Source organism: Saimiri boliviensis, chromosome 2 (genome assembly GCF_048565385.1).
Source record: "Saimiri boliviensis isolate mSaiBol1 chromosome 2, mSaiBol1.pri, whole genome shotgun sequence".
Taxonomy (NCBI): Eukaryota; Metazoa; Chordata; class Mammalia; order Primates; family Cebidae; genus Saimiri; species Saimiri boliviensis.
The window spans coordinates 237688370-238201794 of record NC_133450.1 but is presented as its reverse complement, the minus strand read 5'-3'; the positions used below and the strand labels follow the sequence as shown (position 1 = coordinate 238201794).

General features: G+C 46.1%; 3 protein-coding genes, 1 non-coding gene and 1 pseudogene across 10 annotated transcripts; 3 read left to right on the top strand and 2 right to left on the bottom strand.

The window, feature by feature from the left end:
* Nucleotides 1-18463: 18463 nt before the first annotated feature.
* On the bottom strand, nt 18464-19171 carry LOC120366390 (peptidyl-prolyl cis-trans isomerase A-like; annotated as a pseudogene).
* A 188-nt stretch (nt 19172-19359) lies between these two features.
* Nucleotides 19360-19467, top strand: LOC120366469 (U6 spliceosomal RNA). Its single transcript, XR_005581128.1, has one exon. It is a non-coding gene; the product is annotated as a U6 spliceosomal RNA (small nuclear RNA).
* Nucleotides 19468-83487: 64020 nt separating this feature from the next.
* FAM120AOS (family with sequence similarity 120 member A opposite strand) lies at nt 83488-94743 on the bottom strand. Of its 3 annotated transcripts, XM_039474747.2 has the most exons (4): nt 93921-94743; nt 91600-91721; nt 89060-89187; nt 83488-86341 (listed from the first exon to the last, which is right to left on the bottom strand). In XM_039474747.2, exons 1-3 carry the CDS (start codon nt 93982-93984, stop codon nt 89101-89103), a joined length of 273 nt encoding a protein of 90 aa, XP_039330681.1. In that variant the 5' UTR covers nt 93985-94743; the 3' UTR covers nt 83488-86341; nt 89060-89100. The 3 variants fall into 3 exon arrangements, with proteins under 3 accessions (XP_039330681.1, XP_039330680.1, XP_039330683.1); XM_039474746.2 differs by lacking the exon at nt 83488-86341 and having other exon boundaries at nt 86663-89187; XM_039474749.2 differs by lacking the exon at nt 83488-86341 and having other exon boundaries at nt 86663-89187; nt 91600-91718.
* LOC101053049 (family with sequence similarity 120 member A) lies at nt 92848-212781 on the top strand. 5 transcript variants are annotated; one of them, XM_039474745.2, is made up of 18 exons: nt 92848-93562; nt 112368-112614; nt 116953-117035; nt 138601-138729; nt 139626-139722; nt 158348-158445; nt 158663-158949; nt 170882-170969; nt 173035-173262; nt 175853-176027; nt 186801-187050; nt 191290-191404; nt 197174-197383; nt 198641-198824; nt 199398-199535; nt 201900-202041; nt 203004-203100; nt 210890-212781. In XM_039474745.2, the coding sequence occupies exons 1-18, from the start codon at nt 93089-93091 to the stop codon at nt 211199-211201; spliced, it is 3354 nt and encodes a 1117-aa protein (XP_039330679.1). In that variant the 5' UTR covers nt 92848-93088; the 3' UTR covers nt 211202-212781. The 5 variants fall into 5 exon arrangements, with proteins under 5 accessions (XP_039330679.1, XP_039330677.1, XP_074251669.1 ...); XM_039474743.2 differs by having other exon boundaries at nt 158345-158445; XM_074395568.1 differs by having other exon boundaries at nt 158345-158445; nt 201903-202041; nt 210890-211424.
* An 11068-nt stretch (nt 212782-223849) lies between these two features.
* On the top strand, nt 223850-333138 carry PHF2 (PHD finger protein 2). Its single transcript, XM_039475045.2, has 22 exons — nt 223850-224074; nt 283254-283339; nt 289617-289731; nt 300528-300688; nt 303934-304075; nt 308055-308241; nt 309279-309441; nt 310752-310839; nt 311303-311409; nt 312943-313034; nt 314231-314320; nt 314910-315278; nt 317243-317362; nt 317842-317960; nt 320325-320503; nt 320628-320698; nt 321330-321493; nt 327047-327324; nt 328362-328457; nt 329091-329200; nt 330229-330613; nt 331230-333138. The coding sequence occupies exons 1-22, from the start codon at nt 223977-223979 to the stop codon at nt 331316-331318; spliced, it is 3309 nt and encodes a 1102-aa protein (XP_039330979.1). The 5' UTR covers nt 223850-223976; the 3' UTR covers nt 331319-333138.
* The last annotated feature ends 180287 nt before the right edge of the window (nt 333139-513425 follow it).

Below are 513425 nucleotides of genomic sequence, written 5' to 3'. Positions count from 1 at the left end.
TGAAACCTCGTCTCTACTAAAAGCACAAAAATTAATTGAGCATAGCGGCACCTGCCTGTAGTCCCAGCTACTTGGGAGGCTAAGGCAGGAGAATTGCTTGAACTGGGAGGTGGAGGCTGCAGTGAGCCGAGATCGCGCCACTGCAGTCCAGCCTGCGCGACATAGCAAGACTCCGTCTGAAAAAAAAAAGAAAAGAAAAGAAAAGAAAGGAAAGAAAAGAAAAACAAAGAAAGAAGCAAAAGGCTCAGCAACTGTTGGAAATATTTATTCACTTTTTCAAAAGCGCATGGCCTCTCATGTCATAGTTAGCAGATGTAGGACCTTTGCCCATCTTATTTGGCAAAAATGCTTCTTAAGGATTTCATAGCAGCCCAAATTCAACAGCGTTCAAGTTTTTCTAAAAACAATTAGAAAATTAAAAAAAAAGAAGAGACATTATATGAATAACTAGGAAGGTGTTTCGATAAAGTCATTGTTAAAGAGCTTTTAAAATAGGCTCCACATGTTAATGTATTAAAAGGGGCCGGGCGCGATGGCTCACACCTGTAATCCCAGCACTTTGGGAGGCTGAGGTGGGTGGATCACAGGGTCAGGAGATCGAGACCATCCTGGCCAACATAGTGAAACATCATCTCTAATAAAAATACAAAAAAATTAGTCGGGCACTGTGGCTCGCGCCTGTAGTCCCAGCTACTCGGGAGGCTAAGGCAGGGGAATCGCTTGAACCCGGAGACCACGGTTGCAGTGAGCCGAGATCCCTCCTCTGCACTCCAGCCTGGGGAAAAAGCAAGACTCCATCTCAAAAAAGAAAATAAAGGGGCCAGGCACGGTGGCTCACGCCTGCAATCCTAGCACTTTGGGAGGCCGAGGCAGGTGGATCACGAGGTCAAGAGATCGAGACCATCCTGGTCAACATGGTGAAATCCCGTCTTTACTAAAAATACAAAAAATCAGCTGGGCATGGTGGCGCGTGCCTGTAATCCCAGCTACTCAGGAGGCTGAGGCAGAATTGCCTGAACCCAGGAGGCGGAGGTTGCGGTGAGCCGAGATCGCGCCATTGCACTCCAGCCTGGGTAACAAGAGCGAAACTCCGTCTCAAAAAAAAAAAGAAAAAAAAGAAAAAAAAGAAAGAAAATAAAGGAAAAGGAAATTAGCAGGCTCTCTTGTAACAGGATTATTTAGAAATTTGAATAGTCTTAGTGTTATGTAGCTGTTTTAGGAAAAACATTCTTTTTCTATTAAGAAATGTTTACAACCGCTGAGATGTGAGAATTATTGAGGTTTATTGTGGGATTAACACGGAAACTCTATTTGAGCTACTGCACGGATGCAGTAAACGGTTCAGGATAGATGGGGTCAATCACTGTATGCAGCACGCCATGGACACTGAATATTCACTCATTCACTTTCTCTGTTGTGCAATTGCAAACTTCCTATTGTTGGCCTACTTTTTTTTTTTTTTTTTTTTTTTTTTTTGAGACAGAGTTTCACTCTTGTTGCCCAGGCTGGAGTGCAATGGCATGATCTTGGCTCACTGCAACCTCTGCCCCCCGGATCAAGCGATTCTCCTGCCTCAGCCTCCCAAGTAGCTGGGATTCCAGGCGCCCGCCACCACCTGGTTAATTTTTGTATTTTTAGTTGAGATGGGATTTCACCATGTTGGTCAGGTTGGTCTTGCATTCCTGACCTCAGGTAATCCACCCACATCGGCCTCCCAAAGTGCTGAAGTTACAGCGGTGAGCCACCGCACCCCGCCTAGCATACTTTTAAATACAGCATTTCTAGATAAATAGTGATGGAGCAGGAGCAGCTGTGAACAAACCTCTCGAACACTGAACTGGGAAGGAAGTGGCAGTTTCATTCAGCCAGGAGCTGCGGCTGGCTCCAGCCTCAATAACCGAGCTCCTTAACAAAGAAAATCCTGGCCCTTTTAAAGGCTTAACAGTCTAAGAGGTGCACATATGAGAGGGTTGAGAGTGTGGAGGACGTGACTAGGTAGAAGTCTGAGCAGTTGGGCAAGATCCGTGCCCTCCGGGAAAACTTCCTCCATACCATGTCCGAGCTCGGTACTCTATAGATAGATTGTGAGTCGGAGTAGGGGGTTGATCCTTAGCCTTTAGACCTGGCCAATGGCACCAACCGGTCCTTCCACTGACCTCATCTAACTTTGAACTTTTCCTTTTGAAATGCAATGTAGAAGGCTAGGAGGAAGTGGTCTAAGAAGCTTAAGAGGAAGGGGTCTCCTTCCTCACCAGCCCTGTTTTGAGAACCTCACCTATAATATTAGTGAGAGTTCTCACTCTCATTTCCATTTGAGTTTCTTGTCGGGTCAAAATGGACAGAGTTTACCTGTTTTATTAGTGAGTATTTCCAAGACAGCCTGCAAACGGACGATCTGATCGAGCATGTAAATAGGAGCCCGGTATCCCCATGAGCTATCCTCCACCCATGTGGCCGGCCCATAATAATAATTCTCTCCGGTGGCCACTCATCACCTCTCCATTCGCCTATCGTTAGACTTCTTTTCTCCCGGGGAAGAGTAGACCGGACATCCTAACAGCTCACCCATCTTAACGGGTAATAGGGAAAAAGAAGGTTTAATGGTGCCTATGCCACAGCTAACTGTCCATCTTTCAGGCAGTTGTCCATACACTCTATGTCCACATATCCAGTACAACCCAACAGGGGCCGTCCAGTCTCTCCAATATTCAGGATGGTTCCAAGCATCCTGTAATTTCGGGAATGTTAGGAGGGGCTTTTTTTGTGTGTGATTTGAACTCCACCAGGTTACAGTGTCCACTCTTCCATTACACAATTGTTGCCCTAAGCAGCTAAGCTGTCCTACTGGAACAGTAAAATCTTTTCCTTCTCTGGCCAAACAGTATTGTCCAATAATTGAAACCTTTAAAACCCAGAAACTGTTGGTTTGAATTCTTTGAACTGAAGTTAGGTCAGGGACAAGGTCAGAGGATACTAACTCACGAGCTTCCCATGGCCACCGATCACCCATGGTAGCTCAAGTGACATTGAGGGAATCGTCTACAGTTTCAGCCAGTTGGAGGAACAAGTTCTTTGTCTTTTTTGGAAGCTCCGGCACTGGCTCATTTAATATGTCATAGAAGGTCTGGTACACTGGCTGGGATGAGCGTTTCTGGATTTTTCCCTGAATCTGGATACTGACTCTAGGATCAAGTCCTTTTCCATCATTTCCTAACACTATACCCGCCCCTTTTTCCCATTTGGGGTCTTGGGGGTTTGTGATTATTAATTCTACTGGGTTACAATGTCCCGAGACCCAGGGGACATTACCGCATGGAATGGTGTCCCTCCCTTTTACAAGGTGAATGGTATCATTTTTATCATCTTTCCAAGTGGCCCAGATGATGCATGCCCAATAAGTGCATTCACTGCACCAGGAGGTTTTCTGGTAGATATGCTCTTTTGTATAACTTTGTTCCCATCTCCAAGGGAACCACAGCCCCCCTCACTGGAATGATAGGTATCGACGGCTGCACAGGCATCAAACCTTAGGGTGACCTATTTTGGGCTTCCCTTTTCCTCTGTTTTAGCTATTAACTTAGTAGGGCTGTTCCATTGCCCTGTTATGAGTTGAATTTCCAAAGTTGTATGCATAGGGGGTTCTGATGGATCATAGCAGACATCGGGGTGTCCATTCCCTGGGTTATACACCTTATACTGAGAACCATTATATAAACAGTTTCCCTTCTGTGTGCCTGCACGTTCATAATAACTGTGGAACAAAAGAATGGCAGTAACTTTCCATCCTACCTCAGTAACCTGGTGCACACACTGACAGCATTCTCCAAAATCAGTTAATGTCCCACCTATATAAGTCCAAATTTTAAGAAGAATAAGTCCCACAATGAGTTTCCTCATGCTTCGGCCATGCATGGACCAGCCAGCTTCCGGAATGTGGCTGGAGCAAGGCTTGTTGTCCTTCTTTTTTTTTTTTTTTAATTTTATTTTATTTTATTTTATTGCATTTTAGGTTTCGGGGTACATGTGATGAACATGCAAGATTGTTGCATAGGTACACACATGGCAGTGTGGTTTGCTGCCTTCCGTCCCCTCACCTGTATCTGTCATTTCGCCCCATGCTATCTCTCCCCACCTCCCCACCCCCCCGCCCCTCCCCCATTTCCCCCCAACGGACCCCAGTGTGTAGTGCTCCCCTCCCTGTGTCCATGTGTTCTCATTGTTCAACACCCGCCTATGAGTGAGAATATACGGTGTTTGATTTTCTGCTCTTGGGTCAGTTTGCTGAGAATGATGGTTTCCAGGTTCATCCATGTCCCTACAAAGGACGTGAACTCATCGTTTTTGATGGCTGCGTAATATTCCATGGTGTATATGTACCACATTTTCCCTATCCAGTCTATCATCGTTGGGCATTTGGGTTGGTTCCAGGTCTTTGCTATTGTAAACAGTGCTGCAATGAACATGTTGGTGGGAATGTAAATTAATTCAACCATTGTGGAAGACAGTGTGGCGATTCCTCAAGGACCTAAAAATAGAAATCCCATTTGACCCAGCAATCCCATTACTGGGTATATATCCAAAGGATTATAAATCATTCTACTACAAGGACACGTGCTTGTTGTCCTTCTTAAGGTGATTCTGCAGTCATTGGTCTGGTCTAGCTTCCCAAGTTTCAGCTGCTGAAGGCTTTACGTGGTTGTGGTGGATCCAGGCTGGGATTTCCTCTACCTTTGTGGCTGTGGGGATGGTCAGGATCATGTTCTGGGGTCCTTTCCACCGTGGCTTCAGAGGGACAACATTCTAGTCCTTTATCCACACACGATCACCTAGTGAGAAAGTATGAACTGGGAAGAATAAGCTTACAGGGCATCTTTCGTTTACCCAGGTTGAAATATCCTGAGTGATTTTTCCTAGAGCTTGTAATTATTGTCCTAGCTCAATCTCTCCCCACTCCCGAGGAGTTCCTGGGAGTGCCCACAGTATGCGAGGGGACTTATTATATAAAACTTCATAGGGGAAATATCCTGTTTTCTTAGAGGGAGTACATCTAATTTTGAATAATGCTAAGGGAAGTGCCTGCACCTACTTTGATCCTGTTTCTTGACACATTTTCCCTAAGCTATTTTTTTTTTTTTTTTTTTTGAGACAGAGTCTTGCTCTGTCACCCATGCTGGAGTGCAGTGGCGTGATCTCAGCTCACTGCAACCTCCGCCTTCCAGGTTTGGGGGATTCTCCTGCCTCAGCCTCCCAAGTAGCTGAGACTACAGGCACATGCCACCACATCCCGCTAATTTTTTTGTGTTTTTAGTAGAGACAGGATTTCACCATGTCAGCCAGAATGTTCTCGATCTCCTGACCTTGTGATCTGCTCACCTCAGCCTCCCAAAGTATGCTGGGATTACAGGCATGAGCCACCGCATCCGGCCTATTCGTAATAGTCCAGTTCATCTGTACCACCTTTCTGGAACTCTGTGGTCAGTAGGTGGTGTGCAGCTTACAAGCGATACCCAATGCTGTTGCCATTTTCTGGACCAAATCAACCACACATGCTGGTCCATTGTCTGAGCTGATAAGCAATGGCAGTCTAAACCTGGGGATGAGATCTCGAAGTAGCACACAGGTTACTTCATGGGTCTTTTCAGTCCTAATCGGGAAGCCCTCTGCCCACCCAGAGTATGTGTACACCAGGACCAACAAACACTTATGTCCTTCACACCCGGGCATTTCAGTGAAATCTACCTGGAGATCTTCAAACTGAGCTGCTCCATTAGCTTGAATGCCAGGGGAAGTAGTCAGATCTTGCCTCGCGTTGTGCTGCGGACATATGATGTATCCCTGCACCGCGGTTTTGGTCAGGGCCAATAAATGTGAGATGTAAAAATACTGGCCTAACAACTTCCCAGGTGACTTTCGACCTAAATGGGTGGTTTCATGTACGGCCTGTACAACTGTGGCCCCTAAGAGCTGTGGCACTGCTACTCTTCCATCCGGTAGCCAGATCCATTCCTCTTTAATTATTTGCCCCCTTCCACTTGGAGAAAGTCCTTTTCCTCCTTAGAATAAGTGGGCACCAAGTCGGGTATCTGGGGAATTCGAGGGGTTGTAACTGCGGCTCGGTAGGGAGTAGATGCGGCCTTATGAGCTGCTGAATCAGCTCGAGCATTTCCCAGGGCTGCAGAGGTATGGGCTCGCTGATGCCCTCGCCGGCGCACGGCTGCCACCCTTCGGGGCTTCCAAATTGCTTCTAACAACTGCAAGATTTCTTGTTGGTACTTCATTTCTTTTCCCCCTGAATTTAACCGTCCTTTTTCTTTGTACAGCACCCCATGTGTTTGAAGAGTTAGGAAGGCATACCAGGAATCAGTATAAATGTTCATAGCCTTATCTTCCCTCAGTTCTAGGGCTCAGGTCAGAGCAGTAAGCTCAGCCATCGGAGCTGAAGTACCCCGAGGCAGTGGCATGGCCTCGACTGCAGTGTCCTGAGTTACTACTGCATAGCCCGGCCACCGTTCCCCTCGTGGATAACAAAACTCTTCAACCACGTACAACTCCCAGTCTGTTGCCATCCATGGTTGATCTCGAAGATCGGGCCTGCTGGAATAAACTGAGTTTATTCTGACATCGGGGCGAAGTAGCGGGGTTTAAGGTGTCGCAGACCTCAATGGTGATTCGGGGATTTTCATATAGCAGGTTCTGGTATTTGGTCAGCCTTGCATTTGTCAACCAGTGATGTCCTTTGGTATTCATTAGAGTCACTACTGCGTGGGGTGCCTTGATATTTAAGTTCTGCCCCAGAGTTAGCTCATCAGCCTCTTGTGCTAGCAGAGCAATTGCTGCCAGGGCCCTTCGACATGGGGGCCATCCCTTGGAAACTCTGTTCAGCTGCTTGGAGAGATAAACTACAGGCCGGGGCCAGGGTCCCACTGTTTGTGTTAGAACTCCAACTGCCATATTTTCTCTTTCTGACACGTACACCATTAAGGGCTTTGTTAAATCAGACGGCCCCAAAGCTGGGGCTGACTTAAGTTTTGCTTTCAGTTCCTGAAAGGCCTGCCACTGCTGAGATCCCCATTCAAAGGGTGCCTTGTCTCCCCGCTTAGTAACGTCATATAGGGGTTTGGCCAGTACCGCAAAGGTTGGAATTCACAATCTATAGAAACCCACGGCTCCCAGGAACTCCCTCATCTCCTCCTAGTCTTGGGTTCTGGCAGGTTGCAAATGACTTGCTTCCTCTCCGCTCCTAGGCTGCACTCTTCCTGCCAGATGGTGAACCCCAGATATCGCATGTGCTGTCTGCACATCTGTGCTTTCCTTTTAGACACTTTTTACCCACAGTCCTCCAGGTGCCGAAGTAAGGCATCTGTTCCTTTGTGTAACCAACTGCCGTGGGGTGTCCCAGCAAAAGGTCATCAGCATGTTAGAGCAACACACAGCCTAAGTCCTAAGCAGAAAACTTCTGGAGGTCACAGGCTAGTGCCTCCCCAAAGATGGTGGGAGAGTTCTTGAACCCCTCGGGTAGCCGGGCCCAGGTGTACAGGATGGTTACACCGGTTTCTGGATTTTCTCATTGAAAAGCAAATAGTTTCTGATTCTCTGAGGCCAGTCTAATGCTAAAGAAAGCATCCTTTAACGTAATCCAAGCAGGTGAACCAAATGTTCGCCACTGGCAATAACCCCCAAAGCATGTACAGGTTGGGTACAGTTGGGTGCGAAGTCACTGTAGCCTGATTAACCAATTGCAAGTCCTGCACTGGGCTGTAGTCTTTGGTCCCTGGTTTAGGAACAGGCAGGGGGAGGGTGTTCCATGGAGACTGGGAAGGGACTATATTCCATAGCGTTCAGGCGTCTGAGATAGACTTGGATGCCCTCAAGAGCCTCCCTTGGGACCAGGTACTATCTCTGTCTGATGAGTAATGCCCCTGACTTTACTTCAGTAACCACTGGGGCTTGGTTTACTGCCAGCCCTGGGAGGTTGTCCTCTGCCCAGACTCGTGGCCATCGCTTGGCTAGAGCAGGGGTTAATTCTTGTCCTGGTTCAGTCAGGAAGAGTCTCCACTCCTCCTCCCGAGGGACTGTGAGAGCCATGATAATCCCTGCCCGAGGCAGTTTTAGCTGCAGGGAGCCATTATCAGTGACAGGGACAGTAGCTCTTAGTTTGCTTAGCAAGTCTCCCCCCAAGACGGGTAGGGGGCAGTCTGGCATGTACAAGAACTGATGTATAATCTCACGGCCTCCCACCGAACAGGTCTGTGGTAGGCAAAAAACCTGCTTTTCCAAAATTCCAGCCTCCCCAGTTATGTCTATTGTCTTACTAGATGAAGGGACCACAGGTTGCATCACCACTGGGTGCTCTGCCCAGGTGTCAACCAGTAAATCAATGTCCTTGCCCCACCCCCATCATCCTGACCATGGGCTCTTTGGGGGCAATTGAGCCCGGTGGTCCCCTCCAGTCTAGTGGCCCTTCCATTAGATTGAACAGAGCTCCTTCACTTTTGTCTGAAGCCTCGGGCTTGATAGCTCCCTGTTTTCCTGTCAACGGGGGGGGGCACATGTCCCTCCAGTGTCCCATTTCCTTACAGTACACACACTGGTTACACTGCAGGGGCGGGCAATTAGACTCAGTAGCCTTCCCAGAGCCCCCCTTTCCCTGCCCTTTAGGGGACGCTCCTCAAAGAGCGGCAGCTCTCAAGTCGGTGCTTCATCGAGCTCGATGCTCGTTTTCTCTAAGACTTTCTCTGCAGCTCACCGCGTCTGTGTTCACAAACACCTGGTTAGCTATTTCCAATAACTGTGAAGTATTCATGCCCGCAAATCCTGCTCGCTTCTGTAGCTTGCTCCTAATGTCTTCTGCAAACTGACTGAGTAATGGCCTATTTACCATGTGTTGGTTTTCGGGGCCGTCAGGATGGAAAGGAATATACATGCAATAGGCTTTGCATAGCCTTTCACGGAACTGTGCCAGGCTTTCCTCTTTCCCCTGGGTAACCTCAGAGACTTTATTGATGTTTGTAGCTTTCTGGGCTCCCTTTTTCAATCCTTCCGGTAAGCCCTCTCTGTACCAGATTAGCCTTTGCATGCCCTCCGATGTGTCTGGATCCCACTGGGGGTCAGTCCCCAGGAACTGGACCCTGACACACTCTTGGGGGTTCTGGTAATCTGCTGGAACACGCTCCTCCAACCATTTGGAAGTGGCTTGGAGTACTCCCTGCCTTTCATCAGTGTTAAAAAGATGCATACGCAGCGGGTGGCAGTCAGCCCAAGTAGATTTACGAGTCTGGACGATAGTTTGCAGTAGGTCAATGAGACCTTGTGGGTTCTCGGTATGATGGGGTGCTATTTTTCCAGTTGATAAGATCAGCTGAGGTGAATGGCAGGTACATGAAAACACGCCTTTCCACCACGTGGCCATCCCCACCCACTCCCGTATTCCTTGCTCTCTTAAAGGCATCTGCACCCCTGCCTTGGGTTGCAGACGGGCTGTTAGAGGGGGAGTTCTTCCTGGAAGGTAGGTGGCTGTGAGAGGAGTCCCTCTGCATTTTTTCTTGTCTACACTGGTGGTTTAGGGGTGTACAATTCTAGTGGAGGTGCTGAAGTTTCAGGCCCAGGGGCAAGGACTCCTTCCTCCTGATAAGGGGGAAGTATCACCAGCAAAGGCTCTTCTGCAGTTGGATCTGTCAAGACCTTAGGAGTCTGCCTCCCTCAGTGGGAAGAGCGGGGTTCCTCCTTAGCTGCCTGCCCCTTTGCCATCATTACAGTTGCTGCCTGTCCTCTTAGCCACTGTGGAGGGTTTAGAATTAGCTGCAGCCTTAAGTCTATGTACAGAAATTGATCAGGGTGTCCTGGCTTGCATGTAACCTTATGCCATACTTTGGAGACAAGAGACCTGTCTAGGCTTCCTTCTGAGGGCCATCCACCCCAAAGGCTGGCCAGTCGACCTCACACACGGTCCTCAGCTTTCCTGCTGTCATAGTCACTCCGTAATCCCCGCTAAATCCCTTCTTGAAATTTTTCAGCATGATCCCCAGAGAAGTAGGTTTGCTATGAGTGTGACCCATGTTTTTTGCGCAGAAAATGGTACTCACAGAGAGTCTCACTCCACCCTCAATTTGTCCCTCCCTGCATGGTGTGACACTCTCTTTCACTTTTGCTTCAGGCCTGTAGGACAGTCTCCCTCTCAGGAGTGTTTCAGGCACTGCTTGGCACTGGAGAGTTCGTTACTCCCCTCCACAATGCCAAGATTGCGAGGGCACCTCCTTCTAGCTGTATGTGGATCACCCCTAATCCTAGCCAGCCCCACAATTTGCTTGGAGCTTATGGTCCCCTCTAACGGATCTGCTGCTCCCATATTTCATGATTGATGAGTCCTATTGCGCCCCTCCAATCACTCACACAGTCAGACACCTCCCATCGCCCAAATTGAAACCAAAAGCCAGACTTCCAAGGTTAGTTACAGAGAGAGAGAGAGAGAGAGAGAGAGAGAGAGAGACGAGTTCAAGAGTGCCAAATTCGGCACGTGTGGGCGATCAGGCCATGCTCCCACGTAAAGAAGGTGGGCACGTTTCCCAGGAGTGATCCTACTGTGTTTCTGTCATCCGGACACTTCAGACACCCATTCCTTCTTGGTGTTCAGCCACTGGGCAGACCCACTGTGGGGGCCTACCCTGCTTTGCTCTGGCGAGGCGTTCCACCGGGGCCAGTGCCTACCCAGGAGCGCTCTCAGGACCCGCGTGACCCACGTGGGCTGGAGTCCCTGGCAGGGATGCTCCGCAGGGCGAAGCAAAACCACCTGGGAGACCGTCCCGGCCGTCCACCAACCGAAACTCACGTCCCAGGCAGGGAACCAAATGAAGCAGGAGCTGCTGTGAACAAACCTCTCAAACACCAAACTGGAAAGGAAGTGACAGAGCTTGTCATCAGCATCTAGCAGCTGATCTAACAAGTACAGACGAAGAAAGAGGTACCCGAGCTTCACCATCTGTGTTGTTTCTTTGTTTTGTTGGTGATGCTCACTTAACACCAATACACTGATTTAAAAGAATAGGTTTGCATCTTTCGGACTAATTTAAGTATGCCATTTTAGAACGTTTCTGCAAGTAAGACATTTCTAGGCTGGGTGTGGTGGCTCACACCTGTTCCAATTATTTTGGGAGGCTGAGGCAGGCAGATTGCTTGAGACCAGTCTGAGCAACACAGCAAGGCTCTGTGTCTACAAAAAATAAAGTGAGCTCAGGATGGTGGTGTGAGCCTGTAGTCAGCTACTCAGGAGGCTGAGGTGGGAGGATGGCTTGAGCCAGGTGGGTCAAAGCTACAGGGAGCTGTGATCCCACCACTGCACTCCAGCGTGGGCAACAGAGGGAAACCTTATGTCTGTTTTGAAAACATTCTGATGTGATTTAGTCTCTTTGTGTAGATCTGACTTAAGAAGATTGAGCATTCCATATATATTCCTCTTCTTAAAGACTATCTGGAAGACTACTAACAAGTGCTTTGACCAGATAGTTGAATCAGTGTTATGATAAAAGGACCCTTTACTAAATTCTTGATAATGTTCTGAAGTTTTCCAAAAGTGTAATCTATATTGTGTAGATCTTTATTTTTCAGACCATTTAAAGATTTTGAGATTTAATTTTTATTAACATCTAGCATCCTAGCATGAAAGTAAAATATCTTGGGCCCCTAAAATCACTAAGCTAAAGGAGAAATTCAAGCTGGGAACTGCTCAGGGCAAATCTGCCTCCCATTCTATTCAAAGCCATTCCTCTGCTCACTGAGATAGATACATATTCTGATTGCCTCCTTTGGAAAGGCTTATGAAAAACTCAAAAGAATACAATTACTTGTCTGTTACCTACCTGTGACCTGGAAGCCCCTCCCTGGTTCAAGTTGTCCCTACTTTTCTGGACAGAACCAACGTACTTCTTACATGAATTGATTGATGTCTTATGTCTCCCTAAAATATATAAAACCAAGCTGTGCCCCCACTACCTTGGGTACATGTTGTCAGAAATTCCTGAGGCTGTGTCACGAGCGTTTGTCCTCAACCCTGGCAAAATAAATTTTCTATATTAACTGAGACCTGTCTCCAATTTTTGAGGTTCACATTTAGTAACCGCAGAGGGATTCTGAATAGAAATGACCCTGACCTTTGACAAATCTATCCATGTTTGGTACCAGCATGAGCTAACTTTATGACTCAAACCAATAGGCAAATTTGCCGAGGTCTGAGAGCACCATTTCCAGAGAATCCCTGATTTTCCAAAACTTGGTTGGGATCTAAGGTTTATTTTGCTGCACAAATGCCTCTTTCTCTGGAGTTTTACTTGCTTCCAGTACAAGGAAGTCAAGTTTTTCCTGCTTCCGTAATGATGGAAGGCAGGTAACTCCCGTATGAAGTTTGAACTTGCTTCCACAGGGAAGCTCTGTTTGTTTGTATTGTTTCCCTGCTTCCAGAATTGTAGAGAGCAGTCTTCAACCTAAGATCCATCCGTAGGTAAGTAAATGAATGGGATTTTTGTCTTGGCTAAAGTTAAGATTAACAACCAAGTGGTCTTAATTTCTCCTTACCTTTAGAGTGCTCAGTGATCATATTGTTGGGTTTTTTTTGTTATTGTAGTTTGTTCAACCTGAAAGTCTAAGGTAGGAAAAAAAGAGTTTTTATGACTCTATAAACTGTACTTCCATCAGCAGGCCTAATACACCTATGTATTTATGTATTGTGTATATAATATTTCACTACTACAGATATGTAAAAGAGCACTAATTAATTGGCTTAAAATGAAATTGGAAGTGCTGAAATCAGAATAGTAAAAAGGAAAAGACTAGTCAACCACCTTTTCAAGTTTATGTAACTTAATTAAAATCTTTAATAAATAAGCTAGATTTAAAATTACTGGCAAAGTAATATTAGAAATGTCTTAAGAACTGCCAGCATACATCTTTGTTTGCATGTATTAATCGATCAGTTTCATACTTATCCCTGCCAAATACTAAAAGGTGTCAAAATTTGGCACAGAGGTTACAAGACGATAAACCCAACCCAAGACGGAATGATCTTTGCTTGTGTAATCTTTAATATAAGACATTGCTATTGGTTTAATGAAAATAGCTACATCTTGAATTCCTTAGTGAAATTACCATAACTTCCAATCTTGTGGATTTAGGCAGTCTGGTCCACAGGCAGTAAGGGGGTTTGTTTTGGGAAAGGAAAGGGACTCTTAATGTCTTTGTTTCAAAGCTAAACCATAAACTAAATTCCTCCCAAAGTCCAGGAATACACAAGGACCGCTTGGATGTTAGAAGCAAGATGGAGTCAGTTAGGTTCTATCTTTTTCCCGTTCTCGGTTATAATTTTGCAATGGCAGTTTCATAACTTTAAATCACGACTATCGAAGTTTTCATAGGTAATGTAGCTAAACGATTAAAGTAAATTATAGTTATTTGTTTCTAATTAGGTAAAGGTAGCAGCATAAGTACTTGTAGACAAACTTATTATTTAGAATCTAAAATTTCATTATTTGGATATTTTCCAACAAATATATATGGTAGGGAAACATTCTTGCTAAAAAAATAAAGGTATGTCTTTTTTTAAAAAGGTGAAAAAGTTTTGTATGATTCAAAGCTTGTTTAAAGGTTATGTATAAAACAAGGTAAAAGAGGCCTGGTGCAGTGGGTCACTCCGGTAATCCCAGCATTTTGAGAGGACTCTTTCAAGGGTGGAGGAGTCGGTCTTAGCTGATGTATCTATTCTAATATTCCAGTCTTCCTAAGCCTTTTTATACATTTTTAAATTTTTAACTTTTGTGGGTACATGGTAGGTGTATATATTTATGGGGTACATGAGATATTTTGATTCAGGTATGCAATGTATAATGGTCACATCAGGGTAAATGGGGTATCCACCACCTCAAGCATTTATTCTTTGTATTACAAACATTCCAGTTATACTCTTTTAGTTATTTTTTATTTTACTTTATTGAGATGGAGCTGTTGTTCAAGCTGGAGTGCAATGGCACGATCTCGGCTCACTGCAACCTCCGCCTCCCAGGTTCAAGTGATTCTACTGCGTCAGCCTCCTGAGTAGCTGGGACTACAGGCACCTGCCACCATGCTCGGCTAATTTTTTTTTTTTATTTTTAGGAGAGACGAGATGGGTTTTCACCATGTTAGCCAGGCTGGTCTCGCACTCCTGACCTCAGGTCATCCATCTGCCTTGCCCTCCCAAAGTGCTGGGATTACAGGCATGAGCCACCATGCCTTACCTCTTAGTTATTTTTAAATATTCAAGTTATCATTGGCTGTGGTCACCCTGATGTGCTATCAAATACTAGATCTTATTCATTCTGCCTATCTAGTTTTGTACCCATTAACCACCCCTTCTTCCCCTTCCCAACACTACACTCCCAACCTCTGTAATTATCATGCTACTCTATCTCCGTGAGTTCAGTTCTTTTAATTTTTAGCTCTCATAAGTAAGTGAGAACATGGGAAATTTGTTTTCTGTGCCTGGCTTATTTCAGTTAATATAATGACCCCCCCAGAGTTCCAGCCATGTTGTTGCAAATGACAGGACCTCATTTTTTTGTGGCTGAATTGGACTCCATTGTGTATATGTACCACATTTTCTTTATCCACTCATCTGTTGATGGACACAGGTTGCTTCCAAATCTTGCCTATTGTGAACAGCGCTGCAATAAACATGGAGTCTGGATATCTCTTTAATATGCTGACTTCCTTTATTTTGGGCATAGTCCTAGTAGCGTAACTGCTGAATCATATGATACCTCTATTTTTAGTTTTGTGAGGAACCTCCAATTGTACTAATTTACATGCCCATTAACAGCATATGAACATTCTCTTTTCTCCACATCGTCACCAGAATTTGCTGTTGCCTTTTGGATAGGTTGTTTCAACTTGGGTGAGATGATATCTCATTGTGGTTTTGATGTGCACTTCTCCGATGATCAGTTATGGTGAGTACCTTTTCACACACCTGATTGCCATTGGTATGTCTTGTTTTAAAAAATGTCCGTTCAGATGCATTGTTCATTTTTTATTCTGATTATTAGATTTTTTCCTATAGAGTTGCTTGAGCTCTTATCTGTTCTGGTGATTAACGGCTTGTCAGATGGGTGGTTCGCAGGTATTTTCTCCCATTCTGTGGGTTGTCTCTTCACTTTGTTGATCATTTCCTTTGCTGTGCAGAAGCTTTTTAGTTTGGTGTGATCTCATTTGTCCATGTTTGCTTTGGTTGCCTGTGCGTGTGGTATCTATCTAAGCCTTTGAATCCCTTCCTCTGCATTGGATCAAGGCAGATCTGTCATTTCTAACTTGTTCACTGTGCCCCGCCTTTCAGCCCTTGTCCTGTGGGTTTTCAGATTTTGTTCTTTTATCAACATTTTAGGGGTTTTGGGAGGAACAGAGATGATCACGTATGCTCCATCCACCATGTTTAAAGCAGACATCTGTCTATGCCGGTTGTAGTGCCCAAAGGCGAGGTATGAAGTCACTTCCGGGAAGGCTGATCCACAGATCGTGCACAGAACAGACCTGGGGGGTTCTATTCTTTCCCTCACTCCTCCTCTCACACCCGTCATTACAAATCCCATTAGTTCTGCTTTCAGTACATGACCAGACTCTGGGCACTTCTCCTGGCCATTGCTCCCACCCTGGCCCAGGCGACCTGGATTCGTCTCTCACCAGGATTTCTGTAGCTGCCTCCGACACCACCTTCTTCCTTTGCCTTCATTGATCTATTCCCAGCACATCAGCCATTAAAGTCAGATCATGTGACTGCTCAACTGAAACCCTCCAATGGCTTCAAATTTCACTCAGAAAAGTATTTCAGGTCCTTACCATGAGCGATAGGGTCAACACAATCCGCACTCACTACCTGCTAACACCGGCTCCCTGCCTCACTCAGCCTCAACCTTCCCAGCCTCCTTTCTGCTTCTCACGTGCACTAAGCGTGTGCCAAACCCGGGATCTTTGCCTTGCTGCTCATCCCCAGGCACTCCCATGGCCGTTTCATCACTTGCGTCAGTGTTCAGCTGAAATGTCATCTTCTCGGAGAGGTCTCTCCTGCTTGTGTATCCACTTGTGACCCTAGCATACTCAGCATGGTTCTTGATCTCTAAGCACCCCCTCTTGACCTCAGCCCTACGACAACAAACAATCTGTGCTAGTTGTTGGTTTTCTCACTTCTACTTTGAACCCAGGAAGACTTCCAGGCCAGCACCTCTCAAACTGAAATGTGTATGTAAACAAGAAAGAGTTACAGGCGAGCTTCTCACAGTATAATGTGCAAATTGCTTGAGACTCTCATTAATTTCAGATTCTGATTCCACAGGTGGGGGACATGGCCTGCAATTCTGCCTCTTTGACATGTGCCTAGCAGGTACAGATGCTGGTGACTCCAGCTGTTACGGGCCGATTTGTGTTCCCCAAAATGTATATGTTGGAGCCCGGCCACCTAGTCTGAATGCGGCTGTATTTGGAGATAGGGACTTTGAAGCAGAAGTAATTAAGTTAAAATGGGGTCATGAGGATGGGCCCTGATGCAATACGACAGGCGTCCCTATACAAACAGGAAATTTAGACACAGAGTCACACAGAGGGAACACCATGTGAAGACACCTCAGAAGAAATCAAGCATTCCAACACCTTGGTCTCAGACTTGCAGCCTCCAGAATTGTGAGAACATCAATTTCCGCCATTTAAGTCACTCAGACTGCGGTGCTTTGTCGTGTCAAACCTAGCAAACCAATACAAATTTTGGTACTGAGAAGTGTGGTGCTGCTGTAACAAATACCTGAAAATGTGGAAGCCACTTCTGAATGGGGCAATGGGCAGGGGAGGGAATGGTTTTGAGGCACTTGATAGAAAAGCCTAGATTGCCTTGATAAGGTTATTGGTAGAAATATGGACATCAAGGGGCATTCTGGTGACAGATCATAAAGAAAAAAAGAGAGTTGGGCCAGGCTTGCGGCTCACCCCTGTAATCACAGCACTCTGGGAGGCTGAGGCGGGTGGATCACGAGGTCAGGAGTTTGAGACCAGCCAGGCCAATACGGTGAAACCTTGTCTCTACTAAAATTACAAAAGTTATCTAGCTGTGATAGCATGAACCTGTGGTCCCAGCTACGCGGGAGGCTGAGGCAGAAGAATCACTTGAACCCAAGAGGTGGAGGTTGCAGTGAGCTGAGATGGTGCCACTGCACTCCGGCCTGAGTAACAGAGTAAGACTCAGTTTCAAAAAACAAAAAGAAGAAGAAAAGAAAAAACGAAAAAGGAGAGTGTTGAAACAGTTTCTACAGCCTTAGAGGATACATGTATTCCCATGAACAGAATATTGCTAGAAATATGAATGTTAATGATGCTTCTTATGAGGTCTCGGATAGAAATGAGGAGGAGCATGTTGCTGGAAACTTGAGGAAAGGTGATCCTTATTATAAAGTGGCAGAAAACTGGACTGAATTGTGCTCCCATGTTTTGTAAAAAGTAGAGCATCTAAGTGACGCTCTTGGATATTTAGCTAAGGAAATTTCAAAGCATAGTGTCGAAGATACTGCCTGGTGTCTCCTTGCTACTTACAGTAAATTGCAGCGTGAAGGTGAATTGAAGAAGGAACTTTTAAGCACAAAGGAACCAGAATCTGAAGATTTGGAAAATACTCTATCCATATTGCAAAAACTGAGAAACTGTATTCTGGAGACGACACCAAGAACGTAGCTGAAAAAGATGTGCTACAAGCAGATTACAGTGTGGCTTACAGACCCAGTTAACCATCCTAGCAGAAGTCCTGTTCCTGTACTGAAAGGAACAGACAGCACGAAATGGAGGTAGGCTGTCAGACTCCTGGGATTCTACACGAGGAGCCGATAGAGCTATCCAACTGTGAACATCCTTCAACAAAGAGAGGAATGACTCCGAAGATAATTCAGAAACCAGCAAGGCTGCCACTGCCACAACAGGCCAGAGGGCAGGCGTCTAGCGCTATTTTGTTCCCCAAGATTTCATTCCTTCAAACTCTGCATTCTTGCTCTCACTACTCAGGACTCACGCCTCTCCAATCTTTTCGGTCTTAGAACACACTGCAGGCTTCAGCACATTGCCCATTCCTTGTTTTCCCAGGCCACTTAATGTCTTTCTTGAGGTTTCTCTGGACTGAATGTTTTTTCAGGGGTGTTGTGTTTCTGCTACGTCTACCTTGAAGTGCATAATTTCTTTATCCTTCGAAGTGAAGTTGTAATGCCTGACCAGTTTCCTCAGAATGATAAAATCAATAAAATATGTAGCCTATGTTCATTTTATACCTGTATGAGAATCATGATTTTATCCAGTTTTAAAAATAGGTTTTACAGGTGCCCCTGGCTCATTAGAACATCACATCCAAAGAAATGTGGAACAGAAAAAACACAGATACTTCTTTTGTTGTTATTTAGTCTTTATTTCATAATCACAAACTTAACTCAACTCTGCAATCCAGCTAGGCATGGAAGGGAACAAGGAAAACATGGAACCCAAAGGGAACTGCAGCGAGAGCACAGATTTTAGGATACTGCGAGCAAATGGGGTGGAGGGCTGCTCTCCTGAGCTACAGAAGAAATGGTCTGGTGGTTAAGATAAAACACAAGTCAAACTTTTTAAAGTTGTCCACAGTCGGCAATGGGGATCTTCTTGCTGGTCTTGCCATTCCTGGACCCAAAGCGCTCCATGGCCTCCCCAGTACTCATGCCTCCTTTCACCTTGCCGAAGACCACGTTTGCCATCCAACCACTCAGCCTTGACAGTGCAGATGAAAAACTGGGAACCGTTTGTGTTGGGTCCAGCATTTGCCGTGGACAAGATGCCGGGACCTGTGTGCTTTAGGATGAAGTTCTCATCATCACATTTCTCCCCGTAGATGGACTTGCCACCAGTGCCATTATGGCGTGTGAAGTCACCACCCTGGCACATAAACCCTGGAATAATTCTGTGAAAGCAGGAACCCTCATAACCAAATCCTTTCTCTCCAGTGCTCAGAGCACAAGTTTTCTGCTGTCTTTGGAACCTTGTCTGCAAACAGCTCGAAAGAGACGCTGCCCAAGGGCTCACCGTCGACGGCAGTGTTGAAGAACACGGTGGGGTTGACCATGGCTGATACTAGAAGGCTCCAGGCGGCGGCGGCGTCTGCAAAGCCCACAAATACATTTTTAAAAATGTTGGTGTCACAGGCATTTAAAAATTGTGACAAAATATACGTAATATACAGTTTACCATTTTAACCATTTAAGGTGGCATGAAGTGCATTTGTATTGTGCAGCCATCACTACTGTCCATCTCCGAAACTTTTTCATTATCTCAAACTGAAATTCTCTACCTGTGCTCATTTTGGCAGTACATACACTAAAATTGACATGATACAGACAAGATCATCATGGCTCCTGTGCAAGGATGAAATTCTCTACCCATTAAAAAATAACTCCCCCTGGCCGGGCGCGGTGGCTCAAGCCTGTAATCCCAGCACTTTGGGAGGCCGAGGCAGGTGGATCACGAGGTCGAGAGATCGAGGCCAACCTGGTCAACATGGTGAAACCCCGTCTCTACTAAAAATACAAAAAATTAGCTGGGCATGGTGGCGCGTGCCTGTAATCCCAGCTACTCAGGAGGCTGAGGCAGGAGAATTGCCTGAACCCGGGAGGCGGAGGTTGCGGTGAGCCGAGATCGCGCCATTGCACTCCAGCCTGGGTAACAAGAGCGAGACTCCGTCTCAAAAAATAATAATAATAATAATAATAACTCCCCTTTATTTCCTCCCTAAGCCTCAAGGAACCACTGTTCTACTTTATGTCTCTACAAATAACTATAATGTCACCTGTGGGTTTTTCACATGTAATCTTTATAACGTTGAGGTACCTTGCTGAATTTTTTTAAATCATAAAAGGATATTGAATTTTGTCAAATACTTTTCCTGCATCATTGGAGACAATTATGGTTGCTTCCCCCTTCATTCTATTAATGTGGTGTACTGATCAATTATTATATGTTAAACTACCCTTGCATTACAGGAATAAACCTCACTTGGTCAAAGAGTATGATACGCTAGTTTTAATGTTACTGAATTGAATTTGCTAGTATTTTTGTATTAATATTCTTAAGGCATATTTTTTCTGTAGTTTTCTTTTCTTGTAGTGTCTTTGCTCGTTTTGGTGTCAGGATAATGCTGGCCTCACAGAATAATTTTGAATAATTGATTTGACTTTTTGGAAGTGTTTGAGAAGGATTTTCTAATATATACCTTAAGTTCTGGGGTACCTGTGCAGATCATGCAGGTTTGTTACATAGGTATACACGTGCCATGGTGATGGTTTGCTGCGTCCATTGCCCTGTCGTCTGCATGAGGCATTTCTCCTAATGTTATCCCTCCCCAGTGTCCTCACCCTCTGCTATTCCTCCCCTAGCCTCCCACCCCCCAGGCACTGGTGTGTGATGTCCCCCTCCCTGTGTCTGTGTGTTCTCATTGTTCAATACCCACTTATGAGTGAGAACATGTGGTATTTGATTTTCTGTTCTTGTGTCAGTTTGCTGAGAATGATGGTTTTCAGCTTCATCCATGTCCCTGCAAAGGACACGAATTCATCATTTTTTATGACTGCATAGTATTCCATGGTGTATATGTGCCACATTGTCTTTATCCAGTCTATCATTGATGGGCTGGTTTGGGGTTGCTTTCAAGTCTTTGCTATTGTGAACAGTGCCACAATGAACATACGTGTGCATGTGACTTTATAATGGAATGATTTATAATCCTTTGGGCATATACCCAGTAATGAGATTGCTGAGTCAAATGGCATTTCTATTTCTAGCTCCTTGAGGAATTGCCACACTGTCTTCCACAATGGTTGCACTAATTTACACTCCCAACAGTGTGAAAAAAAGCATTCCTTTTTCTCCACATCCTCTCCAGCATCTGTTGTCTCCTGACTTTTTTAATGATCACCATTCTAACTGGTGTGAGGTGGTATCTCAATGTGGTTTTGATTTGCATTTCTCTAATGACCAGTGATGATGAGCTTTTTTTCATGTGTTTGTTGGCTGCTTAAATGTCTTCTTTTGAAAAGTGTCTGTTCATATCCTTTGCCCACTTTTTGATGGGGTGGTTTGTTTTTTTCCTGTAAATTTGTTTAAGTTCTCCATAGATTCTGGATATTAGCCCTTTGTCAGATTGGTAGATTGCAAAAATTTTTTCCCATTCTGTTGGTTGCTGGTTCAGTCTATTGATAGTTTCTTTTGCTGTGCAGAAGCTCTTAAGTTTAATTAGATCCCATTTGTCTATTTTGGCTTTTGTTGCCATTGCTTTTGGTGTTTTAGTCATGAAGTCCTTGCCTGTGCCTATGTCCTGAATGGTTTTGCCTAGGTTTTCTTCTAGGGTTTTTATGGTGTTAGGCCTAATGTTTAAATTGTTAATTCATCTAGAGTTAATTTTTGTATAAGGTATAAGGAAGGGATCCAGTTTCAGCTTTCTGCACATGGCTGGCCAGTTTTCCCAACACCATTTATTAAATAGGGAATCCTTTCCCCATTGCTTGTTTTTGCCCGGTTTGTCAAAGATCGGATGGCTGTAGTTGTGTGGCGTTCTTTCCGAGGCCTCTGTTCTGCTCCATTGGTCTATATCTCTGTTTTGGTACCAGTACCATGCTGTTTTGATTACAGTAGACTTGTAATACAGTTTGAAGTTGGGTAGCATGATGCCTCCAAGTTTTTGTTTTTGTTGTTTTTTTTTTTGTTTTGCTTAGGATTGTCTTGGCTGTGCGTGCTCTTTTTTGGTTCCATATGAACTTTAAGGTGTTTTTTTCCAATTCTGTGAAAAAAGTCATTGGTAGCCTGACGGGAATAGCATTGACTCTATAAATTACTTTGGGCACTGTGGCCATTTTCACAATATTGATCCTTCCTAACCATGAGCATGGAATGTTCTTCCAGCTGTTTGTGTCTCTTATCTTCTTAGCGGTGGTTTGTAGTCCTCCTTGAAGAGGTCCTTCACATCCCTTGTCAGTTGTATTCCTAGGTATATTATTCTCTTTGTAGCAACTGTGAATGGGAGTTCACTCATGATTTGGCTCTGTTTGTCTGTTATTGGTGTATAGGAATGCTTGCAATTTTTGCACATTGATTTTGTATCCTGAGACTTTGCTAAAGTTGCCTATCGGCTTAAGGAGATTTTGGGCTGAGACAATGGGGTTTTCTAAATATACAATCACGTCATCTGCCAACAGGGACAGTTTGACATCCTCTCATCTCGTTGAACACCCTTTACTTCTTTCTCTTGCCTGATTGCCCTGGCCAGAACTTCCAATACTATGTTCAATAGGAGTCGTGAGAGAGGGCATCCTTGTCTTGAGCGAGTTTTCAAAGGGAATTTTTCTAATTTTTGCCCATTCAGTATGATATTGGCTGTGGGTTTGTCATAAATAGCTTTTATTATTTTGAGATACGATCCATTGATACCTAGTTTATTGAGAGTTTTTAGCATAAAGGGCTGTTGGATTTTGTTGAAGGCTTACTCTGCATCTATTGAGATAATCATGTGGTTTTTGTCTTTGGTTCTGTTTATGTGATGGATTATGTTTCTAGATTTGTGGATGTTGAACCAGCCTTGCATCCCTGGGATGTGGCTGACTTGATCATGATGGATAAGCTTTTTGATGTGCTGTTGGATTTGGTTTGCCAGTATTTTATTGAAAATTTTTGCATCAATGTTCACCAGGGATATTGGCCTGAAATTTTCTTTTTTAGTTGCATCTTTGACAGGTTTTGGTATTAGGATGATGTTGGTCTTGTAAAATGAGTTAGGGAGGATTCTCTCTTTTTGTATTGTTTGAAATAGTTTCAGAAGGAATGGTACCAGCTCCTCTTACCTCTGGTAGAATTCAGCTGTGAATCCATCTGGTACTGGACTTCTTTTGGTTGGTAGGCTATTAATTGCTGCCTCAACCTCAGACCTTGTTATTAATCTACTCAGGAATTCTTCTTCTTCCTGGTTTAGTCTTGGGAGGGTGTGCATGTCCAGGAATTTATCCATTTCTTCTAGATTCACCCTTTTATTTGCATAGAGGTGTTTGTAGTAATTTCTGATGGTAGTTTGTATTTCTGTGGGATCGGTGATGATGTCCCCTTTATCATTTTTTTATTGCATCTATTTGAATCTTCTGTATTTTCTTTTTTATTAGTCTGGCTAGTGGTCTATCAATTTTGTTGGTTTTTTCAAAAAACCAGCTCCTGGATTCATTGATTTCTTTGAAGGATTTTTGTGTCTCTATCTCCTTCAGTTCTGCTTTGATCTTAGGTATTTCTTGCCTTCTGCTGGCTTTTGAGTTTGTTTGATCCTGCTCCTCTAGTTCTTTTAATCATGTTAGGGTGTTGATTTCATATCTTTCCTCACTTCTCATGTGGGCATTTAGTGCTATAAATTTCCCTATAGACACTGCTTTAAATTTGTCCCAGAGATATTGGTTTCAAAGAACATCTTAATTTCTGCCTTCATTTCATTATTTATCCAGTAGTCATTCAGGAGCAGATTGTTTAGTTTACACGTAGTCCTGTGGTTTTGAGTGAGTTTCTCAATCCTGAGTTTTAATTTGATTGCACTGTGGTCTGAGAGACTGTTATGATTTCCATTCTTTTGCACTTGCTGAGGAGTGTTTTACTTCCAATTATGCTCATGGTGGTTCTTCTTAAATATTTTGTAGAATTTACCTGTGAAGCCATTAGGTGCAGGGATTTTCTTTGTTGGGAGTTTTGTTATTATTTATTAGTTCTATATCTATTCAGATTTTCTACTTCTTCATGGTTCAGTCATGATAGGTTTGTGTTTCTAAGAATTAGGATCATCTAACTTCTTGGTGTACAATTGATCGTAGTACTCACCTCAAGTCATGTTTATTTGTAGAATCTGTAGCAATGCCCTCACTTTCGTTTCTGACTTCAGCAATTTGGGTCTTTCTCTTGTCAGGTTAGTCTAAGGTTTGTCAATTTTGTTGATCTTTTCAAAGAATCCACTTTTGATTTCCTTGATTTTCTCTATTTTTTTCCTATTCCTTATTTATCTTTGCTCTAATCCTTATAATTTCCTCTTTCTGTTAGCTTTGAGTTTCGTTTGTGCTTTTCTACTTCCTTAAATTAAAAAGTTAGGTTGTTGACTTAAGATTTCTCCTTATTAAATACGTACTTACAGCTATAAATTTCCTTTCATCTCTGCTTTTACTGCATCTTGTAAGTTTCTGTATGTTGTGTTATCACTTTAATTCATCTCTTTTTTCTAATTTCCCTTGTGATTTCTTTTTTGACCCACTGGTCTTTTAAAAGTGTGTTTAATTTCTGCCTATTTATAAATTTACCAGTTTTCTTCTGTTATTAATTTCTTTTCTTTTCTTTTTTTTTTTTTTTTTGAGATGGAGTTTCACTCGTTACCCAGGCTGGAGTGCAGTGGCACCATCCTGGCTCACCGCAACCTCCGCCTCTTGGGTTCAGGCAATTCTCCTGCCTCTCTTCTGTTATTAATTTCTGACTTCATCCTGTTGTGGTCAGAGAAGATAATTTGTATGCGGTATATCTTTTGTATCTATCGAGACTTGTTTTATGGCCTAACATATAGTTTATCTTTGTGAATGTCCCATGTACACTTGAGAAAAATGTAGATTCTCTTGTTTTTTGGAGTATTCTGCATATTTCTGTTAGATCTAGTTAGCATTCAAGTCCTCTATTTAGTGACATCTTCTGTCTGGCTGTTCTATTCATTTATAAAAGTGGATTATTGAAGTCTCCAACTATTATTGCGGAACTGTCTGTTTCATCCTTCTATTCTAAAAATTTTTGCTTAATATATTTTGTGGGCCTGTTATTAGATGTACGAATGTTTATAATTGTTATATATTTTTGGTAAGGTGACTCCTTTGTCAATATATAATGTCCTTTTTTTTCTTTTGTAAAAGTTTTTGAATTAAAGTCTGTATTATTTGATGTTAGTATAGTTCCTCTTTTGGTTACTATTTGCACAAAATATATTCTATCTTTTCTTTTCTTTTTTTTGAGAAAGAAAAAAAGAATAATAAAAAGAATAAAGAAGAGGAAGAAAGAGAAAGAGGAAGAGGGAGAGAGAATGGGGGTATTGCTTTATTGCCCGGGCTAGAATGCAGTCTAAATATGGGTATGCCTATAATTGTCCTTAATAATGGAGACACGAAAGAAAATGAGGGCAGAGAGTAACAAACAAGGAGCCAACCAACATTTCGTTTAAACTTCTAAGTTGATATGATGTGGTACTGATAAGAGTGTATATTTTGTGTAAAGTGGAGAGTTCTATAAATGTTAATTACGTCCACTTGTTCCAGATCTGAGTTCAAGTCCTGGATATCGTTGTTAATTTTCTGTCTCATTGATCTGTCTAATATTAATGTTGAAGTCTCCCACTATTATTGTGTGGGAGTCTAAGTCTCTTTATAAGTCTTGTATGTCTGTGTATTCCTGTATTGGGTGCGTATATATTTAGGATCTTTAGCTCTTCTTGTTGTTGCATTGATCCTTTTATCATTATATAACGTCCTTCTTTGCTGCTTTTGATCTTTGTTGCTTTAACAACTATTTTATCAGAGGCAAAAATTGTAACTTCTACTTTTTATTTATTTATTTTAGCTCTCTGTTTGGTTGGTAAATCTTTCTCCATCCCTTGTTTTGAGTCTTTGTGTATCCTCGAATGTGAGATGGGTCTGGATGCAGCATACTGATGGGTTTTAGTTTTTTATCTAAATTGTCTGTCTGTCTTTGGATTGGGGGATTTAGTCAATTTAAATTTAGAATTAACAATGATATATGTGAGTTTAATACTGCCATTTAATATTAGCTGGCTATTTTGTCCATTAGTTGATGTAAATTCTTCATTATATTGATGTTCTTTACTTTTTGGTATTTTTTAGAAAGGCTGATACTGTTTATTCCTTTCTATGTGTAATGGTTCTTTCAGAAGCTCTCGTAAAGCAGGCCTGGTGGTGATGAAATCTCTGAGTGCTTGCTTGTTCACAAAAAACTTTACTTTTCCTTCACTTATGAAGCTTAGCTTGGCTGGATGTGAAATTCTGGGTTGAAAGTTCTTTTCTTTAAGGATGTTGAATATTGGTCCCCACTCTCTTCTGGCTTGTAGGGTTTCTGCTGAGAGATCTGCTGTAAGTCTGATAGGCTTCCCTTTGTGGGTAACCTGACCTTTCTCTCTGGCTGCCCTTAGTATTTTCTCCTTCATTTCAACCCGGGTGAATCTGACGATTATGTGCCTTGGAGTTGCTCTTCTTGAGGAATATCTTTGTGGTGTTCTCTGTATTACCTGGAGTTGAATATTATCTTGCCTTACTAAGTTGGGAAAATTTTCCTGAATAATGTCCTGAAGCGTATTTTCCAGCTTGGATTCATTCTCTTCGTCACATTCAGGTACACCTATCAAGCGTAGATTAGGTCTTTTCACGTAGTCCCATATTTCTTGGAGACTTTGCTCGTTCCTTTGTATCCTTTTTTCTCTAATCTTGTCTTCTTGTTTTATTTCATTGAGTTGGTCTTCGACCTCTGATATCCTTTCTTCTGCTTGATCAATTCGGCTGTTAAAACTTGTGCATACTTCACGTAGTTCTCGTATTGTGTTTTTCAGTTCCATCAATTCACTTATATTCCTCTCTAAATTGTGTATTCTTGTTAACATTTCGTCAAACCTTTTTTCAAAGTTCTTAGTTTCTCTGGATTGTGTTAGAACAAGTTCTTTTAATTCACAGAAGTTTCTTATTATCCACATTTTGAAGCCTGCTTCTGTAATTGGAACACACTCGTTCTCCATCAAGCCTTGTTCCGTTGCTGATGAGGAACTGGGATCCCCTGCTGAGGGAGAGGCGTTCTGATCTTGGGTATTCTCAGCCTTTTTTGGCTGTTTTCTTCCCTTCGTTGTAGATTTATCCATCTGTGGTCTTTATAATTACCGTCCTTGTAATTGGGTTTCTGAGTGGACGTCCAACTTATTGATTCTCAGCGCCGAAATCTGAGCCACCCACTGCGCCAACTCAATCAGCGGCGTTAAGATTGATGGTGCTTTTCTGACTCTGCACCGAGAACCGACGCTCTGAGGCGCCGGCAAAACCGCCTGGCCGGTCACAAGAGTCGCGCTGGCGACCCGTGGGGCTCCTCCGCTGGGAATCTCCTGGTGCGTGAGCAACAAGAATTCATGTGAAGGTGTGGCGTCCTCTCGTTCTTTGCGCTTTCACTGGGAGCTACAATCCTGAGCTGCTAGTGATCAGGCATCTTGGATCTCTCCTCTATCTTTTCACTTTCAGCCTGTTTGTGGTTTTGACTCTAATGTCTTCTGTTAGACAGCATATAGACAATCATGTTTTAAAAATTCATTCTGTAAATCTCTGTCTTTGGATTGGAGAGTTTAATCCATTTACATTTGAAGTAGTTACCAAGTGGAAGAAATTACTGCTGCTATTTTGCTGTTTTTTCTCTATAGGGTTGTAGCTTCCTTGCTCCTTATTTCTTGCTTTACTGCTTTCTTTTGGTTTAGTTGACTTTTTTTGTAGTGAAACATTTTAATTCTCTTTATATTGCCTTTTGTGTATGTTCTATATCTATTTTCTTTGTGGAGTTGCCATGGGAATTGCTTTTAACAGCCTAAAGTTATAACACTCTAATTTGAATTTTTACCAGCTTCACTTCAATAGCACACAAAATGCCTGCTTCTATCCAGCTCTGCCCCACCCCTTTCACTTACTGATGTCACAAATTACATAATTTTTCTGGATTTAAAAAATTTTTTAAATAGATTTAGGGGGTGCAAGTGTATTTTTGTTTCATGGATATACTGATTGCACAGTGGTGAAGTCTGGGCCTCTTAGTGTAACCATCCCCTGAACAGTGCACATTGTACCCAGGAGGTAATTTCTCACCCTTTATCCCTTTCCCATCCCACATTCCCACCTTTTGGAATCCCTAATGTCTACCCTTCCCCTCTCTGTGTCCGTGTATACACATTGTTGAGCTCCCATGTAGACAAAATATATCTTGAATCATTTTTTAATTTTATGGTACCTTTGAATTTTCTGTTTATTTGTATGCTTTGTGATTTTTATTGAAAACTATGCATTTGAATCTATAATATGATAACTCGAGAAATCCGACTCTTCTTTCTATATACGTTTGCTTTTTAAAAAACAAAAAACAAAAAACAAAAATTGTTACAAGATGTCTCTATGCTGGGAATCAGCCTTAGTTATAAACTTCAGGTTTTCTCAGGTTTTTTTTTTAAGCCCGTGTCTTTCCTTGAGCATGTGTGGCACCTTCCTACACTCCCCCATATACGTGGTTGCTTTGGAATGTCCTAATTCTTAAATGTCAGCCAAATCCTCCCCTGGAAGCTGCAACCCTTCAAATAGATTCCAGAGTTTCAAAATAATTACATCAGGCTGGGTGAGGTGGCTCACGCCTGTAATCCCAGCACTTTGGGAGGCTGAGGCAGGCACATCACCCGGGGTCAGGAGTTTGAGACCAGCCTGACCAACATGGCGAAACCCCGTCTCTACTAAAAGTACAAAATTGGCCAGGAGTGGTGGTGCGTGCCTGTAATCCCAGCTAGTCGGGAGGCTGAGGCAGGAGGGTTACTTGAACCCGGGAGACGGAGGTTGCAGTGAGCTGCAATTGTGCCAATGCACTCCAGCCTGGGCAACAAGAGTGAATCTCTGTCTCAAAAACAAATTAAAATAATAATAATAATAATAATTACAGCATATAGATCTATCCAGCACAATTGTTGTTAAAGTGAAGAGAGGTGGCCGGGCGTGGTGGCTCAAGCCTGTAATCCCAGCACTTTGGGAGGCCGAGGCGGGTGGATCACGAGGTCGAGAGATCGAGACCATCCTGGTCAACATGGCGAAACCCCGTCTCTACTAAAAATACAAAAAATTAGCTGGACATGGTGGCGCGTGCCTGTAATCCCAGCTACTCAGGAGGCTGAGGCAGGAGAATTGCCTGAACCCAGGAGGCGGAGGTTGCGGTGAGCCGAGATCGCGCCATTGCACTCCGGCCTGGGTAACAAGAGCAAAACTCCGTCTCAAAAAAAAAAAAAAAAAAAAGTGAAGAGAGGTATTCTTGGTGCTTCCCATTCATCCATCTACCCTGATGACACAAACCCATGTCACAGGGTTTGAAACCTGCGTATGTTTTATTGAATTTCATGATGAATACAGTTTCTCTGAAATGTTACTTTAAAATTAATCTGCCATAGGGTATATGTGGCAAAGCCACTTAAGAAAAAAGGAAACTTTAGGTCCATCAGAGAGAGATCAGCTGACCAAATTGACATGACAGATAGTGTCACGTAAGTTCACCTTCATTGCCAGTCCAGCTTAATACAACATAGGATTGAAGATGGATTTTCTGTAGGAATATTGGTGCTGCACTTTTTGCTCATGTCCCAGAGGGTGCCGGGGTATTGCCCTGCCCTAAGCTCTTTTCTGTCTTGAACCTGATGCCTTTTATAATTTCGTAAGTACAGTGTGTCACTCTATGCTATTATTAATATTAAATATTTAACGTGTATCTGTCATGTTAAACGGGAAATACAAATAACCTGTCTAGTTTCTTGGCCCTTACTTGGAGATCTGCTGTCTGGAAGCACTTTTCCACCTCTCGGAAAGTGATAGCCTTATTTCACTTAGAGAATATATCATCTTTTCTTTTAAAGTGTATACAGTATAAATGTCTAAAAACAATATAATATAATACAAATATTTTGAAAAATAATTTTTTTGAGACTGGGTGTCGCTCTGTCGCCAGGCTGGAGTGCAGTGGCACGATCTCGGCTCACTGCAACCTCCGCCTCCCGGGTTCAAGCAATTCTCTTGCCTCAGCCTCTGGAGTAGCTGGGACTACAGATGCTGCCACCACGCCCAGCTAATTTTTGTATTTTTAGTAGAGATAGGGTTTCACCATGTTGGTCAGGCTGTTCTCGAACTCATGACCTCGCAATCCGCCTGCCTTGGCCTCCCAAAGTGCTGTGATGATAGATATGAGCCACCCGGCCCAGCTGAAAAATAATTGTTAAATAGCCAATGATTCTTCCACTTGAGCATAATCCCTTTTTCTATTTCCGTAGTTTCAACAACACAATTGTATACCTAATACACACTTGGTTTTTATATCCTTTTTTTAACAACATTCCATTTTTTATTTTCCAATGAATAATGCCTGCATCACGTACCCATACTTTGATAACAAAGTGTTTCTTTGGTATAACATTATGTAAAGAAAGAGGCAGTTAATATTCTCAGAAGGATGAGGACATGCAAGGTCTTGGCCCAGTGTTACAAAGTATTATACAACGTTTGCTTCCAGACAAGGTAGGGTAACAGGAGCCTAATTTGCCTGCGTGACGCAACTGAAAAAGCTAGCTAAATATATGAAGCAACAGTTCTCAGGACACTGGACATGGGGCAACACAGGACCATAATCCCTGAAAAACAAGAGGTGAGCCTGATGACTTCCCCAGCTTCCTGCCTGGAGACACTTGCCAGGCTACAGACGAGGACAGCTCACATAGAGCTTGGTGATGAGCTAAGGGGACAAGCTGTAAATTTAGGGAATGCAACACAGCTAGCGTTCTCGGGATAAAATGACAGAGAACAAAGGCTGCGCGGAGAGAGAGAATTCCAGAGATTTGCAGGAGTTCCTGTCAAGTCTTTAGCTGGGTTCTGATCAGTGCCTGCATCGAAGAAACTACTTGAGATTGAGAAAGAACCACCCAAAAGAAGCACAGGAAGCAACCTTTAGTGATCACACAGGGCTGGGAACAGTTTCTGGTCCCACCAGCCAGAGTGGAAAACTTCGTAACTCACGAAGCATTGGCTAAAATGCCCGGAAGTGTATTGTCTCAGTAGTGAAGGGAAATTAGCTCTTGCATCAGGGTTTCTCAACTTTACCTCTTTGGGCATTTGGTGCTGGATAATTTTTTGTTGTGAAGGCTAGCCTACATATTGTAGATGTTTTACAACAGCCCCGGTCTCTTCCTACTAGCTGCCAGTAAGTAACTGCTCCTCCACAACTTGTGACAACTCAAATGGTCTCCATGCATTGCAAAAAGTCCCCCAAAGGAATAAATCACCTCCCGCTGAGAATCACTGCTCTAGACTAAAGGCTATTCTGTTCCTGTTAACAAAACTTAAAAGCAGACCTCAAAACAAGTAATCTGCTCTAAGTAAATTAACTGCATCCCAGAACAAAGTTCAAAATATTTATTGGAATACAAAACTATTGAGCATCCCTATGAATGAAATTTACAATGTCAGAGCTGGGTGCAGTGGCTCCTGCCTGTGATCCCAGGACTTTGGAAGGCTGAGGCGGGTGGATCACCTGAGGTCAGGAGTTGAAGACCGCCCTGGCCAACATAGTGAAACCTCATCTCTACTAAAAATACAAAAAGTAGCCAGGCGTGGTGGGGGGTGTCTGTAATCCTCGGGACGCTGAGGGAGGAGAGTCGCTTGAATCTGGGAGGCGGAGGTTGCAGTGAGCCGAGATGGTGCTACCACACTCCAGCCTGGGAGACAAGAGCAAGACTCCATCTCAAACAAACAAACAAACAAAACTGTACAACGTCCATCATGCAATTGAAAGGGAAACACATGAAAATAATCAAGAAAAATATGACCTTTAATAAGGGGAGAGTAAATCAACAAAAAGCGACTCAGAAATAGAATTTCTAGGCAAGGACAGGTCAGGCATGGTGGCTCACACCTGTAATCACAGCACTTTGGGAGGCAGAGGCAGGAGGATCGCTTGTGGTTAGGAGTTCAACATCAGCTTGGGCAACATCGTAAGACCCCATGTCTACCAAAAATCAAAAATTAACCAGGCATAGTGGCATGCACCTGGAGTTCCAGCTACTCAGGAGGATGAGGTAGGAAGATCTCTTGAGCCTGAGAGGTCAAGGCTGCAGTGAGCTGTGACGGCACCAAATCGGCAGGACAATAGAGAGATATCTTGTCTCAAGAAAATAAAGTGGAAAATAGGTAAGAACAATAAAAAGTTATGAATTGATACGTAACATTAAATATTATAGATATATGTATCGATAGAGAGGAGAGATGGAGCATGTTAAATGAAGGCATAATAGATGTTAAAAAAAAAAAAGACACGAAAAGACAAATTCAAAGAGTAAGATAAAAATAAAATTGAGGCCGGGCGCTGTGGCTCACGCCTGTAATTCCACCACTTTGGGAGGCTGAGGTGGGCGGATCATGAGGTCAAGAGATCAAGACCGTCCTGGCCAAAATGGTGAAACACCGTCTCTACTAAAAAAATACAAAAATTGGCTGGGCGTGGTGGCGTCCGCCTGTAGTCCCAGCTACTCGGGATGCTGAGGCAGGAGAATCGCTTGAACCTGGGAGGCAGAAGTTGCAGTGAGCCGAGATTGCGCCACTGTACTCCAGCCTGGTGCCTGGCCACAGAGCAAGACTCTGTCTCAAAAAATAAAGTAAAATAAAACAAAATTGAACAGAATGATAACCAATTAGACGCTGCAGAGGCGATGCACAGTGAAGTTGAAGTTAGACAATAGACATTATCAAAAATGAAACACAAGCCAGGCGCGGTGGCTCACGCCTGTAATCTCAGCTCTTTGGGAGGCCGAGGCGGGCGGATCACCTGAGGTCAGGAGTTCAAGACCAGCCTGGCCAACATGGTGAAACCTCATCTCTACTAAAAATACAAAAATTATCGAGACGTGGTGGCAGGCGCCTGTAATCCCAGCTACTCAGGAGGCTGAGGCAGGAGAATCGCTTGAACTCAGGAGGCGGAGGTTGCAGTGAGCCGAGATGGTGTCACTGCACTCCAGCCTGGGCAACAAGTGCAAAACTCCATCTCAAAAAAACAAAAACAAAAACAAAAGCACAGACACAAAATACCAGAATAAAACTGAACAGAACAGCAGTGCGTGATGGGACTACTTCAAATGACCTAATATACATGTAATTTGAGTCTCTAAAGAAACATAAAGCACAGGCTGGGCGTGGCGGCTCACGCCTGTAATCCCAGCACTTTGGGAGGCCGAGGCAGGCGGATCACCTGAGGTCAGGAGTTCGAGACCAGCCTGGCCAACATGGTGAAAACCCATCCCTAAAAAAAAGAAAGAAAGAAAGAAACATGAGGCACAATAACTGAAAAAATAATAAATAAAAACCTTTCAAATCGGGTGAAGATCTAAACTCTCAGGCCCAGAAAGCTCAACAAATCACAGAAAGGGCAAGAAACACAAAGTAAACGAAGCCAGGGTACAGAACAGTCAAATTGCTGGAAAACCTGATGTCAGTGACAATGGCAGCCGGAATAAAGAAAGCCGTATTACACACAGAGGAATGAAGATCAGGAGGACATCAGGTCTTTCTGTTTCTGTGTTCTGTTTTCGTCAGAAAAACACAAGCCTTCATAGAATGAAGCAACACCTTAAAGTACTGAAGGAAAAGAAACACCTGTCATCCTAAAATTTTCTACCTAAAGAAAAGATCTTCCAAAAACGAAGACATAATACTTTTTAAGGCATGCAAAAATGGAAAGACTAAATTAGCAGCAGATCTGCACTATAAAAAGTGTGGTTTTCTACATTTCGAAATCAAGGAAATTGATACCAGAAAAAAATCTGGATGCACACCGAGTCATAAAGGGCAATGCAAGGGGCCGACGTGGTAGCCGATCTATGAAAGACTTCCCTCCTTCTTTAAAAATTCCCTTTAAAAGATAATCAACTATTTAAAGTAAAAATAATAACAATGTGGCCGGGTGGGGTGGCTCATGCCTGTAATCCCACCACTTTGGGAGGCCGAGGTGGGTGGATCATTTGAGGTCAGGAGTTCGAGACCAGCCCGGCCAACATGGTGAAACCCTGTCTCTACTAGAAATACAAAAATTAGCTGGGTGTGGTAGTGGATGCCTGTAACCCCAGCTACGCAGGGGCTGAAGCAAGAGAATTGCTTGAATCTGAGAGCAAAGTTTGCAGAGAACCAAGGTGGTGCCACTGCACTCCAGCTTGGGTGACAAAGCAAAACTCTCTCTCAAATAATAATTAATAATAATAATAATGCAGTATGAGGTCTATGATATGTAGGTGTAAATTATATGACAGTATTAGCCCAAAAGCTAGAGGAGAGGAAACAGAAATTCACCCTTGTAAGGTTCTTTTCTTATATGCAAAATGGCATGATACTCTTTCAAAATAGACTATTATAGATTAAAGATGCAACATTGAATCAGTTTTCTTTTTCTTTTTTTTTTTTTGAGACAGAGTCTCGCTCTGTCACCAGGCTATGGCATGATCTCAGCTCACTGCAGCCTCTGCCTCCCGTGTTCAAGCAATTCTCCTGCCTCAGCCTCCCAAGTAGCTGGGACTACAGGCAGGTGCCACCACGCCCAGCTAATTTTTGTGTTTTTAGTAGAGATGGGGTTTCACCATGTTGGCCAGGATGGTCTCGATCTTTTGACCTGTGATCCACCCGCCTCGGCCTCCCTAAGTGCTGGGATTATAGACATGAGCCACTGATCCTGGCCTTGAATCAACTTTTACAGAAAACAAAGGAGTTGTATCTACTAAGGCAAAAAATAGGAAAATCTAGGATCATAAAAATTACTCAATTAATAAAAAGTCATACAAGAGGAAAAAAAAGAAACAAATGACAGATAAACATACAGAAAAGCAAGAGCCAGAAGATGGATTTAAACCCAAGTATATCAACAGTCACGTGAAATCTAAATGTTCTAAACATTCCATTTTTCAAAGACTATCACACTGGAAAGACTGCAAGACCCACTTAATTACTGCCTATAGTAAACTTAAAAGGCAGAGGTTAAAAGTAAAATAAAGGGCCGGGCGCGGTGGCTCACGCCTGTAGTCCCAGCACTTTGGGAGGCCGAGGCGGGTGGATCATGAGGTCAAGAGATCGAGACCATCCTGGTCAACATGGTGAAACCCCGTATCTACTAAAGATACAAAACATTAGCTGGGCATGGTGGCGCGTGCCTGTAATCCCAGCTACTCAGGAGGCTGAGGCAGGAGAATTGCCTGAACCCAGGAGGTGGAGGTTGCAGTGAGCCGAGATTGCACCATTGCACCCCAGCCTGGGTAACAAGAGCAGAACTCTGTCTCAAAAAAAAAAAAAAATTAAAAAAAAAAAAAGTAAAATAAAGGAAAAAGATATTATGTTGAAAATAAATGAAAAGGAAGCTAGAATAACTATATTAATAGATTTAGTGCAAATATTGTTACCAGGAAAAAAAAAGTGGTCATTTCATAATTATAAAGGTCATTTTGTATTTTCTCTTAATCAAAAGAAAATAACAATCTCTAATTTTTCTATACCTAACAATGGAGGTCCAAATTACAGGAAGCAAAAACTGATAGAACTGTAAGGAAAAACAGGCAAATATAAACTATACCCAGAGATTTCACACACTCTCTTGACAACTGATAGAACGAATATACAGAATATCAGTAAGATTATAGAAGACTGGAACAACAATATTAACCTGATCTAATTGACAGAGAGCACTCCACTCAAAAATAGCAAATACAAATTATTTTCACGTGCACATGGGAAACTTACCAAGATATATTCTGGGCCATTAAAAAATCCTAAAAGTATTTTTAAAAAAGACTTAAATTGTATAAAGTATGCTCCCAGACCGTAAATTGAATTAAATTAGAAATCAGTAACAAAAAATTATCTCGAGAATCTCCTACCTTTTGAGAACTAAATTACTTCTAAATAACTCACAGTTCAAGAAGAAATAAAAAGGGAGGTTAGAAAGTAAGTTGAACTAAATAAAAATAAAAACAATATTAGAAAAGAACAAAAGGCAAAATCAATAATCTGTTTCTACCTAATACAGCTAAAAAGTAAGTTAAATGCAAAGTAAGCAGAAGAAAAATAATAAACAACATAAATGAATGCAAGAGAAAAAGAAAGAAAACAGGTATCAGGGAAACCGAAACTAATTCTTTAAGACAAAATGGATAAATCTCAAGTCAGACTGGTCAGAAAAAAGGAAAGACAGAAGAAACAAATCACCAGTATCAGGAATGAGAGTGGTAACATCACGATTGATTCCACAGATATAAAAAGATAACAAGGGGATACTATTTTAAAAAACCTTTATGCTAACAAATGGAAATTTAGATATACGAATCATTTTAAAGACACAATCTATTGGTGCTCACTCAAGAAGAAACAGATAACCTAAATAGCTTCATATCTGTGAAGCTATTTAAGTTAAAGAAGTTTATTCTGTAGATAAAAATCTTGAACGAAGAAAACTTAAGGCTGGGAACAGTGGCTTACGCTTGTAATCCCAGCAGTTTAGGAGGCTGAGGCAGGTGGATCACCTGAGGTCGGGAGTTCAAGACCAGCCTGACCAACATGGTGAAACCCCCATCTCTACTAAAAATACAAAATTAGTGGCGTGTGGTGCGTGCCTGTAATCCCAGCTACTCGGAAGGCTGAGGCAGGAGAATTGCTTGAACCTGGGAGGTGGAGGTTGCAGTGAGCCAAGATCCCGCCACTGCACTCCAGCCTGTGCAACAAGAGTGAAACTCTGTCTCAAAAAAAAGAACAGAAAAGGAAAAGAAAACTCAAGACTCTCATGGCTTAACTGGCATATTCTCCTAAACATTTAAGGAAGAAATAATGCTCAATCTAACAAACTGTTCCAGAAAATTGAAAATGAAGGAATATTTCCCGATTTATCCTTTAAGGTAAATATTTCCCTGAAACCAAAATCAGGCTTTAAAAAATAGAAAACTGCAGGTTGATATCTCTGTAACTACAGATGCAAAAACTGTTAAATTTTTTTTTTCTTTTTGCAAATCAAAACCAAAAATATATGACCAAGTGAGGTTTATCCCAGGAATAATATCCCAGGGATGGTTTAACCTATAAAAACCAGTCAGTAGAATCTACCACATTAACAAACGAAACAGCACTACGCAATAGTATCAATTGATGCACAAAAAATATCTGATAAAATCCTACTTACATTCCTGATAAAAAAAAAAATCAAAAACAAAACCTCTCAGCACCTAAAAATAGAAGTGAACTTCAAGCTGATAAAGAACATGTACAGAAAACCTACTGCTAACATCAGACTTAATTGTGTTTGATTAAAGCTGTCTTCCTAGTCCAAAAATAAAGCAAAGATATCTACTTTACTCACTTATTTTCAAAATTGTTTTAAAGCTTATAGCCAGTATAATCAGGGAAGAAAAAGAAACAAAGGCATTCAGATTGGTAAGGAATGGGGGGGGGGGGAGTCATTTTGGCACAATATGATTATTTATGTAGAACATGCAATGAAGTCTACAAAAAGGCTTCTAGGCTGGGCACAGTGGCTCATGCCTGTAATCCCAGCACTCTGGGGGGCTGGGGCAGGCAGATTGCCTGAGGTCAGGAGTTTGAAACCAGTCTGGCCAAAATGGTGAAACTAAAAATACACACACACACACACAAACACTCTACTAAAAACACACACAAAAAATTAGCTGGGCATTGTAGCAGGCACCTGCAATCCCAGCTACTCGCTCGGGAGGCTAAGGCAGGGGAACTGCTTGAACCGGGAAGGTGGAGGTTGCAGGGAGCCAAGATCACACCACTGCACTCCAGCCTGGGCGATAGAGCGAGACCCTGTCTAAAAAAAGAAGAAGAAGAAGCAGCAGCTTCTAGAACAAATAGACGACTTTAACAAGTTGCAGGATATACAATCTATATTTTTAAAATCTAATTATACTTTAATAATCACAACAAATAATGGGAAACTGAAATTTTAAAAAAACGTCATTTACAGTAGCATCTAAGTATATGAAAATGGGATAAACCGTTCAAAAGATTTATGTTACATAGGGCCATACATTTTATTTATTTATTTGTTTATTTATCGATCTATTTATTTATTTATTTTTGAGACAGAATCACACTCTGTCGCCCAGGCTAGAGTGCAGTAGCATGATATCGGCTCACTGTAACCTCTACTCCCAGGTTCAGGCAATTCTCTTGTATCAGCCTCCTGAGTAGCTGGGACTACAGGTGTGCACCACCATGCCCAGCTAATTTTTGTATTTTTAGTAGAGATGGAGTTTCAGCATGCTAGCCAGCTGGTCTCGAACTCCTGGCTTTAGGTCATCCTCCCACCTCAGCCTCCCAAAGTGCTGTGATTACAAGCGTGAGCCACCGTGTCCACCCTGATCATACATTTTACTTATACATGTGTTATGAAGGCAATAAAATATTGCTACTATTTTTGCTTAAAGACAATTATCTTTTAAAGATATTTCACCAAAAAAAAAAAACCCATGGTTTTCATGTATTCATTATTTTTTGTGCTCTTCATTACTTCTTGTAAATCCATATTTCTGTCTGGTGTCATTTTCCTTCTATGTGAAGGACATCCTTTAACATTTCTTGTAGTTCAGGTTTCCTGTCAGCTTTGCTTGTCTAAAAATCTATTTGTCTTTTAAAAATCAACTTTATTTTTTGGAGCAGTTTTAGGTTCATAGCAAAATTGAGCAGAAAGTACAGAGTTCCATAAACCCCCATAAACCCCCATAAACCCCCGTACTGACACACGTGCAGTCTCTCCCACTATCAACATTCTGCGAGAGGTGCATTTGCTGCAACTGATGAAAATACATTGACCCATCAATATCACTCAAGTCCATCCTTGATATTAAGGTTCACTCTTGGTGTTGTATGTTCTATGGGTTTGCACAAATATAGAATGATGTGTATTCACCATTACAGTATTATAGGGATTACTTTTACTACTCTAAAAATCTTCTGTGCCCCACTTCTTCATTCCCCTCTCCTCCCTAACACCTGGCAACCACTGAGCTTTTTACTATCCCCTGGTTTTGCCTTTCCCAGAGTGTTACGTACTTGTTATCATACAGGATGTAGCCTTAGTCATTTGCATTTGTTCCTCATTTTTTCATGGCTTGATAGCTCATTGCTGTTTAACACTAAACAATACCCCATCGTCTGAAGGCACCATAGTTTATTTTTTCCATTCACCTACGGAAGGACATTTTGGTTGCTTCCAAGTTTTGGCAGTTATGAATAAAGCAGCTGTGTGCAGGTTTTTTTGTGGACTGTTTTCAACGCCTTGGGCAAATACTTAAGAGATCAGTTGCTGAATGGTATGATAAGAGATGTTTAGTTTTGTTTGGCAAAGTGTATTCCAAAGTAGCTGTACTGGCTGGGAGCAGTGGCTCACTCCTGTAATCCCAGGACTTTGAGAGGCAGAGGCAGGCAGATCACCTGAGGTCAGGAGTTTGAGACCAGCCTGACCAATATGGTAAAACCCAGTCTCTACTAAAAATACTAAAATTAGCCAGGTATGGTGGCACACACCTGTAATGCCAGGTACTGGGGAGGCTGAGGCATGAGAATCACTTGAACTCGGGAGGTAGAGGTTGCTGCGAGCCAAGATCCCACCACTGGACTCCAGCCTGGGTGACAGAGTGAGACACCATTTACTGAAGAGACTCTTCTCCCGTTGTATATTCTTGGCATCCTGTTGAAGATCAGTTGACCATATGTATGCATGGGTTTATTTCTGGACTTTCTATTCCATTGGTCTGCATGCCTGTCTATATGTCAGTACCATACTTATAAAATAATTGTATCTTTATAATATGTTTTAAAATCAGGAAGTGTGATGCCTCCAGGTTTGTTCTTTGTTTTGGTGATTTGGGGTCTTTGTGGTTCTATATGAATTTTAGAATTTTTAAAATTTCTATTAAAATGCCTTTGGGATTTTGATAGGGATTGCACTGAATCACTAGATCACTTTCAGTGGCATAGACATATTAACAATATTAAATCTTCCAACCCATGAGAATGGGATGTTTTTCTGTTTGTTTGCGTCTTATAAATGTTCCGTAGTTTTCAGCGTATAAGTCTTACGCTTCTTTAACTAAGTTTATTTCTATTTTATTCTTTTTGATGCTATTGTAAATGGGATTGTGCTTAAATTTCCTTTTCAGTTTATTCATTGCTAGGTTGTAGAAATGAAATTGTGTCCCAGATTGAAGTACAATGGCATGATCATAGTTCACTATAACCTCAAGCTCCTGGGCTCAGGTCTTCCTCCTGCCCGAGCTTCCTGAGTAGCTGGGAAGACAAGTGTGCACCACCACACCTAGCGAATTTTTAAGAGAATTTTTTCCTTTCAGAGACAGGGTTGTGGCATGTTGCCCAAGCTGCTCTGAAACTCTGGCCTCAAGTGATCCACCCATGTTGGCATTCCATAGTTCCCTAGCTGATTTTTGTGTGTTGATTTCCTATGCTACAATTTTAATAAATTCATTTATTAGTTCTTTTTTTTGTATGTGGAAACTTTTGTGTTTTCTGTATATAATAATGTCATCTGTGACCAGAGGCAATTTTACTTCTTCCAATATGATGAAATGCCTTTCGTATCTTTTTTTGCCTCATTGCTCTGGCTAGGACTTTCGATATTATGTTGAATTGAAGTGACAAGAGTGGGCATCCTTACCTTGTTCCTAGTCTTAGAGGAAAAGCTTGTAATTTGTCGTCATTGAATATGATGTTAGGCTTTTTATACATTGTGTATATTGTGTACATTTTTATATATATATGTGTGTAAAAATACATATATAAATGTTTATAAATATACATTTATTATGTTGAGGTAATTTTCTTCTATTCTTAGTTTGTTGGATGCTTTTTCATGAAAAGGTGTTGGATTTGATCAATGCTTTGTCTCCGCCTATTTCAATAATCCTGTAATTCTCATTCTTTATTCTGTTCAGGTGCTGTATAACATTGATTGATTATATGTTGGCCATCCTTGCATCTCAGGAATAAATCCCACTTGCTGATGCTGTGTAATCCTTTCCATGTGCGTTCGAATTTGGTTTGCTAGTATTTTGCTGAGGATTGTTAAGCTGTGTCCTTTAGGGATACAGGCTTCTAGTTTACTTTTCTTGTAGTGTTTTTGGTTTTGGTATCAGGGTAATACTAGCTTCATGCAATAAGCTTGAAGGTGTTCTCTCTTCTTTGATTTTTTGAGAGCGTTTAAGAAGAATTAACGTTATCCCTTTTTGAAATGTTTAGTAGGATTTGCCAATGAAGCTATCTGGACCCGGGCTCCTCTATTTTAGGGGGTTTCTCCAAGAAGCAATCCCTTTCTCTTCTGGCCTGCAAGGTTTCTGCTGAAAAAAATCCACAGTCTTATAGACATTCCCTTATATGGGGCAGTCACTTTTCTTTTGCTGCATTCAAAATTCTCTTTGTTTTTGACTTCTGTTAGTTTGATTATAATGTATCTCAGTGTGAACGTCTTAAAGTTCATCTTATTTAGAGTCTTTTTCGGTTTCTTGAATCTGAGAATCCACTTATTTTCCTAGATTTGAGGAGTTTTCATCTATTATTTCTAAATAAGCTTTCTGCTTCCCTTTCTTCTTTCCTCTTTCTTTGTGCTAGCCTATAAGTTCCTTAAGCTTTCTTCGTTCTTCTTTCATTTGCTTTTCTTTTTGTTCTTCTGACTGGATAATTTCAGTGACCTACCTTTAAATAATCTGATTCTTTCTTCGGTTTGATTAAATCTGCTGTTGAACCCCTCTCGTGAATATTTCGGTTGTTGTTATATTCTTCATCTTAAAAATGTTGCTTCTTTTGGTCAAGCATGGTGGCTCACACCTGTAATTCCAGCACTTTGGGAGGATGAGGCAGACAGATCATTTGAGGCCAGATGTTAGAGACAAGCCTGACCAACATGGTGAAACCCTGTCTCTACTAAAAATATGAAAAGTAGCTGGGTGTGATGGTTCACACCCGATCCTAGCTGCTTGGGAAGCTGAGGCATGAGAATTGCTTGAACCCCAGAGGTGGAGGTTGCAATAAGCCAAGATCTTGCCACTGCACTGCAGCCTGGGCAGCAGAGCAAGACTCCATCTGAAAAAAAAAAATTCTTTTCTTTTTGTGTTTTCTGTCTCTTGATTGAAATACTCATTTGTGTGTGCATCGTTTTCCTCTGCTTATTGAGCATTTTCATGACAGTTATTTTGAATTATTTGTCAGATAATTCATAAGTCTGCATATCTTTTTTTTTTTTTTTTTTTTTTTTTTTTTTTTTTTTTTTTTTTGAGACGGAGTTTCGCTCTTGTTACCCAGGCTGGAGTGCAATGGCGCGATCTCGGCTCACCGCAACCTCCGCCTCCTGGGTTCAGGCAATTCTCCTGCCTCAGCCTCCTGAGTAGCTGGGATTACAGGCACGCGCCACCACGCCCAGCTAGTTTTTTTTTTTGTATTTTTAGTAGAGACGGGGTTTCACTATGTTGACCAGGATGGTCTCGATCTCTCGACCTCGTGATCCACCCGCCTCGGCCTCCCAAAGTGCTGGGATTACAGGCTTGAGCCACCGCGCCCGGCCAAGTCTGCATTTCTTTAGGGGCAGTTTCTGAATATTAGTTTTTCCCTCCTTTGGTCATATTTTCCTATTTTTTCAAGTTCTTTGACACTTTGTGTTGCTGTCTGCGTATCTGAAAAACAACCACCTCTCTGATTCTTTTTTTAATTAAAAGTTTTAGACTTTTTTTTTAGATGGAGTCTCGCTCTTGTTACCCAGGCTGGAATGCAGTGGTGCGATCTCGGCTCACTGCAACCTCTGCCTCCCAGGTTCAAGCGATTCTCCTGCCTAAGCCTCCCAAGTAGCTGGGATTACAGGCACGCACCACCACGCCCAGCTATTTTTGTATTTTTAGTAGAGACGGGGTTTCACCATGTTGGCCAGGATTTGACCTCGTGATCCACCTCGTGATCCTCCCTGCTGGAATTACAGGCTTGAGCTACTGCACTCAGCCCTTATTCATTTTTTTTTTAAAGCCACCCCCAACCAGGTAGGGCATGCCAGCTATCAGGTTCCACCTCAAGCTGGGGTCTCAGGGGAGTTGGTGGACGAGTGGCAGGTAGTGCTGAAAGAACACCCGAGGGACTATAGGCAGCTGAGACAGGGCTTTATTCTCTCTCCTACAGAGTCAGCAGTGCAGTTATATGACTTACAGACAATAGTGGTTCAAAGCCAGGAACAAGCTCACACAAACAGATTACATTAAATGGCCACATACATATGAGCACATAATGCACGGGGTTGTGCGTCTGCACTCCAGACCTGCTGTGTCACGCTGCGCTGCCTCTGCCTGCTCCCGACTGAAGCACAGCTATTCTTACACTCCATCCCCTAGACTCAGGGAGTCCTCGTGGTGGGAAGACACGCCCACAGGGTGGAACCCTGGACTTAGAGGTCACAGTAGCAACACAGGGAGCAGCAACTCATTACTAATGCTCCCATGGTGCTGCCTATAATGATTAGGGGTCATATAAGGCCAGAGCCCAGAGACAGCCACCATGTCTGTATGGGGTTGTCAGTAAGGCTCTCAACTGCCTTGATTTCCTGGGGAGCTCCCTACAAAGCTGCTATTATGTTTTGCTGATTGTCAGGGATGAAGGTACAACCCTGAGTTCCCAAAAGAGCACAGTTGCCACCTTGGGCAGCTGTTACTATGTCTGGGGCCATCCGCTTCTGTAGCTCCACCTCCCTGGTTTGATCAACTTCATCTGTCAGCAAAAGATGAATCATCTGAATTATTTGTCAGATAATTCATATTTCTGCACTTCTTCAGGGGTGGTTTCTGAATATTGATTTTTCCCTCTTTGCATCGTATTTTCCTGTTATGGAAAAGGAGGGTAACTCAGGTGTCATTCAAGGCGCAAGCAGCGTGCTCCACAAGGGCTGTAACTTGCGTTTCTACAGTTATGACACCTGCTCCAGGAATGGTTAATGCTAAGGGGTAGAGCCACCAGGGGGCTCGTCGCACTCTCAAAAACCAGGAATGTAGCACCTCCCAGTTATGTTGGCATCTAGGCAATGTTAGAATGACAGTGGCAGGCCCATAAGGCCACCCCCAGCTACAGTGGCCAGTCAAGTTCACTGGCAAATATGACCATCCCATGTCTCCGCAGACCCATAAACTCCCAGGAGGTACAAAGTCCACTGGGGCTCCGCCTTGCTGTGGCCGCCTATTCCATCTCACCTTTGGCGTGGCGACATGTTATATTTGTGTCGGCTATGATGGGCAACACTCCACAGTTACCCCAATGTTGCTCTATACATCATGGTACCTGGTGGGGGTACCATTGTGTTCTCCCACTAACTAGTGCCATCCATCGTAGGCACTACGGATCAGCCAGGGGCGGGCACGCCATGGGTTTTGTGGAGCCCTATCCAAAGCTCGCCATGCCACGTTCCAAACATCCACCACGGGACCCCAAGTCTCTAACCATGTCCAGTTTTCCACAGAAGCTGAATGTATGTGCCAGGGCAAGCTTCTGCAGCTGCTGCTGGAAGGGTGGCATGGATCCAACAGTTGGTCACTCAGCGTAGGCATGGGCCCAGTCCACAATGCTGCTGGTGCATGTCAACCCACAGTTGGAAGGACAAAGCAGGCGCAGGTACTAGCAGGGGTAAAGCATGCCCCTAGGGTAAAATACAGGCCAACCTTTTATCTCTGGGTAACAATGCAGCCACCAAGGCCTTCCGCCCTGGGTGATGGTACCACACCTTTTCAGCTCCCCAGGGTTCCTTTGTCCTGTATCCATGTCACAGCCACTGGGGAGCTCATAACAGGCCACACAGACGACACGCATGGCCCCTGAGGTTTCCTTCCCTGGCTGTTGCCCTGTGAATGGTCAGTTGCAGAGGCCATGTATTAAATACCTAAAGAGTGACATGTAAATTATACTTCACCCATCACTCCTGCAGGGGACTACAATAGCCAACCGTCAGCCATGGGGGGCTTGGGGGATCCAGGACCAAAGCCAAGTTTTCTGTTCCCCTGTCTTCAGGGGCGTTGGGGCAGGCAACAGCAGATCACCGTTAATCCCACACCTGGCCAGGGGAGGTCATCCTTGGTGTCTACCTGTAGTTGGATGGGGATGGTGGTTTGGTGTAGCAGTGCATCCACCGGGGCCAGGCCACCTTTCTGTGGGGTGCATTCAAGGTTTGCAGCACCAAATCCAACCTTGAACTCCAGCCCCACAAGGACAGGGGAGTAACTCACAAGCATAACCTGTTTTTCAGGAGTCCGTTACGTCACGCATTCATACCAGCGGCTTGTGGGTTACGTGGAACATGAAACCTCCCGTTTATGTCCATCCATTGTGCCCACTGTTGTACCTGCTGTGCAGTAAAATGTGTTCCCTCGTCACTTTCAACAGGGCATGAGCGTATAGGGCACACAAGTGTTGCAGAACCCAAATGATATGTTGTTGGTCGGCTGCCCTGCAGGGGTAGGCAGACAACAGACCAGTGGCCGTGTCTAGAGCCGTCAGCACATGCGTATGCCCCTGCAACCTCAGCAGCGGCCCAATGTCGTCTATTTGTCACTTAGTCAAGGGCATCTGCCCTACTGTCACCTGTGTAACACTGGGCATCCGTCTCCATCTGCGGTATGCCTGTGCACACGCTGGGCACTTCTGGCAGACCTCCCAGATATCTTGTGTGGGCAAAGATAGACCCCAGTGCTCACTGACCTGTTGAATTTGTTTACCTCCTGTATGGCCCGATTTTTGGTGCAGCCATAGGGCTCTATCTTGCAAGCTGACTTCATCCACCGGACCTCGGCCAAGGCGTCTTGCCTCATCATTGCTAGGGGTAGCCTAAGGCGCGTGGTCTGACACGTGATAAATAGTGACATCTTTTTGGTGCCCCATTTCCCAGAGGTTTTGCTGCACAGCCTGGCCCCAAATTGGCTGGTGGCCAACCAGCCAATTCTGTAACTGCAGGTAGTTAACCACAAGGTCAGTCCTCAATGAACTGTCCAGCTATTGTGCAGTTTACCATGGGTGTCTCTTCGTGATCACCATCTACACTGCCCTGAGTTCAGCCCACTGACTACTTTGCCCACGCCCAGTATCAAACCATACGGTATCAGTACTAGGCTGGACCACAACAGCGGTTCAGGAAGCAATAACACCCTGGCTAGACCCATTCGTATAGCACGCCCCATCGGGAATGCGCGGCACCCTTCTTTAAACGGTGATGGCTCAGTGTTTAAGGGTGACTTAAAGACCCATGGCCTTATCTTGCGTCAGGACTACAGGTCCTAAGATTTCTTGTAATTCTGCTGCTAAGGGGCTCATACTCAGGGTGTAAGGGGCTCATACTCAGGGTACTCCACTACTCTAAGCAGGCACCCCACTTTGCTAAGGTGGATGTCTCTGCTCTCTCAGTCTGGGGGGTCACTACCCATGGATGTACCCACCCTGCTATTGGGTAAGTCACCTGCATGATGACTGTTGCCCACCCTGCCACACTCTCAGAAGCCTGAGGAGCAGCATATGTAGCTGCTAACTGCTTCACTCTCAAGGAATACCAGAGCTCAGCTCCCTTTCAAAGTTGGGACCAAAAGCCTACCCATGTTCTCAAGTACTCCTTGTGCTGCCATAGGCTCCAGCTGAAACCATCTGCGGTCACGTGCACATGGAGTTCGAGTGGGCACCCTCGGTCAATTAGTCGTAGGGCCTGCACTCGCTGTACGGCCTGCACTCGCTGTACGGCCTGCTCGGCTGCTGGAAAAGCCGTCTTCGCCTCATTGTCTCAATCCCAGTAGCTCGATTTTTTGCCAACAGATACAACGATTTTATCATCTGAGCCCATGGGGTACAAATGCCCACCAATATCCCGAGAGGTCCACAAAAGTCTGTAGCTGCTTCATCGCTGTGGGCTGGGGATGTGCCCGAATTTTACCAGTGATGACCTCTGATATGGCCCTTGTCTTACCTGACCGGATAACTGCCAAGAGTTTGGCGGACATTCCAGACCCTTGACCCTTGGATTCCTTGACGGCCCGACCTTACGATGCCATATGTTGTCACAAGAAGGGTGCTGCCGCTTCTAAATCTGCAAGAGAATCAGAGGTTAGCATAAAGTCATTAGTATAATGGAACAGGCAGACCCCATTGGACATTTCCAGGTGGCTAAATCCATGGCAATGAGACCATGACATACGGTGGGCCTATGCATATAGGTCTGCGGCAACACAGTGAAAACCCACTGTCGCCCTTCCTATGTGAAGGCAAACTGTTCTGCTTCTCCGGAGCAATGTCATTTGAAAAGAATGCATTGGCCAAGTCCACCACATAGTGGAATTCCATTGTCAAGCGGTCCATCAAAACCGTGATAGACAATACAGCTATATGTAAAGGGGGCGTTACTTTATTTAGTTCTGGGTAATCCACCATCATTCACCAATTCTATCAGGACTCCTGACTGGCCATACCAGAGAATTGTAGGGGTTGTGGGTGCCACATACTACCTGCACCTTCTCTAACTTCTTAATAGTCTCATTTATCTCCGTATGCCCACCTGGCAAGCAGTATTGACAGGTGGAAGTAACCCTTTGGGGTTGTGTCAGGACCTGAGGCCAGCGATGCATGTACCCACCCAGGACCGGCTTAATCACATGTACTTGGACTCTGAATTCTCCGGCTGTGGTTTGTAAAGCCAAGCCATGTGAAATATCCATATTCGCAGAATGTATTCAGGTATGGGAGAGATGTACGCAGTGTAAAGCTTATGCCAAGGTGCAAAGATGCAGATTTTACTTTCACTGACCAGCCTCCATAGTTGTCTACATAAGCAGCCTTGCCTGGAAACTTATCTAGGTTCCCACGAATGAGGCTACAATCTGTCCTGATGTCTACCAGCATCAGCACCCACTGTACGCTGGTGGGAGACCAGTAGATGCCAATTCCACGTGTGATCTCTGGTTGTCCGATGTGCCCCCCAAGCTGGGCACCTGGGCCAGTTCCGTAATCAAACACAAAAGGCTCTATGCCTCAGCCCATCTGCAAGTAGTCCTTGAGCTGGAGCATCTGGGTGGCACTGGGTGGGGCAGCAGCATCCTTCTCCCTCTTGGGCATTTTCTGGAATTGCTGCTCCAGGGACACTTGCCTCCACAAGGTTAACAGCACTTCATTGGGTTTCTTATCAATTTTCTCTCAGTCAGCCCTAGCCAAAATTAAATCAATCCACACCTGCTTGTGGGTCACCTGTCGAGATTCCTTTTTGTCTTGTGAGGTGGCCCCCCTGCAGAAGGGGGCCCTTCCCCTTTTTAATGGTGCAGCCTGACAGCCCTCTGCTTCCCTGAGGGCCGTCATGACAGTAGTCACCTCATATATGCGGTGCCCCATATACGGAATGAGGACAGCGGCTGGGGGCTAAAGGCACTCAGAGGCACAGAGGCCAATATGAGGTCCCTCATGTGGGAGTAAATAAAGAATATCCGTCTGGCCTTGGAGTATTCAGATCAAACATAGCCTGCTGCATACCCATCTCCCAGATTACTTGCACTAAATCTGTATATGAGTCCCATTTACTCACAGTTTCTGGTATTTCTCCAGCATCATTCATACCGTTTGTATAGCCTCCATCAGTCATTCAGTTAGGGTGTGGTTGCCTTGCCCCTGTGCCAACCGCCTGCTCACCTGTAATGGCTGACAAGGGAAGGCTGAGTCCTCATGGAGGCCAACGTTTCCATGTCAGAGGTGGAGCAGACGACATCTCGGCTCCCTCATCCCAAAGGCATCCAGGTGGGTGGAGGTTCCCCAGAGTGCTGCCAATACTGTCTACCTAATTCCTGCAACTCATTTGGGGTATAGGCACTCTATGACGTGTGCTTCATCACAGTAGGGGGGTCCCTGAGCCCACGCCCTCGGGACCCAGCGGCTGCTTATGCTCTATTTTCTGACGGACCGCTGGGTGAGCCCGCAAGAGGGGTTTTTCCTCCTAGGTATCAGACCCAGTGGTGGTATCTGACCGGGATGGGGGGCCCAGGCCTGCACTAACAGCATCCCTAATTCTCATTCCAAGGCTGTGTAGCTGGGCCTCCAGGCACTGTGCTTGCTCCTGGAGGTCCCTTACCTGCACTGCAACCTGCAGGGACTGAGCATGCACGTCCTGTCGCAAAGTCAAAAGTGCCCATCCAACTCTGCTGGCAAAGGTAGGCTCCTTCTCGGTGCTCTGTGCTTCCAGGAGCTTCGGCAGCCTGGGTTTATATTTAACCACAAAGCCGTCAGTTCTAAGGCTTTTTCTTTTTTGGAAAGATTTTAAATTATCGGTTTCTTCTGCTTATTAGCTATAGGTCTATTTAGATTTTGTATTTCTTCATGATTTAGTATCGGTAGGTTTTGTGTTTCTTGAGGTTTATTTTATTTAGGTCATCTCATTTGTTGGCATAAATTGTTCATAGTATTATAATCCTGTTTATTCCTCCAAATCAATGTGAACACGATCACGAGAATTGCACCGTTTTAATTTCTGATTGCTAAAGTTTGAGTCTTCTCTCGGTTTTTTTAGTCCATCCAGCTAATGGGCTGTCATTTTTGTTGAACTTTTCAAAGAATGAATTTTTCTTTTCTTTTCTTTCTTTCTTTCTTTCTTTTTTTTTTTTTTTTACTGTTTTTCTCTTCTCTACTTTATTCATCTCCACTCTAAGCTTTATCATATTCTTTCTTTTGCTAGCTCTGGATTTGGTTTGTTCTTCTGTTTCTAGTTCCTTAAGTTGTAAAGCTACATTTTAAATTTGAGATTTTTTTTTTTCAATTTAAGCATTTATAGCTATAGATTTCCCCCTTAGAACTTCTTTCACTATGTCCCATATGTTTTGGCATGTTGTAATTTCATTTTCATTTATCTACAAGTCACTTCTGATTTCCTGTCCAATATATTCTTTGATCCATTGGTTGTTTAAGATTGTATTGTTTAATTTCCACAAATTTGTCAATCATTTAGTTTTACTTCTGTTATTGATTTGTAACTTCATCCCATTTTTGTCAGAGAGGACACTTGTAGGAACTCTGTCTTTTTAAGAGTACTGAGACTTAATTTTTGATCGAACTTATGGTATATCCTGGCAAATGTCTCAAGTATACTTAGAAGAATATGTTGTTCCAACCTCTGCCTGTTACCCAGCTCCAAAGTTGCTTCTGCATTTTCAGGAATCTTCAGCGGCACCCCACTCTATTCATACCAATTTATTGTATTATTCCATTTTCACATTGCTGATAAAGACATACGTGAGACTGGGAAATTTACAAAAGCAAGAGGTTTCATGGGCTTACAGTTCCACGTGGCTGGTGGAAGGTGAAAGGCACATCTCACCTGGTGGAAGACAAGAGAAGAGAGCTTGTACAGGGAAACTCTTGTTTTTAAAACCATCAGATCTCATGAGACTTATTCACTATTACAAGAACAGCACGGGAAAGACGTGCCCACATGATTCAATTGCTTCTCACCAGGTTCCTCCCACAACACATGGGAATTGTGGAAGTTACAATTCAAAATGAGATTTATATGAGGACACAGCCAAACCATATCATCATATGACAAAAGCAGGAGCAAGACATGGCGGGGAAGGGGGGAAGCGGCACACTTTCAAACGAACAGATCTCATGAGAACTCACGATCATGAGAACAGCACCAAGAGAACAGTGCTAAACCACTCATGAGAAATCCATCCCCATGATCAAATTACCTCCTGCCAGGCCCCAACTACAACACTGGGGATTACACTTCAACACGAGAGTCCACTGGGGAAACATCTTTGAACTATATCATTCCACCCCCAGCCCCTCCCAAATCTCATGTCTTTCTCATATTTCAAAATACAGTCCTGCTTTCCCAATAGTTCCCCAAAGTTTTAACTCATTCCAGCATTAACTCAAAAGTGCAAAGTCTCATCTGAGACAAGGCAAATCCCTTCTACCCGTGAGCCTATAAAATAAAAAACTAGTAAAAAAATTAGTTACTTCCCAGATACAATGGAATTATAGCGATTGGGCAAACATTCCCATTCCAAAAGGGAGAGATAAGCAAAAAGAAGGCACCACAGGCCCCATGCAAGTTTGAAACCCAGTAGGACAGCCATTAAATCTTAAAGCTCCAAAATACAAATCTCCTTTGACCCCACGTCCCACGTGTAGGTCACGCTGGTGTGAGAGGTAGGCTGCTGAGGCCTTTGGCAGCTCCACTCCCATGCTTCTTTCAAGCTGGTGCTGAGTGTGGCTTTTCCAGGCACAAGGTACAAGCTGTTGGTGGATCTACCAAACCGTGATCTGGAGGATGGTGGCTCCCTTTTCACAGCTCCACTAGGCAATGCCCTAGTGGAGACTCTGTGTGGGAGCTACAACCCCATATTTCCCCTCTGTTCTGCCCTTGTAGCGGTTTTCCACGACGGCTCTGACTGCAGCAGGCTTCTGCCTGGACACCCAGGCTTTTCCATACATCCTCTGAAATCTAGGCAGAGTCTCCCAAGCCTCATTTACTCTTGCACTCTCTGCACCCACAGGCTTAACACCACATGGGAGTTGCCGAGGCTTATGGCTTGAATCCTCTGGAGCTGCAGCTCAAGCTGTACCCAAGCTCCTTTGAGCAGAGGCTGGAGCCTGATGGCTGAGATGCAGGAAGCAAAGCCTCAAGGCTGTGCAGGGAAGTGGGACCCTGAGCCTGGTCCATGAAACCATTCTTCCCTGCTAGGTCTTTGGGCTACTAATAGGAGGGGCTGCCATAAAGTTTTCTGAAATGGCTTTGAAGCCTTTTTCCCATGTCTTGGCTATCAGCACTTGGCTTTTTTTTGGTTATGCGAATTTATCAAACAAGTGATTGCTCCATAGTCTGCTTGAATTGCTGCCCCCAAAACGACTTTTCTTTCTCTGCCACATGGCCAGGCTGCGAGTTTTCCAAACTTTTACACTCTGCTTCCCCTTTAAATATAAATTCCCACTTTAAGTCATTTCTTTGCTCCCACATATAAGCATAGGCTGTTAGAAGCAGCCAGGCTATATCTTGAATGCCTTGCTGCTTAGAAATCTCTTCTGCCAGATAGGCTGGATCATCACTCTCAAGTCCAAACTTCCAAAATCCTTAGGGCATGGACACAATCCATCCAAGTTTTATGCCACAGTTCCCAGTAAGTGCCTCATTTCCATCTGAAACCGTCTCAGCCTGGCCTTCACTGTCCATATCATTATAAGTATTTTTGTTATCACCATTTGACCAGCTTCTGGGAAGTTCCAAACTTTTCTTCATCTTCCCATCTTCTTCTGAGCCTTCAAAACTCTTCCAACCTCTACCTGTTACCCAGTACCAAAGCTGCTTCCAGATTTGCAGTTATCTTTATAGTAATGTCTCACTCCTGGTACCAATTTTCTGTATTAGGCCATTCTTGCATTGCTATATATTAAAAAAAATACCCAGGACTGGGTAATTTACAAGAAAAAAGGTTTAATTTGCTCACAGTTCTATAGGCTGTATAGGAGGCATGGCAGCATCTGCTTCTGGGGAGGTCTCTGGAAGCTTAACAATCATGATGGAAGCTTGCATGTCACGTGGTGAAAGCAGAAGCAGGGAGAGAGAGTGGGAGGTGCCACAGTTTCAAATAACTTGATCTCATGAGAACTCATTCACTATCATAAGGCTAACACCAAAGTGTTGGTACTAAGCTACTCATGAGAAATCCAGCCCCATGACTCAATCACTCCCCACCGGGCTTCACCTCTAACATTGGGGATTAGAATTCAACATGATATTTGGGCAGGAACACATATCTAAACTGTATCATTTTCTGTTTCTCAGACTTAATGATTTTCATTGCCCCGGTCTTCCAGTTTACTAATTCTTTCTTTTGCCTACTCAAATCTGCCTTTGAATCATTCTAGCAAATTTTAAATTTTGTTTTGCTTAAGAGTTTTAGCTTAAGAATTTCTTTTTGGTTTCTTTTTAGGACTTCTATCTTTTAACTGATATTTCCATTGTGTTCATGCATTTGTTTTCTGGACTTTCTTCACATCTTCCTTTAGTTCTTCAAGCATCTCTAAGACAATTATTTTTCAGTTTTGTCCAGTTGGTTGTCAGATCTGTCATCTGGTCTCCTTCAAGGACAGTTTTTGTTTATTTTTTTTCTTTGAACAGGGAGTACTTTCCTGTTTCTTTATAGGCTTTGTGACTTTTTATTGAAGACTGGACATTTGAGTGGACTAGTGTGATACCTCTGGAAAGCATATTTATTCTATTACCCAGGACTTGCTGGGTTTTGCTTTTATTCATAGTTTTTCTTTTCTTTTCTTTTCCTTCCTCTTCCTTCTCCTCCTCTTCTTCTTGTTCTTCTGAAACAGGGTCTTACTCTGTTGCCCAGGCTGCAGTGCAGTGGTGTGATCACAGCTCAATGCAACCTCTACCTCCTGGGCTCAAGCACTTATCCTGCCTCAGCCTCTCAAGTAGCTGGGACTACAGGCACACACCACCATGCCCGGCTAATTTTTGTATTTTCTGTAGATACAGGGTTTTGCTATGTTGTCCAGGCTGGTCTCGAACTCCTGGGATCAAATGATTCACCTGCCTTGGCTTCCTAAAGTGCTGGGATTACAGATATGAGCCACTGTGCCCAGCTCTTTTTTTTTTTTTTTTTTTTTTTTTTTTTTTTTTTTTTGCTTTCTTAGCTGTGTAGGCTATCTCTGTGCCAAGGATCAGTCTGAGGTATAAACTTAAGTTCTTCTCAGGTTCTCTGTGTGACTACACCTTTGCCTAGGCATGTGTGGTCACTTTCTAATTTTCCCTGTACATGCCATTTTTCTTGATGCCCTAGTCTTTAATGTCTGGTTCCCGAAAGGAGAAAGGAAAAAGAAAAATGAAGGTGCAAGGGAAGAGAAAAAGATACTTGGCCCTTTAAGTATCCTGGTCATCACTTTAGCTGGAGTGGGGAGGTTTGTACCAATAGATAGAAGTGCAATCACAAAGACCTCCAGGGCTTTTACACCTCTGTGATCAAAAGAAGCAGTCAGCAATCAGAGCACAGATCCTCGATATTTAGAGGACAGAGGGCTTTTTCCCACCTTGGCTTCCACCAGCTATGTGCAAGCCACTCCAGGAACACAGATAGAGCTGCCTGCCAGGGGCTGAGGGTGGAGAATGGGTAGCTGCTACTGTGCTAAGAGCTGAAGTTAACTGTAATTTACATCCAAGCCTTCCCTTGGAAGTTTCAAACCATTAATAGACTCAGAGTTCCAAGATTGTTTGTCATCAGACAAATTGTCAGTTCACTGACTTTCTGCATGGAGAGAGAGAAATCCCTGAGGCTTGCTCCTCTGCCATCTCCCAAGAATATTCTTGGTCTCCTTCACTTTTGAAGAATAATTTTGCAAGCTACAGAATTCTAGGTTGGTGGATATTTTTCTCTCAACACTTTAAATAATTCACTTCACCATTCTTGCTTGGATGGTTTGTGAAGAAACGAGATGTAAATGAGATGTTTCTCTATACATAAGCTTCTCCTGCATTTTCTTTCCTGTACCTTACATTTTTGGCAGTTTGACTGTGATATGCCTAGGTGTAGGTGAAAGACACATGTCTCTTCACTATCAGTCTAAAGGTGATGTCCCACTGCAGGAATTCCCCAGCTTTACTTTGCATCAGAATCATGAGAGGAACCTGCAAAAAATACAGATGTCTCGGCCCCACCTAAGATCAACTGAACAGAGGCATCCAGGGAGGACCCTAGTCGTGGATGTTCCCTACTGCACTTTCTTACTTCTTTTCCTGACATCACAACTTCCTATTTTTATCATAGATCTAGAGGCTCAATGTTTTACCTCCCTGTGAAAAAGTCCTTACATTAGAGTCTAATATAAGGATCATCTGTGTATGATTCACATAGATATTGCATCACATGAACATTGCACAAGAATGGGCTCTGGGGAAACGATTTTCAAGTGCAGTCGCTTCTGGTTCCACAATAAATTGTAGGGACCTTTCTGTAACAAAGAGAGAGCTCCAAGTAATGCTTATTTTGCACATCATTCAGATTTTATTAGAAAGTGCTCAAACCGAAAATGGCTACATTTGCGCTTCAAGGAGGTGGAGTGATTGATAATGGTTTGGCTTTGTCTCCACCCAGATCTCATCTTTTTTTTTTTTTTTTTTTTTTTTTTTTTTTTTTTTGAGACGGAGTTTCGCTCTTGTTACCCAGGCTGGAGTGCAATGGCGCGATCTTGGCTCACCGCAACCTCCGCCTCCTGGGTTCAGGCAATTCTCCTGCCTCAGCCTCCTGAGTAGCTGGGATTACAGGCACGCGCCACCATGCCCAGCTAATTTTTTGCACTTTTAGTAGAGACGGGGTTTCACCATGTTGACCAGGATGGTCTCGATCTCTCGACCTCGTGATCCACCCGCCTCGGCCTCCCAAAGTGCTGGGATTACAGGCTTGAGCCACCGCGCCCGGCTTCAGATCTCATCTTGAATGGTAGCTCCCACAATTCCCACAGGTTGTGGGAGGGACCTGGTGGAGGTAATTGAACCATGGGGGTGGGTCTATCCCATGCTGTTCTCTTGATAGCGAATAAGTCTCACGGGATCTGATGGGCGTATAAAGAGGAGTTCCGCTGCACAAGTTCTCTCTTGCCTGCCACCATGTACAGAGTTCCTTTGCTCTTCCTTCATCTTCTGCCTGGTTATGAGGCCTCCGCAGCCATGTGGAACTGTGAGTCCGTTAAACCTCTTTTTCTTTATAAATTACTCACACTCCGCTATGTCTTTATCAGCAGCATGAGAACAGACTAGTACAATGATGTTAACTAAAAAGATGATAAAAAACGTGATGACCCTACAATAGTTATATTTTCACACACGTAGTTCTTTGACTAAGTCAGCTAAGCTATCATTTTGTGATCTTATAATTGATCATCCTAACTGGAGGATCTTAAGAGTGAGAAGGGCAGGGCAACTCCTAATAACATGGCAGACACAGGCACCACGCAGGGCAACGCCCGGTGGCCCTTCATGACCTGGAGCGAGGGAGCCTGGCGTGCGCAGGAACTGCTGCATATTCACCGCACTCCGCCACATGCCGGCCTCAGGTTTGACAAGCGCAGGTCTTTTAAAGTTCCCGTGGCTGCGTGGAGGTGCATGGGAGGGGCAGGAGTGAAGTGGTCCCAGGAAGAGGCACCGCTCCAGGAGAAACCGCTCTTCCCTGGGGGACCCGCTTCCCTGGCGTCTGCAGCAGGACCTGTCCCCAGGTCCTGCAGAGGCTACCCTGGGGACAGCCCCCTTAATGACATCATTAGGAAACCTCTGTGTCGTCCCTCACTCCTCTTCCCTGCCCCTCAACTGCCCACAGCCAGCCCAGTCTATTCTTCCTTCTCCATCCCTGTCGACCACCCAGGGCAGCCCCAGAGCTCCCAGGAGGCCCTGTGAGGACCATCACCAAACCCTGGCCCCACCCTGAGCCCTCCCAGGGATTATCAGGCAGGACTGAGGTCCCCACCTATGCACCTGACCCTGCCCGCCATCCTCCTCCGTCTTTCTCCAACTCCCCGGGACAGCCTCTGAGCCCTCAGAGCCTGGATCTTGCTTTGCTGCTGGAATATTCCTTCCCCCTGACCTTCGCAGCTGCCTACAGCATAGAGAGTAAATGTAACTTTTCTATTCCGTGGGAAACCCAAAAAGTCATGTGACTTGCTTTATTGCAATGATCCCGCAATGTCTCTGAGGTATGCCTGTGCTTCATTAAGTATCTTGAAGAAGCAAGGGAGCTGATGGTATCATTCAGTCTGCAGCCCAAGCCCTGGGGGAAGGGGTGCTGGTGGGAATCCCAGAGTCCGAAAGCTGACGAATCTGGGGTTCTGACATCCAAGGGCAGGGGGAGAGGGTCTTCCCTGCTCTGAAAGGGAGAGAGGGAGGAAGCAATCGCTTCCTTGGTGGGAGAGAAGATATTCCTTCTCCTTCTGCCTTTCTGTTCCATGCGCCATCCGCTGATGGAATGATGCCTGCTCACACTGGGGCAGATCATCCCTTGTGCCATCCATGTGCTCCCATGCCAGCCTCCTCTGAGTGATCCCCTCACAGACACACCCAGAAACAATCCTTTACCAGCCACCTAGGCATCCCTCAGTCCAGTCAAGCTAACAGTAAATTCATCATTCTTCACACAGAGTATTCCACATTCCTCCTTCCCGTTTCTTACAGCAGCATCCATGTCGGTCTTTCTACATTACCAAAGGCTGTAATCTCTGAATACATTGTTGCGGTTGTTGATTTGAATAAACTGTTTTTAGTTAGATGAATTAAGAATAAGTAAAATAAAATAGTTTATTTTATCCTCATTCATTCTTTCTGTAATGTTCTTTTTTTTTCTTTATATAGATCAGAATTTCAGACCTATATCATTCTGAAGAAATTCTTTTTTTCATGGTTCTGAAATATGCTTTATTTATTTTTCCAGCTTTATCGAGATACGATTGACAGATACAAACTGCATATGTTTAAGGTATACAACGCGGTATTTTGATACATGTATACATTGTAAAATGACCACCACCATCTAAGCATCGATCACCTCGTGCGTGTGTGAGCACGTGTGTGGGCGTGTGTGGGTGTGCATGTGTGTGTGCAAGCACATGTGCGTGCATCGTGTGTGTCTGTGTCTGTGCGTGTGTGTCTGTGTGTGCGTGTGTGTGTGTGTGTGTGTGTGTGTTTAGAACTTGTAAGATCTATTCTCTTAGCACTTTTCAAGTAAACAATACATTATTATTAACCGTGGTCACCATGCTACACATTAGGGTTCAGCACTTTTACAGTGGAAGGTTTGTATCTTTTGATCACAGCGCCCATTTCTTCCATCTCCTGACCACTCATAACCACTCTGGTATGCTCTACTTCTATGAGGTTGACTTTTTCAAATTCCACAATAAATGAGATCATGCAGTATCTGCCTTTTAGTGTCTTGCTTCTTTCACTTAGCATAATGTTCTCCAGGTTCATCTATGTTTTTGCAAATGAGAGCATCTCTTTCTTTAAGGCTAAATAATATTCCATTGTGCGTATGATACGGCATTTAAAAATTCCGTGTAACTATCCACAGACATCTAGGTGTTTCCTCATCTTGACTGTAGTGAATAATGCTGTAATGAAGATGTGGGTGCAGACATCTCTTCAACACAGTGAGTGTATTTCCTTTAGATATATACCCAGAAATGGGATTGCTGGATCATTTGGAATTTCTAGTTTTAATTGTTTGAGGAAACTTTATACTGTTTGCCATGATGACTGAACCAATCTACATTCCAACCAGCAGTGTGTAGGTTATCTTTCCTCCACATCCTCTCCAACATTTATCTTTTTGACTTTTCTTTTTTTAAGTGAAAGGTCTTACATATGTATTACTGAACCCAGCCAACCAAAGCCTTCTTTTTTTTTTGTTTAACGTGAATAATGGGTTGTACCAACTAATGCCTTCATAACAGATCCAGAGAGGAAACTCTGTTCAAACTTCTCCAGATAGTGGTGACATTTTTCAGCTTGATTTGGTAACACGATTGTGACCTTCGGACAGCATAAATGTGTGTGCGATCTCACGTGTCATTTCTTACAGACCCAGCTTGGTTCTTCTCCAATGTCTCCTTTTGGAGTTGTGCCTGATTTTATGACCAGTTTTCATCCGAATCCACTGGGGAATGGGACGATTTTGCTTTTGTTTCTTGGCCAGGAAAAGCTTAATCCTGAAAGTCTTGTGAGAAGACGTGGTGAGAAACGGAGTAAGGAAGGCAGGAGGAGGCATCTTTTGACTTTTTGGTAACAGTCATCTTAAAAGGTGTGAGTTGATTTCTCATTGTGACTTTGTTTTGCATTTCCCTGATGATTTGTGACATTGCACACCTTTTGATCTAACTGTGGGTCATTTGTATGTCTCCTTTTCAAAAATGTCTATTTCTTTGCCCATTTATTATTGGGCTGTTAAATACCTTTGATGTTGGTTGCATGAGTTCCTTACATATTTTGAATATTAACTCCTTCTTAGGTGAATGTTGTGCAAATATTTTCTCCCATTCTGTAGATTTTTTCATTTTGTTGGTGGTTTCCTTTCTGTGCAGAATCTTTTTCGTTTGATGTAGCCCCATTTGTTTATTTCAGCTTTTGTTGCCTGTGCTTTTGGTTTCGTGTCCAAGAAATAACTGTCAAGACCAATGTCATGGATCTCTTTCTCTACATTTTTTTATTTTTTGAGATGAAGTTTTGATCTTGTTTCCCAGGCTACAGTGCAATGGTAGGATCTTGGCTCACCACAACCTCCGCCTCCTGGGTTCAAGGATTCTCCTGCCTCAGCCTCCCGAGTAGCTGGGACTGCAGGCGTGTACCACCACACCCAGCTAATTTTGAATTTTTAGTAGAGACGGGGTTTCTCCATGTTGGACAAGCTGGTCTTGAACTTCTGACCTCAGGTGATCCACCTGCCTCGGCCTCCCAATGTACTGTGATTATAGGTATGAGCCACTGCACGCAGCCTATGTTTTTTTTTTTTTTTTTTCTAGGAACGTTAAAGTTTCCGATCTTGCATTTAAGCCTTTCATCCATCATAGTTGGATTTTCATGGGTATATAATAGGTGTACATATTTATGGAGCATATGAGATATTTTGATACAGGCATACAATGCATAATAATCAAATCAGGGTAAGTGGGGTATCTATTGCCACAAGCATTGGTCATTTCTTTGTGTTGCAGACCTTCTAATGATATTATTTTAGTTGCTTTTAAATGTATAATAAATTATTGTTGGCTGCAATCACCTGTTGTGCAACCGAACAGTAGACCTTATTCATTCTATCTCACCACATTTTTGAACCCATTAACCATCCTCACTTTCTTCCTGGTGCCTCCCCACGACACTCCCCAGCCTCTGGTCACCATTATTCTACTCTGTATCTCCGCGAGTCAAGTTGTTTTAATTTTTATCTCTCACAAATGAATAAGAATATGTGAGGTTTGTCTGTTTGTGGCTGGCTTATTTCACTTAACATAATGGCCTAGAGTTCCATCCATGCTGTTGCAAGTGACAGGATTTCATTCTTTTTTTATGGTTGAATAGTACTCCATTGTGTATATGTGCCAAATTTTCTTCTTACAAGATTTTTATTATTTTTAAAAAGATAAATACGAGATAGGGGGGGCCCTCACTATGTTGCCCAGGCTGGTCTCGAACTCCTAGGCTCAAGCAATCCTCCTGCCTCAGCCTCCCAAAGTGCTAGGATTACAGGTGTGAGCCACTGCACCTGATCTGTGCCACAGATTCTTTATCCATTCATCTGCTGATGGACACTTACGTTACCTCCAAATCTTGGCTATTGTGAATAGTGCTGCCATAAACAAAGAGTGCAGAGATATTTTTAAAATACTGATTTCCTTCCTTTTGAGTCTATATCTAGCAGTGGGATTGCCGGATCATATGGTAGTTTTATTTTTAGTTTTTTGATGAACCTCCAAGTGTTCTCTGTGGCGGCTGTACTCATTTACATGCTCACTGACAGTGTGCGAAGATTCCCTTTTCTCCGCATCCTCGCCAGCATTTGTTGTTGCCTTTTAGATAAAAGCCATTTTTACCGGGGTGAGATCATATTTCGTTGTAGTTTTGATTTGCATTTCTCTGATGATCAGTGATGAAAGCACCTTTTCATGTGTCTGTTTGCCGTTTGTGTGTCTTGTTGAGAAATGTTCATTGAGATGCTTTGTTCATTTTTAAAATTCAGATTATTAGATTATTTCCTATAGAGTTGCTTGAGCTCCTTATACATTCTTGTTATTCATTTCTTCTCAGATCGATAGTTTGCAAATGTTTTCCCATTCTGTGGGCAGTCTCTTCACTGTATTGATGGTTTCCTTTGCTGTGCAGAACCTTTTTTTTGTTGTTGTTCTGAATAGACAATGATGTCATTTATTTTATTTAAAATGTTTACTCCAAGAAATATATATATTAAAAAGAATACAATTACAGCACTAAACCAGGCACCTTAGGCCAAATCACAACCACCTCTTTGATTCTTCTTCACGCTAAGCTTCTTTCAAATTCTTGCTCCTGAACTGGAAGACCAGTCAGATGCCTGCGGGGTCAGCGCCAAGCACGTTCCCAGCCAGGCAACCATACCTTTCTCTTGGAGTGTAAGATGCCCTTCCCCCAACTCCTTGTTATAAAGGATTTAACCCCTGAGGAAGTTCATTTTCAATCTAAGCCAAGAGGAGGTGTGGACAAGGCAGTCTTCACTTCAGAGATCTCTTTCCTGCTCCGGCCCCTGGGTGGGGTTCTAGAATTGGCTGGCTGCCAGGTTTACATGAGGCTTCCAGAAGATCTAAGTCCAGCTCCGCCCAGGGCAGCTCCTGCAAAGGCTGGGACCTCAGGCGCAGCATTCTCAACCCTCTTGGTGACTGTGGCTCGAAGGAGAGACCTCAAGGAGCTCAGGTGCCTGGGCTGCGTTCCAGGAAAGAGACCTGTCCAGGAAAATGGATCAGGCTGTTGCACGGAAGCTTGAGGCAGAGATGGTGGTTTCGGGGTGATCTGGACAAATGAGGTTCCTTTAGCAAAGCTCTGAAGTGGCAGAAGCTTTTTAACTTGATGGGATCCCATTTGCCCATGTTTGCTTCGGTTCCCTGTGCTTCCGGAGTGCAGGAAGTCTTTGCCCAGACCAATGTCGTGGAGAGCTTCCTCAAGGCTTTCTTGTAGTAGTTTCATCGTTTGAGGTCTGAGATTTAAGTTTTTAATCCATTTTCATTTACTTTTGTATATGTCAAGAAATAGGGGTCTAGTTTCATTCTTTTTTATATGGATATCCAGTTTCCCCAGCACCGTTTATTGAAGAGACTGCCCTTTCTCCAATGTTCCTGTCACCTTTGTCAAAAATGAGTTCACTGTAGATGTATGACTTTATTTCTGGGTTATCTATTCTGTTCCACTGGTTATACACCACCGATCAGATGTAACCCAAAGAACACTACCTCAACGCACTTAACAAGCAAACTCCCAAACGTCAAGGATAAAGAAAGGATCCTAAAAGCAACAAGAGAAAAGAAATAATAACGTACAAGGGAGCTCCAATACATCGGGCAGCAGGCTTCTCCATGGAAACCTTACAGGCCAGGAGACTGGTATGACATGTTTAAAGTGCTGAAGGAAGAAACTCTTCTATCCTGGAATACTATATCTAGGGAAAATGTCCTTCAATTATGAAGTGAAAATAAGGACTTTCCAAGACAAATGAAGCTGAGGGATTTCATCAACACCAGACCTGTCCTACAAGAAATGGTAAGAGAGTCCTTGAATCTGAAACCAAAGGATGTTAATGAGCTATAAGAGTCATCTGAAGGCACAAAACTCACTGGTAATAATAAATATACAGACAAACACAGAATATTATAACACTGTAGTAGTGGTGTATAAACTACTCTTATCTTGAGTAGAAAAGCTAAAAGGCGAACCTATCAGAATAACAACTATACATTTTTTAGATATGGACAGTTTAACAAGATATAAATACAAACACCAAAAAGTTAAAAAAAAAAAAAAATAAGGAGGCCTGTAATCTCAGCACTTTGGGGGGCCGAGGCGGGTGGATCACAAGGTCAAGAGATCGAGACCATCCTGGTCAACATGGTGAAACCCCGTCTCTACTAAAAATATAAAACATTAGCTGGGCATGGTGGCGCGTTCCTGTAATCCCAGCTACTCAGGAGGCTGAGGCAGATCACTTGAACCCAGGAGGCGGAGGTTGCGGTGAGCCGAGATCGCGCCATTGCACTCCAGCCTGGGTAACGAGAGTGAAACTCCATCTCAAAAAAAAAAAAAAAAAAAAAAAGGAGGATGAAGTTAAAGTAGCGAGTTCGCAGTTTTCTCTTTGCTTGTTTGTTTTTGCAATCAGTGTTGTCATCAACTTGAAATACTGGGTTATTTGCAAGCTTCACGGTAACCCCAAATCAAAAACCCACAACAGATACACAAAAGATGAAAAGCAAGAAATTAAAACATATCAGCAGAGAAAATCACCTGTAATGCAAAGTCCCACAATCACTGCACTCTCTCTCCACCGAACACACAGGTTGTCTCTCTGCACCGTGTCTCCACCGCCAGCGGATGGGGGAGGGGTGGTGCCAGCAATTCAGAACTGTCTTAGACCAGACGTCCCCACACTACGGCCGCATGCGGCCCCCTGAGGCCATTTATCCGGCCCCCCGCCGCACTTCAGGAAGGGGCACCTCTTTCGTTGGTGGTCAGTGAGAGGAGCACAGTATGCGGCGGCCCTCCAGCGGTCTGAGGGACAGTGAACTGGCGCCCTGTGTAAAAAGTTTGGGGACGCCTGGTCTTAGACTCTTCAGTACCTCTTTTTTTTTTTTTTTTAAATGCGATGTTAAAACTAGGTACTGTGATTGCTCAGCTGATTTTTGGTTCTTATGAAGGTGCTTTCTTGTGCAGATGGTTGTTCAATTTGGGTGTTCCTATGACGGTGATGATTGCTGGAGGGTTCTAATCAGCCATCTTGCTCTGCTGAAAATCAAATCCATTTTGAGTTGATATTTGCATATGATGTAAGATAAAAATTCAATTTTACTCATTTGCATATGGATATGGTTCTCTCAACACTATTGAAAAGACTCTCTTTTCCTCATTGATGCCTTTGTCAACTAGTAGTTGATTACATATACATGGGATAACTCTATACTCTCTACTCTGTTCCATTAACCTATATGACTGTTTTTATGCAAAAACCATACTGTTTTGATTACTATAGCTTTGTAATATAATTTGAAACCAGGAACTATGTTTTCTCCAACTTGCTTTATCTTACTCTAAATCACTTTAGCAATTTGGGTCTTTAGTGGCTTTCAACAAATTTTAAGATTATTTTCCCTATTTCTGTGGAGAATGCCATTAGAATTTTGAGAAGGATTGCATTGGATCTGTAGGTCGCTTTTGGCCAAACAAAAATTTTGACAGTATTAACTCTTTCTTTCCTTCTTTCTTTCTTTCTTTTTTTTTTTTGAGTCTCGCTCTGGAGTGCAGTGACATGATCTTGGCTCACTGCAACCTCCACCTCCCAGGTTCAAGTGATTCTCCTGCCTCAGCCTCCATACTAGCTGGGATTACAGGCACTTGCCACCACGCCCAACTAATTTTTTGTATTTTTAGCAGAGATGGAGTTTCACCATCTTGGCCAGGATGGTCTCGATCTCTTGATCTCGTGATCCACCCGCCTCAGCCTCCCAAAGTGCTGGGATTACAGCCATGTGCCACTGCGCCTGGCCAATATTAACTATTTCAATCTATAAACATGGGATATCTTTCCCTTTTAGTGTACATATTTTTTTTTACCTCCTTGATTAAATGTATTCTTAAGTATTTCATTCTTTTTGAGGATATTATAAATGAGATGTTTTTCTTAATTTCTTTTTCAGATAGCTTGTTAGTGTACATAAATGCAACTGATATTTTATGTTCATTTTTATCCTTCAACATTACTCATTTGTTTATTAATTTTAGCATTTTTTGGTGGAGTATATAAGATTTTTCTATACATGCTCAAATTATTGGCAAACAAACATAATTTTACTTCTTCCTTTCTTATTTACATACATTTTATGTCTTGCCTAATTGCTCTTGATAGTACTTCTGGTACTATATTCAGTAAGAGTAACAAGAGTGAGGGTCTTTGTCTTTTTCCTGATCTTAGAGAAAAAGCTTTTAGCTTTTCACCATTGCGTATGACATTAACTGTGGGCCTGTCATTTCTGACCTTTATTATATTGTGGTACGTTCATTCTACACTTATTTTATTAACCATTTTTATCATGAAAGTTGTTTAACTTTGTCAAATGCTTTGTCTGCACCTATTAAGATTACCATATAATCTTTATATTTCATTCAGTTAATGTGGGGTATCACATTTATTAATTTGCATACATTGCCACTGCACTCCAGCCTGGGCAACAGAGCAAAACTCTTGTCTCAAAAAAAAAAATAATAATTAATTAAATTAGAAATAAAATGTGTCTCAGGGAAGTCCTCTTTGAATTTAACCTGTTTGGGTACTTTGAGTTTCATGTATCTGGATATATACATCTTTTCTCACATTTGGAAAGTTTTCAGCCATCATTTTAAAAGTAAGCTTTGGCCAACGTATGGTGGCTCATGCCTGTAATCCCAGTACTCTGGGAGGCCTAGGCAGGTGGATCATAAGGTCAAGAGATTGAGACCATCCAGGCCAACATGATGAAACCCCGTCTCTACTAAAAATAGAAAAATTAGCTGGGCGTGGTGGCGGTCTCTACTAAAAATAGAAAAATTAGCTGGGCGTGGTGGCGCGTGCCTGTAGTCCGAGCTACTCAGGAGGCTGAAGCGGGAGAATCGCCTGAACCTGGGAGGTGGAGGTTGCATTGAGCCGAGATCGCGCCACTGCACTCCAGCCTGGAGACAGCATGAGACTCTGTCTCAAAAAAAAAGAAAAAAAGTAAGCTTTCATCATTTCCTCTACCTCCTCTCCTGGGACTTCTGTGACATGTATTTTAGTTCTCTTGATGGTGTACAATAAATCCCATACATTTTCTTTATTCTTTTTCATTCTTTTTTCTTTTTCACCTCTGCCTAGATAATTTCAAATGGCTTGTCTTCAACTTCACAGACACCTTCTTCAGCTTGAACAAGTCTATTCTTGATGTTCTGTATTGCATTTGCATTTTATTCATTGTATTATTTAGCTTCGGAATTTCTGTGAAGTTATTTTTTATGCTTTATGTCCCTTTGTTTATTTCTTGCTTTGTTCATGTATTTTTTTCTTGATTTTATTGAGTTGTCTGTGTTCTCTTGTAGCTCAGAGAGCTTCCTTAAAACAATTACTTTGAATAATTTGTCAATTTGTAGCTCTCCATCTTTGCACAGTTACGAGAACCATTTAGGTTTTTTCGGTGATGTCATATTTGCATGATTCTTCATGCTGTTTGTAGCCTTGTTACAAATGTCTATGCATTTAAAGGCACAAACACATCTGTTTTACAGACTGGTTTTGGCAAGTAATGACCTGCTGGGTTCCTGGACGGATGGGTCTGACTCCAGGATCACAGATGAGCTGGGTTGCAGCGAGGTAATTTAGCTGTTTACAATTCCACAGCTGGGTCTGTGGTTGGCAGGCCTGTTACCATAGTTACGGACAGGCGTGGTTCCTGTCAGACCCTCAGGTGGACAGGACTTCCTCTGGAATATCAGTCCAGTGGGTCTAGAGTCATGTCCAGAGCCACGTCTGTGTCTGTAGTCAAAGCTACAGGCAGCAGGCCTGTTACCAGGGGCACAGACCCGTGTGTCTCTCACGGGGTCTCTGCATGAGAACGTCCTCCGGGACTAATGGAAACAGGACTGGCGCTGAGTCACAGGGCTGCTTCAGGGTCCACAGCTGGGACCTCAGTCAGCAGACCTACCACTGGGGGCTCAGGTGGCTGTGTCTCCTATCAGATCCCTGAGTGGACAGGACCGCCGCCAGACCACAGCAGAGGCTGGAACTGAGCGTCAAGGCTCCGTCACGGTCCATGGCCGGGACTGACTTCAGCGTCCACAGCCAAAACTGAGGTTGTTGGTCCTGTTAATAAGAACACAAGTGAGTGTTACTTGGGCACTGGTCAGGCAGGACTGGGAGATCAGGGATGGGTCTGGGTCACAGGGCCACTGACGGATCCACAGTTGGGTCCTTGCCTGCTGCCTGTTACCGGGGACATGAACGGGCATGGCCTCTTCTGGTTCTCTTGGAAGGTGGGACGGGCTGCAGGACCTCAGCAAAGCGGGGCTGGGGCAGGGTCCTCAGGGGGATGGGGCTGCTTCGGTCTACAGCTGGGACCGTACACAGGGAGCTAACTAACGGAGTGTAGGTTTGCCGTCTCAAAGGAGCTCTTCTGGGTCTTAGACTTCTCCGGGGTTTCACGATCTCCTACCTGGATCTCAAAGCTCTCACAAAGGCACTGTAATCTGTGGATGGCTGCCAGATGATCCTGTAGAGAGGCATGCAAGCTGGGGACCACCTATTCCACCGTCTTGCTGATGTTTGAAGAAATTCTTTTTTTTTTTTGAGACGAAGTTTCGCTCTTGTTACCCAGGCTGGAGTGCAATGGCGCGATCTCGGCTCACTGCAACCTCCGCCTCCCGGGTTCAGGCAATTCTCCTGCCTCAGCCTCCCGAGTAGCTGGGATTACAGGCACACGCCACCATGCCCAGCTAATTTTTTGTGTTTTTAGTAGAGACGGGGTTTCACCATGTTGACCAGGATGGTCTCGATCTCTTGACCTCATGATCCACCCGCCTCGGCCTCCCAAAGTGCTGGGATTACAGGCGTGAGCCACCGCGCCCGGTCAAAGAAATTCTTTTAATAATTCCTGCAAGGTCTAACAGTAACAAATTAATTTTTTTTTTTTTTTTTTTGAGACGGAGTTTCGCTCTTGTTACCCAGGCTGGAGTGCAATGGCGCGATCTCGGCTCACTGCAACCTCCGCCTCCTGGGCTCAGGCAATTCTCCTGCCTCAGCCTCCTGAGTAGCTGGGATTACAGGCACGCGCCACCACGCCCAGCTAGTTTTTGTATTTTTAAAAGAGACGGGGTTTCACTATGTTGACCAGGATGGTCTCGATCTCTCGACCTCGTGATCCACCCGCCTCGGCCTCCCAAAGTGCTGGGATTACAGGCTTGAGCCACCGCGCCCGGCCAACAAATTAATTTTTGTTTGTCTGAGAAGGTCTTTATTTCTTCTTAACTTAAAAAAAAAAAAGACTTTCTTTTTAGAGCAGTTTTAAGTTCACAGCAAAATTAGAAGTAAGGTATAGAGATTTCCCACCTATCCTCTGCCACCACAAACGCACGGGGTCCCCCACTATCAACATTCCCCACAAGAATGGTGCATTTGTTACAATGATGAACCTACATTAACACATCATTGTTATCCAAAGTCCAGAGTTTATATGAGGACTCACTCTTATTGCATGTTCTATGGGTTTGGACAAATGTGTAATGACATGTAACCATTATTACAATGTCATGTGGAGTATTTTCTTTTTTTTTTTTAATGACATGGAATATCCCTCTGTCACCCAGGCTGGAATGCAGTGGCATGATCTCAGCTCACTGCAACCTCTGCTATCCAGGTTGAAGCAATTCTCCTGCCTCAGCCTCTCCAGTAGCTGGGATTGTGGGCATGCATTACCATGCCCAGCTATTTTTTGCATTTTTAGTAGAGACAGAGTTTCACCATGTTGGCCAGGCTGGTCTCAAACTCCTGACCTCAAGTGATCTGCCTGTCTTGGCATTCCAAAGTGCTGGGATTACAGGCATGAGCCACCGCGCCTGGTCTATGTAGAGTATTTTCACAGCCTTAAAAATCTGCTGTTGACCAACTCTTCATCCCTCTATCCCTCACCTAACCTGACAACCACTCATCTTATTGTCTGCATAGTTTTGCCTTTTCCAGAATATTATATAGCTGAAATCATGGAGTATGTAGCGTTTTCAGATTGGCTTCATTTACTTAGTAACACGCATTTAAGTTTCCCCTGTCTTTTCATGACTTGGTAGTGTATTCCTTTTTTTTTTTTTTTTTTTTTTTTGAGACAGAGTTTCACTCTTGTTACCCAGGCTGGAGTGCAATGGCGCGATCTCGGCTCACCGCAACCTCCGCCTCCTGGGCTCAGGCAATTCTCCTGCCTCAGCCTCCTGAGTAGCTGGGATTACAGGCACGCACCACCACGCCCAGCTAATTTTTTGTATTTTTAGTAGAGACGGAGTTTCACCATGTTGACCAGGATGGTCTCGATCTCTCGACCTCATGATCCACCTGCCTCGGCCTCCCAAAGTGCTGGGATTACAGGCTTGAGCCACTGCACCCGGCCAGCGTATTCCTTTTTAACACCAAATTATACTCCCTTGTGTGGACTTCCTCCAAGTTTGCAGTGGAAGAAGTCCCTTAGGCGTTAGACTGTCAAGACCAGGCATCCCCAAACTTTTTACACAGGGGGCCAGTTCACTGTCCCTCAGACCGTTGGAGGGCCACCACATACTGTGCTCCTCTCACTGACCACCGACGAAAGAGGTGCCCCTTCCTGAATCGCAGCGGGGGGCCGGATAAATGGCCTCAGGGGGCCACATGCGGCCCGCGGGCCGTAGTTTGGGGACGCCTGGTCAAGACGCTTTGTAGGCCAGTTTATTTCTTCATTCACCTACTGAGGTGCATCTTCGTTGCTTCTAAGTTTTGGAAATTATCAGTAAAGCTGCTGTCAGCATCTGTGTGCAGATCTGTTTGTTGACATACATTTTCAATTTACTTGAGAGTTATTTTTAATAGGTACGCATTCTCAATTTTACAAGATGAAAATAGTTCTGTGGATGGATGATGGTGATGGGAGCAGGACTATGTGAATGTGCTTTATGCCACTGAACTGTACATTTTTAAATGGTTAAGATGGTAAATTTATGTGCGTTTTACCACAATTCTTTTTTTCAATGAGAATACATTCCAAAATCTCCTACCTTGGTTTCTTGGTAAATTACCTTTAGTAAAGTTCCAACATTAGCAGGAATCAAAATCTTAAAATGCATATCTTTTGATCCAGCAATTCCATTTCTTGAAATGTATTCTAAAAAATCAGACATGGGCAATAATATTGTAAATAGACACACATTTACCACCTAATATTTTTACATAATGAAACATGGCAAACCACTTAACTGTCCCAAAATAGGGAATTCATTAAATATTTCTTTGTACATCACCAAACAACGTAACTTTTTTTTTGTTTGTTTTTTGTTTTTGAGATGGAGTTTCACCCTTGTTACCCAGGCTGGAGTGCAATGGCGCAATCTTGGCTCACCGTAATCTCCGCCTCCCGGGTTCAGGCAATTCTCCTGCCTCAGCCTCCTGAGTAGCTGGGATTACAGGCACGCGCCACCATGCCCAGCTAATTTTTTTTTTTTAGTAGAGACGGAGTTTCACCATGCTGACCAGGATGGTCTCGATCTCTTGACCTTGTGATCCACCCGCGTCGGCCTCCCAAAGTGCTGGGATTACAGGCTTGAGCCACCGCACCCGGCCACAATGTAACTATTTTAAAAATTACGGCAGGCATGGTGGCTCATGCCTGTAATCCCAGCACCTCAGGAGACCCAGGTGAGCAGATTGTTTGAGTCTCAAAGTTCAAGACCAGCCTGGGCAATATGGTGAAACCCCATCTCTACTAAAAATACAAATTAGCCAGGCATATTGGCACAGGCCTGTGGTCCCAGCTACTCGGGAGGCTGCAGTGGGAGGATCCCTTGAGCCAGGGATGTTGAGGCTACAGTAAGTCAAGATGGCGCCGCTGCACTCCAGCCTGGGTGACAGAGGAGGCCCTGTCTCAAAACAATAATAATAATAATAATAGTAATAATAATGATGTAGTTGTGTGATTTTCATGAAATTTTATTCCAGTATTTTGTTATGTTGAAAAAAGCAGATCACAAAACAGTGCAGTGTGTGTGTGTGTGTGTGTGTGTGTGTGTGTGTGTGTAAGGCTTTTCAAGTGATTTATCTAGAGAATTATCTGACAAGCATCAAGATCATGTTAAAAGCCTGCCCAGATGAACCTTGAGGAACCTGCTAACCTTTGATTCACACGGAAAACCACATCTATTACTTCTTGAGTTCTGATTCTGGGCCAGGCTCTTTATACACACAGTTCATTTAATCCTTACAGCAGCCCTTCGTGGTAGGCACATTTATTATTCTTGTTTGTAGATAAGAACTCACGGAAATTGAGTGCCTGGTTCAGGCTCACGGCCAGGCAGCAGCAGGATGGAGAAGCTGGAGGCCAGTCTGTCTAATACCCACACCAGTGGACTGCTGCCCCATGGAACCCTCTCTACACACAGGCCTGGGTCAGGACAGTGTTGCAGGTTCAAGGAATTGGGGAGCCGATCAAGAGGAAATAATATGACCACAAAGTGACAGTAGCACACACAGGCTGTATTTGGGAGATGCTTTAGGAAGGGGAGGAATCCCCTCAGGCATGAGCCTGTCAAGAGGCTTGGACAGCCAGGAGGAACACCTTACTAAAAGACAGGAAGGCAAAAGAGCTCCTGAGGACAGGGTGTGCGACATGGGGGAGCTCCTGGGGACAGGGTATGCGAGATGAGGGCTACATTTCTAGATGATGTCACATAACAGCCCGGTAGGGAGAATCTGGGTCAGACAGCTCCCAAGGGCAGCAGTGGCTGGGAGTCCCCATAGCCTCAAAGTTCATTTTATCTATGGCTAATAGATTGTGGATATGGTTTTGTGGGGTACGCAAGGCAGGCGACCTTTAAATGACTAAAAATATGCTTATCTGGGCTACATTTAAAACAGCTGCATGTGTAAAATTTGAAGTTGATGAACAGATCTCAGCCTATTGTTAATGAAAACACTTGGGGCCAATATACACAGGCCAACTTTGGTTTATCTAATGTCTTTGACTGATGTAACAGACCAGCCAGTCAAGGGCTCCATCAGTCATGGGTCCCCGAACTGGAATATATACAGCCTTGTGGAGGAGACGGGCTGTGTCAGGAGGATGCGGGATATCCCTCCGCTGACCAACAGAGAGTGTGGCTGCAGTTGAGGGCAAGGAATGTCCTTGCTGTGGAGCAGGAACAATATTGCTTTCCGGTGTTTTCGTTTTTAAAGTTATTATATATATGTGTGTGTGTGTATATAAATATGTGTGTGTGTATATATATATGTGTATATATATATAATTTGGTATATATTTGGTATATATAATATATATGTACACCATAAAATTTATCATAGTAATAAATTTTAAGTGTATAATCAGTGATGTTAATTATGTCAACAATATTGTGCTACCATCAACTCTATCCATTTCCAGAACACTTTTATCATTACAGACTGAAATTTTGTACCCATTAAACAATAACTGCCAATTTGTTCCTTCTCCAGCCCCTGGTAACTGTGAGCTATTTTTTTCTCTCTATGAATTTGTCAATTCTAGGTACTTCATGTAAATGCAAATATCCACCATTTGTCCTTTCGTGACAGGCTTATTTCACTTAGCATATTGTTTTCAAGTTTCATCCATATTGCAGTATGTGTCAGAATTTCACTCCCTTTTATTGTTGAATATTTCTTTTTATGTACATACCATATTTTGTTTATCTACTCATCTGCTGATCAACATTTGGGTTTTTTCCATCTTTTGGCTATCGTGAATGATGCTGCAATGAACATTAGCATCCAAGTGTCTATTTGAGTAGTTGCTTTCAAATCTTTTGGGGATATATCTAGAAGTGAAATCACCGGATTGTATGATAATTCTATGTTTAACTTTTTGAGGAACCACCAAACCGTTTTGTACAGCAGCTGCACCATTTCACATTCCAATCAACAATGTTGACTGGATTCAAATTTCTCCACCTCCTCATTCTCACTTGTTATTTTTTGGTTTTCTTTTTGTTTTTGACAATAGCCACCCTAATGAGTGTGAAGTGGTATCTCATTGTGGTTTTGATTTGCATTTTCCTAATCACTAATGATGTTGAGCACTTTTTCATGTGCTAATTGACCATCTGTATTTCTTCTTTGGAGAAATGTCTATTTAACCCCAAATTTTAATTAAATTGTTTGTTTTTTTGTTGATGAGTTGTAGGAGTTCTTTATATGTTCTAGATATTAATCATTTATCAGATAAATAATTTGCAAATTTTTCCCATTCCATAGATTGCCTTTTCACTCTTTTGATTGTGTCCTTTGATGCACAAGTTTTTAATTTTGATGAAGGCCAATTTATCTCTTTTCTTTTGTTGCTTATCCTTTTAGCGCCATTGCCAAGAAACCATTGTCAAATCCCATGTCATGAAGCTTTTCCTCTATGGTTTCTTCTAAGAGTTTTGTGGTTTTTAGCTCTTATGCCTAGATCTTTGATATATTTTAAGTTAATATTTGCATATAATACTAGGTAAGGATCCAACTTCATTCTTTTGCATCTGGATATCTGTCTTTCTTAGCACCATTTGTTGAAAAGACTGTCCTTTCCCCAGTTGAATGACCTCTTCACCCTAGTCAAAAATTAACTACCCATGTATGTGAGAGTTTATTTCCAGAATTCAGATTCTATTCCTTTGGTCCCAATGTGTGTCTCTTGCCAGTACCATATTGTTCTGAGTATTAAAGACTTGAAGTAAGCTTCAAAATTGGGAAATCTGAGTATTCCAACTTTGCTCTGTTTTTTCCAAGATTGTTGTGGCTATTTGGGGTTCCTTACATTCCCATATGAATTTTAGAATGGGTTTTATTATTTCTACCAAAGAAAATGCCTTTGTATTCTGATAGGGGCTGAACTGAATCTATATATCGCTTTGGGTATATTATTATCTTAGCGATGTAACATCTTCCACTCTCTGTGTATGTTTTTGTCTTCTTTAATTTGTTTTAGCAATGTTTTGTAGTTTTCAGTGTACAAGTCTTTCAACTTTTAGGTTAAGTTTATTGCTAAGCATTGTATTCTTTTTTATGCCATTGTAAATGGAATTATTTTCTTAATTTCCTTTACAGATTGTTTATTGTTAATGTACAGAAATGCAGCTGATTTACTGCATATCAATTTTTTATCTTTTAACTTTGCTAAATTCATTTATTACTTCTAATACTTTTTTTTTTATGGAATCTTAGAGTTTTTTAAAGTTTTTCTCTGCAAACAGAGAAAATTTTACTTCTTTCTTTACAATTTGGGTGTCTTTTATTTATGTTTCTTGCCTATTCACTCTGGTTAGAACTTCTAACACTATGTTGCATAGAAATGGCAAATGCCCGCCTCCGTGTCCCGTTTTTGATATTAGAGGAGTGTTTTCAGTCTTTCACCATACAGTATGGTGTTCGCTGTGGGTCTTTCACAGTCCTGGAGATGAGGATGGGAGATCTTGGATAATAATTTTAGAATTTGGCCGGGCGCGGTGGCTCAACCCTGTAATTCCAGCACTTTGGGAGGCCGAGGCGGGTGGATCACAAGGTCGAGAGATCGAGACCAACCTGGTCAACATGGTGAAACCCCGTCTCTACTAAAAATACAAAAAATTAGCTGGGCGTGGTGGCGCGTGCCTGTAATCCCAGCTACTCAGGAGGCTGAGGCAGGCGAATTGCCTGAACCCAGGAGGCGGAGGTTGCGGTGAGCCGAGATCGCGCCATTGCACTCCAGCCTGGGTAACAAGAGCGAAACTCCGTCTCAAAAAAAAAAAAATAATAATAATAATAATAATTTTAGAATTTTACCACAAGAAGATCCCAGGCCTAGCGTAACACTCCACTTAAACAAGCATCTATAAATGCTGCTGTGCTTATTTTCTGTTTTCCCACCAGGGCCTCTCCTTACCCCTTTCCACCTTACTCTGTGCCCCGCAGTTCTTCTAGCCTTTATGGACTTCGCTGATGGATTCCTATGTCCTCTGATTTCTTATTATGTTGCCAGTGGGAGGCACAGCACAAGGTTAGAGTGCAGGAGGAGTGTGAGGATGGGTACTTATTCCCCAGCCTCCCTCCCTGCTGAATCAACATGGGTGGACTGTGTACCTTCATGGAAGGCCTTTCGTATGACCGCACCCACCCCCCTCCCCCGACTGCTGCTCCCTTAAGATTCTGGTAACTATTAGAAATGCCAGATATGTATGGACCTAAAGTAAAAAGAAAATAAATAAAAATAAAATAAAATAAAATAGATTCTGGTAACTATTATTTCTTTTCTATTAAGGCCTTGGGATGGTAATGATGCTGTCCCTCCCCTTAATCCTGCCTGTACCTTTGTAAATAATGCTTTAGGCTACATTCTGCCTAATTACCTCATGTCAGTGTTCCATCTGTTTTCTCTTGGAATCCTGACTGACAAGATACTTGCATACAAACTTCTCCAAACCACCTCCATTCATTCATTCATTCATTCATTCATTCATTTCCTCACTCAACAAATACATTTTTGATAATTAACTATATGCCAGGCACAGTTCTATGTGCTGAGGATAAAGCAGTTAACATGTGAAAACGCTGTCCTCTCAGAATTTATATTTGGGCAGGGGAGAGGGACAAACAAGTAAAATATATACTATTGCAATGAATAAGCAAAATATTTTATCCCAAATGTGATCACTGCTGTGGAGCAAAAGAGTTGAAAGGGTGTAGGAAGCATGGTTAGAATTTTTGATAGGGTAGTCCAGGAGGGCTTCATTGAGAAAGCAGCATTTTAACAAAGATCTGAAGGAGAGGAGAGGTCATGTCACTTGGCTATTTGGAAAAATACCAGATAAAAGGATCTTTTGGCAGGACCATGCCTACCCAAATCCAGAAATAGTGAGGTGGCCAATGTGGTTGGAACAAAGTAAGAAGAATGGCAAATGAAGTTGAAGTGATTGAGCCCACAAAAGTGGCTAGTCTACTTGTGATCTGAACATTAATAATAATGAAGATAAAGTGTTATGGGTAATGTGTCCAGGTCACTGAAATCTCTATAGTTATCTGTACTTGATATGTTTGGCTCATTTCAACTCTGAGATCATCGTGTCCATAAAGAGAGCAAGAGCTTACCCAGTCAGCATTAGGTCAGCCTTGCTTCTCATTCAACTCTGATGTTGAAATCTAGTTCTGATAAACAGAGTTAGGCCTTGCCCAGTTGTACACAAGCCCCAGCACTGCAGTCCACATCTGATAACTAGACCACTAGCTTTGGTATCACACGGAGGTCCCGATCTGATGGCCTTACTATTACCACAGTTCCTCCAGGACTGCAACTCTGCTTTCAGAAAAGTGAGCCCTGACTCTGGTCCACTTCCCTGCAAGATCAGACACCAGTGGCCTCCATGGACCCCCTGCTACTGCCCCTGCTCAGTCCTTGCCCGTGCTGGCTCTGACCCAATACAACTGCCTGCTTTCTGAGTTCTTGTCCCCATTCATTTGACCCATCCCATCACCAACGAGGTGGCCGACTGTTTTTATCACCCTAAGTTTTAAATTGTTTTTACTGCAAGAATTTCCATTTTATTTGGTTGTAAACGATAATTTTTTTGGTGTTGAGACAAAGTCCTGCTCGGTCACCCAGACTGGAGTGCTATGGCGCAATCTCGGCTCACTGCAACCTCTGACTCCCAGATTAAAGTGATTCTCTTGCCTCAGCCTCCCAAGTAGCTGGGATTACAGGTGCCCACCACCACATCCAGCTAATTTTTTGTATTTTTAGTAGAGACCGCGTTTCACCATGTTGGCCAGGTTGATCTTGAATTTCTGACCTCGTAATGTGCCTGCCTCAGCCCCCGAAAGTGCTGGATTACAGGTGTGAGCCACCGCACCCAGCCTGAAACCCTATTCAGTCCCCCTTCTGTATTGATTCTCTGATTTAATTGCACTTTCTCTAGTAGCCTTTTCTATTTTACTTCCTTTTTGTTTTGCTTCCTGCAGAATTTCTTTTTTTTTTTTTTGGAGACGGAGTTTCGCTCTTGTTACCCAGGCTGGAGTGCAATGGCGCGATCTCGGCTCACCGCAACCTCCGCCTCCTGGGTTCAAGCAATTCTCCTGTCTCAGCCTCCTGAGTAGCTGGGATTACAGGCACGTGCCACCATGCCCAGCTAATTTTTTGTATTTTTAGTAGAGACGGGGTTTCACCTTGTTGACCAGGATGGTCTCGATCTCTCGACCTCGTGATCCACCCGCCTCGGCCTCCCAAAGTGCTGGGATTACAGGCGTGAGCCATTGCGCCCGGCCAGAATTTCTTTAATATTAGATTCCAATCTTTATTTGATGTTTTTAGTTCAGCTACCATAATTTTGTTTGAGGTTTTTATTCTCTCTTATACCCTAATTCCTGTTCTGTTTCATGAATGTAATGTCTTATTTTATCTGTCTGATGATATTAATAAAGGATTTTAGAAGTTTTATTCTGGCTAGGTGCAGCATTAATAAAAGATTTAAAAGTTTTATTCTGGCTGGGCACAGTGGCTCATGCCTGAAATCCCGTCACTTTGGGAGGCTGAGGCAGGTGGATCACTTGAACTCAAGAGTTTGAGACCAGCCTGGCCAACATGGTGAAACCTCATCTCTACTAAAAATACAAAAATTAGCTGGGCCTGGTGGTGGGCACCTGTGATCCCAGCTACTTGGGAGGCTGAGGCACAAGAATCGCTTGAACCCAGGAGGCGGAGGTTGTGGTGAGCTGAGATCACACCACTGCACTCCTGCCTGGGTGACAGGGTGAGACTCAGTCTCAATAATAATAATAATAATAATAATAATAATACAATAAAAGTTTTGTTCTGTTCTTTTCATCATTTCTGTTTCCCCAACTTCTGTTCTCCTGGTATTTGTTCATTTGGGTCCATGTGCAGTGTAGCAGCTTTTCTTCAAATAACAGGTGATGCTTGGTGATCTAGTCCCATTCCAGAGGGAGAGACTGACAGCTCAGGAGAGCATCTGGGAGGACAGCCCAGGCTTGTCAGTTTGGGACTTCTCTATAGGACATTCAAGTGGTAAGCCAAATTTAAAAAAAAAAAAAAATTCTTTTTGGAAGACTCTTAAAATCAGAATTCGAGAAGTTTTTTCTACAGTCTTTTGAGATTTCCCCAGTAGATAACCTCCTGCCTTTGGGTAGCCAGGAGAGTTAGGGGTAGAACAGAAGCGTGAGAGCAGAAACAATTACGAACAGTTGAAGAAGAGCAGCAGGGATTTTGGTGCTTAGTATGCAGATTTAATTTTAACCCGCCCTCTCTTCCTCCCGTCTTCCTGTCAACCGAAAACAATCAAAAGGCTCAGGCTCCACTTAGAAGAGTTTATTCGAGCGCAAGTGTGAGGGTAGCAGACACCAAAGAATGGTGAGCATCACTTCTCGGTGTGGGGAAAGGTGAAGATCATTCATATAGGCAAAAAACAGGGACAAAAAAAATGAACAAAACTACAGTTTCTTTTCTTTCTTTTTTTGGAGGACAGATTCTTGTTCTGTTGCCCAGGCTGGAGGGCAGTGGCATGATTTTGGCTCACTGCAACCTCCACCTCCCAGATTCAAGGGATTCTCAAGCCTCAGCCACCTGAGTAGCTGGGATAACATGCATGCATCACCACACCTGCCCGGCTAATTTTTTGTATTGTTAGTAGAGATGGAGTTTTGCCCTGTTGGCCAGGCTGGTCTTGAACTTCTGGTCTCAAGTGATCTGCCTGCCTTAGCCTCCCAAAGGCTGAGATTGCAGGTATAAGCCACTGTGCCCAGCCAGAGTTACAACATATTTTAATATAAGATAACACAGGGGCCGGGTGCGGTGGCTCACGCCTGTAATCTCTTCACAACCGAAGTAAAACAGAAATGTTCGCATTTTTCTTTAAACACTCTCTGTCTCGAGTTAGCAATTTAATTTAAAACGTAAGTGAAAATCCATTCTCAAATCAATGCTAGCCATTTAATTTTGCTGACTTCCTGTGTTTCAGATTTGAAATTTAATGATCTCTTAGTAAAATCTGAAATGTTGATTTTCTTTTATGACCTGTGAAAGATGACACTTTCAGCAAAAATCATCTTTCACAGGTCATTTTTATTAGCATTTTAGCATGCTAATAAAAATGCACTTTATTATTATTTTTTGTTTGGATTTCATTGACCTATTTTGGGGTTAATCTTTTGGCCCTCACACATGCAGAATTCCTTCGAGCTCAATGGGTGTTATGTGCATGGAAGAACTTGAGAACTGGGCCTTTGGTTTATTTCTGAAATACTTGCTTGAATTGCCTCTGCTTAGTTTTCAAAAGGTGGCTTCCTGGATCTCTATTCATTTGTGCACTGTGCCCTCTCTTTCTCTTTGTAAATTTGGACAATTCATACCCCTACCCTCTCTTTGGTGTACAGAAGTTCTGGTCTATGAAGCACTGTTGCTTAGCAACAGGTTAACTGGCTCTTTCTCTGTATGGTGGACTACAAAAAAGCCGATCAGGACCTCCACAAACTTTTATTTATCGAGGAATACAGATGCAGTTTCTTATGCTGCATTACTGACGGGCCATATGGCATAAACTCTATCTTTAAACTGCAGCAAGGTAGAAATGTATGTTTCAAAATCAAATTTTTTAAAATTCACGTTGGTATATTTGTTTGGCTTGGTTTTAAAATAATCCATTTACTGAAAAAGAGTGCTTTTAAAGACATATAGTACACATTCCCCCTGAATTAATTAATTAATTAATTAGAGACAAGAGTCTCACTCTGTCGCCCAGGCTAGCGTGCAGTGGTGTGATCTGGGGTCACTGCAACCTCTGCTCCTTGGCCCAGGCCATCCTCCCACCTCAGCCTCTCAAGCAGCTGGGACCACAGATGCATGCCACCACATTTGGGCAACTTTTTTTGTGTTTTCGGTAGAGACAGGGTTTCACCACGTTGCCCAGGCTCCTCTGGAATTCCTGAGCTTAAGCGGTCCACCTGCGTCAGCCACCCAAAGTGCTTGGCCTGCGCTTGGCCTCCCCCTGAATTTAAACAAGCAAACAAACAAAAGCCAACCAACCAACCAAACAAAAAACCAGACACGCGTTTAAGCTGATTACAAAAATTTTTCCAAAATATCTTCTCCTACTAAAGTTTCCTCCAGGTAAATAGTGTTTGGAATAGAAAGAGGGTGGTGACAAAAAAAATCTTCCTGTATCTTACACCAAGTTTAAATAAACAGTGGAAGCCAATTTGGGATTCACAAATGCAGTACTATGACAGTTGGAGAAATCAAAAACTTTTAGAAAGCACCTTTAGGAAGTGCTAAGGTTATATTCCGTTGAACTGGGAAACAGATAAAGCGAAGATAAAGTCTGGTAGTTTCTCATTCAGTAATAAAGACCCACAACATGCAGATTCTTCACCTGCCAAGCAAACAGTTCTAAAAACCTCTTGGTAGGGAAGGAGATAAAAAATTATATTTAAGAACACCTGATTACCTACAAACAAAAACAAAAAACAACCCCTCAAGTTTAACTTTCATAAGTTGTTTTAAGTTTCAGGACTTCTTGTGCTGGCCAAGATGGAGTGGGCACAGAGCAGTTTAGTTCAGTTCTCCCACTCATCAAAACTAAAACTAAGAATTCTTTTTTTTTTGGAGATGGAGTCTTGCTCAGGTTGGAGTGCTGTAGTGCAATCTCAGCTTGCTGCAACCTCCGCCTCCTGGATGTAAGTGATTCTCCCGACTCAGCCTCCCGAGTAGCTGGGATTACAGGCATGGACAACCGCACCCGACTAATTTTTGTCTCTTTAGTAGAGATGGGGTTTTCCCATGCTGGCCAGGCTGGTCTTGAACTCCTGACTTCAGGTGATCCATCCACCTCAGCCTCCCCCAAAAATCTAAGAACCTAAACAAAACTAAATGCCAACTCACTGAGGTCTCTGGAAAGTCAATAATGGCAGGCAAATTGGAAGAAGGAGGGTAACAAAAGTTGAAGAAGCCACAAAACAGGCATGCATTTCCCAGTTTTCTGTACTCCTTTCCTTTTTTTTTTTTAGACAGAGTCTCTCTCTGTCACCCAGGCTGGAGTGCAGTGGCACAATTTTGGCTCACTGCAACCTCCGCCTCCTGGGTTCAAGCAATTCTCCTGCCTTAGCCTCCCAAGTAGCTGGGATTACAGGTGCCTGCCACCACACTTGGCTAATTTTCTATGTTTAGTAGAGACTGGGTTTTACCTTATTGGCCAGGCTGGTCTCGAAGTCTTTCTTTCTTTATTTTTTTGAGACAGAGTCTTGCTCTGTCGCCCAGACTGGAGTGCTCTCGGCATGATCTCGGCTCACTGCAAGTGCCACCTCTCGGGTTTAAGCAATGCTGCTACCTCAGGTTCCCAAGTAGCTGGGATTACAGGCACGTGCCACCACGCCCAGCTAATTTTTTTGGTATTTTTTAGTAGAGATGGGATTTCACAATGTTAGCCAGGATGGTCTTGAACTCCGGTCCTCCTGATCCACCCACCTCGGCCTCCCAAAGTGCTGGGATTACAGGTGTAAGCCATTGCTCCCAGCCTCTAAATCTTGACCTCAGGTGATCTACCTGCCTCAGCCTCCCAAAGTGATGGGATTACAGGCATGAACCACGCGACCCAAGCCCTTTCAGCTTTGATATAAAGGTAGCCTCTCAAGTCAAGGAACTTCCCAATTGACATGTGCAGTAAAAACTCCAAGAAAAGCTCGGTCTTTCTGGTCAGAGGACCAGAAAAAGGAGCCCCTGTGAACCAAAGAATGCAGGAGGAAATCCCTCTTTCTCTCTTTCTCCCTTCCTTCCTCCCTCCCTCTCTCTCTCTTTCTTTCTCTCTCTCTCTTTCTTTCTCGCTCTCTCCCTTTCTTTTTCTTTCCCAGCCCTGCTGTGAGGGAGACCCCAGTCATGCTACATAAAGAGGCAGATGGGCAATAAAACTCCAAGAGGTTTCTGTGAGCCAAGCAGCATGTGTTGAGGAATCCTAGAGAAGAGAGAGCTAGAGGAGGGAAATCCCTAGTTCTGGGTATGGGCTGGCACAAGTCCTGGGCTCAGGCCTAAGCCACACATGCGCAGACAGACGCAAGAAGTGAACAGTGCCTTTGAAATTTGAAATGCCACTGGGACCACCACCACAGAAGGAGAGACAGTTGGTCATCTGAAGTTAACTGGATTGTTTATCTGCTTAAAATCAATCTTGTCCAGGGGATTTTAACAAGTTGCAGACTCTCAGGACTTGATATTCAAAACATCCAGGATTCAATCCAACATTACTAGATGCTCAAGGAGCCAGGTTAGTATGACTTATCCACAAGGAAAAAGATAACCAACATATATCATTCCAAAAGTGACTCAGACGCTGGATCATCAGATCTTATAAACATGCTCTTAAGATGAAAACAAAGGGCCGGGCATGGTGGCTAATGTCTGTAATCCCAGCACTTTGGGAGACCAAGGCAGGTGGATCACCTGAGGTTGAGAGTTTGAGACCAGCCTGGCCAACACGGTGAAACTCCATCTCTACTAAAAATACAAAAATTAGCTGGGCATGATGGTGCACACCTGTAATCCCAGCTATTCAGGAGGCTGAGGCAGGAGAATTGCTTGAACCTGGGAGGCAGAGGTTGCAGTGAGCTGAGATTAACAGCTTGGGTGACAGAGCAAAAGTCTGTCTTTAAAAAAAAAAAATGGTGAAAACAAAGAAGTTCTTGATAGAGACACAGAAGCTATGACAATTACCAATGGGAATTCTAGAACTGAAAAAATGACATTTCTGAAGATTAAAAGTGTAATGAATGCTTGGTAGCAGAAGAGAAATAACAAAAGAAAGAGTCAGTGAATTGAAGACAGATAAACAGAAACTAACCAGAGGACACTGAGAAAATGGATTAAACAGAATGAACAGAGCTTCAGGAACCTGGGAGACAACACCAGAAAATCACATATTTTTGACACTGGAGTCTCAGAGGGAAAAGAAAAATTGGTACAGATACAAAAAGTTTTTAGAAATAATTGCTGAAAACTTCTTAAATTTGATGAACAATATAAATACACATTCAATAAACTCAGCAAAATCCAAACAAGATGTTCAGCATATCATAATCAAACTGCTGATAACCAAAGATTTAAAGAATCCTGAAAGTAGCCAGAAAAAAGCCCAATACATTAGGTATAGGGCACAACAATTTGAATTGTGGGTTATCTTAGGCATATAACGAAAAATTGCATAGGCCAGGATGCAGTGGAACATCTTTAAAGCACTCATAGGAAAGAATCATCCACCCAGAATTCTCCACCCAGTGCCAAAATTCTTCAGGAATGTGGACTTCCTGAAGAATCCTAAAATATGTCCACAAATTCATTGGAGATTCTCTCTGTTAGAGATAGAATGCTTGTTCCTAGGTACTGCAAGGAAAAATTAACATTCAGACAAAAAATTTTCTCAGCAAGGCAATTTTACTTTCTGAAGAAAGAGTACTACTTACTCTCCAGCAGTCTTGCCATAAGAGTATGATGAACAAAGGAAAGGCATGCATATTTATTCCTTACACATTGGGTCCTTACTGCTGTGACCCATCTCCATTAGTTGGAGCCAGACCTCACAATCTGAACTAAACCTGATTGGCTAACAACTTAAAACTTTGCTAAATAGGTAAAAGCAATGGAAAACAAAAGGAAAAGAGGAAGTCCATATAAGGAAGGGAGAGAAAGTTGCTTGCAAAAGGACTTAAAAAAGTAATAACATAAATATCTTGGTTAAAGTACAAGGACATAGAATGTACTACATGCCTGTGAGCACAAATATCTTGGTTAAAATACCAGGACATAGAATGTACTTATTCCCTTATATCTAACAAATAAATAGGATAGGGCTTAATCAAGAGTTACTAGCAAAAAGCAAGAAGGATTTGAAGAGTTAGTCTTTTTTTTTTTTTTTTTTTTTTTTTTTTTTTTTTTTTTTTGAGACAGAGTGTCGCTCTTGTTACCCAGGCTGGAGTGCAATGGCACGATCTCGGCTCACCGCAACCTCCGCCTCCTGGGTTCAGGCAATTCTCCTGCCTCAGCCTCCTGAGTAGCTGGGATTACAGGCACGTGCCACCATGCCCAGCTAATTTTTTGTATTTTTAGTAGAGACGGGGTTTCACCATGTTGACCAGGATGGTCTCGATCTCTTGACCTCGTGATCCACCCGCCTCGGCCTCCCAAAGTGCTGGGATTACAGGCTTGAGCCACCGCGCCCGGCGAAGAGTTAGTCTTTAAATGAAGGTATTATTTCTAATATTTATTATATTATTTAGCAAGAAGGGAAACTTTGAATAGGAACTTTTTATTTTCTACAGTCTCTTCAGAAGGTGGAGCCTAATTACCCTCCCCTTGAGCGTGAGCCAGAATTAGTGACTGACTTTTAAAGAACAGAGTATGTCAGAAGTGATATTTCATGATTCTGAAATTTTAGTTAATGGTGAACACCAGTCCCCTGACAACATGGTTCAAATTTGAGTTATCAGAGCATATTAACTGTAATTGCATGAAGTTCAAACTTTCTGCTAGCTCCCCAGTCCAAAATCACTACATAATAACAGAGGTGCATCGTGATTAGTTACCAATCATGTCATTTCTTTCCAAAACCTGTGGGTGGTTGGTCACTGTGTTGAGTTCACCCACAGACAGCAAAGTTTGAATAGTGTGGCCTCCTCGTCTCCCAGTGATAAACCCACATGGCATTTTACACAAATGGATATTCAAGAGAAAACTGACCAACAAAAATAGAAGTGCAGCAAAGAAACAAAACTGTAAACACTGAAAGTGAATGCAAATCAAACATAAATGGGGTCACTGAAGAAGCAGACTGTGGGGATGTGGGCATTTTTGCCAAGAAGGTGAATTAATCAAACAAATGAAGAAAGTGGTTGTGATGAAAAAGAGGAAGAAGTCCCGGAGGAAAGAACGTCAGTAAAAAGCTTCACGTTAAAAGGACTTGGAGATATTTCATGACATTGAAAACAGAAAGGATAAAATATTGGAAACTGATCTAAACTTAGAAGGGTCATGATCAGTTTTTGAAACACAGCAAAGGAGCTTGCTCCATATCATAAGATTTTTGAAGAAGGCAAACGTTGTTCAAATGCCTGTTGATAACATTTTTTAGGAAGACATCAAACACTTTAATTCGCAGCGTTTCTCATATTTTAAATACAGTGTACAACAATATTAACTTTATTGTTTCCTTATACATTTCTTTTTTCTTTTCTTTTTTCTCTTTTTTTTCTTTTTTGAGATGGAGTCTCGCTCTGTTGCCAGGCTGGAGTGCTGTGGCACAATCTCAGCTCATTGCAACCTCTGCCTCCTGGATTCAAGTGATCCACCCACCTCGGCCTCCCAAAGTGCTGGGACTACAGTATGCGCCACCACGCCCAACTAATTTTTTGTATTTTTAGTTGAGACGGGGTTTCACCATGTTGGCCAGGATGGTCTGGATCTTTTGACTTTGTGATCCACCCACCTCGGCCTCCCAAAGTGCTGGGATTACAGGCATGAGCCACCACACTCGGCCTTCCTTACACATTTCTAACAGTACAACATTATCAATGTTCTGACAATTTTCAAAAGACGCCAAAAAAAAAAATCACAATTTTACCCACCGATTATTGTTAACAGCACAGGGCACAGTTTCAGCGTGGAAGGTCATTTTTACAGTTCTGAATTGCAATGCAAGGTGAGGACTGCCTGTCTTATGTTGGGAGATTCTGGGTTCTGCTAAAATTCCCCAAAGAATTTTTTTTTTTCTTTCTATTTTGTCAGGCAATCAACCTCATTAGCCTCAGCCCACCGGTCCTGCGTTGTCTTCTGTTTGGTGGTGGTGGTCAGAATGTCAGTTCAGAGTGCGGCTGTGCTGCTTGGGCTCTGCGTCTGGTATGTGCAGCTCTGGGCTGAGCATGGAATTCAGCTCATTACAGAATTAGAGAATCCTCTTTTCAGGTCTCTGCTCTTCAGGATTTGCCCCCAGACTCCCTGGCACCCAGGGAGCCCCTTTTCCTCACCTGTGACTTAGAAAGATGGGCTTTCTCTCTGTTGATTACCTGCCCACATTGTCTGTTCATTTTGGCAAAAGGAATGCCCCTCAGGCAGAAAGCAGAGAGGAAAAAAAAAAAAAGAAGGATTTTCCACATTCTTCAGACCATAGGATCATTTTTTCCTGCTTCCTCTGGCTGGAAAGACAAGTTTTCTCTCAGGGGCAGAGGTCACTGTCCCAATTCTTTGGGCTTGGCAATACTTCTCCATGACTAGGGTCATCTTTAGGTCAGGACTGAGAGAGAAAAAGTTTAAAAAAGAAAAAAAAAAAAACAAAACCCAGAAATTATAGCCACACTTTCTAGCTTGCAGGGGCCCCATTTACCAGAATGTTTTAAGAAAGTTCCAGACTGTTTTCCCATCAGCTGTATATGAGGATTCCAGTTCCTCCACATCCTTCTCAGCAAACAAATTAACCTTATTTGGCATAGGATTTCTAGACCTGTAGGTTGTGGAAATGTCATAGAATGTTTTGAGGCCAGTAAGGAGTTCCTGGGTTTCTTATGAGAATCTGTAGCTATTGGCCTCATCATAGTAAAGTGAATTTGTGGTATTAAATAAATGGGAAAAAAAAAAAGGCAAATAGTACGAATTAAAAGTTCATGAGGTGTTTGGGCTGATAAAGAGATTCATCATCTAAAGAGTGGCTTAAGATTTAGAAGGCATAGCTTTAACCTCTTTGTCTTCGAAGGGCAGGCTATCTTCTTATAGGACAGGGTATAGCAAGTCTTACCAAATATGTCATGAACGTGTTGTTTGGGAATATTCAGCATTCCTTTTCCCTTCCTAAAGGTACTCAGCTTTCTTTGTCAGAAACTATATATTCATTTCTGAGAGGTCTGAGAAAAAATGAAAAAGAAATTGTGTATAGTTTTGGTGAGATTGTCAATCCAAAAACCTGTTTCCTCATATTAAAGTCAAAGAAACGATACTATTTTCACTGCCCGGCTGGTGACGCTTTACCTGTTTGGTTCATTCTACTCTTTTTTTTCCCCATGACTTTGAATCTTGAGAAAATGACTGCAGGATAAGATTGGAGTTCATTCATGTCTTCAACAGTACCCTGGCCATACTGTTACAAGTCCTGTCAATCTTAGTTCCCACCCATCCTTAACCCTAGTTCTTCAACTTTCATAAATCCGTAAGTTCCTATCTCTGTAATAAATATTTTTTTTTTTTTTTTTTTTTTGAGATAGGGCCTCGCTGTTGCCCAGGCTGAAGAGCAAGTGGCATCATCCAACTTGGAGGTTGGATGGAGCAAGTGGGCCCACTCCAACCTCCACCTCTTTGGCTGAAGCAGCCTTCCCACCTCAACCTCCTGAGTAGATGAGACTATAGGTGCATACCACCACACCTAGCTAAGTTTTGGATTTTTTTGTAGACAATGAATTTCATCATGTTGCCTCAAGAAAAATGTCAGGATATGATTAAGTCTATCTTTTAACAGTGACATGTAACTGATTTTAAAATATTATGTAGTGCTTCCTAGTTTAACCAAACTGGAGGTGTGTTTTATGACGGGCTGTCTCATGAATATAACTGCCAAAATCCTCACTTCTTTTTTTTTTTGAGATGGAGTTTTGCTCTTGTTGCCAAGGCTGGAGCGCAATGGCGGGATCTTGGCTCACTGCAACCTCTGCCTTCTGGGTTCAAGCTATCCTCCTGCCTCAGCCTCTCAAGTAGCTGGGATTACGGGCATGCGCCATCACTTATTTTGTACTTTTAGTACAGACAGGGTTTATAGGTATGCACCCAGCTAAATTTATTTTGCATTTCTAGTAGGGATGGGGTTTCTCCATGTTGGTCAGGCTGGTCTCGAACTCCCAACCTCAGGTGATCTGTCTGTCTCCCCCTCCCAGGGTGCTGGGATTACAGGCGTGAGCCACCGCGCCTGGCTCCAAATTGAGGCAGTAGATGGATGCCGCAGGTTCCTCAGTTCCCAGATTGGGCCAACTCTCCTTATACCACACCTGGGACCTGGGAGGAATGAGGAAGAGGCTTTTTTTTTTTTTTCCTGAGAATCCAGCAAAAATGTAGAACGCTTCACAAATCTGCGCAAGAGCCTTTTATAGGGCAGGACTTTCCCAGACTCAGACTATCGCCCCACCCTGAGGACAGAGTATTGCAGTAACTTTCTCCCTGTCTTCCAAAGGCACTTGCATTCCTCCTGGAGCTCTAGTCAACCCTGACCTCTTCCTTTGGCACAAAGGTCACAGGCCTGAGCCACGTCTCGGCTGTTTCCAGAAAAATGACTGTGTGCTCCCACCTATATTGGAGGTCCTAGGCTCCTCAGAAGTCAGCTTCATGTGATCCAGGCTACTCAAGCCTTTGACTAGAGCGTTTTCATATTCTGGTAAGAGAGACTTGCTTCTTCTGGAAAGATCTTTATGGTTTACACAAATAGAACAGAGCACTTAATAACAGCTAGTTTGTAAAGGTACATCTTAAAATGGCTTTGTACTTAAGAGAATTCCTAATTTAAAAAACTCATTTGATTTCTATCACTTTGTAAAATACAGTTTGCTTCAAAAGATAATCCTGAAAATTCCATCAGGCAGTGTTTAAAGGATGAGTACGAAGTTTTAGCCTTTAAGAGAGTACTGAGCACTCTTTCAAAGCCGTCCCTGTCAATGTTTGTCCACTGATCCCACAGCAGCTCCTGTTGCCCATCCTGCTTGAGAAGCCTCTTGGAGAGTTGCCTAGAGAATGTGTAGCCCTCACCTGAAAGCCCTCCATGGCAACTCTTCTCTTCCATATATTTTTGCATCAGCCCAAAGGCATTTGGACACAAATTTGGTGAACACGTTAAGTAAGAAAAAAACCAAAACAAGCAACAAAAACAAAAAGCAGGCAGTGCTCCATTAGACTGAAAATAAAAACTGAAAACTAAGAACCTATGAACCCCGAGTGTAGCACTGCTTGCTTGCACCCATATGGTCTCTTTTGGTGTTCTGCTGACTCTTGTGAAGCAGTATCCCTGACAATGACCCTAGCTTAGAGGGCTGAGAACTGCCAAAAGTGATGCTGTTTATAAATGGTAGGGTCAGGACCCACACATGGGTGTGGTCTGACCGCAAAGCGCATGTGGAATTCAACAAGATGGGATTACCATCCCCACTGCGGAGGACAGTGTGATCTGTGGCAGGAGGGTTGGATAGGCTACTTAGTTCCACAGGTCACATTGATCCCCTTCTCCTCTTTTTCCTATGCAAGTATAAAATCTACTTGTCTATATGTCTGTCTACCTTAGTAGACTGGGCTCCTTGAAGAAGGGACTACCTTTTCTTCATCTCCACATCCCCAGTAGCTCACCAATGCCCAGTATACAACAGGGGGTCAGTTGTTGGTTGTCTTATTTTCTTGGTGACCCTACTCGGACTTAGGGTATGTCACTTTCCCTTCTTGACCTCCACATTCAGATGTGTTAATAAAAGTGGATAAAGGCCACTCTAGCTTTAAAACCCTGCCAATACAGAGAGAACTCTGAAACCAGCAGCAGAAGCTGAGGAACGGGGAACAGAGCATTTTCTCTCACATAATGGGTATTAGGGTGGTACCTTATCCCCCCAGTGCCTCTGCAGAATTTGACACTAGTTTTTCAAATTGGACTCAAGAATGATCTTAGTGTTGGTGGTTTTGTGGTTTTCTTTGAAACTCTGTTATTGACAGAACAGCTTCCAGATATCTGAAAAGAAAAAAAGGTAGTTTATTAGTTTGGAATATGAAATGTATTTTGTCATGGTGTCCGGGGTCCGAATATTGATCTCCATGGAGCTCTCCTACCCTCTGCTAATCCTGATAACTTATAGTACTCAAGGGGCAGCAGAGCCTGAAGACCAAAACACTTCCCACCTGCTGACACACTGCTGCAGTGCGGTCAGTTACTGATCTACCATTTATGAAGCAGGCCTACAGATGTAACTGTGTGTTCTTCTGAGTAATTTAAACTGACAATTAATTAACAGCTTAGGGCCGGTGCTAGGTAAATATTATAGGTTCGAATCCCAAGTGTGGATTAATTTGCTGTCTTCCATAAGACTCCCTGCTTACCTCCAGCTTGCTGGTCTCCCAACATATGCTAATGATTACATAGGATTAAGGTCTCTTATTACCTTGTTGGAAAAACTGGGAACTCACCTGTTATTGCTGGTGGTTAGATACCTCAACTAAGTAACATATTAATTAAAGATATTAGGCTGGGCATGATGGCTCATGCCTATAATCCCAGCATTTTGGGAGATCAAGGAAGGCGGATCACTTGAGGTCAGGAGTTTGAGACCAGCCTGGCCAATATGGTGAATGAAACCCAGTCTCTACTAAAAATACAAAACTTAGCCAGATATGGTGGTGCGCACCTGCAATCCCAGCTACTCCGGAGGCTGAGGCAGGAGAATCACTTGAACCTCGGAGAGGGAGGATGCAGTGAGCTGAGATCACACCACTGCACTCCAGCCTGGGCAACAGAGCAAGACTCCATCTTAGGGATAAAAATAAAGTCCCCAACCATCAGTTGTCATATTGTGACCCCAAGAAGATGTAACTTTTTATTAAATTTTAAATACAGATGTTTATTTTTACCTCACTATTTAAGCAATTTAACTCCAACCAACCCCTTAATTTGAGTTGAGGATGCAGAGTATATAAACGTTTGTCAGTCAAACATTTTGCCTGCCATCAATAGTTACTCAATAAATATATTTTTAAAGAACACACAGCTAAATAGGGCAAGTAAAGATAATTGAGTTTTATGTGTTATGATACAATAATGAATTTTAAACTTTCCAAAAGTACAATAACTGGTCTAGGTTCTGAAGTGTAAGTCTATACAAATAGTTTCTGGAAATAACTATACAAGTCAACATTTATTGACCATTTGCTGTGTAGTAAGCATACAGATGATCTGATTTAATCCTTATAATAACCTGGGATGTTAAGTACTATTAATATGTTGATTTTACAGATGATAAAATCCAAGGTTCAAATAGGGTAAACATTTTTGCAAGGGTGCAGATTCATCCTAGGATGGATTTTGGGGGCCTGACTCCAGAACTTTAGAACTCTATAATGTAATAAGGTGAAAATAAATTTATTTCCAGAATTCCAGATACTGGCACTAATGCATTTTTAAAAATTATAAGCAAGAGTCTTTAAAGAAAAGGTAAACGCATGGAATGCAACGTTATAAATGAAAATACGAGTGATGGCCAGGTGCAGTGGCTCATGCCTGTAATCCCAGCACTTTGGGAGTTCGAGGCGGCTGGATCACGAGGTCAAAAGATCGAGATCATCCTGACCATCACGGTGAAACCCCGTCTCTACTAAAAAATACGAAAATCAGCCGGGTGTGGTGGCGCGCTCCTGCAGTCCCAGCTACTCCGGAGGCTGAGGCGGAAGAATCACTTGAACCGGGAGGCCGAGGTTGCAGTGAGCCGAGGTTTAGCCACTGCACTCCAGCTTGGTGTCAGAGTGAGACTCCATCTCAAAAAAAAAAAAAGAAAAAAGAAAAGGAAAAATGAAAATACGAGTAATTAAAACTACTGCCCCTCACTTTGTAAACCTGCCTTGGGTTACAGAAGGAAATTTGGATATTTCTGGATTTTGCCTTGTTTTTTAATGGCTAACTGTATTATTTCTTTTATTTATTTTTGAGACATAATCTCACTCTGTTGCCCACGCTAGAGTGCAGTGGCGACATCTAGTCCCACTGTAACCTCCACCTCTTGGGTTCAAACAATTCTCCTGCCTTAGCCTCCCGAGTAGCTGGGATTATAGGAGCACACTACCACGCCCAGCTAATTTTTATGTTTTTTGTAGAGACGGGGTTTCACCATGTTGGCCAGGCTGGTCTCAAATGATCCACCAACCTTGGCCTCCCAAAGTGCCGGGATTACAGGTGTGAGCCACCGTGCCCAGCCTGTATTTTTCTAGATAAGATGTCATGCTGGCTTTGCGACTAATTTTGTGTATAGGTGAGTGGCATAACTTGTCAGTCTGCTTTTAAACGTAACTTCTTAAAATATCAGCAGCATTTATGTGTATATACTGGCTTGCATTTGAGGTGGGTTATCAGAAAAGAAAGCAGAAAAATCCAACTTGCCTTTTTCACCGGGGGTATGGGGGCTTCTTTGGCCAAATCGTGCGCGTGCAGGCTCCACGTGCTGCGCAGCGGCTGCCAGGGCCACAGCCTGCCGGCTGCCTCCTGCTCCTCTACCGAGGCTTCTCCAGAAAAAGAACAGATGGAGGGGTGAAGATAAGTAAAAGTGGCACTTTAAAACTTTTAGAGCGCTGGGTTTCTAAATTTATATTCTGAAAGACACTCTCTTTTTGAAAATGTTTTATGCAAGCCTAATATACATACAGTTATCAACCTCATTTTAGAAGCAATTACGACAGAACTTTGGAACAGAATTCCCGTAATCGACCTCCTTCCAGAAGCTGCTACTAAAGCAGTAAGATTCAAATCCCTCTCCTTAAGCGGAGCAGCGCGAGCCCCGGCACAGGCGCACGTTTCGGTCGGGCCATTCCGCGGTGGGAACGAAACGGGACGCAGGCTTTCCCACGCTCCGGCAGACCTGCGGCCCCACGACCGCCTCCTCCGTGACGAGCAGGCGCTTCGAACCACCTGCACCTGCAGACATGATGGTGTGTTCGGCCGTGTCCTCTGTCACGGGGGCAAAGATCACAGCGACCGAGAGCCCGAAGCTGCTGGGATGAGCCCCTGCCGCGGCACCGCGCTCCCGCGCTCCCTCCTGCTCTTTCCAAGAGGACAGGCGCGGCCGTCCCGCGTCCCGCTGCCCCGGACCCCGCAGACCTCGCGGGCGGGCGGCCCGGAGCGGTGCGAGCCGGCGGCGGCGTTAGGAAGGCGGCGTCCCGAGCAGCAGATCCAGTCGGCCTCCGGCTCCCCCTCAGAGCGCCATCTTGTCGCCGCGTCCCTCCAGAGCAGACGCGCTCTTCCCTGGGGCCCGCTTCGCGGCTTTCCTCCGCTCGAGTAACGCCGGGCGGCGGCGGCGGCCCCTCCGGCCCCGCCGGTCACAGGGCGCAGGGCGGGGCGCGGCGGCCGGCGGGCCCGAGGCGGGCGGGCGGCCTGCAGCCTCCAGGCGCGGCCCGCTGCGGCCCAGGCGCCTCCTCCATCCCGCCCCGGCCCGGCTCCCGGCCTCCGCCTCGGCCGCCGCCGCCGCCGCCGCCGCCGCCGCCTCCGGGAGCCGCGAGCCGCGTCCCGCCGGCGCCGCCTCTTCCGCCTGCTCGCCGGCGGGCCTGCGCGGGCCTGGGCGGCGTCCGCGCCGGGCGGGTCCGCTACGTCAGCGCCGCCCGCCCGCCCCGCCCCGGCCCCCAGCCTCGGCCTCGGCCTCGGCCTCGCAGCGGCGGCAGCGGCGGCGGCGGCAGATCCCTCCCCAGACATGGCCCTGGGAGGCGGCAGCACATGGCGGCCGCGGCGGCCATGAGCGCGCCCCCGACCCGCCCCAGTCCCCCCTAGAGGCCGCCGCCCCCGCCCGCCCGCCCGCCCGCGCGCCACGGCCCCGCCGCCCCCGGCCCCGCCGCCGCCGCCGCCCCCCGCCCGCGCCCGCGCCCGCGCCCCCGCCGCCGCCATGGGCGTGCAGGGCTTCCAGGACTACATCGAGAAGCACTGCCCGAGCGCCGTGGTGCCGGTGGAGCTGCAGAAGCTGGCCCGGGGCAGCCTGGTGGGCGGCGGGCGGCAGCGGCCCCCGCAGACCCCGCTGCGCCTGCTGGTGGACGCCGACAACTGCCTGCACCGGCTCTACGGCGGCTTCTACACCGACTGGGTCAGCGGCGGCCAGTGGAACCACATGCTCGGCTACCTGGCGGCGCTGGCCAAGGCCTGCTTCGGCGGCAACATCGAGCTCTTCGTCTTCTTCAACGGCGCGCTCGAGAAGGCCCGGCTGCACGAGTGGGTCAAGCGGCAGGGCAACGAGCGCCAGACGGCGCAGCAGATCGTCAGCCATGTCCAGAACAAGGGCACCCCGCCGCCCAAGGTCTGGTTCCTGCCGCCCGTCTGCATGGCCCACTGCATCCGCCTGGCGCTCATCCGCTTCCACGTCAAGGTGAGGCCGGGGATCCGGGCGGGCCCGGGCCCGGGGGTCGCGCCGCGCCGGTACCGCCTCTCCCCGGGCGCGGAGTGTCGCCCGGCCGCGGCGGCGCGGGGGGCGGCCGGCTCCCCCGGCCCTGGCTCGGGATGGCCGGGCCGGGCCGCGCCGCAAGATGGATGGCCGCGGGTGCAGGCCGCGCGCTGCCCAGGCCCGCCTCCGGCGGCCCCGGCTCGGGGTCCCCGGCCGCGTGGGGACACTCGGGGGCTGGAGGAGAGCCGCCCGGTCCCGGAGTTCGGAGGCGGCGGCGGCGTCTTCCCCAGTGTGCTCCGTTTTCCTCGTCCTTTTTGAGGCGGGCAGGCTCGCTCTCACTCACCTTTAACTTGGACAGAATGCTCCTTGTTCTCATTTAGCCTGTTCTTTCCCAGCAACAGGTTCATCTCGGAAGCAAGCAGGACACAGAGTCATAGAGGGGGTGTCGCCGGGGCCCTGGGGGGCTGCAGGCATCGGTGCCGCCGCCGCCGCCCTTGCCAGTGTGGTTAGCCCGGTGACAGCGAGACCTGCCTGAGGGCCAGTGCCCTGTCCGTGCCCCTCTGGGAAGGAGGTGCTTAGAGAATCTGTCTGTGGCTTTTTGTGTTAGATTTCAAAGAACCGTGCACGCTGCCAGTTCTGTGACTTCACGTCCGTGTGAAAGAGGTCTTTCGGGCAGTTCGGGTCTGTAGATCCCGTGCGAAAGGAGCCACTCAAAGTCAGGGGCCGAGCCACGCGGGCGTGAACTCGCAGGATTTGTTTTTCGGGTGCACAGTAAGTATTCAGTGACCTTCAGCGGCGCCCTGACGGGTGGGCGACCAGAGCTCTCCATCACCGGCCTCCTCTGGCCCTTTGGCAGAGGGCTCCGCAGCTGGCACTGGGCCAGAGGAGGACTTCGGGACCCAGCAGTGACTGTGAAGATAAGCACACTCAGGATCCTGGACTTCACGTTGTGATTGCTTGCTTTTTTCATTGATTTTCTTGAAAGCAAGATCTGGGGAGCCTTTTTGGTGTCTTAGCTCTTGCCATTCTATCTTCCGCCTTGTCAGTCTTTGACATTTCCTTGAAACTGCTGGAGCTGAAAGTTTGTGAAATTCCGTTTTCGCGGTTGCCCCCACTGCCCCGCGACGACTTGGTGGTAGTTAAGCCGAAAGTGATGGCGGAAGTCCCACCCAAGATCCGGTTGCAATTGGTGAGATGGCGTTTAAGTCGTGGGTGGAGGCGGCCGGCAGAGTCCCGATTGGCCCCTGCGCCTGGCGGACACACAGCTGCCATTCCTCAGGGAAGTTCGGGTGAGGGGAAGTGCCTGCCTCTTAATTTCTAAACCGGAGCCTGGGGCGCTCAGGGAAGTGAGGTGCTGCCATTTGTCTGAAGTGATCCACCTCCCGAATAGAGCGTCAAAGCGTTCATCGTTCGGTCTTGTTCAGAAATGGAAAAGACTACTTAAAAGACAGGATGAGCTGTACTTCCTCGCCTTTGATAACCGCACATCTATCTACTTAACTAGTCAAGTGGCTTTCAAGGGAACACTGTTGACGATTACTTAGGATTAGAATCGGCATGTATGCATATGGTCACTGTATCCTGAAAGAACTGTTTTAATTCTACAATTTCTTTATCTCTGCACCCCTTTGGATGCCTCACACAGCTAGTAGGTGCTCAGAATTCTGACCAATGTGTAACTGTTCGGAAACTAGATTTAAGCTACATTTAAGATCATCTTTTCCACTTAGGTTTCTGGACACTGGATAACTTTGCCTATATTTCGCTTTTGCTAAGCTTTTATTTATTGATCTAAGATCATGTTATCGTGTGAATTGCACAAACCGAATATTGTAATGACTCAATTACCTGGTGGTCTCTCAGCTGGTCACTTTACCTTTTTGAAAAGTGCCTAAGAGATTTAGCTACTAGACATTTCTCAGCAACCAAACAAGATGTCAGGAAGTTTGGGTACAATGATGTGGGGGTTGGCGGGGGTGGGGGGTTTGGGGGCCTTTGCTTTCCCTGCTGAAGAATCCTTTACGCTCTCTCACTCACGGGCTGTCCTTTTTTTTTAGATGTAATTCTAACGAGCTTAGTTATCTATTTTCTAAGCTCAACTTGAGAAGAGAGTGAAGAGGAGAGTCTTCCAGAGGCAGGAGCAAGAAGTGACAAGAGAGAAGATTTAAAAAGCTATAAAAAGCAGAGATAATTCTGGGGCTATTTTAGGAAAAGGAACACAACCTTATGTACTTCAGTAGTCCCTGAGGGTGGTACAGTGTTTGTTCTATCAGGATGATTTTGAGTCAGAAAAATTTATATTCAGCATTCTCTGTTTAAGGGCTTGAAACTGTACTATTTAATAAAAGATGCCTATGAAATGGTTAAAACATTTAAAACCCTGACGAGGTATCACTACGGGCCTATTAGAATGGCTAAAAGAGAAAAAAAAAATACAGCCGATTAGAATGGCAAAAAGGAAAAAAAAAAAGCAATACCAAGTGCTGGCAAGAATGCTGACCAACGGGATCCTTACCCGTTGCTTGTGGGAATGCAAAAAGGCTTTGCCACTCTGCAAAACTGTCAGTTAAGTTAAACATACATTTATCATATGATCCAGCAATTCTACTTCTGGGTATTTTGAAGACTTTTGTTCTTGGAAAAGTTGGGACTCAAATGTCCATAGCAACTTAATTCATAATAGCCAAAACCTGGAAACTATCAAAGTATTCTTTAATAAGTGAATGGTTAAACTACTGTGTAGCCATACTACGGAATACTGCTTAGCAATAATAAGAAGGAACTGTGGTATAGGCAGCTACTTCCATCAATCTTTAATTAAGGTTTTATGCTGAGTGAAAGAAACCAGGTTCAAAAGGTATAAAACTATAGTGATGGGGACCAATTCAGTGGTGGTGAGAGTAGAGGAGGGGAAGGACATATGCATAAAGGGACAGCAGGAGGGAGCTTTTTGGAGTGATAGAACTGTTCTGTATTCTGCTGGTGGTGATGCTACCATGCATTAAAATCAGAACGATTCATAGAAACACGTTAATTTTATCATGATAACTTTTTTTAGAATTAAGTAAAAATCACTGGCAAAGAAATTGACACGAACACTTCAGTATATGTAACACTGGGTAAATGAGGCATTTATAAAAATTTAACGATCTTATGGGTGCTTTCTAGTGTTTTGTAGATTGGCAGAAAGGCATAATTTCCTGTTATCCTTGCCTAGAAAAATCTTTTTTTTTTTTTTTTTCTTGATATGGAGTATTGCTGTCACCCGGCTGGAGTGCAGTGGCGCAACCTTGGCTCACTGCAGCCTCCACCTCAAGCAATTCTCTTGCCTCAGCCTCCCATTGAGATAACAGGTGCCCACCACCATGCCTGGCTAATTTTGGTATTTTTAGTAGAGATGAGGTTTCACCATGTTGGCCAGGCTGGTCTTGAACTCCTGACCTCATGATCCACCTGCCTCAGCTTCCCAAAGTGCTGGGATTACAGGTGTGAGCCACTGTGCCCGGCCAGGAGAAATCTTTTTTGATTTAGAGAGTATTTCTTTTACAGAGTAATAATTTTATTTTTTGTTTAGTAGTAGTGATTGTATTTCTTTAAGCATTAGAAGTTGGTCTACATGGTAAGAGAGCCAGAACAATGAAAATAATAATAATACATTGGCCTATGTATTGACTAGTTTTGTGTAGGCCCTGAAATAGCCTAATTTGAACTTGGCTTTAGCTAGTTACTCTGACAGTTTCCTCTTGTGTGCTTTGGGTCATTATAGCCTTTGAAACTTAAGTGAGCGACTTCTGTTTATTTTAAAATCTTAGTGACGTGAAGTCACTGGAGCTTTCATAAATGTTTTTGCTATTTGACTAGTATCAGTGTACGGGTTTATAATGAAGTTCTTCAGATCTTCTGAATTTGCTTCCACTGGAATTTTGTTAAATGATGTTCTTACATAAAATGGCGTTCATGCTTTAAGTCAGTGGAAGAATGTGAGGTTAGGCTATGGTTTAGAATGTTCATGGTTAGCATAATCACATGTTGGTATTTAGAGATGATGATCTCTCTTTATGTATAATTGATGGGGGAGAGAACGAACTGGTATCAGACCAGGTCCTTGCTAGGTTCTTTCTCACATATACCATGTCATTTAATCCTCAGAGTGCTTTGTTACTCCATTTTACATGTGAAAAAACAGGATCTATTGATTAAGTGACATCTGGGGACAAGTCCTTAGTAACGGCAAGACGGAAGTGGAGCGCAGAAGTCAAAGTTCAGCTTCTTTGCACTTTGTGGGTGTGCCTACCTGCAGTTTGCCACGAGGCCAGTTATGATAGCTAACTGCTTCTACTATGTTTTCTTTTTTTTTTTTTCTAGTTAGAATAGGAAGAGCTAAGTTTCTATTCAGAGAAAAATGTCCGTCAATAGACCCTGAACACTGACAGTATATGTTTTTTTTTTTTTTTTTTTTTTTTTGAGACGGAGTTTCGCTCTTGTTACCCAGGCTGGAGTGCAATGGCGCGATCTCGGCTCACCGCAACCTCCGCCTCCTGGGTTCAGGCAATTCTGCCTCAGCCTCCTGAGTAGCTGGGATTACAGGCACGTGCCACCATGCCCAGCCAATATTTTATATTTTTAGTAGAGACGGGGTTTCACCATGTTGACCGGGATGGTCTCGATCTCTTGACCTTGTGATCCACCCACCTTGGCCTCCCAAAGTGCTGGGATTACAGGCTTGAGCCACCGCGCCCGGCCGACAGTATATCTTATATTTAAGGACCTTTAATTAACTAGAAGATTTTCAAGGTTCAAAATTGACCATATTATACCTCAAACTAGTCATTGTATATATTTCTCTCTTGTACCACTGTTGTTACAAGTTTAATTCACGTAGCATAATGTCTTCAGGGTTTATCCATGTTGTAGATTGTGTCAGAATTCCCCTAACTTTTAAGGCTAAATAACACTCCACTGTGTATAAGTACCACCTTTTTTTATCCATTCATCCATTGCGGGTCTCGGGTTGCTTCCACTTTGTGACTATTGTGAATAATGAATAATGCTCCTATGAGCATGGTATACAAAGACCTGTTTGGGTTCCTGCTTTCAGTTCTTTTGGGTATATGTGCAGAAGTAGAACTGCTGGGTCATATGGCAATGCTGTTTTCCTTTTTTTAAATTTTACTTTAGGTTCTGGGGTACATGTGCAGGTCATGCAGGGTTCTCTGCTTTACTTTTTAAGGAATGGCTATACCATTTTCCACGGTGGCTGTGTAGGCCATATACTTTATGTTACAAGTTACATAACATGTATTATTGTAATATAGTTCTATTTTTTCACATTAATGTGGTCAACATTATATGTTATTCAGCAGTTTGTTTTTATATTTGTAAGAAATCTTTCCATGTCGATACTTAGAGCTCTAATTCTTTTTAGTCCCTAAATAGTGTTCCATAATTTAGCCAACCCCAACAGATGGTGTACACATGGTGTAAACACACAGTAGATCCAAAGGTGTGCACATTTTAAAAGCCTTGTAGGACCATAGAGTCAACATTGTCAGACCTTCAGCCTTTGCAAGAAAGCCAGAAACCCAGATTTTATTTCAAATTACTCCATTTTAAAAATGCGAAGCGAAGCAAAACTTGGTTTTAAGTTAGCTTCAGCTCTTGTGCCACCAATTTGTGATTTGAGCACTGAACTTTATCAGCAATTATCATTGTCATCTAAATCTCTTCCCTTTTTTTTTTAACTTTAAAATTAAACCTATCAAAAACCACCCTGTCTCTTCCTGTCTGCCTCCTTGAACCTTTTTTAATGATCAATGTGCTTCCATTTCCTGGGGTTACTGCAATATTATGTTTCCTTCAATGCCACAATCCTCTTGGCCACTGCCGTAATATATTCTTCATTACATATTTCTCAATATTCTATCTTTTGAGGTGAGTGCTAACCACATGTTTATTCAACATCTCACCATTTCCAAGGCACAGCCTCACTGTCCTCAGAGACTTCAGCACCTGGTTTTACATACTTAGATATTGTTTATACTATATCCCATCAACACAGACACTGACCATTCACATCTCTAATCTGGCATCCTGATTGTACAACTGGAGTGAATTTCTCATTGCATCTTAGATACTCCAGAGCTTGGACTGTATAATTAGTGAAAAAGTGACCCTACCTTTAACACTTTTGAACACTATTTCCCTGCCGCCCCCTGCTGCTCCCACCGTCTGACCCCTGCTTGCCTTCCACCATTTCTCTTTTTCCATTCTGTTCTGGTTTCCTTTTTAGCTGTACCGAGCTTGAACTTCATGATCACTCACTTCAGAGTTACACTCTCTACCACCCTAGAGTTGTGCTTGCCATTCCAGCATCCCACTCTGCCAGTCCTTAGAGTAATGACACACCAGGCCAATTCTGGCTCAATGGTGTCCGACTTAACTGTTATACTCTTCCTTTTTTCCAGTACCCCCAACAATTGAATTCATCATATTTACCCAGAAGGTCTAAGAAATGCTTTTCAAACCCTTTGATGTGTTGTGAAACCAAATTTTTGGATGTTTGCCATTATTTTACTTAAAAAGAGATTAAAACAGAACGAAAAATAGAATGCAAGGCATATACTATAGGTAAATTCCATATCATTACACTTTTGTATTACTGTGGGTAGCAGTCAGAATGGCCTCTGTACCTACTCCCGCTCCCCGTTGGAACTCATCTTGCACAGCTTTGACAGGGTAGATTGGCCACATCTTCAGCGAGGTCACTCTCCTGTTTAGTCTTGAACAAAATTCAGTCCAAATTCCTTGTTCAGACTTGTAAACCTTTCAGTGACCTGAACTCATTTGACCTTACTTCATGTTTCACAATTTCTCTACTGTACTTTTTAAATGTTCCCAACCCAACTGCTCATTATTTCCCCAAGAAATATCCAGCTTCTGCTTATGTCATGCCTTCTTGTTTACTGTGCGGTGTCCTGCTTTTGGTCGTCAAAATTTTACTTATACCTGAAAGCCCATATCAAATGCCAGCTTTCTTCATGGATTCTCTTGATACTTGAAAAAGTGGACCGGGAATACACACAGAGCACTGTGCATGTTTGTAGTGGACATTCTGTAGTCTGTTGTATTGCACCTCCCTGCATAACTGTATATTTTCCTCCCCCACCACCGGTAGGCTCCTTGAGGCCAGGGAAATGTGTTTTACCCTGTTATGCTTAGCCATAGGCACTCAACTCTAATCAGAATATTTGCTGGGTTCTATTATATAGCCAGGCAAATGGAATTATTTCAAAATCTGGATCAATGAAGATTTGTTTTTTTTAATCTTAAATTTCTCATACTCTCTTTTCTGACTGGTTCCCAATGGTGATTAATTCTCCTTTCAGCAAATGTTTGAGTGTCTCTTAATGCCCAGACCTGGAGGAGTGAACAGAACAGGAAAGGAAAGAAACCTTCAGGGAACTTACAGCCTCTGGGTTGTGAAGGTTCATTTAAATCTTTTTTTTTCTTGTTTGGAACTTTTCTTTAATACTGTAGAACAATATGTTTACTCAGTGAAGACCTGTGAGTGATTCTCAAAGCGGGTTGACAGTTGAGACATTTGGCAGGGGACATTTGGCAGTGCCTGAAGGCATTTTTGGTTGTCACAGCTGGGGGAGGATGTTAACTGAAGGCATCTATTGGGTGGAGGCCAAGGATGCTGCCACATTCTGTAGTGCACAGAACAGCCCCCACAGCAAAGAATAATCTGGCCCAAAATATCAGTAGTGCCAAGGTTAGGAAATCTTGATATGAACAAATAAAAGAATTCTAAGCTTTATGCCTTTGTAAAGTCATATAAATGTTTGAAATAGAGATGTCCAAGTATACCAGGAAGAGAAGTAATCAAAACTACAACTTAATTTTCTGAATCAAAATACACACAGGTGTACTTCGTGTGTTTAACATGTTTAGATTGACATTGCTCTTCATTTTCTTTTTCTGAAATTTATACGAATGGGAAGAAACGAATTAACACGTATTACACATTCCTACCTTAATAAGCACTACACTGTAGGAATAAATGTCAAATATGTAATATGAAGAAGAGAGATTTCAGGATTTGAAAAATTAGACTACTTTCTAGTAGATTCATAGACACAATTTTCTAAATAAAACAGGCATTCAAACAAATCAGTTGAGATAAAAATATTTTTAAATTCTCTAAATGTCTCCATATAGTTAATCATTTATTTTGTTTTTGCTTATTTTCATGTTTTCTCTAGAAGTAAATCTGATGAAGACCTTGCTTGTTATCCAACTCTTAGAACAATACCTGGTGGTGTGTAGTACATGCTCAGAAAGTATTTGATAAATTGATATGAATCACCAGTTACTTTACTCAGGCAAGGAAGTGTGATGGCAGAAAGATGGTAGGAAGCAGTTTTAAAGTCCCCACAGAGTTAATTCCAAAATCACTGGTGTCAGCTTAGCCACCTGGTGCAGAGTTTTTATCTTTGAATAAGCCTTTTATGCTTCTTAGGAGATGCGTTGAGGGCATAAAAAGGGTGACTGCTTAGGGAAATGGGCTGCATTTAGCCACCTTTCCTCTTGTTACACCTGACTTTATCAAACATTGTTTCTAGGCGTCTTAGGAGACAGTGTAGAGTTGAACTTGACCAATGGCAATATTTGCAGAGGTGGTGGTCAGTCTGCATTATGGAGTTTAGGATCTGTGATTTAGAAACGATACTTTTGTGGCCTAGTCATTTGGCATTGCTCGGTTGTCTTAGGAGTCATTAACTTTCTTGAAGGCTGAATTTACCATATTGGTGTTTTACTGGTTCGTTCACGGAAGTATATTAAAAGGTTTATTGCTGGAGGGTTGACTTCACAGGTCTGAAGTGCATCGTTCATCCTCTGAGCTAGAACACATTCGTGAACAGTAATAACAAGCCAGGCCAGGCTGTTGGAGGGGGTCATTAGACTCCGTTTTAATTTCTTGGACCTATGAAGAGTTTGCAAGTGTTACTATCTTGAAATAAACTGTATCAACCTGAGGTTCTTTTTTCTAAATTATGAAAATTAAAATTTGGTGTTTTATATTTTGGAATGATATTTTGATGAGAATGATATTACTAGGATTTAGTTGAGTCATTAGATTACTAGAATAGGCTAAATAGATTCTGAATACAACTAATGTTGATATTTCCTCCTTTTATCATTAAAAAAATTTTTTTTTAAACTTTGTAAAGTTTAGTTTGTATTTCTTTTATGACATCCACTCCTTTATTGTTATTGTTAATATTTTTAGAGGGAAAAAAATTAAACAGTTTCACAATTCGAGCATCCCAAATCTGAAATGCTCCAGAATCCAAAACTTTTTGAGCACCAGCATGATGCTCAAAGGAAATGCTCATTGGAGCATTTTTTATTTTTGATTTTTGAATTTAGAATGTCTGGCTGGTAAGTATAATAACAAATATACCAAAACCTGAGAAATCCAAATCACTTCTGTTCATAAGTGTTTCAGATAAAGGACACTCAATCTGTATTACTGAGTAAGCATTAAACCAGACTGTGATCACATCACAAGCAATGTGTGCTAAAGAGATTGTAAAAGCAAAAAAGAAGTGTCACCCTTTGATACAGTGTGGCAGATACAATCTATTACATACATGCTAATTTCGTTAGTCAAAGGAAAAGGAATACTCTACATTTTTACAAGTAGGAAGTTAATTTTGGAGCCAAGCACGTAGGCCTTCAGAGAAGACAGGGAGACACCATTCTGTTTATTATCATTGTTTCTTAAAATTGTGGCAAAATACGTATAACATAAAATTTACCAACCTAACCGTTTTTAAATGTGCAGTTCAGTGTGTGTGTGTGTGTGTGTGTGTGTGTATTTTTTTTTTTTTTTTTTTTTTTTGAGATGGAGTCTCGCTCCGTCACCAAGGCTGGAGTGTGGTGTTGCGATCTTAGCCTGCTCCAACCTCTGCCTCCTGGGTGCAAGTGATTCTCCTGTCTCAGCCTCCCAAGTAGCTGGGATTACAGATGTGCTCCTGCCACCACACCTGGCTAACTTTTGTATTTTTAGTAGAGACAGAGTTTCACCATGTTGACTAGGCTGGTCTCGAATTGCTGACTTCAAGTGACCCACCACCCTTAGCTTCCCAAAGTACTGAGATTATAGGTGTGAGGCACCGTGCCTGGCCCCAGTGGCATTAAGTAATTCACATTGTTGGATAGTCACCACCACCATCCACCCCCAGAATGTTTTCCTCATTCCAAACTGAAACTGTGTGCCAATAAACTGCAACTCCCCATTCCTTCCATCCCCAGCTCCTGGTAACCACCATTCTACTCTCTGTCTCTGAAGTCGTTTACTCTAGGCACCTCATATAATGAGATCATACAGTATTTGTAATTTTGTGTCTGGCTTATTGCACTTAACACAATGTCTTCAAGGTTCGTATGTGTTGTAATGTGCATTCAGCATTTCCTCCTTAAGGCTCAGTCACATTCTGTTGTATTGGATAGACCACATTTTGTTTATCCATTCATCAGTGGATGGACATTTGGGTTCCATCCTGTTTGCCATTGTGAATGATGCTGCTGTGAGCATGATTGTACCGACATCTCTTCACACCCATTCTTTCAACCTAGAAGTGTAATTGCTGTGTCATAGGGTAGTTCTGTGTTCTGTTTTTTGAGGACTCACTATACTATTTTCCAAGAAGCCGCACCATTTTGCGTTCCCATCAGCTGTGCGCAAGGGATTTGTTTTTCTCCGCATGTTCTTGTTGACATTTGTTCTTTTTTTCTTCTTCTTTTTTTTAAATAGTAGCCATCCTGATGGATGTGAGGTATAGTGTCTCATTGTGGTTTTGATTTATATTTCTGTAATAATGAGTGAAGTTGAGCATCTTTTCATGTTTCATCCACTCCCTTATTTTAAAAGAAATGGTTTTTTTTTCCTATTTTTTAAGATCACTGTGCCCAATTCTCATTCATTCTAAATGAGATATGTAAGATAGGTTTATTCAGCTGTAATTTCAGCTTACCTGAGGAGAGAAATTTCTTTTTAGAGACATTGTTGCTATGTGTCATAACATTTAAGTTGCCCTTTAAACAGCAAAAAAAAAAAAAAAAAAAAAAAAAAAATCTGCCAGTAAATTGGAGTTGACTTTTTTTAATGTTCACCTTGTTCAGTTGGACTAAAATAGGGAATAGAAGCTTCAGAGTTAGTTTTACCCACCTCATAGCTATTGACTGCCCATTGGGAAGAGGCCAAAGACTTTTTGTTGCTTTTTGACAAAATAATTTAGGTGGACCTATATACTCTTATGATCAGGTTGTCTTATATCTTCTAAATTGGATAGCTGTCTAGAGGATGTGTCACATTGTTCCCTCGTGTAAAATCATTCTGAAGAAAAACCGCATTAACGGTATGTTTTCCTAGTGTCAGAAAATTTATTTATGAGAACCCATAGTGTTTGAGGTCCTGTGTGAAAAGTATAAAGAAAGCTTTTTACGTACCTTATTTAACAGTACATAGTAACTGACATTTGTCAAATGCTTATTATTTGTGAATGCTTCTGAGCTGTTTACATGTAGTGTGTTTAATCATCACAGCTACCCTATGAGATAGAGGAATACTATTATTTTTACAGATGAAGAAATGGAAGTACAGAAAGTATTAAAGTAGGCAGTGGAGTTCACCCACCTGGTGCCAGAGACACAAACCTCATTATAGAAGTGTTTCTTCACTGGAGACTAGGAGTAAGTAACAGCGTTAAGTTTTCCTTCTTCTGGGGTTGTCCCTGTAGCTGTGTTTCAGAATTAATAAACAATTATACTTGCCAAGTAAGCCTGGGAGTTTTTTTAGTCATTATTCTTTATAAAAATCCTGAGTTTTAATATATCTGCCTTTTTAATGATGAAATATAAAACTCACAGAGATAAAAAGGTTTATCTAGGAATATTTGGTAAATTTATGGTAGCATAAAATTATCATCTTAAATGAAGTACAAAGTACTTTCTTGAGACCAGAAACGGCACTTTTGCCACTTCTTAAACTTCTCAACCTAATGACACCTAGCATATTTCTTGGAGAGGGGGTAGACAGGGAGAAAGAGGCTGAGAAGTGTTGTGATTCCCATGCTGGCTGTCCCAGGTTAGGGTGTTGTATTGGACACTAGCTCCCTCATTACTTGACAAGAGCTAAAGTAGAATGCTCCTTGGGGTTGTGTACAGAGGATTTTTAGAGTTTCACTTCCTTGATCTTAGAGCTTGCATTTTGATGAAGTAGAAATGCAAAAATCAATTTAATTCAATTTAAATTAATTTAATTTAAAAGCCTGGTGCTTTTAAAATGACAGATACTTTGAGTGGCTAGTAGCCTGGGACTTTCAGGAAGGAGGCATCGCATAGTTCAAAGTACGGTTTACCTCTTGTGGGTGACTTTACCCCCTTTCAAGGGCTACCTGTAAGTACATGTTTTCAGGGCTTAATTTTTTATGTTGTTTTGTTCTTTGAGGGAGTTGAAAATGAAATTATCTCAACATTGCGTTTAATAATTTTAACTCACTTCTGAAATTAACATTAAGAACCAGAAGTACACATTTTCTTGTTTTATGCCTAGTCCAAGCCAGGCGTTGGAAGGCAAGAAAGGAGAAGGAACAGATAAATAAGAGTTGAGAGAGTGGCTTAGTACTGAAGAAGGGAAAACAGAACAGAGCTTCAGAAGACCAGATGAAAAGCGGGGAGCTCAAGTGTGTCAGACCCTATATCCCCAAAGCTTCCACCCAATACTTAATGTTTATTCTTAATTAAGTAACTGCCTTGTAAGTTATTTTGGTGCAACCCAGAATCATTTGTTCCTTCCCACCCAAATCTTGCATTGTGTCATCTTTTCACCCTGGCTAGTACCCTTGATGAGATTTTTCACCTAGGCTTTCCTTGACTTAAAGCTTAAGGAATTGTTTCTTGGGCCTCTTACGAATATTCTTAGTAGTTTGACTGCATTTATTCACTCATAAATTTATAGGTAATCAAATTCCATACTTGGTAGGTTTTCCTGTTTCTTTCAACTGGACTATCTGTGGGAAGATTTTTGTTTTTATGTAATAGGCTTTTTGAAACTTGCATATGAGCCAGGGTTTATTTTTCACGTGCCTGTTACATTTTGTTCATATAATAAAGTGGTCTGAAATAGTCCTTCAGCTGATGTCTTGTCTTCTAGAATATTGACTCTTTTTTTAGAAAAATAAACTTATTTGGAATAATTTTATAGAAAGTTTTGCAGAGATAGTACTGACTTCCCAAATATCCTTTACTCAGCTTTCAGGGAATGTTCACTTCCTGCTAGCTGGTACAGTGATCTAAATCAAGAAACTAGCCTTGGTAGACTGCTGTAGACTACATGATGGTCTTCATTTGGATTTCATCTGTTTCCCACCAGTGTCCTCTTCTGTTTGGGGACCCTGGTCAGGACCTCTAGTGTGCTCCTTCCCCTGTCTTCTGGGACAGCTTCTCTGTCTGTCTTTGGTGATCTTGAAACTTTTGAGTACTAATCAGGTGTTTTATAGAATATCCCCAATTTGGGTTTGCCTGATGCTTTCTCTGTATTAAATTATGGCTGTGTGTTTGGGAGAATAGCTCAGAGATGCAGGGTATGTCTCAGCACCCCACATGGCACATGGCATTGACTTGGCTTAGCACCGGGTGACACGGGTAAGGAGCTGTCTGCGGGTGTTTGCTCTGCAGTGACCGGTTTTGCTTATTTGTAACATACTCATCCTTTGGAAGTAGTAATTGAGTCTAGCTCACATTCAAGGGGAAGAGGGTTAAACTCTACCTGTTGAGGGTCAAGTTGTGTGGCATTATTTGATTTTTTCTGTAGGGAAAATGTGTCTCTTCCACCTTCATTTATTTAATCATCTATTTGTCATTACGGGCTCCCGTGTTCTTTTTACAGGGTCATACTCATTTCACCTGGGGTTATATCCAGGTCTGCCTTATCCTTGCTCACATTGTCCTGGCTCTGGCTTTGGGAGCTGCCTTGGGTTGGCCCACGTGACACATGCCATCCTTTTGTTTTGGGAGTGCTTCCTTGCTTTCTGGACCTATGAGATGCTTTAGTTGCACCCTGTGTTTTCCTTCTCCAGCCTCAGCTGTCTTTAAAGAGAAGCCCCGGCTCCTTGTCATGGAGAAGGTGTCTGGAGAAACCCTGGTCTGGGCACTGGTGTGGTCCTGCGGCTGTGGTGTCTCTGTGTCTAGGCCCTCATAGCTCACAGCTACAGGTGCTCTTGCTGCTTAGGGTTTAATCCCAGATCTTCCATTGTTTCTGTACCCACCCATGTGTGTATTTTCACCTGAGTGCCAGTTCTCACTGATGTCTCATAGCCAATCCAACACCACGAAGTTTATTCTAGCGTTCTCCTTCTGCATGATTGTCTGTAGTTTCTTTGTCTGACAGTGAGGACCTGGCTCGTACAGCATTTGCTTTAACGCTAGTGTTCCTGCAGAATAATTTCAGGACTGTTAAGGCAGACTCTGGGAGGCATGCTTAAACATTGAGTATAGTGTTTCTCAAGTATTCTTTCTTTCTTTTTAAAATTAATATTTTTTTTAATTTATGTTTTTGTTTCCCAAGTATTCAAGCAGTTCCTTCTCCTCAGCCAGTTTTGGTGAGGCTGTTTCATACATTTTATAATACAATTGTATACATTTGTCAGTCTGCATTCTAACCTGGCATCCCCTGACACCCTGGTTGATTTCCTTTTTCATTGCATATATTAAAGTTTATTCTGTGATGTACAAAACTCCATGAGTTTTGACAAATTCAGTGTCTTCTTGTTCCCACCACCCCCAGGCAGTTGACTTTTAACTCTCATTCAGGGTTTTTTTGTAATTTTCTTTGCCAGACCTCCTGTCACTCCCTGATTCCCCCTGTTGAATAACTGTGGAACCACACTTCCATTATTCACTCATGAAAAAGGACAGCCTCTCTGTTACTCTTGTGATTTTTTTAAATGCCAGGTTGCATTTCCTCAGATAAAAGCATAATGAGTTAACATGAGGGAAGAGTTCTAGAATTTTAGAAGTTGAAGGCAGGTAGAGATCTATGAGATTTTACATTGGTTGTTGGGCAGGTTGTCCTGACAGGTTGGGTATCTGGGGCAGAGCTGGAATGCAGACTCTGATTTCCCCCCACGACCTTTACTCAGGAGACTTGAGTTAGGAAAGATGGACTGAGGCCAGGGTGGGAGAGATCCTACCTTTGCTGCAGGTGTGAAGCTGTGTTTATGGGTGTGGTCCTTTATCTTTTGTTTTAGGACACAAATTCTAGGAGTCACTTGTTTGTTTAGTGCTCTGTGTGATTTTGGGAAGGATTATGGTATTGTTAGTTATTTGCAAATTCGAGTTTTCAGTGAATTATTAATAGTTCATTCACTTTGCTTTTGAATGCCAATCTAAAATCAAGTGTTCTGAGTGAATAGGTAATTCTGTTAAGGGTGGAGGAAAGACATAATTGTGAAAAGCTACACATGCCACCTTCGTTTTATTGTTGTTGTTGTTTGATTTTTTTGAGGTGGAGTTTTGCTCCTATTGCCCAGGCTGGAGTGCAATGGTGCAATCTTGGCTCTCTGTAACCTCTACCTCCTAGGTGCAAGTGACTCTCCTGCCTCAGATTCCCCAGTAGCTGGGATTACAGGCACCCACCACCATGCCCGGCTTTTTTTTTTTTTTTTTTTTTTTTTTTAGTAGAGGCGGGGTTTCACTACATTGGCCAGGCTGGTCTCCAATTCTTGACTTCAGGTGATCCACCTGCCTCGGCCTCCCAAAGTGCTGGGATTACAGGCATGAGGCACTGTGCCCAGCCACCACCTTTGTTTTATAAGTTTCTACTGGATATTGGTCTCTACTGTATCTTACTAGTTTTAATTTGCTGATTTAAGGAATCTTTGGGAACCATTAAATGCAGTGCCAAACTGGGGCAGTTTTTAAATGTTTTTGTGCTTGCTGGCTGCCAGCACCAAGCTAGACCCTTGATACAAAGATGTGTAAGCTGTGCCCCTTGTCCTCTTGGAGACACAGACATGTAAAAGAATAATAGTTTGTCTGAAGTGCTGTAGCAGAGAGATGACCAGAGTGTAGGTGTGGTTTATGGTAATAGTACTTCAGCTTTTCGTTAGGTCGTTTTCTTTTAAAAAGGGATTTTTAGAGCGTAATTTCACTACCCTGATTACAACTTTGTTGCCCTTTGCTTTTTTTCTTTCCAGCCTTTTCCTACCAACGTAGTTTTACGTAGTTGTGTATACACAATATTGTATTCTGAAATGCTTTTGTTTAATATTTCGCCCTAAGCTTTTCCTGTTTCTCCACAGTACAGTGTAGTGGCTGTATCTGCCTATCTCCGTAATTTATTTTTTTCTCTCAGAAATCTACCATGATCCTTTTTATGCTTCTGTTTTTTATTTGGTGAATTGGTTTCTTAGGCTCTATTTCCTGGAGTGAGGTTACCGGGTCAAAGAGTATGAATGTTTTACAGCTCTTGAAATATAGTGCCTGCTGTTTTACAACACCGACAGCGTCACTTGAAAGCTGCCAGATTAGACTCGATCCCTGCTACTCTCAGACTTCATCATTCCGCACTTTTTGCTCTTGATTCCAGGGTCGGAGCGCGGTGGGCCCTTCTGCCTAGGCAATCGGACAGGCTCACTTCCCGACCTTTGCATGCCCCCCGCCCATGCCCCGTGGATCCTCTCCTTGGAGGTCCTGCCCAGAGCCAGCTTCTCCTTTCAGGTCCTGGTTAGAAAGCCACTTCTGGTGAGATGCCTTTGCTTCCACCGTGGGCCAGCAGCCCCTTCCCACCCAGGCGTTCTTCACCACCTTGTAAAGCTGGGAGATGAGTCCCGGCTGCCTCTGAACTCCCTGCTGAAGGAGGCGGGCAGGGTTGGGCTCTTACCTCGTTTTAGCCTCTGTTTTAGTTCTGCCGTGCTTCTTCCCAAGATGTTTGAATCTAAGGAACAAGCTGCCTTTTCTAGGTCTCCTTGGAGGGGTGAGGGAGGGTGAGCCAAGAAGGGAGTGGTCACTTACTGTCTCCTTTCATCTTAATGTCTCTTAATGAGATTATAGAGAAAAAGCCAGTAATTTCTAATGATTTTTAAATAGTTTACAAATCACTGTAAATGTAAAGTGCTATGTAATAAAAGGATTTGAGGTAAAGAAGTTGGATTAGAAATTACCATTTCTAGAAGTGAGAGGATGAAGCAGGCCTAATTTTAGATTTTTAAACAATCTATTCTGTTTTAGCTAGTGTACAGTATTTTTAAATTGAGGGATAAAACAGCATTTTCTTATTCTAAAGAATAGAATGTTATTTGACTCATGGGGTGTTGTTTTGTTTTTTTCTTATAAAGTAACATGTTTTTGTTGAAGTATTTACCTAGAATTCAGAAAGTGATTTCTTCTTTTACGAATGCATCTTGAGAAGGTTTTCTTTGCCTCTCAGTGAGATTTCATCACAGCTAACTTTCCAACAAAGCATGGTGACTGCTTTTATTATGAAAGTTGGTGAGAAGTGAGGTGAACTCTACAGTGATGTCCAGTAGAGTTTTCTGAGGTAATGGGAATGTTCTGTGTCTGTGCTGTACAATTAGTATATGGCTTCTGGTCTCCTGTGACCACTGAACACTTGAACTTAATTTTGAATTTAATTTATTTTAAACTTACTTTCAGCGTAGCCACACATTGGATAGTAGCTTTAAAAACTTAAGGTTAAGAGTGACACACATTTTTCTCCTCTAAGGCCCTGTGGAGAGTTAATGGTCCATTGTTACTGGGATCACCTGATGTAGTTTAAAATTCTGTTCTCTAAATTACCTTGTCCATTGTAGAAACAAAAAAACCTGTCAGAATTTTAGTTGGATTAATGAGTATGTGAAACAGCAGGAGAGAATTTGGTGGTCTTGGACTGTAAATCATTTCGAACATTTTTTCCAGGTCTTTCTGGTATATTTTCAGGACTAGAGAGAGTCCAGAGGACTGACTTCTCAGAGGTGTTGCTTCTCTGCTTCCTCCTTCGTGTGTGGTGGAAAGTTGAGGTAGTGTGGATGTTACAGTGGGGATTCACCAGAAGTAAAGAGGCTGGTTTCGATTTTTCATCACTGAAGAGGCAGTTGATGTAGACCTAGCCCTGACATTGTGTGTGGGACACAGAATAAGCTTGTGGCAGTTACATTGAGAGTGAACGGGTGTATCCTTATATGGCCTCCACATGTGGAAGGCCTTAGGAAGATAAGAACTGGCTGACAGGTAGGTGAGGGATCATACTTTTATTTTTAAAATCTTGATGATTTCACTTATCTGACACATTTGATCTTCTTTGAAGAAATTGTTTTGGTTTCATTGACAGTGGGTGGCTTCTTTCTGTCTCCTTCTTTCCCACGTCTTTATTTTCTTGTGTTTTTCTCTTCCTCTCTTCCTTGAAAATGCTGTCATGGGGTCAGCTGGCTTTGTGTATTTTCAAGCAGAGTGATCTTTGAGCTTGATAAGAATTAAAAATTGATTTGCAGTCTAGATGGGATCATAAGTTACTGATAGAAGATGATTTGAATTCGATTTCTCACAGAAATTTCTCAGTGGAGCAGTGTTACAAACTTTATTATGGCATTTTTTGACTGTTTGGCTTTCATGTATAGTTTTAATAAATGTGATTTTACAGGTTCTGTACAACATGTCTGCTTATTGAGCTTGCTGCTTCAGTGTTACCCGACATTGATGAAGTTTTCTTCTCGTTTGCCAGGTTGCACAGAGCATTGAAGATCACCATCAGGAAGTGATTGGTTTCTGCAGAGAGAATGGTTTCCATGGCTTGGTTGCGTATGACTCTGATTATGCACTGTGCAACATCCCCTACTATTTCAGTGCCCATGCCCTGAAACTGAGCCGGAATGGGAAAAGTCTCACCACAAGCCAATATCTGATGCATGAAGTTGCCAAGCAACTGGACCTGAATCCAAATCGTTTTCCTATTTTTGCTGCTCTCTTAGGTAGGTGGAGTAGTGTGAAAACTGTTTTATAAGAGAGTGACCGTATGATGAGCACATTGATCCTTTAAGTATTTCAGTGCTTCAGTGTTTTGGATATATATTTCACACTGAAAAGAACCAAGGCGTGGGCTCTTCCTTAGCATTCCTTGCTTTGTATTATTTTTTGGTATAGTTAATGTGCTACTTTTGTTCTTAAGTGTATGTTGAGGTATTGTTCTGTCCAGGAATTGTTTAGATTAATTTTGTGAATAAACTCACTTAAGGTTTCGGAAAACCAGCATTCTAAATCACAGATGTCAACACATGGTCACTATGTAAATTAGACATTTAAACCTTTGGCATAAATTATGTTTATAATAGAAGAAAATATGCTATGGAGTTAGAACGGTTATGTTTTCACCTCATTTTCAGGACACTCACTAGTTTAAAAAAGAAAAACAAAAATAAACTTCATACCTTGTTTCCAGCACCTATATTTTAAGTAAATGTATACATGTCTTTTAAAAATTTCCTTGGAGGAATTCCTTTTTTTTTTTTTTTTTTTTTTTTTTTTTTTTTTGAGACGGAGTTTCGCTCTCGTTACCCAGGCTGGAGTGCAATGGCGCGATCTCGGCTCACCGCGACCTCCGCCTCCCGGGTTCACGCAATTCTCCTGCCTCAGCCTCCTGAGTAGCTGGGATTACAGGCACGTGCCACCATGCCCAGCTAATTTTTTGTATTTTTTTAGTAGAGACGGGGTTTCACCATGTTGACCAGGATGGTCTCGATCTCTCGACCTCGTGATCCACCCGCCTCGGCCTCCCAAAGTGCTGGGATTACAGGCTTGAGCCACCGCGCCCGGCCTGGAGGAATTCCTTATGCTGAATACTCAGAAAGGACGAAAATCTTGTTTTAACTATGACATTATATTTTAATTTTCTTTAATTAAAACTAATTTCCTAAGAGGTAATATATTTGTCTGTCACTTTATATTTGCATTGTATATTTTCTTTCTTTTCTCTTTTGTCAACTACCCTTTCTTAATGCTTTCACTGTGCTTGTCTCACCCTACTAATATCCAGCTTTAGTTTGCTGAGAGTTTGTAAGAATTGTGTTCAAATATAAGTAAACATGTTTTGGAGGGATGCACTTCTGTGATTAGAATCCATAAATCTTACGGGATTTGGGGCTGTTTTGGACACACAAGGCCCGTTTGGGAAGCTGTGTGGTCTCCAGTGCTCAGTTACTGGCCTCCCTTGAAGTTTGTATTCTATAGAGCAGGCATCCCCAAACTTTTTACACAGGGGGCCAGTTCACTGTCCCTCAGACCATTGGAGGGCCGCCACATACTGTGCTCCTCTCACTGACCACCAGTGAAAGAGGTGCCCCTTCCTGAAGTGCGGCGGGGGGCGGGATAAATGGCCTCAGGGGGCCGCAGTTTGGGGACGCCTGCTATAGAGGCTGGCAGCCCAATCCAGTCCTGTTCAAGAGGGGATTATATTGTGGGTTATTTTTAGAAATTCCTGGTTTTCAGAAAGATTTTTTTTTTTTTTTTTTTTTTTTTTAGCTGGGATTACAGGCTAATTTTTTGTATTTTTAGTAGAGACGGGGTTTCACTATGTTGGCCAGGCTGGTCTTGAGCTCCTAAGCTCTTGTATTTTTAATAGAGACAGGGTTTCACTATGTTGACCAGGCTGATCTTGAACTCCTGAGCTCAAGTGATTCACCCACCTTGGTCTTTGCTGGGATTACAGCGTCCAGCCTTTTTTTTTTTTTTTTTTTTTTTTTTTGAGACAGGAACTCACTTTGTTGCCTAGAATGGAGTGCAGTGGTGCAATCTCGGCTCACTGCAACCTCCACCTCCCAGGCTCAAGAGATCCTCACACCTCAGCTTCTCAAGCTGATGGTACTAGAGGTGCACGCCTCCACATCTGGCTAATTTTTGTGTGTTTTTCGTTGAGAACAGGGTTTTACCATGTTGGCCAGGATGGTCTCCTAACTCTTGAGCTCAGGGCAATCCACCCACCTGGGCCTTCCAAAGAGCTGGGATTACAGTCATGAGCCACCACACCTGGCCACACAGTTTTTTATGTATTATTTTGTGAGAGCTTTACTATATGAGTCAGTCAACAAAATTGTGATTTCACAAGTTGTGTTTGTTTGGATCTAATATCAAATACAGTCCTTAATAAGGCAACTCTTGTGCCTTTGGGGATTTGGGGATTAAATCTAATCTTTTAAATATATTTTCAAATATTAAAATATAAAAGGATATTTCCTCTGATGTTAAAGGTGAGTATGGGGATGGCACATTATATGGAAAGTTCCACATTTGCTTAAATGCTATGCAAAATAACTTGGCATATTAATTGACTTTGAATGAATGTGAAAATCATATACTCTTAGAATATGGTTACCTTAACTCATTTGAAAAATGGAAGAATACTTGTTTAACTTATTTAGGAAACATTGAATATGGTATTTGGAAGATAATGCCAACTGATACTTTTCTAGCTTGTTAGTTTGTGAAGTTTTGAAATAAATGAAAAACAAAATCAATTGTAGTATGTTGCCAATTTAGGGCTTGGAATCTCTTCAAAAAGTTCAGTCATGTTTTATAGGTAAGCTCCTGAGGTTTTTAAATTTTTTTTATTTTTGTTGTTTTTGAACTGGAGTCTCGCTCTGTCGCCAAGGCTGGAGTGCAGTGGTGTGATCTTGGCTTACTGCAACCTCTGTCTCCCAGGTTCAAGCGATTCTCCTGCCTCAGCCTCTCAAGTAGCTGGGATTACAGCTGTGCACCACCACACCTGGCTAGTTTTCAGCACGTTGGCCAGGCTGGAAAAGTTTCAGTGTCCTCAAATGAGAAAGCTTATTTTTCTTTTCCCTTCTGTAATAGAAAGTATATAAAGTATTTTGTTATAGGAATGTTGGAATATTCGTTTAAGTATTTCACCCAAGTTTTCACAGAGACTATTACTAATGTTGGAGTTGCCTTAGTATTCAAATTAAAGCCTCCAAAATTTCAGACACTTCATTCTTCACTGTGAAATTCTATGTAATCCATTAACAGAGGAATGCAATATCAAGCACAGCAAACCTGGGCATTTACGGTTTAAATTTGCTCATTTGGACATCACGGGAGTTCAGTACCTCTGGATTGTGTGTTTGTGTGTTTGTGGAGCGTCCCTCATCCGAAATGCTTAGGACCAGAAGTATTTTGGACTTTAAATATTTTCAGATTTTGGAATATTTGCCTAATGAAATATCTCAAGAGGTGGCACCCAAGTCTAAGCATGAAAGTCATTTATGTTTCATATATACCTTATACATATAGCCTAAAGGTAATTTTATAAAACATTCTAAATAATTTTGTGCAGGAAACCAAGTTTTGACTGCCTTTGACCCATCTTACGAGCCCAGGTGTGGAATTTTCCACTTGTGGCATCATGTTGATTTTGCATCATTTAGGATTTTTGGACTATGGCTGCTCAACCTGTATAATAATGTAGCAATATTCCAGATGGTCTTAGTTTGTTTTGCTTTTTGTTAGTAGTTAATTAATGAATCTTCTGTCATAAGGTGGAGGTGATTAAGCAATGTTATAAAAATCATGTTTAGGAAATTACTGCTTTGAGATTGCAGTGAGATAGCTAACCTACTAAAGATCAGGTATATCAGGAATACGAACATTATTGTGAAAGTAGAGTGTTCCCCTCAAATATAGTTTCTCAATTGAATACAGTTTTGTTTGTACACTGTGATACACTGGTGATAGGATGAGCAGCTTAATAGCCTCATGAGTATTGTGGGATAGGCCTTTTCACATATGTTTGTGGGTGGTGATGGAAATTATAGGAGAAGGGTGTTGATTCATGTTACAATCAGCAGTCATTGTCATTTAATCTTGCTAAGAAAGATTTTATAATTGTGCAGATTTCATATTGGGTGTTTTTTGTAATTTTGAACCGTAGCTATTTCATGAACAGCTGAAAGCTTGAACCATAGCCATTTCATGAACAAATGAAAACTTGAATCTAATTAGTATTTGATATCCTGTCATTGTCAGACTGACCTTTTGCAAACTGGTGTTTATTTTAAATATTGTGCTGCGAAGTTGCTTAAGTTTTATGCAGCTCTTAGGTTGAATGCTGTTAGGACTCCACTAGAAATTCCTATCATTCTCAAGGCAGCTGCAAGGATTTTTGCCTGCAGTATGTTGCTTTGTGTTAAAAGATGAAGACTTGTTCTCAGTTTCTGTTTGGGAGTTTTCTGTTATAGATGACAATATGAAGTGCTTTTTAAAGTTTCCCTGTGTTACTTAAGATGATTGCTTTTATGTTATCCATGTTTATATTCCAGGAAATCACATTCTGCCTGATGAAGATCTGGCTTCCTTTCATTGGAGTTTACTCGGTCCAGAACATCCACTAGCCTCACTAAAGGTACAAATTTCACTTTATTTTTCTAGCATTTGTAATAATCAACTGTGAGTTTGCTGTTGCTTTAATAATGTTAGACCCTTTATTGGTGATGCTAGCAAATTAGCAATATCATGTTTTCCCCTAATTGCAGGGTCTGCACTGCCTTAAAAAGCAAGCAACAATGCAACCATCCCTTGTTCTCAATACCTACATGTTAGGTAAATGTATAAGTGTCCTTGAAAATTTCCCCTAAGGAATTCCTTGTGCCGCATACCTAGATAGAAGGAAATCTTTGAAGTGATGTTTTATATATTAATTTTCTTAAAAGTTTTAATTTTTCTCTAGGTATTATAGTCACTTGGCACTTAGAGCAACATCTTTTGCATAGTTGATACATTTCATAACCAATTTTCTACAATTATTGTCTGAAGCTTTTTGGATGGCAGAGGAGACTCAAATTCATTAGAGAAATGATCCATTTATACTGTTTTATTAAAACTTAATATTTTTCTCCCTTTTGATTCCCTTCCTGTTTGTGATAGTAATGGACAGCAGAGAGGAGGCACTTAACCCTGATTTTCTACAGTGGAAGGTGTCTGTGTTTGATTGGCACGAGGCACTGGGAAACTTCAGCTTGGACTTGTTAGTGACCCCTGGGATTGTAATGATCGTTTGTCAGCTTCAAGTGCCTTTCATGACTTGGGGAGTTGGGAAGACGGGAACCCAGACTTTGTATCTGCTTCCCACCCTGTGACTGCTTCCTTACAGCACAGGGTGGCGGTTAAATTGGGTGGTTTCCGAAGGGATGCTTTCCTGTAAAATTCTGAATGCTGCCGTAATTACCCTCCCTCCATACAGTTTTAATCGGTGCCAAGTTTCAAATGGGAGTTTTTCTTCCTACATTTTAGTTTATCTTTAACGTTGGTGATGATGCCGAAAAGCTTAAGTAGAATGCCTTTCCTCCTTTCATTTTGTTCCTTGCGATTTCAGACTCTTTTTTTTCCTTTTCATCTCTGGCATGTTGTAAAATATTCCCCTTTTCACCCTAACGGGGTTTGGTATGAACTGTTTTCAACTTCTTGTTCGAAAATCAGTTTTTCTCCTCTTGTTAGAAATGACTTTTTTGGCCACAGAATGCCTCCTGTGTGTTTTCATGAATGCAGTGATGTGATCTGTCATCTGGGTGATGCCATGATTGAAATGCGGACTGGGAAAGGGCTAGATTGGAGAGCACTGCGCCTGTGCTCAGTAGAGCTGGTAAACATTATGCTTTTATAAGAGAGACATAAATGAAGGCTTGTTTCCTAGAAGATTTGTTTTGTTTTAAAGAGCAGGAGTGAGATACTCCCAAGGTCTCTGGCTATATGTGTATGTTTAAGTTAAACTAGCCCTGCTTCATATGTCACAGGGTTAGAAGTAAAGAGCTGTTTGAAGAATTATTGGAAAACCAGCTCAATCTATTGACAAGTGATTCACATCATTTACATGTGTATTTTTCCTAAATTTTGTTAAGAAAATCTTTAAGTATTAAAATGTGGAAAGAACAGAGAAATGTGTATCCATATATCCACCATCTTGGTTCGATAATTATGAACATTTTGCCATAAAGCATATGTCTGTGTTTTGTTTTGTTTAACAAAAATTATTTGGAAGTCTAACTTGCAGCTGTAACTCTTTACCCATGAAAACTTCAGCTTGCTCCACCACTTCTTAAAAGTAAGGACATTCTCTTACTTTATCGTACTACTCCTACCACATCAACTAAATCATAATTCTCTAACATTATTTTTTCTGAAACAGGGTCTTGCTCTGTCACCTGTGCTGGAGCGCAGTGTCTAATATCATTTAAGTCCATATTCAGTTTTTTTCAAAGTCATGTATAGGTGTTTTTTTTTTTTTTTTCTTAATTGGGATCCAGTCAAGCTTTATGCATGCATTTTGATATTAGCTGAGTACTTTTATGGCATATTAGAGAAGCAATTCTAAATTATTTTTCAGATGACTTGATAAGTTGTAGGATTTTAAAGTCACACCTGAAATGCAAGCATACCAGGTTTTGAGATAAGTTCAGAAATTGCATTTGTTAGCCACTGTTTTGTTTTTCTTTTTGTTTTTTTTTCAGATAGAGTCTTGCTCTGTCACCCAGGCTGGGGTGCAAGGGCAAGATCTCGGCTCATTGCCATCTCTGCCTCCTGAGTTCAAGTGACACTCCTGCCTCAGCCTCTCGAGTAGCTGGGATTACAGGTGCCCACCACCACACAGGCTAATTTTTGTATTTTTAGTAGAGGCAGCGTTTCACCATCTTGGCCAGACAGGTCTTGAACTCCTGACCTCCAATGATCTACCCACCTCGGCCTTCCAAAGTGTGGGATTATAGGCGTGAGCCACCACACCCAGCCTACTTTAATGTTTTGCCCTTCATTCACATTTCTGTATGCGCCACCGTGTCAGTCATTTGACTGCAGCTGGGGGAACTGGATGCAGTTTTCTCCCCACGAGCATGACGGTGAATGTGTCCCACTTGCGATTTCAGTCTCTGGTTTTCTTAGTTAGAAAACCAATTGCATCTTTTGAAAATTTGGATAGTTGTTACATATCTCCAAGGTATTTTGAGTTTTATTTTTTGAGAGATTCTTTACATTTTTGTATTGTGTTGAAATGATGAGAGGTTTAAGATTATGGTATTGCATTTTAAGAGGTGCTTTGAACTGATTAGGTATTAACGTTATAGAACATCAACACTCTGTGAACGATAATAAACTGTGGCTTTGGCAAAATAGTACAAATATCATATGATAAAAGGGATGAGCCAAGAAGGCTCACACTTGAGGATGCAAAATCACGTGTCCTTAAACAGCTGTTTTTCCAGTAGACTGTGTTAGAAAAGGAACCAATAAAAATCATGAGAAAATTGTATCTTTTTACCATCTGATGAAAATCAGAAAATACCATGGATAGGAAGTCATTAGTAGTCAATGATTTATGTGATTCCAAATCTTCAGGATGTTGGTTAACACTCCCGAGTTTTTACTTATTTTATTTATAAGTAGCATCCTTAGACTCATCTTCTAAACACATGTCTTTACCAATTTCACTACATGCATTCATTCATTCACCGTGAATTTTTAACTCTCCAGCTGTCATCGAACCAGCTACATCAGTTAGAAATTGCAAAGTCGGCCCTCACTGTCCACAGCCCTGGTTGTGCTGAAAGAATAGCATGTCTGCTTTGGGGCTCTGCGGTCTCAGAAGCACAAGGGAGAATAGCTGTTAAATTGTCGGGTAATAACTGCAAAGGGGAAAGCTAGGATGGGAACCAGATTCTGTTTTATCCTGTTTAATTAGTTAGTAGTAGATTGTGCTTATTCCTAACTTATGAAGGCAAGTTGGGCATACTTAGAACCTGAAATTGGTAGAAGGCATTAAGAAATAGGGTATAAGGTGACTTTTTCATACCTCAGTGGGAGCCTTAAGAGCTCCTAGGAAGGTGAGTGTCGAATTTCTCAGGATTAGATGCAAAGAATATTTCATATATGCTCAGGACAGTTGGGCCATTTCATGTAACATGTAAAATTGTAGGATGGGGTTGGGGGTCAGGTAGCTTCTAAGATGTGGTCAATTCTATCACGAGAGAAAGAAAACAAGAGTTATGTGTTCCCTCCCTATTCTTCCGGAGACCTGGCTGTTGAGATTCCTCACTGCAGTCCTGGAGATGCCTAAAGGCTGGGCTGGAGTGTGACCTCTGTCTGTACCCAGTCCCAGGCCCAGCAGAGCAGGGAGCCTGGCAGCAGATGATACAGAGCAGGGAGCCTGGCAGCAGATGATACAGAGCAGGCTGGACCAGGGTGGGTAAAACCCCAGGGATGCACAGGCACCCAAGCTCTAAATAAGTTACTCTGTTTGATTGGAAATGTAAGAATCATTTATGTACCTGGAAGAGTTGAGATGCACTCCTGGAATGCCTCCCCAACAATGGGGAAGGCCTTCCAGCGTACATTCCATTTCCTTGCTCATTTAAACTTTTTCTGATGGCAGTATTTTTTAAAAGGGTCGTATCTTTAATAAGGAAAATACATTGAATATCCTTTCAGTGTGTTTTTGGACTCTGTGTTAGGAGGATTCATGATCGTATTTACAGTAATGAAAAGTGGGCTGGATGTATGTTGGTCTTTCAAAGAGGCTCCCACTGCTTGTGTTGCTTTGGGCTGCTATGCTCCTTTCATGGTTTTGGTGTGGCTGACAGTGTTGTTGCATGAGAGAAATGGAAGACCTCAGGCAGCCTGGTACTCACAGAGCTGAGCCCACAGAGCATGGACTTCAGTTCCGGGCCCAGCTTCTGTGTCCCTTCAGGTGATGTCCCATGCCTGCCTCCTCCTGTGCGCTGAGAACGGTCAGCTACTCTGTCTGCCTGATCATAAGGCTTAGCGAGCCTGTGGGTGCCCTGTATAGCTGGCATGGACTGTGCCCATCAGAGCGGGACTGTGGCTGTGGCAGTCCACCCTGGCTGTGGACGCGTGCTAAGTGAGCAGTTTTTAAAAATGTGCTTTTGGGGTTTTAAAAATTGTATGATTTTGGGTCCTAATTGGTTATGAAAATATTTTATTTGGGGTGGGCATTGTGTTGTTCTAATGTTTAAAAATGTTTATAGAGAATTGCTGTCTTTAATTTTTTTTTAACGTAATTTCTTGTTGCCTCTGGTTTTCCTGAATCTTGGGTTTCTAGAACACTTTATAGAAGGCTTTTTGTCATTTGAGTGTTCTACATTCTATCGACCTTGTCTTTGGATGTAACATTTAAGTTGGACCTGTTTAGTTTCAGGTCATTGTATTCATTTTAATGGTTTTTGTGTTCCTGAACTTCATATTCAGTTTCAAAAACTCAAAAACTTTGTCTCCAACCCTGCCAGTTGTTCGTGACTGCCAAGTATTCCCAACCACTGAGCCCTTTGAGCGCCTTCTGCCTCCTTGTCTGGGACACCCCAGCTTGCAGATCTTATGTGGGTTGATCCTTTCCTGAGACTTCACTACCAGTGGTTGTTACTTTCTAGTTAGGTTTAGTCAGTTTTACTGTGTCTACGCTGAAGTTCCCGGTCTTTTCGAAAGACCTCATCTCAGTGTGGTGAGCCTCTCCTAGTGGTACTTGCCCTCCCCTAGCCCTTTCTGACCTCAGTAGCTCGTTGTCCTAGGGCTAGGCTGCCCCCTCACCCATGGAACTCTGTCTTCTCTGTGTGATCTTCTCATGGAGCTTCCCCTAAAGTACTCTTGCTTTCTTCTGCATCATCTTAGGAGCTCCCTCTAATTCCTAGCCCTGGTATTTATTCCTTTTGATTTAAATGTCATTGTGTATTCATCACCTTACCACTCTGATTCACTTATTTTTGGTAATCTTTTACCAACATTATCTTTCCCTGAGGCACCTGTATACTGGGGGCAATTGTCAGGCCAAATCAAGAAAACTGTTTTAAATTCATCTTGATCTTTTTTTTTGGAGATGGAGTCTTGCTCTGTCGCCCAGGCTGGAGTGCAGTGGCATGATTTTGGCTTACTGCAACCTCTGCCTCCCGGGTTCAAGCAATTCTCCTGTCTCAGCCTCCTGAATAGCTGGGATTACAGGTGCACGCCTCCACATCTGGCTAATATTTTTTTGTATTTTAATAGAGACAGGGTTTCACCTTGTTACTCAGGCTGGTCCCGAATGCCTGACCTTAGGCAATCTGCCCCCCTCGGCCTCCCAGAGTGCCAGGATTACAGGCGTGAGCCACCTTGGCTGGCCATTGACCTTGAATTTTACCCAAGGGTATCCTTAACTATATTTTTTATGTTTTACTGTCTTCAACCAAAAGTAATTGAGTGACACTTTTAAAACGCGTTCTTTAGGGCCAGCAGTTGGGTCTGGCTCTGAGAGTAGCGAGGAGGGTAGCATCAGGGTCTCCAGCAGCAATGACAGCAGGGCTGTCAGTCTGGCCTTCTCATCGCAGGACCACGTCCCTTCCTGGGGTGGGATGCATAGCAGACTCCACAGTGGGCCAGTCTAGTAGGAGCTCAGGGCCCTTTGAGACAAAGAGGAACTGAACAGTCCTCTCTCTTGGGCTTCCCAGATGGACACCTGGGTGGCTGCTGCAGCTGCTGTCCAACCTGTGGTCCTAGTGACCATTGTGCCTGGTGCCTGTCTCTGGACTGTGGCTAGAGGTGCTGGAAGGTCTCATGCAGTGCCTGGAGCCAGCTTCCGTCAGAGAAGAGCTGTAGCGTTTCAGGCACTTTGAGGCTTCATTGTGTGTGACATATACCATGTAACGTTGCTGGAGCAAGGTTGGTGATCAAATGACTTGGTCATTCTGAAATCCTTTCTTAAAAAATTAAGTTGAGTATAAACTGAAAATAGAAAGTTGGACTTATTTCTGACTTTCACCTATTTTGTCATAGCAGGAAGGGGTGGTTCTGATTCTATGAACCCTCCAAAGAAGGAGTTTCTTCTTACATGTTAGTGTTAATTGAAATTCACTTCATATATTTTCTTCTTAATAAGTCATTATATAATAGTTTAGTAAGAGCTAAGAAAAACTTCCTAAAATCGAAGTACTTATTTGGCTTTAGAAAATATAATATTAGGGGCCTGAAAGGTAAGTAAATTAAAAACATCCTTCTGTTTCTATTTTATTTTATTTATTCTAAATATTGGGGGAAAAAAAGACAAGACGAGTAGTTTGAACCCTCTGATTTTATTAATCTTTGTAGCCTTCGTATTTCTATTGCATTTTTACTGTCTTAACTAGAAGCCTGTGATATCTTTTTTTTTTTTTTTTTTTTTTCTGAGACGGAGTTTCGCTCTTGTTATCCAGGCTGGAGTGCAATGGCGCGATCTCGGCTCACCGCAACCTCCGCCTCCTGGGTTCAGGCAATTCTCCTGCCTCAGCCTCCCGAGTAGCTGGGATTACAGGCACGCGCCACCATGCCCAGCTAATTTTTTTTTGTATTTTTAGTAGAGACGGGGTTTCACCACGTTGACCAGGATGGTCTCGATCTCTCGACCTCGTGATCCACCCGCCGCGGCCTCCCAAAGTGCTGGGATTACAGGCTTGAGCCACTGCGCCCGGCCCGAAGTTTAATAAAAATGTCTGTCTTGCTAGTGGTGGTCGTCATTGTCACCATCATCATTACGCAGGTGATGCATCATGCGTATGACATTAGCTAAATGTTCTTAACTGGTAATGCATACAGAGTCGTTGTACTGGATTTTAAGCTTTCAGTCTTGAAAACCTGCATTAAATAAGAAATTTGTTCTTTGCTCCTTTTAATTTGTATAGGGGGTGGTTAAATGAAATAATTTTAAATACAAACTGAACTCAAAAGAATTTCTGCTTGTTTATATTTTCCAGTTTCCTTCTTTGTTCCCTGTTTTAAAATGAAACTGGAAAGCTTACAATTCTGAGGAATCTGCTGGAATCTCTTGGGCCTCAAGAATAGTTTTTCTGTCTCTCTCTCTCTCTCTCTCTCTCTTTTTTTTTTTTTTTAAAAAAAAGAGACAGGGTCTTGCTCTGTTGCCCAGGCTGGAGTGCAGTGGCTGTTCACAGGTGTGCTCATGTGCAGTACAGACGTAAACTCCTGGGCTCAAGTGATCCTGCTTCTCCTGCCTCAGCCGCCCAGGTAGCTGGGACTACAGGTGTGCACCACCATACCTGGCTTCTGTCTTTTTTTCACAGATGAGGAGTGGGTCCCCAGTCATATTGCTGGGATGAGAGGGACAAAAGTTGTGGGAGGTTTATGCTCCTTCCTTGTTACAGGATTGCTTTTAGTTTGGCTCTTCCCATGGAGTGAGTGGGACTGCCAAGCAGAATTCTTCCTGATTGACTTGGAATGGACAATTCTGCCAGCAGGAGCAGGAACAGAGGCCAGCAAGGGAAAGACAGACACAGTCTGAATGGGATCTGAAAGATACTGTGTTGGTAGCACTGGCACTTATGATATCTCTGGGAGAGAGAGCTGAGTAGAGCAAGCAAAGAGAAGCTCAGTAATAGTGTCTTTGCTGACTGTGTTTAAAAAGAAATTTTTTTTGAGATAGAGTCTCGCTTTGTCACCCAGGTTGGAATGCAGTGGCGTGTTCTTGGCTCACTGCAACCTCTGCCTCCCGGATTCAAGCGATTCTCCTGCCTCAGCCTCCCAAGTAGCTGGGACTACAGGTGTATGCCACCACGCCTGGCTAATTTTTGTGTTTTGAGTAGAGATGGGGTTTTGCCATGTTGGCCACGCTGGTCTCGAGCTCCTGACCTCAGGTAATCCACCTGCCTCGGCCTCCCAAAGTGCTGGGATTACAAGTGTGAGCTACCACGCCTGGCCTGCTAACTGTGCTTAGATCTAGAATGCGCTTGTTTTATTTTAGATAAGCAGCATAATGTCAGTCTTAAAAATGAGTGTGTAAACATTGTCTAGCTTACTTCCTACCCTGTGAGTTCATAACATCAGCCCTGTTTCTAACCAGGCCTTCTCCATCACTTTCTGCTTAGCATATTCACCTTCCTCTGAATGCCATGGTGACGCATGTGTGAATTAGCACTGTGTCCTAGTCCTACTTCCATGGCTCTCCCTCTGCTCCTGGCAGATCAGACAGACACTGTTGTTGTACTCTAACTGTACACCGAGGGCTCCTCAACCTAGAGAACATAACCCTTAAAACATTTTGCCTGGGAACTGTCCCCACTCCCTGCCCAGCCAAATCTGACACCAGACTTGCTGACAGGCAAGTTCCTTCTAAGACATTCTTGGTCAGAAACAGAGGGTTTGCACTGGGCACAGTAGCTCATGCTTAAAATCCTAACCCTTTGGGAGGCCAAGGCAGGAGGATCACTTGAGCTCTGGAGTTTGAGACCAGCCTGGGCAACATAGACCCTAACTCTGCAAAAATAAAAAAAAACTAGTTGGGCGTGGTGGCACGCCCCTGTAGTCCCAGCTACTTGGCAGGCTGAATTGGGAGGATTGCTTAAGCCCGGGAGATCGAGGCTGCAGTGAGCCTTGATCTGTGCCACTACACTCCAGCTTGTGCAACAGAGTAAGATCCTATCTCAACAAAAAATAAGAAGAAAGAGAGGGCTTGCCAGCAGGAGTCCCAGCTATGTCCAGCATCTTGATTTCTTATGTCTCTAGCTTGTAGACCTTGTCCAGGGTCAGCTTCTCTTTCTGATCCTCTTGCTGTGTCTTTGAGCCACTGGCTTCTTCAGTGACACCACCCCCTGCAGGCAGTGTTTGTCGTGGCCTCCTGCGGTAGAGCCCCTCATTCTCTTTGACCAGCCCCAGGGCGGATGCGTTGTGCTCTCTCAGACTGCCACTTGCAGAGCAATCCTCCCACTCCCTTTTTAAATACCAGCTTTATTGAGATACAAGTTGATATACCGAAAAATCCACCACTTTAAAGTACATGGTTCAGTGACTTTTTAGAATTCACAGAGCTATGTAACCATCCTCAATATCTAAGTTTAAAATATTTTTGTCACCCCAAAAAGAAGCCATGTCCACATCAGTAGTCACTCTCTACTTCTCCCCTTCTGTAACCCTTTGGCCAGCCACTAATATGGTCTCTGTCGCTATGGATTTGCCCATCCTGGACATTTATAAATAGAATCACACAACATGTGGTCTTTATGTTTGTCTTCTTTCACTGAGTATAGTGCTGTCAGGGTTCTTCCATGTTGTTCCATGTCGTAACATGTATCTACTTTAGTCCTTAAAAAAATAAGAAACAGAGTCTTGTACTGTCTCCCAGGCTGGAGTGTAGGGGCATGATCATAGCTCACTGTAACTTTGAACTTCTGGGCCCAAGCAATCCTCCTGCCTCAGCCTCCTGAGTAGCTAGGACTATTGGCGCATACCACTACATTGGGCTAATTTTTAAATTTTTTTGGAGACACAGGGTTTCACCATGTTGCCCAGGCTGGTCTCAAACTCCTGGCCTCAAGCATCCTCCCTCCTTGGCCTCCCAAAGCACTGGGATTACAGGCACAAGCCCTGCACCCAGCCTACTGCATTTTTTTTTTTTTTAATGACTGAATGATATCCCATTGTGTGAGTGTATCACAGTTTATTGATCTCTTTATCAGTTGGTAGACACTGGAAGCTATCTTATAATTCTATCTTTTAGCAATTATAAATATTGTTGCTTCAAACATTTATGTGTAAGTTTTTGTGTGGATGTTTTCATTTCCCATGGGTATATGGCAGGGAGTAGAATTGCTGGGTCATGTGGTAGGTCTATGCTTAGATTTTTTTTTTGAGACTCGCTTTTTTAGAATCTCACTCCTTTGCCTAGGTGGTGGCATGATCTTGGCTCACTGCAGCCTCTGCCTCCCAAGCTCAAGTGATTCCTTGCCTTAAACTCCTGACTAGCCAGGATTCTAGGTGTGCGCCACTGCGCTTGGCTAATTTTTGTATTTTTAGTAGAGACAGGGTTTCACCATGTTGGCGGGGTTGGTCTCAAACTGCTGACCTCAAGTAATCTGCCTACCTTGGCTTCCCAAAGTGCTGGGATTACAGGCATGAGCCACCTTTAACTGGCCTTTGCTTAGCTTTTTGAGGAACCACCAAACTGTTTTCCACAGCAGTTTGTGGAAAACGGTTTGGTGGTTCCTCAAAAAGCTAAGTTTATATACCCCCTAGCAAGGTGGAAAGGCTCTGATTTCCCCGTATCCTTACCACTGCTTGTTATTGTCTCTATTTTTTATTTTCTCCATCCTAGTGAGGTTGGAGAAACCTCCATTAAGATGAGGTTTCTTATTTTTGTTTTGATTTGCATTTCTTTGGCAACCGATGATGTTGAATATCTTTTCCTGTGCTTGTTGGTCATTTTTAGACCTTCTTTGGATAAATATCTCTTCATATCCTTTGCTCATTTTCAAATTGGGTTGTTTATCTTTTTATCATTGAGTTCTAAGGGTTTTTTTTTTTTTTTTTTTTTTTTTTTTTTTTTTTTTTTGAGGCAGATCCTCACGCTGTTGCCCAGGCTGGAGTGCAGTGGTGTGGTCTCAGCTCATTGCAACCTCCGCCTTCCAGGTCCAAGCAATTCTCCTGCCTCAGCCTCCTGAGCAGCTGGGACTACAGGCGTGCACCACCATGCCCAGCCAATTTTTGTATTTTTAGTAGAAATGGGGTTTCGTCATGTTGACCAGGCTGGTGTCGAACTCCTGATGTTAAGTGATCTGCCCACCTCGGCCTCCCAAAGTGCGAGGATTACAGGCGTGAGTCACCACGCTTGGCCTACATTCTAAGGGTTTTTAATATATTCCAGATGCAAGTCTATTGTTGGGTATATGATTTACAAATATACTACTGATCTTTGCAATAGGTTTGTATCTGAAACTGTTACCTTAAGCAAAGAGTCAAACACAAAGAACATCTGTCTGATCACATTTATATAAAACTCTAGAAAAGGCAAAATTATAGTGATAGAAAGCAGACTTTGGTTGTCTGGGACTGCAGTGGGAAACAGACATAATGGGCCTCTCGGGTAATGAGAATGTGTTATTTTCTTGATTGTGATAGTAGTTACAGTCTTGGATGCATGTGTTGTAACTCATTGAATTATATGCTAAAATTGATGGATTTTATTGCATGTGAAATATTTCAGTAAAACTAATTTGAAAAATCCTGCTGTCTTGACTGTAGACAGCCCCTCCATGTGGGCAGTATCGTTCTATTCTCCTTCATAGTTACTGTGAACCAGGCATCCCCAAACTACAGCCCACGGGCCGCATGCGGCCCCCTGAGGCCATTTATCCGCCCCCCCCCCCCCCCCCCCCGCCCCGCTGCACTTCAGGAAGGGGCACCTCTTTCACTGGTGGTCAGTAAGAGGAGCACAGTATGTGGTGGCCCTCCAATGGTCTGAGGGACAGTGAACTGGCCCCTTGTGTAAAAAGTTTGGGGACGCCTGCTGTGAACATTCATCACTCCCTCCTGGGCCTCTGCTCAATTTCACACTGCTTTCTCTTAGCAGATTACTTATGCCAGAATATTGACACTTTCAGGCATGGTTCTCCTCAACTTTTTTCCTCATCTACACATTCATTTTCCCATTTTTACTTCTTTCTTTTCCAACCTGACACTGGAATATTCCTGGCCTCCTTGAGCCTTTGTCATTAAACATATCTTGTGGGACTCTGTAATCTCTCCCTCTGTCTTGGTTCTTGGCCTTCGGTTTGTAAATATGAAGAGGTCTGCCCCATGTTCTTCTGACTGCCATCTGTGTCTCTCAGTGCTTAACTTCCTTCTCTTTAATCTCACTGTCGTAAGATGGCTTTGTCAAGACCACCGATGCCTGTGTGAGCGGATCTTGTGGATGGTTTTCAGCCTCATCATCGTCCTCCTCTCCTCACTGGGGCCCTTCTGCCTGGCGTCCCGCATGGCAGTGTTCTGTAGTCTCTCTTTTTCCCCCCCTCGCCTCTGTTCCTCCTACGGGTTCCATCTGTACTGTGATTCTCACACTTTCCTGGCAGATCTGTGCTGAAGTCTCAGCTACCATGAAATACATTTCTCCAGACAAGTCCCTTTCCCCGAGCTCTCCAGCCAGTCCTCTCTACTTGGATATTGCACTGCACGTCAGATGTGGCATTTCTGATTTACAGATGTCTTCATCTGCTCTAAATTGGCTTGTGCTCCTGTATTGTACTTGCCACCCAGTGTCCTTGCCAGTCATCCAAGGTAGAGCTTGGGAGTCATGTTTGATTCTTCCCCTTCCTGCATCTGCTTTGATATTTCCTGAATTACCACACCCTCTCCTTACTTCTGTTTCTGTCAGTACTTGCTGGGGTTCATGCAGGAGCTATGAACCCTCCCTCTCGCTGATCTTTTTCTTGGCTCTCCGTCTTCCACATGGATAACAAAATGATCTGTATAAACTCAGGTCTGATCTCATCATTCTCCTGTTTAGAATTTTTCAGTGACTCTCTTCATCTGTAGCAGTGGTTTGAATTCCACGAATCTGTTAAAAAAAAGTTGGAAGACTACTGTTGTGTTGCCTACTCTTAATTTTTCTAAATAAGAATATTGGAAGAAAAAGGAATTCACCAGCTACCATCTTTTCATTAAATAAGCACATTTCAACACTTAAAAAAGGCACAATTTTGAACGAAAGATAAAAAGGCCACAGTGCTGTGGCTAAGTGTGTAGAGTTCACTCAGCCACTCACCTGGTTGACTGTGGTAGGTACTTAGTAAGCTCTTCTATAAGATGGGGACGTTAACACTGACTACTCAGAGTTGTTGTGAGGGTTAAATGCAGTATGCATCCTTAGGGGACAGCTTGGGTACCCAGCCCTCAAAACTATTAGAATACGTGACAGGTATTCCCCCAAGAAGGGAAGGTGACACAGTATACTACAGTTTCCTCCTTGGACTGGTGGCATTTTTTTGTAAAGAGATCCTGTCACTGCAGGATGGAGCCCAAGATCCAGTAGGGCCGCTGAAGCCACCTCTGGCCTGCCTGCCTTTTCGTTCTAGGCTTCAGGCCTGTAAAATGAGATGAAGAACGTTTCTTTGTTCAGTTTAAATCCTTTAAGAACTTCAGTATATATGCATAGCAGTTTCCATCTTTGGAGTGATGATCACACTTAGCATTATTTGTGATTAATTGAATTTTAACAGCCTTTCAAATCTTTATTTAGGCAGATGTGTACAGAATACTGATATGTATCATAACGTTTCAAGTATTTTGAATCATGACTACTAGTGGTATCTGACAATTGTGGGGTCTACATGTTTTCCTTTCTCTTGACTATTGTAGTAGAAAACCTTGGGCCTGCAGGGTGCATTCGGTGATTCTGTAGCTTGGAGGGCTTGGTCAGAAGCACAGACTGCTGGGGCCAAGGACTGTGGTGGTGACAGTTTCTTGGGGACCACACTTTCAGCCTCATCTACCTTGGATGACCAAGGAAGCAATTCTTCCTCCTCACTCCCCAGACCTGTGGTCCACTGTGTCCTCTCAGGGGCTCCCTTGGAGACTGGAGCAACATTTTGTCACCAACAAGAATGTGAGTTTCTTGAAGTCTGGAAACTTGAAGGGTTGTTCTGTGTTCCTTTTCTAGCACATGCCTCTCCCATGCATGGATATTGACCAAATCGAGCTTCCGTTTCTCTTCCTTGAAATTGCCAAAATGCAGAGTACTTCGCTGTTTTCAGCTTCGGAATGAAGTAGAATAGTTCTGCTTCAGCAGTGATACCGTGTGAAACTTGCCTTTATATACATTTGCATTTTAAATGAGCAGCCAGGAGACACTTTGGGAGCAGGGGCACCAACAGTCTCAAAATCATTTAATCATAGTTTTGTATGGTGTATTAGTGGATTTTAGAGATTAGGTTAGACCCTGTCAAACGATCTTTTCTAGTGGTACATTTTAGAGAGTTTTAAAAGAGTTTTCAGCCGACATAGTACATGGAAAGGAATATTGAATTTTATTGAATCCTTTGAGTATTGTGGCATGTTGAGTTTAACAGTTGGAATATTACATGGTAACTTCATTTAAATGAACTCACAGCCATAGGAAAAATGTTTAATTTTAAAGATATAACCAAGAGTGAAACTGCAGATTTTTAAAGCAGTGAAATATTAGAAAATAGTGAATAACTAAATAAGTGTTTCTTTAGCAGGGGCTAAATTATTTATTATTTTGCTTTCAGAACCAGGAAGAGATTGTTTTCTTTAGTTTGATTGTTTTCTTTTGTTTTCAAGTGTTGTTATAGTGTAATTGTTTCTTAGCTTCCTTAAGGTGCCCCTTGAATGCCTGAAGTAATTCACTGAAATCAGTGGCTCTAAGGCATCAAAGAGCTTTTCTGTACGGAGTAGCCACCCAGCAGCTTCAGTGAGGGCCTCCCATTGAAGCCCTCTTGGAGGACGTGCCCGACAGGTTTCCATGGACTTTTGGGTCCTTGTAGTATGTAGTATGGGTACCAGCGTCTACCCTTCACCCCTAACACGGGTCCCGTGGATAGATTGGTGAGAACACCTACTGCTGGTTCTGAAAGTGAGCCCTGGGGGTGTCAAGCTGCTTGGAGAGGAGGCCAAAGGCTCACCCCGCGTGGCCGCAGCAGAAGTCCAGCCAGTGCTCCTGGCACCTCCCATGGGGGGAGCAGGCCCAGTAGTGTGGCCAGGCTGGTGCCTACATCACTGACCCAACTTCAAGATTGTAGCCCCCTGGAGGTTTTTTAAAAAAAACAAAACAAAGGTTGGCAAGAGTAGCCAAAGGACAGGAGATTGTCCAGGGTGACAATGGGATGCCACTGCTTATGGATTGTGACACGTCAGGGAGATGGCCCTGTGGTGTGCTTACCTGGGTCAGGTTTGGTGGCATTCGGCCTTCAGCAAGACCCTACTGTTATATCCATCTGTCAGTGATGTTAGGAGACGTTTTTAGTAGGAAATGATGAGATTTAGGGAAAGATGATGCTAAAAGTTAAAACCTTTAACATAAGAGGATATTTTTGCATGGAGACAATGATCAGTTTCTACACAAACAGTGTCTATTTGTTGTTTAATGATGCTACCTGGAAGCAAAGGGGTGGGCTGAATCTTTTGGAGGTCTTTTCCAGCCCTAAATTATTTTTTTCACCTACAAAGCAGGTAAAATTTCAGTCACAACTAGTGAAATTGCTACTCAGTGACATGAAAAAGGCAATTTTATCATAAGTGTTTGCTTGTTAATTAAATAAAATTTACTTACTCAACTTAGAATATACATGTGGATCTAGCTCTAGATATATCGTAATTTATTTGACTTTTTAAAAAATGTTTTTGGGCTACAATTTAAAAACTGATTAAAGAAAGCAGAAGAGGAAATAAATGGGACATTAATTACAATATTTTGTAGCCTGTCTATAAGCAGCAAACACTTGACTTGTTTAGTTTGAGTGTTAATTTTGTTTTTATGAAGAGGCAAGGACAAATTACTTTAACTCTCCTGTGCAGTTACTGCTGTGATGAGATGAACCACGTGCTATTTTAGAATCTCAGGGAAGGTTTAGCAACACAGTTATGATGCCTTTCATGGACAAACAAGTCTTGATGTGTTTTTTTCCCAGTTGGCAGCATATTGATAACTACCTTCATGTATGTGGTATTTATTTATACAGGTATGTGTAGAGATATGTAGATAGATAGCATATAAATTAACTTCTCATACTTATATGCTTTTATCATGTTAAAACATTTAACAAGTTTCTAAGGGATTTATCTTAGAATACCTTTTATTACCAAGATTCCCTGGTATATTTAAATAAAAATACATCTACAACTATCTTATCTAGATATCTATCTATCATCTTATCAGTTTTCTTCAATGTATAATATCTCATGTGAAGTCCATCCTTATGTCTCTGTGGTATTGCATTTCTGTCTTCTAGCCACTTTCTCATATGGCAGGGCTGGGGTTTGCTGATGTGACCAGGCCCTTAGGACAGCACCCCTGACTCCTCCCGCACATGGGTAGTGAATGCATGCCAGGTCCTGACCCTAAGGATTAAACAAGACGTCAGGGAGCTCATCCTGGATTGGATTTAGAAGGCTAGATTAGGAGCCATCCGGGACGGGAGCAAGCTTCTCTCTGCACAGGCTCGGAGCTGCCTGTGGAGCAGGGTGGAGGAGGGCGGCTGGTGGGGAGGGCAGCTGCATGGTCAGCAAATTATAAAGGGCCAATATTTTCAGCATTAAACCAGAGGTAGCATGTTTGATGTTACTGAGCCACCCAGAAGAATTTAGAGAACACTTTAAGTTATAGCAGCTCTTCACTTCAAGGATCTTTTAGCTGCGTGTTGTAGGGCTGGGGACAGTGATGATGAGGATATCCACAGGAGCAAAAGCAGCAGGTTCTGTTGATTTTACTTTGAAGTGGGATGGGAGTGCAGCAGGGCTGCCCAGTTACTTGTGGTATCATGGATGTAAGCCCTTGTCATGGGCTGCACATGCCCCTTGGAGACAGGAGGCCCTGCACTCTTCCCTATGAACTTCTTTACTTGTGGGGAGAGCCTGTTGCTGTTCCTGCTTGCTCTGACCTGGAAGGTTGGCTCGTTTGCTACGCAAGGCCCGGGCTCCCCAGGTGCAGGTGCCTGTTGCAAAACAAGAAGCAATGGTGGCAAAATGAACACCTGCCTAAATTAAACCACAAAGTTTAGGACCAAACTATTAAAAATACGATCTTCGAATGGTATGGTCTTGTTTATGAGTATTTTGGCATTGTGTTCAAACCAAAGTTGATCGCAGCCAATTTAATGTACTCTTCTCTAATAACAGCTCATAGAACAGAAATTGTCTCTCTTTTAAACCTTCCCATCCATATCAAACAACATGACATTGAGGTTAAGAGGGACCCTTTCTCTAAATGAAAATACAATACTTATCCTATATAATTTTGGAGGGCCCAAAGATGTGGAAACAATGTATTTGTAAGAATTATATTAAACAATCTTCATTTGATAAACAGTACCTTACGATCAATCCCAATGCTATCTATCAAACTCGAATGAGAGCAGTTTCAGCATCAACTCTTGAACAGTAGGAAACAAGATACCCAAATCTGCTCTAAAGGGAGCAGCACCAGCTGATGTTCTGCCGAGTCTCTAGGTGTTCAGGACCTGATTACAGGGAAAACAGAATCAAACAGGTAGGTGCTCTGGACCCAAGCCATGGTGACCTGCCTCCCTCCTGGGGGCCCAGTCTCCCGCCAGGGGATTTTGGGTCCCTGCGGATTTTGGGCGGAGTCCCAGGAGCCAAAGGACCACTTGGGAAGGGCTGAAACTTAGCTTCACAGTCAGCTAGCTTCTGTCTATAGTGGTGGTGTTCTTTCTGGCACTCCTGAGTGCACTCTCAGTGGACATGGCAGCCATCCAGCCTTCCTGGGCCCTTTTCTTATAGAAGAGGATCTCCCTCTGAAAACCGAAAGTGTCTTCCTTCAGTTTCCAGCAGTTGCAGGTCTGACACATGCAGTTTAAGTACTTGTGTGCCTTGCAAAGTCTCTGATCTAGGTCCAGGCAGTAGTCATCCTCCTCCATGGACTCCTACTGAGGACTCATCATGGGTTCTCAGTGCAGTTCAGGCAGAGTGGAAAGCTTCAGCTGTAGCTTTGCAAGTTCCTTCCCCAGCTGTGCCCTTGTTCCCTGCAGAGAGGTCTGCTCGCCAATCAGACTTTGGATCTGTGCTGTGCATTCTTTACTCCTTTGGAATTCTTTCCACAATTGCATATCTGCTGCTCCAGTCTTTCCTTGAGGACCTTTGAAGGATGCACGTAAGTCACCGTCACTATCCACATATTTTGGAGGAACTTGTGGCCAGGATACTAGCGGATCACCATATTCTGCTTCCCTGTTCCACTTCATTGCCGAGTCCTCATCCTTCAAATGGTCTCTACTGCTGTCTAGCAGGTGCAGGATGCTTGGAGGGGTGTGTGGGACAGGGAGGTCATTCTCCTCACTCCAGTATTTGTGGCCTGTTCTGTTACTGTCTTTGCCTGCTCTGGCCTTTTCATCTTCTCTGACTGCAAGCATTGCTTCCATCTCACAGTTTCTTGGTTGGACAGTTCTGCAGGTTGCTGATGGCCAATTCTGTCATTCAGATCATCTGCTTTGCCCCAGAAGATCTTCTCCACCATGCTGTGAAGCATGCAGGGCCTGCTTTGTTCAGTCACTTGGGGAAATTCAGGAGGCCTGCTTTTCTTTTTTCAGAAGCTCACCTAGTCCTGGCCGGAAGACCTTGTTTCATTTGAACCGTCAAGTAGAGGGTTTGGAGTGTTCAAGGCCAGACTGGCCTCTGGCATGGGTGACATTAGGCTACCACCGGCCTGGGGTGCTAGCCGCATCTTGGATCTGGCCATTCTGTGGACCTCATCTTGGGCTGAGTCCCTTTGGGCCGACTCTTCTTTTCTTCCCGCTGTATGTCATGAACATAAAGTCCACCACAGCAGTGCACATCCAGATCGCCCAGGGTATCCATAGGTTCGCTGGTACTGTTTCAGGATTCTGTACATCACTAGTACTGCTGCCCACAGGGGGCCAGCAGCAGCTGAGTAGGCATTGCGTGGTGGGTAGCAGGCCCTCTGTTGCTGCCAATGGCTCTGCCTCCATTTGCCAGTGGCCTGTGGGCCGTAACTGACCACTCAGAACCCTGTGGAGGGTACCATTTCTAACACAAACAAGGGCTGCTGTGATAGACGTGTGAGAAATAATACAGTACTATATATAAAATGCTCGGAAGCATATCTGGCTAAGATGTGTTAGCTAATATACTCATGATCCTCAACAACAAAGTAATAGTAACCTAATACGCCTTTATAACTCACTGGAATATGCCCCTGTTTTGTGCTTCCTTCAGCCACAGAGACTTGGAAAGGTGAGGCACTTACCAAAGGGGACTCTGCTGTTCTGCAGCCGCCGCCTCACACACGTGGAGATTAAGAGCAGGGGCCTGGAGGGGAGTGACAGAGAAGTCATGTCGATTTTAGGTTTTTCAGCACATATAATGGAAATGTTTACACAGTTCTATGGTCTATTAAGTGTGTAATGGCATTACATCTGAAACACAAGGTACATCCTTTAATCAAAACTACTTCAGTGTCAAAAAATGCTATGATCACTTGAGTCTTCAGTCAGTTGGAATCATTTTGCTGGTGGAGGGTCTTGCCAATGGCGGCTAACTGATCAGGGTGGTGGTTGCTAGAGGTTGGGATGGCTGTGGCAGTTTCAGAAAATTGGACAACATTCAAGTTTGTCACATCAGTTGACTCTTCCTTTCATGAAAGATTTCTCTATAGCCTGCGATGTTATTTGATAGCAGTTTACCCATAGTAGAAATGTTTTACAAAATTGGAGTGAATCTTAAACCCTGCCACTGCTCTATCAACTAAGTTTATGTACTATTCTAAATCCTTTGCTTTTATTTTGACATCTTTGATGGCATCTTCACCAGGAGTAGATTCCATCTCAAAAAGAGTTTCTTTGCGTATCCGTAAGAAGCACTTTATCATTTATTCAGGATTTATCATGATATTGCAGCAATTCAGTCACATCTTCAGGCTCCACTTCTAATTCTGGTCCCCTTGCTATTTCTACCACATCTGCCGTGACTTCCTCCACTGAAGTCTTCAACCCCTCAAAGCCATTCATGAGGGTTGGAATCAATGTCTTCCAAATTCCTGTTAAGGTTGATATTTTGACCTCCTCCCATGAATCATGAATGGCTATAATGGCATCTAGAGTAGTGAATTCTGTCCAAAAGGTTTTCAATGTGCTTAGTCCAAATGCATCACAGGAGTCATTATCTATGGCAATTCTAGCCTGATGAAATGTATTTCTTTAATAATAAGACTTGAGTGTCAAAATTACTCCTTGATCCATTATGGGATGTGGAATGAATGTGTGTCAGCAGGCATGAAGACAACATTCATTTCCTTGTATGTTAACATACAAGGGCTGGTCCCTCCGCAGGCTTTTGGGAGGATCCTGGCTTGTTCAGCCTCGAGCATCTGAGGCCCTGTCACGCCACATCACTGTGCACAGATTTCCCTGCCTCCTTTTTCCACGTTTTGTGGACCCTGTGATAATCCAGGACAGGATTCTTATTTGGAGGTCAGCTGACAGGCAGCCTTCATTGAACTTTGCCGTGTTATGCAGCATATTCACAGGCTCTGGAGAGGAAGATGTGGACAGCTTTGGGCGGTCATTGTCCTACCTACCACAGAGCTCTTATTAGGTAGCTAGTCTTCTTTTTCAACTTGTTAACTTAATCTTTTTCTGGTATCAACTTTTTGGCTAATGAGATGTTCCTACACTTTATTTGATATTCTCTGTCACCTTCCTCAAACATGTCCCTCAATGGGCAGTGATACCATTTTTCTCCAATTACAGCCGAAGTTGGCCTTTGAAGGTGGATTCAGGGACTTGATAATTGCATTTATGCTTATAGTTTCAGGGAGTCCTGGGCTCTTATCTAAAAGTCCCACTGCTGCAGGCCTTTGTCTTTGTTGGCTGGTGTCAAAAGAAAGGGACTGAATGGTGACTCAAGCCCTTCTTTCTGGGCTGCTTTGTGCTTCGCTTGTTTTGGGTGCGGGTCCTGGGCTTGGAATTAATTGAAAACAGGTCTTAGACTTCTCAGAAGTGGTGGAAGGCGCTCAGATGCTCTTTTCACCCAACACAGTTGAAGCAGCTGAGTTGTATTTCATCCACTGAAAGGAAAATCCCGTTCTTGAGCTTCAAGACGTGAACAACTTAGGGAAGTCTTAGGGCCGAGGTCTCCCAGGTGGACGGCCAATCGTCAGACGCTGACAGTTATCTTAGAGCAGGCGTCCCCAGACTTTTTACACAGGGCGCCAGTTCACTGTCCCTCAGACCGTTGGAGGGCCGCCACCTACTGCGCTCCTCTCACTGACCACCAATGAAAGAGGTGCCCCTTCCTGAAGTGTGGCGGGGGGCCGGATAAATGGCCTCAGGGGGCCGCAGTTTGGGGACGGCCTTGGGGACGCCTGTCTTAGATGGTAGCTCCTTGTTGGAATTTCTGACTCCTGCATTCAGATTAGCCTGGTTCTAGGTGCTCACCACCTGCTGTTGACACCTGTGTTTGTTTTTTTTCAGGTTCGGGCCCACCAGCTGGTCTTGCCACCTTGCGACGTAGTGATCAAAGCCGTTGCTGACTATGTCCGCAACATTCAAGACACCTCCGACTTGGATGCCATAGCTAAAGATGTTTTCCAGCATTCACAGGTAAAACAAAGAAAGAAAGAAACAAACAAAAGCAATAAAAACAACAGATTTATGAGATAGGACTTTGCATAGTGGTGTGGTCAGGTTTGGAAGGAGACTTGCGGGTGCAAGCTGACTGGATGGGTCTGAGAGCTCTTGCTTATCTCCTCAGGCTTCTGGGAGAAAGCTGCAGGCTGCAAGGCCAGAGGCTGAGGTAGCCTGGCCGTGTTCCCTGCCAGCTAGGAAGTCACAGCCACCTCACCCAGCTTTTCCAGCCTGAATAAAAGGAGGGAGATTCAGGTAGATGGTTGGTGAGGTCTCTGCTGCTCCTAAATTCTTGATCTGAACTTAGTAGGATCTGTATTGCAGAGTTTTCAGAACATGAGCTGTATCAAACCAGTCATATGGTATTACAAATCTCTGAATTTGTCTCTTTCCTTCAGGTGATGGTCAGGGATTTTCTTCTTTTTTGGGGGGTTAGGCATGCCAACAAGTTGGCATCAGTATAGTAGGCGAGGCTGTGTGGAACTCCCGCTAGAGAGCTGAAACCCTGGGCAGGCACATCCTCAGTCTGTTACTGCCATCCGTTCCCTGGTGCAGATGGCTTGAGAGTCCTCGCTGGGCAGGACCAGAGACAGAGCAGAGTGGAAGTCAGAGAAGTCTTAGAGCTAGAACCCATGGCCCTGACTACGACTTTGGAGTTCTGCTCTGCCAACTACCTTGCTGTAAAAGAATTCACATTTGTTTGATGTTTTTGTAATAATCTCTTTATATTCCTTGAAGTTTTTAATGTCATTCTAAATTCTTATCTAACTTGAAAAGTTGCAGATTATTAGACATGTGCTGAATTATAAAAATATTGTGATACACATGACCAGTGACAGTAATTTATGAAGATTTTCCTGCCTTTATTTCAGTCTAGAACAGATGACAAAGTTATTCGATTTAAGAGAGCAATTGGATATTATTCAGCGACTAGTAAGCCTATGTCTTTTCATCCACCACATTACTTAGGTAAGTAAATAAAAGCCTCTCTGTGATCAATATTGCCCATGTGATAGTCCAAATAGGGTTAAATATTCACCACAGAATCTTGTAGGTTTATGCTTTTGAAACATGACATTCTGTAATTATAGCAAACTTCCTGGGCAGACTCAGTAGCAATCCCTGAAAATATTGAGGAGGAAGAGAAGACTTAATAGCCTTTGTGGGTTGTAGAAGAATCAGAGGGCATCATGCAGATGAGGCAGCAGGTCGAGGGGATGTTGATGTCTTGGCGTCTCTGAGATACCACTTCTAAGTAAAGAACTGCCTGAGGACATAGAAGGGCCTCCACGACTGCCAGTGCCTTCATAAATGCCATGTGTTTGTAGTTTCTCTTTCTTTGATTCCTGCCCCCCCCCCCTTTTTTTTTATTCTTTTTTGTTGTTGAATAGAATCTCGCTCTATCACCCGGGGTGGAGTACAGTGGCGTGATCTTGGCTCACTGCAACCTCTGCCTCCCAGGCTCAAATGATTCTTGTGCTCCAGCCTCCTGAATAGCTGGAATTACAGGCATGCACCACCACACCCAGCTAATTTTTATATTTTTAGTAGAGACAAGGTTTTACCATATTCACCAGGCTGGTCTCGAACTCCCAGTCTTAAGTGATCTGCCCATCTCAGTGGATCAAAGTGCTGGGATTATAGGCATGAGCCATCACGATTGGTTTGCGAAAGTTCAGAGATTTGAAATTGGGAATAAAATTATTTATAGCTGTCAGCCTGAAGCCTGCTTCATATTAACTGTCTTGTGGAGGTTATAAAGCATCAAACCGTAAGTAGAAGTGTGAGAAATAGACACCAACTCTGGTTTAAATTGTGTTGTTTGCTTCAGATAAGTTAGCAAAAGAATGCATGTTCAAGAGACTTTTATTGGAATGAGACTTTTTATTTATTTGAGAAGACTAATTCCAAGATTAAAAGTGGCCTTAAGAGTGGCACACTTCATTTATTCAAGGGTAGTGTCCGCTGTGTGCTAGGAACTGGGCTTCGGAGATAGAGGCATGGCACTGACTTCGGCTGCCTGTGTATGTGGCTGGGTGATAGACAAGGAAACATGACCTGTGCCCATGCTCTGTAATAAAGGAGGTATGGCTTGTAACCTGGAGACTGGCGTGGGTGGAGGCCAGGACTGCTTGGCCTGGGCCTCCCCGCTACGAGGTCAGTAAGTGGCCGCAGCCTCCCAGTGGGGCTCTTTGCTGCTCTCTTGCTCTCCCCTCCAATCCATTTTCTTACCAGCAGCCAAAGTAACGGTTAAAAATGGCAATTGGACTGTGCTACTCCCATGCCTAGAATTCCCCATTGGCTTCCCATCACACTTGGAATAAATTCCCAACTGCTTACCTTCCGTCCTCCGCGTGATCTGAGACCACTAGCTCCTCACTCCTGAGTGCAGCCTCCTTTCTTGCCTTGCATGAATCGAGCTAGCTTCTGCCCTGGTCCTCTGGGCCAGCTGTTGTGCCTGGAGGGCTTTCTCTGACCAGCTTGTGCTTGTGCACTTGTAATTTGTGAGATCCAGGCTGTAATGTTCTCGAAGGTCTGCCTGGCTTTAAGTCTGTGCACACACCTTGGCTTCTGTTTTTCACCACTACCACCCTTTACCCTGTCACTCCCCGCAGTGTAGTCTGAGGTAATGAGGGCCTGTTAGTCACCTTTACTCTTGTATCCCCGGTGGATAAATATTTGACTGAATGAATTGATCAACTTGGTTTTTTAAATCAAGAGAGTGAAGTGATGTGTTTTAGGATTTTTCTTGGAAAAGGGGCCTAGGGCATTGGCAGGAGGGAGACTAGTTGTACACTTTCATCTGGTAAGGTGAGGTGTATGGGACCAGATCGTGATATGTCTGCTGTATATCCTGCACACACAAGAAGTCTAATATTTGCTTGTGGGGATGATGGGGAGCATGAACATTGACACCTGGGGCCTACTGCCTTCTGACCTTGGGCTCCCTGTTTTGTTAGAATGGGGTCATTATGTGAATATTAAAAGAAAAGGCATATGTAAAGTGCTTTAGGGAAGTACTTGTTCAGTCATTCAATGCCCTTTTAGGTCATTCTGCCTATAAGAATAACGGATACTGTCTGATGGTAGATACTATCATTATTCCCGTTGGCAGAATGGCCTCAATCGGCACTGAATGACTGGGCATTGGCATGAGCAGTGAGGGACCTGACCAGGAGTGCACAGGTGGGGCGGGCAGCCTCTTACGTTTCTCCGACGCTGGGCTCCTGTGGGACAATCCGTATGGCAGGTATAGTTTAGAAAGTCCTTAGAGTGAACTTGGGACTAGAAAATCTACTTAGGAGAAAATTTGGAAGATAAGTATGGGGAAACAGCACACGTAATTAACATTTGGCATTGATCTGGGCTCCTGATAATCAAGAAGATGTTATGAATAGGCAAAGTGAGTTAAGTTTGAATATCTTAAAAATATGTTCTGTCAAATGCTTTTGTGTTTTTATCAAATTATTAATATTTTAGGTAAGTGTTTTAGAGATAAAGTTTACTCAGAATTTAGTATTACTTTCATTTTCACTACTCGGTGGTTTATGGAGAACAGGAAAGTAACTGGTAGAGTTTGGGATGTTTGGGATGATAGTTTTAGGCACGTTAGTGTACGTGTGAACTGCCTGTAAATCCTCCTGTACAGCATTTCCTGATGTTTCTGGCTGTTGCAGAAATGAGGGTTGTAGGCAGAGGGACTAACCAAAAATACAGACACAGAATGACAGCCAGGCAGGAAGTTTGGGCAGTGTAGAATTTCAAGATGACTGTGATGCAGCCTGGAATGGCAGGAGACAAGCCTGGAGAGAGGATTCAGGCAAGATGGGGAAGGACGTTTTGTTTCAAGCTACATACACACAATTTGGAATTAGCAGAAATGGATTCTTGTAAAAATAACTTTAGTTTTTTTTCCTGATAACTCTGAAGAAGCATAAGCTATATTAACTCTCACTGATTTTTACCCCTGCATACTACTGGGATCCTACCAGTGAAACTAGCAGGATGAGGACTGGAATCTAAGACGAAAGTATACAAGGAACAACATGGAGTTGGGGGGACTTTTCTGGCGCCCCAAGTTAGAACCCAATATATATTTTCCATGGAGATATTTTTGTAAGTAGTAGATAGGTCTTTGGTGATTTGTCATAGAATCCAACCACAGTCCGTTATGTTATTCTACAGGAAAATAATTCGGAATTTTGAACAACCTATGTGGGGGATATTACTTTCTTGTTATATTAGAATTATCTTATTGATCATTCAGAAATTGGAATGTGTATAGAGTTTTGAAGAAATTTTAGGGTAATCATATTATAAGCTTAGAGCATGGCTGTTGGCAAAAAACACGGGCAAGTTGGTCTAGCCAGAGGGTTCTAAACTTGGCTAGAATTTTAGATTCCACCTCAAATCTGCTATTTCAGGATCTTAATTGGGCCTTAGGAATTTATATTTTTAAAAAGAAATGTTCCTAGCTAGGTATCACTTGGCCTGGCTTTTGGGAACCACTACTCAGCCTCTGTGCTTTTCCTTGTAAGCCTGTAAATCTGTCTGCAGTACGGAGAAAAATACCTTAGATCTCTAAACAGTTACTGGGTAGTATACCGTTCATAGAAGGACACACATACACACACACACATGTGCGCACACAATAGAGTCTCCCAGAAATCAGTGGTGTGATGCATACTTATTTTTTTAAGAATTCAGTATGTCATTACTAAGCAATGACCTGCCTATCTGGAAATGATTGTGATTTGTTCTTTCTATCACAGCATGTAAAATCTGCTATAGCTCACCAGGAAATCACTAATCTAAATACAAGCACAAATAAGATATGTCATAGTTGACATTTCAAAATATTCATTTCCCTGGTTAAACCAGTAGCTCCAAAATCATTGATTTTCACAAAATCACAAAGTAACAAGTAACACAAGTGTTGGGGTCTCATCTCAGACCTGTGGACACAGATTCTGTGTGCAGATGAAACTGAGGCTGAAGAAGTATCCAGTGTGTCATTGGCCTTCCCTCAGTGAAAAGTAAATGAGCTCCTACTGCACATTTTAATTACATAATTTGTTAGAGTGGTTAACATACAAAACACCAACAACACCGCATGCTGGCGAGGATGGGTCGCAACGGGATGTGTTACTAATGGGATTGCAAAAACGGTACAACTATTTGGGAAGACAGCTTTGCACATTTGTACAAAATTCCCGATTATGTTTGTTGGTGTTTGCCCAAAGGAGTTGAAAACTTAAGTCTACATAAAAACCTGCACACAGATATTTAAAACAGCTTTATTGATAATTGCCAACACTTGGAATCTACCGAGATGTCTTCAGTAGGTCAGTGGGGAAATAAAGTTTGGTATATCTAAGCAATGGAATATTATTCAGCACTAAAAAGCAATGAGCTATCAAGCCATGAAAAGGCGCAGAGGAACATGATTTCATATTACTAAATGAAAGAGGCCAATCAGAAAAGGTTACATACTGTGCAATTCCAGCTATAGGACGTTCCGGAAAAGGCCAAAAGTATGGAGGCAGGAAAAAGATCAAGGGTTGCCAGAGGTTGTGGGGAGGGAGGGATGATTAGGCAGATTTTTAGGGCAGTGAAACTATTCTTTATGATACTGTAACGGTGGATAAGCATGGCATTATACATCTGTCCATATCCAGGAAATGTACAGCAACAAGAGTGAACTCTAATGTCAGCTGTGGGCATTAGGTGATCATAATGTAGTCAGGTTTGGCTCATTGGTTGGGACAAATGTATCACAGCAATGCAAAGTGTGATTCTGTAACCTTGAAATTGCTAAAAAAAAAAAAAAAAAAAAAAAGAAAAGAAAAGTCTATTATTATTATTATTATTATTTTTTTAAAGACCTTGTTCATTTGTTCATTTCATGACAGGCAGTGTGCTGGGTGCTGGATGGTGTTGTAAATAAGAGAGCAGTTACCATTGCCCCTACAGATGAATGTACAGGCTAGTGGGGAAGTGAACACCAGGGAATCCTGCAGGAAAGAGAACAGGAGCCTCAAGGAAGACCAACTGGATTGAATCAATCTAAGACTAAAGTAGCTGATTCTGATTGATTAGATTATTGTTGAGAGTGGGGTTTGGGGATTCGTTAGGCATCTGGCAAGGTGTCAATATGGGATGAAGTTTATTCCATGCAGAGGAGGTGGCATGTGAAGTGTCCTGAGGTGGGAGGACATGGTAAAGAAGAAAGGGAAGAACAATGTGGCCAAAGCACAGAAAGCGGGAGAGTGGTCAGATGATGCTGAGAGCTGCAGTGCGATTGCGGGCACCACCTTGAATTTTAGACTTTACTCTCTTAGAACATGAAAGCTCATGGAAGAATTTTTACCTGTAAAAAAATGATTTTGTAACTATTATACTGTAATGTGTTTGTCTTAGAACATTACTAATATCTTCCTTAGGCCTCTTACATGTCTTCCCTGGTTGCATTCCTCTACTCTCTACCACCCTCACTTTCGTATTAGTCATTCTTGTGTTTCTCTGTATAATTTTATCATGTCTGTATCTCTGAATACTAAATAATTCCATTTTGTTTGTTACAAAATCGTGTAGCATGTACTCTTCTGACTTGCCTTCCTTTTTTTTTTTTTTTTTTAAATTGTACTTTAGGTTCTGGGATATATCGTGCAGGATTGTTGTATAGGTACATACATGGCAAGGTTTGCTGCCTTCATCCCCCCCATAACCTATATCTGGTATTTCTCCCCTCGTTATCCCTCCCCACCCCTGCTGTCCCTCCCCTAGCCCTCCCAACTGACTGCAGTATGTGATGTTCCCCTCCCTGTGTCCATGTGTTCTAATTGTTCAACCCCCACCTATGAGTGATAACATGCGGTGTTTGGTTTTCTGTTCTTGGGTCAATTTGCTGAGAATGATGGTTTCCAGATTCATCCATGTCCCTGTGAAGGACATGAACTCATCGTTTTTTATGGCTGCATAGTATTCCATGGTGTATATGTGCCACATTTGCTTTATCCAGTCTATTATTGGACATTTGGGTTGTTTCCAGGTCTTTGTTATTGTAAACAGTGCTGCAGTGAACATACATGTGCATGTGTCTTTATAATAAAACAATTTATAATTCTTTGGATATATACCCAGTAATGGGATTGCTGGATCAAATGGTATTTCTATTTCTAGGTCCTTCAGAATTGCCACACTGTCTTCCACAATGGTTGCACTAATTTACACTCCCACCAACAGGATAAAAGTGTTCCTATTTCTCCACATCCTCTCCAGCATCTGTTGTCTCCAGATTTTTTAATGATCACCATTCTCACTGGTGTGAGATGGTATCTCAATGTGGTTTTGTTGTGCATTTCTCTAATGACCGGTGATGATGAGCATTTTTTCATATGTTTGTTTTGGCCTCATAGATGTCTTTTGTAAAGTGTCTGTTCATATCCTTTGCCCACTTTTGAATGAGTTTGTTTTTTTCTTTTAAGTCTGTTTTAGTTCTTCGTAGATTCTGGGTATTAGCCCTTTGTCAGATGGGTAGATTGCAAAATTTTTTTCCCATTCTGTTGGTTGCCGGTTCTCTCTAATGATTGTTTCCTTTGCTGTACAGAAGCTCTGGAGTTTAGTTAGATCCCATTTGTCTATTTTGGCTTTTGTTGCCAATGCTTTTGGTGTTTTAGCCATGAAGTCCTTGCCTATGCATATGTCCCGAATGGTTTTGCCTAGGTTTTTTTTTTTTTTTCAGGGTTTTTATGGTGTTAGGTCTTATGTTTAGATCTTTAATTCATTTGGAGTTAATTTTAGTGTAAGGTGTCAGGAACGGGTCCAGTTTCTGCTTTCTGCACATGGCTAGCCAGTTTTCCCAACACTATTTATTAAACAGGGAATCCCTTCTCCATTGCTTGTTTTTGTCAGGTTTGTCAAAGATCAGATAATTGTAGATGTGTGGTGTTGCTTCTGAGGCCTCTGTTCTGTTCCGTTAGTATATGTAGAGACATATACTGTATTGGTACCAGTACCATGCTGTTTTGATTACTGTGGCCTTGTAGTATAGTTTGAAGTCAGGCAGCATGATGCCTCCAGCTTTTTGCTTAGGATTGTTTTGGCTATGGGGGCTCTCTTTTGGTTCCATATGAAGTTTGAAGTGGTTTTTTCCAGTTCTGTGAAGAAGGTCCTTGGTAGCTTGACGGGGATAGCGTTGAATCTATAAATTACTTGGGGCAGTATGGCCATTTTCACGGTGTTGATTTTTCCCAACCGTGAGCATGAAATGAAATGTTTTTCCATCTGTTTTTGTCCTCTCTTATTTCATTGAGCAGTGGTTTGTAGTTCTCCTTGAAGAGGTCCTTAACATCCTTTGTTAGTTGTATTCCTAAGTATTTTCTTCTCTTTTTGGCAGTTGTGAATGGGAGTTCACTTTCGATTTGGCGCTCCATTTATCTATTATTGGTGTATAGGAATGCTTGTGATTTCTGCATATTGATTTCTGCATTTGACTTTGACTTCAACAAAGTCCTGAGACTTTGTTGAAGTTGCATATCAATTTCAGGAGATTTTTGGGCTGAGACGATGGAGTCTGCTAAATATACAGTCTTTCATCTGCAAATAGAGACAACTTGGCTTCCTCTTTTCCTAATTGAATACCCTTTATTTCTTTTTCTTGCCTAATTGCTCTGGCTAGAACTTCCAATACTATATTGAATAGGCGTGGTGAGAGAGGGCATCCTTGTCTTTTGCCAGATTTCAAAGGGAATGATTCCAGTTTTTGCCCATTCAGTATGATATTGGCTGTGGGTTTGTTATAAATAGCTTTTATTATTTTGTGATACGTTTCATCAATACCTAGTTTATTGAGGGTTTTTAGCATAAAGGGCTGTTGAATTTTATCAAAGGCCTTCTCTGCATCTATTGAGATAATCATGTGGTTTTTGTCTTTGGTTCTGTTTATGTGATAAATTATGTTTATAGACTTGTGTATGTTAAACCAGCCTTGCATCCCTGGGATGAAACCTACTTGATCGTGATGAATTAGCTTTTTGATTTGCTGTTGCATTCTGTTTGCATCTATGTTCATCATGGATACTGGCCTGAAGTTTTCTTTTTTTGTTTCATCTCTGCCCGGTTTTGGTATTAGGATGATGTTAGTCTCATAAAATCAGTTGGGGAGGATTCCCTCTTTTTGAATTGTTTGGAATAGTTTCATAAGGAATGGTACCAGCTCTTTGTATGTCTGGTAGAATTCAGCTGTGAGCCCATCTGGACCTGGGCTTTTTTTGGTTGATAGGCTATTAATTGCTCCCTCAACTTCAGCCCTTGTTACTGGTCTATTCAGGGTTTCAGCTTCTCCCTGGTTTAGTCCTGGGAGAGTGCAAGTGTCCAGGAATTTATTCATTTCTTCCAGATTTACTGGTTTGTGTGCATTAAGTTGTTTGTAGTAATCTCTGATGGTAGTTTGTGTTTCTGTGGAATCGGTGGTGATGTCCCCCTTATCGTTTTTGTTGCATCTATTTCATTCTTCTCTCTTCTTTATTAGTCTGGCTAGTGGTCTATCTATTTTGTTGATCTTTTCAAAACACCACCTCCTGGATTTGTTGATTTTTTTTTTGAAGAGTTTTTTTGTTCCCTATCTCCTTCAGTTCTGCTCTCATCTTAGCTATTTCTTATCTTCCACTAGCTTTTGAGTATTTTTGATCTTGCCTCTCTAACTCTTTCAATTTTGATGATAGGGTGTTGATTTTAGATCTTTCTTTGCTCCTTATGTGGGCATTTATTGCTATGAATTTCCCTCTAGACACTGCTTTAAATGTGTCCCAGAGATTCTGGTATGTTGTGTCTTTGTTCTTGTTGGTTTTATTTCTGCCTTCATTTCATTGTTTATCCAGTCGACATTCAGGTGCCAGTTGTTCATTTTCCATGAAGTTGTGCAGTTTTGAGTTAGTTTCTTAATCCTCAGTTCTAATTTGATTGCACTGTGGTCTGAGAGACTGTTATGATTTCCATTCTTTTGCATTTGCTGAGGAGTGATTTAATTATATGGTAGATTTTAGAGTAAGTGTGATATGGTGCTGAGAAGAATGTATATTCTGTGGATTTGGGGTTGAGAGTTCTGTAAATGTCTATTAAGTTTGCTTGGTCCAGATCTGAGTTCAAGTCCTGGATTTCCTTGTTTATGTTGTCTCATTGATCTGTCTGATATTGACAGTGGAGTGTTAAAGTCTTCCACTATTATTGTGCTGGAGTCTAAATCTCTTTGTAGGTCATTAAGAACTTGCTTTATGTATCTGGGTGCTCCTGTATTGGGTTCATATATATTTAGAATAGTTAGCTCTTCTTATTGTATTGGTCCGTTTACCATTATATAATGCTCTTCTTTGTCTCTTTTGATTTTTGTTAGTTTAAAGTCTGTTTTATCAGGGACTAGGATTGTCACCCCTGCTTTTTGTTTCTCTGTATTTGCTTGGTAAATCTTCTTCTGTCTCTTTATTTTGAGTCTGTGTGTGTCTTTGCACATGAGATGGGTCTCCTGAATACAGCACACTGATGGTTCTTGACTTTTTCTCCAGTTTGCCAGTCTGTGTCTTTTGATTGGGGCATTTAGTCTGTTTACATTTAATGTTAATATTGTTATGTGTGAATTTGATCCTGCCATTTTATTACTGGTTGGTTGTTTTGCCCTTTGGTTGGAGTAATTTCTTCATTGCATCATTGTACCATTTGGTCCTTTTTTCAGTGGCTGGTACTGGTTTTTCCTTTCTGTGTTTAGCGCTTCCTTCAAGAGCTCTTGTAGGGCAGGTCTGGTAGTGACAGAATCTCTCAACAATTGCTTGTCCATAAAGGATTTTATTTCTCCATCACTTATGAAGCTTAGTTTGGCTGGATATGAAATTCTGGGTCGAAAGTTCTTTTCTTTAAGGATGTTGAATATTGGCCCCCACTGTCTTCTGACTTGTAGGTCCACTGCCAGGAGATCCGCTATGAGTCTGATGTGCTTCCATTTGTGGGTGACCTGACCTTTCTCTCTGGCTGCCCTTAGTATTTTTTCCTTTGTTTCAACCCTGGTGAATCTCACAATTACATGCCTTCTGGTTGCTCTTCTAGAGGACTATCGTTGTGGTGTTCTCTGTATTTCCTGTATTTAAATATTGGCCTGCCTTGCTAGGTTGGGGAAGTTCTCCTGGATAATATCCTGAAGAGTGTTTTCCAGCTTGGATTCATTCTCCCTGTCACCTTCTAGTACACTGATCAAGCGTAGATTAGGTCTTTTCACATAATCCCGTATTTCTTGAAGGCTTTGTTCATTTCTTTTCACTCTTTGTTCTCTTTTCTTGCCTTCTCATTTTATTTCATTGAGTTGGTCTTCAATCTCTGATATCCTTGCTTTTGCTTGATTTGTTTGGCTATTGAAACTTGTGTATGCTTCTCGAAGTTCTTGTGCTGTGTTTTTCAGCTCCATCAAGTTGTTTATGTTCTTCTCTGAGCTGGTTATTCTAGTTGGCATTTCTTCTCACCTTTTTTCAAGGTTTTCAGTCTCTGCATTGGGGTAGAACTTGTTCCTTTAACTCAGAGAAGTTTATTACCCACCTTCTGAAGCCTGCTTCTGTCAATTTGTCAAATTCGTTCTCCGTCCAGCTTTGTTTCCTTGCTGGTGAGGAGTTGTGATCTCTTGGCGCGGGAGAGGCATTCTAGTTTTTAATGGTTTCATCTTGCGCTGGTTTCTTCCCATCTGGTTGGATTTATAAAATTTTGATCTCAGGTAGCTGCTGCTTGGGGAGGCAGCCTTTCCTTTGTCTGCCTGCAGAGGTGCTGCTGGGCTGCCACGGATTCAGTGGAGCTGCTGTGTCGTTTATTTACTCAGGAAAATTAGGCTCGCTTCTGCACTGGTGGCACCGCTCCCTTCCCCCCACCGAACTCCATCGTTCCTGGTCGCTCTCTAACTAATGTTCTGGGTGCGAAACTCTGGAGTGAGAGTTTTTTAGCCTGCTGGGCTTTGTGTGGGGCACAGGGGGATGACTCGTTGTGCCGTATGGGCTGTTTCCCTGTTTTCAGTTCCCCTTCTTTCTGGCGGGCTGGTGGCTCCGTCCAGCTGGTTTTCTGGCTTTTGCATCAGCCAGTGCTTCGGCCTAGACCTGTGCTGACCGCCCCAGCGCCCGCCAGAGTTGCTGTTCTGCCCTGTTCAGGCAGCTCGCTGAGGCACTGTATCTGAACCGAAGTCCCAGATGGGTAGTCTGACTTGCGTTCTTAACTCAATATTTATATTGTTAGATTTAATTCATGTTGGCATAGTTCAGTTTTTAGTGCTGTATAGCATTCCATTATCTTAATATATATTGGTGCATTCTATTGTTGATGTAAAATGGACTGTTTCCAGCTGCTTACCATGATGGATAGTGCCCTTGTGAACATTGTTTCGTGTGACCCGATACGCACAGGAGCAGCATTCCAGGGAGCTTCCAGGATAGAACCTTGCTCAAGCCTCCGCTGCTTCCAGACATGGATGCACCTGTTTATTCTCCTGGCAGGAGTGAAAGAACCCTCTTGTTGCTCCACTTTTTTTTTTTTTTTTTTTGGTCTACTGATTATGAAACTATCGTATAAAGGTTTCAGTTTACATTTCCCTGATTACTAATGAGGTTGAGAATCTTCATATTTATGGGCCAGTAGGGTTTCCTCCATTGTAAAATGCTTTTTCGTGTTGTTTGCCTGTGTTTCTGTTGGGTTATTTTTCTTGTTTATTCATAGGGATACTTCATATATACATTGTATGCTAGTCAGATATATGGACTGCAAATAATAATCTCCCAATCTGTGGCTTGCATTTTTCTGTCTTCATGATGTGCTTTGGTATCAGAGTTCTTAATGTTAGATACATGCATTTTCCCCTTTATTGTCTGTACTGTTAAGTCCTATCCTGCATTTATGGATGAAATGATGTCGTGTCTAAGATTTGCTTCATAGTAATGCAGTAGTGTGCAAAGAAGGGTGGAAGTGCAGATGACACGTGATGGGCTGTGTGCTGGTTCATTTTGAAGGTGGTTGATAGATACATGTGGCTGATAATACAGTTTCCTTTTTTCTTGTGTATGTTGTAAAGTGTTATATGAGAAGGAGAAAAAGAAAACTACAGATTTCACATTAGAGCCTGCAGTGGACTTTATTCAGACTTCAGCAGTGCTGAGTTCTGAGAGGTTGGGCAGGATGAGAGCGCTGCCTGATAGTTGGAGTGTTAGCAGGGCCACTCAGGGCAGGCTTTGGCTGCTCTCAGAGCTCCCGAACTTTGTGTGTGTGCAGTTGGTTGGCCCTCAGGAAGAGGCAGTCAATCCTGGGAAAAATCATGTTTCACTTTCCTTCTTCCTAAGTATAGAAATTCATAGAAGAGGATAGGATGATAGGATGGGTAGCAAGCCCCTGACCGCTGTTCAGTCATTTCCATAAAGGAGTGGGGCTTCTAAATTCAGGGGAGAATTGAACAGGTTGAAGTTGTTAATGGGAATGATCACTGCTAAGAGAGAGGGGTTAAGGATACAGAAAGGCATGGTTTGGGTACACATGTAGTTTTACATTGGGGGTAGTGGAGCCTGATCTCACAGCAGGCAGCTTCCTGCCACCTGGCCTTTTGAAAGTCTAGCCTCCAGTAAGCAGCATGAGGAGGTCACAGAGTGGTCAGACCGAGGATAGATGTGTAGAGTAGCCAGACTGCTGTGTGTCAGAGAAGAAATTTGCAAATAGGAACATGTTGAAAAAGGTGCTAATCAGCACTAAGCAAAGAACAGATGCTACACAGTGACCAGCAACCTGGTCCTGGTCACAGAAACACAGTGGCCTCAAGTATAGCAGCTGGCAGGTACTAGAGAAGGTCCTCGTGTGGTGTTTCATTTGGACAGGAGCCTGTGGTCAGCCTGTGTTCTGACAGGTCCCCAAGGCTGATCACATTCTACCAGTCCAGACTGTGTCTGAGGGGTCACCTTCCTGTAACGCCCATTGACTGAGTTGGATGCAGACCTAGGAGACAGCAGGCTCGACTGGTCTAGGGTGGGCACTGCTCCTTCCAGCTCTCGGGGTAGCCTGCCCAGGAGAGGGAATCCATGTTGTGAAAGTCGCTTGTGGCAAACCTGAGGGAGAAGCCCGGCAGGTCCTGGGGCTGCTGTTCTGGGCTCTGGCCAGGGGGAGCTTCCCCTTCTTTGCTGTTGGTCATCACTCCATCCTGACTGAGAAGAGCTCCTGTTTTGCGTGAGGTCTGTGTGTCCTGCTGCTCCCCTGACTTTTCCTCTGACTAAACAGCACTACTTTATATGTCACCACAGCCCCCATCCCTGTGTCACATTGCTCTACAGATAGTGTTGACAGTTACTTTGAAAATATACATGCTCTGTCTCCAATAACACATACCCCAGAATCTGAGAAGATGGGAAAATATCCCACTCAGAAGTTGGAGACAGTATATAAAAAGTGATTTTAAATGCCGGACGAGTGATCCTAAGCTACGGAGAAGAGGTTTTCAGCCTCCAGGGAACCCAGTGGCACGCCACTCAGACCCTGAAGTCTGAATAAAGTCCACTGCAGGCTCTAATGTGAAATCTGTAGTGTCACCTGCCTGAGACAGCTGAGTGCTCTAGTGAAAGGATCAAAGGATAGAGGCAGGTCTTCTAGGGCAGAAAGAGTGAAGACGTGAAAGAGCCCGCATAGTAGCCCATCTGCCCCAGGCTGGACCTGGCCGACAGCTGGAGGGTGGACCCACGTGGTAGCCCTCCTGTCCTGTTGTGGTCAGGGCAGGATCAGGGCCCCTGGGGCCTCCTGCAGAGCAGCTCAGCAGGGGGGAGGGACGGCCTGGGGGGGGGGGATGTTGGGGACTGACCAAGCCTGGGGGCAATGACCCTTAAGTAGGGCCCATTATAGAAGCTGGCGATGACTTTCTTATTTTTTCCAGAGATGGTCTGATACTCTGCAGTGTGGAGGTGCCATATTGAGCCATATCTCTGTGGTCAGTGTCAGGAACATGTTTAGTTTTTTGGTACTATAATGATTTTTTAATTTTTTTTTTTATTTTCACGAGGTAGTCAATAGTATACTATTGTTGTGTTTTAATAACAAGCCTAAACATTTGATATGCCTTAAAAACGTTTTATATTAAGTTCTCAGTTTGTCCTATAGCTTTGTTTACTAGACTTGCCCTCGCCTAGATTTTTACTGAAGTTTGTTGTTGTGATGAAAAACTGTTAGCTTAACAAAAAATAGGAGGACAGGAGAATGAGTCAGTGGTGGCGCACCTACTTCAGGTTACACAAATGGCAACCTGTGCTCAAGATCATTCTTTTATAAAAAAGAGATGCATCAGGCTTTTCTAAAAGTCACGTACAGCACCCTTGAACTTGTTTTTATATTTTCTCACCTCTACATACGGAATAATTAATACCTTCCTTTGATTTTAAATTAAATGCTATATTGTACATACTATTCTGCACTTGGTCTTTTTGAGATGCATCCTCGTTCATCTTGATGAGTTTTTATCTTGAAAGCTAACGCAGATGACATTGATGTTAAGCCCCAGAGACTGACGGAATAGAGGGCACCACGGGGAAGTCAGGGCATTACTCCCGTTGAGTAAGGCCACTCATCTTGCCCTTCTGGTCTAGAATTCCCAAGTCGAAAATTGGATTCTCCTGCTGGTGCTGGGGCTTTGCTTTCAGTGTCTGCTCTGCGACCTTTTGCTCCGTTTTCAGTGAGTTCGTGGTAGTTAGTATGGTATAGGAAGTGACACAGACTGCCTGGATAGTGTGGCTGTTTTGGAAGGTCATTTTTATTTTGAACTTAAAAATCAGATGTTTTAGAAGAACCAGTACCCTCCTTTGAGCTATTGTCTGATTTAAAAGACTGCAGCGTGTGTCTTCCCAAAGTGGATGCATTTAGGTTTATTGACGTTGGGTTTGCTCATGGCATTTCAATATTTGGTAACAAGTGAGGAATGTCAGTGCAGTTTGCAGTGACCTCAAAATAGAGACCTGGTAGAGTTTTCTTTTACGTTGTGCTTTTCCAAAATCTACAAATGGACAGAAACCAATTGATCTTATTTCATCATAGACTTACAAAACTCATTTCGGTGGCTAAATGGGATTTGGGGTCTTTGTTTTTTTGTTGTTGTTTTTGTGAGACAGGATGTTGCTGCGTTGCCCGGGCTGGTCTGAACTGCTGCCCCAGCCTCCCAGTGTCGAGATTGTAAGCGTGAGCCACCGTAACCAGCTTTAGTGAGATGTAATGTTCCTTTTCTGCTTTCTTGAACTTTGCTCAGTCAGTACAAGCATTCTGTTCAAACTGATTAATTGAACCCAGGAACTGAATACATTTAGGTGAAACTTGCTACTTGAGACTCGGGACGGGGTGGATTTGAATGATGCTGTATCTCATGATGTCTGCCCTCTTGCTATCCACATTCAGGGATGGAAACGATTTGGAGAGCAAGGAACGCTTCTAGAAGTTCAGCCCAGCTCTCTGCTGTAGAATGTTCTTGTATGAGCAATCAAGCAGTCAGTAAAGCAGCCCTTCCCATTGTTGAACTGCTCTCGTTCCTAGAAAGTTCTTGTTTCTATTGACTTGAAATTGGCTTCCCTGGTTTAATTTTTCCTGCTGTTCTGAATTCTTTCACGTGTCACACAGAATATGCCTGTTCACGTAGGTCATAATCTTAGTTCTCATGGGCCTTGCACTTAGCCTTCTTCAAGCTGATGATCCCTCAGGGTTTGTCTCCTTCTGTCACCAGGCCCCCTCTTCTGAGCACCAGCCTCTGGCTCGTCCATGGGGTCTGGCCAGCACCACAGGCTCTGGGCCGGCATCGGCTGCCCCCGGGCTCTTAGCTCCTGGGAGTTGCTCTTCCATCCTTTGCCTCCCTGGGCACCCACTTTGCACCTGGTCTCAGTCCCGGCTTGGCCGGCCTGACCAGCTCTGCTGGGCCTCCTCTCCCGGCAGGATGGCCAGACGTCATGCCCTCCCACTGTGCTCCAGGCCCCACCCTGCCTCTCTGGACACTGGATCTGTAGTGTAATGCGAACAGGTCACATGAGAGTTTCCTTTGTATACCTTCTTATCTTCTGTAGACTATTGTTATTTAGTACATATGTGCATTTACATATGCTTAAAATGATTGGAAAATTTTGCCTTGTCTATGTTTGCAAGCGATGAAAACTAAAGGTGGTTGGTATTATATTGATTTATTTAATCTTGAACTCAACATTTTCAAAGCTGTATTTTTTGGGTAATGCTTGAAAATCATACAATACCTACCCATATAGTTTTTTGTTGTTGTTGTTTTTGTTTGTTTGTTTTTGATGGCGTCTGACTCTGTTACCCAGGCCGGAGTGCAGTGGTACAATCTCTACTCACTGTAACCTCTGCCTCCTGGGTTCAAGCAATTTTCAGCCTCTGCCTCTCAGGTAGCTGGGGTTACAGGCGCCCGCCACTATGCCCGGATAATTTTTGTAATTTTAGTAGAGACGGGGTTTTGCCATGTTGGCTACCCTGATAACCTTGAACAGCTGACCTCAAGTGATTCACCCGTCTCGGCCTCCGAAAGTGCTGGATTACAGGCATGAGCCACCAAACCTGGCCCGTTTTCTTTCTTTCTTTTTTTTTTTGTGACTTATTTGTTATTCTTTTTTGTTTAGTTTAACATAACGTTTCAGAATAATATGCCAAGTAATAGAGGAACATTTGTTAGGTTGGGCTAGGAATGGGGCCTGGGGTAAGGCTGACTGTAATTCTGAGAAGAGGTTCCAGTTTAACACCATTCCTTTCCTTTAAGAATTTTATCTTATTTTAATACAGAGCAAAAGCCACATAGCTTCTTACAGGAGTAAGTGAGTCCTTTGAGGACGTAGGTAACTGAGCTGTAAAAATGGAGCTCACACAGCCGAGGGACTGCAGTGGATGTTTTTTTTTCTCATCCTTCTGAAATAACTTTTTACTATTTAAAAATCATTTTTAAAGTTATGAAATATTTTGAAATATAGTAAATTGTTTTCACCTTTTCTTCTTTTACTCCTTGTCTTCAGTCTGCGTACTTTTTTTTGACGAAAGCCCACCTCTTTAGTAAGTGTGAAAGGAAGCGCGTGAGAACCTGGTGGTGTGATCCCCACTCGGGAGCCCCGTGTCCCTTCTGAGAAAGATGCCTCTTGTCGTAGAGGGGACACACAGTGGCTCTGCTCAGCTGCACCTGGGCACCGGTTTAGACGAAGGCCTGCAATCCGCAGAGGCGGACCCTGGGTGAGGAGGTGCTTCTGCAGCCTTCAGAAAATGCAGACAAATGGATTCACTTATTGGACTGCCTCGATAGAACAGTGACTTGCTCTGTGGATTCACAGAAGGTTATTTGAGGTCAATGACTGGAATGTGATTTTAGGAAATATCCTTTCCTTGAAATTCATTGGTTTTATGCTGTAATGTAGTTTGTTTGCTTTAAAATAAAGTTTGTGCTTTCAAGGAAGATTTTAGGATGTAATGGCCAAAAGTAGAAAAACAAAAATGATCATCTTCACTTGAATATGGCTGCTACTTGAGTCTAGACTTTCATTTTTATTATTCCAAAGTTAGGTATGTCAGGTCACCCAGGAGACATTATACACTAGGTGTTTTACATGTAAGTCAATTATATTGTTTAGGCTTGAATAGATTTTACAATATTCTCTGGGCCAAACTTGCTTATCACAATCACCTGCGAACAGGTTTTAAAAATAATAGCGAGTTCGATTGCACATGTGGAGGTGCAGATCTAGTGACGTACTGTTTAATGAGGAACACCTCCTTATGTCGTCTGTGCCACGCGTGTGTGTGTGTGCCATGTATGCACGTGAGCGTTGTGCTTGTATGCACACCTGTGTGTATCTCTGCCTGTGTGTGAGTGAGAACGTGATCGTGCACACACACCCCTGAGAGGCATGGATCTGTGGCCTTGTTGTTCAGCTGGGAATGTGTTGTGTGCACGTGTGTCTGCGTATGCATGTTGCATGCAAGTGTGAGATGTCTGTGACCGCACACATGCCAGGCTCATTATTCCTAGCTTCTTGTACAGCAGTTATCTTCGTTTGGTACCAAAGTGGAAGCTGTGCTAAGGGTTTTTCTTGGTGTGAGCTAGGATCAAAGGGCTGTGGTGTTTTACAGCTTGTGACCTGAGGGCCCTTGGAAGACAGGAACTTTAGAGGAATTGTAGTCCGTAAGCTTCCTGGTCCTTCTCTGGAGCGAGTCAATAGCAATCTGTGCTTCAATCCCAGCCTCTGTGGCTTGTGCTTGGCTCTCAGGAGGCTGGACCAAGGACAGTGTTTGCACTCATGGTCTCAACATGTCCGGTATTGGCTTAGAGAGGCCTCTTGTGCAACTGCACTCTAGCCTGAGTGACAGAGCGAGACCCCATCTCAAAAAGAAAATGTATTGTTTTCTTTACTGTAAAATAGCAATTTGTAATGATTTTTGAGAAGTGGGACCCATGGTGGTGTCGATGTCTGAGCCAGGTGAGGGTGAGACCCCTGGCGCCATGCGCTGGCCCCCAGGATCCCTGGGAAACGCGTTCTGTTCACAGCTGTGTGATTCTTTTCTCTCTGTGTTGGTGAAGCAGCCAGACCCGGTCCGTTTGGAATGCCTGGGATGGTGCCGCCGCACGTTCCTCCTCAGATGCTCAACATTCCGCAGAGCTCTCTGCAAGCCAAGCCCGTGGTAAGGCGTTCCCTGCGTCGGGTGGGGTGGCGGGCCTCAGACACGGTGCGTGCATTAGATTTTGACAAATGCTAAAATAAGTCCCTAACCTCTTGAATTGATATGTGAAATAGATGCCAGTGTTTGTTGACATAAAAATGAGTCAGGAAACGTCAGCCTGGGCCCGAGTCGGGTCCCGCCTGCCACGTGCGCATGTGACCTGTGCCCTTCCCTTCAGGCCCCACAGGTGCCCAGCCCAGGGGGTGCCCCGGGCCAGGGTCCATACCCGTACAGCCTCTCTGAGCCAGCAGCTCTCACCTTGGACACGAGCGGGAAGAATCTGACGGAGCAGAACAGCTACAGCAACATTCCTCACGAAGGGAAACACACGCCCTTGTATGAGCGGTCCTCGCCCATCAACCCGGCCCAGAGCGGCAGCCCCAACCACGTGGATTCCGCCTACTTCCCTGGCTCTTCTACATCGTCATCTTCCGACAACGACGAGAGCAGCGGAGGGACGACAAAGTGAGTGGTGGCAGGTGGCTGGGTCCCTCCTGGCGGGTAGCGACCCGGGGAAGCTGCCTTGTGGCCTGCCGGCCCCGCAGGTGTTTCGCTCAAGGATGTAGTTTGCCGCAGGTAGGTGATGGTCAAGCTGTTGTCAGACGGGGGCTCCTTGGACAGAGAAGAAAGAGGAAGAGTAGGTGTGTTCTTTGACGTTTCCACGATTTAAAATCTGCGCCATCCCAGCCCCATGGCCTGGAGCTGCAGGAAACTTTTCTGGGGAGGAGTTTGACAAAAACTGGTTTGTGTGATGACCAAGACATGGGGGCGTTTGTCCCGTGTGGTGCCACTCACACACACCACAGCAATCCCCTGCCGCCCCCCAAAAGCATTAATCTCCTGGCTCCTGGGTCAAGGGAACTCCCAATTTCCTCTCCTTCTCCTAAACTCTGCAGCTCACAGGATGCTTTTGAAATAACACTGTTTGCCCAAGCAAAACCGTGGAAAGCTGCCTAGACCCAGGCTGGAACTGTTTCCTTAGAGGAATATTTTAAATACTGTGTGTCCCTGTATAAATGAGTTCACAAATACATGGTTGGTTAAAATATGATCGAGGAAATCTTAAATTTGCACTCCTCACTTCATTTAAACTTCTTTTTTTTTTTTTTTTGAGACGGAGTTTCGCTCTTGTTACCCAGGCTGGAGTGCAATGGTGCGATCTCGGCTCACCACAACCTCCGCCTCCTGGGCTCAGGCAATTCTCCTGCCTCAGCCTCCTGAGTAGCTGGGATTACAGGCACGCGCCACCATGCCCAGCTAATTTTTTTTTTTTTTTTTGTATTTTTAGTTGAGACGGGGTTTCACCATGTTGACCAGGATGGTCTCGATCTCTTGACCTCGTGATCCACCCGCCTCGGCCTCCCAAAGTGCTGGGATTACAGGCTTGAGCCACCGCGCCCGGCCCTTCATTTAAACTTCTTATGTTTAATTTAAAAAAAGAAAAAAAAAAAACCAGAAAGAGAAAGAAAGTGTCTTTCTCTTAAGTCAGTGTCTCCTTTTCCTTAGTGTGAACTCTGCTCACAGGGTGGGTAACCAGGGCTGGCTGATGTTGCATCTGCTCTGATGTAAGAAGTCTAATAGATGTAGCTGTCAGTTTCTGTGTGAGTTCTTACCTGGTGTGTCACCTGAAGCAGGTGATCTTTCCTCTCTGTCCCCCGTCCATCTGTAAAATGGGAATGGATGTCTGTTGACCCAGGGCAGAGGTTACTGAAGGGCTCACTGCCACCCAAGGATGCACACCCTGTTTATGGCGGAGACATATAACATTAATAAATGTTTATTCACTGTGTATGCAGAGAAGTATAAAATTAATAAATGTTTATTTGCTGTGTGTGCAATGCTAAGACTAAAATGAAGTAAAGATTTGCAATTGAATATTCAAAGTTTTACACTGATCTCTAGCAAGATAATATATTGAGTACCCATTGAATCAGAATCTCTGGGTTGGGGCCCCCAAATTTGCATTTTAAATAAGCATCTCAGTCAGTCTTTAGCACACTGCAGTTTGAGAACTACTAGATGGTCTTAGCAGCCCTCACACACTGGAATTCTAAGGCATGTGCATTTTGTTGTAAAATTTGACTTATGTCAGCAAGATCGAAGTGTCTGTACAATACAGTTTTCATCTTAGTAAGAAATATTCTTTCTGAACTCTGAAACATAGGTAAGAAGTAAGACAAAAAGCACAAGACGTCAGCCTTATGAGTCCAGCAGTTCAGTGCTAGTGATGGAGATGTGGAAACCAGGTCGAGGTGCTGACCTGGGGACGTGGGTGGTGACCGGGACACGTCTCAGTTGAGGTGCTTGTTCCTCCGGCAGGGAGGGATTGAGAAGAATGCGAGTTGCCCATCTAATTTGGCAAGTTGTCTTTGTTAGGATGAGCTGAACTTGGAGCAAGTAGGACTGCCTGAGCGTGTCCTGTCTTTTCTGTGTATGAATCTCCTACCTGTCTCTAAAGGTTCTGGTCAGGTTTTGGAGCTCTGGGCATCTGGCCTCCCTCTGACCTCTTGCAGTATCGTCTTCATCCTCGATACAGCATCTTTACTGTTTTCTGGAGGTGCGTCTTGTTTCTGCCACTGGAATTTGACCTGCTCAGGGTCTTGTATTTTGCTGGCCTTGTGGTATGAAGTGTCATGAAGAATGCAGGGTACAGCCTATCATCAAAAGATTGGATTCAAGCTGTGTGACTTAGCAGAAACTTCATTTCCTTGAATCTGCTTCCACTTTTATTATAATATATGTGCAGTGCATCTATAAAATGGGAACGAATGGCTTTCAACCCAGGGCAGAGGTTACCGAAGGGCTCACTGCCACCCAGCGATGCATACCCTGTTTATGGCATGGTAGACTTGAGATGAACGAAGGCAGAGGAGACAAGGGTGCTTGTTCCTGAAAGCTTTGGGGTCAGAAACTAGCATTCGACTTGGGGTCAAACCCTTGATTCCAGGAATCTTGCAGGTGCAGGGGAGTGACTTGGATTTTGTGTCCACTGTGCCAAGTAGGGACAGTGTTCATGATTTTCAGCAAGGGTTCTAGTGTGTTGAATTGCTTTTATGTGTAGTGTATAATGGTGCTGCTTAAGCTATGCATAGGAGAACAATGAATTGATATAGTTTGCCAAGGAAGTCCGTACTATTTTACCTTTCGTTTTGAGTTTTATTAGGACCCTGGGACCTATGTTGCTCCTAAGGGAACAGAAATTACTCACTCTCTTAGCCAAGAAATGCCTGGACATTCATTTATTAGTGAACAGGGCAGAGGACAGGAGTGATGACGTCTGTGCCCAGAGCTTGCATTCTGGAGGACAGTATATAAGCATTGAACGAGGAAACCCTGGTGAGTTCGTGAAGAAGACATGCTGAGAGTGAGGAGTGGGGAACTGGGAGCACCAGAGCAGAGGAGTGCTGGAAGACTGGGAGAAAGGAGCAAGCCAGCTGATAGGCTGGGGTGTGAGGACCAGCAGGGCTGGGCCACGCAGAGCTGGATGTATTCCAAGTGCCAGGGGAAACATCTAGAACAAACTTCTTCATCCCGTGGTGTACGGGCCTCATGCAGCTCAGGATAGTGGCCCAACAAAAATTTGTAAACTTTCTTAAAACATTATGAGATTTTTTTTTTTCCAAATTTTTTTAAAGCTAATTAGCTATTGTTAGTGTATTTTGTGTGTGGCCCAAGCCAATTATTCTTCTTCCACTGTGGCCCAAGGATGCCAAAAGATTGGACACCCTTGATCCAGAGGATACTTAGAATGATCCTGGGCTGGAGAGATCCTGGTGTTTCTTTGATGGTGAGGTTACTCCCACCTTGATGCTATTTGCCCTTGGGATGGTCAGTCTCCAGACAGTCAGACCATTCAGCTGGTGGAAACAGTTGAACTCCAGAACTCTGGTCTTAAAATATATTGATGGTATAAAGGATACATATATATATATATGTATTATTTTTTATTTTTTTGAGACAGAATTTTGCTCTCGTTGCACAGGCTGGAGTGCAATGACGTGATCTAGGCTCACTGCAACCTCTGCCTCTTGGGTTCAAACAGTTCTCCTGCCTCAGCCTCCCGAGTAGCTGGGATTATAGTTGCTCACCACCGTGCCTGGCTAATTTTTTATATTTTTAGTAGAGATTGGGTTTCACCATGTTGGCCAGGCTGTTCTTGAACTCCTGACCTCAGGTGATCTACCTGCCTCAGGCTCCCAAAAGTGCTGGGATTACAAGTGTGAGTGACCATGCCTGGCCAGAAATCTTTATAATTTCTAGACCATAAAATAGTGGAGGTGATTGGCCTTGTAGATGCGTAGCAAGACGTGCCCCCACCTGCTACGCGCTCCCTCTTATTGTCCAGCCCTAACTCCTCCTGTCTTCCCTGGTGCACATTTAGTGACACCACAAGTTAGGAATAATGTGGGACACCCTGCAAAATAAACGGCCTAGGGTCCCCAACAATCAATCAGTGGCACTCTTTTAAAGGGTGGTAGTGAGGGGTAATGGGGATTGTTACAGAACAAAAGAGACAACAAAAATAGAAAAAAGCTTCCTATTAATTAAAAAGGTAAGTGATTTTCTAAAATTTTTATTTTTTTTTTTTAGGGACAGGGTCTTACTGTTTCAGCCAGGCTGGAGTGCAGTGGCACCATCATAGCTCACTGCAGCCACAATCTTTTGGGCTCAAATGATCCTCACACATCAGTCTCCTGAGAGTCTGAGACTAAAGGCATGTTCCACCGTGCCCAGCTAACCTGTATTATTTGTAGTTATGGGGTCTAGCTGTATTGCCCAGGCTGGTTTCAAACTTCTGGCCTCAAGCAATCCTCCTACCTCTGCCTTGCAAAGTGGTGGGATTACAGGCATGAGCCACTGTGTGCAGCTGATGACAGCTGTTATAAATGGAAATAGATACAAATGTGCTGGGTGTGGTACTGTAGCCCCTGCTACTCGGGAGGTTGAGGTGGGAGGATCATTTGAGCCCAGGAGGTGAAGGCTGCAATGAGCTATCTATGTTCATACCTGTGAATGGCCAGTGCACTTCGCCTGGGCAATGTGGTGAGATCTCATCTCTTAAAATAAGATATAAGCATGCAATTCACAAAGGAAGCAGCCATCAATAAACATAAAAAGTTGTTCACCGTCACTAACAAAGTCAAAGTTACACAACTTAGAACTAAGATGCCTTTTACAAAAGCCTATAAAATTGTCTAACATTTATCTTTAAAGATAAATTGTGGTGGGAGGTTATGGGTGGAATTATTCTGACTGCCACTTCTGAGCATCAGTGGTTGTTGGTATGACTTGTGGATGTCTGAGAGCTGCATGTGTACTGGTGCTCTTTGTGATTTACTCTGTGCCTGTAGGAAGATGGGTGTGGAGTGTGCTTTGTAGCAACATTGAAGGAACAGATGTGTGTGCCCCCATGCTTTCGTCAGGGTTCATCAAACAGGAACCTCACACTACAAAGAACGTGCTCTCGTAACCCCAAGTTCATGGGGAAGCATCCACACAGATGGCAGCAGATCAGGAAATGCTCTCAGCCAGTCCTCAAGGGCAGTAGGGCGGCGCTCATCTGGGTGCGCTTGGCAGCCCTGATCTTTGTCTCTTCTTTTCATTGTATTTCTTTAATACATTATTCAGCATTTTAGTTTCTTTAGTTGGGTGAGTTGTTCAGTGTCTTTGTACTGTACAGTTCTCCCATACTGTTGGAATGGAAGGTATGGGCTGTGTTACTCTTTTGAAATAGAAGTTTCTCTTTAGAATTTTTGGAAAATCTGTTAGAAGAGGACTTCTTAGAATATGAGAAGACTTCTTGTCACATAGCTGTGCGTGCCTGATGTATTTTTCTAACGAAATTGAAGGTGAACCTGTTGGAAGCTCAGTTCTAAGTTTAATTGGCTACTTTGCAGAGACATTACACTCTCTTTCTAGCATGTCCTTTGGAAGACAATAAGCTGGTGTCTTGTGTGGTGATCAGGACTGGCAGTTATTCTAGGCCTAAAACAGTTTAGCAATAAAATAAGAAAAAGGGGCCATGCACGGTGGCTCATGCTTTAATCCCCGTACTTTGAGAGGCTGAGGCAGGGGGATTCCATGAAGCCAGCCTGAGCAACATAAAATTTAAAAATTAACCTGATATGGTGGCATGCGGCTGTGGGTCCAGCAACGTGGTTGGCTGAGATGGCAGGATCACTTGAGCCTGGGAGTTTGAGGCTGTAGTGAGTCATGATGATACCACGGCAGTCCAGCTGGGCAACAGAGTGAGCCCCTGTCTCTTAAAAATAAAAAAAAAAGGAAAGAAAGAAAAGAAATGAAACGTGTGGCTTTCTAAGTAATGTCTCCTCCACTTCCTTCTGTTAGAACAGCATCATACACTTGCTTTTATTCAGCATACACTTGCTTTTATTCTTGGTTAAAATTTTTAAAATTAAGATGACCTTCTTATCTTTTTCCCTTTCTGGTACCTGTCAGATCTTTGTAATCTTGTTTCAGTTGAATTCAAGAATTACAGTTTAGGGCCGGGCATGGTGGCTCATGCCTGTAACCCCAGCACTTTGGGAGGCCAAGGCGGGTGGATCACAAGGTCAGGAGATCAAGACCATCCTGGCCAACACGGTGAAACCCTGTCTCTACTAAAAATACAAGAAATTAGATGGGCGTGGCAGCCCGGGCCTGTAATCCCAGCTACTTGGGATGCTGAGGTAGGAGAATTGCTTGAACCTGGGAGGCGGAGGTTGCGGTGAGCTGAGGTTGTGCCATTGCACTCCAGCTTGGGTGATAAGAGGGATACTCCATCACAAAAACAAAACAAAACAAAACAAAACAATTACAGTTGGCTGGGCACCGCGGCTCATGCCTGTAATTTTAGCACTTACGGAACCCGAGGTGGGCGAATCACTTGAGAGCAGAGGTTTGCGACCAACATGGTGAAACCCTTTCTCTATCATAAAATACAAAAATTAGCTAGACATGGTGGTATGTGCTTGTACCCGGGAGGTGGAGGTTGTAGTGAGCCAAGATCGTGCCACTGCACTCCATCCTGGGCAACAGAGTGAGATCCTGTTTCCAAAAAACAAACAAACAAAAACAGAAAAAAAAAAAAAATTACAACTGAATCCTTGTGGAGGTGTTTATTTTATGTTATTTTCATAGATTTATTTGGACTTGCAGAATTTGAATCAAATCTGAGGTTGCTGTATTAAAATTTTTAATTCTTCGTTTTATATCTTTTTTCTAATTATCATCTTGATACCAAGTTATATAGAATTCAAACACTGGAAAATACAGTATAGGGAATGCCCCATGATCTTACTTCTAGAGAGGTAATTATATTTGAAAGATTGGTGAATATTCAAGCACCTTATTTTCCTCTGCATCTGCTAAAATAAGATTTTTACAATAACTTTTACAGCTAAATATACTTATTTCAGTATGTATTCTTATTTGTGTATGTAAGTATAAATATGTATATGTACCTAATACCTACTATTTAATAAGATCTGTACATGTCCACTTTATTGGTTTAATGTTTGTGGATAAAATTACTGACATTTTAAAATGGATATGTAAAAATCCTTGTTTAGATGGAAGACTGAATTTTTTTCCACCTTGTGACTTCGTATAAATTTGTTTCATTTGCTTGAGAATTTTTATATGTATCGTGAGAGGAGAGAAGGCCCTATGGAGCAGAACATCTCCACGTTTATTATTTATTTTGACATGTGGTGTTATGGAGGCATCTCTTGCGTAAGTCTTGTGTTCCCCTCCTCTGTTAATTTTTGCCAATGACCTGTACTCCCTGGACCAATCTGGACTGTGAAAGATGAACCGCAGGAAGACAGGCTGCTTGGTGTCAGCATGCTCTGTAAGTAGCATTGACAGCCAGCTGTTGGCAAGAACCAAGATCAGAGTCTCTTGGTTGGTATTTCTAGGTGGTGGTGTGACCTGAAGCTTGTGGAACCTCAGAGCATTCAAATGTGTGTGGCAGGTTTGCTGAGCTGTTTGTGAATTAAGTCAGCTGATGTATAGGCTCAGTGAATGGTAGCTATCACTACTTTTTAAAAATTAACTATTAGTATGCTGGAAAACCAGAACACTGATTTGGTTTTTAATGTGAAAGAGCTAAAGAATTTTATTTGGCTTCCCTTGACCTGGTATCCCATGAAGTATGCACCTGATCTGCCTCTTTTCCTTGAAGATGGTATTGAGTGTTTTTCTTCTCCTTTCAGTCCTTTTCAACTCCATTTCAAAAAAAAACTTCGTGTTTCACAAAGAGAATTTCACTGTGTCCTGCTCCAGGTGACTGAGGTATGCGTAGGTAGGCAGGCTTGGGGCTGAAGGAATGGCTTCACTGTAGCTGTAGCTTTTTCTTTCAGATCGTTATGCTCTTGTTCCAGACAGATAATATGCTTTGTATTTATGTTTTGACTTTTTTTTTCTTTTTTTTTTTGAGACGGAGTTTCGCTCTTGTTACCCAGGCTGGAGTGCAATGGCGCGATCTCGGCTCACCGCAACCTCCGCCTCCTGGGTTCAGGCAATTCTCCTGCCTCAGCCTCCTGAGTAGCTGGGATTACAGGCACGCGCCACCATGCCCAGCTAATTTTTTTGTATTTTTAGTAGAGACGGGGTTTCACCATGTTGACCAGGATGGTCTCGATCTCTTGACCTCATGATCCACCCGCCTCGGCCTCCCAAAGTGCTGGGATTACAGGCTTGAGCCACCGCGCCCGGCTCTCATGTTTTGACTTTTTAACACATGGTGCCATTTCTAATATCTTCTCATAAAAGTGATTCTGAATGTTATGTGTTGACAAAAATTAATTATGATCTATATCATTACGTTGTGTTCTAGTCATCCACTGATCTATGTTGACATTTCATATTGATCTTGTCAAGACAGATGTGTTGACACAGTGAGGTGTCTCTAAACCCTCACTTGTGGGCTGCAAGGGGACAGCTACGTGACCAGTTGGGGCTTCTTACGGCAGCGAGAAGTCCTGACAAGCCTGTGAAAGAAGTTTGAGCTATCATCTGACTGCTGCATGGAAAAATGTTCCTGACCTTTTAAACTCACCCATTGTGTGAAGGAAAAAACCCTGAATGTGTGATGTTATCTTAATTAGGGGCATGAGGAGACTAGACCTATTGGGTGTCTGTCTCTGTGACTCTTGTCACAGCTTCCCTGGTCAGGGCACCCAGATACTGGTGCTTCTGTAGGGAGATAGCACTTGGCAGGGCAAGGCCCTGCGGAAGAACTCTTGAGCATCTGTCTAACCAGGCTGAGGCCTCCTGCTTCCCTGCACCAGCAGGGCCCAGGCCCTCTCTGTTACACTATCAGAGACCCTCCTGGCTGTCTATTCTCAGCCCTGTTGAGTTGAGAAGCAGATAGAAATGAAACATTTATATATGCCAGATAGTTCTGCTGTGAATTTGATCTTTTCTTTTCTACGTTTAATGATTTGTTTTCTTTCATTTTGGTTTTATTTGCCTTTGCTCTTTGTTGACACAGGAGTCAGCTTTTACTTAACGTTCTCTTTCTTTTCTGCTCCATCAATGAAAACCCTCTACCCCTGACAGGCGGAACATGAGTGACATGACATACCCTGGTGTACTTGGTGTAAGCGAACACCAGTGTATTTCCATCCTAGCCTCACCAACTTGCTGAAAGATGTAGAAAATAAGTCATTCAGTGACTAGAACAGTTTGCTATCTTCCCAGGCGATCGTACAGGAGAAGCTCCAAACTTTCCTAGTGAAGTGAGGCCTGGCACACCTCTCTGACAGCCTGTGGATACACCGTCCTGTAGTGCTGGGCTTCCCCAGCTGCTGCGCTGACTTGCCAGAGTCACCCTTTCTGTCGGTTGCATGCTGCACCCTCCCATATGTGTGAAACCGTCTGTAGGCTCAGTTCGTCTCTGCTGTGGTAGCAGGTGCCAATACTTTGAAATAATGCGTCTGGGTTTGAATCCAGCTACTTCATTTGTGACTGTGGGTAGATTCCTACTCTCTGAGCCTGGATTTTATCATTTTATCATTAGAGATTTATAGTGTGGGGGTGGGCATGAGATTGTGAGAGCACCGCAGGCTTCCTGCACAGTGCCCACGTCACTGACTCCACTTCCCTGTAGCTGATGCCTGTCTCAGTGCATCTCAGTGCAGTGTGAGTCAGTGAAGTGTCTGGTTTATGTAAATGGTTCCAAGTGTCAGTTTAAGGTATTATTAGTGGTGTAAAATGAAACAAATATATATAGAAGTATTCTGAAATTTTATCCATCTGTTCTTCAAAGCAAGGCTTTTGTCATATATTCAATTTTTTTTTCAAACTGTAAAGTAATATCCTTATCCTATTGAAATATATTGGCCTTCTCAAAAACTGTTTCTTGTCAAGATGCTTTTCAGGCAGAATTTTAGATTTTACAGTATGATTGTTAGGTTATATGAGCATTCACATTATGACATTTATTTTTAGATTTATAATCTACCTAGAACAACACTAAGGCTTGCAAATGTAGGGTCTGTGTGATCTCAGGTGGCGCTGGCATGGTGCCTCGGCTCTCCAGTTTTAGTAGAGAGGTGCGTCCCCTCCTTGGTTGGCACTTTCCTAACACTCGGCCTCCCCTGCCCCACCATCCTGGGTGTATGATCCTCTAGATCCTTTTATCCTCCAAGAACCCCAGACACTCTAGGGACAGATATGCTGGGTATGGGTGCTTGGGGATCTGCATGCTTAATAAGCATTCCACGTGAGTCTTAAGCTTAACAACACTTTGAGAATGCTTATTGTTCTTTACATCCTGTGGTAGATAAGCAAGGTTTGTGCCAATGTGGCCATGTACTTCTAGACCAGGATTTGGTCATTTATTGCCCCTTGCATCTCCCAGCGTGCTGATGCATCCCTTTCAGCGTGCTCATCTACCTCCTTTCTCCATTGTCTGCTAACATTCCACTGTCAGTGGCTGCTTTCTCAATGGGACAGACCACCACACTCTGGGGATGCCTGAACTAGTTTTTGATGTGTCTGAGCCACTGCTGGGGTTTTCTCTAGTTTTGTTAAATTGCAGGTTGAGATTGGGCATAAGGTAGTGAACTTACACAGAGCAGTGGTTTCTCCAAGCTCTGTGAAGACCTGGGAAGTTGAACAGGGTGGGTGAACTTTTCATGGCATGTGTGCGATGTCCTTGGCTGGAAGGCCCTATCATGTGATGATGGGCTCTTTTTTGCAGCTTTCCTCCCCCCTTTTTAAAAGACAGAACTGAAATGAAGTTGATTGGAAGATAGGAGAATTAGTTGATCTTAAAACCTCGTGCTAGTCATGCGAGTCAGTTATAAAGGCAGGCCAGTTGACCCATGCTGGCATGCCCTGTGGCCAGCACTAGTTTTCAGAAGGTTGTTGGGCATGGAACCTTATATTGGAAGGGTGAGCGCACAGAGCGCCACAACTGTCCCTGCCTCAGGGTCACATTGTGCTTCGTCCTGCTGTCCCTGCTCAAGCCCCTGTACATCCTCTGCTACCTGTGGACAGTGCATTTCACATTTGCCTGAGGACTGTGGTAATCCACTCCTTTTACATTGGCTTATATACTACAAGTGAACAAAGACTTTATGAAATGCTGCTAATTCACAGCACTCATTCTAGTCTGTCTTGTTTCAGGTTTTTAAAGTACTCATTAAATCCGTGACGTTGTTTTCCCAGACTGTTAGGGGCCACAGCACAGCTCTCTCTCGTTCTGGAAGTTGAGCTGCTCTGTCATCTTCTCATCTCTTTTTTCCTTACCTTTTTTTTTTTTCCTCACTACTTCATCAAATAAAGCCGTTCTCCAAATAAGTTCCCATGAACTCCTTGTTCTGTCAACGCACCGAGTTTGTGCCATCTCCCTCTGCCTAGAGTGTATCTTCCCTGCCTCTCAGATTTTCCGGTTTGAGTCACCTCTGGTGTTAGCTCTAATGTCCCCTCCACATGAACAGACTGGAGTGCCCTATGCGATGTATTGTCACCTTACATTTATTTATAAGTTATGTGTAGTGTTCAATGCAGGTAACATTTAAGTCTTCTACTGCCTGATAATTGCCAATTAAATGCTGATCTTTATCTTTATCTTGATCCTCCAAGGCAAGGCTTGCCTTTGTTTTCTCTGCGTCCTCCATGGTGCTAAGCACATCACAGACCATCCCTAAACTGCCTGGTGACTCCTCAGTTAGATGTTGGATAATGTCTTTTCCATAGTATGTGGTTATCACCTACCCTTTTGAAGCAGGAAGAAATATTACTATAATAGAATTATTTCTCGACATCATGTTTATTTTAAAAGTAGTATTATTATGAGTCTGTAGACTTAGCTCAGGCCCTTCTTATAATTGTCAGCCGGTTTGTGAAAGTGATTGGACAGTAATTGTGTTCATTTTATGTTTAGCCATATCAGCGGGAACAAGATTGGCTGGGAGAAGACGGGAAGCCACTCAGAGCCTCAGGCACGAGGAGACCCAGGAGACCAAACAAAGGTAGAAAGTCTATGCCTTTTAGTTTTTGAGTTCTGACTCCTTTTGTATTAGTGATCAATTAGTGAAAAATGATTTCTCTCTCTTTTAATTGGGTCATGTAAACCTTTGTGAAGGGGATAAGAGGGGAAGGGAGAGTTCAGAGCTATACCCAAGCCTGCCAGTCTCTCTGCATGGTGGGCACCTGATGCATTTCCCCATTGTTTACTCTCTGCATCGTCTCGGACAAGGTGCTTAGGAACTTCCTGAACCCACATTTGTTGTCGGTTTTTGTGAAGATTCACTGAGAAAGCACTGGGGATGCTAAATTTCACTTACCCTCTTTTTTTTTTTAAATTTAAATTATTATTATTATTATTATTTTTGTGTGTGTGTGTGACACAGTCTTGCTCTGTCTCCTAGGCTGGAGTGCAATGGCGTGATCTCAGCTCACTGAAACCTCTGTCCCCTGGGTTCAAGCAATTCTCCTTCCTCAGCCTCCCTGGTAGCTGGGATTACAGGCATGCACTACCACGCCCGGCTAATTTTTGTGTTTTTAGTAGAGATGGGGTTTTGCCATGTTGGCCAGGCTAGTCTCGAACTCATGACCTCAAGTGATCTTGGGGAGGCCCTACCTGGGCCTCCCAAAGTGCTGGGATTACAGATATAAGCCACCACGCCCGACCTTCTCACTTTTCTTCTACTTCTGCCTGTTAATAGTGATCTCTAAAAATATCTTTTTAATTTGCAAAGCCACATCTGCCACATGTGCTTACCAAGAAGGAACAGGTTTCCTGCTAGAAGGTTTTGGTGGTTAATATGCAGGGTTGCCTGAATGTCAGACATTTGTCTAAAGAAGTCAAATAACTATTCTGCAAATAAGTAACAAAAATCCTTTGTGGATACCTATTATTTTCAAAGCACCTTCCAAAGCATTTGGAGTTGTTTTACATCCATATTCTTATAGAATGGAGAGTGTAGAAAACACTGGTGAATTATCTATGAGTTATTCTTCTTAAGATGAATTTTGGCACTTCGTGTTTTAAAGGATAAAATTAAGCACTTAGTTATGTACCATTGTAAATAATATACTTTGTTTCAAAACAAAATTTTATATGTCTTTAGGGTGGCATTAAGTCAATCAAGCAGTTCTTATTTCCAACATTCTGATAAAGTTTATCATACCTATAATAATTGCTCTTGGGCAGCTGTTCAGGCGGTTCAGACTGTGCTAAAGTGTCTCCCTTCCGTTCTCATTCCTTAGTTCTGCTGCCCAACAGCAATCCATCACTGTGTTAATAATTTGGGGACCCGCCCCTTTCCTTTGCATGTGTGCACACTCCATGTTTGGGGGTGTAGTTGTTACAGAATGGGGGTTTTTACCTAACCGTGTATCATGTACCTTTTTCTATGTCATTATCCATGGATATCAGACATTGTTTTTAATGGCATTAATCTGTGGCTTAGCAGGTTTTTGGGGGGTTTTGGTTTAATTTTTGCTTGTGTATAATTATTAACTTAAGGCTTTATAATGACTACAGAGAGTGCTTGAGTTTGGGTTTTTGTTTGTTGTTTAAGTACCAGCTGTGGCATAGAGTCAGCCCAGGATTAATTAGAATTCCGTATCTACGTATTAGGGTTGTGTAACTGCGTTCAAACTGCACAGCCTCTCAGAGTGTTAGTTTTCCTGTTTGTGTAGAGATCTTAGGCAAGGATTCGAGAAAAGCAGAAACACAGGAATGGACCACATGGGTGGTGGACAAGTAAGAGCCAAACAAGATAGTGAGGCTCCTGCTTCCCAACATAGAAGACCCGCAGGGGGACACAGAGCAGTGGGAGTAACAGCGCTCTCCCGTGGCACAGGGGTGTTGTTGCTGTGCAGTGTGGGAGGCTGTTGAAGGAAAAGGGACTGGGCCAGGGTGCTCTCTCTTTCCTCTGTCTTTAGGGTGGCACCAAATCCGGTCTCTCCAAGACAGGACTCATCTGTGTCCCCTCCGTGTCTGGCAGGTGAACAGGCACCTAACACATTCCAAGTGAATGAAAACGTGACACGTGCTTGTTTTCCTCCCTTCCGCTCTCTGCACTCTAGGCAGAAGGCTCGTCCACTGCCTCTTCAGGAAGCCAACTAGCCGAAGGCAAGGGAAGCCAGATGGGCACTGTCCAGCCAATCCCGTGCCTCCTGTCGATGCCCACCAGGAATCACATGGACATCACCACACCTCCCCTGCCCCCGGTTGCACCTGAGGTGCTGAGAGTGGCCGAGCATAGGCACAAGAAGGGGCTGATGTACCCCTACATCTTCCATGTCCTGACGAAGGTATTACCAAAGGGGCCCTGGAGTGGCTTCTGTTACTTGGCGAGTGGCCGTTCCTATGGCTGTTCTGCCCTTCTGTCCTTTTCTGAGTCGTTTTTCTATCGTGCTCATCTACTTGAAACAAAGTTCACTTTCCCCTTTCTAAACATTGAATGAAAGATGAATATTTAGAACTGTAAAAACAGTTTTAAAATAACTTGTGAAAAGTCTCACTTTTTTCTTCAGTTGAGTATAAAATATTTTTATACATCTAATGAAATAATGCATCACATTATTTTATGACTTGTAATTTTAATGTTATTTCAGTTTCAGAATTTTCTTACAGCACATTTGTGCTGTAGCATCAGGTTTGCTTCTGATGTCAGATACAATATCTGATTTCTTTATCATTTGTGCTTAGAAAATAATGTCTCCCCCTTTGAATGGCTCATAGTACTTCATGTGTTTTAACTTGTTCATGACCTCATAGAGGGCAGTTTTAATAGTGCTAAGAGCAAAAGATGGAATGCAGGATTTTGTTAACGTGTGCATAGTCAGAAAATGCAACTATCGTTTTACATAGTGTCATAATTTCACTTTATTAGTGTCTTATCAAATGTATGCTTAAGTGTATATATATATATATATATATATATATATATATATATATATATATATAGTGTGGCATCAATTATTTTTTAATCTTGGTGTCTTGAGTGTATCTATGTGTATTTAAATTTCTTCAGTGATTTGTAGTCTTTCTGTTGGCACTTTTAGCCCCACATTTAACAACTTACCTCAGTTACTAGATTGATCCTGCAGAATTGGTTTATTGCTATTATGTATTATTAACCTGTTTTTCTCAATACCTATACCACCATATATAATCAGACTTTTCTGTCTATTCTCTACAACCTATCTGTAGTTTGTAAAATGGAATCAAGAGATGCACTGTTAACTCCTGTTCCCTAATACTCCTGAGGTGGACTTCAATTGTTAATCGACTAATCCAGACATTGCTTACTTTTATTAATCAAAGGACATGGAAAACATTTAGCCAGTACTATTTGCTCAGATCCTTTAATTTATTTTGTAGTTGTAATGCCTCCAAATCTCATCTAAATCTCATATATTATTTGATATGGGTATGCATTTATAGTATCACTTTTCAGATTATGGTTGTAAGGTGAACATTTTATTTTTCAGGTTCAACATAAATTATAAAGGGTAAGTGAAAAGTAATTGTTGTGGGGAAAGCATTTTGCTAAGTTTAAGGAACCAAAGTTTTGGGAAGACTTCTTTCAAAATAACATGTAAAGAAACAACACTGACTCTTCCTGAGGCTGTTTGGAATGTAAGGTCCCCAGGAGCCACCTGTTATGTCCACACTGCTGGATCTGATGCGCGGATAGTTGGCTAGATCTATGTGAGAGCTGCAAGTTGTACTGACATGCTTCCTTATTTCTCATGAATTTCAAGGGCAAATACTGATAAAAAATGACCGTGGTTGAGATGATTGTCTATTCGGATTTTGAAATGCTACTTAATTTTTTTTAGTTTAGCAGGGAAAAGTTTATACAACAATGCATATTATTTCCTGTTAGCTGAATGGCTCTGGTATTAAATTGCCCAGGCTAAGACATTTGCAGTGAGATGCATCTTTATGGTAATAAAGAGAACTCACAAACCGTCATATTATTAAGAAAAATATTCCCTAGATGAGAATGCTAGAACACATGTAGCCACTGGATTAATGAATATGAAAGTACAGAGGGTAAGGGGAAAGATCAGTTTTGAAATTAAATTTACTTGAAAGAACAAATGTTGCAAAGTTATTGTTTAACACATACATATCAGTTAACTTAATAGACATTGAGATCATAAATGCATTTTTATGCCGAGTATAAATAAATAAAATTTATTGTACAATATCTTGAGATGTATCTTGATGCTGTAAGATCCCTGAGAAAGATGACCGCAGCATTTTGGCAGCAATCTCAGCTGCCATAGGCCACAGCCAGCTATTTGTCTCCTGGCAGCACATTCTGAGTCAGTTGTGGTTCTTGCTGCATTGGCCCTGGGACGTGAAAAAGGTGGGGTGCTTTTGTTTTCTGCCCTAGTGGCCATGTATGTCCTTACCTGCAGTGAGACACGCTGGTAAAGAAAATTTGATTGTTATATTTTCAGGATACTCAGTTCTTCAGTTTACATGTAGGTCGTTGAAAATTATCAATTATATTGCATATGACCATCCCGACTCTCCAAATAAAACTTGCAAGTTCTCAGTCTTTTCTATTCTGTTTATTGTCTGATGTTATCTGTCTAGATGGTTTCAAAGACTTTGGAACATCTACATGGTTTTCTTTTGTTCTTGGTTTCGGATTAAACATAAAATAATGTAGATCTTATCTTGATTTTTTTGAGCATATGCTTTGGCCACAGCCTGCTAAATGGACTCTTCCTAAACATCTTGATGCAGGCAGCTTGTTAAGCAGTTGATTTGGAATGGAATTGCAATGTCATTAACTGGAGTTGATACAGTATATTTTTGTGAGTGTATTGTAAATGCAACATGAAAAATGTGCAATATTATTCTGCTTTCTTCCATGCAAAGGGTGAAATCAAAATTGCTGTTTCTATTGAAGATGAAGCCAACAAGGACCTGCCTCCGGCCGCTCTGCTCTATAGGCCAGTTCGTCAGTATGTTTACGGAGTCCTGTTTAGTTTGGCAGAAAGCAGAAAGAAAACTGAGAGACTTGCTTTTAGAAAGAACAGACTTCCACCAGAATGTATGTACTGTAACAATCCATTGTTTGTTTTCCTCGGTACCTCGTAATCTCTTGTGCATTTTCTAAAGCCTTAGAAGAATCATGACTGAGTTGACCCCGAGTGCCTCTGTGTAAAGGAGGTGGGCCATCATCGGGGCAGTAGGCCAGGGTAAAGCCTCTTAGCAAAGGAGGAGAAGCCACAGACTTTCTTCCTTAGTAACATTCCAATAATGATGTTTATTCAGTAAAATAATAAAACAGGTTTACACTTTAAAGTGAATGTAGATCTGAAAGCAGACTTGAATTGCCGCCACTCTCTGTAATTACCACGTCTTGGTAATCAGGACGAGTGTGTTTCTGTGCTCTGGTTTTCATGAGGCACAGATCTGCTCTCTCCAGAAGGCCAGGGTCCTGGAGAAAACTTCCAGCAGGTCTTTGGTTGGCCATGTTTGTGCTGTTGGAGTGCCACCACGCATGGCTCTGCAGCTGTAGCGAAGGTCGTGAGACTCATGGATCGTCGCAGGATTGTGATGATTTGTCTCGGAGTCCTCTGAGACGTGTGTACTTCCAGCTGATCAACTCTGGGAGTCGGGGGTTAAGGTGGAAACACCGAAAAGGAGTGTTTGAAAAAGTTGGTCAAAGATGAGGTCAGAGCATTTTTCTTTATCTTCTAGTGGGCCTGTGTGTAATATTTGGAGAAAACGATGCCTTTCTGTTCTAGGTAATTTTATCTCGTAATGTAAGGAATGTAAAAGTAACTGTACATTTAGTTGGAAATATAGAAAAGATCCTCAAACATACAGTCTAAAATAAGAATATTATGAATTGTGGAAATTGTAAATTACTAGATTATTCTTTGAGCCATGGATAATTAGTCATAGATGATTTGTCTTGTGGTGGGTCAATGCAGGCCTCCTGAATTGGTGAAGCTCCTTGTCAGCACTGACTATGTGCGGTACTGAGCTTTGGAACTTTAAGTTAATTAGATTTTAAATTTATTTGTTTGCAATTACTATGGCAAACTTGTAATCTGTAAGGCTTTAAAGTGAAGCACTTTTCACTACCCTTCCTCGGTGATAGTTGTCCTGAGAGTGATTGCTGAGCCGGTGCTGTGACTGTCACTGGCAGAAAGTGATGCTTGCTCTGCAGGGCTCTGAGCATCTCGACTCTCTGCGTCTTCAATGGCTGGAGATAACCAAGTGGAACAATGAACATTGTAAATGGCATTCCTCTCAAATGTTTAGGGCATCCTTCAGTGTACCTGTTCTCATTCTTTTCTCACATTGTGTTATCCATTTGCTCACAAAAGGATGGCATTTCTTACTTTGCACATGGCTGGTCACTTTTCCTGGCCTATCACTACTCTTCACTTCTCCTGCAGCCTGGCCAGGCCCTCAGAGCCTTTTTTTTTTTTTTTTTTCTTCCAGTTTTTCCTCTCTCTTGGGCTTAGTATAACTGTGCTGCAGGCTCTGTCTAGTCTCAGATCCTGTGACATCCTGGCTGCTGCAGCTCCTCTGTCCTCAGCTTCAGAGCACTGCAATAGCTTTGTGGTAGAAGGTATTCTTTTTTTGTTTGTGTGTTCTAGAAACAAGAGTTACCTTTACACAGCAAACTCCTTCAGGGTTTTCCAGTGATCACTTTGGGTTGAATACGAATGGGCTTTGTGGGTTCTGTGCTATCCCATGGAGTCAAGTATGACTGTCTCCTGCCCCTCCAGCATTGGGCCATTCGGCATCGTTTGTGTGCTGCCTGTGTGCATCACAGGCTGATGGTGCTTCCTATGCTAGCTTCCCATCAGCTGTCTTGATCTAGGTTGGGAGGTCTCTGGCTGAGCCTGGGAGAGGCTGCCCTGTTAATGCACAGTAGGGAAAGCTCTCAGAAAGGCCGGAATGTATAGAACACATGGGTAGTCGGGGGTGGGAGGGGAGGCAGAGATTGTGGAAGCCAGGAAAGGCAACAGCTTTCATGATGTCAGACTGCTCCGACCTTCTCTGAGCAGGCCAACTCCAGCTGGAATCAGAGGTCACTGGAATGGAGCCATCAAAAGGAAGAAAAGACAAGAAGGGTTGGGGAAGTCTGAAATGACTCTAGCGAATGGGGATGCCGTTGACGTAGGTGGAGGGAAAGGGATACAGGAGAACACAGAACAGGATGGTGGCAGCAGGTGGCACTGGGTCTTCTCTTGAGACGTGGCTGAGATAGCTGTATCTTCAAAGTGAGAACTTCCCTTCTGCCCTCTTTCTTTTTCGAGATGGGAGACTGAATAGTTTGGTTATTGTTATGCTATTTTTTTGACCAGTGGGGAGGATTTAACGGGGGTGAGGTAAAATTTTCAGAGAGAATAGGAGAAAATAGTGAGTTCTGATAAAGAGTTTGTGTTAGTAGATGTAGGTGGGAAGGAGGAGCAGAGGCAGGAGTCCATACTTTGGGGCCACTTTTGTTGGTGAAGGCAGGAAGAACTGGGGATAAGGATACCTCAGGTTTGGTTTGGGAAAGGGAGTCAGCTAGCACTGAGGAAAAGGACAGGGGCCCAGCCAGCTGCACCTACGAATTGATCATGGAGCATGGATGTTTTCTCCACCGTGGAGGCTGTGCTTTAACCAGTGGTAGCGTAGTACTTCTTCAATGGTAAATGAGATTTTTAGAGTGATTTCATAAGCATTTATGTCTAGTGTTATTGTGTGTGTTACTGTTAGAGCAGTGCGCGGCAGACAGTTAAAGAATGAATAATTGGCTTAGGTACACACAGCTTATTGGAGATGAAGACTCGGTTTGGTGCATCAGGAAATTAAACTCTGTTGTGTGAGAGCGTGGATAAGTGCTGAGATGCTTTGAAAGGACAGTGCTAAACAAATTGCAGTCTTTTCTGCTCAAGTAATTTATAAACTTTGATTTTGACTTTTCTGTAGAAATGGGGGCCCATTGAAGCTTTGGTACAAATGATGTTTCCGTTTAGAAAGATGAGTGGAATAGTGATGTATGGACCAAACCAAAAAACAGAAATGAAGCCTTTAAGTGGGTGGTGCAGATGACCTTTGCCTAGGCAGTTAAGACCCTAGAACTTAAGTGTTTAGAAAAATGCATTATTATTGCGCTATGACAAATAAAAATTTACTTCTGAATGGAAAATGTGTAGCTTTGACCTCTGAGTTTAGAAGTTTAAGAGACCTTACTCAGTACTGTAATTTCAGTGGGTGAGATTTTTGTAAGCAGCTTTGGAGTATAGGTGTTTATAGGGAGCTGATAAAATTGAACTTGTTTTATGCGTCAGTTAACATTCATGAGGGGAAAACAAGCCTATAAAAAGGTTTTTATGTCAGTGATGCATCTGTGGTAATCACCCTAATTGGAACACCAGCTCTCCAGAAGTGAAATTTTTGTTTTGAGATTGTTTTTTGTTTTGTTTCTCTTCTGATTGTTAAGCCTGAATGCTCTCAACTTGCTCAAAACCAAGCTTGTTTGAGAATTGAGTAATGTGCACAGTGTGATCTATGCTCATGAGCATTGCATGCATTAAAATGCCTTTCGTGTAACCTGTTCATTAGATTTTAGCTGACTAAATACTGACCCTGCTCAGGCCATTTATTTGAACTTCATTACTTGAAATGTCTGTTAATTGGTTGCATATTTTTATACTAACAAGAGTGCTATAACTTCTTGACACTCTAAATAGGACAGGAAAATGTTTGTGCCACAATGAAGCTGACCTTGAAAACTTTCTCAGGAGTTCTTGATTGACTAGATGGAAAAATGATTGTATTTAGATTTTGTTGAAACTTGCTGTCTAATCTATGGCCACTCTTGGACCACATATAGGTTGAATGAAATTATTGGCATAGTAGAAGAAGATCGATGAGCCAAAGGAGTCCTGGAAGGACATGTCCCTGTGAAGGATTGCTCTCCCCTGACCCTGCTTTCTTGGATTTCTGATGTGATCTGGCAACCCAGCCCTCTGTATACGGGCTCCAAAGAGAGCCTGCTGCTCCAGCAGCTGGTGTGGCCATTTATGAATGGAAAATCTGTGATCTAAAATAGCTTCAGAACCTTATCCGCGCAGATAAATGTTCGTGTTAATGGTCACTGTAACAATAAAGAATGTCCCAAGATGACCTTCTTATCAGGCAGAACTATTGAAAAGGCAAGCATGTTGAAATCTTAAGGGTTGCTTAAAAATATTTAACTGTCAGCAAATTTAAGACATGTATTCATTTGGAAGCCTAGTCAGTAATTAAGGTATATTAATCAAGTGTTCATAATTTACAGTTAACATTCGTGTGATTTACCAAAGTTTCATTTTTAAAGTCACTATATGGTGAAAGTAGGATATTATACCCTTAAAATTTTTTAGCCCTTCTTCTCCTGAACTAGGTGACAGCAAAAAAAAATAAAAATAAAAAAAATAAAAATTCCAGCCTGTTGAAAGTCATATTGTATTACATGCTGGCAGTTTATTTTCCACCCCTTTCTTTCTATCCTTAAGTTCTGTAATTTCACCTTAGGAAATTCAGAAAAAAATATTTGCTTATCGTGGCAGTATATGCCTTGGAATTCTAAGCCCTGCCAGTGGTGCATGTAGAAGAGAACTGTTAACACCCAGGGCATTCAGATTCCTGCAGACGTGCTCCACAGTGATAGTGGCGCCTGCTGGTAGGGAAGGTGGAACCCAGGGACCTTTTCTGTTGATGCTGGAATAAAGGTTGGGCCTGGAGACAAGCCCGGGGTCTGACACAAGAACTCCTGGCTTTGAAGCTTTCATCTTGCAAAAATACAGGTGCTGTAGCCAGTTTCTTCTACTCATTCCTGTGGTGGAGGTGGTTATGCTCCTCAGTGGCTTTTCCTTCTTCAGGGTGCTTCTTGCTCGCTGTCAGTCACTGGGCTGCTTCCTCTCCAAGTGTAAGTGGGAGAGGCTGCAGTGGTTTGAGGGCAAACGAGACAGAGTAAAAGGCCTATGTTTTAAAAGATTGTAGGGTAGTAAGTATCCCCAGCAATAACTGAGAAGCACAAAGTTCGTAAAGTAAAGCTCAGTGATTTCCACATTTTTAAAATTAACATTATCCACTTAATAAAATGGGCCTTTGTTTCTTGCCTCCCATTTCTTATGAAAGTCTTCCCTAGTACCTCAAAATTAAGTAAGAGAAACAGACTTATAAATAGTAGACAGATAAAAATTATACACACATGAAATAAATTTATGGAATGAGGGAACAAGTTTATAGATGATGCGTACTATTTTTATGAAAGATTTTCCTACATTTATTCCTGTAGTTTTAAACCACCAAGAAAAGCCGAAAGGAGCAATTTTTCCTGGTCCAGTTTGCTTTAGAAATGTTTTTATTTGTGCTAGTAATTGGAAATGCTAATAAAAAATAAGTCTGCTCACTGTGGATTATATTATGAAGTAATAGTTTAATCAGTATTACTGTGCTGATTTAATATGTGTGAAAATTGGTATTGTAAACATTTTCCCCATGATTTCTGTGAAGGCTGTTAGTAAGTCTGTCTGAATTTCTTTATTCTACAAAGATCTCTAGGAGCAGCATTGCCTTTTTTTCCACAGAACTTTGAGTAGATCAGCACAAGAGACGATTGCTGAGGAAGCCAAATGATATGACAGGCCAATCTGTAATAATACTCTTTTGGATTAATATTTATTTCATAAGTCCTCAAACTCTTTTTAACCAGTGTTACTTGCCAATCCTTGAACTTTTGAGTTTCTAATATAGTAGGAATAACATGCATGGAATGAGGAATAGGAACTGCATTGATCCACATGTCTGTAATACCGTATTCTGCTACATGTCTTGTGCCTTACTAAGCATTTATATTTTTGTGGACAATGGGCTGCTCCATCCTCAAATATCAAATGTTTAAGAAAATATCCAAAGCCCTTTACCTTTGAGAATTAAAGAGGGTGCTTACCAATGGGTCAGCCTGAGGAGGAGAACTCAGCCTGCCACCTGCATGCTACATGCTGGGGCTGCTTAGAAGTTAAGGGACAGTTTCCCTGTTAGAAGGAAAGAACAGTCATTGTCTCCAGTTTTCTGTTTCTTCCCTGATATAAATGACTTGGAGGTTTTTGTTGTTGTTTATGATCATAACAATCCCGGGAAAGCTCGGCAAGTATAATAGCGGCTCCTCCCAAAATACACACAACCAGAAGTCTTGTCAGCCACCATCTTGGAAGCCATTCATCTCTACACATCTCTTCCTCACCTATGAACACGCGTGCCTGCATGCGGCAGCTCTCTCTTCTGCTCCCTTAGTGGGCATTGCTAATTAATGGTGGTGCTTTGGCACTAAGCTTAGAGACATACTTTAATAATAATACGGTCTTATAGGTGGCCATTCCAGCAAGTTGGGATTGGCGTAGAAAATGAACCATGTATATTATTCCTGGGCTGGTATAGATCCAAAGTCAGCATTATAACAGATTTCTAAGGTGGCTTAGATGTCATAGCTTTTTTTTTTTTTTTTTTTTTTTCTTGAGATGGCAACTCCCTCTGTCACACAGGCTGGAGTGCAGTGGCGCGATTTGGCTCCCGAGTGGCTAGGATTACAGGTGCCTACCACCATGCCTGGCTAATTTTGTATTTTTTTTAGTAGAGACGGGGTTTCTCCATGTTGGTCAGACTGGCCTGGAACTCCTGACCTCAGGTGATCCACCTGCCTTGGCCTCCCAGAGTGTTGGGATTACGGGCGTGAGCCACCGCACCCAGCCCAGTTGTCGTGTTACATGTGCTGCTAAAAGAAGATGAGTGACATCTGATGGAAAACATTGAGTTTTTACGACAGCTTAAGTACGATAGTATTTAATGGCCCCACACTGTCTTTTGTATTTTGAAGGGGTGCTTTCTGTAAGGAAAATGCATCGTAAGTTTAGCCTCCGGTAACATGTCTGCTCTAGAGTTGTTTTTCCCCCAGTGTAAAAACTCGGTTTAGTGTAAGGTAAAGAAAACAGTTTGATATTCATTCTTTTAGAACTACGCTACTTCCTGAAGTAGCGAATTTTTCTGATAGTTGAAAAGATGAGATTAATATTTGTCGATAGTGATACACAAGATTTATTCACAGGTCTTCAGCTAGATAAGCTGACTTCCAGGAATCTCTTACTGTTTTAATAAGACACAGTAGGAACATGTTTCTCTTCAAAGCTACCAGTACAGGGTTCATTTTACACCACCATGCTTTTTCTAGCTCCCAGATGGTACCCACTCGGGATGTGCTGGAGCCCAGTGCCATGGACAAGCCCACATACCCGCAGGTTTTTGTAAAGACTCAAGTACCTTGCTGTGAGCTGGCTACTTTTATTTGCTTATTTTCTGTGTGTTGAGTAATACCAGGAGGGCTGAGAAGCCCAGAGAGAAGAGCAGGAGGTGCTCCCATCTCTAGTGGCTGTCCTTCAGCTGCCCCTTTGCAGGTGATTTGTAAAGCAGAAGCAAGCTTTTTTCTTTCCCCAACTCCTTCCACCTTTGAGGGTGCTGTGTCAACCTGAAAATTGGATGTCCCTTGGAATTCTTCATAAGCACTAATTTTTAATTAATGTAAGTAATGTATAAAATGTGAATCAATCTTAACGCAGTTTTCTCTACATAATGAGGGGCACTAGGTGCTTTTTATATTTAATCACCGGAACTGTATTGCAAAGTTAGTTGTGACCTCTTATCTTAGTCCTGGATCTAGACTGAGGTCTGAGAACTCAAGGAGACCCTCCCTCTCAGGCACACGCCCATGCAGATTGCCCGCCTCCCCCCTTGCCCCAGCCTTACATGGCACATAGTAGATATTCCGTAAATACTGATTAACTGATTGGCCTAAGGTTCTACCTCTCCTCTGTGGTGGAAGACTCAGAAGATCTCTAACTGTCGGAGATGAGCATCTTTGCTTCTGGGGCAAGGCTTTGTGTCAGTCACGTCTATTTTCTTTGATAAAGACATGTATTTCTTGAATTGGATTTGCTGTTTTTGTCATGACTGTTGCACCTGGGCAACAACATGCTTAGTGCTGTGAAAGAGGACATTGTCCCCCCTCTGTCCCTACTGTGTCTACAGGCTTACCCGAGACAGTTCTGAGCCCTTATAGGACTCGGGGCAGCCTTTGGCTGGAGTATTACCGTGAGTCCCTCAACAAGAGTCCAGTTTCGGTTCTCAGGAGTATGTTCACCTGTTTCTGTCTGGGCTGTGTAAAGTCTTGAGACACAGCGCCAGGCCAGGCTCATTCAGACATACAGGAGGCCCTCAGAGCTCTAACGTGGAGAGCTGTCGGAGCCTGCAGCTGGAGTGCATGTTTCTGAGGATACCGTGCATTAGGACTAGTGCCTGTGACCTCCACGTCACTGTGTGACCTCGGGCCTCGTGGGAGGAACTCTGCAGAGGCCTAAAGGTTTTGAAATTGAGAAGGAAAATCTTCTACCAGTAGTTTTTTTTCCCTAGAATGAAAATGAAACATAAATGATTGCTAAAATGATTCAAGAGAGATGAGAACAGAGTGGATGAAAGGGAAAGAAAAAAATGACAAAGTAAAGATGTGTTTGTTAATTACGGCTCTCTTGAAGACCCCTAGGGGACTCCTGACAGGCACAGCCCGAACCCATGCTCTGTGTGTGTGGTGTGTTTCAGTGTGTGTGTTGCGGTGTGTGTGTGGTGTTGGGGATGTGTGAGGTGAGGTTTGTTGGGGGGAGGTATGTTGTGTGAAGGATGTGATGTGTGCGTGGTATGAAATGTGTGTCCTGTGTGTTTGTGGGGTGTGTGTATGTGGAGTGATCTGATAGCAACATAGCATATTGGCGAACAGCTCATTCTGGAAGCCCCCCCTTGTCTGTTTTTTTTTTCTTTGGACCCAAGCAGCCTTGGTGCCGGATCACAGGAGGGAAGGCAGGGTCGGCTCCCAGGAAGGCCTGTGCATGGTAGTGGTGGTTGTGGAGACGATCCTGCATGTTCTGACACTACTTCTGGGAAAGCTTCCAGAAGCTGAGCTGTGCTGGAGATCCACAGGATTGGGGTGGGGGCGGTGCTTTAGATTGTGCGTCCAACGACAGGGTCTGCTTCGTGGTGGAGACTTTATTGGTTTTATATCTACACTTAAAAGTATGGAATAAAAACAAATAAGCATGTATTTATATATACATGTATGTCTGTGTTTTGACTTGATGGACTTTAAGCATTTGAAGTGTTTGAAATAGCGCTTTAACATCTAAACACTAAGTTATTCAAATGTGATGACAGACATTTGCCTAATGAGAGCAGTAACATTTTTGTAAAAGGAAAATTTTCAGTGACTGCCTTAACTTGTACCCCAGCTGTGCGCTGCAGGCTTCAGGTAAGGGGACACTGTCTGGAGTTGGCTCCGGAAGGGCTTGTCACAGAGCCCTTGCAGTGAGATCTTGACTCAATGTGTTCCTATATGTGACACTGTTACCTGACTTGTCAGGTAGTGAAATGTGTGTAAGCATTTTTTTTTTTTTTCTGTTGCTGAGAAAGTATGTATCCCAAGTATCTAACTGCTGGCGTTTTTCATGACATTTTAAGAGATTATTGTATTGCCTGACTATATTTAGACTCAGAGTGGAACTGGAGATTAGTCAGTAATACATTTAACTCTGTCCTGCTTTTGGATTCTTCAGAATGCCTTAGGTATTACTTTAGAGAAGACAAACCCAGATAGATTAATGTAATTTGGATAGAATGAATGTGTTGAAGATCAAATTAGAGTTTATGATAGCATCCTGGTCTCTGAACAGCCACTGACCTTGGAGTGGGCTGTGTACTGGAGTGTGTTAGCCAGGGACGGTGCCTTTGCTCATGTGTAGCAGCACTGGGCAAGGGGCCACACCGGGCCCTGCTGTGGTTCTGGTGTTTATTCAACTAAAGTGAACCACTCGTTACTTATGAAATGCACACTCAGATTTCCCTATTGGGTTGTTAACCTCAGTGCAGTTGATGAAATTTTAACGTTCTACTATACAGTATGGATTGTTTTTGTTTTATTTCCTTGTCACTGTTTTTTCCTTAATTTATTGGGAAATCAACTGGGAAAATGTGGATGTTTATGTATTTGTAAGAATTAATTGACTAACAGTAAAACATCTGTGGATAAAAGGTATTGTTTTTGTGTTATGTCAACTTAGAACTTCTTGTCTTTTTTGAGACCAAGCGTTGGATAACTTTATACTCTGTCTGAAGTCTTGCTGAATAGAATTACTGTGTGCTGGCATCATCTGGGATTTCAACACTTTGAATATGTGCATCTGCTTGTGTTTTATGGCCAGTCTTAAAAATAGAGTTTAACAGTTAAATTTGTTAAAGTGGGAAGTTCAGTAAAGTGGCTACTGAATACAAATTATTTCTCAAATCTAATTTGTGAGGGTATTTATCTATGCAGAAAGAGATTAGCTATCCAAATTGGATTTGGCATGTTAAAATAATTAGATAACCACATACTTCTGTGAATGACACCAATTGTTATAACTAAAACTATTTGTAGATATAAAATGTTAAAATGGATTTTGTCTAACATCTTGATTTATACCTATTAATTATATGAGGAAATCAAGTCATGATTTGATTGGATGAAACTTATTCGTGGCCTAAAATCTGAATGAACTGTTAATTTCGTGGAATAGAGGGCCAAACCAAATCCCCACGAGGGCTCGATGGTCGGTGGTTTGCTAGGAGAGAACGCATTGTTCCCTGAGAAGCGATGTCTTCAGACCGATTACTAGAGCTGCTTATGTTTGTTAAGACTGAAAGTAGGTGAATGATGCATGAATGTGTCTTCTCTCGTTTTTTGTCTCTGTAGTCTCACCAGTGATCATTAAAGAATGGGCAGCTTACAAAGGGAAGTCTCCTCAAACCCCGGAACTGGTTGAAGCTCTTGCCTTCAGGGAGTGGACCTGTCCCAACCTGAAGAGGCTATGGTTGGGCAAGGCGGTGGAGGATAAGAACCGCAGGATGAGGGCCTTCCTGGCCTGCATGAGGTCGGACACCCCGGCCATGCTCAACCCTGCCAACGTGCCCACTCACCTCATGGTGCTCTGCTGCGTCTTACGGTGGGTGCCACGCACGGGAGCTGGGACCTGGGTCCCAGCCAGTTGTAGGGGCTGTGACCACAGCGTCAGATGAGTTCTAGAGAGGATGTAAAGTTTATTCCAGATCAATAATGTTGTCTGTTGAAATTTATCCTTATCCCACATTTCTATATATGATAGAAATGTAGGCTATGTAAAAGCAATCTAGATTTTAATAGCTATGATACAGTATGTTTGTAGGTATATTTTGTAAGCATGTATGGTATATAAATATTATATAATGATTTTAAACATAGTTTATTATTTAAATATTGGAGATTTTGAAGGCTATAAAAGGAGATTCTTATCATATATTATTTGGAATTCTTACATAGGGAAAATGTGTCTCTTCTTCCCCCTTCATTTATTTAATCATTTATAGTCACACATTGCTTAATGATGGGGATACATTTTGAGAAATCTGTCATTAGGTGATTGTCATTGTGCAAAACAGCATAGTGTTTTTACACAAACATGATGGCGAGTATTTGTATATCTAAACATGAAAAAGTACAGTCAAAATATGGTATTACAATCTTATGGGACCACCATTATGTATGTGGTCCGTTGTTGACCAACACATAAGTGTGGCACATGACTGTATTTATGTCAGTATGGACTCCTATCCTCTTTTTACAGGGTCATATTCAATTCACTTGGGGTTATATCCAGCTCTGCCTTACCTTTGTTCACATTGTCCTGGCTCTGGCCTTGGGAGCTGTCTTAGGTTGGCCTTTGTGACACACACCATCCTCTTTTTTGGGGAGAGCTTCCTTGCTTTTTGGCGCTATGAGATGCTTCAGGCTTTTTGTTTCCCTGCTCCAGCGTCAGCCATCTCTCCAAAGAGCAGCCCTGGTTCCTTGTCATGAAGAAGGTATCCGGAAACCCAGGTCCAGGTGCTGGTGTGGTTCTGCTGCTGGGACGTCTCTGCGTCTGTGCCCTCACAGCCCGTAGCTCAGGTGTACGGGTAGACACTGTTGGGGTGTTCTGGAGTTCAGTTGAGTTAGGATGCATACTAGATGTTCATTAGGCTTTGTAGTTGATTGGTTTGATTTGGTTTTAAAAGAACTTCAAACAGAGAGAAAAGTTGCAAGTACAATACAGAACCCACCCCCCTTTTTTTTTTTAAACATACGTTACTGATTTTCTAACAAATGAGGGCATTTTACTTTATAACCACCGTAGAGCCATCAAAATCAATCCATAGTGATGCTGTAGTCCATTCCACCCTTCAGAGTTGTTAGGCTTGTTGTCCCAATAGTGTCCTTCATGACAAGGAACCTGCTCCTGTTCCAGGTCCTCTCTTTGCTTTCAGGAGTGATGCCCTGCCTGGAGGTGCAGGTCTCCTGTCCCGTTAGGCAGGACGCTGGCTCTGAGGATTTGGTGCAGGGTGTCGTGGCTTCTCTGTGTGGAGCTGCTCTCATCTTTTGTGACTGTCATGTGGAAGCGCTTGGAGGCCCCATAAAGGTTTCACTTCTCAGACAGGTAGCACGTTTGTAGCAGCATGGACTCAGAGCCTTCTGTTTCTCTGGGGGCCCTCAGCTCACTGCACCATCATCTTGTTTGATGTCCCCCTTCTTACCTTGCCAGCTGGCCTTTGTTGTCTTCTCTTAGCACCTCTTTACTTCTCCACAGACGTTCTGCTTGCCCCTGTATCTCCTGAGTCGCCCTGCTTGCCTGTCAGCCTCCTGAGTAGATGGGATTACAGGAATGTGTCACCACACCTAGCTAATTTTTTTTTGTTTGTTTATTAGAAATGGTGTTTCACCATGTTGGTCAGGCTGATCTTGAACTCCTGACCTCAGGTGATGCACCCACCTCGGCCTCCCAAAGTGCTGGGATTACAGGCATGAGCCACCATGCCCAGCTGACTCCTCCTTTATTTTTGCTTTTAGAGGCTTCTGGTTTTTTCTGATGGCAAATTCAATTAAGGACATGTTTTGATCGATAACAATATTATATTCATAGAAAGCTTAAGACTTTGGGTTCTCTGAGATCAAGTTAGCAATAATGAATTTGATTACTTTTATGTATTTTTCTCTTCCAAGTTTAGCGTGACACATGGCCTTTAATCTAGCAGAGCACCTGACTGGCCACCATCTACTTGACCTAAGGTGCATACTGGAACCCTGTGTGAGGACACACTCTGGGGCCCCACGGCCATGGCAGGATGAGCTGCTATTGCACCATAGGAGGCAAGGGCCGCATCGTTTCAGCTTTGTGTTTAAGTTCATGCTCAGACGCACAATGCCGTCCCATCTGCTGTATTTTCTCTGCTCCTCCAGTGGCTGGTGCCTTGTGGCCTGCTCCGTGTGGGCACTGAGATGCAAGGACAGGGAAGAAGCCATGCAACTGGTCCTCGTGGCATTGCCTCCCATCCTGCTCTTTTGTTTGCTCGTCTTGGGGCCTGGGGCCTGGGGCCTGGGGCCTGGCAGTGAATGCCAGCCCTTTCTCAGCGGTGATACCAGAAACACCTGTGCCATCTCATCAGCACTGTTGAGATGGCCGTCAGCAAGACAGAAATGAATGGGCATGGTTATGCTCCAGTAACCTTCTTTTTACAAACACAGGCAGCCAGCTCATAGCTTTTTTTTTATTCCTTTGTGGATAATTTTATCAATTTCTATTGGACAGATGTTTCTTCGTGATTAGAGTCAGGTGATGCCTTTGGGGTGGAGCCCCACAGTAGGGACATGATGGTCTTCTCATTGCTCCTTAAGGCAGTTTAGTTTTTGCTTTTACTAGTGATGTGCCAGTCATAAACCTTTCGCAAAGGATGTGATTTTTGACATTGCAAATATTGATGGTTTAATTAAATAAAACTTTCACATCATTTTTTAATATATCTGATCAAATGTAAATACCATACAAATGTTAACATTCGCTGTTTGTTCACCTTGAGATTGCATTTACATCCTACTTTTGCCACATTAATTTGACCAGGACATATAAGCACTCTGTGCCTCAGTTTCCCCTTCTCTAAAATGGGATGATGATTATTCCTGCCTCAGAGTTTCTATGACAGTAGATGAGGTGAAGTGTGTAAAGTGCTTAGACCGATGCCTTGGCACCTAGCGAGCACATGAACTTTCCACTTTGGGCTTCAACTGAAAATACATCTCAGTGAGCTGTCTAGAACCTCTCCTACTTAGTTGGTGTTCCCATGGATGAATATTAATTCATACAAGAATAATTTAGTGCTCAGCACCAACTCTGACCTTGGGTTTTGTTAAAACTCATATTTAAAACTCGGATTTTAAGCACTGAACAAACTTACTCTGTAGATGGGAATGGAAAGAACTTTGTTAAGCATGTCACAGTTCTCTGAACTCCTTTTGAGTTATTTGCCAGAAATCACATAGTAATCTATCATCAGGAGTTATTTTTAGTGATCAGCTGGCAACTTGATTAGATCATCCTTCAAGTTTATTGAATGCAAAGAACTGGGAACCGTTAGACTTCAGAAAGGTTTATGACTAAGTCATTATAATTAGCCCTTCACTTTCGCATGCCCAGACACTCCTTGGGGTTGTGCTTGCGCAGTGCTCTAGGGTGTTTGTGATTCAGGCAGTGCTGTTACCCAGAAGGGAAGGAGACTCTCAGGCAGACCTGTTCTAGTTGAAGTTGAAGATTTGGAGATTGATTGTCCTTCAGCAGCCACTTCAGGGTGCACACGTTTTACTCTGACTCTAGGGATGGTCCTGTGCATTGCTTTTCTTGAGTCTAACTCCCCCTCACCTTGTGGTACTGACCCCATCTTTGACTGTTTACCTCCTCTGTGGACCTGCAGCTGCAGAGTGGCTAGGCAATGGTCTTTGCTTTTCATCTCGGGATTTCTCTTCTTATTTGTACCTAGGGTCTGCCTCCTGGGTATCCTGGCTTGAACAAAAAATGAATGAATCCCGAAAATTGGCACTTAGAATGTACTTTCAGTGTTTAAATACTTCACAAGAGTGAAGTTGTATCAGAAATCACTGACCAGCTAGTTTTCAGTATGCACAATTATAATTATTCTAAAGTAAACCATTCTGGTAATCTTGGGTGATTATGTTTTCATTCATAATGGCATCATCAAGTGAAAATAGAAAAGCTGAATAAGAAATCACGTGGGTCTTCTTAGCTCACCTCATCCGGAATTTACCTAGAACCTCCCACTGGGCTTGTCGCTATGACAGCTGACCACTCAGTAATCACCAACCTTTCGTTTCTGCCCCTCACCAGGTACATGGTGCAGTGGCCAGGAGCACGCATTCTCCGGCGTCAGGAGCTGGATGCCTTCCTGGCTCAGGCGCTGTCCCCCAAACTCTACGAGCCTGATCAGCTCCAGGAACTCAAGGTAATTTATCAGCTTCATTGCATTGTCTTGGACAGTCTCGCTTTGGATTTTGGTGTAATAGAGCTAACTTTCAACAGGCAGAATTGCTAATTCTTTAAACTAATTGCTTTAGGGCACTAAACTAATAATACTAATATGATAAGAACTTGATCAGTTGCCTTCATGGCAAAAGGAATACTGAATATTCCTTTCTAGTTATGGATTTACTATCCCCAGTTTGGAAATGATTAGTCCCACTGTTGTCAGAGAATGATTTCCCCTTGATTACCATTGGGTGTTTATTCTTATTTATCACATCATAAAATAAACTTGCTTTTTATATATTAGGAGGGGATTCCAGTCCCTGAGAGGGCTTGATCTTAAGAATTTTCTAACATCTAGCAAGCATTCTTTTTCTTATTTCATTTCATTGTTTCTAATTACAACATTAGTTTTCTCTAAAAAATATTCTTTGCCCCTCTAGTATTATAAAATCCCTTATAAAAAACCGCTTGAAGAACGATGTTACATCATCATTTCTGTGCCCCTTTAAGTCAGCATTTAACATCATATTCCTTTTAATTTTGCCTTCTAGTAATTCCTTTTGTTCTTTGTTTTAACAATATTGATTTTTCTTCAAGTCCTCACCTAATTTTTCAGTGTGAATATCTTTTTCAGTATACTTTCATTAGTTACCTGGTTCACATGGTTGTAATTGCTTTCTGATTTCCGTATTAAATTTTTAGAAGGTTCAAGACTTTTCAAAGCTGGTTAAATTAGTAGATCAACCTTTTCTTTTCAATGTGTAGGATTTTGTTTTTTTTTTTTTTCTTTGCCATCAGTTCCTTTGTTTTGTTTTGTTTTACAGAGTTTGATTTGTAATCAGTTAATCTCTTTCCACAAAATTGCCTTCACCTTAGATCTTTTTGGCATTCTTTATGAAGGCATTCTTTCCAGCAGGGGAATTTTAGTCTCACTTTATAGATTTTCAGTATTCAATAGTTGTTGCTTAATAAATTTCTAGTTTTCCCTAAATTGTCATGTTAAATTGAGTAATTTGGTGTTAAGTGACCCTCCTCAACTATGTAGAACTCACCTGAGACTTCTTATGACTTAGAAATAAGCTGTTAAAAAAACCAAAACTTAGGAGAATTCACTTCAAATTATATTCTTTGCTTTGTAGATCAAGCTTTTCTGTTTGTTAGACAGAAATTATTATTTTTAATGTTTTTGAATTTACGTTTCTGTTTTCAATGTTTGGTCAGGTGTCCCCGTCAGGCAGTGTGGCTGGTGCTAAGTCAGGTCCTTCCCCGTATCCTCACCTGATTTGTCTCATCACCACCGTCTTCGTCACAGACTGTGCTTCAGGGGGTTGGAGATACTTTTGCTAGAGTGTGGTGCCATCCCTCTACCTCTACTCCTGTTTCTCTTATATAGATAATTACATCAGTATTGACATCCCAGTTCTGAAAATCAGACCTCCAGGTATCAGGTATGCCCACTAAGCCTTATTCACCATCAAAGTTACTTTTACTCAAAGTTCATCTTATATCTCATATCCTTTTCATTTTTGGATCAACACATAGGATATAACTTTTGACAATCACACTCTAAGCTTTCATTTTGGTTCTTTTGAGATCTTAGTGCTTTCATGGTTTTCTCCTGGTTCTTCATCTAAAGCCAGACATTTGTAGAGATGTGCTCAGAAAGACATAGGTATGTATAGTAAACTTCAGTCTGACTCATCGATCCTCTGGGTCTTGCTTGTCTGGAGGTCGACAGTTCCCTTTAATAAGAACAGCCTACACCTGTAAGTGCTTCATTTTCATGGTTAGTATAAATTCTGAAAGACCTATAAGGAAGAATAGCATTTGTTGAGGGGAAAGGCAATTGTTTGCTTTTTTGTTTTTTTAAGATTTAAGATCCTCTCAGCTAACATCAGATTGAGAATTGATAGGAATGATCGTTATTTAAATGCTACAAAAATTCCTATGCAGAGCTGAGGGTTCCAAAATTCAGTGATAGAAAATTAAATTCTAAAATTGCCTTTTCATTTAACCACTAAAATTTTGTGCAGTATCAAAAGCAACAACAATGCTTTGTTGTAATACACTATTCCATGGTTTGTGATATAGTCAACTCTTGACTGTTAACTGGTGTGTCTGGGCCTGCTACCCAGTTTGTGGATTGCCCAGACCCTGTTTCTCTTCCCCCATTTATCGTCCACCCTGTGGTTGGCCATCAGAGGAGGAAAAGAGGAAGGAAAACCCGGTGCTGACAGTTAAGACTCTTGTTAACATTTTCTAATGGGGAGGTTTGGTAGGAAAAGACATTGAAACTGTTAGTTACAATGAATTTTTAAGAATTTCATCTCATCCATGCTTTCTTCGTCCGCCATGTCCATGAATAATTGAGAGTGTTCCATGTGGCTCCTTGAATACCTGTGACAGTGATTGATGACCCTCATTTTTCCTGTTATTTTTTTAAGCCCTTCTCCTAGGTTACCAGCATGAATATAATTAAGGTAAAATTAGCACTGACCCTGTGTTTCGAGGAGGGTGGGTGAATAATGAGGAGAAAGAACTTCGTACCATTATAATATTTGCACAGTTTCTTTCTCCCTTGCCTTGACATCCCTATAACTGCCTTAAGTTCTTTTAACAGTTTTACATGCCAAGTGCAGAATATAAAAGATGGAAGGAAAGTGAAGAGCTTTAAAGACAGTATTAGGAGCCTGCAACATGTCTGTGATATGTGTAAGAGTTATTAGGAAATATGGCAAATTGAAGTAAGAGTCTGTTGCCCAGTAATTAGATGTTGGACAAAGTAACGTTATTCAAATTTGATTCTTGAGCTAATTGGTCAGAGAGGTTAACTTCCGTATTTGTATTTCTTATAAAGTCAGAACTTTTTGTATTTCTCTAGTTGATGAACTTTGGATGATGTTGAATATTTTATCTCAATTGATGTAAAAGAATGAGATTAGAATGTGAGTATTGCAGCCATTTTTATAATCAAGGGTTCAGATTTGGGTTCTCCCAATTACCAGCTCTGTGATCTTGAGCCCACTGTGACCCGTCTGTACAAGGGAATACTATTTAGAAGTACCTGCGTTCTGTGTTGTTTAGAGATGACAATGACAATGAAAAAAGCAGTGTTTGATACATATTTCTTAAGTACTCCATAAATATTAGCAATTATTATTTATATAATTAACATTTAGGGAAAGAAAAGCACCATGTAATGTAAGTTTAAAAAATTTTCAAAGGAAGCAGATTTACACCGCAATCAAGATTTTATTCAGATTGTTTATGCAAGCTCTTATTCAAAGAACTTTTCTCTTTTAGATTAATGCTAGTTATCATTACTAAACCTCTAATTATCTCAGCTATAAACATCATTTAAAAAATTCTTCATGTGCAGAAATCACAAGCATTCCTATACACCAATAACAGACAAACAGAGAGCCAAATCATAAGTGAACTCCCATTCACAATTGCTACAAAGAGAATAAAATCAGCAAAAAAGTCTTAAAAATGTAATCCTTTAATGTTAAGGCCATTTGTTACACATGCGTGCACACTTACACACAGGCATATACACACACACGCGCACGCACACTGTAGTCTTGCTACATTCTTCCTGTCAGCAAATTTGGAGGTTAATAGTTCTAACTAGGGCGCTTCTGTGCCGTATACATCTGCTGCTGTTTCTTAAGTTTGGTGTGCAGATAGCCATTTTCCTGGTGAGTGGTTTTGAGTTACATTAGTTGAGTTACATTAATTGTAAAGGTTTGAATCTGGATGTGATCACCAGCCCGTTCCTAAGAAACAACTGCAGGGGCTGGATGTGTTGGCTAATGCCTGTAATCCCAGCACTTTGGGAGGCCAAGGTGGGTGGATCACATGAGGCCACGAGTTCAAGACTAGCGTGGCCAACATAGTGAAAACAGGACTGTACTAAAAGTATGAAAATTAGCCAGATAGGGTGGTGCACATTTATAATCCCAGCTACTTGGGAGGCTGAGGCAGGAGAATCGCTTGAACCCAGGAGGTGGAGGTTGCAGTGAGCCAAGATTGTGCCATTGTACTTCAGTGTGGACGACAGAGCGAGATTCTGTTTCAGAAAAAAACACCGTTAGGATGGTGCTGCATGTGCTTACGCAGAGGCTGTTGGTGGCATTTTGTGTTTGACATTCGGATAGCCATGTAAACAACTTTAGAGCAGCATTTTCTCTCCCTAATCCTTGACCTGGGTTCTCTGTTCTCCGGCGTAGGGCAGAGAGTGGGGCACGGAGGCCCCTGTGCTAGAAGCAGCGGAGTCCCACCTGACTGGAAGGGATCTGTGGTCATTTCCGCAGAGCAAGGGGCCAGGAGATGGGTGTCCTGGTCATTCATGGGCCACAACTCTGCTTGGGCACTTTCCAATAGGGTCAGCTCCCTTGTTCTGCCTTGAGAGCAGCTTTCTGCAGCTCAGAGGTGGGGGTGGCTGGGGTCTAAGTGAATCAAGTACATTTTCTCCATTTTGTTCTAGTTTGACCTCTCTTCCTCCACTTGGCATAATATAAAAATGCATCAAATCCTATCACCCCAGCCTTACCTGCCCCCAAGGGAACTTTTTTTAAGTTCACTTCCCAACAACTACACGGGGAAAGGAGGAGCTGGTGATGTACAGCAGGATCCAGAGGCGTAAACACCTTTTATAAATTGGTGAACAGACATCTTCAGGTTTTGGCAGATTAACTGCATTGTTAACATTTTTAAAAAGGTTGGGAAACAGTGTTAGCTGATAATAGGGAATGTTAACACAGACAACAAAACAGCAGATGATTGTAAGTTTATTAGCATTTGGCACCAGAATTTTCCCTTTAATGAAAATCCCTTTTACCTGCCACAGACAGGCTTTGCTTAGATCGATATCCTGTAAACATTGCGTTCTGGAAAAGCCACCAAAGTAGGAAGACAAAAGCCAGAGCAGAGCGAAAATTTTATCCTGGATAATCCACAAACTAGGTCTTTCACATACAGACGATCAAGAGTTGACTGTACTCGTGTTAGTGTTTCTTACTCTGCTTATCAGGCACTTGAACCATGGGCTCTACATACAGAAGGCAAGCACCCAGCACTCAGCACTGAGGGACGTTAAAGTCTGTGCAAATTCTAGTAGTATGTGTAGTCGGTTGTCGTCTTTCATTTATAAGCGATCCATTTCTCCAGAAGACATTTTGACAGTCTTATTAACAAGTTGCAATTAAAAACATTGACATATAAAATAATGTAAACATAAAGTACAGATTTGTTTTAGAATGTGATTATACCAAGTAATTTTTTTAAATGTAGCTATTTGAAAATGCAGAATCTTAATAGAGTGTTCATTTTTGACACTCTTTCTGTTCATACATTACCTGTGTGCAGATCTGAAATGTGAAGTGTTATTTCGTGAATAAATTGTGGAGCTCTGGACTAACTTGACCACACATCACTGCTCATTTTGTCACATGTCAGCCTTAAGTACAGTCTTACTCTATACTATGGAACGCTTTATAAGCCCAAACTGAAATACTTGAGTATGCTTATAAAATATTCTCTTAAATTCAAATGTGTTAAATCACATAAGTATTTCTGTTCAAATGAGGCCAGTGTTAGGTCAGTATGAGGTAATGATAGGACTTCTTAGTGGTGCTGTTTTGTTGAGGAATATTGGTAACTTTGGAGAGGTTTAGTAAGACATTGGAAGAATTCAATTATGTAGTACTCTTATTCCATAGAAATTACTCTTTTCAATTTAAAGATTGAGAACCTAGATCCCCGAGGAATTCAGCTATCAGCTCTCTTCATGAGTGGAGTAGACATGGCCTTGTTTGCAAATGATGCTTGCGGACAGCCAATCCCCTGGGAACACTGTTGTCCTTGGATGTATTTTGATGGGAAACTCTTCCAATCCAAACTCCTGAAAGCCAGCCGGGAAAAGACCCCACTCATCGACCTCTGTGATGGTCAGGTATGCTCGAGGGCCGGGTGGCTGCCTTTAACGGCAATAAAATAAAGCTCTTTGGCTAAATCTGTCATCTTTTGTACAATATTTATCATCCTGTGTTTCAGGATTCTGCTTTAGGATAGGCCTAGTGCTGAGTGCCACTAAATATCACTTCAGGACCCACGATGAGCCAAGCTCCTGATATAACATTGTTTCTCATTATTTGTGGTGTAATGTTCTAAAATTCACCTTGAATGCCAGATTAGTGAATGTTGAACCATTCCTCCTAGGGAAAATACAAGGTGCTGGGTTCCTTCAAGGCTTTCGTCACATATTTTTGTCAACCAATCAGTATACAATCTTATTTCATGTACTTTTTTTGTTTAAAGACACCTTATATAATATGGATTGTTGATTCATTATTATTGCACTCACAGCCACTAGCGTCGTAACACATGCCTGAACAAAGCTTCTCTAACATATATTTTCTCCATAAGGAACATCACCGCCTCCTTGTGCATTTAGGAACACCAGACAGCACTTCATCACTATACTTGGGGACCATTTTTTTTGTTTTTTTGTTTCGTTTTGTTTTATTATGAGACTGAGTTTCACTCTTGTCACCCAGGCTGGAGTGCAGTGGGATAGTCTTGGCTCACTGCAACCTCCATCTCCCAGGTTCAAGCAATTCTCCTGGCTCAGCCTCCTGAGTAGCTGGGATCACAGGCGCCCACCACCCTGCCCAGCTAATTTTTGTATTTTTAGTAGAGACGGCGTTTCACCATGTCGGTCAAGGCTGGTCTTGAACTCCTGACCTCAGGCAGTGCACCCACCTTGGCTTCCCAAAGTGCTGGGATTGCAGGCATAAGCCCCTGCACTCAGCCCGGGACCATTTTAAACAGTGAAATCACCAATAAGAAAGGACAAAATTGTGAAACACGTGACACTAAATAAACTCTGAAAAGGATTTTTGTTTTCAGCATGAGCTGAGACAAGAAGGTAATCGTTGTCATGTTTGACCTCAGCTGGGGTCACAGCACATCGAGCAACTCATGCTTTTGCCACGTTCTGCCCAAGTCTGCAGGTCACCAGAAAACAACCATGAGTACTGATTTTTGTGTTTACAGATAAATGTGAGCAAGTAGGCGAATTTGCAGACATAGAATTCATGAATAAAGAGGGCCAATTGTACAGGCGATAGATCTTATTTCTTTAGTGCTCATTTAAATTCAATTAAAACCTTGTGGATGGCATTTTCACATGCTGGTCCTTGACTTCCAGGCTGAGCAGGCTGCCAAGGTAGAGAAGATGCGCCAGAGCGTCCTCGAGGGGCTCAGCTTCTCCCGGCAGAGCCACACGCTCCCTTTCCCGCCACCTCCTGCCCTGCCCTTCTACCCTGCCTCTGCATACCCCCGGCACTTTGGGCCTGTCCCACCCTCTCAGGGCAGGGGCAGAGGCTTTGCAGGTGAGTTGATTGGAACTTGTTCCTGTGGGTAACAGATGCCAGATGCCTCTAAAGAACGTGCAGCCCTTGTAGGCAAGCCCGTCTGTTTTGTTGACCTTGTCACTGTTGGTCTCGGAGATCCCGCAGCAGCAGTTCTTCAAGTCTGTGAGGAGCAAATTTGATCCTGGAGAGGAGGGGAGAGGGACCCGCTGATGCTGATGCAAAAGCTGCATCGTAAAATCTGTCAGTCAGTCTGAAAACTCTGCTCACGTTTTAAGATATATGTACTTTTATCATGTGTAAAGGAAAATAAACCCACCCAGGTCAGAGACAGCCATCTTTCCGGACTCATCTCTCAGGGCCCATCCTGAGCCCCATGTCAGTGCCCTGTTTGATGACCCACTGCAGGGAGGGTGGCCTTTCAGTGCTGGTCCCCAGGGACCATGGGCACAGGACAGTGAGGTGAAGAGAGGGGCCAGGAGAGCCCTCCGCGGCAGCTGGAGGAGGCAGGGGCCTCTCTGCCTGAACACCCAGCAGGGCCCTGAGTCCTGTCCCTTACACTTCTCCCCTCTTTCTCTACCCCGGGTCCCACAGGCGTCTGTGGCTTTGGAGGCCCCTATGGGGAAACGGTAGCAACAGGCCCCTACCGTGCCTTCCGTGTGGCGGCAGCATCGGGACACTGCGGAGCCTTCTCAGGCAGTGACAGCAGCAGGACTAGCAAGTCCCAGGGCGGTAATTATACCCACCCCTTCCCAGAGCTTCTGCCTGCCAGCACTTCCTTCGCTCCATCGTCTGGCGCCTTCCTTCCTCTACTGTCCTCATGAGTCCCTCCTCCAGCAGAACGGGCTTTCTTCTGGGTCCCTGCTCTGACCCTCCTTGACCGCTCCTCCCGAGACTCTCTGCTCTCAGGTCTCGGCAGTGGCTCTGCTGTGGCCAGTCTCTCCTTTCAGGGTAGACCACTGAGTGTCCACCTAGAACAGAGCCTTTCTGTGCACCTGACCATCGCCTCGTGTTCATAGGATGAGCTGCTGACTAATAGTGGCGTTTCTTTCCCAAGCAGCCATCTTTTGGTAAAGATTATCATACTTGTATAGAAAATTCTAATGGTCACAGAATTCCTGACATAAAAAGTCTGTCACAGTTTGTTTCACAGAAACATTTTTAAACAAAGATCTAATGTTGGGAATATAAACAAGGCGGTTTACTGTAGATTCCCAGTGATTCTCTTTGCATTTGTATTAGGCTTGCAAAGGAGAAAAGGGTCTTACCATTTAGCATAGGAAGCAACGTCTTGTGGTGGTGCTGTGTTTGGAAGCCAGTGACCTGTGTCTTTTTCCTAATCCCACGTTTTGGGACTGCAGATCTAAATCTGCCCATTAAGTCACATAACAGGACTGAGTGTTCAGATGTGATTTTTGGAGTCACATTGAGGATGGGCAAGCCTTTCTCTCTTGATCTGCGATTTTCCAACTCAGTTACATGGGGTAGTTAGGGAGGCCAGCAAGGGACAAATGTGTGGAAAGGTGACTCTTGGTGGACTTGGCGATGGGTCAGCCCTTCTGTCTGCAACCTCAGGTTGCCTCTCCTTTCCCATGCAGCTGCATGCCCCTCTGCCTCCTCCGTCCGCCCACCGGCCTCCTGCAGGGTGCTACTCTGCTCTGTGACTGCTCCTCATGCAGCTCACAGCTGTGTTTTCTCTCTGCTTCTTGATTTGCTTCAGCTCCTTTTAGTGCCTTGAAACTGAAGCTGGCCTGTAGTTGGGATCAAAGATGGAGGGAGAGGGGAGACTGTACTATGGATAGAGTGGGGTAAGAAGTGAACTCACACTGGAATGATAAAAGCAACCTGCTTCCTAACTTTCTTAGAATTGTGTCTGGAACTCAGATTTGCACTGCCCAGTATAGTCGCTGCTGGCCACATGCTCTGTTGAGCACTTCAACTCTGGCTAAAATGTGTAAAATATCAGATTTTTAAACTTAAAATGGGAAGCAAACTAAAATAGCTCATCCATTTTTTATCTTGAGCCAGGCACAGTGGCTCATGCTTATAATCCCAGCACTTTGGGAGGTCAAGGAGAGAGAATTGCTTGAGGCAGGAGTTCAAGACCAGCCTAGACAACATAGACCCTTGCCTCTACAAAAAAAATTTAAAAGTTAGCCAGGTGTGGTTGTACGCACCTGTAGTCCCAGCTACTCAGGAGGCTGAGGTGGGAGGATTGCTGGAGCTGGGAGGTCAAGGCTGCAGTGAGCCATGATCACGACATTGCACTCCAACCTGGGTGACAGAGCAAGACCTTGTCTCAAAAAAGAAAAAATTTTTTTTCCTTGACTACTTGTTGCAATAGTATTATTTTGGATACATGGGGTTAAATCAATGTATTATTAAAACGTCTTTCCTCTGTTTCTTTGTACATTTTTCATGTAGCTACAAGAAAATATAAAGCCTGTTGTAGGTTTCTGTTGGACAGTGCTGAATTGCCATATCCATTCCCACTGTTAGAAAACAAGATGCTTGGGGCTCTGGTTTTGTTTTTTTTTTTTTTTGTTTTTAATCAGAAGTTTTGCGGCCAGTTAGCAATTTGAGAATTTTCTTAGGTCAGAAAACTTACAGTTTGCAGCAATTAAAAGAAGTTAGTAAATTCTATTTGTGACTCTGCTTAAGGAAATTCTAATTTAAAAATAGAATAAGAAATACAGGCTAGATTTATTGATTTTATGGTGTTTGGCTAAGGTAGTAAACCTGGAAGTATTTGCCTACAGAGAAAAACATGCTGAGTTTGCAGATTTCCATCTTGGTGATGTAGAAGGCATGCCATACGGCCCGGTGACAACACTTGATTGAATCTGTTTCTATCTAGAAAGGCTTGCACATTTGCAGTTGTAACCTAATTCAGTTGTCACGGGTTCTTCACAGTAGTTTAAAGTCAAACAATGTGCGCATAGATACACTACATAATACAAAATTTTACAAAGCAGGAGAAAGTAGCTTCATGGTAAATGTAAACCAAAATTGAAAAGATGTTTCTTGCTGTGCCTTTTTGCTATTCTTAATTCTGTGATTGTAAAGATCTTGTCTTTTTGCATATTTTTTGTGCAGGAGTCCAACCTATACCTTCTCAGGGAGGCAAACTAGAAATAGCTGGCACTGTGGTTGGCCACTGGGCTGGGAGCAGGAGGGGCCGTGGGGGCCGGGGGCCTTTCCCCCTGCAGGTGGTTTCTGTTGGAGGACCAGCCAGAGGGTAAGTTCTGAGCCATGAGAATGTCTTCTGTATAAATAAAGAATACAGCTTCTAACTGGCTTTTTTGACTTGGGAGTTGAGTAGGAAAATTTTTGTATCATTAGATACATTCTTCTTTAATATCATTTGTATTTATTTAATTATTTCATTTTTATTTATGTATTTATTTTGAGACAGGTCTTACTCTGTCACCCAAGCTGGAGTTCAGCGGCACAATCACAGTTCAGTGTAGCCTCGACTTCTGGGCTCCAGCCATTCTCTCACTTCAGCCTCCCGAGTAGCTGCGATCACAGGCATGCACCAGCATGCCTGACTAATTTTCATACTTTTGGTAGAGACACGGTTTCACCTTGTTGCCCAGGCTGGTCTTGAACTCCTGAGCTCAACCAGTCCACCTGCCTGGGCCTCTCAAAGTGCTGGGATTATAGGTGTGAGCCCCTGTGCCCAGCCTTTAATATCATCTATAATGCTTGCAATCCCATTTATAGTATTATATAATTATTCAATTAGCCATTATTAAATAACCATACAATTTTCAATTATCCAGGTGCCTTAACAATTTTTTAAAAGTAGTATTATTAAAGTACTAGTTTTCAAATCAAATGCATTCGATATGGGGGTGGGTGTAGCTCAGGGGTGGAACATTTGACTGCAAATGCAATGGATATGAACCAAAAAAATAAGATTGATTCCTTGGAATAAACCTTCCCTATGATCATACTTAACCTGTTTATCCCCAGTGTTCCATTATTGGAACCCTAAGCATGTGGGAGTTATTTATGTCCTGCTCAAAGTCATCGCCAAGGTCTGATAAAACTCAAAAAATTGCAACCTTCTGCATAAATGGGTTAATTCAGTGCTTCATAAAGTGTAAGACTGGATGGCTTTAAAATCATTTGATATTATTCTAAATGCCTGTAACAGATTTAAGTGTTTATTGTTTTCCTTTTGTATTCATTTAGGCGTCCCAGAGGAGTTATTTCCACCCCAGTGATTAGAACATTTGGAAGAGGTGGAAGGTACTATGGCCGAGGTTACAAAAATCAGGCAGCAATTCAGGTAAGAAGACAACATGGTGTTTGTGCCGGTTCAGTGCCCTCAGGGATGTTCCTGTCCGAGCTTGCACTTCTAGTGCCTGCGCTCAGACAGAGGGCTGTGAGGATAATGCTTTAGCTGTCAGTCGTCTAACACCGTAACTGGCACATAGCTGCTCACCAAATGTCCGTTTCCTAGAGCCCAGATCGTTTGCTGTTGAGTGCCTCTTCAGGTCGTCTCTCCCCTTTTCCATGACTGTGTGTCTCTGGTGGCTTCCTGCCTGGTGTGGCATGATGGTCCAGGCTCACCTTGGAGATTGCCTGGCCTGTCAGAGCTGGAACAACCACTTTCAGTTTCTTAGTTTCCTCTCTTTTTTTTTTTTTTTTTTGAGACGGAGTTTCGCTCTTGTTACCCAGGCTGGAGTGCAATGGCGCGATCTCGGCTCACCGCAACCTCTGCCTCCTGGGTTCAGGCAATTCTCCTGCCTCAGCCTCCTGAGTAGCTGGGATTACAGGCACACACCACCATGCCCAGCTAATTTTTTGTATTTTTAGTAGAGACGGGGTTTCACCATGTTGACCAGGATGGTCTCGATCTCTCGACCTCGTGATCCACCTGCCTCGGCCTCCCAAAGTGCTGGGATTACAGGCTTGAGCCACCGCGCCCGGCCTTTTTTTCTGTTTTTGAGATGTAGTCTCGCTCTGTTGCCCAGGCTGGAGTGCAGTAGTGTAATCTGGGCTCACTGCAACCTCTGCCTCCCGAGCTCAAGTGATTCTCCTCTCTCAGCCTTCCGAGTAGCTGGGAGTATAGGCGCGCCCCACCACGCCCAAATGAGTTTTGTATTTTTAGTAGAGATGGGGTTTCACCATGTTGGCCAGACTGAACCTTTGACCTCAGGTGATCTGTCTCCCTCGGCCTCACAGAGTGCTGGGGATTACAGGCATGAGCCACCGTGCCTAGCCAGTTTCTTGGTTTCTTTAATGGGAAACATTTCAGGACCTGTCTGAGCATGGACAGGTCTTATTACCATAGCACTGTTCACCGTTCCTAGTGTTCTGTGGAAGAACTGGCGTGGAGCGGGAAGTATATCCACACCCGGAATTCTGATTTTTCACACATAAACACACACATTCATCTAAGGTTTTGTTTTCTTTTTTAAATATAAGATCGTCATGAATTTCTGTTGATGTTTCTAATTCAAACTGAGGACTACAAGGCCTTTAAAAACCTACTGTCGTGATCTGTATGTCCTTTCTTCTGTACTGAGTCACTGTAGGCTTTTCCTGCACATAGCACTAGGGAGGAAAGGTGCATAAACACAGGTCCATGTATGTACTGTGCACACGTGTACCTATGTACACAGGCATACACTATATATACATAATGTGCTGTCCCCACCAATGAATGACATTATGAGTTTATACTGAATCTTCCAATTCAAATGTAGGACTTTAAGACTTTTACTTAACCTCTACTTTATATCTAAATGTCCCTTCTTCCTCCCTGAGAATCTTGGTTCTTAAGAAGTCAGAAAAAGCTGGGCACAGTGGCTCATGTTTATAATCCCAGCACTTTGGGAGACTGAGGCAGGCAGATTAGGAGTTTCAGACCAGCAGGCAATATGGCAAGACCTCGTCTCTGCAAAAAATCAAAAATTAGCTTGGCATGGTGGTAAGTACTTGTGGTCTCAGCTACTCAGGAGGCTGAGGTGGGAGAATTGCTTGAGGCCAAGAGGTTGAGCTGAGATTGTGCCACTGCACTCTAGCCTGGGTGACAGAGCAAGACGGTGTCTCAAAAAAAAAAAAGTACGGTGGCTCACGCCTGTAATCCCAGCACTTTGGGAGGCCGAGGCGGGTGGATCACGAGGTCAAGAGATCGAGACCATCCTGGTCAACATGGTGAAACCCCGTCTCTACTAAAAATACAAAAAATCAGCTGGGCATGGTGGCACGTGCCTGTAATCCCAGCTACTCAGGAGGCTGAGGCAGGAGAATTGCCTGAACCCAGGAGGCGGAGGTTGCGGTGAGCCGAGATCGCGCCATTGCACTCCACCTAGGTAACAAGAGCGAAACTCCGTCTCAAAAAAAGCAAAAAACAAAAAACAAAACAAAACAAAACAAAAAAAGTAGTCAGGAGTAGATTAGATTGGATATACAAAACTAATTATATACTTTTTCCATACTGTACACACAAGAGGCTCAGAGTGAGCGCTACCCTTACCAGCCTAAATTACTGCGAACAGTTTAAAGGAGATGTTTGCTTCTCGCTCTCCCTCAGCACTCTTGCATTTCTAAAAAAAAGAGCTGTGCTATTATTGCGTACGTTATCTACGCAACCAGCGTGACCTACTGTACATTCCCTTCTTACCTCATCTGCCTTGGTTCTAGAAACACCTTCATGTCTCATGCCCCTACCAAGCCTTGTCCGTGCATCCATTTCGGCTCCTGAAACCCTTTATTTAGTAGATTCTCAGGAAGGGTTCCTCAGGAAGAATGTAGGAATAATATTAACTTGAAAACAGTTTATTTCCCTTATAACTGGGAGCACTGGCTCACATTTTCTTTGCTCAAGTGTCTTATGTTGCTTCATTTTCTTTCTTTTTTTTGAGTTGGAGTCTTGCTCTGTCACCCAGGCTGGAGTCCAGTGGCACAATCTCAGCTCACTGCAACCTCCCACCTCCTGAGTTCAAGTGATTCTCATGCCTCAGTCTCCTGAGTAGCTGGAATTACAGGCATGTGCCACCACACCCTGCTAATTGTTGTATTTTTAGTAGAGATGGGGTTTCACCATGTTGGCCAGGCTGGTCTCAAACTCCTGACCTCAGGTGATCCGTCCGTCTCAGTCTCCCAAAAGTGCTGGGATTACAGGCATGAGTCACCACGCCTGGTGCTGCTTCATTTTCTTCTGGCATGAAGCTCTGCTCTCAAAAATGGATAATAGTCTAATTTTTTCCCCTTCGAAGTCACTTGCAATTTTGGCCTAAATGCCCAAACTGTTTTTTGTGTCTCAGTAAGAGTTTAACGACTTTCCTTCACAGTGTCCTGGGACTAGTTATTCTGGATCAGGGCACTCAGTGTGAAAAGCATGCTTTCCAAAGGTAATTTCACATTTCATTTTATTTTAGAAAGTTTCCTTGAATTAATAGTTTTAAAAACAATTTTTTGTCCTTTGTATTTGTTTCTTTTTAAATATATGACTCACATACATGAAGTTTACCTATTTTAAAGTACAGTTCAATGGTTTGTTTTTCTCAGAGACTAATTTTTAGAGGTAGTTTCAGGTTCACAGCAAAATTGAGCAGAAGGTATAGAAGCAGAAGGCAGAATTCCATATCCTCTGTGCAGGCACACACACAACCCTCTGTGCTGGCACACACACCACTCCTCCATTGTCAACCTCTCCCACAGAGGGCTCCCTTTGTTACATTCTGTGACCCTACATTGACACATCCTTTTCACACTAAGTCCACAGTTGATGTTAGGGTTCATTCTTGGTGTTGTGCACTCTGTGGATTTGAACAAATGTATAATGGCATGTATGTACCAATATAGTTTCACACAGAGTAATTTCACTGCCCTAAAATTCTCTATTCTCTGCTTGTTCATCCCTTCTTCCTCCCATCTGGGTAGTTACCAGATCTTTTTTGGCCTGAACGTCACATAGTTGTTAATCATACAGTGTGTAACCTTTTCACATTGGCTTCTTTCTTTCTTTCTTTCTTTTTTTTTTTTTTTTTTTTGAGACGGAGTTTCACTCTTGTTACCCAGGCTGGAGTGCAATGGCGCGATCTCGGCTCACCGCAACCTCCGCCTCCTGGGTTCAGGCAATTCTCCTGCCTCAGCCTCCTGAGTAGCTGGGGTTACAAGCACGTGCCACCATGCCCAGCTAATTTTTTGTGTTTTTAGTAGAGACGGGGTTTCACCATGTTGACCAGGATGGTCTCGATCTTTTGACCTCGTGATCCACCCGCCTCGGCCTCCCAAAGTGCTGGGATTACAGGCTTGAGCCACCGCGCCCGGCCACACATTGGCTTCTTTCACTTGACAATATGCATTTAAGTTTCCTCCATATCTTTTCATGGCTTCACTGTTCTTTTTTTTTTTTTTTTTAAGCACTGAGTAGCTTATATTGTCCAGATATGCTAGTTTATCCATTCACCTACTAAGGGACATCTTTGTTGCTTACAGAGGGGCACTTATGAATAAAGCTGTTATTAACACCCATGTGCAGGTTTTCATGTAGACATAACTCCTTTGGGTAAATATCCATGAACATGACTTTGGGATTTTATGGTAAGTGTGTTTTGTTTTGTAAGAAACCACCAAACTGTCTTCCAGAGTGGCTATAACATTTTGCATTCCCCATAGCAATGAAAGAGAGTTCCTGTTACTCCACATCCTCTCCAGCATTTGGTGGTGTCAGTGTTCAGGATTCTGGCCATTCTCATAGGTGTGTAGTGGGAGCTTTTTGTTTGAGTTTGCATTTCCCTGATGACTTACGATGTGGAACATCTTTTCATGTGCTTATTTGCCATCTGTATATCTGTTTGGGTCTTTGCACCATTTTCTAATTGGGTCATTTGTAAATCAGTGGTTTTTAATTTATTCTCCAAGTCCAGCAGCCATCACCATTAATTCCAGAACATTTATCACTGCTCGAGAAACTCCTTGCCCATTGTAGTCACTCTGCAGTCGCCCCACCCCACCCCTCAGCCCCTGGCAATCATTGATCTGTTTTGTGTCTCTGGAGTTTTCTGTTTTGTATATTTCGTATAAATATACACATTGTTGTGTGTATCAGCATTTCATTCCTTTTTATTCCTGAATAGTGTTTCATTGTGTGGAAAGACCGTATTTATGTATCCACTCATTTGTTGATGGACAGTTGGTTGTTTCCACCTTTTGGCTGTTACAGATAATAGTATTAGGAACATTCATCTACAAATCCTTGTGTGGGTTTGTGTTTTCAGTTCTTTTGTGTATATGCCTACAAGTAGAATTTCTGGCTCACATGGTCACTGTATGTTTAACCATTTGAGAAATTACCAGACTCTTTTCTAAAGCAGCTGCATCATTTTACATTCCCACCAGCAGTGTACAAGGACACCAGTTTCTCTACATCCTTGCCAAAACTTGCTGTTTTTCTTCTTTTTGGTTTTAGCCTTCCTAGTGAATGTCAAGTATTATCTCATTGTGTGTGGGTTTCCTTGTTGTTGTTGTTGAAATAAGTCTTGATCTGTTGCCTAGGCTGGAGTGCAGTGGCATGATCTCAGCTGACTGCAACCTCCGCCTCCCGGGTTCAAGCAATTCCTTTGCCTCAGCCTCCCGAGTAGCTGGGACTACAGGCACACACCACTACGCCTGGCTAATTTTTGTATTTTTAGTAGAGACCAAGTTTCACAATGTTGGCCAGGCTGGTCTTGAACTCCTGACCTCATGATCTGCCCGCCTCGACTTCTCAGAGTGTTGGGATTACAGGTGTGAGCCATCGTGCCTGGCTCATTGTGGTTTTGATTTGTATTCCCTGTCTTTATTTCTTTCCAATTTAAAAATCTTTTCTTCCTTTTTGTCTTCTTTGGGTATTTGTTCTTGTGTTTCTTCTAATTTAGTCTTCATTTCTGTAATGAAGTTTTTCTTTTTATTTTGAATTCTTCTCTAAATTTTTTCACTTCATTCCCAGTCTTTTAGTTTGATTTCTGCTGTTGTTTCATGTCTTCTATCATTTTATCAACCTGTTTTGAAATCAGAGGGGGTACTTCTGGTCTTTTTGTGAATCTGTCTCTCTGGTGTGCTTCGTCGTGTGTGGGCCTGTGACTTCACCCTCTTCTCCCATTTCTCACAGGGTTGTGTGTGATTCCACCTGGTACTTTCCACTGTGCATCCTGGGAAGGTTGGAGGATGTGGGCAGCTTTGCTCTTCCTTTGTGGTTTTCATCGTATGTTAAAAATATGCCAGTTGCTTCCTGAGAATTTCTAGGCTCTCTCTTTTTGTTGCCCCATCCGTCCCGTTTTTATTCCACTCCCAGCACTTGCCCTTGGTGCAGAGCCCCATCCTGTTGCTTGGTCAGTTCTCAGAGGACACACAGTGGAGCAGAAGATGCCACACCACACACAGTGCATTTGGTGGTGGCATGAGGAACCTGCTCCTGGTGGCAAAGGCTTATGGTTGTAGAAAGAGGGGATGTCTGTTTCCAAATAGGTGAAAGCCACTTTCCTTCCCAGTCCCCTCACCCTCTGTGCGCACCCCTCCCCCGTCACTGGGAGGGACTCCTTTGAGTGTCCGTAACAGGCCTGTATTATGACTCCTGCAGCAAGCATCCACAGGTACCCACTTCCAACTCCTGACGATCCTACCATACGTGCTGATTGAGTCCTGTAGTGGACTCTCCCTGACAGTGAGGGCTCTGAGATTTGAAAGGATACGTTAAAATCTTCAGAATTATTTTTTTACTTCTTGGTTGTGCTCTATATCATTATTATTATTTTTCGAGACAGAGTCTCACTCTCCCATCCGCTTCAGCCTCCCAAAGTTCTGGGATTACAGGCATGAGCCCCGTGCCCAGTAGTCCTGCTGTATTTTTATGTTTGATATTATTTGTCTCCAGGTTCAAAGAAAATGGTGATTGCATTTACTTATGGAGAAGGGTGCATTAGTATTTCTGAACCCTAGGGTTGGAAGCTAACATCTATGTCGTAGGAGAGTATGTAGGGACCTTTGGTTTATTGAGGTCATTTCTTAGGCAAGGGTCACATCTCCATCTGGGTTGAATGAATGGGCTTTGTCATCAAGAAGGCAAATACCCTGGTTTTCAGAATAGGAGGCCTAGAAGATGCTGGAAAGTACCACCATCTTTGTTGGGAAGGGGATGCAATGGCAAGCTGGAAGATTCCTGTTCTCATCTGTAAAATGACCATTTGAAGGTGAAAACCATCCAGGTTTTCTTCAGCATTGAGTCAATCTATGACAGTGACTCTCAGCCCTGGTGATTGGCTCCCAAGGATATTTGGAGATGATGATTGTTATGACCTCATGTGGGCACTGGCTTTTAATGGGTGAAGCCTAGGGATGCTGTTAAACACCCTATGGTGTATGGGACAATCCCACCACAGAGAATGAACAGAGCCACCATACCATATGCTGAGGTTGAGGAGCCCTGGTCCAGTGATAGAAGCAACTCAAGATCTGTCTTCAGTGCCCTCACAGAGAGCCATGTCTTTCAGAAAATGTGCTGGATTCATCTCGAGAGCCTTTTTTTTTTTTTTTTTTTTCCCAGATAATTATTATTAAACCTATTAGGAATGGGGAAGACCCATTCAGAGGAGATATTTCACAAGCACGGGGCAATTATCAGTGCAGATTTCTTGTTGAGGGTCCCCAGCAATGCCTGTTATTTCCGCAGTAGAAACGGGGGGTGCGCACTGCTGCACATCACAGGCAGATGTGGGGGACCCTGTTTGTTTTGTGGTGCTGGGAATAGTAATTTTAGAAAAGACCTATTGAGGGGCATTTTGTTATTTTAAACAATTTGGTGCCATACAAAGGATTAGACCAGAGCTCCTGGAGTAGGAATCTCCCTCATTTTCAGGGTATTAACTACAGAGGAGTTGAGGGAAGGGGCCATGGAGGGAACTGATTGAGACAGGTTGAGCTTATACCACCTGAAAGTCAAAGCAAAGACAGGGTTAGAGGGACCCCACCGGGCATTTTCTGCTCTTGAATCTGCAGAGAGTGTCATGAGGCCAAAATGGGCATCTTCTCTCTTCTGCCATTTATCAGAAGCCACCTTCTCATTTGTTGTCCTTTGTTTTAAACAGGGCAGACCTCCTTATGCTGCTTCAGCAGAAGAAGTGGCCAAAGAACTTAAGTCAAAATCTGGGGAATCGAAGTCCTCTGCTATGTCTTCAGACGGGTCCCTGGCTGAAAACGGAGTGATGGCCGAGGAGAAACCGGCTCCCCAGATGAACGGGAGCACGGGTGATGCCAGGGCCCCCAGCCACTCTGAAAGTGCCTTGAATAATGACTCTAAAACGTGCAATACAAATCCTCATTTAAATGCACTAAGTACAGACAGCGCTTGCCGCAGAGAAGCTGCTCTGGAGGCAGCTGTCTTAAATAAAGAAGAGTAAACTTATTTTTTATAGAGGGTGAAGGATGCTGGAAGGGTAAAGATTTAGGAATATCTGGAGAGAGAGAGCCTGCAGTTATGTACATTTTGTCCTTTCCGTAAGAGAAAAATGAGGACTTTGGAAATTCAGATCCCTCTTTGATATCAGAGATTTAAACAACACATTTTTAGTTTTAACCAGTTGTAGTCAAAATGCTACAATAAAACAAAAAAGAGAAAGAAAATGAAGAGCATTTGACTCCCGCACTTAAAATGAAGTACACATAAAGTTTAAACTGGTTATGACAAAAGCCTATAGTTGTGTTTCTTGAACTATAAAGAAAACAAATTTTGGCAGTCTTTAAGTATATATAGCTTAAAATATAATTTTTAGCATTTGGCACCATATGTATGCCATTATATTTGATTTTGCATTACTGTTTCACAATGAAGCTTTCTTTAAGGCTTTGATTTTTATGATTATGAAAGAAATAAGGCACAACCACAGTTTTTCTTTCTTAAATTTCATCACTGTTGATGTGGTTCTTTTGTGTTAAAAAAAAAAAAGTGCAACTATCAAAACTAAAAAATTATAGAGTAATATTGCCGTTCTGCTGATTTTAAATATACAATACATCATACATACTTTACAAGCAAGTTAAATGGAGATAAAGTTGAAATCATAGAAGATGCAAATGACCTTTCAAAATCAACACAATGTGTTCTGAAACTTTTCGTGACTAATACCATGCATCTGTGATCAATGAACTATGTGGTTTTGAATCGGATGTAGACCATTAGTACTACTACTTGAGCTAAACTTCTGCATGGTTCATAATTTTTAAAGTGTGTAGTTAATATGCATGTTATCGTCCTTTCTTCCATTCTTACCAGTATGTGCCCATTTGCAAAACAAAAATGCTAATAATCAGTAATAGTCCTATAAAAGATGTTAACTCTGTTTAGTCATTGACTGATCTTGCTCTAACCTTAAAATTTTGTGATTATTGACCTCTGTTGCATTTATTCTAAAGCCCCCCCCAAAATTATCTAGCCGTTTCGAATATCAACATTACCCTGGTGTATTCACTGCTGTATGCATTATTGTTCTTTGTTGCTGTTTTATGCCTTCATATTAGCAAATATGAAATTCTGTGAAAAAAAAAAAAACCCTTTGATCTTTAAAAAGAAAAAAAAAACCACCCCCCCTCTGTAGCAGGAAACAAATTGCTTGTTCTTGAGAACTTTCCCATCAAGAATTTAGTAGAAGCAGGTATACTTCTATCATTTTGATGTTTTTGTTAATGTTTCCAAACAATGTACTTTGAAATCAGAATCACTTCTTATCGTTTTCATATACTTCTGATGCTCTTCATCACATTAGTGATCAGAAATGAGGTGTAATTCCCCAACCCCTGCCCGCAAGAGCTAAGTAGGATCTTACTGTAAGTTGAAGGGAGTTTTGCCCTAACTCATGGATTGTGCAAGAATGAACTGCTGTTGGGTTTGATTGACTGTCGATGGATTGTGGTGTGGTGTATCTGAAGGCTATTGAATGCAACTTACAATGCTTAATAAAAATCTTTATTCTTTTAGTATAAAGTATGGCGTGGCTTTTAAATTCACTTGTAAAAGCTAATTTTATCGAGGTTTAATTCAAATAGAAACAATTACTGAAAAGCTTGATCAGATAACCAAAGTTTAAAAATATTGTACCCTTTCAAAGGAATTCCAGGTTTCCGGCTTAGAGGAACATTCATACATGGTTAATTTGATAGTTAAGTTTCAAGCAACCAAAGGGATAAAAAATTCTCTCTGCTAAAGCAGGCTTACAGAAAAGGTGTTCTTAAGCCCCAAGGACGCAATGAATTGGACTCCAGCATGCTTTAAAAGCTGGATGTTACGGGCGTGGCCGGCTTTCACGCCGTCCGTCTGACCCGGGGCTCTTCCCTGCAGCCTGATGGGAGGTCCCTGTGCCCAGGTCCGCCGAGCGCCTGCCGAGACGCTCCCCGTGCTGCCCTCTAGTGGGGGCTGGCGGGCTGGCGGCGCTGGCGGCGGCCGAGAGAGCCGCCCGAGAGAGCCGCGGCGACCCCGCTGCAGGGAGGGGCTGGCGCTCGCCCGGGGGCGCGTTTCCTTCCTGTGAGAGGGCGGGGCGGGGCGGGGCCGGGCGGGGCGGGGCCTCGCGTGGCGCTTCCTGGTCCGCCGCCGCGCAGGCTCGGGTGCGTGCGCAGCGCGCGGGGCGGGGCCGTGTGGGCGGGGCCTGCTCTCGGGTGTTTCCTCCCGGCGGCCGCGAGCGGAGCGGCGCGGCCGGTGCTGCTGCGTGGCCGGGGCCGGGCTCGGCGGAGACCCGTCTTCCCCGGGACGGAAGGAGGCCCCGGGAGCCCGAGCCCCCACCGAACACCCCGAGAGCTCTCCCGGCCCTGGCCGCTCAGACCCCGGACGAATTGACGCCTGCTCTTCGTGGGGTGGGCTTTCGGGGTCTGAGGGCAGGGGGCCGGCCTCGCTCGCTCCGGGGCCGCTTCCCACCCCGCCTCCTCCGGCCCTGCCGGGGGCTCGCTGCTTCCCGGCGCCAGCCGCCCCGTGGCGGGCCAGCCAGCCCTCCTCTGCGCTGCGGGGAGATGGGGGCGCCCGGACGGCTCCGTCTTCCGAGAGCGCCGTTCTGCTGGGGCCCCTGCGTGTGACGGGAACAAGTCAGACCCACTCTGGGTCGCGAGTGCCTGGCGGAGGCGCCGCGTTTTGGGGGAGCACTTGTCGGGCCCCCGAGCTTCCACCCCCCATTGCAGTGCCACCCCCGCCCTGACGACCGCGCGGTTTTCTTCCCTCTCTCTCGGGGCAGGTCCACCCCACTTGAGAATGGCAAACGGGCAGGGGACAATCCTCTGGCTTCGAGAGGGGAGAGGGACGGGCTTCGGAACAGTCCAGTCTGAGCAGCAGCAGAGCGCGTGGCAGGCAGGTGCTCCTGCCTTCCGGCGGCTTCCATCTCTGAGTTGCAGTTGCTGTAGGTGAGAGAGCAGCACGGCGTGCTCCAGGTCACTCTCAGCAGGGACTAGGCTGGAACCCAACCCTTAGCTCTAAGATGGGTCTGTCTGCCTGCTCCTGAGGGCCCAGGAGGTGCAGGCTCGGGAAGGAGAGAAGAAGGGAGAGGGTGCTAGGGCTCCGGCGACCCTGTGGCTGGAACAAAGAGGCCAAGGACACTCCTCCCACACCACCGGAATTGCAGAGGAAGGCCCAAGGGCGATGCTGAGATGGGCCCTGGGGCCAGTGGCTCTGGTTGACGCTGGTGCGGGCTGGAATAAATGGTGATGCTGGTGTTTCTCCTTCCTGGCAGCATGGTATCCTGGGGCAAGTCGTATGCTCTCCTGCCTGGCCATTTAGTCTCTTCCTTTTCAAAAAATGGGTCTTACTGAATTCTTTCGTGTTTCAAAAGCACTATGTGTTTATTGTGGTGAATAAATGCTGGATACACAAAAAGGAAAAGAAATCCCCAGTAATTCCTCCATCGGGAGCCACCTGATTTTAACATTTCGTCTCTCTCCTATGCAATGTATTTTTTTCATAGACAAAAATAATCATGTTGTTAATATTTTTTAACATTTTCGCCACTTAGCATCATTTGATGATTGCCTTTCCCTGCCATTCCATAGCCTGCCATAGTCCCGCAGACTCCACGGTGGGGCTGCATCAAAACGTATTGTCTTTCCCCACTGTTCAGGAAGCTCTTAGGGAAGAGTCCGTGTCAGGCCCAGCCCTAGGCCCCATGGGACAGAAGATGTCAAGACCCCTGCCTTTCTTGCATTTACCTTTGAGTAGAAGGATAACATACATGTGTACAAATAATATTTCAAACAAGAAAATGAGAAAAAGATGACGGGGAGATGGGTGGCATGGGCGGGTGATGCAGCCATGACTGGAACGCGTCTCGGAATACAGGTCTGGGCCAGGAGCAGCTGATAGAGCACCCAGCCTAGAGGAATCCACGGAGGGCGGAGAAGCCGATGGCCACCCTGAGGACAGGGCTTGCTGTGTCCCCCAGTGCTGTGGTCTGTTGAAGGCTTTGAGGCAGGCTGGATTGTGCTTGGATGCCCAAGTTGGGCTCCAGATGTCCACGCGACCCTGTAGGTGAGTCTTGTGAGGACCTCTGTCATTATTCCTGGTTAGCATTTCACCAAAAGGATCTCCTAGTGGGGAAGGGTGAGGGAACGGAGTCTTACGGTGCTCGTGCCAATTTAGCCCCAAAACGTGGCTTGGTATCCGGGGTCCAGGAGCTGTTTATACCAGCCCAGATGCTGGGCACAGTCAAGGCACTGGTGTTTGCCAATTTGACAGGTTAAAAATGGGTTATTTGTGTGACTTTGATTTCTAGTGAGGATGAACATTTCCCCTCTTACATTTAATTTTCCCATAATGTCTTCATTTGTCAATTGACAGGGCACTTCTAATGTCTCTCTTGGCTGTTTCACGATCTCCCAAACAATCAGGCCAAAGGCAAGAATTTGAAGAAATAATTCACTGGCTGGGCACGGTGGCTCAAGCCTGTAATCCCAGCACTTTGGGAGGCCAAGGCAGGCAGATCACGTGAGGTCGGAAGTTCGAGATCAGCCTGACCAATATAGAGAAACCCCGTCTCTACTAAAAATACAAAAAAATATCTGGGCATGGTGGTGTATCCCTGTAATTCCAGCTACTCGGGAGGCTGAGGCAAGAGAATCACTTGAACCCGGGAGGCAGAGGTTGCAGTGAGCTGAGATTGTGCCATTGCACTCCAGCCTGGGCAACAAGAGCGAAACTCCGATTCAAAAAAAAAGAGAGAAAGAAACAATTCACTGTCTGTATCTTCCTCTATATCATCAGCAACAAGGACCAAGGTAGTGCTAGGCTGCTCCGCCCCCCAGGACACCCCCTTCTTGCCCTGCATTCCTTCTGCCTGGTCAGAGGGAGCCCAGCTCCGCACTGCATGGGGCAGACAGCACAATGCCAGGTATTTTACGATGGATGCTAACCTTAGGGGTGACGCTCATCACTCTCTCGATTTTATTCTACTTTCAGTTTTTCTGAGAATGCACTAATTTCTTGTCAGCCCCAACTCCATACCCCTACTCACTCACTATACATTGGACAAAAGTCCTTTGCTACTTAGCTCCCCATGCTGTGGAGTAGACAGTTCAAAGGTCTTTTTGCCAAGAGCCTGCTGCTGAGCACCCTGCCAGCCCTACCCTCATCCTCCCCACCCTGGTCCCCAAGCTAGCTGCTACTCCTCCCTGTAACCCAGGGAAGCCTCCAGTGCTGGCGCTAACACAGCTCAGGCTAAGTTGACCCAAAGACCTGCAGATGGGACACAACAGGCTTTTCATTAAGATGCTTTGCCCTGTGCTGAACTGGGTGTGGGACTTCACCAGAGTTTGGAAAGGACAGCCATGTGAAAATGCACACAAGAAAAAATACAGTGAAAATACAACAGCAGTGGTAGTAAGTTCTATGAAGGACGAATGCAGAGAAAATGAAGAATTTACATGGGTAGGGTGGGAGGAAGGTGTCAGGGAAGCCTCTCTCAAGAACAATCTAGAAGGCAGATGGGAGCTACCCAAGCAGATTCCAGGCACCTTGGGCGGACCAGGATGGCCTTTTCCCTTGCTGTGCCCAGCAAGCTCCATCAGTTCAGGAAGCAAACAGCTGGAAGCACCTGTGCAGACCCATCCTGACCTCATGAAACCATGCCTACTCCTGGCATCTGCATGTCCATCCCCACAAACTCAATGATGCTAGTATGGGCTATAGGGAGGGTCACATCAGTCCCAGTTTGCCCAGGATAGCCTCAGTTTGCCCCTGTTCTGGTGCTTTATTAACAGCACCCTTTTGGATAGTAGTAAATCATGTGGTCACCTGGCTCAGAGACTTTTGTCCACAAGCTCACTGCATCCAAACATCACAGGACCATCCTAGAGATTGGTCAAAGAGGGTCACCTTCATACCTGTCAGAGAAGCCCAGATGGCTTAAAAAATTTCCCCAGCTACTCCAACAAGGGACCCAGTCTTTGAATTTTCTATGCACTGACCAAATCGACTCATCCGTCACAAATTCACATCCAGCCTTGAGCTAGTATTTCCTTTCTAACATCTTCCCTGCCCATCAATTATTAGTTACCTGTCTCTTGCCGTGGCCTGTGGGATCTATGGAGGTAGGAATGCTTCTGCCTTGTTTGCTCTATGAAACCTGCATTTAGTTGTGTGCCAACAAAATAACCTAGAATAAATGGACAAATTTCTAGACATACAAAACTTACCAATACTGAATGACAAAGAAACAAAAAATCTCAACAGACCTACAACTAGTAAGAAGCTTAGATCACTAATCAAAAACCTCACAACAAAGAAAAGCTCAGAAACAGACGGCTACACTGGTGAATTGTATCAAATATTTAAAGAAAAATTAACAGCAGTCCTTTTCAAATTCTTACAGAAAATTGAAGAGGAGGAAATACTTTCGAGCTTTTTCGATGAGGCCATCATTACCCTAATACCAAAGCTAGACAAAGATACTAGAAGAAAGCTAGAGATTAATATTCCTTATGAATACTGATGTCAAAATCTTCAACAAAATCCTTGCAAACTGAATTCAGTAACATATTAAAAGGATTATATGCCATGACCAAGTGAGACTTAATTCTGAGAATGCAAGGATGGTTCAATATCCAAAAATCAATCAGTGTAATACACATGTTAACAGAATGAGCAATAAAAACCTACATGGTCATCTCAATTAATGCAGAAAAAGCATTTAACAAAATTCAACACCTTTTCTTTTTATTTTTTATTTTTTTGAGATGGAGTTTCAGTCTTGTTGCCTAGGCTGGAGTGCAATGGCAGGAACTGGGTTCACCACAACCTCTCCCTCCCGGGTTCAGGTGATTCTCCTGCCTCAGCTTCCCAAGTAGCTGGGATTACAGGCATGTACCACCATGCCCCCAGCTAATTTTTGTATTTTTAGTAGAGACAGGGTTTCTCCATGTTGGTCAGGCTAGCCTTGTACTCCCAACCTCAGGTGATCCGTCCGCCTTGGCCTCCCAAAGTGCTAGGATTACAGGTGTGAGCCACTGCACCTGGCCCAACACCCTTTCTTAATTAAAAAATTAAATGCACTAGGAATAGAAGGAAATTTCCTCAACATAGTAGAGGCCATATGTGAAAAGCCAACAGCTAAAATCTTTCTCAATGGTGAAAAGCTGAAACATTTCCTGTAAGATCAGGAAGAAGGCAAAGATGCCCACTCTCATTACTTCTATTTAACATGGTACTGGAAGTCCTAGCCAGAGCAATTACACAAGAAAAAGAAAAAAGAAAAAGGCATCCAAATTGGAAAACAAGTAAAATTATCTGTTCACAGATGACATGATCTTCTATCATCATGTAAGATCATCAAGATATAGGAACCCTAAAGAGTCCATGCACACAAAACCACCCCAAAACCTATTAATTTAGCAAAGAGCAAGATATAAAATCAGCATATGAAAATTAGTTTTGTTTCCATACACTAACAATGAACAATCTTAAAACAGCCAGGCCCGGTGGCTCACACCTGTAATCCTAGCACTTTGAAAGGCCAAGGCAGGCAGATCACCTGAGGTCAGGAGTTCAAGACCAGCCTGGCCAACATGGTGAAACCCTGTCTCTACTAAAAATACAAAAATTAGTCAGGTGTGGTAACTCATGGCTGTATTCCAGCTACTCAGGAAGCTGAGGCAGGAAAATCACCTGAGTCTGGGGAGTGGAAGTTGCAGTGAGCCGAGATCACACCACCGCACTGTACCCTGGGTGACAGAGCAAGACTCTAAAATCTAAAAAGGAAATTATGAGAAAAAAATCCATTTATAATAGCATCAAAAAGAATAAAATAGGAATAAACTTAGCCAAGGAGACAAAAAACTTGTACACTGAAAACGGAAAACTACCAAACTGCTGAAAGCAATTTAAAAAGACACAAATAAATGAAAAGACTGCCTGTGTCTATGGATTATAAGACTTACTGTTAAAAGGTCAATCTCTTAAAAGTAATCTGCAGATTTACTGCAATCCTTATGAATATCCCAACAATGTTTTCTTGCAGAAATAAATTTTCTGAAGGAAAAATCCATTCTAAAAATCATGTGGAATCTCAGGGGACCCCAAGTCGCCAAAATAGTCTTAAAACAAAAGAACAAAGTTGGAGATCTCACACTTCCTGATTTCACACTAAGTATAAAGCTACAGTAATCAAAACTGTGTGGTACTGACATTAAGACAGACACATAGACAGACAAAATACAAGAGAGCCAAGAAATAAACCCTCAAATATGTATGATCAAATGATTTTCAACAAGGGACCAAGACCATTCAGTGTGAAAAAGGACAATCTTTCTAACATGATGCTGTGAAAACAAGATATTCACATACAAAACAATGAAATTAGGTCCTTACTTTACCTTATTTACAAAAATTAACTCAAAACAAATCAAAGACCTAAATGTAAATGTTAAAACTGCAAAACTCACAGAGAAAACACAGGGAAAATGCTTCATAACATTGGATTGACAATGATTACTTGGATATGAACCCAAAAACACAGGCCAAACAAGAGAAAAAATAGATAACGTGGACTTTACCAAAATTTAAAACTCTGTGCAAAGGACACAATCAACAGAGTGAAAAGGCTATCTATGGAATGAGAGAAAATGTTCCCAAATCATACATCCCGAGTAGCTGGGATTGCAGGTGCCCGCCACAGTGTCCGGCTAATTTTTGTATTTTTAGTAGAGACAGGGTTTCACCATCTTGGCCAGGCTGGTCTCGAACTCCTGACCTTGTGATCTACCTGTCTCAGCCTCCCAAAGTGCTGGGATTATAGGTGTGGGCCACCATGCCTGGCCCTCCAACAGTTATTAGCATGCTGATGTTCATAGCAGCATTATTCACATAGCCAAAGGATGGAAGCCACCCAAGTAGCCACTGGCAGATTAATGGAGAAACAAAGTGTGGTACATACATGCAATGAAATATTATTCAGTCTTAAAAAGGAAGCAATTTTTAATCCATGCTTTATGGGGATGAACCTTGAGGACAGTATGTTAAGTGAAATAAACCAGACACAAAAGGACAAATACTGTGTGATTCCACTTATATGAGATACCTAGAGGAGTCAAATTCAGAGAGACAGCAGAATGGTGGCTGCCAGGGGCTGGAGGAGGGGAGACTTAGTCTTTATAAGGGACAGTTTCCACTAGAGACCATGGAAAAATTTCTGCAGATGGATGGTGGTGGTTGCACAACAGTGTGAATGTACCTCATACCACCAAACTGTGCGTTAAAAATGGTTAAAATGATTTTATATTACGTATATTTAACCTCAATTTTACCAAAAATCGTGCATTTGCCCTCAACACATGTTGAGTAAATGTGTGAACCACAGGCCCTGGAGCGGGCTGTGCGGCTGGCTGGGTAGGAAAAGGAGTAAAACACATCCATCTTGCAGCCACACTGTCACTGTGGCACCAGGCTGCAGGTGCAGTGCAGGCCCCGGAGCTGGTGAGCCCACCCACGCTGCACCTGCACAATGCCAGCCTGACTGAGGTTGTGGGTGGGGACCTCTTGAAACTGGCATCGCCTCCTGAGCGCCGAACTGCAGCTGAGCTCTGGGCAACAGGGAGGGTGTGGTGAGCAGGCATCGAATCAGCAGAGGAGGCCATCGAGTTTGGGGCCAAAGCTAATGAGGTGTGAGGGGCAGCAAGACGCTGCCCGAACTTCCAAGGCCACTGCCCTCCTCCTCTCTGGGGCCTTTCCGGGCAAGAGTGAGTTCCCTGTGCTCCCTGCCCTCTCTGAGTGGTCCTGTTCTGGCCTTTGCCCCCAGCTCACCTTCTCAGGGAAGCATCCCTCTAGCCAGCGCCCTTCTTTCTACCCAATCACCTTGAATGCAGTGATGTATGTACTGACTGTTTCCTTTTACTCCAGCGTGAACTCCAACAGAGCTGAGACTCTCCCGAGTCCTCAGTATCTACAACACTGCTTGGCACACAGTAGATGCTCAATAAATACTTTGGTATAGGAGTGAGAGAGAAGGAGGGAAGGAGGGAGGAGTCGGGTGGTGCACGTCCTGAAGGAGATGAAGAAAAGAAAGGAGAAGCTATAGGAAGAAGCCAAAGAGAGGGAGCTTATGGGCTTGCAGTGATATTTGTTTTATCCCACAGACAACAGGCAGCCATGGAAGGGCTTTGAACAAGAGGAATGTATGTGGTGGACAGCACAGGAGGTGTAGGTAGGCACAGGAGACCATCTGGAGGGCAGGGTTGGGAGGGGGTTGGGAGTGGACACCCCTGAATGACTCAGGAGAGAGGCCGGGCTGCTAGGAGACTGGGCCAGGTTTCCTGTCCCGAGATTCTGGAATCCTGTGGGGTGGATGCAGGGCGGGAGCACAGGCCCAGGACTTGGAGACCTGCTGGCTCTGGCTCTCTCCCCTCTCACCAGGCAGCTGACATCCTCTGTCTGGCTGGGTGTTTAATTGCTTAGTGCCTCAGTTTTCACTTCTGTGAAATGGCACCAATACCAATATTTCAAGGCACCAAAGGAGAGTCCTGAGTATGTAGTCATAGCCATCATGACCCAGGAATTTGGTAAGTGCTTACAGATACCTGGTTGGGTACTGGTAAAACCTCGTGAGGAATTGAGCCCAGGGCACTGTCCTGGTAAAAGCATTTGCTAAATGTTGGCTAACTACTGTCATTATTTGTAAACAGGCTAATAGAAGTGTTCAGGGATGGGGGGCCGGGGCTGCCCACAGTCAGGGCAGCTTCCCTTGCGCCACAGCAGCCTCCAGAAGTGTCCAGCTTCATTTGGGCACGGCTCCCTGACTGCTTTAGTACTGCTGTAAGAGCGAGGGAGAGTGTGTCCATCAGGGAAGTGGGCACCACTCACCCAAAACCCTCCTTTTGGGCTCACAACCTTAAGGCAGAGCATTCTATCTGCATAACAGCAGACAGCAGTTTAAGCATTACTCCTGTCCCAGAACTTTAGTATGTTAAAAAAAAAAAGCAAACAAACCCAAAACACCCAGGCTTTCACCCAGGAGTAAGGGAACCAGTGACAAGCGGCATTCAGGTAGGAAGGCCTATTGCAGGCCATCCTGGACGACCCAGAGGTGTGGGAGCTCGGGTTCTCCCGCTCCTTCCTGTCCCTCCATGGCCAGCTGCTTCTCCCCCAACGCACTTCCCCAGTGCCTAGTGCTTTGGGAAGCGCCCTGAGTCTGTATCCACGGGGTCACCTGTTGGGGGTTGGTGGCCGACTCTGAGGGTAGATTTTGGCTCAGAAGGAGGAGGGACCTTAAGTGAGCAGCCTGCCTTGGAGTGAACGGCGCCTGGGCAGCTGCAGGGGGCCGAGGGTCTAAGGAGCCTTGTCACCGATGCTGCTAGGAGACTGGGCCAGGTTTCCTGTCCCGAGATTCTGGAAGTCCTCTCAGACATGGCCCGCATTTCCCAGCATGATGCGGATTTTGCTGAGGGAGGAAAGGCGGGCAGGGATGTGGCCCGCGCCCAGCACGGATGCCCCAAGGATGCGGAGACTAGCGGGGCAGGAAGCCTCCTCCAGAAGGCGTGCAAGTGACTCCTCCGCGCGCACCTCCGCTTCTCCTCCCCGCCGGGGGGGCTCAGCTCCCTGGACACAGCGGCCCGGTTTCCCGTCCTCTCCGCCTCTTAGGTCACGGGCCTGGGGGCTCAAATGCCAGGGAGTTCTCTGGTGACAGAGCTAACCCGCCCATGCCAGCGCAGTCCCGGCCCCGGCTTCTGTCCTCTTCCCCTGGGGCTGAGCATCAGGGAAGTCCGCGGGCGGGAGCCTTTGAGGGAGGCGGCGGTCCCCAGCCGGGAATGAGGGGAAAGGGGAAGCGGGGTCCCCGCCAGAAACTCGGTGGGAAACGGGCCTGGGAAGGAGGCCGCGCGGCCGAGGAGGAGGAACACGCACACCGTGGTGGGGTCAGAAGAAAGTTAGGGCCAAGTGTCTGCCGGGCGGCCTTGTGGACCAGGAAGGCGTCCCTGCAGGCTGCGCTCCCGCACCCCGGGTCTCCCCGCCAGTCTTGCTCGGGTTCCCCCGGCTCATCGTCTCCCCGGGACCCCGCCCACCTGCTCCCCGGGGTCCTACCCCACTTTCACCCTCAGGGCTCCCCCCGCTCACCTCCGCGCCCGCGGACCCCTGGGTCTACCTTCAGCCTTGGGGCCCTCCTCGGACTATATTCCACCTTCGGGGTCCCCCCACCCGCCATCTCCTCCGGCGGGGTCCCTCCGCCCGCCTTTTCCCCTGGTGGGGTCCCCCAACCCACCTTCTCCCCCGCAGGGTTCCCCAGCCCGCCTTCCCGGCGGCGGGAGCGGCGGCCCAGGCCGGCGGGCGGAGGCGGCGCCACCCGGGGCGCTGACGTAGAGGCCGCTCGGCGGCCGGGGGTCCCTTCGGTGGGGCCGCGGCTCTCCGCCCGCCGCCCCCGCGCGTCCATTCCCTTTTGTGTCCCGCGCGCGGCCCGTCCCCCGCGCCCAGTCGCGCCCTGAGCCCCGCGGGCCGGCGGGCGGCTCCCGGCGCGGCCCCTCCAGCCAGCGCGCCCGGCATTGTGTGGACGCGCCCGGCCGGGAGCGCGCGCGGGGGCTGTCGTGCGCCCCCGTCCCCGTCCCCTCCCGGCCGCGGCGCCGCCTGCGCCCCGCCGCCCCCGCCGCCCCCGCGCGGCCCGGCCCCCGGCCCGGCCCGGACCGACCCGGGCAGCGCAGCGGCGGGGCCGAGCGGCGGCGCGGCGCGGCAACATGGCGACTGTGCCCGTGTACTGCGTCTGCCGGCTCCCCTACGACGTTACCCGCTTCATGATCGAGTGCGACGCCTGCAAGGACTGGTTCCACGGCAGGTGAGCGCGCGGCGGCCGCTCGGCCCGGCCAGCCCGGCCACCCCGCCCGACCGAGCCCCGCGCCCCCGGCTGCGCGCTCGCAGGCCCGGCTCGGGGACGGGCCGCCGCCGCCGCCGCATTCCGGGCGCCCAGGTCGGGGCTGGGCCGGGCCGGGCCGCGCGCCCTTTTGTGCCCAGGGCGGGGGCGCCAAGCACGGGGCCCGCGCTGGGCGCCCCTGGCCGCCGCGCACAAAGCGAGGCCCGCGGGCCGGAAGGTGGGCTCGGGGCTCGGGGCGCGGGGAAGTTGGGGCTCCAGGCCCGGGCCGGGCCGCCTGTCAGCGGGGTCGCGGCGGCCGCAGAGGCCGGGCATCCGGAGGGAGGCCCAGGCCTGGAGCCCCCGCCGCCTCCCCCCTGCGAAGTTGCAGGAACTTTCCCCGCGCGGGCTCGGGGCTGGCCGGGCCGGGAGAAGCGGGCGCGCAGCCCGGTGCGGGTCCCGGGAGAGGCGCGAGTGGCGGGCTCCGACTCCGGCAGGGCTGGGACGGCCGTGCGGGCTCCGGCGAGGTGGTAGCCGGCGCGCCCACCCTCCGCCGTGGCCTGCGAGCTCCCCCGGACCTTGTCCCGGAAGGCAGGACCCCTCCCGGACCCCCGCGGAGCACCTGGACCTGGCAGGCCTGCGGGTCCCGGGGCGGGAGTGTGGTGACAGAATAGTGTCTGTGAGTTGGGTAAAGGGGGTTGTTATGGGTTTGCCGCCTCCTCCTCGGCCTTCGGCTTTCCCCGTTTCCCTCCTCTCCGTTCCTGGCAGGAACACCCCGGTTTTGACATGATCTTATGCTCTCTAAGGAAGATGGGGAGCGGGGAAGGAGGTCACTCTTGGAGACACTGAAAACCCCCGCCCTCTTGGCCGTTACTGAGCTGATGGCCATGACCTGGCCCTGTGCCGAAGATAGGTCCTTTTCCACCAAGAAGTAAATGGAGGAGGAGGAAGAGGAGGTGATAGTCATGCCCAAACTGCTCCAACAGGTTCTCTTGCATCTGACTTTGCCTGTGGGATGTGTTTGGACCGGGGCTGGCCAGGGCTGTATGCCCTCTGGGGCTCCAGTCCCAAACCACCAGGAGCAGCCTGGGGGAAGAGAGGGGTGTGTGGTGGTGGGTGGTCCAGGATTCTCCTTCCGGAAAGGAGACCCTCCTGCTGGTTTTAAGCCTGGGTCTTCGAGACTGGTCAGTGGCCCTTAGGAGTGGGTTGTGGCCCGGAGTCCCGTCCTGCCAGTTTGCATGTGGTGGCCCCGGGTGCCTGGGATGTGACAGGGCCTGATATGTCTGTCAGCCCCAGGCCTGAGTCCCACCTCCATGCTGTAAGAAGGGCCTGGGACTGTGGGGTGAGGATGCCCACGGAAATCTGGGCTGCTTTCCTGGTATGCCCGGGGCTATGGAAGACCCTCAGAGAAGGGGAGGCTGAGTGGGAACACCACTCTGCCCAGAACAGGGCATGCTGTGCACACCCTCAACTGGCAGCCAGCAAGGAAAAGTTCACAGCCGGACCAAAGTGGGTGAGAACGTCTGAGGCTCTTCAGATCCAAAGATGCTGAGCAGTTGGCTCTGAAAGTGGTGGGGCCTGTCCCTTCTCCCCCATCGCCACCGGGGCCCTGACCTGGCGAGCAGTCACCCCGCTGCAGAACCCTCTGGGCACCTGTGTCAGCTCCTGGCTGCTGCCCACACTTGGGGCCCAGACTGGGGAGAGTGAGGGGGATGGAGAAAACCTTTGTCTCACTGCTCAGGGGACCCTCTGGGAAGGGAAGGTTAGTTCTGAACTAGACTTTGAGGCCAAGGGAAAAACTCCAGGAATGAGGGGCAGGCAGGCGATAGGGGCTGAGAGCTGGCCTGAGAGCTGGTCCGAAAGCTGGTTGATGTCATTTGCTGTATTGGCCCATGCAAAAATCCCCAAAAGAGGGATATTTTGGGAGGCTTTATCTCCTTTTTTCATACTTGGGGGTCTCTGATTGAATCTAACACAGGCGGTTGATCAGCACAGATTTATTCTCACCTCTTTGTGGCGGCTGTAGGGTCTGAAAGGAGCTGTGCTTCCCATCAGACCCGAAAGTCATTTTCTCCTGTATCTTATCAAGCAGAGGCGGGGTCATTTGCCACAGTGACCCCTAAGGGGAGGAAGCCTCTGGGTGTGCCTCCTCCCCCACCCCTGTGTTCTGGGCAGGTATGTGATGGGGTGGGGGGGACAGGCATCAGGGGTTGTGGGGTTGGTACAGCTCTCACAGCCCTGGGCGAGCTGCTTGGTCTCTCAGCATCACTTTCTCATCAGTAAAAGGAACCTGTCACCAGACCCCTGGGTTTCTCCACCTCCAGGGCGTCTCCTGTGACCCCAGTGGTTCTTCCCTGATCTTCGTACCACCTGTACTGTGATTTGTCTCCATTTAACATTTCAACTCACTTTTTAAAAGTTTGAATACTTTGAAACTTTTTATCTTGAGAGGACTTTAGACTTACCAAAGAGTTCCAAAAATGGCAGTTGCCCTGTATCCTTGCCTCTGCTTTCCCTGCAGTGAACATCTTACGTAGCCGCGGGACCAGTACCAGAACGAAGGCGTTAACGCTGGTGCCGGGCTGTTAACTCAACTACAGACTTTATTCAGATGGATTTCACCAGGGTCCCCCGCTTAATGTCATTTTTCTGTTCCCGGATCCCACCTTGCATTTAATCCTCCTGTCTCCTCACTCTTGAAAATGCTGCTTTTAAAAGGAAACGTCATGTCATTCCCTGAAATAGAACATTACTGTAACTTACCATACACAGTAACTATAAAAATAAACACACAACTGTTAAAGTAAAAAGCCTCTCTGTCCCACCTGTGGTCACATCACATTCCTCCAGCCAGCCCCGTTTTGCGGAGAATTGGAGAGAGGGTCTCTAAGCCGTCACTCACACTCACGGCGGCCGCGTCTTTGCTGTTGGCAGCTTTGGCGGCAGCCGAGAACTTGTTTGGGATAGAGCTTTGGCCGTTTGTGGGGCCAGAGCTTGCTTCGAGGGCCCCTCTTCAGGGACTCTGAGCACCCGTCCCAGTGTTGTAGCCGTGGCGGGTGGGACTGCCCGCTGGCCTGGGTGGAAGAGTGTTCACCATGGGGGAGGGAGGAGCGTTGTGTTCTGTCCTTGGGGTCATGCATCCTGCATTCCCAGGAGGGGCAGTGTCGAGTGGGGGTGAGGGAAACAGGCCCTCCTTTCAGGCTCCCTGCTGTCCCTGGGATGTGTGTGCCATGCTTGAGCTGTCCCTTCACCAAGCCTTTGCCAGATTCCTCGTCCAGCTCCATCTTGACGGCTCATCGTTCCTGGGGCCGGAGATCCTCATCAGCCCAGCCTTTCTTCACTGGCACCGGCTGGCGTGCTGTCCCAGAACGCGAGCTTTGTCCTGGGAGGGATGGATTTTGTGGCAGGTCCTGGCAGGAGGCAGCTGGAGGCCGGTTGCCTTTGGAGGTGTCTTGTATGCCTCGTTTGGTTTGGCACAGGCACTCAGGAGCACCTCTCCTCTCCTCTCAGGGATCCCACTCTTGCGCAAAGCCTCTCGGCCACGCACTGTGGTCCCTTGTGCCTGTGTCTTCTAACTGGAGAATGGAGACCAGACCCCATGCCCTCCACCCCTCCCTGCAGCCCTATGGTGGATGACCTGGCATTTCAGTTTGTCACCAACTTGCTTTGAATAATTTCAATCCCTGGGAAGTAAGAATGCTTCTGTTAAAGTTTCAAACATCCTTAACCTGTAGCGTTCTGGCCCTCTTTCAGCTGCTTGTTCTATTGGACTGGAAGGGTTTTTGGAGGTGTAATCAGTAAAACTGACTTGAAAGAAACTGAAAGCTGTTCAAGTCACTTCAGTGACAGACATTTCATTTATACCTCAGTAACTATCTGTTGGGCATGTATTCTGTGTGGAGTTCAGTGAGGGCCCAGGGGGCAGCCAGGCAGCTCCTCTGAGAAAGGTGGCAGCCACCCTGGAGGGAGAGTGTCTCAGCAGAGGAGGGGCCGGAGTGGACTGAGGTTTTGACAGGGTTCCCCATGTTGCTTTGGGGACAGGTAGGGGGGGAAGTTAGGGGCAGGGAGCCAGTGAAGAGGTGACTCCTGCAGGTGAGAGGCAACAGGGCTTGTACCCGGGGGAGGGGATTGGGACTGGGATGGGGAGAAGGGTCACATTCTGGAAGTGCTCAGAAGGTAGAGGGGACAGATTGCGTGGCGCGGCTCCCTACAATTCCTGTGTGTCCGTCTGTCTGGGCTTGGCCTGTCCTCCTCCTCAGGCCCCTGCCTCTGTGTCCAGCTCCTTTGGGTTGGCCTTTCTGGGCTCTCATTGTACCCACATAGCCTTAAGTTCCTTGGAGCAGAGCCACATCCAGGGGCTACCTGGGAACACTGTGGCTGTGCCCTGCAGGCCAGCTCTGTTGTTGGCCGGTGGAGTGTGTGTGTGAGAGGGAAGGAGGCCCCGCCGTGGGTCACATCTGGGTGATCAGAGCTGAGAGTTAAATCCTAGAGCCTCACATGCTGGAGTACTGGGGGAAGGGGCCTCAGGGAGACGTCATTGTGATGTAGGAATAATGATTAATCACTTGAAAGCAAGGAATTCTCCCCCTGTGTGTTTTTAAAGTTCTGGAGGAGAGGGGAGCAACATCAGGCCAGCTTTTAGAGGGTAAAGTAGACGTCGCTGTCTGTGGATGCTTTCCAAAGGAGGTGGGTCTTGAAGGAAGCAAGGAGCTTCATCTCATTTGTCAGAATGTTTGCTGTTATTGAACATACTTAATATTTGGCTGGAAGTGTGCTTGGTGTGACCCTCCGGACCGTAGCCCACGTTCGTTTGGGGCTGCTTGGGCTCGGTGTGGTCACAGATGCTCTAAAGTCTGGGCAGAGTTTTGGGTGGACCCTGCCACCCCCAGACACCCTCTTTTTTGGCCATCCTTGTGGTACCTCGACACGTGCCAGGTTCTTCTAAAAGAGTTGAGTTTTTCTGGTGGGAGCAAGCGTGGGCCAGAAAATAGTGTTCCGTGACACCCTTCTCTGGGAGAATATTACTTTTGAAATTCAGGGTGTGGGTAAAACAAAGTCCATCTCTTGTTTTTTTTAAAATAACAGGTGGATCTGATTGTGCTGTGGAAGGTAACGTTCAGTCGGGGTTGAATGCCCCAGGGGTTATTTTTCATTCGTCATGTTTGGTTCCCACGTTGACTGTGAGAGGCAGATAGCGTGGGTCATCCTGTCACCCGCATTCCCGGCATGGACACAGAAGCAGCGGGGGCTCTGTCACACGCAGGGCTCTGGCTTCATCAGGTGCACTCTGAGCCGCAGCAGGTGGACACACTCACCTCCGAGAGGGTGCAGGTGAGGAGGTGGCACCTGGCTCAGGTTATTCTGGCTCAAGGGCCTGAGCAAATACAGGGGCTGATAACTGCTCGTGTCCATGGTTTCGGCAGTGTAACATGGACGGAAATGTGGTCACAGAGGAAGGCCACATACCGAGCTAGGGGATGGGAGGTGCTTCACTGTCCAAGCAGCTGACTGCAGCAGCTCCCTCCTGGGTCTGGGTATGCCGGGTGCCTCTCAGGGTCTCTCGCTGGAGTGCCTCCGTCTCTGCATCTCTCCTTCTCTGCCCTCTAACTTCTGCAAACCTTGAGTCTCAGCTTTTTGGTTTGGTCGCAGTTGGGCGGCCCTAGCTGTGGGCTCCAGAATGGGACTTGGCGTCCACTCTTTAGGGTGCAGGACCTGTTTACTTTTCTCCTGGACTCTCCCTGCCACCATACTGCTGGGTCACCCACAGAAAAACATGTGAACAGGTTTAGAATTCAAGCCACTGACTGGTTTGGATCTCAAAGCCTAGGAACTGAAAAATCTTTGTGATATCTGTCCCTGTCTGTCGAGCTTTCCGAAGGCGGTGTGTCTTGAAGGAAGCAATTTGTTGTGAGCCTCATCTTAATTGCCAGAACGATTGCTTTTATTGAAATTATTTAGCTAGAAATGTGCACATGGGGAAACCAGCCTTTCACCTTTTTAAAAATACGGCGGTGAATTCATATAACATAAAATTAACCATTTGCGTGTGAAGTTGAGTGGCATCAATGCCATCATAGTGCCATCAAAGGTGGTCGAGCAACCACCACCTTTATCTAGTTCCCAAACATCTTCATCACTCCTAAAGTATACCCCATATCCACTAAGTAGTCCCTGCTCTTTCCTCCTCCCACTAGCCCCTGACAACTAGCTCTCTGCTTTCTGACTCTATTGGTGTGTCTATTCTGGATATTTACTATTTCATATAAATAGAATCATACAATATGTAGCCTTTTGTGTCTGGCTTCTTTTGCTTAGCACAATGTTTTTCAGGTTCATCCACATTGTATCACATGTCAGTGTTTCATTAATTTTTATGGCTGAATAATATTCCATTGTATGGATAGACCACAGTGTATCCATTCATCAGTGTATGGGCATTTGGGATTTTTCCACCTATGGCTGTTGTAAATAGTGCTGCTATAAACATTTGTATATAAATATTTGTTTGAACACCTGTTTCAGTTTTTTTGGATATATACTTGGGAATGGAATTGCTAGATCATATGGTAATTCCGTGTTTAACTTGTTGAGTAACTGGCAAACTGTTTTACACAGGAGCTGCATTATTTTAAATTCTCCTCAGCAGTGTTCCAATTTCTCCACATCCTCACCAACACTTGTTTTCCTTTTTTTTTTTTAATTGAAACCATCCTGATGGGTATAAAATAGTATTTCCTTATGTTTTTGACTTGCATTTCTCTACTGACCCATGATGTTGGACAGCTTTCATGTGCTTGTTGGCCTTTGCCCACTTTTAAATTGGATTGCTTGTTTTGAAATGTAAGAGTTCTTTATATAGTCTAGATGCTGTATCCTGATCAGATTTATGATTTGCAAATAATTTTTCCGTTCTGTGGGTTGTCATTTCACTTTCTTGATAATGACTACTGATGCACTAAAGTTTTTAACTTTGATGAAGTCTAGTTTAGCTCTTTTTTCTTTTGTTACTTGTGCTTTTGGTACCATATCTGAAATTCCATTGCGAGATCCAGGGTTATACAGGTTTACTCCTGTAACTTCCTTTAAGAGTTTTTATCATTTTAGCTCTTATCTTAGGTTTTTGATCCCTATTCTGTTTATTTTTGTAATGATGGAAGGTAGGAGTCCAACTTTATTCTTTCGAAGCTGGATATCCAGTTGTCTCAGCATCATTTGTTGATGACCATTCTTTCTCCATTGAATGATCTTGGTGCCTTGACCAAAAATCATTTGATCATATACACAGGGGTTTATTTCTGGACTCTCAGTTCTATTCCTTTGGTCTATATGTGTCTCTTTATGCCAGTACCACGCTGCTTTGATTACTGCAAAGTTGTCGTAAGTTTTGAAAGCAGAAAGTATGAGTCATCTGACTTTGTATTGTTTTGGCTATTTTGGGTTCCTTGCATTACATATGAATTTGAGGATTGGCTTTACCATTTCTGCAAAAAAGTGCTGGTGGAATTTTAATAGGGATTGTGTTCAGTCTGCAGATTGTTTTGTCATCTTAATAGTATTAAGTCTTTTGATCCATGAACATGGGATACCTCTCCACTTATTTGTGTCTTCTTTAATTTCTTTCAGCAGTGTTTCATACTTTTTGGTTTAGAAGTCTTTCACCTTCTCAGTTGCATTGATTCCTAGATGTTTTACTCTTTTAGACACCATGGTAAGTGGTATTATTTTCTTAATTTCTTTTTTAGATTGTTCATTGATGGTTTTTAAATCTTTTTTAATAATCATCTTTTAATGTGTGCTGACTGAATTCCCAGAACCGCACATGTGCAGGGTGCTGCCCACCCCTGCCATGCTCTCCGTGTTCATGCATGTGCTGCTGTGTGCCCAGGGTGTACCTGCATACCTGTGAAGGAGGGTTGCTATCTTCTTTTTTAACTGTTATTTTTGAGCCTCTGTGTCAGATACTGAGCTAGGCATTTTCCGTACATGTGTAGGACTTCTCTCATATTGTATATGGGGTTCTCTCATGTGGATCTCCATCTCCTTTCCCTGACCGTCATCCTCCCCCCAGGGCAGTCTTTTTGGCTGCATGCTTCACTGCTGAGGATACTTTGGTGGGGCAAATCCAGGGTTCTGTATTCCTGGAGTGGGGACAGCATGCCTAGTTATGGAGCAGTGCCAGCCTCCCTCTGTGTGAGCAGCACATGGCCCCATTGATCTCCATGCATCGAGTGGATGGTTCCGCTCAGGTGGAGAGCACGTGTAAAGCCCTTGTTCATTCTTATTCCCGACATGCCATGGACTGGGCACAAGGCCACAGTATTGGATAAACATGAGGATCTGATTGGCCTTGGAGAGTGCTCTGCGACCAGGATCTGACCTGAGGACTGATACACCCACCCCTGGGGCTGCCAGACTCAGGCACTGAACCCGAACCCCAGCACCTTCACCACACAATTCCAGATCACTAAAATCTTCTTGTAGCTTTGTGATTTTGTCTCTTATTTTACCCTTCCCCTTATAAAACCCCATCAAGGCACATTCTGTTTGTGAATCTCTGGGAAAGCTTGGGCCAGCGGGAAGAGTAGTCAGGAAGCACTTACCAGGAACACCAGGACTGGTGGCAAGGCAGTGTCAACTGGGGCACAAGGCCCTCCTTGCCTGGTCCCACCTCACCAGCCTCCTGTGCTGACCTGCTTTTGCTGGAGCAATGGTGTAGACTTTAGGGGTTCAGGCCCATTTCCCTGAAGGAGAGGCTGAGGCCTGGAGTCCTGAGACATTTGGCATCCTGGAACAGTATAGAAACTGCAGTCTTAGCTAGTCTTCCTCTCAGATGCACATTGTCTGGGGGAGGGGTGAGGCGGGGCTTTGAGAGGACTCGCTGAACCCCAGGGAGAGGGAAGAACCCACGGCCCCACATGAAACAGCACACACAGGCTCAAGTGGGAAGCAGGATGAAATCTCACTAAACCTCCTCTTTCTGGAGTCAGCCAAATATGAGGATTAGTTGCCCATGGTGCTTGTGGAATCTCTTCCTGGAACTGGGAGGCACTGTGGCCACTGCTGCCCAGCAGCACATAGCAGAGGTGTGCAGAAGCAGCGCAGGTGGGGTGGGGTTTCCTCCGCTGTTCGCACCCAGCACTAGGCACTTCTGGATGCCACTCTGTTCCTTGCAGCAGCTCTCTGGTGTGCTTTGGACGGAGGGGCTACTCAGGAGAAGCCAGCTGGGGGAGGGCCAGCAGCTCCCACTCCTTCCATGCCAGCCAAAGTGCAGGATGGATGGGAACAGTCTGTGAGGCTTTTATGCCACTCTTGGCTGTGCTTGGTGACTCTGTGTGTCACACATGAGGAATCCTGAGTCTCAAAAGGGCCTCAGCATCCTTCATGTGCTGCACCAGGAGTCATGCCTGGCCTTGGCTCCTTGTTCATCAGCGAGAACGTTCATCAGTCAGTTCGTCTAGCTGGTGACATTTCCTGAGCATTATGTAGGGGCCAGGCTCTGTTCTTGGCACGGGCAGCAGTGTGGAAGACTGGAGGGCCCCGGCAGCTAGTGCTGGGGGACAAGGTTGGGGTGACATGGCCCTCATCACCAACCACCTGTGAGTCTCTGTCAGAGCAGATTGGGGTGACAACAAACTGCGCTGTGTGGGGTGAGGGGCAGCATGTGGCTGGCCCCCAGCTGAGGGGAGATGTGGTTAGGGAGGCGCCTTGGCCCGTAGGCCGTGGGTGGGAGTTCACATTTTGGCCCCAGTACAGGAAGATGAGGACAAAACACAGCATTCTTTTTTTTTTTTCGAGACAGTTTCACTCCTGTTACCCAGGCTGGAGTGCAATGGCGCGATCTCGGCTCACCGCAACCTCCGCCTCCTGGGTTCAGGCAATTCTCCTGCCTCAGCCTCCTGAGTAGCTGGGATTACAGGCGTGCACCACCATGCCCAGCTAATTTTTTGTATTTTTAGTAGAGACAGGGTTTCACCATGTTGACCAGGATGGTCTCGATCTCTTGACCTCATGATCCACCCGCCTCGGCCTCCCAAAGTGCTGGGATTACAGGCTTGAGCCACTGCACCTGGCCTAAAACACAGCATTCTTTAGTTTGCAGTCTATAAAGTTTGTTCTCAGAGTTCTGTAGGAGGCATGGAGTATAGGGCAAGATGGAGAGAGGCCAGAGACCGTTAAGGGGCTAGCAGAGCCCTGGGTGAGGGACAGAGAAGCCCTGGGTGAGCGGATGTAGGACTCTGGAGTAAGGGATGATGGAGGAGTCCCAGGTGAGGGATGGAGGATCCCTGGGTGAGGGATGATGGAGGAGCCCCGGGTGAGGAATGGAGGAGCCCTGGGTGAGGGATGATGGAGGAGTCCCAGGTGAGGGATGGAGGATCCCTGGGTGAGGGATGATGGAGGAGCCCCGGGTGAGGGATGGAGGAGCCCTGGGTGAAGGATGGTGGAGCCCTGGGTGAGGGGTGATGGAGGAGTCCCAGGTGAGGGATGGAGGATCCCTGGGTGAGGGATGATGGAGGAGCCCCAGGTGAGGGATTGAGGATCCCTGGGTGAGGGATGATGGAGGAGCCCCGGGTGAGGGATTGAGGATCCCTGGGTGAGGGATGATGGAGGAGCCCCGGGTGAGGGATGGAGGAGCCCCAGGTGAGGAATGATGGAGGAGTTCCAGGTGAGAGATGGAGGAGCCCCGGGTGAGGGATGATGGAGGAGCCCTGGGTGAGGGGTGATGGAGGAGTTCCAGGTGAGGGATGATGGAGGAGCCCTGGGTGAGGGATGATGGAGGAGCCCTGGGTGAGGGATGATGGAGAGTTCCAGGTGAGGGATGATGGAGGAGCCCTGGGTGAGGGATGATGGGGAATGCCCAGGTGAGGGATGATGGGGGAGTTCCAGGTGAGGGATGGAGGAGCCCTGGGTGAGGGATGATGGAGGATGCCCGGGTGAGGGATGATGGAGGATGCCCGGGTGAGGGATGATGGAGGATGCCCAGGTGAGGGATGGAGGAGCCCCGGGTGAGGGATGATGGAGGAACCCCGGGTGAGGGATGATGGAGGAGCCCCGGGTGAGGGATGATGGAGGAGCCCGGGGTGAGGGATGATGGAGGATGCCCAGGTGAGGGGTGATGGAGGATGCCCAGGTGAGGGGTGATGGGGGAGTTCCAGGTGAGGGATGGAGGAGCCCTGGGTGAGGGATGATGGAGGATGCCCGGGTGAGGGATGATGGAGGATGCCCGGGTGAGGGGTGATGGAGGATGCCCAGGTGAGGGGTGATGGGGGAGTTCCAGGTGAGGGATGGAGGAGCCCCGGGTGAGGGATGATGGAGGAGCCCGGGGTGAGGGATGATGGAGGATGCCCAGGTGAGGGGTGATGGAGGATGCCCAGGTGAGGGATGATGGGGGAGTTCCAGGTGAGGGATGGAGGAGCCCTGGGTGAGGGATGATGGAGGATGCCCGGGTGAGGGATGATGGAGGATGTCCAGGTGAGGGATGGAGGAGCTGCGGGTGAGGGATGATGGAGGAGCCCCGGGTGAGGGATGATGGAGGAGCCCCGGGTGAGGGATGATGGAGGAGCCCCGGGTGAGGGATGATGGAGGAGCCCGGGGTGAGGGATGATGGAGGATGCCCAGGTGAGGGGTGATGGAGGATGCCCAGGTGAGGGGTGATGGGGGAGTTCCAGGTAAGGGATGGAGGAGCCCTGGGTGAGGTTATCTAGACACAGTGTTGTTACGTGACTCTGATGATCCCAGACTGTGTCTGTATAGCCAGCCCTCTGGATCTCCTAGTGTCCATCTGTCCCTGTTGGCCTCACAGACTGGTCCCCTCTCTGGCAGCATGGGCCCCCTATGTGCTGGGTAGCCCTTGACCCTGCCATTGGCTGTCTGTGCCACCTGCCCACTGTGTAGGCAAGTGACTTGGATCCTGGAGAAGGAGGTGGATGTGTGGGGATGGGCAGGTAAACAGGAAGCACAGTCACCTCCCTACAGGCCCCTGCGACAGTGGGCTGGGTGCCTGGACAGTCATGTGTCTGCAGGTCTGGGCAGCTGCTGCACATCTCTCCCCATCTCTGAGCAGCAGCTGGGGGCAGAACCACAGCTCTGTGGACCTGTTTATCTGAGTGCCCGACCAGATGCTCTGGGGGCAGGGCCTGTGTTCTGCGCTGTGTGGATCTGGGCAGGCAGGTCACTTCCTGTTGCAGGTGTACATCTGGATAAAGATGGTTTTGTCTTTGTGACTGGTGGAGTTGTGTTGGGGACCAGGGGACTGGGGGGTAGAGGGGGGCAGCTCCAGGTGAGCTCTGGAGTCACTTAGAGTGAGAAGTCCATTCTAGCCTGGGGGCTGTGAGAAATGATTCCTCAGGCCAGACGCAGCCCTTCTCAGAGTTAAGCCACCAATGAGAATAACTCCCTTTCGAGGTTACGGAGCGAACAACTGGAGGGAGCCTGTACCTGAGTCTGTGGAACTCAGAGGATGAGCCCAGCCTTACTGAGGCCCCCTCCCTCCGTCCCCCCACTCTCTGCCCCGGCAAAAAACACCTTGTGGGCTGGGTGTGGTGGCTCATGCCTGTAATCCTAGCACTTTGGGAGGCCGAGGTGGGTGGATCATGAGGTGAGGAGTTCGAGACCAGCCTGGCCAACATAGTGAAACCCTGTCTCTTCTAAAAATATAAAAAATTAACCCGGTGTGATGGCAGGTACCTGTAATCCCAGCTGCCTGGGAGGTTGAGGCAGGAGCATCGCTTGAACCCAGGAGGCAGAGGTTGCAGTGTGCCAAGACCACGCCGCTGCACTCCATCCTGAGCAACAGAGCAAGACTCTGTCTCAAAAAACAAAACAAAACAAAACAAAACAAAACAAAACAAAACAAAAAACACTTCATGAAACCTTTGTTCGTGGCCCTGAAGGCAATACCAGGAGTGACCTGATGGTATTTATGTTGAGGGAAGTCCCTTTGGCCACTTGAAGGGCCATCCTTCACTCCGTCGAGTGAAGAAGAGGGGAATCTTGGAGGCAACAGGAAGGTGAAGCTGTCTTCCCTGGCACCCCGAGGGCTGGGAACTTTGAGCCTTAGTCATGTCCTGATATGTCTCTTTCTCTAATTCCTTCTACAAAACAGCTGTCCCAAGAACAGTGCTGGGAAGGAACCAAGTGCTCAGTGAGAGTTTGGAGCAGGAAGCTTTATGCAGGCAGAATTTGGGTTCAGTTTGAGGGAAACCTTTCTAATAATTGAAACTAGCCTCATAGCAGACACTGTCTAGGGAAACTGTGTGTATGGTGGGCAGGGTTTCTCAGCCTCTGCTCTGCTGACGTCTGGGCTGGAGAATTCTTTGTGTGGGGGCTTTTCCATGCACTCACTGCAAATGTTGAGTCCTGGTCTCCAGCCACCAGATGCCAGGAGCACCTTGCTGCCCATCCCCTGCCCACAGTTGTGACAACCCAAAGTGTCTCCAGAAATTGGCAGCTACCTCCTGCGGGACATAGTTGTACCCGGTTGAGGGCAAGAAATGACTAACCTGCTGAATGCATTGTGCCTTTGTCACCTGGAAAATTGAACTCAGTGACCCACTTGTCTTTTCTTACATTTATTTAGTTTGCTAAAACATCAGCTGCATTTATTCATTTAACTTTTTTGGTGGTATTACAGCTTTTCATTTCCCAAAGCATAGAGAAACAGGAATTGCAGATGATAAATGAGAAACTTACATGTCTTGTTTGAATATATAGTAATTTTTTCTTTACTAAACTTGTAAATGAATAAAGATTATTAATACATTTCAAATAAATAAGTAGTGTTTTCCAAAATGATCACAATAAGATACCAGTAATGAGCAGTTGTTTGGAAACGTAACACCAGAGGGCCAGGGTTCAAACCTCAGCTCTACCACTTACTTACTGACTGTGTGCCTTTAGTCCAACTGATGAGCTTCTCTAGACCTCAGCTTCCTCACCTGCCAGATGGGAATGATGAGAATAACAGTAGATAGTTCATGGGGCTGTTACAAGAATTAAAAAGTAAATAGAGTAAATATAGGTAATGTAGAACACTCTGTGCTCAAATTATTAGTGACTTCGTCTGCATAAAATTATTTAGTTCACTGTCTCTATAACACTGGTCAATTAAAAGCATACTTCCATGTTTTTTATTTCAACTTGTAACAGTCATACAAATGTATAATGATAAATAATTCTTTTAGAATGACTGTTAAAAATATAATTTAAAACTTCAGTCTGTTTTCCTACCTGTCTAAATGTTTATTTCTCCAACTATGTATGTGTATGTGTATCTGTCTATCTATCTGTATTTTTTATCATACTTTAAGTTCTGGGGTACATATGCAGGTCTTGCAGGATTGTTACGTAGGTATACCCATGCCATGGTGGTTTGCTGCCTCCATCTACATTAGGTATTTCTCCTAATGTTATCTCTCCCCAATTTCCTCACCTGCTGCTGTTACTCTGCTATCCTCCCATGCCCCAAAAGACCCCAGTGTGTGATGCTCCCCTCCCTGTGTCCATGTGTTCTCATTGTTCAACACCCACTCATGAGTGGGAACATGTGGTGTTTGGTTTTCTGTTCTTGTGTCAGTTTGCTGAGAATGATGATTTCCAGATTCATCCATGTCGCTATGAAGGACATGAAATCATCCTTTTTTATGGCTGCATAGTACTCCATGGTGTATATGTGCCACATTTTCTTTAGCCAATCTATCCTTGATGGGCATTTAGGTTAGTTCCAAGTCTTTGCTATTGTAAACAGTGCTGCAATGAACATACGTTTGCATGTGTCTTTATAATAGGACGATTTATAATCCTTTGGGTATATATCCAGTAATGGGATTGCTGGGTCAAATGGGATTTCTGGTTCTAGATCCTTGAGGAGTTGCCACACTGTCTTCCACAATGGTTGAACTAATTTACACTCCCACCAACAGTGTAAAAGCGTTCCAATTTCCTCACATTCTAGCATCTGTTGTCTCCTGATTTTTTTTTTTTTTTTTTTTTTTTCAGATGGGGTTTCACCATGATGGCCAGGCTGGTCTTGAACTCCTGATCTCAGGTGATCCACCCACCTCGGACTCCCAAAGTGCTAGGATTACAGGCGTGAGCCACCACTTCCGGCCTCTCCTGACTTTTTAATGATTGCCATTCTAACTGCTGTGAGATGGTATCTCAATGTGGTTTTGATTTGCATGTCTCTAATGACCAGTGATGATGAACATTTTTTCATATGTATGTTGGCTGCATAAATATCATCTTTTGAAAAGTGTCTGTTCATATCCTTTGCCCACTTTTTGATGGGATTGTTTGCTTTTTTTTCTTGTGGATTTTTTTGATTGAATTTATTTTGCAAACAAAATTAGCACATGGTAAGAAAAATTTTCAAAAGAGTGAGAGAGTATGAAAGAAGTGCAGGGGAATGCGTGCCTTTCCACGTCCTTGTCTCTGGAACCAACTCCCTTCCAGCTCCAGAGTTGTGTCCTGTTTCCACAGCCACCCCCTTTCCCTCTCCTCACACACACAGTGGTGCACTATGGATTTGGTTCTGCAGTGACCCTGGGTCCTCAATCTCGACCGCTGGGGCTCCAGCAAACATGCTTCTCCTGCTCTCCCCCACCTCCCTTGGTTGGCATGAAGCTCATTTCTCATCCGAGGCCACTGCGGTGTTGCTCCGCGGCTGTCCTGGTCTGTATGTTGTTGTGCATGTGTGTATGCGTGTCTGCTCCGCGGCTGTCCTGGTCTGTATGTTTTTGTGCATGTATGTATGCGTGTCTGCTGAGTATATTCCAAGAAGTAGAGTTGCTGGACTGAAGAATATGGCATTTCAGATTTAAAAATCATCAGAGAGGTTGTACTGATTTCTCTACACACCGGGCAACACATTTCCTGAGCTTTTGATCTTTGTCAATTCAACCTTAAAGGCGAGAAAAAATACCTCACTATAGTTGAACGTGCAGTTATCTGATTATTGAGTTCACTCCCTTTTAAGCCCTTTCTTCCCTAGAGTTGTAGAGTTGTGTCAGTAGCCCTCGTGCTTTCTAATGAAGACAGAAGAGCAGGTTTTCCCGAGAAGGCAGATGTAAGAAGGGCGCCCTGCTCTGATAGGTGGGAACAGGCCCTTCCTTCCGTTGTCTCCCGCTCCTGCCCCAGAGCTGCTGGAGCCCCGCAGACCTCCAGGGCGAGTGCTTTCTGGATGCTCAGTCTGCAGAGGCGGAAAGCTCGTCTGCTTCCTAAATACCCCTCTTTGTTTGACTCCTGTTGTGAGTTTAAGCCTCATTTACTTTTATTTTCCTCATGAACTTTTAATTTTAGAATTATTTTAGATGTTCACAAAAGTTACAAATGTGGTACTAAGCATCCCACATACCCCAGCCAGTGTTCCTGAATGTGCACATCTTACATCTCCGTGGCAGGAGCCCGCGTCCATTACCAAGACTGCAGGCTTGCTGGGCATCCTTTCCCTGCCGGGACCACGCCGGAGGCCATGGACTGGGCCTCAGGTCGCCTCAGCCCTTCTGGTTGCGGTGGTGTCTTCTGACTCTTCTTTGTCCTGTGACCCTGGCACACTTGAGCAGCACTGCTGAGATTCAAATATCCCTTTATGATTTGTGTTCCTTTGAGGGGCCACTTCTTCCCAGATGCCCTCACACACCTCTGGGTAGCCTCCCACCCTGAGTGTGGGCACCCTGACAGCTCTGGGGCCATACTTGGTCCGGCTAGTGGCAGACTGCTGTGACCGTGCAAGGGATCCAGTGTCCCTCAGCAGATGTGTGATGGGTGAGGCCCTGTCCTGGGAGCAGCAGCTGGGCTCCTGTGACCCATGCTTACTCACAGTATGCTGGGACTCGGGGTCCCAAGCACCCCTCTCCCCTCTGACATCTGTCTGGCCCCGACAGTGTCTGTGATAACCATTTACCACAGACGCTTTTTCCTGATCATAGTTTCTTCTGGATCCCAAATGCGTGTTATTGTATTACATTTTAAACTACTCTTTGGAAAGGAAGACATAATTAATTTGGTCTTCTGAACTCATCTCTGTTAAAAACCAACTCCAGTGGAACAGTTTGGGATTGGGCTAGGCACCCGTTCAGGAGCAGGCTATACAGTGGCCTTGCTGCACGGGTGCCTGCCTCTACACACCAGGTGAGTAGGACGTGTGAGATGGGGGTGTCTCTGGGAGCAAGCCCCTGTTTTCCCAAGTGAGGAAACTGAGGCTGCACAGTGACTTAGGGGCAAGGTGGGGACCAGAACCCCTGCGTCCTCTCTTGGCCTGTTGTTCCCCTTGCACTGAATTGTTTATTCTGAATGAAATCACTGTTACAGAGTTCAGCTTCGATCCTAAGAAGACCTCAGACCCTGGGCAGGGTCCATGTTGGGGAGTGCCCTGGCCTACGTGTCTGAGTGCAGGGATCCCCTCTGCCTCTGGCCTTGATGAGTGATGAGCCATAATGTCACAGCCTCCCTGGCAAGGGAATCATAGGAAGAAGCCCAAGAGAGTATCCGTCAAAAGCCCATTGCCCCACAGGGACCTCAGCCCCAGATGCTTGGCCATTGCTCAGGGACCTAGCCGTGTGGCCTGCTCCTAGTCTGGCTCCTCACCTGAAGACACCTTGAGGCTCTGGGCTCTGAGTGCATGCCTGCCTGAGGGCCTTGCTGGGAGAACCAGGCCCTCCCCAGCTACTCCGCAGCCCTGCTCTGCTTCCTGCCTGCCCTGGTGTTTGTGCATTTCAGATTTTACCCAGAGGCCATTCTAATTCCACCTCACCAGGGACAGCTTGGTCCCCATTCTTGGAGGTCCCCAATCCTGCCACCCTGTGATGGGCAGCAGGGCCAGGGGCTCTCAGTGTGCACCTCCCAGGAGCCCTTTTTCACTGGGGCCACACTTCTGTTCCTGGCCTGCTGGAATCTCAGGGTCTTCTTCTCAAACTCCTGGGGGAATCCCTGGGAAGACAGTTGCTTCTGCAGGGTGATTCCAGGCAGACATAACACTCAGGCCGGGCCCATTGTTTACTCACTTGGGGAGTGCAGCGTCATTGCCCCGTCACTAACCTGTTTAAAATTATCTGCATTCCTTTCTTAGTGATTTAAGCCATAGAATCTTGGTGAAGTTCCCCGAGCAACATTTGGCAACCTGCAATTTTTACCAATTGCTTGGTAAGAGAATGTTCCATGGTGGTTCCTGGAATATCCCGCCTGCTGGGTGGAACTTAGGGACAAGACCTAATTCTTGCGGTTGCTTGATGAGTCTCTGTTGCCCAGTGTTCAGAGGCTCTTTCCTGAGCCAAAGTGCGCTGTTGTCCAGTGGTGTCAGTGACCTGAGGTGTAGCTGGGGTGTCTGATCTGATGTCTGCCACCTGCAGTTCATCCCGTGAGCCAGGTCATGTCCTCTTTCATGGATGCGAACACTGATGTTCCGAGTGGCTCAGGAGCCTCAGTCAGAGGGGGCCAAGCACCAGCCTATGGTCTTGCACCTCGGCTCATGGTCCACTTGGCTGTTGTTAGAAGTATTGCTGGAGACGCCCTAGCTGGCATCATGCCAGCCTCATAGCCCCTCTCCACCTGGAGGACTCTGTCCTGCTCTCAGCCCCAGGTCCTGCAGCTGTACCCTCCAGGTGCCCGGGGCAGGGCACATCCAGAGGTCTTTGGAGGGAGGGGCTCAAGCTGCTTTTGCCCATCCAGGTTTCCATATCCTAATGCTTGCTTTTCTTGTCCTTTATGCCAAAAAAAAGAAAAAAAAAAAAAAAGGCAAAGAGCAGGTGCTAAAATGTTCCAGCAGGCTGGGACACAGCAGCACCCCCTTCCCTGGCGTTGTTGAGAGGGCCTCAATTCAAATGAAAAATGCTTTGCTTTTTTATTTTTCTTTAACCTCTAAACTATTTCAGTTTCTATTCCAAGGCTGACCCCTGAGGGCAGCACCCCTTGGACCCAAGGCACCTGCCAGGTCATTACCTTCCAGGGTATAGAGGGAGCTGAGGACAGCAGCCTCACCTCCCTTAGTCTAGAGTTCCTATTTCTGTTAATATGATCTCCGACTACATTTGCTCTCTGGTCAAATTTGTCCTGTGTCTCTGAGGCTTTTATCCAGATAGAAAGCTGTAATTCCCAGAGCTTCCCAAAGGAGATACTTGCTCTACATCTGCATACAATTGGTTTCCTTAGAAACCACTTACGGTAGTAAGCTCCAAAACCTGCTTTGGATTTTTAAAGAGACCATGCCTTTTATCTGTAACATCTGTAAAAAAATCTACCATAACAAATTTAAAAGCATTTAAAGAGTGAATATTTTGCATATTCATTTAATTTATCAGGACTTCTACACTGTTGAATGGTGGAGTTGAGGAGATGACTAGGTAAATTACAACATCATCACATAATTGGAAATTGCGCAGTCAGCAGTGATGTTACAGCAAGTCTTTAGTGCGATGAGTATATGCTTATGATGATATTAAATGAAACACTGCACACACAATGTGATGGCTGGTGTCAACCAATTAAAATAGAAGGCAGTCTAGGGAGTGTGCCAACATGTTAAAAAGGTTAAGATTATTTTACTCCTGCCACTTTTGGACTTTTCTATACTTTCCAACTTGTTTCCCAAGAGCATAATACTTTTATAATCAGATATAAAGTAAGCAAGGAAGTAAGACCATCAGGGTTTAGAGGTCAGATTTTCTGGCCTCTTGTTTTACAGATATTATGGACTGTGGGTTTTATAGACACTGGGGCTTGGGTAGCTCTCTCTGCTGCATAGCGGTTGGCCCCAGGCCTCCTGACACTGAAGGCTGTGGTGGGTGACGTGTCTCTGCCCCTCCAGCACACCTCCTCTTCTCATATGAGCCCCTTGCCTTCATTAATACACATTAGCTTGGTCTGCAGCCTATCTGCCTCTATTGGCTAGAGCTGCCCGAGGGTCCCTGTAGGTGGACAGGCCATTGACCTCAAGGCTGTGTGCTGCACTTAGAGTTTTTAGTTGAAAAAGACCCTGCCCAGTCAGCCCCACCCCTGCTTTGGGAACATTCCAGGTCAGGGAGGGGAGGCTTCTGTTCCCAGCCTCTTCAGGCTCATGGGTTCCTGACTCTTGGGTCAGGGATGGACCCTCCCATGGCACCAGGAGCAGCCACCACTTCCCAGAGCAGCAGGGCTGTCTCATAGCTGCCATCAGGTGAACTTCCTCATCCCAAGTGTCCATTCCAAGTGGGGATCCCAGCTTGTGGACACCTGCAGAGGACCCCACTGGCTGTGTGGACTGAGCTTCCCCTCTGGCACTGCCCTCTGCTGATGGGCAGCTAAGCTTCCGGTCACTGCTCCCAGTGACGGTATGAGCGGGAGAGCACACTGGGGCCTCGTACCCAAAACGAGGATTGTGAGGCCCGTGAGCGTTTGACCGCAGGTGGGACCCCTGAGAGCCCAGTGGACACCAGCCTCAGCCCACCCAGGCTGAGGCACCGACAAGCCGAAGTTCCAGTCTGAAGATGTTGTTAGATTGGTACAAAAGTAATGGCGGTTTTTTGCCGTTAGTTTTAATGGCAATTACTTTTGCACCAACCTAATGTCATTCTGAAGGAAGACGTATCTTTATTTGAAGAATGGAGATTACTCCTGCACAGGATTTAAAGGAGCACTTACAGTTACTTAGGTACTTACAGATGCCAAACAATCACCAACAGGTACTCAGGTACTTACAAATACTAAAGGGATGCTTATAGATACTTGGGTACTTATAGATGCTAAATAATTACTAACACGTAGTTGGGCACTTATGTATAAAGAAGGACTTACAGGTGCTAAATGATTACTTGCAGGTATCCAAATACAGATGTGAAGTCGTTACTTATAACTCTTCAGGTATTTACAAATACTAAATAATTCTTACACATACTTGGGTACCTACTGATGCCAAATTATTACTTATAGATACTTGAGTAATTATAGACACTAAGTGATTACTTATATATACTTAGATACTTAGGGATGCTATGTGATTACCTGTGGATGCTCAGATACTTACAGATACTCTTCGCCTGGAGGCAGAGTGTAGGGAAACCTAATGCCAAAATATGAGGAGCCTCTTTCAGTTCATTCTACTTTAGGAATGACAATAGGGAATTTCTGAAAATATAATGTAAACCTGAAGAAATTGAGGATTTGGAGTCACAGAAGGTATTTCCTAGCTGTCTTCACTGTGTCTGACACTGTGTGACCACTCACTGAGCCAAAGCTGGGTCTGGAATGCCTGTACACACGTCTGAGCATTGTGCATGGCTCCTCTCTGCATGTGCAGGCACACTACGCGGCCTGAGATTCGTATCTTCTGTGAACAAGGATGAGCGTGGCTGTGCACGCACCCACTGGGCATATGTGTATCTGCATAGCTGGTTTGCAGCTAAGCATGTGCATAACGGGAGATGCCTTCCTCTTGATGGAACTTCCCTTAGGGATGCTAGACCTGGGTTTCCTGAGGTGCATTTCATGAAACAAAGTCAACATCCTTATGTTAGTCCATTGTCTTTATTTCCCTGGGCAGGCTAATTTATAAGGGTTGTGTTAATGTTAGTTTTACTCCTATCTCGCAGGCACCCGTGGTGCCGCAGTCTTTCGGGTTTGATAATTAGTCTTTGAATTCTTACGTCCATGGCTGCCAGCAGGATGGGGCTTTTCCCAGTTGCCGGCTTACCCACAGACTGTCCTCATGGGTGAACTGCCCTCCCGGCTCCGCTGCTCCTGGCCTCTCTGGTTAAACTGGCTCCTCCTCCCCTGTGTGCTGGGTCTAGGGGCACAGGAGGCAGGCTGCGTGGAGTGGGGGCTGTCCTGGGAAGCTAACCTCAGTCCAGCATGATCCCTTTGCACAGCTGTGGGTTGGCAGGAGGTTTCCCTGTTTCTGTCGGGACCCCTGTGCCCACCAGCAGAGGGCAAGCTGCATGTCACCTGGCTGGCAGCTGGAGGAGTGGAGCTGACTGAAGCTTCATTGGGGCCCCTGCCAGGCCTGGCTGGGATCGGGGATCTATGGATGCTTGAAGGAATGAAGGAGTGCTTGAATGAATGGTGAAATGCACGCACACCGGCCAGCCAATGTTCACTACGACATCTCAGCCCTAAAAACCTGCCCTTCTTGAATATGGCAGGCTTTTTGGTGGGCCAGATTTGTCCTAGTGGGAGAGCCAGCCCTCAGAACGTTCAGAGGGCTGGCAGTCAGGGGAGGCGTAGGGCTCGAGCCACTCCTTTCCGTGGCAGGAGGAGAGGCTGTGTGGTGCTGGAGGGCTTCATTGGCTCCGCCCTCCTGTGTGCTCAGGGAGTTTGCTTCCTGGGAAGGTGCTGATGCCTGCAGCTGAGCATGTGTCTCTGGGCAGAGTCAGGCAAATTGCACCTTAGCGCCTCAGTGTTTCTGCCAGGTTTTTTTTTTTTTTTTTGAGATGCTCTGTTGTGAGGCTGGAGTGCAGTGGTGCAATTTCAGCTCACTGCAACGTCCACCTCCTGGGTTCAAGTGTTTCTCCTGCCTCAGCCTCCCAAGTAGCTGGGACTACAGGCATGTGTCACCACGCCCAGCTAATTTTTGTATTTTTAGTAAAGATGGGGTTTCACCATGTTGGCCAGGCCGGTCTCCATCTCTTGACCTCGTGATCTGCCCGCCTTGGCCTCCCAAAGTGCTGGTATTACAGGCATGAGCCACCGCCCTCGACCTCTGCCAAGCTTTAACAAATCTTTTTTTTTTTGAGACGGAGTTTCGCTCTTGTGACCCAGGCTGGAGTGCAATGGCGCGTTCTCGGCTCACCGCAACCTCCGCCTCCTGGGTTCAGGCAATTCTCCTGCCTCAGCCTCCTGAGTAGCTGGGATTACAGGCACGCGCCACCATGCCCAGCTAAGGTTTTGTATTTTTAGTAGAGACGGGGTTTCACCATGTTGACCAGGATGGTCTCGATCTCTCGACCTCGTGATCCACCCGCCTCGGCCTCCCAAAGTGCTGGGATTACAGGCTTGAGCCACCGCGCCCGGCTAACAAATCTTAAAAAGAGTGCCTGGCCATGGGGTCTGACTGGGAGGGTCAGGCACGCTGGGTCTTTGGTCTCAGCTTCTCTTTTCTCCTGGGACCCTCTAGCTCTGAAAAGTGGGAGGTTGAGCTGCAGGGACCATGCAGACCCTCAGGCCACTGGGCTTGGAGGAAGACTCCCTGCAGGCAGCCTCCCACCGGGCTCTGTCAGGAAGGGAGAGCACGGTGCGCTGACCCGGTTGGGAGTGCAGAGCCTGGAGCCAGGCAGGCTGTGGGGCGGGAAGCTGGTTGTGGCGGGCGGTTGATACTGGGGCAGGCAGTGGGACAGTGGTCCACAGCATGGCTACGGCTCAGCTCTCGGCTTGGGTTTCAGGGTATAGGCGTGGTTGAGTGTTCTAGGATCTGCCAGGGAGGAGCCTGGTGCAGTCCTGAGGTGAGGGAGGCTCATCTGGGCTGGAACCTACCCTTAGGTCTGCATGGCACCGCAGTCACCTCGCTGCTGAGCTCCTGTTCATGTGCCCCTTACATCTGTGGGTTCTTCTGGCCAGTCTTTAGAGAACAGTGTTGAGAAGTATCTCATAGCCAAGATTGGGGGATTTTTAAAGAACTTTCCTCTCTTCCTCTCATCTCTTCCTTAAATTTCCAAATCCCTCCTCCTCCCCAGGAGAGTGCCTTGACCTGACACCCCTCGTCGTCTGGGCACCCTGATGGGCAGGGGTCCTCAGGTTGCCATGAGATGTTGGGGGCACCTCTGTCAGCTCGGCCACCAGTGGACCTTATAGGCTGGCCGAGTGCATTTTCTTCTTGTTGAATGGTCCCCAGCTGGGGTGGTGGCCGGCAGGCCTGCCCCTGCAGCTCCTCAGTCCCTCTGGGGGAAGGCCTGCCATCTATCTGGTGACGCTGACCCCAGGGGTGGGACTTGAGAAGTCCAGATGCCCCTAAGGGAGACAGGAAAAGCCTAACTCCCGCCAGGCACACAGCATACTGTGGACAGGTTATTTTGACAAGGGAGCATCAAGCTTAACATTTAATGGTGATTCACTCCCAGCCAGTGAAGGGGGCCGTGCTTCGGGAACCCTGCCACTGAGTGCATCACCAAGACCTTGGCTCCCATACTACCAGAGGATGGCAGTCCAGAGGCACATTTGGTGTTTGTCAAGCAGTCAGTCTGTGGGGCCTCGGGGGGGCTTGATGTACCCTTCATCTAGTCCCTCCCTTCCTGCTGCCTGCACCGTTAGGGGCTTCCCACCGAGCCCCAGCTTTTGACGTGGCTGGGATGTCCGTGTGCGCCCTTGGAAGCAGCGCTGTTTTGTATTGTGTGTGCCTCTCAGACATGATGTCATTTATTGCACTGTTGCTCGGCAGCCTCTTTCTTGTGTCCAGCACAGGTCTCAGCGAGCTAGCCCCGTGTCCCTCTCCATGGGTGTGGCTTTCATGGTATCCCAGGAACCCTCTGCAGGGAGGTGGGGAAGTACCAAGTGGCCCATCCATGTGATAAGTGGCAGTTCTGAGAAAGCAAAGCTGCCAACCCCAGTCAGAAGTGGGTTGTGCCGTAATAGTCCTGCCCTCTGAGCTGGCTTTTTCCCGTCACCTGCTAGGAGCAGGCATGGTGCAGACACCCTGTCACCCCCCCACCCTCCCAAGAGGTTGTTCGTGTCAGGGTGGGGTTCATTTTGGCAGACCCCACTGAGGAGGTGCATCCACAGGGCCCTGGGCTGGGATGAGGCTGTACTTTGACTATTTTTCCCCAGTCCCAATCCCAGGCTGCTGGCACAGCGCAGGCAGGGCAGGGCTCACATGGAGGGCCTTGTTTCTTTTAAAATTTTATTTTAATCACCTCCAGCTCATAGAGGAATGCATTTCCCTAAGAAGCCCACCAGTGCATCCTGTAAGCCCCTCCCTTCCTGTTGGCCCACCGTTAGGGGCTTCCCACCGAGCCCCAGCTTTTGACGTGGCTGGTATGTCCATGTGCGCCCTTGGAAGCAGCGCTGTTTTGTATTGTGTGTGCCTCTCAGACATGATGTCATTTATTGCACTGTTGCTCGGCAGCCTGTTTCTTGGGTCCAGCACAGGTCTCAGCGAGCTAGCCCCGTATCCGTCTCCATGGGTGTGGCTTTTGTAGTATCCCAGGAACCCTCTGCAGGGAGGTGGGGATGTACCAGGTTGCCCATCACATGCACCTGCAGGGGCCCTCTGAGGTGGGTTCCAAGAAGGGTTTGCTGGACCTCGGGCTGCTGCTGTGTTTGTTTTTAACCGTCAGTGCCTTCATCTTCAAGGGGCAATGATAAGAAGGGATTAGGTGGCACTGGCCTGATTGGAGAGTGGCTGTGCTCACTGGGAGGGTGCCCTGCTACCATGCTGTGGGCTGCCCTCCCCCTCTCAATTCCCACAGACCAACTCCTGTTGCTCCCCAAGCCCAAGAATTGGGACCCCATTGGGATCCAGTTGGGGGTTCCTGACAAATTCCAAATGATGATGGCAGAGGTGGTACAAGGAGATGGGGTGCCTGGAGGTTGGAAACAGGGATTTTAGTAAACGAGCCAAAGAGCATGGCACACTCACTGCCTGAATGCCAGTGTTTCAAAAGTAGGAGCAAATGCCGGTGTAGTAGCTCATGGGGGACCGGCCTCTCAGCTGAGGTATTTGGTGGTTGCCTGTGAATTTCACATTTCCTGGACTTCACTAAACCATAGCATCGCACCACAGAGACTGATGTGCTCCAGTTCCTCATTTCACATGTGAACTTCTTGCAGCGAGGGGATCCAGAGCATGAAAGGGATTTAGAGGTGCCGGTGGGGCCGGGTGTCTACAGGACACTCAGCCACGCTACCGGTTCCGTTGATCTGAAACTCGTCTGACTGGGTGTCCTGTGGTTTCGTTTGCTGAGTCTGGCCACCCAGGTGCAGACCAACTCTCTGTTTTTATCAACGAAGGCATCGAGGCCAAGAAAGATAGGATGTCCACGGCCCTTGTGCTGCCCAGGAATAGCCCTGGTGAGAGGAGGTCCCTGCTGTGCTTTTGGGTGGCGTGTGGCCTGTGTGTGATGTGTTTGTGTGTGTGTAGTATGTGTGTGGTATGTGTGTAATATGTGTGAATGTGTGTGGTGTGTGTGGTTTGTGTAGTGTGCATCTGTAGTCTGTAGCATATGTGTATGTGTATATGGTGTGGTGGTGTGTGGTAAGGTGGTATGTGTGGTATGGTGGTGTGTGTGGGGTTTGTGCATGTGTGTCTGTGTGTGTGTGTGTGTGTGTGTGTGTTGCCCTGACAGTCTGCTGGAGGCTGTGGTCCCCCCTAAGTGGTGGGCACCTCACATTTCTTCTGAGGGGAAGAGGCAGCTCCTGTAGGGCAGGGCAGGTGGCGTGCAGAGCTGTGCCTTTGTGATTCTCCCAGTTGATGCATGTCCTTACACGTGGAGACCCACATTACCTTAGCCACGCTGCTCTGAGGGGGCAAGGCGCGACCTGGGACAGCACTGCAGCATGGGACAGCTTTGCAATTCGGACCTGCTTGGCCACCTCAGGCGTGACCAGAGTGAGCCCCTCACCTCTCTGAGCCTCTTCCTGCTCACCTGTAAAATGCAGATGACAGGGCCATGTCACAGCTCATGGGATGGTGACCCTGGCATGTAGGAGGGTTGGGTAAACGGCGACACAGGCTCCACGCTATGGCAGGAAGCAGCTGGGGTAGAGGAGCTCAGCTCCAGCACCTGCGCCCAGCCCCAGCCCGGAAGAGGACTGCTGCTCTGCAGCCTCCCATTCAAAGTGTAGCCAGGCCTGATCTTGCTTAGCTTCTGGGACTGGACCAGATCTGGTGTGTTCAGTGTGGGCGGGCCATAGATGAGCTGGGCCTCCTTGCGCAGGTGTTCGTCCGCCACGTTCGAGGAACAGTTAACTTTTAATGTTGTATTCCTGGATTTATAAACATCAAGAGTGACTTCAGAGAACAGTGGAATTCTCCTGCCGTAACTGAATAGCCTTCTGATGTGCTATTGTGGTGTAAGGTGTGGTGCAGTTTTTATTAATTAGCACAAATGACTTTGTCCCTGAGTGCTTACATGCCATAGGAGAAAAAAATGCAAATTATCTTTACGTCCCCTGGCTATTTGTGTTTAAGAGTGTACAGAGCTTTGCATTACCATCTACTGAGACTGTGCAGACTGGCTGGGGCCCACCCAGATTTGGCTGTCAGGGACCCTAGCCCAGGGCGGGAGCATCTCCAGGGACCCCAGTAGTGATTGTGTCAGAAAAAGATATTGTAAGTAGCTAACTTTGTAAAATAGTTATTAAGGTTGGTTTGGGCTTCTGAGGGAGGGAGATGCTCAAGTAGTGCCAAGTTTGCAAATAGGCTGTGACAGGTAGAAAACATACCTGAGAGGGCCTAGTCTTTTTTTCCCTTCAGTGTCTTTATTTGATAAATAAAAGAGGATGAATTAGCCAGTGGTGGACTTAAGCCAACGTTTTGGGTTGGCATTTTGGGAGGGCTCAATGTGTGCTGAGCAGGATGGTTGGTACCCTCAGGCTGGACCACTGCCGTGAGGGTGTCTCCTTGGCCCCAGGGAAGACCATGGGGCGGCTCAATGTGCAGGCAGGGCCTCAGCAAGGTCTTGGGTAGGCATATGCAGAGCCCCTATGAACCTCGTGGATTCCGCGTTGCTGCTGAGGGCTGTGCTCAGGCACCCCTGTCCCTGGAGGAATCAGTGGCTCATTAGTTTCCTGGACCTCTCGGAACAGAGCAGGCAGGGTCTGTGATGAGGGTGACAAGCAATGGGAAGAGGCTTGTGAAAACAGAAGGGGGCACAGTGAGCACACGGGTTTTCTCATGGGGAGCTCACGCCCAGGGGTGGTGGGGCGAGGTGTGGTGGGGGTGGCCAGCCTTTGTCAATTTCACACCATCGCACAGCCATCTGTCATCCCCTCTGGAGTGCTTTTTCACCTGTCCTTCTCCTTCCATCCCTGCAGCTCCTAACTGGACTTTCCCGTCTTCCACCTGCTTCTCCGTGTCACAACCTGGGTTTTTCTTCAGATCTCTGTTCCATTTCGCCAGTTCTCTGAAAGTAGTGGAACTATTGAACAAAAGTATGTAATCAGTTGTTTAAATTGTTCATTGAGTTTTAAATTTTAAAGTCATTTTTCATTCCTAGAAGGTTTTTTTTATTTTTTTTATTTTGAGATGGAGTCCTGCTCTGTCACCCAGGCTGGAGTGCAATGGTGGGATCTTGGCTCACTGCAACCTCTGCCTCCTGGGTTCAAGTGATTCTCCTGTCTCAGCCTCCCGAGTAGCTGGGATTACAGATGCATGCCGCCATGCCCGGCTAGTTTTTTGTCCTTTAGTAGAGACAGGGTTTCACCTTGTTGCCCAAGCTGGTCTCAAACTCCTGAGCTCAGGTAGTCCACACGCCTCAGCCTCCCAAAGTGCTAGGATTACAGGCATGAGCCACCACGCCTGGCCTCCTAGAGGATCTTGTTATCACCTTTGATCATTTTTTTTCTAGTGTGTGTGAATGTGCAGTTCACTGTTTTGAATCCTTTTTTTCCCAGCACCCTCATGGGGCCTAGCTGGGTGGATGCCTCTGCCACCTGGGACCCCGGGAGCATGAGAAATGCCAGAAGCATCTTTTTAGATTCTTTGGAATCATTCTCTGGGGCAGATTGCCGGGAGTGAAATTATTTGGTCAAAGGATTGTAGTGAGAGTTTTATGGCTCATTTGTTGTGATGCTGCCCCTCAAAGTGTCACTTAGGTGTGGTCTAGCCTCAGGACAGGCTGGTGAGGCCAGCATGAAGAATGGAACCTTCTAGTTCTCCCAGAGCCCGAGGCTGGGAGCCTTCCCGGGGGTCTCAGGATAACAAGCAGGGCGGAGGGGAGTGCTGTGAAGCAAGGGAACCGCTCAGTTGCTTGGACGGGGTGGGAGGGGAGTGCAGGGCTGGGGGCTGAGAAGTGGAGGGGATGCCCAGGTCTGCCCTTTCCTCTTAGGGCCCCAGGGCTTCGGAGGTAGCTGGGCTGGCTGACCCGTTTGTGCCATGAATCTTGTGGATTCCGTGTTGGTGCGGAGGGCTGGGCTCTGTCTTAGTAGGCCATGTGGACAGGAGGAACAAAGGCCAGTGTAGACACTTGCTTTCTGTGAATCTTGTCTGTGAAGACTCCCAGGGTCCAAGGCACTCTGACGGCCCAGAAGAGGCCAGTGTCTGCATGCCGCCTTCCTGGCCGCCACTCAGCTGTGAGTGTCTATGGCAGGGAAGGCTGGTGTGCCCAGCGATAGAGTGCAGGGCATTGACAGGAGTGGATGTGGTCTGTGTTGTGGTTGTTTTTGAGAAGCTCATGGGCTTCCTAAAGAAGTTCTGGCTTTGGACTCCCACAGGCCACACTGCTGAGGTCCCTGTTCCCCTCTGGGCTGGCCCTCGCCTCAGGAGCCACAGCTCCTGATCTCTGCCTGTAGCCTCTCCTTGCTTAAGTCCAGTTGTGGAACATTCACCTGCAATGCAGACCTCATGGGGCCTGGGGCACCCCCGTCATCTGTGGATTCAAGCGGAATCTGACCTCAGCCTGCTGTCAGGACATGCTGGGTGCTACCCTACATCACTGCCAGAGCCACCTCAAGGTGCACATTCACCTTTCTTTGCCTGGTAGCGCCCCTCACCTGCACACCCACCTGCCTGGAAAGCCTGATTCATCTGTCAGGACCAGCCCCAGCATGGCTTTCTCTCAGAGGCATTCCTCTCTCCCATGGCATCCCCATAGGGTTATGTGTGCCCTGATACAGTGCATTTATCTTAAATGCTCACCTTCAGTCTGAGCCCCTGGGGTTGGCTCTGCTGGGCTACTTCTGGATCCCCAGCCTGAAGCCCGGTTCTAGCCCCAGCAGGAGTCAGGAGCAGGCAGTGTGTGCCCACTGCCCTCTCCTGGACCGTCACAGTGAGCATCTCTGCTGAGTTGGGTCGAGTCCCAGCTTCTGACCCTGGAAACAGATGGGGGAGCACAGGGAGGCACAGAGGGGATTCCAAGATGGGGGCACCCCTCCGAGGTGGGAAAGACAGGTTGACATTTGGTAGGGAAGAGGCCTGTGGGGCTGAGGTCTGGGCAGAGGAGGCACAGTGCCTGCAGGGGCTGGGGACCGAGTAGGTGAGGTGACTCTCCACTCATGGGTGCCAAGGAGCCCTGGAGGAGGAATGGGCTCTGGCAGGGGCAGGAGGCCTTGCTGTTGAATTTAGCGAGACTTCTTTACATTCGTAGAGGATTCTAAGATTCTGTAGCAGCATGGTTCATGATATCCCTACCCAATAAACAGAATTTCTTATATTCTAGTCCTCATCCATTTGCATGTTTAGTCTTATCTTAAGTGATACCTGAGATAGAATTCTTGAATTCTGAGCCTTTCTTTAGCATTTCCTTCATGAGATTTTCCCAGCTGGGTAGTTCTCCCCTCTACGTCTTAGCATGTCCACCCATGGCCACTGATGACCCTACATTTCCCCAGGATCTTTCCTTTAGGAAACATGTACTGATGCACACAGAACTTTTTCTATGTGACTTATTTATTATGGACTTAAATTTCTTTAGAGCAATTTTAGATTTACAGTAAGACTGAGTGAAAAGATGGAGAGTCCTCACATAACTCCTCCCCCTATTTCCCATTCAGTATCTCTCATTAATTTATTATATTTATTAAGTTGGTAAGCCAGTGTTGATACATATTCATGAACAAAGTCTGTACTTTGCACTAGGATTTACTCTTTGTGTTGTACATTTTAATTAAATTTTATATGTTTTTTGAAACAGGGTCTCACTCTGTTGCCCTGGCTGGAGTGCTTATAGCTCACTGTAACCTCTAACCGCTGAGCTTAAGCAGTCCTCTCACCTCAGTCTCCCAAAATGCTGGGATTACAGGTGTGAGCTGCCATGACTGGCCTTCTATGGGTTTTGACTGTCAGGTCAAACCGTTACAAGGTAATATCCACCATTGCAATATAATACAGAGTAGTTTCATTCAAAGTCCTCTTTGCTCTGCCTATTGATCCGTCCCCAAACCCCCATCCTCTGACAACCACTGATCTTTTTCCTGTCTCCATAGCTTTCTCTTTTGCAGAATGTCATGTAGCTGGAATCACACAGTATGTATGCTTTTCAGATGGGCTGCTTTTGCTTAGTAATACACATTTAAGAATCTTCATGTCTTCTCATGACCTGAGAGTTCTTTTTACCACTGAATAATATTTCACTGTCTGGATTATTTTTCCATTCACCTACTGAAGGGCATCTTGGTTGCTCCCAAATTTTGGCAATTATGAATAAAGCTGCCATAAACATCCATGTGCCGGTTTTTCTGTGTAGACATGTTTTCAGCTCCTTTGGGTAGATACCAAAGAGTGTGATTGCTGGATCATTTGGTAAGAGTATGTTTAGTTTTTTGGGTTTTTTTTTTTTTGAGACAGAGTTTCACTCTTGTTACCCAGGCTGGAGTGCAATGGCATGGTCTCGGCTCACCGCAACCTCCGCCTCCCGGGTTCAGGCAATTCTCCTGCCTTAGCCTCCTGAGTAGCTGGGATTACAGGCATGCACCACCATGCCCAGCTAATTTTTAGTATTTTTAGTAGAGACGGGGTTTCACCATGTTGACCAGGCTGGTCTCGATCTCTTGACCTCGTGATCCACCCGCCTCGGCCTCCCAGAGTGCTGGGATTACAGGCGTGAGCCACCGCGCCCGGCCTTTTTTTTTTTTTTTTGAGACAGGCTGGAGTGCAGTCGTGTCATCTCAGCTCACTGCAACCTCCTCCTCCTGGGCTCAAGTCATCCTCCCACCTCAGCCTCCTAAGTAAGTAGCTGGGAATAGAGGCTCATACTCAGCTAATTTTTGTGTTTCTGTAGAGATGGGTTTTTTCATGTTGCCCAGGCTGGTCTTGAACTCTTGAGCTCAAGCAGTCCACCTGTCTCAGGCTCCCAAAGCGCTGGGGTTATAGGCTAGGTGCCACTGTGCCGTCTTCCGCAGTGGCTGTACCATTTTGCATTCCCACCAGCAATGAATGAGATCCTGTTGCTCCACATCCTTGTCAGCACTTGATGTTGTCTGTGTTCTGGATTTCGGCCTTATGTAATAGGTAGTAATGAGAACTCGTTGTTTTAATTTGCATTTCCCTGATGAAATATAATGTGAAACATGTTTTCATGTACTTATTTGCTGTCTGTATATCTTCCTTAGTGAGGTGTTTGTTTAGTTATTTGGCCCAATTTTCAATTGGATTGTTTTCGTATTGTTCAGTCCTTTGCATACTTTGGCTAACAGTCCTTTAACAGAACATGTTTTGAAAATATTGTCTCCCAGTCTGTGACTTGTCTTTTTTATTTTCTTAACAGTGTCTTTTGCACAGCAGGAGTTTTTAATTTTAATGAAGTTCAATTTACTAATTTTGTCTTCCATGGATTGTGTGTTTGGTATTGTATCTAAAAGATTATTACCTAACCCAAGGCCATCTAATTTTTCTCCTGTTATTTTCTAGGAGATTCATGATTTTGTACATGGAAGTCTATGATTTAAAGTTGTTTTTTGTGAAATGAGTAAGATCTGTGTTGATTCATTTTCTTTCTTTCTTCTTTTTTTTTTTTTTTTTTTGCATTTGGATGTCTAATTGTTAGAGCACCATTTGTTGTTAAGACTGTCTTGTCTCCATTGTATTGCTTTTGTTCCTTTTTCCAAGATTGGTTGACTATATTTGTGTAGGCCTGTTTCTGGCTCTGTATTCTGTCTCATTAATCTGTCCCATTAAAGTCTATTTTTTTTTTTATTTTATTTTTTACCAGCATCACACTGTCTGGATTACTGTAGCTTTATAGGAGGCCTTGAAGTCATGTAGTGTCAGTCCCTGACTTTATTTTTCTACTTCACTATTGTGTTGGCTGTTATGGGTCCTTTGCTTCTCCTTGTAAACGTCAGAATCAATTTGTCAGTGTCTGCAAAATAACTTGCAGTTTTGTTGTTTTTGTTGCTGTCTTTTGGTTTTTCGTTCGTTTATTGGTTTGTTGTTTTTTTTTTTGAGACGGAGTTTCGCTCTTGTTACCCAGCCTGGAGTGCAATGGCGCGATCTCGGCTCACCGCAACCTCCGCCTCCTGGGTTCAGGCAATTCTCCTGCCTCAGCCTCCTGAGTAGCTGGGATTACAGGCACGTGCCACCATGCCCAGCTAATTTTTTGTATTTTTAGTAGAGATGGGGTTTCACCATGTTGACCAGGCTGGTCTCGATCTCTTGACCTTGTGATCCACCCGCCTCGGCCTCCCAAAGTGCTGGGATTACAGGCATGAGCCACTGCGCCTGGCTATTGGTTTGTTTTTTGAGACAGGGTCTCATTCTGTCACCCAGGCTGGAGTGCAGTGGTGTGTTCTGGGCTCACTGCAACCTCTGCCTCCTGGGCTCAAGTGATCCTCCCACTTCAGCCTCCTGTGTAGCTGGGACTACAGACATTCCCCAACATGCCTGGATAATTTTTTGTATTTTCTTGGTAGGGAGGAGAAGTTTTTACTGGTTAGTCTTGAACTCCAGGACTCAATTATCTGCCCACCTTGGCCTCTCAAAGTGCTGGGATTACAGGTGTGAGCCACTGTGCCTGGCTTGAGATTTTGATTAGGGATTGTGTTAAATTTATAGATCAAATTGGGAAGAACTGGCATCTTGACAATACTGAGTCTGCCTATCCATGAACATGGAATATCTCTCCATTTATTTAGTTCCTTCATTAGGGTTTTGTGGTTTTCCTCCTATAGATTGATGTATTTTGTTATATTGATATCTAATTATTTTATTTTCACTGTAAATGATACGGTGTTTTTAATTTCAAATTCCAAGTGTTTATTGCTGGTAAATAAGAAAGTAATTGATTTTTGTGTATCAACCTTGTATTTCTACATCCTTGCACTATAATTGCTTATTAATCAGACCATCACAGTTTGTAATAGAGAGAGAAAGGGAGAAAGGAAAGGAGGAAGAAAAGGAAAGGGGGGAGGAAAGGAAGGGAAGGAAGGAAGGGAGGGAGGGAGGGAGGGAGGGAGGGAGGGAGGGAGGGAGAGAAGGAAGGACAGAAGATTATTAGTCTAGGATTTGTTTTCTTGTCTTATCTTATTGTATTAGCTAGGACTTCCAGGACAGTCTTGGAAAGCAGTGGTGAGAGGTACATCCTTGCCTTTTTCCTGATCTCAGTGGGAAAGCTTCAAGTAATCCTGTAATCCTAGCTACTCAGGAGGCTGAGGTCAGAGGATTGCTTGAGCCCAGGAATTTGAGGCTGCAGTGAGCTATGATTGTGTCACTGTACTCCAGCCTGGGCAATGGATTGAGACACTGTCTCATAATAATAAAATAATAATAATAATTCTTTTTATACATTGTTGGCTTTGGTTTACTAATTTTGGGGGGGAATTTTTGCATGAGAAATACTGATCTGTAGTGTTTTATTTTTTTTCTTGTGTTGTGTTTGGTTTTGGTATGAGGAGAATGCTGGCCTCACAGAATGAGTAAGGAAGTATTCCTTCTGCTTCTTTCATCTGAAAGAGATTGTAGAAAGGCGGCGTAATTTATTCCTTTAATGTCGATAGAATTCACCAGTGGGTACCAGCTCAGCCTGGTGCTTTATGTTTTGAAAGGTTATTAATTATTTATTCAATTTCTTAGTAGATGTAGACCTATTTAGATTTCTGTTTCTTCTTGTGTGAGTTTTGACAGAGTTTATCTTTTGAAGAATCGGTCTGTTTCATCTAGGTTATTGAATTTGTGGGCATAGAGTTTTATCCCTTTACTTTTTTTTTTTTTTTTTTGTGAGACGGAGTTTCACTCTTGTTACCCAGGCTGGAGTGCAATGGCGTGATCTCGGCTCACTGCAACCTCCGCCCCCTGGGTTCAGGCAATTCTCCTGCCTCAGCCTCCTGAGTAGCTGGGATTACAGGCACACACAACCATGCCCAGCTAATTTTTTGTATTTTTAGTAGAGACGGGGTTTCACCATGTTGACCAGGATGGTCTCCATCTCTTGACCTTGTGCACCCGCATCGGCCTCCCAAAGTGCTGGGATTACAGGCTTGAGCCACCGCGCCTGGCTTATCCCTTTACTTTTAATCTGTCTGTGTCTTTTTATTTTAAATGGGTTTCTGTTAGAAGACATAGTTGGACCTTTTTTTTGTTTTGTTTTTTTAGATTCATTCTAACATTGTCTGCTTTTTAGTTGTTATATTTAAGACCATTGATATTTACAGTGGTTATTTGTGTAGTTGGATTAATATATACTGTATTCATTACTGTGTTCTGTTTATTGCCCCTGTTATTTATTTTGTTTTTCTCTTTTTGTCTTCTCTTTTTTATGCCATCTCTGGTTTTAATTGAGCATTTTATATGATCCCTTTTTTTTTCTCCTTTCAGCATATCAGTAATGCTTTTTTAAAAACCTTTTTTTAATGGTTGTTTTTAAATATGCAGTATATGTTTATGACTAATCCAAGTCCTCTTTCAAATAATATAGCACTCTATGGGTAGAGCAAGAAACAGTATTCCTAATTGTTCCCTCCCACACCTTAGAATATTGTTGTTACTTACTTATTCATAAACTCTAGACATAAAGTAGTCAGGAAGTACATTGTTGCTGTTATTATTGTGAACAATCTGTTGTCTGCTAGATCAAGAAGAAGAAAAAGTTTTATTTTACCCTCACTTACTTGTTTCTTTCTGCAGATTCTAGTTTCTGACCTATATCATTTTCCTTCTCTCTGAAGTTCTTTTAACATTTCTTGCAAGGCAGGTTAACTGGTGACGAATTTTCTGAATTGTTGTTTGTTTGATAACGACTTTATTTCTACTTCACTTTTGAAGGATAATTTTGCTGGATACAGAATTCTAGGTTGGTGGGTTGTTTTTTTTTTTTTTTTTTTTTTTTTTTTTCCTCAACGCTTTAAATGTTTTACTCCACACTCTTCTTTCTTGTGTGACTTCTGAGGGGAAGTCCAGTGCAATTCTATCCTTGCTTCTTTGTAGCTAGAGTGTTTTTAGCCCATTCCCTGACTTTCTTTCTTTCTTTCTTTCTTTCCTTCCTTCCTTCCTTCCTCCTCCTCCTCCTTCTTCTTTCTTCTTTCTTCCTTCTTCTTCTTCTTTCTTCTTTCTTCTTCTTCTTCTTCTTTTTTTTTTTTTTTGAGATGGAGTCTTGCTCTGTCACCCTGTCTAGAGTGCAGAGCTAACTGCAACCTCTGCCCCCCAGGTTAAGGCAATTCTTCTGCCCCAGCTTCCCAAGTAGCTGGGATTATAGGTATGTACCACCATGCCCAGCTAATTTTTGTATTTTTAGTAGAGACAGCATTTCACCATGTTGGCCAAGCTGGTCTTGAACTCCTGACCTCATGATTGGCCTGCCTCAGCCTCCCAAAGTTCTGGGATTACAGATGTGAGTCACTGCACCCAGCTTCCCTGGCTTTTTTCAGGATATTCTCTTTGTGTCCGATTTTTTGTCATTTGAATATGATATGTCTAGGTGTAAATTTTTTTTTTCTTTTTCTTTTTCTTTTTTTTTTTGCTTATATCCTGCTTGGTATCTTTTGAACTTCTTGGATCTTTGATTTGTATCCTGTTACGAATTTTGGAAAATCCTCATCTGTTATTTCAGCTATATCCTCTGTCCCTTTCTCTTTTTCTTCTCCTTCTGGTATTCCTGTTAAGTGTTGTTACACGTTTTGTAATTACTCCACAGTTCTTGAACATTGTTTTGTCATTATTGTTTCTTTTTGTCTTCATGTTTCAGTTTGGGAAGTTTCTACTGGTATATCTTAAAGCTCCCTGATTCTTTCCTTGGCAGTGTCCAGTCTATTGACGAACCCATCAAAGACATTCTTCAGTTTTATTACAGTGTTTTTTATTTCTAGCATTTCCTTTTGATTCTTTCTTAGCATCCCAATCTCTCAGCTTACATCACCTATTGATTCTTGCAGGTTGTCTCTTTTCTTTACTAGAGACTTTAGTGTATTAATAATAAATTTCTGTTCTAATCATTGCAACATCCCTGCCATCTCTGGGTCTGGCTCTCATGTTTGCTTTGTCTTTTCAGACTCTGAGAGTGTGTGTGTGTGTGTCTGTGTGTCTGTGTGTGTTTGCTTTTATTATACTTTATAATGTTTTTGTAGTAAAAAAACCCGGAAAACAAGAAAACTGTTCACTTATACACTACCATCCAGAGGAGGTCACCTGGAATATCTGTATACACTTGCCTCCCTGCTTCCTATTTAGGGAAATGTGACTTCTGGGGCCTCGTCAGTTTTAGTCTGTACATTTCCCTGGGAGGATCTCAGAGAAGATTTCTCCCTGTGCATTGGGCCTCCTGCGACAGTGCCAAGCAGTGATTGTTGAAGGATTGAAAGTGCTGTGGCAAGCTCAGTCTCCACTCCCGGCCTTTGTGTCCCTGTTTCACAGATCAGAATATTGGGCAGGATGGGTTTCTGTTCAGTCTTCTTTCGGATACTGTGACAGCCTCAAGTTCTTGCCTGCTTCTAGCAACTTTCTCTGGAAGTTCTGTACATATAATCCCTTTTTTTGACTTGCATTCTGTACAGATTTATTTTTGAGAGTCAGAAGAGTATTCTTGGCCAGGTGCAGTGGCTCACACCTGTAATCCCAGCGCTTTGGGAGGCTGAGGTGGGTGGATCAGCTGAGGTCAGGAGTTCAAGACCAGCCTGACCTACATGGTGAAACCCCATCTCTACTAAAAATACAAAATTAGCCGGGCGTGGTGGGATGTGCCTGTATTCCCAGTTACTCGGGAGACTGAGGCAGGAGAATCACTTGAACCCAGGAGGCAGAGGTTGCAGTAAGCCGAGATTGTGCCATTGAACTCCAGCCTGAGCGGTAAGAGCAAAACTCTGTCTGAAAAAAAAAAAAAAAAGTATTTTTTTAAAGTCAGCTATAAAATTTTAAATTAAAATTGCTCTGATTTGAATCAAAGCAGTTTGTTGGGATTAAAAATATTCCTTATATTTTTAAATATAGGTCTTGCTCTGTCACCCAGGATGGAGTACAGTGGTACGGTCATAGCTTACTGTAGCTTCGAACTCGTGAGCTCAGCAACCCTCCCACCTCAGGCTCCAGAGTTGCTAGGACTACAGGCATATACTACCATGTCTAGCTGTTTTTAGTTTTATTTTTTGTAGAGACAGGGTCTTGCAATGTTGCCCAGGCTGGTCCTGAACTCCTAGACTCAGGTCATCTTCAGCCTCAGCTTCCCAAAGTGGTTGGATTACTATTGTGCCTCACCAGTGTTAAAAATAATCTTTAAAGTTCTTGATGGGTAACGTGTGTGTGTGTATATATATATATATATATATATATGTATATATATGAAAATATTCAATAGTCAAAAATTTGTCTCCAGTGAGAAGTCTGCCCTCTCTCCCTGCTGAGCATAGCTACCAAAGTGTGGCTGCCCCAGAGATGGCCACTGGAATCACGAGCCTGTGTGTCTTTCCAGAACATTCTGATTATAGAGGGGCATATTTATGGATTTTTCCCCATCTTCTACACACAAAAAAGGTGTGTCTGTGTACTCTCATGCAACTCATGCTCTTTGCTGAACAATATACATCCTGGAAATTGTTCCCGATCAGCGAATACAGGATTTGTACTTCGTGGCACTCCAGAAAATTCCTCCCAGTCTCCCTAGAAATGACACTTAGCTTGGTGCTTATCGATTGCTGCTGCAGTGAATACATATGAACTACGTAACTGTGGGCAGAGGACACGTAACACATGTCTGTGTCTCAAATTCCAACAGCTCCTACCCAAGAAGTTGTACTGATGCGTGCTTTTGCCAGGAATGTGGGAGAATGCTTGTTGGTCTCTGGCAGCAGGCACATGTGGGGCACACCCGGACCTTTGACCTTTGCCAGCCTGGTAGGTGAGAAATGCTATTGCAGTTGCAGGTTCCATTTCTTAGTACACGTTGACGTTGCACAGCTTCTCATACAGTTTGTGTGGCCTTTTATATAAACTGTTTACTTAAAGTCACAATTGAAATCACTAGTCAGGCAGATACATTTTCATTTAGTGATTTGGAAAATGAATTTTCATATTTACTACATCCTTCACGTGCATTTTGGAAGTAGGTGGAGGTTTCCCTTAGGTACATGTGACTCATTTGCAAGCAAGTCTTTATTTTGGGTCTTGATGTTTTTCAGAATAATGGGCAGCTGTGGTTTTGTCCTGGATTGTTTTGATTTTTGCATCCACAAGGTTGGCTGCAGCAGACTCTTGCAGGGCCGCGGGAGGGGTGTCCCCCACCCACCCGTGTCTCTGTGGGGTTGTGAGAAGGGCCAGTTCTCCTCTGAGGCCCATGCCATGGCCAGCCCTGACATGCCCTCGCTTGCTCACAGTTGGGGGACTTCTCGCTAATTGCACCCTTCGTGTGGAGTGATGGTGCCGATGGGCACTCCAGGGTTTCCCCACTTTCTTTATAAGAGGGCACAGCTGGTGCCAGGCCTTTAGGTTTCCTGGTCACAGAGCTTTAGCTGTCTGGGGCTATTGAGATGTGCCTGGCAAAGCACTTTGCTTGAGAGCTGAGTAACCAGGGCTCGTGAAGGATAAGTGATTTGCCTCCAAAGTCCCAGTGGCTCTGCTCTGTACGTGATTCCTATCCGTCATGCATAGAGGGTTTTCTTTGAGCAAGTATATTCTAGAAATGTAGTTAAGAAGTTAATTCCCAGAGAAGCGGGTCAAAGTGAGCACCTCGGCCGAGACTCCATGGCTGCGTGCAAAGATGCCTGCAGGAAGACAGCTTGGAACTTGAGCCACACATTTGGGCTGCTCCTCTAGATGGGATTCTTTGGTTCCTGTAACAGAAGTTATAGCCTTGATGGGTCCTGGGGAACCCTGGGAAATTAGTGACCAGGCACTGAGGGTTGGCCAGGGTCCCTAAAACAGGTTCTGCTGTGGTGGCACCCAGGCCTGGCTTGTCTTTAGGAATAGGTTCCGACTCAGTAGGTCCCGGTGGGGATTGGAGTGCTGATTTTCTTTCTTTCTTTCATTGTTTTTTTGACACAGGGTCTCGCCCTGTTTCCCAGACTGGAGTACAGTAGAGCGATCATAGCTCACTGCAGCCTCGAACTCCTGGGCTCAAGTGATGAACTCTGATCCTCCTGCTCAGCCTGCTGAGTAGCCAGGATTACAGGCATGCACTACCATGGCTGGGTAATTTTTGTATTTTTTTTGTAGAGATGGGGTCTTACCATGTTGCCTAGGCTTGTTTTAAACTCCTAGGCTCGAGTATCAAGGATAATACCTCAGCATCCCAAAGCACTGAGATTACAGGTATGAGCCACCACACCTGGCCCACATTTTCAGACCCGAAGTCTCGATGGGTTGTCAGTTCCACTGCTGCTGTATTGCAGTGCTTCAAGGAACCCTTATCTTACTTAATTGTTCTATTTTATTATCAGTTACTGTTGTTAATCTCTGACCATGTGCCTTACTTGTAAACTTGATTACAGGTGTGTATGCATAGGCAAAACGTAGTGTATATATAGAATCTGGTACCATTTGAAGTTTTAGGCATCTACAGGGGATGTTGGAATGCATTCCTCCTGGATGTGGTTGGGGGGACTACCGTGTTCATTATACGGATCAACATTTCTGTAGGCTTTATAATTTCAGACTGAGAAGTGGGTGGGGAGAGTCCTCCTGTTGCTGGTGATACTGAGAACTGTCACCTGCCTACCTCTGGTGCCCTCCTCTCCAACCCTGCAGGCCTCACCTGCGCCAGGTCAGGGTCTGGGCCTGCCTGTCCCCCCACCCTCCCCTGGCTCTGCTGCTGACCTTTCACTCCCCGCCTCCTTTCTGAGGGGAACTGTCTGGCCCAGGCTGAGGATTTGGGGAGCGGGAGGGTAGGTGGCTCCTTGCCTGGCATCTGACCCAGGGAAAGCAAGTGCTCTCCCCTTCCCATTATGTCCACCTCCAGGCCCCAGGCCCAGTCCTTGCTGATTGCCATTAGCTCTACCAGGTGATCATCCAGTGGGTCTGGGAGGTTAAGGAGGGTGAGCAGCAGGCTGGGCTCCCAGGGGGCTGACATGGTCACAGGGCTCTGCTGGGCTCCTGGTCTCTGCTGGGCCCCTGGTGGTTTTTGCCGTGGCCGTAGGCCGAGGCTGGCCCCTCTCCTCCTGGCTGCCAGGTGGACCTGGTGCTGCTGCCTCTGCTATTGGCTGCTGTGCCAAGTGGCCCCACATCCCCTTCTTGCTGTTCAATCCTCACAAGTGCCTGTGGAGTAGGTGGTGCATTGTCCTCTTTCTGGACGAAGGAAGGCACTGAATTACCTGCCCTGAAGCCGCCGACAGGAGAGTGCAGGGTATCAGGACTTTCCCTCTACCTCTGACCATGGACACCTCTCTCTAGAGCGAGTGGCACTGGCTTATAGAGTGTTCACCCACTTGTTTTGTGGATTATGACACATTGAGAAGTTAAAGCAGCACGGACTCTTTAAGAAGCACAGGTGGACCTCACTTCCTCACCCTGCAGCAGGGCATTTTCTAGATCCCTGGAGCGGTGTCCCTGGGGCAGACATGGAGGGTGCCGAGACTCCCCGCCCGCCTACCGGCCCAGCCTCATTTTCCCCTTGGCCTCTATACCCAGTGGCTTCTGTTTCCCCTGTGACTTTTGTTCCTGGCTAGCTTCTGTTCCCTCTGGCTGTCCCCTCCTGCTGAAGAGAAGCAGAGAAGTGCAAATGAAGGCATCATGGCTAGGGAGGAAGAAACTTTGGGTGAAGTGGGGGCACGGCCCGGCTGGCCAGCCCCTCCATCCTTTCTTTAAAGACAGGAAGGGGCTGAGCTGCGGTCTGTTCAGCTCACTGTCCTGGAGGAGTGGACATGGCACACTTGGGAAGAGAGAAGAGATGTCAACCTTCTTTCCACGCAGATTCTGTGTTTTCTGTCTGAAATTTTGCACTTTCTCCGCAACTCCCTGCCAGAAGTGAAAGCTAGGGTCATGCTCCATCAGCCCAGCAGGAGAAAGTGATGGTGGTGGTGAGGATGATGATGGTAACGATAGTGATGGCAATGATGACGGTGACAGTGATGGTGAGAGTGATGATAGTGATGGTGATGATGGTGATGATGGTGAGAGTGATGATAGTGATGATGGTGATGTGATGATGGTGAGAGTGATGATGATGATGTGATGATGGTGAGAGTGATGATGATGGTGATGATGGTGATGGTGATGGTGATAGTGATGATAGTGATGGTGATGATGGTGATGGTGAGTGATGATGCTGGTGATGGTGATGATGCTGGTGATGGTGATGGTGATAGTAATGATGATGGTGACAGTGATGGTGATGATGTTGGTGATGGTGATGATAACTATGACAACCAGTAAACTATCTTTACAGGTACCAGCTATATGCCAGGCACTGTGGTAGGCATGGTACATACAGCCCCTCCAGTGTTTCTGTCATTGACCTTCTATTGGATATGATGATCCACTCTCTGTGGAGAAAGAGTCACTGATGCTGAGTACCTCTTGTGATCACACAGTTGCAGGTGGCAGTCACAGCCCAGGGTTTCTGTGTCACAGGCTTCAGGTGATGCCCCATATGCTGTGCTGGGAGCCCTACTCTTGCTATCCAGTGAGCCCCTTGACATTCGGCCTCTTCCCTCCTCCCTGCAGGTTTCTTGTGGGACACGTGGGGGACTCCAAACAGCAGGAATCCATGTGCCCACTGGTCCAGAGACAGAGGTCCTCAGCCTCCCTCCAGGGTGCACAGTTCAGGAGACCTTCTCTGCAGGGTACCATGACACAGGAAAGCCAGGAAGAGATGAGCCGGGAAGGGAGCTGTCAGGAGGCCATTCTGGTCTTAAAAATAAAGCAGGACTTTTGTTGTTTGTTATAAAAGGAATACATGCTCATTTTCCGTGATTTAGGAAAGTGCAGAAGGGCATAAGATGCCATTGCCCAGCCCCAGGGGAAAAACCTGTCGTTTTTAGTGTCTGCCTAGACTGTAAACTTCTAAACTCAAAAACTTGTAAAACCCATTGTTTTAATGACTGTGTAATACTCCATCACAAGAGCACGTCATGCCCTGGTTACCTGACCCTTGCTGGCTGGAGATATGTGTCTTTCCTAATTTTTGCTATTTTAAATAACCATGGGAGGAACCACATTCACGCGAATCTTTGTATGGATATGTGTGTACTTTTTGCCTTAAAATAGATTTCTTGATGTGGAATTACTGGCCTGAAGAATGCGAATCTTCTTAAAGTTTTGAAATATACAGCTGGGGTTCAGGAAACTCCTTCCCAAGTTAGCCCCCTGACTAGAAGGGTAAGAGCGCCTGCCCAGCAGCCCCTGCATTGTAGATTTGTATTATTCAAAGGTAAGACTTGCCAGAGGGACATTTCTAGTTTGAATGTGTGCCTGATGCCAACTGAACCCTGTGCCAGAAGCTGCAGAAGGCCACGAAGTAAGGTGAAGGCTCTGCCTGTCTGCCTCACCTCTGGGAGTAAAAGAGGCCACTTCCTTTTTTATTTGACATTTCACATATAGGGGTGTGTGTGTGTGTGTGTGTGTGTGTGTGTGTGTGTGTGTGTCTGTCTGTCTGTCTGTCTGTATGTGTGTATGTATATATTTGAAATGGAGTTTCACTCTTGTTGCCCAGGCTGGAGTGCAATGGCTCAATCTCAGCTCACCACAACCTCTACCTCCCAGGTTCAAGGGATTCTCCTCCGTCAGCTTCCAAAGTAGCTGGGATTACAGGTGCATGCCACCACACCTGGCTAATTTTGTAGTTTTAGTAGAGACAGGGGTTTCGTCATGTTGGCCAGGCTGGTCTTGAACTCCTGACCTCAGGTGATCTGCCCTCATCGGCCTTCCAAAGTGCTGGGATTACAGGTGTGAGCTACCACACCAAGTCAATTTTTTTTTTTAATGTCAAAATCAAAAATTTTGACATTAAAACAAAATTCAAAAATTTTGGTTTACATTAAATAGATGTTCTTAACAACAATAGAAGAAACCAGGAATGCAATCCAGTTGTGCTGTTGAGGAGATCATTCCAGACTTGGCATGGTCTGGAGGATGGCATGGTCGGAGGGTGCCTAAGCCAGGGGCCAGGGCCAGGTGTCGGTCATCCCTGGTGTTACCCCAGGTGTCGGCTGGGCTTTTGTGCTGGACCCTCTGGCTCCCCTGAAGGCAACCCCTAGCCCACTCAAGCCCCCATGGGAGGCTGTGCCTTGTGGACTGCAGCAGGGCTACAGCTCCAGGAGCAGGGCTGTCACTGGCATACTTGGGGTCAGAATTCCATGGCACCTGTGAAAAAGTCACTGTGTTCTGTCTGCCGAGCAAGGATTCCTGTGAGAAGAGCTCAGAAGACCCGCTTCTCTTTTGGGGCTGCCCTTTTCTGAGGTGCTTAGGCAGCCAGAGCAGCACCTGGGAGAGAGCGCAGGTTTTGTGGGGAGCAGGCTGCCTTCCTAGAGGGCGGACAGGCTTCTTTAGAGATCCTAAGAGACAACCGCGGGGCCTCTGGAAGCATCTGAATTCTACACTCCCCCGCCCCCGAGCCCTTTCCGTTTTCTTTTCTTTACCATTTCCTTTGGTGTCTGTATTTGGGTTCTCAAGAGGGACAGAACGACCCTGTTCTCACCACTGGGTCCCCACTCAGGGACAAGATGAGCGTGGTGGACTGAACCACACACAAATGACACACTCATGGGCACATGCATAGACACAGATGCACACAGACATGGACACACACGTGTGCATACATACGGCAATGCACATCTGCCCGCATACACGTGCACACCCAAATGGGCATACAGGTGCACACAGTGCACACATACGCACATGCATGCACACACATGCATGTGCATAGATATGGACATAGAAACACACAGGCATACACACACACGCTTTTTGCTTTGGGTTTTCCACCAAAAGGAATTCTACTGTATACATTCTTCTAAAACATGCTTTTCTTCACTTATCCATGTATTTTTGATATCTTACCATGTCAGTATGTAAAGATCTGCTTTATTTTTTAAACTGTAATAAGTTAACAGCATCCTGTTCACACAGAGCACTCTGCACTTGCACACCTGTGTGTATGTGTGTGTATGCCTGTGTTTGTGTATCTTTGTGTGTTTGTGTCTGTGTGTATTTCTGTGTGTGAGTGGTGTGTGTCTGCATGTGTGATGTGTGTGGTGTGTTTGTATGCCTGTGTGTGGTGTTTCTGTGTCTCTCTGCATGTTTGTTTGCACGAGTGTCTGCCTATGTGGTGTGTGTGTGCATGTGTGCTGGGTGTGTGCATGTCTGTGTGGTATGTGTGTGTCTGCATGTGTATTGTGTGTGTGCCTGGATGTGTGGTGTGTGTGCCTGAGGGTGTGGTGTGCGTTTGTGTACCTGTATTTGTGTCTGTGTGTAATGTGTACGTATCTGTGTGTGGTGTGTTTGTGTGTGTGTCTGCATGTGTGTGGTGTGTTTGTGTGTGTTTGCGTGTGTGGTGTATGTGCCTGTGTTTGTGGTGTGTGTGTCTGCGTGTATATTGTATATTTGTGTCTGCATATGTGATGTGTGTGTGGTATGTGTGTGTGTGTTGCATATATGTGTCCGCATGTGTGGTGTGGTGTGTGTGGTGTGTGTGTGTGGCATTTGTGTGTCTGCATGTGTGGTGTGTTTGCATGTGTGTGGAATGATGTGTGTAATGCATATGTGTGTCTTCATGTGAGGGGTGTGTGTCTGCATGGGTGGTGTGTGTGTCTGCGTGTGTGTGTGGAGTGTTTATGTGTGTCTGCATGTGTGTTGTGTCTGCGTGTGTGTTGTATGTTGTGTGTCTGCATGTGGTGTGTGTATTTGTGTGTGTGGTGTGTTTGTGTTTGCATGTGTGTCTGTGTGTGTGGAGTGTTTGTGTATGTCTGCATGTGTGTTGTGTCTGCGTGTGTGTTATGTGTTTGTTGTGTGTCTGCATGTGTGGTGTGTGTATCTGCATGGGTATGGTGTGTTTGTGTGTGTTTGCATGTGTGTGGTGCATTTGTGTGTGTGCATGTGTGGCGTATGTGTTTGTATGTGTGCTAAACCAGGTCCCAGGCCTCACTCTGGCGCTTGGTCACTTCTCTGCGGGTCTCAGAGTCCTTCCTCTTCCAGCTGCTCACAGGCAGCTGTCTGTCCTGCTCCGCTGTGTGGTGCATTGAGGGTCTGCAGACCTTGCTTGCCTGTGCAGAGGTGGATCACCCCCAGGCCTCACTGGCTCAGGCGGGTCTTCTCAGCTTCTCCTTTGTAGCCCTGAGGCCTGGTTCTGTCCTTGGGCCTCACCTTCCCCTCCCCGTCAGCATGCCTTTATGAGACCCCTGCCCAGCCATCTCCCAGCTGCTGGGAGGCCATAAGCTGAGACACAGACCCTTGGGCCTGTGAGTGGGTGGAAACACCACTCATTGGAGCCCATCTCCTAGGGACCAGGTGACTTGATCCTCACTGGCTGAGGAAAACCTGCTCAGAGGGCCTGAGCTGGCATCCTGGGCTGGCACTTCGCTCTACTGACCTTGCCTGCAGGAGTCTGAGCATTCCAAGTGTCCTCAGGGTGGGGTGTGGGGGCCAGGAAGGTGGTTGGGGGGGTGATGCGGGCTTCCACCAGGCTGGTACTCTGATGGCCCCCAGTGGCTGTGTGTCATGCCTGCTGGTGGTCCCTGGTGGCTCATACTCCACACCTGCTGGTGGCTTCCCGTGGCCCATGCTCTATGCCTCCTGCTCTGTCCCTGTGGCCTGTGCTCTGTGCCTCCTGCTCTGCCCCCGTGGCCCGTGCTCTGTGCCTCCTGCCCGGCCCCCGTGGCCCGTGCTCTGTGCCTCCTGCCCGGCCCCCGTGGCCCGTGCTCTATGTCTCCTGCTCTGCCCCCGTGGCCCGTGCTCTGTGCCTCCTGCCTGGCCCCCGTGGCTCGTGCTCTGTGCCTCCTGCTCTGCCCCCGTGGCCCGTGCTCTGTGCCTCCTGCCCGGCCCCCGTGGCTCGTGCTCTGCGCCTCCTGCCCGGCCCCCGTGGCCCGTTCTCTGTGCCTCCTGCTCTGCCCCCGTGGCCCGTGCTCTGTGCCTCCTGCCTGGCCCCCGTGGCCCGTGCTCTGTGCTTCCTGCTCTGCCCCCATGGCCCGTGCTCTATGTCTCCTGCTCTGCCCCCGTGGCCCGTGCTCTGTGCCTCCTGCCTGGCCCCCGTGGCTCGTGCTCTGTGCCTCCTGCTCTGCCCCCGTGGCCTGTGCTCTGTGCCTCCTGCTCTGCCCCTGTGGCCCGTGCTCTGTGCCTCCTGCCCGGCCCCCGTGGCTCGTGCTCTGTGCCTCCTGCTCTGCCCCCGTGGCCTGTGCTCTATGCCTGCTGTTGGCCTCTGGTGGCCTGTGCTCTATGCCAGCTGGTGGCCCCTGGTGGCGCATACTCTATTCTGCTGCCCTAGCCCCAGTCGGCCTGTTGCAGCCTCTGAAGTTTGCACTTTGGTCGACAAACTTCTGTTGTGGTAGGAAGGAGTGCAGCCCCTGGGGCATCTCAGGAGGCGCTGCTCTTAGCCTGGGTTAAAAAAGGGAAAGGGCTGACCAGCTTTGCCTTTTTGTTGGTGTTCTGTTTAATACTAAGGTCCTGGGGTGACATTTGTGCCTTCAGTGGCCTCTGAGGTCCATGTGCAGCAAGGCACTGCCTCTCTCAGTTCCTGGGTTTCCTCCCATCTGCCCTGAGTTACTGGAGAAGCAGAAGTCCTGCTTAGGGCAGCCTTACAGTGTTCCTGGGCTTCAGCTCAGCCAAATGCCACTGGCCTGGGGCCAGCCCTGAGGACTCACCATCTCTGCCCCTGCCCCGGGAGGTCTTGGCTAGCTCTCTGTCTCTGTCTCCCTCCATCTCCCCTCCTTTTCCTCTCCCTCTCTCCCCTGCCCCTCTGTCTCTGTCTCTCTATCTTTCTCTTTCCCTCCTCCTCCTCCTCCTCATCTCTCTCCCTCTCTCTCTTACCCACCACTTTTTCTTCTTGTTCTTCAGGCCCTGCTCTCCCTCAGATTCTGCAGTCCCGGCTTACCTGAGCGCCAGCAGCCTGTGGCCTGCTCTTTCTGCGGAAGTGGGTGGGCTCCTGGGACAGACCCACAGGGCCTAGCCTGGGAGTGTGTGAGGCCAGGTGGCCAGTGACCTGCAGAGGGCTCCAGTGCCTGTTCCCAAGAGGGAGAAGCCCACCTTATGTCTTCTGAGAAGCTCTGAGTCTGGGGTCCTGTTCAGTGAGGACCATCCTCATCCCCTCATCCACACCTGGGTCCTCACAGAGCCTCTGCCTGTGTCCTGGGATGCATCCCCACCCTGGGGCAGGGGCAGCAAATGAGGCCTGAGGGCCTGTCTGCAGGACACAGGTGGACGGCTGGGCCTGGCTGGGCATGTGGAGCCACCTGCATCCCAGGGGTCCTTGCAGAGCTCAGCTCCTCTGAGCCAGCTCTGTCCCCATGGGTGGCAGCCTTTGAAGTCAGCAAGATCTGGCTGCTTGCATCTCAGGTGGCCCATACGGGCTTCCTGAAGAGGGCAGAGTGGACACAGGCCGCAAGCACGTGGACATCTGGGATTTTCAAACTGATATTCCTTATCCATCTGCCCACTCTGTGCTAGTGAGGGGGTGAGGCTGGTTTTACGTTGATGAGAACTGTGTGCTTGCTTTTGTCTCTGAAATAATGGACTCACCCCGCTAACACGGCCTTGGGATGACAAAACTTTTGGTGTTACGCAGTCTCCTCCAGATTACCAGTGTCTTATGCTCCTGACTTCAGTGCAAAGAAAATGTTTTCCATTTTTCTGTAGCTATTATTCTCCTCTTATTTTTCATTTTGCTAATTTCCCAAGTAATTTCTTAGGGGGCATTTAGAGAGCCTTATTTCTGGTACGACGAAATAAATACCCAGTGTCAGCAAACAGCCTCTCCTGTGAGGGCAGGATGGCCCCCGATGGAGGTCACTGTGCTGGAGCTTGCACAGTTGGGGCCCTGGGTCCCAGCAGTGGCCCCGGGTGTTAGGTGCTGTCTCCTTGGCATATAGCTGGCTAGTGGCAAAGCCAGGCTGAGAGCTCCGAGACTTCGTTTCACCTGCCAGGTGGCCACTGTCAGTGTTGGTGGCACAGGCAGTAGGGGCTGGAGCAGAGAAGATGGAGATATAGGGTCAGTGCCAACAGGGGATCTGGCCTGGATCCCTGTGGAAGGGCCACTTCCTTTAGCCTTGGTCGGGGAGAAGGGGCAGCCCAGTGGTCACCCCCCAGTGGGCGGGCCCTAGATGCAGCCCCTGCCCCTCGCCCTGACACCTACGTGGTGAGGGGTGCTGAGGCCTTTGGTTCTCTGAGCCTCTTTCGGGCAGCAGAAGGATCCTCCCTCCATGACCACCTCTCTTTTCTGTCAGTCTCTTGGGGCCTCCTGCACAAAGCAGCGAATGACTGGCCGAGGCGGCCATCCTGGCCGAGGTGAAGCCTGGCACCTGTGCCACCCAGTTCACCCTCCTAGCAGGTGGCCCAGGGGTGGGTGGCGCCGGAAGGAGGAAGCCTGCAAGGGGCCTATCCTTGTGTAAGTGGATCGGCTGTGCCAGGGCAGTGCCTCCTGCAGCGGACACTGGCCCGGAGCCTGGAGCCACGCAGGCGGGCACTGCACGGAGGGCAGAGCCAGGTGTGAGCACTGGATCCCCGCCTGACCTTTGTGCCTCTGAGTCCTGATGTTGGTCATGCATGTTCTTGTGACCCCAAGCCTCGGTCCCCCGACCTGTTAAGTGGGCTTATGCTGTCTGCCTCCAGGAATCCAGGACCCTGTGCCAAGATCCCGAGCCGAGGAGCCTGATTTTTAGTGGGGAGGTGTGTTTTTAGGACATGTTGATTTCCATCCTTGTTGACTGACTGCCATCCTACCTCCCGTGTGGCCTTTGGACAGGGCAGTTCCCTCTGCACCCTTAGAACCGAGGTCTGGAGAGCCTTTCAGCTCCTTCTGTGGTGTGCCGACCCCTGGGCTATTAACAGGACGTTCACTGGGGGTGTGCCCAACTATCTGGGGCATTTGGGGGCCTTTCCATGTACCAGGGTGGTCCAGGCTGTGCTAGCAGCTCCTGGCCATGGCTTGTCCTTTCTGTGTTGAGCCACTGGCTCACCATGGCTGTTGTCACCTTGTCCCTACTGCATCACAGGGAGGGCTGAGGCCTGGGATGCCAGAGGGGTGGAGTTTGAGGAGACTGGGCTTTCTTTACACTCACGGGCACTGCTGGGGCTTCATGTGGGCTTTGGTTTGGGCTTGGGGTCCAGTCAGGCCCAGCCAGCCTCTCCATGCAGCAAGCCCGAGGTCACTCTGAGGTGTGTTTCTTAGCTTGGTTGGCAGAATGACAGTCCCAGAAGGCACTCTTGTCCTAATCCTGCAAGTTTAAGTTGCATGGCAAGAGGGGAGGCAGGGAAGCTCTGGATGGAGTTGGGACTGTTTACCCAGCCGTGGATGGGGAGACTGTCCCGGGTGACCCGGCGGCTGCGGCGTCATCACAGTGGTTCTTAGGAGGTGGGGAGGGCGGGAGCAGGGTTGAGTCAGGATGATGTCTGTGAGTGCTCAGCTGGCCATCACTGGGTTTGAACATGGAAGGGGCCAGGAGCCAGACAGTGCAGTCGGCCTCTAGGAACTGGAGGAGGCAGAAACGGATTCTCTCTAGAGCTTCCGGAGGGAGCTGCCCTGCCCACAGCTTGATTTTAGCGCAGTGAGACCCATCTGGACTTCTGACCTCCAGCCCGGAGAGCGCGTCCTTCAGGAGGCTCCTGTCCAAAGGCCCTGTCAGGATCCTGGTGTCTCCAGCCCCTCACCCCAAGTCTTGTCCCCAAAATAGGCTTGTTTCAGGGACTACTGGCCCTGCTAACGGAGCTCCACGTCTTTCTTTCTGTCCTGCTCTGAGTTTAGTGGTCTGACTTCTGACCTGCCTGAGGGTCAGTACCAACCCATAAAGGCCTGGCAGACAGGCATGTGTGATGGGCCATGTGCGTGCACGGGTGCTGCTGAATGGTGGCAGAGCCAGGTCAGTGTGGTATAGGCCATCCTGTGCCTTCGTCTGCTCCAGATGCTACAGTGAGGCCACAGTCTGGAGCAGCCTGGGGGCCAGGTGAGGGTGTGGACATGGGGCCTGGGTGTGACTATGGATGTGGGCATGGACATGGGGCATGGATGTGGCTGTGGGTATGGATTTGGGGTCTCACATGGATGTGGGGTCTGATGTGTGGTGTGGATTCTGGGTCTAAGTTTTGGGCTGCAAGAGCTCAACTGGCTCCCCTCCAGGGCAGTGTGTTATAACATGTGTCCTTGAAATGAATAATGATGGTGCTGAAGGGACTGTCCTCAGCTCCCAGCTCATATGGTCCCATAAAAGTCTTTGCACGTGTCTGAGAAACTTGGTGGCACTGATGAGAACCTGAGGTATACGTGGTACTGTGGTCAGTGCACGTGACGTTTTCCAGCCCTGTCCTGCCCTCCTCTGTGCCGAGCTGTTCTTCACATGCCTTAGTGCCCTGGTTCCGTTCCTGGCTTGGGGCCTTTGCTTATATTGGGCAGACACCCTTAGTGAACTTCATGAAGGGCCATGTTCGATGCAAATATTTTTCATGGCGTGCATTTTCAGGTTTGTTTTGATGTGTCGGAGCACGATTTTCATCCATCAATGTTCTTTCTGAGTTCCTTTCCAATTTTTGTGTTTCTTTGTAAAGAAAGTCACTTTGCACTCTGAGAGCAGACAAACACTCGCTCGTGTTCTGCTCTCGATGGCTTTTCTTTGACACTTGACTCTTTGGACTGCGTGGACTCTACTTTAGCTTGTGTTTTAAGATAGGGTGAACTTTGTATTTTCAAAAACAATTTGCCAGGGTCTTTTTTTTTTTTTTTTTTTTGAGACGGAGTTTCGCTCTTGTTACCCAGGCTGGAGTGCAATGGCGCTATCTCGGCTCACCGCAACCTCCGCCTCCTGGGTTCAGGCAATTCTCCTGCCTCAGCCTCCTGAGTAGCTGGGATTACAGGCACGCGCCACCATGTCCAGCTAATTTTTTTTGTATTTTTAGTAGAGACGGGGTTTCACCATGTTGACCAGGATGGTCTCGATCTCTCGACCTCGTGATCCACCCGCCTCGGCCTCCCAAAGTGCTGGGATTACAGGCTTGAGCCACCGCGCCCGGCCTTGCCAGGGTCTTTTTTCTGGGCTTCATGCTGTATTCCCAGAACTCAGGACTGTGGTGGCTGTGGGAGAGGACACCCAGAACGCCCAAGACCCTGCTGGCCTGGCAGGGTTAGTCTGATACATTGGGCACCAGCAGTGACAGCTCACTGTGTCTAATGAGGGTTCATGCTGGGCCAGGCCCACCCATCTCTTTGCCTGGCTTCATTTGTGTGTGTAAATGCCCCAAGGGCAAGGGCAGTGCTATCCCCAGCCAATGAATAAGGAGACTATTCTGTGTCTGGGCAGACACTTAACCTCTCATACGTAAATTTCCCTATTCTGGTAAATAAGGCTAATAACAAGAATTCCCATTATTGCAGGGTTGTTGGAAAATAATGCTATTACAGTTCTTGGCATGTTGCCCGTTTCAGCGTGATTGCTCAGCCAGAGTTAGTGATGGTGGGGATGGTGATGGTGAAAGTGATTCTGATGATGTTGGTGAGGATGATGATGGTGGTGATGGCTATGATAATGGTTTTGGTGGTGGTGATGGTGCTAGAGGTGCTGATGATAAGGATGGTGTGGTGATGTTGGTGATGGTCATGGTGGTGATGGTAATGATAATGGTGGTTGAGGTGATGATAAGGATGGTGTGGTGATATTGGTGATGGTGATGGTGGTGATGGTAATGATGATGATGGTGGTAGAGGTGATGATAAGGTTGGTGTGATGATGTTGGTGATGGTGATGGCGGTGATGGTGATGATAATGGTGGTGGAGGTGATGATAATGATGGTGTGGTAATGTTGTTGATGGTGACGGTAATGATGGTGGTTGAGGTGATGATAAGGATGGTGTGGTGATGGTGATGCTGATGTTGGTTGATGGTGACGGTAATGATGATGGTGGTAGAGGTGATGATGATAAGAATGGTGTGGTGATACTGGTGATGGGGATGGTAATGATAATGTTGGTGTTAGAGGTGGTGATGATGATAAGGGTGGTGTGGTGATGTTGGTGATGGCGATGGTGGTGATGGCGATGGTGGTTATGGTAATGTTAATGGTGGTAGAAGTGATGATGATGATGGTGTGGTGATGGTGGTAATGGTGATGGTGATGATGGTAGAGGTGATTATGATAAGGATGGTGTGGTGATGATGGTGTGGTGATGGTGATGGTGGTTATGGTGATGATAATGGTGGTAGAGGTGATGATAAGTATGGTGTAGTGATGGTGTTGGTGATGGTGATGGTGATGATAATGGTGGTAGAGGTGATGATAAGGATGGTGCGGTGATGGTGTTGGTGATGGTGATGATGGTGATGATAGTGGTAGAGGTGATGATAAGGATGGTGTGGTGATGTTGGTGTTGGTGGTAGTGATGGTGATGATGGTGATGGTGGTAGAGGTGATGATAAGGATGGTGTGGTGATGTTGGTGATGGTAATGATAATGATGATAGTGATAGAGGTGATGATAAGGATGGTGTGGTGATGGTGGTGATGGTAATGATAATGATGATGGTAGAGGTGATGAAGATAATAATGGTATGGTGATGGTGGTGGTGGTGATGATGATAGTGGTTGAGGTGATGTTGATAGGGATGGTGTGGTGATGGTGATAGTGATGGTCTTGGTGGTGATGGTAATGATGATGGTGGTAGAGGTGATGATGTTAATGATGGTTTGGTGATGGTGATGGTGGTGACAGTGATGATATTGATGATGGTGGTAAAGGTGATGATGATAATGATGGTGTGATGATGTTGGTGATGGTGTTGGTGGTGATGGTAATGATGATGATGGTGTGGTGATGTTGGTAATGGTGATGGTGGTGATGGTGTGGTGATGTTGGTAATGGTGATGGTGGTGATGGTGATGGTAATGATGATGATGGTGGTTGAGGTGATGATGTTAATGATGATGTAGCAATGTTGGTGATAGAGATGTGGTGATGGTGACGGTAATGATGATGATGATGGTGGTTGAGGTGATGATGTTAATGATGGTGTAGCAATGTTGGTGATAGTGATGGTGGTGATGGTGATGATGATGTTGTCACTTTCAGTGGGCCAGGTTCTTTTTTTCTCTTTTATTGAGTTAATAGCATAATATTAATCATTTTAAAGTGAACAATTCAGTGGTACTTAGTAAATTCACAATGCTCTGCAACCATCACCTCTATCTAGCTTCAAGCTTCAAAATATTTTAATTTCCTAATGAAACTCTGTACCCACTAAACAGTAACTCCTCATTCCTCTCTCCTCCCACCCTCTGGCAGCTTTCTATCTCCAGGGATATACCTATTATACATATATTATCATCTCATGTAAGTGGAATCGTACAGCACTCCTCATGTGTCATGGTTCTTTCATTTAGTATAATGCCTTCAAGATTCATCCGCATTGTAGGATGTATGAGGACTTCATTTCTTTTTAAGGCTGAATAATATTCCATTGTATTACAGACTACATTTTGTTTATCTATTCATTTGTCAGTGGACATTTGGGCTATTTCTACATTTTGGTTATCATGAGTAATACTGTTAGGAACATTTGTTTGAGTACCTATTCTTTTCTTTTTATTATTCTTTTGAGAAAGAGTCTTACTCTGTTGGCCAGACTTGAGTGCAGTGGCACAATCTTGGCTCACTGCAAACTCTGCCTCCTGGGTTCAAGTGATTTTCGGGCCTCAGCCTCCTGAGTAGCTAGGCCACAGGTGCGTACCACCACACCCAGCCAATTTTTGTAGTTTTTGTAGAGATGGGGTTTCTCCGTGTTGGGCAGGCTGATCTCAAACTCCTGACCTTATGATCCGCCTGCCTCAGCCTCCCAAAGTGCTGGGATTACAAGCATGAGCCACAATACCCAGCCTGAGTACCTATTCTTAATTCTTTGGGGAATGTGTCTGTCAGTGGAATTGCTGGGTCACATTTTAATTATATGTTTAATTTTCTGAGAAAACATCAATTTTTTCTTCACAGTGCCTGCACCATTTTACATTTCTACCATCTCCACATCCTCTCCAACACTTAAACTTAGAAAAAGAAGTATAGCCATCCTAGTGTGTGTGAAGTGATATCTTACTGTAGTTTCGATTTTCATTTCCTTAATGACTGAGAACGCTGAGCATCTTTTCGTGTGCTTGTTGGTCATTTACATATCCTCTTTGAAGAAATGTCTTTTGAAGTTCTTTACCTGTTTATTAATCGGATTGCCTTTTTATTGTTGAACTGTAATAGTTCTTTGTATGTTGTAGATGCCATACCCTTGTCATATTTATGGTTTGCAAATATTTTCTCCCGTTCTGTCACTTGCCTTCTTACTCTGTCGATAGTGTCCTTTAATGTAAAAAAGTTTTCAATTTTGATGCAATCCAAATCAGCATTTTTTTCTTTTGTTGGTCATGCTTTTGGTGTCATATCTAGGACTCGACTGGTAAATCCAGGGTCATGAAGATTTACTTCTATGTTTTCTTCTAAGAGTTTTATTATTTTAGGTCACATTTAGGCTGCCAATCCATTTCTAGTTAATTTTTGTATGTGGTGTGAGGTAGGCATCCAACTTCATTCCTTTGCACGTGGATGTCCACTTGCCTTAATACCATTTGTTGAAGAGATTATTCTTTCTCCATTGCGTGATCTAGGAACCCTTGTCAAAAATCAATTGGCTGTTAATGTATGGGTTTATTTCTGAGATTTTAGTTTTATTCCATTGATTTATATGTCTTTCCTTATGCTAGTGCCACACTGTTTTATCATAGCCTTGTAGTAAGTTTTAAATCAGGAAATGTAAGTTTTCTTAGCTTTTCCATTTCTGTAAACAAAGTTATTGGGATTTTGATAGGGACTGCATTGAATCTGTAGATTCCTTTAGGTAGTATTGCTGTCTTAACACTATTAAGTCTTCCAGTTCATCAACATGGGATATATTTCCTTTTATTTGTATCCTTTGAGACCTCTTTCAGCAGTGTACAAGTCTTGCAACTACCAGGTTAAATTTATTCCTACATATTAATATTTTGTCATTTTTATGCTATTATAATGGTAATTGCTTTCTTGATTTTATGTTCAGATTATTCATTGCTAGTGTATAGAAATCCAACTGGATTTTGTGTGTTGTTTTTGCACCTACAACTTCTAAATTTATCTATTAGCTATAGAAGGTTTTTCTGTGTATGGATTCCTTGGAGTTTTCTATATATAGGATTATGGCATATGCAAATAAAGATAATTTTATTTCTTTCTTTCCAATTCAGACTTGTTTTATTTCAGGATTTCTTTTTTTCCTAATTGCTCTGGCTAGAGCTTCCAGTACTGTGTTAAATAGAAGTGGCAACAATAGACATCTTATTTTGTTCCTCATCTGTGGGAAAAGCTTTCAGCCTTTCACTATTGTATACAGTGTTTGCTGTGGATTTTTCATCAATGGCTTTCATCAGGTTGAAGAAATTCCCCTCTATTCCTAGTTTGTGGAGTGTTTTTATCATGAAAGGGTGTTGGATTTTGTTAAGTGCTTGCTTTTTCTGTCTCTAGATGGTAACGTAGGATTTTTCATCATTGCATTAATATGGTGTAATGTGTCTTGGGAAGGATGGGGAATTGGGGAAGGATTGGGAGAGATGAGAGCATAGAATGAGGCAGAGGGCTATGCCAGCCCGGGAGAAGGAGCCAGGTGAGCCCTGCTTCTTGTATTTTATCCACTTGATGAGATCTGTCCTGCTGGGTGAAGGAAAGAGAAGCCCAGTTTCTGCTGTCTTCGCCTGCAGGGCAGAGCCCCAGGGTTGCATCCTTTTCTTCTTGCAATTGGACGTGATACTTCAGGAGTTGAAGCGCTGATTTATTTTCATGTGTGGAACCGTCCTTGCATTCCTGTGGTAAATCCCACTTGGTCATGGTGCATTGTCCCTTTAGTGTGTTCCTGGACTTTATTTGCTGGTATTTTGTTGAGGATTTTTATGGCAATATTCATTAGGGATAGTGGTCTGTAGTTTTCTTATAGTCTCTGTCTGGCTTTGGACACAGGGTAGTGCTGACCTCATATAATAAGTTAGGAAATGTTCCCTCCTCTTCTATTTTCTGGAAAAGTTTGAGAAGGATTGGTGTCATTCTTCTTTAAATGTTTGATAGAATTCACTAGTGGTGGTTCTGGGATTTTCTTTTTTGGGTGATTTTTAAATTACTGATTTAATCTCTTATTACAGGTCTGTTCAAATGTTTTATTTCTTTTTGAGTCAGTTTTGGCAGTTCGTGTGCTTCTGAGTATTTCTCCATTTCATCTAGGTTATGTAATGCAGTGACCTATAATTTTTCACAGGATTCTGTTATATTCCTTTTTTATTTCCCTAAGGTCAGCAGTGTCTTTATGTTCACTTTTTTGTTTGCCTTGAGTGAAAACAGTCTGCTTCATGTACATCTGTTGCTTCCAAGTAGCTTGCTACCCTGACACCCTCCTATAGTTACATTCTGGGGCTGCCTGGGGGGAATGCCCATTTTTAAATTTACTGGTCTGTTTTATTTACATGTATTTGCTCACTAGAGGAAGATGTTGAAGTATTTTCCAATTTATTTGTTGCATTCTTCTTGCGGGAGTTGTCTGCTCCTGTGCCCTGCCCTTTATGCACTGTGTTCTTATTTAGTCTTGGGGCCTCTTTATATGTTACAGATGGCCACTCTCATGTCACTTATTTTTTTATTTTTTGAGATGGAGTCTCACTCTGTTGCCCAGGCTGGAGTGCAGTGGTGCAGTCTTGGCTCACTGCAACCTCTGCCTCTTGGGTTCAAACAGTTCTCCCACCTCAGCCTCCCAAGTAGCTAGGATTACAGGTGTGTGCCGCTATGCCCCAGCTAATTTGTTTGTATTTATTTATTTATTTATTTATGTTTTGAGATGGAGTCTCACTCTGTTGCCCAGGCTGGAGTGCAGTGGCATGATCTCGGCTCATTGCAACCTCTGCCTCCTGGCTTCAAGCATTTCTCTTGCCTCAGCCTCCTGAGTAGCTGGGACTACAGGTATATGCCACCATGTCTGTAGTATTTTTAGTAGAGAAGAGGTTTCACTGTGTTAGCCAGGATGGTCTCAATCTCCCGACTTTGTGATCCACCCGTCTTGACCTCCCAAAGTGTTGGGATGACAGGTGTAAGCCACTGTGAGCAGCCCTTTTTTTTCCCTTGTATTGTTATTAAAGATGGGGTTGCATTCACCATGTTGGCCAGGCTGGTCTCGAACTCCTGACCTCAAGTGATCTGCCCACCATGGACTCTCAAAGTGCTGGGATTACGGATGTGAGCCACTGTGCCTGGCCTTGTGTCACTTTTAACTGAAAAAAGCAGAAGGTATCAGAATAAAACAAAGCATTTCCATTTTGCTCGGTTTGCTTCTGCAGAAATTTATTAATGTCTTAGATTGTGTCCTTTAATATCCTTTGTCTTCATTCCTCAAATGGCTTAAGGCCCATAGCCTGGCCATCTGCACAGGAGGTGGCTCTCTCTTGTTCTGAGTCTCTAAGCAGGTTTGCAGGGGGTCTGGAGGAACTCCAGGGAAGGAATAAGGTGTCTGGAGTCCCGGGCATGTCCTAAGGCCAGGCTGCTAAGTCTGTGTCTGGGCCTCTTCCTGGTCCCCATGAAGATGAGCTGGATGGGTGGCCATGGTGTGGCCTGCAGGAGGGGGCTCCAAGCTGCCCCTGGCGTTTTCTGTCTCCTCAGGCTCCCCCTGGTGAAGTGATGGGGACAGCCTGGCTCTGAGACCCCTTCTTCCTTCCCTGGCCCCCCAGTGACAGGGCATTGGTGACCCTCACTCAGGCAGGCCTGCCAGATGGCCCATTCATTGGGTCCTCATGGTGGGGCGTATCCAGATGCTGTATCTGGGTCCATGCTGCAGATGCCTTTCCAGGAGGACATCTCTACAGCTCTTTCCTTCCACCGTGCTTTCCCAGTGGAACACTGTCCCTGCACAGCTGTGCTCCATCTGGCCCAGGTCCTCAGACTATGAGCAGGGATTCTCTCTAGAGCCTGGCAGATGGAAAGTGCTTGAGGGGGTGCGGAGTGCCTAGGTAATGGTCTGTTTCGTCTCGTTTCAGCTGTGTTGGGGTGGAAGAGGAGGAGGCGCCTGACATCGACATATACCACTGCCCAAACTGTGAGAAAACCCATGGGAAGTCCACCTGTAAGTACCGCAGCCCAAGCGGCCATCTCTTGCTGATCAGAGCAGCATCCACCCTGCCTGGGCTGCATGGAGGGCGAGGTCTCTGCTGGGCCTGGCCCCTGCGTGGGTTGCTGGGGGCAAAACTCCCTGAGTAGTGCCTAGGCCTGGGAACCCTGCCAGCCTAGCTTACTGTCCCCTGTTGCCTCACTAAGCCCACTGTAGTCCCTCCTGATCAGCTCCCGCTGGCAAGGCAGCTGTGCAAAGACCCAAAGGGGCTTCTGAGGCCTGGGCCAGCCGGAGTTAAGGGACACGGACTTGGGGACCTGGATAAATGGCGATGCAAGGGTCTTCCAGGGCCCCCCAGGCCAGCCCTGCCCAGCCAGCCACCGGCCTACGAAGGGCCCAGCCTGTCTGTGTTTTCCGGACACGTGCATTGTCGGTGGGCTCTGTCCTCCCCTCCGTTCTTAGCCCCCAGCTCATCCCACCCACCTTCTCCTCTGCAGAGAATCTCGGAGAGCCTTTGCCTTTCCCACACAACCTTCTGTTTGCGTATCCTAAGGGCTGAGGTCTGCTTTCTTCTCAGCCCTCTCAGGTGTGGTGGTCCTGGGTTGCAGGCTTGTCTCGCATTATGCAGGTTCATCCAGGTGAGCTGGAGGTTACGTGAGCCTTGAGCTCCAAGCCTCTGCCCTGGTTGCAGATGTGGAGCTATGTGGTGGTCTGCAGAGACTCAGGTGTGTGGCCTGTAGACAGTACAGATGGCACGGATGTGGAGCTGTGTGTGTTAATGTGGCTTCTGGTTCCACTTCGTTGGAGGGTCTTGGGTGCTCACAGAATCTGCAGGCTGGACGGGGGCCCTGGCTGGGTCAGCTGATCACATCCCTGCTGACCTAAGCCCTGGACTAGGTGGGGCAGGGAATACATCTAGCTCTGAGTCACTCCCCTTCAAAGGGGACAACCCAAGATCCCTGTGGGATGGGTTCTGTAGAATCAGTGGGGGCAGAAGGAGGACGCAGGCAATGGGTGGAAGGGGCCCCAGCACCCCTATTCTGTGGGCTGAGGCTGGGTCAAGGGAGCCTTGGAGGCCTGGCCTGGCAGCTGGTGATGCTGAGCACTGGGGTAGGTGGGGGTCCCACTGCTCTGGGGACTTGACTGCTCCTTCTTGGCCTCCTGCAAGGCCTGAATGCTTTGTGCCTGTTCGTTGCTGGACAACAGTGGAGGCTGCGTGTGTTTCAGATCTCAACCGATCGCCAGCACAGCCTCAAAATGTAGCAAACACCACCAAATATGCAAGAGGGTGATGAGAGGATGCTAGTAGCTCTTCCTGAGCATTCAGGCTGATGGTTTGCCTGGGAAGACGTTCCAGGATTCCTAAACTGCCTTCTTACCCCTGGTCCCCAGTAGTTGCCTGTATTAAAGCTCAGGATGCATCTGCCTGTGGCTTATTAACCCATCATCTGGTTACTGCTTGAAAACAGATGAAGGCTAGGAAGGATCAGCCTGACGGGGCATCTCTGTGCTTCTGACACCTCACTGAGCCCCTCGGAAAGCTCAGGGCCGAGCTGTCTTTTCGAAGGACACAAACAGGGCTGAGCTTTTAGTGGGGATCTGGGGCTGCCCTGTGGGGCCTGTGGAGTGCGTGTCAGGGCAGAGCAGGGCTGGAGCCAGGACACCCCAGGAGGTGCTTTTCTGGGGGGCAGGACCTGCTCAGGGCCCCTGAGTGAGGGGCTTGGGAGGGTGCTGGGGTGGTGCTGCTCTTGTGTGGTTCATGCAGCACTTGAGAAGAGGCCTTCAGACTAGGAGGGAAGAAAGTGTCGGAAGCCTCCAGGCCAGGGGCCTCTTCTCCTGGTAGTCAGCGTACATCTCAAGGGGTCCTTGCTTGGGGGCTCTTGCATGAGCTGGGGCTGGGGTAGAGCAATGGTGTGGTGCTGTGGCTCAGCAGGTTTTGCACATTGGTGAGCACAGTTTCGATTTCTCTAATGTCACCAGCCATCCCCAGAAACAGTCAACCTGCCACGGGAATCGTGTATGCCTGCCTCACCCAGACCCTGCCCCTGTGCCTGGGGAGTTTGGGCAGAGGCCTGGTGTCCGAACCTGCCCTCGATTGCAGCTGAAACCCCGGTGCAGGCTCCCCTTCCCGCACCTGTGGCCAGCTGCCCAGGGAGAGACGTTGTAGACGAGCAGACAGTACTGAGGTTGCAGGCAGTGGGACCCCCAACCCCTGCCTGGCTGTATACATATGCATGTGCATGTATGTGTGTGTTTACATATTTGTGCGTTTGTATGTGTGTGTGCATGTGCTTGTGTGTATGTCATACTCTGTTCAGGATGCCATAACAAAATACCACAGACTGGAGGGCTTAAGTAATAGAAAATTTATTTCTCATACTTTTGGGGGCTGTAAGTCCAAGATCAAGGTGCTGGCCGATTCAGTGTGTGGTGAGGGCCTGCTTCTGGTTCATAGACAGTGCCCTCTTGCCGTGTCCTCACATGGTAGAAGGAAAGAGGCAGCTCTCTGGGGTCTCTTTTATAAGGACATTATCCCATTCATGAGGACTTCACCCTCATGACCTCATCTCACAAAGGCCCCACCTCCTAAAATCGTCACCTTAGGGTCAGGATTTCAACAGATAAATTTTGATAGGACTGATATTCAGTCCACAGCTGTGTGCATGTGTGTGTGTGTGCGCAGTGTCTGTGTGCTGAATGTGCTATATAAATTCTGTGAGGCAGATTTTCAGTTGCCATTGAGGGACATGTGCTCCATCAGGGACACAGGTACATGGTTCTAGCACCTTCCAGCAGTGCACATGCTCAGAGTTGAAGTGAGTGTGCATTGTGCCCAGAGCCTGTCTGTGATGCCTCAGTTGGTCTTCACATTGACTCCTGCCACACCTTGCACACCAAGGAATCTTGGGGACAAGAGGGCCCCTCTGTGTCCCTGGAGAAGCTCTAAGTCAATGCTAGGAACCTCTGGGGGTCTTGAGCCTGCCTCCACCTGTCCTGCCTCTGCCACCCTGGCCTGTGGGTAGGGATAGGGGCTGCTCAGATTTCCCAGAGTGAGCTGTGTCTGAGGCCCGGTCCTCATAGTTCACACCCTCTTTTTTAAAGCCACAGTGGTGGGGACCGCAGGGTCCCTCCCTCTCTGTACTGTTCCAACATGTCCCTTCAGTTGATTTTGGCTATGGCCTGTGATTTACCTGACACACAGATTTGGTAAAGGCTGGCTCAGTGTTCCTGGCCAGGAACTCAGGAAGGCATCCCCATCTGATGAGGAAGCCACATAGTGGTTAGAAGTGGCCCTGAATTGCAGCTCCTGAATTATACGGTCACTTTTTACTGAACTGATGTTCCTCATCCCGTCCTGCCCTGTGGGGTTGGGGTGACTCTGCTCGGTGGACGTCTCTGTGGGTGTGTGGTCACAGGGGCACTGTCATCATGCTCTCCATGTGGCTCTGGGACAGGGTGCCCCCTGCTGGTGCAGCAGGAGGGGCAGTTGGCTTCCTTATCCCTCTGTGTACCTTCGCTGGTGACCTTGGCACGGCCCCATGTCTCTGGCCTCAGTTGCTTTATCTGTGAAGTGAGGACCCTGCCCCATGAGAGAGGAGGTTTGCAGGTGTAGCCGGGGGCCCCTGGCCTCAGTGGGCGTCCTCGGACAGGAGTGTCATTGATGAGATAATGACCATGCAGACAGGTGACGAGGAGGACACCCCCACCCTGCCGGCTGTGCTGGGACCCTGCGGGCTCCCGTCTGTGGCACCCACTGTCTTTGTGGACTGCTTCCTTTCCTGGGTCTCCTCAGCCAGCTCTGAGGCCTCTCCCAGTGGCAGTGTCACTGCTGCCGTGTGATCACAGGGCTGCCTCGGGCTCCTGCCTGAGCCACCGCCATCCTGGGCCTTCATTGGACCCTGCCCACACGCAGTGTTCCTTGGAGGTGGTGACCTAACAGCAGGCAGGGAGCTCTGCTTGATGCAGAAAGCTCAGCTCTGGAAGTTTCCTCTCTGGGTTCCATTTGGCTCCCCGTGGAGTGCATGTAACTGCCTCCGCTTCCACGAAGCCTTCCAAGGCAGGCCCTTTGTGAACTCGGAAGCCCACTGCTCCCTTGATTGTCCACAGCTCCCCACGTAGCAACAGGCCCAGCAGTGGGGTGATGGTATTCACAGTCACTGAGGCTTAGGATTGTTGAGGGGTCAGGAGAGTCTGGGCTGTCATGGGGGGTGTCTGTTTTCCAACTCCTTTACCCTCTGGCTGAACATGTCAGTACACATACGTCTGGGACCTGCCTTGGCCCTCTGTCCCTCTCAGCTCTTAAGAAGCAGGGATTCCCAGGCATCTGTTGCTTGGGTGACACCGGCTCCAGCGTCCCCAGCCTTGCACGGGAGCCAAGTTACTCAGTGACTGCTTGCAAACTGTAACAGGAGGGCAGGTTGGAGTTATCTGTGGCCCTAGTATTGCCTGGCTCAGGCTGGCACCAAGAGGGCAGGAGCATGGGATGAACTCAGCCTTCCCTGTTGATAGTTATAAAGGCAGATGCATCCGCCTCTCCTTCCAAGATGCTCTGAAGCTGAGCAGCCAGTGTGACAAGGATAGGAGACTTCATCTGCTCACAGACACTCCCCTGTGCCCACTATGTGCAGTACTGGGTACAGGGGGCACACAGGGATGAGCCTCGCTCGGGTCTGTTAGGAGCACCAAGCTCTTTCATGGGCAGCCTATGAGCGTGTTTTGCCCGTGAACAAGCACCTGCCGCACCAGGTGGCTTTGCCCCGAGAAAAGGCCCAGCGGAGTCTGGAACAGACATGGCATGTGCCAACTTACATCCCACAGCCACTCCGCAAGGCCCGTACAAGCTTTTCTCTAGTAAAGATGAGGCCTAGAGGTGTCCAGTAACTTGCCCAAGGTCACACAGCTAGAAGAGGATTGGGCAAGACAGATTTGAACCCTTCTGTGGGTCATCTGTGCCCGTGCTTCCCTCAGAGGTGCTGGCTTCTGGCCTTGACTCTAGGATTTTGCCAAGTTTCCATAATGTCCACTTGAATCGTGGACAGGGAGATAAAACACAATGTGAAGATTCTTTGCAAATAAAAGGTCCCAGCCCCACCCAGCCCTGACTCTGCGTTGTTGGCAGATCCTGCTCAGACAGGCAGCATTGTCACTGGGTGGCTGTCAGCTTCCGTTGTCCCCACAACCACTGAGACTCAGGAGGATGAGGACACATGGCCTTCTGAGGCCCCCATCCCTGTGCCCGCCTCCCTGCCTTCGTCTGTGAAGGATGGGCACCATATGGGCCTTGCCTGGCTCTGCTCTTGAATTCAGTCCCTTTACTGCTCAAGGATCAGCCTATGTCTGACTCAGCCGAGGCAGCCCCCAAGGAGGGCATCTGAGTGCGTCGGCCGCCTCCCTTACCCCAGCTGCTCTTCTCTGCCTGGTTGAGTACGAGGCTGGGAGTTAGGGAATAGTGGGGTGGAGAGGAAATTTCTTCCCTCCCCTCAGGGACTTGAAGTCTGGTAGGGGTGTGTGTACATGCATAGGGCTGGCAGTCCAGTATGGGTGTGTGCGTGTGTATGTGTGCATGTGTATGTGTGCGTGCGTATGTGTGCATGCATTGTTGCATGGGCGCAGAGTCCATTAGGGATGTGTGCACATGTGCTCACATGCACATGTAAAAAGTCCAAGGTGTGTGTACCTGGTGCCCTGGTAGGAGGTTTGACCTGGGCAGGGTGAGGAAGTAGGTGAGGTGGACAGGCCCAGGGCTGGTGGTGGGTAGGAGAGGGTGGACTGTGGCCAGCACAGAGGGGCAGTGACGTACACTCCCTGGGGAAGAGGGGAGGAGAGGCAACAAGATGGTGGGACCTGACCTGCCCCTGTCCATGGCTGTGGCTATTGGGGCATTGGAGGTCCCAGTAGGGAGGTGACAGGGTCCAGCTATGGAGGCCATGAGATGGTGAGGCCCAACCGAATTGTGGCTTGGACGGCTGGGGACCTTTTCGGGAGGTGCCTCTCTGGTGGTCTCTGTAGACTCAGGAGGGGTCCTGGGAGTCCCCAGCTTCTAGGTTAGGGCATGGAGGACAGTGGTGCCATCCATGGTGAGGTGTGGGATGGGAGAGGACCCAAGGCTGAGGTGGGGTCCTCCCTCTGTGTGTGGCAGGGTGGGGATGTCATTGGCTTTGGGGGGTGAGGGTGAGCCCAGCTGTGCTGGGAGGTGTTAGTAGGCTGTGTGGGCCAAGGTTCTCAGGGGAGGTTGTGGGGCGCTGCTGGGGTTGCGCTCTGTGACGGACCTGGCTTCTGGTCTCCTCCACAGTAAAGAAGAAGCGGACCTGGCACAAACATGGCCCGGGGCAAGCGCCTGATGTCAAGCCCGTGCAGAATGGCAGCCAGCTCTTCATCAAGGAGCTGCGGAGCCGGACCTTTCCCAGGTGGGCTGGCCCTCCCTCCAGGCTCCACCACCTGCAGCCAGGGGATTCGTACTCTCTCCGTCCCTCGTCCCGCTGACCGTCGCTGGGGGCTCCCTCTGCTATCTTCGCTGGAGAGCAGGAAGCAGGGAGGCTGTCTCTTGGAGGCAGCATAGACCCCACCAGCAACCCCAGTTCTCCCTGCAAATGAGCGACCTCTCCTCCCCTTGGTCAGCACTTCCCTGCGGGTGGGGGACAAGCATTGGAGACCCTTTTTTTGCTGGGCGGAAGGGACCTCTCTCCCCACCTGAGTGTACCCAGCACCTGCCAGGTACTCTCCTGAACCCCTGGCTCCCAGTTCTTCCTCTGCCTACAAGTATGCTCCCATGGCCCAGGCAGTCCTCCTCCTATGTCTCCTCCTTAGAGACCCCCAGTGCCCACACTCTTGTTCTGCGTGACGGCAGAGGACAGAATTCTAGCTGCAGGGAGGACGCAGCTGGGAGCAGCTCCTGCTGAGAAGCTGCTCAGCTAGAGGGAGGCACCTCTGAGCTGCCCGGCGGCCATTCATGAGCTGGAGAGAGTTTCTGTTTGTCACACAGCTTTTATTTTTCCCTTACTTTTGAAGGATCATTCCACTGGACACAGAATCCTAAGTTGGTAGGGTTTTTCTTTTGATGTTTTAAATTCCAACTCCCTTCTTCCTTGAGTGATTTCTGATGCAAAATCCAATGGAACTCTTGTCCTGACCCCTCTCTGGGTAAGGTGTTTTTCCCCTGGCTTCTTTATTACTTCTTTTCTGACCTTTATTGACGTAAAATACATAGAATACAGTTCACTCATTTAAAATGTGCAGTTCAGTGGATTTTACTGTATTCACAGATACGTGCACATCACTGATTTTGGAACATTTTTATCATCCCCCAAATAAATCCCGTAACCTTTATACATCATCCCTGTCTTTTCATTCCCCCTCGAAGTTGTCCTTAGCAACTACTAATCTACTTTCTTGTCTCTGTAGATTTGCTTCATATAAATGGAGCTATACAAGAAGACTGGCCTCTTTTGTTTAACAGAGTGTGTTCAAGGGTCATCCATGCTGTGGCATGTATTAGCACATCATTTTTTTTTTTTTTTGAGGCTGAGTGATATTTTATCAAATAGATATTCCGCATAGGTACTCTGTCTATCCATTCATCAGGTGATGGGCATTTGGGTTGTTTCCATTTTTTGACTACTATGAATAATTGTGCCATAAACATTTTTGTGCAAGTTTTTATGTGGACATATGCTTTTATTGTTTTAGGAGTGGAATTGCTGGGTCGTATTGTAATTCTTTGTTTAAGTGTTTGAAGAACTGTCAGACTGTTTTCCAAAGCAGCTTCCTTGTTTTACCTTTCCACCAGCAGGGTGTGAGGGTCTTCATTTCTTCACATCCTCACTAGCACTTGTTATCGCCTGACTTAACTGGATTCTAGCCATGCAATTGGGTGTGAACTGGTATCTCATTTTTTGATTTTCATTTATCTGGTAGTTAGTGATGTTGAGCATCTTTTCATATGCTTGTTGATCCTTGTATGTCTAACTTAGAGAAATGACTATTCAGGTCCTTTGCCCATTTTAAATTTTTTTGCTCTTTTTATTATTGAGTGTAAAAGCTCCATATATAGTACATTCTAGATACAAGTCCATTATCTGACTCTCTTCTGTTCTGTGGGTTGTCTTTTTACTTTCTTGACAGTGTCATTTGAAGTAGAAAAGTTTAATTTTGATAAAGTCCAATTAATCTATTTGTTGTGGTGGTGTTTTGTTGTCATATCTGAGAATCCATTGCCAAATACAAAGTTGTGAAGATTTATTAATATATTTTCTTCTAAGAGTTTTGTTGTTTCAGCACATCCAGTTTGTTCTTTGATACAGTTTGAGTTTATATGTTGTGTGAGGTAAAGATTGAACTTCATTATATTTACATGTGGCTTTTCATTTGTCCCAATACCATTGGTTAAAAAAACTATCATTTTGCTTGTAAATGGTCTTGGCACCCTTATTGAACTCAATTGGCCATAGATGTGTTTGTTTCTGATACTCAGTTCTGTTCCACTGATCTATACCTGTGCTTATGCCAGTACCACACAGTCTTAGTTACTATAGTAATTTATAGTAAGTTTTGGAATCAGGAAGTACGAGTCTTCCAAATTTGTTTTTCTTTTTCAAGTTTGTTTAGATCATTCTAGGTCCCTTGCATGTCATATGAATTTTAAGATCAGCTTGTCAATGTCTACAAAGAAGTCAGCTGTGATTCTGAAAGTAATTACGTTTGATCTGTAGATCACTTTGCAGGTGTGTATTGCCATTTTAACAATGTTAAAACTTCTAACCTGTGAACATGGATACTTTTCCATTTATTTAGCTCTTTTAAGTTTCTTTTAAGAATGATTTATAGTTTTCAGAGTATAAGTTTTGCTTTTCCTCTGTTAAACATATTCTGAATTATTTTATTCTTTTTGGTGCTCTTGTAAATAGAATAGTTTTCTTAATTTTAAGATTGTTCATTGCTAGTGTATAGAAATACAATTGATTTTGATATGTTGATCTTGTATCTTGCAACCTTGCTGAGCTAGTTTATTAGCTCTAATTGGTTTTTTTAGAGGGTTCCTTGGGATTTTCTATATACATATGATCATGTTATTTGCAAATTGAGATAGTATGACTTCTTCCTTTCCAGTCTAGGTGACTGGTATTTCTTTTTCTTGCCTAATTGCTGTTTCAAGAACCTCCAGTATCAGCTTGAATAGACGTGGCAAGGTGAGGGTGGTCAGGGCCCCACTCAGTACTATCAACATACCACATTCAAGGGAGAGCCTCAGTTTCACTAGTCAGGGCTGGATGCAAGAAGGCAGCCCCCACCTCTTCGCACTACTTGCCCCAGACTTGGCCTCAGTAAGAGGCAGCTGGAGCAGAGTGAGAAGTGGAAGTCCTGCTCTCCCAAGAAGAAAGTGCTCCAGCTGGGAGCTGGTGGGGATGAAGCCTGTGTTCTTGGCTCCAGCACTTGGGAGTGGAGCCTCCAGCTCTGAACTCTGAATGTGGATGGAGGGAGCAGTCTTGATCCAAATATCCCTGGCTCTTCTTACTGAGTTTTTGAAGATTTTCTTAAATGGATTTTTCTTCATTTGCTGTTTGGTCTTAGGACCATTTTCAGAGGTTCTGAATAATTGTTTTGTAAATAATTTTTGCCATTTTCATTGTCATGCTGGAAGTTGATCTCTCTCATTTGACTTCTTTGAATATATTTGCTTTTGTTTGTTTGTTTGTTTGTTTTTGCAGTTGGAATATTATATGCCTAGGTGTAGAATTTTTGGCATTTATCCTGCTTTGTGTGGTCTCAGCTTTTGGGATCTTTGGTTTCATGTCTGCCATTAATTTTGGAAAATTCTCAGCCATTATTGCTTCAAGTAAATATTAACTCTACTGCATTTTCTCTTTCCTTTTTATATTCTTTTTTTTTTTTTTTGAGACGGAGTTTCGCTCTTGTTACCCAGGGTGGAGTGCAATGGCGCGATCTCGGCTCACCGCAGCCTCCGCCTCCTGGGTTCAGGCAATTCTCCTGCCTCAGCCTCCTGAGTAGCTGGGATTACAGACACACGCCACCATGCCCAGCTGATTTTTTGTATTTTTAGTAGAGTCGGGGTTTCACCATGTCGACCAGGATGATCTCGAATTCTCGACCTCGTGATCCACCCGCCTCAGCCTCCCAAAGTGCTGGGATTACAGGCTTGAGCCACCGCGCCCGGCCCTTTTTATATTCTTAATACACATGTTACACCGTTTGTAATTCTTCTACATTTTTTGGATATTTTGCACCTCCCCTCGCCCCCACCCACTGCTTCTTTGTTCTGTTTGCATTTCAGTCTGTAAGTTTTTACTGACTTAACTTCAAGCTTACTGGTTCTTTTCTTGGCCATGTATAGTCTACTGATGAACCCATCAAAGGCATCTTTCATTTTTGCTACTTTTTTTTTTTTAATAATTTGTAGCCTTTCCTTTTGGCTATTTTTTAGTTTCAGTTTCTCTGTTTACATTGCCCATCTGTTCTTACATGTTGTCAGCTTTTCCCATTAGTATAGCTAACATATTAATCCTAGTGATTTTAAATTTCCTGTCTGTTAATTCAGAAATGAGTTATGAGTCTTGTTCTGATGCTTGCTTTGTCTCTTCAGACTATGGTTTTTCTTACCTTGTAGCAGGCCTTGTACTTTCTTGTGAAAGCTGGATATGATGTATTTATTGTGTAATAGGAATTGAGGTAATTAGGCTTTAGTGTGAGGTTTTATGTTAATCTGCATAGGAGCTGGGCTGTGTTAAATTTACTGTAGCTCTAGGTGCCAGAGATGTCAGCTTCTAGTTTCTTTGTTTTTCTCCTGGTTTCTTTGAGTTTTCCTAAGAATTTCATATTAAACAGAGTCTGTGTCTTGCAGCTATTTTTATGGTGATGTTTGGTGGTAAGGTTTGGGGAGGAAAAGTGCTCTATAATTTCAGGATTAAATCTCAGTTTTATAGAGTCTCTGGGCTGTGATCCTCAGGAGCATTTCCCAGCCTTTTTATTTTTCTCTTCTTATCCAAGACAGGAAGGCTAGTGGGGACTAAAGTTGGCCAGTTGTCTTCCCCATTTCCAGTAGAGTCTGATATAAGGGGGCAGACTTCTGTTATGCAGGACAACACTCTGGGTGTATTTAAAAATAGTTCGTATTTCCATCCCCCTGCCAGATTGAGGAGTTTTAACTCTTAAACTGATCTACACTTAACTTCTGGCAGTTTGTCAAAAGGTACAACTTAAGTGTTCATATAAGTCACTGCCTCCAGCAGCTTCTGCTTCAGGTAAGATGATCTTAGCTGTGATTTTCTGTCTCCTCAGATTTTGGGTGGTTGGTTGTTTGCCCTGTGACCTCGATTCTCTGGTGAATATAAGAAAAGTTGTTGATTTTCTGTTTGTTCAGCCTTTTTCTTGTGGGGAGGATGGGAGTGAAGACATCTATGCTTTTCACACGTTGGAGTTGAAACCGGAAGTCCAGTTCCACGTTATTTTAGCCACTTTGTATTCATTGGGTTATCTTTCATTTTATTGTCGAATTGTAAGAATTCTTTACATATTCTAGATACTTGTCACTTAGATACTGTCTGCCATTCTGTATTGTCTTTGTACTTTCTTGACAGTGTCATTTGAAACACAGAAGTTTTAATTTTATTTTTTATTTTTTATTTTTTTTTACATTTTTCTTTCTTTTTTTATTGCATTTTAGGTTTTGGGGTACATGTGGTGAACATGCAAGATTGTTGCATAGGTACACACATGGCAGTGTGGTTTGCTGCCTTCCGTCCCCTCACCTGTATCTGTCATTTCTCCCCATGCTATCTCTTCCCACCTCCCCACCCCCGCCCCTCCCCCATTTCCCCCCAACGGACCCCAGTGTGTAGTGCTCCCCTCCCTGTGTCCATGTGTTCTCATTGTTCAACACCCGCCTATGAGTGAGAATATACGGTGTTTGATTTTCTGCTCTTGTGTCAGTTTGCTGAGAATGATGGTTTCCAGGTTCATCCATGTCCCTACAAAGGACGTGAACTCATCGTTTTTGATGGCTGCGTAATATTCCATGGTGTATATGTACCACATTTTCCCTATCCAGTCTATCATCGTTGGGCATTTGGGTTGGTTCCAGGTCTTTGCTATTGTAAACAGTGCTGCAATGAGCATTCGTGTGCACGTGTCCTTGTAGTAGAATGATTTGTAATCCTTTGGATATATACCCAGTAATGGGACTGCTGGGTCAAATGGGATTTCTATTTTTAGGTCCTTGAGGAATCCGCCACACTGTCTTCCACAATGGTTGAATTAATTTACATTCCCACCAACAGTGTAAAAGTGTTCCTATTTCTCCACATCCTCTCCAGCATCTGTTGTTTCCCGATTTTTTAATGATCGCCATTCTAACTGGTGTGAGATGGTATCTCAATGTGGTTTTGATTTACATTTCTCTGATGACCAGTGATGATGAGCATTTTTTCATATGTTTGTTGGCCTCCTGTATGTCTTCTTTTGTAAAGTATCTGTTCATATCCTTCGCCCATTTTTGAGAAGTTTTAATTTTAATGAAGTCTAACATCTATTTTTTCCTTTTATTACTTGTGCTTTTGGTGTCACTGCTGAGAAATCATTGCCTAATCTAAGATCTTGAAGATTTATGCCTTTGTTTTCTTCTTTATAGTTTAAGCTTTTATAGTTAGATCTTTGACTCATTTTGATTTAATTTTTGTATACTGTTTGAGGTAGAAAGAACTTTATTCTTTTACGAGTGGATATCCCCTTTTCCTAGCAACATTTGTTGAAAAGACTTGCCTCTCCCTATTGAACTATCCTGGCACTCTCACTGAAAAGCAGTTGACTGTGGGTGTAATGATTTATTTCTGGGTACTCAAGTATAGTTCATTGCTCTGTATGTCTTTTCTTATGACAGTACCAACCACAGTCTTGACTGTAGGAGCTTGGTATTGAATTTTGAGGTTGGAAAGGGTCTTCCAACATTGTTGTTCTTTGAAAAGACTGTTTTGGTCATCTGAGTGCTTTGCATTTTTTTTTTTTTTTTGGAGACAGAGTCTTGCTCAGTTGCCAGGCGCCAGGCTGGAGTGCAGTGGCGCAATCTCGGCTCATCGCAACCTCTGCCTCCCGGGTACAAGCAATTCTCCTGCCTCAGCCTCCCGAGTAGCTGGGAGTACAGGCTCACGCCACCACACCCAGCTGATTTTTGTATTTTCAGTAGAGATGGGGTTTCACCATATTGGCCAGGATGGTCTCAATCTCTTGACCTCATGATCCGCCTGCTGTGGCCTCCCAAAGTGCTGGCATTACCAGCGTGAGCCACCGTGCCCGGCTGTGCTTTGCATTTTTATTCAGCATTCCAAGTTTAGTTTGTCAGTATCTGCAAAGAAGTCAGCTTAGATTGTGATAGGGATTGTGTGGAATCTGTAGATTAGTTTTCCATTATTTCTTGAATCCCATGCCTTTCTTCTAGATTTGATTTCCTTCTCATAGAATTATGTCTTTTAGTTCTTTCAGCAAAGGCTTACGAAAAACATACTCTCTTATCTGACAATGACTGTCTTTATTCTTACATGATTCTAATATTCTAAAATTGATCTAAAGTTCTAGAGTGAAAGCTGTTTTTCTTTAATTCTTTGAAAGGTATTTTATTGTCTTTTGACATCTCTTGCTAACGCGATGTCTGTTGTTAGTCTGGTTGCTGTTTTTTTAATATTGTTTCTGGTAAATAATCTTTTTTTTTTTTCCTGTGAAAACATTTAAGATGGTCTCTGTCTTTGATATGCCTTGTCTTTGATGTCCTCAGTACATGAGTGTACAATGTTGCCTCTGGTTGTGTATTTGTTTTTGTTTATTTTGCTTAGAACTCAGTAAGCCTCTTTAATTTGGAGAGTCACACACCAATTCTGAAAAATACTCTGTTTTCTCTTTTAGTAGCATTTCTTCTGTATTCTCTGTATCATTTAAAATTTTTTCTTCAAATTTACTATTTTTTTAGCCAACTACTGTTTATTGCAGCCATTGAGTTTAAAAATTTCGATCGTCATTTTTTTCTTTTTGAGACAGAGTCTCACTCTATCACCAAGCTGGAGCACGATGGCGTGATTCTGGCTCACTGCAACTTTCATTTTCCAGTTTCAAGCAATTCTCCTGCCTCAGCCTCCCAAGTAACTGGGACCACAGGCATGCACCGCCATGCCTGGCTAATTTTTTTTTTTTTTTTTAAGTAGAGACAGGGTTTCACCATGTTGGTCAGGGTGGTCTCGATCTCTTAACCTGATCATCATATTTTTTATTTCTAAAATTTCTATAAATTTTCTTTTCAGTGTTACCTGGTCTGTTTTCTTTTTTAATGCATCCCTGTGCTTCGCCTCCTCCTCTTGTTTCCCCTGAATGTGCTCTGTATATTTATCTTGAAATGTCTTTTCAGTTGTTCTGTTTTCCTCAGTTCTTGTGACCTCTTTGGAGTATCTGTTGGCCGACCCTCTTGGTTCACTTCCTTTTGTGGGGCATGGTGCTTCAGAGGGGTTACATTCCATCGGGACTGGTATGTGCTTGGCTGCTCTCCACCTACAAGATGGTTTGGGTTTGCCTTTTGCTAAGGTCTTAGGGTTTTCACAAGATTAGTTCCAGATCCAGTTCGGGGTTCCCAACCCATGGGTTTAGTGTGAGATTGGAACGCTCACTCTTACATAGGACCTTGGCATTGGGATTCTTCAAGGGCAACTTTCTGCCTGTGGCCAAGGTGGGTGGGAGGCTTTTCCCGTTGCTTTCAGAACTTCCTTTGCATGGTCTCTCTGCCTCGAGCTTCTCACACAGCTGCTTGTACGTGTTCTTTCTTCTTCCTCACCTTCCAGTTCCCCTGGGTTTATCCTTAGCACTATTCCCATGTGGTCAAAGCCAGTGGACACTCTTCAGTTCTGATCTTAACTGCCCTCTTGGCAAAATTAGGCACTTCAGCCCTCCCAATTCTTGCAGTCCTGTCCTTTGTTGGGGATGGGTTTCCACTCACCTGCCTGCTTCCTCTCCTGCTGACCCCTCTCCTGGAGGCATTGCTGAGGACTTGGCTCCCCAGCCTCTTCAGCTCTTCTAAGCTCGTGGCCTGTCTGTCCAACTGGCATGTCCCAGGAGAATCTGACATGCATCTCAGACCACATGTGTCCCCAGATCAACTCTTGATCTGTTTCTTTCCCCTGCTCCTGCCCCTCTACCATGCCCTCTGTAAATGGCCCTGTCTCCCGCCCCCCACCCCCGTCACTCACAGCAGTTTCCCAGCCGTATGTATTTGCCTCCTCCTGTTCCCTCCCACTTTCTGAGCTTACTGATCAGACTTATTGATCTCCTGAACCCCCTTGGCCTTTTCCCTGCCCCCTAGTCCAGACATGGTACCCTGAGCCTACCGATGCTCTCTGTGCACCCTGCCCTGCTGCAGGCCACTATCCACAGCAGTGGAGAACCGCAGACTACACTGCAGCCCTGACTAGGATTCCAGCGGCTGGCCAGGTGCAGTGGCTCATGCCTGTAATCCCAGCACTTTGGGAGGCCAAGGTGGGCAGATCACCTGAGGTCAGGAGTTAGAGACCAGCCTGACCAACACAGTGAAACCCCATCTCTACTGAACATGCAAAATTAGCCAGGCATGGTGGTGCATGCCTGTAGTCCCAGCTACTCGTGAGGCTGAGGCAGGAGAATTGCTTAAAACCCAGGAGGTGGAGGTTGCAGTGAGCCAAGATCGCGCCATTGCACTCCAGTTTGGGCAACAAGAGCGAAACTCCATCTCAAAAAATAAAAAAGGACTTCTGGTGGCTCCCAGTGCTCCTGGGATGTAGCAGGAGCCCTCCAGCTGTGGCTGCTGTCATTCCCACACCCCCAGCCCTCTCTCTGTGTCAGAGGCCTTGGCTGGTGTACTCTTCTCCTCCCAACCTCGGCCCTGCCGTGCTGGGTGCTCTTGCCCCTGTTCCCTGCTCTCCTCCTCCCTGGCACTGCTCACAGCTATGCCCATCCCATGGAAGCCTGTCCCCAGGGTCACCAAACGGGCTGTTCTAGTGGGTCCCGTGGACCACAGCTGCCCAGTGGCCTCTCAAGGAGCAGAAGGAAGCCTGGGGCGTGGGCTGGGGCTGAGAGCTCTGAGTCCAGCTGTGTGGCCCCGGGCAGACCACACTCCCCCTGGACCCCATGTCCCTGGGAAGATTGCTAGGGTGTGTCAATGCTCTGCCAAGGTCATCGTCCCCTTTGCCTGTGGGCCCTTCTCGTCTGCCTCTGGCCCTGTGATGGTAGCTGTGTCCAGTACGGAGCAGGTCAGGACCGGATGCTCTTGTCTGGGTCCTTAGAGCTGGCACTGCACTTGCTGGTCATCCTTGCCAGCCAGAGGCCTCCTCCTGGCCCTGCCCCTCTGCTGCTTCCTCAGGGGCAGGAATATGGGGTGAGAGACAGAAGGAGACCTGGTTTTTACCCCTGCCCTCTCTATGTGGCTTTGTCTAAGGCCTTCCCAATATCAGAGCCATCTTAGTGGCTGTAGTTCCTGAGCTGTGACTCAGTGGCCCTGCAAAGGTGGGGGGGGCACCAAGCTGAGAAGGGGTACGTGGCCCCACCAAGGGGAGGCACCAAGCTGAGAAGGGGTACGTGGCCCCACCAAGGGGGGGCACCAAGCTGAGAAGGGGTACGTGGCCCCACCAAGGGGAGGCACCAAGCTGAGAAGGGGTACGTGGCCCCACCAAGGGGAGGCACCAAGCTGAGAAGGGGTACGTGGCCCCACCAAGGGGAGGCACCAAGCTGAGAAGGGGTACGTGGCCCCACCAAGGGGAGGCACCAAGCTGAGAAGGGGTACGTGGGAGGTGCAGCAGAAGAGCTGCTTCCGTCCTCACCTGTGGGTCAGGCTGGGTGCTGGTGGTGGGCGAGCAGCCTCAGTCAGGCCCAGGCACCTCCTGCCTCTCTATCTTTTTGGGAAGGACAGGCCCTTGTCACCTCTGACACATGTGGGACCCCATGTTCCCACTCCCCCCAACAGTGGGGTTCCAGAATCAGCACTGCATCTGCACTGGCTGCCCTGTGGTCCCAGGTGTGGCACCTCTGCCAGGGCTCCTCCTATGACATATGTGGGAGGTGGGTGGCCAGACCCAGGCTCACCCCTCCAGTGTCCAGCGCTGAGGCCCTGTCCTCACCTGTGCTGGTGCAGGAGGCTGTGATGTGGCCCTCGGGCCCGGCATGGCCTCTGACCTGTGCTTCCCTGCAGTGCTGAAGACGTGGTGGCCCGTGTGCCGGGCAGTCAGCTCACGGTGGGATACATGGAGGAGCATGGCTTCACCGAGCCCATCCTCGTCCCTAAGAAAGATGGGCTGGGCCTGGCTGTGCCGGCCCCCACGTTCTATGTCAGCGACGTCGAGAACTATGTGGGTAAGCGCCACCCCCTTCGCAGTGCTCTGGGGCTGGAGCTGGGAGGGCCGGGGCATCCACCGCTGTGTACGCTGTTTCCCCACACCCTGGCCGTGTTCCATGTGTGCTGTGAGCAGGGAGGCTCAAGGCTCACTGTACTCTATTCCCAGTGCTCTGAGATCAGACCCTATGTCCCACTGAGATGACATATGACCTGGCAGGTCCCTTGTCCTCCCAGATACTCTGGCTACAATGTGGGGGCTGGTCTGGGAGGCCCTTTGATTCTGGCAGCTATGAATTGCGTGACTGTGGGTGCCACATGACACCGCCATGCCCGGGAGGTCCTGTCCGGTGTGGGGTGTCCCCATCCTGACCGCCTGGCTGGGGGCCTGGCCTTCCTTATCTGCACCATGACCTGCCCCCATGGCACCAGCGTTTCCTCCTCATCCGGATTCCGTCTGGGTTCTGGCCAGTGCCATCGCCATCAGCAGTGTCCATGTTGTGTCCCCTTGCAGCTCCAGAGCTGCTGGGCTCAGGTGGGCACTTGTGGGTGAAGGAAGCGCCTGTGGGGGTGCTATTCAAGAGGCAGCGGCAGGGAGAGGCCAGCACACCTAACAGTGACCCTGACAGGCCAGTGGCCACATGGCCAAGCATGGAAGCCCACGTGGTTGCAGGGCCTCAAGGTGCTCATGGGGCATGCCTGATGGCCGGCACGGGGAGGAAAAACCCTGAATGGGCAAATGTCCAGGACAGGAGGCAGGTGGGCAGGCACGCTGGCCTCTGGGTGCTGCAGCCCTGAGATGAGTGACCCCACTGCTCTGAGCTCACTGTCTTCCTCTGTGTACCCCTTGAGGGGGTGTGATTTGGAGATGAAATGAGGTCACCTGTACAAGCCTCTGGGCACATAGGGACACCCACCAGGAGGCCATCGAGTTCAATTTCAGCAGGGGGCTGGGGTCAGGGCTCTTCTCCGGAGCCACATGGCCACCCTGGGTCCACTAAGACTGGACTCCCAGACTCATGAGGAGGAGGAGTGAGCGCCGTGGAAGCTGTTAGGCATCCTGGGAAGAGGGGCTAGGAAGTGCTCATCCTGGGACCTGGGGCAGAAGTGTCATCCATGCAAAGGGGCTGATTCTGTGGGGTGCTTACTGAGGAGGAAGGCAGGTGGGCATGGCCAGAGCTGTGGCTGACCCTTCCCTGAGCCGGGATCCAGCCCCTGATCTCGCCTGTGCTCGGCTTTGCCGCAGGTTTGCCTGGGTAGAGAGGGGGCCGCGGCCGTCCAGTGGGCTGTTTCTGTCTTGCTGCACAATGCTGGTCAGGCAGCCTTGTGTGCCGCAGCTGTGGTTCATGCTCGCCAGGCCAGTGCTTTTTCACCTTCCCAGCCCCCGGCAGGGTGCACCCGGGTAACAGCTAATACCTAGTGAGGGCCCGCCCAGGGCCAGGCATTTTTTCTAAGCTCTTCCCGTGTAGGAGCTAAGTTCCTCCCTCCCACAGCTCTGAGAGGTGGGTCCTGCTCTGCCACCAAGGCCCTGGGCTCACCTGATCATGCAGGTGGGACCTGGTTTGTCCACAGCTGTCCCTGGAGAAGCAGGGAGATGGTTCGTAGTTTGTACTGCTTCCCTGTCTTTCTTTTCCCTCTTAATTTTTTTATGGTGGAACTTTATAAACACACACCAAGTTAGAGAAACAGTAAGCCCTCATGCACCCAGCACTGGTCACTAAAACCACCAGCTTGCGGCTGGTTTTCCGCCTCCCTGCTTTTTTGTTCTCTTATAGTATTTTCAGAGAAATTCTGGCCAGGCACGGTAGCTCATACCTGTAATCTCAGCACCTTAGGAGGCTGAGGTGGATGGATTTCTTGAGGCCAGGAGTTCAAGACCAGCCTGGCCAACATGGCAAAAACCTGTCTCTACTAAAAATACGGAAATGTGCCAGGTGCGATGGTGGGCACCTGTACTCCCAGCTCCTTGGGAGGCTGAGGCCGGAGAATTGCTTGAACCCGAGAGCGGGAGGTTGCAGTGAGCTGAGATTGAGACACTGCACTCCAGCCTGGGCAACAGAATGAGATTCCATCTCAAAAAAAAAAAAAATTCTTTTTACCTACATCATTTCACCCATAACAATTCTAGTACATAGCTCTAACAGACAATTTAAAAAATATATAATTACAATTCCATCATCACACTTGATAATACTAACAGTAATTCCTTGGTGGCATGCAAGACCTAGTTTAATTCTTCCCGTTTGCCTCAAAAATGCCTTTTTACATTTGGCTGTGGAATCTAAATGAGACCCCACGTTGCATTTGGTTTCTGTGTCCCTGAAGTCTCTTTTCTTCTGACAGCCCCATTTTTTTCCATCCCGTTGGTTGGTTGAAGGCCACGTTGGTCCTGCAGAATGTCCCCGATCCAGGATTTGGGTGCCGGCGTCCCGGTGTTGCCAGGAAGAGCAGGTCCCTCTTCCTGGGTGTTTCCTGTAAACTTGTGCTTTGAGGCTTGCTGGATCTGCCTTCAGGTTTTTGGTAGGACTCCCTCTGGGTGGTTGTGCTTCCATCTGTGGGGAGGCCTACCATGCCTGGCCACACCCTTGCAGTGAGGCCAGCAAGGCCAGTGGGCCCGGCATCCACCTCATCTGTCCACCCTGATCCCGTGGCCTTTCCGTCTGTGGTCAGGGCAGCCATGGAGAACTATTGCAAAGGGTGACCGGCAATTCTGTCCTTCCTTCTCCCTCTATCAGTCACGAGTCTTTTATAAAGAAATTTTCCTCCTCGGCTCATCTGGTTATTCTGAACTTTTCTTTGTCAACTATAGAAAAGGCTTTTTCCTTCATCTGTCAGTTTGCCAGTTCTCAGAGTCACGAATTGGTGCCCTAGAAATGCAGGGGTTTTGATAGCTTAATTTTTGAAATGTAGGTGCGTCTCATGAATTACTTGGAACATACACTAAAATGTATGTGTTGGTCATCTGAAACTGAAGCAGGCCAGGTGTCCTGTGTTTTTATTTGCTAATCTGGCCACCCTCGTTGAGGCCTGTGAGTTGGCCACCTCGAAGCATCACCAGGTCAGAGAAGGCTTGGCACTTTGTTGAGCCAGGGGAAAAGCAAGCAGGTGAGCTTGACGTTGGCACCCAGAGCCTCAACACGCAGCCCCTGGCAGCTCCTGCTGAATGTGAGGGCAGCCAAGGGTGTGTGTCCACTCCACACATCCCAACCTTGGGGAGGCTGTGCCACCTTTCCAGGGTGCTCAGGCTCCTCCCGCCACCTCCCAGGACCGGAACGGAGTGTGGATGTGACAGATGTCACCAAGCAGAAGGACTGCAAGATGAAGCTGAAGGAGTTTGTGGATTATTACTACAGCACCAACCGCAAGCGGGTCCTCAACGTCACCAACCTCGAGTTCTCCGACACCCGGTGAGTGCTGCGGCCTCAGGGTTTGGGCACTGGGGTTGGGGCGGGGGCGCTGTGCCATCCTTGGCACTCGGCTGAGAAGCACAGGTTGAAGGTCTCAGAGTCTGGAATACCACACGTGGCACACACTGATTTTTCCTGTTTCTCTCTCCTTTAGATTTTTTTCTTTTTCTTCCATTTGTTTTTTTAAGGCTGGCCCACAGCTCCTTCTCTTTTAAAGTATGAAGGTGACACATTGTGAACAATTCAAACAAAAATAAGGAGCAAAAAGGCAAAGCCTGCTCTGGCCTTGGCCACACCCATCCCACTCCTCAGAGAGAACCATTGGTAATGGTGTGCAGTTTTTTCCAGAATGCACACTCATGACACACTCAGACACATCTATGACACCCACTTATGGATACACCAACACTCATGACACCCCCTCGTGGACACTTCAATGCATGACTCATTCATGACACACTGACCCTCAGACAACTCATGGTGCACTCACACTCATGGACACACTCACTAGCATACTGACACATCCACAACACACCAACACTCACTCGTGGGCATACACATGACACATGCTAGCAGACGCATGGACACACTCATACACACTTAGCACTCACCAACACATGGTACACTCACTCATGGACACACCAACACACTTGTGGCACGTTCACAGCACCGACACACTCGCTTACATGACATGGACACGGGATACACTCACTCATGGACATTCACAGACACACTTGTGGACACACTCCTGATACCCAGGCAGTGACACACTCAAACACAACAATGAATAGACTCATGACATGCTTATGACACATACGTCCTTGATGCACTGAGACACTGACTCACTGGCACACTCACTCCTAACACCCGCATCCCCGGCACACTTACCAACACCTGCACACACCCATGTAGATGCCTGCCCTCACACACACAAGCTCCTACAGGGACGGCTGCTGTGACCCGCCTCCCTGCCTTACAGGCAGGGTGAGCCCTATGCTGCCAGGTCCCACCGAGTTCCTGGTGCTGGTTGTCATCAGCCCTGTGGTCACGTTGGTAGGGCATCCTGTCAGGGCTGACCTGTGCCAGCCTGGCTTCCTGGTGGCAGAGCTGCTGGACCTGCACTTTGTGGCTCTGACCTTGTTCTCCCCCAGGGCTGCCAGCTTGGCTGTGGTCGGTGCCTGGCCTGGATCCACCCCTCACCCCCTCGCCATCAAATCTCCACTGCCCTCCAACCGCCCCTGGGAAAGATCCAGAACACTCACTCACCATAAGGCGTAGATGGCTAAGGATGGCTTCAGTCTGTATCATTTTCATCATGCCTACTTCCTGAAAGCACATGACACGTGCAAAGGGGCAGGTAGGAAGAAACAAAATAATCATCTAAAACCACACCAAGAAAGAGAATATATCTTGGTGGCTCACCTGGTAGAGTGACCCAGAAAAAAAGAAAAAGAAAAAAAAAAAAAAGCAAAAGGAAAGAGAATATAAAACTGCCAAGAGCCACAGAGAGGTATATGGCCTTGCATGGTGGCTCATGCCTATAATCCCAGCACTTGGGGAGGCTGAGGCAGGAGGATCATTTGAGGCCAGGAGTTTGCAACCAACCTGGGCCACAAAGCAAGATCCTGTCTTTATTTTAAAAATAAAAAATTTTTTAAAAGGTAATGAGTATTCAGTTTTGGTTTGAACTTTCCAGCAGCAAAGGTAGAAAAGGGAAATGGAGTGGGTTATGATATCAGAAAAAGCAGCATGTGTTGCTTTGGTATCAAACAATGTAACTGAGTCATGTCTCCATCAACTTAACTTACTGCCCTGCCTGGGTTAGGGGACTTCTCACAGAGATGTCTGGGTGATGGAGCTAGGGAGAGATGGTGTTTTGGCCTGTGGTTTTCCATTGGGCCTTTCAGGGCCATCCCTTTCCCTCCTGTGTCCACTGGCCCAGTCCATGGACCATCAGGTGGTCATTTGCAGCTTTTCTTACCTACTAGAGCCTTCACATGGGCTCTGCTTCATCATTAAGTCTGTCCCCAAGGATGGTGGCCCAGCAGGTGAGGTCAGGCCTGACCCCATTGGCTGTCTGGGGCAGCTCTTGGGGCCTGCTGCTTCAGGGGGGGCCCACAGTGACCAGTGCACCCCCAGACCAAAGAGATGTCTGCTGTGTGGCAGGTATAGGGTGATATGCCCACTGCTGGTCATTCAGACACACATATCACATCTGGACTCTTGCTCACGGTGGCCTCGCGTGTCCAGGGGGGTTTTGAGGACCAACCCCTGCCAACTCAGAGACAGGTGTGGCCTGCACCTAAGCAGGGCAAGCAAGGGGAAGAAGCATATCTGAGGGTGTGTTGGGAGGCAGGGACAGCCTGGTCCCTGTGGTGTGTGGTATTTGAAGGACTCAGCTGCAATGAGTCACGAGGGTCCTTGTGGCAGGGAACCCTCTCCTGTGGGCAGTGATGTGCCCAGATTGCTGAGGGCTCAGAGGTTGGCAGTGGTATGGGTGGGGCGATGAGGACTCCTGGGGGGTGGAGAAGGGTGCCAGTTTGGAACATGCTGGAGATTTAAAGGTAAGGTCTGTGACTGAGGCTGGTGGGATTGGGGCGGCAGGACTCTGCTTGAGATTTGTGACAATCTTGTCTGGGTTGGTGTGGCCTTCCAGTAGTGATAACAGCAGTTTCAGATGGGATGGCAGAGACATGACAGACCCTGTCTTCCTGGAGGCAGCAAGAACTCCCAGATGTGGTTCTCAGTGGCAGCTGAAATGTTACTGCACAGGTGCTGTTGAGCTTTGAGGGTTTTTTTTTTTTTTTTTTTTGAGACGGAGTTTTGCTCTGGTTACCCAGGCTGGAGTGCAATGGCGCGATCTCGGCTCACCGCAACCTCCGCCTCCTGGGTTCAGGCAATTCTCCTGCCTCGGCCTCCTGAGTAGCTGGGATTACAGGCAGGCGCCACCATGCCCAGCTAATTTTTTTGTATTTTTAGTAGAGACGGGGTTTCACCATGTTGACCAGATTGGTCTCGATCTCTCGACCTTGTGATCCGCCCGCCTCGGCCTCCCAAAGTGCTGGGATTACAGGCTTGAGCCACCGCGCCTGGCCTTGTTTTTTTTTTTTTGAGATGGAGTCTCACTCTTTGCCCAGGCTGGAATGCAGTGGTACAATCTCGGCTCACTGCAACCTCCACCTCCTGGATTCAAGCAGTTCTCCTGCGTCAGCTTCCCGGGTAGCTGGGATTACAGGCGCACCACCATGTGCAGCCAGTTTTTATATTTTTGGTACAGACGGGCTTTCACCATGTTGGCCAGGCTGGTCTCCTGACCTCAGGTGATCCACCCACCTCACTCTCCCAAAGTGCTGAGATTACAGACATGAGCCACCATGCCCCGCCTCGTTTGATGTTTTTGATGAAATGCAGTGCATTTTGTCCGGAACGGTGACATTCAATTGAAGTGAAGGCTCCCTATGCATTTTCCTATCTTCCCTGGTTATGAGTTGGCTGGATTTGACAGTAACCTGATGTGGCCAGGGGTCATGGGCATCCTGTTGTCAACTCTGGAGAGCAGTGGCTTTATTCAGGTGATGCCAGAAGCGCCTGGGCTGAGTGTGAGAAGTGGTATCTGCTCTCCAGCCTGGCCGTAGCCACTTGCACATGGCCAATCTGGAAAGACTTGCTTTTCAGTTCGCAGGAGGGGAGGTTCTTTTTCAGGGATGGATGGTTTGGGGGCCTTACCATCTTCTGCGGGAGGAGGCCAGCAGGAGGAGGCCAGCGTCCAACCTAGCCTCCTGCCAGGGCCACATCCGGGGCCTGCGCTCCTTCTGCCCTCTGTGATCCTGTTTGCTGCTCTGTGAAATGGGAGCTATGACCTGTGACCTGCAGGTGGTGAGAGAGTGTGAGACGTGCCTTACAAAGCATGTTTCCCGCTCCAGGGGACATAAGAAAGGAGGTCCCAGGTTTCCTCACCACCTTCCTCTCCTACCGCTAGAATGTCCAGCTTCGTCGAGCCACCTGACATCGTGAAGAAACTGTCCTGGGTAGAAAACTACTGGCCAGACGACGCATTGCTGGCCAAACCCAAAGTGACCAAGTACTGCCTGATTTGCGTGAAGGACAGCTACACTGACTTCCACATCGACTCCGGGGGCGCTTCTGCCTGGTACCACGTGCTCAAGGTGAGCCACGCCCCTCAGGGCACCTTGGCCTTGCCGTGGCCATGATCCGTCCACAAGATTGTCTGCAGTCCCCACGAGCCCTGACTGTGGCCAGGTTGCCACTTCCCAGAGGGACACCAGACCATCCATCCCTGGGACAGGAGGCCATGGAGATGTCTCTGGGTGTAGGGGCAGGGGTGCGTGTGGGACCAGAGGATTGCATGAGCATCTTTTTCTCATCGGATTCAGGCTCGTTAACAATTGGGTGAGGCTGCTGGGTGACCGTGCCCTTAGAGAAGAAAGGTGGGTGTTGCGAAGACATCCTGGAAGAGGGGCCAACCATAGCCAGGGCCCTGCACAGGAGCCAGCAGGCAGGATGGGGGCATCTGGGCGGGCAGGGAAGGCTAGGAGCCTCATCATCGATGCCGAGAGAGGGAAGTCAGAAGAAAACTGAGATGTAAATAGCAACAGAAACAAAGGAAACCCTAAGCTGCGGGCTCCCCTCAGCTGCTAACTGAGCTTCTCCAGACCAGCTGGAGCTGGGCTGGAGCTGGAGCTAGAGCTAGAGTGGGGGCGGGTGTGTGTGCTGATCTCACCTCTGGGCGGCCCTGAGCAAGTCACTGGGGCATCCTCGGAACCTGCCTTGGCCCTGCTTCCAGTGCAGAGCCCCTCCCGGGGCCTGGCATAAGACTGCCTGGGACACAGTGGCATCGTCTGACCCAGACTGGGATCCAAGTAGCTCTCAAGAGCGGAGCTACCTGGAATGCCTTTCACAGCCAGTTACAGCTTTATTTGCAGCCTGGGCACCCACACCATTTGTAGTGTCTCAAAACAATGTCATGTGGGATTATGGGCTTTGGCTCTTGACTGTGCCGGGGGCCCAGATACCCAGAACCTTCCTAATACACACACTTCTGAATTGCAAAGCTCCTGTGCCCTCAGTGTTGCAGGCAGGAGTCGTCGACCCGGGCAGGGTACTTTTCACGTTAGGACCTATCCGTTGCACTCCCCACCCTGGTCCTGGCATGGGCGGCTCTGCCAACAGGCTCTCTTGGCAGGGGGAGAAGACCTTCTATCTCATCAGGCCAGCCTCGGCCAACATCTCCCTGTACGAGCGCTGGCGGTCTGCATCTAACCACAGCGAGATGTTCTTTGCCGACCAGGTGGACAAATGCTACAAGTGTATCGTCAAGCAGGGCCAGACCCTCTTCATCCCCTCAGGTGAGTGCGGGCAGCTTTGGGGACCATATCCTAGGGCTTGCCAGCCCTCATCAAGGTTACTGTCCTGTCCCTTGGACCGTGTCCCCACCACGGGATCTCTCAGCATCCCTGGCGTGGCTGCTCCCTTGTCCGGAGCTTAATGCCACCCCAGCCCAGTCCCTGGAGAGGGGCCAGCAATGGGGCTTGTGTTCTCTGGTCAGCATGGGCACTCCTCACCGCCGAGGCCACCTTGGAGCTGTGCAGCCAGTCAGTCTCCTTCACAGCTTGGCTGGACTCACTGTGACAGAGCCCATGGCTGGAGTCCCAGCTCAGAGAGCCTTGTGTGGGGACAGCAGCCACAGCATCAGAGCCAGTGAGGGAGGAGGGTGCTAGCTGCTAATTAAAGTGCTATTAGGGGACATTTTTAGTCTGTGCTGAAGGAGAAAGCCCGTTGTGAGCCACTATGTGCCCGTAGATGATGTTAGAACAAATCCCAGACACCCTGCTGTTTCACTTAAATATTCCACTATTTCTAAAGGACTTCCTTTCCTTCTAAAGTAACATAGCTACAATAGTGTCCTCACACCTTGAACAATTAACAGCAATTCCCTAGTGTCATCAGATAGCCAACTGGTGTTCAGATTATTGAATTGTTTTATAGGTTTTTTTTTTTTTTTTTTCATTTTAAATAAGTATTACACGGAGGCCCTCACATTTTAATGATTTATAAGCCTCAGAATCTTCTGTGATCTCTGGGTCCCCCCTCCCTCTGTCAGCTCCCTCACAGTCAGAGCTATTGAGGAAAGAGCTGTGGATTTCCCAGGGTCTGGCCCAGGCTCTGTCTCCAAGGATAACCTGGGGACCAGTCCCAGCTCTAGGGGCGATGTAGCTGCCTCGGCCTTGTCTCCTGCCCCTGAGTGCGGTTGGGACGCCAGGCAGCCGGACCCAGGCTGGGGCTTCCTCTCTCCATCTGAGTACTGTCCTCACGTGGCCTGAGCTAGTTCCCTCCGCTCTGGGCCTCGGGTTCCTTGTCTGTGTGGTGCAGGGCTGGACTGACTGGTCTGTGCCGCCTCAGATACAGCCGCCCCCCTGACCCTCTAACATGGAGGCTGGGGTAGGGCCAGGCCCAGAGAGCTTCTCCCAGGGAGGCTGCAGGCTGCTGGTGAGGCTGCAGAGGTGGACAGGGCATCAAGGCACAGGCGAGCAGGAGCTGGAGCCTGGGCTGCGCTGCGGAAGGCCTGTGTGGTGTCCGCCGCTTCCTGATCTGGAGCCATGAGAAGCCCATTCGTGGGAGCAAGGTAGGGCGCCAGCCACTCCTGTCTCTCTCCCAGGCTGGATTTACGCCACGCTCACCCCTGTGGACTGCCTGGCCTTCGCGGGACATTTCCTCCACAGCCTGAGTGTGGAGATGCAGATGAGGTAGTGCCCGCCGCGCTGCTGCCCTCTGGCTCTGTGGGGCACCGTCCTCCCTCCAGCTGGGTGGGTGCCAGACACCTGGGGCTGAGTCCTGGCTCAGCCTGCCCGTGGGTGGCCTGGACATGACCGTCAGCCTCAGTGGGCCTCGTCATGATGTGGGAAGGAGGAGGTGGGCTCTGGGGTCGTACAGGCTGGCCCCTCCAGGCATCTGGCTGCTGGACGGTCATAGTTGCCCTTGCTGGGGTTGTGGCTGCTTAAAAAGCTGTTGCCTTCTCTTCTCGGGCACTGACCGAGCTCTCATGGACCCTGAGTCTTGCAGCCACCCAGGGCAGTTGTCCCTGGTCCACCTCAGCTATGCAGGGCCCAGTGGGGAGGCCTGAGCTGGTGTGTCTGGGGCCTGGATTCATCCCCAGCATCGCCTGCTTGATGGTCAGTGCACTGAGAACAGCTCTTTGGTGGCTTCCAGAGCATATGAAGTGGAAAGGAGGTTGAAACTGGGCAGCCTGACTCAGTTTCCCAACTTTGAAACTGCCTGCTGGTACATGGGGAAGCATCTGCTGGAGGCATTCAAAGGTACTGGTCACTCCAGGGTGGGCGTCCAAGCCTGGGGCTCTTGGCTGTGGGGGCAGCCAGACACGGGTCAGGGATGACTGTCTGGGTGTGAGTACTGCCTTCCTGTGGCCTGAGCATGTCCCCTTGGGACTCAGCCCCAGGCCTCAGTTTCCCCATCAGTATAATGCAGGACCAGATTGAACAGGTTGGACCTCTCCTTCTGATTAGACTGCCCCTTGTTTTAGAAAGAATGCTGGGCTGCAGGTTGAGAGGGGCGAGTGTGCATGGCTATGGTACAGGTATCAATAACACCTGCTCCACCCTCCATACTTGCCTCCATTGGGAAGGTGGGGCCCTGGCTCTGTCACCAGCTGAGGAGTGGGTGTGAATGAGCTCTGGGTCCCCTTAGGATCCCTCAGGGGCGTGGTAGCTAGACCAAGAGGCAGGCTTATGGCTCAGTCCTGGACCTCTGGACGCACCGTGGCATCCCTGGGCTGCCCCTTCTGTCCCAGGCCACACCTTGCCTGGCCACACCCTCAGAGATGAGAGCAGGTGGCTCCCGGCAGCCTGTTCAGGTCTCCAGACTCTGCCCAGCAGTGTGAGGGAGCCTGCAGGAGGGTTTGCGTTTGTGTGTGATTTCCTTTCTCTGTATGCCCTTCACCAGAAGTTGCTCTTTTCTGGATCTGATAGCAGCCGTGAGCTCTTTTATCCAGAACTCTTTGCACTCTGGCCCTAACTGGAGAAGGTAAAATGGTCCTTAGTCATGGCTGGCCAGGTTTCAATAAGATTTTCCCATTGCTTCCCAAATGTGGAGACCTGAGCTTGACTCTGGCAGAAGGAAGTGCCCAGGATGGGAGTCTAGCCCTGTCCTCAGGGGACTCGTGCCAGGGAGGCGGGGATCAGGGCAGCACTCGGGATGCCACCCCACAGGGCCAGCCTGACTACTGGCCAGCTAGGCCACTGTGGCCATGTCCTCTCTGCCCTGGGTCCCCCTCTCTGAGAGGATGACAGTTCAGTTGGCCCCCAGGACTGAGAGGAGCTGCAGTGGCCCTAGTGAGTCAGAGCCCTGGAGCCCTCTCCAATGAGAAGAGGGAGGGGTGGCCCACGGCAGGAGCCCACCTCCCAGCTGAGCTGTGGTTGGTCCTTGCACTGTGCTGAGGGGCACCATGAGGTGGGAAGAGGTGCGTGGGGATGCCTGGTGTGGGCCTGGGGACAGCCTGTGGCCTGGGTCTTGGAATGACTTGGCCCCTTGCTCAGGCAAGGCTAGGGTATTGGACAGAGTGAGGAGAGCCAGGCAGCCTGTGTTAGGGGCCTGGAGAGTGAGACAGTGGGAGCATGGTGGCAGGGCCAGTGTTTCCTCTTGCAGGGCAGGCCACCGGGACGATGGGCGTCCCCAGGTTCCAAGAGGAACGGTTGGCAGTTGGGCTGGTGGCCATGGGCAGAGGGGGACCTCTGGAAGGCTGGACCTGGTGTCCCCTGGTCTGGCTGTGTGGCTGGGCATGAAGGCACCTGTGCCAGGGGCATCCACCCACCTCACCTGTGTCTCCTTCCCAGGCTCTCACAAATCTGGAAAGCAGCTGCCCCCTCATCTAGTCCAAGGAGCTAAAATTCTCAATGGTGCTTTCCGATCGTGGACGAAGAAGCAGGTAGGACTCATGTCACAAATGCCCTAGGGCAGGAGAGCGGTGACAGGCAGGAGGACCTCCCCGGGGACCCAAGAGCAATGTCCAGGGCTTGTCTTGCTTCAGTGAGATCCGGCCTAGGAAGGATGGTGGCGCTCCCCTGCCTGGCTTGGCCATGGGTCCTGCTCTCCACTGACTGGGCCACCTGAGGGCTGGGGGAGGGTGGATGTAGATGCTGAGTTCCTCCATCAGGGGCTGACAGCTTTGTCTCAAGTTGGTGGGAGAAGGGTGAGCAGGTGCCAGTGTGTCCTGGGAGGAAGGTGCTCTGCGGGTAGAGAACAGATAGCCCTGGTGGGATGACACTGTGTGAGCACAGAAAGGCCTGGCATTTGGTGGGGGCGGGGAAGGACTGGGGGAGTGGCTGGCCCCAGGACAGGGAGTTCTGGGGATGCCCTGTTGGCTCCTCCTGGCTGGCCCTGGCATCAACTCAAAAGCCAAATTGACTGATTGGGTACAGCACCCCAGCCACCTTGCTCTGTGACCTGGGAAGCCCCTCCCTGCGACCCTCCCGATGATACTCCCGTGTGCGCCTCCACAGAAGCTGCTTTCTGTGTTCCTTAACATCTTCCTTTGCTTTTGGCTGCAGAAGGGAGGGGAAGGTCTAGCTCAGCCTTGGGCACCCTCTGGGCCAGTGTTTCCTGCTGGGGCTCTCATTGTGCAGAGGCACCGTGTCCGCTCCTGAGAGGACGACCCTCTCCCAGGCCAGGGAGGGCTAGTGGAGGTTTTCAGGAAGCCTTCAGGAGGGGAAGGCCAGGCTGCAGGGGATACTGTGTGTAGCCTGCCTCTCTCGTGGGTGGGCCAGGCAGGAGAGGCAGTCGGTGAACTTCCAGGGTCATCCTGCAGCCACCATCTCGCTCAGGCTTCAAGGCCCAGGGCAGTCCAGGGCGCTCCTCCCACCTCACCTCAGCCGTGTGGCCCGGTGGAGTAGCCTCTAACCAGGAAGACGGGATGGGACCCATGTCCACTCCATAGCCTGCTGGTGGTGGCCTCAGACAAGCTTGTCCCCTCTGGTTCTTGATTTGTCCACCTATTGATGGGGGTCACAGCAGAGACCTCTTCCAGGACAGAGTGTGGCTGGGAAGCCCCTGGCCTCATGCTCGTCTGCAGATGCAGGTCAAGGGGCGTGTCTGGTGCTGACCCTGGGCCTGGTTGTCCCACAGGCTTTGGCAGAGCATGAGGACGAACTCCCGGAGCACTTCAAACCTTCACAGCTCATCAAAGACCTGGCCAAAGAGATCCGGCTCAGTGAGGTGGGGCCGTGCCTAGGTGCTGGGCTGGACCTCTGGGGATGGGGGAGGGCCTCCTGTCTTTCTCTGGGCCTGAGGGCCTGCCTGACACAGAACTGCCAGCTTGGGAAGGCCAGTGCCCCACACGGTCCCCCCTGCACTCTCCTGGGCGAGCTTGCTTTTGTAAGGGCTCAGGGTCCCAGGTCTCTGGCTGGGTCTGTGTCTTGGTGTGAGTGTGTAGGGACTGAGAGATGGTACCGGTCCCTCTGAAGCTCCCATGGGGAGGGCACTCTGTGGGAAGAGCCCCTGATTCAGCCCCTCGAGTCCCAGGTTGTGTGATCCTGGATGAGCCTCCAGCCGCTGTACTTGGGGTAGGACAGAAGAGCCTTGGGGAGAGCAAGTGACTTATGGCCTGTGGCGGGTGTGAGTGTATTGCACAACAGCATGGGGTGGGTGTGAGGGTGTCACATGATGGTATGGGGTAGTGAGCCTTTCTGGGCTGACAGCTCCCTGCCAGCCAGGCAGTGAGGGTCTCCAGCGTCCTGGTATGTGGACCCTCCTGGGCCACAATTTGGCAGAAGCAGCATGTGACCCTCTCCTTTCTGTACCCCAGAATGCCTCCAAAGCCATCCGACCGGAAGTGAATACTGTCGCCTCGTCAGATGAGGTTTGTGACGGCGACCGGGAGAAGGAGGAGCCCCCCTCTCCCATTGAGGCCACCCCACCTCAATCCCTCCTGGAGAAAGTGTCCAAAAAAAAGACTCCCAAAACTGTGAAGATGCCCAAGCCGTCCAAAATCCCCAAGCCTCCAAAACCCCCTAAGCCCCCAAGGCCCCCCAAAACACTGAAGCTCAAAGATGGAGGCAAGAAGAAAGGGAAGAAGTCCCGGGAGTCAGCCTCACCCACCATCCCCAACCTGGACCTGCTCGAAGCCCACACCAAGGAGGCACTGACCAAGATGGAGCCGCCCAAGAAGGGCAAGGTGGGCCCCCCACACCCTGACTCCCCACCTCGTCACCAGGGGTGATAGAGATAGCTGGGGCCCATTGTCTTGTTCTCCAGGGGCCCCTGGGAGAATGTGGGGGTCTGGGCCCTTGCTGTGGGTTCAGTTGGCCCAGAAGATGCACTTTTCTGCCTGGTCCTGACCCAGTCCTGCTGTATCCAGGCCCAGACCCCCCAGGGTGGACAGGCTCTGCCCCAGCAAGCCACAGAGCAGTGGGTCTGGAGAGAGGCCCTCATTGAGGAAGGCAGCACAATGTGTGTGTGCTGTGGCAGGGGTGGCACCCAGGAGGGCCAGCTGGTGGAGGAGGCACGGTGGTTTTCCGGGAGGGAATGTCTCATTTAGGTTTCCTAACCAGATGGGCAGTTGCCAGTGGATAAAGAAGCACTTGGTCCTCCCTGGGGCCAAGGGATTGAGGCTGAAGCCTGAAGGTAGATGAGGTATCTGTGCAGGAACAACAGGGAGAACGCCACTGGAGGGGAGGGGGTTCAGGGGTGAGAACAGGAGCAGGGTTGCTGTGATAATCTGAGCCCCTGTGGACAGTGAGAGAGATGGGCCCAGCTCTGAAGACCCACTCTGACTAGAGGATCTTAGGTCTGAGCTTCAGGAACCATGAACTTCTGAGATCAAGCACTACTGAGTGTGATCTGCCAGGAGGAGGCTGTTATCCACTTCCTGGGGCCAGGACACTTCAGGGATAGCACCACAGGAGTATAGTGGGATTACATCTGTGTAGTCCCGATTTTGTGTTCTCTTTCTCAGGGCAAGTGTGAATGAATGCATGGACAAATGAACAGGTGGCTACATGGCTGGATGAATGGGTGAATAGATGGACAAATGGATGGATAAATGAATGAATTGATGAATGACTGGTTGGATGGATGGTTGAATGGATTAACAAATGGATGAATAGATGAATGAATGGATGGATAGGTGAACAAATTGATGGATGGGTGATGGATGAATAAATAAATGGATAGATGGGTAAATGGGTAGATGGATGGAAGAATGAATAAGTGAATGGATGGGTGGATGGATGATGAATGGATGGGTAGATTAATGAGTGGATGGATGGATGGATGAATAGGTGGATGGATAGATGAGTGCATAGATGGATGAATGGATGGATGGGTGGATGGATGAAAGAATGGATTGCTGGGTGGGTGGATGGATGGATTGGTGAATAAATGGATGAATGAACAAATGATGGATGGATGGGTAGATGGATCAATGGATGAATGAATAAATGGATGGATAGATGAATGAAAAAATGAATGGGTAGAGAGATGAATAAACGGACAGATGAATAAATAGATGGAAAGGTGATGAACAAATGGATGGGTGGATAAACGAATGGATGAATGGGTGGGTGACGAATGAACATATGGTGAGTAGATGGATAGATGGATGAATGGATGGATGAACAAAAGGATGGATGGATGAATGGGTGGGTGGATGAATGGATAGATGAACTAATGATGGATGGACAGATGGATGGATGGAGGAATGAATGGATAGATGGATGAATGAATGGTTGAGCAAATAGATGGATGGTTGATTGAACAAATGGATGGATAGATGGGTGAATTGACCAATAGATGGATGAATGAATCAATGAATGAATGGATGGGTAGATGGGTGGATGGGTGGATGAATGAGTGAGTGGATGGGTAGATGAATGAATGAACAAAAGGATGATGGATGGGTACATGAATGGAGGAATAGATAAATGGATAGATGGATGAAGAAATGGATGGATGGATGCATGGAAGAATGAATAGATGAATAAATGGGTGGGTGGGTGGGTAAATGGATGCATGGATGGGTAGGTGAATGAAGGCATGAGCTGCAGACGCATGGGATAGGAGAGAAGAAATCTTTGTGGCCCAAGGGAGTCCACCAGCCCTCTGTGTCTGCCTTTGGGTCACAGCAGCCCTTTCTTCTAGGCCACAAAGAGCGTCCTGAGTGTGCCCAACAAAGACGTGGTCCACATGCAGAATGATGTGGAAAGACTGGAAATTCGAGAGCAAACCAAGAGCAAGTCAGAGGCCAAGTGGAAGTACAAGGTGAGACGTGCATGTGTGCATGCATGTCAGCTCGGTGAGTGTGAGTAGAGATGTGAGTCTGTGAGGCTCTGCGTGTGTGAAGGAATGTGCCGATGTGTCTGCTTGTCCCGAGCAGGTGGTGCCATGGGGTGTGGCTCTGTGGGTCTGAATTGTGTGTGGGCACCTATGGACTACCTTCCTCTGAGTTGGTTGGGATGCAAGAGGTTGAGTGTGTCATCCTGTATGTTGACAGTGTTTCCCTTCACTGTCTACACTCTGGTTTTCATTCCCACTCCCTAGGGGACAGGCATCATTGAGGCATTGAGTCCATGGGGTGCAGACTCCTGAGCACCTCGCAGTGGCCCGGGTGGCCACCAGAGCTATGGGTGACTTTCCATAGGCATGTTCCCAGCAACTGCCTCTGCCCATTGACACTAGTCGGGGTCCTGACCCCCCACTCCTCTGTGGGGCTCAGGGACGGCCCTGCTGTTGCTTTTCAGAACAGCAAACCGGACTCCTTACTGAAGATGGAAGAGGAGCAGAAGCTAGAGAAGTCGCCTCTAGCTGGAAACAAAGACAACAAGTTCTCTTTTTCTTTCTCCAACAAGAAACTCCTTGGGTATGTGAGTGCCTGGATGGGAGGGGTGACCTCACACGTACCCCACATCACACACACACCATGCACACTGCGTTATACACACTGCCTTATACCACACACACACATGCATTACACACACAATGTGCACGCACTCTGCATCTCACACACACCGTACACTGCATTACACACAGTCACACATGCCGTACGTCACACACCCCATACATACACAGCCTTTGGCTGACACACCTCTGGTGACCCCTCTCCCTCTGAGCTGCTGACCTCAACTGACTGCAGCCCTGTTCCCGGCACATCATCTATTCAGGGCCTAGACACCAGCAGAGCTGCCTCCCCGCCTCCCGCTACGTTCTCCCTGCAGGGTGGGTGTGAGGACGCAGACATCCCTGGGTGGGGTTGGGCTGGAAGATGCAGCCAACCTGCAGTGAGGGGTGGGTCCCTCAGGCAGGGAGGGAGGCTGTGAGACTCTGCGACTGTTAGGATGTGTGGCTCTTGTGAGCCGGTGCTGGGGATGTGAGAAGGGGACAGAGTCCTGGGCTTTTGGAGCCCAGTGGCCAGCGGGGAGGACCTGGTGTGAAACCAGCATGGGACCCTGGGTGCTGAGGATGGGACCCATCTGGGAGTCAGGAGGGTCTCCTGGAGGAGGAGGTGCTGAGCAGAGATTAGGGGATGTGTCTGGGAGGTATGTGCTTGCTGAATGAGCCTTGGGGTGAGGTGAGGGATGCTGAGGGTTTTGAGCCCAGTGGTAGCCTGAGAGCCTCTTGGTTCCAGTGGCAATACTTGGGCCTGTGTGTGCTCCTGGTGCATGGGTCATGTCACCTGCTGAGGCCCCACACCTGGCCAGAGTCAGACAGGTCCCAGTGGGAGGGGCGGCCACTTTCTGCAGCAGCCACTGATTAACTAGGCTGGGTCGTCATTTCCTCACTGAAGGGATGGGAGGAGAGGGCTTCTTTCTGGGTGGTGGAGAAAGAGAGCGTTGTCCAAGCAGAGCCTTGTGAGGGCCAGGGAGCTCAGGGCAACAGGCGAGCCCGGTCAGCCAAGGGGCAGGTCTGTGGGGTCCTGGGCCTGCCCAGCTTCATGGCCCGGGGCATGTTGCTTGCTTTATCTGAAGTTCTGCTTCTGGGTTCCTGGGAAGCTATTAAACAGCATTCACTCTGTGACCCTGCTAGGGAGTTGAGGATGGTGATGAGAAAGGCCAGCATGACTCTAGCCTGTGAACACTTGTGTGTTCTTGGCTCAGCCTGTAAGGCAGCAGGGTTCGCCGCCCCTTCACTTAGAGCATTGAAAGCAGCCTCGCCCTGGTGCTCTATCCAGGTGTCTGTACTTCTGTTTGCGTGGAATTGGAGCTGTTTGAAGTTCGAGACTTTTCTGCCTCAGCCTGTTGTCCCAGCTACTATATGGAGAGAAACCTATCCTCAAATCCTTGGGATGGCCAAGATCAGAGCTGCGTGCAGGCCAAACTCTGAAGTAGTTCTCCCTTGCCTCCACAGGGAGACAAGTTACATGCTTTTTTTTTTGAGACAGAGTCTTGCTCTGTCACCAGGTGCCAGGCTGGAGTGCAGTGGCACAACCTCAGCTCACTGCGATCTCTACCTGCTGGGTTCAAGCAATTCTCCTGCCTCAGCCTCCTGAGTAGCTGGGACTACAGGCGCACGCCACCATGCCCAGCTAATTTTTGTATTTTTTTAGTGGAGATGGGGTTTCACCATGTTGGCCAGGATGGTCTCGATCTCTTGACCTCGTGATCCGCCCTCCTCGGCCTCTCAAAGTGCTGGGATTACAGGCGTGAGCCACCACGCCCAGCCACACTATTTTTTTAGACTGTTACATCTATCCTGTAGCCCTGGCTCTGAGTTTATTTTTCCAGCATAGCTATGGAGAAAAAAATAGGGAAGTTGGATCCTATTCCTTTTAAAGACCAATTCAGCATGTGCCAGGGTTCCCAGGCAGGCTGGAGGCAGGGCTTAAGCTTGTCCACTGGCCCTGGGACAGTTGGGGGGTCACTGACTTGAGCATCTAAATTGCCTGGAGAAGGGCTGTCTCTGCCTGAATGCGGGATTGGGGGCGCACAGCGTTGTGTAGGAGGCCATGGGGTTGGGGAATGTCCCCTCCTGTGGGCAGGTAGCTTCCCACAGTGGGGGCTCAGGGCCCAGCCTGGCCTCCTGTCCACAGAGGCTTGGGCCCTCAGCCCTCCTCCTACCTCAGCTGGGCCTGAGGCTTCTTCAGATGGAAATTCAAATAATCGGGGCACCGTCTGCCTCCTGGAGGCCATCCCGCCGTGGCCCTGGCAGGGGACCTCTTGGGAGGTCCCACCTGTCTGCTGGCTATGGGGCTGTGTGGATGCTGCTGACCCGCTCGCTTCTGCCCTAGCTCCAAGGCGCTCAGGCCCCCGACCAGCCCTGGTGTGTTCGGGGCCTTGCAGAACTTCAAGGAGGACAAGCCCAAGCCCGTGCGGGACGAGTATGAGTACGTGTCGGACGACGGCGAGCTCAAGATCGACGAGTTTCCCATCAGGAGGAAGAAAAACGCCCCAAAAAGGGACTTGTCCTGTGAGTTGGGAGGGGGTGTCGGGGAGGTGGTGGGAGAGAGGCCCGGCGCGTCCCCGAGAGGTCCTCCCGGGGTGGCCGGCTCCCCGCAAGCGGCCGGCTGGACTCCCGTCTGCTGTGCTTTCAGTCTTGTTGGATAAGAAGGCCATGCTGCCCACGCCTGTCACGAAGCCAAAGCTGGAGTCGGCAGCGTACAAGGTGAGCTGCTTCTGGGCCCTCAGTCTCGGAGGCCATCTCTAGGCCGTCCCCAGGGCTGTGGTTGGAGCAACTCCAGGGCGGTGTCTGAGGGTGCTTCTTACCTTGCCCCCCCTTTCCTGAGCGTTCTAAGGTCACATCCAATTCAAAGACACAGTGGTCATCTCTGCTGGGGCATGTGAGGGCGTGTCCCTGCTGAGCCCCCTGCTGGGGGACGTTATCAGGATCTAAGTCTGTCAGCTGTTTTCCTCCAGCTGGAGGTCCCTCTGGGGCTGCAGGCCCTGCCCCCGCCTCTCCATCCAGTCATGGCAGCGTCTCTTTACATGTGTGACATCCTGGGGCTCCCTCCAGTAAGGGTTCCTTTGAACCAGAGCTCCTCTGTGAATACGGCACACAGCGTGAAGACAGTTTGGTCCTTTGTGGTCCTGGGAGAGCTCTGGCACCTGCCTCTGCCCCGTGCGTCCGTGTGCTGGCCATTCATCTGACCCAGCAGTGTTCATAAGAAGCGCAGTGCTCTTTAAAAACGTTTAAAAAACTAATTTAATCCCTAAAGGGAAAAAGTAGCCCCCTCCTAACTCCCGGGCCACTCCGGTGGCTGGACCCTCCCCTGACCGGTGCCCTGTCTCTTGAGCAGCAGAGTGACGACTCCTCAGACGAAGGTTCACTGCACATCGACACGGACACCAAGCCCGGCCGCAATGCCAGGGTCAAGAAGGAGAGCGGGAGCTCCGCAGCCGGCATCTTGGACCTGCTGCAGGCCAGCGAGGAGGTCGGCGCCATGGAGTACAACCCTAGCAGGTGGGCCCTACCACCCAGCAGCACCCAAGAGCAGGGACCAGGCAGGCCCGGGGCTGGTCCTCGGCCACGGTGCTGGGAGCCTGTGAGGTGGACTCACAGCCAGAGCCAGTGCTGAGCCACCCCCGGGCCTGGGCAGGAGGGCACACCACAGGGTACAGATGCTGGACTGGTTGGTCTCACTGGGGCTTTACTTTCAAACAGGGCTTATTTTTCTTATGATGGTCCCTGAATTCTCTCAGAACCACAGGTTTTTAGTTTTAAGTGTCAAGACTTTTTTTTTCTCCACGTGGAAATCTTCTGGGAATTTCCACATATGCTACAGACAGGTAACCCAGGGGCAGAGCTGCAGCCCCCTCATGGTATCCCTGGGGGCCACAGCTGCCATGGGGAGCACAGCCCTCCTGGTCCTCATGACAGCTGCAAATTCCCATTGCACAGAGGGGGGAAACTGAGGCTCTGAGGGATTCCACTTCCACATGGCCACACTGCTAGGGAGCGACAGAGGCAGGCCCAGAATCCCCGTCTGCCTGATTCCGGAACCTGAGCTTGGGGTCCTGGAGGGTTGACTAGTGCTGGGCAGTGACGTCTGGGTCTACGTACGTGACTGGTCCCTGTGCAGCAGGGACTTGGCTTGAGGAAGACAGAGCCCGTGCTTGGGTCCTACTCAGTTCCCAAGGTCTGCCTCTGAGACTGGTTTCCAGAATCCCTGGGCAACCCAAGGTCGTGCTGCCCACTGCTCCACACAGCCCCGAGCTTGCTCCGTGGGCAGGCGAAAGCCGCAGGCCAGGCCTGCTTTTAGACAGATGGGGGAGGGGGCGGGCTTGGTCAAGGTGGATTAAGGGCTTGATTGAAAAGAGCTTTTGCTAAATCAATCAGCTGTATTTTATTTCATAAATTACTGTTTCACATGCAGTATTACGTTCACCTGGTATTGATCACAGAGCCAGCTGTAAGGTGCTTTCTTTTATTGGGAGTGGGGACAGATTTCCTGCTTGGCACTAGGTGGTTTCTGTCCGTGTTAAGCTCCTTCTGCAGAGATGTGCTTGTAGCTGGGGGTGAAGCCTGGCTGTGAGCTTCTCTTTCTAATCGGAGGCTGTGGTGCTCCACACAGCTCTTCTGGGGATGCCCGTCCTCTGGGAAGAAGTATTCGCTAGCCAACACCTCAGTGACTGGCCTCAGTGGTGGGAGAGGCCCCTAAACACCCTAGGCCCCTCTGAGGTCCATGGAGAGGCCTTGGGGTCCTGGAGGTGGGGGGTGTCTGAGGCCACCCAGGATGAGGGCAGACAAAGCCAAGAGCCTGGGGGCCACCAGGTGCATTGTTGTGGGCACCTTCGGACTTGCAGGGGGCATGGAGATGGGGACAGAGATGGGGAGGGTTTTGTGCCTGTCTGTGAGGAGGCGCTGTGTCCTGGGCTCCTGGCTGTGAATCTCAGCCCAGGAGTTGGGCAGTCCATTCGTGGACACACTGATAACAAGAGATCCAGAGCTTCCCCACCGAGCCCGTGCCTTGGGGGAGTGTGCCCGCCAGGGGCCACTGAGGGCGCCGGCCCCCTCATCCCGCTGCAGGCAGTTCCTCTCCGAAAGCCTCCCATTTGGAACGTAGGTCAGTTTTTGATGGTCCATTTGCTCTGTTTTAAGTATGGGCTGCTTGGAAAAAACAGCTCAAGAAAATGGAGGAAAATATGTTAATTTATTGTGGATCGTTTGCTCAGTGTTTACTGCTGGGGGAAGAGGAGAGTATTTCGGTATGATAATTGGGGGATTAATGTATTATTTTCCATGCTGACTAGTTAAATGTTGCTCATTGATTCACCAGCAACCCTGTGGGACCTAGGCATGCAGGCCTCACCCTCTTGGTTTGTCCAGATGGCATGGCATGGACCCTCACAGTGGGTGTCCCCGGCCAACCCCCCGTGGCTGGGTGCAGGCCCCTCGCCCTCCAGTCTGTCTGGCCTTGCAGGCCATTTGAGGAGTCAGGGCAGGGCCTGCCAGAGGCTGCAGGGCAAGCTGCATGCTCTGGTTGGCTCCTGAGTGGGGGCGGGAGAGCATGTTCCTGCAGAGATGTCAGTGAGGGCTGGAGTGACCGCACTCGCTCAGGCAGGCGCTCAGCACCGAGGCTTGTGTGGCGGGGCAGTGTGGTCCCGGCACTGTGGGGGCGGCTCCTGGCGGTGCCTTCTGATGAGCTCTAGAAGCTGACCATGCTTGATTTTCCCACTGTTGTGGCTTTTGAACCTCAATCCCGTTCAGTTCCTGTGAAACCCAAAAAGCGGTGCAGTCCAGTGTGTCTCAGACAAGGCCTGGTAGGTGCGCTGGTGAGGGCTGCAGTGAGGGAGACTCCGCTGGCACAGGGTGTGCCCCTGAGTCTGCTGGACCCTCAGAGAGCAGTGAGTTCGGGCCTCAGAGCTGTCCTGCATGGGCAGCTTTTGTCCAGGTTGCCTCGCCAGCCCTAGGACTCCCTCTGTGTCTGGGCTTCCTGTAGCAGCTTCTTCTCCTTGTCCTGCTCCAGCAGAGCCTCGGTCTTAGGAGCTCTCTTGCTTCTGAGCAGGGACTTGCTCCGGTGGGGATGCTGCTTCGAGTACCTCAGTCTCTGTGTCTGGTGACACAGGGGGGCACATGCATGCAGAGCTGGGTAGCCTCCCTGCCACTGCGTTGGCCTTTCTTGTCTCACATTTGTGCTGTGTCTGGGGAGGGGTTCTGGGCACACAAGCCCCCACACAGTGCCTGAGTGTGCTCACAGTCACAGGCTTGCCAGCCTCTCCCATTTGAATGGTTTTACTGAAAGTGCTCCAGTGCTTCTGGGAAGTGGTGGAGAAGGGGGTGGGCAGCTTGAGAGACAGTGATGCTGATGCAGGAGTCCTGGAGAGGTGGGTCCAGGGAGCAGAGGGAGAGGGCAGCAGGCACCCTGTGTGCCCCACGTATGCAGTGACAGGTGTGGCTGGGCCTCTGCTGTAGTCCTGTGAGATGTTAGCGAGGGCAAGAGTGACTGCGCTTGCTTAGGCAGGCCCTGTAAGGGTTGGGTGGGCTGCCTTGTCGGGGCTGGGTTTGCGCCACAGGAAGTAGGCAGGAGTGAGGACTAGAAAGAGCCATTGCAGGGGGGTACCTGCTGGGCTACACACAGCATCTGGAGCCCAGGGCAGACCCCTGACTCAGAGTTTGCAGGTGGGGCCTGGGCCTCGACGTTTGTAAAACTGCCCAGATAGTTCTGGTGCACAGACAGCTGAGGGTCCTGGCCACAGGGGAAGGCGTGGACTGGGGTGGGGCAGGGCCCCATGAAGGGGTTAGGGATGGAGGGAAGTCCCCAAGGAGCCCAGGACTTGGCCTTGGGGGTCCTTGCCATTCTAGCCTCTGGTTCTGTAGAGTGACAGTAGTCATCCCATCTCTCCACTTTGTGAGCCTAGACAGGCTGATCACATACTGGGTATTTCAGAAGCTTCTTCTGGAAGGAGGGGAGCCAGTGTAGGCAGGAGGAGGTGTGTGCACAGATGAGGGGCAGAGGACGAGGATGCAGATGAGAGACAGACTGGGCACTATGGGAGGGGCCCCCCGAAGCTGAGAGCGGAGGGGAGTGGGGGTGGGGCAAAGAGAAAACCTGAGAGTCTGTGTGGAGCCTGCCAGAAGCAGGTGAGCTGAGGTGCAGATGTGCCTGTTCAGGTGCAGCTGCAGGTCCATGTGCAGGTGGGTGCAAGTGTAGATGCAGGTGCAGGTGTGGGGGTAGGTGCAGGTGTAGAAGCAGGTGTGGGTGTAGATACAGGTGCATGTGCGGGGGTAGGTGCCAGTATGGGTGTAGATGCAGGTGCAGGTGTAGATGCAGGTGTGGGTGTGGAGGTAGGTAGGCACAGGTGTAGATGCAGGTGTGGGTATGGAGGTAGGCATAGGTGTAGATGCAGGTGTGGGTGTGGAGGTAGGCACAGATGTAGATGCAGGTGTGGGTGCAGGTGGGGGGTAGGCACAGGTGTAGATATGGGTGTTGGTGCAGGGGTAGGCACAGGTGTAGATACAGGTGTAGAGTCAGGGGTAGGTGCAGGTGTAGATGCAAGTGTGGGGGTAGGTGCAGGTGTAGATACAGGTGTAGGTGTTGGGGTTGGTGCGGGTTTAGATGCAGGTTCAGGTGTGTGGGTAGATACAGGTGTAGATGCAGGTGCAGGGGTGGAGGTAGGCACAGGTGTAGATGCAGGTGCAGGGGTGGGGTAGGCACGGGTGTAGATGCGGGTGCAGGTGTGGGGGTAGGCCCAGGTGTAGATGCGGGTGCAGGTGTGGGGGTAGGCACAGGTGTAGATGCAGGTGCAGGTGTGTGGGTAGGCGCAGGTGTAGATGCAGGTGCAGGGGTGGGGTAGGCACAGGTGTAGATGCAGGTGCAGGGGTGGGGGTAGGCGCAGGTGTAGATGCAGGTGCAGGGGTGGGGTAGGCACAGGTGTAGATGCAGGTGCAGGGGTGTGGGTAGGCCCAGGTGTAGATGCAGGTGCAGGTGTGGGGGTAGATACAGGTGTAGATGCAGGTGCAGGGGTGGGGGTAGGCCCAGGTGTAGATGCAGGTGCAGGGGTGTGGGTAGGCCCAGGTGTAGATGCAGGTGCAGGTGTGGGGGTAGATACAGGTGTAGATGCAGGTGCAGGGGTGGGGTAGGCACAGGTGTAGATGCAGGTGCAGGGGTGTGGGTAGGCCCAGGTGTAGATGCAGGTGCAGGTGTGGGGGTAGATACAGGTGTAGATGCAGGTGCAGGGGTGGGGTAGGCACAGGTGTAGATGCAGGTGCAGGGGTGGGGTAGGCACAGGTGTAGATGCAGGTGCTGGTGTGAGGGTAGGCCCAGGTGTAGATGCAGGTGCAGGTGTGTGGGTAGATACAGGTGTATTTGAAGGTGCAGGTGTGGGTTTGGCACAGTTATAGATACAGGTGCAGGTGTGTGGGTAGATACAGGTGTAAGTGCAGGGGTAGAGGTAGGCACAGGTGTAGATGCAGGTGCAGGTGTGTGGGTAGATACAGGTTTATATGCGGGTGTGGTGTAGGTACAGGTGTAGATGCAGGTGCAGGTGTGGGTGTGGAGAGAAGTTGCTGGTCACTAGCGTGTGCCATGGAAGGGAGTGGGCTGCACTGCCCCATCTTAGGGTGACATGTGGGAATGTTCCCTGCAAAGTGTGGTAGAGAATGCCCAGAGCTAGTTCTGCAGTTGGAGAGAGGCACAGGGTGGACCAAGGGGGTACACAGAGTGGCTGGGGTACAGGAGGGAGGTCACTGAGTCTGCTTGCTGGCTTTAAGGTGAGAGAGACTAGAGTGTGACCATGTTAGGGTCTGGCCCCTGCTTCCCATCTGCTGTCTTCCCAAGTCTCCTCTCCATGCCCATCTCTGTCCCCAGGCCTCCAGCCCTCCCTGTGGAGTATGGGTGGATGAGCAGAGCTGGATTGGGGGAGTGGCTGGTCTCTTGCAAGAGAGAAGTCATCACCTCACTGCCACCCTCTCTGGTCCACATCCTCTGCTTGCCACCCAGGCCAGGAGTTTGTGCGGGCCATGGGCTGCAGGCCAAGAGTGCTGGGCTGAGTGCCTGTTTCTCTGTGTCCCTAGCCAGCCCCCGGCCTCCCCCAGCACGCAGGAAGCCATTCAGGGAATGCTGTCCATGGCCAACCTGCAGGCCTCCGACTCCTGCCTGCAGACCACGTGGGGTGCCGGCCAGGCCAAAGGGAGCTCGCTGGCGGCTCATGGTGCCCGGAAGAATGGGAGCGGCAGCAGCAAGAGTGCAGGCAAGCGACTGCTGAAGAGGGCTGCCAAGAACAGCGTGGACCTGGATGACTACGAGGAAGAGCAGGACCACCTGGATGCCTGCTTCAAGGACTCAGACTACGGTGAGTATCACTCCTTCGTGGGGCAGGGTCCACGCTCAGCCCTAGAAGGCCTGGCTGAGAACGGAGACAGTAGCATAAACACGGAGCTCTCCAAGTTACAGCGGCCTCAGCTCAGCAAAACCCTTGGCCTCTGACTGCTGTCTCTGGGAGACCCTCCTGTGAGCGAGGCTGGCCCTGGCCCACATCTGGCAGACAGACTTGGGCTAAGTGGTGGGGCCTGCCCTAGTTTGACAAACAGAATGACGGCAAAATAAACTGTTTTCTGCGCTCTGTGGAGGTGTGTGGCGCTGGCCACCTGCTTGCCTCCTCCCGAACCTTGTGTCCTGGGCGTTTCTTGACAGGCCTCAGAGGTTGAAGGACCACAACCTGCAGTAAGTGCAGGGTGGCACTTGGCTTATGAGGGTGACAGGTCATCACGTTACCGTGTTTGGGCAGCTCCAGCCACAGGTCGTGCCCTGCAGGGCTCCCTTCACCAAGACTTGCAAGGCATGCTGGGGCTGCCAGAGCCGACCCGGTTCCGTGGATGTTAGACAGTTTCCTTTCTCATAGCAGCAGAGACTTTTCACCAAACAGAACCTTTACTGGAGCCTCAAAGTGCTTCTCGCAGGAGCCGAGCTGCCCTAGTTTGATATGGGGCCCCATCCTTCCCTGGTCCCCTGCTCTCTGCTGCAGCTTCCTCCAGGTGGGGCTTCTGGGGATTTTAAGCTCCGTCAACAGATGTATGGAGGGCAGCCGTTAGAGGCCAGGGGCTCGCAGACACCTGGGCCAGGCTGGGCAGATGAGGCTGGCCAGGTAGATGCAGGTGCCCTGTTGTCTGGTGAGTCCCTGCCCCTCTGGATAATCTCTGGGTTACCTGTGCGTCTGGAGTGTCCTTACCATGGGCGACTTCCATCACAGCCGACAGTGGCACAGCCTGGCAGACCTGAGCATAGGCCCTGGGATTGCCAGTGAGGAAGGCCTGTGGCCACCCGCAGCCCCTGCCCCCACGGCCCTGCCCTGCACTCAGCAGACCCCACCTTCCCTCTGCCTTCCTCTAGTTTACCCCTCACTGGAGTCAGATGAAGACAACCCCGTCTTCAAGTCCCGGTCGAAAAAAAGGAAAGGCTCCGACGATGCTCCCTACAGCCCAACAGGTAGTACTGGGACGGGGTGGGGGGTCCACCCGACACCTAGTGTGGCAGCTGTGACTGTCTGTGGTCCCTCCAGCCCCTGCGAATGCGGACTCAGCTCTATGCCCGTCCTGTCCTGACAGCTGGGCAGCCCATCTCACTGGGGATGGTCGGCTGCCTGCAGGAGTGCCATGGGTTTCACTTCTGCTTTGCTTCTGGGGGTCTGGGAGCCCAGAGGTGCTTCAATGCAGCCACGACCCAAAAGCCCTCACTCCGCTGGCTAGCCGCTCTCTGGTTTCTTCCTCAATGGGCAGCTCTGTGAGGGGGCACCCCCTTGATGGTGGCTGAGGGACACCTGCTGGGGCAGCCAGTGGGGTGAGACCACCTTCCACATTCCCCTCACCGCCTCCCCAGTCTCTCTGATCTTGCTGGGCCTCCTGGGCTGTGCCCCATGCAGACCCCACTGTGGCATCTTCCCCCTTGGGTGGGGCAGCTGACTCTGCCCTGTTGTGAAGTGGCTTCACATCCGGGGAGCCCTGTGCTCAGGCCTGCTTGGCCAGGGGGATAGGCTGGGGTGAGGGCAAGGGAGCCCCAAACCAGGAGGGGTGGATAGGCCGTGGCCTGCAGCGTGACGAGGCTGGCCCTTCTCTTCCACAGCAAGGGTTGGGCCATCGGTGCCGAGGCAGGACAGGCCTGTGCGTGAGGGTACACGGGTCGCCTCCATCGAGACTGGGCTGGCGGCCGCTGCAGCTAAGCTTTCCCAGCAGGTGAGGAGGGGCAAAGGAGAGGGACACATGGCAGCCACGTCCCCGCTACCCCAACCTGGGCTCAGGCTCCTCAAGGCACCTGTTTCTCTACCCCATGCACAGACCCCCTGAGCCAGGGGCAGTCACAGGCTTGCGGACATTTGATTAGAGAGTGCCCTATTCCCTCAGGCCCTAAATTCCCCATGTGGGGTCCGGGGGAGCTAGGAATTGGCATCCGGGGCCTTGACACTGGACAGCTCCATCACTGCCAAGGCTGGGCTGCTCTTTGGTTCGACAGCAGCTCGGAGAGACACCCCCTTCCCCCTTTCCCTCCTTCCCTCCCTTCCCCTTCCCTCCTTCATTCCCCCTTCCTCCCCTCCCTCTCCCTTCCTCCCTTCTCCCTCCTCCCTCCTCCCTCCCCTCTCCCTCCCCTCCCCCACTCGTCTTCCCCTCCCCCTTCCACCTCCTCCCCTCCTCTCCTCCCTTCCTCCTCCCTCTTCCTTCTCCCTCCCCCTCCTCCCTTTTCCCTCCCCCTCCCCTTTCCCTTCCCCTTCCCCTGTCACGTGGGTGTTTTTGAGTTGCCCTCAGTCAGAAGATGATGTGTTCTGTCTGTATGTGCTCCTGCCAATCTTTTCGTCCACCTTCAGCTTGTTCCAGCTCAGAAACAGGGTCCTAGAGCCCCACATACCCTCCAAACCAGGCCCGACCTCATCTAGGTGCCCAAGGAAGTTAGTTAGGATCAAAGCGAATATTCTTCCAGCACTAGGAGATGCATATGGCCGCTGGGTCGGGTGATGGGGTGGGAGCGCCATCCTACAGGCTCAACTGCTGGGTTAACTCACACTGATGGGGAGGCCAGGCAGCTGCTGTGGGTGCTGGTGCCCTGTCCCCATGAGTCCTGTGTCCCAGGTGGCCCAGAGTCAGGCCTCAGACCCCTGCTGCCCAGCCCTGCTGCGCTTGAGTGCCCCCAGCAAGGCCGTGCGGGCGGCTCCCCGCTTTGATGGCCCACTGGCCATGCATCTGAGGCTCCCTGCGTGTTTTGTTCAAAGGAGGAGCAGAAAAGCAAGAAAAAAAAGAGTGCCAAGAGGAAGCCGACTCCTAACACCGCCTCCCCTTCCACCTCCACCTCCGTCTCTGCCGGCACCACCTCCACCTCCACCACCCCGGCCTCTACCACCCCAGCCTCCACCACCCCGGCCTCCACCACCCCGGCCTCCACCAGCACGGCCAGCAGCCAGGCCTCGCAGGAGGGCAGCTCGCCAGAGCCCCCGTCCGAGTCGCATAGCAGCAGCCTGGCTGACCATGAGTACACAGCCGCCGGGGCCTTCACCGGGGCCCAGGCCGGCCGCGCCTCCCAGCCCATGGCCCCTGGGGTCTTTCTCACACAGAGGCGGCCCTCTGCGTCGTCTCCGAACAACAGCACCGCTGCCAAAGGTACCGTGCCCGCTGGAGGGCCGCAGCCCCTGCCCGGCCCGCCTCCCTGGGCAGCCCCAGACTGCAGACTCTGCCCGTGATAGAGGGCAGCACATCGGGAGGGGCCCCTGGGCCCCGGGTGGCAGGTTGCTGCGGTCCGAGTTAGTTGTGTGGTCGTGTGAGCGTGTCCCATGGCACAGGACATGTGCGCGCTCATGCCGCTGCTCAGTGGGCATGAGCAGCCCCCCATCTGCCTGCACCCCTGCACCGCGGCTGTGGGGCCGTTCAGCTGTGGAGACTGGGTGATGTGCGCGGGGTGCTGGCAGTGGCTCCTGGCCTTGTGCCTGGGGGTGGGGCCCAGGCATCCTCACGTCCTCCTCGTCGTGCCACCCCCAAGTCCATGCCCGTCCTACCTTCCAAGGGCCCTTGAGGACACGGCCTCTGAGGCGGAGGCTTTGCCGGTGATCCCGGACACCTGAGGGGTGCCGAGCCCGGAGCTGGGGCCTCATGGGCCCATTTCGCAGATGGGCAGCTGCAGGCTGCCCCTTGGTGTCATAGGGCCCTCCCCCACACTGGCGCGCCCGCCCCTTGCCATCCAGCTCACCTTCCTATTGTGTCTCCTCCCCCACTCCTCTAGGAAAACGTACGAAAAAGGGGATGGCAACCGCCAAGCAGAGGCTTGGGAAAATCTTGAAAATTCATCGGAACGGGAAACTGCTCCTTTAAGGCGTGGAAAGCCAGGATCCTCCTGCTCCGCTCAGGACCCCGGAGCCCCGCGAAAACATATGCCTCCTGGGAGGGCGCCGAGCTGCCTCACCAGGGAGGGCCTGGCCTCTTCCTGGCTGCCGTCTCCCCAACGAGCGTCTGTCCCTTGAGCTGCGGAGCAAGCCCAGCGCGGCCCCTCGATTTGAAAATGGACGTCTTTTCTCAAGTTGCTAAGAGTGACCTATCCCAGAAAAGCGGCCCTGCAAGTTTGAGGACCATTCATTCCACTTTAAGGACAGCCTCCAGGTCCCCCTGAGCGTGGGTGTGATTGCAGGTCCTCTGCAGCTCTGCTGAGAGCATGAGTCCTTCAAGGAAGGCAGAGTGAGCCAATGCTCACCAGCCCCAGAGTCAGAGCTGGCCCCAGGCTGGCAGCCTCCAGGGGCTTAAAAAAAATGCAAAGAACACAGAAAGAGGAGGAGCAAGTGGGATGTCTATGTCCCCCCTTCTCTTCCTGAGTGATTCTCAGCCAAGTCCAGACAGTGCTTGGTGGGCAAGGAAGGGTCTGCCCCGAGCTCCCTGGTTGGCAGGTGGCAGCAAAATGGTGGATGTCTGGCCTGAATGCCCAGAAGCATTTCTCGGGGGCAGCTAAGACTGGCAGCCGGGTTGATGTGTTAGCAGGCAGGGGAGCCATCGTGGGGTCCCCAGGAAAGGGCAAGGGCTCAGCCACACCTTGGGGCCTGGGAGGCCCAGGCTAAGCCATGTGGCGGGGACCATCTTGTCCTGCCGCCATACTCCGGAGAAGCACTTCTCAGCCAAGGCACCCGTGCCCTGGGACTGGTGGGGCAGGGACAGCGGCCAGGCAGCCCCAAGGACTTTCGGTCGGCACCTGTCTGTTCTCCCGTGTCAGCGTGTGGTGTCACCTGCATGGGTTGTACCTGGGTGGTGTGTCCGCCATTGACACGGAGGGGCTGGATTTGTTTCTCAGGCAATCCTGTATTTTAATTTTAGATGTATTTCCTGAAGCATATTTTTCATAGAATGTAGCGTGTAAATAGCTTTTTAAATAACTTCTTTTTTATAAGAGTAAAAGTATCTTTAGGAATTTCTTTCTATAGAGTTCTTCATTAACATTTATACGAGTTTTTTGCCGAGTCTGATGAACAGTTGGGTTCTGATGCTTTTTCCTTTTCCTTCTTTCCTTTTAGTATTAATTATTATTTTTTTCTTTTAGGAACTAAGGTATTGCCTGAAAAACAAGTGATGTCTGTGCAGCCTTACACTCTGTCTTTACAGAAGCAAATAGTAAACAAAAGATCTATTTCAGACACATTTTGAAGATGAATCTTCAACTTTAATACCAGCTCTTTGTTTTCCTTCTTGTATGATGAGGGGTTTGGGGGATACAGTTATTTTACTAGCACCTTGTGAAGTGTTTCCGTGTTTTGTGATGCTGTAATTTATTAATGTTTGTAGCTTTTTATATTTGTACATTTCTTATGAGCTTTGTTTATATACCCATTACCTGGATGTTTTGTCCACGGGGAGAGGCAGCTTGGTGGAGGCCTTATCCACTCCACTCCCACTTGTCCTGTGCGGAGGGACACAGTCCCCAGGGCCTGAGGCTGGGAGAGGGGGAGTCTCTCGGGGCCCCAGGCTTACTCAGAACCGGTGTTTTTAAAGTTTCCTTTACCCTGTCCTTGTTGAACATTTATATAATCTAACCTGGACATCAAGCTGTTCTCTCTCTCTCTCTCTTTTTTTTAATTTTATTATTATTATTTTGGCAACATGTACATTTCTAACAAAGTTTATCGTGGCTATTAAAGTGTTTTATTTCCCAATTCATATTACTCTTGTATCAAGTCCATGAGGTCTAAGGCAACTTAGATCAAAGTTTTAAAAAAGTAAAAATATTTCAGGTTTTGTACAGAGCCATGTCTGTGTCATGTCTGCCCCCACTGCAGCTGTTCGCCCCGGCAGCAACGGTGCTGGGGAGGCTCCGGCCGCCCGCCTTCCTCACGGGAAGCCTTGGGTTGCCTGGCCAAGTCTCACGCAGTGCCCCAGGCTGGCCGGCAGGAGCGGGCAGAAGACACCCTCCGGGAGTGCGGGGATGGCAGCAGCCTTTGAGACCCTGGCTCTGCCAGTCCCAGCCCTGAGGATGTCCTCAGGAAGCCTCTAGAAGCTTCTTCTGGACTTGGAGATGTGGGGTTCGGCTGAGTCCGTTGGGCACACACACATGCACCCCAGCACAGATGCACACCCAGAAGCCTCTGGTCCCTCGCACAGTCCAGCCTAACTCTGATGTGATTGCAGTGAATGAGCAGGTACAACCCTTCCCCGACAGACACGCGAATGCCAGGAGCCATGTGGCCCCAAGCGTGCCCCTGGCTCTGGCTCCTCCCCTAACCTTGGGGTCGGCGCTGACTGCCCTGTGACAGTGAAGTTGGGAGGGTGAGGTCCATGTCACAGATGGATAAACGGAGTCCCAGCCTGCATCCTGGCCACCGGGTCTCCTCCCTCCACGGGGCAGGCTGAGGCTGAAGAGGGCCAACCCTGGGGACCTGGCGAGTCCAGCCATGGAGGTATCCACAGAACCCCTGGGGTAGTGCAGTTCATTCCTGCAGATGCTGGCTGGGCCAAGGCCCCTCCGTCACTTGGGCCTCAGTCACCGCACCCATCGGCCGCCACCAGGAGCCTCATTTTCACTTCTGGGGCTCTTTCTGCCTTGTTTGGGCATCTTACATCCCATGATGTACACGGGCCAGGACTGAGATCAGGGCCACCAGTGTCGTCTCAAGACTGGAAGACCCATGGCTTCCAACACGGCAGGTCCTTGTCTCACTGACAGCTGCGGGGTGGAGGGGAGGAGGGAGTCCAAGGACTCAGACAGCCAAGACCCTCCAGCCCCTCCCCAAGCCCTGACCCACCTTCCCTAGGAACCCCAACACGTGACTCGAAGCCCTCCTTGGATGGCACTTGAGTGCCGCAGAAATGTCCTTTGCTCACTGTCATTTCCAGCCCCTTCACCACAGGTGGTTGTTTGGCTGGTTCTGCCATCTGCCCACCAGGCTGTGAAGGTGAAGCATTTGGGCACGGGAGTGCCACCAGCCTGGTGGGGAGTGGCCGAGTTCTCGAGCTCCCACTTGGAAGGGAGCTGCTGACCAGCAGTGGACTTTGTGGGTCACGCCTCCAAGATTCGGGCCTGTCTGTCCCTGCACCCTGCTCTGCTCTGGGGAGCAAGGTCAGGGCCCGGTGCAGTGAACACATGAAAGCAAACTGCCCCCAATCCCACCCTCCAGAGCTTGCTGGATTCCACAGTTGTTTGTTGAGTGGCTAGTGTGTGTCCGGCAGTGTGTGGAGAATCTGCCCCAGCTTTCACCAAGACTGACAACTTGGGGCAGGCATTGTTAGCCAGTTATGCCCAGGAGTCCACCAAGGCCCCTGCTGCTCACAGTGGAGTGGGACCCACACCTGCTGCTTGGACCACAGAACCGCAGGATCACAGAACCACAGGACCACAGAACCACAGGACCACAGGAACACAGGACCACAGGACCATAGGAACACAGGACCACAGGAACACAGGAACACAGGACCACAGGACCACAGGACCACAGGACCACAGGACCTCAGGACCACAGGAACACAGGAACACAGGAACACAGGACCACAGGAACACAGGACCACAGAACCACAGGACCACAGGAACATAGGACCACAGGAACACAGGACCACAGGAACACAGGAACACAGGAACACAGGACCACAGGAACACAGGACAACAGGACCACAGGACAGTGTGTGGGGGAGACGTGCCTCCAGCTGGGAAGGGCAGTCTGCAGGGGCCCTGGAGCTGACCCATGGGAGGTGATGTTTCTAGCAACGTGAGCAGAGGCAGAGGCAGGCAGCCAGACCCTGGGATTGTCAGACATAAGCTGCGTGGGCTGAACAGAAAGGAGGGTCTGCAGCGGCTCAGAGCAGGGCCCCGGGGCCCCCCTCACAGTGGAGGGATGCAGCAGGCCCTTGGGTGGGGGCCTGCAGTTCAGGAGCAGGTGGAGCAGGCTCTCCAGGACTGCAGCCTGCTGCTGGTGGGGCAGGGGCAAGGGACTCTCCCCTCCCCCTGCCGTGTGCCCCTCATCTCCATACCCGGTGGGGAGCTCAGCGCCTCGGGCAGCTCAGTCTGTTCTGCAGGGCTCTGCCTATCTAGGTGCCCAGCTCCCTTGTTTGGCCCTGGCTGGACCCAGAGCCAGTCCCTGAACCTTCAGTTGGCGAAATAGGGTTCAATTTGCGAACCTCTGGAGCCATACCCAGAATAACCACTGGGGGGCAGGGCAGGGCCGGGAACAAGGAGGACAATTGTGTGAGGTTAGTTAGTGCCTGGGGCAGGGGCAGGTGCTGGGCCTTAAGGGCTAATGGCAAGTGTGATGGTAACTAAGGGGAAAAAATTACAGGCCTGTCGTGGGTGCTGGGAAGGTGACAGTGAAAATCAGCTTAGCTGAGTCGAGTGGTTGATGCACGTGTGCTGTGTTACCTAGTTTATGCTTCACAGTCGCCTGGAGGGAGGTCTCTTATTTTACTGATGAGGAAACTGAGGCACAGAGTCTCTCAGCTGCTAGAGCAGGAATTTAAGTCCAAGCAGGTCAGCTCCAGGGCCCTTGAGCTTATACGAGAGACCGGCAGAGAGACATTTTGCAGCTGGCAGCAGGGAGGCACCTTGCAAGGCCTGAGGAAGGAGGGCTGTGGGTGTCGGGTAAGGATGTGGATGGCTGCAGCCATCCACAGGGGCACCAGTGCCGTCCCCACGGTGGCGCTCCCTCCACGGGCTGCAAAGAGGCCCACCCCTTTCCGTTAGTCGAGTCTGTGTGCCCTGCCTGCCCTAGCCTAGCCTGAGCTCTGTGCCTGTCCCAGACTCTGCACAGCCCTGGGCAAGGAGCCTGATTGGTGGATGGTGCCACTGAGGCAGGTCTTGTCTGGGACATATGACTGCCAAGGGTCTCTGCCCTCCTTGTTCGCAGTATCAAGAGGCTGGAGGGTAGTGTGGAAGGGAGAGTTGAGAGGGCTGACTGGCCAGGGTTAAAAAACAGAGAGCTGTTGCTGACTGTAAAATCCAAGCTGTGTTCCAGGCCTCGTGAAAGCAGTCTCCTTAATAATAATTCCCAGTGGTGACGGTGATATAAGCACTCAGATAGAAGGTATCGGACATCCGGATTCAACAGCGATGGTCTTGTCCAGTGACTCTGTGGCCAGTGTGGTCACAGTTCCGGAGCACCTACTGTGTGCTATGCAGGGCACTACAAGCTTTCATCTGACTGGCCGACCACTTAGCACGCTCCCTAAGCCTTGACCCATGGAGGGGACAGGGCTGGGTCATGGGCTGGGCAGGCTTAGACGGTTCAATAGAAGAGTGTGAGCAGAGGGGACAGCCTGTGCCAAGGCCCTGGGACAGGAGCCAGCTTGCTGAGGAAGAGCTAGGAGGTGAGGAGAGGGGGCCGAGAGCCAGCAGGGCCAGGGTGAGCGGGAGGCTTCCTCCCCTTAAGCTCCCTTGGCAGGTCCTTGCCCAGCCTGGCCATGTGGCCTTGGAGGCAGCCTCAGTCTCCTCATCTCCAGAGTGGGGACGATGGTGCCCACCCCACATGGAGGTGCTCCAGGGCCCCTGCCTCCCTGAGCGCCCCCCAACTCTTCCCAACAGCCCCCTGTGGGGCACTCCCCCATCCTTCTGCAAGCTGTTCAGGGGGTCTGGCTCACTGTGTGACCGGGGGCAGATTGCTTTCTTTCACTGAGCCTCTGCCTTCCTGATGGCAAGACTGCCTCCACCTGGAGGAGCAGGGGATGTCCCCACTGGGGCTGAGGCCAGGGAGAGGCGACCCCACCCGGGCTTTGGGGTCTGCCCTCTAGGCCTTATCAAGGGCAGTAATGGCCTGCAGCGCTGCCTTGGGTGGCCAGGCCTGGCCTGAGAACTTCTGTGGGTGGACCTGGCACCCGGCGCAGTACGAGGTGCAGGGAGGCCCTGGGCCTTGAGGCGTGTGTGCTGGGCTGGCCTGCACCGGTGCTTAAAGGCTTGCTCATTTCCAGTTTTCAGTTCTTTCTCATGTTTGGAGTGAATTTTTTTTTTGGGGGGGGGCCACAACTTAAAAGTTTTTGTCCACAGAGCCCTGTGGCTAGAGCAGGCGTCCCCAAACTTTTTACACAGGGGGCCAGTTCACTGTCCCTCAGACTGTTGGAGGGCCGCCACATACTGTGCCCCTCTCACTGACCACCAATGAAAGAGGTGCCCCTTCCTGAAGTGCGGCGGGGGCCGGATAAATGGCCTCAGGGGGCCGCATGCGGCTCATGGGCCGTAGTTTGGGGACGCCTGGGCTAGAGGGACTGGCTGTGGTGAGTGGGGTGCTAGGTGAGGTACCTGCAGGGGCCCACTTGGGCTGTGGATGCCCGATGGATACCGCCCGGCAAACCCGGGCCGCCCTGGTGAGCCACCCACTTCCACTGAAGCCTCTCCCAGGCTGAGTCCCACCGCCGCCTCATCCAAACAACTCCAGCGATGCCACCTCGCAGAAAAATGATGCTGTTCCATTAACATCTGACACGGATTTGCAAGCCCCAAACAGACGAGCGAGCTGTAAACACCCGGCGCTGGCTGGGCCCTTGCCCGGCCTCCAAGTAGGATCTTTGTCATTAATCGTCCTCCTGCCGGCCTGGCTGGGCCCTGGGCCCCACTGTCCAGCCAGTGCTCTTCCAAGATTGGAATCCTCCTCGCCCCCCACAAACCGTGTTTACCAAATAATGGATGCGCTGGCTTTGCAGGCGAGAGTAGAAAGAGAGGGTGCGCCCCACTCCTGGTGCTGACGGGGGAGGGTGGAGGTCCTAGTGAGGCTCTTGCCCACTGTGTGACCTGGGGCCTCGACTTCCAGCCTGTAAAATACAGCAAGACCCCTGGTTTCCCAAGGGGCTTGTGAGAATGAGCCCCGAGGGCCTGGTATTCCAGGATTCCACCTGCCTGGCTTGCTCATGGGGATGAGTCTCTCCGGCTGCCTGGCCGGGATGGGTGGGCTGCTGAGGGGGCCGGCAGCTCCACAGAGCCCTCCTGTCCACACACCTGCATGTGTTTCTGCTCACTGTGGCTGATTTAACAGGTGTGTGAGGCTGCCTCCATGGTGTTACCTGTGTCTTTTTACCTGAAACAGGAAGGATTTTGTCCATGTGTTGTCTAGAATCAGGAGTACCACGTGTGTATACCAATATGAAGTTCTGTCTGCTTGTCAAAGGGAAATCTAATATAAATGTGCAGTGACCCAGATATTTGACAGAGGAAGTTTCGGTTTGCGACGTGCCCAGGAGTACATTTGTATTTCCTTCCTTCCTTCTTGGGCTCCTTTCTGTTCGGGTTTAGGAAAACTGCATGTCTTTGCTTCCTGGGGCCATCGGCATCTCTGCTCCCTGGGCTGGCAGGGCTCCCAGTGGGGACAATCCTCCTACCTTCGGGTGCCATCGGGATGACAGAGGTAAGCCACCTTCGCTCCGTGCTACACTCACAGGCGGACCCACACGATGTTTACCGGGATCATTGCCATTGCTCAAGAAAGCCATTTATTTCACCTCTACATCTGGGGAAAAGACAGTCCCGTTTCCTCATTATTTGCTCTTTAAACCACCCAGCTCTGCTCCACTGGAATGGACTGTGATTAGCTGCAGAGCACTGGGATCACCCTGACGTATTATTCTCCATTGGTATCCAGGTATTTGTGGCACACAAATATGCGGAAATTGCTTTCTCTGTGGATGGATTTGTCCTGGTATGATCAATCGATGTCTGGACTCTGTGCTCCCCCAGGGTTTCCGGGTGCAATGCTGGGATATGGTCCCCATCTACCAGAACCTTCTTGTCCTCCTCGGATTGATGAGCTGCAAGCCCATGGAACAAGCTGGAAGGCTGCTGGTGACCTCAGGCTGCATCCACTCTCCTGCTCCGGGAGGCGGGGTTGTGCTCTCCTGACCAAACCCTCCCTCTTCCCTTAGCTCAATGCAGACACTCTCTGGGCTTCGCTCTCACTTGACTCTGGGGCGGGGAGGGGGAGGGGCACGCAGTCTCCCAGGACCCCTGCACCCGCTCTGCCCGTCTAGGTCTTTATTGCCCCAAAGTCAGCTTTGAGCCACCATTTGCTCTTGTCACTTTCCAGCTCAACCACCATCTGTGGCTCCCCACTGACTGTTACGGGATCCCGACATTCCGTGTCCTCTGTACTCTTGTACTGCGACTCTCACAGCCCCAGCAGGGCATCCTTTGGGCAATCATCAGGCCTTGCCAGGCCCGTTCCACCTGTGAGGACTGTCTCCATCTGACCCCATGTTGGCTGGCGCTGGGGCCACCGTGGTGAGCTGGCTGTGGTCCTGCCCTTGGGATGCGCGGCTCCTGGGAAGGTAAGGGCCTTGGTGGTCAATGGGTAACAATGTGAATGGAGTGGCCAGGGGCCCTGGGGGGGAAAAGGACTGGAGAGCCAGGTGAGGAGGGGCACACAGGGAATTTTAGAAGAGGAAGTGCCAGAATCTACTTTGACAAGAAGAGACTGTGATTCCAGGTAGGGGAAAGAGGGTGGTAGAGGAAGGTACTCCAGGCAGAGGTACCCATGCATGCGCAGCAGGGGCCAGAGTGAGAGCAGGGAGGGACGGGGGCGGGTCTGACGGCTGGCCAGGCTACTGGAGAAGTGCTGTTTATACAGGGCGGGGGCTGGGCCCCAGGCTGCTCAGGGTCCTGAGGCAGGTGGGGGTGGGGGAAGGAGCTGCATTGATCTTGGCCCTGCAGGTGTGGATTAGGATGGGCAATATATCCGGGTGGCCCTTCTGGGTCTGGGATTATTGCTGTTTCCTCCTCTGAGACCCCAGTGATTAATGGCTGGAAGGTGCACAGGCAGCCAGGGGCATGGTCAGGCAGCAGGGGCTGGGTCTGCCACTTCTACCACAGTGAGTGTGGGCCAGGGGCTCCTGGAAGCCCAGATGGCAGAGGGCAAGTGTTGGGATCACCCAACCACAGCCCATGCCAGACAAGTGGCTGCTGGCCCTCCATCCCATACTCCTGGGAGGGATGCTCATGTCTTTCTGGGTGCTCGGCCCAAACTTGGCTAGAGTCTGAATTGAAAGCTGCCTTTCTGGGCCAGTCTTAGGGGTGGAGGCTGGAGAAAAGATTTCCCCTCTGGCCTCAGTCTTAGTTCTGGGTTTGAGATCATAAACCAAACCAAAGAGAAGTAGGAACGCAGCTCTGGGGCTGTCAGCTATTGCCTATGGCCCCCAACCCCTGGCAGTACAATGGGCAACTGAGGCCAAGTGCCATCAGTGTTCTCATGGCCCATCCAAAAGCATTCACACTTCAGGCTTGTGGGAGAGACAGATCCTCCCCCACTAGGAAGCCCTGTGGAAGTCCAGGTAATGAGAGCATTGATATTTGAGCAAATGCAGGGCCGGGCGCGGTGGCTCAAGCCTGTAATCCCAGCACTTTGGGAGGCCGAGGCAGGTGGATCACGAGGTCAAGAGATCGAGACCATCCTGGTCAACATGGTGAAACCCCGTCTCTACTAAAAATACAAAAAATTAGCTGGGCATGGTGGCGCGTGCCTGTAATCCCAGCTACTCAGGAGGCTGAGGCAGGAGAATTGCCTGAGCCCAGGAGGCGGAGGTTGCGGTGAGCCGAGATCGCGCCATTGCAGTCCAGCCTGGGTAACAAGCGCAAAACTCCACCTCCAAAAAAATAAAAATAAAGATAAATAGATATTTGAGCAAATGCTTCAGGGTGGATTATTGACTTAGAAGCTCCCTCTAGAAGCAGAAGTGGGAACAGATGGTAAAGGGCTGAGGAACCAAGAAACAGGATGGCAGTAACAAGTGCTGTGCTGGGGCCAAGGCCAGAGTCGTGAAGAGGACAGCACGGATCTGAGAGCCACCTGTTCTCCTATACATCCTGGGAAGCTTGGAGAAAATGCCTAGCTAAGAGAAATGGAACCAGCTGAGGAACAGACCTCCCATTCCCCAGAGCAGGACTGTCCAATAGAGCACTCTGCAGTGATAGAAATGTTCATATCATGCAATCGAGCACTTGAAATTCATCAATCAGTGTGACTGAGTTATGAATTTAAATTTTTTCCTCTTTTTTCAAAACTGAGAGGATCTGTGGAACAAAATTTTAAATGTTATTTAATTTTAAAGTAATCATGTGAAAAATCAAAGAAATAGAAAATAGAAAAGCAAAAGAGAAAATCAATGAAACAAAAAATTGGTTCTATGTAAAGATCAGTAACATTGATGAACCTCTAGCTAGAAAGATTAAGCAAAAAAATGAAGACGGTACAAATTACTATTATCACAAACCGGAGAGTGGCCATTCCTACAGATCCTGTAGGCATTAAAAGAATCACAATTTTTAATATAAATTGTGATTCTTTTAATTTTTAATACAAATAATTTATATTAAAATTATTCTTTTGTTATAAAAAAGAACAATAATAATTAAGAGTATTATCGAATTTATACAAATACATTTGATGAATTAGGTGACATGGAAAAATTCCTTGAAAAGCACAAATAACCAAAACTGATGCAAAAAGAAATAGAAAATCTGATTAGCTCTCTGCATATAAAATTTTTTGAATCCATAATTAAAAACTCTTCCAACATTTTATAAAGATATGGTATATGAACTCTTTCAGAAAATAGAATATGAAGCAAAACCTCTCATTTTACAAGGCCAGAACTACCCTTATATCAAAGCTATAGAAATTAAAAAGAAATTACAAAGAAAATTATACACTTATATTTCTTATGTATGCAGTCACAGATTCTCCACAAAATATTAGAAAACTAAATCCAGCAGTATATACAAAGGAAAATACATCATGTTGAAGTGATGTAAATCTCATATCAATTAATGTAACCACACTAAGAGAATAAAGAAGGAAATCATGTGACTAAAAGTCACCTGATGAAGCTGAGTACCCATTCAAGACAAAAGTTTCCAGAAATAAAAAACTAGAAGGCAATGTCCTCAGCCTGATAAAGGGCATCGATGCATAATTTATGGTAAGGAGACTGAACACTTTCCCCAAGAACAGAATGGAAGTAAAAAATATCCACTCTTAGTACTTGTATTCAGCTTTGTATTTAGCCAGTGTAATAAGGCAAAAAAAAAAAAAAAAAAAAAAAAAAAAAAAATTAAAAAATACAGTTTAGCTGACACTCACAGATGGCATTATTATATTTGTATAAATTCCTCAAGAATCTACTAAAGAGCTACTGGAACTATTTTGAGCAAAGACCTGGAGCATGAATTAGTTTTGTGTGTAATGGCCAAAGGAAGAGACAAAGAAAAAGGGATAAGACTGGAAATATTGGCAAAAGCCAGTTTATCAAGGTTACAGAATACAAGATCAATACTAAAAAGTCTACTGGGCAGGGTGCAGTGGCTCATGCCTGTAATCCCAGCACTTTGGTAGGCCCAGCCAGGTGGACCTTTTGAGGTCAGGAATTTGATATCAGCCTGGCCAACATGGTGAAACCCTGTCTCTATTAGAAATACAAAAATTAGCTGGGCGCGGTGGCTCAAGCCTGTAATCCCAGCACTTTGGGAGGCTGAGGCGGGTGGATCACGAGGTCAAGAGATCGAGACCATCCTGGTCAACATGGTGAAACCCCGTCTCTACTAAAAATACAAAAAAGTAGCTGGGCATGGTGGTGCGTGCCTGTAATCCCAGCTACTCAGGAGGCTGAGGCAGGAGAATTGCTTGAACCCAGGAGGCAGAGGTTGTAGTGAGCCGGGATCGTGCCATTGCAGTCCAGCCTGGGTAACAAGAGTGAAACTCCGTCTCAAAAAAAAAAAAAAAGAAAAAAAAAGAAACACAAAAATTAGCCAGGTGTGGTGGCACGTGCCTGTAATCCCAGCTACTCAGGAGGCTGAGGCAGGAGAATTGCTTGAACCCAGGAGACAGAGGTTGCAGTGAGCTGAGATTGTGCCACTGTACTCCAGCCTGGGCAAGTTCAGTCTCACTCTGAACTCCATTCAGATGGAGTTCAGAGTGAGATTCCATCTGAAAAAAAAAAAAAAAAAAAAGGCAATTATATTTCTATATTGTATTTCTAGCAATGAACAAATGGAAAATTAAATTATAAAGCAATACTTTTTACAAAGCATGATAAAGATGAAATATTTAGCGATAAAGTTAACAAAAATATTTGCAAAGCTTATACCCTAAAAACTACCAAAACTGTTGAGAGAAATTAAAGAAGACTTAAAATGGAAAGCTAAAGTGTGTTTATGAACTGGAAGAGTCACTATTTTTAAGATTTTATTTCCCCTAAAACCAATCTATTCATTTGTTGCAATTTCAGTCTTAGCAATATTTTTGATAGAAATTGACAGAGATACAAAGGACCTAGAACATCCAAAACAAATAATTTTCAAAAAGAACTAACTTGGAGGACTATGCTGATTGATTTCAAGAATCCATATAAAGTTTTAAAGACTTCTTAGTAGCTAGGTAAACAAAACAGTGTAGTAGATAACGAAAAATTGAACGGAATGGAATATTCAGAAATTAATTCACATACATATGGTTAATTGAGTTTTAACAAATGTATGAAGGCATCCCAATATGGAAAAGGAATGTCTGTTCAACAAATGGTGCGGGAAAACTAGACATCTGCCTAGGGGCAAAAAAGCGAATCTTGACTCTTAACTCATACCATATACAAAAACGAAGACCAAAGGGATTCAAGACCTAAACTTAAAGCAATACATTTTCTAGAAGAAAACATAGGAGAAAATCTTAATAAACTTGTATAGGCAAAGACTTCTTAAACTGAACACAAAAAGAACAAAACATAAAATAAAAAATTGGCAAGTTGGACTTCAAAATAAATTGTTTTGTAAGTTTCCAATAAAAAAGTTAAAAGGTAAGCCACAGGAAAGCTATAAACCGACAGATAGAAGAAGATAAATGAATCTCAAATAGGATAAATCTAAAGAAATCCACACCAACCAAGACATCTTACATTTAACCTTACAAAAATTACAAAGACAATATCTTTTTTTTTTTTTTAAAGTCAGAGAAATGGCACATTCTCTACAAAGAAGCACCAATTCAAATAACAGCAGATTCCTCATCTGAAACCATGGAGTTCAGAAGGAAGTGGTGCAACAATTTTCAAGTGAAAGAAAAGAGCTGTCAACCCCAAATCCTATATTTAGTGAAACTATCTTTCATGAGTGAAGAGGAAATAAAGACACTCTCAGATGATCAAACACTGACAGATTTTTTTTTTTGCTAAAACATCCACTCTTTAAAAAATGGCAAATTAAGAAAATAATAACAAGAATACCTTTAAAAAGGAAAGAACAACAACAGAATAGATAAAAATTAAAAAGGCAAAAATAGAAGTAAATGAAATAGTTAAAAACAGAAGTAAATTATTCACAAGAGTTTCTTAATTATATTTTGTGGTTGAAACAAAATTAATAGTACCCTCAGATGTGGTGCTCAATATATGAAGAGGAAATAATTAGGAACATTCTCTTTTGAAAGTTGAGAGTATAAAGGAAGTCTAAGTAGAAGTAAGATTTCTAGACATTACTCAGATTGGTAAAACATTTGCACCACTAGATTGCAATAAATAATGTATGTACATGGTAATATCTAGAACAACCACTAAGCACACTATACAGAGCTATATTATTTAAAATCATTAAAAATAAATCAGAATGGAACTCTCAAAAATGTTCAAGTAATGCACAGAAAGGCAAAAAAAAATAGCAGAATAAAAAGTCAAATGGAACAAATAGAAAATAATAATAAAGTAACAGACGTAATCCCTGACATGTCAATAATTGCTATAAATATAAATGGTCTAAATACATCAATTAAAAGCCAGAGACTGGCAGTGTAAATAAAACATGCCATGCTTCAACTATAGGCTGTCATCAAAAGACTCACTTCAAACATAATTATATAGATAAGTGAAAGTAAAAGGATGGAAAGAGAGATAGGCATTGCAAGCATTAATTTAAGAAAAAAGAGTAAGTGGCTACATTAATATCATATAAAGTAGAATTTAGAGCAAAGAAAACTGGGAACAAAGAAGGGCATAATGATAGAAGTATCATTTGATGAGGAAGATAGAGAAATCCTAATTTTTACACACTAAACAACAGAGCTTCAAAGCACGTGAAGAAAAACCTGAAAAGCTGAAGTGAGAGACAAACCCACAATTATGGTAAAGACTTAAACACATAGCTCTTAGCAACTGAAAGAATAGCCACTGAACAACAGAAGAATGCACATTCTTTTCAAGTAGCCATGACATTTACCAAGATAGGCTCTATCTTGGGCCATAAAACAAAGCTTAACAAATTAAAAAAAAAATTGAAATTATACAAGAAATGTTCTCTGACCATGCTGATTTAATCAATGGTCAGTAATTTAATCAGTGATCACTTAGAAATTGATAAGGTGAACACAAAGGAAATATCTCCAAACACTTGGAAAGTAAACAACACACTTCTAAATAATCTATGGAAGCCAAAAGGAGGTCTCAAAAAAGTCAATAATAAATAGAACTGAGTAAAAATTAAAATACATATCAGAGTTTGTGGTCTGCAGCAAAAGCTATGCTGAGAGGGAAATTTATAGCACTAAATGCTTATAATAAAATAGGAAATTCTCAAAACCATAATCTGTATTTCTAATAGACTGAATGTTTGTGTCTCTTCAAAATTCATATGCTGAACTCGTAACTCTCAATGTGATGCTATTAGGAGATGTGATCATTGTGAGGTGATTAGTTCAGGAGGGTAGGACCCTCATGAATGTGACTCCTGCCCTTATAAAAGAAAACGGAGAGTTCTCTTGCCTCTTCCCATTGTGTGAGAATACAATGAGAAGATGGCAGTCTATGAATTAGGAAGTGGGACCTCACCAGACACTGAATCTGCCAGCACCTTGATCTTGGACTTCCCTGCTTCCAGAGCTGTGAGAAATAAATGTTTCTTGTTTCAGCTACTCTGTCTATGGTATTTTTGTTATAGGACCCTGAACAGACTAAGACAACATTCATACCTTAAGAAATCAGAAAAAGAATGGCAAAATATCCCACAGCAATCTGAAGGAAGGAGATAATTAAGATAAGGCAGAAATTGGTGCAATTGGAAAGAGAAAGGCAATATATAAAATTAATTTTTATAAATTATTAAAGTTGATAATCTTCTAAAAAAACTAATAAAGAGAAGACTTAAATCACCAACATCAGGAAGACCCAAATCACCAATACCAAGAGGGAATATCCTATCTGACTCTGCAACCATTTAAAATATAATAGGGAATACTGTAAACAACTCTATGCTCATAAATTTGATAACTTAGAATAAATGGACCAATTTCTCAAATATCACAAGTAATCAAAATTCAACCAAGATGAATAAGACAAACTGAATAGTTCTATTGCCATTAAATAACTCAAATAGGTAATTTAAAATCTCTAAGAAATCTTCAGGCCAAGATGGTTCATTGGAAAATTCTAGCCAACACTTAATAAAGAATTGGCACCATTTCTACATAATTCCTTTCAGAAAATGAAAGAGGAAGCAATACTTCCTAACTCATTCTATGAAGACAGCATTATCCTGATACCAAAACCAGACAGAGACATTACAAGAAAAGAAAATCACAGACCGATATCTCTCATGAACTTACATTTAAAACGTCCTCAATGAAATACAAGGAAATAAAATCCAGCAGTATAAAACAAATTACACTGTGATCAAGTAGGATTTATTCCAGAAATATAAAACTGGTTCAATATTTAAAAATCAATCACGTCATTAGAGAAATGCAAATTAAAACCACAGTTTAGAATGGTGATCATTAAAAAGTCAGAAAACATGATGCTGGAGAGCATGTGGAGAAACATGAGCATGTGAACACTTTTACACTGTTGGTGGGAATGTAAATTAGTTCAACCATTGTTGAAGATAGTGTGTTGATTCCTCAAGGATCTAGAACCAGAAATACCATTTGACCCAGCAATCCCGTTCCTGGGTATATACCCAAAGGATTAGAAATAATTCTACTATAAAGACACACGCACACGTATGTTTATTGTGGCACTGTTCACAATAGCAAAGACTTGGAACCAACCCAAATGCCCATCAATGATAGACTGGATAAAGAAAATGTGGCACATATACACCATGGAATACTATGCAGCCATAAAAAAGGATGAGTTCGTATCTTTTGCAGGGACATGGATGAGTCTGGAAACCATCATTCTCAGCAAACTAACAGGTTGCCTGGGGTTAGGGCTGGGGATAATAGGGGTGCCATGGGGGAACCTTTGGAGATGGCACAGTTAAAGATCTTGATTCTGGTGATGGTTACGTAAAGCTACACATGACCCAACTGCACAGAGCTGTACTGACAGACACATATGAATTAGGGCACGTACAACGGGAGAAATCTGAATAGGTTCCATGGATTCTGCCAATGTCAGCTTCCTCGTTTTGGTATCGTACTCCTGTCATGCAATATGTTTTGCATGTGCAATATGGGGGCTTGGGTGAAGAGTGTATAGGACTCCTCATACGTTTTATTTTTTTGCACATTGCTCTGAGTCTACAATTATTTCCAAATAAAAAGTTTAAAAAGGCACCACAGTTTGGAGGAAAAAATCTAAAAGGGATATATTGTCCGAAATATATAAAGAACTCTTAAAACTCAATGGAAGACAAAAAACACAACAAAAGTGGGGCGAAATATTCCAAAGACTCTTCAAAATGAGGATATTCAAACGGTCAATAATCCCGTGATAAGGTGCTTGGCAGTATTCGCTGTGGAAACGCAAATTAAAACTGTAATGAAGTCCCGCTCACCACATTCCACTGGAGTGACTAAAATGAAAGTGATTGACCATGTGTTGAAGAAAACGTGGATCCACTGGAACTCTTACACAGCAGGCAGCAGTATAAAATGCATCCCACTGAGTGAAACATGTTGGTAGTTTCTTATCAAGTTACACACATGCTTACCATAAGCACCATCCAAGGTTATGGCCACACAAGACCTGGCCATAGCAGCTTTAAGTTCCTTTAACTGGAAACAGCCCCCATCTCTAGCAACGGGTGAATGGATAAACAAACTGTGATACATTCATACAACAGAATACTACTCAGCAACGAAAAAGAATGAACTGCTCATAGGCAGAACCACAGGGATAAATTTCAAAATCATTATACTGACCCAAAGAAGCCCAACCTTTAAAATGATACGTGTGGTATGATTCCGTTATGAAACTCTTGAACGAGTGAAATTTGCCAATAGTAACAAAGGGAATTACTGGCTGCCTGGGGCCAGGGCAGGGGGTGAGGTGGGGATTAAGCACCAAGGGACGCGAGGGACGCGAGGGAGGGCTGGGTGTGCTCTATAGTTTCACTATGGTGAGAGTCAAAACACATCGAACTGAATGAACACTGGAAATGGGTGGATTCCACGGTTTAAATCATACTTCAATCAAGTTGATTTTAAAATGCCCTTTTCTAAGGCTGCAATTCAGTCCGGTTAATCACCCCACCGTCCCAGCTTGGGAGCTTAGCATGGCCTGTGCCTTCTCTTCCTGCACAAAGACTTGCATGTGAAAGCTCTTCCTCTGCGTTGCCTCCTTTCGGCAGTACGCAGAAGCCCTCGGAAGCCAACCTGAGCCCCTCTTTGCCCGGGGCTGTTTTCCATCCAGAAGGCCCTTCCCTTTTTGCTCTTGGTCTGCTGAATCCTGCTTTTCCCTTCTAGTCTGTTTCAGGCATTTCCTCCTGCAGGAGCTTTTCCAGGGTTTCCCGGCTCAGTACGGCCTTTGTGAGTCCTTTGAGTCCCTGTGGTGCCACAGTCCCGAACTGCTGTTTGGTCTTTCCAGAAACCCTGGCTCCCTTCTCTTAGGATTCCCTCCAGGGCAGGGACCTCCAGCCCCAGGACTGGCACAGAGCCCCTGAGGCTCCGCCCTCAGGCCCCCCTGCTCAGGGCCTGTCCTAAAACCGCCAGGGCTTCTGCTGCATTTGGGGCAGGCAGCCTGCGTCCAGTCTCGGAGGGGGCGACCCTACCTGTGTTTGGAAATCCAAGCCTGACAGGTGGGGTGGGCCTTGCTCTCAGGGGTTCGGAGCTGATTGGTTAAAAGGTTTTATAAAAGCGTGCTAAATAGACCGTGCAATTGTGAGAGTGAGTTCTCTGGTGGAAATTACCCAGCCATTTGGTTTTTATTTTTGCAAACGTGGCTCCCCCCTTTGGAGCACTCACTCGATACGCCTTCGCTGCCGTGTAAACACCAGGCTTACGGGTAATTGCAGCAGAACACTGTCTCGCTCAGCGAGCCTCTGCAGGGCGTCCCCTCCCCGACTCCTGCGGGGAAACACGCCTAGGCCTTGGGAGCCCCTCGGCACCCACCCGCAAGGCTTCAAGGTCTAAAACATGCCAGTTGGGCGCCCACCGCACAAGACAAAGGCTGGGGCTTGCGGGAGGGGCTTTGTGGGTGGGGAAAGGGAGCGTGCAGCTTCCCGGGGCCTCAGCCTTGGCGTCCTGGCTCCCACATTTCCTGAGTAAGGGAGGTCCTCATCCATCCTTCGGCTCTGCTGTCCCGACTCCAGTCCCCAGGGACAGAACAGGTCCCGGATGGTCTCCAGGCCGACCCCTCCTGGCCGCCACGGGGGGTCCTGCTCCTCCGCGCCACACCTGGACTCTCAGGCCACCACGCACGCGTCCCCCCGGCCATGAGTGTTCCCATTTGGTGCTCAGACTCCTACAGCAACTCCAGTCTCCCTCCGGGAGGACTTTCCCTTGCTGTGTGACGGTCCTGAATCTTCTCAGGGTGCTGTGGGTGCACCCTGGGCCCTCGGCAGACTGGACCATGCTGGAGGGTCAGGGTGAGAGCCCGCTGCAGAGCGCGGGCCCGGGAAACAATGGCACGAGCAGCCGGGCGTAGAGCTGGCCGTTTCAGCCAAAGCCTTCGGCACACGGGCTATTCCCAGAGGGGATCGGGCTGCGGAGTCCAGAGGAGCCCCTTGCCCAGGTTGCTGAGGCCCCGGGAGGGAGGTGGAGGCCACGTGGGGCCAGTGGGGTGGGCAATAACGGCTCCAGGTGGGGCAACACCCTAAGGCCTGGCCGACAGAGCTTGGGGTTGGGGGCTGCACGTGGCTGGGGAGGGGCTCTGAACGGGCCCCGCCTCCCTGCGGACACACAGGCCCATGGAAGCCTGGAAGCGCTTTCAGGCCCTGGGTTCAGCCTCAGCCCAAAGCCCAGAAGCCTCTGTTTTCCTGCCCAGGGCCGCCTCCCCTGCTGCGCCTCAGCCACAGATCCTCACTCCTCCCAGGCGCGGGCTCCGCCCTGGCTGCCTTGCAGCTCAGTGTGGTCCTATCATCTGCAAGGGAAACCGAGCAGCGAGCAGCGGGCTGGGCTGGGAGGATGAGGCCTCCAGGGGAGGACGTCTGAGCCTCCCTCCTGTGCAGCTGCGGAGGAGCCTGGCTCAGCATCAGGTCAGGCGTGGAGGGAGGGAGGGACAGTGAACACTGACCGCCACGAGGTCTCCTCGCGCCTCACCATCCTCATGTGTAAAAAGAGATGGGACTGAACTTCAACTTTTTGAACTTGCAAGGCTGCAGGGGCATTTAGGCATGGCGACGACGTGTGGGAAACTCATCGCTCTGGCTGGATACGGGATAGAAGCGTGTAACTGTCAGAATCATGGGCACCGGATGACCTCTGAGCTAACAGCTCTCCAGCCCAGCCCGGGCCCGGTCTTTCAGGTCAGCCCTGGTGGTGGGCACCTTCTACACCTCTGGAAAGGCCACAGACTGGGAGACTACTGGGGAACACGTCCGCACCCCAGCAACACCAGTCTGAGCTTCCCTAGCCCCCGGGCCCCTGAACTCAGCGACTCTGACCAGCTTGGTTCCTGGCGAGCACTTGCCCTATTTGCTATTTTGCCCCTGGGAACTCCAGTGTTCTGGAATTTTCTTGCAGCCTAAGGAGGGCAGGCATTGGAGAGCAGCCTTGACCCCCGCCGTGGGGAAACTCCCTGATCCTGTTCTTAGAAATGTTGCTGAGGAGCTAAAGGCAAGCGAACTGGAAGGCATGCTGAGGACAGGAGCCGATGTCTTGGCCTCTCAGTAAATGTGGGTGCAATGGTCCCTGGCTTCCCCCTTGGCCACTGTGGATCCATCATTTACGTCATCTGAGCATTCCGAGGGCCCTAAAGGCAGCAGGGTGGAATACTTGTCCTTTGAAACAAATGAGGACATGGGGTCCCAGTGAGGCGGGCCCACTGGAAGCAGACTCTGAGATAAGCCTTTGAGTTCAGTAATTTGTCTGGGAAGGGAGCCCAGGAAATAGCAGCAATGGGTGAGGACGAGGGGCCAGGGCAGCAGTGAAACCTCGGTTCCCCCACTGGAGGGATGAGTCAGTTGCAGAATTTATCCACCACTCCTGTCAGCTGCTGGCTGAGAGCTGTTCCCAAGGCACACCAGTATCCTGGCCCCTCCCCCGTACCTGGTATTGGCAGAGGGCTCTCTGGGAACCGGTTAAAGTCCTCCAGCCAAGAGTCCCAGGTGCCAGGTCGGATGATGACCTAGAGCTGGAAGCAGTGAGTGCTGAGGGGTGGGTGGACAGTCGTGGTGTCTGTGTGAGGACACAGGTAAGTGAGCCCACGTCTTGAGGACATAGGAATCTTGTTCCTTGTCACATCTGCACACCCAGCACTTGGCTTGGCCCAAAGAAGGTGTCCCTCCATTCCAAATGGAACCTGCCTTGGAAGATGCAAACAGGCTGGAGACTCCTGGAATCATCTAGAAGCTTCTTTGCTCACTTATCTGGCTGGGGAGTGGGATGACTCACACAGCTTGGGCTTCCTCACAGCATGGCGGCTTCTATGAGACGCTGCAGGGCTTTGTGGGCAGTGGTGCCATGAACCTATTAGAAGCTGGGCCCTGTGGGAGGAAACGTCACAGAGCCCTCTCCTCCTGCTCTGTCACTCTGTGAGGTCACAAGCCCAGGGACATTCCAGAGTAGTGACATCAACCGCACTTCTTGATGAGAGAGATGTCAGAGAATTTGCAGCCAAGTTTAGCATCAGCACAAATAGCAGTATTGATAATGACTGTTCACTGTGCTGGGTGCTGGGCCTTGCCCATCCCGTCCTGCCCACACATGACACTCCGTGAGGTGGATGGTACCACCCTTAGGGCACCCCTTGGGGAGGCAGGCCAGTAGTGTGGTCAAGATTTGGCCTCCAGGGTTTTTCTCCCAGGCTCCAGAGCACACTTCCCTTTTGTTTTACTTTATTTTTACAGAGACAGGGGTCTTGCTGTGTTGCCCAGGCTGGTCTCAAACTCCTGGCCTCAAGCAATCCTCCTGCCTTGACTGCCCAAAGCGCTGGGATGACAGGCGTGAGCCCCCCGCCCCCCCGCCTCCATTTCCCATTTGTAAATCACTGCACGCCACTGCTGCATGAAGGCCTTCTCCCTCTGTCATTAAATGTTTCTTGAGCGCCGGTCACGCCAGCCGAGCTGGAGGAGGCCCTTGTTTCCTGGAGCTCATGGATGGGGCTTTAGAAGCGAGAAACCGACCAGAACATGCCAGTCCCAGGAGGGTTGGAGTGGCGGGTGCAGCGAGGAGCGGGACAAGGACTTGTGATCTGAGACCTCAGTAGAGAGAGGTGGGCACAGACCCAGGGGAAGGGTCCTCCCGATGCTGGCTACAGCACATGCTGAGAACCGGGGTGCAGCTGAGCTGGTGGGTCTGAGAGCTGACAGCAGAGACTTGGGAGGTGGGGAAGGGGGTGTGAGTGGAGAGGTCCCCTGGAACCGTCCTTAGCAGCTTGCAGGTGGAGGGGAGAAATGGGAGGGGTGAGTAAAGGAAGAAGTCACCAAGGCCACCCCAACCCCAGCTCCGTCCCCTCCCTCTCCACTCCCAGGCCACATGATTGGAACTGTAAGGAGGACCCGGCCTCCATGAGGACCTACCTGGACGTCACTGCCAAGGCCAACCCTCTGTCCCCCCACCCCCACCCCCTCCTTGGTCTCAGTCAACAGGCGGCAGATCAAACGGCCCCCCAGGGCCTGGCCTTGCCCATCAGGGAAACATCACTGCTCTGGAATGAGGTGATTTCGAACAGCCGATGCAAGGAAATGGGTATTTATGTAACAGTGGGCATGGTTTTTATTTTCCCTAATTTTCAGATTACTTTCGATTAGGTCTCTTTGGAGCAGAAAAGGCTTGAAGTGAAATTGATCCTGCCTAAATCATTATGGCCCGCTCGGCCCCAGGCCGCCTCTGCAGACAATTACCCCAGACCCCAGGGTTAGGGGGCAAACTCCAGGCGGGGGATACTTCCTCGGAGCTCACCCAGCCCCAAGTGGCCAGGGCCCCGCTGGATGGGGCCTTTTGTGCTCGTGTGGCACACAGCGGCCATTGATTTGGTCCCTCTGACCAGGGGGCTGGGGAGGGAGCTGGGGAGCAGTTCCCACAACATCTGGACTCTATCTCTTCTTCCCACCCCCAGTCAGGACTGGGAGGGGGTGGGGAGAGGAAAATGCCCAGGCCAGATTCAAATGCCTTCATACATTTTGCACTAGAAATGTTTTGACATGAATATTTTTGTCAGTCTCCAGCGTTTGCCCAGAGAAACTCAACTCCACACAACGGCTCAAATATATTCTCTGGTTGATTCTGGAGGCGCTCGTTGCAAGGCAGGCAAGCTGGGCCCAGGCACCTGTGAGGAACGCCTGGGGCAGGCAGGGGTGCTGGAGACCCCAGTGACATCTGGGGAAGGCCCAGGTGTGGCACCCTGCAGCCAGGAGGCATCTTTCCTAGGTCCACTCAGGCAGGTAGTGCCCGGGCTCCGGCTGAGTGCTGGGTGGCTGGAAGCCTGACCCAGGGGGATGGGGGGAAGGAGTGGATACCTCAGGAGGGAACCCCACACATGTTAATAGTGGTTGCTTTTCTTCTGGGAAGCTGGAAAAAACAGTCTCTTTTGGTTTTTGTTTTTTCTTGACTATATTTTTTCCACTTTCTATAAGGGGTATGAATTACTAAAAAGTTATTAAAAATATATCTCTTCCTAAAAAAAAAAACCAAAAAATTGCCATATGACCCCTCAGTTCCACTTCTGGCTACATACCCACAAGAATTGAAAGTAGGGCCTGGGCACTGTGGGCCTGTAATCCCAGCACTTTGGGAGGTCGAGGCAGGTAGATCACTTGAGGTCAAGAGTTCAAGACCAGCCTGGCCAACATGGGAAAACCCCATCTCTACTAAAAAATACAAAAATTAGCCAGGCATGGTGGCGCACACCTATAATTCCAGCTACTTGGGAGGCTGAGGCAGGAGAATCACTTTAACCTGGGAGGCAGAGGTTCCAGTGAGCCGAGACCACCCCATTGCGCTCCAGCCTGGGTGACAGAGCGAGACTCCATCTCAAAAAAAAAAAAAAAAAAAAAAAGAGAAAGTAGGGACTCTAACAGATATCTGGCATTGTTTGTCCTACTGACAGGGTAGGCAGAGGTGATACGTTTCTTCTGGGAGGGGAGTCTGACTGGAAGTGGGAGGCCCTTCAGAGCTCTCACTCTTTGCTGAGGAGGCATTTGAGATGGGGGCTGCTGTTGCAGCCAGTGTTGAATCAGGCTCGACCCTATAATTCCCACCCCTCTGTAAGTCACATGGGATGTAAATTGCAGTCAATGACTAGAATCATCAGAGATCCCCGCAGACTATGTGGGACAGAGGAAAAAAAACCTGTTGCTTTAAGCCACTGAGATTTGAGGGTTGTTTGTGACTGCAGCAAGACCAAGGCAATCCTGACTGGTGCAGATGTTTTCACATAATGGTTTTTCTAGGAAAATTCAGATCTGACCACATGAGGCCCCTGCTACCTCAGGGTGACAAGTGGCTGAGCTGAGTGGTAGCTTTATTTAGGGGCAGGGGATCTGAGCTTTGCCTCAGTCTCCACCCAGCCCATTAACTCACTTATGCTCACTCATGTTCACACCAGAATTTGCTGCCCTGGCTTGGCTTCCCCTGCAGAAGGGCCGCACAAGGGCATTCTTGCAGCCCCCCACCACTGCTAAGAACCCCTGCTCCCAGGAGAGGCGCTGAAACTCAGCCATCCTGAAGGGCTTGAAGATTGTACCCACCTAGGGATGTCTCTATCCAACACTTAGCATTGAGCTGGAGCCGGGGGAGTAGCAGGTGTTTTAAACACTTCTGTGGACTAACAAACTCTTTTTTTAAAATTATACTTTAAGTCCTGGGGTACATGTGCAGCTCTTGCAGGATTGTTGCATAGGTACACACATGCCATGGTGGTTTGCCACCTGCATCCCCCCGACTCTTAAACCGAAGAAATGACACTCCGCAGTGGGGTTCCATCCATCGTCGGGAGGCGGGTGCTGTCTCCACGTGGAAGTCTGACCATACTCACGACCATCTGCTCACTTCGGTTGCCAGACCTGAAAGACTTTATTCTGGGGGCTCATAAAAGGTGACAGGCACCTGGAGTAAGAGGACAGTGAGGCAAAGAGAGGGGAGGTGACCTGATCAATGTCACACAGCCAGCAAGGGGAAAATATAAAGGACCCAAAGCCAAGGCTCACATTCACTCACAGGGTCTCCTTCATGAGGGCTTTCCAGAAGAACTCAAAGATCCCCCGCTTGTCCTGCTCTCCTCAAAGGTCATCAGGCTCTAAGGTCTTCAGAGAAAGACCTTAGTGTTCCTTCCTTCCTGGGAACAAACCAATCACCGGGAATGCTGCCACCAGGTGGCTGCAGGTCCTGCTCAGATACAAGTCCCACACCTTCCTTTGAGTGCGTTGAGTGTCAGTGACTTTACTCACTTTCAACCAGGCTATTCCTAGAGCTATTCCACTCAGAAAGCAGATTTGCCCCTTGTGAAATGCTAGGATTCCTATCTGGAAATAGAAAGAGCATTTTCCTTTCACTTGAAGAATTAAGACTGAAAATCAGAGAAGTGCTCTCCCTACTCCTTCCTTGAATATGTAAAATATGCTTCTGTTGGCTTCAAAAGTGAAGATACCCAGCCTGGGGGGCTGTTTACATGGGGCTTGTGCTGGGAAAGGCAAAAATCCAATCACCTGCTGCTATTAGGTCAAGACGGCGGCCAGGTGAGCCAGGGCATTGAGCTTCCTGCCTCCTCCCTCCCTCCCTCCCTCCCTCCCTCCCTTCCTCCCTCCCTTCCTCCCTCCTCCCTCCCTCCCTCCCTCCTCCCTTCCTCCCTCTCTTCCTCCCTTTCTCCCTCTCTCATTTCTTCCCTTTTTCTGATTATTTTTTAAATGTGACAAAATATGCATAACATAAAACTTATCATTTTAGTCCTTTGTAAGTGTACAGTTCAGTGGCATTAAGCACATTCACAGTGCTCCACAGACATTGCCACCCTCCATCTCCAGAACTGTCACCAGCCCAAACTGAAACTCTATGCCCACTAAGCAGTCACTCCCCGGTCTTGCCTCTGCCAGCCCCTGGTATGCATTATTCTGTTGTCTTATTTCTGCCTATTCTAGGCACTTCATGTCAGTAGAATCATACAATATGTATCCTTTTGTGCCTGGCTTATTTCACTTAACATCGTGTCTTCAAGGTTTATCATGCTTTAGCATGTGTCAGAATTGCATTCCTTTTTAATGACTGAATAATATTCCACTGTATATCTATACTACATTTTATTTATTCATTCATCTGTTGGTGGACACGTGGGTTACTTCCACCTTTTAGATATTGTGAATGATGCTGCTATGGATATTGGTGTACAAATATCTGTTTGAGTCCCTGTTTTCAGTTCTTTGGGGAATACATCCAGAGGTGGAATTGCTGGGTCATATGGTAATTCTGTTTATCTTTTCGAGGAACTACCATACTGATTTCCACAGCAATTGGATCATTTTACGTCCCCATGAGCAATGCACAAGGGTTCCAATTTCCCCACACCCTGGCCATCACTTGCTATTTTCCATTCCTTTCATAACCGCCATTCTAATAGGTATGAATTACTATTTCATTGTGGTTTTAGTTGGCAATTCCCTAATAACTATTGATTTGTACCTCTTTTGATATTGGTCATTTATATACATTCTTCAGACAAAATATCTATTCAATCCTTTGTCCATTTTTGAATTTGATTGTTTGATTTTTATTGTAAGTGGTAGGAGTTTTTGTTTGTTTGTTTTTTTGAGACATGGGGTCTGACTCTGTCACCCAAGCTGGAGAGCAGCGGTGCCATCCTGGGTCACTGCAGTCTTGACCTCGTGGGCTCAAAGGATGTTCCTGCCTCAGCCTCCTCAGTAGCTGGGACAGGTGTGTACCACCACATCCAGCTAATTTTTAAAAAAAATTTGGCAGAGATGAAGTCTTGTTGCTATATTGACCAGGCTGGTCTTGAACTCCTGGCCTCAAGTGATCTGCCCACCTAAGCCTAAAATGCAAAGTGTTGGGATTACAGGCATGAATCACTGCACCCAGCTCAGGATTTCTCTCTCTCTCTCTCTCTCTCTCTCTCTCTCTCTTTCTCTCTCTCTCTCTCTCTCTCTCTCTCTCTCTATATATATATATATATATATATATATTTCTTTATAAGAAATTTCTCTTTTAAATAAATAAGAAATACAAATATATATTTATATTATATATTTGTATTTATAAGAAATACGTATCTATATATGTATACATACATATATAGATATATATATTTGGTGGTGGTGGTGGTGATGTTGTTTTGTTTTGAGATGGAGTCTCTCTCTGTTGCCCAGGATGGAGTACAGTGGAGCAATCTCTGTTCACTGCAATCTCCACCTCGCTGGCCTAAGTGATTCCTCTTCTGCCTCAGCCTCCTGAGTAGCTGGGACTATAGGTATGTGCCACCATGCCCAGCTAATTTTTGTTTTCTTTTAAGTAGAGACGGGGTTCTGCCATGTTGGCCAGGTCAGCCTCTAACTCTTGACCTTGGGTGATTCATCTGCCTCAGCCTCCCAAAGTGTTGGGATTACAGGCGTGAGCCTCATTACATATTTTGGATATTAATCCCTTATTAGATATATGATTTCCAAATGTTTTCTCCCATTTCATGGGTTGTCTTTTTATTCTCTTGATAGTGTCCTTTTATGCAGAAAAGTTTTAATTTTTTTTTTTTTTGACAGAGTCTCTTGCTCTGTTGGCCCAGATTGGGGTGCAGTGGCACAATCTTGGCTCACTGCAACCTCTGCCCCTTGGGTTAAAGCAGTTCTCATGCCTCAGCCTTCCAAGTAGCTGGAACTACAGGCACCTGCCACCACACCCGGCTAATTTTTTGTATTTTCAGTAGTGATGGGGTTTCGGCATGTTGTTAAGGCTGGTTTCAAACTCCTGACCTCAAGTGATCCACCTGCCTCAGCTTCCCAAAGTGCTGGGATTACAGGTGTGACCAACCATACCAGCCCTTTAAACTTTTAAGTAGTCTATTTTTTATTTTGTTGCTTGTACTTTGGTGTTATATTTAAAAAATCATTATCAAATCCAACATCATAAAGAGATCCCCTGTGTTTCCTTCTAAGAGTTTTATGGTTTTAGCAAGCGTTTATGTATTTGATCCATTTTAAGTTAATTTCTGTATTCAGTGTAAAATAAGGGTCCAACTTCATTCTTGCATGAAAATATCCAGTTGGAAACCCAACACCATTTGTTGAAAAGATCATTCATTTCCCATTCAGTGTTTTTGGCACCTCTGTGGCAAATCATTTGACCATATGTACAAGAGTTTATTTCTGGGTTCTTTATTGTATTTCATTGGTCAATATGTCTGTCTTTATGCCACACCACACTGTTTTGGTTACTGTAGCTTTTAGTAAGTTTTGAAATTAGAAAGAGTGAATTCTCCAACTTCATTTTTTTCAAGATTGTTCTGTTTATTTGGGTTCCCTTAACGTTCTACATGAATTTTAGGGTAGGTTTTTCTATTTCTACAAAAAATGCCATAGAAATTGCATTGAATCAGTGTACTGTTTGGTAATATTGTCATCTTAACATCCCTATGAATTTAAAGACATTCCTACGAATATGGAATGTCTTTCCATTTACATTTATTTTCTTTCAGCAATGTTTTATAGTTTTCGGGATACTGGTTTATCATGTTCTTCATTAAATATATTCTTAAGTATTTTATTCTTTTTGATGTCATAATAAATAGAATTATTTTCTTAACTTCCTTTTCGTTGCTGCTTCATAGAAATTTAAGTAATTTTGGAATGCTGATCTTATACCCTGCAACTTTGTTCAATTGTTTGTTAGCTCTGACAGTTTTTTGTTTTTTAACTTATTTTTTGGAGTATAATCTTCAGCATTGCTATGTATAAGATCATACCACTTTTTAAAAAAAACTTTAGATATAGCGGGTTCATGTGTAGGTTTGTCACATGGTATATTGTGTGGGCTGAGGTTTGGGCTTCTAAAAGATCCTGTCTCCTAGGTAGTGAACATAGAACTCAATAGGTAGTTTTTCAACCCGCATCCCTAGCTTTTTCTCCTCCCGTTTGAAATCCCTAGTGTTTATTGGTCCTGTCTCTGTGTCCATATGTACCCAATGCATAGCTCCCACTTATAAATGAAAACATGTGGTATTTGTTTTTCTGTTTCTGCATGAATTAGCTTTGGATAATGGCCTCCAGCTGCATCCATATTGCTGCAAAAGAAATGATTTTGTTCTTTTTCGTGACTGTATATGTGATGCAAGACAGGCAAGCCCCAGAAGTGGGGCTTAGTTCACAAGGGTTCTTGGCTTCACCCAAGAAAGAAGTCAAGAGTAAGCCAGTGATAGGGTAGAAGAAAATAGCTTTATTGAAGCAGCAGTGTTTGAGCTCCAGGGCTGTTACAGCTCCATGACTGCTCCCGCAGAGCAGGGCTTCCCCACAGGCAGTGTGCTGAGAGTAGCAGCTCAGGGCAGTTTTACAGTCATATTTATACCTTCATTCTTTGTGATCAGAAAAGATACTTTCTATGACTACAGTATTTTTTAAAAGTACTAAGATTTGTTCTGTGGCCTAATATGTTCTATCCTGGAGAATGTTTCGTTTCCTGTGTACTAGAGAAGAACCCGTATTCTGCTGTTGTTGGGTGGACTGTTCTGTATATCTCCTTTGGGTTTAAATAGTTTTTAGTGTTGTTCAAGTCCTCTGCTTTTTTTTTTTTTTTTGAGATGGAGTTTTGCTCTTGTTACCCAGGCTGGAGTGCAATGGCGCGATCTCGGCTCACCGCAACCTCTGCATCCTGGGTTCAGGCAATTCTCCTGCCTCAGCCTCCTGAGTAGCTAGAATTACAGACGTGTGCCACCATGCCCAACTAATTTTTTGTATTTTTAGTAGAGACGGGGTTTCACCATGTTGACCAGGATGGTCTCGATCTCTTGACCTCATGATCCACCTGCCTCAGCCTCCCAAAGTGCTGGGATTATAGGCATGAGCCACCGCGCCCGGCCAAGTCCTCTGCTTTTTTATTGGCTTTCTGTCTTGTCCTATCCATTATTGAAAGTCAGGTATTGAAATCTTCAACTATTATTGTAGAGTTGTCTGTCCCTTTAATTCTGTTAATGTCTCCTGTATGTTTGGGTGGTTGGTTGTTTGGTGCATATGTGTTAATAATTGTTATGCATTCATGATGAATGACCCTTTTATCAATATATAATGACTTCCTTTATTTTTTCTAATTGTTTTGACTTATAGTCTACTTGTGTGATATTAGTATACTATTCCAGCTCTCTTTTGGTTACTATTTGCATGGAATATTTTTTTATCTTATTAGTTTTTATCTATTTTGTCTTCTGAGATAGTGTCTTGCTCTGTTGCCAAGGCTGGAGTGCACTGGCATGACCTCAACTCACTGCAACCTTGCCTCCTGTGTTAAAGGGAGACTTGTGCCTGTCTCCCAAGTAGCTGGGATTACAGGTGTGCACCACGGCTGGCTAATTTTTGTGTTTTTAGTAGAGATGGGGTTTCCCCATATTGGCCAGGCTGGTCTTGAACTCCTGACCTCAAGTGATCCACCCACCTCAGTCTCCCAAAGTGCTGGGATTACAGGTGCAATCCACCATACCTGGCTTCTATTTTGTCTTTAGATCTAAAGTGAGATTCTTACAGACAGTAAATAGTTGAATCTTTTTTTTATTCATTCTGTAAATCTGCCTTTTGATTGGAGAGTTTAATCTATTTACATTTAAGTAATTACTAACGGGAAAAGGTTTACTGTTACCGTTTTGTTCTGTTTTCTGTGTATCTTACAGCTTTTTGTTTCTGATGCTCTCATTACTACGTTCTTTTGTGTTTAGTTGACTTTCATGAAAAGAGCGAAGTGTTTTGATTCCCTTTTCATTTCCTTTTGTGTATAGATTTTTTCTTGTGGTTAATATGAACCTTGCGTTTAATATTCTAACTTTATCAGTTCCAACTGATACCAACTTAACTTCCATAGTGTACAAATCTGTGCTTCTATACAGCATTGTCTGCCTTTTCAGATTACTGTTGTCACAAATTACATCTTTGTACATTGTGTGCTCACTAGTATAGATTTGACTTTCAAATCACGTAGAAAATGAAGAGTGGAGTTATAAGCCAAATTTCAAATAATACTGACTTTTACATTTTCTCGTGTATTTCCCTTTATTAGCTATCTTTATTTCTTTATACAGCTTCAGGTTATATTTGAACTCAGCCTAACTCAGAAATTTCTTTTCGGCCTAATGACTCCCTTTAGCATTTCTTGCAGGGCCAGTCCAGTAGAAAGAAACTCATTCAGCTTGTGTTTTCTTGGGAATGTCTTAATTTTGCCCTCATTTATAAGGATAATTTGGCTGATACAGAATTCTTGGTTGAAAGGTTTTTTTTTTTGGTTTTGTTTTTTTCACTAAGCACTTTAAATATGTCATTCCCACTGCCTTCTGCCTTCTGAGATTTCTGATGAGAAATCAGTTGATAATGTTATAATGGATTTCTTGTCACATGTGACATGTTGCTCCTCTCTTGCTGATTTGAACATTTTCCGATGTCTTTTAGTCTTTATTACTTTAATTCTAATGTGTCTTTGTATGGATGTCTTTTGAGTTTTCCTACTTGGAATTCCCACAATACATATGTTGTTATGCTTGACTGTGTCCCACAGATCCCTTAGGCTCCATTAACTTTTTTCATTGCTTCCTCTTTCTGTTCCTCAGATTCAATAGTTTCAACTGCTCTTTCTTCAAGTTCACTAATTTTTTTTTGTTCTGCCTGCCCAAATCTGCTGTTAAACCCTTTAGCAAGTTTTTCAAATTTCAGTTATTATACTTTTCAGAATTTTTGTTTGGCTCCTTTTTATGATTTCTCTTTATTTATATTCTCATTTTCTTCTTATATCTGTTCCCTGATTTCCTTCAGCCCTTTGTACCTGTTTTGCTTTAGGTCTTTGAGCATTTTTAAGTCATTTAAAAATCTTTGTCTAATAAGTTGAATTTGACTACTATAATATAGTAACTTTTAAGTCAGCTCCTTTCTCTTTTCTAGGGTTTTCTGTGTGTTGTTGTTTGTTTGATGATCCCAGATGGAGCCCACAGGTTGCCTGCCACCACCTCAATACCAAGACGTGCTGCACCAGGGAGCGGGTGAGACAAGAACAGGTTACAACAAAACTTTCTTATTATTAATATTTTGAAGATTTTTTTTTCTTATTGGGCATTAGCTTGATTGTTGTAAATACGTGACTGCTTTCCAGACCTCTGACAAAGTTGGTCTGATAGTTGCTGCTTAATGTTTTTTGAGGTGGGGGGAGAGTGTCACTGTGGAGGAAAAGGAGCTTGGTTTTTCCCTGTTCACCATTTTGCTGATCACTCTCCTGAGGATTCTCTCTTGAACCCCCCCTGACTGAGAGATGATATTGTGCCCGGAAAGGGACTCTCTGAACCACACCTGGGTACCAGAGTCAGGCAAGCCTTGTGTATAGCACTTGGTCACCATGGGAACTCTAGGGGCGGGTGTCGTGGCCCCTCCTTGTGGGCAAGTTCAAATGATGCCTGTGCCTGCTAGGAGGGCTCTCTTTAGGATAGAAGGATGAGCTGGGGAAGACATACTGTGTGCAACTAGTAGTATCTGTCCAGGAATGGGATGGGGGGAGCACATGTATATTTGTCATCTGTGTTCTATGACCAACTTTGATCCTTTTACATGGGGGAAAATGGAAACTTAGAGAGATTCACACAACTGATCCACTGCAGGGCTGGGCCTTGGACCCGGAAGCCAGTACCAATAATCCTATACAGACATACCTCATATTACTGCACTGTGCTTTATTGCATTGCGCAGACATTGCACTTTTAGGAAATTGAAGATTTATGGCCACCCTGCACTGAGCAAGTCTATTGACACAATTTTTCCAACAGCGTGTGTTCATTTTATGTTTCAGTGTCAGAATTTTTTTAGCAATAAACTATTTTAAAATCAGGATATGTAAAATTTGTTAGACCTCATACTATTGCACTCTTCGTACACTACAATATAGTGTAGTCATAACTTTTATATGCATAGGGAAACCAAAATTTTGTGTGACTTGCTTTATTGTGATATTTGCTTTATTGCTGTGATCTGGAACCAAACCTGTACTATTTCCATGGCATGCCTGTACTCTGAATATCTATTGCTGCATAGCAAACCACCCCAAAGCTTAGTGGTTCCAAACAATAACAATCTTATTATTCTCCAAGATTTCGTGGGTCAGAGACTGGAACAGGGCACAGTGGGAAGAACTTGTCTCTGTTCTACCATACCTGGTACTTCTGCTGGGACGACCAAAGGATCTTGTGTGACTTCAACACTTAGAAGCTAGGATTGCTGAACATGATGGGCCACTTAAAGATAGCATTCTTGCTGTCTCAAAGGGGCTGGGATGGCTGAGGGTCAGGCCAGCTGGGACTGTGGACTGAAGTGCCTCCATATGGCTTTCTGTGTGGCTTGGGCTTCCTCCCAGCATGGCAGCCCAGAGCAGTGGGACTTCTTGGGGTTCCAAAGGTCAATGTTCCAGTGAGCAAGGTAACAGCTGCATGGCCTTTTGTGCCTTGGCCTTGGAAGTCACACATTTGTGTTCCTTGACTCTTTCCTTGGTCAAAGCAGCCATAGCCCACCAGATTCGAAAAGGGCACACAGACCCACTTCTTGATGGGGCAGTGTTAAATAGCCCACAGCCACGTTGAAAAACTGCCGTATCTGTCTTTGAAGCTGTATTCTTTGCACTGACACTGGCTTCCTGATGGGCCTGTCTGACTGCCAGAGAAGAAAGCATGCAGTGATCTCCACTTCTGCGTTTTGGGGGGGCACCAGGAGGGTGGGGGCAGGGATAAGAGCTACTCTGCCATATTTGGACAACACCCTTCTAAATGATGTCACAGAACTGGTGGCCTTGAGCTGGTGGTTAGGAAGCAGTTTCTGAGCAAACCATGACTGCAGGGGAAAGAAGGAGATGGAACTCTTGATTATTAAGTACCTACTGTGTGCCAAACACCTGTATCCAGCGTTGGTTACAGGAGTTGGGTGTTCCGTATACAGTAGGTGCTTAGGAGGGTGGCCAGCCGGGTAATGGGAACAGAACAGAGCCTGGGGTATAGAGTGTAGGGCTTATTACTGGTATTATCACTTCATGCTTCCCAGAGAGGCCTCCGTAGGTCACTGCCCCCCTCGATGAGTTCTGAAGAGAGAAAACAGAGGGTGCGGTCCAGTCAGTATGGGGAGCACTGTGTTCCCGACACCCCCCTGCATGTGAAGGTCAGGAGCCACATCTTTGTAGCCAGTTGCTTTGACGAGTGACTCCAGCTTTCTCTAGCTCCTCTCTGGGCCTCAGTTTCCCTGCCTGCTGGCCAACAGAGGGCCCTGCCAGCTCTGGGTGCCTGTGACCAGGTGGCTCCAGAGGGTGCTGCTGGGAGGGGTGCCAGCCCTCCCTCTCTGCAGGTGAAACTGGGCATGCCACTCACCTTTCTGGGCCTGTTTCCTCTTCTGAGCATTGAGGAAACTTGGGGGTTTCCGTGTTCCTTCCAGTCAGAAACCAGATGCTGCCATGTTCCCCATCCCCAGGCCTCAGGAACAGTGCTGGGCGGTCATTTTGGAGAATTTCTGTCTTTGTCTCTCCCAGTGAGGTTTGTTGGGAAATCTAAGAATAGAATCCAGCCAGGCTGTAGTGGCGGCCGGCTGGAACCTGATACAGTCCCATATGAGAACTGGTAGGCCTGCATGCTGACTCCCTATGGACCAGAACAAGACAGAGGCCAGAATACGGCCGTGCTCATCATCCTCACTCCTGCCCCGCTACCCTTAGCCCAGTCCTTTTGCGCCATCTGATTGAAAATCAGGGCATGTAGGGCAATGGTTTGGGCTGCAGCCAGGACAAGATGGGAAGCATCTGTGCCTGCTGTGGTCTCTGAGCCCTGGAGTCAAATGAGGATATGGAAGAGGCCACCTGGAGTGGCAGAAGCTCCACCCTTAGGTGGGAAGCTGGCTCAGCTGTGGGCTCCCTGTGTAAGCCTCAGCAACTTGCTATCCCTCTCTGATTTCAGTCAGTGCATTCACCTATCTATCTTATCTATGATCTATGTATCATCTACCTGTCATTGATCTATCATCGATCTAGCTATTTATCATCTATCTTAAGGCTGTTAAAATTTATCTATTTTTGTCATCTATCTAAATCTATCTTCATCATCATCTATCATCTATCTATCAAATCTATCAAAATTTATATATTACTTGTCATCTATTATCTGTCATCTACCTGTCAATTAAAATCTGTCACCTATCTAGCCACTTATCATCTGTGTATCATCTATCATCTGTCTCTATTTACCTACCTATCAGCTATCACCTATTTATTATCTATATCCATCCACCTATCATCTATCTCTGTATTATCTATGTCTAGCTGTCTATTCACCTGTCATCTGTGTATCACCTAGCTATCTCTCGATTATCTCTAGGTATCCATCTAACTCTCTGATTCTGACTCACACCAATACTGTAAGCCACCAGGTCTGGGATGGAGCCTGAATCTGCTTTGTTTGTTCCCTAAAGCTCTCAGGTAATTTCCTCTCCAGGCCAAGTGGAGAAGAGCAATGTGGTTCTTAGTGGATTCTGCCTCTGGCTAAGCCAAGATCTCTTTCTTTAAAAAAGAGAGAGGCACAGACCTCATTCACAGGAAGAACTCCAGCCCGCAGTGTGTGGTTTGGAGATGCCAAGCAGCTGCCTGGATGAGCCTAGATTCCTCTTGTGGTTGTCTCTGTTTTCTTATTTCCTGACCACATGGCTCTGGCTGGAGGGTCAGGACGTGAGAACGCTCAGGCCTGGACTTCGTGCTCTGGGGTTCCATCCCTAGGCAGGATCACTCCGCTGCCTGTTCCACCCTGTAGTTGGTTGAGGGTGCTGCTTACATGTCCCCTGAGACTGTGGCCTTTGTGTTCCCTCCATCCCTCCTGCCTGGAGATGCCTCCCTGGGTCCATTCTCTCTGCCTATCACTGCCACATGTGTGAAGGTGTGTCTGGTCCCCAGTATGGAGCAAGTAGTGGAGGGTTCATAGGCTGCGTTTATGGATAACTGATGCTGTGGATGATGGTGTGTGCATGCCTGCAAGTGTGTATGTGTGTGTGAGCATGCATGTGTAGGGTGCATGTGTGTGCGTGTGCATGGGTGTGTGTGCTCACAAATGTGCATTGTCCTGGGCTGTGGGCACAGAACTTCCTCATATTCTTACAGGGGTGTAGGAGCCCCGGAATGATAGATTCTATCCCTATCAGGGCTCAGACATTCATTCCTTGGCCCCTCGTCCTCAAGACTCACAGTGTGGCTAGCTTTGACCCCTACAGTGGTCACAACACTGTTCTCGATTTGTTTTCTTTAATGGGTCTGGGATGTTAGAGACTCAGGGCAAGTGATAAGTTCTTACCTGTCTTTGTCTCCTTGGTGGGCCCAAGTAACGGAGCCTCAGCCTCACTGTTTAAGCAGGTGCTGGAATGCAGGGGGGCATTTGTGAAACAGTTCTGGTTCAACTGGCCTCAGGTGTGACTAGTTACAGGTGTCCCAGTGATCTTAGCAGGATCCTGAGTCCCGCTCAATTTCCGGGCTCCACTTAACTATTTTGACTCTAATCTCAGATAGGGCTGCCCTGGTGGTTACAGGCAGCCATGAGCAGTTCTGGCATCACCCTTTCCTGACTCCATGCCTGCACAGAGCTGTGAGACTATGCCAGCCTCCCCAGTGAGGCAAAGACCACTTCTGAGCCCTGGGCGGTGGGGGTGGGGGTGGGGGAGGCACCATGTTGATTGGCTAGGCCTGGTCACATGTTTCCCATCGGTGGTAGACCAAGTTGGGAGGAGGGAGAAGGAGCACTCCCCAAGGGCCAGTTAGAGATGTGGATGCAAGAGGCTGGAGTGAATGTGGGGAGGCCAAGACCAAATGTTCCCAGCAACCAACAACCACAGCTGATGAAGATGTGCTGAGTTCCAGGCATGGTATCCAGTTATGACGGTTAATTTTATGCGTCAATTTGTTTGAGCCGCGGGTGCCCAGCCAGCTGGTTACACATAACTTCTGGGTGTGTCTGTGAGGGTGTTTCTGGATGAAATCAGCACTTGAATTGGTGGACTGAGCAAAACAGGTGTGATGGGTCTCACCCAATTCCTCCAGGGCCCAAATAGAGCAAAAAGGCAGAGGAAGTGGGGATATGCCCCTTTTCCTCCTGCCTACTTGTTCGTGCTGTGACTTCAGTCTTCTGACCTCAAACTGGGACCTACACTCTTAGCTCCCCTGCTTCTCATGCCTCTGGACTCAGACTGGAATTACAGCACCGCTTTCCTGGGTCTCCAGCCTGTAGACACCATGCTGCGGGCCTTCAACCCTTCCCGTAAATACAAGAGTCAATGCTTCATGACGAACCTCTATGTCCTCTCTCTTTCTCAGATATATATATCATGATATGTATATCATGAGATATACAAGTCATAGGCAAGAAAAACAAGGGACCTATTGCCTCCTTTTCACAGATGGTGAATTTCACTGGTAGGGAGCGCATCTTATCCAAGGAAGCAGCTCTGAAGTTACCCAGATAGAACTGGAACCCAGTTCTTTGTGACTCAACACTAAGGGGTTTTCACTGCCCCAAAGCTCACCCCACACGTATTGAATGAATAATACACAAATGGAAACGAGCCATAACCAGCACTGGGGCCTGAAGGGCATGATGGGATGCATGAGCGGTCTATCCCCAGGGTGAGCAAGGTCAGTTTCTCGCAGTTTCCAGGAAGAGATCTTTCCCCTAACGCCTTGACATTTTTCTTGGTGGCGACTTCCCAGCTTCCCTGGTTATTCTCTTCCCAAGATGACACTCCAGAATGCCAGCGCCTCAGCAGACAATATTCTGAGGGATCAGGGCTTTTTGCAGAATAATACTGGCTGGTGACTGGGACAAACCTCGGTTTGTGGCTGCGGGAATACTGGAAGCGCAGGGGCTGCCCAGGTCGGTGTCCCGTGGGCTGCGGACTACCTCTCCATTCCAGCACAGCAGCTCCTTTCCCCCTGGGAGGTGTTCCTGGCAACTTCCACCGCGAGAGAAGATCTATGAGCAGACCGAGGTGGAGCCAAGAACTTCTGAGCGGTCCGAGCGCCTTCCCCATGAGAAATGGAGCCTTGGCGGGCAAAGCTCCTTGTCAGCCCGGGTCCCCTCAAAGGCCATTTGTACGGGATTTATGAGCACTGCTTTGTCAAAGGCACGGGTTTTCAAAGGCGGTTCAGCTGCATTCCTTGGGCTGACAAGCAGTTTTTGGGATAATGTCACAATTTTCTAGTTGGACCCCATTGGCTCTGGGGTCAGGGATTGGTACTACGGAGGGGAGCCCCAGGTGGCTGAGACAAAGAAAAGTCTCCGGAGTTGGGTGTGGTCCCCTGCTCCGACAATGGGGGCTCTGATGTGGTGAGTGGGAAGCATCATTTTGTTACATTGTTGATTATTTTAAATTACACTTTCGGGCCAGGTGCAGTGGCTCACGCCTGTAATCCCAGCACTTTTGGAGTGAGGTCAAGAGATCGAGGTCAAGAGATCGAGGCCATCCTGGTCAACATAGTGAAACCCCGTCTCTACTAAAAATACAAAAAACTAGCTGGGCATGGTGGCACGTGCCTGTAATCCCAGCTACTCAGGAGGCCGAGGCAGGAGAATTGCCTGAACCCAGGAGGCGGAGGTTGGGGTGAGCCGAGATCACACCATTGCACTCCAGCCTGGGTAACCAGAGCAGCCCACGGGACACCTGACCTGTTTCAAAAATAAATAAATAAATAAAATTACATTTTCTGTCTAGAGTCAAGCGTAAATTCACGTGCAATCGTAAGAAATGATACAGAGAGATCCTTGTACCTTTTTACCCTGCTTCTTCTGATGGTAACATCTTGAAAAACAACTGCAGTGCAATTTATTTACCGTCTATTTACATTACTCTGATGATGTGACATTTCTTTTCTTTCTCTCGCTCTCTTTTTTTTTTTTTTTTTTTGAGACAGTCTCACTCTGTTGCCCAGGCTGGAGTGCAGTGGCACAATCTCTGCTCACTGCAATCTCTGCCTCCTAGGTTCAAGTGATTCTCCTGCCTCAGCCTCTCGAGTTGCTGGGACTATAGGCATATGCCACCACACCGGGCTATTTTTTTATATTTTTAGTAGAGACACGGTTTCACTGTATTGACCAGGTTGGTCTCAAACTCCTGACCTTGTGATCTACCCACCTCAGCCTCCCAAAGTGCTGGGATTACAGACGTGAGCCCCCGGGGCCTGGCACCCCAGGCAGCATTTCTGCTGTGATGCTGTTGGCCGTACCTACCTGCACAGCAGGCTGGGAAATAAAGACTGCTCACGTGCCCACCCATGTGATTATCAGTAAGGATGAGTGGGAGAATGGGCCATAAGGATATAACCACTCCCTGCTGCTCTTGCAGCCTGGGTGAGCACTGGCCCCGTTTAGCCTCTGTGTGTATTTCCCTGTCATTACTCCTGAGCCATGATCAGAGCTATTCTTGTTCTGGCTGGGTCTCCACCATCCTCAGGGGAGCGAAGAAGGGGTCCTGAACCTCCGATGGCCCAGACAGTGTAGCAGGGCCCAGGTAATTCGTAGGGGATTCTCAGGGAGAAGGGCACACATTCCAGCTGCCCCTGCTCCAGGAGAACTGGGTGTCTCTCCAGAGCTGCCTTGCGAGACAGATGCCTTTCCTCAGGGACCACGCTCACTTCTGCAGGTCCCGCCGTGCACTGACAGCTGTCTGTGAGGCCGTGCTGGGGCAGTGGGGAAAGCCCACGACTCGGAGCCAGACAGACGTGGGTGTGAGTCCTTGCTCTGCTGCCTACTTGCTGTGTGACCTTGTGAGGGGGTGAGGGTGGTTGTACCAGCTCTGCAGCCTCCGTTTCTTTATCTGTAAAACGGGAAGGACTGTTGATGATGGAGGGGTATTAGGGGTAGCAGTGGGACAGCACCTCCGCCTAGTCCTCATGCATTTATGGAGCACCTCTTGTATGCCAGCATATGCTTGTCTCCAGGGATAACAGTAAGCAGGTGGCCAACCAATAGAACTTCCTTGACTTTGGCCTTGGAAGGTGGTGGGGCCTCAGCTCCTCACCACGTGGACCTCTACCAAGGCCTTGGTAACACATTTCTGTGTTTCCGCAAGTGGAAGTGTATTGCTGAGGAGTCCCGGATGCCCCAGGAGCCTCCCTAGGGCACCAGGAAGCCAGGGGTCAGGGCATGCCTCCGGGAGGAAGCTGCAGTCACTGAGGCCTGCAGTCTCAATGGAGTCGCGCAGGCAGCCACGTGTCCCACCTCCTATTACTCACAGCCTTGTGGTCCCGCTTACATGGACCAGGATTGTGTGTGGCCAATGTGTTTGAGTCTCATAGGGCTGCCACGGCCAAGTACCACAAACTGGGTGGTTTAAAACCACAAGAAGTTATTTGCTCACAGTTCCAGGGCCAGGTCAGGATCAGGATGTTGGCCAGGTTGGTTCCTTCTAGGTGTTCTGACAGCGAATCCTTTCCATGTTTCTCCCCCAGCTGGCAGCAATCCTCGGCATTCCTTTGTTCCTAGAGGCGTCGCTCCAGGCTCTGGCTCTCTCCTCACACAGCCCTCTTGCTGTGTCCTCTGGGTGTCTGTGTCTTCATACAGCCTCCTGTCAGGATGCTGTGTATTGAATTTAGGACCCAGCCTAATCCAGTATGACCTCGTCTTAACTAATTATATCTCCAAATACTCTATTTTCAAATAAATTCCCATTCTGAGTTTCTGGGCACACCTGTGTTTTGATGGATATTTTCTTTTTTTTAATTTTTGAGACAAGGCATCACTCTGTCATCTAGACTGGAGTGCAATGGTGTGATTGCAGCTCACTACAGCCTCAGCCTCCTGGGTTCAAGTGATCCTCCCATGTCAGTCTCCTTAGTAGCTGGTACTACAGGCATGTATCCTCATACTCAGCTAATTTATGTTTTTGTAGAGACAGGGTTTTGCCATATTGCCCAGGCTGGTCATGAACTCCTGGATTCAAGAAACCCACCCCCATGGCCTCCCAAAGTGCTGGGATTACAGGCATCAGCCACTGTACTCAGCCTTGATGGATGTTTTGAAACCAATACACAACAGCATATGGCAGAGGTAGTGGCATATCACTTCCAAAATTAGGATATAAAAGACTGTGTGCCTTCCGTCTTGACTGTCTTTCTCAGATCACTTGTTCTTGGGGAGGTTAGTCTGCATGTTGTAAGCCCTCTCAGAAGCCTATAGAGAAATCCGCTTGGTGAGGAGCTGAGGTGTCCCCCAACAGCCATGGGAGTGAGTCCAAGCTGTGATCCAAGTCACAAGGATCAGAAGCAGATCCTCCAGCCTCAGTCAGGCCTTCAGATCAGACCACAGCCCTGGCTGACACTTGACTGCATATTCACAACAGACCCAAGCCAGAGCCACCCAGCAGAGTTGCTCCTGCCTTCCAGATTCCCAGGAACTGTGCAGTTATATGTGTCTGTTGTTCTCAGTTGCTAAGTTTTAGGGTAATTTGTTATGCAGCCATAGTGAGACAGCACAGATGAGGGGAGGGAGGGGGAATGCTCCAGGCAAAGGGAAGAGCATGAGCAAGGCCTTGCATGCAGTGGAGTCTGAGAGGCTAGTGGGAATATGGCTGGAGGTGGGGCCAGAGGAGTCGGCTCTGGCCTGGAGGCTTCCTGACCAGGCCTGGCACCTAGCATGTCCTCCATGAACAAAGCTGGTGGCTGATGTTTCTAGGATGAGGTGCAGATGGTGTCTTTCCTCTAGCCTCCTACATATTTTAGAGGAAATATCTGCCTTGACCACAATATGGGGGCATCCCTTTTGCCCCTCCCTGTATTGCCTTTGTTGATGTCATGTTTTGTTTTTTCTGAGTTCCCCATTTAGAGTCTCCAGATGTTGGCTGCTTTTAACCCTGTTGGCTGGCACTATAGAGTTCCGAAGGAGAGACGCTGCCCAACATTGCAGAGAGTTATAAATGAGTCCATTAAGGGAGGTGGATTTGCTAAAAGGTCACCTTCGCTGCACCTGGTCCAAAGCATTGCTCGCAAGATCGATGATTCCAGAGCCTTCAGACACGTCTTAAACTTCGGTGCATTTTTAATGCCTCAAAAGTTTCCAATTAAAGTCAAATGGCTCTTGGCAAAGTCCAAGACATTTTTACTAACTAAAATAAATACCTAGGCAGGCTCCACAGTTTATGACTTCACGCGGCTGAGGATAAGCAGTTAGGAGGTTGGGTTAGGAACGTGCTAGGAATGGGAGGCCTGGGGAGCCCATGAAAGTTACCCAGAAAACAGTGCCGGGGTGGGGCTTTTTGAAAAGGAAATTCCCACTTTTCATCCTCATGGGGCAGGGGTGAGGTGGAGGGTGATGTCGTGAAGGTCACAAGGAGGAAGGTGCTGGATTGAGGTCAGGAGGCGGCAGCCAGCCCCAGGTTTGCCATGTGCACTTCCTGAGCCTGTTTCTGCACTGAGCTCCTGCTGAGGTTTAACTGAGCAGTATGTGAGCTCTCTAGAAGGTGCCTGCCACAGGGAGTCCTCAGGGTGTTAGCAGTCAGTGCTATCACCCCTTCTGCAGGTGACCCCCTCACCTGATGGCCCCCAGCACTCAGCATGGCCAGATGCCTTCTCTCCTCTGCTTCCTCCTCATTCCTTTCATTTGGGGTGCCTGGCAGGGCACATAAATCCCCAGGACACACACATGTCTGATTCCAACAGTGTGCTGGTGTCTTGGAGGAGGAGCAGCTCTGAAGAGCTCAGGGTCCCATTATGAGAAGAGAAACCCTTGCTTGCCAGTAGTTAGTACCTAAAAAGCACAGCTAGACTCCTGGACTAAGGGGAATGTCCCCTCCTTCTCTCCCAGCCCGAGGTGTTAGCTTTCCCTGGGAACCTCCCTTCTGGAAGGCTTTCCCTTTCCCCTGCTCATCGACACTAGGAAAGCCACTCCCTTCCAGGGACCAAGGGTCCTACCCAAGGGGCAAGCAGGGCTAATGGGCCCCAGGCAGGGCTGTTCAGAAGGCTCCTCCAAGGAGCTGGCCTAGAAGGTGGAGGGAAGGGCAGCTCAGCCAGGGTTTGACCCTACTGGGTGGAAAAGGCCAGGTCCTGGGGCAGCTGGCACTCCAGGCACATAGTCAGCATGCGTGGCTTGATCTGAGAGTGAGAAGACACACCTTCCCTCCTGACTTTCCCCATGTGCCATATCCTCTGCGAACTTGAGCATCCGTGGATCAAGACCTGTGTAGGTTGACACTGCATGGAGAGGACCCAGCTTGCAAGCTGAGAATTTTGGACAAGTTGCATGACCACTTTGAGCTGAGAATCCTGGACAATGCTAAGATAGTGATAGCAGATGAGAGAGAAATATCCGCAGCAGGGCTGGGCAGGTTGGGGCAGCTGCACGTAGACCATCAGCTCCTGGGGGCAGTAGTTGGCCTGAGACCTCCATTCCCAGCAACCCACAGCCTGAGAGCCTCCTGACTCAGACTGAGGACACACTCTGCCTCCTGCCATCTGTGAACCACACAAGTCCTTGGGGCTGGGCTATGGGGTCCTATGAGACCTGGAAAGACCCTGGCATGGGGAAGGCAGCCTAGCCGACCCTTCTGACTGTTGCCTGCCCAGCAAGGTCCCATTATACACTCAGTAGGCTCAGAAGAGAGGGTGATGCGACCCCACGCTGCAGATGGTAATACCAGGACACCAAGGGGGCATGGTTTCTCCAAGGTGGAGGCCCAGGGAGAGGCTGAGTTGGGGATTGAGACCAGCCATGACACCACCCGGGCCACCTCTGCTGTGCTGGGTTTGCCCGCTGACCACCCAGAGGCTGGGGTGAGCTCCAGCAGGCGGAGGTGTGCAGCACGGTGCCCGGCTCAGGCCAGCCCAGGCAGGAACCGCTTTACAGAGCCGGAGCCCGGGACCCCTGTGAGAGCCCAAGGACTGCTGGGCTGTCCCCGGGTGCAGTACTGGCTCTGACCACAGGGGTGCTGGGAGCTCTTCCCAGAGAGCAGCTGCTGACCACCTCCCGCGCTCACCCTGCCAGACCCATGTGGTGCTCTGAGGTGCCCGGCCCCTCCTACACCACCCCCTGACCTCGCAGGTGTGAGAAACGCTGCAGACCCCTGATCCTCATGGTCATGTCCTCGCTAACTGCTCTTTCTGGGAGCTCTTCTGCCTGCGCCTCCTCACACTGTATGCATATGTGGTTTCTTCTTTTTACCGGGATTGTGGAGCCAGCAGTGTGCCGTGGGAGGAGCCCAGGTCCCTGTGGGGGTCATGGGCAGCATCCTGCAGCGAGTCCCAGGGCTTGCCCACTGCCCGGCCCAGCCATGATGCCCACAGCCTCACTTCAGGCTCAGCATGTCCCTTAGAAGCAAGGGATCATCCACTGCACAGATGGATTTTGAGGGGCATGTGACCAGATGCTGACAGCTGTGGCTCCTTGGAACCAGGCAAAGAGCACAGAAGATCTGACTTTCTGAGTCATCAGCATTGCTCTGTGTCAGCCACTGTCCTAGGTGTCCTAGGCAGGGGAACTTCTCCAAGGTCTGGGAGCTCAAGGATGCTGCCTCAAGGACAGCAGAGCCTCCACTCCAGCCCTCCAGCCTGGCACTCCCAAATGCCATTACTCACTCCGTCCTGCATGCATGTGTGCGTGCGTGCATGTGTGTGTGTGTGGCAGCCTGGGACCAAGAGACCCACTAAGCCTCTGGGATTGCTGCTCAGGCTCCAAATCTGTCCCAGTACGGGGTGCTGTCATTTCCTTAGACTCAGCTTCCTGCAGCAAGATGGGGCAGCTAGAAGCATTGCTATAAGCAGGGACAGTGGGGAAACTGGGGCTTGGGGCTTGGAGCTCAGGGCTTTCCAGGGCCCAGGCTACAGGGAGGTGGCTGCATCTGGTTGGAGCGGTGAGAGTCACAAAGAAGGAAGTTGTGGCTCCAAAGAAAGGCTGTGCCATGGGATTTTAGGAAAAGAACAAACGCAAATGTTAATCTTGTTTGCTCACCGAAGAGTCCTTGATGGGATCAGCCAATAGGGCCTTTCCATGGAGTGCACTGACTATTTCAAGGGGGCGGGGGTCTCACCCTACTCCTCTTAAAAATATTTTTCTATTTTTTAATCATCTTTTTTTTGTTTTTCTTTGTTTGGAATTATAAATTGCCTAATTGCCTTTTCCCCTCGTTACTCTGTGATGTTTGTAACTAATATTCTGACAATTCTGGAAAATCCAAGAAACAGAACTGAGAGTCTAAGGGTGCCAGGGTGGGTGAGGGTGTGAGCAACATGGACTCCTGCCCCATGACTGGGCATGTGAGTTGGCCCTGGCACTTGGAAACCAGTGTGACACCAGCTAGCAGAGCTAACAGACGCCTGCCCTAAACCCAGCAATTCTGCTCCTGGGTGAGTCCCCACACAAATGTGCATGAATGCTCCCAGGAACTTTTTTCATCGTAGCAAAGGAGTGAGGAGTCTGGCAGAGTAGTGCCCTTGGCAGTAGAGTGGGCAAACTGTATGAATTCATACAACAAAAACCACACATTAAGGACAAGTTAATTACAGCTACGTGCTTAGCCGTGTGTGAATCTTAAGTACATGATGTTGAGTGAAGAGGCCAGTCACAAAAAATATATATCACGTGGTTCCATTTTTGTTAAGTCTGGAAGTATGCAAAATTATACACAGCAGCATTTAGGGACACAGACACACATAGCGAGATGAAATCTGAACAAACAGGGGAACTGTGAACACAGAATTAGAATAGTGGCATTACCTCTAGACTGAAGGGATGCCCATGAGAATTTCTATTTCTTAAGCCAAGTGATGGGGCATTGGTGGGCATTGCCTGGTGTTCTTTAACCCTTATATGTGTGTAATACGTCATCTTTCCTATGACTTCACTATGACTGAAAATAATTAAGGAGTTTATAATTTTACTTCCCTTCCTGAGTGCATATCCCAGGCACCCACCCTGAGGCACGCAGCCCGACTCACCTTCCTCCCTACCTGCTGGCCTCACTCTCTCTTCTACCCACGGATCCTGGCCAGACAGGATGGCTTTGCTTTTCCTCTAGCGTCTAGCCAGAGGCATCTCTACTGCAGTCATCGGGAAGGCTCCCTCGTCTTGTTCTCCACATCTGCTCTCAGAATGAGCAAGGGATTCGTGATAAAATATTTCACATTCCCAGCGTGGCTTCTGTGTCCCATCAGTTCATTCTGGATATCTTCTCCTCTCTCTACCCCTCCCAGCACACCAGGAAATGCTCCCGGAGGCTCCTGGTGGACGTGAGGACATCCTGATCCAGACCGCAGGTGCTTCCTTTGGTGTCCTTGGCCTGGCCTTGCCAAGCATCAGCTTCTATCCCTGGGTGTGGTCAGCTTCTCCTTTTCTGCGGTCCAGGCCCTTCTTCTTAAGGCTCATCACCATCAGGACAGGCTGTAGAGCTGCTCAGCAGTCAGGACACGGGCCCGTGGGGGTGTCCTATGGCAGTGAGTTTGTGGCTGTTGATTGTCCAGAAAAGCAGGGGCTCAGTCCTGTGAGTGATGGGCACCCTATTTTTCATCACTGGGTGTTAGGAGTTGAATGACACCCAGTTATGAGTGGAATAAACCCCCTACCCAAGTTATACTGAAGTGCTGACCCCCAGGACATCAGGATGTGACCTTATTTGGAAATAAGACTGTTGCAGAGGTAATTTGTTAAGATGAAGCCATACTAAAGCAGAGTGGGTCCTAATCCAACATGACTGATGCTCTTAAAAGAAGAGAGACATAGACACAGATCCACAGGGGGAGAAGACCATGTGACCACAGAGGCAGAGATGAAGTGCGGCAGCCACAAGCCAAGGAACTCCAAGATTGCAGGTCACCACCACAAGCCGTAAGAGGCACGAAGGATCTTCCCTGGGAACCTTCAGAGTGAGTGCAGCCCTGATGACACCTTGATTTTAGATTTGCAGACTCTAGAGCCGTCAGAATGAATTTCTATGTTTTAAGCCGTCAAGTTTGCGGTGCTTTGCTACGGCAGCTTAGGAACAAGCACACTGTATATCTCATCACCAAATAAAGCTAAAACCACCTGAAATTCTATCACCCAAAGGAAATTGCAGCTTCTGATGGCTGTGTTTCCCGAGTAGTTTCTGTGCATTGATTTATAGCACCAAGGTGTGCTTCTCGGGCTGCTGTGAAACCTGCTTGCAGATATATGTTAGATATTTGCACACATATCTGCAGCATGGATTCAAATGAGTGCAACATTCTGTGTGTGGAAAGAACAGGCTTTAACAAATCTGCTGGTGGTGTATACTAAGGTTATTTCTTTGCTCCCTCCCTATCCCTCTCTCGCTCTCTTATGTCCTCTCTCTCTCTTTCCCCCTACACACTCCTGCTCTCTCTCTCTCTCTCTCTCAAACCTCCCTGACTCTGCAAAGAAATGAGAAAACACAGACCTTTCTGATCACCGATGTTTTAAAATGCCTGTGTATTAATGACTGGTGAGCATGTGTGTTGACTAGTGGAAGGCAATCTTTCTTGTCTTAAATGAGAAAAAGTCATAGGAAAAAATGTGCTTTGTGTTGTCAAACATTAGCCTGAGCAGACACCCTCTGAGCGCCCCACTCTAGGGGCTTCCTGAAACCAATTGCATTTTTCCTGAAGGAGTGTGTTTAACGTCAGCACCCTGAGGAGCTTGGCCGAGAAGAGCCCCGAAGGCCAAATATTTACATAGCCAACCTCGGAGCCCTATGGAAATGACCTCATGAACGTTGTTTCTAATTCATAAGACATGGTGATGAATAGTGAATAGGAGCCACAGCCTCTCCAGTCCTCACTCCAACACCCAAGGAATGGGTTCCTGGGTGGGGAGAGAGCTGGAGACGGCAGGGGAAAAAGACTTGGTGTCCTGCAGGACTGGGTTTCGATCTTGGCTCCAGTTCCTTGTGTGTGACCTTAGATAGGTCACTATAGCTTTCTGAGCCTCATATCCTTTTATAGAATGTAGATGAAAAGGATGCCAACTCCCAGATGTATGGAGAGGATGGAATATAGTGGTGAATGCGTGAATAGAAACCTCTGTCTTGCATGCCAGGGGGAAGTGGGGCTGAGGCCTTAATGAACGGAGCTCCCTTTGTCTGCTATAAAGACCTCAGGAGAGAGCCGCCATGGCCTGCTGAGGGTTAAATCAGATGGTGGAGCAGCTTCCAGGGAAACAGCAAAGCAACAGGAGGTGTCACCAGTGCTCTCCTTACTCTCGAATTTGGTAACCCCTCGTTAGAGAGCTGCGGATTTGTGACTGTCCTCTCTGGTTCACCATCCAGTCTCTGCCTGTATCCTCAGCCTACATCCAACAGGACAAATATTGCATTTTCCTTGTCCTTTGGGTTGAGTGCCTCTGAGGAGCATATTCCACATTGGTTCACAGAGATCTCCTGTGGGATTAAGTTCCAGTTACCTACAGTGGTAACTTTCTTGAAAGTGCACCATCTACTTCTCTGCCTGCCCTTCCCTGCTTCATGACCCTTCTCCTCTTTTGGTATTTCCTGGAATTATGCCTCAAATAAGCTACTTGCATTTGTAATGCGTGTCCACAAGTTGGCTTCTGGAAAATCCCAAAAGGATGTGTCTTCTTCATCACCGAGTCAACCAAATTTCAGTTCCCATGGCCTGCAACAACTGTCTCCCTGTTCTCAGCAACTTGTGCCCCATTATTCCAATCATTCAAACCCAAACTCTGGAACTATCTTTGATCCCTTTCTTCATTGACTTCACTTCTGATCCATCACCAATATTCTCTTGGTTCTAACTTCAAAACATATCCAAAGTCTCTGCATATCATATTCATATTGCTGAAAAGCAATTGCAAAGGGAAAAATCTAAGAGTAAAAGGAAGCATCGTATAGAGAAGAACAAATTTAAGAAAAACAGCGGACTTCTTCTCTGAATTTATGCAAGTCAAAAAAGATTGAAGACAAAATGAAGACAAACACCAAATGCAGGTGAGCAGACCAACAGGAACTCTCATTCATTGCTGCTAGGAGTGCAAAATAGTACAGCCACTTTGGAAGAAAATCTGGCAGTTTCTTACAAAACTGAACGTACTCCTGCAATACGATCCTCAAGTAATTCTCTTGTTATTTACTCAAATAAATTGAAAACTCATGTCCACACAAAATCCTGCACACAAATATTTATAACAGCTTTATCCATAAGTGCCCTAAATGCAAAACTGTGGTACAGCCCTACAATAAAATATTATTCAGCACCAAAAAGAGATAAGTGATCAAACTGCAAATATACATGGAGGAGACATATATATATGTTGCTAAGTGAAAGAAGCCAATCTGAAAATGTTGCATACTGTATGATTTCAACTATATGACTTCTTGGAAAAGACAAAACTATGGAGGCAGTATAAATACTAGTAGTAACCAGGGAGGAGAGAGAGAGGGAGGGATAAGTAGGTGGAGCACAGAGAATGCTTAAAACAGTGAAACTATTCTGTATGATACTATAACGGTGAATATGACAATTGTCAAAACCCACAGAATGTACAACTGAAGAATGAACCCTAATATAAACTATGGACTTTAGTTAATAATAATGTATCAATATTGGTTCATCAATTATAATACATTTACACCAATGCAAGATGTTAGTAATAGGGGAAACTGTATGTATTTGGGGGAGGAAGAGATATAGGAGAACTCCCTGTATTTTCCACTCAATTTTTTTGTAAACCAAACTTCTAAAAAATAGATGACATTAAATATTTGCAATTTTTGTTCTAATAAGTAAGAATCTTGAAAGTCATCACTTCTGTCCCCATAGCAAAGAAAGGTGAACAAGTGGAAAATTAACAACTCTTAAATCTGTCAGAGATTTGAATTCATAGAGGAAATGGCCACACTTAAAACTGGTGAGTTGGACTCCACCCAAAACATCAGAATATATACTCTTCTCTTTGCCACATGGTACACACTCTAAAATCGATCACATAATTGGAAGTAAAACACCCCTGAGTAAATTTAAAAAAAAATGAAATGAAAACAAACAACCTCTCAAATACAGCACAATTAAATTAGAAATAAAGAGTAAGAAATTCACTCAAAACCATGCAATTACATGGAAATTCAATAACCTGTTCCTGAAGAAACTTTGGGTAAATAATGAAATTAATGCAGAAATCAGAATTTCTTTGAAACTAATGAGAAAAAAGATACAACATACCAGAATCTCTGGGACACAGAGATTCTCTGGCCATTCTTGCAGGAGTACGATGGTCTCTCATTATGGTTTTAATTTTCATTTCCCTAGTGATTAGTGATGTTGAACATTTTCTCATATGTTTGTTGGCCATTTCTTCTTTTGAGAAATGTCCATTCATGTTATTCACCTGATTTTTAATGGGATTATTTGTTTCTTTCTTGCTGATTTGTTTGGAGTGCTTGTAAAGTCTAGATATTAGTCCTTCATCAGATGCATAGTTTGCAAATATTTTCTCTTATTCTGTGGGTTGTCTGTTTAGTCTGATGATTATTTATTTTGCTGTACAGAAGTTTTTTTAGCTTAATTAGGTCCCATTTATTTATGTTTGTTCTAGTTGCATCTGCTTTTGGGGTCTTAGTTATGAATTCTTTTCCTATGCCAATGTCCAGAAGAGTTTTTTCCTAAATTAGTTTCTGGAATTTTAATAATTTTAGGTCTTATATTTAAGTCTCTGATCAATCCTTAGTTGATTTTTACATAAGGTGAGACAGGGATCCAGTTTCTTTCTTATATATGTGGCTAGCCAGTTTTCCCAGCACCATTTATTAATTGGGGTGTCCTTTCCCAAGTTTATGTTTTTTGTATGATTTGTAAAACATCAGTTGGTTGTAGGTTTTGGCTTTATTTCTAATTATCTAATCTGTTCCATTGGTCTGTGTTTTACTTTTATACTAGTACCATATTGTTTTGGTAACTATAGCTTTGTAGTGTAATTTGAAGTTTAATAATATGATACCTGCAGATCTGTTCTTTTTGCTTAGGAATGCTTTGGCTGTTGGACTCTTTTTTGGTTCCATATGAATTTTAGGATTTCTTAAAATCTTGTGAAAAATGATGTTGGTATTTTGATAGGAATTGCATTGAATCTATTGATTGCTTTGGGCAGTATGGTCATTTTAAGAATATTGATTCTTCCAACCAATGAGCATGAGATGTGTTACCATTTGTATTATCTATGGTTTCTTTCTGCAGTGTTTTGTAGTTCTCCTTGTATAGATCTTTCACCTCCTTGGTTAAGTATATTCCTAGGTTTTTGTTTTTGTTTTTGTTTTCAGCTCTTGTAAAACAGATTGAGTTCTTAATTTGGTTCTCAACTTGGTCATTGGTGTATAGAGTGCAACTGATACACACACATTGATTTTGAGACCTAAGACTTTACTGAATTTGTTTATCAAATCTAGGAGACTTTTGGAGGAATATATAGGGTTTTCTAGGTATATGATGATATCATCAGTGGCCAGTGAGAATTTTTGACTTACTCTTTTCCAATTTGGATGCTCTTTATTTCTTTCTCTTGCCTGATCGATTGCTCTGGCTAGGACTTCCAGTGCTATGTTAAATAGAAATGGTGAAAGCGGGCATTCCTGTCTTGTTCTAGTTTTCAGGGGGAATGCTTTCAACGTTTCCTCATTCAGTATGATGTTGGCTGCGGGTTTGTCACAGACGGCTTTTATTATTTTGAGAAACGTCCCTTCTATGCCTAGTTTGTCAGGAGTTTTTGTTATAAAGGAACGCCGGATTTTATAAAATGCTGTTTCCACATCTATTGAAATATCATAAGGTTTTTGTTTTTAATTATGTTTATGTGACATATCACATTTACTGACTTACATATGTTAAGCCTGGGGTCCTGAAACTACGGCCCGCGGGCCGCATGCGGCCCCCTGAGGCCATTTATCCGGCCCCCACCGCACTTCAGGAAGGGGCACCTCTCTCGCTGGTGGTCAGTGAGAGGAGCACAGCATGTGGCGGCGCCGCAGAGTGCAGTGTCGCTCATGTACAGTCGTACTTCCGGTGACGCGGGACGCACAGGTCACGGCTCCGGACGCCCGTCAGATGACGCACATCCGGTCTCCGGTAAAAGTGGAGTTCCACCAATACGGCACCCGGTGAGGCTGAGATGATGTGGCCTGGGAAGGCTGCATTGATGGACACAGATCAGACTGCATTGATGGGCAGTGCAGTCTGTATGCCTCTGTGTGGGCAAAATTATTGTTGGTATATTGTTTTTATAGGGCTGTATATCTATCTATTGGTATTTTACTAATAGCAATTTGGAATCCCTAGGAAACAACGACGTCAAGAAAGAGAAAAATTGACTCGGAGTGTAGGATATTCAAAGAACAGTGGACTTATGATTATTTTTTCATGCAGTACAAGGAAAGAGCTGTTTGTTTGATATGCCAGAATATAGTGTCTGTGTTCAAAGAATACAATATGCGTCGACACTATCAAACTCAACAGAAGCCGGGCGCGGTGGCTCAAGCCTGTAATCCCAGCACTTTGGGAGGCCAAGGCGGGTGGATCACGAGGTCAAGAGATCGAGACTATGCTGGTCAACATGGTGAAACCCCGTCTCTACTAAAAATACAAAAAATTAGCTGGGCATGGTGGCGCGTGCCTGTAATCCCAGCTACTCAGGAGGCTGAGGCAGGAGAATTGCCTGAACCCAGGAGGCGGAGGTTGCAGTGAGCTGAGATTGTGCTATTGCACTCCAGCCTGGGTAACAAGAGCGAAACTCTGTCTCAACAAAACAAACAAACAAAACTCAACAGAAAGATAAATATGATTGGTCAGAGATGTGAGAAAAGATAAAATATTGAAATGGAAAAATACATTGACAACTCAGCAAAATACTTTTGTGAAGCAGAAGCAGCTAAATATTTCATCACTGCGAGCAAGTTTTCAAGTTGCCAAGCTAATAGCGTGCACTGGCAAACCATTCGTGGAGGGAGAATTTGTTAAAGAGTGCCTTCTTTCTGTTGCCAAAGAGATGTGTCCAGGAAAGGCAGACTTATTTAGTACAGTTAGTCTTTCAGGATCTACAATTACACGAAGGATTGAAGAAATGGGAGACAATTTGCATCAGCATTTGCAAAACTCCGCAAGAAAACTTTCCTATTTTTCCTTGGTACTCGACAAGAGCAATGATGTTCGTGATTCTGCACAACTTCTAATTTTTATTCGTGGGATGAATGACAATTTTGAAGTCACAGAAGAGCTTGCTGCACTGCAAAGCATCAAAGGAACAACTACAGGAGAGGATATCTATGAAAAGGTTTCCCAAACTGTGAAGGATTTGGAGCTGGACTGGGCTAAACTAGCCAGTGTGACAACTGATGGTGCTCCTAGCATGGTGGGGTCTAAGAAAGGAGTAATTGCTCACATTAACCATGAGATGGACAAACATAACCATTCTCATCCAATAGCCATACACTGCCTCATCCACCAACAAGCGCTATGTAGTAAATCACTGAAGTGGGACTTTGTTATGAAGATTGTGGTATCTTGTGTTAACTTCATTAGAGCTAATGCACTAAACCACAGACAATTTCAGGAATTTCTGTCTGAGCTAAATGTTGCCTATGAAGATGTTCTGTACCACACAGAAGTCCGTTGGCTGAGTCGAGGGAGAGTTTTGAGACATTTCTATGACTGACTTCCACAGATTAGAGCTTTTATGCTTTCAAAAAACAAAGAAGTACCAGAGCTCAATGATGCAGAATGGAAATGGCACCTCGCCTTTCTGACAGATGTAACAGAGCTACTCAACAGTTTCAATGTGCAACTTCAAGGAAAAGGGAAGCTCATCTGTGATATGCAATCACATGTGAAAGCATTTGAAGTAAAATTAGGCCTCCTTATCAAACAAGTGAAGGAGGAAAATTTCTGCCATCTCCCCTTAACTCAAAATCTGTTAGCAGAAAAAACCTTGATTGCATTCCCAAAAGAAACATGTGTGGATTCCCTGGAAAAGTTGCAAAAGGAGTTCCAATTCAGATTTAAAGAGCTTCATCTCCATGAACAGGACATACAGCTTTTCCGTAACCCATTTTCTATTGACATTGAAAATGTGGATACAATTTACCAAATGGAAGTGGCTGAACTGCAGAATTGTGACTCTCTGAAAGACGCATTCAAGTCAAGCAGCTTGCCTAATTTCTATGCATCTCTCCCCTCTGAGTCATACCCTAATATCAGGAACCATGCACTCAAAATGGCAACCATCTTTGGCAGCACGTATGTCTGTGAACAGACTTTTTCCAGAATGAAACATCTGAAATCTCCAACCAGATCTAGACTAACTGATGCACACTTGCATCACTTGTTACGGCTAGCAGTAACAAATATGGAACTGGACATTGACCATCTCATTAGCCAAAAGCAGGTCCACAGTTCCCATTGAAATACTGGTCAGTTTGTTGATTTAAATTTATTTGTTCTTTATTTTAAATATTGTATTTGTTCCTGTTTTTTTTTTTTTTTTTTTTTTTTTTTTTACTTTAAAATAAGATATGTGCAGTGTGCATAGGGATTTGTTCACAGGTTTTTTTTTATAGTCCAGCCCTCCAACTATCTGAGGGACAGTGAACTGGTCCCCTGTGTAAAAAGTTTGGGGACCCCTGTGTTAAGCCATCCCTGCATTCCTGAAATGATGCCCACTTGATAATGGTGTATTATCTTTTTAATGGTGGTTGGAGTCAGTTAGCTAGTATTTTGTTGAGGATTTTTGGATCTATGTTCGTCAGGGATATTGGTCTTTAGTTTTCATTTTGTTATGTCTTCATTTTGGTATCAAGGTGATACTGGCTTCATAGAATGAGTGAGGGAGGATTCCTTCTTTCTCACTCTTTTGAAGTCGTTTCAGTAGGTTTGGCAGCAATTTTTGAATGTCTGGTAGAATTCAGCTGTGAATCCAACTGGCCCTGGACTTTTTTTGTTGAGAATTTTAAAAGTTACTGATACAATCTCACTGCTTTTTATTGGTCTGTTTAAGTTTCTAGTTCTTGATTTAATCTAGGAAGTTTGGGTGTTTCTAGGAGTTTATCCATCTCCTGTAGATTTTCTAGTTTGTGTGCATAGTAGTCTTGAGTGATCTTTTCTATATTTGTGGTGTTGGTTGTAATGTCTCCAGTTTTATTTCTAATTGGGTTTATTTGAATCTTGACTCTTTTCTTGGTTAATCTAGCTGACAATCTATCAATTTTGTTTATCTTTTCAAGGGTTTTTTTTTTTCACTTTGTTGATCTTTTGTATTTTTGTGTTTCAGTTTCATTTAGTTCTGCTCTGATCTTTGTTACTTATTTTTTCTCCTAGTTTGGGGTTTAGTTTACTCTTGTTTTTCTAGTTCCTTGATGTGCAACACCAAATTGTCAATTTGTAATCTTCTAGACTTTTTGATGTAGGTAACTAGTGCCATAAACTTTCCTCTTAGCACTGCTTTTACTGGCCAGAAGTTTTGATAACTTGTGTCACTGTTATCATTTGTTTGAAGGAATTTTAAAATTTCCATCTTGATTTTATTGTTAAACCCCAAAATATTGAGGAGTAGATTGTTTAATTTCCATGTATTTGTGCAGTTTTGATGATTCTCTTCATAGTTAATTTCTAGTTTTATTCCACTGTGGTCTGAGAAAGTACTTAATATGATTTTGATGTTTGGAAATTTATTGAGACTCATTCTGTGGCCTGTCATATAATCTATCTTCTTCATGTGTAAGAAGAATGTACATTCTGCAGTTCTTGGGTAGAATGTGTTGTAAATACTTCTTAGGTCCATTTGCTCTAGAGTGTAGTTTAAGTCCATTGTTTCTGTGTTGACTTTCTGCCTCAATGGTCTGTCTAATGCTGTCAGGGGAGTGTTGAAATTCACCACTATTGTTATCTCATTTTTTAGATCTAGTGGTAAATGTTTTATGAATCTGGGAGCTCTAGCGTTAGGTGCATATATATTTAGGATCACAATGTATTTGTATTGCATTGATCCTTTTATCATTATATAGTGACCATCTTTGTCTTTTATTTATTTATTTATTTTTACTACTTTTGCTTTATAGTCTACTTTGTCTGATACAAGAATAGCTACTTCTGCTCACTTTTGGTTTCCATTTGCATAGGTATTAGTCCATTCTCATGCTGCTGTGAAGAAATACATGAGACTGGGTAATTTATAAAGAAAAGAGGTTTAATTGATTGACAGTTTTACATGGGTGGGGAGGTCTCAGGAAATTTACAATCAAGGCAGAAAGGGAAGCAAACACATCCTTCTCCACAAGGCAGCAGGGGAGAGAAGTGCCGAGGGGAAAAGCCACTTGTAAAACCATCATAGCTCATGAAAACTCACTCACTATTATGAGAACAGCATGGGGGGACTGCCCCCATGATCTAATTACCTCCCACAAGGTCTCTTCCCAACATGTGGGGATTGCAAATCAAGATGAGATTTGGGTGGGGGCACAGAGTCAGGCCATTATCATTCAACCCCTGGCTCCTCCCAAATCTCATCTTCCTCAAATTTCAAAACACAATTCTGCCTTCCCAAACGTTCCCCAAAGTCTTAACTCATTTCAGCATTATCCTAAAAGTCCAAGTTTATAGTCTCATCAGAGACAAGGGAAGTCCCTTCCACCTATGAGCCTGTAAAAGTAAAAGCAAGTAAGTTACCTCCAAGATACAATGGAGGCACAGGCATTGGGTAAATACACCCATTCCAAATGGAAGAAATTGTCCAAAATGAATGGGTTACAGGCCCCATCCAAGTCCAAAGTCCCATTAGGCAGTAATTAAATCTTAAAACTCTGAAATAATCTCCCTTTGCTCCATGTCTCACATCCAGGTCGCAATGATGCAGGAGGTGCCCACAGCCTTGAGCAGCTCTTCCCCTGTGGATTTGCAGGGTACAGCCCCCACTGCTGGCTGCTTTCACCAGGGGCATTGAGTGCCTGCGGCTTTTCCAGGCACATGGTGCAAGCTGTCAGTGGATCTGCAATTCTGCGGGGACAACACCGGGATATCCTCTAATTCAATTTAATTCTGCACAGTCTACCTGGAGATAGCTTCAGATGACGCAGGTTGGAGATGCAGTCTCACAAGACTCAGTTTCACTTCTGATGCCAATTGCAAGCCCCAGGTTATTTTGCCTGTGCTTCTGACCAACTGGCTATCCATCAGGATTGTCACAGCCCCCTTTTTGAGTTTGATTAACTTGCTAAAGTGTCTCACAGGATTCAAGGAAACACTTACATTGATTGGTTTATTATAGAAGATAATTTAAAATGACACATATAGAGAGATGCATGGAGAAAAGCATGTGGGAAAGGGCATGGAGCTTCCCTGCCTTCCCCAGGCGCACCACCCTCCGGGAACCTCCACGTGTTCAGCTATCTAGAAGTTCCCCCACCCAGGCCTTTTGGGTTTTTATGAAGATCTCATTACATAGGCATGATTGACCACTGGCGACCAACTTAACTGTTAGTCCCTCTCCCTTCCCTGGAGATTGGAGTGTGTGGCTGAAAGTCCCAACCCTCTAATCCTGCCTTGGTCTTTGCTATGACCAGCCTCCATCCTGAAGCTGCTTAGGGGCTGCCAGCCATCAGTCAACTCATTAGTATATGAAGAGACATCACTTTGGAGATTCTAAGGGTCTTAGGAGTTGTATGCCAAGAAAAAGTAAGAAGGCCAAATACAGTTTGTATTTCACAATGTTACAACTACCCAAAGTATTTCACAGATTTAATGCAATTTCTGTTAATATTCACATTGTTTTTGCAGAAATGGAAAAACCAGCTCTCAAATTCATGTGAAATGCAAGAGGCCTCAAAGAGCCATAATAATATTGGAAAAGAAAACCAGTTGAAAAACTCACACTTACCCATTTTGAAACTTATTACAAAGTTACTGTAATGAAAACAGTGTAGTACTAGCATCAAATAGACATAGACCAATGGAATAGAATTGGGAGTTCAGAAATAAATCCATACCTCTATGGTGAGAGGACTATTTGAAGGGCAACAGAGCATCCTCTTCAACAAATGGTGCTGGAACAACTGTCTACATGCAAAAGAATGAAACTGTGCCCCTATCTGACTCCGTATCACAAATATTAACTCAAAATGAGTCAATGACAAAACGTAAGAGCTAAAAGCATAAAACTTTTAGAAGAAAACATACTGGTACATCTTCATGATATTGGATTTGGCAACAGATTCTTGTGCATGATATCAAATCATAAACAACAAAAGAAAAAAATTGATGCATTTGACTTCATTAAAATTAATAACTTTTGTGTGTCAAAAGACATAATCAAGAAAGTGTGAAAACAACCTATGGAATATGTACAAATCCTATGTCTGAATACTAAACTTTTAGCCTTCAGAGTGTATTAAAAAACTCTTACAACTCAATAAATAAATGACAAAGTCTTTTCAATGGGCAGAAGACGTGAATAGACATTTCTTCAAGGAAGACATACAAAAGGCTGGTGGACAGATGAAAAGCCACCTCATTAGTCACCAGGGAAATGCAAATTAAAATCGCAATGACATACCACTATGTACTTTTTAGGATGACTAAAACAAACAAGCAAACAAAATGCCAAGAGCTGCTAAGGGTGTCTATCAACTAGAATGGTCATAGATTGCCTGTGGAATGCAAACCTGCATAACTAGTTTGGAAATAAATTTTCAATGTCTTGTTAATATAAAACTGTATTTAATATGACCCAATTATTCCACTTCTGGGCATTTACTCAAGAGAAATGTGAACATATCCACACAAAGACCTGTACCTTAATGTTCGTGTCATCTCTATCGGTACTAGGTACAACAACCTAAACTTATCAAATGTTGAATTGATAAAAAAAAATTGTGATACACCCATAAATGGAATACTACTCAGCAACCAGAAGGAATAAACAACGAAGCCATATAATGGCATGAATAAATCTCAGAAGTATTACACTGAGTGAAAGAAGCCAGACACCAAAGTCTACATATTGTAAGATTCTACTTACATGAGATTCTGAAAAAGGAAAATCTGTAGTGATCAAAACAGATCAGTGGTTGCCAGGAAATGGGATTGAATTACACGCAAATGGTCATAAAGGAATATTTTGGGGTGATGGAAATATTTTATATCATGATTGTGGTGGTTACATAGTTGAGTCCATCCATCTAAAGTCATCAAACCATATATTTAAAATGGCTACTTTAAAAAATTGACCTGTAATCATTGTACATATTACAGGGTACGTAATGATGTTTTGATACATATAATACGTAGTGGTCAGATAAGGATAATTAGGATATCCATCATCACAAACATAAACGGCTCTAATTTACTGATGTAAATTATATCTTAATAAAGCTACATTTGAAATCCACACCCAGAGCCAGTTCCATCAGGGCCATCCCACTGCTGCCACCCTGGATTCTGCCCGGACAGCTGCATTGGCTGCCTCCCTGGAGGCCCCTACTGTCCATTCTCGACAGCAGCCAGAGGGTCCTTCCACACTCCAGAGCGGCCAAATAGATCCACGTAAACATAAATCATATCTCGTAACTTCCCCACAGCAGATTCCTGTTTCACTTAGGAGAAAACCCACACTCCCCAGCACTTTGGGAGGCCGAGGCAGGCGGATCACGAGGTCAAGAGATCGAGACCATCCTGGCCAACACGGTGAAACCCCGTCTCTACTAAAGTACAAAAAATTAGCCGGCCGTGGTGGTGCGCACCTGTAGTCTCAGCTACTCGGGAGGCTGAGGCAGGAAAACTGCTTGAAACCCGAAAACGAAAGTTGCAGTGAGCCGGGATGGCACCACTGCCCTCCAGCCTGGCGATGGAGCCAGGCTCTGTCTAAAACAAACAACAAACAAACCCCACACTCTTCTGTGGCCGCCAGACTCTGCTGACCTCCAGCCTTACCGCCCTCTCACTCTCCTGCTCTCAACCTGCCCTCCAGCTAAACTGGCCAAGCTTACTCTGGCTTCTGATCCTTGACATGCCACCTTCTAGCTACACATTTCACCCCGGCCTCTGTCCCTCACCTCACAGCTCAGTCTAGCTAGTGCCACTGTCCGCTCTTAACATGACAGTTCTTAAGCTTCACTTATTTGTGAAATTTCTTGATTTTTATCATATCAGCATACTGTCTGCACTATCATTTTGTAAAATTATCCTTACTCCATTTTTATTTAAATAAGTACACTTCAAGAAAGAGCTAGGATATGGGGGCGTGTAAAAAGTGAAAACATAAACAAATACATTTTGCAAACTATCCAAAGCAAGCTAATAACAGGTAAAAACCCCTTTTACGTTTTTTTTGTTTTGTTTTGTTTTTTGTTTTTTTTTTTTGAGAGAGAGTCTCACTCTGTTGCCCAGACTGAGGGCAATGATATGATCTCGGCTCATGGCAAGCTCCTGGACCCAAATGATTCTCCTAACTCAGCCTCCTGAGTAGCTGGGATTACAGGTGTGTGCCACTACCACCCAGATAATTTTCGTATTTTTAGTAGAGACAGGGTTTCACCATGTTGGCCAGGCTGGTCTTGAACTCCTGACCTCAAGTGATCCATCCGCCTAGGCCTCTCAAATTGCTAAGATTACAGGCGTGAGCCACTGTGCCTGGCCTCCCCCTCCACATTTAAGTAAATGTACGTCAGTAATGAAGGGGAACATCTTATAATACGAACCATTTAACTGTTTTAAATTTGCAAACACCTTAGAATAGAGCCTCAAAATACATGAAGCCAAAACTGACAAAAAGAAAATAGGTAACCTCACAGTCATCACAGAAGATTTTGACACGTGTCTCTTGGTAACTGATGAAACAAGTATAAAGTACCCATAAAGATATAAAAGATTTTCAAAAGATGGGTAAAATAGTTTTACTTGTGTGATCAATCAGTCCTAGCCTGTCTTTACTCTGGGGAGTCATTTGACAAAAGTTTTCATGATAACCTGATAAAATGAATAAATGTAAGTGGTATGCATCTAAAGTTAGGAAGATTTCAGTAACTAAAGCAACTCAAAGAGCTAACACTAAAAACTTGTTCTTGGTTCATTTAAATCATGTATAACTAATACCAGTGATAATATAATCAGATTCAGAATTTTCTTAACAGTTTGAAACATTGGTCAAATGATTTCAAATGAAGTCTGTGAGATAAAAACTTAATTGGTATGAAGGCAAAGTCACGTATATTTCTTTTTTTTGTGTGAACATAGCTTAACACTTAAAAAATTGAGAGACATATATCTATGTATAAATATAAACGCACACAACTTGATTAATTTTTACTCCTTGTATACCCATGAATTAGGGCATCAAATATTTCCAGCACCCTGGAAAGTTCCCTTGTGCCGCTTCTGAGTCAACACCCTTCCTCAGAGAGGTAACCAATATTCTACCTTCTATTATCATTGATAAGTGATGTAAATGGAATCATGCATACATATCTCTATACAAACATATATTCATGTGTATGTACATACACATGTATGTATTATCTCTGTCATCTCTCCATCGTCTATCTATTGTCTATCATCTATTCATCTTTCTCTGTATGTGTAAAATGTATGTATCTACCTATGCATCTCTTATTTATTTAATGGAAAGTAGATTGCACTCATAAAAAGATAAAAGGGCAAAAAAAAAAAAAAGAATCTAGACATAGACCTTAAACCCTTCATAAAATTAACTCAAAATAGATCACAGATCTAAAGATAAAATGCAAACTATGGAACTGCTAGAGGCTGGGCACGGTGGCTCATGCCTGTAATCCCAGCACTTTTGGAGGAAAAGGCTGGTGGATCACCTGATGTCAGGAGATCGAGACCAGCCTGGCCAACATGGTGAAATCCCGTCTTTACTAAAAACACAAAAAATAGCCAGGCATGGTGGTGTATACCTATAGTTCCAGCTACTTGGGAGGCTGAGGCAGGAGAATCCTTTGAACCCGTGAGGCAGAGGTTGCAGTGAACCAAGATCATGCCACTGGACTCTAGCCTGGGTGGCAGAGTCAGACTCTGTCTAATAAAAACAAAAAATAGAACTTTTAGAAGGCAACAGATGAAAAACATAAATAACCTTGGGTATAGCAATGACATTTTAGATATAGAATCAAAGGCATGGTCCATGAAAGAAATAATTGATAAGCTGAACTTTATTAAAATAAAAAATTTCTGCTGTGTGAAAGACAATGTAAAGGAAATGAGAGGACAAGCCACAGACTGGCAGCAAATACTTGCAAAAGACACATCTGATAAAGAACTGTTAACCAGAGCATGAAAAAAACACCTCTTAAAACCCAATTTAAAAAACAAGAACCCAGCTTAAAAAACTGAGCCAAAGACTTTAAGAGACGTTTCACAAATGGAATTTACAGATGGCAAATAAGCTTATGAAAATGTGCTCCATAACATTGTCGTTAGGGAATTAAAAATGAAAACAATAACGAAATTCCACTGTACATCTGTTAGAATGGTCAAAATCCAGAACAGGAACATCCAGTGCTGGTGAGGATGAGGAGCAACAGGAATTCCCGTTTATTGCCGGCGGAAATGCAAAGTGGTACTACCACTTTGGAAGACAGTTTGGCAGTTTCTTACAAAACTAAACATGCTCTTACCATACAACCCAGCAACTTCATTCCTTGGTATCTACCCAAATGAGCTGAAAACATGTGTACACAGAAAAACCTGCAGATGCTTACAGCAGCTTTATGGAAAAACTTGGAAGCAACGTAAATGGGCTTCAGTAGGTGAATGGATAAACATGTTCATCCACTCTGACGTCCAAAAAGCAAGCCATGGAATGGAAGAAAATGATATTATTCTGCATGTAAAAGAAATGAGTCATCTAGCTATGAAAAGACATGGAGGAGCTTAAATGCATATTACTAAGTGGAAGAAGCCAGTCTGAAAAGCCCGCCTGCTGGATGACACCCACTGTAAGGCATTCTGGAGAAGGCAAAGACCATGAAGGCAGTAAAAAGGTCAGTGATTGACAGGGTGTTAAGGGGGAGCCAGGAGTGAATAGTTGGAGCACAGGGGATTTTATGGCTGTGAAACTATTCTGCATGATACTATAATGGTGAACACAATAGAATGTACAACATTAAGGGTGAATACTGATACAGACTGTGGACTTTAGTTAACAAAAATGGATTGGCATTGGCTCATCAATTGTAACTTGGTTGCAGTTAGATGCCTTCTTGCATTTCATCCTCAAAACATCTCTGTCCCTTAGAGCTCAGGAGTCTCCCTGATTCACCTTTTGCAATCCACCAGCTAACCCTGAAGCCTCCGCCTTCAGATACACCTATAATCTGCCTGCTTCTTGCATGTACTTTGGCCATGGGCCTGAGCCCCATGGTCCCTCTTGGATGTCACACTTCCTCCTTGAGGCCACCCTTTCCCATTCGTACCTCCACGGTCAGGCTCCACCCCCTCCTCTGCTTGCAGCTTTCTTCTGACAGCTTCCAGGGACCTCACCTGAACCTCCAGGGCCCTGACTCATCTCCCCCCTCCACGGCCTCCCTCGTGGGCCTTCTTCACTTCTCAACCTCATGCCTTCCCCACTTTTGCCCTTTACCCTTGCTGTCCCCTCTGTTCATCCTTGTAGATTTCTCTCTTACTGGTCACAAGACTGCATTCAAATGCTGCTTCTCATTGAGGTCTCCCTGAGGTCACCTGACTGAAACTGCCAGGCTGCACACCAGCCCTCACTACTCCTGTCTTCCTTTTCCTCTCCTGGGCTCCTGGACCTGTGACATAAAGTTGACTTTCCACTGTGCTAACTGTGGCCTTCTGTGCTGGGGCATCAACTCCACAAGGGCTTGGTCTGCTTTAGTTCCACAGTACCCACAGCACCCAGCACAGGGCTGGCTTTGAGTCAGCTGGCTCTTCCCTTCGTGAGATTTATCTGTAGTATATGATGCTGTTTGATAGCATCTTGCCCAAAGTAGAACCTCTTTCAAAATTGGAATTAATCCTCCCAAACTCTGGCACTGCTTTATCAACTAAGCTCATGCAATATTCTAAATACCTTGCAGTTATTTGAACAATGATTATGGTATCTTTATCCGAAGTAGATTCCATTTCAAGAAATCACTTTCTTTGCTCATCCATAAGAAGCATCTCCTCATCCATTCGAATGTTATCATGAGATTGCAGCAATTTGGTTACATCTTTAGGCTCCACTTTTAATTCTAGTTCCCTTGCTATTTCCACCAAATCTGCAGTGACTTCCTCCACAGAAGTCTTGAAACTCTTCAAGTCATCCACAAGGGTCGGAATCAACTCCCAAGCTCCTGTTGATGTTGATATTTTTACCTCCTCCCATGAATCGCAGATGTTCTTAATGGCATCTAAAATAGTGAGTCCTTTCCAGAAGGTTTTCAATTTACTTTGCCCAGATCCAGTGAATGAACTATTATCTTAGACAGCTACAGCCTTACGAAATGCATTTTGTAAATAATAAGACACGAAAGTTGAAATGACTCCTTGATCCGTGGGCATAAAGTCATGTTCATCTCCTTGTGTATCTCCATCAGAACTCTTGGGTGACCAGGTGCATTGCCAATGAGCAGTAATGTTTTTGAAACGAATCCTTTTTTTCTGAACAGTACGCTTAAAATATTTAGTAAACTATGCTGTAACTAGTTATGCTCTCATTCCGTTTTTTTGTTACATGTATAGGGCACAGGTGGAGTTGATTTTGCTTAATTCTTAAAAGCTCTAGGCTTTTCAAAATGGTAAAAGGGCATTGGCTTCAATTTAAAGCCAGCAGCTGCATTAGCCCCTAACAAGAGAGTCAGCCTGTCCTTTGAAACTTTGAAGCATTGACTTGTCTTCTCTAGTGATAAAAGTGCTAGATGGCTTCTTCTTCCAATATAAGGCTATTTAATCGACATTGAAAGTCTATTGTTTAGTGTGGTCACCTTCATTAGTTAGCTGTATCTTCTGGATAACTTGCTGCAGCATCTATATTATCACTTGCTCCTTCACCTTGCACTTTTAACTTATGGATATGGCCTCTTTCCTTAAGCCTCATCAACCAACTGCTGCTGGCCTCAAACTTTCCTTCTGCGGTGTTCTCACCTCTCTTAGCCTTCAGAGACTTGAAGAGAGTTAGGGCCTTGCTGTGGATTAGGCTTTGGCTTTAGGGAATGTGGGTGGTTTGATCTTCCATCTATACTGCTAAACCTTTCTCTATATCAGCAATAAAGATGGTTGACTTTCTTATTATTATGTGTTCACTGGAGTAGCACTTTTAATTTCCTTCAAGAAGTTTTCATTTGCATTCACAACTTGGCTAACTATTTGGGACAAGAAGGCTAGCTTTCAGCCTATCTTGGCTTTTAATGTGTCTTCCTCACTAAGCTTAATGATTTCTAGCTTTTAATTTAAGGTGAGAGATGTGCAGCTCTACATTTCACTGACATAGAGGCCATTGTAGGGTTATTAATTGGCCTAATTTCAATATTGTTGTGTCTCAGGTACTTGACAGGTCTGAGGAGAGGAAGAGAGATGGGGATATGGTCAGAGAGTGGCGGAGTCAGCACACACACACATTTACAGAGCACATTCACCATCTTACATGGGTGTGGTCGATCGTGCCTCAAAACAATTATAATAGTACCAGCAAAGATCACTGATCACCATCATAGATATAACAACAATGAAAACATTAAAGTATGGTAAGGATTTCCAAAATGTGACACAGAGACATTAAGTGAAAAGGTGCTGGTGGAAAAATGGAGCTGATAGACTTCCTCAGCATAGAATTGCCACGAACCTTCCATTTGTAAAAAACACAGTAACTGCAAATACAATAAAGTTAAACACAATAAAACAAGATATACCTGTAATAGAGGAAACCATGTATGTTGGGGGGAAGAGGGGCGAAGGAGAACTCTCTGTACTGTATGATCAGCTTTTCTGAAAACATAAAACTTCTCCAAAAATTAAGTCAATTTTTAAAAAGTAATGCAGAAATCAGACAACCAGTAAAATGTTTGGGTCAGGAGTTAGGTTTGTTTTCTAAAAGTAATAGAGTTATATTTGGCAAACGTAGGTAATGAGCTCTCAGCTGATACTAACTACATGACTATCTTGACTTTACTAAATTATTTTCATTTTTATAGAAATATTTTCATGTGTGTTTGTATAGATACAGAAACTTGGATCTACATAAATAATGAGAGAGAGAGAGTCAGTCAGAGAAGGAATAAAGATAGAATAAAAATATTTTTGTATTCTTCATTAATCCAAAATGCAACTGTCATTTTAAAGTATTATTATTTTATTTAAAGTATTATTATTTTTTAAAAAATATATTAAATGATTATAACTTACAGGTAAGTGAAATGAATGACAGCAATGTCACAAGAGATGGGAGGTAGTTATTAAGAATACTCTGTTATAAGATACCTGCCTTAAATGTGAAACAGAATAGTGTCTGGAGGTAGACTTAAATTAGTTTAAAATGTATATTGTAACCTCTAAGATAAGCACTAAAAACTTTAAAAGGAAGTACGATGGGTACGCTAAGAGAGAAAGTAGAGTGGAATCATAAAATACTCAATTAGAACAAGAAAAGGCTGAAAAGGAGCCTCTAGTAAGAATAAAAACAGTTATAAACATGGTTGATATTAATTTAAATATATCCATAATCACTTTAAATGTGAATGGCCTAGGTACACCAGTCAAAAACAGAGATTGTCAGAGTGGATAAAATACAAGACCCAACTATATGTGGTCCACAAGGAATGCACTTGAAAATAGTGATTCTCACAGATTAAAAGTAAAGTGATGGAGAAAGATATACCATGCTAACATTAATTTTTGAAACATGAAATAACTATGCTAATTTCAGGTATAGCAGACTTCAGAGCAAGAAAAACTATCAGGGATAAAGAAATACTAAATAATGATCAAGTTAATTCTCCAAGAAAACATAACAATCCTAAACATGTATGCACATAACAGTAGATCATTAAAATACATGAGGCAAAAACTTATAGAACTGCAGAAAGAAATAGACAAATCCACTACATAGTGGAGTCTTCAACACTAAATCAAAAAGGCAAAAACAATAAGCATGTACTTGATCTGAACAGTATTATTAAACAAGTAGATATAATTGGCATTTATAGAATGCTCTATTCAATAACAGCATAATGCATATCCTTCTCAATCTTACATATAACACTAATCAAATTAAACCACATTCTGAGCCAAAAAATACACCTTAAAAAATTTTTAAAATAGAAATCATGCAAAATATCTTCTGGCACCTCAATAGAAGTAAAATATGTCAATAATGGAGAGCTTGATAAAAAAAAATCCCCAACATTTGGAAATTAAATGATAAATTTCCAAATTACATATGGATTATGGGAATTCACTTAAGGTGGTGGAAAAAATATTAAGAAAAAAATATTAGAGAAAGTTATAGAATATAGTCTTAAACTTTTTTGGAAGGCTTAAAGGTTTTTTTTTTTTTAGAATTCCTGGCTGAAGGCAGCTAGAATCTCTTTGCAGGAGGCAGAGAGATTAAGGTGCAATGACAAAAGAATGTAAGTAGTTTACCTAACTAACTTGTTTACATTAACCTTTGATCATTCTGGATGGCTCTCTCAAGGATAAGTCAGCCAAGGATATTACCCACTGATGGTGTTTGCTTTAAGCATCAGAACCTGTCCTTTAATCTCCTCACTCTAGTAGTGTTGACTCAGAGTTTGTGTCATTTAATGTGTACTTAATAAAGGCCTGAGAAGCAAGTATGTAGGGACTGGTGGCTGCTGTCTGTTTACAGCACTCTTTAAAATGCCTGTAAGCCAGCCAGACACACTCAGTTGAAGTGGCAAAGCATAATATCTGTGTGTCAGTGTACTTTATTCATCCATCATTGAGTCAGAGTCTGCAGGACAGCTCCCACAGGTGGTGACCCTGATGGAGGTGCCCAATGTAGGGTGACTCTGACAATGGGTTAAAAGAAAGTCTTAAGAAAAAATTTAAAATATTTGAACTAATAAAAATTTGTGAGATGAAGCAAAAGGGAAACTTACAATATTAAATCAACTATTACAAAAGGAGGCTCTAAAATTAACAGCCTAAACTTCTACCTTAGTAAAATAGAGAAATAAAAATAAAAATAGCTAAAGCCTAGAACAAATGAAGAAATGATAAAAATTAGAGGAGAAACAAATGAAACTGAAAACAGAAAAACAATAGAGGAAAGCAAATGAAACTGAAAGCTTCACTGTCTCTTTGAAAATATCAATAATATTGATAAATGTTTAACCAAGCTAATCAAGAAAACAAAATCAGAGAGGACTCAAATTAGCAATATTAGAAATAAGAGGGGCCATGAGTACTGATCCCACAAATTTTCAGAGCACAATAAAGAAATGTGAAGAACAATTCTTTGCCCACAAATTTGATATCCTAAGTGAAATGAGCCAGTTCCTTAAAAGACACAATCTGCCAAAATTCACACAAGAAAAAATAGACAATCTGAATTGAGTGAAAAATTGATAACCTTCCAAAATGGGAAGTACCAGGTACAGATGGGTTCACTGGTGAACTCTACAAAACAAGGAAGAAATTATATCAATTCTATATACGTCTTCAAAAAATATATAAGAGGACAGAATATTTCCTAACTAATTCTATGAGGTCAGCGTTTACCCTAATACTAAAACAAGACAAAGACATTGCAAGAAAGAAAAACTACAGACCAATATTTTCCATAAATTTAGATGCAAAAATTCTTAACAACATATTAGCAAATCAAATCTGACAATGTATAAAAAGTGACCAAGTGGGATTTATTCCAGAAATGCAAGGCTGGTTCAACTTAAAAAAAAGTCACACAAGTACAGAAAACCAAATACCAAGTGTTCTTTCACTTGTAAGTGAGAGTTAAACATTGGGTACTCATGGACATAAAGACGGCAACAATAGGCACTGGAGGCTATTACAGTGGGGAGGAAGGGAAGAAAGCAAGGGTTGAAAACCTAACTATTGGGTATTAAGCTCACTACCTGGGTGGTGGGATCATTTATACCCAAACCTGCACATCTACCTTGTGAATCTAAAATAAACGTTGAGATTAAAATCAGTCAGTCAACATGACCCACTGTATCAACAAACTAAAAAAGAAAAATCATGTTTATATTAATCGATGCAGAAAAATCATTTGACAAAACAAATACTCATTTGTAATATTAAAAAGGAAAACTTTTCAGCCAATAGGAATAGAGGGAAACTCCCTCAATTAGATAAAGAGTATATGTAAAAAACTGACAGCTAACATCATGCCTAATGGTGAGAAACTGGATGCTTTCCACCTAAGACTGGGACTCACATTACTTTATTTCAGGACCTGCTATGAGGTTATAGTAATAAAAAATTATGTGTACTGGTTTAAATTATGTGTCAATTTGACTGGGTCATGCAGTGTTCAGATATTTGGTCAAATGTTCTGAGTGTCTCTGTGAGAGTGTTTTGGGATGAGATTAACATTTAAATTAGTAGACAGAGTAAAGCAGATTGCCTTCCCTAATGTGAGTGGGCCTCATCCAATCAGTTGAATAACTGAATAGAAAAAGAAGGCTGAGCCTTTCCCAAGTAAAACAGAATTCTTTCTGCCTGACTGCCTTTGACTAAGACATCAGCCTTTTTCCTGCCTTTGGACTTGTTCTGAAACATTGGCTCCTCCTGGGTCTCAAGCCTGAGAGCCTCCGGACAGGAACTACACCATCAGCTCTCTTGGTTCCCAGGCATTTGAACTCAGGCTTTGGGACTCAGACTGGAACAAAACCATAGTCTCTATTGGGTCTCCAGCTTGCAGGGTGACCTAGACCTTGAAACTGCAGATTTTAGGATTTACTTGCCTTCATAATCTCAAGAACAAATTTCTTTTTATATACCTATCTCCTGTTGGTTCTGTTTTTCTGAAGAACCCTGACTAATACAGATTTTGCTGCTGAAAGTGGTTCTAGTGGAGCAGAATTTTAAGGATGAGTTTTCCTGAATTTTTTCTGGGGTTTCTAGAATAGACTTTCTAATCTGAATACATCTAAAATGCTAATGACTCTATTTATAGTAGTAAAAAGAACTCTCCCAGAAACCGAATTTCTTGGCACCTTGATCATGGACTTCCTAGCCTCCAGAACTGTGAAGAGATAAGCATCTGTTGTTTAAGCTACTCAGTCTGTGACATTTTGTGATGGCAGCCAAAGGAGACTAATACAGATTTTGGTATCAAGAAGTTGAGTGTTGCTGCAACAAATACTAAAAAATGTAAAGTGACTTTGGAACTTGGTAGAGGATGAAAGAGTTTTGAAGTGCATGCCAGAAAAAAGCCTAGATTGTCTTGAAGGGACTCCTTCAATGTGCCTCTGGTGATATCACAGATGGAATGAGGAACATACTATTGAAACTGGAAGAAAGCAAATCCTTGTTATAAAATGACAAGGAATTTAGCTGAATCATGTTCTAGTGTTATTACAGGACCACCGGGTTCATATGCCTGTGGTGCACTAACAGACTGATAAACAGACAGCAGGCTTTGCGGCAGAGAAGGAGCCAAATGTTTGCAGGGCAGCCGAGCAAGGAGATGGGAAGAGATCCTCAAATCCATTTCCATGAGGAGTTCTGGGCTGGGATTTTTAAGGGGATTGTGGAGGGCAAGGGGCTAGAAATTGGTGTTTTTGATGGATTGGGGGAAAGGAATGAAATAGGATGTAGAAACAGCATTCTTTGGTGAGTCAGTTCCTGCAGGGCCATTGAGACCAGTTGACATCCATGGTTTCACTAGTAAGCAGGACCAGAAAGAGTTCCTCACATGGAAAACATGTTTCACAATGTTTGAGTTATCGGCCACTGAGCAGTTATAGGGAGCTATTATTTTGTGACAGAGTCTGTATGATTCTGAGGCAACAGACACCAAACAACTATGCAGAAGTTGCCCAGAGAGCATGCTGACCTGCCACAAGCTTAGTTTGTTTTCACGTCTCCCCCTCCTTGCTTCCCTGATTAATTTTATAATGTTTATAGGGACGGTTTTAGTGTTTTGTGGAAGGTAAAACATGCAAATGATGAAACTGGATATTTAGCTGAGGAGATTTCTAAGCAAAGTTGATGGTACAGCTTGGCTTCTTACTTCTTACAGCAAAATGTGAGAGGACAGAGATAAAGTGAGAGAAACATTAAGCAAAATGGAACTAGAACTTAAAAAAAATTTTAAACTTCTCAGCCTATCCATATTGCAAAAAATAAAAACCTTTTTCTGGAGAGAACTCTAGAGGTGTGGCTGGAGATTACCCACGGAGTTAATCAACTATCTCAGCAGAAGCCAGAAACAGAGATGAGATTATTCCAGCAGAGACATTGCCATCTTGGACCAAGGGGAACAGAGACAGAATGAAATGAAGAAAGTTTTCAGAATTCTGGGACTGAACAGTGGGGGGATGACAAAGTTATTTGACTGTGAACATGCTTTATCCTTTAAGAGAAAGAAAGAATGGCCCTGAAGGTGATTCAAAGGCCATCAGGGCTGCTACTCTCACCACAGGTCCAGGGAGCAAGATGACTTCCTATTTGTTTCAGAGGGTGAGGGTCCTTTCCTAAGCTTCAGCAAGCCAGGCTGTCCCACCAGTGCCTCAGTGGCAGGACTGCCAAAGACCCATGGGGGCAGAGTGGCCACACAGAGCCAAAAGGGCAGGGCCATGGCTGAGAATCCTTTCAGGTGATTCTTCTGTGCCAGTGTACCCAGAGGCAGAGCATCCAACCAAAGAAGGTTATTCTTTTTTTTTTTTAATTGCATTTTAGGTTTTGGGGTACATGTGAAGAACATGCAAGATTGTTGCATAGGTACACTCGTGGCAGTATGACTTGCTGCCTTCTTCCCCATCACCTATATCTGGCGTTTCTGCCCATGCTATCTCTCCCCAACTCCCCACCCACCGCTGTTCCTCCCCTATTTCCCCCCAACAGACCCCAGTGTGTAGTGCTCCCCTCCCTGTGTCCATGTGTTCTCATTGTTCAACACCCATCTATGAGTGAGAACATGTGGTGTTTGATTTTCTGCTCTTGTGTCAGTTTGCTGAGAATGATGGTTTCCAGGTTCATCCATGTCCCTACAAAGGACACGAACTCATCGTTTTTGATGGCTGCGTAGTATTCCATGCTGTAAATGTGCCACATTTTCCCTGTCCAGTCTATCATCGATGGGCATTTGGGTTGGTTCCAGGTCTTTGCTATTGTAAACAGTGCTGCAATAAACATTCGTGTGCACGTGTCCTTAAAGTAGAACAATTTATAATCCTTTGGATATATATACCCAGTAATGGGATTGCTGGGTCAAATGGAATTTCTATTTCTTGGTCCTTGAGGAATTGCCACACTGTCTTCCACAATGGTTGAACTAATTTACACTCCCACCAACAGCGTAAAGGTGTTCCTATTTCTCCACATCCTCTCCAGCATCTGTTGTCTCCAGATTTTTAAATGATCGCCATTCTGACTGGCGTGAGATGGTATCTCAATGTAGTTTTGATTTGCATTTTTCTGATGACAAGTGATGATAAGCATTTTTTCATATTTTTGTTGGCCGCATGTATGTCTTCTTTTGTAAAGTATCTCTTCATATCCTTTGCCCACTTTTGAATGGGCTTTTTTTTTTTTTCTTGTAACCCTGTTATAGTTCTTTGTAAATTCTGGATATTAGCCCTTTGTCAGATGGGTAAACTGCAAAGATTTTTTCCCATTCTGTTGGTTGCCAATTCACTCTAATGACTGTTTCTTTTGCTGTGAAGAAGCTGTGGAGTTTGATCAGGTCTCATTTGTCTATTTTGGCTTTTGTTGCCAATGCCCTTGGTGTTTTGGTCATGAAGTCCTTGCCTACGTCTATGTCCTGAATGGTTTTGCCTAGATTTTCTTCCAGGGTTTTTATGGTGTTGGGTCTTATGTTTAAGTCTTTAATCCATCTGGAGTTAATTTTAGTGTAAGGTGTCAGGAAGGGGTCTAGTTTCTGATTTCTGCACATGGCTAGCCAGTTTTCCCAACACCATTTATTAAACAGGGACTCCTTTCCCCATTGCTTGTTTTTGTCAGGTTTGTCAAAGATCAGATGGTTGTCGATATGTTGTGTTGCCTCTGAGGCTTCTGTTCTGTTCCATTGGTCTACATCTCTGTTTTGGTACCAGTGCTGTTTTGATTATGGTAGCCTTGTAGTATAGTTTGAAGTCTGGTAGTGTGATGCTTCCTGCTTTGTTCTTTTTGCTTAGAATTGACTTGGCTATGTGGGCTCTCTTTTGGTTTCATATGAAGTTTAAGGTGTTTTTTTCCAGTTCTGTGAAGAAGATCATTGGTAGCTTGATGGGGATAGCATTGAATCTGTAAATTACTTTGGACAATATGGCCATTTTCACGATATTTATTCTTCCTAACCATGAACATGGAATGTTTCTCCATCTGTTTGTGTCCTCTCTTATTTTGTTGAGCAGTGGTTTGTAGTTCTCCTTGAAGAGGTCCTCTACATTCCTTGTTAGCTGTATTCCTGGGTATTTTATTCTCTTGGTAGCAATTGTGAATGGGAGTTCGTTCTTGATTTGGCTCTCTTTAAGTCTGTTGTTGGTGTATAGGAATGCTTGTGATTTTTGCACATTGATTTTGTATCCTGAGACTTTGCTGAAGCTGCTTATCAGTTTCAGGAGAGTCTGAGCTGAGACAATGGGGTCTCTAGATATACAATCATGTCATCTGCAAATAGAGACAATTTGACTTCCTCCTTTCCTATTTGAATACCCTTTATTTCTTTTTCTTGCCTGATTGCTCTGGCTAGAACTTCCAGTACTATGTTGAATAGGAGTGGTGAGAGAGGGAATCCTTGTCTACTGCCAGATTTCAAAGGGAATGCTTCCAGTTTTTGCCCATTCCGTATGATATTGGCTGCTGGTTTGTTGTAAATAGCTTTTATTATTTTGAGATACATTCCATCAATACCTAGTTTATTGAGAGTTTTTAGTATAAAGGGCTGTTGAATTTTGTCAAAGGCCTTCTCTGCATCAATTGAGATAATCATGTGGTTTTTGTCTTTGGTTCTGTTTCTGTGGTGGATTATGTTTATAGACTTGCATATGTTGAACCAGCCTTGCATCCCTGGGATGAAGCCTACTTGATCATGGTGGATAAGCTTTTTGATGTGCTGTTGCAATCGGCTTGCCAGTATTTTATTGAAGATTTTTGCATCTGTGTTCATCATGGATATTGGCCTGAAGTCTTCTTTTCCTGTTGAGTCTCTGCTGGGTTTTGGTATCGGTTTGATGTTGGTTTCGTAAAATGATTTGGGAAGGATTCCCCCAAGGAGGATTATTCTTGAGACTTAAGAGCTCATGGAATTTCCCTTGCTAGGTTTTGGACTTTCTTGGGACCCATCACTCTTTATTTCTCATAATTCTCCCTTTCAGAATAGGAATATATATCCTATGCATGCCCCACTACTGTATTTGGGAAGCACATCACTTGTCTGGTTTCACAGGTTCAAAGCCAGAGAGGAATTCTGCTCCAGGATGAGTACCTCAAGCATCACCCATACTTGTTTTTTTTTTTTTTGATTTTTATTTTTATTTTTTAAAGAGAAAAAGAATAATAAGAAAAAGAATAAAGAAGAGGAAGAAAGAGAAAGAGGAAGAGGGAGAGAGAATAGGGGTATTGCTTTGTTGCCCGGGCTAGAATGCAGTCTAAATATGGGTATGCCTACAATTGTCCTTGATAATGGAGACATGAAAGAAAATGAGGGAAGAGAGTAACAAACAAGGAGCCAACCAACATTTCATTTAAACTTCTAAGTTGATATGATGTGGTACTGACAAGAGTGTATATTTTGTGTAAAGTGGAGAGTTCTATAAATGTTATTTACGTTTACTTGTTCCAGATCTGAGTTCAAGTCCTGGATATCGTTGTTAATTTTCTGTCTCATTGATCTGTCTAATATTAATGTTGAAGTCTCCCACTATTATTATGTGGGAGTCTAAGTCTGTTTATAAGTCTTGTATGTCTGGGTATTCCTGTATTGGGTGCGTGTATATTTAGGACCTTTAACTCTTCTTGTTGTTGCATTGATTCTTTTATCATTATATAATGTCCTTCTTTGCTTCTTTTTATCTTTGTTGCTTTAAATACTATTTTATCAGAGGCAAAAATTGTAACTTCTGCTTTTTATTTATTTATTTTTGCTCTCTGGTTAGTTGGTAAGTCTCTCTCCATCCTTTGTTTTGAGTCTTTGTGTATCTTTGAATGTGAGATGGGTCTGGATGCAGCATACAGTTTTAGTTTTTTGTCCAAATTGGCTGTCTGTCTTTGAATTGGGGAATTTAGTCAATTTAAATTTAGAATTAATAATGATATATACTGCCATTTGCCCATTAGTTGATATAAATTCTGCATTATATTAATGTTCTTTACTTTTTGGTATTTTTTAGAAAGGCTGATACTGTTTGTTCCTTTCTATGTGTAGTGGTTCTTTCAGAAGCTCTTGTAAAGCAGGCCTGGTGGTGATGAAATCTCTGAGTGCTTGCTTGTTCACAAAAAACTTTATTTTTCCTTCACTTATGAAGCTTAGTTTGGCTGGATGTGAAATTCTTGGTTGAAAATTCTTTTCTTTAAGGATGTTGAATATTGGTCCCCACTCTCTTCTGGCTTGCAGGGTTTCTGCTGAGAGATCTGCTGTGAGTCTGATAGGCTTCCCTTTGTGGGTAACCTGACCTTTCTCTCTGGCTGCCCTTAGTATTTTCTCCTTCATTTCAACCCTGGTGAATCTGACGATTATGTGCCTTGGAGTTGCTCTTCTTGAGGAATATCTTTGTGGTGTTCTCTGTATTACCTGGAGTTGAATATTATCCTGCCTTACTAAGTTGGGAAAATTTTCCTGAATAATATCCTGAAGCATATTTTCCAGCTTGGATTCATTCTCTTCGTCACATTCAGGTACACCTATCAAGCGTAGATTAGGTCTTTTCACATAGTCCCATATTTCTTGGATACTTTGCTCATTCCTTTTTATCCTTTTTTCTCTAATCTTGTCTTCTAGTTTTATTTCATTAAGTTGGTCTTCGACCTCTGATATCCTTTCTTCTGCTTGATCAATTCGGCTGTTAAAACTTGTGCATACTTCACGTAGTTCTCGTATTGTGTTTTTCAGCTCCATCAATTCACTTATTTTCCTCTCTAAATTTTGTATTCTTGTTGACATTTCGTCAACCCTTTTTTCAAAGTTCTTAGTTTCTTTAGATTGTGTTAGAACAAGTTCTTTTAATTCACAGGAGTTTCTTATTATCCACATTTTGAAGCCTGCTTCTGTAATTGGAACACACTCGTTCTCCATCAAGCCTTGTTCCGTTGCTGATGAGGAACTGGGATCCCCTGCTGAGGAAGAGGCGTTTTGATCTTGGGTATTCTCAGCCTTTTTTGGCTGTTTTCTTCCCTTCGTTGTAGATTTATCCATCTGTGGTCTTTATAATTACCGTCTTTGTAATTGGGTTTCTGAGTGGACGTCCAACTTATTGATTCTCAGCGCCGAAATCTGAGCAACCCACTGCGCCGACTCAATCAGCGGCGTTCAGATTGATGGTGTTTTTCTTACTCTGCACCGAGAACCGACGCTCCGAGGCGCCGGCAAAACCGCCTCGCCGGTCACAAGAGTCGCGCTGGCGACCTGTGGGGCTCCTCCGCTGGGAATCTCCTGGTGCGTGAGCAACAAGAATTCATGTGAAGGTGTGGCGTCCTCTCGTTCTTTGCGTTTTCACTGGGAGCTACAATCCCAAGCTGCTAGTGATCAGGCATCTTGGATCTCTCTCCCCAGATAGCTCCACCCATACTTGATTGAGCACATTTTTAGGTGAGACTTTGAACTTGGAATGATGTCAGAATATGTGGAGAATTTGGGAGCTGTTGGAATCAGGTGAACGTATTTCACATGTGAGAAGGACATGAATTTGGAGACCAAAAGGCAGAATGCTACGGACTGCATTGTATTTCCCTGCCCCAAATGAACATATTGAAGCCCTAACCCCGCTCCCCCCATGTGGATCACATCTGGAGATGGGGCTTTAGGGTGGTAAGTAAAGACCCCATCTCCAAACAGATGAGTTCATAAGGGTGGAGGCCTAATCTGATCAGGCCTGTGTCCTTATAACAAGAGGAAGAACGACCAGAGATCTTAATTTCTCTCTTTCTGCGTGTACAGAGAAGAAGTCACATAAGAACACAGTGAAAGGTGGCCATCTGCAAACCAAGAAAAGGGGCTTTCAGAAAAATGCAACTCTGACAACACCTTGATCTTTCACTCCAGAACTGTAAGAAAATATGTTTGTGTTGTTTAAACCACCTACTCCGTATTATTTTGTTGTGGCAGCCCTAGCAAACTAATACCATATAGCACTGGTAAAAGAGTAGACACACAGATTAGCAGAACAGAATAGAAAGTTCGGAAATAGACCCACACAAATGTAGTTAACTGATCACTGGCAAATGAGCAGGGCAATTCGATGGAGAAAGTGTAGTCTTTCAGTGTATGCTGCTGAACACTTGGTCATTCATACGGAAGAATAAAAAGAAGCCGCCCACTGAGACTTGACACAAAAATTAACTCAAAATAGATCATAGACCTTCTAAGTAAAATGCAAAACTACATAACTTCTTGAAGGAAACAAACAAGAAAACCTACATAACCTTTGGTTTGGTGATACTTTTTATACAGAATACCAGTAACACATTCTATAAAAAAGGACGAATTGACCTTTACTAAAATTAACAACCACTACTCTGTGAAAGACACTGTTAGTAGAATGAAAAATAAAAACAGGGCATACATTAGGAGAAAAGACACACAAAACGCATATCTGATCAGAGACTTGTATCCAAAACATACAAAACAATTCTTGAAACTCAATAATAAAAATCCAGACAACCCAATTTAAAAATGGGCAAAAGATCTGAGCAGATACCCCACCAGACAAGATATACAGATGGTAAATAAGCATATGACAAGATGCTCAACATATGCCATTAGGAAATTGCAAATTTAAGCAACAATGAGATGCTACTGCATACATCCTAGAACGGCTAACACAAAACGTGCCAACACCAGCTGCCGGTGAGAACGCAGAGCCACAGGGGCGCTCCTTCGTCGCTGGTGGAAGTGCGAAATGGCACAGTCATTTCAGAAATTTGGCAGTTTCTTATACAGCTAAACATAATCTTACCATATGATCCAGCAATCACACTCCTAGGTTTTAACCAAATGAAATAAAAACTTACATCTACACAAAAACTTGCATGTGAATGGTTATGGCGGCTTTATTTATAAAAACCCAAAGCTGAAGCCAAGACGTCCTTTAACAAATGAATGGATAAACAAACTGGCGAATGCACGCGCTGGAATATGAGCCAGGGGGAGGGAAAGCCGGGAGCTGTCAAGCCATGAAAAGACACGGATGACTCTTGAATGCATATTGCAAAGTCTGAAAAAAATGATAAACTATGTTATTTCGATTATGTGAAAATTTGTAGAGAACACGGTGAGAAGCTGCCAGATCCAGCCCTTGAAGCAGGGGAGAACCTCTCTCTCCACCCCTCCTCAGTGCCCTGAGGGCATCAGCAGCCTCTCCTAGCCTGGACCCGCTGGCCTAGATGAAGCCCAGGCAAGCCGCCAGGACGCAGAGCCTTTGGGTGGCAGTGGGTTTGGCGGGGCGGGAAGGTGGACGTAGGATGCATGTTCATCTGTCTCTCTAGGCCTGGAGCCACTAGCCCCAGGTCCTGGGGTGACAGCTGTCCCAACTGGGCGAGGCCTACCTAGTCCTGGTCAGGCAAAGGGCTTAACAAGCCCTGGATCATGGCAGCCAGTAGCATCCACCCGGCCATCAGCCTTCCTCCTACTTGACCTTGATGTTGCAGAGAGAAGTGGTAGTAGGACATGGCGGAGTTGGCACGTTGGAAATGCCCACCACCCTTTGGGAAGATTTGCTGGCCGTTTCTAGAAGGCCTTTGTATATAACGTGAAAAAGCTGCTCTCAACTCTCCACCCAAGCATTTAAAAGAAAATGTTTGCTACATCTGGAGGTTGCCCACATATTAAAGAAGGGAATTACATAATAGCAATAATAGTGAAAACAAAAGCTTATAATTTGTAGTTTCTGCATAATAAAGTAAATTTTGCTGTGCTGTGTGCTGTCTGATATAAAACCTAACCCCCAGCTCTGCTTAAAATTAACGAACTCCCTGTAAAACCTATTATCTGTTCTCACCACATTCTCAGCGAAGTTCCGAGGCTTCTCAAGACTCCTGTTTTTCTTGCTGACCAGTTGCAAGGTCACAGGGCAAGATAACATCCAAAAAAATGTACAATGCATTTCTCAAAATGCTATATTTCAAATGTGATGTACATCAAAAGACATGTTCCAAAGTAATGAACTCTTCTTTTTTCTGGCTTCTGTAAACCTGTTAGCTGCTATATCACCCTGGATGTATAAAAGTACCCCATTTTCTTTCTTCGGGGCTCAGACTTGGGATGGTAATCCTCTGAGCCAGTGGCCACCTTAATAAAATCCTCCTGTTTTACCCATTGGTCTCTCTGGTCTCCTGGATATTTTGTTAACAGTGTGATAAAGAAGAGTTAGAAAAGCACACATCTTGTAAATGGCCATTTGTTTAAAAAAGGTCATAGAAAATAAATGTCTTCTGGAGATGACTTTGAAATGGTCGTGAGAGCACTTCTGGAAGCCACACCAGGAGCAACCTGTCCACCTCCATTCCGTGGGTTAGCGGGCATGCCTGGAAGGCCTGGAGCGGAGGAGAAGACGCTAGGCCAGACCGGGGGTACTGAAAATCTATGCTCACAGGCGAACCATTGTTTTGTGTGTGCATTTGATTCCTCACTACTGTATATATAGTTGACAATGCTAAGTATTGTTTTTGAAATATTAGTGTTTCTAGACGTTCTGAAGTGCCCAATACATGTTAAAATTAATGGTAGCAAAATAACACATTTTGTCAAATTTTTTTTTGTGTTGAAATTCCTATGAAATGTTGTTTTGGGGAGGGGATTGGGATGGCTAAACCACCTGGTGAGCAACATTCTCAGCAAAGTTAACAAAGTGCATTGTGTTTGTGCTCTGGTTCAGGGAGGAAGGGAGAGGAGAAAGTGCGGAGAGCTCCGTGCCTGTGTGCTCACAGTGAGGCGAGATGGGCCGCTGGTGCACATGTCTGTGTGTGTGTGTGTGTTTTTTTTTTTACTTATCTGTGTATATAAGGGGTGTATAAAGGACAAATGAGTCCTAATTTATAACATCTCACCTTTCTGGACCTTAAAAAAGTTGCCAGTGTATAACAACAGTAGAGTTCGTAAACTAATATCTTTTGTACATTTTATTTTAAAATTCCTGGGAAAGATTGTCTTCTGAAAATCTGAGCATCATTTTCCACTGGGTAATATGAAGATGGGAAGGATCCTAGGCCAGAATGTCTATATTTCAAAGACTCTTTCGAATTATAACTGTGGTTACATATGTGCAGTTTATTCCAGACTATGGTGGACATAGTGGACAAATTCACTCCTTACCTGAAACAGCTTGTCTATCTAGATGTTTAGAAATGCCTGACCTATGTCAAATGTAGAGGTAGTAAAATATCATTTTGTAAATATCTTTTCTCTAAAAATCATACGCATATGCAATATTGTCTTTTGGAAATGGCCTTTTTGTTGTTTTTTTTTTTTTTTTTTTTTTTTTTTTGAGACAGAGTCTTGCTCTGTCACCCAGGCTGGAGAACAGTGGTGTGATCTTGGCTCACTGCAACCTCCGCCTCATGGGTTCAAGAGATTCTCCTGCCTCAGCCTTCTGAGTAGTTGGGATTACAGGCGTGCATCACCATGCCCTGCTAACTTTTGTGTTTTTAGTAGAGACAGGGTTTCACCATGTTGGTCAGGCTGGTCTCGAACTCCTGACCTTGTGATCCACCTGCCTCAGCCTCCCAAAGTTCTGAGATTACAGGCATGAGCCACTGCGCCTGGTCAGAAATGGAATTTGTTTTAAACGGCCTCTGTGAGGAGTATATTACTGCCGATACTTGTTCAATGGCTTACCAGAAGTGGGAGGGAGGAATTGCAAAAGGTGATACACCAGTGTGCTCATATTTGGGTATTTTCAGATACCATTGTCGCATATGTTTCATGCATTTTGTTCTGCTATGTATATAAGTATATAATGGACAAATGAGTCCTACTTTTGTAACATCTAGTCTCTAGATGTTAAAGAGGTTGCCAATGTGTGACAAAGTACTTAGTAAAATTAGCACATTTTGTGAAAAAAAAAAAGAAGAAGAAAGAAAAAGAAAAAGAAATTTTGGAAAATGCAAACCTTAGAAATAGATCAGTGGGTTTCTAGGAGGTTGAGAGGTGTGGGGATTGATTGGGTGAAGCGCAAGAGATATTTTAGGGGAGTAAAACTTTTGTTTGGGATACTATGCTGGTGAATATAAGATATCAAGCTTTATCCAAACCCATAGAACTTTACATCGCAAAGCCTCAATGCATGTAAATTGAGAAAAAACAATGTAATAGGTTGGGTAATCCCTGGATGAGTGCAGAATGTGACCAAAAAATCTAAATATATTAAAAATATATAAAGCAACCTCGCCAAAGGAGTGGCATAAGTAAATAACTTTCAAAATGAAAAGAAACTGTGAGACTAAAGGAAACAGAAAAGAACGTTAAGAGCAAAATGAGGAATCTGTATTAAATGCAGGCTTTAGTATTTTAGTACATTAGTATCAATAATGGTATCGATGCATAATAATATATCAATATTGATTCACTACGACAAATACAGCATACTCATTTAAGACGTTAGTCATAGGAAAAGCTGAGTGTGGGATATATGAAAACACTCTGCATTATCATCACAGTAATTCTGCAAATATAAAATTATAACATAAGTTAATTTCACTTAACTTATGTTAAGTGAAATAGGCCAGACACCAAAAGACGAACTTTACATGTTCTTACTTATTTGTGGGATCTAAAAGTTAAAGCAGTTGAACTCATGGAGATATAGAGTAAAAAGAAGGTTACCCAGTTTTTCCCTGTTCAGTGTGATACTAGCTGTGGGTCTCTCATATATGGCTTTTATTTTGTTGGGTGTACTCCTTCTATATCCAGTTTTTAAAGGTTTTTTTTTTTTTTTTATCATGAAGGGATGTTGAACTTTGTCAGTTTATTTTCAGCATCAGTTGAATTGATCATAATGTTTTTAATCCTTTATTCTGTTGACATGATGGATCACATTGATTGATTTGCATATATTGAACCATCCTTGCATCTCTGGCATAAATCCCACTTGGTCGTTATGAATGATATTTTTAATGTATCGTAAAATTTTGTTGATAATTTTTGCCTCAATATTCAACAGGGATATTGGTCTGTAGTTTGTTTGTTTGTTTGTTAATGTGCCTTTGGTTTTGGTGTGAGGTCAGTACTGACTTCACAGAATGAGTTTGGAAGTCTTCCCTCCTCCTCTATTTTTAAAATAATTTTGCTATTTTAAAAATAATATTAGGATTGGTATTAATTCTCCTTTAAGTGCTTTGTAGAATTCAGCAATAGAGACTCAGGTCCCAGGGTTTTCTTTACTGGGATAAATTTTATTGTGGATTCTATCTCATGACTTGTTACTGGTCTGTTCAGGTTTTGGATTTCTTCATGGTTCACTCTACATAGGGTGTATATGTCTAGAGATGTATCCATTTCTTCTAGATTTTCCAATTTATTGGCATATGGTTACTCTTAGTAGCCACTAATGAGCCTTTGGATTTCTGCCGTATTGGTTTTAATGTCTCCTTCCCAACCTTTGATTTTGTTTACTTGGGTCTTCTCTCTTTTTTTCTTAGTCTGGCTAAAGGCTTGTCAATTTTATTTCTCTTTGCAAAAATCCAACTTTTTGTTTTGTTAATCTTTTGTATTATTTTCTTCGTTTCAATTGCATTTATTTCTGCTGTTATCTTTATTATTTCTTCAACTAATCTTGAGTTTAGTTTCTCTTGCCTTTCTAGTTCTTTAAGATGCATTGTTATGTTATTGATTTGAAGTTTTTTCTTTTCTTCATTTTATATAGGTACTTATAGCTATAAATTGCCCTCTTAATACTTCTTTCCCTTTATCACACAGGGTTTGATATGTTGTGTTTCCACTGTCATTTGTTTCAAGAAGTTTTTCAATTTTCTTCTTAATTTCTTAATGGACCCAGTTGTTATCCATTGATCCATGTATTAGTATAGTTTCCAAAACTCCTCTTGTTATCGATTTCTAGTTTTATTGCATTGTGGTCAGAAAAGGTGGTAGATATTATTTTAATTCTTTGAATGTTTTAAGATTTGTTTTGTGATCTAACATATGGTCTATGCTTGAGAATGATATGCTGAGGAGAAGAATGTGTATTCTGCAGCTATTGGATGAAACATTCTGTAAACAAGTGTTAGGTACATTTGGTCTGTAGCGGAGATTAAGTCCAATGTTTCTTTGCTGATTTTCTGTCTGGAAGAGCTGTCCAATGCTGAGAGTGGGGTGTTGAAGTCTCCTGTTTTTGTTATATTGGAGTCTATTTCTCTCTTGAGCTCCAATAACATTTGCTTTACCTATCTGAGTGCTCCAAATTGGTTGCATATATATTTACCATTGTTATATATTCTTGCTGAATTGACCCTTTATCACTATATAATGACATTCTTTGTCTCTTTCTATAGTTTTTGTCTTGAAATCTATTTTTTCTGATTTAACTCAGAAAATTTTTCCATCATCTGTGGAAAGTTGGTCAACAATCTACAGATATTTACCAGTAGCCGTAAGTTAGAGGTCTGCAAAATGCTGCAGCCTGGTGGAAAATCATAGTTCAGAGAAGACAGCTAAATGGAGAAGCAGCATGGCAGCACCAGAAGCCCCCAGAGGGTAGTGGCTATGGATTTTCAGTGCTTGAAGACACCGGTCTGAGGCGGTGGGGTGTGAGTCCTACTGTGTACACTTGGCCATATAATCCACTTCTATGATCCCCACTCTTCTTCCTGCTTGCTCAGGGGTTCCAGGGAACAAATGTCATTTTGTTCTGGGTGGGCACATCTGAGGACCCTCTGTCTCTGGCTTTGGGGTCACCTTCTGGGGAGGGCTTTACTGACTGTCTTCTCTGGTTCTGAAAGCCTTTTGCATACCCCAGGGTTTGGGTCTATCTGTTTGTAGTTCTAACTCTGCCCTGGATGAGGCTGGGAGCGCCAAGAAAGCCATGCCTCAGCCAGGGGCTGAGGGGGCTCATTCTCCCATGGTGCGGCAGGCTGAGATGGGTGGAAGCTGTCCTGCTTCCCATGGAGCCAGGCCAGCCAAGCCACAGTGGAGGCTGCTCAAGGGCTGGACACCCAGCAACCAGCAGCTGCCTCTCCCAGGTGACGCCTCTTCTGAATCAGGGAGATGCACCAGCCAAACACTGATCAGCCCTCTCTTGATCTTGTGACACCCCCACTCTGACCTTAGTCTCCCCACCTGCAGAACGGGGTCCTAATGACACGAGAGCATGCACTGGAAGTGTTCAGGACATAAGAAGGGCTTAATCACCATCAGCCATCATTGCGGTTGTCATCATCCCCCTCCCAGGGTGAGAGGTGCCTGGCCTCTCCTGTGGGCCCTTGGCGGATACGAGGCAATGGTCCCAGGCCTACCCTCCAGACCTGTAGTTAATGAACAGCTAATAAATGGCACAGCCATCTGGGCTTCGCTTCCAAAGCTGCCCCTTGCAGGCTCTCGAAGCAGCGAGTGTTTAGGGGCTCAGAACAGGTGTCCTGATGCCTGCACTTTGTCAGGCACTTTAACACTTGTGGCCAGGCTGGGTGGCCCAGCTTCATCCCTAGTCCGGATGGCATAAGAGCCACTCACTGGGGAAAGGTACAGGGAATGACGCCAGCTCCATGGCAGGATGAGGACAGCTCTGCTCTCTCCGGTTCTGGAAGTCCAGGTGTCAGGCTGCAGGGGACTCCCTGAGACAATGGTATCTGCCCAGGGTGTGTGTGGAGGCGCACAGTCCCAGCTCTAATGTTGGCTCTGCCACCTTGGCCATGATCAGCCTGAGCCTCGAGGCCCTCAGCTGCACATGTGCCAACCTCACAGGCCTCGCATGGGAGTTTGCTGTGTGGTGGGGCAGGGCGGGCCGGAAGCTCAGGGACCCCCACTTGGACTCCACTCCGCACACAGTGATCGTAGTGGCAGCGATAGCCCACCAGCCTCACACAGTGAATGCTGTGCTCCTGGTACTGCTTTGAAGCACTTCTCTGTATTATTGAATCAACACAAAATCCCATGAGGCAGAAGCACAAAATTACTGCATTTTCGGAAGCGCTCAGGGAGATGAAGTCCCTCCCCCAGGCCCCACAGCTGCCCCTTTAAGCCTGGGAAGTGCACTGGTCTCCATCACCTAGTCCAGTCAGTGTTGGGCTTGAAGATTCAGACAAAGAAAGCAAGGCTTGAAAACACTGAACGACCTCTCCCCAGGCAGAGCGCAGACAGAAGAGGCTGGGCCAAGATCGGAGCCTAAAGCTCATTCATTCTGTGGACTCCAGGGACGAGTGGTCCCTGTGCCCAGGCTGCCCAAGCTGCTGTGGGTGTGTGTAATCAGCCCCACAGCAGCAGCAGTCGTGGTCACAGGGACAGTTCTGCCCACACCCACTCTGCCCACACCCACTGGCCCAGCCATTGACCTGGAGCCTCTCAGGTTTCTCTCCAGCCTTTCTTGGAGCTCATACATCCTCCAGGGAAGAGGTCCTGCACTGTCTCCCTGTGATGGGACCAGCTCTGGGTTCGTGGTGTGACCCTGCTTGTGGGGTAAAGTCTAAGATCATTGTACCATAATTGGTGACTTACTGGAACTGAAGATCACCTAATGTCCACCCTTCTAGAGTCCTGAGTCCCAGGGATGACCCTAATGCAATCCAGGCAGTCCCCACCCTCTACCTGCTCACCTGGCCCTTCCCTGGCCTGAAATTTGACCGTCCCCACCCTTGGCCCCTCCCTGACCTGTCACTACCATCCAGCTCCCCAGCTCCTTTGAGCTCCTCACCAAACCACTGGTTCACCCCTTCCCATGCCTGGGGCTGGCAGGGCCAGCAGCGTCTATCCATCAAATCCTGCACCATGTGACCCTGGGCAGCACCACCATCCCTGAACCTGCAGGTCCCAGCTGTACACCAGTGATGACGTTGAAAAGACCTTGCGTAAGACTCAGGATACAAAATCAATGTGCAAAAATTACAAGCATTCCTTTACACCAAAAATAGGCAAGCAGAGAGTCAAATCATGAATGAACTCCCATTCACAATTACTACAAAGAGAATAAAATACCTGGGAATACAGCTAACAAGGGATGTGAAGGACTTCTTCAAGGAGATCTACAAACCACTGCTCAAGGAAATAAGACAGGGCACAAATAGAAAAACATTCCATCCTCATGGATAGAAATAATCAATACTGTGAAAATGATCATACTGCCCATCAAACTGCCATTGACATTCTTCACAGAATTAGAAAAATCTATTTTAAATTTCATATGGAATCAAAGAAGACCCCGTATAGCCAAGACAATCCTAAGCAAAAAGAACAAAGCTGGAGGCATCATGCTACCTGACTTCAAAGTATACTACAAGGCTACGGTAACCAAAAGAGTATGGTACTGGTACCAAAACAGACATATAGACTAATGGAGCAGAACAGAGGCCTCAGAAATAGCATCACACATCTACAGCCATCAGATCTTCTACAAACCTGACAGAAACAAGCAATGGGGAAAGAAATCTCCTGTTTAGTAAATGGTGTAGGAAAACTGGCTAGCCATTTGCAGAATACTGAAACCAGATCCCTTCCTTACACTTATACAAAAATTAACTCAAGATGGATTAAAGATTCAAATGTTCAACCCAAAACCATAAAAACTCTAGAAGAAAACCTAGGCAATACCATTCAGGAAACAGGCATGTGGAAAGACTTCGTGATAAAAACGCCACAAAGAATTGCAACGAAAGTCAAAATTGACCCATGGGGTTGAACTGAACTAAAGAGCTTATCCTCAGAGTGAACAGGCAACCTACAGAATGAGAGAAAAGTTTTACAATCTACCCATCTGACAAAGGTGTAATATCCAAAATTTACAAGAACTTAAACATACTTACAAGAAAAAAAAACCCAACCCCATCAAAAAATGGGCAAAGGATATGAACAGACACTTCTCAAAAGAAGACATTTATGCAGCCAACAAACATGAAAAACATCTCAACATCACTGATCGTCAGAAAAATGCCAATCAAAACCACAACGAGATATCTTCTCATGCCTGTTAGAATGACGATCATTGAAAAGTCAGAAAACAACAGATGCTGGTGAGGGTGCATAGAAATAGGAATGCTTTTACGTTGTTGGTGGGAATATAAATTAGTTCAACCATTGTGGAAAACAGTGTGACAATTCCTCAAGGATCTAGAACCAGAAATACCATTTGACCCAGCAATCCCATGACTGTGTATATACCCAAAGGAATATAAACCATTCTACTATAGACACATGCACACGTATGTTTACTGCAGCACTATATACAATACCAAAGACATGGAACCAACCCAAATGCCCATCAGTAATAGACTGGATAAAGAAAATGTGGTACATATAGACCATGGAATACTATGCAGCCACAAAAAGGAATGAGATAATGTCCTTTTCAGGGACATGGATAAACCTGGAAGCCATTATCCTCAGCAAATTAACATAGGGACAGAGAACCAGACACCACGTGTTCTCACTCATAAGTGGGAGTTGAACATTGAGAACACCTGGGCACAGAGAGGGGAACAACACACACCAGGGCCTGTTGGGGGTTGGGGGGTGAGGGGAGAAACCGTAGATGATGGGTCAGTAGGTACAGCAAACCACCATGTCACATGTATATTTGGGTAACAAACCTTCACATTCTGCACATATATCTCATTGGGTTTTTCTTAGAAGATATAAAGAAAAAATATTAAAATTTTTAAAAAAAGAAAAGACCTTGCTAGGTTTCTTTCTGCTTCACAGCAGCCTGCAACTCAGCAAGGGAAGGTGCTCAGTCCTGTGGCTATGGGAAGGGGGTGAACTCTCTGCTGAGGCGCTGTGTGACCCCTGGTAAGTTAATTAGGCTCTCTGTGCCTCAGTCTCCTCTGTAAAATGAGGGTGGTAAGAATGCATACCTCAAAGAGTTGTTCTGAAGATTCAATTAGCTACTATATGTAAACAGAGTGCTGGATACCTAGCAAGCAGGTGCTACATAACTGCTTCCTGTCATCAGAGCGACTTTTATGTGTACTTTCGGGTGTGGCTGTGATTCGCTCTGAGAAGTGGCACAGGCCTGGACTCACCTTTCCTCCCTGAATGGTGCCCATTAGGGCCCTTGTCCCAGTTTGTCACTCAGCCAGGAAGCTGGGTGCCCAGGTGTGCCTACTTACATCCACAGAAGAGCCACCTTGGCCTGCCTGGCCCCCAGATAAAGAGCCTTGGCTGCAGGTTTATCTCCTCCTGGGCAGTGGGCATCCTGGGCCAGCCTGAGGCTTCTGGGCCCCTCCTAAGCCTGCCCTGGGCAAATGCTCAGCTCACATCATGTAGAGGTTTCACAGGGGGCAACACCACTCTAGACCTGGAGCCCTAACATCCCCTGCTTCCAGCCTGGTCCTGCAGTGACCAGCAGGGCAAGTGTGGCCACCTCCTCCCTCAGGGCACCAGTCTTCACCTCCCCTGCCAATTGTACCACCACAGCCCAGGCAGGGTGGAGAGACATGCTGATGTCACACGGTAGGCGTGCAAACAGGACAGTCACCAACAGATGGGCTGCTGGAGTTTCTGAACCCTTCCCTGCCAGCTGTCCCTTCTCCTCCCATTTGACCCTTCCCCCATCCATTGTCCCCTCCGCCTGTGGGGACCAACTGGTGGTTGTGTTTAAGTGAGTAATTTGGCCCCCGTTTAAGAAGAGGAAGCAATAATAGCGGCCGTAATTGTCCAAATTACTGCTGCCCCTTCCAGTTTGACATCTGCCTAATGACGGCGGATGGAAACCTGACCCGTGGCCGCGGGCGGGTGAATGGTGATGGCTGCTTGGAGCCGAGTATCCCATCCCCAAAGCTGGCAGAGGCCCTGCTGGCCTGTGCTGGAGGCTCCAGGGCTGGAGGCTTCAGCGTGGTGCCCATGGGCTCCCCTGGACTACGTGTGAGGGAGGGACCCACCTCACCTCAGAGACACACAAACCAAAGCCCAGAGGGACAGCGACTGCCCCATGGCTGCAGAAGGTGGCTGGACCAGGGGATGGGAGGGAGATTGTTCACTGTTTGCCATTTGGTATTTTTCAAATTTTGAACCAGCTATTGCATTATCAATCCAGAATTTAAAATAAACAAGACAGTGCCTCTTCAGCTGTGGCTTGGATGGCTCTTGACCGTCAAAGACACCTGCTTTGATGTACGAGAATCTTATTGAACAGCGTGGGGCTCTGCTGTCGCCAAAGCCACTTGGCCAGGACCTCATTGTGAGGACACAGGGCATGAACATAGCCCCAGTCTGTTGACCCTCCCTCTGAAGGCTCTTAGGGCCAGAGGGCCCAGGAGCTCCCAGCCATGGGATTTCATGGGTCTATCACTTTTTAAAAGTTAGGGAGAAACCTCCCCAGGACTTCTCACTCTGTGTCATCAAGTACAGACCCAAACGGCCTAACACAAATCCACTGCCAATTGTTATCACCAAAGAGCAGAGCTCTCAGCAGCAAGGACTTTGTAAGAAAGGACCAGGGTGATGGCTTTATGACCTGCCTGGTGTGAACCCGCTCCACTGTTTAAGGACGGAGGGAACCACTGGCCACGGGCTGGGAAGTCAAGAGGCGGTTGCTGCGGGGGCAGCAGGTTCCAGCTACAATATCCTCAGGAAAAGCTCACTCTCCACCTCTCGGCTGCATCTCTCAGGTCTTCTGCAAGCTCAGGCTGTTGGGGACGAGGAGAGGAGAAGGCAGCAGAGTTTATAGAGGATTGGGACCCTCAAGAAACTCCCCATCCCAGCCCTGCAGGAGCCAGGAGCTCCAGCTGCTCCCACTTACATAGTTGGGTTGCTTTGGGATGGCAAGGAGCTGAAACCACCAGCTTCTCAGGGGTCCCTAGGGGATCAGGACCCATTGCTGGGGACCCCTGCAGATGGGGAACCCAATACTGATTCTGGCCCAGTGAGAAGGGCTCACCATTAGGATTAGGATTAGGATGATACTAAAAAGCGGAAGAATACGCTGTTTCTTCCACTCCTGGGTGGCCCATAACCAGTACCCCAGAAGGAAGGACCCAGGGGTATTGGACCCTTTCTGGAAAACTCTGAGGTCTATGTAGGCCCTTGGCTGGTACTGGTTCAGCTCTGCGCTACTGGTCAAATGCTAGACCATTTCCAATTTCCTTTTCCAAGAGGAGCTTCTTTTTTCACTCATTTAGCAGGCACTTAACGGGGGCTGAGGGATCATTCTTTGAGGGGTGGTACAAAGAATTCTAGATTTAGCGGCAGATGCACGCAGGTTTGACTTCAAAACCCTGCCCCTTTGCCATCTTGAGCAGAGCTGTTCTCTGCTTGTCCCTCAGTTTATGCCTCTATAAAATGGGAATAATAATGCGGGTGTTGCAGGTTGCCTTGAGGGCATGTTGGGTCCGGCAGCCTCGCATGGGGCCTTGGGACCTTCCTATAGGACCCTTGTCTCCAGCAGCTCCATGGGTCCATTTACCCCCTGCCCCTGGGGTTTGTGGCACATTCTCTCACTCTTACATTTAGGGGCTGCTCCAGAGCTGTAGGGTAACAGGCTGATGGACCGGGAGGACCCCAAGACACCAAGGGCCTGGGTGGGCTGAACAGACCCGGGTTCCGGCTGCAGACAGGGCACCAGGCCTGAGAGGATCAGTGAGTCCCCCACCCTGGACACTTTGATGGCCTGGGCCTTTGCTGGTGAGAATCCTCAGCCCCAGGTCTGCGGTCCTCTCCCTACTTGTGGCCTCAGGCGGCCTGAGCCTCGGGTTCTCAAGTGTGAGGTGGAGACTCCATTCCCCATCCACCAGACCTGGGAGAGACAGGGAGGGAGGGGGCAATGGAGGGAGGGAACTAAAATGTTAGTGAGCACCTACTAAGTGCCGGCCCTAGGGTAAGGGGTCTCACGGACCCCCACAGCAGACCAGAATGGGCCGAGTCACAGGGAGGTCAGGCCAGGCCTCTGAGCATCTGTGTTATGGGATGATGCTCGGCTGAGCGCCCTGGGGACAGCCTGACGCTGTGACAAACTGGGTGATCCTCAAACCTGGCTCAGGCAATTGGCCCACAGCCCTGCTAGGGGTGGCCTGACGCGCGCGTCTGTGGAGCTGAGCGGGACCCTCCACGGACCCGGTCCCACTGGCTAAGTGTCCACAGACACCAGCTCGGGGCGCCCCAGCAAGTCGCCAACGGCACGTGCAGGTGTCTCCAGAATTCCTGCAGAGAAAGGGCTTGGAGCTGACTCGGGTTGCAGAGGGGGTCCCAAGCTGTGCCCCCATTCCCGCGCCCTGTCCTTCTCCGGCTTCCTCAAAGCAGCCGCTGGCTCAGAGCCCTGCGCCCTTCCTTCCGGCCTCACGGCAGCTGCCGCAGACAGAGCATAAAGCCGTCTGGGTGACACTCGCTCACCTTTATTATATACAGAGGGCCCTCATCTCCTGCCTCTCAGGGGCGCCCCTCCGCCAGCCCTATCAGCGGGGAGGAATGTCTGCGAGGCCCGCGGGACGGAGCCTCCTGGGCCCATCCATCACCGCCTGCAGGGAGGGCGCGGGTGGGGTGCGCCTCGGGGAGGCCCGGCTTCGGGGGGCGCCAGAGGCCTGCCCGGCCAGGGCCCGGCCCCGGCAGGGGGGCTCGGGCAGCCTGACACCAGGGGCTCCCGGCCTTGGGCCCCCGCAGGCCCGGCCTGTCTCCTGGGGGTCGGGGGACTGGGATCCAGCCCTCTAGGGCGGGCGGGGCTGCTGCAAGAAAGGGCCGAGGGGTCCAGGGCAGGAGCAGGCTGGAGACCAGCGGGGGCCGCTTGAGGAGGTGCGGGGAGAGGGCCTGCGACATTGAAGGTGCAGGGCTCCCAGTGCCGGGGTCAGCCCAGCGTCCTCCCCTGGACAGGGTCCCACCTACACCAAGCTGGGGAGAGTACACGTGGGAAGAGTCAGTGTCCGTGCCTGCACCCCGGTTTATACACTGTTTAAACAAAAACATAAAGTGGGTTTTCCGTGGTTCCCACGTATTCTGACTTTTCCAAGAAGGCAGTGCCTATGGGAGACGTGGGACAGTCACTCGCTACTTCCTAAAGGCCGCCCGGTCTCCTGGGAAACCGCAGCGGCGCCTGGCACTGTGCCACGCCTGCACAGACGCGCCGCTGTCGTCACCCCGACGCGGTTCCCAGGTTGCACGTGCCTGGAGAAGGTGTTGGCTGGACGTGGTTGCACCTCTGACTTCCTTTAATTCCGACTTCTACTTGCGTCGCCCTGCAGGCCTCTAAGGGCCACCTGACAACGTCTAGTGTGTCCCCGGCTTCTACGCACTTGTCTATTGAAAAGCGCCTTTCAAAAAATTTAGTATTCATTTCCTTTGTCTTCCTCAATCGCAGGTGAGGCATTGTGTGGTAACAGGAGGTCAGAAAATTGAGCAGGGGCGGGTGCTGGTTCTTTTCTTCTTCTTTTTTTTTTAAATTGCATTTTAGGTTTTGGGGTACATACGAAGAACATGCAAGATGGTTGCATAGGTACACACGTGGCAGCGTAATTTGCTGCCTTCCTACCCATCACCTATATCTGGCATTTCTCCCCATGCTATCTCTCCCCAGCTCCCCACCCCCCGCTGTCCCCCCAACAGACCCCAGTGTGTAGTGCTCCCCTCCCTGTGTCCATGTGTTCTCATTGTTCAACACTCACCTTTGAGTGAGAACGTGCGGTGTTTGATTTTCTGACTGGGCAGGTGGGCAGGCTGAGGAGTCCACAAACTTCTCCCCTTTCCCTCCCACCACCTGCGGGCTTGCAGCCTCCAGGGAGTCACTGTGATCAGCTCCCAGATCCTCTTCCCACCTCCAACAGGAACAGAAGAAGTGGGGGAGCCACCTAGGGATGATCCCGCCCAGGGCGCACTCCTGCAGACAGAGCACTCACTCATTTACTAAACACACCTTGCGGCACCTGCTCTGTGCCACGTCCTGCTCCACGTGGCAGAGGTACAGGTGAGCAAAACAAGCTCTGAGCCCCTGAGCAGATGTTCCAAGGAGGAAAGCCGAAAGGAGACGTCTAGACAGAAAACAGAATCGTTTTAAACAGTGAGTTGAAGAAAGTCACACAAGTCATGGGCCAGGAGGTTAAGAACTGGGCTCAAGAGGCCCAGGAGGACTTCCTGGGGAGGTGAGGTGGGTCAGAATCCTGTGACACGAGTCAGAGCCGGGACTCACACAGTACTGGGGGATGCAGCTGTTCTCCCTGTGAGGGTGCCGGGTCAGGAATTCTGAGGAACTCCTACCCTTTCACTCATGGGCATGAGGTGGCTGCTACAGCTCCAGACACATGTACACAGGACCACAGCTGAAGGTCAGGACATGTCGTGTGTGTATCAGAGGCTGGAGGTGGCACCTGGAGCAGCCTCTTTCATTTCCTTAGGGAAGATACATCTCTTTCAGACACTTCCTTCACAGGGAGTTTTTCCTAATTGTCTCACTGGCCAGAAATGCCTGCCCCTCTCCCACCTTGACTGGAAATTGAAGTGGCTCTCTTGACCTTGCAGTGAGAGTGGGGAGAGGACTGGGGGCTGGGCTGGACGGGCATTTGGGCAGGACCCATCAGAACCTGTGATGCTCACCTCCAGGCATTTCCTAAAGGTATCTGACTCTTTTTTCTCCAAGAGCATCTCATGGGACCTCATTCTGGTGACCACTCCCCCGGGGAAACATTGGTGGAGGTGGTGGGAGCCTCCCACCGGCTCTTCTCAGGGGCATGGCCCACTGGGGCCTAAGTTCGAGAAGAGCTCCTTGAGTTCTGATGGCCCGGAGCGCAGGAGCCCAGGGAGGAACCAGGAGCCCAGGGAGGAGCGCAGGAGCCCAGGGAGGAGCCCAGGAGCCCAGGGAGGAGCCCAGGAGCCCAGGGAGGAAGCCAGGAGCCCAGGGAGGAGCGCAGGAGCCCAGGGAGGAGCCCAGGAGCCCAGGGAGGAGCCCAGAAGCCCAGGGAGGAGCACAGGAGCCCAGGGAGGAGTGCAGGAGCCCAGGGAGGAGCCCAGGAGCCAAGGGAGGAACCCAGGAGCCCAGAGAGGAACCCAGGAACCCCGGGAGGAGCCCAGGAGCCCAGGGAGGGCAGGTCCCAGGGAGAGGTGGCCCTGGCAGATCTCCAGACATTGTTTCTGACACATGTGATTATGGTTGGAGAATAAACCAAACACTTCATAGCTCTGAGGAAAGCAGTCACAGATCTGATGGAGTAGGATTAATTAAGTTTGATAGCATTCTTATGGCTCCTATCCAGGGCTAGCAAACTACAGGTGAAACCAACTAAAACTACATTTCCTATGAGATGGAATGGATGGAACGGGGTCAGCCCACTGAGCCAGGATCTTCTCCAGGGCAGGAGTTGAACCTTGCTTTCCTCCCTCCCTCAATGGGCTCCGGTCATGTTGGCTAGCCTTCGCACCGTTCCTTGAATTCCCCAGGCTGGTCTTGCCCCGGGGCCTTTGCACGTGCTATTCCTTGATGCACTCTTCCCCAGATGTCCACTCACTTAGCTCCTTTCCTCACCTCCTCAGGTCTTTGCTCTCAGGTCCTTGCTCAGGAGGCCCCCACCCCATCTTAACACATCTCCCAGAATCTTGTACCTCATCGACCACCACCTGACCATCCAACATACACTTCCCTGTCTTGTTTGCAGCCTCCACACAGGGCCTGGCAAATGGTACATGTTCAAGAATTCATTCATTCCTTTATCCATTCATTCAAGAAACACTGATTAGTGCTGACGGGGGAGGTGGAGGTCATTAAAATCCCTCAAGAACCGCTCAGTCTAGTGCGGAAGACAGACTTGTAAACAGACCATCATGAAGCCGCACTGTAAGTGCTGGGAGTGGGGGTGCAGCCTGATGAGAGGCCCTGGAGGAGGCATCCAGCCCTCCTTGAACGGGGGGAGGGCAGAGAAGCTGCCATGTGAAGCCCCGCTGAGCTGAAATGCACTGGACACCAATTCCGTGCAGAGACCTCTGCAGGGCGTCCAGGCCAGGAGGTGGGGAGGATTTGGGGCATCAGGGTCCTGCAGGGCATCCCCACAGGCTCAGAGCCTCCGTCCCAGGTGCTGACAGGAGCAGAGGTGAGGAGGGACTGGTCGTACCCTTCTGCCTGGCTCTCCCTATATGCAGCCACACCCTGATGTGGCACCTGGCCTCATCAGTCTGCCCAAGTGCTCATGTGGGCAGAGCACAGACGGAACCTGGCATGTGTCGAGGGATGTACACCCAGTGACTGGGGCAGCTGCCTGGCCAAGCCTCCTGGCTCAGGTGCGCAGGGGGCAACCCCCACCTTCCTCGCTCCCCTCCAGCTCTCTAAGCCCTCTGTTTACACAAGCAGCAGCCAGCAATACAAATCACCTGCCTCCACTAATGGACCAGCCGCCTGCCGAGGCCGGCCCTCTGACAGCTGCAGGATGCTTTCAGGAAAGGCTTTTGACTCCTGGTGACACTAGGCTACAATCTCCTGCTTCAAGCCCCCACCCCCACCTGCAGAGTCACACAAAGGATGGCTCGGAACAAAATGCCCTGCGTGGAGGCAGGAAGAGCTCTGCTCTCCAGCAGGACGTGGATGTTCTCAGGAAGGGAAGCAGAGGGGCAGACCAAGCAGTCACACCCACAAAAGAAATGCTTCCGCCTCTTGGCCGTCCTGAGAGGACACTGAGGGCCCGGTTGGGTCCTAGCACTGGCAGCACCTGGCGTGCGGCCCTGGGTGGGTCCCCTTCCTTCTCTCCCTGGTTTCCCTGACCTCCGTGCTTCTTAGTGTAGAGAACTCACGCCCATGGCATTGCCCATCAGTTCAGATTGCACAGACACAGGGCATCCTGACAGTGTGGGCCCTGGGTAGGAGGTGGCACCCCCTGCCAACCCTGGGAGCAAGCCTGCAGCAGCTGATGTCTCAGGCTCCGAGCCCTGCCAGCCTGGGATTTCATCTCATCGTCTGCTTCCTATCATATTCACTTTCCTAGCTATGCTTCAGTTTATGGCAGGTTCTGTTGGGTTTTACAGCAGTGGCAAAAAAGCTCCTTTGAAGTAAATTCATTTGAGGAAAAGAAAGAAATCTATGGAAGGTGAAAGGGGTGAATCATAGTGGAGGGCGTGGCAGAGCCTGCAGGAGCTTGTGACATGAGACATAGACCATGGTCCCCAGTGCCGTCAACCTGCACCCAAACCCAGTTTGGGGCCTTGATTTGCACAGGGGCCCAGCAGAAGTAGCATGCTCCTGTCCCTCCTCCCCTCTCGGCCCAGCCGCTTCCCCTTTGCACTGGCCCATTGCCCTTCGAGCCCTTCCTCACACCCTTTCCTGTGGGAGATGGAGGTGGAAGAGAGAAGCCAAGACTGTCCTTCCGTCTCATCTGTGCCCAGCATCGTGCATGGCCGAGCAGCCTGCAGGTGGCCCGGCTGATTTGACCAGTGATGCCACTGCTCTCTGTCCTCCAGCTTTGGTGGCAGCAGCTTTCTGCTGGCACAAAGTGCGGCCCACCTCCCCTCAGGATGTGCAGCAAGTCCAGTGCTTGGAATTCCCTCTGTTCTAAACACACGAGGGCTTTCTGTGACTCCCTCTGTGGGCTGAGCCCCATTCTCCAGCCACTGCTAGCCTCAGGTATGCTGTACAAGGCCAACACACTCACAGCATCTGTCCCATGCCAGTCTTCCGTGGGCATTTTCCTCTGCTGTGAAGCTTTCCCGTCCTGCCTTTTCAGAGTTTGCACGCTCTCTGCCTAATCTGTGGGCCACACTTTCCACACCCCCGTGGGATTTGGGCTTCTTCTAATTTCTGTGAGGCTTGTTTGACATAAAGAGGTGGACACAGCTCAGAAAGGGTTTGACACCTCTGCCATCCCCAGCCATGCCCCTCACCCACCGCGTGCTCCCAAACTGGCCACAACCTCTCTACACCTTGGTGCTCTGATTTGTAACACGGGAAGGGCCCGTTGTTCCTCTAGCCGTAAAACAGGTCACCCACATGCCTACAGCTTTTTGCTTCTTAAGTAATTACTTTAAGAAAAATATTCTCAAGAGGGGGTTACTTTGCCAAGGGATATGAGCATTTGGGAGGGCTGCTTCCAAAGTTTTTAATGTATCCCTTGCAAATATTAAAGCACGCTAAACTCACTTATCATTGTAGATTCTGATGGACAATTTTTCCCTTTATTTGTTAACCGCATGTGGGCTGATCTCTCCGTTAAAAAATTCCAAGTAGTCATTAATTATTCCCGATGATTGCAGGGGTTTAAAGGAGATTTGGAACCCAGCGGTGGAGGAATCCCTACTCCCCTATAAAACCCTGCAGCCCTCACCCACCTGATAGCAACTTGGGGCCAAAATGAGAAAGAAAGGAATTCTCAAAAATGGCTTTGGGGTGCTGTGTACCGCCAGCTCAGACGAGTACTTTTTAATAGACATGACAGCTTTATTGAGATATAATTCCCATAACGTAAAATTCCCTCTTTTAAAGTGCACAATTCAATGGCTTTAGTGTTCGGAGTGGGGGAGTTATCATCACTAATTCCAGAGCATTTTATCCCCCTAAAAGGAAACCCCACGCCCGTTAGCAGTCCCTCCTAATTCACACCCTGTGCCCCAAAAGTCCCCGAAAACCCACAGTCTCTTTTCTGCCCCTACGGATTTGCCTACTCTGGACATTTTATGTAAATGAGTCATATGCTATGTGTCCTGTCATGCCTGGCCTCCTTTACTTAGCATGATGTTTTTAAGGTCCTTTGACATCACAGCATAAATCAATCCTCCATTCCTTTTCATGGGCAAATAATATTCCATCGGATGCATATGCCACATTTTCTTTATCCATTCATCTGCTGGTGAACCCTTTGGCTGTTTCCACCTGCTGGCTGTTGGGAATAATGCTGCTGGAAACGTATGTACACATTTTTGTGTGAATGTTTTCAGTTCTCTTGGGCAGACACCTAGAAACGGATTGCGGTCACATGGTAATTCTTTGTAACATTTTGAGGAATTGCTCAACTGTTCTCCATAGCAGCTGTACCATTTTGTGTTTCCGTTAGATGAGGATGCACCTCATCTGCATCCTCACCAACGCTTGCTACCATCTGTCCTCTGGATGTCAGCCATCCTAGTGGGTCTGAGGTGGTATCTCAGTGTGGACTTCATTTGCACAGTGGTATTGAGCATCTTTTCATATGCTTATTGGTATTTGTATTGCCAATATTTGGATAAATATTTATTCAGATCCTTTGCCCACTGGAAAAAAAAATGGTGGTGTTATCTGTCATTATTGTTGAGTTGTAAGAGTTCTTCTTATATTCTGGACACAAAAAACCTTTATCAGACAAATAATTTGCAAATATTTTTTCCCACTCTGTGAGTTCCCTTTTTGCTTTCCCGATGGTGTCCTTTGAAGCACAAAAGTTTTTAATTTTGCCAAAGTCCCATGTATCTATTTTTTCTTTTGTGGCTTATGCTTCTGGTGTCATGTCTGAGAATCCACAGCAGCAAAGGTTGACTTCTAGTTTTCTTCTAAGAGCGTCGTAGTTTTGCTTCCCACGTTTAGGTCTTTGGTCCACTTCGAGATAATTTCTGCATACGGTGGGTTTGTATGTTGTTCCTGGTAACAACTGTTTTTTAAAGCTGGCACCTTAAAATGGCACTTTATGAGAAACAGTTGTGGGGTCCGGCTCACGTTGTTTTTACTAGTAAGTGTGCTCATCGGTTCTGGAAGGCGTCTCATCACAGGACATCAGTGGCGCCCCTGTCACCTCGTTCCCCGCTCAGCCAGCCCTGTACATGTTAGTTACCCGCTTCACAGACGGGGACGCGGAGACCGGTGAGGAGGAGGTCAAATCAAAGGAACAGAGTCAGGTGAACATGCGTTCTTCCCTCAACTTTGCTGCCCTTCTCCCCAGGAAAAAACAAGCTTTCCTCTGAAGTGGGGTGACCGCCTTACTTACCAGATTCTCTCTTCCTCAGAAACCCCAGTATATTGACTTCTTTGGGCTGTCTGAGGTGTGGGGAGTGACTTTGGGCTAGATTTTCTATGCTATCCATTTACTGCAACAACAACCTCATCTGTCAAAAGGAAGGAGGGAGGGGGAAGGAGGGAGGGTGGGAGGGAGAGAAGGAAGGAAGGAAGAGAGAGGGAGGGAAAGAGGGAAGGAAGGAAGGAAGGAAGGAAGAGAGAGGGAGGGAAAGAAGGTCACTTCCTCAAGGAAGTTAGAGTGCAGCTTCTCTCTGGGCTCCCCTGAGCAGAACATGAGAACGTGGCTAAACCGAAAATCAGGTGTGTCTCTAGAGACAGCCCTTACATCCGGGCGACAAGCCTGCTGTGACCAAAACCGCCAGAGACAAGCCAAGGCCTGGGTGTGTGCACAGGAGACCGGAGACCCGAGGGAGCCCTGGCTGGGGGGACCGGGTTCAAGCCCATCTTCCGCTCACAGCCTGGGTGATCCTGGCAGCCACGTGCCCTCCTCGCTGGGGCTCAGGTGCCTCATCTGTCAAGCGCCAGTGGCTGGGACGGGACCCTCAGCCTGATAGGTTAAGACTGTAAGTGCTGCCGGGGCTGAGGCGACAACACAATCTCCGAGCCTGTCAGGGACCCCTGGTAGCTGGTGACTGATGGTTCCGGGGGATTGACCAGCTGTTTGGGTGTCCCATAAACACAGCCTTAAAGTGGCCAGTGACACCCATCCATCTTGCCCTTGGGGCCACGGCCTGGCGGCTTTCAGAGTGGCCCTAGTTGACATCGGCGTTGGCCCCTTCCGGGTGGTGCTGGGCCGTTGATGGCTCTGTGATGGATGGGACTCCACTGTGGAGGTGCCGCAGCTCAGGGCGCCCTGAGGGTGATGCCGGGGGCTTTAGCGGGGACATCTGGGTGGAGGCAGAGCTCCGCCGCTGTGGCTGCAGCCCTGACCTGCGGGATTCGGAGCTGAGAGTGAGGTCAGGAAACCAAGTGCTTCGGGATCTACAGCTGGAGGTGACCCAGACACACTGAACAATAGACTCTCTGGAGTTTCCTCAGTTCCACAAAACCGTGCTCCCTCCCCTGTGGCTGTAGCACTTTCGGGTCTCTCTCCCAGTTACAGACAGAAGGTCAGTCAAGTGCCGGCCTTCCACTGGGGCAACACAAAGTGATGATACTGTGGCCAGCCAGGCCGCTCGGGGGGCTGGATTCAGAATCGCTGGGTTTTTTTTCTGATTCCTCCAGGGACCCCTGTACAAACCAAGAAAGTTATCTCTCTGCAACCTCCAGATCTGACCATGGATAACTGGCCAATTCCTCCTTTTGGCATTCAGGGTTGTACCCCTGTGTTCGGGGCTGAAGGCTGGAGAGAGAAATCATGAACTCACCGAGCTCCACTGAGGTCTGGCAGGTGGCTTGCTGCTGGCCACGCATCACAGCCCTTGGGTAGCACCGTGGCCTGACTTTATCGAGAGCCGGTGACGTGCCCAAGGCACTCAGGGCAAGACTGGGACATTCTGAGGCCACCTTCCACAGTGCTGGAAGATGGTGTGAGCAGCTGTCTTCTGCTCGTTCCTGCAACACACCTCAGGGTCTCTCAGGGGCATTGTTCGGGACAGAAGCTCTGAGGGCCTGGCTCTAGCCACAGGCAGAGGTGGGATTCACAGTCACTTGGTGGCCCCCAAGCTGGAGAGAAGTGGGGGACTGGTGGAGATGGCTAAGGTCATTCCTCATTTTCCCCCAGTAGCCCTAGTTTGACTGCCCTTCCCACTACCTGCTTTCTCCACACACACGTGCCCTCTCCGACCTGGCTCTCCCCAGCATTCTTGCTAAAAATGTAGACTCTGGGAGAAAGGGAGGGCCCTTGGATCCCAGGAAGTCCCTCTACAGCTTCCCTAGATGTTGGGCATCTGCTGCCTCTACTTGCATGCCCTGAATGACAGAGAGCTTATCACCTGTCAAGCAGCCCTCCCCATCCTTGTGGCCTCACTGCTGATCGCTGCCGTGCACCTGACCCACTGGGGACCCATCTCTGCTCTCCTGGCCCCAGGACTACATCAACTCTGCTCGCCCCAGTACCGGCCCTCAGGACTTGAAGACAGTGAGTAGATTTCACTACTTTCTACTTAGACTGTTCCTTGCATCTAGCAACTCCAGCTCCCCAGGGGTTGGGAAGGGGCTCCAGGCCCCTGTCACTTTAACTGCGTGCTGTGGACAAGCTAGTGTCCCTCACCAGGGTCCCAGCCCCAGGCCATTCTCCTTCCTGCCAATGCTCATTTGGCTCACCTAACTGCCCACTTTGGCCACTTGGGGGCAGAAAGCCTTGCTGGTCTGGAACCGCAGCGGGCTGAAGTCGGCTGGTCTCCATGGCACGTTTGCAATCAAATATTGGATGAATAGCTGTAGAGACTGCAAGTCTCCTTCTGTCCCCCTGGCTGTCCTTGTAGTCATTCCTAAACACCTGTTCTCCCCCTCATTCTGGGCATGTCCCTAGTCCTTTTGGTTAGGTGTGGCCATGGGACTCACTTGGCAAATGAAATGTGAGCAGAAGGAACACGTGCAGCTTCCGGGTGGCAGCCCTGTCCCCTTCCCCTGGGTGACGGACGGGCTGGCCTGTGGAGGCACAGCATGTAACTGACTGAAAAATGCATCTTTTTGTGTGCAGACATGAGATGTTCGGCTTGTTACTGCAACAGAACCCAGCTCATCCTGACTGATAGACCCCGAGATCAGGGCAAATCCCTGCCCCTTTTCATAGCAGAATATTCTCCAACTACCTAGTGGCTGCTACCAAAGCACTGGAAGCTCTCTCCCACTGCCCCATCACCTTTCCCAAGGAGTCCAGGGCATGAGAGGGGCTCAATACGTATTTATTGAATAAGCGAATGAAGGAGGAACTCTTTCACCCAGTGGCATCTCTGGGGTTATGGGCAGTCACCTATTGCATCTATCACACTAAGACTAAATCCCCAGCTTTCCACTAGGATCTGCCTGGTCCCCACCAACCTCCTCAGCCTCATTGCCTCCCTGCCCCTCCTCCCCACATCACCCCGTCTCGAGCACACCTGGCCTGTCTTCCCACCCCAGGACCTTTGCACATGCCATTCCCTTTCTCTGGAGCACTGGATGATTTTTTTCTCGTGTTGCAGGCCTCTGCCCAAATGTGTTTTCCCAGAGCATTCATCCCTGACCAGTTGCATCTCAAGGTGCCTCCTACCCACATCACTTTTTAAAAAACATTTTATTTGAAAACAATTTACAATTTACAGAAAATCTGCAGTGATGAGAATGGGACCCAAAACACCTGCGTACTCCTCACCTACTGTTAATTCTTTATTATTGACTTCGTTATTTGCTCTTGTTCTTTCTGTCTCTATCACTGCATCTCTCCTCTGTGTCTATCTCTCTCACATACACATTTCAAGGGTAAATTGCAAATGTCACAGCCCTTGACCCCTAAATACTTTGGTGTGGGTTTCCCAAAAATCGAGTTATGCTCTTATGTAACTACAGCTTAGCTCTTGACTTCGGTAACATTGAAATTAACATTAACATTGACATAGTACTTTCATCGGCCGTCCATGTGCCAATTTTGTCAGCTAACACAACACTGCCCTTTAGAGCGGGCCTTCCCCCTCCATCACCCCATCTGATACGGGGTCAGGTCTTGTATTCAGTTGCTTTGTCTCTTTGGTCTCCTTCAGCCTGAAATAAGTGTCCATCATCTTTCATTGTCTTGTACGGCACTGACGTTTTTGAAGAATACAGTGTTTTTAGTGAAACATTTCTCACTTGGAGTTTGTCTGCATTTCCACCTGTTTGTGTGTGGGTTGTTCCTTCCTAGCTGGTGTCAGTGGTATTAGGGGTGTGCACTTCTAGGGCATCACAACTGGTGGCCCCTGGTGCCCTCCTGGACCTCCATGGTGGTGCAGTGGTTGATGCTGTCACCCTGCCGGGGTGGGTCCTGATTTCTCCACTGAATAACTTTTCCCCTCTCCTTGCACTGAATACACAGTCTATGAGGAGACACCTGAAGAGCGTGTGAACATCCTACTCCTCGTCAAAGCTTTCCACCAGATTTAGCAGCCATTGATGACTCTTGCTTGAGTCAATCTTTACCACAATGGCTGCAAAACGTTGATTTTGGCCACCCAAGTCCTCCGCCCACATTTCCCAGCTGGCTCTCTATGTTCTGCTATGAAAAAGGGCTCCCTCCTCCCCAACTTATGTGTCTATTTATGAAGTCCTATTTTTAGTGGTTGTAATCATTGCTCAGCTTAATTATTTTGATGCCCAATTGGTTCTAGATCTGGCCAGTAGGAGCCCCTGCCAACTGGTTCCTGTAGCCTTATCACATGCCACCATCATTTTTTTTTTTTTTTTTTTAGTAATTTCTTCCTTTTTGAGTGCATAACAACATGTTCTAGGCTTATAATGTACTGATCCTGCCCCAAGTTTAGAATCAGCCATTTCTCCAAGGAGCCCTGGATCCCGTTCCCAAGGATGGCATTAGAGACCAACATTTGGGCACAGGGTGTGCTCACTGTCACTGAGGTGTCTGCTTCAGAGCTCTCTCAGCAGGCAGAGCCGCATACACAAGATGTGTGTGTGTGCATTCAAGACCTTATATACACACACCACATCATATTCTATAATAGCAAGTCATTCAATCATGCTTTTTTTTTTTTGAGATGGAGTCTCACTTTGTCACCAGGCTGGAGTACAATAGTGTGATCTTGGCTCACTGCAACCTCCACCTCCTGGATTCAAGTGACTCTTGTGCCTCAGCCTCCCGAGTAGCTGGGATTACAGGCATGCGCCACCATACCCAGCTAATTTTGTATTTTTAGTAGAGATGGGGTTTCACCATGTTGTCCAGGATGATCTCGATCTCCTGACCTTGTGATCCACATGCCTTGGCCTCCCAAAGTGCTGGGATTACAGGTGTGAGCTACCGTGTCCAGTCCATCATGCTTTTTTGCAGGTTGGGCTGGAATGATCTGGGTGACTAATCTGCTACCTGTTTATCCTCCCTTTCCCCATCCCTAAGTGCCCTGGAAGTAAGGATTGCCCCCTGTCTTTTCTCTTGCTGTATGCCCAGCATGGAGATCTTTAAGACCTTTTGAATGAGTGAACACACTTCTCTAGGCCCCACAAGGCTTTGCCTGAGGCTCTCAGATTCCCAGCAAGGGTCCATGGAACAAGCCAGCTGCTTGTTGGATGGTGTTGTCTCGGGGTCTGGCTGGTGGCAGCAGGCAACAGCCCTGTGTCCCTGGCACCTGTGTCCAGCCCTCCTCATGCCAGCCTTCTAGGGACAGAGCTGCTCTCAGGTCCTTCTGTGCCCATTCCTTGACGCTCCATACTAGCTACAGGTGCAAAGCAGCATCTGGAGTGCTCACAGAAGCCCTACCGTTTCAGGAATCACAGCCCCATTTTGCAGATTAGGAAATCAAGGCTCAAAGAGGCTCTGACACCTCTTTGGAAGGAGATTGCGGAGCGGATTTCTGCCCAAGAACATAATGAACTGCCCACATGGGCCAAAGGTTTTGTCTGTGCAGAGTGGAACATCGAAGCCTGTCCATTTCTCAGTTGGACATGTGAATAGTGTTTTTAAAAAAGTTTTTGGTTTCATGTCCTGGCCTAGCAGGGCTGCTGTGGGTGAGCCACATTCCACCTGACTCACCGGGTCCCAATTCCAACCGTGTGAGAATTCCCCAAGGCATCCTTCCTGCTCCATCTCTGGCACCTACACCAAAGCAGAAAGAGCTCGGGGCTGACTCATGCTGCCTCACGTCCCTCCTTGGTGACTTTCAGCACATCCCTCCAAGCCTCAGTTTCCTCCTCTGTCACTGGGGCTAAGTCAACTCCCCTTGCAGAGTTGTTGGGGAGGAAGGGTCCCGCCTCCCTCAGAGGTTTTGGGAATGCACCCCGTGGAGGTCCCATTGCTGTCCCACAACTTCACGGGCTGTGTGACCAGCAGACACGAGAAAGGGGAGGGCAGCTCATTTTTCAAACAAAACGGTATCAGATGTGTGATTTGGTTAAAAAAATATATATTTCTGGCAATGGCTTCAGCTTTGCTCAAGAGAGAACCAGGGTGGGGGGAGGAGGTGGAGGCGAGGCCGTTCCAGTGGCTTAAAAAACCCCAGATAAGTGTACGGTGATTAAGCGCAACCATTAGCTCTAATGGGCAATAATTGGTGATGAGAAATAATTTTCTAGGGCACAACTGCCCTGGTGCCCCCACACCCGGCCCCAGCAAGGGGACGGCCAAGGGGCTGATTAACTCCCAGGCTGGAGGAAATGTTGGAGGCACAAAAAGTTTCCAGATTCGAGGGTAATTGGGAGAAGTTATTTCACTTTCCACATCAGGCTGATGAGGGGCCACCCACCTGCTGGCAAGGGAGGGGCTCGGTCGGCTTCCTGCCCAGGAATGGAGGGCCACTGTGCGAGGGGCAGGGGTGGCCAGCACGGTTAGAGGGTGGGGGCAATTCCCACCTGTGTCACTGCTGGCCATGTGACCCAGGGCCAGTCACCACAGGGTCCCTTCTCTGTCTTGACTTGTTCCCCAACCAACATTTGCCCAGGCACTGGTCCTTTTCACCTCAAAATTCACAGACAGACAAACCCACCAGCCAGAAGTTCAGGCTTCCCAAGTGTCTCCCTTCCCTCTGAGCCTGCCCAAGGCCCTGCTAGCCTTAGGGTACCTTTGTGGGATTCAGGGGAAGATGCCCTTCTCAGCTGCAGGCTACAGACTTCCCTGAGTGTGCCCAGCAGGAGCCGGCTGGGCTCCTTGGAGCTCCTGCGTGCAGTGCGCAACCTGCACAACAGCTCTCTGCAGCCTGGCTGTGCTCAGGTCTTCACCTCCTTCCTCCTCACTCTGCCCAGTCAGCCGGTCCCCAGAAAGTGCTCTCGGTCCCTTCAAATGGGTGAAGCCAAAGGCTCCTCCTTTGTGCCCCCCACCTGCCTGCTCCTTCCTTCTTGAGCTCTGCTGCTTCCAAGACCTGCCTTCCTCTCTGCCTCAGCCTCTCTCTCCTCTTCCCCAGTCCGAAGCACAAATTCTCCTATCCCCAACCCAATCTCTCTCTGAAAGCCCTTTGCCCTGGGGATTTACCGCATGCCCTGATCATCTCCTTCCCAGACCCGTGCCTCTCCCTGGGTCACAAGTGGGCCTCTCTCCTCTCTCTCTTCCTTTGTCTCCCTCTCCCTCCCCCTCTCCACGCGTGTGTGCATGTGTCTTCCGTGTGTTTTCCCACAGTGACTGATCCAGGTGAGCGGGACAGGCATGGTTCCTGAAGCTAATGAGACTTTGTGCAACAGGCAGGCCTTTCCCTCCCCTGGCTCAGAGAGGCAGTGCCCTCCAAGGCATGAGACTGAGCTCCCCGTCACAGGAGGCATGTAACCAGGGCCTGTGTGGCTGCACCCCTAGGATGCTGCAGAGGGGAGTCCTGCCCTTTGAGGGCCTAGGTGGGATAATCCAAGGAGGTGCTGGCCCAGGATGAGCTGAGGCCTCTAGGCTGACCCCAGGGCAGCCTCCTCTAGCTGTCCTCTCTGCCATCTGCAGGCCAGGGCATCAGCTCCCAAGATGCAGATGAGGTCAACCTCAGGATACCTCCACCACTGACCAGCTGCCGAGCGTCTCTGGGCCACGGTGTCCTCTGAAAATGAAAATCATAGTGTTACAACCTCACAGGACGGACCTGAGGATAAAGGAGCTGGCCATAGAGGTGCTTCCAGGACTGACTGGGCCCAGAAGCCTCCAGGACAGCAGCTGCCGGGATCGCTGCATGGGGCAGTGAGACATCGGGGCTGTTCCCACTGCGGCTGCCCGGCTCGGGGTGCTGCCCACAAAGCCCCTTCCGTATGTGCGGCACCCCCAGAATTGCACAGCGTCAGTAGTAAAGGTAATACTGTGTGGCGGGTGCCGTTTGAAGCACTCCAGATGAGTATGTTTATTCTGTTTCTCCACACCTCTGAGAGGTGGGCATTCTCGTGGTCCCCATTCCATGGTGAGAATCGGGGGCAGCCAGATTCAGCAACCTGCCCCAGGCCGGGCGGGCACTGAGTGCTGCGCCTCCTCTGAGCCCAGCACTCTGGCTTCACCGTCAGTGCTCGCAGCGTTTCAGCGGTTTGATGGACTCACACGGCAATTACAGCCATGGCCTTCGCCGCCGCCACCATCCCCGTCCGGGCTGGAGAACACAGCGCCCCGCGCACGGGCATTGCCAGAGCCCCCACGCGCCCATCGTGCCCTCTGCGCAGACCAGCAAGCGGAGGCCGGACGTCACCGGCAGGCGGCGCTGCGGAGCGCCAGGCCTCGCACCTGCGCGGGGAGGGCGGGCGCGCGGGGCGCAGGTGAGCAGAAGCCGGGCCGACCCGGCCGCGGACGCTCACCTGCGGGGGAGGGGGTCTGCGCGGGGCGGGCTGCCGCCCCTCCCGGGGTGCGGGCGGAGGCGGGGGCGGGCGGGGGCTTTCAGCAGCTCGTCCGCGGAACATTTGCATGTAATTTGGGAGCGGGTCACATGTGGGAGTCATCAGGCGGAGGAAAGGCTCAATCAGGGCCTAATCACTGTCTGTTTGGAGGGGTCTGGGCCCAAGTGAAAAATGAAAACGGGGCTATTTTGCTTGAGTGACAGCCATCAGCGGCCACCTTTGACCTCCGCACTCGGGCTGGGTCTGCCCGAGCTTTAGAAACCGATCATCAGGGAAGGGGTGGGAGGGGATCCCATGCTTCGGCTCTCCCTCCCCCATCCTTTTCCCTCCCCGGACCTGGGTTTGTAAAATTCATTCATTCACCCCTCCCATTCATTCTTTCAACTGGTCAGAGCCCCTGGGGCAGATGCGGGATTTCACTTCTGACACTGTCACTTGCCAGCCGGCGACCTTGGGCAGGTGACTGCCAAGCGTCAGTGTTCCCATCCGCGGAATGGATGCAGGAGGCACGCAGAGCACAGCTGATGTTGGCAAGGGGCTGAGGGAGGCGGGGCCGCAGGGGCAGGGGGCGAGCCCTCCCTCAGCCCTCCCCCTAAGGGGCGGGAGCTTCGCAGAGGAGGGCCACGAGGTCAGGTAGGGTGCAGCGGCTCCGCTTTTGCATGAATGCGTACCCTCCCTCCCCACGTCCTGTGCACAAGGCGCGACCTCGTTTCCAGTGACCCAGGTTGCGCCTCTGCCAGGTGAGCAGAAGAGAGGGCACACGCAGGTCAGGGAGATCGGGAGCGAGCAGGGAGGTGCTGGCTGCTCCCTAAAGCAGCCGTGAGCTCGAGCAGTTTCTGCCCTTGGTTCACCCCGACATAGAGAGACTCAGCCCACTCTCCCAGAATGGTCTCGGGATCCCCAGCGACCCAAGGGCCTGGACCGGGTGGTACAGTGACCAGTGCAATGGCGGCCTGCAGGCCACTGGGGGCAGCAGAGAGGAGCCGCTCCCGGTTCAGGCGGCACCAGCTCAGCGAGCCAGCGTCTGCCAGCTGCGCCCCACTGCACCGGCCGCGGCCCACCGTGCCTCTGCCCTCCCTGCCACCCTGTGGAACCCTTTTGCCCCAAAGGGGCCCTTGGAGTGGCCCTCCCACGGCCGAGGCCGGGAATTCCAGGCAGCCGGTGCAGCTGCGGGTCGGTGGCCCTTTCAGGCCTGAGGAATTGCTCCGGGGCCGGGGGGCGGGCGGGGCGCCCGGTACATTAGCGCCGGCTTTGCTCGCTGATGGTGTTTATAGGGATGTGGAACGGGCCTCCAGGAAACCGTCTGGCAGGCCGGGCTTCAGCAAATGGATTGCCAATTAATCAGCATCTATTTATGAGAACGTTTAAACCATTATTAATGTAGTGTAAATAAGGAACCGCTGGCGGCCCAGGGCGGGCAGGGGGCCATCTGCCGAGGCTGCCATCACATTCCTGGGGCCTGTTCCCGCTCCCAACCTCCTGGGGAGGGGTCTCAGGGAGGGGTCCCACCCCTTGTCCTCACCCGCAGCCAAGCCCGCTTCTCCAGGTGCCGGCTTCCTCCTGCTGGGTCCTTCTGGTTCTGAGACCTGCGGCTGCAGCCTGCAGAGTTCTCAAGTTTTTCACCCAAGATGCTGAACAGGGGCGTGAAGGGTGAGTCCCGTCTCAGCCACTCGGCAGGAGTCTGGCAGCAGCCCCTGGCAGGCCGTGGCAGGGCGCTTTTCCACCCACGGGGAGAACGGGCAGGTGTCCCACGCTGGGCCTGGCCTCTCCCCTCCTCCTTCCTGCTCTGGACAGTAGATCTCATCCTCACCCAGACAGAGCGCAGCCCCTGGAGGCAGGGGGAGAAGGGGTTGGAGCGCTTTCCCAGCCCCTCCCTCCCCTGTGGGCCACAGTTCCCAAGGCTTCCCCCAACCCCAAGGCCTAGAGGCTCTGAGCTGCTCCCCCCAGACTATCCCAAGGACAAAATAAGGTGACTTGTGCACCCTGCTGGCACCTCCACTTCTCTCCAAAGATATCAGTTGAGCTGTCTGCCTCCTGCCTGACCTGACCTTGAGCCAATCTGGGCGGCCTCTCTGAGAGCTGGTGCTGACCAAGACAGGGCAGCTGACCGGGGGGCTCCAGGGTTCTCAGCCTGCTCATTCCCAATGTCCTGACGATTTTTCTTCCTAAGTATCACCTCAGATGGCTTTTCCTTTACCAACTGTACCCATTTTACAGATGAGAGACAGGTTTAGAATGGAGAAGGAGCTGCCTAAGGCCACAGAGACAGGGAGCCGGAACAGGAGCGAAGCCCGCCCTGTGCCTGGTGCTCTGCGGGCCTCTGAGGCTCCTAAACGACATGGCCACATATTTTAAGACCTTTGAGTTTTTAGGAATGCTCCCCAGAGTTTCCCAATCTCTGTGCTTCGACAGCTGCACCCACCTGGGCCTGCCTCCTTTCTCTGAACACTTTGCCTGGAGGTGGCCGCACACCTTAGTACTGGATGTCAAGCAAGAGCGGTGAGGTGAGAGTTCATTCTGCAAAAACGCAAACAAATCGTGAGTTTGAGCATTGGCGCTGGGTGGTGTCAAACATCTTTGGTAATTCTGAGGACTTTCCCTGCTCTGGGCAATTGAGGTGTTGATCTAATGGGGACCCTTGACAGTGAATGCCATGAGGAGGTGGCAGCATGGTGCCGAGGAGGGGCCCAAGCTCTCCAAGGCAGGGCGGAGCTGCTCCCTTCTGTCCCCACCCTGGGAACAAGGCCTTCCCTCCCCGGCTCTCTGCCCTGTGCCACACTGCTAATGCTTACGGTTTGTGTGTTGATTTCTTCATTCAACTCTGTGCCCCTTGAGGATGGGGACAGCATTTTCAGCCCCATTATATCCTGGTGCCTCGAGAAGATGCCAACCGATGTTTGTTGATTGACCATTTGGGAAACTTCTGCTTGGCACTGTTTCCCCAGGCTCCCCTCTTTTCTCTCTGGTCCCAACCCCTCTGCCTTGCTGGCTTCAGCCCTGGTCACTCCACCAACCCCCAGAGCCACCCCAGGGTCCAGAAGCATGGAGGGGTTCAAGGAGCCAGGATGGTCCAGCCAGGACTGGAGCATCCATTTTAGATGGATATCTCATCGGTCCCAACCCACCCGTGTGGGAACACCAGGCCTCAGGACAGCCACCTGCCTTTGGTCACTCAGCACGCCAGGAAGCTGAGGTTTCTGATGTCCTGAGGGGCCTGCAGAGCTGCCTCACACCCTGGGCCCCCCAGCCTTGCTGCACTGGCACGGCAGGAGGAAAGAGAACAAAGACGAGGCATGTGCCCCTATTTCCCAGCCCCGCTCCCTGCCCCCCATTAGCCTAGTGAGGCTTGTTTATATTACAGCAGGAATTATTCCAGCCCTAATCAGAGGCCCTGCGAGGTTTCGGCATTCGAGGTATTTCTTTACCCAAGGACACTCTCCAATCCTATAATTTCCATTTCCCCAGACACCCCTGATTGAAAGCAAACATTTTATATTTGGAAAGGAAAAGGGCTGTGTGCTATTCATAGCCCAGCCTGGTTGTCCAGAGCTAAGCCCTGAGGGTCTGAAGGCCTGGAGGGACGGACAGATCTGAGAGGGCGGCAGGGGGCATGGCTAGGTCCCAGCCAGGAGAGGTGTGGGGAGATCCCAGGCCAGGGGTGGGCAGACCGAGGAACAGAAAAGGAGTCCCCCTGTCACCAACTGCCTGGTTGAAGGGGCAACGTGTGGGAAGTGGGTGTTATGGTAGCAGAGCCTGTGGGCTGGGAAGAGGGTGGGGGGGTGCAGCTTCAGTCTATTCCTCTTCTGCGCCCCCTTTCCAGGTAGCTTTCCTGCCTCTTGCAGGTGAGGATAGGAGGCGCGCTGCAGGGATGGGACTGAATACACTACTAACAGTGAGCCTAAGGACAGAGTCCCAAAGGGACTTTGAGAAGTCTACTGTCCAGGGGACTCTGTCTCCACTTTGGGCCCCTCCATTGCCTGAGATTCAGCTCCCTCCCCTCCTACAGGTGCTGGGCACCCCTCTTTAGTCACACTCACCCGTTGTTCCACAACTTAGGGGCTGGGAAGCACACGGATCCCAGGCCAGTCTGCTCCCCTCGTCCTTCCCTTCTGAGTTCTCTCCTCCCTCCCTTGATGTGGAAGTCCAGGCAAGGACCATGTGTCCTTCACAGGAGGACATCAGACGCCGCTTACTCGAAGCGCTGTGTATGCAGCCTCTTCCGTGTGCCACACACCATTAAGCAAGCCTTTTGGAAAGATGCCTCCATCAATCCTTAGAAGCAGATATTATTATTCCCATTTTATGCATGAAGAAACCAAGGCTTGTTGAGCTTAAGTCGCCGTTGTCCCATCTATGTCCCTGGGATCTCAGTGCCTCAGCACTCACCTCCTAAGCCCAGTGTGAATAAACTCAGGCACGGTGTGCTAGAGGTCACAGCCCGCTTGGCATGTGCCGAGAGGGGCATACACTTTATTCTTATTTGAATGAATGGATTTCAGGGAAGCAGGGGAATGAAGAGCAACTGTAAATTTCTGCACTGTATCAATCTGTATTGTTGGAATGATTAAAAGACTGCATTTGGAATTTAGTTTTTTCCTTAAAATTTAATATTTATTTTTATCAAAGTCATGCATGGGCTGCCTTTTGTTAACTGCTTTATTGAAGTATAACTGATATGTAGTAAAATGCAAACTTGTGAAGTATGAAAGTTGGTAAGTTCTTAAACAGCTTTTTTGAGATATAATTCACATACCATACAATTCACCCACTTAAAGTGTAAAATTCAGTTATTTTGGGTATATTATTATTTTAAATTATGGTAGAGTATATACAACACAAAATTTGCCATTTAACTATTTAAGTGTATGATTCAGTGGCATTAAGTCCATACACATGGTTGTGCAACCATCACCCCAAACAGAAACTACCCATGAAACAGTAACTGTCCATTTCTCCTACCCACTGGCCCCTGGTAAACTCTGGTCTTTTGGTCTCTACGATTTTGCCTATTATAGATATTTCATGTACTTGGAATCAGAGTATGTATCCTTTTGTTTCTGGCTTATTCCACTTAAGCTGTTTTCAAAGTTCATCTATGCTGTAGTATGTATCAGAATTTCCTTCCTTTTTATGGTGGAATAATATTCCATTGTATGGATAAACCACATTCCTCTGTTGATAAAAGGGTGGATTGTTTCCACCCTTTGGCTAATTGTGAATAATGCTACAATAACCACTGGCAAACAAGTAATCTGTTCAAGCTCTTATTGTCAATTCTTTTAGGTATTTACCTAGCACTAAAATTGCTGGGTTATATGATAACTCTACGTTTAGTTCTTTGAGAACTTCCAAACTTTTCCATGGTGTTGGTACCATTTTACATTCTTACCAGGCATGTATGAGGGTTCCATTTCACCACCTCTTTGTCAATACTTGTTACTTTCTGTTTGTTGATCATAGCCACCCTAGTAAGTGTAAAGTGGTATCTCATTCTGGTTTTGATTTGTATTTTTCTAATGATCAATGATGTCAAGCAACTTTTCATGTCTTGTTGGCTATTTGCCCATTATTTAATTGGATTTTCTTTTTGTTGTTGAGTTGTAAGGGTTTTTATATATTCTGGATATTAAACCCTTATCAGATCTGTGGTTTGCAAATAGCTTTTTTTCCATTCCGTAATTTGTCTTTTCACTTTCTTAATAAAGTTGATATGCTTCTGTACATATGTATGTGTGTTTCTCTCTCTCTCTTTCTCTCTCTCTCTATCTATATATCATCCATCCATGGAACCCTCACCAATGAAAATACTGAACATATAAATCACCCCCCAAAATTTGTCATGCGTAGCTTTTTTCGCTCAACCTCATTACATGGAAATGTATCCATGCTGTTGCATGTATCAATACTTTATTCTTTTTTATTGCTGAGTAGGATTCCATGGTGTGAATACACCACACAGTAGTTTGAACATTCACCTGTCAAAGGATACTTGGGTTGGTTCCTGTTTAGGGCTATTAATTCTGGTTATTAAATAGTTCCTCTGAACATTCCTATGCAAGTCTTCATTTCTCTTGGGTGTATACTTATGAATGTAATTGCTGGGTCACATGGAAGCTCTAATATTTTGAGGAAGTGCCAAACAGTTTTCCAAAGCAATTGCATAGTTTTACATTCCCACCAACTGTGCATAAGGGTTATAATTTCTCTACATACTTGCTATTGTCTTTTTATTCTAGTCATTTCAGTGGATGTCTTTTTATTCTAGTCATTTCATGATTTTGACTAGCATTTGCCTGATGACTAATGGTGGCAAACATATTTTTATATTCTTAACATCTATTGTATATCTTCCTTAAAAAAATGTCTATTTAGACTCTTTGCCCATCTTTAAATTGGGTTGTCTTTTTGTTATTGAGTGGTAATAATTCTTTTTGTATTCTGGATGCAAATCTCTTATAAGATATATGATTTGCATATATTTTATCTCACTTTGCATGTGTGGTTTTGTTTTTTTTTTTTTACTTTCTTGATGGTGACCTTTGAAGTGTAAAAATTTATATCTGATGATGTTTGGTCTATATTTTTTTCTGCTGCTTGTGCTTTTGATGTCATATCTAAGAAACTATTTCCCATTTAAGATTGTGAAGATCTACACCTGTGTTTTCTTCTGTGACATATAGTTTTAGCTTTTACATTTAGGTCTTTGACCCATTTTAAGGTAATTTTGTATATGTTGTGAGGTAGGGCTACTCCTTCATTCTTTTGTACGTAGATACTCAGTTATCCTAGCACAATTTGTTAAGAAGGTTATTCTTCCTCCATTGAATCATCTTGCTACCTTCATCATAAATCAATTGACATAAAAGTGAGAGCTCATTTCTGGATTCAGTTCTGTTCCATTTATATAAAGGTATTTCCTATGCCACTGCCAAACTGTCTTGTTCCCTATAGCTTTGTAGTAAGTTTTGAAATAGGAAAAGACTCTTCCAGCTTTGTTTTTCTTCCCCCAAGATTATTGTGACAATTTCAGTTCTTTTGAATTTCCTTACAAATTTTTAGAATCAGCTTGTCAGTTTCCACCAACAATCATCTGACATTTTGATAGGGATTGAATTGAATCTTTTCAACTCAATCATTTTGGATAGCATTGTTTTCATGACAATATTAAGTCTTTGGTCTGTGAATATGGAATGTCTTTCCATTTATTTAGATCTTCTTTACTTTATTTCAACAATTTTGTAGTTCTCAAAGTAAAAGGTTTGCAATTCTTTTGTTAAACTTATTCCTAAGTATTTTATTCTTGTTCGTGTTATTGTAAATAGAATTGTTTAGAAACGTATTTGATTTTTATATATTGATCCTATATTCCGCAACTTTGTTGAACTTGTTTGTTAATTCTAATAATAGTTTTTACTGTACGTTGGGGGGTTTATGTACAAAAGTTTATTTATTTTGCAAATAGAGATCATTTTATTTCTTACTTTTCAATCTAGATACATTTTATTTTTTCTCACTCAATCTCCCTGGTTAGAACCTCCAGTAAAAGTTGAATAGAAGTGGTGAGAACAGACATCCTTGTTTTGTTCTTGATCTTAAGAGAAAAGAATTCAGCTTTTCATTATTATACATGAAGTTAACTTCATGGGTGTTTCATTGGTTTCCTTCTATTCCCAGTTTGATGAGTGTTTTTATCATGAAAAGGTGTGTCAACTGCCTTTTTTTCATCAGCTGAGATGAAAATATGGATTTTCCTTCATTCTGTTGATGTAGTGTGTTACTTTAACTGATTTTCAGTTAATAAGGCAACCTTGCACTCCTGAGATAAATCCCATTTGGTCATGGTGTGTAATTCTTTCTGTACATTGCTGGATTCTATTTGATAGTGTTTTGTTGAGGATTTTGGTGTCTATATTCATAAAAAGTGGGAATGAATAAAACAAGATTTTCTCGTGGTGTATCTGATTTTGAAATAAGGACAATACTAGTCTCATAGAATGAGGTGGAAAGTGCTCCAACTTCTTTTATTTTTGCAATATTTTGTGAAAAAATAATAATAATTCTTCTTTAGGTTCTTGGTAGAATTAACCAGTGAAGCCCTTTGGTCTTGGGCTTTTTTGGCAGAATTTTTATTATTACTATTACTAAGCCAAATTGTTTACTTATATAAGTATATTCAGATTTTCTATTTCTTCTCAAGTCAGCCTCAGTTGCTCTTTTTCTAGGAATTTGTCCACTTCATCTAAGTTATATAATTGTTGGCAGTTTTTCGTAGTATTCCTTCATAATTGTGTTTATTTCTGTAACTTCAGTAGTTATGTCTCCCATTTCAGGTCTGATTTTGGTATTTTGAGTCATCTCCTTTTTTCTTAGTTAGTCTAGATGTAGTCCTTAGTGTAAAAATGATTTTTACTAGTCCTTAGTGTAAAAGTTAGTTTACACTACTCCTTAGTGTAAAAAGGATTCTGTACCATGACTAAAGGTCAATTTTGTTGTCAGTAAATTTTGTTAATTTTTTTGAGAACCAGTGCTTGATTTCGTTGGTTTTCTCTATTATTTTTACATTCTCTAGTTCATTAATTTTGATTGTAATTATTATTTCCTTTTCGCTGCTTCCTTTGGGCTCAGTTTGCATTTCTTATTCCACGTTCTTAAGGTGGAAGGATGTTGATTTAAGATCTTTATTTTTATTTTATGTAATTTACATCTATAAATCTCCCTCTAAGCAGTATGTTAGCTACATTCCAGGAATTTTCACGTGTTATGTCTTCATTTTTACCAGTCTCAAAGTATTTTTCTAATTTCCTTTGTGATTTTTTTGACCCATTCATATTTCATAGTATGTTGTTTAATTCTCACTTATTTACAAATTCCCCAAATTTCTTTCTGTTATTAGTTTTCAGTTTCACTCCATTGTAATTGGAGGTCCTAATTTATACAATTTCAATTCTTTTAAATTTATTTAGGCTTGCTTGGTGATCTGTCCTATTGTTTGTCCTGTATATGTTTCATTTGTGCTTGAGAATAATGTGCTTCTGCTCTTGTTAGGTACAGCGTTTTATACGTATCTGGTAGGTCTAGTTTGTGTATATTGCTGTCCAATCATGTATTTCCTTGTTAACTTTTTGCCAAGTTGTTCTATCCATTATTTAAAGTAGAGTATTGAAGTTTCTGATTTTTATTGTTGAATTGTCTATTTCCACCTTCAATTCTGTTAGCGTTTGCTTCATATCTCACAGGGCTCTGTTGTTAGGTGCACATATGTTTACAATTGTTACAACTTCTTGATGAATTGACACGTTTATCATTATAAAATATCCATATTTATCTCTGAGGAAAAAAATTAAAGCAATTTTATATAATATTAATATAGCCAAATTATCCAGATTTCTTATGGTTGCTATATGCATGAAATATATTTTCCATCCTTCTGCTTTCAACCCATTTGTATCTTTGAATCAAATATCTCCTAAAGCCAACATATATTTGGATTATGCTTTTTATTCAGTATGACAATTCTGCTTTTCTGTTGGATTGTTTAATTCATTCTAAGTTAATGTTATTATTGATATTGTTGGACTCACATCTGACATTTCATTTTTGTTTACTATACATCTCCTTTATTTTGTTCCTTGGTTCCTCCTTCTTTCTTTTGTGTGGAGTTACTATTTTCTAGCATAACATTTCCATTACTTTAATAATTTTTTCTCTATATTGAAAAAATTTGTTGACACATAGTAGTTGTATATATTTTCAGGATATATGTGATAAATTAATACATTTATATAATTTATAAAAATCAATTTAGTATAACTGGAATATTCACCACCTTACATACTTGTTTTTTCATTATGCTAGAAACATTTGAATTCTTCTCTTCTAGTTATTTTGAAATATACAATAGATGATTAGAAACTACAGTCACTCTACCAACCTGTTAAACATTAGATATTTATTGTGTCAAATTGTATATTTACACTGATTAATTAAACCTTTTCTCCCCCCTTCACCTTCCTGGTCTCTGATAATCACCAATGTACTTTTATCTCGATGTGACCACTTTTTTAGTTCCAATGTATGAGTAAGAACATGTGACATTTGTCTTTCTGTGCTTGGCTTATTTTGCTTAACATAGTGATCTCCAGTTTCATCCATGTTGCTGCAAATGACTGGATTTTGTTCTTTTTTTATTGCTGAATAACATTCCATTGTGTATATATACACCACATTTTCTTTATCCATTCCTCCACTAATGAGCACTTAGGTTGATTCCATATTTTGGCTACTGTGAACAGTGCTGCAATAAGTGTAGGAGTTTGGATATCTCTTTGATATATTAATTTCCTTTCTTTTGGATATATACCCAGTAGTGAAATTGCTGGATCACATGATAGTTTACTTTTAATTTTTTGAGAAAACCTCATACAGTTTTTTTTTTTTTTTTTTTTAGACGGAGTTTCGCTCTTGTTACCCAGGCTGGAGTGCAATGGCGCGATCTCGGCTCACCGCAACCTCCGCCTCCTAGGTTCAGGCAATTCTCCTGCCTCAGTCTCCCGAGTAGCTGGGATTACAGGCATGCGCCACCATGCCCAGCTAATTTTTTGTATTTTTAGTAGAGACGGGGTTTCACCATGTTGACGAGGATGGTCTCGATCTCTTGACCTCATGATCCACCCGCCTCGGCCTCCCAAAGTGCTGGGATTACAGGCTTGAGCCAGCCTCATACAGTTTTTTATAGTGACTGTACTAATTTGTATTTCCACCAACAGTGTACAAGGGCTCACCTTTCTCCACATTCTCACCAGCATCCATTAATCCCTGTCTTCTTTATAAAATCCATTTTAACTGGGGTGAGATGATCTCTCACTGTGATTTTGATTTGAATTTCCCTGACAGTGGAGTTGAGCATTTTTTTCATATACCCGTTGGCCATTTGTGTGACTCCTTTTGAGAAACGTCTATTCAGATATTTTGCCCACTTAAAAATTGGATTATTTGGAGTTTTTTGGTATTGAGTTGTTTGGACTCCTTATATATTCTTGTTATTAATTTCTTGTTTGATGGGTAGTTTGAAAATATTTTCTTCCATCTTGTAGGATGTCTTTTCACTTTCTTGATTGTTTCCTTTCCAGTGCAGTGCTTTTTAGCTTGATGTAATCCCGTTTGTCTATTATTGCTTTGATTGCCTGTGTTTTGGAGATCTTACACACCAAAAATAATCTTTGCTCAGACCAATATCCTGGAGAGTTTCCCAGTGTTTTCTTCTTGTAGTTTCCCAGTTCCAGGTCTTAGGTTTAAGTCCTTAATCCATTTTGATTTGGTTTTTGTATATGGAGAGAGATAGTAGTCTAGTTTCATTCTTCTACACATGATTATCCAGTTTCCCAGGACAATTTATGGAATAGACTACCCCTTCCCCAGTGTATGTTCTTGGTGCCTTTGTTAAAAGTAATAGATGAGTATGTGGGTTCTTTATTCTGTTCTATTGGCCTATGTGTCTTTTTTAAATGCCAGTACCATGCTGATTTGGCAGTATATTTTGCTGTATATATTACCATGATGATTGTAGTATGTTTCAAAGGTATATGATGCCTCCAGCTTTGTTCTTTTTGCTCAAAATTTCTTCATCAGATAGATGTGGCTCTATGTATATGTTATCATTTTTTAAATTTCTGTGAAATATGTCACTGTTATTTTATAGGGGTTGCATTGAATCTGTAGATCGATTTGAGTTGTACTGTCATTTTAACAGTATTAGTACTTCCAGTCCATGAGCATGAAATATCTTTCAGTGTGTGTATGTGTGTGTGTGTGCCTTCCAATTTCCTTCATCGCTGTTTTATAGTTTTCCTTGTAGAGATCTTTCACTTCTTTGATTGAATTGATTCCTAGGTATTTTATATTTTTGTAGCTACTGTAGGTAGAACTGTTTTCTTAATTTCATTTTCACATTGTTCACTGTGAGTATATATAAGTTCTACCAATTTGTGTATATGGATTTAAATCCTGCAGCTTTACTGAATTTGTTTATCAGTTCTAGAAGTTTTTTGGTGGAGTCTTTAAGTTTTTTTAAGCATAAGATGATTGCATCTGTGAACAAGGCTAACTTGATGTCTTACTTTCTAATTTGGATCTCTTTTCTATATTTCTTTTGACTAATTGCTCTGGCCAGGACTTCAAGTATTATGTTGGATAAAGTGGTGAAAGTGGGACTCTGCCTTGCTCCAAATCTTAGAGGAAAGGCTTTCAGCTTTTCCCCATTCAATATGATGTTAGTTGTGAGTTTGTCACATATGGCCTGTATTATTTTGAAATATGTGCATTTAATACCCAGCTTGTTGAAAGTTTTTAACATAAAAATGGTTAACTCTTAATTTTTAACATAAAATTTTAACATAAAGGGATGCTGAATTTTATTGAATGCTTTTTCAGTGTCATTGAAATTATCATATGGTTTTTATTCTTGATTTTGTTAATGTGGTGTATCATGTATGTTGATTTGAATATGTTAAACCATCTTTGCATACCTGGGATAAATCCCACTTGGTCATGGTGAACAATCTTTTTAATGTGATGTTGAATTTGGTTTGCTAGTATTTTGTTGAGAATTTTTGCATCTACATCCATCAGTGATACTAACCTGTTCTTTTTTGTTTTATTGTTTGGTTTTGGTATCAGGGCAATGCTGGCCTCATAGAATGAGTTTGGAAGTAAGTATTCCATCCTGTTTAATCTTTTGACAAGTTTGAGTAGAATCGGTATTAGTTTTTCTTTAAATGTTTTGTAGACTTCAGCAGTAAAGCCATCAGGTCCTGGGCTTTTCTCTAATGTGAGACATTTTATCACATCTTGAATCTTGTTACCTGTTCTTGGTTTGTTGAGGTTTTCTGTTTCTTCATGGTTCCATCTTAGTATATTGTATGCATACAGGAACTTATGCATTTCTTCTAGGTTTTCTAATTTATTGGCATAGAGTTGTTTATAATAGTCTCTAATGAGTCTTTATATTTCTGTGGTTTCAGTTGTTATGACTCCTTTTAGTTTTTTATTTATTTAGAACTTCTCTCTCTCTTTTTTAGTCTAGCTAAAGCTTTGTTGATTTTATCTTTTCAAAACTCAACTTTTCATTGATATTCTGTGCTTTTTTTTTAACTTAGAAGTTTCTTTGCTAATTATCTGTCTGAATAGTCAACCCATTACCAAGAGTAGGGTGTTAAAATCCCCTACCATTATGGTATTGTGATCCATCCTTCCCTTTAGATCTATTAATTTTTGCTTTATATACTTGGAAGCTCCAGTTAATTGGGTGCATATATATTTATAATTGTTATATTGTCTTATTAAATTGACCCCTTTATCATCATATGGTGACCTTCTTAGTCTCTTTTTATAGTCTTTGATTTGTAGGCCATTTGATCTAAAGTAAGTACAGATACTCCTGCTCTTTTTTGACTAGGATGTAGTAGCTTTTTTGCTTAGTACAAAAAATAGTTTTCTGTTCCTTCACGTTCAGTCTATGTGTGGTTTTATATGTGAGGTGAGTTTCTTGTAGGCAGCATATAGTTGTGTCTTATTTCTTTATCCATTCAGTCAAACGACGCCTTTTAATTGGAGAATCGAGTCAATTGACATTCAGTGTTATTATTGATTAAATAAGGACTTACTGCTGCCATTTTGTTGCTTGTTTTCTGGTTGTTTTGTAGCTCTGCATCCTTTCTTCTTTTCTTGCTATCTTCCTTTGTAGTTAAGTGATATTCTCTGGCATTGTGTTTTAATTCATTTTTCAAAATTTTTGAGTGAATTTATTATATGTATTTGCATCCTGGTTACTATGAGGCTTACAAACAAATGTTATATATATAACAAATTACACTGAAGAGATGACAGCTGCCGTGCACAGTGGTTCATGCCTGTAATCTCAATACTCTGGAAGTCTGAGATGGGAGGATTGCTTAAGTCCAGGAGTCGGAGACCAGTCTGGGCAACATAGTGAGACCCTGTCTCTACCAAAAAAAAAATTTTTTTTTTAAACTAGCCAGGCATGGTGGTTTTTGCCTATAATCCAGCTACTTTGGATGATGAAGTAGGAGGATGACTTGAGCACTGGAATTTAAAGCTGCAGTGAGCCATGATCATACCACTGCACTGCAGCCTGGGTGCTAGAGTAAGACCCTGGAGAAACAGAGAGAGACAGACAGAGAGAGAGAGAAGAGAGAGAGAGAGAGAGAGAGAGAGAGAGAGAGAGAGAACAGAGAGAGTAGAGAGAACAGAAACAAAGAAAACATTTTTTAAAACTCTGCAACTTAACTCCATTCCTTCATTTTGTTATCTCAATTTACATATAATGCCTGTGTCTTAAAAAGTTTCTATAGCTATGGTTATTTTTGATAGATTTGTCTTTTGGGCTTTATACTAGAGATAAGAGTGGATTGTATACCACAATTAGAGTATTAGAGTCTTCTGGGTTTGTTTGTGTACTTAGTTTTGCAAGTGAGTTTTTAAAAATTATACTTTAAGTTCTGGGGTACATGTGCAGAACATGCATGTTTGTTACATAGGTATACATGTGCCATGGTGGTTTGCTGTATCCATCACCCCATCATCTATATTAGGTATTTCTCTTAATGCTATCCCTCCCCATCCCCCATCCCCTGCTATTCCTCCCCTAGCCCTCAACTCCCCACAGGCCCTAGTGTGTGATGTTTCCCTTCCTGTGTCCATGTGTTCTCATTGTTCAACACCCACTTAGGAGTGAGAACATGCGGTGTTTGGTTTTCTGTTCTTGTGTCACTTTGTTGAGAATGATGGTTTCCAGCTTTATCCATGTCCCTGCAAAGGACATGGACTCATCCTTTTTTAGGGCTGCATAGTATTCCATGGTATATATGTGCCACATTTTCTTTATCCAGCCTATCATTGATGAGCACTTAGCTTGGTTCCAAGGAGGTGGGTAGATTACCAGCCCCAGTCCTGGAAATTTAATCCTGTAACTTGATCAGAGGAGACACCAAATCACAGTGGCTGTTCACCAGCACCATGTTGTATAAGGTTCATCCCACAGGTCCCCTGGGCATAAACCCATTTCCAGCAATCCCACACTACTGAGACATCCCCTTTGAGACCTCACCTCTTAAGACAAATGACACTAATTGTTTATTAGAACTGAGGCAAACCTGGGCTTAAGGCACCATCTAGTGCCAAGAAGGAGGCAGAAATCTAGCCAGGGGGAAAACAAGAAAGAAAATCAATGGGTAAACTACAAAGAACCTCTGAGGATACTTATCCAAAAAACAATGAAACAAGCCAGATAAGACTGGACAAATAACTAAGCCTTCAATGCAAAAATATAGACATACACCAACAAGAAACAATAGTCAACAGGGACCCATGATTTCTCTAGATGTACAAAGCAAGTCAGCTATTCATCTTATTGGGGTTCCCTTGTATGTAAGTAATTTTTTCTTGTTGATGTCAAGATTTTATCTTTGACTTTTGCTTTCAGCATTTTTACTATGTGTCCGGGTGTGGCAGTATTTGTATTCATCCTAATCAGACTTTTTGAGCTTCATGGATATGCAGATTAATGTTTTTCAGCAATTGGAAATTTTCAGCTATTCAGCCATTCTTTCTTTCTTTCTTTTTTTGAGACAGAGTCTCACTCTGTCACTCAGGCTGAAGTGCAGTGGCGTCATCTAGGCTCACTGCAACCTCCACCTTTCAGGGTCAAGTGATTCTCCTGTCTCAGCCTCCCGAGTAGCTGGGACTAGAGGAGCATGACACCATGCCCAGCTAATTTTTGTTTTTGTTTTTGTTTTTAGTAGAGACAGGATTTCACCATGTTGTCCAGGCTGGTCTCAAATGCCTGGCCAGCATGGTGAAACCCTGTCTCTACTAAAAACAGGCTAAACTCTGTCTCTACTAAACCTCAGGCAATCCACTTGCCTTGGCCTCCCAAAGTGCTGGGATTACAGGTGTGAGCCATCAGGTCCGTCCTCAGCCATTATTTCATCCAACGTTATTTTTCCTCATTTCTTTTGTCTTCCCAGTATTTCTCTTACATGTGCATTTGTGTGTCTAAAGATGTCCCACATTACTCCTAGGCTCTGCTCATTTTTTTCCTATTTTTACTCTGTTCTTCAGATTGCTTGATCTCTACTGACCTATTTTTAAGTTCACTGTGTATTTCTTTTGCCAGTTAAAAGAGCACCTCTAATGAATTTTTTATTTTATTTATTACACTTTTAAAACACAGAATTTTTGTCTTTTTTTTTAGTTCCTATCTCTATTAATATTATCCATTCGATGAAGCATGATCTTCATATCTTTTATAACTTCTTTAAGCATGGCTTTCTTTAGTTTTCCAAACGTATTCATAATGCATACTTTGAAGACTGTTAAGTTCGACATCTGGCATTTCTCACGGGCAGTTTCTGTTGCCTACAATTTTCTGCGTATGGGTCCATGTTCCTGTTTTTTGCATGTCTTATAATATTTTGTTGGAAATGAGAATATTTCTGGAAATACAGCAACTTTGTAGAATAATTGCCCTTCTCCCTCTCTGAAGCTTAATTTTGTTTGCTTGTTTGTTTTATGACTTGGCTGGACTATCTTAGTGAAGCCCATTTTACTCACAGAATGAATTCTGGTGTTGCTCATCAAAAGGCACAGCGTTAGACATGCACACAGTTACCTTGGAATGACAGTGGTTTTAGCACACTCTTTTTGTTTCCTTTCTGATCTCTCTGTTAAGCTGTCTGTTTCATGTGGTATTACTCTCCATCCTTTAGGCGCTACTAATTCCAACTGATTGCTTTATGTCTTTTTGGTAATGCCTTGAAACATTAATTTCTGAACAGCCTAATCCAATTAAATTTGGAGAGGGCTAGATTTTGAGGTTAGTCTTTAAGATTTATTCTGTACCTAGGGGAAGTCTTGGCTATCTCTTTCCCAGATTCTCCCTGGTGACCTAGACGGCTTACGGTTTAGCTTGTTCCTCTAAGTTAAGAGAAACTACTGATTTTGAGAGCATCCTTAGGCTTACACGTCTCCAGTCTCTTTCAAATAATGTCAGGTCCTTTGCGGAGAGCTTTTTCTATGTGCTGCCTCTCCCTTGGCACAGTTTCTGAGCCCTGAATGGGTCTGTAGCCTCTGGTCTTCATTACTTGCCTATTTCACTCTGCCTTAAGCTGAGGCAAGGGTGGTTAGGGTGCCAGTATTCTTGGCCTGATGCACAAGTGAAGAGCTTCTGTCCTATTGGTAGAGGAAGGAAGCTCAGTATCTGTCAGCCACACTCACCAGGAAGTCCTCAAGTTGGAATTGAAGGGGATTAGAAATGCTGGTGGTCTGCCTTTCTCAGTAAGGCATGGAAAGACTTGGTTGGGAAGAAGAGGGAGAGAGAGCACCATATTTTGATCACACTTCACTTGGAGCTTCTGTGAAGCTGAATAGAGAGGAAGAAAGGGAGGATGAATAGGCCATGGCTCAATGCCACAGATTCTTGCTATTCATAGTTTTCATGAATAAATCTTCTTCATTTGCTGTGTGCCTTATGACAATTTCCAGGGACTTTTAATAACATCTTAAAGACATGTTTTTTTTAAAAAAAAAAAAAAATAGCTGCTGACAGTCTTCCTTTTTTTTGAGATAGGGTCTTGCAATGTTGCCAGGTTAGAGTTAAATGTCTATTCACAGGTACAGTCATAGTACACTGCAGGCCTGAACTCCTGGGCTCAAATGATCCTCCTGCCTCAGCCTCCCAAGTAGCTGGGAATTCAGGCATGTGGCACCATAGCTGGTCCAACTTTGCTTTTTTCACTGGAAGTGAGTATGCAAAGTTTCATATTCTTATATTTCACTATAGTTTCTCAGTAAACTGACAAACTGTTTTCCTAAGTGTTTGTACTGTTACATTCCCACTAGTTCTAGTTTCTCCTTATTCTTACCAACATTTCATATGGTTAGTCTCTTTCATTTTAGCCATTCTGATAGATATTTAATCTGACAAGGATTCAATAACCAGAATTTAATACAAAGAGCTCAAACAACTCGAGAGGAAAACATAGAATAATCTGATTTAAAATGGGCAAAAGATCTCAAGAGACATTTCTCAAAAGAAGACACAAATGGCAAACAGGTATATGAAAAGGTGTTCAACATGGTTGATCATCAGAGAAATGAAAATCAAATGCAATGGGGTATCATCTCACCCCAGTTAAAATGGCTTTCATCCAAAAAATGCACAGCAACAAATGCTGGCAAGAAAGTGAAGAAAAGGAAACCCACATACACTGTTGGTGTGAACGCAAATGAATATAACCTCTATGGAGAACAGTTCGGAGGTTCCTCAAAAAACTAAAAATAGAGCTACCATATGATTCAGCAATCCCACTGCTAAGTATACACCCAAAAGAAAGGAAATCAGTATATCAAAGAGATGTTGACTCCCATGTTTATTGCAACAATGTTTATAATAGCGAAGATTTGAAAGCAACCTGTGTCCATCAACAGATGCATGGATAAAGCAAACATGGTACATATACACAATGGAATACTATTTAGCTAATAGATACGTAGTAGTATTTCATTGTGTTTTTAATCTGCATCTCCTGATGACTATGAATGTTGGGCATATTTTCACATGCCTATTTGTCATCTATATACATTTATTAATGAACTGCCTGTTCAAAGCTCTTTCCTATTTTTAAATTAGAATTTTTCTTATTTATTTAGTTTTGAGAGATGGTTTGCAAAGTTTTTCCCCCAACCTGTGCCTTGTCTTTTCATTCTATTAACAGTGTCTATTGCAAAGCAAAAGTTTTTAATTTTGAAGAAGTTGAAGTTATCAGTCTGTTATTTTATGCATGGTACTCTTGCTGTTGTAGCTAATAAATCTTTGCGTAGCCAAAGGTCACAAGGTTTTTCTCCTGTGTTTTCTTCTAGACATTTTGTAGTTTTGGGGTTTACATTGCAGTATATTTTATATAAGGACTAAATTTTGGGTATAAATTTGGGTTGAATTTCAGTATTTTGCCTACTTGATCCAATTTTTCCAGCACCAATTTTTCCAGTCATTTGTTGAAAAGACTGTCCTTTCTCCACCGAATTGCCTTTATATGTAGTCAAAATTCAGCTAAATATATTTGTGAAAATTGGTTTCTGGACTTTTTCTGTTCCACTCATGTATTTTCTATCTTTGTGCCACTGCCATCGTTTTTGAGTACTGTGACTTTATGATACGTCTTGTGACCAGATAGTGTTTGTTCCCCAATTATTTCTTTTTCAGAAAGAAGTTTGATTTGATGTCTTTCTTACGTTTTCCATGTCTTTACTGTTGAACCTTTTGAACATACAGAATACAACTACAATAACTGTTTTAATATTCTAGCATTTGTGTCACTTCTAGGTCAGTTTTGATTGATCAGCTTTTCTCCTCGTTATGGGTTATATATTCCTGCTTCTTTTCATGCCTGGTAATTTTTAACTGGATGATAGTCATTGTGCGTTTTACCTTGTTGGATGCTGAATGATTTTTTATTCCTGCAAAGATTAAGCCTTGTTCTGAAACACAGTAAAGTTACTTGGAAACAGTGTGATGATTTGGGGTCTTGCTTTTAAGCTTTCTAATGAGGAAAGACTTTTCTTCATAGTCTACCTAATGCCCTATTAATCATGAGGTTTTCCAATCTGCGTGGTGGGTACAGGCACTATTCCTGTCCTGTGTGGGTACTGGGTATTATTACCACTAATCCTTTCAGGTGATTCCTTCTCCATTTCTGAGTAGTCTCTTTACATGCATGTGCTGATCCAGAGTCAAATACTTCGGAGGGACTCTCTGCAGTCCTTTGGAGTTCTCTGTCTGTGCAGCTCTCCACTCTCCAGTAATGCCTTACAAGCTCTAGTCGTCTAGTCTCTCCAGACTCTTAGCCCTGTCTCTCAAGTTAGTGAGACCATGAGACTCCATGCAGTTCCCTCTCTCTATACCATGGCCTGGAAACTCCCAAAGGCAGTGAGATGGAGTAATTGTAGAGTTTGCTTCCTTTATTTCCTGGCTCTTCGAGATCACTGTCCTTCAAGGGTTTTTCAGTGTCTGGAAAAACCATTGTTTCATACATCCTGTTTATTCTTTTGGTTGTTTCAGGGAGAAAGGTAAATCTGTACTGTTACTCCATCTTGGCCAGAAGCTGAAGGCTTTTCACAATTTAATATCGTAAGTTTATTTTTATAAAAAATGATTGCCTTGGGGAGGTATGGTGGGTGGACTAGAAGGTTAGAGTTTGAGGGAGCAGGAGCAGACTGAGAGACAAGTATGGAGGCTGGAAAGAAGAGAATCAGTAGATCCCTACTCAGGTACATTGGTGGTGTGACACATGACTCCTGGACCAAGCAAGTCTCTGCTTTCATGGTCACTGCGCTAGCCCTGTGGCCCAGGGTAGTTAGAGACCTGGCAGGATGGGCTCTGCATAGGGCTCTGGCTGCCTCCTTCCTGGGGTAGCGCACCCGTGACTCCTCTCAGACCCCTTTGGTGCCTACACAAGGCTCTGTCCTCGGAATATCCTGTCCCACGTGTCTGTGCCTACTTCCTCCCTGCTCACCTGCAGGTGGGCAGGAGGACTCAAGGTCTGGTACATGATATGGCCATAACCAGGTATTACCTGCACACTCCAGAGGTCAACTGAGGCTGCCACCATGATCTTGGTGGATGTCAGTGACTCATAATACCTAGTCATACTAGCAGTTCTGGATGCAGGGCCCTTGGCTGTAACCTTGAGATGTCCCAGGAGAGCCCTTGCTCCCCAGATTGCTTGGGACTGTGTTCCAGCTTCCCAAGAAAAAAGTCAATGCATTATTTGACCTTAGACATCCATTCTAGGAGTTTGTCTCCAGCTGGCTAGACTTGTCAACAGGCACAAGACAAACCTACAATGAGTTTCACTGTGGTGGTTTAAGAACAAAAGATTGAAAATAATCTGTGTCCTCCAATAGCAGCGGTAAATAATTTATGTTCCTTCTACCCAATGGAACATCATGCTGCTGATGAAGAGGCAGAGGCAGATCCAAACATCCTGATAGGGACCAGTGACCAGGATGTATTGTGAGGTGGAAAGGACCAGGTGCAGACAGAGTTCAACACATGCTGCATTGTATCAAGCCATGAAAAGTCCTGTTTTTCACTTTCATATAAATGGAGTCATACATTATGGAATCCACTGTATCTGGTGTCTTTCCCTCAACAGGATTGCTCTGAGATTCATCCCATTGCTGCATGTATCAACGGTTGGCTGCTTTTTGTTGCTGGGTGCACTGTGTGGGTGCAATCCACTTTATTCAGTCTCCTGCTGATGGGAATCTAGGCCATTTTCAACACTGGAGAATTCTTAACAAAGTTTCCATGAACATTTTATACAAGCCTTTGGATGGATATGTGCTTTCATTTCTTCCAGGACAATGCTTGGGAGCCTATTCCTGAATCATGTGGTTAATATATTTTTAACTTTATGAGAAACTACCAAACCTTTCCCAGCATGATTGGACTGTTTTACATTCCTATCAGCAATATATGAGGTATGCAGTTGCTCTACACCCTTGCCTACAGTTTGCATTATCTGTTTAGTTTTAGCTATTCTGGTGGGTGTGTAGTAGTGTTATCTCATTCTGTTTTTAAAGTGAGGAGTACTTTCATGTTTTTGCTATCTGTATATTTTCTTTTTTGTAATACATCTTTTTAGCCTTTTACCTATTTTTACTGAGTGACTTTTGTTCAGTTGTAACAGTTCATTATACTGGATATATTAATAGTTGAGATAGAGAGAGATATATCAATTTTATAGATCTTTTCAAATAACCAACTTTCAATTTCATTAATTTTCTCTATTTTTTGTTGATTTTTAATTTCATTATTTTATTATTTTAGATTCAGGAGTATATGTGCATGTTTGTTACATGAGTATATTACATACTAGTGGGGATTGAGCTTCTAGTGTACCCATTCCCCAAACAGTGAACATTGTACCTGATAGGTAATTTTTCAACCCTTGTTCCCCCTGTCATCCTCCCCAGTTTTGGAACCCTCAGTGTCTATTATTTCCACCTCTATGTCCATGATTACCCATTGTTTAACTCCCACTTAAACATGAGAATATGTGGAATTTGATTTTCTCTTTTTGAGTTAGTTCACTTAGGATAATGGCCTCCAGCTCCAACCATGTTGCTGCAAAAGACATGTTTCCATTCTTTTTGTGGCTGCAGAGTATTCTGTAGAGTGTGTGTGTGTGTGTGTGTGTGTGTGTGTGTGTGTGTGTGTCTATAACATTTTCTTTATCCAGTCAACCATTCACACTTAGGTTGGTTCTATGACTTTGCTATTGTGAATAGCACTGCAATGAACATATAAGTGCGTGTGTCTTTTTTAACATAATGATTTGGTAGATACCCAGCAGTGGGATTACTGGTTCAAATGGCAGTCCTATTTTTAGCTCTTTGAGAAATCTCCATACTGTTTTTCATAGAGGTTGAACTAATTTACATTTCCACCAGTAGTGTATAAACATTCCCTTTTCTCTGCATTTACACCAACATCTGTTTGTGGGTTTTGTTGTTGTTTGTTTTAACTTTTTAATTAATAGTCATTCTGACTGGTCTAAGATGATATCTCATGATTTTAATTTGTAATTCTCTGATTAGTGATGTTGAGTATTTTTTCATGTTTTAATTAGCCACTTGTATTTCTTCTTTTGAGAAATGTCTATTCATGTCCTTTGCCTAGTTTTTAATGAGGGGTTTTTTTTCTTGTTGAGTTGTTTTAAGTCCCTTGTAGGTTCTGTATATTAGTACTTTGTTGGAGGCATAATCTGCAAATACTTTCTTCCATTTTATAGGTTGTCTGTTTACTCTGTTACTATTATTATAATTGTTTTGCTGTGCAGCATTTCATTAATTTCTGTTCTTATCTTTATTTCCTTCTTTCTATTTTGGATTTGATTTCTTCTTTTTCTGGATTCTTGAGGTGGTTACTTAGATAATTGATTTTAGGCCTTTCTTCTTCACTAACATAAGCATGTAAAGCTATATATTTCCCTTTAAGCACAACTTTACCTGCATTCCACAGATTTTGATATGTTCTGTTTTAATTTCATTAGTTCAAACCATTTTCTAATTTTCCTTGTGATTGCCTCTTTAATCTGTAGGCTTTAGAAATGTGCCTCTTTTAAATATTTGAGGGCTTCCTTCATAACTTCTTATTATGGATTTTTAATTTAACTCTTAAGGCTGGAAAACATACTCTATATGCTTTAAATTCTTTTACTTTATTAAGAGTTGTTGTGGTGAATGTTCCAAGTACACTGGAAAGAAATGCATCTTTCCAATATAGTTCTCTGTAAATGTCAATTTGGTTAACTTAGTTCATAATGTTGTTCAATTGTTCTGTGTCTTTACAGAATTTTTTTAAAATTAGTTACTTGGAAAGGAAGGTTAACTCTCCAACTATGTGTTGATTTTGTTGATTTTTCTCATGAGTTTTGTCATTTAGTTCTGTCAAGATGCTTCTCTGCATTTTGAGTCTCTGTTATTTGGAGTATTTGTGTTTAACGTCACTATGTCTTTCTATAGAATTAACTCTTAGCATTATAAATTGATTCTCTTTCTCTAGTTTTCATATCTCTTACATTTACCCACATAGTTACCATTTCTGGCCTTCCTCATTCCTTCATACAAATCTGTTTTCATTGGGTATCATTTCTTTTCCATGCAAAGAACTTTTAACATTTCTAGTAGGTCAAATCTACTGGTTATAAATTCTCTCAGCTTTTGTTCATATAAGAATATCTTTATTTTTCCTTTATTTTTAAGGGGTGTTTTTGCAGTTGGTAGAATTCTAAATTGACAGTTTTTTTTCTTTCAGAATTTCAGAGATATTCAATTGTCTTTGACTTGCCTTGTTTCTGATACTCAGCAGTGCTTTGGTTAAAAAAAATTTTTTTTTGGCTACCCCATGTTATAATTGTGTCTTCTCCCTGATTAAAATTTTTCTCTTTCACTTTGTTTTTTAGCTCTCTGAATTGATGAGTCTTGGTATGTTTTTCTATTTATTGTGCTTGAATTTAATTGAGCTTCTTGCATCTTTTGGGTTTATAGTTTCTATCCAATTTCACACATTTTCTCCAATATTTTTTCCTGTCCCAATGTCTTGCTTCTTCTTTTGGGACTTCAGCTGCATGCATGTTAGACTGATTGATATTGTCCCACGTATCTCTGAGGCTCTGGATTGTTTTTTTCTGGTCTTTACCCCGCTGTATGCTTCATTTTGGATAGCTTCCATTCCCTTGTCTTCAAGTTCAAGCCTGGTCTTTTCTTCTGCAGTGTCCAAATTTCACTTTGCAAATATGTTATTTATCAGTTCTTAAATTTTCACTTGATCCGTTTCTATAGTTTCAGTTTCTTTGCTGACATTTCTCTTTTGTTCACTCATTATGTTCATTCTCCTTAAATTCTTGAGCATAGTACAACTGATTATGTAAAGTTTTTGTCTGCCAATCCAACAGATGATTTATTTCTACCTCTTGATGTTGACTTTTTTCCTCCTGGTTATGGGTTTCCCTTTCCCTGCTTTTTGGTTTTGGTTTTGCCTATCTAGTAATTTTTTGTTGCATTTTGAACACCGTGGATGCTATGCTATTGAGAGCCTGGGTGTTTTTTTGTTTTGTTTTGTTTTTTGTTTTTAAGAGTGTTGACTAGTTTTCTGACACACACTTAGTTTACTGGAAAATGACTGATAGTTGGTTTAAGGCTTTTAATGGTAGGCTTAGAGTAGCCCCTCACACTGGCTGGTCAGAGTTCTAATGTCTCCAAGAATTGTCCAACTTCTAGAATCTTCATTTACCTTTCAGCCATCTAGCAGTGGTTCTCTGCTAAATCTTGCAGAATCTCACCCTAATGGATTTGCGGCGGAGCATTCTGCTAGAGACTCAAAGTTCTTCTGTACAGTACTCTACTTGTCTGCATAGCTTCCTCCTTCCCAGTACCCTGCCTTGCAAACTCCATCTGCCTCAGAAGTCCCAACTCTAGTCTTTCCTCTGCCCATGGAGCTCGCTTTGTAGGTTTATATCCCTGTGCCACAGTTTGAAAAATGCTCCCAGGCAAAAAGCCAGAGCAAATGCGGAGCTCGCTTGTGTGTTTCCCTTCTCCCAAAAATCACTGCTCTGCTTTGTCTGCTGCCCAATGCTTGAAAGCAGTTGCTTCATATATATTTGGTCTAGTTTTGTAGCTGCTTATCAATAGGGTCAATCTGATACTCTGTACTCCATCATGACCATAGCTGGAAGTAGACTCCCTCTTTATTGTTCAAATTTTGTATTTAAGTGTTTCACCTTGTATAGATGTTATTTTTATATTAACTTCTTCAAATGTTGTTGTAAAAATCCCCAGTGCAGGCAATGCCTGCCTCGCCTGTTCAGCTTACAGACTCTGCCTTGCCTATGCACTACCATCTCACAGCCTAACCACCCTCCCTCTCCTTCTCACCCGGGGCCTGGGAGTTTGAAATGAACTAACCTTTGGATTGCTAACTGGGACTCAGCCACTTACTAGTTCTGTGACTTTGGGTAAGCTGACTTAATCTCTCTGATCTCCAGTTTCTTACAGGCAAAATAAAGAGGATAATCCTTCCCTCATAGGACAGCTTTGAGAATCGGATGAAACTGCTCCTCTGGAGTACTTTCTACAAGTCCGTCCTATCATTCGGGTGCTGGAAAAGGTTTCCTTCTTTACGTCCTTCCCACTCAGTGTTAGAGTGATGGAGCCTTTGGTCCAGAACCTGGGATGTTGCCTTTTGCCCACTGGAATTCCCGTCCTGGAAGAGTGAGCACAGGGGATTGTCCAGGCAGCCAGGAAACCAGTGGAGCCAAGTCCTTCAGGACAGACTGGGAGCCTCCAGGAAGCTGGTAGGAGTTGCTATGATGGGTGCATTTGGACTCACAGAATCTGGCTTCTGATCTCAGTGCTGCTTCTACTCCTTTGCTACTTTAGGGCTTTCATTCCTGTTAAAACTGTTTTCTTATCATAGAATGGGGAAATGTGTTCCTTGAAAATAAAAATGAGAAGTCATTTATGAACATGCTTGGGAAGGATGATTTTCTGTTGTTTTGTTGTTTCTGGTCTCTTCCTGTTAGCCCCCAGCATGACCCTTATAAAATGTAAGCCTGCTCATTCCCTGGCCATGCCCCCACCCAGCTCCCCACTATTGACAGGACAAGGTCCAAGCTCCTCACCCAGGACACAGCATTCTCCATAAGCTGGTCCCACTCCATCTCCAGTGACTTCTCCCTCCTCCGGTCTCATGTGCCTCTGCCCCATCCTTCCAAAGCTAGACATTCTGTGTGAACACTTCTGGTTGTGTCCTGCCTTCTCACGCTTGCTCAATATGTTTTACCACATAGAAAAAAATCCCTCCAATGTCTCTGTGACAAACTCCTATTCATCCTTCATAACCCTGTTCTGATATACCATGTTCCATTCTGCCCTCTCCGATATGCCAGGCAAAGTGAGTCATTCCTCTTCTTTGCCATCCTTGGGTCTTCCTCCTCGTGATCATCATAGCAATCCTGCTGAAAGGGAACTGTAAGGTTATTTTTCAATCTTTCCCTCTACTATGAACCCATTGAGAACAGGGCCCAATATTATATTTGAATGGAAACATTTTCAAATGTTCAGCTGGGAACCCTGACCTGGAAGGGTAGGAGAGCTGATCAGAGCATGATGGATAGTGGGTAGGTGGATGGGTAGGGGGGTGATGGGTGGATGAATAGATGAGTGAGTGGATGGATAGGTGGATGATGGATGGGTGGGTGGATGGTGGACGGGTGGGAGTTAATTAATGTTTATTCTATTTGCCTATCTGTCTTCCTCTTTAGAGTCTTAAGTCTTTGAAGACAGGCCCATATCTTATGTGTTTGTATTTGGATAACCACAACCATTGCCAAGAAATGTATCTGTTCCACTTGCACACTTTCACCACCTGGAAGCTCTTTGAGGACACAGGGCTGGTCTGTCAGAATCTGTCTGTACTCCTCTCTGCATTTCCTCATGTCTGATATAGAACCATCAATGGCTCCCTAGAATAAAATCTGAGCTCCTCACTGTGCCACAGCCCCAGTGACCTTGCTACTTCCATCAGAGCCCTCATGCCAGTGCCCAGACACACGGCCTGGCATCCTGACCATCCCTCAGACATGGTAAGGCGGGTTCTGCTTCTGAACTTCTGAACAGACATAATGGGAAACCCAAACGTTTCAGTTAGTGAACAGTCCTGCAAGCAAAATAACACAGGGTAGAGCAGGAAGGACTTCCAGCAACATCATCCCTTTCTCCCTCTGGAGCAGGAAGCCCTTCCTGCAGGACTCAGCTCAGGACCCAGTGATAGAGGTGCCCAGGGTCCCAGGAGGAGTGTGGAATGATGAGGGGCAGAGGGTGCTACCAGCCATGGGTGGAGGTAGTGGGAAGGTCATGTGCTCATTTGTTTATTTATTGACTAGGACTTTATTAAGCATCTACTATGTATCATACACGTACTGTTCAGGCACTGAGAGTAATGTGGTGAATAAATCAGCTAAGTCTCTGCCTTCAGGAACTTACTGTGCTGTGACAGAAACACAGTAAACACTCAAGCCAATCAGCACTGTGCATAATATTATGTCAAGTTTAAGTCAGGGCTGGGAAGAAAACAAACAGGCAGTGGCATCGTGATGACGGACAGGGCCCTCTGAGGGGAGAAGGAGCCAGCCCTGCAGTGATGGGTCAGGGGTGTCCCAGGCACAGGAAACAGCAAATGCAAAGGCCCTGAGGGAGAAACGGGGAACCCAAAGCGGTGGCTGGGGTGTGGGATGGGGGGAAGGATGCGGAATAAGGGAACAGAAGAGGCCCGGAGCCCCGTGTGGTCTGATGCACCCAAAAAATATATGAAATGGGTGCTAGACTTGAAAAATGGGGCTATTTCACATCAAAAGCCAGATTCCCATCTTCATCTAAATACTGGTATTGCTGGCATCTCTGAGCCTGTAAACTGGGCATCAGTCTTGCTCCCGTCCCTGCTGGTCTCGGTGGGCACCCCAGCCCAGTAGCTGAGGGTGAGACCTATGCACCCAGGCCGGGCATTGGCATCCACGCCCTTGGGGACTCTCCGTGGGCTTCGTTTGTCCTCTGTACCTCACACACAGCTGCACCAAGCCTTCCCCAGCCCCCAAAGGAGAGAGGCCCTTCACCTCCCCTGCACCCCATCCTTCAGCTGCAGACTACAGCCTGGCTCCTAACAGGGCCCCCACTTCTGACTTCTTGCCTGCTGCTTCTCCTGGTCCTCTGCTCAGCTCAGCTGTGCTGGGTGCCTCCCAGGGCCCTAGACGGGGCCACCTAAAGCCCAATTCATCCTTGGAGGGGCCCTGGCACAGCCAGGGCAAAGGTAGTGAGCGAGCCCTGGAAGAAGGGGGTCCATCCTGACCTCAAAGCTTGGCCTCCCTTCCTGGTTGGACCCAGCCTACCTGGGCCCCCCACCTGACTGACACCCATAGCCTCTGATGGCCTCTCTCCATTGCATTCTCTCATTTCATCCTCATGGCAACCCAGGAAGCAGTGCTTTGGTGGCCTCATCTTGGAGCTGAAGGACAGGAGCCCTTGAGGGACAGTTCTTCTGGCCTCTGTGTCCCCTCGGGGACTCATACCTCAGTCACTGAGAGAGGCTGCTGCGTGTAGGACGATCCCAGCCTGAGGGTCCCAGCCTCCTGCGTGTGGCTTCAGAGCTTCATGGCTCTGTTTATGGACCCAGCCCCCAGACACCGAGGGCTACCAACCTGTGACTTGGGGGCTCAGGCACAGCACCCCACACCACAGCGATGGCCTCAAACAGCCCCTCATCCCCAGCGGCCAGGGCGGCCCGCGAGCAGGTCATTAAAACCGAGTAGACTTTATAAACTTGGGCTTAATGTTAAGTACATAAGAAAATCTCTGTAATTTCCCGCTGGGCAATGGGGATGTTGTCTGGTTCCTACAGGCCATAATTTTTGCGGAGAAAAACGTTTTTTTCCCCACAAATGATGGGAAGTCAGTAGTTACGGTTACGGCTGGCTGTTGACATTGGGAAGCTGTTCTGATGCCCAGAATCCCACCTACCTCAGCTAAATGGTATCTTTATGAAATTAGCAGAACGCGGCTACACCGAGGGGGAGGCACAAAAAATGAACTTTCAAATTTTAAGTATAATTGGAAAACTGACCTTTGGAAAATATTTTCCCACCGGAGCCCCTTGCCGAGGAAGAATGGGTGCTTTATGTCGAGGTGAACAGGCGACCTTGAGGAATTAGCTGCCTTCATCTGGAGGGGGAAGTGGAGTTGTGACTGGTTGCCGGGTCCCTCCAAGTGTCCTCCGGTTGCAGGCTTTGTGGTCACCGACCCAGGAGGGGCTGGTGATGCTGAGGCCAACCCTGGGCTGGGGCCCGCGGACCAGTGTGCATCCTCCGGGAGCCCAGCACCTTCCTGTCCATTAGCCGTGAAGCCCAGGCTGTCCCTCTTGGGTGGGCACCCTGGTGTACTGGGCATGTAGCCTGGGGGGGCGAGGAGTGCCCCAGGGCAGCAAAGGAGTGCACAAATCGGGTCATGCAGCGCTGCCAGCATGCAAACGGGGGGAGGGGGTGTGATGAGGGGCGATCAACCCACGTGGGTCAGGGCCTGGAGCCTAGAGGAGGGCGGGGCAGGGCCACTGGCAGAAGCAGGAGCCAGGAGGGCTGTCTGTGCCCAGGCGCTGAGGCAGGAGCTGCGGTGGCACGGAGGGCGGCGGGCAGCATGGTAAATCTGGAGCCAAGTTGCTGGAGAGGTGGGAAGGGGCCAGGGCATCCAGGCCTGAGGCCCAAGAGAGCACAGTCGGGACCCTCGGGCAATGAGAGCGAGGGAGAGTCCGTCCGGAAGGACACGTCTTCGGTGTGCTACAAAAAGACCCCTTTGGCTGCCCCCAGGAGGAAGGTCAAGGAGGGTGTGGTATCAGAGGCGTGGAGGAAGGCAGGGGCTGCCAGGGGGCAGGGGCTGCTGGGGGCGGTGGCTGAGGGGGCCGAGGGCATGGATAGGCTCTGCGAGTGCTGGGTGGTCCCGCAGAAAGTGCCTGGGGTGCTGTGGGGCTCTCAAGAGACCGTGGGCACCCTGGGGACTGGCTCCGGGGACTGCCATCAGGATGAGAAAATGTCCCAGAGGAGAGGTTAGGGTGTGCCAGCAGGGAGTGAGCCCTGTGCTGACTTGGGACTGAAGGAGCTTGAGGTGCCTTTGAGGCCCTGAGGTGCAGATGCCAAGAACGTGTTCACTGGGCTTCCAGGAGCCGCCCGGCTGTGCACTTGGTGCTGGAGACTCTGAACCCAAAGAGTAAGAAAAACACTCAGCAACGTGGCCAAAGTCTATCGGAGCCTTGAATGCATGGTTACAGCCACCCTGAGCCTTGGTTTCCCCGTCTATAAAATGGGGTCATTGCGGGGGAGGGGGAAGTGACAAACTGTGGGGTTGGGATCTCTAGTGTCTCCTTTCTTGCCCAGGACCTGTGGCATCTGCCCACTGCTGGCTGCGGAGCTTGGCCATCCTGGCATGTTTGGATCCCCCTCTACAACCCTCCGGACAGATAGTTTCCTGTGAAGGGCACAGAAGGGACAGAGCCCTTTTCAGGGCTCCCATCCCGAGTAGCCTCCGTCCCCTGCTTCCAGCTGTGACTTGGGCCCGTTGTGTCATCTGAAAACTGTCTTGCCTTTTCCTCTGGGGACACACGGAAGCTGCAGGCTCTGCAGTTGGCTCAGAAGAGGTTTAAAGAAGGAATGTGGCGGCGAGGCTGCCCTGGGGCCTCTGCCGGGAGGAGCCCACCAGCCCCTCCTGGAGGTAGGAGGGCAGGCAGCCAGACCTCTCCCCAAATCCGGAGGCCTGGACCCCGGTATCTAAGGCTGGTTCCAGATCCTGCATGAATAGTGCCATTCCTTTGAGTGGGCTTTCCCCCTGACCAGGATGCATCCCCTAGTGGTCTGTCCTTCCTGTAGGGTCCTCGGGGCCTATCCTGATCTCCCAGGCCCTGGGGTTTAGGAAGTACTCATGGGCCTCGCGGTGCACAGCCTGCTCTGTGCCTGTTTCTGGATGTCCTGCTGTAGAAACCACTACTCCCTTTCCATAACCTTCTGAGGGAGGGATAGTATTGGTTCTGTTTTCCGATGAGGAGCCCGGAGAGCAGCTGCTCAGTGCCAACAGAAAGCAAGAGGAGCTGCAGGGGTGGACTCCTGCTGCCTGGCTACCCTCTGAAGCCAGTCTAGCTCTCAGCATGCCTGGGGCCTGGTATCTCCAACCCACGCCATACCAGAGCCTCAGCTTCCTGCAAGGCGAAAGATGTGCCTGCAATGAGGGGCGAAAGGGGTGTGGTGTGATGCAACACCTTCGTGACTTCAGCTGGTTGGTTTGCAAAGTGCCTGGGTTAGGAAGTGAGGAGCAGGCAGCAGGTGCTGGGCCCAGGGAGCAGAGGGGTTCTTTTGCCTCTCTCAGATCCCCTATCCCTGGGAAGTCTGATTGGCTGAGGTAGCAGTGACTCACCTAGTGCCACCTGTGTCCTGGGAACTGCTAGAAACTCTCGGCACCCTCCGTCACAGCTCCCCAAATCGTAGGCGCCATCATCATCACCGTACTTACAGGTAAGGAGGCGGGGCACCCAGTCAGGTCTGAGGGTGCCTGAGGCCCTGCCTCCCAGCCTGGGAAGCTACGGAGAAGAGGGGCCCAGGGGCAGATTTCTTAGGCCTGTCTTTGGAAGAAAGGAGAACATTCACTAATTAATTACCATTCAGACAATTTCCGTAATTGTCTCAAGAAAAGATTTGGTCGGCCGAGCTGTGACCAGAAACAGCCTTGGGGTGGAAAGCCAAAGGCATGCGCAGGGAGCAGAAACCAGTGGAAACAGACCACACAGGCCACGGGAGCCCGGAGCGGCTGGGTCCGGTCTAGACCCCTCCCTATTCTATAGAAAGGGAAGCCGAGGCGCATGGAGGCCACGTGGCCCGGCGCAGCTCCCATGGAAAGTCTGTGAGCAAAACAGCAGATTGTGCATTGTGTAGGTTGTGCACCGCGTGGAGACACTGGTAGCGTTGCAATCCATCAGGGCACCGTTATGGGGTTCGCTCTTGAAAACCCTCCCGAAGACAACGCGCGGTTCCTTGAAGCTAATTGCTTTAGTTTGAGGTAATATTCGTCACCGAAACACCACCAGTAACCTTTGGTCTTGGCAAATTCTCCCCTCAATCACATAACGTAAACAGCGATAAACGAGGGCTTTTTAAGGCTTTCTTCATAATGCGTTACACATGCATTTGTTACTGAATCTGCGTGCGCTCCAAGCACTGAAATCTGAGCTCAGCTGGGAGGTGAGTGGGCTGGGCCGCCTGCGGTGGGGTCAGCGTCCCCAGGAGACACCCAGCGCGGCAGGGCCCCTTCCCCCACTCCCCTCCTCCCCTCGCCCCTCCCCCTCCCCTCCCCCTCCTCCAACCTTCTCACCGGCTTCTCTCCCTCTCCCCTCTCTCTAGCCCTTTCTCCTACTCCGTCTCCCTTTGTCTCACTGCATCTCTTCTTTCCCTCTTTTTTCTGTCTTTCACTCTCTGGACCTGCTTGTGATTCTTTTACTTTGTCATCTTGGCCTCAGTTTCTGGTGTGTGTGCTGCTCTCTGATTTTCTCTGTTATTTCTCTTCTTGTGCGATTCTCTGTCTGTCCTTGTCTGATTGATTCTTTCTGTCTCTTCATCTCTCTCTCATCTCTCTGTCTCTCCAACCACCCCCTTACACATGCCCTGCAAAGAGTCTGGCGTCACCTCCTTCCTCCTTTTCTGCTCTAGGGATTCAGGGGGATCTTCACCTAGGGGTGGGAGGTTGCAGCATTGGAGGATGAACAAAGCATTTGGAGGACTCACAAGAAGACTCATGGTCTTTAGGTGGGGGTGGGAGAAGTCAGGACAGGCTGTATGGAGGTGGTGACATTTGGGCAAAGTCTGGGAGGAGCAATAGGAACTGGCCACATGGAGGTGGTGAGAACAGCGTTCCACGCAGAGGAATCATGCACACACACGCACAAGGAAGGCGCAGGGAGTGAACCCCTCTCGCTGTCTGCATGGCCATCACGCCACAGAGGAGTGAGTGCCACGATCTGCTAGGCCAAGAGGAGGGCAAGGCGCAGAAAGGGCAGCACTGCTGGAGGCAGGTCGTGAGCGGGTGACAGCAGGACACAGCCATCTCACCTGACTGGATCTGGGCCTTCCTTGCTGAGGCTGCTCGTGGGCTTCCCTATCCCCAGGCATCTCTGCAGGGACTGCAGGTGGACAGACAGAAGGCTTCCAGAAAGTGGAAGGCTTTATAGGGAGGGGAAGTGTTGCAGGACTGTGTTAAAAGTCCATCTTCTTCCCCAGAAACCTGCCTGGTCCGTCTCAGGCACGTCAGGCCCACCCCTCCAGGACACAGGCCTCGGGTATCTGCTCCCTTCCCCGTTCACCGTTGTCTACCTGGCCTCAGACTCTGCAGTTCTACCAGTCAAGCCCTCAGCCTCATCCTGGACAGCGACAGCCGCCACCTCCCAGGGCCTGGCTCTCCTCACCCACACAGCCTGTCCCCACCGTGGCCACCCAAGCCTGACATCCCTCCTCGGATTAGACCCTTCATGGCCATCTCAGAGAGAAACTGGCCCCACACATCCCAGAGACTCTACCTCCGACCCCTTCCTCACAGCCGAATGTTACCTTCTCAGAGGGGCCTTGCACGGGTCCAGGGCCCTGTGGTTTTGCTTCACTGTGCCCCCAACAGACACAGAATGTACTTATTTTCTTGAGTCACTCTCCACCCCCACTTGACGGGGCTCCTAGGGCCGGGTTTTACCTGCCCTCCCCTGCTCTGGCAGGACAGTGTCCCTGAGCTGAGAACCTGACACTGGGTGGGCATGGGAGGGACTGCAGACAGGGGAGCTGCAGGGTGCAGGGACGCAGTGCAGCCATGGGGGTCCCACGCCCTTCCAAGGGACACTCCTGTCCCCGAGGTACCCTTCCAGGGAGACACTCTCCACTTGCTGGGCTCTGAGATTCAGAGAGCAAAACCCTCATGGACCCCTGGCCTCACCTGTTGGCACCAGGCCCCAGAGGTGCCCCAGGAATGGAGCCACAGGCCTCAGCAGGCTGTCCTGTTACTCAAACAACAAGAACATTGAAAATTCCGGCAAAGTAATGTGAAAGGCCAGTTTCCTTCAACACTCACGTTAGTGAGCCTGAAAGAGATTTCCCGACTCCGGGGGAGTGTCAGCAGAAGTTCCATGCTCCCCTCTGGCAGCTCTCTTGAGCACCCTAACCATGTCCAACAGGGGCTGCGGTGGGGGTGGGGGAAGGTCCTGTGGCCTCACTCCTACCTTCTAAAGATCACTTCCCGGGAACATCCCCCATGTGTCCTCTGACCTCCGAAACTGCCGATCCTGATTCTGTACCCCTCATGTCATGGTGAGGGTGGGCTTGTCAGGTCTTTAAAGCTTTATTTTGTGGGCTTAGGGATGTTTGAGTGTTCCTTTATTTATTTTTTATTATACTTAAGTTCTGGGGTACATGTGCAAATCTTGCAGGTTTGTTACACAGTTACACACGTGCCACGGTGGTGGTCTGCCGCATCCATCGCCCCGTCATCTATATTAGGTATTTCTCATAATGCTATCCCTCCCTAATACCCCCTCCCCCTGCTATTCCTCCCCTAGCCCCCTACCCCAGGCCCCAGTGTGTGATGTTCCCTCCCTGTGTCCGAGTGTTCTCATTGTTCAATACTCACTTATGGGTGAGAATATGCAGTGTTTGGTTTTCTGTTCTTGTGTCACTTTGCTGAGAATGATGTTTTCCAACTTCATCCATGTCCCTGCAAAGGACATAAACTCATCCTTTTTTATGGCTGCATAGTATCCCATGGTGTATATGTGCCACATTTTCTTCATCCAGTCTATAATTGATGAACATTTGGGTTGGTTCCAAGTCTTTGCTATTGTGAATAGTGCCGCAATAAACATATGTGTGCATGTGTCTTTATAACAGAATGATTTATAATCCTTTGGGTATACCTAGTAATGGGATTGCTGGGTCAAAAGGTATTTCTATTTCTAGATCCTTGAGGAATTGCCACACTGTCTTCCACAATGATTGAATTAATTATACTCCCACCAACAGTGTAAAAGTGTTCCTATTTCTCCACATCCTCTCCAGCATCTGTTGTCTCCCAATTTTTTAATGATCGCCATTCTAACTGGTGTGAGATGGCATCTCAATGTGATTTTGATTTGCATTTTCCTAATAACCAGTGATGATGAGCTTTTTTTCATATGTTTTTTGGCTGCATAAATATCTTCTTTTGAGAAGTGTCTGTTCATACCCTTTGCCCACTTTTTGATGGTTTTTTTTTTTTTCTTGTAAATTTAAGTTCTCCATAGATTCTGGATATCAGCCTTTTGTCAGATGAGTAGATTGCAAAAAAATTTTCCCATTCTGTTGGTTGCCAGCGCACTCTAATGATAGAGTTTCTTTTGCTGTGCAGAAGCTCTTAAGTTTAATTATATCCCATTTGTCTATTTTGGCTTTTATTGCCATTACTTTTGGTGTTTTAGTCATGAAGTCCTTGCCCATGCCTGTGTCCTGAATGGTATTATCTAGGTTTTCTTCTAGAGTTTTTATGGTGTTAGACCTCATGTTTAAATCTTTAATACATCTGGAGTTAATTTTTGTGTAAGGTATAAGGAAGAGATCCAGTTTCAGCTTTTGCACATGGCTAGCCAGTTTTCCCAACACCATTTATTAGATGGGGAATCCTTTCCCCATTGCTTGTTTTTGTCACGTTTGTCAAAGATCAGATGGTTGTAGTTGTGTGGTGTTCTTTCTGAGGCCTCTGTTCTGTTCCATTGGCCTATATTTCTATTTTGGTACTAGTGCCATGCTCTTTTGATTACTGTAGCCTTGTAATATAGTTTGAAGTGAAGTAGTGTGATGCCTCCAGCTTTGTTTTTGTTGTTTTTTTGTTTGTTTGTTTGTTTGTTTGTTTGTTTGTTTTGCTTAGGATTGGCTTGGCTATGAGGGCTCTTTTTTGGTTCTACATGAAGTTTAAGGAGTTTTTTTCCAATTCTGTGAAGAAAGTCATTGGTAGCTTGATGAGGATACCATTGAATATATAAATTACTTTCGGCAGTATAGCTCTTTTCACGATATTGATTTTTCCTAACCATGAACATGGGATGTTTTTCCATCTGTTTGTGTCCTCTCTTATTTCCTTGAGCAGTGGTTTGTAGTTCTCCTTGAAGAGGTCCTTCACATCCCTTGTTAGTTGTATTCCTAGACATTTTATTCTCTTTGTAGCCATTGTGAATGGGAGTTTACTCATGATTTGACTCTCTGTTTGTCTGTTATTGGTGTATAGGAATGCTTGTGATTTTTGCACATTGATTTTGTATCCTGAGACTTTGCTGCAGTTCCTTATTGGCTTAAGGAGATTTGGGGCTGAGACAGTGGGGTTTTCTAAATATACAATCATGTCATCTGCAAACAGCAACAATTTGATGTCCTCTCTTCCTATTTGACCTTTCTTTCTCTTGCCTGATGGCCCTAGCCAGAGCTTCTAATACTATGTTGAATAGGAGTGGTTAGAGAGGGCATCCTTGTCTTGTGCTAATTTTCAAAAGGAATGCTTCCAGTTTTTGCTCATTCAGTATGTTATTGGCTGTGGGTTTGTCATAAATAGCTCTTATTATTTTGAGATACGATCCATCGATGCCTAGTTTATTGAGAGTTTTTAGCATAAAGGGCTGTTGAATTTTGTTAAAGGCCTTCTTTGCATCTGTTGAGATAATCATGTGGTTTTTGTCTTTGGTTCTGTTTATGTGATGTATTACATTTACAGATTTGCGGATGTTGAACCAGCCTTGCATCCCTGGGATGAAGCCAACTTGATCATGATGGATAAGCTTTTTGATGTGCTGTTGGATTCGGTTTTCCAGTATTTTATTGAAGATTTTTGCATCAATGTTCATCATGGATATTGGCCTGAAATTTTCTTTTTTAGTTGCATCTCTGCCAAGTTTTGGGATCAGGATGATGTTAGTCTGGTAAAATGAGTTAGGGAGGATTCCCTCTTTTTGTATTGTTTGGAATAGTTTCAGAAGGAATGATACCAGCTCCTCTTTGTCCCTCTGGTAGGATTCAGCTGTGAACCCATCTGGTCCTGGACTTTTTTGGGTTGGTAGGCTATTAATTGCTGCCTCAACTTCAGACCTTGTTATTGGCCTATTCAGGAATTCAACTTCTTCCTGCTTTAGTCTTGGGAAGGTGTAAGTATCCAGGAATTTATCAATTTCTTCTAGATTTACTGGTTTATCTGCATAGAGGTTTGTAGTAATCTCTGATGGTAATTTGTATTTATGTGGGATAAGTGGTGATATCCCCTTTATCACTTTTTATTGCATCTATTTGAATCTTCTCTCTTTTCTTTTTTATTAGTCTGGCTAGTGGTCTATCTATTTTGTTGATCTTTTCAAAAAACCAGCTCCTGGATTTATTGATTTTTTGAAGGGTTTTTTGTGTCTCTGTCTCCTTCGGTTCTGCTCTAATCTTAGTTATTTCTTGTCTTCTGCTAGCTTTTAAATTGTTTGATCTTGCTCCTCTAGTTATTTTAATGTGATGTTAGGGTGTTGATTTTAGATCTTTCCTCGCTTCTCATGTGGATATTTAGTGCTATAAATTTCCCTCTAGACACTGCTTTAAATGTGCCCCAGAGATTCTTATACATTGTGTCTTTGTTCTCATTGGTTTTGACAAACATCTTTATTTCTGCCTTCATTATTTATCCAGTAGTCATTCAGGAGTAGGTTGTTTAGTTTCCATGTAGTTGTGTGGTTTTGAGTGAGTTTCTTAATGCTGAGTTCTAATTTGATTGCACTGTGGTCTGAGAGACTGGTTGTTATGATTTCTGTTCTTTTGCATTTGCTGAGGAGTGTTTTACTTCCAATTATGTAGTCGATTTTAGAATAAGTGTGATGTGGTGCTGAGAAGAATGTATGTTCTGTGGTTTTGGGGTGGAGAGTTCTATAGATGTCTATTAGGTCTGCTTGGTCCAGATCTGAATTCAAGTCCTGGATATCCTTGTTAATTTTCTGTCTCATTGATCTGTCTAGTATTGACATTGGGGTGTTAAAGTCTCCTACTATTATTGTGTGGGAGTCTAAGTCTCTTTGCAGGTCATTAACAACTTGCTTTATGTATCTGGATGCTCCTGTATTGGGTGCATATATATTTAGGATCATTAGCTCTTCTTGTTGCATTAATCCCCTTACCATTATGTAATGCTCTTCTTTGTCTCTCTTTCTTGATTTTTGTTTGTTTAAAGTCTGTTTTATATCAGAGACTAGGATTTCAACCCCTGCTTTTTTTTTTTTCTTCTCTATTTGATCAGTAAATCTTCCTCCATCCCTTTATTTTGAACCTATGTCTGTCTTTACATGTGAGATGGGTTTCCCGAATACAGCACACTGGATGGGTCTTGACTTTTTATCCAATTTGCCAGTCTGTGTCTTTTGACTGGGGCATTTAGCACATTTACATTTATGGTTAATATTGTTATGTGTGAATTTGATCCTGCCATTTTGATGCTAGCTGTTTGTTTTGCCCATAGTTGATGCAGTTTCTTCATAGTGTTGATGGTCTTTACAGTTTGCTATGTTTTTGCGGTGTCTGGTATTGGTTGTTCCTTTCCATGTTTAGTGCTTCCTTCAGGAGCTCTTGTAGGGCAGTCCTGGTGGTGACAAAATCTCTCCGCGGTTGCTTGTCCCTAAAGGATTCTATTTTTCCTTTGCTTATGAAGCTTAGTTTTGCTGGATATGAAATTCTGGGTTGAAAATTCTTTTCTTTTAGAATGTTGAATATTGGCCCCCACTCTTTTCTGGCTTATAGGGTTTCTGCTGAAAGATCCACTGTGAGTCTGATGAGCTTCCCTTTGTGGGTAACCTGACCTTTCTCTCTGGCTTTCCTTAGCATTTTTTCCTTCATTTCATCCTTGGTGAATCTGATGATTATGTGCCTTGGGGTTGCTCTTCTCAAGGAATATCTTTGTGGTGTTCTCCGTATTTCCTATATTTGAGTGTTGTCCTGTCTTGCTAGGTTGGGGAAGTTCTCCTGGATAATATCCTGAAGAGTGTTTTCCAACCTGGTTTCATTCTCCCTGTCACTTTCAGGTACATGGATAAAATGTAGATTTGGTGTTTTCACATAATCCCATATTTCTTGGAGGCTTTGTTCATTTCTTTTCACTCTTTTTTCTCTAATCTTGCCTTCTTGCTTTATTTCATTGAGCTGATCTTCAATCTCTGATATTCTTTCTTCTGCTTGATTGATTTGGCTATTGAAACTTGTGTATGCTTCACAGAGTTCTTGTGCTGTGTTTTTCAGCTTCATAATGTCATTTCTGTTCTTTTCCACACTGGTTATTCTCATTAGCATTTTGTCTAACCTTTTTTCAAGATTCTTAGTTTCCTTGCATTGGGTTAGAACACATTCCTTTAGCTCGGAGAAGTTTGTTGTTACCCACCTTCTGAAGCCTGCTTCTGTCAATTCATCACACTCACTCTCCATCCAGTTTTGTTCCCTTGCTGGTGAGCAGTTGTGGTCCCTAGGAAGAGAAGAGGCATTCTTCTGGCTTTTGGCGATTTTAGCCTTTTTGCACTGTTTCCTTCCCATCTTTGTGGATTTATCTACTTTTTGTCTTTGAAGTTGGTGACTTTTGGATGGTCCTTTCTGCTGATATTGAAGGTATTTCTCTCTGTTTATTAGTTTTCCTTTTAATAGGACCCTCTGTTGCAAGCCTGCTGGAGTTTATTTGCCTGGGAATCACCCGCGGGGCTGCAGAACAGCAAAGATTGCTGCCTGTTCCTTCCTCTGGTAGCTTTGTCCCAAAAGGGTACCTGCCAAATGTCGGCCAGAGCTCTCCTGTATGACGTGTCTCCCGGATAGAATGTCTCGAGTGGTCTCAAGTGATCAGGGAGCCACTTGAGGAGGCAGCCTGTCTGTTAACAGAGCTCAAACACTGTTTTGGGGGCTCTGTTGCTCCCTTCAGGGCTGCTGGGCAGGGACATTTAAGTCTGCTGAAAAGGAACCCACAACTTCCCCTTTTTCCCAGGTGCTCTGTCCCAGGAAGCTGGGGGCTTTGTAAGTCTCTGAGGGGCTGCTTTTTGTGTTCTGAGATACCCTGCTCAGCAACAAGGGAATCTACTCGACAGTCTGCCTGCAGAGGCCTTGCTGAGCTGCAGTGCTCGATTCCGCCCAGCTGCTGCATAAGCTTCCCCAGGCAGTGGCTTTCTTTATATAGGCAAAGTTGAAGCTACCTACTGGAGCCTCAGCAATGGTGGGCGCCCCTCCCCCCACCAAGCTGGACCATCCCTGCTCGAGCTCAGACTGCTGTGCTGGCTGCCAGAATTTCAAGCCAGTGCATTTTAGCTTGCCGTCTTTGTGTGGTGGTGTGGGACCCACCGATCCAACTCACTTGGTTCCTTGGCTTCTGCCCCCCTTTTTCAGGGGAATGGGCGGTTCTGTCTCGCTGGCATTCCAGGTGCCACTCACCTAAAACAGGTACGCAGTTTTGTGCTGAAAACCCTGGGCGCTGGTGTCGTAGGTGCCAGAGGGAATCTCCCAGCCTGTGAGTTGTGTAGACCATGGGAAAAGCGCAGTATCTGAGCCAGTTGTTGGAATGTTAGGAAAAGTCCCTAATGGCTTCCCATTGCCGAGAGCAAGAGTCTTTGGCCCCTTGCACTTCCTGGGTGAGGCGGTGCCCCACTCTGCTTTGGGTTGCCCACCTTGGGCTGTTCCCACTGTCTAACCAGTCCCAATGAGATAAACCTGGTACCTCAGCTGGAAATGCGGAGATCACTCATCTTCTGGTGCACTCTCACTGGGAACTGCACACTAGAACTGTTGCTATTGCACCATCTTGGCAGAAGTCCCCCGGAGTGTTCCTTTTATTTTTTTTCTTTAAAACATCCTCATGCATTACATATGCTTACCCTTGTTTGATATATTTCACAATTATAAAATAGTTTTTTTTTTAATACAAAGGGCACATGAATAACATTCATTAAGGTTACATATCAGATCAAGATTATTAAAGTGTTGTAAGATCTTAGCATTATTTGCAAAGAATAAAAATAGTTATTAATGTTAGACTTTGGGGAATAATGCATATTGTAATTTCTAGAGTAATCTTAAAAGAAAAATAGTATATAATTTTCAAACTAGTAATGAAATGCTAAAAATAATCAATTCAAAGGAATAAGAGAAAAGAAATATGGAACAGACCACAAATAAAAAGCAGAAAAGAAGATGGAAAATTAAAGCCCAGCTATACCAGTAATTACCTTCTGTGTACATGGGCCAAATGCTTCCATAAAAGACAAATGTCATCAGCTTGGATTTTAATAATTCAAACTACATGCTTTTTTTAATTTAAGAAACAAAGTTTATTTTTTAATTGACACATTGTAATTGTACATATTTATAGTGTACAATTTGATGTCTCAATGTATATCTGTGGTGCATAATGATCCAATTAGGGTAGTTAATGTATCCATCACCTTATGAATTTATCATTTCTTTGTGGTGAGAACATTCAAAAGCCCCCCCTTCTAGCAATTTTGTAAAATGCAATATTGTTAACCGTAGGCACCCTATAGCGCAGTAGAACACTAGAACTCATTTCTCCTCTCTAACTGTACCTTTGTACCTGTTGACTAACCTCTCCCCATCCTCCTCACTCTCCCCTCCCCAGTGCCTGGTAACCACTGTTCTACTCCCTGCTTCTATGATTACCAACTTTTTTTTTTCCTTTTTAGGTTCCACATATGGGTAAGATCATGTGGTATTTGTCTTTCTGTGTCTGGATTGTTTCGGTTAACATAATGTCCTCCAGGTTCATCCATGTTGCCAAGATGACAGGATGTCCTTCTTTTTATGGCTGAAGAGTATTCTATTGTATATATGCACCACATTTTCTATATCCATTCATCTGCTGATGACTCTTAGACTGACTCCATAACTTGACTGTTGTGAATAGTGCTGCAATAAATGTGGGAGTGCAGATATCTCTTCAATATACTGGTTTCACTGCTGGATCATATAGTAGTGCTACTTTTAATTTTTTGAGGAACTTCCAGGCTGTTTTCCACAGTGGTGGGACTACTTTACATTCCCACCAATGGTGTATGAGGATTCCCTTTTCTCCACATCCTCACCAGCACTCACTGCCTTTTGTCTTTTTGGTAATGGCCATTCTAACTGGAGTGAGATGATACCTCATGGTGATTTTGATTTGCATTTCCCTGACGAGTAATGATGTTGCACATTGTGGTTTTTGTGTGTTTGTTTTTGCTCTTGTTTTGAGATGGAGTCTCTCTCTGTCACCAAGGCTGGAGTGCATTGGCATGATCTCAGCTCACTGCAACCTCCGCCTCCCGGGTTCAAGCAATTCTCCTGCCTGAGCCTCCTGAATAGCTCGGATTACAGGCATGCACCACCACACCCCGCTAATTTTTGTATTTTTAGTAGAGACAGGGCTTCACCATGTTGGCTGGGCTGGTCTCGATCTCCTATCTCAGGTGATCCACCAGCCTTGGCCTCCTAGAGTGCTGGGATTACAGGTGCCCACTGTGTTTTGATGTACGTCTCTCCAACCACTCAAACCTGAGACCACTACTCACACCTGCAACAAATCTGTCATCAGTGCCTGCTATCCATATCTGTCCTGTGTAATCTCTGTCCTCAGAGCTCATATCCCTTAGACTCTAACCCCTCTGAGGGAGAAGCCATCTGTTTCCAGAGCCTGGCACATGGTGGAGCTCAAGGATGCCTCTAAGGGCACCTATATATGGAACATCTGCAGAACTCACCATTCCTCAGTTCTGAATGGAGTCACGGGGGTTCAAGCATTGGATGGGCATTAGACTCAAATGAGACCAAACCATGACACCAACCCTTTATGGCTGTGTGACCCTGAGCATTTGTCGTTATGGGCTGCAGTTTTCTCATTTGCAAGATGGTAATAAACTCACCTCAAGCTTGTCAGGAAGCCTCAGAGAAATGAAGCTGATAGCCCAGCACTGGTGAGACACATAGGGAGGGGATGGAGAAAAAGATGACGAAGATGTCAAGAGCGGTGTGTATGTATATGTGTGTGCATACATGTGTGTGTACATGTTTGTGCTATGCATGCATATGTGTATGTCTGTAATGTTTGTGCATGTATAAATGTATGGCTGTGCAAAAGCTTGTATGCATTTGTGCATGTATGTGTATATTATATATGTATCTAGGCTGTACATGTGGGAATGTGTGTGTATTTATGTGGATATGTGTATACGTGCGCATTTATGTGTGTGTATGTGTGGTGTGCCTATCTGTATGTTTTTATTAGTGTATTTCTGTATTGTATCTGTTTTCTATGTGCACATGTGTGTGCATGTACATGTGTGTTCACATGTATATGGTGTGTGTGCATTTGTGTGTATTGTGTGCCCATGCAAGGCATGTATTCATGTGTGCATTCATATGTATGTGTGTATCACTCACTTTATCACACCGGGCCTATGAATTTTCATTTTTAGACCCAAATTTGCTCTCAAACTTTTCCCTGGAAGGCTGTTGCCAATTGCTCACAACAAATCACGTCGGATGCTGCGTGCACGCCTTTGTTCTGCGCTGGCCAGGACACCAATGGCCTTGTTATATTAAAGAATGCACTCATTTCACACATCCCTACAGTCCAGCTCTGTAGGCATCAGCGGGAGCTGAATGACCAGCAGAGTGGACGGTGACATTCAATGGACGCACTGTTCAGAGGGCCAGATGGCAGTAACAGGAAAGGATGGGCTTTACAGACACAGGGCTGAGCAGAAAAAGCAAAATACCCCGTGAAAAACTCACATGCAGAAACGATATGTGTTCAAGAAAACAATTCCAGACAAAAGGAAACACCAAACACCTAGAAATGCGGGTCTCTGGGAGAGGGATTTGGAAACAAGGGATCAAGTCAGAAATGTCAGAGAGCTTCCTGGCCAGCCAGTAGGGGTGACTCCCCACCAACTGAGGGCACTGGGTAACAGGCCCAGATGAAAATAACAACTGCAATTTTACCCACAAAAGGCACAGACCCTGTGAAATACTGTCAGGGTGGGGTTCAAGGATGTCACAATGGCCACAGTCTCCTGGGGCTTCCAAGACCTTCCCACTGGGCCGGAGATTTTCTGATCTATGCAGCAGGTACCACTCCTGGCCTGAGGCCCCTCCACACATTTTCACCAGGAGCCCAGGGCTCTGGGGAGTTCGTGCTCATAAGCAACCAGTGAGAACTTGTGGAGCACGTGGAATAAACGTGGGTGTGCAGAGAGAATCCCCCAACTCCAAGCCCTGCCCAGGGCCTTCTGCATACCCCTGCACTGTGGGCAGATGTCCCTGGAGACCAAGTGAGAGGACGAGGTCATTTCCTGCCCAGCAAGTCCTCATGCCTGCTTCCGGTCTGGGAGAAGCCTGAGTGCCAGCTGCTGGGGACCCCACCCAGGTCGCATGGCCTGGACAGGGGATGAAATGTCAGCTGTGGGCAGCCAGGCTGGGGTTTCCAGCTAGTCCTGACCCTGCATCCCACCACCCACCATCCCAGAACCCCTGAAGGGTGGGGAGCACCTCAGAATTCAGACCTCAGGCCTTACGAATCCTTGGCTGGTGACCATCAGGCAAGGGACATGGCAACCATCGTTCCACATAGGGATGGGCTTGAAAAGTGCCTGGCAGGATGGGGTCATGGGCTTTGGCTGGCCTCACACCTTGCTTGGCTCCTCTGCCTTTTCTGCTGTTTCTTCATAAGTCACCTTCACACCAGCCCTCAATTCAGGCTCTGCTTCTGTGATTGGTTTTTGAAAACTGTCCTATCAAGTCTGAGCACAATGGCTTATACCTGTAATCCCAGCACTTTGGAAGGCCAAGATAGGAGGATTGCTTAAGGCCAGGAATTTAAGACCAGCCTGGGTAATATAACAAGACACTGTCTCTCTCTATAAAACACACACACACTAGCCAGGTATGGTAGTGCATGCCTGTAGCCCCAGCTATTGGGGAGGCTAAGGCAGGAGGATCACTTGAACACAGGAGGTTGAGGCTGCAGTGAGCTATGACTGTGCCACTGCACTCCAGCCTGGGTCACAGAGCAAGGTTGCCTGGAGCAAGTCCCTGTCTCTTAAAAAAAAAAAAAAAGAAAAAAATACATTGTCCTAGCAAGCACACTTTTGGTTAGGTTCTAGAGTTGGGGCCCCAACTGGGCAGAGGGCCATAGGGACCCCACTGTTGGTGCTGAGTGGCATGGCAGAAACCACTGGCTGCTGCAGAAGTACACCTGCATCAACTTCCTTTCCTCTGAGTTGGAGGGGAGTGGGCCCCAGGCTGGGAAATACATCTAGCATTAAGAGATGGGAGAGGACTGTAATGAGAAGGGCTGCAGTTTGCTGTGGGTGGATGAGATGTAGAATGGAAATAAGCTCAGGTCAGAAAATCACAGGCAATACCAGAGGCCTCATGGCCATGTTTAAAGGCTCCTGGTGCCCTGCAACTGGGTCATGGGCTGTTGAAAAGAGCTGGGAGTAGCTGAACCACAGAGAAGCTTGAATTCAGAGCTGCACAGGGCTACCAAGGGCAGGAGGGACCCTGTGATCTGGTGCATGGGTTTCCTGTTACTGCTATACAAATCACTACAAACCGAGCAGCTTTGAGCAACATATCCACGCTCTCACAGTGCTGTGGGCCAGGCAACCAGAAGTTCTGTATCTCCAGGCTTACCAGAGTCCCCTGCTTAGGGTCTCACAAAGCTGAAACCCAGGTGCCAGTCAGGCTGTGCCTCTTTCTGGAGGTGCTCAGGATGAACTTACTGCCAACTCATTCAGGTTGTTGGTTCAGTAGTGCTTCCTGTGGTTGTAGAACTGAAGTCCCCCCTTTTTTTGGCTCTCAGCCAGGGTCAGGGGTTGTCTCTGTTCCTAGAGGAAAGTGCCATATACCTTCTAAGGGCTCCACATGGCTCCCTATGCAGCAGAGGGTCAGGTTCCTCTCAGACTTCAGATATCTCTGACTTCCCTTCTGTCATATCCCTGACACCAACTGGCAGAGTATTTTGCTTTTAAGGACTCAAGTGATTAGAACGAGCTCTACTGGATAATCTAGCATAATTCCCCTATTTATGGTCTGTATCCCCCAGCACCACTGCAAAATCCATCTTGGCATATAAGGCAATGTAGTCACAGGATCCAGGAGTTGGGGTGGGCTTCTTTGGGGGGCATTATTCTGCAGACCACATGCACAATAAAGTGAATATAGCCTGATGGACTTTGTATTAGTTCATTCTTGCATTGCTGTAAAGAAATACCTGAAACTGGGTAATTTATAAGAGCCTTGGGAGTCCACCACTTGCACCAGTATGCCCTGAATATAGGACATAGAGTTGAAGGAGATTATTTTGGAGCTTTAAGATTTAATGGCTGCCGTCTGGGTTTCGAATTTGCATGGGGCCTGGATCCCCTTTCTTTTGGCTGATTTCTCCCTTTTGAAATAGAAATGTTTACCCAGTGCCTGTATCCCCATTGTATCTTGGAATTAGCTAACTTGTTTTTGATTTTACAGGATCATAGGTGGAAGGGAGTTGCCTTGTCTCAGATGAGCCTTTGCACTTTGGACTTTTGAATTAATGCTAGAATGAATTAAGACTTTTGGGGACTATTAGAAAGGCAGAATTATATTTTGAAATGTGAAATGGACATGAGATTTGGGAGATGCCAGGGTAGAATGATATAATTTGTATATTTATTCCTGCCCAAATCTTATGTTGAATTGTAATCCCCAGTGTTGGAGGTAAGGTCTGGTGGGAGGTGTTTGAATCATAAGGGCAGATACTGCATGATTGGCTTGGGCCATCCCCTTGGTGATAAGTGAGCTCTTACTCTAAGTTCACATGAGATCTCATCATTTAAAAGTATGTGGCACCTCTACCACCGCTGCTCCTCTCTCTCTTTCTCTCTGTCTCTCTTTCACACACACGCACACACACACACACACACACTCTCTCTCTCTCTCTCTCTCTCTCTCTCTCTCTCCCCTCTCTCTCTCGTTCTCACTATGTGATGTGCCTGCTCCTCCTTTGTCTTCTGTCATGATTGGAAGCTTTCTGAGATCTCTCCAGAAGCAATGGAGTTATGCTTCCTATTCAGCCTGCAGAACCATGAACCAAATAAATCTCTTTTCTTATAAATTACCCAGTCTCAAGGTGTTTCTTTATAGCAATGCAAGAACAAAGTAACACAAAGTCTATCAGGCTATATTCACTTTATTATTTTTTCTTCTCTGCTCCTCAACCTCAACAATTTCAACTGTTGAGGTTCAATTGTTAATTGTTCAGTTGTCCTATCTTCCAGTTCACAGATTCTTTCTTTTGCCTGCTCAAATATGCTGACAAATCCCTCTAATGAATTTTTCATTTTAGTTCTACTCTTCAATTTCTTGCAGGGTTCAGCCCCCAGAGCTGCTCTCATGAGCTGATGTTGAGTGCCTGTGGCTTTTTTCAGGTGCAGAGTGCAAGCTACCGCTAAATCTACCATTCTTGTGTTTAGATAATAGTGGCCCCCTTCTCACAGCTCCACTAGGCAGTGCTCCATTGGAAACTCTGTGTGAGGGCTCCAACACCACATTTACCCTTGGCACTGCCCTAGTAGAGGTTCTCTGTGAGGGCTCCACACCCACAGCAGGCTTCTGCCTGGACACCTGGGCTTTTTGTACAAGCTCTGAGATCTAGGCAGAGGCTTCCAAGCCTCAACTGTTGCACTCTGTGTACTTGCAGGCTTAACACCACATGGGAGCCACCAAAGCTTATGGCTTATACCCTCTGAAGTAGTGGTTCAAGCTATACATGGGGCCCTTTGAGCTGAGGCTGGAGTTGGAGCTGTTGGGATGTGAAGACCAGATCCCTGAGGTGACATAGGGCAGTGAGACCCTGGGCCTGGCCCACAAAACTACTCTTCCCTCCTAGGCCTCTGGGTCTGTGATGGGAGATGCTGCCATATAGGTCTCTGAAATGTCTTCAAGGCCTTTCTTCCATTGGCTTGCCTATCATCACTTGGCTCCTTAGTTATGCAGGTATCTCTAAAAAATGGTTGCTTCATAGTCTGCTTGAATTTCTCTCCTGAAAGAGCTTTTTTTTTTTTCCACATGGCCAGGCTGAAAATTTTTCAAACTTTAATGTTCTGCTTCCCTTTTAAATGTAAGTTCCAACTTTAAGCCATTTCTTTGCCCCCACATCTGAGCATAGATTGTTAGAAGTAGCCAGGCCACATCTTGAATGCTTTGCTGCTTGGGAATTTCTTCTACCAGGTACCCTATGTCATAACTATAAAGTTGAAACTTCCACAACTTTCAGGGCATAAACAGAATGCAGCCAAGCTCTTTGCTAAGACATAACATGTGCAAACTTTGCTCCAGTTTCTAATAAATTTCTCATTTTCATCTGAGACCTCATCAGCCTGGATTTCATTTTTCATATCATTATCAGCATTTTGGTCAAAACCATTTAACCAGTCTCAAAGAAGTTCCAGACTTTCCCTCATCTTCCTATCTTTTTCTGAGCTCTCCAAACTCTGCCTGTTACCCAGTTCCACAGTTGCTTCCACATTTTCAAGTATCTTTATAGCAGTGCCCTACTCCTCAGTACCAGTTTCAACCTGTAAGGTGCCACCAAATGGACCAACATATGCATAATGGGAGTCTAAAGAGAGGAGGAGAAAAAGAGGTAGAAAATTTATTTGAAGAAATAATTTCCAAAAATTTCACAAGTTTGATGAAAGACATGAATCTACAGATCCAAGAACCCTCAAAAACTGTAAGTAGGATACAACCTAAAAAAACAAAACTATACCAAGACACAAATTCACAAATTGTTGAAAGACAAAAGAGAATCTTGAAAGCAGCAAGAGAGAAGTGACTCATCATGTACAAAGAATTCTTTGATAAGATTAACAGCTGATTTCTCATCAGAAACCTTGATCGCAAAGAGGCAATGAGCTGACATATTTAAGGTGCTAAAAGAATAAAAAACTGTCAACCAAGAATTTTATAAACAGCAAAATTGTCCTTCAAAACTTAGAGAAATGGGGCTGGGTGTGGTGGCGAGAGAGAGAGAGAGAGAGAGAGAAGAGAGAGAGAGAGAGAGAGAGAGAGAAAGTAAGACATTCCAGATAAACAAAAGCTGAGGAGTGCATTACTGCTAGACCTGCCCTGCAAAAGTACAAAAAGGAGTCCTTCAGATGGAAATGAAAGGACACTAGACAGTAATTTGAAAACATCTTTAAAAAGTCTATTAATGTCAGATACATGGGGAAATATAAAATCCAGTGTTTAATTTTTTAAAAATAATTCCATTTGTGATTTACTGCATGTTTTAAATGTAAATGCATAGAAATAATTATAGATCTGTACTATTTGGCACATAATGTAGAAATAATTTATGACAAAAATAACATAAAGAGGAAAGAAGAACTGTATAGGGACAGAGTTTTTAGATACTATTGACATTAAATTAAGGTAAATTCAAATTAGATTGTTACAAATTTAGGTTTTTAAATGTTACTCCCATGGTAACCACAGAGAAAATACTTAAAGAATATAGACAAAATAAAATAAGAAAAGAATCAAAATGTTTCACTGCAAAAAAATTAAGCAGAAAATAAGGCACTAATGGGAGAAAATGAGGCAGAAAAAGAACTAAGACATAGAGAAATTTCTGCCATATCAAAATGGCAGAAATTGTTCTTTCCTTGACAATAATTATTTTAAATGTAAATAGAATAAACTCCCCAATCAAAAGGCAGAGATTGGCCAAATGGATTAAAACAGAAACAAAATAAGCCAGGCACTGTGGCTCATGCCTGTAATCCTAGCATTTTGGAAGCCTGAGGTGGGAGGATTGCTTGAGGTTAGGAGTTCAAAACCACCCTGGGCAACATTGCGAGACACTATCTCTAACAAAACAAAATGAAAATCTAACTATATGCTGCCTATAAACGACTCACTTTAAATTCAAAGGCACAAATATGTTGAAAATAAAAGAATGGAAAATAAATTCCATGCACATATGGGAACCAAAAGATAGTGTCAGTACTTATACTAATATCATTTAAGCAGAAATTGTTATAAGAGACAGAGAACAGCATTATATATTGATAAAGGGGTCAAATCATCAAAAAAAGTAACACCTAGAAACATATGCACACACAATAACAGAGCCCAAAAAATGACAAAAGCATTGTCACATTTGATTGGAGAAATAGACAGCTCTTTATTAATAGTTGGGTACTCCAACACCCGATTTTCAGAAATTCAGACAACATATAAACAGAAGATCAGTACAAATAGAAAATTAAAGAACACTATAAACCAACTAGACGTAAGAAACATTTAAAAGCACTCTACTCAACAACAGCAGAGTACACATTCTTCTCAAGTACACATGAAACATTTCTGGGATAGATCATATGTTAGGACACAAATAAATCTCAGTAGACTTAAAAAGAAAACTGTATAAAGAATCTGACTACAATGGAATGAAGCTCAAAATTAATAACAAGGAAATCTGGAAAATTTACAAATATGTGAAAATTAAATAACACAGTCTTAGATAATCAAGGTGTCAAGGAGAAATAATAAGAGAAATTAGAAAACACTTAGGATCTAATGAAAAAGAAAATGTAACATACCAGTATTTAGAGGATACAGTGAACAGGGTGCTGAAACGGAAATGTGTCACTGTAAGTGCTTACATTAAAAAATAAGACAGCTCTTAAATCAATAGCCTAATTTTGCACATTAAGGACCTAGGGAAAAAAGCACAAACCAAATCCAACGCTAGCAGAGAAAGAAATAATAAAGATTCTAGTGGAGATATAATCAAACTAGAGAATAGAAAAACAATAGAGAAGGAAAAAGTTCATTGCTATGAATGAAATTGTATCCTCCAAATTATATATATGTGTGTGTGTGTGTGTGTGTGTGTGTCTGTGTGTGTGTGTGTGTGTATGACAGCTATCCTCCAATGTGACTGCATTTGAAGATAAGGCCTTTAGGAAGGTAATTAAGGTTAAATGAGGTCATGAAGGTAGGGTCCTAATCTGATAGGTCTGCTGTCTTTATAACAAAAATTCACCAGTGTTGCAGGGGACAAGATTGACATGCAAAAATCAGTTTTATTTCTATATACTAGGGATGAACAATTCAAAAAGTAAATTAAGGGAGCAATTTCATTTACAATAGGATCTACAATGGTAAAATCCTAGGAATAAATTTAACCAAGGAAGTAAAAGATGTATTTGGACACTGAAAACTGCAAAACGTTGCTGAAATAGAGAAGATCTAAGTAAGTAGAAAGATCTCCCATGTTTATGGCTGGGAATACATTATATCATTAAGGTATCAATACTACCCAAAGTAATCTACACATTCAACATTATCCTTAATAAAATTCCAAATGTCTTTTTGCAGAATTGAAAAGTTAATATTCTATTTCATACATAACTGCAAGGGAACTTAAAGAGACAACACAATCTTGAAAATGAAGAACAGTTTGAATGAATCTTATTTTCTGATTTCAAAACTTATTACAAATCTACATAATCAGAAAAAGTGTGGTACTGGCGTAAGGATAGATGTATATACCAATGTAATAAAATTAAGAGTACAAAAATATATCCATATTTTTTTGGATATGGATTTTTTTTGGCCAAATGACTTTTGACAAGAGTGCCAAGTCCATTCTTGGGAAAAGAATAATCTCTTCAACAAATGGTATTGGGACAACTGAATATTTACAAGCAAAAAAATGAAACTGGACCCTACCTGACACCATATACAAAAAAAGAACTCTAAATGGATCAGTGACTTAAGTACGACAGCTAAAACTATAACACTCTTAGAAGAAAACTTAGGTGTAAATTGCTGAATTGAGCAATGGATTCTTAGATATGACACCAAATGTATGAACAACATAAGAACAAAGAAATAAATAACTTGAACAAAATCAAAAACTTTTGTGCATCAAAAAACATTATCAAGAGGGAGAAAAGACAGCCAACAGAAGGAGATAAAATATTTGCAAATCATATATCTGATAATGATTTAACATCTAGAACATACAAAGAATTTCTACAATTCAATAACAATAATAAACAACTGATATCAAGATGGGCAAAGCACTTGAATAGACATTTCTTCAAAGAATATATACAAATGCCCAATGAGTACACAAAAAGATGCTCAATATCATTAGTCATTAGGGAAATGTTTGTCAAAACCACCAGGAGCTACGTCTTCAAGCTCACTAGAATGGCTGAAAATAATCAATTAAAACAGAAAATAACAAGTGATGGCAAAGATGTGGAGAAATTAGAACCCTCATACATTACTAGTGATAGTGCAAAATGTTACAGCCATTGTGAAAAACAGTTTGGTAGTTCCTCGAAAAGTAAACATAGAATTACCATGTGACTAAGAAATTCCACTCTTAAGTATACACCCCAAAGAATTGAAAACAGGGTCTCAACCAGATACTTGTATGCCCATGTTTATTTTAAAATTATTCACAATAGCCAAAGGGTGGAAACAACCCAACTGTTTGTCAACAGAGGAATGGATAAACAAAATGTGATATCTACACACAATGGGAAATTAGCCTTAAAAATGAATGAAATTATGACACACGCTACCACATGGATAAATCTTGAAAACATTATTCTAAGTGAAATACACCAGGCACAAAAGGAAAAGCATGGCGTAATTCTGTTTATGTAAAATATTTATCACAAGGAGATTCATAGAAACAGAAAATAGATTAGCAATTTCCAGGGACTGGGGTGAGGGGAGAATAGGAAGCTAGTGTTTAGTAGTTAGAGACTTTATTTAGGGTATGCAAAAGTTTTGGAAATAGATAATGATGATGGTTGCACAACATTGAGAATTTAATTAATACCCCAGAATTGAACACTAAAAATGGTTAAATTGGTAAATTTTGGTAAATATTGTTTTATATATGCCTATATATGTATATATATGCCACAATTTTTGAAGTTGGTAATGTACCATTGAAATATACACTTTAAATGAGTGAATTATATGTTATGTGAATTCTTTCATCAATAAAGTTGCTAAAATGTATATATTTTATAATTACATACATACGTAATTCTATACTTAGTTAATCGTTGAACAATGCAGGGGTTAGGGCCACTGGCCCCCTGCACAGTTGGAAATCTGAGCATAACTTTTGACTCCCACAAAATTTACTACTAATAGCTTCCTGTTGACTGGAAGCCTTATTGATAACATAAATATACATATTTTATGTGTTAAAAATGTTATATGCTATATTCTTAAAGTAAGCTAGAGAAAAGAAAATGTTATTAAGAAAACCATAAGGAAGAGAGAATACATTTATAAAACTGTACTATATTTATTGATACTGTAAGTTTACATCATCTATTTACAAGAGGAATTGCCTATCTGAAATGAAATTACCTGCAGCTGCAGACCCTAATCTATGGTACATATCAAGCAATTCAGATTTCTCTTGCAACGTCATGACTTTTCTCTGCTTCTTGGGAGCACTTCCAAGTATCACTAGTGGCACTTTGTATGGGTCCCATGGTGTCACTCAGGATTTCTGGTATTGTGCTAAACATGATGAAAAATACGTGAGAACCATGAGAAATCACCTTCTACTGTAATACTCAATTTACTAGAGAAGTGAACAGCTTATGTTGAGATAATTAGTGTCACGTGGTATTTTAAGTGGATACCTGCAACACTTCAGCTCACCACAATAGTAACAGAAGGTGGCTGTGAAATTATAATAGTAGAGCCTGCACTATAGTTAATTTTATGGGGTTACAATTTAATACTGTATCTTCACGTTTGTTTAGCTTTCTCTCAACTGCAAATGATGCTATGTACAGTCTGTTTGTGTATGTAAGTTTTGATAAATTTTAACTTTTTAAACAATAGATTTGTGTCTATCTTATAGCAGTAATTTGTAAAAGTAGACTAGTATCTACATATGTTTTATGTAGTCATAACATACCTAACTTTTCTTCATCTTTTTGATCTTTCTAGGCTACATGTCTCATCTGGGAGTTTTTTCAAAGTGTTGCAAATCTCCAAACCTTTTCTAATATTCTTTTGAGAAAAGCCTCCATGTAAGTGGACCTACACAGTTCAAGCTCATGATGCTCAAGGGTCAACTGTGTGTGTATACCTATGGTTTGTTTGGTGGTAAGCAAGGCAGGGAAGTGGAGCAAATGCCTCTCTGAAGAGATAACCTATGAGGAAGATCTGAAGGAGGTTGAGACCTCAGTGAGCCCTAAGGTGTTTTGGGAACAGGCCAAAGGAATAGCCAGTGTAAAGTCCTGGAGGCAGGGAGATCCTGGCCAGTCTGAGAGCACCTAGAGCACAGGGAGCAAGTGAGAGAGGCTGAGAGATGTGATCAGAGCATGGGCAGGGGCTGGATCGTGCAAGGCCTCTTCAGGGAGAGAGAGCTGTAGGAGGGCTCTGGGTGAGGAGGGACAGGATCTGATGCTGGTTGCTGTGCTTTCCGCAACAGGAGACACAGGAAGCCAGGGCAGAGGAGGGAGTCCTGTGTGGAGCCCACTGCACTAGCAAGAGGCAATGAAAGCATGGACTAGGGAGACAGCAGGTATGAAAAGAATGTGACTTTCCTACTGTATGATTCAAGTTCTAGGACACTTTGCTAAAGGCAAAAGTATAGAGATGGTAAAAAAAAAGGTCAGTGTTTGCCAGTCAGGGGAAGAGAGAAGAGATGAGTAGGTGGAGCATAGAATATTTTTAGAGCAGGAAAATTATCCTGTATGATTCCATAATGGTGGATATGAGACATCACACACTGATCACAAGCTATAGAACTTGACAGCACGAACAGTAAAATATTTTTAAAAATCTCTTAGGATGTTGGGGGTTCCAGGGTGAAAGGCAGATGTGACAAGAAAATTGAACCATATTACAAATGTATAAAACAAACTCACTGAGTCAGTGGGAGGGGGCAATGTGCCAATCCGAGTAACTCTGAAAATGAGTGGAGTCTGTAAGACTAAAAGCAAAAGGAACTACGTGTAAGCACTGTACTCTTGCTGATAAAATTGTTTCCCACAGGGGTGTAAGTTAACAAATCTGCTGTCCATACCTACTGGAATGTATGAAGTGGATGGTGGATGGTGGGAACCTGTTTCTCACTGTCGGAGGGGCCACTGCAGAGAAGCAAGGGAGGAAGGCTAGAATCACCCATGTGGTGGTGGATTAGAGTTGGAATCATTAGTATGAACCCATGTTAACTTAGTATAGACACAGATGTATATTTCCATATAGAAATATTTACAGATAAGTGTATATACATAGGTTAGTCTAAACACGTATTTTTTTGGGCTGTCGGCTGAGAATACCTAAAAGAAATAACACTTCAATACTAATTAGCACACCTACCACCCAAATCGTTATTTCTAATACTGTTCTCCAGTAAACAAAACTTAGGGCTTTCTGGAAAAATGGCTGATTCTAGGACTGAGGCAGGAAAGGTACGAAATGAACCTATAGCATCCTGTAGTGGCAGAAAATAAGGAAGTGCTTCATACATACACACACACACACACACACACACATTGACGGGAACATGTCAAGGATGCTCAGGAGCCAACAGAAATAGTTTCCAATTGCCAAAGCTGGAACAATTTGAGCAATAAAATAAAGTAGCATTGGGTTATAACCCAAAGGATAAAATAACCATCCATGAGACCATGCTGATACAAATAAATGAATGACTGAATTAATAAATGGGGAGAAGATATAACTCTCTTGTGCAGAATTCCAAATAAATTATGTAGATACTCCACCCTCAAGGAAGGGAAGCATAAGTCCCACGCCTTAGGTGTGGGCTGCACATAGTGACTTCCTTCCAATGTGAGCAATTGGAAAGTGGAAAAAGAGTAACTTCAGCCGGGCGCGGTGGCTCAAGCCTGTAATCCCAGCACTTTGGGAGGCCGAGGCGGGTGGATCACGAGGTCGAGAGATCGAGACCAACCTGGTCAACATGGTGAAACCCCATCTCTACTAAAAATACAAAATATTAGCTGGGCATGGTGGCGCATGCCTATAATCCCAGCTACTCAGGAGGCTGAGGCAGGAGAATTGCCTGAACCCAGGAGGCGGAGGTTGCGGTGAGCCGAGATCGCGCCATTGCACTCCAGCCTGGGTAACAAGAGTGAAACTCCATCTCAAAAAAAAAAAAAAAGAGTAACTTCACAAATGTACAAATCTTACAAACACTATCTCAGGCAGGTGATTAAGGACAACAGTAACAGTCATAAGTCATGTGGATAGTGTGTACCTTTGACATGATGTAATAAGAATTATATTTTACCTCTGTAGTTTTCATCCCCAAAACCGATAATCTCAATCTTGTTAAGAAAAAAATTAGGCAATTAGTGGGGTATCCTACAAGATACCTGATCAGGTATCTCCCCAAATGATACTGGTCATCAAAAATAAGGAAAATCTAAGAAACAGTCGCAGCAAAGAGGAACCCAAGGAAATGATATGGTTCGGGTCTGTGTCCCAACCCAAATCTCGTGTCAAATTGTAATCCCCAATGTTGGAGGCAGGGCCTGGTGGGAGGTGATCGGGTTTTGGGGTGGTTTCTAATAGTTTAGCCCCACCCCCCTAGTGCTGTTTTCTTGTGATAGGGTTCCCATGAGATGTGGTTGTTTAAATTGGTAGTACCTTTCCCCGCTCGCTCTTCCTCCCGCTCTGACCGTGAGAAGACCTACCTGCTCTTCTTCCACTGTGGTTGTAAATGTCCAAAGGCCTCTCCAGCCATGCTTCCTGTACAGCCTGCAGAACTATGAGCCAATTAAACCTCTTCCCTTGATAAATTACCCAGTCTTGGTATTTCTTTACAGCAGTGTGAGAACTGACTTTAGAAGAGATGATGACTTTAGAAGTGGGATCCTGAATGGAGTTCTGGAACAGAAACATTAGGGAAAATCTAAGGCAATCTACTGAAACTATAGACTTCAATTTTTAAAAATAACATTACTTACACTTGCTAGGATGGCTATTATTAAAAAAAAAAAAAACAGAAAATAAACATTGTCAAGGATGTGGAGAAATTAAAATTCTCAAACATTCCTGGTAGAAATGTAAAATGGTGTGGCCATTATATAATGAAAACAGTTGGCAGTTTCTTGAAAAGCTAAGCCTAAAGTTACCATATGATCCATCAATTTTACCTCTAAGTATATACCCAAAGAAACTGTAAACAGGACATCAGAGACTTGAACAGAATGTTCATAGGAGCATTACTCACAGTAGCCAGCAGTTGAAACAGACCAGTGTTCCTCAACAGATGAATGATACACAAAATTCAGCACATCCGTACAATGGAATATTATTTCACATTAAAAAGGGAAAGAGTTCTAATACAACATTTTAAGTTTAACCTAAATTTATTAAATAAAGGACAGAATAAACTTGCACGCAGAATTTTCCATTTCATTTTTCAAGACAGAGTCATTTTTTCACACATACTAGAAAATGTTCGTTCCATTTTTAGAGGTCTGAACTCACGGCCTTTCCTACTTTCAATACAATGGCTTTTGCAGCAGCGCCTGCAAGCTCAGAATCAAACCCGCTTACTCCTCTTCCTGCCAAATGGCAACTCCCAATCTCCCCTGTCACTAGGTTGTGTTGTGTGACTGAGTCTGCCAGCAGGATGTATGGAGAGAAGACTCATGCTACTTCTAGATCCTTCCACAAGATTCTTAATCCTGGCTCCCTGAGGGGGCCTGGGAAGCTATGGGTTACAGACGGAGAAGTCCTATCAACCTTGACTCTTGACTACTGAGAGACCAGAGGCCCCTCAATCACTTTCCCCCACAGCCACCAATCAGAAATATTCACCCTGGACCATACGTGAGTGAGAAACCCATTTCTATTGTGTTAAGTCATTGAGATCTCAAGGTTTCTCTGTTTTGGCATTCCCTTAAATAATATAATTGCTTATGCTATTTCTATGTCCATCTTACTGATGAGGAAATGGAGGCTCTGAGAGGTGAAGGCATTTGTCCAGAGTCACAAGGCCAGGAGCTGCAGCTGTGAGCAGAAGACAAAGGCAGGATGGTGGTCAGGCGGGCTCAGGCTTAGACGCGACTGCAGCTCTATGAAAGTGAACTTGGCCAGTGAAACATCAGGTGTGATGAGACACACAAACATGAAGATGACTGTCATGAGGAAGAAGTTTTCATACACATCACTGGAAACAGGAGGCAGGGCAGGCTATGCATGGAGAAGGCATGGCAGGCTGTGCAGGGAGAAACACCAGGTTGGTCAGGAGGCAGAGAGAGCACAGGGGAAACATGGGCTCAAGCATTCATTGGGGTTTCTGCTGGAAGAAATGGGTGAGTCGGAATAAGCAGGCTGAGGATTGGCTGGTTTGAATCACTTCAGTGGGCGCTGTGGTACAGGGGCTGTCCCTGGCTGTCTGGTACCTGCCCTGGGGTGAGGGCAGGGAGATGGTGGCCCAGAATGTGAGGGCCCCAGAGAGGAGGTGGTGGGTGTGGGCTCTGGATGGATTTGTCTGCATTGGACAGGTATGACCACAGGAACTGGCTAGCTCAGGTAAGGGCAGTTCCTCCAGGGTCAGCAAGTGTCAGATGTTAATGCATTAGAACGCAGAAAAGAAAGGCCTGCTTAAGAGCACACCAGGGCACATTCCAGCTGCAAAGCTAACTCTGGACTTTACACTTGACAGGTACCAACATCTTCCTAATTTCCTGACCTGACTCTGAGCTTCTGTGGGGTAAAGTCAGGAGAGACTTCTGAATCCTGCATACCTCCCTGTGGGTCATTGTGGCTGATAGGTGCCAGACCGGGAGGGATCTTGAGTGTCAAGTTAAAGAAGTTTGAACTTTATGCTGGAGGTGATGAAGAGGGAGCCCTGAAAGATCTCTGAGCTCAGGAGGAATTTGATTGGATCTCTGAATCAGGGTGATGAATCTGGCCACGGTGAGGGACATGAATTGGCACAGGTATCAGTGAGCTACTGCAGCATAACAAACTGCCTCAAAATCAGGAAGCATTCATCACTGCTCTTTGCTATACTCACAGCTGCATAGTTGGTTTGGGCTGGGCTGGGTGGGCTGACCCAGGCATCGGAGGAAATTGTTGCTTGCTCAACTCATCTTGACTGGCCTCACACATATCCCATAGCTGGCTAGTGGGAGGTTGGTCCATGATGGCCTTAGCTAGTGTGGCTCCCCTCTGTTCCATGTGACTCTCATCCTCCAGCTGGCTAGCCCAGGCCTGTCTGCACCTTGTGTCAAGGTACCCAGAGAGAGAATGGGTGTGTGCCTGTCCTCTGAGGCTCAGGTTTGGAATAAGCAAACTTCTAGCTCCACTCTTCTGTCACCATAGAAGTTGAGAGGCCAGCTGGGATTCACAGGGCAGGGGATAAACTTGACCTCTTCTTGGGAGGAACTGAATGTCAGATTGCAGAGCGTTGGACACAGGAAGGCTGCTAGGGACTGAACGCTTGTGTTCCCCCAGATTCAAATGTTGAAATCCTAATCCCGCAACAGGATGGTATTAGGATGTGGGGCCTTTGGGAGATACTTAAGCCATGGTGGGTGGAGCTGCAACTGAACCAATAGTTGTATAGTCAGTGTTTTTTTGTTTGTTTTACATAAACAGGAATTGACCCTTCTGGTCCTAAAGCTTGAAACTTACATTTGTTTTATCTGAGTTCCTTTCTCAGGGAAGAACTCTCAGATCTTCAAAAAAAAAAAAAAAAAAAAAAAAGAAGTCTCAAAGAACTGGAACTCACCAGATCATTCATCCAGACAATTAGATGTCAGGCTCTTTCATTCATCATAATTGCTTCCTTACTCCTCCCTAGTTCCTGTTTTTTTATGTGTTGTTATACTTCTTTCCTGATATATAAACCTCTAATTTTAGCTGGTAAGGGAGATGGATTTGAATGGAGCTTCCATTTGCCCAGGTGCAGCACCCAGTGAAAGCCTCCTTCCTTGGCAATACTTGCTGTCTCAGGGATTGACTTTCTGAGAGAAGCAGGACCTACACTGAACTCCTGGTGTTTCCACAACAGAGCCGTTTTAATGGAATTAGTATCCTTATAAGAGAAGAGACACCAAAAGCTTGCTTCCTCTCTGTGCTCAGCCATGTGAAGATACAATGAGAGGAAAGCTGTCCGCACACTAGGGAAAGAGCCCTCACCAGACTTTGGATCTGCCAGCACCTTGATCTTGAACTTTCAGCCTCCGGAACAATGAGAAGTGAATGCCTGTTGTTGAAAACATCCAGCCTATGATAATTTGTTATAGCAGGTCCAGTCAAAATAGAGGTATAAAGAGTTGGAACCATTTCTGAAATCAATCTAGCACAGGGGCTGACAAATCTGGCCTGCTTCCTGTTTTTGTAAATGAAATTTACAAAACTTCGTTTACAAAATTTACACAGCCATACCCATTTTATTACATATTATCTACAATTTATTGCATGCCATCTACCTTTATACTACCAAAGCAGAACTGAATGACTGACAGAGCCTCTGTGAGCTGCAAAGCCTAAATATTTTTTTATTTGGCCATTTACAGAAAAAGTTTGCTGGCCCCGATCTAGCATAAGATGAGGAGAATTGAAGGCCCAGAGGTATTTTGGGAGGCAGCCAGACTCACCAGGGATGACCCAGGCCAGGCTCAGCCCAGAGGCACTGGGACAGGCACTGAGATGGGTCAAGAGGTAGAAGCAGTGCAGTTCAAACCCCAGCACCCCCACCCTTCCTCACTGTGTGGTTCTGGGTGGGTCACCTCAACACCCTGCCTCAGCTTCAAGCTTGGAAAATGGCCAGAGTTACAGCCACCTGGAGGTCTTCAAGGATTCAGAGAGAACATCTGTAAACACCCTTCCCAGAGCCTGGCACAGGTGAGGGCTCAGCAGAGCAAAGCCTGCTTCTCAAAGCCCCGTCAGGGTCTCCAGAGCAGCCCTGGCTGGCAGACAGGGGTTCCCTCCCACCTCCCTCCCACTCTGCTGGGAGGACGCATTCCTGCAGCCACGCATCTGCGGGCAGATCTGCTTCCCTATCTGTGTTCTGCTAATAAGGAGAAAACACACTTGGCGAGGTTAGACAAACAGCCAGGGAGTGATTGACACAGCCCCAGCCTCAGCCAAGCCTCTCCTGCCTGCACTGGGAGCTCCTGAGAAAATACCGTGTGTATCCAGGCTCTTCCCCGTGCAGCGAGCTGTTTGCTTTCCATTAGCCTCAGATTGTGCCCTTTAGTCACACCACGTCCATCAGCGCTGGAAGGGGAGGAGCTTGCTCTCAGCACACCCTGGGCCACATGGGCGCTGGTTCGCATTTTCCCCTTTACTGTGGGGCATCTCAGTTGGTCTCAAAGTGTCCCCCCGGTGCCCTAGCCCATCCCACCTGCCCAGTGCTCTGCCCGGGGAGCCCTCATTTAGAGCTCTGAGCCCAGGTGCCTCCTGGGCCACCTTGGCAGCTGAGTTGAATTGGACTGGGCCTGGGTGTGAACAGCTTCCTGGGTAAGTCTCCCATGCAGTCAGGCTGGGAAGGTCAGGCCTGAGACAGGGGCCTCTGGGATGGACTGGCTCACCCAAGCAAGGCACAGACCCCGCTGTGAAACACCTCCATGTGCAGAGGAACCTGTAGCCCAGGGGCTGACGAAACTGCTAGAGAGCTCTAGTTTCTGGTCAGGAGGTCCACAGCACCCACTTGGTTTCTAAATTGGGTCTACCCTGGGTCTGGGGTCTGCCCTGGGTCTCCCCCATGCATCCACACGGGGCCAGGGCTGGTGCTGGGCAGCTGGGTCAGGTTTGCCAAGGTGCGCAGCCTGGCAGGTGCTCTCAACTGTCAGGTGAGCCGGCTGCTCCCTCTGAGACAGGGGGAAGAGCCCAGCCTCAGCCTGGTCCCAGAGTGATGTCAGCAGGGATGACCAGGCTGAGAACCCCACCCGCTTGCTGCCTCTCCCTGCAGGGCTCCCGTCACTCCTCTGCCTGCTCCCACCTTGGGGACACTTTCTTCAGTCTCAGACCTTAGCTTTTTAATGTCACAACACCCACCAGGGGGCTGCATCTGGGCTATTCATGGTCATTTCCTAGATGCTTTCGAAGGTAATAGTTTGCAAAGTGGGAAACAGGGTTTGAGAATGATAAAAGAGAGGGTAGGAAAAAAGGTTCCGGAACCTAAAACCTTGCCTTCCAGGGTGGGCAGGGGCCTCTAAGATGCACTGGTTCACCCAAGCAAGGCACAGACCCCGCTGTGAAACACCTCCATGTGCAGCTGGAGAAACTGAGGCTCAGCTTGCGAAGGTCAGCTGCCAAAACCCTAAGAGATGGCCCAGGATCCCCACACTGGCCCATCTGAGCACAGGGCACCGCCCGCATCCTCTACCCTACACCCATATTTTCAGCTTTATGGCCCATAATTTGGAAATCCGGTCATTCTATGTCTTTCCTGGGCTCCTGTCTCCTCGCTGTGTGCTCATGCCATTTCATGGCACGCAGCACTCATTTGCTGGGTGTGCTGGATAAGCCACAGCTTGCTAGGGCCTCGATTTCCCCATCTGTCCATGGGAATCTCAATGCCAGCCTGGTGGAGGCTATAAGCCACCCCCTCACAGAGCCCTGAGAAGGTGCTGGTGGCGGCCGATGCCTGGGTGCCCAGGCTGTGCCCACCTGGCCTGTGAGGCCTTAGGCCTGAGAGCCATTGCTGCTTGCTTCCCCAGGGGCTGCCCCTCTCCTCCATCCACAGGAGGGGAAATTACCCATTAATGAGAGAGAATTACAAACGCAACATCTGGCCCACCGCCCAAGGTCCCTGTGCGAGTAGGGAGGGAGCGGTGGTGCTGGAAGGGGAATTGAAAACAAATGCATGGGGGTGTTTTCTTTGGTGGACCCGAAGTCCTCTCCCCATGCTACTCCCCGCCACTGTCCCAAATTTGGACTTTTACGGAAACGGGTTTCATGCCTGGGCTTCCCATGAACTCTCTTAATTCAATTGAGAGGCCATTATCGGCACTGGGAGTAATGGCTGTTTCCGCAGCCTGGGGGAGACTGAGGGATGGGTAGAGCTCTCCTCTTGCAGGTGGGAGAAGAGCAGGCTGAAGGCCCTGCCCTGCTTGGGTTAGGCCGTGAGAAGTAGGTGCCCAGAGGGGTTGGAGTGTGAGGTTCAATGTGACTCCTCTGGTGGTGGGGCTGGGGTAGGTGGCGGCAGTCCTGCTGGAAGCAGGAGGCAGAGGAACCCCAGATCCCACAGGTTCCTGAGAGGGAGTGTGGGGCTGCAGCGGTTGCCACCCGGGATGGGGTCCCGGTGGCCCTTGAGGGATTGGTGGAGGCAGCATCAGGGCCTGGGTGGGGAGGAGCCCTTAGCTGAGGTGCCTGGGTCCCTCTGCCAGGAAGCACCCTGCCCGGGCTCCTTCCTCCCCTGAATTCTCCCCCTGCAACCCTTTGCAGGACCCTTCCTGCTCATTCTCTGGTCAGAACCACCCCCAACCCCGCTCTCACGGTGCCCACACCTGTGAGAGCCCCTGTTCCCCCACGTCTGAGGGCTCTGGGAGCACAGAGCCAGCCCAGGGCCTGGCACAACACAGGATGCAGGTGGAGGCCACTGGAGAGAGGCCCTGGGAGGTGGGCCCAGGGGCTTCCCGCCCCAGCTCCGGGCCATGGCTCCTCCCGGCAGAGAGGCTCAGCCATCCTGCAGGGTCTGCAGAGTGAACTATGAGACTCGGGTCAGCCCCCGACCTCTCCGCAGGCCTATCTGTCATAGCTTCATAGGGGTGTCCTTGGTACCAGCCTCAGCAGGCCGGATCCTCCTGCTGTGAGGGCAGGTGAGCCAGTATCGGTGACGGGCTCTGCTCTGCAGAATGGGATTATAGTTCCTCAGGGGGGTGCTCGGGGGAGGAATGCACGGCCAAGCCCAAGACAGAGGAGGCTCAGGGGTCTGAGGCCCTGCAAAACCCGCCCCGCCGCAGCTGGCCTTTTCCACCCCTCAGGAGGCACCTCTGGATCTCAGGGCAGGAGCCTGGTGAATGCAGTGGCTGATAGGCTGTTGCACCCTCAGAAAACAAAGCCTTTGGAGGCCTTTGCTTTCGTTCTGAGCAGGATTCAGAGCCGAGGCCCTGATCAGTCGAGTGCAGTGCCCAGGACCCTCAAGGGGAGCTGTGTAGGCGTGGAGGTGAAGGGCAGCCCCCAGCAGTCCTCGCTGGAGAGGTGCTGAAGGGGACAGAGGCTCACCCAGTGTCTCCAGGCCCTCTGTGCCCTGGGAACATCTCTGGTTTTCTACACAAAATGGCGTGAGTGCCACCAAGTCCCCACATCTCCCGGCCTCCTTGCCCTCAGGCAGGCCATGGATCAACGGCCACGGGCAGAAGTGATGGGCGTCACTTCCAGGCTGGGCTGGGGCAGGCAAGGGGCCGGACTACGTCTTCAGCTGTTTCTTCCTCTGAGCTGTTGCCAAGGGGCCACGTGGTACAGTTACAGACTGTGGGTCCCGAGGGGCTGCGTGAGGAGCAATTCCCCGCGTGACCACTGATGAGAAATAAGCCTTCGTGGTGTCAAGCCTGAAAATGAGGTTGTTTCTGTGTCCAAGCACTGGCTTGGCATCAGAAATGGGATGAAAAGAAAGCAGCAGGAACGTGTGGCACTGGGGTCGTGTTTGCGCACTAAGTGGGAGGCATTCCATGTCAGAGGCTAGAAGGAAGGAGACCCACATGGTCACTAGAACTTACCGAGTGACCGCAGACATCAGGGGCAGGGGTGCGGGCTGCCATTGGCTGCGATTGTTCAAAGACGACGGGACAGACAGGTGATGAGGAGAGAACTGGTTAGATTGCAAGCAGAACAGGAAAGGAGAGGGTCCAGAAATTCCCTGCAGGTTAGAAAACCAGCGAACTGCTTCTCAACTCCAAACGTAGCTGATGAGTTGGAACGGCCTTCGAAGGACAAATGGCTCCTAAAATCTTGCAGCCCGTCACGTTGCCTTGGGCACGATGGGACTGAAGGTGGATCTGATTCAGGGTCTTTGTGTCCCATTAGGCTGACAGCCTCAAGGTGGTCGTCTAAGACAGAGGGGTGGGGACGGAGGGAGGGAGGGAGGGAGGGAGGGAGGGAGGGGATTCCTCCCGTGGAGCTACCTTGCGGCTCTGGATTAGGCCCCTCCCTTCCTTTAAGTGTGGTCACCTCTTTAAAGACCCTGCCTTCAAATCAGATCACATTCTGAGGAACCACAGGAGAATCTAGAGGACACGATCAATCCTATCACAGAGGGAGAATTCGGGGGGAGAGAGGCTAGAGGCCCTAGAGGGCAGCGGGGAGGAGGAGGCACAAGCAGTGATGAACAGCGGAGGCTGAAATGAGGCCTCAGAAAGCACCGAGGTGGTGACAGCAGCCTCCTGGGAGCGCCGACTTCCTGCCGAAGGCAACCTGAGCGTGGTCAAGGCGTAAAGCGATCCCTGGGCTCCTGTCCCTCTCCAGGCTGGAAGTGGCCGACAGGGCTACGCGGAACCCAGAGACAGCCCAGACCCCACAGGCCAGGATATAAATGTCCAGTGAGGTGACGGCAGGGGACTCTCCTAGGGAAAGAAGGAGGGCCAGGGAGCTGTGCCCAGAGAGCAGGAGCAGCTGCTTGGGGCTTGTTGCCCCCCAGAGCAGGGGCCCTGGCAGCACAGGGTGTGGGAGGCGGCTGCCATCTGTCCATGGGGAAGAACTTAGTGGCACCACTGTCACGGGGCAGGTTGAGGGGCTCCTGTCTGCAGAGGGGCTCGCTTGCTCGGGGCTGACGGCCCACCCCTGGGCCACCACAGACGGCCGTGGGAAGGAATAAGTGGCCTGGTTCTGAAGGACTGTGAATTTCCTAGAAACCTGCGGCTCTAGCTTCCATTGCTCCAGCGTCCAGAGAGTGCGGCGTCTGCGTCCTGAGGCCCTGCGTTTCTGGGACTTGGAGCTGTGCTGGTCAATAGCCGTATGGCAATGAGAGCGGCTGAGCAGAGCCGGGCTGGGAGAGGAGGCGACGGGCTCACGTCCGGGCCTGGCCCCAGAGTCACTGGGAATGGGCAGTCCCTGGAGCAGCCTCCACCAGGAAGAGTTGGGGTGGTTCCAACTCAACCCCTGGGGAAGGCAGCCAAGGCAGGCAGAACTTCAAATGCTTTGGGCTTCTTTTATTTTATTTTATATAAGTGGAGGCAAAATTGGTTTCTCGTGTGGTCTCGGGCTTTCCAAGTCGTAACATCACTCCAGCTCCTCCTGAAGGGAAGAGGCGGGGACTGTGGGACCCCAGCTCCCTCCGCACACACAGCCACCTCCCAGCAGAGCAGCAGCGGCCGCCCCGCTTGCTCCCCGTCAGGGAAGAGACGCCTTCTGTGCAAACCCCTCCTGAGCCACTCACTGCCTGTGTGACCTTGGCAGGTCACCCAACCTCTGCAAACCTCAGTCTCCCAGACTGCAAAACGGTCTGGTAGCACCTTTCACAGGAGCTTCTGTGCCTGAGCCCATCTAGGGGCCATGCGCCCCATGACAGCCCAGGGAGTCAGGCCTGTCGCCTGGAGGGCCCTGGTGGGGACTGGCTTCCTCCTCATGGAACCTCAAAGGCAGCCCCTCCCTCCCATAGACCCCAGCCCACCCAGGGCAGGAGACCTGCTGGCCCAGCCTGGGGCACCGGGCACACCCTTTGCTGCCCAAGCCTCCTTCCCCAGGGCCCTCAGTCACGACCTCTCTTCCCTCCTCCACCCCGCCAGCTCCACATCACTTGGCCTCCGCTTACCCTGAAGAGGAGGCTCCCAGGATGAGCACCCAAATGCCTCTGACTGCTCTCACTGTCCTACCCCTTCCCTCCCCTCCATCAGTCCAGACACCAGAGGAGAATTCCCAAACCCCAGCATGACCACAACCTTGTCCTGCTCAAGTCCTCCACAGCTCCCTGGTACCCCCAAGACAAAGTCACCCAGGGCCCTCCGAGGCCCTACCCCAGCCCTGCCCGGCCCTGCAGACTCCTCCCTTCACTGCCCTTCTGACATGTCACCAAGTCCCGAAAGGCCCCTGCCTTCCTCTCCCCTTTCCTTCCGGCCTCAGCCCCAGGCATCCCTGTGGAGCCTCTTGACCGCCAACCTGCCACCCCCAACCTCCCAGAGCTGCCTATGCGGCACCTCCTAGGCTTCCTTTCCCTCATGGCTTGTGGTTGTTGACAAGCTGTAGCAGTTAGCTCCTGCTGTGTAACAAGTTACCCCAGTACTTTGTGGCTGAAATCCACTAGTCTTTACTTTTGCTACCCATACGGCTATTGACCAGTTCTTCTGGCCTCCACTGACCTTGCTGGACCCATCTGTGGGTCGGATGGCATTTGACCCAGAGCTGGCCTCTGTATTCATTTTCCATTGCTGCATAAAATCCACCACATATTTACTCACTTTCAGCACCACCACTGGTCAGCTCACAGGTCTGTAGCTCAGAAGCCTGACCTGGCATATCTGGGTTCACTTCTCAGGGTTTCACATGGCTGAATTGTGGTGCCAGCCAGGCTGAGTCCTCATCTAGGGGTTCTAGGGAAAAATCCACTTCTCAGCTCATCCTTGTTGGCAGAATTCCGTTCCTTTAGGCGAGAGGACTGGGGTCGTCATTTCCTCCCTACGCTTAGCTTCTAGAGGCCTCCTCCAGCCCTGGCTGTGTGGCCCCCTCCGTCTTCAAAGCCAGCAATGGAGACTCTTCCTTGGATGAAATTCCTTTCATGCTTCCAATCCCCTGACTGCCTGTCTCTGATGTCTAGACCAGATTGGAAGGGCTCTCCTGAGTAAGTTAGGCCCGCCTGGGTCAGCTCCTTGTCAGTTAAGGTCACTTGATTGAGACTTTGATAGAATCTGCAAACTCTTCACAGCAGCAACTGGGGTGTTTGAAGGACGAGGGGACGGCATGTGTCTGCTGGATGCTTGGAATCCAGGGATTCATAGAACGCTGACCCACCAACCTTATTCCATGCTGGCATCAGCGGGCCATTTGGTGGGGCAAGTGGAGAAATAGGCCTCATCTTTCTTCATCTGGCAGATGTCTGATGGCAGAGGCTGTTCCAAGAGAAAAGCGAATTAGCAGTATCGGGAGTCCTGGTCATCCAGCAGAGGACATTGCCCGGGAGGCGCCTCCCTGGACTGCAGAGCCTGCCCATGTGTGTCCTCTGCTCTGGGGCCAGGGGCAACTAATGAAGGCTCAGGGGGATGGGGCTGGGTGTATCCTGCCTTCCTGGAAACCTGGTCAGGGGATCCTATGACCCCAAGACAGCAGTACCCACCCAGGAGAATGCTGGGATCACTGGTCCTGCCGTCTCCTCTCCCCAGGTGCCCGGCAGGAGAGAGGCAGCCAACATGCCTGTGTCTGGCCATTAGGATGCAGAAGTGAAGGGTACAGCCCCAAGCCGCCCTCAGTGTTCGAGTGCCAGATGATGGGGACCCGAGGGAGGGCAGAGGCTCGATGGGGATGGAAACTGGCCTCAATGGTCTGTGTAGCAAGCTGTGGCAGGGTCCCAGAAGACGCACCTATGCCGATGGCTCAGCCCAGCTTGGAATCAGGCCAGGCTGGTCACAGGCTCCCTGGAGATCCAGGAGGCACCATAAGACAGGGAGGCACTCAGCCCCCAGCGTGCCCTAGGGGTGGGGGTGATGTTCTTCAGCAGTGAGGGATGCTGAGGCCAACACTGAGATCATTTCAGGAGACTGGGCACAGAGGAGGCAGGCAGCAGGGGAGAGGAGAAGGAGAAGGTGCCGAGAGGAGGAGGGGCCGGAAGACTGAAGAGGCAGGGGCTGGGGCATGAACTGGTCAGGCACCCCCTGGCCTCAGATACTTCCTGGGCCCAATCCTCTGTCCTGCCACCTTGATCCAGAGAAGTGGGACAACCATTTCTACTTGACAAGGGACCCTGAGATGAAAGAGTTCCTGGGCCCAGCCAGGGACAGGCAAGGGTTCCTCGCCGTCGCCGTGAGCTGTTCAGGCCTCCCACAGTGCCGGCTCATCCCGAGGTGCCTCCCGCTACAGCCCACTGAGTCTCTAGGCTCTTGAGTCTAGGGAAGAGACTGTCCCCATCGTGAGCTAAAATTCATCTGCTAAAGGTTGACCCAGGCTCTGTCCTGGTGCCCTGCGGAAGTTGCATCCTCCGGGCTGGATGGACAGCTATTTGGGGTGCCAGTCAATGACATGCCTCAAAGCCCCTCCCAACCAGGACAGCCCTAGCCCACCTTGCCCAGTCCCTCAGCCCCTCAAGGAGCCCTGTGGAGAGCTGGAAGCTTTCATGCCCCAGTCTTTCTTGGACAGTTTTGATTCCAACATCTTAGCGCCTGCAGGCGCGTGGGGCATCCCCATCTCTGTCCCAAGAGGCCCACTGGGTGCTGGTACAAGTGGACCCCAGAGCCCAGGGTGGGAGGGACAGTGAGCTCCAGCTGTTCCTCCTGGTGTCCCTCCACAGAGTCCCTGTGTCACCCCCCACTGAGGAACCTCCACCAGCCTCCCTTTCACAAGCATCCGTGAGCACCTAGTGGCTGGGCTGCCTCAGTTTGCTCATCTGCAAAATGAAGGTAGTGCTGCCTGCCTGGGAGACTTCCAGAAGAAATGAGAAGTGGCAGGTTGGTGCAGGCAGCTGTACACTGCCCCAGGGTTGGGGCCCTGGGTTCAGCTCCTCACCCTGCCAGCTGCAGGGCTGCAGGGAAGAAAGCAGTCTGAGAATGTTCAGGGTCCAGGGGCGAACCCAGGACAGAGCCCAGCGGCTGGGCGGCCCCACAATGACAGACGCCCAGCTCTCACTGCAGCTCAGAGCCAGGCCCTTCCCACTGGCTCAGGGTAGCAGTGGCCCCAGTGAGGATCCACCCAAGGCTCTGTCGGGCCTGTCACTCAGGTCTAATCCCTGCTCATTGTCTGCCTGCCAGTGGGGCTTTCGGCTGCCACCTGCCCTGCACCAGGGTGTTGTCGGAGAAGAATGTAGCAGGTGGGGGTAGACAGGGGCGTCCTGGAGGGGGCCTATCCCCACCCAGGCAGGCAGAGGGCTATGGGAAGACAAAGGGCAGCTGCGTGGGGACTCTCCCTGGGCTGCTGCCATAAACCCATCTTAGGGTGACAAGGGCTCCTGAGGTCAGGGATTTGAAAGCCTCAGACTTCCAGAGCTTTGTTTTAGCGACTTGCGCTGCCTGGCTCATGGCAGGGCTGGTTACACATCAGGAGCATGAAACACACAGCAGGGGCATCTGTGTTCAGGGCCCCATCACTGCCCCGGAATGGGCTGCAGGACCCGGGCTTCTGGGGAGCAGCGCTGGCTCAGGCAATTCCCAAGGCTCTGTGGCAAGATGAGGCCAAGACGGCAGTGTGGACCCAGAGCAAGAGCCGGGCCCTCCTCAGGCTGCCACGAGCTTCTCCGAGCCTTTCCCCGTCGCTGAAGCAACTTTGCTTCTCCCGCACTGTCCTTCCAACCTGCCCAGGGACAAGATGCCCCCCACACTACAGGAAGTCCCCAGCAGCTTGCTAAATCTCCTCTGACCACTCTTGGTCACTAGAAGTCCATTAACCTTAAATCTCTCATTTCTGTGGTGCCCTACCAGCTCTGGCTCGTGCTTAGCAGGAAACAGACAGGACTGGCCTTTGCAGAGCGAGGGACGGAAGCTGTAACCGGCTCTGGGGTGGCTGCATGCCCTGGGCCTGGTGACATTCGAAGCTGATGCTATTTCTTGGGACACCTGTGGTTCTCTGGGAATGTCTCTCCTTCTGTCCCCTCTCCCTGCAAAGCCTCACCTCCAGTGGCTTCCTGGGACACCCTCCCATGTCTGTTGTGAAGAGGCCCTCTGTAGCGTGGCAGCTTCTACCCACAGGACACATGGGGAGGTGGCCCTCACCAGCAGAGGGTAAACAAGATGCTCTGGCTGCACAGCACAGACTCCACACCCAAGCCTTCCCCTGGAGGCTCCTGGGGGTGACGTGGGTCTTCCTGCAGCAGAGGCGTCAATGCCCTGCACCCTCGTCACTGGACTCCTTTTACCGACCAATAGGTCTTTCCTTACAAGACGCTCAGCAGCCCACGGGTCAGAATATTTTCCAGCCACGAGTGTGCCAGGCAGCTATGAGGCACACCTCACACCTGGGAGTCACAGCCCCAGAGAGTTACCTCCAACTCATGCCCCGTGGAAGGTGCCGATGGCTCCAGACTCCCTCATTCCGGCTGGGGTGACTGACCGGGGTTTTCCAGGTCTCCGAAGCCTTGCAGCGGGGCTGAGCGCCAGCGGCCACAGCAGTGACCCCAGCTGCTGGCTCACTTCCCTCCTCCCTTCTTGACTCAAGTGCTCGCCACTGGGAGGTGAGCGGCCGGGACAACGGCCTCACCACCCTCTTTGCAATTCCTCCATCTAGAATGTGGGACAGTCGGCTCCACCTGACCTGCCCTTGCCCCTTGAAGTCCCCATAGACATATGAACAAAACGACCCTTTCCCTGTGCCACGACCCATGTACCAAGCCAAGCCCATGAGCATGCATAGTACAGCTGCTGGGAGGTGGGGGTGCATGGGGACAGCAGGGCTCTGACAACCCCTGGGTGTGCTTGAGGTGAGGGTCCACCCAGTCCTGCTTGGCTCACAGCCCTGGGTCCTGGAGCCCATCTACAGAGGCCCCTGAGCCCCCACCTGCTGGGCGGATGGGAGGAGAGACAGGTCGGTGTTTCTGCCGATGCCCGCCTGGCTCCGGGGGATGTGGCAGTGGCTCTCTGCGAAAGGCTACAGTATCTCAGGCTTCTCCTTCTATCCTTCAGGCCGGGGCTCAGCCCACAACCCACCCCACCTCCTTGCTGGTTCCTAACCTCCCACACGTCCTAGGAGGCCCTTTACAAAAGAGAAGACCCCAGCGGATATGCAGCCTTTGCCCTCGGGACCTGGTAGGCAGAGGCCCATCTCTGGATCCGTCCTAGCCCTGCCCCACCTCACTCTGAGCCTGTTGATGAGTCACTCTGCCTGCCTTCCTTCTTCAGGCCTCAGTTTCCTCACCTATGCATGTCAAAAACACCTACAGAAAGGGCTCCGAAAGCCGTTCCCAGAACATACCTGAGGACCTGGGGTAAGAGGGGTTTGTCGCTAGCACCGGGAAGGGCCCTCCTTTCCTGCAATACCTTCTTCTGAACCCCGCCCAGTGCTCCTGGCCACAAGCTAGTGTCTTTCCTCGGTGGGACTCAGAGGGAAACAGAGTCACTGGCATTGCCCAGGAAGTCACCCCAAAGACCCCACTTCCTGCTATGGGCCAGGCCAGGCAGCCAGTAGCACCTGCTTGAGCTCTGAATTGGGGCCCAGCCTGGGCCTGGGAAAGGAAGTGACATTTCTTGGGCACCTTCTATGTGCTCGACGCGCTGGAGTCATGTGTGTGCACTGCTGTATTGATAGCAAGCCCAGGAAGAGCACATTGTCCCTGTGGCCATTTCACAGGTAGGGGCACTGACCGGGAGAGGTCAAGGGCAGAGTGAGAGGCAGGGCCTGGACAAGAACCCGTGCCTGTCAGCTTTGCTTTCCCTGGCACTCCTGCCCAAATAAAGGCAGGAGAGGGATCCCTTCCTGCTTTGCAACCCACACCCCACTTCCCAGGGTCCACTCCTCTGTCCCCAGACCCAGCTCTCACTGATAGAGTCCCATGGGCCCTTCTCCTGGGCAGTGTGGTGGGCAGATCCTGAAATGGCCCTGGGATGCTCCTCCCCAACGCCGGTGTGTCCCCTGTGTGGAGTTTGAAGACCTGTGAGCACGACGGGACTTCTCTCCCACACCATTGCTTCCCTCTGCTCAGAACAATGTGGCCTCGGGATATATGATGGAGGCTTCCTCTTAGAGTATCAGATACTGTTAGAATCTGGGCCTTCTCCGAGGGGGAAGCCACAGCTCAGAGAGAGGAAACGTCTGCCCAACAGCAAACCATTGTCCCTAGAAAAACACCCAGGAGGCCTAAGGAAAGAATGAAGAATGTTAATTGCAGCCTTGTTTTTGTAGCAAAACCCTGGACCCACCTAAGTGTGTCTCCATCAATAGAGGTGTGCCCGAGTGAAGAAGGGGCTACCGGGTAGCGAGGAGGCAGGAGGCCCTCTGCGTGTTTGGGCAGGACGGGCCTCGGAGATGCCGGCACGGTGGGGCCCAGAGCGGGGTCCCACGAAGGCCTTTGACAGCCCGGCAAATCCTGAGGCAAACAAACCAAGCCTGAGAAGACATTTTTGAGACAACTGGGGAAATTTGGAGGCTGATCGGGCGTTAGATAATCTTAAGGAACACTTGCTGACTTTGGTGAGCGTGCTGATGGAATGATGTTAGTTAAGAAAAGGAGAGCTCTGCCCGTGGAGGCAGACACACCCCGAGACCCTTGCCAGGGAGTTGAGGATGCCTGGGATTGGGGGAGGGTCTCAGAGGAGCCAAGACTGGCCGTGAGCAGGTGACGGGTGGGGCTGGGCAGTGAGGACATGTGGTCTTTGACCATTCTGTCTATGGAAAATTTTGACAAAATGACTTGAGCACCATAATGCAATAGTACGTATTTAGGCTTTTATATATATATATATATATACTGTCTAAAGGGATGTGCTCCAAACAGGCAAAGGTAGTCATTTCTGGAGGTGGGGCAGGGATTTGGCAGGGGGTGGCCATCCACAGGGACATGAATCTTAACTTGTAAGCTTTTAACTTTTTCAAGAGCTATTATTGCCTGCAGGTTTTACTTCCACATTTGAAGGCTGCCCCCTGCCCTGCTGTGGTGTGAATGTTGCTACAAAATTCATGTGCTGAAACTTAATGGCCAACATGACAGTGTAAAGAGGTGGGGACTTTAGGAGTGACTAAATCACAAGGGCAGAGCCCTCACGGGTGGGGCCAGGGCTCTTCTAAAAAGACTGGGGGAGTGGGCTTGCTCCCTTTGGCTCTTCCACCATGTGAGGACACAGCAAGAAGGGCCCTTACCAGACACCGGTGTCAGCACCGTGATTTTGGACTTCCCAGCCTCCAGAACTATAAAAAAATACATTTCTATTGTGCATACACTACGCAGTCTCAGGTGTTTTGCTATAGTGGCACCCACGGACTGAGACATGCCCCAACCAAAAAACCGAAGTGATAAGGAAAAGGCTGACACTTCCATGCTGGCTTGAGAGCCAGGTGTCTCAACAGCCGTGTCTGCACTGCCTTGGGGTGGGGGCTTAAGGGAGATGAGTGACGCCAGGCCTCTGCCCCTTCTGTACCTGCACACCCCACTGTGTCAACCTTCAACTCGACCAGGAGATAGACAGTCACAGGCGAGAAAAAGAGGGCCAGGATGGCCCCTGCACTCCTGACCACCCCTCTGTATTCTACTCTATGGTTCTCAGAGCACAGAAGGTGGGCCAGGGGCTGGCTGCACCACAAACCTCCAACAGCTAGGCTTTCAGCAACCCCCAGAGAGGAGGAGGGGCGTTCCTTGTGAGGGCTAAGCTGGGTGGGGAGTCCCCAGGGTGGGGGTTCCAGCTCTGTTGCCTGGGCTGTGGGACTAGAGAAAGAGATT

Excerpts from the sequence above, each read along its gene's own strand:
- LOC101053049 (XM_039474743.2), top strand. The coding sequence starts at position 93,089 with ATGGGCGTGCAGGGCTTCCAGGACTACATCGAGAAGCACTGCCCGAGC. Across the intron at positions 139,723-158,344 it reads TCATCCACCACATTACTTAG|CAGCCAGACCCGGTCCGTTT; the intron begins GTAAGTAAATAA and ends GTGTTGGTGAAG. Across the intron at positions 199,536-201,899 it reads GACTAGCAAGTCCCAGGGCG|GAGTCCAACCTATACCTTCT; the intron begins GTAATTATACCC and ends TTTTTTGTGCAG.
- PHF2 (XM_039475045.2), top strand. The coding sequence starts at position 223,977 with ATGGCGACTGTGCCCGTGTACTGCGTCTGCCGGCTCCCCTACGACGTT. Across the intron at positions 283,340-289,616 it reads AACCCATGGGAAGTCCACCT|TAAAGAAGAAGCGGACCTGG; the intron begins GTAAGTACCGCA and ends TCTCCTCCACAG. Across the intron at positions 289,732-300,527 it reads CGGAGCCGGACCTTTCCCAG|TGCTGAAGACGTGGTGGCCC; the intron begins GTGGGCTGGCCC and ends GCTTCCCTGCAG.
- FAM120AOS (XM_039474747.2), bottom strand. The coding sequence starts at position 93,984 with ATGAACCTGTTGCTGGGAAAGAACAGGCTAAATGAGAACAAGGAGCAT. Across the intron at positions 91,722-93,920 it reads GCATTCTGTCCAAGTTAAAG|AAGCCTCGGTAGAGGAGCAG; the intron begins GTGAGTGAGAGC and ends CTTTTTCTGGAG. Across the intron at positions 89,188-91,599 it reads CCATACCCCCGGTGAAAAAG|ATATCTGGAAGCTGTTCTGT; the intron begins GCAAGTTGGATT and ends TTTTCTTTTCAG.